Below are 576716 nucleotides of genomic sequence, written 5' to 3'. Positions count from 1 at the left end.
TCTGCTGAGATGTTTGTAATATTAAGGTTTAGTGCATTCAGCAAATTCATGGCTTTTGCTCATTTTCATAACACACCCACTCTCCAAAGCCCCGCCCTCCAAATACATATTGTTCATAAACCCATCTCTATGAAAAGTGATTGACAGGCAAAATGGGTTTCTAATCTGTTACTTCTCTAAATGGATACACTGTCAGATATTAAAGTACAAAAAGCTATTACTGGGACGTAGTGGCTTTTTTTGAGGGTGCTCATCACAACAAGAATTTAGCCCGTCATGTCAAAATATGTGTTTGGCACATCATGTGAACCTGTGTGCATCACGCGTCATGTCAAAATACGTACCTGTTGCAAACGCTCCGAAGGGGTTTATGATCAAAGAAAAGTTTGCGTTTGCCAGATTTGCTTAATCTCGTGTAATTAGAGTTTAGTGTTAACTTAAAGCGATAGTTCATCTTAAAATGAATTTTTTATGTTTATCAGTTTACCCCCAGGCTATTTAAGATGTAGGTAACTTTGGTTCGTCAGTAGAACACAAACTCCAACCGTTTCATTCTGTCAGTCGTATTATGCAAGTGGATGGTAACCAGTGTTGGGGTAACGCATTACAAGTAACATGCATTACGTAATAATATTACTTTTTTGAAGTAACGAGTAAAGTAGTGCATTACTTTTTAAATGTACACATTAATATATAAGTTACATTTTTAGTTTAATTAATTAGATAAAATGTACTGAATTAAACTAAACGTAGCCACATTATGCATATATAGATTTTTGTTCCTCTTTTTTGTTCCTAACTATTTATAGACGATTCATTGTTATGCGTTGTTACATCTATGAGTTACATCTAGATTTTTTTTAAATACAATTTGTAGATCCTTCGTATCAAGACGCGCTCAAGTTTATTTTAAATCTAGACGCGCGACAAGCTCACTCAAATATAAACGTGTCTGAAACAAAAATTGTGTTCACAGGTGAGCACTTTGAAAGCAGAATAAAGAGGTGCGTTCTTCATTTTCCATGCGTTTTATATCTTAATGGACCCTAATGCTACGTACACACCAAACGCGGGTATCGCGTTACTCGCTTTAGATTACTCGCGGTATTTAACTTCGTGTCATGCAAATTTTTCACCCAAATTGAATATTTTCAACTTGAGTGAAGACGCATTTGATGCGAATAGCGCGTTTTCGCTGCAAACACGCCACCCATATTGCGTTATTTGCATCGCCACACGCGAGGACGTGTCTGATCGCGTCTTTGCATTGACTTTGAGTGTTTGGGCCAGTGTCTTTTGTAAGTGTGTGTGATGTTTTGTTTTTGCTTGTCTTATATTATTATATAGTGACAATTGGTTTTGTATGTATTGTATTAGAATATTGTTGTTGTTTTTGTATTATTTTGTTGGATATTGTTTTGTATTGTATTTTGTGTTGAATGTGAGGGGGTTTGGAATTATATACGCGTTTGCTTCGTCCACCTCCTTTTCAAACCATGCACTTTTATAATATGTTGGTTATTTTGCCTGTTATGTTTTTTGTGAGAAAATTTTGAATGCAGGTTTGAAATAAAAAAATAACTTTGTATGTAATCTACTCGCGCAAATCGTTGAACTCGCGTCTGGTGTAAACCCACAGTAATGCAAGAATTCTTTCAATAAGTGGTTGGGACTCGGGATACAATCAACTTGCGCATAAAGCGGTGAAGACATCTCTCACCCGCAAATACTCGAGTGGGGCTGCTGTGCTTGCAGCCTATGGACAGCAATATTCAACCCGGTGGCATGGCAACACCGGCCTTCATGGCAAAAAAACAGACCGGCCCACCGGGAATTCTCCCGATCCTCCCTATGGCCAATCCGGGCCTGCCTGATACAGTAGGTGGCGGTATGCACCTATGAAGATGTCTGCACCTACATCTTGGATGGCCTGGGGGTAAGCTGATAAACATAAAAATTTCATTTTAAGATGAACTATCACTTTAAAGGTTCTCTAAGCGAATAATGTGCAACGTCACTTCCTGTTGCTGTTTGAACTGTTTTCAAACAAACGGAGCGTAGCTAACGCCTCCCCCTCCCTCTCCCGTCCGTGCTTTCATGAACGCGTACATTTTATACGGACGCAAGCACTGTGATTGGTCCACTAGATCCCCTGCCTTCAGGTAAAAAAATGCGTCATAGGTATTTCCGTTTGTGACGAAGAAAACAAAGATGGGCTAAGTTGAAGAGAGATTTAACTGAAACTGCAACAAAAGTCGCGGCCTATTTACCTCCATCACCGCTGGTCTTCTTAAATCATACACAACAAGCTGCTCTTTCTTCTTCGTTTGTGGGTTAACTGGCCAACTTGTTTCTTCTTTGGCTGTTGAGCTGCTACTGTGGTTACACGCGTGGATACTGCCCACTAGTGGTCTGCATGTGTGTTTGCACGTCAACGTGGCCGCATAAGTATATATGAAAACCGACACGTAGCTTACGCTGTCGCGGCTACGCCGTGAGACATACGCACAACTATAACAAGCCATTTAGTGTCTAGCAAATACTTTGTGAACGTAAGCGTCTCTTTTATCATAAACTCTTTCGATGCGTGTGCACCGACATATATATTGAATTCCTGCCTCTGGGAAGAGAAGTCATCAGCCGCCAATGCTGGAACGGTTCCCCTTTAAAGGTACTAATACGCACATTGGTGTACTTTTTGAAATGTTACCACCCCAGGGACAGCTTTTGTACATTCTGACAGAGTAGAAAGGCTTAACCTTTACTTTTTTTAATATAATTGATGTGTGGCTGAAATTTTCGGTCAGATAGTCAGGGCATGTTTTATAATTCACGATAAAACAGCACACATTCAATTTCGTTCAATAAGGAAACTCAAGGACTACGAAGCAATTTTCTTCCCTTCACAGAGTTCAAGTCTTAACTAATTCATTACCTTACAAAAAAGTTTAGACAGTTTTGGCTGCTGTTCCTGCTCCCATTGTCCCAGTAAATTGCAAAAATAGATTGACATTTTCAGAAGACAGTGTTATTGGTGCTTACCTGAGCAAATCTCAACCTTTTCCAGGGTGTTTCAGTGCAGTTCCTGATGGTTTTTTTTTAGTAATGTGCAAAGCTTACTTCAGACATCCCTTTGTGCATGACATTCTGGTTTATAGATCCCTCTGTCAATTTACGCATATGGCAGTTTTTGATCCATTTAATCCACCAAAAGACGATTTTAAGTCTGATGGCTTAGAGTAATAGCACATCTCTTCTCAATAAACCACGTAATCTGAATTATCATTCATGTTTATATCTCAAATAATGCAGAGGGAGTTACAACCCACAGTGTTCAGGAAAATAGCCTGCGAATGGTTTACTTGTAGCTTTAAATGGGAACAGCATTGTAATATCCTAAAATTGACACATACATTTATTAAGTATTAGAGGCTAAATTGCTAAGAGCCAAAATTACATAAAGTATTACGGCGTGGCTTCAGGGTTGTTTTTATTTATGCAAGTGTATTTTATCTTGTACTATTAGCATTGTCTTGTATAAACATGAAGTAAATCATCACTACATTTAACTTAAGTTTACATCAATTACTAAAACCTGCATTAGTGTTTAAAAGTGATTGAACAAAAATAGCATTTTAGTCGTTTCTATACACGTTGTATCTTTACAAACACATACACCAGTTGGCAATGGCAGGTGATTTTTCATAAACTGCTTGAGACAATGACCACATGAGAAGAAAATCATTGCTTTTCTGACTGAGCCGCGCCCCTGCACCTTTCTTCTGGGCAACCAGACAGCCAATCAGATTACAGCTCTCCTTCCTCACTTAGCAACTAGCTGACTGATGCACACTCATCACATCCACTCATTACAGTCTATGAGAGAGAGAGAGAGCTTGACAATTATCACACCAGGAGAACAAACAGCTGTGACCTTAGACTGCGAATGAAACATTTGTGTGAAATATTTTGTTTTCTTTTTGATGCTCACCTCTGTGGCCAGAGAACCAGAACAAACTGTCGGGTATCGATCAGACTCCCAGAAGAGAGCAAATAACAAAACATAGGGCTTGTCTTTATGCACACACACCTGTTTATTTTTGTGTCACACCACAACGCAGCTCAATAAAATAACGTCATTGCCATTTCTACTTAGAACAGATCTATACGAAAAACTATTAAACAGGCAGGCTATTTCAAAGACAAAATTCTGCTTATAAATCACGTGCTACTGTCTCAAACTAATGCTGGGTATCTTTTCTAGGTTTGGGGTCACCAACCATGGAAACTTCAGTGGTTAGTTCACTCTCAGAAGTGATAGGATGTATTTGTAAACAACTTCATTTTCATGTAGACTGTTGCACCCCATCACCCTGTAAATACAGACAAATCTGATACTGCCAATGTCAGCTTGTCTTAGTAATATTTCTGTACAGTAGTGTACAATGAATGGCCAGTATACGGACTATGGGCGGTCTGTGGTTCAAGACTCCAAACACAATACAAACAGACTCACAGTTTCACAATACAAATCTTAAAGTTTCTCAGGGTACTTACTATTTAAAGGTGCATTATGCATCTATTAGGATGATCTCTTTACAGAATGCATTTAGGGGTGTGGTCCTGGTCAAGACAATCTCCTGATCTCCAAACTGAATGTCAGAATGGGAAAGAAAGGTGATTTAAGCAATTTTGAGCATGGACCAGACGGGCTGGTCTGAGTATTTCACAATCTGCTCAGTTATTGGGATTTTCAGGAACAACCATTTCTAGGGTTTACAAAGAATGGTGTGAAAAGGGAAAAAACATCTAGTATGCGGCAGTCCTGTGGGCGAAAATGCCTTGTTGATGCCAGAGGTTAGAGGAGAATGAGCCGACTGATTCAAGCTGATAGAAGAGCAACTTTGACTGAAATAACCACTCGTTACAACCGAGGTATGCAGCAAAGCATTTGTGAAGCCACAACACGCACAACCTTGAGGCGGATGGGCTACAACAGCAGAAAACCCCATCGGGTACCACTCATCTCCACTATAAATAGGAAAAAGACTACAATTTGCTTACATGGAAGCCACTCTCATGTTTCTAGAGTAGCCCTATACAGTAGCCACAACAGGACAACCATGTCGTCAAGTGAGACAACGTAGGGAAGAAATGCGCTCTTTAGAACAGTTACAGGCTAGAAACCTGACAGCGACTACCATGTAAGGGGACCTGTGGTGTATATCTTCAACATGGTGCCCGCCTTGTTCACAAAAAGGTTGGAGACCACTGATGTAGATTTGAATGGCTCATTATAATGTGATACAAACAATACAGCTCATTTTGTGATAATATAGTTATGCATATTATATTGCATTTCTGTCAAGAGATCCTTTTAAAAAGTACACAATAACCTATAATTTAAAGGGGCCTGTAAAGCTAATTTAATTGTACTTAAGAATTGAAGGCAGCAAAAAATCATTACATTACATGCACTAAACAGTAGCCACCTGGTAATGTAAACAGCTTGAGGGTTGTGTTCAGTCTGATAATGAACATAATTGATCACAGTCTAATGCAAAGATTTCTCTTTAGTAGCTCAGGTTAGTCGTTGAATCTGTTTATGTGTCAGAGAGACAACACTCATGTGCTGGTCCATTACTGATATTGTTTGATGTATCTGAGAAGTTCAAAGGTTTTAAGGGAATCCTAATAAACATATAGGGCCCTATCATACACCCGACGCAATGCAGCGCCATGTTGTTTAAATAGCAAATGCATTTGCGCCCAATTTTGGCATTCTGGTCTGAAAACAAGGTGTGTTCAGGCGTATTGTTGGCACGTTGCTATTTTGAGGCAACTAAAATAGACTACGTCATTGACCAACTAAAACCTGGTCTAAAGTCATTGGCACAATATTGTTTTTGTTATTTAATGAGCGCGTTAGTAATATGTGCCTATAAACGGGACAACAACGCCCGTTTGCTTATCACACACATGGATGCGCAGCAGCACATAAACGTTTTAAATATTGCATCAAATATTGCATCTTTTATTTTTTTAAATGCTACCTAACGAATTTATTGTATATGGTGACTTTGTATCTGTGGATATGCTGAGATGAGAACATTTTTTAAGTAGTTCTTTATAAAACACCATGACGCTGTCCAAGTGCTGAAATGGCGCTCCACACGTTTGTAAATCTGTATCTCCTGTTTGTTACAAATAAAGTATCTTTACAGTACAAACCTTTTTTTTTTTTAATTATTCTTTGAGATTACACTGATCATGTAGGATGTCAATACATTTACAGCAATTAAAAGCCTGCTAATTTTACTTCCATGACTGAAAGAAAACAACTTTTTTAATACAAAAAATATAAATTTCAATACAAATGAAAACAACGCAATTTTTAAATATCACTCTTAAACTGGTGGTCGTCTTCCTTCGCTTAGTTTTTCAGTTCATAAATTCCGCCATCTAAATAGGTAATTGGCATGGCGCCAGCTCAACTGGCTTTTATTACTTGCACCCATTACTCATTACGAGAATAGGAACAACCCTTTTAGACCATGCACTTGGCGCACAAACCATTTTCTCCATCATCATTAAATTAGCAAAAGTGGGTTCTGACATGCCCGTTTAGACCGTGCGGTTTCGACAATGAGCTTAGATCATTAAAATATGGCCCATAAACTCTCTCTTTAAGTTTAATGTGGTTTATTTGACTCCCTAAAAATCTTTTCATTTCCAAAAGGCCTACTACAAATTTTTGTTCATTAGTTAATGCATATATACATACATAAATAATCTAGTTAGTTACTGAGAAAAAAGACATCATGAAAATGACTTTTTTTAATATATAGATGATTATTAACACAATACCACATCATTATCTTTCAACACAATGAAAATAAATAATTTCTCGCACACTCAACACCATATATGGAAAACAAGGCGGAGCACAGAAAAGTGGGCAATTCGTTCTTGGAAAGTTCCTTAAACACTAGATTAGACAAAGTGAATTAGATTTGGTTTCAAATCTCAAACATTAAGTGAGCCACAGTAATAGTGATGTTTAACTGAGCAATAAAAATAAATACATACATAAATTTAAAAAAATATATTCAAGCCTAATGTGTGTGCGTGTGTGTGTGACATAAAGCAAATGAAAGCATTTTGCCTTCTCAGGTCTGGAGGGCGCTTTATTGATTTCAGATTGATGCACAGGAGTGTGGAATGAGAAATTCCCTTTATTAATCTCTCTCTCTCCCTTTTTCTCTCTCTCTCTCTCCTTTATCATGTTGTGTTTATTCCTCTCAACTTTTCTGTTGGAGAGAGTAAAAATTTGGTCTAATTGCCTTGTGCAATTTAGTTATTTAGTGTGTCTATTAACTCCAGATATATTTATACCTGCTCTCCATGTCTCTTTATCTTTCTCTCTCTCCTTCGTACTTTACGTGTCACTGAATGTTCTTACACCTTAGCACAGCGTGTGCTGTACTGTTTGTGTTTATCTAAATCCAGCACTACTAAAAGATTATCACTCCATAATAATTAATCTAATGCAATTTGACTGCTCATTTCGAAATATTTTCCTAATTGGGTTTCGTTTCATTCTCTTCTTACAAAATTTCTAGTATAGTTGTCTTCATTTGGTTTATTTCAAAACAATCTGTGAACTAAACATCCACTGTGCCAAATACACAAATTCTCATTATTGCACTAAGTGTCAAACAGAAGGCGTATAACTAATAAGGCTATGATCAAAACATTTCGTTGCAATGAAATTAAAGCAGCTTCAGTCGATGAAAGTTTCTCCACCCTGAAGTTAACATACTGTACTGTTTCTCTTTGTATTGATTCTCCTCTCCTGCAGGTGAGACCCAACAGTAACTTAATTTAAGCAGAAATCTCACGAGGAAAAGAAGCCCGTGACCCGCATCCATAAGCCTCCCACAGGGGCTTGCTCATACAGACGATTGATTTACAAAAAACACACCACAACTGTTTATCTTTTATCTGAAGTGTGATATAAGTGAGCCGAGGAGGGATATTGGTAAAACGGCACCAACAAAGCAGAATGGATTTGTTTTTTTCAGACCAGACTTTCCCCCGAGAGCCGGCGAGCTCAAGAATATCAGACATGTGTTTCTTTTCCCAAATGTCCGCCGGCTCTGCCTGTACTATCATCACTTATTGGTCTGTCCAGCTGGGAGGCGGAGCTTCAGGGCTTCTTTTCTACTATTAATATTGAAACCGATGTCAGCTGATGTGTTTTAACGAATTTGGTGTCAAGAAATGGCTAGGACATATTTATCACAAAATAAAAACACTCACACACAAAAAATAGTAAGTCTATATTTATGATGCCTTTAAAAATTGCACATGAACACCCTCTGATGTTGTGTTAAAGGAATAGTCTACTCGTTTTCAATGTTGAAATGTGTTATTACCTTGGCTGGGAGTTGTTGGTGCATCCCTCTGTCGTCTGTGTGCGTGCGCGTGGGCGCTGGAGCGCGCTGCGACGCTTCGATTGCATTTAGCTTAGCCCCATTCATTCAATGGTACCATTTAGAGATAAAGTTAGAAGTGACCAAACACATCAGCGTTTTTCCTATTTAAGACGAGTAGTTATACGAGCAAGTTTGGTGGTACAAAATAAAACGTAGCGCTTTTCTAAGCGGATTTAAAAGAGGAACTATATTTTATGGCGTAATAGCACGTTTTGGGAGTACTTCGACTCGGCGCAGTAACACCCTCCCTCTCCCATTATGAGAGGGAGAAGGGGAGCGGACTTTTCATGCGAGTCGAAGTACTCCCAAAAGTGCTATTACGCCATAAAATATAGTTCCTCTTTTAAATCCGCTTGGAAAAGCGCTACATTTTATTTTGTACCACCAAACTTGCTCGTATAACTACTCGTCTTAAATAGGAAAAACGTTGATGTGTTTGGTCACTTCTAACTTTATCTCTAAATGGCACCATTGAACGAATGGGGCCAAGCCAAACGCCATCGAAGCGCCGCAGCGCGCTCCAGCGCCCACGCGCACACACACAAATGATAGAGGGATGTATCAACAATTCTTAGTTAAGGTAATAACATATTTTTATATTGAAAATGAGCAGACTATTCCTTTAACCCCTTACCGTGGGTTCATACCAGCCGCAGTTGAGGCGTCAAATTCACGTATAGTTTGCCGCTTGAACATTTTGAGTTTTCTCGATTCATTCGCATGTGAAAGCTGCGCGTAAAATTCTAGTCACTGACACATTCACGCTGAAATTCGCGTCATGGGAGGGGCTTTTGCGACTCACTTCCTGTAATCACATCACTACTAGAGCAAGCTCCTGATTGGGTAAAGCGGCACGTTTTTCCGCCAAAGTTCCAATTTTTCAACTCGCGCGTTTGCCGCGGCAACGCTTAATTCGCGCCATGAGGTGGAGTCACGTCTACCGTGCCGCTCCAAACGCCTCATTCACGCCGCGAGACCTCCAGACGCGTGTCAACGTGTCTTCACATTGACTTAACATTGAAATCACTCGCACTTGACGCCTCTACCGCAGCTGGTGTGAACGCAGCATTAAAGTTCCAATGCACCGTGGGAGGAACACTGCATTATTTGATAGAAACTTCATGACATACGACAACTAAAAAACTAAAAGCTAAACAAGTCACATATCTTTGGAAAGCTGAGATTCTTGTGATTTCGAATGATGTAAACCCTTTTAAGATACAATCAACACAGCTGGTACAATTAGTGTCCTTTTTAGTCATATTTTTAGCAGGAATGCTAAGGGGTTTAATACCCAAATTCCTGAGATGGGTGGGCCTCAAACTTTAAAAATGGCAGATGGGAGAAGTATTTCTGCTGTGGCATGCTTTAGATTTTATCCGCAGTGCCGTCATTGCCTTGTCCTGTCATTAAAGTAGTATATATTGTGTTAAAATAACATTTTACCAAGACACACGCAAGTGGCCTCCTCTTTTCCCGACAACAAAGCACCTGAACACAGCAAGCTCTTAATCACGATTTCAGAAGTGGGAATTACCAAATATCCGATAGCATGTAAAGGCAGAATTAGAGCTGATACAGTACGACTTTTGCTTTTGTGACATTATTTGCATGATAATAATTATGTCTAATAAAATATTTGGCAATACACTGCCAGTAAATCACAGGGCTCCAGACTGCCACCAAATGGTGGCATTTTGCCACCAAAATTTGAGAGTGTGCCACTTAATTTTACATCCAGTCGCACATGTGCGACCAGTAAATTTGACGATGTGATACTGAATTTGAAAACAGCACATTGTACTTTCTGCATCTATCATTAAAGTATGTATTAGTAATACAGTGGAAATTAGTAGAAATGTGAATATTTGGTTAGCATGTTGATTTATGGTGTGTGCCCCTAAATTGTCTGGTTGCGCCCCTAAAATTTTCAGTTGGGGACCACTGTGCTTCTATTGAAAAAAGTTAGTCTGGAGCCCTGAATTAACAAATTATTTTCATTCTTCATTTTTCTCTACATCATGGTAGTATAGCATATACATATTTCATTGTGCTAAATTAAATTAAAAAAAGTAATAATGTTAATATAAAATTGTTTTACAGTAATGAGGCTGTTCAGTTGTCATTAAAAAAAGTATTGTACTAAAATAGGTTTCATACAATGCATTTTTAGTTTTATTTTAATGTGCATTTTAATAGGTTTATGTAAATGTATGTAAATGAGATGCTGCATCATCAGAGCTGTCATGCATCTTGATTTCTGTCGGCTGTGTATGAAACTCAACACATACAGTGTGAAAGCAGCTAAATCTGAATGCAGTCTGCAGATATTACAACTGCTGTCAACTACATCTCAAATTCTGAACAATTAAATATTTACAGGCATTTGTATTTTATTTAAGAAATAAAATAGATAATGTGGCATGCCTTATGGTGGAATAACTACAGAAAATCCCAAGCCAAAATGTTTAAAGAATACAGTTTTGCCTTCCAAGTACTGTAATATATTACAATAATGAAGATTTAAGAGCAGAGAGGCTAGCGTTTGTGTCTGAGCTCTGATTGATAGGACCACAGAGAGTACTCAATAAAAACAACACTAAACTAAATCTGAATCAACTTAGTAAACATGAACACCACCCTAGCATAAAGAGAGATAGACCCAACTTTTTAATGAAACCTCCTCCATTAATTCATCAAACGCTCTCTCGCAGAACGCCTGATGCTGCATTTGCTGTCAATTTCGGCCGAGTGGAAAATGGGCGAGCTTGGAGAGGACAAACAGATGGGCTTTGATGCTGGATGGAGTAAATGTAGAGAGATTAAGAAAGAATTAAGAGCGTGCAATTTATTATCTACCACTTGTTTTAAAGGCTATGAGTAACTCGGACATTGTACGTAACATTATAAAATCATGTACATTATCTCCGAACAACAAATGCACTCAATAAATCATATCTGTAACATTTCTTACCAAATATAATTGAAATCCCACAATATTACTTGTCTACAAGATGAACAAAAAAGATCTGTCTTTTCTTTAAATTACAAGCACCAGCTGTTATAAGCACCAGACAAGGGAAAAAGTCTGATAATGTCCTAATCAGATTTAATCAATCAGCTTCATTATTCAGATGCTTGGAACCCAATTACAGCCATTTCACTGTAATGGACACTAAACACTGAATGACATCTAATTATTTTTTAACCCTAATATATTCAACATATACCACTGTTTGTGCACACACACATATTCATGAAGGTAATCCAGAGAAAAGCTGATGGTGCCTAGTGTTTAACCGGGTGTGAGTGTGTCAGAGTGTGCATTGCTTTATAATAGCACGATCAATCTAGTTTACAAGTAGCAGTTTACTCAGCAGTTGGCTTCACTGTGGACTGAATATACTGTAAATCTGAAGTTCCTCCAGAGCAAAAGACTCAGTTTACTGCAGGAGTCAGCAGGCAGAACAATTCTTAATACTACTGCCTCAATGGCATTACACAGCTGAGCTGACCACCTGCAACTATACAACTGAACTTTTTAAACTAAACAACTCTACCAAAACTACAGTTTTGACATCAAAATACTGACCCAATAAAAGCACACTACTGACTTAGTGATGTCAAACTACTGAGCCACTGTTACTGGCATCAAACTACTGACCCAGTAAAAGCATACTAGTGAACCACTGACATCACACTACAGACTCAATGACATCACACTCCTGACTCTGTGTCACACTACAGACTCAGTGTCACACGCCTGACTCAATGACATCACTCTACAGACAAAATGACAAAACACTACTGACTCAATGACATCACTCTACAGACAAAATGACAAAACACTACTGACTCAATGACATCACTCTACAGACAAAATGACATCACACTACTGACTCAATGATATCCTCTACAGACAAAATGACATCACACTACTGACTCAATGACATCACTCTACGGACAAAATGTCAACACACTACTGACTCAATGACATCACTCTACGGACAAAATGACATCACACTACTGACTCAATGACATCACTCTACGGACAAAATGACAACACACTACTGACTCAATGACATCACTCTACGGACAAAATGACAACACACTACTGACTCAATGACATCACTCTACGGACAAAATGACAACACACTACTGACTCAATGACATCACTCTACGGACAAAATGACATCACACTACTGACTCAATGACATCACTCTACGGACAAAATGACAACACACTACTGACTCAATGACATCACTCTACGGACAAAATGACAACACACTACTGACTCAATGACATCACTCTACGGACAAAATGACAACACACTACTGACTCAATGACATCACTCTACGGACAAAATGACAACACACTACTGACTCAATGACATCACTCTACGGACAAAATGACAACACACTACTGACTCAATGACATCACTCTACGGACAAAATGACAACACACTACTGACTCAATGACATCACTCTACGGACAAAATGACATCACACTACTGACTCAATGACATCACTCTACGGACAAAATGACATCACACTACTGACTCAATGAAATCACTCTACGGACAAAATGACATCACACTACTGACTCAATGACATCACTCTACGGACAAAATGACATCACACTACTGACTCAATGACATCACTCTACGGACAAAATGACATCACACTACTGACTCAATGACATCACTCTACGGACAAAATGACAACACACTACTGACTCAATGCCATCACTCTACGGACAAAATGACATCACACTACTGACTCAATGACATCACTCTACGGACAAAATGACATCACACTACTGACTCAATGACATCACTCTACGGACAAAATGACAACACACTACTGACTCAATGACATCACTCTACAGACAAAATGACAACACACTACTGACTCAATGCCATCACTCTACGGACAAAATGACATCACACTACTGACTCAATGACATCACTCTACGGACAAAATGACAACACACTACTGACTCAATGACATCACTCTACGGACAAAATGACAACACACTACTGACTCAATGACATCACTCTACGGACAAAATGACAACACACTACTGACTCAATGACATCACTCTACGGACAAAATGACATCACACTACTGACTCAATGACATCACTCTACGGACAAAATGACAACACACTACTGACTCAATGACATCACTCTACGGACAAAATGACAACACACTACTGACTCAATGACATCACTCTACGGACAAAATGACAACACACTACTGACTCAATGACATCACTCTACGGACAAAATGACAACACACTACTGACTCAATGACATCACTCTACGGACAAAATGACAAAACACTACTGACTCAATGACATCACTCTACGGACAAAATGACAACACACTACTGACTCAATGACATCACTCTACAGACAAAATGACATCACACTACTGACTCAATGACATCACTCTACGGACAAAATGACAACACACTACTGACTCAATGACATCACTCTACGGACAAAATGACATCACACTACTGACTCAATGACATCACTCTACGGACAAAATGACAACACACTACTGACTCAATGACATCACTCTACGGACAAAATGACATCACACTACTGACTCAATGACATCACTCTACAGACAAAATGACAACACACTACTGACTCAATGACATCACTCTACGGACAAAATGACATCACACTACTGACTCAATGACATCACTCTACGGACAAAATGACAACACACTACTGACTCAATGACATCACTCTACGGACAAAATGACAACACACTACTGACTCAATGACATCACTCTACGGACAAAATGACAACACACTACTGACTCAATGACATCACTCTACGGACAAAATGACAACACACTACTGACTCAATGACATCACTCTACGGACAAAATGACAACACACTACTGACTCAATGACATCACTCTACGGACAAAATGACAACACACTACTGACTCAATGACATCACTCTACGGACAAAATGACATCACACTACTGACTCAATGACATCACTCTACGGACAAAATGACAACACACTACTGACTCAATGACATCACTCTACAGACAAAATGACATCACACTACTGACTCAATGACATCACTCTACGGACAAAATGACAACACACTACTGACTCAATGACATCACTCTACAGACAAAATGACATCACACTACTGACTCAATGACATCACTCTACGGACAAAATGACAACACACTACTGACTCAATGACATCACTCTACGGACAAAATGACAACACACTACTGACTCAATGACATCACTCTACGGACAAAATGACAACACACTACTGACTCAATGACATCACTCTACGGACAAAATGACAACACACTACTGACTCAATGACATCACTCTACGGACAAAATGACAACACACTACTGACTCAATGACATCACTCTACGGACAAAATGACAACACACTACTGACTCAATGACATCACTCTACGGACAAAATGACATCACACTACTGACTCAATGACATCACTCTACAGACAAAATGACAACACACTACTGACTCAATGACATCACTCTACGGACAAAATGACATCACACTACTGACTCAATGACATCACTCTACGGACAAAATGACATCACACTACTGACTCAATGAAATCACTCTACGGACAAAATGACATCACACTACTGACTCAATGACATCACTCTACGGACAAAATGACATCACACTACTGACTCAATGACATCACTCTACGGACAAAATGACATCACACTACTGACTCAATGACATCACTCTACGGACAAAATGACAACACACTACTGACTCAATGCCATCACTCTACGGACAAAATGACATCACACTACTGACTCAATGACATCACTCTACGGACAAAATGACATCACACTACTGACTCAATGACATCACTCTACGGACAAAATGACAACACACTACTGACTCAATGACATCACTCTACAGACAAAATGACAACACACTACTGACTCAATGCCATCACTCTACAGACAAAATGACATCACACTACTGACTCAATGACATCACCTACAGACAAAATGACATCACACTACTGACTCAATGACATCACTCTACAGACAAAATGACAACACACTATTGACTCAATGACATCACTCTACAGACAAAATGACATCACACTACTGACTCAATGACATCACTCTACAGACAAAATGACAACACACTACTGACTCAATGACATTACTCTACAGACAAAATGACATCACACTACTGACTCAATGACATCATAGATTATACAGACTTTTTGCATTTTTTTTCGCAACAAAAATCATGCATTCGGATGAAGATAAATTTGCAGTGGATATGTGAGTTTATCATTCTAAACACCTGGAAATGCGCTGCTCATGTGGTACATGATCATTCACATGACCTGGATACTTGGTTTAAATGTATATGTATGTGGAATACATATAAATGAATACATTTTAAAATTGTATTTGGCAATTGTTGCTGCTGCAGATAGATCATTTTAAAAGTTTTTTGGATTTTCTTCTCTTCATTTATATCAGTTTCCACTTGCAGTAGTGGAGTGATGATGAAACTTTGTTCCCATATACTTCTCACATTTCAGTTATAAAGGTGTCAATGTTTAAAAAGCATGCAAAGAAAGATGCTTCACTGATGAAGAATGTGAGGCGCGTGACCATACGGTGCTTTCAGTGGTCTAAAAGGATGTGCAGATTGATTTTTGCATTGATCCCTTTTTACAAACTCAAAAATCTGGATCCACACAGCAATTAAATTATCACACAACCTCTGTGCAATTCCGCCGGGAACATTTACGCGGGTGGTCGGAGAAAAACACTGATATTCTGGATTTAGACGGCAATAAAATCACTGTCTACCATCTGTTAACTATGAAAATACCTTACGCCCCCACAAGAAACAATTACCGTCCAAAAAGGTCTTAAGTGTCACACTATTGACCCACTGAAAATACACAACAAAACCAAACTACCAAAACTACAATATTGACATGACAGTGACACTACAGACTTAAATACCAAGCATGTTGCTAATCCATGACTCTGCAATTTAATATTTTCATTCATTTGGTGGTATATTGCATTGCAGGCAATCTCAAAAATTTCAAATATTTACTTGAGCTACTCTCTGTACATTTAAAATGCATTTGTAATTTTTTCCACAGACAATGAATCCTCAAGAGTGCTGTAAATATTTGTTTCCTTTATTTAACCACTATCTAGGGTAGTCAAACCTTGGTCTGACACACACACGCACAGTTCATTAGTCCCTCCCGCTGATAACATCTCCATCTTCATAACCTTTCTTAATGGCTAGAAGACCAACTATCTCCCAGATGTGTCATTATAGATCACAGTGAGATTAGAGAGGAAAACCTAGCAAAGTCAGATTAAGAAATGTCAATGGGAGTCTTAAGACAAAGAGTCGGCACAACTAGATTTGCATTTGCAAAAGGAAATATAGGCACTTGCAAGGCAGCATCAAAATGCAGATATTATGATGTCGTCATTGCTGTCTGCTATATTTTAAAGGCATACCATTCATTTTAATATAAAGTAAATTTTTAATACGAAATAGCAGTTTGGGCTGCATTTATTGCAGATATTTAATGCTTATGGGTATAAAACAAACCCCAACCATTCTGTTTGAGGAATATTAACACAGAGCTGCATTGCAAGCATTAATAATGCTTAAAAAATCAGAAAGCGGAGCTAAGGAAAGTCGCCAGATTTTCCTGTGCTGACTCCTGGAAAAAAAACAAGACTAGGAAAGCAGACGTCTGTTGGCAAAGCTCAGTGCTGAACTTGCAGACGGGAGATGTTCATTAAATTTCAATGACACATTGATCCATTTCTTCTTCCCCAGATTCTCCTCCGTTTTATAAATGCATCCGATCAGAAAGAGTGCAAGTGGCCCGGCTTTTAAATCTGGGCTCAGACTGACAGAGGCGCATGAGGAGACAGATTGAGGCTGTGAGTGATGAGATATAAAGGGCAGGTGAAGTGAGTCAGAACAGAGAGAATGAAAAATGAGAGAGATACAGTAAGAGTTTCACTGTTTATCATTTAACAATTATAGAGACATTATAGAGAAATATGGAAAGATGATGATTTTTTTAAAACTAAATAAACTTTCCTGATGGATGGATGGATAAATGAATGAACGGATATGAAATAGGCATCAAAACATTAAAGCTTAAATAAGATTATTTCCTGCTTCTTATATTGGGCAACCCAGATCCTGGTAACTAAAATTTTTTAATTTTGACCTTTTCAGCCTAATCTTTATGCATATGCAGTGCTTAATCTTTAGTTGCAATAATTGTTTTGTAACAAGTGTTTGTCTATTAAACATAAGCATGTCTCAAGCAGAAAATAAGTACACCCAAAAAACTCTTGAAAACTCGGGAGAGGCTTAAAAACAAACACAGAACCTTTTGCAAGTTCTAAAATCCACTATAACCCAAACAAGAATCTTCTAGAATAAGATAAACAGTTTAAAGGGTCATGACGCCCCCCTGTTTCAACTCCAGTCTACCTCACTTTTGTTTTGAAAAATGCACTTTAAATGGGCGTGGATGCTATGAGATGAACGGAGAGGAGTGGGCAGGACAGGATACAGTAGGCTATCTAGTCTCCCTACTGAAAAATCCAGCTAAAACCAGCATAAGCTGGTAGCTGGTTTTAGCTGGTTTAAGGTGGTTTACGCTGGTCCTCCCAGTCTGACAAAGCTGGTCATGCTGGTGGGACAGCTGGTACTCCAGCATGACCAGCTAAGTCCAGCTAGACCAGCTTAAAATGTGACCAAAACACACCTAGACCAGCTTGCTACACCAGCAAAACCAGCTTCCTACACCAGCAAAACCAGCTAAAACCAAGCTGGGGACCAGCTAAAACCAGCTCACCAGCTTATGCTGGTCTTAGCTGGATTTTTCAGTAGGGCTAGTGTAACAAATATTAGGATTTACTTAATTAAACATGTAAAGAGTTAAACATTTGATTTTTACCATTTTGGAATCCATTTAGCTGATCTCTTGGTCTGGCGCTACCGCTTTTAGCATAGCTTAGCATAATCCATTGAATCTGATTAGATCATTAGCATCGCACTAAAAAAATAACCAAAGACTTTTGATATGTTTTCTCATTCACATTCACATTCACATTATAAGCGATATGAACTCCACTGCTTCGTTTTCATTGGTAGTCTCTCCAGAAGTCGCTCATCATTTGCATAAAGCAAAACTTTTCTCAACTTTGTTGAGCGAGTGGACATGCCGCAGAGCTTCCATTGAAATCAATGATATTGCGTCGCTCTGCCACTGCTAGTCGCTGCTAATGTGAATGCAGCTTAAGGTACATTCACATTATATGCGACTTTTTCGCTGTGTGTCGCTCGTCTCCTTCAAAAGTGGCGTTTCTAACTGTGGTTGTCATAAACAAATGAGTAACGGCCACTCCAGTAACTGGCGAGAGACGGATGACATGAACTTCACTGCTTCGTTCTCGTTGGTAGTCACTGCCGAAAATCACTCTTCATTTGCATAAAGTTAAACTTAAACTTTCTCAACATTGTCACGCGAGTGGACCGCTACCAGTCACTGTTGCTCGTGTTGCCGTATGCCGCCGAGCTTCCATTAGGCTTGCCGCGATAGTCGGTGTAAATGTGATTACCGGTGCTTCAGCCTCTCACCGGTTAGATAACTTGCCCACCGCGACACCGTCTTTCACCGTCGTTTTGATATTTTCGTGTAATTAAATCATTTAGTTTTGTTAGAGAGAGCAAACACACTAAGAACTGAATGTGTGTGCTGCCTGAAATCAGCGGAGCTGAACGCGCGTCACATCACAGAGCAGCCGGTGTCAGATTTCACTTATTCCTGAGTGTGCGAGCCAGGCTGACTGACCATACAATGGCTTACTCGTTTTTGTTATAATATACATATATGATGTTTAATATAAGCGAGATCATTTTGTTGTTGTGTTTTTCATCAAAAAAAACTATAAACCCCTCATTCAAGCAGCGTTTTAACGTATAGACATTTGAGAGAGATGCATTGAAAGAGATGCAAAATCTAATTTTGACTACTAATTTCGAGACTGGTGGGGCAAGTCTACCCCTGACAGCATCGCAAGAAAAGATCCACAGAAACACCTGAGACCCATGAACGTCTCTTTCAATTACTATGTGTTCTTACAGCGAAGTCTCAGGGTGTACTCACATTTTACTTTACCATACAGAACCGGACCCGAGCCCCCGATTCCCTTGCTGACCGGCATGTAACGCGCACACACACGCCCCGCACAAGTGAAATTTTATCTTATTGGATAAGAACATGCAGTCTCATGAATATTTATAGAGTAATATGTACTGCAGTACATGGCCAAAGTCATATTTTTTAACCTGGAAGATGAAAATAGATAGGGCAGAAAGCTCAAATGTACCTACTTTTTTCCTACAAAATTAATAGATCCTACCATCGTCTTCTATGATGTACAAGACAACCATCCCTGTTCACATCTCAGAAAATGTTGTTTAGTATTTCATGACACTTTGAGATCTGTTCTGAAAAGTCAAGTGAGAAGTTTCGTGTCTGTGACAGAAGATACAATGAAAGTTTTGTTGGACAAATTTTGTTTTTCTTTGACATGAGCTGTCAGACCCAGCGAACATCAGCACATCTCTCAACATCCAGAGAAGTGAAGCACAGATGTCACTCAAATTGTGTTTGTGATATTTTACAATGCTCGACCAGCAAGACCATAAAGAATACAGTATGAGATTTTCAAAAGATAGAAATAGTACAGAGCAGTAAATTAAATTATCTTGCACACACTGTGTCCCTGGGGAACGTGATCCTTCTCTGCTCCACATCCCAAACGCTGTACTTCCAGTGACATTGCTTTTAAAGACATAATAATCTATTTTTTATTTTCTGCTTCAATTCCCTGGTGTCTCTCTCTCTTTGTCTCTATCATGCTGACTTTTCTATTACCAGGCAAATCTAAATATAAGATGGGTGGCTGGAGCAGCAGGCGCATATCCTGTCTTAGAGGAAACTCACTGGAGTCGTGATTGGAGCTCGAAGAAACACATTTCCAACTGTCCACCTTGCTGATATGTTGGGTTATTCTGACATTTCAGGTACAGGCTGTTTTTATCCTCGCTGTAGGTGCTTTTACTTTCTAATGTGCTGTGAGCCCTTCACTCTGTCACATGGGGTGAAAGCTCAGAAGGTCTGATCCAGATTGATCCAGCCAACCAAAGCTGACATCTGGGTACATGGTGAGGTTTTCGATTTTATCACCATCTCATCTTTTTTTATTCTAGAAACACCTCTATTAAATTAAATGAATGTTTGTTAAGGCTCACTTTTTCCAATTTTACTTAATTCTTTCCTGTTGAGATTACTTTAAAAAATCTATTTAACAATGTGAAATTATTTTAATTGAGTAAATTCAACAAAAAAGTATCTTGTCAGCTTTAAGGCAGCAGTATACTTTTTTCCACATCCGCGCCGGCTTGCGCGCGCACGCGTCAGCCAGCTTTCAAAGTATACTCATCGCAGCTACGCGTGGATGGCCGCGTTCGACATGTACACAATACAAATGAAACACATTTCTTTTTTAAATTATTACTCTGCCAGGCCGTCAGGGCAGCACTGAACAAGAATCAAACATAATGGTGACGAAAATGCTCTACAGTTTCTGTTCTTGGAAAAGTAAAAATTAAAGACGAAAAAAGATAGTTTGTGTGCAATTGCTGTCTAGTGAAGTGCCCCGTCTCAATATTTTCACGCGCATGTTAGGGCTGGATATTGGCAAGGGCCTCACGGTACGATATGTATCACGATACATGCCCATGATAGAATGTATCGCGATACAATACAATACATTGCATGTTGCAATACATTGCGATGCTTTTTCTTTTTTTAAGCCAAAGTGCGTCCACATGAAAGCTGCAGGTGTTTTTAAATTTTCTGCCATTTTTTCACTCCCGCTAACTTCTGGGCCATTCGCCGTATATGACAACTTGTATATGACAACTGGACAACGACAACTACAGCAGTGGCGGAGGAGGTTGTTTGACGTACACAGAAGGATTATTCAATTTTAAAATAGCGATAGTAGAGATTGAAATATCAATACACTATCGTGGAAAATGTATCACGATAGTTAGCTGTATCGATATTTTTCGCATTCGCTGTTGTACGCAGGCTGTAGGCGCACTGTCCGCGTGGTCTCAAATTTTGGGCCGAACGCAGTTGCAGTCGGCTTTACTTAAAGGTATAGCGGAGGATTTTCTTGAATTTTAGAAAAGAACCGCCTTCTCCACTTTTTTAAAACACTCCTGATTGACACCTAGGAGGACCAATAGTCTTGATGATCCACCCGGAAAAAGAAAATCTTCCGCAATACCTTTAAAAATTGTTTGTTTAGCCAAAATAACATTGTGGAGAAAAACTAACAGATTAATAAAACCAATACAGACTGGCATCTCATTGGCTGATGATTTTGCAGTGTATTATGGGTATTTATTGTTCTGTCACCCTCTTTTAGAAGTGTAGCACCTTTAGATAGGCACATGAGTAATAAGTGACCAAGTATGAGTCAATGAACTTGCTTTGTACATTTAATTTCAAAATGTTTGTGATGTATTTAAAAGGCTGTAATTAAAAGGTCTACATGATTAGTTGTATTGAGCAGCTGCACTATGATTAATTGATTCGGTGTTATGGAGTTATTAAACAGACAATCCCAATTAAAGAGGTGGAATTTATATAATGCCATTATTCAAATTTTTGTCCTCATAAATAAAATATTTATGTACAATTAACTCAGTTGTTGTTTGTTGACACTAAACTAAATAAACCAAATTATTATTTTTTGAGATTACTTAAACTAATTTCGTGGAACCAGTTGACACAATTTTTTAAGCAAATCCAACATTTTTTTTAAAGGTGCAGTGTGTCATTTTTAGAAGGATCTCTTGACAAAAATGCAATATATTATACAAAACTACATTATCATGGGTGTATAAAGACCTTTTTATAATGAATTGTTATGTTTTCATTACCTTAGAATGAGATGTTTTTATCGACATACACGAGGGTCCCCTTACACAGTAAATTTGCCAGAGTAAAATTTACTCAATTTGAAGAAAATTTTACTCTATACCAGATAACATTTGGTCCCTCTCTAAAAAGAGTAAAAGTTACTCTTTTGATAGAGTTGTTTTTTTAGAGTTAATTATGCTCAATGTAGTGTTAATATTTTACTCTGTCATGTAATATTTGACTCTATGTAGTGTTTTTTAAAAACAACTCTAGTACCATTTTACTCGGTTCAGAGCTAAAAGAAATTGACTCTGTTACAATTTAACTCTATTTAGAGGAATTTCAGATTTACTCTGCCACAATTTACTTCCCCTCCCGAGTTGTTTTTCATCAATTATGAGTGAACTACAAAAAAAACAGACTCTGTCCAGAGTTATTCTTCTGAATTACAAAATTCACGTTTCACAATCAAACAGCTCGAAAATGAAAAACATCAGTCTGAAACAAAACTGTAATTTCAGTAAAATTTTATTCTCTTGCTATAACAGCATCTATTATACATTTTATTTGTCAAGCTCATCTTTTAAACAGCATTTTTACAATTCATGACAACAACACTAAAATAATATAAATAGTGATAATACAATAGAGGAGATAAAGAATTACATGAAATAATATGGTACAATAAACAAAGCAGAAACAAACTACTACAAATACTGAAATGAGGAAATACAGTTAAAGGAGACATTTCACAAGACTTTAAGATGTGAAATAAATATTTGCTGTCCCAGAGTATGTATGTGAAGTTTTAGCTCAAAATACCATATAGACAATTTATTATAACACTTTGTAGGTGTGAGCAAATATGTGTTGATTTTGGGTGTATCCTTTTAAGTGCAAATGAGCTGCACTAAATGGCAGTGGTTGAATAGTGCAGATTAAGAGGTAGTATAATTATAGTAAAATCCCCTTCTTACATCACAAGGGGAGCCACATTTCAATGAGCTATTTTTTCACATACTTGCAGAGAATGGTTTATCAAAACTAAGTTACTGGGTTAATCTTTTTCACATTTTCTCTGTTGATAGAAGCACTGGGGACCCAATTATAGCACTTAAACAAGGAAAAAGTCAGATTTTCATATGTCCCCTTTAAACGTTATTTGCAATATGTAGACCATTCGTTTGTTATTAGAGTCCCAAATTAAAACAATTTAAAAGTGTAAATCCGCAACTCACGTACTAGGCCCCTGTGAAAACCCAGCTGAAAAAGTAGTACACTTCAATAATGTACTGCTCTCTTTTCGCACATTAATTTTGTACTTAATAAACTTAAAAATTATTGTGCTATGTTGAGGCGCCATGAGTGTGGGCTGGGGTGTGCTTGGAATATATTTAAAAAATGTATTTATTTACCACTTGTTTGTATGAAAGATGGGTTTAAGTTTACTACAAGCGGTATCTAAATAAAATTTTTTTATATATATTTTAAGCATATTTCAGTTCATATTCATGGTGTCTCAAAATAGTACAGACAAGTATACTTAGATGTTCTTAAGATTATCTCAAGAAGTACAAAAGAAGACTTTTTTGTATATAAAGTACAAAATTAGTGTGTAAAAATAGAGCGCTTTCAGATGGGTTTTCACAAGGGCCTAGTATGCGAGTTGTAGATTTACAGTTTAAAATAGTTTTCATTTGGGACTCTAAATAACAAAACCATGGATTATATGTTGTAAATATAATACAATAAATAATACAATTGAATCTATGGTTCTAAAGCCATTCTTCATGAATTCATAACTTGTATAGCACATGTATGTATAGCACAATAGTTACCATCTTCAACTTCAGCATTTTGGATGAGGTCTTGGACCTTACAAGTCTGTTTGAGGCCACGGGTCTGTGCAATAACCTTTGGTTTTATGTTGGTAAACCACTTCTCCAACAACTTTGCAGTGGTCGCCTCACCAAATAGAAGTCCAAAATCTGCAAATCAATCTGCAAGTCATGCACCTGTTTGTGGTTGCCGTGGGCATTTTATCCGTCCCTCTGATGCTTGAGTTTTAATTCTCCACGCCAAATATCCACTTCCATCTTCTGCATTGTAATAATGCTCCTGTGAATAGAACAATACAAAGACCTTTGTTTTACATTTCATGACTAAAGAAATGAATGCCTTATCAATTATAATGCAAAAAATATCTACACTGCAATATAAAAAGTAAATCTTCCTTTTAAGGTCACGTTCTTCCTGATCTCATTTTAAATTTTGGTTGGTGTTTAGTGTTGCTGTTGGAGCATGGATGGCGCCTGCGGAATGATGGAGCTCAGGGTTCGCTGCCAGGCGATATATTTTCATTGGCAGAGTTCGCCTTTCGAGGCCTGCACGAGTGGCCGGTTTGGACTACAGCCCTCTACTTCCCGAATTAATGACATCAATAAAACAGATTTTGACTAAACTCCGCCCACAGGAATACGTCAGTCTCCAGCTAAGCTCAAACGGCTCTGCTAAGCTAAGCTGCTGTCGAATCAAAACACACTGAATAAACTACACAATCAGAACTCGTTACATATTTCTGAAGCAGGGACTTCACAGAACAATGAAGACATCAGCCCGTTTTGAGGACAGTGAAAACAGCGCTATACAGACAAGTAAAATGTGTGAAAGAATACCACTTTTTTTTTACACGTGAATCCTTGAACACGTGTTATAATGTGCACTGTAAACACAATCAAAGCTTCAAAAACACAGAAAGAACAGGACATTTTTATCACAAAGATTGAGAGGCAACATGTACTTACATAACCAAGCTTGCTCCTGGGTTCAGCAAAGCATGGGAATATGGAGATAATACCCTTTGCATATTCTTCCTTCAAACTTCGGTAAGGGGAAGATCTACAAACAGAAACCAATTACAACCCGTAACATCATAAACATCAATTTACAAAGTAGTGTACGAACAACCTACCCATGTTCCTTTGTTATATGTGCTACCAAGATTTTCACCATGTCACGTCTTTTGCCATCTGAAAGACTTTGTGCGAGCGTATTCCTTTATGACCTTATCGCCTCTAGGGATGCTGTTTAGGATATTTTCGATCTGGAAGGGGATTACATTAAATAGAGCAGGGATGAGAAAATATAAACTGAAAAGTGTTTCCTTCATACCCTCAGCAACATTTGAGGTGGATCAAAAAAGTTCAAAGTTGGTTTTAAGGTTTTGAACCACTTTAAATGTTGACTAGTGTAGTTTCAAATATCCTTACATATTTAAGTTATTCTGCATAGATGTAATTCAGAGGCAAATTTGATGATTCTTACCTGGACTAGATGACGTTTCCTGGCTAGATTTTTTTCAGGAGGATTTCTAATCAACACTGCGGTCCCATCAGAGTCTGACGTGCCCTTAGTATTAGATAAATAATCAATCTTCAATATAATCCATATCTATAATCAGATTATCTGTTCATACAATTTTGATAGCATGCTGAGAATTAGTCCAACTAACATATTAGCATATGCAAATCAGTGAATTGGTGAACACTGCTAAAAAAAACTTGATAAGCATGTCAAACAATTTACCATAAATGCTTGTTGTGCTTTCTGGGATGAAGATTTCTAGGACACCAAAGTCTGGTCGTGTCAGCAGATATTATTCCTCATCAACCTCTGTCTTTATGTCATCAAAGACATTCATTGTAGGAAGATCAAACTTCTTGGCAACTGAAAAAAGACAAACCAAATTGACAAAGGCCAGCAATGCCAAATTAACAAGTTAATATTAAGTTATTTTGTTATACCCCATAAGGTACAATCATACACTTGTTTTACTATTAAAAATGTCTTAGAGGAAAAGTATTAACAATATTAACTCTTACCACATTCCAAAAATGTGTAAAATGTAAATGGTTGTGAAGAGAAAATATATTTCTTGCTGTCTTTGAACTTTACTCTGACAACGTTGTTGGTTTGAATCCTGAAAGAAACCAAAAACACAAAGTTAAACATAATACCTTACATTCCATAAGAAACAGCTCACATTACTGTCCGAAAAAGGGATAACATTAATGCACACATCAATCTGGCTAACGTGAACTTAACTCTTTACCGAGTCAAATACATGTGGTGCACAACTCCAGACGCTTGTCAATTAAACTTCACTTTACTTTGACAACGCTGTTGGTTTGCATTCTGAAGCAACCAGAAACACAAAGTTAAACATCATACTTTAAGTTTCAAGAGAAACAGCTCACGTTATCGTCCGAAAGGGATAATGCAAACCAAACTGACTAAAGCGAACTTAACTCTTTACCGAGTCAAATACATGAGGTAAAACTCAAAACGCCCGCCAAAATGTTAAGTTACAAACATTTCATAGGCAGTAACAAGTCTCGCCCGTGTCAGTTAACATTCGTAATCAGTATGTTAGTTATGTGCTTTCCAGATATCTTTTATGCATGTAATTAACTTATATAACCTGTAAGTTAAATAATGGACTAATTTAGTTCTCACGTGAGAAAGTTATCTCTGTAATATTAAAAAACGTGGCAAAATGACTAAGATCAAAACAGAGGCGAATATTCTGGAAATTAATACTAAGATTAAAAAAATTCACTTACTTCACCATCCAGCAGAAAAGCAGCTTGTCTTCTTAACCAGCAGTGATCGATATGGCCGTTACCAAAGGGAGTCACGGTGAGTGAAGGCAATATTTCTATCGCCCTCTGGTGGCTGGGTGCCGTGTAGGTCATAAAGCCCGCAAACTCTATGTAAGCAAATGCTACGTGAACCAAACTTAAAAATCTAATTGCAGATATTTCCCCCAAAGATGGTTTCAGTTACTTTAGTTTTTTATTATGTTTATGTACTTTTAGGTGTCCGTTTTTCTAATTAGTTTGATTCAAATTAGTTACTAAATTATATTTTTTGAGATGTTGTTTATTTATTTTCACAATAGAAATATATGCAGGCGTGTCATTAATCTTTATTGTTAGTCTTTTAACATTATATACAGCAATGGCAGATAAACGGAAATTAGGAGGGAAACATTTAACTCTGTTACAGTTACTCTGTAATTTTGCTCCCACTCTACTAACACATTTTACTTTGTTTATTCAAAACGGAGCAAAAACAACTCTTTTGGAGGAAAAAAATATTAACTCTGGAAAAAATACTCCGCCACTTTTCCTGTGTACGTGGAAGTCGCCATTTTGTGCCACCATGTTTCTACAGAAGCCTTTTAACGGACAAAATTTTTTGTCTCCGACAATGACATGTTTTTCGAGGTGGCGGCTACTGTAGCTTCTCTATGCGTTTCAAAAGCGAGGGGTGAGCAGTGGGCTGAGCCATTGGTTGCAATTCGCAATCATACCACTAGATGCCCCTAAAATTGACACACTGCACCTTTAACTTAAAGAGTTCATATCTACTTATATTGTACAGTATATGTTTTTCTTTTACATTTTTCATTTTGTTTATATATTGTTTATCTATCTATCTACATATTATAGGGCTGTAAAAATCATAATCACGATTATATTGAAGAAGATTACACAATTATTTAACACATTTACTCTGACTTTGAAAAAATTAATTTATTTAATCTTTTTATTAACTCTTTTCCAGCCATTGACAAGTTCTCTCGTCAATTATAGAGAAAACATTTCCCTGCCAATGATGTTTTGTTGATGAGTTTTTATGGTAATCTGTAATTCTGCTATTATCCACTAAATGGTGCTCTTTAACAATTTATAAAAATCTGAAATTAATTTTAAACTCTGTCTATGTTTTGATCATTGTTCTGTGAAACCTACCCATATTTAAGAGGTTATAAAAAGAAAACAAATGACGATAGGATGTAAAGTTTTTTTCCCGTTTTGTTTGTTTGTTTGTTTGAAAGCAGAGGGTCCGTTCTTTCATTTGATATATTTTTATGTTTATATATTTATAGAAGAAAATTTTCCTGGAAGGCATTTTGTGAAACTTGTGAAAATCATAAAAAAGGCTGCCGAGCAACTTAAAAAAAAAAAGTCTGGTGGGAATGATGACTTAAGTATTGCAATATGCTACACTTGTTAAAGCAGTGGTGCCTTCGAAGTACCTTACAAACATACTGGTCCAGCAGCAGGCAGTTTATTTTAATTGCACAATTGTTTTACCTCAACTATCTTGTTTTTGTTATAAAAATTTAAACTAAAAATCGAATTAATTGCACAGCCCTAATATATTTTCTCATTTGCATCTCCATGTTAATTTGAGAGCAGTCGTAAAGCAGTCCCAAATTGTTTCTTTTATGTTCATACCGAAAAAGAGACTCAAGTCACTCAAGACTTTCACGAGTATCATTTCCCATCACCGTCGGCATGACTGAAATGGCCCGAGCTAATGGATCCATAACTGTGCCTTCTTGCCTCATCCTGCCCTCTTTTCAGAGACAGATGAGAGACAGGTCTTGCTCTTTTACTGGCGTCAGCTGGCCTGATGGGGCTGTAAATGGTTAAATGTGGACTGAGCTCCACAATACAATAGAATGGACACATGCATTACTCCCATTTAGGAGGGAACAAAGCAAAGAAACACATGAGAGACATGCTGTCAGAGCACGTGCATGGTGTCACAGTGAACATATGAAAGCCTAGGGGCTGTATGATTAACAATATGTGAGAGAGAGAGAGAGAGAGAGAGAGAGAGAGAGAGACATCCAGCATCATCCGTCAAAGTTGCTACCATGTACAAACACATTTACCTTCAGCGTAAACCTACGTTTTGCTATATATTTCCACCGGTGGGTACAGAAACGAATCCTTCTAGCACTTTAAAGGTTTTAACTATGATTTTAAATCAGAAATAGTAATGCTTGTCCATGCAAAACTCATGCACTAATACCTATGACACACCATTGACTAATCAGTCCCTCTTTTAAGCCATCAATGTGGGTACAATGCCTTTGAAAGCCAAACCTGACTCATACAGCAGCTGATTTCCCACAATCAGCTCCCACATTGTTTCCACATAAGTAATTTAATTAATTTCACTAAACCACTTGGTGATGCTATATTCAGGCACCCCTAGGGACTACAGGCTGAAGTAATAATCTGAACAGAACCGTCCCAGCAAGCCCTGGCCCGAAGAAGCATCCGTTCTGTCATAGTTAAACATGTTCATCAGCAACTTTAGTTCACAACCTGGAATCGTCTCTGCTGTTTGCCTGTGACCCCTAATTTCGCAGGTCAGTGCTTTGGATTATAAACCTTCCGGATGCTTCTATCTCCCCTGAACCAGCAAAGCAGCCGAGTGTGGCCGAGATATGAAAAGTGAATGGAGAGAGAGAGCTTTGCGATGTTTTGTAAATGTCAATAAAAACTATTGCAATATTATTACTATGCAATAACTGATATTGTGCAAATAAAACATAACTTTCCTCTCGTCAAGCAATTCCAAAAATCATGCTGATGGATGTTGGTAGGTTTATGTATATCGCAGCCACCTCACAAGCCATTATTTTTAATCGAATGAGACTCAGGGGTAATAGAAGCATTAAAGCCCTTTATAATTGAAAGCAGCCATGTATGAGGTGTTTCTGTAAGGTTATAGTATGATTTCACATATTTAAAGAATGATCGAATGACTTACACACGTCAGTTTACCTGTAAATGCAAATAAAACTGTTGCTATTGCAGTTTGCGATCAATTCCTTTTGCGAATTGCCTGAGAAACCACGTCATACACGAGTAAAAAAAGTTTTGTGCAAAATTGACATGTTTTCATTGGGCGTATTTTTAATTCACAATTTAAATTTATACAACTAGAGAGAAAAGATCTGCGTTTCCATTACCCTTCAAATTCTGCAAATTAAAATACACCTAATGGTAACCCAGCAATTTCGCATAAACTCTTATATATCGTTAAATGTTATTGCACTCAGTCTAGGTGATTTTCAAGGAAATTCGAAAAGGAATATAGGAATATCGCAAAAATGCACTTTTTTTACGTATTTACAGGTCACCTGACTTCATGTGGCACTGAAAGAACTGTGGGTTCACACCAGATGCGAGTTCAACAATTTGCGCGAGTAGATTACAAACAAAGTCAATGCAAAGACGCGATCAGACGCGTCCTCGCGCAGGGCAATGCAAATGACGCGATATGACTGGAAACACACGCGCTATTTGCCTCAAACGCGTCTTCACCCGAATTGTAAATATACAAGTTTTGCATGACACGAAGTTAAATCCCGCAAATAATCTAGAGCGACTAACGCGATGCCCCGCGTTTGGTGTGTACGTAGCTTAATGGTGCATTCACACCAGCCGCGGTAGAGGCGGCAACAATGCGATATTCACGCATAGTTGGACGCTTGAACATTTGCTTCATTCGCGTGTGAAATTCTAGTCATTCGAGACATTCACGAGGACATTCGCGTCATGGGAGGGGCTTCTGCGACTCCGCTGAGACTCCACTCGCTTCCTGTAATCACGTTGACGTCACTACTACAGCAAGGTCCTGATTGGTTAACGCGGCGCGGAAATCCGTCGAAGTTCAGATTTTTTAACGGGCGCATTTCCTGCAGCAACGCTCAATTCACGCAAAGGATTTCTAATCGCGTTTTGCATTGACTTAACTTCTAAATAACTTGCGCTTGCCACCTCTACTACGTCAGGTGTGAACCCTGCATAACACACTACTTCGCTCTCATGGTACTTTGTCGTCATCCACCTGTCGGTTCTGCAGCAGAGCATGAAGTCTATTACCATTCTTTAAACCGACAAGCGCATGACTTCAAAATACTGCGAGAACGATTCGGGAGTCAACTGTTATGTAAGCTTTCAAGTCGCTTTCGCAGTATTTTGATGTTATCCACATTGGTCTGCGCGGCACCTTAAAAAGTTAAACACTCCCATTGCCATGTTTTTTTATTACTGACCGTGAAACAACAAAATTATGTTGTAGTTGCACAACATCGTTTTTTGGAAATGAGGTCAATACACAATAGTTTTTTGTCGACATTTACAAAATAACGTTAAAGTTTTGCGGCAATCTCAAATGGAAACACAGCTACTGATAGTGTTTGAGAGTGGGAGAGTGAAGACCCCGTCATGATGACAGATGAGTCGGCCAACTGCACGGCACCTGCTCCTACAGCGATGGGCCGTTGGCCAATGGGAGTGAGTGGGTGGGCGCAGTGGGAGTCCTGGCTTGTGTACTCATGCATATGTATAAGCATGCATAGTGCCTGCCATCGCAGCAGGCTGTAACGCCTGTTCCTGTTCATCATACTGGTGTGGCACAAAACCACTAGGCACATGCCAAGTAATAAGGTAAGAGACGGGGTATTGTAGTAAAGTATCAAGCTAGAAATGCATGTGGCATATGTTCCTGAATATATGTCCAGATTTTGTGGCATTATAATCTTCATACATAATAAAGAGTGGGAAATGTATTACACTGCAGGCAGTGAAAATGCAGAGCAAAATTGGTGGAAGATTGAAAAATTGAGCTTTCCTGATGTACGGATAGACACGGACAGGCAGATGGATTACCTACCCTAAAGGTTTTCAAGTCATTTTTTGTGATTTACTATTCTCTACATAAAATCATCCTAGAACATTCTGTGAAAATATAACCTTGATATATTTACTATTGACTGAGTTAGATCATGTCAAAGATTGAAATCAATTAGTGAAATCAAACTTTGATGCTCCTAATCATCATTCAATTAGACTAACTTGGATTTCACAGAAAAGGTCACAATTAATTCAGCAATCATTCACGCTCACATTTACATTTATGCATTCGCCAGACGCTTTTATCCACATTTTTTTAGTAGGCTACACATATATATGTGTTCCCTGGGGTCAAACCCATGACCTTTCCGTTGCTAACGTAATGCTCTATCAAGAGTTCATTAATAAAATAATATTGAGCAGCATCTGTGAATTTCATACGCAATGCCCAGAGCGTGAAGATGAGGAATTTCAACACTGCAGCAGTTACCGACTTAAACTCTCAATCACGTCTCAATGCTGAACACATACACAGGATATATTAAATACCAGTAACTGCAACGTCATACACCTGGGACAATTATGCATGAATGAATTGATGCAATAATGCAACAAATTAAGAAAAATGCATGGACAGGCCTGATTCATTTATAAGAGAGCAAGACTGACTAAATATAACCAGAACATTAAACAGTCCAAACATACACAAACAAGATGCATGACTTTAAATCAAAGGATTTAAACACTGATAAGGAAGAGCGTTTACAGATTAGCCATTTTGGACGGCCGTCCGCCTCTTCTGAAGTGTTTTCATATCATTATTGGGTCAAAAAGGGACGAGCCCAGCCCGCTGGGTTGTAATTTAACCCATGCTGGGTTGTTTTAACCCATTGTTGGGTCAAATATAAACATTTGCTGGGTTAATTTCAACCCAGCTGCTAGGCTCGTCCCTTTTTGACCCAACGTTGGGTTGAAAATAACCCAGCATTTTTTTTAGAGTGTAGTAAAAGTGCACAAGATTTCTGTCAGTGCATACCTTTATCTAATAAAAAACAAATCCAACTGTTGTGTTAAACTTAACCTTCTGTAGAATTTTCTGGGTTTAACCCAATGTTTGCATTAGTTGTATTTTACCCAACCATAGGTTGAAACAACCCAGCGTGTTGTCACTCTGATTTGAAGAGCCATGAACTACAGTAAAATGAAATGAAGATGCATAATGAAATAAAAGGCATGTGGTTTGTGGCATGCTGTGTACATACATTACAAAAGCATATCACTATACTAGCCTTACTTTTAATACAATACTGCGTTCTGTATGCATTGAATACCCAGAAAAACCAACAGTATTTTCCAGAATTTGCAAAATATAACAAGGCACATTAAATGAGACAGTGTGTCCCAGTTTGCAATGTGCTCGAGGCTCGAACTGACCTTACATTTCTACAACAGACATAATTTGATATAAACAAATCATGATTTTTTATTATTTTCTATTTTAATCTTTGGCTTTTAGCAAAGCTTTATACTATACATGTATACTATAGATACATATTATACATATAGGTTGACCTGAATTTTTAATTTCTAGCAGTGGCGGCTCGTGACTGCTCATCCGAGGGACGCTAATTCAAAATAAGCTAGTTCAATTGCTTGCGTGTTCAAAATATGTGTTTGTTGCATCATGTGACCATGTGCATCACGTGTTTTTTCAAAATAAGTGCCTGCTGCACACGTGTCAAAACCATTTATGATAAAAGTTTACAAAATACACACAAGACACTCCCTTAACGCATTAGATTATGCGATAATCTGGCAAACGCGAGCGTCTTTTTTCCCATAAACCCCTTAGATGCATCTGCAGCAGGCACTTATTTCCTGGCCAGGATTTCGGGTGCGTTCTCCCAAATATAGAGGATTATTATTGTTACAGAAAAGCAAGAATGAAACTACGATTGTATGTCTTAAGTTTTTAACTGAATGGCGTATGCGGTCAACAAATATGACTTCCGGAAGAATTTTCATTTTTGGGTGAACTATGCCTTTAAATAGGAATTTAATTTCGCTTTGTTTTGTTAGCAATTACGGAATTGTAACTCAAAGACACGCCAACAAACCGAACACACTTCTGGCGCGCGCCTCCACCTGACGCCGCTTCAGAAACACGTGCACATTTTAATGACATTTATTTAATTTCTGTCAGGTAGTCACACAAATAAATTGTATTCAAAATAAAGCACCTTTCAAACAATAAACATCACACTATGCACTAGACCTATTACATTTTGTACGTACCCACATGTCTCGTGTAAAATGGGAGGGGAGAAGGGAACCTCCATCTGCAGAACAGCAGAGGAAACCCCGCCTGTGTGGTGCATCCCCGTCACGTCCCGAGAAACATCTTACATCCCTTAAAACCGCTTCAACTTCTACCCTACTGAGCGCACTTGATTATCAATATCATCATCAGCAACATTAAAAACAATGATGGGGTTAAAGTCACCCATAAGCATACCATTTTGCAATAGGCACTGCAATAACATCGTTCATGTAACCGGGACAGTGGTTTACAACTAACTAAAATACGACAAAAGGGGGACATTATTATGATGTATTTATACGACAGATCACTAAAAATAAATGAGGAGAGTGGACCGATGCTTGAACTGAAAGAAAGAAACAAGTGTCCACCAAAGGACCCACGCAAGCCAGACAAATGGTGCAGAAAAGACTATAAGAGTTCTGCAGCAGTCATATATGCATGTGTTATGGAAACATAAACCACAATATAGCTTTAATAAACCTTTTTACGAAAGCATCAACTGAATGAAGCAGGTGCTTATATTCTAAAGAGAAATAAGTTAAGGTAACAACAGTAAATACTTCATGTTTTATTTGTTTAGAGTGTCTCTTTAACTTTTAATCCACAAGCATTGATGTGCATAAACAGGTTCGCGGCAAAACTATAAAATAATTCAGATTGTCATACCTTGTATCCTAGTGTGTTGTTGTGGTCTTCAGGGCAGGCGTGGCTGTGAGCGCATGTTGCTGCTCTGCAAATTCATTGAAATCCGCTCTGGTTGTCCTGCTTCTCTCTCTCTCTCTCTCTCTCTCTCTCTCTCTCTCTCTCTCTCTCTCTCTCTCTCTCTCTCTCTCTCTGCGGCTTGACTGTTGTAATTCACTCGCGCGCTCCCTCTCATCCAGGCTGGCGCGTCCTGGGTGGGGAGGGCGGTGCGCGAGTGCGCGCATACGGTGGGTTTCATGTGGCGATGGCAGACATAAAGCAAATAATAAAGTCGTAGACCTTTTCTATATGAAATGCTGCCTTTACTAATATTTACCATACTTAAATGTATTATTAATATTATACAAGTTTTTACAAATATTAATAAAACGTGTACTCTTTTTGTCTCAACTTAGAATGAAAATATAAAAATGTTGTGATGTTTCCTATTCTTCTTATCTTGTTTAAAGCATTAAAAAATTATCAAACCTTTATTTGTAATGTCAACATTGCCCTCTGCTGTATATAATGCGGAACAGCTACTTGCCGAAAAAAAAAAATCTCAATCTGAAGGCTGCAGCCTCCGGAGGGCGCGTATGCAGGCTGCATCCGTCATCAAGCCTGGTTTATTTAAGATAACTGAGCATTACATTTATAAGTCATAAGCATTTTACAACAATTACAACTAATTAAAAATGATAGTCAATTTTATGATTGATTTTTTTGTCTTGATGACGTATGCAGCCCGCAAATGCGACCTCCGGAGGCTGCAGGTCCTTTTATGGCAAACGCCATTTAGACTAGCTCCGCCCACCAAAGTCTGTTGGAGCACTAAAGTTTATTACTAAAGTTAACGTATTTTTTGGGTAGGGTTAGTGGGCGGTCTAGGAAGGGTTTTTTATTTTCTCTATAATGCAGCATCCATTTTATAATTTTAATAAATGTAATTATTTGCCCTGTGTAAATTATTGGATCATAAAAATACTGAGTTGAAAATTGAATTACTATTTAGGCTACAATTATAGCAAATTTTATACTTTTATTTATTAAAGTATAATTAGAAAATATTTGTTTTTTACTTAGTGTAAATAGCATCTACCGGAAAGAAAATCTGCAAAAATATATATATATATAACATTTTGTCATACAACCAATCTGTACCAATCATTGTTATATGATAAATCAATTATACTTTAGTTTAAACATGTACACATTTTTGCTTATATACATACAATTTTATTAACAATGTATTCAAGATCTTTGTTAATATTATTTTCATAATACATAATAATATAATTTGATGTAAAATTGTAAATATTCTAATAATATGTATCTAGTTTATGTAAAAGCTGGAGGATTTTTGAGATGTGAATCTAGTCAGATTGTGTTGAGGGTTCTCTGAGAGACCGAGATAAAGTTGGTTTGACATTTAACGTTTTACAAGCTTACATATCTGTGAGTGAAAGATGCATGGAAATGTTAACTAGAAACAAGACATAACTTATATATTTATTTAAACGTCTAAATCTGAATTTCAAACTCAGTCAAAACAACCTGCAATATATCCCTCTAGGGGGCGTTGTACTGCACAGTCCTGGAAGTCTTCTCGTGCTATTTCTGTTAATAATGTGAATAAATAGTTATGTGAATAGATTTATAAATGAACATATTTTCCTCACCTTTTCTTTATATTTAGAAAATGTTTTGTTTGGTTTTGCAAAGGTCCCCTCCAATAAGAGGAAAGAATATTTTATTATTAACTTTATTTTAATTTTTGCAAAATGTTGTATTTATATTCATAAATGCATATATCATAAAGGTAAACCACCTAGCTAAATAATTGATTAAAAAGGTAAATGATTAAATATAAGCCAAATAAATAAAAGAAGTATAAACTTTATTTTAATTTATGCAAAATGTTATATTTATATTTATAAATGCATATATTTTAGAGGTAAACATTTGTTTATGGTTCTTGAATAAATAAATTACAGTCAAATAAAATAAATGAAAAAGTATATGAAGACAATGTGTTTCTCAAGTAATAAGAAAGCAAATAAAACATATGTAATATGTGAACATTTTAATATATTTGTGTAATGTTTATGTATTGTATTCAATGTATTGTTGTGTTATTTTGACTATGCCTACCTTGGTCACCTGTAAATTCTGTAAATCAATTTAATAAAACACACATCTAAATGTTCTTCTGAACCAGTAAAGCGATACTCCCTGCTATGTTAACTGATGTGATTCTATCAGAGTAAATCACGTGACTAATCCAGAAACCTGTTTGGGTAAGACATACAGTAGACAATGCATAAGTTTAGTTAAACTGAAAGTGTTTTGTGATCTTTCATGAAGGTTAAAAACACAACACGTTAATACAGAGAGTAAACTGTAAGTATGATTTAATACTGGATTGTGCACTGGATTGTTTGTTTGTTGTTTTCAAGCTGAAATGAATCAGTGAATTGTTTATGAACTGATGAACTGATTTAATGTTTAAGAGTTTTGATAAGTATAACACATCTGTTTAACTCTTCATTTACTGAATGAGCACTGTGCTGCTTCACACTGACTGACTGCACTTTTAACTCAAGTCACTTTTACTCCTGTTTTATTCTTTTTAACATTTTAAACTGTTTTATTACAATCACATTTATTTTCTTTAATTGTTATTTTAAATTCTCATGTATCTTTGTCTTTATTGTGATCTTATCGTGTAAATCTTATTTTTACATTTTCTTTTTCTTTTTTATATATTGTTTCCTCATTTCTGTGTAAAGCACTTTGAATGACCTCTGTGTATGAAATGTGCTATACAAATAAACTTGCCTTGCCTTGCCTTGCGTGGTGGAATACGTTTCTCTGCATTTCTCTAAAATCTAAATAAATACATCTTGAGAGTCACTTCTACTTTGTTTCATCATCTTATGTTCTTCATATAAAAATCAATAAGAGCTGATTTAGTATTTTAAAGGATAGCCTACTAAAGTTTATAAATATTACTCTTTACAGCAGATAAGACTTTATTCTGTATATTTTGATAATTAATTCATGTAAGTTGTTTCTCTCATAAAACACAAATGAATTATTGTTAATTAAAATTAAGGTTTTTCATATATTGATTGTGGTGTTGTTTTTGTCCCTCAATAGTCATCATAAAGTATATCGCGAAGTAAATCATGTTAATCCAGAAAAACCTGTTGTTGTTTTTTTGTTCTGACTTTGAGAGATTGTGATGGTGATATTTTGTTTTCAGTTTAGCTGTATAGTGAAAGTGAAGGATGAGTGCTGATGAAGGTCAGGTGGATGGAGGTTCTTACTCCAACACTCAACAGATCAGGTAACACAAAAATATTAACATAACATTATGTGAATCATTGTCATGGCTAAACAAAATATTACTAAATGTTTTATTTTTTGATCTAGTCCAGTCCATCATCAGACATCAGACCCAATGGAGCCCAGCTGTGTCTCCATGAAGAGTAAATGGTCTATGGATCATATAGTAGAGTTCAAGGATGATAACAGGTAAAGTCTGGCGTAATAATTTTTTCCGGACAGAGACTTAGCTGATTAATGATCCCAATATTAAGAATCATATCTGAATTTAATAGGCTTATACATATTTTTTACATTTTTTGTTATTTTGCTAAGATCCATAATATTAGGAAATATTTGTCTGCCAAAATGTGACTCTGTAATTTAGTCTTACATCACCATTTCTCACGCACTCACCCTTCAAATTTCACAGTGCTTGTATAACAGCCATAAACAGTTCAGATTTTGTTTATTATTTTAGATAAAAAATATGCTAATACAGCAGTTAATAATCTCAGGCAAACCTTTTTTAACACTTTAACAAAAAGTCATATTAATTCTGTTCAGCCTTCTCCGTGTTAACTCATTGTTACAGGAAGGGTCAAACCTCTGATCTCACATAAAAACATCACTGATGTGTATACATGCAGATCCTTTATTCAAATGTTTGCCATTATAAAGTTTCTGGAGTTTAATAGTGTTGCTTTAATAAATGCTTTTAAACTGAGTCTGACCTTTCAGATGTAAAAATTACTATTTCAAGGTTTTTAGCTCATATACTGTAGCAAGAAAAATGTAATTTCTCATGATATTTAAATTTTAAGGTTTCTGTTTTTCAGAAGTCCAGTCGAGCATCAGACATCAGACCCAACGGAGCCCAGCTGTGTGTCTATGAAGAGTGACTGGTCTATGGATCATGTCCCAGAGTTCAAGAATGCTCACAGGTAAAGTCTAAAATTGTGTAATAAATTCTTCCTGACAAGAAGCTGATCAATCCCAACATTATAATGTAAATAATCATATTTGAACTGTATAATCATTTTATTCATTACATTTTTTTTATTTACTGACATCCATTAGAACTGGGTATACATTTTCAGAAATAAAAAATGTTCAGAGTATTTCACAGATTTCAGCTCATACTGTAGCAAAGAAAGTGTAATTTCTCATAATATATCAACTTGAATGCCTCTCTTTTTCAGAAGTACAGTCGAGCATCAGACATCAGATTCACCAGAGCCCAGCTGTGTGTCTATGAAGAGTGACTGGTCTATGGATCATGTCCCAGAGTTCAAGAATGCTCACAGCAGGTAAAATCTGAGATGGTTTAAAGGCACACCTCAAAATTTTTGGCCACTAGGGGGCGCTAGACATGTATTTTTCACGTCTAGCGCCCCTAGAGGCCACAACTCTTTCAGTACAAAGTCGGCGGTGTGCCTTCCAGCATGTAATATGACTATAATTTCATGGGTTTTATTTTTTTCAAATGCCAAAAGATTGCGAGCCAGTTGTAACTGTGGTCGCGTGGTTAAAATTTATATAAAATAAATATATTGCCTTAAAGGGGAATCGAACATGTGCAGGTCCATGACACTACCACAGCGCCATAAAGTTACGTGATATAAGTCACTCTCCCCAAGTAGCCTCCAGCAAAATTCACATTAAAAAAAATTGTGTTCAGGCGCAAGACAGGACTTACATATGCAAGCAATATAACATTACTTATTAGTCCAAAAGCATAACGGCCAAGTCAGCATTGGTCAGGAACCCCTCCTCCTCTTTTAGTTCATGCCAGCAAGCAAAAACTGGTCCAATATAATTGATTCTTATCCTTCTTTTTATTCTGTCACTCTCCCCTTTTCTCTTTCTGGTCTCAAAACCTCAGGTTTCTTTTTCTTATAGTTGCTGCTTCGGCCATGACAAAAACATCAGGAAAATAAGTAGTTGCGCTCTCACGTCCGAATTTGAGGAAGTGGAGGAAGTGCCGTAAAGCAGTTGAATTTTGTAGTTATTTTTGTACTCGGGATACTACCCGAAACCCCATGTTTAAAAGTATGAGTAAAAGCAATACAGACCCCGTCAGGCTATGGAGACATGCCATTTAACGTACCATCACGAGGGTCTTGAAAATATATTATGAGGGTTGAAAAACTACAAAGTGTCACTTTAATAAATTCATCCTGGCTATAAGATGATCAATGATCCCATTATTATAATGTAAATGATCATATCTGAATTTTTTTTAATGACATTTTTGGTAGTTCGCTGACATTCATGTACTGTATTTAGTATTAGAAAAATATTTTCCAAGTATTTTAGTTTTTCATTACCATATCTCACCATAAATTAACACATCTCATACCATACATTTTTTCATTACCATATCTCACCCTTTAAAATTTCACAATAGCTTGAAAATATGATTTTTTGACTTTGATAAAAGACTTGTTCACTTTTATGTTTAAGTGCTATAATTGGTTCCCCAGTGCTTCTATCAGCCTAAAAAACGTGAAACAGAACAACCCAGTAACTTAGTTTTGGTAAACCATTCTCTGCAAACATGCAAGAAATTAGGTCGATCAGATTTCGCTGTTTTGTGAGGTAGGTAGCAAGTACAATAATACCGCCTCTTAATCTGCACTATTCAACCACCGCACTGCCATTTAATGCAAAATATAAAATAAATAATCTGTGGGGTATTTTGAGATAAAACTTCACATATGCACTCTGGGGACACCAAATAGTTATTTTACATCTTAATTTTTTTATAATATGAGGACACCTGTCAGGGATTGCAGGCGTGGCGGGGGCTGTTAGGGGTTGCTGTGCATTGGCACCCATTGGCTATAGAGAGGTTTTGCTGCATATACGGTATATATATATATATATATATATATATATATATATCACTTATTGTAATCATAATCTTGCTGCCCGTACAATCTGGCCTTGAAGCCCATGTCTCTTGAGGAACTTTCCATCTCAATAAAATCTCAGTAAAGTAAATGCATCTGTACTTTATTGTTTCTAGATTAAAACAATCAACTAGTGAAAGAGTATTTGTGCCCTGTAGAAAAATATATGCTTCAGTTTCTTTCCTTTACTACATTAGTGAGGTTTGAAAATGTCAAAAAATACCACGTGTGAAATTACTACAATCAATTGACATCTTCAGCATACAAAATCTTGTTTTTTTAAATGTACTTATAAAATCTTTCAATGCCAAAAAATGCCATGCAGATCATGAGCTTATCAATTCATTTGTGGATTCATGATCATTTTCATGTCTCTGTTTTTCAGAGGTCCAGTCCAGCATCAGCCATCAGACTCTGTGTCCATGAAGAGAGATCAGCCTATGGATGAGTTTATAGATTTAAATGATGCTCACAGGTAAAGTAATGGTATATGTAATAATTCTTGCTGAACAGAAATTTAGCTGATCTCATTACAAATAATGAGGTGTACCAAAAAACTATCGACTGTATTTGTGTGAATGTCCGAAGCATTAATGCACGCTTTGGATGTACGCACACACAAACTTCTCAAACAGCATGTTAGTAGCACATTGAGATTAGAATTAAACCCATTGCATTGACCTTTGCTAGTGCCATGCTTTACCAGTTGAACTACAGATAATCTGATCTTTTATTAACAGTACTGTTTTTTATAGATCTGTAAGCTATAGATATACAGTGAAAACAGAGTAACCATCTTGGAATAGTTTTTTAGAAAATAAATCAATTATTGATCTTTATTTTTTGCGAATATTTCTAGATCTCACCAAACAGAGGATGTATATGAATATATAAAGACTCAGAAGCCAAATAAGAATGAGATCTTCAAATTAAATCTGAGAGAGAAGTTTGAGTGTTTTTATGAGGGAACATCAAATAAGAAAAACCCAACATTACTGAATAAGATCTACACAGAGCTCTACATCACAGAGAGTGAAAGTGGAGAGATCAGTAATGAACATGAGGTGAGACAGATTGAGACCCAATCCAGAAGAACACCAACAGAGGAGACACCAATCAAATGTAATGACATCTTTAAACCTTTACCTGAACAACACAAACACATCAGAAGTGTGCTGACAAAGGGAGTCGCTGGCATTGGAAAAACAGTCTCTGTACAGAAGTTCATTCTGGACTGGGCTGAAGAGAAAGAGAATCAGGACGTCCACCTCATATTTCCACTTCCTTTCAGAGAGATCAATTTGATGAAGGACAAAACACTCAGTCTTTTAGATCTTCTTCATCTTTTCTTCCCACAAACAAAAGAAATGGAAATCTTCAGTGATAAATATAAAGTGTTGTTCATCTTTGATGGTTTGGATGAGTGTCGTCTGTCTCTGGATTTTCACAGCAGTGTGAGGTTGTGTGATGTAAATGAATCAACCTCAGTGGACGTGATGCTGACAAACCTCATCAAGGGGAATCTGTTTCCCTCTGCTCTCATCTGGATCACCTCCAGACCAGCAGCAGCTGATCTCATCCCCTCTGAGTGTGTTGATCGAGTCACAGAGATACGAGGCTTCAGTGATCCACAGAAGGAGGAATACTTCAGGAAGAGAATCAGTGATGAGAGTCTGTCTGATCAAATCATCTCACACCTGAAGTCATCCAGGAGTCTCTACATCATGTGTCACATCCCAGTCTTCTGCTGGATTTCAGTCACTGTTCTAGAGAGAATATTGAGGGAAGCAAAGAGTCAAGAGATCCCCAAGACTCTCACACAAATGTACACACACTTCCTGATCATTCAGACAAACATCAAACATCAGAAGGACTATGAGAAGAAAGTGAATGATAAAGAGATGATCTTCAAACTGGGTAAACTGGCTTTTGAGCATCTTGTGAAAGGCAATGCGATCTTCAATGATGAAGACCTGAGGGAGTGTGGCATTGATGTAGCAGAAGCATCAGTGTACTCAGGATTGTGTACTCAGATCTTCAGAGAGAAGTTTGGTTTGTATCACGGGAAAGTTTACAGCTTCGTTCATCTGAGCATTCAGGAATATCTAGCAGCCTTTTATGCTCACATCTCCTTTGTAAACAACAAAAATGTGTTTAATAAAATTAAAACAACTCATGGAGAGAAGATTGCAAAACCTGACTTGTATCACAGAGCTGTAGATAAGGTTTTAATACCTGATGTGTACCAGAGAGCTATACATGAGGCTTTACAGAGTAGAAATGGACGTTTTGACCATTTTCTTCGTTTTCTTCTGGGTTTGTCAGTGGAGTCGAATCAGAATCTCATACAAAGTTTGATTACACAGACAGATCACAGCTCTCATAGAAGTGAGAAAACAATCAAATACATCAAACAGAAGATCAGGGAGAATCCTTCACCTGAGAAATCCATTAATCTGTTTCATTGTCTGTATGAACTGGGTGATCGTTCACTAGTGGAGGAAATCCAACATTATCTGAAATCTGGAACATTAAATGGAGTCAAACTCTCTTCATCTCAGTGGTCAGCTATAGTTTTTGTGTTATTAACATCAGATCTGGATGAGTTTAATCTAAATAAATTTGTTAAAGAAAACAAAGCTGAACCACTTAAAGTTCTTAAGAAGTTGTCTCCTGTGATTTGTGAATCCAGATCAGTTCAGTAAGTGTGAACAGTCATTTTACTCTTAAAACATTATTAATGAAGAAAAACCTCACAAATTTTCAATACTGCAGATGTCATACAGAGTTTAGTGTGTTTGAAGAGAGCTTTATTTATTCACACACTAACGCTGCGTTCACACCAAACGCAAGGCGTTGCTTTTCTTTCTCTAGATTACTGGCGGGATTTAATTTTATGTCATAAGAATTTTTCGCTCAAGTTAAATATTTTAACTTGTGGAGATGGGTTGACATGCCCAATTCATGTTTATTCGCATCTTTGCATTGACTTTGTATGAATCTACTCATGCAAATCGTGAAATTCGCGTTTGGTGTGTACGCCCTCATAAGAATTCTTCAAGCATTAAAACAAAGACACTGGATGAAAATGTCATGTTGACATGTTGAAATGTGACCTTGTTCTGGTCCTACGTGACATTTTTCTTTCTCTACAGGTTGAGTTCTTGTAATATCACAGCTGAAGGTTGTGCTGTTTTGGCTTCAGCTCTGAGATCAAACCCATCACGCCTGAGAGAACTGAATCTGGCTGGGAATAATCTTGGAGATTCAGGAGTGAACCTGATCTCTGCTGTACTGGAGAATCCTGACTGTAAACTGGAGAAACTGAAGTAAGATAATTTTTACTTTGAAGAATAGGTTGGTTCTAATATGAAGACCCTGTTCATGGTTCATTTACTCATTCTAGCTTTAACAGTCAGGTCGACAGGATCAAGAGTTCTACCCCATAAGAAAAATGTAAACCTGCTTTTCAAAGCTCTTTCTCCCTCTCAAAGAAGTAAACCATGAACAGTGTAGTCAACCAATTTTAAAAGAGCAATCAACATTTGTAGGCTGAGCAAACTTTAGCATTGTTTCTATTTCTTACAAGAGGTCATTACGCTATTATTATTGTCTAAAATTGGATATTATAATACAAAAACTGTGAGTCACAACCTGAAGAATCACCAACAGTGGCGGCCGGTGACTTCTCTTCTGAGCGGTGCAAATTCAAAATAAGCGTTCAGAGTGTCATGTGTATTGCTTGTCATGTCAAAATATGTGTTCGTTGCGTCATGTGAACCATGTAAATCATGTGTGTTGTCAAAATAAGCGTCGAAAAGGTTTATGATAAAAGAGACGCTCACGTTCACAAAATATTCGCAAGACACTAAATGAACACAAAACTCTGATTACACATGATATTAAGCAGTATCTGGCAAACGCAAGTGTCATTTTTATCATAAATCCCTTTAAAGCATCTGCAGCAGGCACGTATTTTGAAAAGACGCACAATGCACATGGTTCACATGACGCACCAAACACATATTTTGAAATGACAAACCTCACACACGACGGGCTAAATACATGTTGTGATGAGCTTCGTATCGAGCGCCCTCGAAAAAGAAATCACCGACCGCACCTGGTCACAAATATTACATATATATAGTTTTGTACCTGCTTTGCAGAATTGGGCACTGAAAATATATATGTATTGCTTACATGTGTTGTTTAATAATGTTTAATTCCCATTAAATGTAACATTAATGTTTGATGCAATTATTGGTAGGCCAACTTGCTAAAGAGTAAACTGTGTATGTCTGTTCTCCACAGGATAAGTCATTGTAAGATCACAGATAAAGGTTGTGTTGCTCTGACTTCAGCTCTGAGATCAAATCCATCACACCTGAGAGAACTGAATCTGTCTGAAAATAAACTTGGAGATTCAGGAATGAAGCTGATCTCTGATGTACTGAAAAATCCTGACTGTAAACTACAGAAACTGGAGTGAGATCATCTCTCTGATAGTCACACATGAGCAGTTGTAAAGATTCTGTTAATGATTAAACTGAAAATTAGATGAAAATTTGCTGTACAGGGGGCGTATTACAGAAAAATCGTAACTTAAATATATTATCTTAACTGTTTTGTAAACATGGTAATTTCAGTTTGGACCTCATTTAAGACAAAAGCTATTACAGAATGATGTTCCTAAATGCATTATCTTATCTTAACTGCAGATAGGAAAGTGGTATTACAGAAGCATCTTAACTTGACAAAACATCCTAAAAACGGTCATAACTTTAGGGTAACCTCACAGGTGTCCTAACTTAAAACTTTAATGATAGCCAGCTGAAACAATCACATTATGATAGAGCTGCGGGAGAATGACATTACATTTTTAACAAAGTGGAGGATGAAAAACAGCAATGTTTGTATTTGGATTACTCTTTGAATGTTTTTTACCTTCACACATTCAAATAATCACAATGTTTCTCACTAGTGGATCGATCTTTCAATTTCTGTCATCCCTCTTTATTAAAAAACAGTTATCTTATCCGTGAACACTTGATGGGATTATAGTGAATACAGTACACACTTGACTCAGCATCTATTTCTTCATGTCTCTATCAAATGTTGAAATGTACAATAGTATCCACTTAGGAAGAATATTTTTTTTAATTTTTGTAAGTCACATTTGCTAAATGTTTAAATTTAATGGTAACTCACAGATGATGTGCAAAAACACTAATAAAAACACAGACTATGATTACAATGAATTTAATAAAATGTATTTTTCTGGCCCATTGAAATAAAAGGGACAATTCTTTTGTTTACTGTAGCAGCAGCTCACGCATTGCTGGTTGCTTGGTAACAGACCTGACAGTTGATAGGCGAACATGATTAAGCGATTTATTTCCTAAATAGAGATGAGATAAGATTTGGTGAGATAAGATGAGAATCCTAAATCAACTTAAGATTTGCTTCTGTAATAAGAATTTGTGAAAAATCTTAATTGAACACATCATATCTTAAGTTAAGATCTAAGATAGAAAGTTTCTGTAATACGCCCCCTGCTGTACAACATTAACTAACTGTTACCAACAGCTTTCACATAACGATTGAAATGCGCTAGTAAGGAAATGTTGGATGTTACAAGTGAAATCATTGAAGTGTGTTGTGATCTGAGAGAGTGAAGTGTGTGTCATTGTTATCTACAGGTTGTGGAGTTGTAATACCACAGCTGAAGGTTGTGTTGCTCTGACTTCAGCTCTGACATCAAACCCATCACACCTGAGAGAACTAAATCTGTCTGATAATAAAATTGGAGATTTAGGAGTGGAGGAGATCTCTGATGTACTGAAAAATCCTGACTGTAAACTGGAGATACTGAAGTAAGATCATCTCTCTGATAGTCACACATGATGTGATTTTCAATAAGACATAGTTTATGAGACTAAGTGAGTGTTTGAATATATAAGATATTATTTCGCGAACTTGAGGACAATACTTTATATACATTTTCACTCAGTTGACAAATATCTTCAAAACACAGCTTTAGGAAACCTGTAAAAGCTTTAGGAAACCTGTAAACATACCGCAGACATAAGGACATTCAGTGGACACACATCGTATTGAAGAGTGTTATTGTTATTTACAGGTTGTCTGGTTGCAATATCAGAAATGAAGGTTGTGATACTCTGATCTCAGCTCTGAAATCAAACCCTGACACACACCTGACACATCTGAATCTGTCTCGAAATAAATTCGGAGATTCAAGAATGAAGCTGATCTCTGATCTGAAGGATGATCCACTTTATAATCTGAAGACAATACAGTGAGTAATAATAGTCAAATAATTACCACGTTATGCCATTCATCAAGTTAGATCAAGTTAATATTTGTAAAGTTTGAATAACTTTAACTGTTTAGCTTTCCCTACTGACAATAAAACCAGAAAAAGTTGGTGAGCTGGTTTTAGCTGGTCTATCAGCTTGGTTTTATCTGGTATAACAAGCTGGTCTAGATGTGTTTTGGTTACTTTTTAAGCTGGTCCCAAAAGCTTTGCCAGTCTGGAAGACCAGTCAAAACCAGCTACCGCTACCTAAAACCAGCTAAAGCCAGCAAACAAGCTTAAGTTGTTGTTTTTCAGTAGGGTCTGTAGACTCTCTATGTTAAACTGTATTTCATTTTGTTCATATAATGTATTTCTTTGTGCTTTATTTTGTTCTGAGATTAATCTTATGAACAGATTTGAGAACAGTGTGTTATACCAGCTTTTAGACATCAGTCTGTCTGATCTTCTGCTAATGGAGAAAATGAGGAATAGAGACGTCAGTCAGCATAATGGACAGAAACGTCAAGATACTCTAATCATTCAATGTGGCATGTGACTTTGCATTATTTCTGCTGTTCTTATTGTTGTACAGCTATAGATATAATCACATTATGACAGTGATCAAATATTCCAACTGTAATAACAGTGAAAGTGATTTAAAATTTTAATGTACCTGTGTATCATCCTTGGCACTTTCAAGATCAAAACGGTGTGTTGAACACCCTGTTGTGATGACGCAAGAGTTGCAACTATGTTAGCTGAGTGGCCATACTTTGTGTTCTTTTTTAAATGTTTCTGAAGCCTGATGAAATCGTTATAAATGTGTGTTCAATACTGTAAAATACACTCACTGCACTTGCCGTCCAGTACGAAAGACAACATTCCAACTTTAACCCATTGAGGAAGCTGTCTCTTTAGTACCGCGTGGTTTATTTACATGTTGCTGCTGATTGGACTGCAGTTCCGACACAAACAAGAGAAAACATATCCCAAACCCTGTTGCACATTGGTGCACACTGTTTCCAGAAAACATGCTGTTCAACCCGGAAACCACAGCAAAACGTTGTGCACCGTTTTGATCTTGAATGTGCCCCAGTTGTTTGGTTTTCCAAACTGGTTTTGTGCCCCCTATGTGTTAATGAGGGAACTGCAGGGGGTTTGTGAGTTTTCTCAGTGGCTTTGGTACATTTTTCAGATCAGAATTGAAATTCTCTAAACTACCTGTTCAATTCTCACATTATTGTGTTACTTGTGCACATCAAAAAAGTTGCAAATGCTTTGGTACATCCATGCAAATGATTATGTACAATTCTCTGCTTTTTCTTACATTATCAATTGGCTGTGTCATGTTGATCAAACTGTATTATAATAGGTCTCTGATGAATAGTCTCCCCCCTCACAATATTTAGTTCATAGTTTAAATCTTTACATGCAAAATGGTTGAACAAGTTGTCATAATATGTCAAGCATACCTATACATTTCCATGAGACTTTTTTCAAAATCTAAAAAATATGAAAATGTTGTTGTTGTTATTTATATGACTGGGCCATACAATACAGAGCGTCTTGTCACTTTTTTAGATCTAAATTTAAAAAATCGCATCCCTGAACAAGAGAGGGGTCAGATTGGAGATGACTTGACAAAATATGTTATAGTTTGGGACAAAGGCAGTTCCATTGGTCCAACATCATCAGGCAATTGTTTTCAGCCCACAACAGGATGCTGATGGAGTTTCTCTCACCCTACTCTCCATTCCTTAATCCCATTGAGGTATTTTTCTCAGCATGGAGCTATGAGATAAGTATATGATCGCCAGCCACATACAATGATGACCCTTCTGGCTGGCATTGATGCAGCATGTGATGACATCACAGCAGATGTCTGCAGAGGCTGGATAAGACTCTAAAAGATTTCCACGCTGCATCGCAAGAGAAGATATTCATTGTGATGAGGATGAGAATTTTTGGCCCAACAGACAGGAACGTCAGGATGTGAAGGAAGACTGCACTGTAATTCCTACAGCACTGCATGTTCAGTTTTCCCTAAGGAGTTATTTGTTCTAAGTTTACATTTCTACTTTTTTCTTTGTGCTATGCAGTGCTGTCTTTTCCTTTCTGTATGGCAATTACATGGTCTGTCAACGAATTACTGTACAAACAATAAAAGTATAAATGTAAATTTGTCTTCTCTCTTGCAATCAAACTCCCACATAACTCACACTAAGGTGTACAATAACTGTCATCAAAACTTTAGCCATAGTTTACATCAGAACATCCCTCCAGAGGAAACTGTTATATTGACAACATTACTAAACAATATGACTTATCTTATCCATACACAATGACACAAGGACTTGTCATTCTTAAAATTCTTTAAATCTTCCCCAGCATGGAAATTTGTGTCTAAAATCTCAGAAAAGTGACAAGGATACAGAACAGAATTGATAATATTGTGCATATTACAGTCACTTTGGTACATTTCTCGCATCATCCTCGACATGTATTTCTCAAAACAATTTGTACAAATAGCAAAACACCATGGATAACCTGCAAAAGCCACTCTCTTACTCAAAATCCTTAGTTCATCTCTCTAAAGTAAATATCTGTGTCAATGAACATGTCAGTGGCATCAGAATGACAAGTCCTTGTGTCACTGTGTACGGATAAGACAGTCAAATTGTCATGTTGTCAATATAACAGTTTCCTCTGGAGGGATGTTCTGATGTAAACTATGGCTAAAGTTTTGATGACAGTTATTGTACACCTTAGTGTAAGTTATGTAGAAGTTTGATTGCAAAATTTACATTGACACTTTTACTGTTTGCACTGTAATTTGTTGACTGTACATGCAGTGCTCTAGAAATTACACTTAAAGCAACACTATGTAGTTTTTTGACCTTTAAATAATGTCTCTAAAATTATTTCAGTGATAGAACAACTTTTAACTGGACAAATTGTACTGTTGCTGCAACCTGCAGCCTCCTAGCTGCTACAAGCACACTCTGAAAGTGGTGGTGGAGGGTAGAGCACACAGCCCCGCCCCTCCCCTGCCTGCAGAAGAGTGTCTGATTCCAGGCAATGTTGCGCTTTTCAACCACATGGGGGAGCTGTAAGTCATTTTTACATGGAAACTACATAGTGTTGCTTTAAGTCTTCCTATACCTCCTGACCCAGCAAGCATGTTTGGCATTTTGGGCTGCCAGTGAAAGCACCTTGAACACCTGTTGACTTTGCTTACATGTTGGAATATCATACATCTTCAAGTTATTTTGGCAAAAATGGCATGTAATCAAATTTAAGGTTATTTAGGGTAGAAGTGGGTTACTCATAGCCGGAGTATATTGGGTCTATAGTAGCCGTCATTTCAACGTCTCGGTTTTTGCTTGCTGGGGACATTTCTGTCTGTTAGAGAAAGTCAAGATTCAATCTGGGAGCAATTTACCAATTCAGGACAGATTTAGAAAAAAATGTCTAATGGAAATGTATAGAAATATGTTTGACTATACCCTGTATTACAGTATGACAACTTTTAATACATTTTGCATGTAAGACTTATGCTATGAACTGATGCCTAAATGTTGTGGGGGGTGAGACTATTCAACAGAGACCCATTATAATACATTTTGATCAACATGACATAATAAATGACATAAGCAACTGATAATGTAGGAAACAACAGATAATTGTACATAATCATTTGAATGGATGTGTCAAAGCATTTGCAACTTTTTTAAAGAAATGAGAAAATCCATTTGGCTAAAATAAACCAACGGGGCACGTGCCCCCTCAGTTTGAATGGGCGCCTCTGTCTGTAATTCAGTTTTGCCCAGTCAATCTCTATCTGTCGTTTCAACTAGTCACAATTACGGCTGCGTCCAAATACCTTAATTGCGGTCTTGGCCACTTGAGAGCGCGTGCATGCGACATGAAGAAAGTGCCCAAGACTGTCCCATGTCTTAAAACTGGCAAAGTGCAGTGCCCATAATGCACACTAAACCCACACTTTGGTCCTGTGGACTTTCGATCTCGTTGCCTTAAATTAGACTACGAGACCATAGGGTGTCCCATCTGTCATTTTTACGCTTTAAAGTGTGCTCATCAGCTCTCCCTTTGCCCCCTTGATGTGGTCTCCGGGGAAGCCCACACTGTAGCAGGCTTCGCACACTTTACCAAACCAGAAATCCTTGCGAAAGAGCAATCAGACCAACCAGATGACGGAAGGGAGGAGTTCACACTGATGGGCAACTTCTCTTCCTATTTCCGGGGTGACGCTCGAGTCTGTCCCAAAATACGACTCCGGTGCACCCACGTGACTCGCATCAAGGGTCCCTAAAGTTTGCACTCTATGATGTCATCAAAGTGTGGACTCTGAGGAGGACCACAAGTCCGCAGTGTGTCATTTGGGACAGTGCCAGTCTCGAATACCGCTTCGAAGCGTTATTCAAGGCGAAGCGTATCCCATCTTGTAATATGTTCAGGATGTAAATCATGAGACTTTTGCCCAAATCTCTCGGGATGTCATGGAAACTTTTAATTTTAAGTTAATAAATAAATTTTACATATTTTAGTAAAACGGAAAGTGTTCCACATTTTATTGGTGCAAACATTGTTATGTATTTTGTAAAACATCTGTAACTGTTTTTATAACATTAAAACAACATTAATGGTGTCGTTTATTCAGGGACTATATAAACAATAAAGCTACAAACAGAGTCTTTTACTGGTGCAAAGAATTCTGCGTCAGAAAGTTTCAGATAAGTGTAGATAATATTCTTTAACGTTCATTTATTTATTCATTTGTTTATGTGTTCATTTTATTTAAAGAAAACCTTAAAAATATATATTTTAAGTAGCCTAAATAAAAAATGAATACGTTTTGGTGCAAATTGCTGCCATTACCTGGATTGACACACTCTAAAAACAAACGGTGCTATATAGCACCAAAAGTGGTTCTTTGCTCGTAATCATAGAAGAACCTTTTTTAGTGCCATATAGCACCGGTGAAGCACCAGTGAAGCACCTGTGTAGAACCATATAGTGCTTTGTAGAACCATATGTGGTGCTATAGTGGTGCTATATGGCCACTAAATGGTTCTACACAGGTGCTTCACCGGTGCTATATGGCACTCCTCATTTGTAAGTTAAATCTGTCAAGTTAGTTGTATCCAGGCTGCGTCCAAATACCCACACTTGCGGTCTTGGCCACTTGAGAGCACGTTCACGCGACAGGAAGTAGGTGCGCAACTGCGCTGTCCCATATGTCTTAAAACTGGCAAAGTGCAGTGCTCTTAATGCACACTAAACCCACACTTTCTCATATACCGCTTCAAAGCGGTATGCAAGGCGTATCATGTCATGCATCTTAATCCTGTTCAGGATGTAAATCATGAGACTTTTGCCCAAACCTCGCGAGATGTCGTGGAAACTTTTAATTGTAAGTTGATAAATGGATTTTATATATTTTGGTAGTGAAATGGAAAGTGTTGCACATAATTTTATTGGTACCAGCATGTATTTTGTAAATAATTATCTGCAACTGCTTTTATCACATAATTAGAAACAACATTGTGTCGTTTATTCAGGGACTACTGAATAAACAATAAACTTTAATAAAGCTGCGAGTTTTTACAGATGCAAAGAATTCTGCTTCTGAAAGTTTCAGGTAAGTAGATAATAATCATTAAATGTTCATGTATTTATTCATTTTTTTATGTGTTCATTTTATTTAAAGAAAACTTATAAAACTATATATTTAAAGTAACCTAAAAAAATACGTTTTGGTGCAAACTTCTGCCACTCCCTGGATTGACATTTTTACACTTGCTGTGTCCTATTGGGTAAATCATTTTTACATGCACGCTTTTGGAATCTTCACGCCCACTAGTACACTTGGGCAAAATAAAGGAAACGTCATGTAAGTAATCAAGTGCAAAGACCGCAAGTGTGGTTATTTGAACGCAGCCCTAGAAATATGATGTAACACTGTAATGTTTGTTTACTACCAGCAGAGGGAGAAACGCTTAAAACGATTGGTTGTCTTGTCGGTGACGTCAAAGGTTTAGAAGTGAAAGTAAAAAGTTGTTCATCTTCCGCCATTTTAAAGGCGGAGTCCATGATGTTTGAAAGCCAATGTTGATATTTGAAATCACCTAAACAAACACGCCCCTACCCCAATAGAATCTGGACCTTCCGTTGATAGACCCGCCCCACACATACGCAATCCGGCATTTGATTTGATTTTATTGGCTATAAGTGTGTTTTGGTAGTCGGCCCGTCTCCTTTTCCAACGCGTTTTTCAAACATCGTGGACTCCGCCTTTAAACGGGAAGGGTGGATTTCTTACAATACCGTCTGTAAGATATCGATCATCAAATTGATTAATAAAACGTTTATAAAAGAACATTAAGATTTGGTTGGTGATGTTAGCTGCAGGATTTTGAGAGAATCCAGTCAGATTGTAACTTAGGTTCAGGTATGGCGAGACGCTTTTCATTGCATGCTTTTCATTGCATGCTTTTCAGTTTCTCTAAAGAACCGATTTATTATTTGATATTTGTTTGATATTTTCTTCAAATTCTAAAAACTAATATCAGAGTTATTGTTTTGAACTTTCTGTGATGCTAAACATCATTTGTGTTAATATTGCGTTAATGTGCGGTGTAGTTGGTGACGCAGTTGTTTCTTACCACTCAGGATTTATTCATCTGAATTATAATGTATGTTTATTCACTTTTATTTCGAGTTTGTTTAATATCTGAATTTTCATACAGTATAGAGAATCCAGTCAGATTGTTATTTACGTGTAGGTGTCGCGAGACGCTTTTCATTGCATGCTTTTCAGTTTCTCTAAAGAACCGATTTATTATTTGATATTTGTTTGATATTTTCTTCAAATTCTAAAAACTAATATTAGAGTTATTGTTTTGAACTTTCTGTGATGCTAAACATCATTTGTGTTAATATTGCGTTAATGTGCGGTGTAGTTGGTGACGCAGTTGTTTCTTACCACTCAGGATTTATTCATCTGAATTATAATGTATGTTTATTCACTTTCATTTCGAGTTTGTTTAATATCTGAATTTTCATACAGTATCGTTGTGGATATCAGATTGATCAGATTCACCTCCATGCAGCTCCATCATGGACCTTTTTCAAATATTCAGGTAATACTTTATATAATATGTAACTATATGAACCTTTATATTATTGCAAAATATTTTTTATCATTGTCATCTTTAAAAAATATTAAGAATGTCATTTAAAGTATTACATTTGTGTGTTATACTCTGAAACAAATGATTTTAGCTTTAATATGGTGATTTTTTTTAAACAGATAAGAAGTGATTGTTTTTTGGTAGAAATGTTTTTTTTTTCATAATTATACACATGTTCACACAGAGAGACACGTCTGCACAATATAATTCTGTCCTACAAAAGCATCATGGTGCATTTACACCAACCGCGCTAGAGGCGTGAAGCGCGAGTGATTTCAATGTTAAGTCAATGTGGAGACGCGTTGACGCGCGTCAGGAGGTCCCGCGGCGCAGAATAGGCGTTCGGCGCGGAGCGGAAGACGCGTTTCCGCCTCATTCGCGCGAAAGGCGCGAATTGAGCGTTGTGCGCGGTACGCGCGAATGGTGCTTTTGTGCATTTTGCGGTTCACGCGAATTTGCGGCTGACGCCCAAGTTGAAACATTTGAACTTTGGCGGAATTTCGCGCCGCGTTAACCAATCAGGAGCCTGCCTGCTGCTGTGGTGGCAGCCCCGCCCAGAGTCACTCATTCAAGGAGTCACTCGGAGCTATATGACACAAGTTCTTATTTCTATAGGATACAGGAATAAAAAGGACCTCGCTTTGAAGAGTGTCAGTAAGGACTTTGGGCAACCTGGTAAGTTGTAATACACACTTTACTTTTGAGTTAGGTTACGTTTATTTTCCCCCTATAGTAAGGTTACCCAATACAAACTGGTAACTCAACATCATGCACAAACAACATCAGTCATCTTGCAGACAGACACTCGCACAGCAGTGCAAATGCTTGCTTTTTCCGCGCGTCTACTCCGCTCTACACGCGCGAATGCATTCAAAGTGTTCAAGCGGCAAACTAGGCGCGGTAGACGCGATTTTGACGCCCAAAACGCGTTTGGTGTAAACCCTGCATAAGACCTTAACTCGCCAGAGTGTAGAACTGAGAAAAATGACAATTACTAATTTTCGACCAAAAACGAAGTTAGTGCCTTTTGCCTTTGTAGGGCAGAATTGATTCACTGAGACACATTTGTGCAAGCACTGTGCAAGTTATATTTACAGGTTTTGTACAGTGCAAATGAAATAATCATAAGTGCTTTTTAATAACCACAGGTGGAAAGAGGTAATAAAATGTTCCACTTAAGTAAAAGTATAGTTACTTTATAACTATACTATGATATTTTATTTGAGCAGGGCTCAATGTAAAGAATTTTTTATACTGGGCCAGTGTTTCAAGTTTTCACTTGCCCTGCCAAAATTTTCACTGGCCCCAATAAAAAAATGTCACATTGTGTCACATTTAGAAAAATAATAAGTCAAAAGTCAAATTGTCAAAAATTGTATACATATAGCAGACATGTTCCAACGAAAAAAGGCTCCTAACTTTTCTGCTTTACCTGTAAACTGACAGCAACTGTGCAAAATATTGCATTGTTTCTTTCGTTGTGTTTTACCCAAGTAAATGTCTGCTTACAAGATGTTAAATAATATACATTGATGAAAATATATTTTAGTGACTGAGGGTGAAGCACTGGCTCGGGAAAGTGACAATACTTTTTACTGGCCCGAACGTCTCTCGTGTTTCCCCCAGGCCACCGGGCAGTCCTTTATGTTGAGCCCTGCTTGAGTACAACTAAAGTTACTTGTCTAAATATCTACTTAAAAGTCCTGTTCTTTCTGTGTTTTTGAAGCTTTGATTGTGTTAACAGTGCGCAATATAACATGTGTTCTTCATGTTTCATGTGTAAAAAAGTGGTATTTTTCACACAACTTACTTATCTGTATACAGCTTTTTCCACTGTCCTAAAAACGGGCTGATGTCTTCCTTGTTCTATTAAGTTCCTCCTTCAGAAATACGTAATGAGTTCTGATTGTGTAGTTTGTTTAGTGTGTTGTGATTCAACAGCAGCTTAGCTTAGCAGAGCTGTTTGAGACAGACCACAGAATATTTGGTATTAATGACAAACATGCTCATTCTGAAATCTTAATAAAGAATAATGCTTTGTACAGTATGTGGCTGCAATAATTAGCTGGTTTTGTAATTATGTTATCTAAACTTACAAGTTACCTAAACTTATTCAAAGAAATAACGCTGACTGTGTAGCTGAATGTCAAAAACACTTAATTTATACCCGTGTCATTAACAGAATGCAGCAGACACACTCACCTTAACGACTTTTTATAAATCCATTATCCTGCCCGATTAAAACATAAACATTGCAAATAACACCAGAATAAACAATTAAAGTTTTTCTCAGTCGCTTTGATACATTTCTCGAATCATCCTCGACATTTGCAAAACAATAAGTGCATTTCTCAAAACAATTTGTACAAATAGCAAAACATGATGGATAACCTGCAAAAGCCACACTCTTACCAAAAATCTTTAATTGATCTCTCAAAAGTGAATATCTGTGTCAATGAACATGTCAGTGTCATCAGAATGACAAGTCAATGTGTCATTGTGTACGGATAAGACAGTCAAATTGTTTAGTCATGTTGTCAATATAACAGTTTACTCTGGAGGGAGAATCTGATGTAAACTATAGCTAAAGTTTCGATTGCAGTTATTGTACACATGTGTGTAAGTTATGTGGGAGTTTGATTGCAAGAGACTGAACAAAATTTACATTTACGCTTTTACTGTTTGTATTGTAATTCGTTGACAGACCATGTCATTGCCATACAGAAAGGGAAATATAAAAAATAAGTAGAAATGTGAACATAGAACAATATCTTTAGGAAAAACTGTACACGCGGTGCTGTAGGAATTTAGAAAAAAAACGTCTAATGGAAATGTATATAAAATATGTTTGACCACCATACCCTGTATTATGAGAACTTGTTCAACGATTTTGCATGTAAAGACTTAAACTATGAACTGATGCCTAAATGTTGTAGGGGGTGAGACTATTCAACAGAGACACGTTATAATACATTTTGATCAACATGACATAAGCAACTGATAATGTAGGAAAAAGCAGAGAATTGTACATAATCATTTGCATGGATGTACAAAAGCATTTGCAACTTTTTCAAAGAAATGAGAAACTGCTTTTTTTATGTGCACAAGTGACACAATGATGTGAGAATTGAACAAGTATTTTTGAGAATTTCAATTCTGATCTGAGAAATGTACCAAAGTCATTGAGAAAAACTGTAATTTACGTACACATATCCTAAAAATTAATCTTGTGTGACTGATACGCTGTGAAGTGGGCGAATTTTGATCATAACTTTAAATGTAAGTCAAGACGCCCTCTGCCGGTTGGGTATACCAAGATGGCTGCTCGAACTCTTCGCTGGCTTCACCTCACGCTGTTACGTTAAGCGTTCTATGCACAATCCAGCCATTTATATAGATTAGAAACTGTAGTCCAAACCTACAGTCTTTGCTGTAGGCTTTGAAAGGGGAATTCTGCAAAGAAAATATTTTAACAAAATATTTAACAAAACATACTTAAGTAAAAGTAAAATTACAGATTTTAAAAGCTACTTAGAAAAGTATAAGTACACAAAAAACTACTCAATTACAGTAACGTGAGTAAATGTAATTCGGTACTTTCCACCTTTGTTAATATCAAATGAGTTTGATAAGTAAGCATATTTATATTTTCTATACTACAGATAAACTCATTTAGGCTTACTTGTTAAGTACGGCAGTTCACATGATTAACTGTAATCTGTTTTGTGTTATAGTTCAGATGATCAGAACAGATCAGATTCTGATTTAAGCGGTGACTCAATGAAGAGTGATGGGTCTATGGAGCCACCACTACACTTCAGACGTTTACGGACTCTCAGGTATTAAAAAGTCTGAAACATGATTATAGACTTTTTACAGTGATGTGATTTGTAAAAGTTGTTTTTTTCATTGTTATACAGTACATGTTCACATTAGCCTGACGTTGTCATACTCAAAATTCTAGTCAGAATTTGAGTATGATACTGCTCCATTGGGCTGTGATTATTGGGGCGTGATTCACCGAAGCAGGACAAAAAATGCATCTGCACTCAATTGAATAGACCTACAACCAATCAGAGCAACGGAGTGTGTGATGTATGTTAAGCAACGCTTACTTTTGTCAACAGAACTCAACTGCACGCACATTGGAAGAAGTGAAAATACTTTTATGGATTGGTTAGCAGATGCTAGCTAACAGTCAATAGGAGCCTCCTAGTAATGAGCGGTCAAGCAATTTACTCTCAATGTATTTTCTCTAAAGTACGACAACAAAAGCACTTGAACACAACACACTGGTAAATACCAGGTTATCATCGGAAATTATCATCTTTCCATAGCACGTTAAGGCAGCTTAACAGTGTTTCCTCTAGGATTTTTTCCAGCTGTGGCGGCAGGGGGCGCCCATGATGATTATAAATGTAATTTTTTTAATGTAGAATATAGGCTACAGTAAACAAACATGTATTTTTTAGCATTTTCATGCTGTCATTTACCTTTCCTTATATTTATAGCATATTGCTTTTCTATGTTTGATCTAAACTGTATTTTCTTAAAAATACGTTATATAGCTATGTAGTATGGATCTTTCATTAAAACTACAATGTAGTGTGCATTGCAAGTTCGTGCCCGTGTTTAGCGTTACAGTTCCCTGATGCAAAGTGATGCACAGTCCTGTTTGATAATCCGCACCGCTGGCGCTGTGATTGACAGCACACCCGACCAGTTATCCGACATCAGCAGCAATTTCATTCCACACCCGGCCTGTTTGACATAAAGACTGTGACCCCGACCTGGTCACACCGCAAATCGCGCAGTTAAATAGAAACCTTTAACGTTCTTCAGACAGAGCTTAAACACAAATTAGCACAGGGCCATTTAAAAACTGCTACCTATCGGAATCGAGTCGAATTCTGGTCTTGGATGTTAGACCCCCCTTTCACTCTTGCCTATTGAGTCCCGACCTGCATCTACAACGCGTATGACATGTTAAACTTATTACACCCGATACATCAAATATTATGCGTGTTACCCGCGGGTACACCGACTCTGCTCTCTGAAACAGATGAAACAGTCTCACCGTCTGCCTCAAGTTTTTATTACCAACGTCCTTCTCTTCCCACAGGAATAATGTAAGTTTCCTTTCAAACAGATTAATGTAGACCAGGGATGAGCAACTTCGGTCCTGGAGGGCCGGTGTCCTGCAGAGTTTAGCTCCAACCATAATTAAACCCACCTGAAGCAGACAATTAAGGTCTTTCTAGGCATACTAGAAACTTTTAGGCAGGTGTGCCGAGGCAAGTTGGAGCTAAACTCTGCAGGACACCGGCCCTCCAGGACCGAAGTTGCCCATCCCTGATGTAGACCATACATGGGCAATATACGGCCCGGGGGCCGGATCCGGCCCGCATAGTGCTTCAATCCGGCCCTCGCGATGCACTCGCAATTTCGATGAAACTGTCATGGTTGCAGTGTTTCCCATATCTTTCCCATATATTTGACAGAATCAACACTGGCCGCCACATAGATTTTTCATGATTCTCGTTTACACTTTTTTTACCATTTAAAACGTCTTAATTCATTGCAGAGAGCGCTCAGCATGCCTCCTCTCTCTCTCTCTCTCTCTCTCTCTCGTTGCGGTCAGCGCCTCAACAGCGCGCCCCTCCCCTCTCTGTTTTACGTGCAGTGCCAGCGCACCTCTCTCACATAACAGTAAAAAGTATTTTAACTCCACGTTCCTCTTGCGTGTACTTTCTTTTTCGCGTTAACATCAACAGTCACGGATGTTATAACAGAGAAGACGGCTGATCATATTCATCATGAGTCATGACTTAGCAGTAGTGTGTCCCATATATACCCGTTCTGGTGTGAGTCTGTGTCCGAGCTCTCTCCCTATGATGCGGTATGCCCGTGCACGTATGCAACCGTGTATTCTCTCATATTTCTGAATTTGCAACAAATTGTCTGCGATATACAAAAAAACTACCACTCGTATTTAAAATAAAAAAGTGCTCATAACACAACAACACTGATGAGAAGAGCAACATTAGTACAGCCTCAATGTAAATGTATGAAGATTTTTTTCAGACGATGTCGCGTTTTTAGCAGCAGTTAAAGAAAGAGCTCGTTTGATTAAACAAAGAGTTACTGGGTCGTGGGTTGTTACTGGGTCCTGTTCAGTCACTATTTTATAGACAACAGAACAGATAATATGTAAAAAAAAAAACAGCATTCAGTTGTGTTAAATGCAAAGAGTAGGGCTGGGACAACGCGTCGACGTAATCGAATGCGTCTTTTGCAGCGATTTTTGTGTGAGCATATCAGTGAACACCCCTGACCACTCTGTGAGTTTCACGTCTTTGTAAATGAAAGTTTAATGCATTTTAGGAAGGATTGTTCCAGTGCAACTATAGACCCATTGTAGAGGTGGGAGGTGAAACAACAAACACCCGAAAATTCTCGGGGCAGCCGCATATGTCGAAATTTCAATCAAAACCGTTCTATTTCAATGTAAACAATCTGAAAACAGGGCTTTAAGTGTAAAATACCGAACTTGTCCTTTAAATATAGTGCACACGTTTATGGTGCTTTTAAATTACTTTGTCCTTTTATTCGCTTGATGAAGTTTATTTAACTAAGTTCGGGAGGAGCATGGTCATGTGATCCAACCAATCAGTGCAAAGAGGTGCCTATAAATGGCAGTCCCTCACCTCTGTCCTGTGACAGATTTTTTTGCAGCATTTGGCCCCGCCCATGTGTCGTCACATCCGGTTTCGAGCGTTATTGTGCGACGACATGCTTTCTCGGCCCGCCACTACTTACTCAGCAAGGATTAATTTCTTTCTACCTGAAAATTTGGGGATATTAACCGACACTTTCCACTTCATACCAGGATGCCGAATCCTACTCTTGCCCCTGCCAGCGAGACGTCCGCCATTTTTTCGCCTCGGTTCCTATCCGGCCCAAACGACCATTTCCCATTGAGCCTCTCGTACTCATCTAGCAAGCAAGGCCACCGGGCCCAAATTTCGCGCCCTCCAACTTCCACCGTACTCCGCCGAGTACCGGGTTTTTTTTCCTAATGCCTCTCACCACCGGTGGCAGGCGCTCGGCAGGTCCGGGCCACGTCCTAGAGCGCCGTTTTTAATCAGTTCCCTCGCCCGCATAACAGTGGCTCCCGCTTCCATTTCACCAAATATTTCTGTTATATCCGCCAGCGTCGCAATCCGTTTTCCTCATCTGTATTTTTGTCCATAGGATGTTAACTTCAGGTGCTTCATAGCGTGAGGCTGCCTCCGCTAGCGGCTCAAGCACTGACGCTATTATCTCTCATTCTTCTGTTTTTAGTTCAACCTGTTCTAAATATCACCAAATATAACGGGAGATTGCCTCCGCAGACCACCGATCCTTATTCATTCAGTACCTGCCCATTCAATCGTTTTGAAACGCACGGATTATTAACACAGGGACCCAAAATAGTCATTGGTTTTTAATCGATATAATATATACTTCCCTTTTTTATCGATATTTTCCTCCGCAACTCGGACTTCTCGATCTCAATGTAGACCGTGTTGATTTTTCTTTCCACGTTACTCTTAAAGTATTGTACTTACATCCTTCGTTTTGTATTGATTTAGCTACTGTACAGAAATAATTTGCTCTGCTTGTCCCTCTAGTTGCAAACCTAATAAGCAACCGCTCACGCTTTCATCACAACGGCAGACTTTTGCGCTATCACCACCGGCCCGAATCATACTTTTAAATCAAATCTGTCAGTCAGTTCTGTAGTTTTTCAAGTCGTGCGATCTCACATTTGCCATTATGTAAGTTATCTAGAAGCAGCGTCTCCAGCTGCTGGTGATACGCTACCAGGCGGACCTAACTCGCTTATTACACACTATTTTAGAATATATTGCGTTTTCTCGTCACAGACCCCCAATACGAACTTACTTTAATGGTTTTTCCCGCTATTAAGACGATCATTTACTGCCGACACCGTGCCTCTATCGTGCCCGGCGTTAAAGTGTCGGCTCGTATGTCCTTCTACAGGACGGTGTTTTGTTCCCTAAGAAGTGCACTAACTAGCTCCATCCTTGCCGCCGACGTTAAAAGCTGTTCCTTGTTCGCGTCATACCCTGATGGATATACAGCTTACCAGGGTTTTTCAGCACCCGCAGCAGCGCGCTCCGCATGTTTCCTTCACGTTAGGGGGTTATTTATTTCAAAATCTAACTCTATATTCGTCACCTGCCAGTCGATTCGTTCTTTTGTAGTCGATGGTGGAGCTATGACGCTGATTTTACCATTTAAATGATGTCTGACATTAATCATTGCTTAATTCTGTCCCAGGATCCCTGCATACTCTAAATATATTATTCCAATCTGCCTCTGCAGATCCCGAGCTGTTTAAATAATATGCCGCACAAGGTAATCTCTTAATCTTCCTTTAAGCGTTTTTCCTATTTTTAACCAGCCCGTAAAATAAAAACCTGCAAGTATAGACCATGGGAAAGTTGACGTTAGTCTAATACCCTGATTCGCAGCATTCATTTAACGCCCGCTGGCGTAATATAGGCTACCGCATTCAATTCCGCATCACGGTGTATTTAACTTGTGGGGAAATCAGTCGCAAAAAAGTTTGGTTTCGGTTTTATTTAATGTAACTATGCAATTCCCATATTCGCTGAAAAATCTCAATCTAACCACCCGATGCTTTTCCAGCAGATCTCCCTCACAGTTCAATAAGTTATAAAGATCCTGGCATTTTGGCATCGCTGAGTGCAAATCATGGGACCCATCCACCTCCTTCGGGTTTCTGGATGTTGGTTTTAAGCTATATTTCGGTCATATAGCGTTGTCGTATTTAATCTCCTTAGCCAGTTTTTGTTTTAAATGTTAAACTCCTCTCATCTAAAATTTTGTTCTGTCCTACATGCTGCTCTGGTAGCATTCTAAATAAAATTGAAAACGCTCAAATTTTCTAAATCTGTCAACGAAACACTGCGCCCCCTCGCTATGCTTTTACGATGGTCTTCGGAATCAAATTTAACTGCCACGCATGTGCCAGGGAGCAAAATCGTATTATTTTTTTTTTTCCATCACCGGTAGTTAGTAGAGATGAGCCGGATACTCGGCTGAAACGAGTATCCGGTACGGATAAAGCACTTCTGCCGAGTACGAGTATTATACGAGTAATACGAGTCAATATCTGTGCTCGGATTAAATGAAAATCATCATTGGGTAGCTGATTGTGTCAGCGTTCTGTGATAGGCTAGTAGTAACAGCGCCGCCCCTCCCCTACACAAATACAGATGTATTGTGCTGCTGTGAGTCCCGCAGCTCGGCTCTACTCATTCACACACAGAAAAGCTCTCTGTCTCTCTCCCTCAGTCACTCGGGTTCGCGGTTCTTTTCCGTTAAAGTTTAGGGTTTCTTTAGCTTTTTACTTCGGGTTGTAACGTTCAAATACGTACTAACCAGCAGAGTTCTGGTAAACGTGGGTTCGTTCAGACGTGAATGGGACGCGCATCGCGTCTCTGTCTGTCGGAGATTTTTTTTTCTTTTTTTAAACCTTCAGCTGGGAGCTGTCTGTGTCCCGCTCTGCACACTCACACACAGAACAGCTTTCTGTCTCTCTCTCCCTCAGTCTCTCGGGTTCACGGTTCTTTTCCATTAATGTTTAGGGTTTCTTCAGCTTTTTACTTCGGGTTGTAACGTTAATACATACTAACCAGCAGAGTTCTGGTAAACGTGGGGTCCTTCAGACGTGAATGCAACTCGCATCGCGTCTCTGCCTGTCGGAGAATTTTTTTCTTTTTTTAAACCTTCAGCTGTCTCTAACCAGTAATCAGACACTGAGTGTCTGGCACGTTTTTGCTGTATTTCATACAAAAATAAAGGTATTAAGCTATAATATAAATATTACAAATTAATTTAAGCTACTCACACTCTCTCTCTCTCTCTCTCTCTCTCTCTCTCTCTCTCGTCAGTTTTTTCTCTCTGACACTTTTTTGCTGTATTTCATAAAAAATAAAGGTAGTAAGTTAAAGTTAGTGTTATAAATATTACAAATTAATTAAGCTACACACACTCCCTCTCTCTTCCTCTCTCTCCCAGTCATCTAAGTTTTTTCGTTTTAACCATCAGCTGGCTTTAACCAGTTTTTTTACTCTGACACTTTTTGCTGTATTTCATAAAATATAAAGGTAGTAGTTGTATAAATAATAAATAATATTACAAATTAAGCTACACACACAAACAAACACTCTCTCTCTCCCTCTTATGATCAGTGATACAGAAATATAACAATTTCTGATCAACCCATATATTAATTGCATGCTTAAAATAACATACCGGTTAAAGCCCCGCCCATTTCAAGATAAACCCCGCCTACTTCCGGGTTAGGCCACACCCACTCCGAGTACAGATACAGATACAGATAATTCATATGGTTTACAGATACAGATACAGATACAGATAATGCTGTACTCGCCCATCCCTAGTAGTTAGCCTGCCGGCATCAGAACTGGATGCAAGTCCATCCCTAGTAAGTCATCATACAAAACCGTTTTTACAAAGTCACCAGGTAAAATCTTGATACCTCGATTTATATTCAGAGACATTTACCCTATCCTCCAAAGGTATTATTCAACGGTAAATCATTTAACCATGAACTCTTTTTTTCTCTACACTGTAAAATCAAATTGTTGGCCCAATTAATTATTTTTTAGTAACTAAGAAAATTGGTTTAACTTATATATATATATATATATATATATATATATATATTTTGCCCGTCCAACATTTCATTAATTGGATTTTTTACAGTGTAAGGAAACCACACCTGGAACTAATTAATTTGCTCGTTTCCAACACCTGAGCGTTCCCGCTGTTACCAATCACATTGGCTGCGTCCGAAACCGCATACTGTATAGTAGGTACTGAATTAGATGAAGTACCTACTTACTTGGCGTTAAAACAGTAGGTACTGTATAGTATGAATCCTGGTAGTATGAATGAGATTCGGACGTACTACATCCGCCATGTTGCTACATCACGTGACATACGTCGTCATCACGTCGTGTCATTTCAGCGCGAAAACAGCCGCGTGCCTCTTCTTCTTCGTTGGATAACTCCTCGTCCGGGGCATCATGGGATAGTGTAGTGTCCATCGTATGCACACTGCAAAATCTAACCGGAAGTAGTAGGTCATCCGGGTACTTTTCGCATACTGTTTTTCGAATACTATGTATTAGGACATACTACTCGCTTCGCCTACTGCTTTTCGCGTACTATATAGTATGTAGTAGGCGGTTTCGGACGCAGCAATTCGCATGTTCACATGCCAATTCAATAGTGTTTTTTCTAATTGCTCAGCGCTTGCATATCAGCTCTTATTTCACGTAAATTTCTATCAGCATTTGCTGCTTGTCTAAACCTCATTATATGGTCATTAAATAACAATAGTTTTCTTTTTAAGCTCTGCTATTTGCATTACTGCACATTTCCCCAATCAGAAACTATGCAAAGTTTCTTTCTTCTGTTTATTCGTCTTGCCCCTTCAAAGTGCTGGGTGAGCCCCATTCGACCGCAGGTGGGACCTACCCGTCTGGTGCTGTGAGCATTCCAGCTAAAGCTCCCGCAGACGCTGCGAGGGTCCTCCCTGTCAAACACTTAAATTCGATGCCCAGTTTTGCTCCAAAATAAATAAATAAATAAATAAAATCACGCCTTTTAATATATGCACTCTTGTTTCGACTGCATATGGGGTCTACCTCTCCGATGCCATGGGCATTTCAGGTCCGTTTCCGGATTTTTCTTGGTTGGGCATCTCATTTATTCAACAGTTAAGTCATTCAGGCTAATTAAGTGGCATTAATTTTTATAATCTAATCTTTGGCAAACCTTCATCAGCTATAAACAACTCTAAAACTCTCACCCGTCATCAAAACTATATTTAGAAATAAGCCCATTCGCCCAAACTCCATGCCGCCCATTACAATTGACTTAATGTCTAGGTGCCTTTCCGCCTTTCGGCTCGTTCACCACTCCCTCTACCACTCCATCCATACTGCCCGCACGCTGGACGCAGTGTTCATTTTGTGTTTTTTGCTTTTTTCACTGTTCAGGATTTGCAGTCATCTAAAATTTCAGTCCAGTCATCTACCCTACAACTTCTGATTAAAAAGTTCTAAAACCTTGATACAATCTCGTTTTTCTTCAAAGTAATACTTTCAAATTTAAGAAGGGGCACTTTCTATTTTCAGTTTACCGAACCCCATCCAATTATATAATCCGCTACTAAATTACCTGCAGTACAGACGATCCTGGTCGAAACTTGTTTTGATCCTCTTTTCATCGACAACCGAATTTAACTGGCTACGAGATTTTGGTAAAATTTGTTTTAATCCAGTCTGATATCCAAGCAATTAAATTTTCATTCAGCTAATTTATTCAGCATCAGTGCCCCAACCACTCCCGCTCCAAACGGCCTCTCTAATCAACAAACTTAGGCCCTCAGTTGCCGGATGTCAGAATCATTCAAATTCTACATTAGATTCAACCACTTGCATATCAGAAAATCTCGTGTACGCCTAGTTTGTTTTGTTTGCTTCACCTGCACATTCATTAAAATGAATAAATAATTATATGTATATTTATCTGCGTGCGTTTATACTTGTGAGAATACACTGTATGTACTGTATTCCTATATATTTTTTCCCAGCATTTTTTTTCACACACAGTTGCACTCTACCGTGCACGTCGTTGTATGGGCTCCCCGTTTGTAGGTAGTGCGGGATTTTCTTTCACCAATTTAAGTTTCGCCCCTTCAAATCGCTGGTCGAGCCTCATCACTCATAATTTTCTTACCTTTATATTTTCATGTTGAATTTGCAACAGGACCTACCCATCCAATGCTGTGAGCATCTCCGCTAAAGCTCCCTTTGGATGCTGCGAGGGTCCTCCTGGTCGGACACCAAATTTTTTGCCTTTTTAACCCTATTCTAGAGCCTTCCTGTTTGACTGCAGGCGGGACCTACCTGTTCGATGCTGTGAGTATCTCCGTTAAAGCTCCCTTCGGACGCTGCGAGGGTTCTCCCGGTCGAACACCAAAATTTTTGCTTTTTAAACCTTATATCAAGCATTTCCTTTTTAATACAGGCGGGACCTACCCATCCGATGCAGCGAGCATCTTCGCTCAAGCTCCCTTCGGATGCAGCGAGGGTCCTCCCGGTTGGACGCTTAATTTTGCTTATTTAAAAAATGTATCGTAAAGCATTCCCGTTTGACTGCTGGCAGGAACTTCCCGTCTGATGCCGTGAGCATCTCAGCCAAAGCCCCCGTCAGATGCTGCGAGGGTCTTCCCGGTCAAACGCCTAATTCGAATTTTGCTTGTCTCGCTTATTAAATTTCTCACCGTCCTCACCAGCATTTCCCCTCTGCATTTGGAGACGTCTCGTTCGATGCTGCTAGCATCTCAACCAAAGCTCTCGTTGGACACTGCAGCGGCCTTCCAGTGAATTGGCCTTAACTCGTTTAATTCCGCACCTTGTTCTAGTTCGCAAATGCGCTCCCCGTTTGACTGCTGGCGGGGCTTTCCCGTCCGATGCTGCGAGCATCTCAGACAATGCCCCCGTCGGATGCTGCGAGAGCCCTCCCAGTCAAACCACTAGTTTTCCCACCGCTTTCTATAGGTCTTTACGCTTACACTTTTTGGGGATGTTTTTTCTGGCTGCTGTCTGTCATTTATGTGGCATTTTTGGGGAGTACTCTGGGTTCGGGCTAAAATTCCGAGCTCGGAGCCCTCTCCTCGGACAGCACGCCAAATATGCTTTATCTCATTCCCTATCGATTACATGTTAATGCGAACTCGTGAAATGAAGTTTATTTAACTAAGTTCGGGAGGAGCATGGTCATGTGATCCAACCAATCAGTGCAAAGAGGTGCCTATAAATGGCAGTCCCTCACCTCTGTCCTGTGACAGATTTTTTGCAGCATCCCTCCTCCACCCCATCACCTCACTCTCATTTAGATTCATTGATAACAGTTAAAGGGGGGGGGTACTCTGGGTTCGGGCAAAAATTCCGAGCTCGGAGCCCTCTCCTCGGACAGCACGCCAAATATGCTTTTTCTCATTCCCTATCGATTACATGTTAATGCGAACTCGTGAATTAGTAACAACTAGGGGTAACGCATAGTATCGGAAATTGGATCGGCCCTGTTAGTCCGATATCCAATCCAGCAAAAAAGCACCCATGCTATGTTCACACACCTGCAAAATATAATTAAATCACTGAGACACATTTGTTTAAGTAGTCAGTTAAATGGACAGTTTTTATGCTAAATAAAAGATCATAAGTGCTTGCTGCAGATTTATCGGCTGCACATCCATGGTGCAAATCTTCATCTCCATCACATCCCAAAAGTGCTTGGAAAGGGCTTGATTTGATCTGGTGAATGTGGAGGCCATAAGAGTACAGCAGGGGTCGGCAAAAGCAATATTTTCTGGCCCGCTGGATTATTTTGGATGTTTTTTACCTTAAAATCAGCCTATTTTTTATTTTACAATAACTGTTTACAAATAGGGCCCCATGTATCATTCCTTCAATCGTTTTTTCAAATTAAAACCAAAAAGAAAATCAAGAAAAATTACGTGTTTTTCTATAATTTTTTTCCTGAATTAAAATGAAAAAACGAATAACGACTCGTTTTCCGTTTTTCTGATTGTGCACTCAGATAAAAAATAGATAAAATGAATTAAACGGATTTAGACAAATTTTAATTTAACACCTTAGCAGTCATATACCAATGAAATAATTTTAAACAGATCAGGTACTATTGTGGTAACAGATTACAGCCATTTTAATAAGGGTTTGAATAGCAATCATACTCTCCTAGTGTAAATTTCTTCAGATGAGACGAGACTAAATATGTTCGTCAGCGTCCTTTTTTTCCATGACTAAGGGGCCAGTCACACCAAAAGCGTTTATGGCAGTTGCAGGCGCCTTTTTTGAATGATATTCTATGGGCAGGGCGCGTTTGCGCGCTGTTTATGCGCGCCGAGCGCCTTGCGGTTTTTTGCCACCTCCCGCGCACGGGTTTTTGAAGGAGCGATGAGAGCGGAGAAGCGCCCGACGTCATTCGCATCTTTCCATTGTCCAATCGAATGAGAGGAGAGGCGGGACTTACGTTGTGGTGAGGGAAGTTTACAGTTGCTTTGAAGAACCGGACTGCACTCGCTCACTCTCTCCTGCGTGTTTGTGCACCTCTCATCCCCAAACAAGGTCAGAGCAAGCGCCCTCTTTTTAAAGTTTCTGCTAATATGACAGTTAACAGAAAAGAGCGCTCACACTTCAATATTTGATTGACAAGACAGCTGACTCGGTGGTTGCTTAGCAATGTGAAAAGCCGCGTCGCCCTGCTCTTTTTTTAAAAAAGGCAGTGTGTCGCGCCTTGCGTTTGCAAGCGTTTAAATCGCTTTTGGTGTGACTGGCCCCTAAGAAGAGACGATGACTAAAAGTAACTTTAGTGTAACTAAACCCTAAACCAACTTTTTTTAGTTAATGATCTGTAAGAATGATGCTTTATTAGTGCTGTTCATTGATTTTAGTAAGTTTTTTGACATTTGTATATATTTGTATAAAGTGTTTCAATACTACAATATATGGTGTAAAAACGTCTGAGTGCTGCCCTCTTCAGGTTGAACGGTGGCTACTGCAGTTGAATTTTCCTATTGAATGTTGGGTCCAAAAAATAACTTGTGACGTAAGCAGGTTCAAGCTCACCATGCCCTTGTTACGATCACACCTCACACTTAGTTCGTCCCCTCTACCTCCGTTGGGATCTGCTCACTTTTCTTGCATTTTTCAAATATTGCCAGTGGGTGGAGTCAGGCTCTGACCAGGGGTTTAGTTACGCTTTAATCTGATTAATTACATACTCTGTGATTAATTAATCTAAATTAATTGCATACATAATTTTTGCTGTTAAAAGTATTAAATATTTCAATTTAAATGAATCAATGAATATTAGCATTAGTGACAAGTTCAAAAACTCTTTTATTATTACAGTATTTTCACTGTTCAAATAATGGCCATAACAAATCAACAAAATGACCTATAGTAATATGCTAAGGAAATAAATTCAAAAGTGCTTTAGGAAGATTATTTACCAGAAGTTTAACAGTGCAATATCAATTGCAGGTCTTTTTGTGCAATTGAACATAAACCTGAAATAAAAAAATCAGCCCCTTTACCTTTGGTATTACGGGACGTTCTTGGATGGTTTGCATTGATGTGTTACTTTAGAGTGGACGAACTCCAGAGTTATGCAAATTCCTTGCCGCAGACATTGCAGACAACTTAATTTTTATCATAATTTCCATCACGTCATTTTTATAAGTTTATGTTCCAACCAATGAGGCTGTTCAAAACGTTTTGAGCTCGTCCACTTTCAACCTCATTCAGAGGTAGTCGAAAACACTTTCTATCGAATTGCTTTTGTAGTGTAAACGCACATGCGGTTGAATGTGTTCGAACAGCCACAGGACACTGCCTTCTCTCCACCCATTTATCTAATCTGAGGTACTGAGCACAATGTTTTACGTCTTTTCTGACTTCTGGTGCGAACACATGGTGAACAGCGCTATTTTTAGCCTTTCATTGATAAAACTAAAGCAGCCGATCTCCACAGTTTCATTTTGCAAGCGTGTGAAAGTTGCCCAATCCTATTTCGTTAATTGCGCTGAAAATTTAGAGAAAGCTCTAACATATACATGTACAAAACACTGTGCAGCATGTTTACTTAAACACAAGCAGCGGACTTCGACATAATATTAGTTTGCGTCCATATAAACTCAGCATTACTCCCGCTCGCATTTAAATGACAGTAGAGAGACTCGCCCACCGCCTCGACAGACCACCCCCTCTCAGTATTCAGGACAGAAGCAGTCGAAAGTGGACAAAAGAGACTGATTTAAATACCAGGTGTAAACGTAATGTGTCTCTCTCGTCCACCCAAGTGTAAACAGCCCTATGATCCAGTCACAGCCAGCGCGTTCTGGTCTCCCTCCTTCATTTTACTGTCAAATGGTGGCTAGAACGTTTCCAGGTCAATACGGAATGGATTAATCTGCGTTATTTTTTTATGCGTCAGATTAATTAAACAAAATTAACACGTTATTTTGACAGCCCTACCAAAAACGCTGAATAAAACTAAATTAACATGCATTATTGTTGATGAATAAAGATGAGACTGAAATGTTTTGCATAAAATAAAACTAAGATAAAATCTCTCTTCATTTTCGTCTACAATCGTCTCTACTAGAGATAGAATCTTTAGCGTTATGTTACGCCTTCAAAATACACTGAATGAGTTTGCGCTGTTGCCCAAGTTAGTACAGGTCTCATGCTCCTGTTGCTGCTAGCCTGTGGCTGTTGCTGCCACCCTAGATGAAATTTTAAAGTATAAAGACGGTAGCGGTCGGAACTCTGGGGTACCTTGGACGGAGCTTAGCTCACTCCCAACATCTTTTGACAGCATATCTGCATTTAATTCTGACCACCTGTACACCTAGCTCTAAGGAGCTGTTTGGAAGTTGACTGACAGTGGTTTCAGTAGTCAACATTCTTTTTGTGCAAGGATGTTTGAAATAGTGTGGCAGAAAATAGCCTACTTCATTTGTCAGTAGGGCAATATGGTTTTCGTTTATGTTGCTTAGAAATTTGAGTGATAGGCTTGTCCTATTTAATTTATGTTATTTATATTTCATAATTTTTTTCTGTGACATTTTTTCTCTGCTGACAGTACAATGTTGAAATAATATTTATATTGGTACGAACACAAATTTTGTATAGCATTTATTAGTGATGCCACAATTATCAATATAATATTGAACGGTCGGTTTGACCCCCACGGTCCAATACACGCATGTGAATTGCGTTTTTTTTTTTTTTTTTTGGTTTATCCATCCAAATCTGTCAGTTTTATATTCCCTGCACTTTTGTTAATGTGGGCGTGATCTGCACGCTTATAAACGCCAGCAGCGCTAGCTGCTTTAACTCAGCTTGAACTCTTCTTGCAATGCTGGTGTCAGATTTCATCCGCGCACACACACACACACACAACAGAAGTCGACAACAAAAAGAAGCAGCACCACTGTCTTTTAAATCTGAGGTGTGGATTAATTATTTGCGCGAGTAGATTACATACAACATCAATGTAAAGATGCAAATTCGCATGGGGCAATGCGAATGACGCGAATGACACAAATTGGGCTTGTTATTGCTCAAATAAATTCCACCAGTAATCTGTGTAAGATGATTTTGCATTTACATAAAATAAAGAGAACTGCAATTAACACCAGTTTTTTTATTCTTAACATCTCACTGTTCCTGTTACCTAAGCATAATAATTTAAAAACACTTGCATCAGAACCGAACCGAAAACCGTAGACAAGAACCGAAAATTGTGTTGAACCGTGAACTAAGTGTATTGTTGCATCCCTAGCATTTATAATTGTTTTAGGCTACTTAATCTCCCTCTTTCCGTTGGAAACATTTGAATGTGAGATTCTGGAAACAAGTTTAAGTTTTGCGGACCCATCAGGTCGGGAAATAAAGCCGGTGAACACAGTGTATTTTAAGTGGTTGCTGAATAGAACCTTGTGGAAGCTGGATGAAAAAAAAACAGTCCCGCGCAGACCTCCTTAAACTTTGGGTGGGTATGTGTGTGTCCCGAATAAATAATTATTAAAAAAGGAATAAAGTTCAAAAGTGGGACTGTAAGCAAATGAGAGACGGTAGAGCATGCTTGCTATTCACACCTTTTTTTTAAAATAGCTGTAATCTGTTATCACAACAGTACAGTGCTTGATCTGTTTAAAATGATTTCATTGATATATGAATATAAAGGTGTTAAATTAAAAATCAAAATGAAAATTTTTCTAATCCAGTAATTAATTTTTTCTATTTTTAAACTAAGCACACAATCAGAAAATCATTTTTTCATTTTAGTTCAGGAAATAAATAATGGAAAAACAAGTTGTTTTTCCTTTTTTATTTCTGTTTTTAATTTGAAAAAACGATTGAACGAATGATACACGAACCCAGAGATTTTTATGTAAATCATGTAATAATATACTGCACATTGACACCTTGCATTAACTGTCCATCAAAATTATATATGTATTTCTTTGTCTTACTTTTTTCAACAAAGATATTTTTGATTATTGCCTTCAAGATATTGAATACTTTAAATACTTAAATTAGTTAAATACTGTTGTTTATTCATTTTTAATATCTCGTTTTAAATAAATTTGTTTTGAAAAGTGTCTGCTATTTGAAGGGTTTTTGTATTTAGACTTTTTACATGCCTTCATGACAAAAACCTTTTTAAGTGTCATTCTTTGGCCAACCAAAACTCAGCCAGATCTCAGCCAGATATTTTTCTTTTTGTGGTGGACCAAACTCAAACCAGAACTCAGCTAAAAAGGTCCATTTTGCTTTTGGTTGGCTAGCGTTCTGCCACAACTCAGCCAAATGCTTTTTCACACAAAGGTGTTTCAAAAACAGAGCCAGATTTAAGCCTGAAGTGCCTAAAGTAAGCCTGTTTTGGCCCAAAATGTGTTGCTATCTGGGTTGTTGGGTTAGGTTGAACTTGATTTATTGCTGGTAACATACATTATTTTATTAAACTATTCACAAGCGTGAAGCCTACCTTCCATAGGAATAAAAACCCTTGCTTCGTGTCAGTGGAATGTAGTCGCTTAAATATTGCCAGGGGTTTCTTTCATAAGAATTTAATTGCGGGTCTGCATCATTGGCACCTGTCTTATCCATCTTTGTTTTTTTTTTGTGATTTTAGCATGTTCCCCCTTCCATCAATCAATCAGTATCTGTGGCACGCCTTTATCACCGTGCATTATTATATATTTTTTTTACTCTGTAACGGATGTGATTTAAATTGTAACGAAGTACAATATTTTAAAGAAGCATTTCACCCTAGAAACATTCATCTTTATTGAAAGTGCATCATATTTGTAGTGCCTATTTGACAGAGAAAAGCGGTGTTTGTAGTCTCACCCCCTCAACAAAGATATTAGACTTCCTGCTTTAAATGATGCAAAATTATGATTTTTACATCATTGAAAGAAGGAAGTGAAGAGTTTCGTTGTAAAACGAGATAAATCCATTTTTTAACATTTTTGTCAAAACATGTCTATTGTTATGTTAACATGTTATAAATTTGTTTTATGATGCTACTTAGTTGTATTTTTTAAGTTATGAAGGTTTAAATCAAAACTAACCAACTGCAGTTCAATTGAAATTAATTGGAATGCACAACGAAAAAATGAGATTTCTGAACAATTAAAAAAACGGTGGTTATCTCCTTTTGCAACGAAACTCTTCAAGTGCAACACTGAAATCTGTATTTCTCCTGTCTCAGCGGCAACTGAGGAAATGATGCATGACCATTCAAAAATATGACTGGGGTTCTAACTATACAAAGCTTAATGCAAATGGGTGAAGTGTCTCTTTAACTCTTTCACCGCCAGCGTTTTTTTAAAAAGTTGCCAGCCAGCGCCAGCGTTTTTCATGATTTTCACCAAAGTTTAATGCCTTCCAGAAAATGTTCTTATTTGAATAAATAAACATACAATATACCAAATGAAAGAACAGACGCTCTGCTTTCAAACAAAAAAAAAACGTTTCTTCCTACCTTGAGTGGTTCTTTTGTAATCAGCTTTTGAATATGGGTAGGTTTCTGCAAAAACACCACATTTTGATCAAAAAGCAGAGATAATTCCATTTTTGTGACGGATTTTTCATAGAGATCCCATTCAGAGCGATCTTTAAAACAGACACGGACATGCAGCAGCTTGCCATAGGGCAATACTTCTGGGTTTAAAAAGTTGCGGAAGTGCGCCACTTGGTGGATAAAAATCTCGTCATTGGCGGGGAAGCGTTTTCTCTTAATTGACGAGATATCTCGTCAATGGCGGGGAAAGAGTTAAACAAAACATACTTAAGTAAAAGTAAAATTACAGATTTTAAAAGCTACTTAGAAAAGTAGAAGTACACAAAAAACTACTCAATTACAGTAACGTGAGTAAATGTAATTCGTTACTTTCCACCTTTGTTAATATCAAATGAGTTTGATAAGTAAGCATATTTATATTATCTATACTACAGATAAACTCATTTAGGCTTACTTGTTAAGTACGGCAGTTCACATGATTAACTGTATTCTGTTTTGTGTTATAGTTTAGATCATCAGAACAGATCAGATTCTGGCTCAAGCGGTGACTCAATGAAGAGTGATGGGTCTATGGAGCCACCACTACACTTCAGACTTTTACGGGCTCTCAGGTATGAAAAACGTCTGAAACATGATTATAGACTTTTTACAGTGATGTGATTTGTAAAAGACATGAGAAATTTTTTCTTCTAATTGTGGGTATAAAAAGTTTTTTTCATTGTTATACAGTACATGTTCACATTAGCCTGACGTTGTCATACTCAAAATTCAAGTCAGAATTTGAGTCTGATCCCGTCCATTGGACTGTATTTATTGGGGCGTGTTTCACCGAAGCAGGACAAAAAAATGCATCTGCACTCAATTGAATAAACCTACAACCAATCAGAGCAACGGGGTGTGTGACGTATGTTAAGCGATGCTTACTTGTTGTCAACTGAACTCAACTGCATGCACGCTGGAAGAAGTAGTTTTAAAAATACTTTTATGGATTGGTTAGCAGATGCTAGCTAACAGTCAATAGGAGCCTCCTAGTATTGAGCGGTCAAGCAATTTACTCACATGAATGTATTTTCTCTAAAATACGACAACAAGAGCACTTGAACACAACACACTGGTAAATACCAGTTTATAAACTAAAATTATAATCTTTTCATAGCATGTGAAGGCAGCTTAAGTCTGAGTTGGCAAACATATATCGACATCTACTATGTTTACAACATATGATTCATATCACGACATTGTGAGTAATTTACTAAGTCATAAAGTCAGACTATCTCTTACCATTTGTAAGTTAGGTGAAGTTCATCCACGATGATACCCATTACGTTGGCTTGAAAAACATCAGAGCCTAGCATATCCCTTCCTATCCAACAGCCAGGATTCTGGGCTTCCGAAAAAGCAACGGCCGCTAATTATATTCACCTGGTCGTGCACGCCGAGTATCGTCATGATACCCATTTCAGTTGCTTCTTTCCCTTGGTCACTCCATGAGAAAACAGATTCAACACATGCGCTTTTTGGTGACATGGTTGATTACGTTACTTTTGATCATCGTATAAAGCCTGCCCTGACAATTTGATTTGTCTAAACAGTTTTTGTTCGAGCATAGTAGTGTCACAATGGAGAAACTCCAGACCAAACTTCCAGGCCTCAAATGTTGGGGGGGGGGGGGGCTAAGTTTGCTGGCACCCAGGCTATGTTCACACATCTGCAAAATATAATTAAATCACTGAGAGAGACACATTTGTGTAAGTAATCAGTTAAATGTACAGTTTTTGTGCAAAAAGCAAAAGCATTATTTTTCTGGCCCGCTGGATTATTTTGGAAGTTTTTTTTTCCTTAAAATCAGCCTATTTTTTATTTTACAATAACTGTTTACAAATAGGGCCCCATGTATCATTCCTTCAATCGTTTTTTCAAATTAAAACCAAAAAGAAAATCAAGAAAAAATATAGCTGCAAGCAGCAATTACCGGGGTCAAGCCAAAAAGGGCACAGAAGAAAGTAAAGTTGAGTTCAGATTAGCAGTTTAAAGAACCTAGGAAAATCTCTTGATTTCAGACAAAATATTATAACAGTTATCAGCAAAAAAGCTGTGTTCTCATTCAGCGAAGTCTTTCCCTCTCTTCTTGATGAGCACTGACAAGCAGAACACTGTAGGATATGTGAGTGGTGCTTGCAGTGGCAATACTCAGCTCACAAAATGTTACGGTGGTCAAAAGAGCCCACCCCCATGTCTCTACGATGTTCTGATGCAGAAATATAGCTCTTGAAAAAACGGTTGATAAGGTATTCTTATAGGTTGCTAGGGAGTTAATTGACAACCACCAATGATTATACTCCAAGCCATGAAAGGAATAATCCATGATGACTAGGGATGCTCCGATCGATCGGCCGCAGATCGGTATCGGCCGATAACAGCATTAAATGACTCGATCGGTCCTCGTTAAATTTGCCGATCTTGTGAACCGATCTTTCTGTTTACTTTTGTCTGTCATGATATGGCTCCTCAATGCGGCTGCACGTAGAGACCATTTTTACGCAGTGAGAGCATTTTTATAACCCGTGGCTGATGAGCGACGTGTAGATTTGCATTTCTCTCTTTGCCTTTACAGAGATATGTGTATTTTCTATGAGGACGCGGTCCGGTCCTAACATCGCGACCCGTCTTCACATCCCCATCAAACAGCGTATACAACACATGTCTATCGCGGACAATTGCATCCTCATGTCAAAAGTTTATTATTTGCATGCATTTTGAAGTTTTGAGCGTTTAAACTTTAATTTTTCTCACAGCTGCTCTCGTCTGCATACACCCGCCACGCGCACACACAGCAGCCTGTCATCAGTGCACGTGAGCGATCTCTGTCAAGTCTTAAAGCTACAGTAACCTAATTCATCTCTCAATAAAATCACTCTCTGCTCTTCACTAAAGAACTGTTGTACGTCATACGAATGCGTGTATATTTAATTCATACAGTAAAGACTGTTAACTGTTTTATTTTCATTAGTTTTTACAGACATAAGCCTTTTTAAAGGCATATTAAATTTCTCTGTGCAGAAGAAATATTTGTTGTGCTAATTTATTTGATTCTCTATTAAAACAATAATATACCTAATTACTGCAAGTAATATAACAAAGGCAACATCTGTGGTTTTACTTTATCTAGAATTTTTTTTTTAAGTTACAGTCATCAAAGAGCTTGCATATCAGCTTGAAAAATCGGTATCGGCATTGGTATCGGCCGATCACGAAGACAACAAATCGGTGATCGGTATCGGCCTGCAAAAATCCTGATCGGAGCATCCCTAATGATGACTCAAGGTTTTAAATGTACTGTTGGAGTAGTCTTAGGCAAAAATACCATATTTCTATCTCAAAACCACTAGGTGGCGCAATGACTAAATTGTGCATGCAACCTCAGGTCATTATTGTGTTACATCTAGCTAGTTTTATGACTATACACTTTAGTTTAGTGAAGAAACAGTTGTATGACCAGAGGGTGGCTTGATTTCAAAGGTTTTGTTCAATTATAAGGCCAACTAATTTTTTTTGTGTGGCCTCAGACTGTGGTCGTACATCAGCGTATTAAATATGGTGAAAAAATCTATTTGCGTTACGAAGTTATAACCATTTATGTGTAAAAAAACACAAAATTTAAAGGTAATTTTTAGTTTTTTGCAATTTTCATCCATTTCTGATGAAAATTTTAATATAACGCCAATAGAACTTTTTGTTCAGAAGGTAAGGTAAGTTTCTTCCTATGGTGTTTTCGAGTCGATCAGAAAAACGCTTGCGGGGTTATTCGCGCGTGTTTCTTAAGTACTTTTTTTGCTGTGCAGGGTTAACCATAAGGCGAATTCTGGCATGTTTGGTATCGTTGGACTCGGTAACTATTCAGGACTCCAAAAAATTAAGTGCCGTGAAAATACGTTTATCGCAGCCAAAGTTATAAGCATGTACAGCATTCGTCTGACCACTAGGTGGTGCTGTGACGAAACTGCATGCCCCCTCAAATCCTGACTGCCATCACTACTGCCTAGTGTCGCTTCAATAGACATAAGTTTGGCGAAGATACAGACTAAAACCTGTTTTTTTGCGCTCTTCCTAAAATTCGTTGATGCGCTATACGATAACGGAATGGTTTATCAAAATTCTTTTAATAACTTTTTGCATTGAGTGTCTCTAGATGCTGCATACCCATTTTCCTGGCAATCGGGCAAAAGCTTTAGGACAAGTTCGCAAAAGTAGGTTTTACGAAAAATTCAAAAGGCGGAAAATTTTTCATGAAGGAAAATGACGTCATAGGGTCCAATCGAATCGTCTTGTTCCAAGGAATCAGAGGAAACAATTTTTCGTTTCTACGACTTACGGGTCAGAAGTTATAAGCAAAAAAGTAAGTGCAAATTTGGACTGTTGGTGGCGCTAGCGGGTTTGAGATAGAGACTCCAAATTTGCTGTGGAGACTTTTTGGACAGTCGTTTAAAAGCATGCCAAATTACATAACTTTTCTTATGTATGCTGCTATGGGCTGCCATAGACCACAATGGCGGAATAAGAAGACGGAAGAATAATAAGAAAACTAACGGATACAATACGGGTCTTCGCCCATTCTGGGCTTGACCCCTAATTACATGTTTTTCCATTATTTATTTCCTGAATTAAAATGAAAAAACAAATAACGACTCGTTTTCCGTTTTTCTGATTGTGCGCTCAGATAAAAAAAATAGATAAAATGAGTGAAAATGGTTTAGACAAATTTTAATTCAACACCTTAGCAGTCATATACCAATGAAATAATTAATAATAATAACAGATCAGGTACTATTGTGGTAACAGATTACAGCCATTTTAATAAGGGTTTGAATTAGGGATGTCCTGATCCAATCACGTGATCGGAAATCGGCCCCGATCACATGGTTTCAGACTCGATCGGAATCGGTTGTTACCTTCCGATCAGGACTCGGATACATATGCAGGGTTTAAATTAGGCCAGGACCATCCGGGGCTAAGCCCCGGCACACAGACTGAAGGTCTCCGCGCCAGTGTACGCGCTGTGCTGGTGCGTGTGAACTGACGCAAATAATGACGTGTTTTCACTCGTAGGCTTCACACACTCATGCATGCACGACAAAACCGGGTTTTTACCGCTCATTTTAACGACGCATCGATCGTTATTTTTTAACACAGCAATAGTTATGCGCTGGCACAGAGTAAGACCCTTTTGACTCCACACAGAAACAGCAACGCGTGCATGCTCTCCTAGTGTTAATTTAGACGAGACTAAATATGTTCGTCAGCGTCCTTTTTTCCATGACTAAGACGAGACGATGACGAGACTGCACAGATGTCCAAAAACGCTGAATAAAACTAAATTAACATGCATTATTGTTGACGAATAAAGACAAGACTGAAATGTTTTGCATAAAATAAAAACTAAGATAAAATCTCTCTTCATTTTTGTCTACAATCGTCTCTACTAGAGATAGAATCTTCAGCCGTTACGTTACGCCTTCAAAATACACTGAATGAGTTTGCGCTGTTGCCCAAGTTGGTACAGGTCTCATGCTCCTGTTGCTGCCAGCCTAGATGAAATGTTAAAGTATAAAGACCAGGGCTTGACATTAACTTTTTCGCTCACCAGCCAAAGTGGCTAGTTATTTTCCAAAGTTACAAGCCACTCAGCATTTTCATTGGCCACAATTTTGTTGCTGGTAAAATACATTTTATATGATTAAACTTGAGTTTTATTCAAGCATATTTACTTGGTTTAGCTTAATTAGATGCAGATTGAATTTCAAATGCAGTCTGACCACCCAAATTAAAGCCCTATTCGCACGGGAGTAGTATTACCAAGTGACCTCTAGTGATTTGTAATAATTGCGGAGGTTGTCTGTCATCTTAATCCCGTGCGAATCGGCCATGTCTGTAATTTGTAAAGTAAAAATTCCTCCGCAAATCACCTACCATATTTCGCCGAACACCGAGGTCCTCTGATAATTTTAGTCCCGTGCGAATTGGCATCTCTGTAATTTGGCCAGCATTTGTTATCTGTGCTCCTTTTTTATTTATTCTCAGTTTCTGTGCCTCTGACACTGCAGCTATGAAGCGCACATACAGAGACACATCCCTCCGATTTTTAATTTGCTTTCATGATGAAACTTGAGGGCTTTATTAGTACCTATATTTCAGATTTCAAATGTCCTCTCATCTATCTTGTTGATTTATATTAAAAATATGCAGAATTGTCAATATTTGCGATCTCTAAAGTTAGGTGAAGCTATGGCTTTCGTGGTAAAGGAATTTCCCTTGTGGTGATTTTGCGTGGTTCACTAGCTGCGTTGCTAGCAGCCATATCACCCTGTAGCCCAAGAGAGCTTGCCCACTGAAGCCAAAGAGTATAGAAGCACAAGAGAGGAAACTCAATAGAACGTTCCATTGCATCACCGGCGCCCAGCAGCAGCCCCACAAATCCGCCATTATGGAATGAGCGCGATTAGGCAGTCATCTAAAAGTAATGGCAATATCAGCTACTTTGTACATTAAAAGATCAAATTCAAAGTGAATGATAATAACACAGAATAACATACAATCAGACCAGTGATCATTTGTCCCTTTTTATAGCTTATTTTCAGATATTTAGACAAGTCTTCCACTTTTATAGAGGTTAATTTTACATACATACATAGCGACATAAACTTATCCACACATAATATTTTGGCTCCATATACACACACATACATCTGAATTGCTTGAAATGGATTAAGTAAAAAAACACCGTTTTAGGATAACAAACAGAGCAATTCATCATGTTCTATAAGATTTTAATTTTTGTAGCGGGTTCCAGGGGATTAATATGTACAAAATATATTTCATGCCTAGTGAAGTTGGTAACTAATAATAGTAGTAAATGTGTAAAGTAGCATAAAATAGAATTACATAATAAATCAAGAAAAACTACCTCAAATGTGTATCTATTTAATGATTGGATTCCACAACTGATAAAAACAACAAATCAACACATACATACAAGACAATACAGCGTTTCGTGTAGGTGTAGCAAGTGAACAAAATTTTAATTTAAGAAACTTACTATTGCGCTTTTGATTTGGCTGTGAGATTCGCTGAGAATGAATTGAGAATGAATTGGCTGTGAGAATTTTCATTCCAAAATGGCGGCCGCACTTCTGACGGTTACCTAGTGACTGATGCCAAAAACGAATGAGAGTTTCCTCTCTTGTGCTTCTATACTCTTTGCTGAAGCTAAGCAGGGCTGAGCCTGGTCAGTACTTGGATGGGAGACCACCTGGGAAAATCAGGTTGCTGCAGGTGTTAGTGAGACCAGCAGGGGGACCCCGGCATCCTGGCCAAACTTGCCCATTGGCCTACTAATCATCCCCCTCATACTAATTGGCTATATCACTCAGTCTCCTCTCCACTAATAAGCTGGTGTGTGCTGGGCGTTCTGGCGCAATATGGCTGCCGTCGCATCATCCAGGTGGATGCTGCACATTGGTGGTGGTTGAGGAGATTCCCCCCGTTCATATGTAAAGCACTTTGAGTACTGAGAAAAGCTCTATATAAATGTAAGGAATTATTATTATTATTATTACCTAACCCTTGTTTATTAAAATAAATAAAATTATTATTTAAATCCAGAACGAGGTGCACTGAGGTAGAACGCAGGATGCTGCATGTCTTTCCCCTTATGAGAAAAGATCAACACAAGCTATACTACATCTAAATATTTATTTAATAATAATATTAATATTAATAATAAATCGAAGAACATTTTTAGGCTTGTTAAGTGCTAATTTAAAAAGCATGTGTCAATACAGAGCAGTGTCTTAAAGAAATTAAAATTATGCAGTATTTGTGCACGTATATACAGTGGGGCAAAAAAGTATTTAGTCAGCTACCAATTGTTCAAGTTCTCACACTTAAAAAGATGAGAGAGGCCTGTAATTTTTGTCAAAGGTACACGTCAACTATGAGAGACAAAATGAGAAAAAAATCCAGAAAATCACATTGTCTGATTTTTTTAAGAATTTATTTGTAAATTATGGTGAAAAATAAGTATTTGGTCAATAACAAAAGTTTATGTCAATACTTTGTTATATACCCTTTGTTGGCAATGACAGAGATCAAACGTTTTCTGTAAGTCTCCACAAGGTTTTTACACACTGTTGCTGGTAGTTTGGCCCATTCCTCCATGCAGATCTCCTCTAGAGCAGTGATGTTTTAGGGCTGTCGCTGGGCAACTCAGATTTTCAACTCCCTCCAAAGATTTTTGAGATCTGGAGACTGGCTAGGCCACTCCAGGACCTTGAAATTATTCTTACAAAACCACTCCTTCTTTACCCGGGCGGTATGTTTGGGATCACTGCCATACTGAAAGACCCAGCCACGTTTCATCTTCAATGCCCTTGCTGACGAAAGGAGGTTTTGAGTCAAAATCTCACGATACATGGACCCATTCATTCTTTCCTTAACTCGGATCAGTCGTCCTGGTCCCTTTGCAGAAAAACAGCCCCAAAGCATGAGGTTTCCACCCCCATGCTTCACAGTAGGTATGGTGTTCTTTGGATGCAACTCAGCATCTTTCTCCTCCAAACACAAGAAGTTGAGTTTCTACCAAAAAGTTATGTTTTGGTTTCATCTGACCATATGACATTCTCCCACTCTTCTTCTGGATCATCCAAATGCTCTCTAGCAAACTTCAGACGGGTCTGGACATGTATTGGCTTAAGCAGGTGGACACATCTGGCACTGCAGGAATTGAGTCCCTGGCTGCATAGTGTGTTACTGATGGTAGCCTTTGTTACTTTGGTCCCAGCTCTCTGCAGGTTATTCACTAGGTCCCCCCATGTGGTTCTGGGATTTTTGCTCACCATTCTGGTGATAATTTTTACCCTACAGGATGAGATCTTGCGTGGAGCCCCAGATCGAGGGAGATTATCAGTGTTCTTGTATGTTCTTCATTTTCTAACAATTGCTCTCACAATTGATTTCTTCACACCAAGCTGCTTACCTATTGCAGATTCAGTCTTCCGAGCCTGGTGCAGATCTACAATTTTGTTTCTGGTGTCCTTTGACAGCTCTTTGGTCTTGGCCATAGTTGAGTTTGCATTCTGACTGTTTGAGGTTGTGGACAGGTGTCTTTTATACTGCTAACAAGTTCAAACAGGTGCCATTAATACAGGTAACAAGTGGAGGACAGAGGATCCTCTTAAAGAAAAAGTTACAGGTCTGTGAGAGAAAGAAATCTTGCTTTTTTGTTATTGACCAAATACTTATTTTCCACCATAAATTGCAAATAAATTCTTAAAAAATCAGACAATGTGATTTTCTGGATTTTTTTCCCTCATTTTGTCTCTCATAGTTGAAGTGTACCTATGATGAAAATTACAGGCCCCTCTCATCTTTTTAAGTGGGAGAACTTGCACAATTGGTGGTTGACTAAATACTTTTTTGCCCCACTGTATGTACAAAACTAATGCAATACACAAGGCAATACATATTAATGTAGGACATTTTCAATAATATATTAGTAGATAAATTAACTTGTATCTATAAAGTGTGAAATTAAGTTGGAGAGATCATTTTTTGTCATTTGGCTTTTTTCATCATTTCAGAACAAGCTTAACTGCTATCCATAATAACTTATATTATATCCTGTGTGTTCCTTGGTCGAAAATATGTAGAAATAGGCCACATGCAAGTAAAAAGGTACAGAACAAAAGCCCAGGCGAGAGTCAAATGTTCAGTCAATTAATAATACAGCCATCGGCGTCAGGCTGCAGCTCAGTTGATACACAAAGAAAAAACCTTTAAAGGGTTTTATTTAATGCTGGTAAACAATCAGTTATATTTTGATGCCTTATGTATTTGTGTTTATCAGTTAGATTAAAGTATTGTAAATTTTAAATCTTTAAAACTGCATCTAGATGACGCTGATTCTGTCATCTCAGTTTCACTTTTTCCCCACACGTTCACTCACTGTATGATTTAACGAAATATGGTTTGGTTAGGTACCTTTTACAGCGTGTCGCGGTGTTGCGTAAATAGTGTTATGCAAAGCCTCAACAATATATCTGGGAGATAAGTCAGTAAATTTAAGTGAAATCACAGGTTTTGCTTATCCCGTGCGAACCGGCCACACGAAACTCAGACGTAGGGATGTAATTTCTAAATCACACAGGTCCCCAGATAATACTAATCCCGTGCGAATTGTACATAAGACAACATTTATTAGCTGGTATATATCAGGTATACCAGTAAAGATCATATCATATGAAAAACATATTAGTAAGGCATAAATAGATTAACTTTGAATGAATATATTTAAAGTGGAGCAGGGGTGTACAGGGAACTACACTAACCTTTTCCACTGGTGGCGCTTGCGCTACTAACTTTTTCAGTTACTGGCGCAAAACATGATTTGGTCACACAAATTAGTTATATTATATCAGTGGTCACCAATCCTGGTCCTGGAGGGCCGGTGTCTCTGCAGAGTTTAGCTCCAACCCTAATCAAACACACCTGAACCACTTTAATTAGCTGCTTCAGGTGTAGACTACTAGATGCTGTTTTGAAAGTCTTGGGAAAACATGTTTAGTATGGGTTTTGTGGACTTATATCAGTCACTTAAAAATGTAGCTTTTTCAAAAACTATGTATAAACATTTTTCTCTCAAAAATACAAACATGTACATGCATGTTAATCATATAATATAGTAGCCCAGTTTGTGCTGAATGCAGTGTTATAAGACATTTGCCATTATTTTATGTTTTTAAGCAACTGAAAAAAGCACAAATGTCAGTGCATGTCAAAACTTCACCAGGGCCCTAAAAACCCCTTAGATCCCAGAGGGTTAATTTATGTTATTTATATTTCATAAATTTTTTCTGTGACATTTTTTTCTCTGCTGACAGTACAATGTTAAAGGTGACATAGAATGATTGAACGGAGTATTTATCCTTGTTCTGTGATGTGACATGTAGACAAATTTTTTTTTGTTTGGGTCTGTAAAGGTCTTTACACACCGGGACGTTTTTCGTGCGCGTTTATCGTCGACGTTTAACGTCACGTTTTTCTGCTTTCACACCCAAACGATTTTTACTGGCGCTGAGCCGAGTGAGGTGCAATTTCACTCCCTGGACACTAGATGGCGCCTAATACAAAACAGATATATGCCGGTACACGGGGCGGCGCTGCGAGACATTATGCGTCTGTTCTGACACTCACTGGTCACACAGAAGAAGAGAGCCACTCGCGTGTAGTCACCATTCATAAATATACGATTTTTGGTTAACGGGCAAACAAACAAACATGGCTCTTGAATATATAATCTTTGTACAAACAATATCTCCGTGAACTTGAATACATTTTTAAATGAAATCTATTTGATTCGATTCTTTTATCATTAGTTAATATATCAGCATCTCCAGATAAAATTAACTATTTTTGATATAACACGTTATATCAAAATTAAAACTCTTTCACAAAATATAAGGTAATGGGTGATCCGATGTGTGTACTTTTAACAAATCTTTTACAAGCATTTTCTCTGTTAACAATTTTCTCAAATTTCCTGCCAAATGTATTGTATTTTGTGATTTGGCTAAAGATTTAAGTTCTCATTTTAACCAATATACTCGTTTTATAGAGGTTGGGTGGGTAGAACAAGGAACCACCATTTTTGTTGTGCTCAAAGATTTTAATACTCCTGCAAATTGGTAAGTGTTGCCTATACATATAATGATGCACTAATTAGGTATGTAGTTATTACAATAAAAGGTCAACAATACTGATGTACAAATATATGCATAGTGCCAAAATGTCACGTTATTTACAATTAGTTTTTTTAATCAAACATTTATTTTTGTGAATGAACTGCAGTTTGCATTAACAATCAGAGACATGACAGTTTAAATTAAATAAAACAGGATTCAGAAATGTTGGTCCACTCCAGAAAAGTCACAATGACTGTAGTGCAACTGAACGGTAGTGCAAATCAACATTTAGAAATTAGACATTTTCAAATGTATTTCTTAAATGTATAAACACTTAAAATACACAAGTAAAATGGTATATAATAAACATTAATTTGTGTGAACAAGAACTGGCAGAGCTGTAGAGCAAACAAGTCACAATGATAGAAGTCTAAGTGAACTGTGGTGCAAATAAACATATCTATGAAATGTACATGTTCAACTGTATTTCTTGAATGTATAAACATTAAAAAAATAACTAAATAAAATGGTATATAATAAACATCTATAGGTGTGACTCAAAACTGGCAGAGCGCTCCTTCTGTGCTCTTCTTTCTCTCTTCTGTGCTTCGCTTTCAATTTTTTCCCTGTAGCATCTTTTGATAAGAGGTACATCTCCAGAGGTTCGTCTCGGACTGTTTTCTTTTGTTAAGATTGGACCTTGTCACGGCTGGTGCTGGATGATCCTGAAGACGTGCTTGCTGGGGCCTCCTCACTTTTCCTCACATCATTTTAGCAGAAATATTGCTGTGAACACTGTAAAGATAAATTTAGTTTTCATCAGAAACAATCTTTCACACTGAGGGCCATGCCACGATATCCATGAGGTCAATATTTGATTACAAATGTAATTTAGATTCATGGTATTTTATCTGGCTGAACAAATGCAGCAGATGTTACCTAAACACAGAACACAAATTAACCTCCTAAAACCCCACCTTTGGTTTGGCTTGCATTTTAGATTTCTCCAAGCTATTTGGGGTTAGGAAGAAGCAATGAATATAATAACCAAATATTTTTCTTTGAACATGAAGCAGTGTAATTGTCCACGTTTGTGTACAACAGGTTCCAGTTACACACAATGAAGTACTATGGTGCAAACAACAAAACATGTGATATCACGGTGTACAGGGAACATGCCATGGTATGAAGTGTTCAATGTCAGTGCATTACATATCGTAATGTAATGCACCAATAATAATTTTTTATTACTTGCACAGTTAACATGTAGATTTGCACTACTGGTCTGTTCAATACACTACTGGACTGTCTATTTCATACTCCCTGTTCATTTGCACTGCTGGACTACTTGAATTGCATCGTTTGCACCCCTGTGTACTGAATATTAGAATAACTATTCACAATAACTTAAGCCATTGCACTCTTAACTGACTACAATACAAATTCATTTATGCACTACTTAAATATTAATTTCACTACTGTTCTGTTTAGTTTATTATGTACACATCCATTTGTACATTTCTTATGTTCATAGTACCACCCATACATAGTAAGTGTTTACATCGTATTACATAATCCTGCACCTATGCAATTATTATTGATACCCTGCACTTTTTATACTGCTTTTGCACTTCTGCATTTCGTTGTCTTGTGCTTGTGTAATGACAACAAAGTTTAATCTAATCATATGGCCCACACAGCTATGTATTGTAATGTTCTAATGTATATATGTTACCTTCGAAATTCAGTCGATGATGTGAGGAACTCCGACACCTTCATAAACCTCCACAGCCTCGATGCATCTTCTTTGTGTGTTTACCTGTTCCACGTGCTCCGCAAGACCATTTTGTGCTTGAGCGCCACCAAGTCGTGTTTTACTGGAACTTCAGCAGCGCCAGGCACGTGAACAAAAGCGCCAATCTCATTGGTCGGCCAACTTTTAACGCGCCGCGTCAAACCAAAAAAACACGTCCGTGGCGTTTTTCTGAAAATGACGCTTTTGCGCGTCGCGCTTTTCGCGTGGGTGTGCGCACTCACATTGGTGCTCGTTCTTGAGTCACGAGACGTTAAACGTCGACGATAAACGCGCCCGAAAAACGTCCCGGTGTGTAAAGACCTTAATGCCTTAGAAGCTTCCTAAAAACCTCTCTCAGATAGCTCTATTAGGGTGGGGGTTTTTAAACAAGTGGTTTTGCACCTATTTGGCTCCCCCTACTAGCTTAACTTGTAATCTGATTACTGATTGGCTGACTTTGCTGCCACTCAAAAAAATGTAGCCAATTATTTTAAAGTGGAGGGGCAGTGAGATGCCTGTGATGTCATAAGCTTCAGTTTTTTAGATTGGGCCGTTTTCTGGCTGACATTTCTAAAAGAGGAATTTGTATGAGACTGAGATGTTTAGCATGTTTAGCACTTTTTGTATGTTCGTGAATGTGGGTAGACTACCATAATTCAACAAAGACAAGGTAAAAATAGTTTTTCATTCTCTGTCCCCTTTAAAATAATATTTATATTGGTACAAACACAATTTTTGTATAGCGTTTATAATTGTTTTAGGCTACTTAATTTCCGGACCCGTCAGGTCGGGAAATAAAGCGGGTGAACACAGAGTGTATTTTAAGTGGTTGCTGAATAGAACCTTGTGGGAGCTGGATGAAAAAAAACAGTCCCGCGCAGACCTCCTTAAACCTTGGGTGTGTATGTGTGTGTCCCGAATAAATAATTATTAAAAAAGGAATAAAGTTCAAAAGTCAGACTATAAGCAAATGAGAGACGGTAGAACATGCTTGCTATTCACACCTTTTTTTAAATGGCTGTAATCTTATCACAATAGTGCTTGATCTGTTTAAAAAGATTTTATTGATATATGAATATAAAGGTGTTAAATTAAAAATCAAAATGAAAATTTGTCTAATCCAGTAATACATTTTTTTCTATTTTTAAACTAAGCACACAATCAGAAAATCGTTTTTTTCATTTTAGTTCAGGAAATAAATAATGGGAAAAAGTCGTTTTTCCTTTTTTATTTTTGTTTTTAATTTGAAAAAAAACAACAACAATTGAACGAATGATCCATGAACCCATCGAACACCATGATAATAAATAATGACAGTGTTGCTTGACAAAAGATCAGATAGCCTATACTAGGCTAATTCAAAAGAGGGGGTAATTATTGGACGAATAAGACATGTAAGTGTGGCAACAGCAGCTTAACAGTAGCACATATTTTGGCCACGGCGTGACACGGATGAACAGAAACAAAACTATTTGGACAAAAGCAACCTAAAAAAAACGGAACAGAGGTCTATTCACCTGAAACGACATGAAGAATAATATTAATACAAATGTATTATTCACAGCATTGAAATGGGAGGTTAAGAGTATTTTATTTGTATCCATAGGGCAGGCCTACTCCATGTAGCTGGCCCGCCATCTAAGGGTTAAAAAAATTGGCCCACGGCCAAAGTTACTTGCCCCTGGAGTACAGTGACTTATTGTAATGTTTAAGAAACCAGTCTAAGCTTTGTGACATGGTGCATTACAGTGCTGGAAGCAGCCATCAGAACATGGGTACGCTATGGTCATAAAGGGATGGCAACAATATTTGGGTAGGCTGTGGTGTTTAAACAATGCTCAGTTGGTACTTAGGGGCCCAAAGTGTGCCAAGAAAATATCTCCCACATCATTACACCACCAGCAGCCAGCCTGAACCGTTGGCATTCTGTATCCATGCTTTCATGTTAACACCAAATTCTGACCCTATCATCTGAATGTTGCAGATGAAAGCGAGACTTATCAGACCACGCAAAGTTTCAATCTTCCATTCTCCAATTTTGGCGATTTGAACGGTCAAATTTTTGAACTGACACTCACTGATATTTTCTCTTGTTCAGGCCGTTCTCTGTAACCATAAATATGCTTGTTTGTGAAAATCCCTGCACCTTCTTGTGGCTAAATCTTTGTTTGATTTCAAGTTCACGCGGGCTGTGTAAACCATTGGTAGATTACTAATCTATTTAGATCACCTTGTTTATATTTGATGCCAACGTATCGATTCTTATATTGCCAGAAACGGACAACGATACATTGCCATAACAATGTATTTTCCCACCCCTAATTACTATTAATATCTTATGATTTATAATGAACTGTTAAATAATAAATAATGAATAAACTATCAAAAGAAAATCAATGTTGATCTGATGTGTTTGTTGTGATCCGAGAGAGGAAGTTTTGTGTCTCTATTCTCTACAGGTGGTCACACCATACACAACTGGATCTGTCTGATAATAATATTGGAGATTCAGGAGTGGAGTTGATCTCTGATGTACTGAGGAATCCTGACTGTAAACAGCAGATACTGAGGTGAGATCATCTCTCTAATAGCCACACATGTACTGAGGTTTAAGGCCAATTTATACTTTTGCGTTAGGTGCGCGTTATAGGTGTGCGTTATAGGTACGCCGGAACATACGCATAGACGCAAACCCTGTCGCCGTAGCCTTCGCAGTACCTGACGTGCACCTCCTCAAAAATGTAACTACACGTCGAAACGACGCGGACCGCAAGATCTGTGATTGGTCGGCGTGAATGCATTGTGTTTCCTCCTACGCAATTCGGTGGTGTAACTGCAGAGCAACACAAACGCAGAAGTATAAATGCTCATGACGGCGTTGCCTTCGTGCGTAGCGTCTGGCGTACCCTACGGCGTAACCCCGACGCAAAAGTATAAATTGGCTTTTAGTTTAAGTTGGTGTAAAGGGCTCATTGTACTTCTGTGTAGGGCCTACTCCGTAACATTGATGCTAAACCGGCATGCAATTCTTCAAGCCAGTTGCGATCAGTCTTACAAATGACCTCAAATATCTTTAAATGTGCGTTTGTTGCTTCTAGGGCTGAAACGATTCATCGAGTTACTCAATTAAAAAAATTCCTTGTTAAATTCCTATGACGTGCACTACACGCGCCGAGATCTGATTCACACGGACCGTTGTTCAATGTTCAAGAAGCACATCATAGCGCGTGATACATTTTGAATTTAGTTGACGCGATGGCGGAGAGTAAATATGTCCATAAACGGCAGAGAGAGAATGTCTAAAGTTTGGGATTATTACATTTTCATTACATTCAGCATCTGAACCGAAAGCATCCACTGCCGTTTCACCAAGCGTTGATGAAACAAGGTAACGTAGCTTCCGCTGATTTTAATCCCATACTGTATTTGTAGCGATGTCGTTATGCAGTTTGACTAGATATGATGTTTAGCTTTGATGTTTTTGTATTCGCGTTCAATTGCAGGAGAGTATAGATTAAAAAAGAACCCCTTCACACACACGCATGCACTACAGGTGTGTGTACCAAAAAACGGCACCACAGTGCAATCATATATGGGCAACTTGTAATCTGACATATTTTGTTCAATAATAATAATCTCTGTCTTATTGGAGTTTAGCATAAGGAAGTTATTACCTCTCATGCTTAAACTTTTATGTAGCCACGCAACAATAATTTCAGCTGCATGCATTCACTGTATACAGCGGGACGTGATGTTGTGATTTTTCGAATGGATTCTTAACCTAAAATGTAGTGCTGCCGCGAATAGTCGACGTAGTCGACGTAATCGACGTTGAAAATTTGTCGACGGCAATTTTTTTAGTCGAGGAGTAGCATATTTATTTTTTTCCGTCTCAAACGGCCCACTGTAATTCTGTCTCATGTCTCAAATGGCTCAATGTAATTCACCTCCACACCAGTCTGTGCGCTGTGCGCGCCCTGCTGGTTAATCTGCTACGCTATCATCTTTCTTCCCTCTCCCCCTGCCTTCACTGCTTTTATTTTGAAAAATTGGCGGTGGCAGGTGAGTCTATGGAATTATGAGTCGGAAAGCTTCCGAAGTATGAAAGTATTTTAAGCCAAGTTGTGATAAAAGAGTGGTCTGTTACACCGTGCCAAACGTCGCTGGCTTATCACGGGAGCACAACGACAATGCACGAGCATCTCAACCGAAAACACTCGGGAGTTATTGAAGATACACCCACAGAGAATAGGACAACGTAAGTAACTGTTATATGATTATTAATGAAACGGCGAGCTAGTCAGTACTGTTTTATTAACTCTTTTGAGAAGTACAATGACTCTGTCTTTGGATGTTAAAGGCTATCAGTGTTTGCTCGTGATTCCGCCACGGAATCAACACTGGACGCAACAAATAGATTTTTCATGATTCCCATTTACATTTTTATTTTACTATTTTAAACGGCTCAATTCATTGTTGCGAGTGTTCAGCGCGTCTCTCTCTCTCTCTCTCTCTCTCTCTCTCTCACTCATGTTGCTTGCAGCTTCTCGACCGCGCGCGCCTCTCTCTTACGTGACAAGGTGGCATTGTTTTTAATGTACTTTCTTTTTTGCGTAAACGTCAACATTCACAGATGTCTCTGACAAAGACGACTGATCGAGTTAACATGACTTGAAGAAAGATTAGCAGTAGTGTGAGTCTGTGTGCGAGTTTCTCCCTCCCTATGATGTTGTATGCCGTGTTCTGTAGTCTATGTAACAACAACAGTGTATTCTCTTATATTTCTGAATTTGCACCGAATTGTCTGCGCTATATCACTCGCATTTAAAATCAAGAAATGGCTCAAAACACAACAACAATTATGAGAAGAGCAACAGCAGTAAAGCTACAATGTAAATGTATGGTGATTTTTGCATATCTAAATCAGGATTTTAGCAGCAGTTAAAGGAACAGCTGGTTGGATAAAAAACGAGGTGATGGGTCACGTTTAGTCACTATTTTATAGGCTACAACAGAACAGATAATATGTAAAATAGCATTCAGTTGTGTTAAAATGCAATATAAGATCAAAGAGTAGAAGTGAAACATTTCATATTTCTGTTAAGCATCTACTTTGCACTGGAAGTTTTTATTATTATTTATATTGTTTACATTGTAATTTTTTATTTGGTAACATTTAAGTTATTCATATTGTTTATGACACCGGTGGGTTCAAAATAAAATGGACACAATGAAATAACAAACACTTGAGGTTTTTTTAATTAGTCGTTTAGAATAGTCGACTATTCGAAAAATTAGTCGAAAGATTAGTCGTTAGAAAATAAGTCGTTAGTGGCAGCACTACCAAAATGCACCGCAATGCAAGTGATGCAAACCAAATGCAGCGTTCTATTGAAAATGAATGTATGTATTTCTGCAGTACCAAAATCCAATGAAGCAACTGAACTTCTGAGTGGGGTGTCACTCTTCCTCCTGCACAGCACGCATGCACACACACAAACACAAACACAGGTGCAAGTGTGCGCGCATACACACAGGTTGTTACCATAGTAAATAGGCTCACCCCAGAAATTATATATTATTTGTTAGTAATGGTAAATGCTGCAGGTGTAGAAATGTACATAAACCAGATATTTACTTTGATGTCAGGGCTAGATTACAGCATGAAACCTGTTGTGCATATTAATAAATTAAAGTGTTTAATTGTTGGCACTGGCATTTATAAACACTAAATGGGTAAAAAATGGAAATAAATAGGCTTATTTCTTGGAGCCAAATACCTCTGTTTTAGAAATAAAAGCCAAATGCTTGAACATTTTACAGCCAAGTCATTCTCGTTATGCATTATTTGTTTTGGTTGTTTAAAAACACACAAAAAAAATGTATCCGATTACTCGATTAATCGATCGATTCAGTGCTAGATTAATCGATTACAAAAAGAATCGATAGCTGCAGCCCTAGTTGCTTCACATGAAGCTATTGAGTGTATTAAAGGCAAAGTGCACAATGTTTGAAAAACACTTTGGAAAAGGAGACGGGACGACTACCAAAACACACTTGTAGCCAATCCGCAGTAAAGGGGCGTGTCTTCTAACCGACATCCTTGCCGAGGTTGCGTATGTGTGGGGCGGGTCTTTTAAAAGAAGGTCCAGATGTCAGATGCCAGAAACATGAGTCATTCTGAATGGCACATAACTTAGTTCAAATTCACTTGTGCATTCTCATAATTTTGTGCAGATATAATTTGTAATGTTATGTTTATTTTGTATATATCTGATTAATATCATATAGGTCAGGATACGTTTCTTTAAGTTAAATAAAGCGCTAGCAAAGTACTCCAGTTTACCGGTATCTATTCAACGCCCACAGCTCAAACAGCAATGCACAGCTTATAATAACGATGAGAACACAGTTTTATTAAATTGTTGTGAATTCATTGGTAGTTGTCATTTTCAGCACGTTGTTCCAGGAAGAGCGTGTCCACAACAGTCAAAATAATATGTGGTGATGATGGCGCAGTGGATAATACACAGGCCTTTGGTGTGAGAGACCTGGGTTCGAATCCACTGTGACACACCATTGTATCCCTGAGCTAGACACTTAACCCCTAGAATAAATGTCAATGTAATATATTTAAAGTAGTTAATTTAAAAAGTAGCCTATTGTTGTTTAAAAAATCTGCATTTACTTAAATTACTATTTTGCCAAATTGATAATTAAATAGAAAATATACATTGGGGAGGGGCGTTATACTGTATGAAAGCAAAATGTCCAGGAGAAGGTTAGGTGCAAAAACTACCTCTTTTTTACCAGGAGCACTGTAACCCCTGACTGAAAATTTTTGACGTGCAAGTTGAAAATTTAAGGGCACACCTTATATCAATGAATGCAATAATTCACTTTTCCCCATAGTAAATGCATTATGGAAAAATGCTATGATAAGAAATAGATTTAACTCTATATGCATTTGTTGCACATGCCATCATTATGCACAAATGAACTTTTTAAACACATACATGTATTTAAATTAGCAATAGAGATTCTATATGCTGATTTTAGGTCTGCAGCTAGTAATTACAACCAGTAGTTAGGTGGTAATTGATTTGTTGCATGTTACATACATAGTTTAATAAAATAATTTAAACAATAGTTATATCCAGTGTTATCTAGTTAGCATATTGTAATAAGATGAGTGGCTTTATAGATACTGTTATTCTTTACACTTTTGTTGTTGTCTTGTCTTCAGTTTTCTTCAACTGGGCACCTGATTCCTTTATTCCTATACCTTTCTTATACCTATACCTTTATATCTGTAATGATGGTATTCATTTATAAGTTATTCCGCTCTCTCTCTATCTCTCATTTATGCAATGTCTAATGACCCTGCACCTTCTTGTGGCTAAATCTTTGTTTGATTTCAAGTTCATGCGGGCTGCGTAAACCATTGGTAGATTACTGATCTATTTAGAGCAACTTGTTTATATTTGATGCCAACGTATCGATTCTCATATCGCCAGAGAAAGTAAACGATACATCGCCATAACAATGTATTGTCCCACCCCTAATTACTATTGATATCTTATGATTTATAATGAACTGTAAAATAATTATGAATAAACTAACAAAAGAAAATCAATGTTGATCTGATGTGTGTGTTGTGATCTGAGAGAGTGAAGTTTGTGTCTCTATTCTCTACAGGTTAAGGAGGTGTAATATCACAGCTGAAAATTGTGTTGCTCTGACTTCAGCTTTAACATCAAATCCATCACACCTGACACTACTGGATCTGTCTTATAATAATATTGGAGATTCGGGCTTGAAGCTGATCTCTGATGTACTGAGGAATCCTGACTGTAAACTGGAGATACTGAGGTGAGATCATCTCTCTAATAGCCACACATGTACCAGGGAACTACACTGCGACCAAAATGGTCGCATATGCGACCTTTTGAACTGCCGTTGCGACCCTAATTTTTAATAGGTCGCAAATGTGCTACCTAATGTTTAAGACAATATGCTATGATTTACTATGAGCATTTATTAAAACAGAAATGTGGATTTTAAGAATACGTTTTATAACGTGCTCTGAGCCCTCAACACGTTCGCTTCATTTTGCGTGAAAGCACGTCGTGTCTCTCCCTGAGTGTGCGTTCGCGTGCTCTCTGTTTCTCAATGAATTGGGTGCGACGCGAAGCAAGCTCAGTGTCTTCCATGTTTCTGAACTTGAACAGCCAGAGGTCTTTCTTCACTGAGGACGCGGGACTCGTATGGTTCCGGGTTTATATTTTAAATGGTCAGTCGGGTCCGGTTAGGTCCTAGTTTAATTACTTTGGGTCCCAAGTCTGATTAATATTGTGTGTATAACCCGAGTCGATCGGAAAACTGCCATGAGCGCTACCGCGCTAAACCTCGACTGCAGTTTCATTGTGCCTCCGGTTTCTATGGCGATGGTTCTTGTTACGACCACGCGCTTAATTTTTCTTTCTCACATTTTTTAAATAATATTATTATTAATAAACCATATCTTTTCTAAAACCATATCCATATTAAGTTTGCACAGAGATTGTAGCAAAAAGCAGTGCTAATGTCAAGGCCATTGCACTGAATGAGCAAAGCCATGTAAAGTCTGTCACCGGGACAGCACGTAGACTTTTAAATCTAAAATAATAATGAGTGGATTAAGCTTTTTTAATCGGCAAGAGAGAAATAGAAAAATAGAGCAGAAGCAGTAAAAGTGCCTATCTAATAGAAATTATAACCATTATAACATCAGTCACATTTATAATCTATAGACCTGAACTGTCTATTATATTGAGTTTGATAAAAGGGGTCTATCAGTGCAAAAACAGCAAGATTAGCACTTTTGGGAGTACTTGGACTCGCCTGAAAAGTCCGCTCCCCTTCTCACTCTCATAATGGGAGAGGGAGGGTGTTACTGCGCCGAGTCGAAGTACTCCCAAAAGTGCTATTACGCCATAAAATATAGTTCCTCTTTTAAATCCGCTTAGAAAAGCGCTACGTTTTATTTTGTACCACCAAACTTGCTCGTATAACTACTCGTCTTAAATAGGAAAAACGTTGATGTGTTTGGTCACTTCTAACTTTATCTCTAAATGGTACCATTGAATGAATGGGGCTAAGCTAAATGCTATCGAAGCGTCGCAGCACGCTCCAGCGCTTACGTGCACGCACACAGATGATAGAGGGATGTATCAACAATTCTTAGTTAAGGTAATAACATATTTTAATATTGAAAATGAGTAGACTATTCCTTTAATATAACTTGAAAAAAAAATGTGCGACCAAATCATATTTTGCGCCAGTAACTGAAAAAGTTGGTAGCGCAAGTGCCACCAGTCAAAAAGGTTAGTGTAGTTCCCTGTGTACTAAGGCTTAGTTAAAGTTGGTGTAAAGGGCTCATTGTACTTCTGCGTAGGGCCTACACCGTAGCATTGATGCTAAACCGGCATGCAATTCTTCAAGCCAGTTGCCGATCAGTCTTACAGTGGCAAGAAAAAGTTTGTGAACTCCTAGGAATAAACTGATTGTCATAAAATGGGATCTGATCCTCATCTTGGTCACAACAATAGACAAATACAAGTCTACAAGCTGCAAACGCACAAAAATTCTAGTTTCTTGTGTCTTTTTAAAAACACCCATTAAACATTCACAGTGCTGAAGGAAAATATAAGTGAACCCTTGGATTTTTTTTTATACTTTTTATTGTGACATTGTTCGCCTTGATATCCTACAATCAACACAACAAAATTGACACAATACATATACATATTTTTTTCCCTCCCCATTTCTCCTTCCTTACCACACCGTGAATGACAAAGCAAAACAAAACAAAACAAAGCAACACAAAGCAAAACGAAAAAAAAAAAAAAAGAAAAAACCATTCAATGCCTACATATCATCCAAGTTTCCATGTAGTTACATCATATATCACTCAAAATACGTCCATGCTTCATCTAATTACACAGGTCCCAATCCATACGTTTATTACTCAAGATTTGATTAACATATGCAGACCATCTCATCTTAAATAAACTCATTTTCCCTTTCATTTTATGTGTTATCATTTCATTTTCATACAAGTTTTCTACAGCTTCAATCCATTTATCCAACCTGGGAGAGTCAGCTTTTTTCCATCCTCGAGTTACTTGTTTAATAGCGGTAATTCTCAACACCCAGAAGATATAGTAATGCTCTTTGTTTAACCCTTCTGGCTGTATACCAAGCATAACATGTAAATGACCAAAATTAATATTTTTACCACAAATTAGATTTATTAGTTCCAACACCTTAACCCAATATAGCTGGATTTTTGAACATGTATAAAGGATATGAGTCAAATCAACATTACATTCCCCACACTCTCTCCAGCAATATTGTTTTTGGTTTGTATATTTACTAATTTTCAAAGGTGTTATAAAAAATCTAACCAATATCTTCCATGCATATTCCTGCCAATAGGGAGACTTAACATAACCAAAAACATTTTTATATGCCTGACTCAACAAACTCAACTTTTCATAGACTTTCAAAATATATTCCACAATAGGTTTAGGGTCTTGGAAGGACTGTATATTTGTTATTATATAACTCCTTGCTTGGAGGTAGCCAAAAAAATTATAACTTGAAAGATTATAGTCCTTCAACAAATTTTCAAATGTATCTACCATATGGTTTTGAATCTTTTTATGAAATCTTGTAAGGCCTTTGGTTCCCATATCCTGAAAATCACATTTGTACGGTTTGGAGTGAAATCTGGGTCCTGATCAATTTCCCTCAAACAAACCGTATCTATTGGTTTTATTTTCATAGTTTTACCTAATCCTTTCCAGCTTTTCCATGTATGGTAAATAGAGTGATTTATATACTTAACTCTTTCTGCCGTTTGTCCTGAGAAGATTAGGGAGGTGGGTGAGTTTATCATTTTGATCTCAATAGATTTCCATTTAGGATTCATTTTATTATTCATCAAAACTAAAATACTTTTAACTTGGGCTGCATAGTCATAATGACTCAAATTTGGTAGACCCAACACACCTTGTTTGTTATTTTGTTGTAGATATTTAAGTTTTACCCTCAACTTAAACCTTTTCATAAACGCTGTTTGGAGGTTACATCCTATTTCCATAATTTCAGTTTTAGCTGAATTTAATTTATAGCCAGATAAGGACCCGTATTTCCCAATTTCTTCCAAAAGAACTGGTAATGATTTATATATATCAATTAGGAATATTATAACGTCGTCCACATATAACGCAAGTTTGTGTTCTTCATCTTGTATCCTAACACCCTTTATACCCATAGTCTTATTCGTATGTATTCCGCCAGTGGCTCAATGCACATGGCGAAAATCTGTGACCCTTGGATTTTAATAGCTTGTTGAACCTCCCTTGGCAGCAATTGTTCAAGCAAGTGCTTTCAGTTGTTCTGAATCAGACCTGCACATCGTACATTTGTACACAAGATACATTTGTAGGATGTCTGGTGTAAACTACTCTCTTGAGGTAATTCCTAGGGCTGTGAAGTAGGCTTGTTGCGATAGTCGGTGAAACAGTGATTACCGATGCTTCAGCCTCTCACCGGTTGGATCACTTTCCCACCGCGACACCGTCTTTCACCGTCGTTTTGATATTTTCTTGTAATTAAATCATTTAGTTTCGTTAGAGAGAGCAAACACTTACAACTGAATGTGTCTGATGCCTGAATCCAGCGGAGCTGAACGCGCGTCATCACAGAGCAGCGGCTGCGGGTGTCAGATTTCATTTATTCCTGTCAGACAGAAGCCGCGTGCTTACTCGATTTTGTTATAAGATACATATATGATGTTTAATATAGGCGAGATCGTTTTGTTGTTGTGTTTTTCATTAAGAATAATAAAAAAAAAACATCATTCAAGCAGCGTTTTATGGAGGAATAGCCGTTTGCTCTGCTTGGGACTGGCGGGTTTCTGTCAGAAGTACCTGCGCACATTGACTCAAGGACTTAAATCAGCTGTTGCATTTGCATTTGCACGCAAATTCATATGCGATTTAACGCAGCACACACAAGCGCTGGATTTAAACAACAGTTGCATCTAATTCAAAAGTGAAAGTAAAATGCGCACTTCTGTGCATTTATAAGCCCCTCCCACCCGGTGAAACCGGTATCACCGGGTTTGTCACACGCTGATTAACCGGTGGGAAAATTCTGTCACCGCAACAACCCTAATGTGAAGGTTAGGATTTTTTTCTCGCCGCGGCGAAACATCAAAAAATCAAAAACGCACAACAGTAACCCCCCAATCGCATCATGCCATAAATAACTGCGCAAAACTTATGGGTACTCCAGTCAATGCTTTATATTTCTGTTGTCCATTTACATAATCCAGAAGATAAAAATACTTTTTTGATCCCGAGCTGGAGAAATTAGCTTACAGCATTAGCGAGTCACGCTGTCAGTAAGCGCTCACCTGCCTGCTATCACTTTGGTAATTAGCTACTATCGTAAAAGTCTTGGCGATTCCCAACTGTCGCTGCTGGGCTGAAGTTTTATGCTATACTAAGGTATGTGTGGTGCTCCCAAGTGCGACAAACACCACACGATAGTTAATCATCACAAGATTTGATTTTAGATAGTAGCATTTCCTCGCTACCATAGTCAGACATGTCTACAGCCGATTGCGCTATAGCCTTCATAACGATAGTTGGCATGTTTTGCCCATTATAGTTTTATATAATTATTATTCTATTATTATCATCACCAACGCGCATTTCGTGCTCCCGGACAATTTCTTGCACCTGAATAATGTAATGTGCGTGGCTGTGAGATTTTCTTGCACTTGAGATTTTGTTATTCGTGAGTGAGTTGGTACTATTCCATGGCATGCAATAAATATCAGAGCACCTGACCTGTGCATGACGCGCTTAAATTAATGGCTTCAAGTTTAAGAAGAGTGTGACAGTGACAGTATTTGTGTGTATTTAAGTACTGAAACTTAGTAATTAAATAACAATATTCAGACACGCGCAAGAAATAAACCCCTATATATGTTTAATGGACCATAGCTCCCCATTGTGTGGAAAGCTGTTTTTTCTCTTGACGCCCTTGAACACAGGATGGAAGACAGTAAATTCTGATTAACAATGACTTTTGTGTATAGTTCATAAGAGATGAGCCGGATACTCGGCTGAAACGAGTATCCGGTACGGATAAAGCACTTCTGCCGAGTACGAGTATTATACGAGTAATATGAGTTAATGGCTGTTTCTCAATTCCAAGAACGCAAAGAACGGACTTGCGTCCTCGTGGAGATCGGTCTTGCCAGGCGACCTTGGAAGAACGAACTCGGAAGTTTTGCCGCAATGACTTCTGGGGCGTAAAGCGATTTCAGCAAGTCTGCACTCGATGCATCCTCGATAACAAGAACACATCCGGGTATTTTCATGCGTCCTCTGTCCTTGCGTTCTTGAGAATTGGAATGAACTTCGACCGTTAATGATGACGTAGAGCGAGGACACGAGAACGCAAGATCGCTGAAGAACGCATATTGAGAAACAGCCGATATCTGTGCTCGGATTAAATGAAAATCATCATTGGGTAGCTGATTGTGTCAGCGTTCTGTGATAGGCTAGTAGTAACAGCGCCTGCCCCTCCCCTACACAAATACAGATGTATTGTGTTGCTGTGTGTCCCGCTCTGCTCATTCACACACAGAAAAGCTCTCTGTTTCTCTCCCTCAGTCACTCGGGTTCACGGTTCTTTTCCATTAACGTTAGGGTTTCTTCAGCTTTTTACTTTGGGTTGTAACGTTAATACGTACTAACCAGCAGAGTTCTGGTAAACGTGGGTTCGTTCAGACGTGAATGCAACTCGCATCGCGTCTCTGCCTGTCGGAGATTTTTTTTCTTTTTAAACCTTCAGCTGTCTCTAACCAGTAATCAGACACTGAATGTCTGGCACGTTTTTGCTGTATTTCATACAAAAATAAAGGTATTAAGCTTGTGTTATAAATATTACAAATTAATTTAAGCTACACACACTCACTCTCACTCTCTCTCTCTCTCTCTCTCTCTTTCTCTCTCGTCAGTTTTTTCTCTCTGACACTTTTTTGCTGTATTTCATAAAAAATAAAGGTAGTAAGTTAAAGTTAGTGTTATAAATATTACAAATTAATTAAGCTACACACACTCTCCCTCTCTCTTCCTCTCTCTGCCAGTCAGTTTTTTTTTCGTTTTAACCATCAGCTGGCTCTAACCAGTTTTTTTTAAGTGTCTGACACTTTTTGCTTTTTGCTGTATTTCATAAAATATAAAGGTAGTAGTGGTATAAATAATAAATAATATTACAAATTAAGCTACACACACAAACAAACACTCTCTCTCTCCCTCTTATGATCAGTGATACAGAAATATAACAATTTCTGATCAAGCCATATATTAATTGCATGCTTAAAATAACATACAGGTTAAAGCCCCGCCCATTTCAAGACAAACCCCGCCTACTTCCGGGTTAGGTCACACCCACTCCGAGTACAAATACAGATACAGATAATTCATATGGTTAACAGATACAGATAATGCTGTACTCGCTCATCCCTACAAAAAACTGTCACTACATTATTTCTATCAGATGACCTTGATTTATGAAAACTACATTCTGAAAGCTTTCCAATGATACATAATTTATCAAGACTTTTTGGGTTTAGAATAGGGGTTTAGTGTTATAAATTTGTAAAAACAAATTGGGCCTACATGTGGGCCTGTGACCTTTTTGAAACTGGCTCTCACTATGTCATTTCTTTCCCAAAATGGTGATGATAATTGAAAACTACACTCTTTGAGCTTTCAAACGATATATAGTTTGTCATGATTGGATAAGAATTCACATTCAAAAAGTAAACGTAGGCATCCAGCTGGCGGAACAATGACATTTAGCAGGCAGAGGTGTCAAGTAACGAAGTACAAATACTGTACTTTGTTACCTTACTGAAGTAGAAATTTTGGGTATCTATAGTTTACTGGAGTAATTATTTTTCATTTACATTTTCTCGCAATTATCTGTACTTTCTACTTCTTACATTAAAAAAATCGCCTCTTTACTCCTTACTCTTTACTTACTACTTCAAATTGAAAAGAAAAGTGTGAAATAAAACTCGTTGGTCACTTTCAGGTCATTTCACATTCACAAGTCTGTGAAAATGTATAGCTGGCTGCTGACAGCACCAACTCATCTGCGTGATTTAAAAAGTATAAAAATTTACCAATTTATATTATGTAACTTCAATCGTTTAAATGACATTGTGCTGCATTGCGTTTTGAAGCATGGCAAAGATATCTATGCTTAATGAGCTAAAGTCCATTAGCTACACAAGTACTGATGCAGAAATATAGGCTATTATATATAATTGCATATTTGTATAATTGTAGTTTGTGTTGCTGTCAAAATACAATTATAAATGATAACAATAGCATATTTCCATTCTCACACATACTATAGACCATTTCAAAAGATGTAAACAACACTGGTCCATAAGCACTTCCTGTTTCCGTTTTTTAACACTAGATAAACGTTAGGATAAAATAAACCAACAGAACATATAAACCTGAATTAACTGAAGTTAAACAAATATCTTAAAGATAATAAAATATGTGAAATAAAAAAATAACTGTCACAAACTGTAACAGGAAGTGTTTCTGGACCAGTGTTGTTTACATCATTTGAACTGGTCTATAGTTGTGTTTGATTTTGTTGTTTTTTAACTAAAGAGGGCACCACTGTAAAAGTCTGCTTAGGGCCCCCATTTGGCCCTGCTCTGAAGTTTGAGTTTTTGCACCATTACAATACTTAGAGGCTGTTTACACTTGGCATTAACATGTGTTTTCGTCGATCGGATCACAAGTGGACGACGTTAATGCCAGGTGTAAACGGTGTTCAAAACGTTTTGAGCTCGTCCACTTTCGACCACTTTCAACCACATCCAGAGGTGGTCGAAACCACTTTCGATCGGATCGCTTTGGAGTTGCGGAACGCACATGTGGTTGAATGCGTTCGAACAGCCACACGCGACTGCCTTCTCTCCGCCCATTTATTTAATCTGAGGTATTAAACACAAGTTTCACGTCTTTTTTGACTTCTGGCGTGAACGTTCGGTGAACAGCGCTATTTTTAGCCTTTCATTGATAAAACTAAGCGGCTGATCTCCGTAGTTTCGTTTTGAAAGCGTCTGAAAGTTGCGCGATCCTATTTCATCAATTGCGCTGAAAATTCAAAGAAAGCTCTTACATACTCATGTACAAAACACTGTGCAGCATGTTTACTTGCTAAACAAGCAGTGCACTCCGACATTATATTTGTTTGCGTCCATATAAACTCATAATTACTCCCGCTTGGGTTTGAATGACAGCAGAGTGACTCGCCCACCGTCTCACAGACCACCCCCTCATAGTATTCAGCACAGAAGCGGTCGAAAGTGGACAAAAGAGACAGATTTAAATACCAGGTGTAAACGTCATGTGTCTCTCTCGTCCACTTGTGATCCGATCGATGAAAACACATCTTAATACCAAGTGTAAACAGCCCCTTATAGGCAACTGGTCATCTTATCTTCCTCTCCATGGAACATGTTAATGCTCAGTAGTACATATGGTTCTTTAATGCAGTGGTTCTCAAACCTTTTTTTTGCGGCCCTCCTTGTGTATGGTACATTCCTTTGCGCCCCCACAAAGAAAATGGATGACAAAAAACATTCTAAAACTTAAAATTTTAATTTAACAAAACATATTAAATTATACAATGTATTGCTGTTTTTTAGTAGCCTTAATTTTCTGAGGTTTAATTACACAGAATTTATGATAAAAAAATTATTTTATAAAATATTATAAAACTGGGGCCACTTGCACTATCTTGCGGCCCCTAGTTTGAGAACCACTGCTTTAAAGCAACACTATGTAGTTTCCAAGTAAAAATGACTTACAGCTCCCCCATGTGGTTGAAAAGCGCAACAGTGCCTGATATCAGACACTCTTCTGCAGGCAGGGGGAGGGGCAGGGCTGTGTTTCCTACCCTCCACCACCACTTTCATAGTGTGCTTGTAGCAGCTAGGAGGCTGCTCAGATTGCAGCAACAGTACAATTTGTCCAGTTAAAAGTTGTTTTACCACTGAAATAATTTTAGAGACATTATTTAAAGGTAAAAAAACTACATGTTGCTTTAATGTATTTGTTTGCATTAGGGCTGAAACGATTCATCGAGTTACTCGATTTACTCGATTCAAAAATTCCTCGAGGCAAAAATTCTGCCTAGAAGCCTCGTTAAATTCCTATGACGCGCACTACACGCGCCAAGATCTGATTCACACGGACCGTTGTTCAATGTTCAGGTAGCACATTTCGGTTCAGCATCTGAACCGAAAACATCCACTGCTGTTTCACCAAGCGTCTATGAAACAAGGTAACGTAGCTTCTGCTGATTTTAATCCCATACTGTATTTGTAGCGATATCGTTATGCAGTTTGACTAGATATGATGTTTAGCTTTGATGTTTTTAAGCAGTAAACGTATTCACGTTCAATTGCAAGAGAGTATAGCTTTAAAAAGAACCCCTTCACACACACACATGCACTTTACAGGTGTGTGTACTAGGGATGTTAAGTTAATTTTCCTGACCGACAACCACAGCTTATGAACCGAACATTAACCGTTAACTTATAAGATTTTAATATTAAGTTGTCAATGAGTAAAAATACAGTTGACGGTTGTCTGTGACCTAGTTAAAACAAAACATTTCATTTGAACGTGCAAACAGCAGCGACAGATCAACAACAGAACCAGGATTCATACATTATCATTAGGGGTGTGACGAGATCTCGTGCGACGAGATCTTGCGAGATTAAAGATGTATCGCGAGATTAAGTGTGTCTCTCGAGATTTCTTGTGTAGGTGAAATTCTGGCAGTTTCTCAATAAAAGACTGCATCCTTCGGAGGTCGCATTTTTAAACTGCATTTACTTCATAAAGACTGTCTTATGAGAGACTACTAACAATTATAAAGTTTACTAATAATTTGGTTAATCGCAAATTGTTGTAATATGCTCACGACTTGCGAATGTAATGCTCAGTTAATGATCTGAAATAAACCTTAATGACGTATGCAGCCTGCATATGCGACCTCCGGAGGATGCAGCTTTCTGTTTGACCCTTTTAGGGGCCAGTTACACCAAAAGCGTTTATGGCAGTTGCCGGCGCCTTTTTTAAATGATATTCTATGGACATGGAGCGTTTGCGCGATGTTTATGCGCGCTGAGCGCCTTGCGGTTTTTGCCGGCGGCCGCAGCACGCGCCTTTGAAGGAACGCCGATAGCGGAGAAGCGCCCGACATCATTCGCGTCTTTCCATTGTCCACTCGAATGAGGGGAGATGCGGGCCTTACGTCGTGGTGAGGGAAGTTTACAGTTGCTTTGAAGAACCGGACTCCACTCGCTCACTCTCTCCTGCGTGTTTGTGCACCTCTCACCCTCAAAAAAGGTCAGAGCAAGCGCCCTCTTTTTAAAGTTTCTGCTAATATGACAGTTAACAGCAAAAGAGCGCACGCTTCAATATTTGATTGACAAGACAGCTGACTAGGTGGTTGCATAGCAATATTAAAAGCCGTGTCGACTCGCACTGTTCTTCTTTAAAAAAGGCACTGCGTCGCGCCTTGCGTTTCCAAGTGTTTAAAGCGTGGTTGGTGTAATTAGCCTCTTACAGTGCATGCATTATATTCTGTCTTTTACTGCATTTGCTTTTTTGTTTGGGTTTCCAATAATGTTATTTTGGGAGCTCGTATGAAGTCTGAGACGTGTTGTGTTTGTCTGTTGTCAGATGTGAAGTCTCAGCAGATTAAACCATCACAGAGTTTACATGATTTAATGTCTGCATGTTCATTTCTATTGTAAACAAATGGACGTATATTAAATATTAAAATGGATTTAAACATTGTTTGGCTAAAAAATAAGCGTTTCTCTCCGTCTAAAGTGAAAGTGAAGATAGCGTCCGCGAGACGAGTCAACAATCTCCCCCTGCAGGCATTTGTTATAATATATACATAATGCTTTTTATTTATAGAGCACAAATGTAATGTGCTTGTTAATGTAATGTTGTTTAAGGTAACTTGGTTTTAATACTTTATTTGAACCAATTATTATTGCATCTTCGTTATTATGTAATTTTAAAGGCTACTGCTCACTTGGGTCTATTTTTATTACCCAAAAATAACAAATTACTTCATTATCAGTTAGTAAAATAATTGTTAGGGCCAGTCCTTGATTAGTTAAAACATTTAAAAATAACATGATTTCAGTTTCTTATTCATTTATTTTATCATCGAGGGTTTCTTAAAAAGTGTAAAAATATCGTCTCGTTCTCGTGAACCCAATCTCGTGTCTCGTCTCGTCTCGTGGATTAAGTGTCTCGTCACACCCCTAATTATCATACATATCACGCAACATTACCTTATCAAAAAGCATGCGATCAGTCCAGATGATTAATATCCAAAGAGGGCAGATTGTCTCTGTTTCATCTACCACAGTGGTCATTTCTAAAGCAGGATGCTTTTCAAAAAGTTTTGCTTTTGCGTTGTCTTTCTCCGTTTGTGCAAAAAGAAAGATGTTCATGGTCAGGGGCAGAGGCCATCAGCGAACGTCTGTCCGGATGTGCGCAAGACTGAGACGGACCGCGTCATCTTGGGCGGACACGCGCGTGTCTCCGATCAGCTTCCAAACACGCACACAAATGATTTCTCATAGAAATGAATACTTTATCAGACCGTCAGGGCAGCAATAATATGTCATTTACAGGACATTTACAAATTAAAGAAAGAAAAGTGGCGAAATGTCTGTTGGCTCATGCTGACACACACCGTGCTTTAACAATTTTTTTTCTTTAAGGTGATAATGTTAATCAGTCATAAATTCTTACCTTCGGTTAATGGTTAAACGGTCAATATGAACATCCCTAGTGTGTATCAAAAAACGGCACCACAGTGCAGTCATCTATGGGCAACTTGTAATCTGACATATTTTGTTCAATTATGATAATCTCTGACTTATTAGGGTTTAGCATAAGGAAGTTATTCTCTCTCACGTGAGTCAGATCGTGCAATGCATCACATATGCTTAAATTTTTATGTAGCCACGCAACAATAATTTCAGCATGCATTCACTGGATACAGCGGGACGTGATGTTGTGATTTTTCGAACGGATGCTTCACCTAAAATGCACCGCAATGCAAGTGATGCAAACCAAATGCAGCATTCTATTGAAAATGAATGTATGTATTTCTGCCGTAACAAAATGCAATGAAGAAACTGAACGTCTGAGTGGGGTGTCACTCTTCCTCACGCACAGCACATGCACACACACACAGGTTGTTACCATAGCAAATAGGCTCACCCCAAAAATGATATATATGTTAGTAGCCTCATGGTAAATGCTTCAGGTGTAGAAATGCATTAATTAAAGTGAACAAAATTCTTCTGACTGAAATTTTTTTCAGGCCAAGTCATATTTCTTTAACAAAAACTTAATGTAGACGAGACCAATAGCATTTTAAGGTGAGATTTTTTTGCCATTAATTCCATATTAAAGTCTCCTGTGGCATATATAGGTAGCTGTAGTTTGCATGGCATTTAAGATGAAGGCGAAACGGCTAAATAACTCACTATATAAAAAGAAAACATAAATTTCACCACCTTTAATTAATCTTTTATTAATTATTTATTAATTGTAAATGTATTTATTTTAGCATTTACTAATCATTTTTTAATCAAAGTTAAAACTGTTAACATTAGTGAATGCACCATGAACAACCGTCAATTACGGTAATGACTAGGGATGCACCGAATATTCGGCCACCGAAAATTTTCGGCCGAAAATGCTCTTTTGGGCCATTTTACTTTTATACTTTTATCACCGAAACAATACGGCCGAAATGATGACGCAAACCGAAGCAGCGACCTGCACGTGCTTGTCTGAAGCAACATGTATGCGGTGTGGATTAGTGATGGGTCGTTCGCGAACGAGCCGCTCTAAGAGCTGATTCTTTGTAGCGAACGAGCAGAGCCGAATCTTAAGACGCAGGCAGGGGTGTCACCGTAAGAGCCGGCTTTTCTAAGGGAGCCGAGCCAGAAGAGCCGAATCTATGAAAAGAGCCGGACTGCCATCACTAAAATGTAGAGCCGGAGCTTGAGCCGAAAGAGCCAAATCTATGGAAAGAGCCGGACTGCCCATCACTAGTGTGGATGTATTTAACCGCAAGAAAGCCGCTAAAGAGAGCAGTTGTCTGTACGCACAGAGGCACATGCGATTGAAAGTGTCCGAGACGTGATCATCACAGTGAGTACGCCCTTCAAAGATCAGAACTCTTGGTGTGTAAACTTTAGAGAGAGTCGCGCAAATGTGTCTCATACTGTAGTCCATTAACATACATTAGCCGAATAAAACAATGAAAAACAACGTAACGTTTGCATGCTGCGCTGTTTGGAATTTGCCCTCGGACTCTGTGTGCGCGCGCGTTTAAGTCCCCTCGATAGTGCACACACGAGTGAGACGCAAACAAGCGAACATAAAATCTTTGTGTTATTGACAGGGCACATATAAACAAAATTATCTCCACAGTATTCTTTTTCTAATAAAAACATTTTTATATGTCTTAAGTGTATGTATAGATTACAGTCAGAAACCAGTCTCTGCTTATTTAAAGAGACAGTAACCTAAATAAGTCTGTGTCATTAATGTTAATCAAACAACCCAAGACAAAGAGAAAGTCATTTCTGTAGATCTAAAAATAGGAGTATATTTAATTTATACAATAAAGACAGTGTTATAACTCATTTAATTTGATTTCTGTACCTAATGTTAGCCCTTATTAATGTGCAACTTTGTTCTTTTTTATAAATGTCTTTGGTTTATTTTTTATAAATTTCTATATTTCGTTTTTTTTTCAATTCTTTATTTGTTATTAGATTTTCTCCACCCCCTTTTCGCTGATCTTAAAAATAATCCGATCTGTGCCTCAAAAACTGTAATGTTATCCGAACTGTGAGTTTTGTGATCTGTCACACACCCCTAGTAAAGTTAGTACACAGTGATAGCCATAAATGCATTTGTACCAATAATTGGCATAATGATTTATTTCGGTGTTTCGGTTTCGGTGTTTCGGCCTTGGTTTCCTCTTTTTCGGTTTTCGGTTTGGGCCAAGAATTTTCATTTCGGTGCATCCCTAGTAATGACTGTACCTTTATCAACAAATATTATGTTACAATAGAGGCAGCGCTGATGTGCTATTTTATGCGCAATGGTTCTGCTGTTTACTTTCTCCTAAGACCTAAATGGTCGTGTTTATTTGAGGATACTTGCAAAGACAAGATTTTTGACGCATATTTGTATTTAAGCCCAATAAAGTGGCAAAAATACTCACAAGCTCAATGAGAAGCGAATGCGCGGCTTAGGTGTTCAGCTCTGACACAGAAACAGTGGACGCATTTAACGTTAGCACTGTTGTTTGTGTTTGAATGGCTTAATATCACTTGTTTATAAACTGCGGCGCTTAAATATATGTACAAATGTTACGTTTTTTGAGACCACATGCAAATGAAACTGCAAGAACCGACAGGTGGATGACATCAAAGTGCCGCGAGACCATTTCGGAAGCAGTCTCCTCTTATGATTCCTGAAATCGCTCTCACGGGATGTGGATGTCATCTGCCTCTTGGTTCTTGTGGCGCCACATTAAGTTTACCCACGAGTTTAACAAACCCGTTGTATCAGCAACTGGCCTGATGAGCATAGCAGTCAAAAACGGGACGCGGGTGATCACATACATGAGAAATCATTTACTCCCAAAATACAGGACCACTAATCGCAGAGACACGTAAATTACCTGGCGGTTTGGTTTTCTTATCCCACGAACTGAAAGGCTTGCCAATCTTCATCATTTCGCTAAGCCAAGTCAATCTCCATTGGTCTTATACACCTTTATCAATCGCCAAAACATCGGAGCCTTTCTGCATTACAAGTTTGTCCATGCTAACTGAAATAAAGTTTTACCTCAGCCTAACGTGATACAGCCAGAAAACCCGGAGTGGATCCGGTGCGTAGTGATTACAGAATGCTTAGAGTGGACAGAGGAATGTGATTTGGCTCCACTCCAGGCTTTGATTACATCCAACTTAAAAAAAAGGTGAATACACGTCATCTTTATGAAAAGTGAATTTAATAATTTTGCAATTGACGGAAATCCGTCTAGCGATGGAAAACTTTAATCCATAATAAATGTACATAAACCAGATATTTACTTTAATGTCAGGGCTAGATTACAGCATGAAACCTGTTGTGCATATAAATAAATTAAAGTGCTTAATTGTTGGCACTAGCACTTATAAACACTAAATGGGTAAAAATGGAAATAAATAGGCTTATTTTTTGGAGCCAATACCTCTGTTTTTTTTTAGAAATAAAAGCCAAATGCTTGAACATTTTACAGCCACGTCATTTTCGTTATGCATTGTTTGTTTTGGTTGTTTAAAAACACACAAAATTTTTATCCGATTACTCGATTAATCGATCGATTCAGTGCTAGATTAATCGATTACAAAAAGAATCGATAGCTGCAGCCCTAGTTTGCATAGTACTAAATTGTGTCGGCCCTAATGAGTGCCGATGTCCTGCAGTGTTTAGCTCCAGCACTAATCAAGCACACCTGAACAAGCTTGTAAAGGTCTTAAAAGTAATCTGAAAACGACAGGTAGGCAAGGTTTTATCAGGGTTGGAGCTAAAATCTGCAGGACATCGGCACTCCAGGACCGACGTTGTTTACCCCAAGCCTAGTGCATCCCAAATGTTTTAACATTTTATTTTATTTATTTATTTACGTTTATTTTAGTAGGGACAGATACAAAGAAAAGACATAAATACACTGTAAACAGTCATTTGATGTATGTATCATAGTGTTTTTAGCCGAAGCTAGTTTACAACACTTGTCCCTAGAGGGGCTTTTAGTTAAAAAAGAAAAAAAAGAGAGAAAAGAAAAAAAAATACAAACCAACATTATTAAAAGTGAAGTAAGAACCAGTTTAAATTAAATACAAAAATAGCAGTATAAAAACTAAATATGAGAGCAATTTTGTTCTTGAATTAGCCACAATTTAGTATGTTTTTTAAAAGTGAAAAACGTTGGAATACATTTCAAGTGGCCTGGCAGAGAATTCCATAATTTCACCCCTTTTATTGAAAAGGCAGTTTGGGCAAATGATGTTCTACGGTAAGGGATAATGCAATTGCCATTTAATGCTGCTCGGGTGGATCTAGTGCAATTTTGTTATTAGTTTGCAAAGAGGTGGAGGAGCAGTGATTTTTTTTTAATATAACACTATAGTCATTATGGCCTTAAAAAGTTTTTTTGGGGTTTTTTTCCTTAATGGCATTTTACTTTTATAATGTAAGTACTTTTGAAACCAGTACTTTCACACTTTTATTTGAGTAAAAAGCTTGAGTTGATACTTCAACTTCTACAGAAGTATTTTTAACCCTAGTATCTATACTTCTACCTGAGTAATGAATGGGAATACTTTTGACACCACTGTTAGCAGGATATAAATGTTTTGAGGCACACTCTCTTCATAAATGAATCAATTACTCTCCCTACATAATTTATTTTTTAAAACACTGTTGAAATATGTATTCTAGAGGCTTATTTCTTTCCAACGATATATAGTTTGTAGTGATAGATTAAAATTTACATCAACAATATTGAAGTAAATTTAGGTGACTTGTTTTTCTCATTTAAAACATTGCAAGTTATTTGGAAAAAAAACATGATAAACATATTAAACTATTACATTTATTCAGTATTGTTTTCGTTTTATGAAAATGATTTGCTTTATAATTTAATATAATATAACACAAGTACACGCAAACACATTAAGAACTATTAGAAACATTAAAGCAACACTAAAGAACTCTGGCTCTTTGCTCCCCCTACAGGTTAGAAGCGTAATTGTTCATTACCACTGTCGTAAATACTGCAGCATAGCTGGCTCTGATTGGATTGTAGGTCTGCCGTAAAGCAAGTTTTTGTAGTTTTCACTCGAACTACAGGACCACTACCCGACGGTTGGAAACTTCTTTAGTGCGGTTTTGGCCGATAGAGGGCTGCAAAGCGAATGTGAAAGTGCCATTCACCCTGTTTTGTGTGGATGAACCACTGAAACTTTTTTGGAAACGTTATTTTAAGGTAAAAAAAAACTCTTTGGTGTTGCTTTAACTAATAAGCAGTTATGTTATATATATTCTGTGCTCTTATTGCATTTTTGTAATAATAGAGTAGCAGAATAAATAAACCAGCTAAATCAGCATATTTTTATCAGCATAATATTAGTTGTTTTTGATTAATTTTATATCTATTGTTCACTGGCAGCTTCTATGAAAGGTTTTACTGGATTAATGTGTGAATACAGGTCATGGGTGATCAAGAGCCACATTCACTCTTGTGCAAGGATTATTGTCAAAACTGTTTTATTTTTTTAGATTTACTGTGCTTGTACCAGCTATTATGGCAACCCGTAACTGTACAACATTTAGTCATTTAGCAGATGCTTTTGTCCAAAGTGCCTTAAAGTGAGGTAAACAATAGAAGCAATTATAGCAACACAAGAACAGCAATACATAAGTGCACTGAAAATAGTCTTATCAAGTCCAACACAATATGCATAGCCAAGAGTTTGTTAGTAACTTTATTTTGTTTAGAAATGTAGAAATAAAGAGAAAGGTAAATAGAGAAAGATAGTAAGTCCGTTATTAGGAAGTGAGGTAATGGCAAAAAGATGGGTTTTTAGCCAAGTCTTAAAGACGGCTACAGAGTCAGCAGATCGTGTTACGACCGGCAGATCATTCCACAGTTGTGAAACAGCTCCTAAGAAGGTACGCGCTAGTGTTTTTTTCCCTTTTTGAGATGCCGGTACAAATTATGCCGGTCTTTCAGGATTTCTCGTGTCTCTTGCAATACGACTACCATTAGCTTTAGTGGCTCACCGGAAGTCTTAAACAAGAGCTTAAAGATGGCAGCGCCCACATTTACATAAAAAATAAGGTGGATAGAAAAATGCAAGTACATGTAGGGGTGTGGCTTTAATGGCCCTTCAGTAAGCATTGTGCTGTTTGCATGTGACTGAAGAATGTGCAGGGTAGAAATTCAACTGTAATTGCAAATCTTGTTATACAGTGGCAAGAAAAAGTATGTGAACCTTTTGGAATTTTATAGTTTTCTAAATGAATGTGATCTGATCTCCTAAATCAAGGGTATTGACAAACATAATGTGTTTAAAAATAATTACACAAAAATACTGATCTTTCATGTCTTTATTGAGAACAACCAAAAAAACTCTGTGCTTGTGGAAAAAGTATGTGATTAATGACCTCATAAAAGCTAACTGGAGTCAGGTTTTAGCACACCTGGAGTCTCGTTAATACATTTGGTGGTGGTTTTCCAGACATAGATTATCTTAAGCCAGGACTAGACCTTAGTTAAATTAGGAAATATAAACATGCCTTACTAAAAACATTACTTGTGTGCATTTTGAGGCCAAACTAAGGGCACTGATGTATTTTAAGATATGTCAGTGCGAGGTGTTTCCAGTTTGGACCGCTCTTACATTTATTTTAGTCTAGGACTAGTCTAATTCCTGTCTGGAAAACCGCCCCTTGGAGGTTTGGACTACAGCTACTTTGACTGATAAAAAAATCCCTCAAACCTTTGGAGTTTGCTCTGCACAAAAAGAACATGCTTATGTAAGCCATGGCTCACGTAAAAGAGCTTTCAGAGGAGCTACGATCAAGAATTTTTGCTTTACATCAAGCTGGAAAGGGTTACAACGTTATTTCAAAGACTTAAGAAATTCATCAGTCTAAAGTTAGGCAAACAATCTACAAATAGAGACGCTTTGGGACTGTTGCTACTCTTTGCAAAAAGAGCACCTTGGAAAACCCCATAATATATAAAATATTTTATGGACTGAGGAAACAAAAGTTGAATTGTTCTGAAAAAATACTATGGAAAAAGGGCACAGCTTACCAACAATAAGCATCATCCCAAAAGGTGAATGGTGGAGGGAACATCATGATTTGGGCATGCTTTGATGCTTCAGGGCCTGGACCACTTGCCATCATTCAGGGGAAAATTAATTCCCAAATTTAACAAAATATCCTACAGGATAATGTCAGGGTGGCTGTCCACCAGTTGAAGCTTAGTAGAAGTTGTTTGATGCAGCTGGACAATGACCTTAAACCAGGGGTCTCAAACTCAAATTGGCTTGGGGCCATTTCTGAAATTGACATTTCATCGGAGGGCCGCAGAGCTATTTTAAGGTTAAAAAGTACAATATTTCTGTAAATGTACTGTTTAAATTCTATTATTTAATGTATAAAAATAGCAGTGGTTTTTATCTTTTAAATATACATTTCATATAAGTAAATCATTTCTTAATGATTTAATACTTTAATACTAAGGCCTATTAAAACCTTGCACTAAACTAACAAATACAATTTATTTATACATTTATAAACTATTATAAAAAATTACAATCAGTAAGTGTTTGTGTTTTGATTTATTTTGGATTGTTTTCAGTCATAATATTGACTTTATTATGTTCCATCTTTGTTATTCCACAGTTTTAACGAATTTGTTATTATATGTGGAAAAATATGAATAATTGAAAGTGATTCTAAAACTTTTAAATGGGTAGTCAATGTTACATAAGCTAGTTAAACAGAAAAAAATTATAATACTGCTCTGTGTAATTGCATGGTATATTATAATATAAAGCAGTACATACTTTTATCCTCTGTATGTTTCTCCTCCTCTTTTCTCTTTTCTTAACCTGGGCACTTTGATGGCTCTTTTTCTTATCTGTAGTTTATGTGTTGCAATACATCTACGGCTCTGCCTCATAATTATATGCGGTGTCTCCAGAAGGTGACTTGTTGATGTGAACCCCACCGCGGCTCTTCTCTGAACAGCTGATATCCACCCGGAAGTAACAAATCCTCTCTGGACAAACACTGCAAAGTCCCGTCCAGATTAACTGATTGCATGACATGATTGACGCGAGGTTCAGATGAGGAATTAAAGTCCGATCACGCATTCCGCTATCCTCACAATCACGGAGCGCGCGCGGCTCATGGTTGCGTAGCAACTGGTGAGGCCACGCCACAGAGCGCAACTTCCGCTCCCGAGCACTTTAGAAAGTAAGAAACGTCTTGACTCGTTTAAACACGCGTTGTTAGACGCGAGATGTGAACGAACCCTTAAACGTTTAAATTAAAAATGAAACAAATATGAAACAAAGTGAATAAAAATCTTTCTGAGGGCCAGATTATGTTATATTGTTGAAAGGTGCCGCAGAGAGGGGGAGGGCGGGCCGCAAATGGCCCGCGGGCCGGGAGTTTGAGACCACTGCCTTAAAGGGATAGTTCGGCCAAAAACGATATTAAACCCATGATTTACTCACCCCCAAGCTGTCCGAGTTGCATATGTCCATCGTTTTTCAGACAAACACGGATTGCCCTCGGAAGACCTTTATTTATCATCCTGGAGCCGTGTGGATTTGGTTTGTCAAGGATGGACGCACTTTTTTTTGACGTGAGGGTCTTGGACTATGGCTGGACCCCGTGGTATTGCATTTAATCAAAAGAAAGATCTAAAATATTTTCTAAAATATCCGAAAATGTGTTTGTCTGAAAAACGATGGACATATGCAACTCGGACAGCTTGGGGGTGACTAGGTCATGGGTTTGATATTGTTTTTGGCCGAACTATCCCTTTAAGCATTGAAGTAAATCCCCACAGGCTGGTTTAAGAAAAACATAATCTACCATTTGAAGTGGCCTATTCAAAGCCCAGACCTTAACCTGTGGAATGACTAGGGCTGTGACGATAACCGCGTCACCGCAGTAATGAGATGCCTACCACGGTGCTGAGGTCATCATCATCATCACCGCACTTTTTATATTTTCTTTCTTTATTTATTTTGCTGGTGAAAGTTACAGATGTCATATGGTGTATGGTATGAACTTGTAGTGCTGGGCATAGATTAATCTAGATTAATATCATATAAAAAAGTATTTTTTGCATAACATATGAGTTTGTCCGGTGTATAATTATTATGTATATATAAATGCACACACATTCATGTATGTATTTTACAACATTTATATATGTATAGATATATTTATTTATATTTTTATATATTCTATATTATATATAAATAAATAAAAATGTATAAATAAAACATTTATTATTTATTTTGTATGAGATTAATCTAGATTACTCTATGCCCAGCTCTAGTTTTTTTGTTACATGCCCCCCATAGGAATGCATATAAATGTTCTATATTCATAACACTTTATCTTAGTATAAATCTACAAAAATGTTGACAAACGATGTATCATTGGAAAGCTCTAAGAACGTAGTTTTCATATATCAAAACAATTTAGCAGTAATAATAATGCAGTGACAGTAATTTATTAATTTGTGACAAGAGTATGCGGCAAACCGTTAAAACCTAGTGGCCGTTGTTGGTAAAACCACTAAAAGTGTGAGACAAACCTAATGTGTGAACTTGAAATTTCAATCACAACTGCTTGAGACTTAAGGCTTCAAGTTTACATGATTTTTTTTTTATTTACCTTTTTTATAATTTTATTTATAAACTTAATATTTTATTGGATTATTTTGTTTTATTAAAATAAATGTAAACTGCTATAACAATTTTTTCTGTTTAATATTTTTACCTCTTACACTTCAATGACAAACCTTACATTGTCGTCGTTAAAACAAGACCAAGATAAGGCTTCTAGACCAACAAATGCCAGAGTAATATTCATTTGAAGATGCACTTCAGCTTTTCACTCCCCCCACTCAAAAGGGTGGGGTGAGGCCTAAGGGGTTAAAAAGAACTTCATACCAGAGTGACAGTTGTGACATTTTAAACAATCACCTGAAAAGGTTAAAAATATTAATTCTTGGTCTATTCCATGTACAAACACTTGACTGACTTCCCTATTGTAAAGTTACTTGTATGCCTCTGTGCTTTTATAGTTGTGCATTGAAGACCCGTCACCCCTAGAGCAACAACATGAAATAATTGAAAATATCCTTATATGATATATCCGTCCACTTCTTCATTTCAACCTCCCAATGGGTTATATATGTCAGGTGTAGTAAATATTTACCATAACTGTTAAAATCAAGTTTTATGCATGCTCCCATGACACTGTTTTCTACTGTAGTTCCCATGGAAAGTTTCCGGAAATGTACCCAAAACTTTCCACCATTTTGCAACCCTAGAGCTGAAATTTCTCCTGTAATAGAGAAACATTTTTATATTGAATACATGATGAGATTTACAAGTGTGAGTCATGAACTCAATACAGATTCATGAAGAGGTGTTCATGTGTTTTAGGACATCTAACATTAAAGTGCCCATATTATGAAAATCTCACTTTTTCTGGGTTTTGGGGTGTTCATTTGTGTCTCTGATGCTCCCACATGCACACAAACTTGGAAAAAAATCCATCCATGCTGTTTTGAGTGAGATACAGGTTTCTGAATGTCCTCTGCCTTAAGTCTCAGATTGCACGAGTAACTAGCCGTTTCGTCACATTACGTTTGAATTTTCCCGCCCACCACCCCACTCGCAGGTCTCCACCCACCAGGTACTGTAGCTAGAGAGCACAGAGCAGTCACTTCGCTGATACCCTCTATGCTGTTATCATGTCTCATGGAAATAACAGCGCTATTTGGATATTATGGATTATACTCCCGCCTACTTTTAAAAACAAAGTTTTAACGCGCGTTTATTGGAACCCGGAGTAATCTTATATACAGTGTGTTACGACGCAAAGAGTCCTCAGATTGTAGGCGATAATTTAACTTGTGTAAAAGGAGTCATAATATGGGCACTTTAATAGCCTGTGTGATGTTTTAATTTCACATTTAAACACACAGCGTGTCAGTTATTGAGGGATTGAAAGAGTAACATTACATGAAGAGATGGATGTTATATTTGTGTATAAACTTTGTAAGTTTTGCATAATTTACATGAAGTCATTGTTCTCTACAGGTTGATAAGCTGTAATATCACAGATGAAGGTTGTGTTGCTCTGACTTCAGCTCTGACTTCAAACCCATCACACCTGAGAGATACGGATCTGTCTAGGAATAAACTCACAGATTCAGGAATGAGGCTGATCTCTTATGTACTGAAGAATCCTGACTGTAAACTGGCGATACTATGGTAAGATAATATGATGTAATAATGAAATGAAATCTGTTTTAGATTTCTCAACGGGTCGGGTTCGGGTCAAAAATATAAGCAAATTAGTCGGGTCGGGTCGGACCTCGGGCTTAACCTTTTACGCTCTGTGAAAAAAATTATTAATCACTGCTGTTCACCGTAAAGAAAGTCTGGTCTGGCTGCTGCGTGCAACGTGGATCACAGAGAGGGGCGGGGGATAGCAATAAGCTTCGGTGCGGATCAGCAACGGATCCAGACCGGAGCTTATTGCTATAACTGCGTGCACGCCTGTTGCCTGGAGAAGAAGAGTTGGAGAAAAGTAAACTTGCCGCAGGTGAATTCATTGTTGTTTGCTACTACAGGAGGAAAAGCCGCTGGCGCTGGGTACATGTTTGAGTTCTTTTTATTTATTATGTGATTTTTATTTAAGGCATTTATATAGCCTATATTTAAAGTTTATTGTTTCAGTTGTTTGTATTGTTAAAAGGCGTGGACATTAAAGCTTGATTTGAATTCCCGTCTGCTGGTCAAGATAATAGCCTACGTGTATGAGGAAAAAAGGCAGGGGTGGTCGGCCACGGGTTGGGTTTGGACAGATAATTCACGTTGATGTGTCGGGTTAAATCGGGTCAAGGCTTTAAAAGCCACGGGCCGTGTCGGGTTGTAATTTTCAGGCCCGTTGAGAACTCTTATCTGTTTGAGGTGTTTATTTTCCTTCTGCTACTTCTGCACAATGTTTCTGAGTTTTCAGTTCAATTTATTTATATAGCATTTTTCACAATTGTTTTATTGTTTCAAAGCAGTTTTACATGAATAAAAGCAAGATAAAACACAGAAAATCGGTGGACAACACAAGAAGCAGAGTACAGCGGCTAATATTAAACCATACTAGTGAGCGTAGTAATAATGTAGCGTATAGTTGAGAGTTCTAAGTTAAGCCAATGTCAGCTGACTCCCCATGGGTTAAAAAAAAACTCCTAGGAGAAAAAAACCTCTGGAGGAAGTCAGGAGGAAAATGTTCCAGAAAGAAAAAAACCCTTTGAGAGAGAGCAAGACAAGCTGATTCTGTAGAGGATATACCAGTTTCGTGAGGAAGGCCTACCACAATAGATAAAACAATCTGGAAGCCTACTTTTTGATATAGTCTACTCAAAACTTTTTTGTTTTACTTGTTGATTTTATTTTATTTTACTTGTTGATATGTTTTAGAATTGTTTAAAATATTAACATAGTGTTCCCCACAGAATTTTGAGAGACTGTGGTGGTGCTGCTGATGACGTCACATACTAATTAACATATTTGTTACGTCATCCCGATGTGTTTGCGGTTGGCACTTAAAAGTCAGGGGTTCGTTAGTTTAAGTCACAGCTTACATTGGTGACACAAGCAAAGATTAGGAGAAACGTGCAAACAATAAAAGACAGCTATGTATGCAACTCCCTCATCTCAATATGAGTGTATAATAAGTATATCATCATGTTGCTTGCTATGCAGTTACACATAGAGCAGTAATATTATTTTTATACAGAGATGGTACATAGCCAATTCAATACTGTGAGTTAAACAATCCAAAATAAATCAAAACAGAAACTTTTGTTTGCAAAAATGTAGGCTAATAGTTCATAAATGTATTCAGGATTTTTTTTGTTTAGTTCAAGGTTTTAGTAGAAAAAGTTTAAGAGAAGGTTAAGAAAAGAGTTACGTACTGTTATAAAATAATGTAAAAAATGTATGTTCTTTAGTGGAGAACTTTGCAGTAGTATTTTATTTATTCTTTTTTATTTTATATATATTTTATATATTATATTTTAATAAAAAGTGTTTAAAAAAAGTGTAAACAAATTGTAAAAAAGTTTATAGTAATAAACAACCTGCAGTTTAATGTTTGCATTTTTCACTTACTGCACTGAAAATGAACCGAACCGTGGCTTCAAAACCAAGGTACGCACCGAACCGTGATTTTTGCGTACCTTTACACCCCTAATATATACACAGGGTGCGATTTGCCGGGGGGGGGGGATGCGTGGGATTTCCCCCTTTCTGGTCAATGTATCCCTACCTCTGCTTAATTATTTTTATCCCCGGTGGGGATAAATTTATCCCGCCCTCAAAGTGATCAGTGCTACTACACTAGTGGCGAGACGGATCACAAAACTTATCACGGATCCGTGGTTTGATTAAAGTAAATTTTGTTGTAAAATGCGCTACTTTGGCTGGCTCTGATACAGCTGCCGCACAGCCTCTCTGTATTCACCAATCTGCAGACTTGCTCAATGTTCCGCCCACGGCGCTATCTGATTGGTTACAGACCCGGTTACACCTCACGAGTAATAGCCTATCAACACTTGCGAGATGGTTATGGAGCTGTGTGTCGAAACGATGAAATTCAGCATATTCAGCCGCATATTAATAAAGCGGGAATAAACATCACAATCTGATTATCTGTTTATGATGACAAGCAGAGTTAGTGTCCCAGTCACACCACTGAGAATGGCCGAAGTTACACATGATACATGCCGATGAGGCGTTTAGCGAGGCACAGGTGCGTCCAGTTTGCACAAATGAGGCTAACACATAATGCATCTGACTTTTCTATCATTTCACTGTAGCTCAGCATCGCAGTGTAAAGTTAATGTTATTACTTTAAAAGCAGCATTAAAACAGTTTCTACTGTAATGGTTTAACTTTGCAATCAATCCATTTTCATATTTATGTTTAAGTTTATAGTTTTGCCATTCAAGATTTAATTCTTGCGTGTTTTTTCATTGTGCATGATCACAGTTCATATGTGTGGGGAAAGATAAGCTATTAGAGTAAAAATATTGCGTTAGGCTGCTTCATGAGTTAATAAGAAAAAATATTTTACAATTCCTGCAAATGCAGTGATGAGTTCATGTTCTCATGATTTATTTTTATGAATTAAAATGTTTTGAAATGTGCTGTGGACAGAGACGCATTATGTCAAGAATTATAAAAAATCGTCAATAAGCTCTTAATTTGTGCTAAAATAGTATAAATGTTTAGTTTTAAAACCATTTTGAAAAGCTGGTTATATTTTTATGTTTCTGCGCAAGTTCACCAGACAGTGAGGGTCGGGTTTTGTTCCGATCAGAGTTCGTGAGCGGAGAGCGCATTTCTGAAATATTAGAAATATTTTAATTAGAAATATAAAAATAATAATAATAATATTATAATGGATTTTTGTTAGGTCGGACAATGATTACCAAATTTCTCTCATATTGCTCTTCATAAACACTGAAAACAGTCAAAAAAGTTAAAACTAGTGGTGGGTACAAAATGACTCATGACGAAATATGGTGGGTACCCACCGTCGCCGAAATCGACGCCTATGAAAACATCCCCCCCTCTGTTTTTTTCACAAATCGCACCCTGTATATACATATAAATAAGGGCTGCGACCTGCTAAGCATGCAACCTTAAAAGGTGAGCACTCGATCTTTCTAGGTGGAAGCCTCAAAAGTCCGCAAAGAGAACTGAAATGAGACGGTCTAATCTTCTGAGGACCCAAAATTTGCATCAGCTGCTGCACGCGCACCACGCCTGTCAGCGAGGGTGCTTCTCAATTATTATTTTTGCATCCTTGTTTCCTTTCCTTGCTTCCTTTCCTCGCATCTTAGCTCCACCCTTCTAGGATGCAAGCGAGGACAGAGGAGACGAAGTATTAAGTGAAATGATATCCTATATATATATATATATATATATATATATATATATATATATATATATATATATATATATATATATATATATATATATATATATATTCCTTAGTGTCTTTATAACATTTATTATCTGTTATCAATTAATCAAATGCATTAAAAACGAGTTCATATCCTTACTACATTAAAAAAAGACATTCTTAAAAGTGCTGTAAAATTAATATACATGTCTATACCACTGATCATTTATATACAGTGGCAAGAAAAAGTATGTGAACCTCTAGGAATAAACTGGTTTTCTACTGTGATTTGCCATAAAATGTTATCTGATCCTCATCTAGGTCACAACAATAAACAAACACGATGTGCATAAGCTCACAAGACATAAATAATTTCAGTTTCTTGTGTTTTTTTTTAAAACACCCATTAAACATTCACAGTGCTGGAGGAAAATGTAAGTGAGCCCATGGACTAATTATGTTGGCTTGACAAAGCCAACATACTGTTATTGTAGTTAAACTTATTATTATGTTGGCTTGACAAAGCCAACATATTGATATTGTATTTAAACTTATTATAATTAGTGGTGCTTGCATTTATGCAAAGCATCACTATTACTATTGCTCATACTTATTAGTGGTGCTTGCATTTATGCAAGGCATCACTATTACTATTCCTCATACTTATTATTATTAGTGGTGCTTGCATTTATGCAAGGCATCACTATTACTATTGCTCATACTTATTATTTATTAGTGGTGCTTGCATTTATGCAAGGCATCACTATTATTATTGCTCATACTTATTATTATGTTGGCTTGAGAAAGCCAACATACTGTTGTTGTACATAAACTTTTTATTATTATTATTATTATTAGTGGTGCTTGCATTTATGCAAGGCATCACTATTACTATTCCTCAGGGATATTATTAGTGGTGCTTGCATTTATGCAAAGCATCACTATTATTATTGCTCAAAGATATTATTATGTTGGCTTGACAAAGCCAACATACTGTTCTTCGATTTAAGCTTATTATTAGTGGTGCTTGCATTTATGCAAGGCATCACTATTACTATTGCTCATACTTATTATTAGTGGTGCTTGCATTTATGCAAGGCATCACTATTACTATTGCTCATACTTATTATTAGTGGTGCTTGCATTTATGCAAGGCATCACTATTATTATTGCTCATACTTATTAGTGGTGCTTGCATTTATGCAAGGCATCACTATTACTATTGCTCATACTTATTATTTATTATTTATATCTTTATTAGTGGTGCTTGCATTTATGCAAGGCATCACTATTACTATTCGTCATACTTATTATTTATATCTTTATTTATTCTTATATCTGGACACTTTTTCGGCGCGTAACTCGTCCCACACGGTTTGTCGTAGACCAATGAAACAGGGCTCAAAATGACCGGCTTATTAAGGACACGTCTGCTATGACTTTTATAAGGGATCGGGTGCAGGATTTTCGAAAGGGGGGCGAAAAACCACCCGAAAAATCCCATTGACTTAACATTGCGCCCAACTTTGACGAGTCATATCTCCGCTTGAGGATGTTGTAGAAACATGTGGGTTACATTATTTGAAGAGGGTGGTAGGCTCTGTAAGAACATACATGACATTGGGGTGTAAGTTGTACCCCTGGGGTGTAAGAGGCCCCCGAAAATTCCCATTGACTTATAATGGGGCAGGAAACATGCCCATATAAGGGAATAAAACAGTTCCAGATGGGATATCTTTGCTTTACAATATCGTAGAGATAAGTGGGTGGGCTCATTTCACTCGGGCATCCAATCAGTCCCTCGGGATCATCCCAGAGCTATTAAGCCACGCCCCTAGCAACAATTTTGGGCACCCTAGCAACATCTCCCATAGACTGCCATTATAAAATGCCCAGATGGATATCTTTGCACCACAGTGTCATAGAGACATGGGGGTGGGCTCATTTTACTCAGGCATCCAATCAGTCTCTCATGATCTTTACATAGGTATTAAGCCACGCCCCTAGCAACCATTTTTGAGCACCCTAGCAACATAAAATTCAAACAGTTATATCTCCGCATCAGAACATCGTAGAGACACGGGGGTTGGACCGTTTGACTCGTGACTCAGAGTGTAATCATTATGGGATGCCACTTTTTCCCCTAGCAACCAAATACAGTACCCTAGCAACAGAGTAAACAAAGCCTTATATCTCCGCATCAGAACATGGTAGAGACACGGGGGTTGGACCGTTTGACTAGTGACTCGGAGTGTAATCATTATGGGATGCCAATTTTTTCCCTAGCAACCAAATACAGTACCCTAGCAACAGAGTAAACAAAGGCTTATATCTCCGGACCAGAACATCGTAGAGACACGGGGGTTGGACCGTTTGACTCGTGACTCAGAGTGCAATCATTATGGGATGCCAATTTTTTCCCTAGCAACCAAATACAGTACCCTAGCAACAGAGTAAACAAAGCCTTATATCTCCGCATCAGAACGTCGTAGAGACACGGGGGTTGGACCGTATGACTAATGACTCGGAGTGTAATCATGATGGGATGCCAATTTTTTCCCTAGCAACCAAATACAGTACCCTAGCAACAGAGTAAACAAAGCCTTATATCTCCGCATCAGAACGTAGTAGAGACACTGGGGTTGGACCGTTTGACTCTTGACTCGGAGTGTAATCATTATGGCATGCCAATTTTTTCCCTAGCAACCAAATACAGTACCCTAGCAACAGAGTAAACAAAGCCTTATATCTCCGCATCAGAACATCGTAGAGACACGGGGGTTAGACCGTTTGACTCGTGACTCGGGGTGTAATCATTATGGGATGCCATTTTTTTCCCTAGCAACCAAATACAGTACCCTAGCAACAGAGTAAACAAAGCCTTATATCTCCGCATCAGAACATCGTAGAGACACGGGGGTTGGACCGTTTGACTCGTGACTCGGAGTGTAATCATTATGGGATGCCAATTTTTTCCCTAGCAACCAAACACAGTACCCTAGCAACAGAGTAAACAAAGCCTTATATCTCTGCATCAGAACATCGTAGAGACACGGGGGTTGGACCGTTTGACTTGTGACTCAGAATGTAATCACTATGGGATGCCATTTTTTCCCTAGCAACCAAATACAGTACCCTAGCAACAGAGTAAACAAAGCCTTATATCTCCGCATCAGAACATCGTAGAGACACGGGGGTTGGACCGTTTGACCCGTGACTTAGAGTATAATCATATATTGTTCCCCGAAATTTGCCACGGCAAGCACCACTTCACATTTTCTTCAGGAAATGTACCTATCTAGTTTATTTATTATTCTTATATCTGGACACTTTTTCGGCGCGTAACTCGTCCCACACGGTTTGTCGTAGACCAATGAAACAGGGCTCAAAATGACCGGCTTATTGAGGACACGTCTGCTATGACTTTTATAAGGGATCGGGTGCAGGATTTCCGAAAGGGGGGCGAAAAACCACCCAAAAAATCCCATTGACTTAACATTGGGCCCAACTTTGACGGGTCATAGCTCCGTTCAAGGATTTTGTAGAAACATGTGGGTTATAACATTTGAAGAGGGTGGTAGGCTCTGTAAGAACATACATCACATTGGGGTGTAAGTTGTATCCCTGGGGTGTAAGAGGCCCCCGAAATTTCCCATTGACTTATAATGGGGCAGGGAACACGCCCATATAAGGGAATAAAACCGTTCCAGATGGGATATCTTTGCTTTACAGTGTCATAGAGATAAGTGGGTGGGCTCATTTTACTCGGGCATCCAATCAGTCTCTCAGGATCATTTCAGAGCTAATAAGCCACGCCCCTAGCAACCACTTTTGAGCACCCTAGCAACATCTCCCATAGACTGCCATTATAAAATGCCCAGACGGGATATCTTCGCTTTACAATGTCATAGAGACATGGGGGTGGGCTCATTTTACTCAGACATCCAATCAATTTATCAGGATAGTCCCAGAGCTATTAAGCCACGCCCCTAGCAACCACTTTTAAGCACCCTAGCAACATAAAATTCAAACAGTTATACCTCGGCATCAGAACATCGTAGAGACACGGGGGTTGGACCGTTTTACTAGTGACTCGGAGTGTAACAATTGGTCACATCATTGGCCACTCCCAAGCCCCGCCCCTAGCAACCAAATAGGAGCACCCTAGCAACCGAATAAACAAAGCCTTATATCTCCGCATCAGAACATCGTAGAGACACGGGGGTTGGACCGTTTGACTCGTGACTCAGAGTGTAATTACTATGGGATGTTAATTTTTTTCCCTAGCAACCAAATACAATACCCTAGCAACAGAGTAAACAAAGCCTTATATCTCCGCATCAGAACATCGTAGAGACACGGGGGTTGGACCGTTTGACTCGCGACTCAGAGTGGAATCACTATGGGATGCCAAATTTTTCCCTAGCAACCAAATACAGTACCCTAGCAACGGAATAAACAAAGCCTTATATCTCCGCATCAGAACATCGTAGAGACACGGGAGTTGGACTGTTTGACTCGTGACTCAGAGTGTAATCACTATGGGATGCCAAATTTCTCCCTAGCAACCAAATACAGTACCCTAGCAACAGAGTAAACAAAGCCTTATATCTCCGCATCAGAACATCGTAGAGACACGGGGGTTGGACCGTTTGACTCATGACTCAGAGTGTAATCACTAGTGGATGCCAATTTTTTCCCTAGCAACCAAATGTGAGCACCCTAGCAACTGAATAAACAAAGCCTTATATCTCCGCATCAGAACATCGTAGAAACACGGGGGTTGGACCGTTTGACTGGTGACTGAGAGTGTAATCACTATGGGATGCCAATTTTTTCCCTAGCAACCAAATACAGTACCCTAGCAACAGAGTAAACAAAGCCTTATATCTCCGCATCAGAACATCGTAGAGACACGGGGGTTGGACCATTTGACTCGTGACTCGGAGGGTAATCACTAGTGGATGCCATTTTTTCCCTAGCAACCAAATACAGCTCCCTAGCAACAGAGTAAACAAAGCCTTATATCTTCGCATCAGAACATCGTAGAGACATGGGGTTTGGATCGTTTTACTCGTGACTAGAAGTATAATCATATACTGTCCCCAGAAATTTGCCACGGCAAGCACCACTTCACATTTTCTTCAGGAAATGTACCTATCTAGTAATTTATTTATTCTTATATCTGGACACTTTTTCGGCGCGTAACTCGTCCCGCACGATTTGTCGTAGACCAATGAAACAGGGCTCAAAACGACCGGCTTATTGAGGACACGTCTGCTATGACTTTTATAAGCGATCGGGTGCAAGATTTACGAAAGGGGGGCGAAAAACCACCCAAAAAATCCCATTGACTTAACATTGCGCCCAACTTTGATGGGTCATAGCTCCGCTCAAGGATTTTGTAGAAACGTGTGGGTTACAACATTTGAAGAGGGTGGTAGGCTCTGTAAGAACATACATGACATTGGGGTGTAAGTTGTACCCCTGGGGTGTAAGAGGCACCCGAAAATTCCCATTGACTTATAATGGGGCAGAAAACATGCCCATATAAGGGAATAAAACAGTTCCAGATGGGATATCTTTGCTTTACAGTGTCGTAGAGATAAGTGGGTGGGCTCATTTTACTCGGGCATCCAATCAGTCTCTCAGGATCATCCCAGAGCTATTAAGCCACGCCCCTAGCAAAAATTTTGGGCACCCTAGCAACATCTCCCATAGACTGCCATTATAAAATGCCCAGATGGATATCTTTGTGCCACAGTGTCATAGAGACATGGGGGTGGGCACATTTTACTCAGGCATCCAATCAGTCTCTCAGGATCCTTACATAGGTATTAAGCCACGCCCCTAGCAACCACTTTTGAGCACCCTAGCAACATAAAATTCAAACAGTTATATCTCGGCATCCGAACATCGTAGAGACACGGGGGTTGGACCATTTGACTCGTGACTCAGAGTGTAATCATTATGGGATGCCAATTTTTTCCCTAGCAACCAAATACAGTACCCTAGCAACAGAGCAAACAAAGCCTTATATCTCCGCATCAGAACATCGTAGAGACACGGGGGTTGGACCGTTAGACTCGTGACTCACAGTGTAATCATTATGGGATGCCATTTTTTCCCCTAGCAACCAAATACAGTACCCTAGCAACAGAGTAAACAAAGTCTTATATCTCCGCATCAGAACATCGTAGAGACACGGGGGCTGGACCGTTTGACTCGTGACTCAGTGTGTAATCACTATGGGATGCCAAATTTTTCCCTAGCAACCAAATACAGTACCCTAGCAACAGAGTAAACAAAGCCTTATATCTCCGCATCAGAACATCTTAGAGACACGGGGGTTGGACCGTTTGACTCGTGACTCGGCGTGTAATCATTATGGGATGCCAATTTTTTCCCTAGCAACCAAATACAGTACCCTAGCAACAGAGTAAACAAAGCCTTATATCTCCGCATCAGAACATCGTAGAGACACGGGTTGGACCGTTTGACTCGTGACTCAGAGTGTAATCATTATGGGATGCCAATTTTTTCCCTAGCAACCAAATACAGTACCCTAGCAACAGAGTAAACAAAGCCTTATATCTCCGCATCAGAACATCGTAGAGACACGGGGGTTGGACCGTTTGACTCGTGACTCAGAGTGTAATCATTATGGGATGCCAATTTTTTCCCTAGCAACCAAATACAGTACCCTAGCAACAGAGTAAACAAAGCCTTATATCTCCGCATCAGAACATCGTAGAGACATGGGGGTTGGACCGTTTGACTCGTGACTCGGAGTGTAATCATTATGGGATGCCAATTTTTTCCCTAGCAACCAAATACAGTACCCTAGCAACAGAGTAAACAAAGCCTTATATCTCCGCATCAGAACATCGTAGAGACACGGGGGTTGGACCGTTTGACTCCTGACTTAGAGTATAATCATATATTGTTCCCCGAAATTTGCCACGGCAAGCACCACTTCACATTTTCTTCAGGAAATGTACCTATCTAGTTATATCTTATTCTTATGTCTGCACGTTTTTTCGGCGCGTAACTCGTCCCGCACGGTTTGTCGTAGTCCCATGAAAGCGGGCTCAAATCGACCGGTTTATTGAGGAGAGGTGTGCTATGACTTTTATAAGCGAATGGGTGCAGGATTTCCGAAAGGGGGGCGACAAACCACCCGAAAAATCCCATTGACTTAACATTGCGCCCAACTTTGACGAGTCATAGCTCCGCTCGAGGATTTTGTAGAAACATGTGGGTTACAACATTTGAAGAGGGTAGTAGGCTCTGTAAGAACATGGATCGCAATGGGGTGTAAGTTGTACCCCTGGGGTGTAAGAGGTGCCCAAAAATGCCCAATGAAAAGTCAATGGGGCAAAATCCCATAGACTTAACATTGCAAACATTTTGACGGGTCATAGGTCCGAGCGAGGATTTCATAGAAACATGTGGGTTACTAAATTTGAATAGGGTGCTAGACTCTATCAGGACGTCCCCCACAATGGGGTGTAAGGTTACCCTAGCAACAATTTTGGGCACCCTAGCAACCTATACCATAGACTGCCATTATAAAATGCTCAGATGGATATCTTTGCACCACAGTGTCATAGAGACATGGGGGTGGGCTCATTTTACTCAGGCATCCAATCAGTATCTTAGGATCCTTAAAGACTTACTAAGCCACGCCCCTAGCAACCAAATACAGTACCCTAGCAACAGAGTAAACAAAGCCTTATATCTCTGCATCAGAACATCGTAGAGACACGGGGGTTGGACCGTTTGACTCGTGACTCGGCGGGTAATCACTATGGGATGTCAAATTTTTCCCTAGCAACCAAATACAGTACCCTAGCAACAGAGTAAACAAAGCCTTATATCTCCGCATCAGAACATCGTAGAGACACGGGGGTTGGACCGTTTGACTCGTGACTCGGCGGGTAATCATTATGGGATGTCAATTTTTTCCCTAGCAACCAAATACAGTACCCTAGCAACAGAGTAAACAAAGCCTTATATCTCCGCATCAGAACATCGTAGAGACACGGGGGTTGGACCGTATGACTCGTGACTCGGCGTGTAATCATTATGGGATGCCAAATTTTTCCCTAGCAACCAAATACAGTACCCTAGCAACAGAGTAAACAAGCCTTATATCTCCGCTTTAGAACATCGTAGAGACACGGGGGTTGGACCGTATGACTCGTGACTCTGAGTGTAATCATTATGGGATGCCAATTTTTTCCCTAGCAACCAAATACAGTACCCTAGCAACAGAGTAAACAAAGCCTTATATCTCCGCATCAGAACATCGTAAAGACACGGGGGTTGGACCGTTTGACTCGTGACTCGGCGGGTAATCACTATGGGGTGTCAAATTTTTCCCTAGCAAACAAATACAGTACCCTAGCAACAGAGTAAACAAAGCCTTATATCTCCGCATCAGAACATCGTAGAGACACGGGGGTTGGACCGTTTGACTCGTGACTCAGAGTGTAATCATTATGGGATACCAATTTTTTCCCTAGCAACCAAATACAGTACCCTAGCAACAGAGTAAACAAAGCCTTATATCTCCGCAGCAGAACATCGTAGAGACACGGGGGTTGGACCGTTTGACTCGTGACTCGGCGGGTAATCACTATGGGATGTCAAATTTTTCCCTAGCAACCAAATACAGTACCCTAGCAACAGAGTAAACAAAGCCTTATATCTCCGCATCAGAACATCGTAGAGACACGGGGGTTGGACCGTATGACTCGTGACTCGGCGTGTAATCATTATGGGATGTCAAATTTTTCCCTAGCAACCAAATACAGTACCCTAGCAACAGAGTAAACAAAGCCTTATATCTCCGCATCAGAACATCGTAGAGACACGGGGGTTGGACCGTTTGACTCGTGACTCGGAGTGTAATCATTATGGGATGCCAATTTTTTCCCTAGCAACCAAATACAGTACCTCAGCAACAGAGTAAACAAAGCCTTATATCTCCGCATCAGAACATCGTAGAGACACGGGGGTTGGACCGTTTGACTCGTGACTCGGAGTGTAATCATTATGGGATGCCAATTTTTTCCCTAGCAACCAAATACAGTACCCTAGCAACACAGTAAACAAAGCCTTATATCTCCGCTTCAGAACGTCGTAGAGACACGGGGGTTGGACCGTATGACTAATGACTCGGCGTGTAATCATTATGGGATGCCAATTTTTTCCCTAGCAACCAAATACAGTACCCTAGCAACAGAGTAAACAAAGCCTTATATCTCCGCATCAGAACGTCGTAGAGACACGGGGGTTGGACCGTATGACTAGTGACTCGGCGTGTAATCATTATGGGATGCCAATTTTTTCCCTAGCAACCAAATACAGTACCCTAGCAACAGAGTAAACAAAGCCTTATATCTCGGCATCAGAACATCGTAGAAACACAGGGGTTGTACCGTTTGACTCGTGACTCGGAGTGTAATCATTATGGGATGCCAATTTTTTCCCTAGCAACCAAATACAGTACCCTAGCAACAGAGTAAACAAAGCCTTATATCTCCGCATCAGAACATCGTAGAGACACGGGGGTTGGACCGTTTGACTCGTGACTCGGAGTGTAATCATTATGGGATGCCAATTTTTTCCCTAGCAACCAAATACAGTACCCTAGCAACAGAGTAAACAAAGCCTTATATCTCCGCATCAGAACATCGTAGAGACACGGGGGTTGGATAGTTTTACTCGTAACTGGAAGTATAATCATATACTGTCCCCAGAAATTTGCCACGGCAAGCACCACTTCACATTTTCTTCAGGAAATGTACCTATCTAGTTATTATTCTTCTTTTTCTGGACACTTTTTCGGCGCGTAACTCGTCTCGCACGGTTTGCCGTAGTGCCATGAAAGAGGGCTCAAATCGACCGGATTATTGAGGAGAGGTGTGCTATGACTTTTATAAGCGATCGGGTGCAGGATTTCCGAAAGGGGCGCGAAAAACCTCCCGAAAACGTCCCATTGACTTTACATTGCGTCGAACTTTGGCAGGTCATAGCTCCACTCGAGGATTTTGTAGAAACATGTGGGTTACAGCAATTGAAGAGGGTGGTAGGCTCTTTCAGAACATACATCACATTGGGGTGAAAGTTGTACCCCTGGGGTGTAAGAGGTTCCCAAAAGTGCCCTAATGGAAAGTCAATGGGGCGAAAATCCCATAGACTAACATTGTGAAAAAAGTTTGACGGGTCACAGGTCCAAGTGAGGATTTCATAGAAACATGTGGGTTACTAAAATTGAAGAGGGTGCTAGACTCTGACAGGACGTCCCCCACAATGGGGTGTAAGGTCACCCTAGCAACCGTTTTGGGCACCCTAGCAACATCTCCCATAGACTGCCATTATAAAATGCCCAGATGGATATCTTTGCACCACAGTGTCATAGAGACACGGGGGTGGGCTCATTTTACTCAGGCATCCAATCACTTTCTCAGGATCCTTAAAGACTTACTAAGCCACGCCCCTAGCAACCACTTTTGAGCACCCTAGCAACATAAAATTCAAACAGTTGTATCTCGGCATCAGAACATCGTAGAGACACGGGGGTTGGACCGTTTGACTAGTGACTCAGAGTGTAATCATTATGGGATGCCAATTTTTTCCCTAGCAACCAAATACAGTACCCTAGCAACAGAGTAAACAAAGCCTTATATCTCTGCATCAGAACATCGTAGAGACACGGGGGTTGGACCGTTTGACTCGTGACTCGGCGTGTAATCATTATGGGATGCCAATTTTTTCCGTAGCAACCAAATACAGTACCCTAGCAACAGAGTAAACAAAGCCTTATATCTCCGCATCAGAACATCGTAGAGACACGGGGGTTGGACCGTTTGACTCGTGACTCGGCGTGTAATCATTATGGGATGCCAATTTTTTCCCTAGCAACCAAATACAGTACCCTAGCAACAGAGTAAACAAAGCCTTATATCTCCGCATCAGAACATCGTAGAGACACGGGGGTTGGACCGTTTGACTCGTGACTCGGAGTGTAATCATTATGGGGTGCCAATTTTTTCCCTAGCAACCAAATACAGTACCCTAGCAACAGAGTAAACAAAGCCTTATATCTCCGCATCAGAACATCGTAGAGACACGGGGGTTGGACTGTTTGACTCGTGACTCGGAGTGTAATCATTATGGGATGCCAATTTTTTCCCTAGCAACCAAATACAGTACCCTAGCAACAGAGTAATCAAAGCCTTATATCTCCGCATCAGAACATCGTAGAGACACGGGGGTTGGACCGTTTGACTCGTGACTCGGAGGGTAATCATATACTGTCCCCAGAAATTTGCCACGGCAAGCACCACTTCACATTTTCTTCAGGAAATGTACCTATCTAGTTATAATTATTATTATATTTTATTCTTACATCTGCACACTTTTTCGGCACCTAACTAGTCCCGCACGGTTTGTCGTAAACCCATGAAAGAGGGCTCAAATCAATGGGCTTATTAAGGACACGACTGCTATGACTTTTATAAGCGATCGGGTGCAGGATTTCCAAAAGGGGGGCGAAAAACCACCCGAAAAATCCCATTGACTTAACATTGAGCCCAACTTTGATGAGTCATAGCTCCGCTCGAGGATTTTGTAGAAACATGTAGGTTACAACATTTGGAGAGGGTGGTAGACTCTGTAAGAACATATATCGCAATGGGGTGTAAGTTGTACCCCTGGGGTGTAAGAGGCCCCCAAAAGTGCCCCAATGAAAAGTCAATGGGGGAAAATCCCATAGATTTAACATTGCAAATACTTTGACGGGTCATAGGTCCGAGCGAGGATTTTGTAGAAAGGTGTGGGTTACTAAATTTGAAGAGGGTGCTAGACTCTGTCAGGACGTCCCCCACAATGGGGTGTAAGGTTACCCTAGCAACCATTTTGGGCACCCTATCAACCTATCCCATAGACTGCCATTATAAAATGCCCCGATGGATATCTTTGCACCACAGTGTCACAGAGACATGGGGGTGGGCTCATTTTACTCAGGCATCCAATCAGTCTGTCAGGATTCTTATTGAGGTATTAAGCCACGCCCCTAGCAACCACTTTTGAGCACCCTAGCAACATAAAATTCAAACAGTTATATCTCCGCATCCGAACATCGTAGAGACACGGGGGTTGGACCGTTTTACTTGTGACTCAGAGTGTAATCATTATGGGATGCCAATTTTTTCCCTAGCAACCAAATACAGTACCCTAGCAACAGAGTAAACAAAGCCTTATATCTCCGCATCAGAACATCGTAGAGACACGGGGGTTGGACCGTTTGACTCGTGACTCAGAGTGTAATCATTATGGGATGCCAATTTTTTCCTTAGCAACCAAATACAGTACCCTAGCAACAGAGTAAACAAAGCCTTATATCTCCGCATCAGAACATCGTAGAGACACGGGGGTTGAACCGTTTGACTCGTGACTCAGAGTGTAATCATTATGGGATGCCATTTTTTTCCCTAGCAACCAAATACAGTACCCTAGCAACAGAGTAAACACAGCCTTATATCTCCGCATCAGAACATCGTAGAGACACGCGGCTCGGCCCGTTTGACTCGTGACTCGGAGTGTAATCACTAGTGGATGTCAAATTTTTCCCTAGCAACCAAATACAGTACCCTAGCAACCAAATAAACAAAGCCTTATATCTCCCCATCAGAACATCGTAGAGACATGGGGGTTTGACCATTTGACTTGTGACTCGAAGTGTAATCACTAGTGGATGGCAATTTTCCATAGCAACCAAATACAGTACCCTAGCAACCGAGTAAACAAAGCCTTATATCTGTGCATCAGAACATCGTAGAGACACGGGGTTTGGATCGTTTTACTCGTGACTGGAAGTATAATCATATACTGTCCCCCGAATTTTGCCACGGCAAGCACCACTCACATTTTCTTCAGGAAATGTACCTATCTAGTTATTATTATTTTTCTTCTGAGACTAAATTTCTGCAATTAATGCGGCCTACAGCTTTCAAGCTACATCCACCAAATTTTCCACGGACATTCTGACTGGTCTGAAGAAGTGTGCTATGACTTTTTGAAGGAATCCGACTTACAGAATTCCTAAAACGGGACATTAAAATTCCGAAAGTCCCATTGACTTAACATTGGACAAACTTTGACGGGTCATTGCTGCAAGCGAGAAATTTGTAGAAACTTGTGGGTTACCACATTTGAAGAGGCTGGCAGGCTGTGTAAGAACATACATCACATTGGGATATAAGTTTCACCCCTGGGGTGTAAGAGGCACCCAAATTTCCCCATTGACTTATAATGGGGCAGGGAACATGCCCATATAAGGGAATAAAAGCGTCCCAGACGGAATATCTTTGCTTTACAGTATCGTAGAGACATGGGGGTGGGCTCATTTTACTCAGGCATCCAATCAGTCTCTCAGGATCGTCCCATATCTATTAAGCCACGCCCCTAGCAACCATTTTTGGGTACCCTAGCAACATATCCCATAGACTGCCATTATAAAATGCCCAGATGGATATCTTTGCAGCACAGTGTCATAGAGACATAGGGGTGGGCTCATTTTACTCAGGCATCCAATCAGTCTCTGAGGATTCTTATTGAGGTATTAAGCCACGCCCCTAGCAACCAAATATGAGCACCCTAGCAACATAATAAACAAAGCCTTATATCTCTGGATCTGAACATCATAGAGACATGGGGGTTGGGTCTTTTGGTCATGTTAGCCTTATGCTAGCTTCATGCTAAGTCATAGTAGCATCATGCTAGTTTCATGCTAGCTTTATGCTAATTTCATAATAAATCTTGCTAACTTCATGCTAAATCATGCTAACTTCATGCTAAATCATGTTAGCATCATGCTAGCTTCATGCTAATTCATGTTAGCATTGTCCTAGCTTCATGCTAATACATGTTAGCTTCGTGCTAGCTTCATGCTACTTCATCTTAGCTTCGTGCTAGCTTCATGCTAATTCATGTTAGCATCGTGCTAGCTTCATGCTAATTCATGTTAGCATCGTGCTAGCTTCATGCTAATTCATGTTAGCATCGTGCTAGGTTCATGCTAATTCATGTTAGCATCGTGCCAGCTTCATGCTAATTCATGTTAGCATCGTGCCAGCTTCATGCTAATTCATGTTAGCATCGTGCCAGCTTCATGCTAATTCATGTTAGCATCGTGCTAGCTTCATGTTAATTCATGTAAGCTTCGTGCTAGCTTCATGCTAATTCATGTTAGCTTCGTGCTAGCTTCATGCTAATTCATGTTAGCTTCGTGCTAGCTTCATGCTAATTCATGTTAGCATTGTGCTAGCTTCATGCTAATTCATGTTAGCTTTGTGCTAGCTTCATGCTAATTCATGTTAGCATCGTGCTAGCTTCATGCTAATTCATGTTAGCATCATGCTAACTTCATGCTAATTCATGTTAGCATCATGCTAGCTTCATGCTAATTCATGTTAACATCATGCTAGCTTCATGAAAATTCATGTTAACATCATGCTAGCTTCATGCTAATTCATGTTAACATCATGCTAGCTTCATGCTAATTCATGTTAACATCATGCTAGCTTCATGCTAATTCATGTTAACATCATGTTAGCTTCATGCTAATTCATGTTAACATCATGCTAGCTTCATGCTAATTCATGTTAGCATCATGCTAGCTTCATGCTAATTCATGTTAGCATCATGCTAGCTTCATGCTAATTCATGTTAGCATCGTGCTAGCTTTATGCTAAATTATGTTAGCATCATGCTAGCTTCATGCTAATTCATGTTAGCATCATGCTAGCTTCATGCTAATCATGCTAACTTGATGCTAGCTTCATGCTAAACATGTTAGCTTCATGCTAGCTTCATGCTAATTCATGTTAACATCATGTTAGCTTCATGCTATTTCATGTTAGCATCATGCTAGCTTCATGCTAATCATGCTAACTTGATGCTAGCTTCATGCTAATCATGTTAGCTTCATGCTAGCTTCAGGCAAATCATGCTAGCTAGCTTCATGCTAAATCAGGCTAGCTTCATACTTAAACATACTAACAGCCAGATAGCCTACTAAACTAAACTTCTGTCAAACCGTTTTTAACGTTCAGGCCAGGCTTTGTCAAGCCAACATAAAGTTTGTCAACAAACTTTTCTATCTAGTTAGTGGTGCTTGCATTTATGCAAGGCATCACTATTACTATTGCTCATACTTATTAGTGGTGCTTGCATTTATGCAAAGCATCACTATTACTATTCCTCAGGGATATTATTATTATATTTTATTCTTATGTCTGCACGTTTTTTCGGCGCGTAACTCGTCCCGCACGATTTGTCGTAGACACACGAATGACGGCTCAAATTGACCGCATTATTGAGGAGAGGTGTGCTATGACTTTTATAAGGGATCGGGTGCAGGGTTTCCGAAAGGGGGGCGAAAAACCACCCGAAAAATCCCATTGACTTAACATTGCGCCAAACTTTGACGGGTCATAGCTCCGCTCAGGGATTTTGTAGAAACATGTGGGTTACATTATTTGAAGAGGGTGTTAGACTCTGTAAGAACATACATCACATTGGGGTGTAAGTTGTACCCCTGGGGTGTAAGAGGCACCCAAAAGTGCCCCATTGACTTATAATGGGGCAGGAAACATGCCCATATAAGGAAATAAAAAAGTTCCAGCTGGGATATCTTCGCTTTACAATGTCCTACAGACAAGTGGGTGGGCTCATTTTGCTCAGACATCCAATCAATCTATCAGGATCATCCCAGAGCTATTAAGCCACGCCCCTAGCAACAATTTTGGGCACCCTAGCAACATCTCCCATAGACTGCCATTATAAAATGCACAGATGGATATCTTTGCAGCACAGGGTCATAGAGACATGGGGGTGGGCTCATTTTACTCAGGCATCCAATCAGTCTCTCAGGATCCTTACATAGGTATTAAGCCACGCCCCTAGCAACCCCTTTTGAGCACCCTAGCAACATAAAATTCAAACAGTTATATCTCGGCATCAGAACATCGTAGAGACACGGGGGTTGGACCGTTTGACTCGTGACTCAGAGTGTAATCATTATGGGATGCCAATTTTTTCCCTAGCAACCAAATACAGTACCCTAGCAACAGAGTAAACAAAGCCTTATATCTCGGCATCAGAACATCGTAGAGACACGGGGGTTGGACCGTTTGACTCGTGACTGGGAGTGTAATCATTATGGGATGCCAATTTTTTCCCTAGCAACCAAATACAGTACCCTAGCAACAGAGTAAACAAAGCCTTATATCTCCGCATCAGAACATCGTAGAGACACGGGAGTTGGACCGTTTGACTCGTGACTCGAAGTGTAATCATTATGGGATGCCAATTTTTTCCCTAGCAACCAAATACAGTACCCTAGCAACAGAGTAAACAAAGCCTTATATCTCCGCATCAGAACATCGTAGAGACACAGGGGTTGGACCGTTTGACTCGTGACTCAGAGTGTAATCATTATGGGATGCCAATTTTTTCCCTAGCAACCAAATACAGTACCCTAGCAACAGAGTAAACAAAGCCTTATATCTCGGCATCAGAACATCGTAGAGACACGGGGGTTGGACCGTTTGACTCGTGACTGGGAGTGTAATCATTATGGGATGCCAATTTTTTCCCTAGCAACCAAATACAGTACCCTAGCAACAGAGTAAACAAAGCCTTATATCTCCGCATCAGAACATCGTAGAGACACGGGAGTTGGACCGTTTGACTCGTGACTCGGAGTGTAATCATTATGGGATGCCAATTTTTTCCCTAGCAACCAAATACAGTACCCTAGCAACAGAGTAAACAAAGCCTTATATCTCCGCATCAGAACATCGTAGAGACACGGGGGTTGGACCGTTTGACTCGTGACTCAGAGTGTAATCATTATGGGATGCCAATTTTTTCCCTAGCAACCAAATACAGTACCCTAGCAACAGAGTAAACAAAGCCTTATATCTCCGCATCAGAACATCGTAGAGACACAGGGGTTGGACCGTTTGACTCGTGACTCAGAGTGTAATCATTATGGGATGCCAATTTTTTCCCTAGCAACCAAATACAGTACCCTAGCAACAGAGTAAACAAAGCCTTATATCTCGGCATCAGAACATCGTAGAGACACGGGGGTTGGACCGTTTGACTCGTGACTGGGAGTGTAATCATTATGGGATGCCAATTTTTTCCCTAGCAACCAAATACAGTACCCTAGCAACAGAGTAAACAAAGCCTTATATCTCCGCATCAGAACATCGTAGAGACACGGGTGTTGGACCGTTTGACTCGTGACTCTGAGTGTAATCATTATGGGATGCCAATTTTTTCCCTAGCAACCAAATACAGTACCCTAGCAACAGAGTAAACAAAGCCTTATATCTCTGCATCAGAACATCGTAGAGACACGGGGGTTGGACCGTTTGACTCGTGACTTGGAGTGTAATCATTATGGGATGCCAATTTTTTCCCTAGCAACCAAATAAAGTACCCTAGCAACAGAGTAAACAAAGCCTTATATCTCCGCATCAGAACATCGTAGAGACACGGGGGTTGGACCGTTTGACTCGTGACTCAGACTGTAATCATTATGGGATGCCAATTTTTTCCCTAGCAACCAAATACAGTACCCTAGCAACAGAGTAAACAAAGCCTTATATCTCTGCATCAGAACATCGTAGAGACACGGGGGTTGGACCGTTTGACTCGTGACTCAGTGTAGAATCATTATGGGTTGCCAATTTTTTCCCTAGCAACCAAATACAGTACCCTAGCAACAGAGTAAACAAAGCCTTATATCTCCGCATCAGAACATCGTAGAGACACGGGGGTTGGACCGTTTGACTCGTGACTCGGAGTTTAATCATTATGGGATGCCAATTTTTTCCCTAGCAACCAAATACAGTACCCTAGCAACAGAGTAAACAAAGCCTTATATCTCCGCATCAGAACATCGTAGAGACACGGGGGTTGGACCGTTTGACTCGTGACTCGGAGTGTAATCATTATGGGATGCCAATTTTTTCCCTAGCAACCAAATACAGTACCCTAGCAACAGAGTAAACAAAGCCTTATATCTCCGCACCAGAACATCGTAGAGACACAGGGGTTGGACCGTTTGACTCCTGACTCAGAGTGTAATCATTATGGGATGCCAATTTTTTCCCTAGCAACCAAATACAGTACCCTAGCAACAGAGTAAACAAAGCCTTATATCTCCGCATCAGAACATCGTAGAGACACGGGGGTTGGACCGTTTGACTCGTGACTCGGAGTGTAATCATTATGGGATGCCAATTTTTTCCCTAGCAACCAAATACAGTACCCTAGCCACAGAGTAAACAAAGCCTTATATCTCCGCATCAGAACATCGTAGAGACACGGGGGTTGGACCGTTTGACTCGTGACTCAGAGTGTAATCATTATGGGATGCCAATTTTTCCCCTAGCAACCAAATACACTACCCTAGCAACAGAGTAAACAAAGCATTATATCTCCGCATCAGAACATCGTAGAGACACGGGGGTTGGACCGTTTTACTTTTGGGTTGGAGTATAATCATATATTGTCCCGAGAATTTTGCCACGGCAAGCACCACTCACATTTTCTTCAGGAAATGTACCTATCTAGTTTTTATTAGTGGTGCTTGCATTTATGCAAGGCATCACTATTATTATCTTGCATACTTATTATTATAATTATTATTCTTATGTCTGCACAAAATCTCGGCACGTAACTCGTCCCACACGGTTTGCCGTAGTCCCACGAAAGAGGGCTCAAATCGACCGGATAATTGAGGAATGGTGTGCTATGACTTTTATAAACGATTGGGTGCAGGATTTTCGAAAGGGGGGCGAAAAACCATCCAAAAAATCCCATTGACTTAACATTGTGCCGAACTTTGACGGGACATAGCTCCACTCAAGGAATTCGTAGAAACATGTGGGTTACATTATTTGAAGAGGGTGGTAGAATCTGTAAGAACATACATCACAATGGGGTGTAAGATGTACCCCTGGGGTGTAAGAGGCACCCGAAATTTCCCATTGACTTATAATGGGGCAGGGAACACGCCCATATAAGGGAATTAAACATTTCCAGATGGGATATCTTGGCATTACAGCATCGTAGGGACAAGGGGGTGGGCTCATTTTACTCAGGCATCCAATCAGTCTCTCGGGATCCTTACAGAGTTATTAAGCCACGCCCCTAGCAACCAAATATGAGCACCCTAACAACAGAACAAACAAAGCCTTATATCTCGGCATCAGAACATCGTAGAGACACGGGGGTTGGACCGTTTGACTTGTGACTTGGAGGGTAATCACTAGTGGATGCCTTTTTTTCCCCTAGCAACCAAATACAGTACCCTAGCAACAGAGTAAACAAAGCCTTATATCTCCGCATCAGAACATCGTAGAGACACGGGGGTTGGACCGTTTGACTTATGACTCGGAGAGTAATCACTGTTGGATGTCAAATTTTTCCCTAGCAACCAAATACAGTACCCTAGCAACCAAATAAACAAAGCCTTATATCTCCCCATCAGAACATCGTAGAGACATGGGGGTTTGACCGTTTGACTTGTGACTCGGAGTGTAATCACTAGTGGATGTCAAATTTATCCCTAGCAACCAAATACAGTACCCTAGCAACAGAGTAAACAAAGCCTTATATCTCCGCATCAGAACATCGTAGAGACACGGGGGTTGGACCGTTTGACTCGTGACTCTGAGGGTAATCACTAGTGTATGCCATTTTTTTCCCTAGCAACCAAATACAGTACCATAGCAACAGAGTAAACAAAGCCTTATATCTCCGCATCAGAACATCGTAGAGACACGGGGGTTGGACCGTTTGACTCGTGACTCGGAGGGTAATCACTAGTGGATGCCATTTTTTTCCCTAGCAACCAAATACAGTACCCTAGCAACAGCGTAAACAAAGCCTTATATCTCCGCATCAGAACATCGTAGAGACACGGGGGTTGGACCGTTTGACTCGTGACTCGGAGGGTAATCACTAGTGGATGGCAATTTTTTCCCTAGCAACCAAATACAGTACCCTAGCAACAGAGTAAACAAAGCCTTATATCTTCGCATCAGAACATTGTACAGACATGGGGGTTGGACCGTTTGACTCGTGACTCGGCATGTAATCACTAGTGGATGCCAATTTTTCCCCTAGCAACCAAATACAGTACCCTAGCAACAGAGTAAACAAAGCCTTATATCTCCGCATCAGAACATCGTAGAGAAACGGGGATTGGACCATTTCACTTGTGACTCGGCATGTAATCACTAGTGGATGCCAATTTTTTCCCTAGCAACCAAATACAGTACCCTAGCAACAGAGTAAACAAAGCCTTATATCTCCGCATCAGAAAATCGTAGAGACACGGGGGTTGGACCATTTCACTTGTGACTCGGCATGTAATCATTAGTGGATGGCAATTTTTTCCCTAGCAACCAAATACAGTACCCTAGCAACAGAGTAAACAAAGCCTTATATCTCCGCATCAGAACATCGTAGAGACACGGGAGTTGGATCTTTTTACTTTTGATTTGGAGTATAATCATATACTGTCGCACGAAATTTGCCACGGCAAGCACCACTTCACATTTTCTTCAGGAAATGTACTTATCTAGTTATTATTCTTTTTCTGGACACTTTTTCGGCGCGTAACTCGTCCCGCACGGTTTGCCGTAGTTCCATGAAAGAGGGCTCAAATCGACCGGATTATTGAGGAGAGGGGTGCTATGACTTTTATAAGCAATCGGGTGCAGGATTTCCGAAAGGGGGGCAAAAAAACACCCGAAAAATTCTATTGACTTAGGATTGCGCGGAACTTTGATGGGTCATAGCTCCGCTCGAGGATTTTGTAGAAACGTGGGTTACAACATTTGATGAGGGTGGTAGACTCTGTAAGAACATACATAACATTGGGGTATAAGTTGTACCCCTGGGGTGTAAGAGGCACCCAAAAGTGCCCCATTGACTTATAATGGGGAAGGAAACATGCCCATATAAGGAAATAAAAAAGTTCCAGCTGGGATATCTTCGCTTTACAATGTCCTACAGACAAGTGGGTGGGCTCATTTCACTCGGGCATCCAATCAGTCTCTCAGGATCATCTCAGAGCTATTAAGCCACGCCCCTAGCAACAATTTTGGGCACCCTAGCAACATCTTCCATAGATTGCCATTATAAAATGCCCAGATGGATATCTTTGCACAAGAGTGTCATAGAGACATGGGGGTGGGCTCATTTTACTCAGGCATCCAATCAGTTTCTCAGGATCTTTAAAGACTTACTAAGCCACGCCCCTAGCAACCACTTTTCAGCACCCTAGCAACATAAAATTCAAACAGTTATATCTCAGCATCCGAACATCGTAGAGACACGGGGGTTGGACCGTTTGACTCGTGACTCAGAGTGTAATCATTATGGGATGCCAATTTTTTCCCTAGCAACCAAATACAGTACCCTAGCAACAGAGTAAACAAAGCCTTATATCTCCGCATCAGAACATCGTAGAGACACGGGGGTTGGACCGTTTGACTCATGACTCAGAGTGTAATCATTATGGGATGCCAATTTTTTCCCTAGCAACCAAATACAGTACCCTAGCAACAGAGTAAACAAAGCCTTATATCTCAGCATCAGAACATCGTAGAGACACGGGGGTTGGACCGTTTGACTCGTGACTCGGAGTGTAATCATTATGGGATGCCAATTTTTTCCCTAGCAACCAAATACAGTACCCTAGCAACAGAGTAAACAAAGCCTTATATCTCAGCATCAGAACATCGTAGAGACACGGGGGTTGGACCGTTTGACTCGTGACTCGGAGTGTAATCATTATGGGATGCCAATTTTTTCCCTAGCAACCAAATACAGTACCCTAGCAACAGAGTAAACAAAGCCTTATATCTCAGCATCAGAACATCGTAGAGACACGGGGGTTGGACCGTTTGACTCATGACTTGGCGTGTAATCATTATGGGATGCCAATTTTTTCCCTAGCAACCAAATACAGTACCCTAGCAACATAGTAAACAAAGCCTTATATCTCCGCAGCAGAACATCGTAGAGACACGGGGGTTGGACCGTTTGACTCGTGACTCGGCGTGTAATCATTATGGGATGCCAATTTCTCCCCTAGCAACCAAATACAGTACCCTAGCAACCGGATAAACACAGCCTTATATCTCCGCATCAGAACATTGTAGAAACACGGGAGTTGGATTGTTTTATTTTTGGCTTGGAGTATAATCATATATGGTCCCCAGAATTTTGCCACGGCAAGCACCACTCACATTTTCTTCAGGAAATGTACCTATCTAGTTATTATTATTATTATTAGTGGTGCTTGCATTTATGCAAGGCATCACTATTACTATTGCTCATACTTATTAGTGGTGCTTGCATTTATGCAAGGCATCACTATTACTATTCCAAAAATTATTAGTGGTGCTTGCATTTATGCAAGGCATCACTATTACTATTGCTCATACTTATTATTTATTTATTTATTCTTATATCTGGACACTTTTTCGGCGCGTAACTCGTCCCGCACGGTTTGTCGTAGACCAATGAAACAGGGCTCAAAATGACCGGCTTATTGAGGACACGTCTGCTATGACTTTTATAAGGGATCGGGTGCAGGATTTCCGAAAGGGGGGCGAAAAACCACCCGAAAAATCCCATTGACTTAACATTGGGCCCAACTTTGACGAGTCATAGCTCCGCTCGAGGATTTTGTAGAAACATGTGGGTTACAACATTTGAAGAGGGTGGTAGGCTCTGTAAGAACATACACCACAATGGGGTGTAAGTTGTACCCCTGGGGTGTAAGAGGTGCCCAAAAGTGCCCCATTGACTTATAATGGGTCAGGGAACATGCCCATATAAGGCAATAAAAATGTTCCTGATGGGATATCTTCGCATTACAGTGTCGTAGAATCAAGGGGGTGGGCTTATTTTACTCAGGCACCCAATCAGTCTCTTAGGAGAGTCCCAGAGCTATTAAGCCACGCCCCTAGTAACCATTTTGGGCACCCTAGCAACATCTCCCATAGACTGCCATTATAAAATGCCCAGATGGATATCTTTGCACCACAGTGTCATAGAGACATGGGGGTGGGCTCATTTTACTCAGGCATCCAATCAGTCTCTCAGGATCCTTACATAGGTATTAAGCCACGCCCCTAGCAACCACTTTTGAGCACCCTAGCAACATAAAATTCAAACAGTTATATCTCGGCACCCGAACATCGTAGAGACACGGGGGTTGGACCGTTTGACTCGTGACTCAGAGTGTAATCATTATGGGATGCCAATTTTTTCCCTAGCAACCAAATACAGTACCCTAGCAACAGAGTAAACAAAGCCTTATATCTCCGCATCAGAACATCGTAGAGACACGGGGGTTGGACCGTTTGACTCGTGACTCGGAGTGTAATCATTATGGGATGCAATTTTTTCCCTAGCAACCAAATACAGTACCCTAGCAACAGAGTAAACAAAGCCTTATATCTCCGCATCAGAACATCGTAGAGACACGGGGGTTGGACCGTTTGACTCGTGACTCGGAGTGTAATCATTATGGGATGCCAATTTTTTCCCTAGCAACCAAATACAGTACCCTAGCAACAGAGTAAACAAAGCCTTATATCTCCGCATCAGAACATCGTAGGTACACGGGGGTTGGACCGTTTGACTCGTGACTCGGAGTGTAATCATTATGGGATGCCAATTTTTTCCCTAGCAACCAAATACAGTACCCTAGCAACAGAGTAAACAAAGCCTTATATCTCCGCATCAGAACATCGTAGAGACACGGGGGTTGGACCGTTTGACTAGTGACTCGGCAAATAATCATTATGGGATGCCAATTTTTTCCCCTAGCAACCAAATACAGTACCCTAGCAACAGAGTAAACAAAGCCTTATATCTCCGCATCAGAACATCGTAGAGACACGGGGGTTGGACCGTTTGACTAGTGACTCGGAGTGTAATCATTATGGGATGCCAATTTTTTCCCTAGCAACCAAATACAGTACCCTAGCAACAGAGTAAACAAAGCCTTATATCTCTGCATCAGAACATCGTAGAGACATGGGGGTTGGACCGTTTGACTCGTGACTCGGAGTGTAATCATTATGGGATGCCAATTTTTTCCCTAGCAACCAAATACAGTACCCTAGCAACAGAGTAAACAAAGCCTTATATCTCCGCATCAGAACATCGTAGAGACACGGGGGTTGGACCGTTTGACTAGTGACTCGGCAAATAATCATTATGGGATGCCAATTTTTTCCCCTAGCAACCAAATACAGTACCCTAGCAACAGAGTAAACAAAGCCTTATATCTCCGCATCAGAACATCGTAGAGACACGGGGGTTGGACCGTTTGACTAGTGACTCGGAGTGTAATCATTATGGGATGCCAATTTTTTCCCTAGCAACCAAATACAGTACCCTAGCAACAGAGTAAACAAAGCCTTATATCTCTGCATCAGAACATCGTAGAGACACGGGGGTTGGACCGTTTGACTCGTGACTCGAAGGGTAATCACTAGTGGATGCCAATTTTTTCCCTAGCAACCAAATACAGTACCCTAGCAACCGGATAAACACAGCCTTATATCTCCGCATCAGAACATCGTACAGACACGGGAGTTGGATCGTTTTACTTGTGGCTTGGAGTATAATCATATATGGTCCCCAGAATTTTGCCACGGCAAGCACCACTCACATTTTCTTCAGGAAATGTACCTATCTAGTTAGTGGTGCTTGCATTTATGCAAAGCATCACTATTACTATTCCTCAGGGATATTATTATTATTAGTGGTGCTTGCATTTATGCAAGGCATCACTATTACTATTGCTCATACTTATTATTATATCTTATTCTTATGTCTGCACGTTTTTTCGGCGCGTAACTCGTCCCGCACGGTTTGTCGTAGACACACGAAAGAGGGCTCAAATTGACCGGTTTATTGAGGAGAGGTGTGCTATGACTTTTATAAGCGATCGGGTGCAGGATTTCTGAAAGGGGGGCGAAAAACCACCCGAAAAATCCCATTGACTTAACATTGCGCCAAACTTTGACGGGTCATAGCTCCGCTCGAGGATTTGGTAGAAACATGTGGGTTACTACATTTGGAGAGGGTGGTAGTCTCTGTAAGAACATACATCACATTGGGGTGTAAGTTGTACCACTGGGGTGTAAGAGGCACCCAAAAGTGCCCCATTGACTTATAATGGGGCAGGAAACATGCCCATATAAGGAAATAAAAAAGTTCCAGCTGGGATATCTTTGCTGTACAATGTCCTAGAGACAAGTGGGTGGGCTCATTTCACTCGGGCATCCAATCAGTCTTTCAGGATCATCTCAGAGCTATTAAGCCACGCCCCTAGCAACAATTTTGGGCACCCTAGCAACATCTCCCATAGACTGCCATTATAAAATGCCCAGATGGATATCTTTGGACCAGAGTGTCATAGAGACATGGGGGTGGGCTCATTTTACTCAGGCATCCAATCAGTTTCTCAGGATCCTTACATAGGTATTAAGCCACGCCCCTAGCAACCACTTTTGAGCACCCTAGCAACATAAAATTCAAACAGTTATATCTCAGCATCAGAACATCGTAGAGACACGGGGGTTGGACCCTTTGACTCGTGACTCAGAGTGTAATCATTATGGGATGCCAATTTTTTCCCTAGCAACCAAATACAGTACCCTAGCAACAGAGTAAACAAAGCCTTATATCTCCGCATCAGAACATCGTAGAGACACGGGGGTTGGACCGTTTGACTCGTGACTCAGTGTGTAATCATTATGGGATGCCAATTTTTTCCCTAGCAACCAAATACAGTACCCTAGCAACAGAGTAAACAAAGCCTTATATCTCCGCATCAGAACATCGTAGAGACATGGGGGTTGGACCGTTTGACTCGTGACTCGGAGTGTAATCATTATGGGATGCCAATTTTTTCCCTAGCAACCAAATACAGTACCCTAGCAACAGAGTAAACAAAGCCTTATATCTCCGCATCAGAACATCGTAGAGACACGGGGGTTGGACCGTTTGACTCGTGACTCGGAGGGTAATCATATACTGTCCCCAGAAATTTGCCACGGCAAGCACCACTTCACATTTTCTTCAGGAAATGTACCTATCTAGTTATATTTTATTCTTATGTCTGCACGTTTTTTCGGCGCGTAACTCGTCCCGCACGGTTTGTCGTAGTCCCACGAAAGAGGGCTCAAATTGACCGGTTTATTGAGGAGAGGTGTGCTATGACTTTTATAAGGGATCGGGTGCAGGGTTTCCGAAAGGGGGGCAAAAAACCACCCGAAAAATCCCATTGACTTAACATTGCGCCCAACTTTGACGGGTCATAGCTCCGCTCGAGGATTTTATAGAAACATGTGGGTTACAACATTTGAAGAGGGTGGTAGGCTCTGTAAGAACATACATCAAATTGGGGTGTAAGTTGTACCCCTGGGGTGTAAGAGGCACCCGAAAATTCCCATTGACTTATAATGGGGCAGGAAACATGCCCATATAAGGGAATAAAACAGTTCCAGATGGGATATCTTTGCTTTACAGTGTAGTAGAGATAAGTGGGTGGGCTCATTTTACTCGGGCATCCAATCAGTCTCTCAGGAACATCCCAGAGCTATTAAGCCACGCCCCTAGCAACAATTTTGGGCACCCTAGCAACATCTCCCATAGACTGCCATTATAAAATGCCCAGATGGATATCTTTGCAGCACAGTGTCATAGAGATATGGGGGTGGGCTCATTTTACTCAGACATCCAATTAGTCTCTCAGGATAGTATCAGAGCTATTAAGCCACGCCCCTAGCAACCACTTTTGAGCACCTTAGCAACATAAAATTCAAACAGTTATATCTCGGCATCAGAACATCGTAGAGACACGGGGGTTGGACCGTTTTACTTGTGACTCAGAGTGTAATCAGTGGCCACATCATTGGTCACTCCCAAGCCACGCCCCTAGCAACCAAAATGAGCACCCTAGCAACATAATAAACAAAGCCTTATATCTCCGCATCAGAACATCGTAGAGACACGGGGGTTGGACCGTTTGACTCGTGACTCAGAGTGTAATCATTATGGGATGCCAATTTTTTCCCTAGCAACCAAATACAGTACCCTAGCAACAGAGTAAACAAAGCCTTATATGTCCGCATCAGAACGTCGTAGAGACACGGGGGTTGGACCGTATGACTAATGAATCGGAGTGTAATCATTATGGGATGCCAATTTTTTCCCTAGCAACCAAATACAGTACCCTAGCAACAGAGTAAACAAAGCCTTATATCTCCGCATCAGAACGTCGTAGAGACACGGGGGTTGGACCGTATGACTAATGACTCAGAGTGTAATCATTATGGGATGCCAATTTTTTCCCTAGCAACCAAATACAGTACCCTAGCAACAGAGTAAACAAAGCCTTATATCTCCGCATCAGAACGTCGTAGAGACACTGGGGTTGGACCGTATGACTAATGACTCGGCGTGTAATCATTATGGGATGCCAATTTTTTCCCTAGCAACCAAATACAGTACCCTAGCAACAGAGTAAACAAAGCCTTATATCTCCGCATCAGAACGTCGTAGAGACACGGGGGTTGGACCGTCTGACTAATGACTCAGAGTGTAATCATTATGGGATGCCAATTTTTTCCCTAGCAACCAAATACAGTACCCTAGCAACAGAGTAAACAAAGCCTTATATCTCCGCATCAGAACGTCGTAGAGACACGGGGGTTGGACCGTATGACTAATGACTCGGAGTGTAATCATTATGGGATGCCAATTTTTTCCCTAGCAACCAAATACAGTACCCTAGCAACAGAGTAAACAAAGCCTTATATCTCAGCATCAGAACATCGTAGAGACACAGGGGTTGGACCGTTTGACTCGTGACTCGGGGTGTAATCATTATGGGATGCCATTTTTTTCCCTAGCAACCAAATACAGTACCCTAGCAACAGAGTAAACAAAGCCTTATATCTCCGCATCAGAACATCGTAGAGAGACGGGGGTTGGACCGTTTTACTTTTGGGTTGGAGTATAATCATATATTGTCCCGAGAATTTTGCCACGGCAAGCACCACTTCACATTTTCTTCAGGAAATGTACCTATCTAGTTATTATTATTAGTGGTGCTTGCATTTATGCAAGGCATCACTATTACTATTGCTCATACTTATTCTTATTATTCTTATTCTGGACACTTTTTTCGGCGCGTAACTCGTCCCGCACGGTTTGTCATAGACCCATGAAAGATGGCTCAAAATGACCGGTTTATTTAGGAGAGGTGTGCTATGACTTTTATAAGGGATCGGGTGCAGGATTTTCGAAAGGGGGACGAAAAACCACCCGAAAAATCCCATTGACTTAACATTGCGTCCAACTTTGACGGGTCATAGCTCAGCTCGAGGATTTGGTAGAAACTTGTGGGTTACAACATTTGAAGAGGGTGGTAGACTCTGTAAGAACATACATCACAATGGGGTGAAAGTTGTACCCCTGGGGTGTAGGAGGCGCCCAAAAGTGCCCCATTGACTTATAATGGGTCAGGGAACATGCCCATATAAGGAAATAAGAATTTTCCTGATGGGATATCTTCGAATTACAGTGTCGTAGAATCAAGGGGGTGGGCTTATTTTACTCAGGCATCCAATCAGTCTCTCAGGAGAGTCCCATAGCTATGAAGCCACGCCCCTAGCAACCATTTTGGGCACCCTAGCAACATCTCCCATAGACTGCCATTATAAAATGCCCAGATGGATATCTTTGCAGCACAGTGTCATAGAGACATGGGGGTGGGCTCATTTTACTCAGGCATCCAATCAGTCTCTCGAGATCCTTAAAGACTTACTAAGCCACGCCCCTAGCAACCACTTTTGAGCACCCTAGCAACATAAAATTCAAACAGTTATATCTCGGCATCAGAACATCGTAGATACACGGGGGTTGGACCGTTTTACTTGTGACTAGGGGTGTAACAATTGGGCACATCATTGGCCACTCCCAAGCCACGCCCCTCGCAACCAAATTTGAGCACCCTAGCAACCGAATAAAAAAAACCTTATATCTCCGCATCAGAACATCGTAGAGACACGGGGGTTGGACCGTTTGACTCGTGACTCAGAGTGTAATCACTATGGGATGACATTTTTTTCCCTAGCAACCAATTACAGTACCCTAGCAACAGAGTAAACAAAGCCTTATATCTCCGCATCAGAACATCGTAGAGACACAGGGGTTGGACCGTTTGACTCGTGACTCAGAGTGTAATCACTATGGAATGCCAATTTTTTCCCTAGCAACCAAATACAGTACCCTAGCAACAGAGTAAACAAAGCCTTATATCTCCGCATCAGAACATCGTAGAGACACGGGGGTTGGACCGTTTGACTCGTGACTCGGCGAGTAATCACTAGTGGATGGCAATTTTTTCCCTAGCAACCAAATACAGTACCCTAGCAACAGAGTAAACAAAGCCTTATATCTCTGCATCAGAACATCGTAGAGACACGGGGGTTGGACCGTTTGACTCGTGACTCGAAGGGTAATCACTAGTGGATGCCAATTTTTTCCCTAGCAACCAAATACAGTACCCTAGCAACCGGATAAACACAGCCTTATATCTCCGCATCAGAACATCGTACAGACACGGGAGTTGGATCGTTTTACTTGTGGCTTGGAGTATAATCATATATGGTCCCCAGAATTTTGCCACGGCAAGCACCACTCACATTTTCTTCAGGAAATGTACCTATCTAGTTAGTGGTGCTTGCATTTATGCAAAGCATCACTATTACTATTCCTCAGGGATATTATTATTATTAGTGGTGCTTGCATTTATGCAAGGCATCACTATTACTATTGCTCATACTTATTATTATATCTTATTCTTATGTCTGCACGTTTTTTCGGCGCGTAACTCGTCCCGCACGGTTTGTCGTAGACACACGAAAGAGGGCTCAAATTGACCGGTTTATTGAGGAGAGGTGTGCTATGACTTTTATAAGCGATCGGGTGCAGGATTTCTGAAAGGGGGGCGAAAAACCACCCGAAAAATCCCATTGACTTAACATTGCGCCAAACTTTGACGGGTCATAGCTCCGCTCGAGGATTTGGTAGAAACATGTGGGTTACTACATTTGAAGAGGGTGGTAGTCTCTGTAAGAACATACATCACATTGGGGTGTAAGTTGTACCCCTGGGGTGTAAGAGGCACCCAAAAGTGCCCCATTGACTTATAATGGGGCAGGAAACATGCCCATATAAGGAAATAAAAAAGTTCCAGCTGGGATATCTTTGCTGTACAATGTCCTAGAGACAAGTGGGTGGGCTCATTTCACTCGGGCATCCAATCAGTCTTTCAGGATCATCTCAGAGCTATTAAGCCACGCCCCTAGCAACAATTTTGGGCACCCTAGCAACATCTCCCATAGACTGCCATTATAAAATGCCCAGATGGATATCTTTGCACCAGAGTGTCATAGAGACATGGGGGTGGGCTCATTTTACTCAGGCATCCAATCAGTTTCTCAGGATCCTTACATAGGTATTAAGCCACGCCCCTAGCAACCACTTTTGAGCACCCTAGCAACATAAAATTCAAACAGTTATATCTCAGCATCAGAACATCGTAGAGACACGGGGGTTGGACCCTTTGACTCGTGACTCGGCGTGTAATCATTATGGGATGCCAATTTTTTCCCTAGCAACCAAATACAGTACCCTAGCAACAGAGTAAACAAAGCCTTATATCTCCGCATCAGAACATCGTAGAGACACGGGGGTTGGACCGTTTGACTCGTGACTCAGTGTGTAATCATTATGGGATGCCAATTTTTTCCCTAGCAACCAAATACAGTACCCTAGCAACAGAGTAAACAAAGCCTTATATCTCCGCATCAGAACATCGTAGAGACATGGGGGTTGGACCGTTTGACTCGTGACTCGGAGTGTAATCATTATGGGATGCCAATTTTTTCCCTAGCAACCAAATACAGTACCCTAGCAACAGAGTAAACAAAGCCTTATATCTCCGCATCAGAACATCGTAGAGACACGGGGGTTGGACCGTTTGACTCGTGACTCGGAGGGTAATCATATACTGTCCCCAGAAATTTGCCACGGCAAGCACCACTTCACATTTTCTTCAGGAAATGTACCTATCTAGTTATATTTTATTCTTATGTCTGCACGTTTTTTCGGCGCGTAACTCGTCCCGCACGGTTTGTCATAGTCCCACGAAAGAGGGCTCAAATTGACCGGTTTATTGAGGAGAGGTGTGCTATGACTTTTATAAGGGATCGGGTGCAGGATTTCCGAAAGGGGGGCGAAAAACCACCCGAAAAATCCCATTGACTTAACATTGCGCCCAACTTTGACGGGTCATAGCTCCGCTCGAGGATTTTATAGAAACATGTGGGTTACAACATTTGAAGAGGGTGGTAGGCTCTGTAAGAACATACATCACATTGGGGTGTAAGTTGTACCCCTGGGGTGTAAGAGGCACCCGAAAATTCCCATTGACTTATAATGGGGCAGGAAACATGCCCATATAAGGGAATAAAACAGTTCCAGATGGGATATCTTTGCTTTACAGTGTAGTAGAGATAAGTGGGTGGGCTCATTTTACTCGGGCATCCAATCAGTCTCTCAGGAACATCCCAGAGCTATTAAGCCACGCCCCTAGCAACAATTTTGGGCACCCTAGCAACATCTCCCATAGACTGCCATTATAAAATGCCCAGATGGATATCTTTGCAGCACAGTGTCATAGAGATATGGGGGTGGGCTCATTTTACTCAGACATCCAATTAGTCTCTCAGGATAGTATCAGAGCTATTAAGCCACGCCCCTAGCAACCACTTTTGAGCACCTTAGCAACATAAAATTCAAACAGTTATATCTCGGCATCAGAACATCGTAGAGACACGGGGGTTGGACCGTTTTACTTGTGACTCAGAGTGTAATCAGTGGCCACATCATTGGTCACTCCCAAGCCACGCCCCTAGCAACCAAAATGAGCACCCTAGCAACATAATAAACAAAGCCTTATATCTCCGCATCAGAACATCGTAGAGACACGGGGGTTGGACCGTTTGACTCGTGACTCAGAGTGTAATCATTATGGGATGCCAATTTTTTCCCTAGCAACCAAATACAGTACCCTAGCAACAGAGTAAACAAAGCCTTATATGTCCGCATCAGAACGTCGTAGAGACACGGGGGTTGGACCGTATGACTAATGAATCGGAGTGTAATCATTATGGGATGCCAATTTTTTCCCTAGCAACCAAATACAGTACCCTAGCAACAGAGTAAACAAAGCCTTATATCTCCGCATCAGAACGTCGTAGAGACACGGGGGTTGGACCGTATGACTAATGACTCAGAGTGTAATCATTATGGGATGCCAATTTTTTCCCTAGCAACCAAATACAGTACCCTAGCAACAGAGTAAACAACGCCTTATATCTCCGCATCAGAACGTCGTAGAGACACGGGGGTTGGACCGTATGACTAATGACTCGGCGTGTAATCATTATGGGATGCCAATTTTTTCCCTAGCAACCAAATACAGTACCCTAGCAACAGAGTAAACAAAGCCTTATATCTCCGCATCAGAACGTCGTAGAGACACGGGGGTTGGACCGTATGACTAATGACTCAGAGTGTAATCATTATGGGATGCCAATTTTTTCCCTAGCAACCAAATACAGTACCCTAGCAACAGAGTAAACAAAGCCTTATATCTCCGCATCAGAACGTCGTAGAGACACGGGGGTTGGACCGTATGACTAATGACTCGGAGTGTAATCATTATGGGATGCCAATTTTTTCCCTAGCAACCAAATACAGTACCCTAGCAACAGAGTAAACAAAGCCTTATATCTCCGCATCAGAACATCGTAGAGACACAGGGGTTGGACCGTTTGACTCGTGACTCGGGGTGTAATCATTATGGGATGCCATTTTTTTCCCTAGCAACCAAATACAGTACCCTAGCAACAGAGTAAACAAAGCCTTATATCTCCGCATCAGAACATCGTAGAGAGACGGGGGTTGGACCGTTTTACTTTTGGGTTGGAGTATAATCATATATTGTCCCGAGAATTTTGCCACGGCAAGCACCACTTCACATTTTCTTCAGGAAATGTACCTATCTAGTTATTATTATTAGTGGTGCTTGCATTTATGCAAGGCATCACTATTACTATTGCTCATACTTATTCTTATTATTCTTATTCTGGACACTTTTTTCGGCGCGTAACTCGTCCCGCACGGTTTGTCATAGACCCATGAAAGATGGCTCAAAATGACCGGTTTATTTAGGAGAGGTGTGCTATGACTTTTATAAGGGATCGGGTGCAGGATTTTCGAAAGGGGGACGAAAAACCACCCGAAAAATCCCATTGACTTAACATTGCGTCCAACTTTGACGGGTCATAGCTCAGCTCGAGGATTTGGTAGAAACTTGTGGGTTACAACATTTGAAGAGGGTGGTAGACTCTGTAAGAACATACATCACAATGGGGTGAAAGTTGTACCCCTGGGGTGTAGGAGGCGCCCAAAAGTGCCCCATTGACTTATAATGGGTCAGGGAACATGCCCATATAAGGAAATAAGAATTTTCCTGATGGGATATCTTCGAATTACAGTGTCGTAGAATCAAGGGGGTGGGCTTATTTTACTCAGGCATCCAATCAGTCTCTCAGGAGAGTCCCATAGCTATGAAGCCACGCCCCTAGCAACCATTTTGGGCACCCTAGCAACATCTCCCATAGACTGCCATTATAAAATGCCCAGATGGATATCTTTGCAGCACAGTGTCATAGAGACATGGGGGTGGGCTCATTTTACTCAGGCATCCAATCAGTCTCTCGAGATCCTTAAAGACTTACTAAGCCACGCCCCTAGCAACCACTTTTGAGCACCCTAGCAACATAAAATTCAAACAGTTATATCTCGGCATCAGAACATCGTAGATACACGGGGGTTGGACCGTTTTACTTGTGACTAGGGGTGTAACAATTGGGCACATCATTGGCCACTCCCAAGCCACGCCCCTAGCAACCAAATTTGAGCACCCTAGCAACCGAATAAAAAAAACCTTATATCTCCGCATCAGAACATCGTAGAGACACGGGGGTTGGACCGTTTGACTCGTGACTCAGAGTGTAATCACTATGGGATGACATTTTTTTCCCTAGCAACCAATTACAGTACCCTAGCAACAGAGTAAACAAAGCCTTATATCTCCGCATCAGAACATCGTAGAGACACAGGGGTTGGACCGTTTGACTCGTGACTCAGAGTGTAATCACTATGGAATGCCAATTTTTTCCCTAGCAACCAAATACAGTACCCTAGCAACAGAGTAAACAAAGCCTTATATCTCCGCATCAGAACATCGTAGAGACACGGGGGTTGGACCGTTTGACTCGTGACTCGGCGAGTAATCACTAGTGGATGGCAATTTTTTCCCTAGCAACCAAATACAGTACCCTAGCAACAGAGTAAACAAAGCCTTATATCTCCGCATCAGAACATTGTACAGACATGGGGGTTGGACCGTTTTACTCGTGACTCGGCATGTAATCACTAGTGGATGCCAATTTTCTCCCTAGCAACCAAATACAGTACCCTAGCAACCGGATAAACACAGCCTTATATCTCCGCATCAGAACATCGTAGAGACACGGGAGTTGGATCGTTTTACTTTTGGCTTGGAGTATAATCATATATAGTCCCCAGAATTTTGCCACGGCAAGCACCACTCACATTTTCTTCAGGAAATGTACCTATCTAGTTATATTTTATTCTTACATCTGCACGTTTTTTCGGCACCTAACTCGTCCCGCACGGTTTGTCGTAGACCCATGAAAGAGGGCTCAAATCAACCGGCTTATTGAGGAGAGGTGTGCTATGACTTTTATAATCGATCGGGTGCAGGATTTCCGAAAGGGGGGCGAAAAACCACCCGAAAAATCCCATTGACTTAACATTGCGCCCAACTTTGACGAGTCATAGCTCCGCTCGAGGATTTTGTAGAAACATGTGGGTTACAACATTTGAAGAGGGTGGTAGGCTCTGTAAGAACATACATCACATTGGGGTGTAAGTTGTACCCCTGGGGTGTGAGAGGCGCCCAAAAGTGCCCCAATGAAAAGTCAATGGGGGAAAATCCCATTGACTTAACATTGGGCCCAACTTTGATGAGTCATAGCTCCGCTTGAGGATGTTGTAGGAACATGTGGGTTACATTATTTGAAGAGGTTGGTAGACTCTGTAAGAACATGGATCACAATGGGGTGTAAGTTGTACCCCTGGGGTGTAAGAGGCACCCGAAATTTCCCATTGACTTATAATGGGGCAGGAAACATGCCCATATAAGGGAATAAAAAAGTTCCAGATGGGATATCTTTGCTTTACAATGTCGTAGAGACACGGGGGTGGGCTCATTTTACTCAGACATCCAATCAGTCCATCAGGATATTCCCAAAGCTTTTAAGCCACGCCCCTAGCAACCACTTTTGAGCACCCTAGCAACATAAAATTCAAACAGTTATATCTCCGCATCAGAACATCGTAGAGACACGGGGGTTGGACCGTTTGACTCATGACTCAGAGTGTAATCATTATGGGATGCCAATTTTTTCCCTAGCAACCAAATACAGTACCCTAGCAACAGAGTAAACAAAGCCTTATATCTCCGCATCAGAACATCGTAGAGACACGGGGGTTGGACCATTTGACTCGTGACTCGGGGTGTAATCATTATGGGATGCCAATTTTTTCCCTAGCAACCAAATACAGTACCCTAGCAACAGAGTAAACAAAGCCTTATATCTCCGCATCAGAACATCGTAGAGACACGGGGGTTGGACCGTTTGACTCGTGACTCAAAGTGTAATCATTATGGGATGCCAATTTTTTCCCTAGCAACCAAATACAGTACCCTAGCAACAGAGTAAACAAAGCCTTATATCTCCGCATCAGAACATCGTAGAGACACGGGGGTTGGACCGTTTGACTCGTGACTCGGGGTGTAATCATTATGGGATGCCAATTTTTTCCCTAGCAACCAATTACAGTACCCTAGCAACAGAGTAAACAAAGCCTTATATCTCCGCATCAGAACATCGTAGAGACACGGGGGTTGGACCGTTTGACTCGTGACTCAGAGTTTAATCATTATGGGATGCCATTTTTTTCCCTAGCAACCAAATACAGTACCCTAGCAACAGAGTAAACAAAGCCTTATATCTCCGCATCAGAACATCGTAGAGACACGGGGGTTGGACCATTTGACTCGTGACTCGGAGTGTAATCATTATGGGATGCCAATTTTTTCCCTAGCAACCAAATACAGTACCCTAGCAACAGAGTAAACAAAGCCTTATATCTCCGCATCAGAACATCGTAGAGACACGGGGGTTGGACCGTTTGACTCGTGACTCAAAGTGTAATCATTATGGGATGCCAATTTTTTCCCTAGCAACCAAATACAGTACCCTAGCAACAGAGTAAACAAAGCCTTATATCTCCGCATCAGAACATCGTAGAGACACGGGGGTTGGACCGTTTGACTCGTGACTCGGGGTGTAATCATTATGGGATGCCAATTTTTTCCCTAGCAACCAATTACAGTACCCTAGCAACAGAGTAAACAAAGCCTTATATCTCCGCATCAGAACATCGTAGAGACACGGGAGTTGGACCATTTGACTCGTGACTCGGAGTGTAATCATTATAGGATGCCATTTTTTCCCCTAGCAACCAAATACAGTACCCTAGCAACAGAGTAAACAAAGCCTTATATCTCCGCATCAGAACATCGTAGAGACACAGGGGTTGGACCGTTTGACTCGTGACTCGGCGGGTAATCACTATGGGATGCTATTTTTTTCCATAGCAACCAAATACAGTACCCTAGCAACAGAGTAAACAAAGCCTTATATCTCCGCATCAGAACATCGTAGAGACACGGGAGTTGGATCGTTTTACTTTTGGCTTGGAGTATAATCATATATGTTACCCAGAATTTTGCCACGGCAAGCACCACTCACATTTTCTTCAGGAAATGTACCTAGCTAGTTATTATTATTTTTCTTCTGAGACTAAATTTCTGCAGCTATCTCGTCCTACAGCTTTCAAGCTACATCCACCAAATTTTCCACGGACATTCTAACTGGTCTGAAGAAGTGTGCTATGACTTTTTGAAGGGATCCGACTTACAGAATTCCTAAAACGGGAAATAAAAATTCCGAAAGTCCCATTGACTTAACATTGGACAAACTTTGACGGGTTCTAGCTGCGAGTGAGAATTTTGTAGAAACTTGTGGGTTACCACATTTGAAGAGGCTGGCAGGCTGTGTAAGAACATACATCACATTGGGGTGTACGTTTCACCCCTGGGGCATAAGAGGCACCCAAAATTCCCCATTGACTTATAACGGGGCAGGAAACATGCCCATATTAGGGAATAAAAACGTTCCAGGTGGAATATCTTCGCTTTACAGTGTCATAGAGACTTGGGGGTGGGCTCATTTTACTCGGGCATCCAATCAGTCTCTCACGATCGTCCCAGAGCTATTAAGCCACGCCCCTAGCAACCATTTTTCGGCACCCTAGCAACATCTCTCATAGACTGCCATTATAAAATGCCCAGATGGATATCTTTGCAGCACAGTGTCACAGAGACATGTGGGTGGGCTCATTTTACTCAGGCATCCAATCAGTCTCTGAGGATTCTTATTGAGGTTTTAAGCCACGCCCCTAGCAACCAAATATGAGCACCCTAGCAACATAATAAACAAAGCCTTATATCTCTTGATCTGAACATCATAGAGACATGGGGGTTGGGTCTTTTGGTCATGTTAGGTTCATGCTAGCCTCATGCTTAGTCATACTAGCTTCATGCTAGTTTCATGCTAGCTTTATGCTAATTTAATAATAAATCTTGCTAACTTCATGTTAATTCATGTTAACATCATGCTAGCTTCATGTTAGCGTCATGCTAGCTTCATGCTAATTCGTGTTAGCGTCATGCTAGCTTCATGCTAATTCATGTTACCATCATGCTAGCTTCCTGCTAATTCATGTTAGCATCACGCTAGCTTCATGTTAATTCGTGTTAGCATCACGCTAGCTTCATGTTAATTCGTGTTAGCATCACGCTACCTTCATGCTAATTCATGTTAGCATCACGCTAGCTTCATGCTAATTCTTGTTAGCATCATGCTAGCTTAATGCTAATTCATGTTAACATCATGTTAGCTTCATGCTAATTCATGTTAGCATCACGCTAGCTTCATGTTAATTCATGCTAACATCATGATAGCTTCATGCTAATTCACGTTAGCATCATGCTAGCTTCATGCTAATTCATGTTAGCTTCATGCTAATTCATGTTAACATCATGCTAGCTTCATGCTAATTCATGTTAGCATCATGCTAGCTTCATGCTAATTCATGTTAGCATCATGCTAGCTTCATGCTAATTCGTGTTAGCAACATGCTAGCTTCATGCTAATTCGTGTTAGCATCATGCTAGCTTCATGTTAATTCATGTTAGCTTCATGCTAATTAATGTTAGCTTCATGCTAGCTTCATGTTACTTCATGTTAGCATCATGCTAACTTCATGCTAATTCATGTTAGCATCATGTTAATTCATGTTAGCTTTATGCTAATTCATGTTTGCATCATGTTAGCTTCATGCTAATTCATGTTCACATCATGCTAGCTTCATGCTAATTCATGTTAGCATCATGCTAGCTTCATGCTAATTCTTGTTAGCATCATGCTAGCTTCATGCTAATTCATGTTAGCATCATGCTTACTCATGCTAATTCATGTTAACATTATGCTAACTTAGTGCTAAATCATGTTAACATTATGCTAACTTTTTGTTAAATCATGTTTACGGAAAGGTAGACTACTAAACTAAACTTGTTTTAAGTTTCTCTCAAACTTTTTTAAACGTTCAGGCCAGGCTTTGTCAAGCCAACATAAAGTTTGTCTTCAAACTTTTCTATCTAGTTACTTTATTGAAAACTTTTTTGTCAGAAGCTGGCAAACTGGAGTCCAATTAAAAAAAATGAGTTTAAATGTGAGGTTTAGTGCAAGTTTGATTGATATTAAGACACTCACACATTTTAAGATTGCTGTCCTTAAGAAGCATCAGTTCTTTTGAAACATGCTCTTATAAAGATATCTGATCAAGAGATGTTGCACTCCATAAGGCTGAAAAGGGATACAAAACAATCTCAAAATGTTTAGACCTCCATCAGTCTACACTAAGACAAATTGTCTATAAATAAAGACAGTTAAATACTGTAGCTACCCTCCTAGAAGTGGGCGCACAGCCAAGATGACTCCTAAGACACCATGCAGAATACTCAATATAGTAAAGAAAAACCCACAGTATCAGCTAAAGGCTTGAAGACATCATTGAAAATGGCACACATCTCTGTTCATTAGTCTACCATACGCAAGTCTTTAAACAGGCACGATGCCTATGGCAGAAAACACAGAGGAAGCCGCTGCTCTCCCGAAATACATTGCTGTGAGCCTGAAGTTTGCAAAAGAGCACCTTGGCAAACCCCAGTGCTACTGGGAAAATATTTTATGGATTGATTAAACAAAAGTTGGATTTTTTGGGGAAATGTTATTGCTCAAAAAGGACACAGCTTACCATCATCGAAACATAATCCCAACAGTGAAGTATGGTGGAGGTAACATCATGATTTGGGCTTGCTTTGCTGCCTCATGGCCTGGACCACTTGCCATCATCGAGGGTAAAATGAATTAAGTTAAAGAAAAATATCTACAGGATAATGTCAGGGTGGTTGTCCACCAGTTGAAGCTCAGTAGAAGTTAGTTGATGCAACAGGACAATGACCTTAGGCATTGTAGTAAATCCACTACAGGCTGGCTTAAGAAAAACAAAATGTGCCATTTAAAGTGGCCTAGTCAAAGCCCAGACCTTAACCTGTGGAATGACCTCAAGAGAGCGGTTCACACCAGACATCCTACAAATGTGTCTGAGTTAAAGCGGTTTTGTAAAGGGGAATGAGCAAAAATTGCTTCTGAACGATGTGCAGGTCTGATTCAGAACTACTGAAAGCGCTTGCTTGAAGTATTTGCTGCCAAATGAGGGTCAACAAGCTGTTAAATCCAAGGGTTCACTAACATTTTCTTCCAGCACTATGAATGTTTAATGGGTGTTTCGAAAAAAGTTACAAGAAACTGGAATTATTTATTTCTTGTGAGCTTATGCACATCGTGTTTGTTTATTGGTGTGACCTAGATGAGGATCAGATCAAATTTTATGGCAAATCACTGTAGAAAACCAGTTTATTCCTGGAGGTTCACATACTTTTTCTTGCCACTGTAGATCGGTGGTTTATACATACATATTACATATACTGTCTGAAATGAGTCTACATTTACAATAATTTATGATTAATAGCAAGATTTATTTGTGTTTAATGACGTGACGATGTGAAGAGGGAGGAGTTTATACGTGCGTCAGGTTTAGTTGATAAAACACTTCCACATAGGATACACTTGTATATCCTCACTCATGACTCCTCAGAAAGCCTCCTAACTTTTCGTTCCTCTCCTCCTCGCGGTGCAATTATAGAATTGAGATGTCCTACATGATGGCGGAGCTCGATCAGTTTCCGGGTCGTTGGACGTAGGAGCGAGAAGACGAGGAAGCATATTGAGAAGCACCCTGATACACAGCGGAAACGTTTCTGGCCTATTAAAATAAATATGGAATAAGAAAAATGATTATTTATTTTAGAAAATATGTGACCAGTCAAGGAAAGTAGGGACACAAGTCGGATCTGGGGCATTTTGAGTCTGAAAGTGCAGTTTCTAAGCTTTCCAACGATGTGTAACACATGAAAAGCTGAAAAGATTTGGAGAAGTTGTGGCCATTTAAATATAACACATTCAAGAAAGGGAATGCTGAGAAATTTGAGAAAGAAGAGTTAACACTTTTCCCGGCCTGGAGAGACAATAGGGCTCATTTACATCTCATTTAGCTAAGCCATACCCCCTGTAAAGCCGTTTTGAGATACAGATGTTTTAGCATCATATGTAGTATTTTGTAAAAGAAATCTGGATGACAACATGCAAAAATAAACAGGACTTTTTACCTTTGTGTGGATCACAAGTCGATCCACTGCGGCACCCCATAAAGTCAGTGACGTGACTGACATATGAGGCGGCACTTGCTATTTTTGGACCAAAATGTATTTTCGATGCTTCAACACATTCTTACTGACCCACTGATGTCACATGGACTACTTTGATGATGTTTTTATTAACTTTCTGGACATGGAAAACATACATAGATTTTGAATGGAGGAGACACAAAGCTCCCGGACTAAATCTAACGTTAAAACATCTTAAACTGTTTTCCGAAGATGAACTGAGGTCTTCTGAGTTTAGAACGACATATGGGTCATTAATGATATTATTTTCATTTTTGGGCGAACTATCCTTATTCAGGAGCAACGCTGTTCCCTTTGGGGGCGGAGGCGAAAACACAAGCTTATACAGTATGTAAATATACACACAGACAATGACGCCCCCCGCTGCACGCTAGAATCTTCTGAAAAACAAAGCAGATTTCAACTGCAAAATGTACGCTTTTAAATGTACAACAACTGCTATCTCAAACATGGAGAGGCTTCTTCGTGATCTCAACTAACAGATTCTGCAATGAAACGAAATTCACAAATTTGACACGTTGACACAATTGTCTCCAAATTCTTAAAGAAACAGTATACAATTTTAACACATTATATATTTTAAATGTAAACATACAGAATATTTGTCTAAATGGTCTAAATTATATACATAAATAAACTAAGCTTACATATTAAGATAATTTCTAACAAAAATATTCAAAGGCTGAATCTAAAGCAGTATAGGCTCCTACAGTATGTAAAATAGCCCATCCATACAATTTTATGCTTTGACTGTTCAGTACTGTTCATATTTACATTTAAAAAGCAGACATAAAAGTAACTTAGAAAGTTACTTTCCCTAGTAACTAATTACTTTTGATTTAGGCAAACTCAGGAAGAGTGAGTTACAGTAGTCCAACCTTGATGTTATGAATGCATGGATAACGGTCTCAAGGTCCTTAGAAAGCATCATCATGAGTTTAGAAATAGATTTTTACTGAAAGAAGCTATTTTTCACAACAGCACAAATATGTTTATCGAAACATAGAGTAATCAAAAACAACCTCAAGGTTTCTGACACAATCATGTACGTTTAGAGAAGACTCAACACGTATTGGTTTTCTTCTTTTGTTTACAGGTTGTATGATTGCGATATCACAGATGAAGGTTGTGTTACTCTGTCTTCAGCTCTGAGATCAAACCCATCACATCTGAGAGAACTGAATCTGTCTTGCAATAAACTCACAGATTCAGGAGTGAAGCAGATCTCCGATGTAATAAAAGATTCTCACTGTACACTGCAGAATTTGGGGTAAAGTCTCTTACATTTACAAATGGTTCCTTAAAGATGTTTTACATTAGAATCTGAAAAATAGAAACAGTAAAATGAAAATAAATATTTAACGTAAAATGTATGGAAACTAAGAGGTTGAATTTGTAGATTTTTTATTGTTCAAAAAGTTATTTTGTTCATTAAATATTGTTTCAAAATAATTGTTTGTTATTTTTTTATTAAATATCGTATAAACCTGAAATAATCTTGATAAACTATATATTTTGGTGGAAATCTCTAAGAATGTAGTTTTCATTTTTCAAAATCTTTTTACGATAATTGGATTTTGCTCCTAGACCAAAGAATGCCAGAGTTATATTAATTTGAAGATGCACATCATCTTTTCATCCCCACACTCAAAATGTAGGGGGGTGACAGTTAATAAAAATATTTTGAGTTTTAAGGTGATACCTGCTGATTTGTGTGTTGTGATCTGAGAGAGTGAAGTGTGTGTCTCTTTTCTCTACAGGTTGTGGGATTTTAATATCACAGAAGAAGCTCGTTTTGTTCTGACTTCAAAGCCCTTTACAGCAAAACTGATTCTGTCTTATAATAATCTTGGAGATTCAGAAGTGAAGCTGATCTCTGATGAACTGAAGAAACCTGACTGTAAAGTGGAGGAACTGGAGTAAGATCATCTCTAATAAGGACTTAAGAGTTAAATGTGATATTTGTAGTATAGCTTGTTTTGTAATTATATTATAAACTCTACTGATGGTTTAATGACACAATTACAGCTCAAACTATCAGGTTCAGTGGGTTTGAGGGCTCTACACCAAAAGAAAACTATAACCTAATTTTAAGATCCTCATTTACCCCCTCATAAAGAAGAATATGATGAATGCTTAGCAATATAATACAGCCCTTACCACACTCATATCATTATAGTTGTGTGATAAACCACCTGAATTAACTCTATATGCATTTGTTGCACGTCATTATGCACAAATGCCCTTTCTAAATATATTAATGTATTTAAATTAGTCAAAGATATTCAATATGCTGATCTTAATACTGCTGCTAGTAAATACAACCAGTAGTTAGGTTGTAATTGATTTGTTGCATTACATACATTATTTTATTAAACTATATATACAATAGTTATATCCAGTGTTATCCAGCATATTGTAATGAGATTCATTCATTCATTCATTCAAACCTTTATTTAACTAGGATAAAAAATGAGTGATGAGTGGTTTTATACATACATTCTTTACATATTACTTGCCTTCTTGTCTTCAGTTTTCTTGACCTGGGCACCTGATACCTTTATTCCTATACCTTTCTTATACCTGTAGCTTTATATCTGTAATGTTGGTATTCATTTATAAGTTATTCCGCTCTCTCTCTATCTCTCATTTATGCAATGTCTAATGACCCTGCACCTTCTTGTGGCTAAATCTTTGTTTAATTTCAAGTTCACGCGGGCTGCGTAAACCATTGGTAGATTACTAATCTATTTAGGGCACCTTGTTTTAATAATTAATTTAACGATATTTGATGCCAATGTATCGATTCTCATATCGCCAGATACAGACAACGATACATCGCCATAACAATGTATTTTCCCACCCGTAATTACTATTGATATCTTATGATTTATAATGAACTGTAAAATAATAAATAATGAATAAACTAACAAAAGAAAATCAATGTTGATCTAATGTGTGTGTTGTAATCTTAGAGAGTGAAGTGTTTGTCTCTGTTCTCTACAGGTTAAAGGAAGTGTAATATCACAGATTGTGTTGCTCTGACTTCAGCTCTGACATCAAACCCATCACACCTGACACATCTGGATCTGTGTGAAAATAATCTTGGAGATTCAGGAGTAAAGCTGATCTCTGATGTACTAAAGAATCCTGTCTGTAAACTGGAGATACTGAGGTGAGAGCAGGCCTTATGCCATAGCATAGATGCTAAACCGGCATCCACTGCTTCAAGCCAGTCACCCATCAGTCTGCGCAGCTGTCTGTAATGTTTACTGCTATGGAGCATTTGGACGGGACTAAAATCACTGAGAAGCTCTGATAAAAATTTTCTCAGCGTCTCTATGTAAAACTAATCCTGTCCGAATAGTACTTATAGTGGCAAGAAAAAGTATGTGAACCCCTAGGAATAAACTGTTTTTCTACAGTGATTTGCCATAAAATGTGGTCTGATCCTAAAATGTGATCTAGGTCACAACAATAGACAAACACAATTTGTACAAGCTGACAACACACAAAAATTCTAGTTTCTTGTGTCTTTTTGAAAACACCCAATACACATTCACAGCGCTGAAGGAAAATATATGTGAACCCTTGCATTTTATAGCTTGTTGAACCTCCCTTGGAAGCAATTGTTCAAGCAAGTGTTTTTAGTTGTTCTGAATCAGACCTGCACATCGTTCAGAGGGAATTTTTGCCTAAGATACATTTGTAGGATGTCTGGTGTAAACTACTCTCTTGAGGTCATTCCACAGGTTAAGGTCTGGGCTTTGAATAGGCCACTTTAAACACACAGCGTGTCAGTTATTGAGGGATTGAAATAGTAACATTACATGAAGAGATGGATGTTATATTTGCGTATAAACTTTGTAGTTTTGCATAATTTGCATGGAAAGTTTCCACCATTTTGCAACCCTAGAGCTGATATTTCTCCTGTAATAGAGAAACATGTTTATATTGAATACCTGATGAGAATTACTAGTGTGAGTCATGAACTCAATACAGATTCATGAAGAGATGTTCATTAATAGCCTGTGTGATGTTTTTATTTCACATTTAAACACACAGCGTGTCAGTTATTGAGGGATTGAAAGAGTAACATTACATGAAGAGATGGATGTTATATTTGTGTATAAACTTTGTAAGTTTTGCAGAATTTACATGAATTCATTGTTCTCTACAGGTTGATAAGATGTAATATCACAGGTGAAGGTTGTGTTGCTCTGACTTCAGCTCTGACTTCAAACCCATCACACCTGAGAGATACGGATCTGTCTAGGAATAAACTCACAGATTCAGGAATGAGGCTGATCTCTGCTGTACTGAAGAATCCTGACTGTAAACTGGAGATACTATGGTAAGATAATATGAAGTAATAATGAAATGAAATCTGTTTGAGGTGTTTATTTTTTTGCTTCTGCTTCTGAACTGTAGAATTTTTTCTGAGTTTCCAATTCAATTTATAGTAGAGAGTTCTAAGTTAAGTCAATGTCAGCTGACTCCCTAGGGGTTGAACAAAACTCCTAGGGGGAAAAAAACTCAGGAGGAAATCAGGAGGAAAATGGTCCAGAAAGAAAAAACCCTTTGAGAGAGCCAGACATAGCTGATATAGATACTATTTTATAAAATGTTATGGGAATTAAAACATAATATATATATATATATATATATATATATATATATATATATATATATATATATATATATATATATATATATACAGTGCCCTCCACGGTTATTGGCACCCCTGTTTAAGATGTGGTCATGGACTTGTAAAAATTCTCCTTTTTATTTAAACAACATAGAACCCAAATAAAAAAAGACAACAATACAACCTTTCATTTAAGTACCATACTTTGGTGGTAAAAAAAATACACATTTAGAAAAAAAATTGAAATCATGCATCCCACAATTATTGGCACCCCTGAAGTTAACACTTTGTAGAACCCACCTTTTGCCAACACGACAGCACTTAATCTCCTCCTATAACATTTTACAAGATTGGAGAACACAGAGATCTTTGATCATTCTTCTTTGCACAATCTTTCCAGATCATCCAGTGTCCTGAGTGCTCTCTTATGCACTCTCTTCTTTAGCTCGCCCCACAGGTTTTCGATTGGGTTGAGGTGTGGGGACTGATATGGCCATGGGAGGACTTTGAGTTTGTGACTGCTAAACCATTTTTGTGTAGATTTTGCAACATGTTTTGGATCATTATACTGCTGAAAGTCCCAATGACGACCCATCTTCAGCTTTCTGGCAGAGGCCGTCAGGTTTTTATTTAAAATGTCCTGGTAGTTCAAAACGTTCATAATGCCATGCACCCTAACAAGGTTCCCAGGGCCTTTGGAAGAGAAACAGGCCCACAGCATCACAGATCCTCCACCATACTTCACGGTGGGCATGAGGTGCTTTTCGGCATACTCATCTTTTGTTTTACGCCAGACCCACTTAGAGTGTTTGTTGCCAAAAAGCTCAATCTTAGTCTCATCTAACCAAAGCACACAATCCCAGTTGAAGTTCCAGTACCGCTTAGCAAACTCCAGACGTTTACATTTGTGAGTGTTAGTGAGAAAAGGTTTTTTCCTTACATGCCTCCCAAACAGCTTGTTGGCATGTAGAGTGCGTCTGATGTTTGTTTTGGAGACTTTGTAACCCCAAGATGCCACTCTTTGATGCAATTCTGTGACAGTGAGCTTAGGAAAATTTGTACTTCTCTTACCATCCTCCTCACTGTGCGTTGTGGCAGGATAAACTTGGGACCTCTTCCAGCCTTGTTTGTCACTGTTCCAGTTGTTTTAAACTTAATGATTTCTTTGACAGTAGATACTTGCAAGTTAAGGCGAGTGGCTATTTTCTTGTAGACATTGCCTGACTTGTGAAGGTCAACACACATTTTCCTTACTTGAATGGTGTGTTCTCTTGTCTTTGCCATGATGACGAATGATGACGACATGTGTGTGTGTGTGTGTGTATATATATATATATATATATATATATATATATATATATATACAGTCTTGTTCAAAATAATAGCAGTACAATGTGACTAACCAGAATAATCAAGGTTTTTAGTATATTTTTTATTGCTACGTGGCAAACAAGTTACCAGTAGGTTCAGTAGATTCTCAGAAAACAAACAAGATCCAACATTTATGATATGCACGCTCTTAAGGCTGTGCAATTGGGCAATTAGTTGAAAGGGGTGTGTTCAAAAAAATAGCAGTGTCTACCTTTGACTGTACAAACTCAAAACTATTTTGTACAAACATTTTTTTTTTCTGGGATTTAGCAATCCTGTGAATCACTAAACTAATATTTAGTTGTATGACCACAGTTTTTTAAAACTGCTTGACATCTGTGTGGCATGGAGTCAACCAACTTGTGGCACCTCTCAGCTGTTATTCCACTCCATGATTCTTTAACAACATTCCACAATTCATTCACATTTCTTGGTTTTGCTTCAGAAACAGCATTTTTGATATCACCCCACAAGTTCTCAATTGGATTAAGGTCTGAAGATTGGGCTGGCCACTCCATAACATTAATTTTGTTGGTTTGGAACCAAGACTTTGCCCGTTTACTAGTGTGTTTTGGGTCATTGTCTTGTTGAAACAACCATTTCAAGGGCATGTCCTCTTCAGCATAGGGCAACATGACCTCTTCAAGTATTTTAACATATGCAAACTGATCCATGATCTCTGGTATGCGATAAATAGGCCCAACACCATAGTAGGAGAAACATGCCCATATCATGATGCTTGCACCTCCATGCTTCACTGTCTTCACTGTGTACTGTGGCTTGAATTCAGAGTTTGGGGGTCGTCTCACAAACTGCCTGTGGCCCTTGGACCCAAAAAGAACAATTTTACTCTCATCAGTCCACAAAATGTTCCTCCATTTCTCTTTAGGCCAGTTGATGTGTTCTTTGGCAAATTGTAACCTCTTCTGCACATGCCTTTTTTTAACAGAGGGACTTTGTGGGGGATTCCTGAAAATAGATTAGCTTCACACGGACGTCTTCTAACTGTCACAGTACTTACAGGTAACTCCTGACTGTCTTTGATCATCCTGGAGGTGATCATTGGCTGAGCCTTTGCCATTCTGGTTATTCTTCTATCCATTTTGATGGTTGTCTTCCGTTTTCTTCCACGTCTCTCTGGTTTTGCTCTCCATTTTAAGGCATTGGAGATCATTTTAGCTGAACAGCCTATCATTTTTTGCACCTCTTTATAGGTTTTCCCCTCTCCAATCAACTTTTTAATCAAAGTACGCTGTTCTTCTGAACAATGTTTTGAACGACCCATTTTCCTCAGCTTTCAAATGCATGTTCAACAAGTGTTGGCTTCATCCTTAAATAGGGCCACCTGATTCACACCTGTTTCTTCACAAAATTGATGACCTCAGTGATTGAATGCCAGACTGCTATTTTTTTGAACACACCCCTTTCAACTAATTCAACTACTTGCCCAATTGCACAGCCTTAAGAGCGTGCATATCATGAATGCTGGGTCTCATTTGTTTTCTGAGAATCTACTGAACCTACTGGTAACTTGTTTGCCACGTAGCAATAAAAAATATACTAAAAACCTTGATTATTCTGGTTAGTCACATTGTACTGCTATTATTTTGAACAAGACTGTATATAGCGGGAACAATACTGTACATCACCTTTAAGCGTTTATTGTGTCTTTCAGCACAGTTCCTTATGTGACCCATTCTGTCTAAATGAGTGGGAGGTTTTCAGAAAAAATAAGTAGCCTACTACATTAATCCCTTGTCTAGCATCCCAATACTCTTGTAATTAAACATCTACAATGATCGTTATTTGTACATTTTCTGAGAGGTGCACTGTCCTAAATGATTAACCTAATATTTCAAAGATGCATGTCCATCCACATATATATATGTGTGTGTGTGTGTGCATGTACCTGGTAATTATCACGTTGTGGGTACCAATTGTCCCAACAAAGATATAAATACCAGTATTTTTGTTATCTTGTGGGGACTTTTTGAGGTCAAGGTGCTGAAAGCATTCTTTAGAAATGTTGGCCCATATTGATAGGATAGCATCTTGCAGTTGATGGAGATTTGTGGGATGCACATCCAGGGCACGAAGCTCCCATTCCACCACATCCCAAAGATGCTTTATTGGATTGAGATCTGATGACTGTGGGGGGTACTGTTTAGTACAGTGAACTCATTGTCATGTTAAAGAAACCAATTTGCAGGGGTGCAAACTTGTCACCTTTCGGCGAAATTCGCCGTTTTTTGATACAAAATAGGTAATTCTTGTGATTCGTCTAGATCCTCTGAGTTTTTGAAAATGAGGGGTGAGGGGGTCTGCGACATGGTAGCAGTAAATGAAATGATGAAAATCATGTCCAGCTATTGTGGTAACGATGTCAAATTACTAGCCAGTTTTGGCGGGTTATGTTTTACAATTTATAGCCACCTCATTTGCTGCCGAAGTTTAAGCAGTCTGCAGATTGAGTGCACATACTTAACTCGTAGTATTTTCTCATTTAAGGTTACGCGCCCACGTCACGTTGCTGTGCGCGTGGTCATAAAGCTTAACATTTGTTCACGCACCGCAGTTTTAAGTTAAGTGATTTTAAGCCGTTGACAACAGTGCTATATGCGCTATATACCTGTTTCTGTTTAAGAGGAGCGTGCAAGCCACGTATCCGCTTATATAAGAGCGCTTTTGTCTTGTCACCTTTTTCACCCCTGATGAGTTTGCACCCCTGAATTTGAAATGATTCGAGCTTTGTGCATTATCCTGCTGGAAGTAGCCATCAGAGGATGGGTACACGGTAGTCTTAAAGGGATGGACATGGTCAGAAACAATGCTTAGGTAGGCGATGACATTTAAACGATGCCCAATTGGCACTAAGGGGCCTAAAGTGTGCCAATAAAACATCCCCCACACCAATTACACCATTACACACAAATAAGTAGATTAAACAGGGCAGTCATGGGTCAGATATTGGCTGGGCATCACGTCAAAGGAAGGTCAGTTGATCAGTGGTGTAATGACTTTCACAGCAGTAGGAAGTGCATTTGTAAGTCTCATAGTCCTCATGTTTGAGGATGAGACCGGGGAAGAGAAACAAAACGTAGGGGCCGTTTGCATGTAATGTATAGAGCTCGGGAATCAAAGTCATCGTTCACGGCATTCCGCCATGTTTTATGCTACGCGCGTTATAGGAGACGCTTGTAGCAACGGAGAATTAGTATGTGGCCAAATGAAGCAATATTAATGCATCGAACGTATATGACGCTAATACAACAACAACAAAAAACACATAGTTTTTGGCCTTATCAGTGCACTACGCTAACCTTTTACCCAAGGAGTGCATGTGCTCCTAAATGGAAAAATTTAGGAGCACACAAAGAAATATAGGAGCACAGTAAAAAGTTGATTAAACTGCTCAATTCATATAGATATTCTATTCCCGTGCTATATGCAGATTTAATGTAGGCCAGAGTTCACGTCACCAAAAGCAGCAGATATAAGCTGCATTTTATTGATCGTAAGCTCATTTTTAATATTTAATATTTTAATAGGAGAGAGCGACAGCAGCACTGATAGCCCAATATCATTTCATTTCTTTACTATTAACGAATATGATTGTGTGTTGAGCGTCTACGACAGGGCTATTCAATTAGTTTGTCATGGGGGCCAGTTTATGAAAAGCATCTCAAATGAGGGGCCAGAGATATATCAGTGATAAAGACTACATTTTTCTACATTTAAACATTCTCATGTTGTATTTTGAAACTGCATGACAAGAAAATCAGTGCATTGTACAATAGACTTTTTTACAAACATGTATTTTCAAACCGCATACAACAAAATAAGTGCATTTTAATATGACCAAGTACGCTTTTTCTACATCCAGACATGTTCGTATGTTTTATTTTAAAACTGCATAACAACATAAGTGCATTGTTAGATGCCCGAGTAAGCTTTATTCTACATTTAGGGGTAAATAAGAGCCATATCACACTCGTTGAGAATTTAACTTATTTACTCACTTAAGTACACAACCAAAAGTTTATAATATGGAACATAACATTGTTTTATGCAGTTTTTTGTCAAAGCTAATTATTTCACGACCTCTATTTAAACTACAACCGCCATCTTAATAACTGGCAAACATTAGGCTAGCTTCTTATAAGAGAAATTATACTTTTAGATTTCATCAGGGCAGTAAAATCAGGTGTATGTTTGTCACGATACGCATACAGTGGTGCAGGTGCTGGGCTGTGAGTGATGGGTGATTAACTGTTACTCGTTTAAATTGCATTCTTGTATGAGAACCATGACTCCCAATAATATTTGAGCCTTTGTCTGCTTTGAATTTCGGAGAAACGCCAGGCAGGATCTTTTTTCTAGTTCACAAAATTCGTTTCAATGCGTTTCCTTTATTAAGACATCTATTGTTAATGTCATTGTGGATAAGCGATTGATCATTGAGCTGACATATCAGACAACAACTGTCGGAAAAGGTGGTGTTGTAAGCTGGAAATACAACAAATAAAGTTAAAACAGCCATAGAGTCCGTGGTCTCTTAACTCACCACTGTCAGTCATTGCATCTTGACGTTGGCGCTATCAGGGCGGGGGAGGCTCGCGTTGCGGACAAAGGTGTGAATATAAACACGTGATACAGCTGCTCGCGCCGGTCATGTGACTCACGCTCTGCATCTCATGCTGTATGAAACAGATGTACGCGCATCAAGATTGCGACCTCGTCCTCTTGCATGCTTTCCGTGTAAAATCAGTGGTATGCGTCGCTGTTGTTCAGTGTCACTGGCGCACTGTGCTCCCAAATTATTTTACAAGTTCGCACATAACTATTTTTAGGCGCATATGCGAGTGAAATACTCGCACTGTAGAGCCCTGCTTATGATTTAGATTAGATTCAACTTTATTGTCATTGCACATGTAAACAAGGCAACGAAATTTAGCATCTAACCAGAAGTGCAGATAGTAGTAAGTCAGTGCAGAATAGATGTATGAACATGTGTACAATAAATAGATAGATATATTACTATGGGTCTATACATAATATAATGTGAACAATGTGGACATTATATGGATATATATGATATTAATGTAATTTTTTTGAATGAATAAGGTGCAGGTAGGGGTGTGATGAGACACTTAATCCACGAGAATGAGACGATATTTTTATACTTCTTAAAAAATCCTCAATGATAAAATAAATAAGAAACTGAAATCACCTCATTTTTAAAAGTTTTAACTAATCAAGGACTGCCCCTAACAATTATTTTGCTTACTGATAATGAAGTAGCCTAATTTGTTATTTTTGGGTAATAAAAATAGACCCAAGTGAGCAGTAGCCTTTAAAATTACATAATAACGAAGATGCAATAATAATTGGTTCAAATAAAGAATTTAAACCAAGTTACATTAAACAACATTACATTAACAAACACATTACATTTGTGTCCTATAAATAAAAAGCATTATGTATGTATTATAACAAATGCCTGCAAGGGGCGATAGTGGACTCGTCTCGCGGATGCTACCTTACTTTCACTTTCACTTTAGAAGGAGAGAAACGCTTATTTTTAGCCAGCATTTCACCTCCACAAGAAATCTCGCGAAACACATTTAATCTTCGTCGCACGAGATCTCGTCACACCCCTAGGTGCAGGCTGCATAAGTTTGATTATACAGGTAGCATATGAATATACAGAATGTACAGAATATATTAATATATAAGGATATACATATACTATGGTATATTCCAGTGATAAAAATGCAGTGCTGTGAGTATATAATATGTATATAATTGTACATTATTACTTTATTTGCATTTATTGCCTTGTTATTTTTGTTTTAATAACTGTATTTAACGCCGTCTCTTCACCAGTACTACAACTACATTGTAGTTCAGTAAGTTTACATGTTTACCTTAATTCTATCGTCCTTAATAATTAAATGTCACACAGCTTTATCTCTTTTGTGTAACCACACTTACCTTAAAGATGTGAAATACAAGTTGAAATAGTTTTTTGCCATTTATTATGGTAAAAGTTGGATAAAAATGTCTTTAAAAAAGACAATATTTATTTCAGACTACATGTATAATTAAAACTGCAAGCAGTGATGGAAGGGCCCTCGCACACATGACACTGCCACGCTGTGGCGTAAGAATTAAAGGGAACAGTAGTAAATAGGCATTTAAGCATGTAAACATAGGGGAACCATTTAAAAGTGTAGTATAATGAGCCATATTTAGAGGTAGCATCGAGTGAGTGAGTCTGACTACATGTAAATATTGGCACGTAGATGTGTTCAGTCCAGGACTCTTATTGATCATGTAAAATGTAGGACAGATCTGACATTGAATAATCAGTGTAAAACATGTCACTTCTTGTTGCCAGCAGGTGGCACTATGGCCATAAATGACTATTGGCATGTAGATGTGTTCAGTCCAGGACTCTTAGCACTCATGTGGAGAGTTGACAGATCAGACATTGCATAATCATTGTAAAAATGTCACTTAGTGTTGCCAGCTGGTGGAGCTTTAACCACAAGTGACTAATGGCATGTAGATGTCCAGGACTCTTGTCAATCACGTGTAGTTTGGGACAGATTGGACATTGCATAATCATTGTAAACATGTCACTTCCTGTTGCCAGCTGGTGGCGCTATAACCATAAGTGACTATTGACATGTAGATGTGTTCAGGTCAGGACTCTTAGCACTCATGTGTAGTTTGTGACAGATCGGACACTGTATGCCTGAGTTCCAGCAACCTGTTTCATAGCGAAACATCAAATTTTGGCTGGCCGAAACGGACACAAATTTTAACAAAAAAATCAAATCCTTCGCAATTTAGCATCACAAAGACCTTAAGATGAGACTCGCCAAATATGATGATGATCCAACGAAAACTGTAGGAGGAGTTAGTTAAAGTATGACTGCTGGAAATGAGAAAAACTGAGCCAAAATCTGAGAAAGTATTAAAAATAGCTGACTTCCTGTTTGGTTTAGGGCATTGCTCCAGGATACTTTTTTGTTTGGCTTGTAATAATACACGAGCACACCGAAATTCGTACATGTACGTTAAACACAGTTCAAGGGCTGCTTCGTTTAATATTTGAAAGTTGCGCTGAAACATGCCCCTTCATGTTGCCAGCTGGTGGTGCTATGACTATAAATGGAAATTGTTATGTACATCTGTTCAGGTCAGGACTCTTAGCAATCATGTGAACTTTGGGACAGATCGGACACTGCATGCCTGAGTTCCAGCAACTACCTGTTTCATGACAAAAGATCAAACTTTATCGGGCCAGAACCGAAACATAGAGTCAAATCCTTCGCAATTTAGTATCACAAAGGCCTTAAGATTACACTAACGAAATATTAAGATGATCCGACGAAAACTGTAGGAGGAGTTACTTAAAGTATGACGCCTGGAAATGACAAAAACTGCGCCCAAATCACAAAAATAACTCTGAATAGCTGACTTCCTGTTTGGTTCACGGCTTCGCTCCAAGAGACTTTTTTGTAGGTCTTGTCATGCTACAGAAGCGTAACAAATTTCGTAATTGTACGTCAAACACAGTCCAAGGGCTGCTTCCTTGAAAATTTGTAGGTGGCGCTATAGAGCTATTTTCCCACGCCTAATTCCAAAGCCTACACCACATGTACGTTTTCATCACTCTTGACATCTGTGTAAAGTTTCATGAGTTTTCGAGCATGTTTAGGAAGAACAATAGGGTCCTCACACCCCGGTGTGCTCGGGCCCTAATTATGTGGTGTATTGTTGTTTTCTTGCAAAGCATCATACATCTGTGAAGCACCATCTAACGGTGTGGCTTCATCAATCTCTGATATCTGTCCAGCCTGATATCAGTGAATAATGCTGTGAATAAACATGTTTCGGGAAATGCTGAAGGTTATTATTTCTTGTCTTCTGCTATCCATGCCATGCATTGCTGTTTTGTTAACTCAGAGATCTGAGTTTCAGCTTAAGTTACTGTAACCGAGATAGCGGAAAATAAATCGCACTTCTTTTAGGATTAACTTAATTTTCTACGCCGATCGTGACTGCAGTTATAACAGTTAATTACACAGCAAGAGTTTTCGCTATTTAAACATCTTTCAGTCAGTAAAATGCAATCTCTGGCAGCTACTTCACCCGTCTACACAGCGCCCAAGCAGCTTCCTGAGCATAAACTCCCAGAATTCATTGCGTTGCATTTTGTCGGTGACGTCAGATTCCCGAGCTCTATTTTGGTTTAACCCTCTGAAGTCTAAGGGCTTTTTAGGCAGTAGCGCCTCACTGCAGAACACGACATCCAGGGGGCGGGGCTGGATCCAGGTCCAGAGATCTCTTCCCACTGCATTTTGATTGCTCGACAGTTTCACCACAAGACACGTTATACACTTGTTGTTGCGTTACCATTTCTGCATTGAGTCGTAACTAAATTAAGTTATTCTTTTGACGGCAAAAACAAACTTTACTTATGACTACAATACAAGTAGTGCCTTTAAGGTGAAAGGTAAGGTTTTTTGCTATAATGTTTTGGAGGAAAACATTTCAGGGTACTAAGAGTAATCTTACCACACACAGTTTAATATCTAAGAATGTATACGGTATAAATATGCATAGTTATTAACATATATGTCATGTTATTTAGAAATTAATAAATTCAATGTTTATCTTTTATGGACTTTGAACTTGTTTTAACCTGTCTGCTTTCTGCCATTAGGAAACAGGTTTCCCTCGCAGAAGGTTTACTTTTCTTACAAATGTGCTAGTAAAAGATATCAAATAAAATTGTGTTTTTATATTTACTCGTGTAATAAGTGGGATAATGTACCCCGTTTTGGCCGGGAAAGTCCCGCATTCTACCCTTCTTTCCCGCCATCCTCCCTAATTACTATTTTCCCGTAAATCTTCCGTATTTTAACCTACATTCTTAAATAATAATAATACCCTGGGCGGAGAAAAAAATGCATTCCCAATCTGAGCTTTGTCACTAGCCTCGCGATAATGTTGCGAGGTTAGTGTGTGAGGTCAGATGATGAGTGACAACGGAAAAAAAAACAGATGGATGATGGACACTACGACAGAGACAGAAGGCATTCCTGACAAAAAACAAAACCCTCATGTAGATAACGCAATCAATGGGACAGCGAATTTACTTTTCTGAAGAGGAGTAGGTTGGGGGACAGTCGGGCGTTTTGTAAGTTTTACAACTGTGACTTTAGCATCTCACACGGGGGAAGGAATAAGATTAAATTAAAATTAACCACTCTGGCTCAGACAAAAAAAACACTTCTTCCAAAACAGTCTTAAAGAATGCATAGTCTGCAACAATTTGTACAATAACTCACTAAAAGTGTAATGAAAAAAAATATATATATATATTTATATATTAAAATGTAGTAAGGTATACTGGAGCTTGGTTGGGGTAGTGGGACTGCTCACAGTGGCCACCGGAAAATTTCCCTTATTTTCCCATCCAAAAGCTACATTTTTAGGTCACTGATATAAGTCAACAAAACTCATTCTAAACATGTTTTCCTAAGACTTTTCAAAACAGGATCTAGTAGTCTAGAGTTTGTTCTTCAAAATGATGTGAAAATCATTCTGCCTACTCATGCGCATAAAACAATATATTGATTTACAATTTCTAAGACACTTTTGCCTGGGAAAGGCCGTATGCAAGGAGGCGTGAAAGCTCGCGTTATGGCTTGCAGGGCTTTATGCCAAATGAGGACAGAATATACGAGAGAGACGTTGTAATTTTATTCAAAGGGATTCCCAGGAAGCAAGGTGCATGGTAAAGAAAAGGAAAAGGGGCAAAGGAGGTGAGAAAACAAGTGCTTAAATCGGGCTCCATTGTCCTCAATGTTTATAGGAAATGTACAATAATTGAGGAACAAAGTGGATGTGCTTTAAGGAAATGTACGCTACCAAAAGAATTTTATGAACTGCTGTATTATGGCATTTACTGAAACATGGCTCACAGAGTGTGACCGGGGCGTCGTTTTGTGTATGGATGGATTCGGAGCCCCTTTGGGCATTTGTATCAACTCTCAAAGGTGACGGGGAAAAACCCAAGGAGGAAGGGTATGTTTCTATGTCAACAAGCGGTATTGCTACTGTGTTACTGTCAAAGAGCGTATTTGTACGGCTGATGTAGAACTTTATCGGTGTCCTTGAGACCGTTTTATCTACCCTGAGAGTTCCCTCAGATTTTTATTACAACAGTTTACATTCACCCGAAGGCGAACTCCGCATCGGCTACTAGTACAGTATTTCATGTCGTACAGAGGTTACAGTCAATCTCACCTGTGGCACCAAATTTGATCCTTGGTTATGTCTCTCTAAAACAGACTGTTAAAACTCTCCATCAGTATGTCTCCTGTCCGACGAGATGGGGCAAGACTTTAGACCTGTGTTATGGATCGGTGAGAGGTGCATACAAATCTATCCCCCTGGCCCCCTTGGGCTCTTCAGATCACAATTGTGTCCATTTGCTGCCCATATATATGACTGAAGATAACAGTGACTAGGGACATCAGAGTGTGAGAAGATGCTGTGTCCTGTCTATAAGACTGGTACAGCTGGACAGACTGGGACATTTTTAAACAGACCTGTGGTGACGATTTGGACTCAATGGTGGATATTACATGCTCATATATGTTTTTTTGCAGGGACATGATAATTCCATGTAAAAAGTTCAAAATCTATTCTAACAATAAGCCTTGGGTTACTAAATCAGTAAAGTCCTGTTTACAAAGGAATTTAAAGCAACACTAAAGAACTCTGGCTCTTTGCTCCCCCTACAGGTTAGAAGCGTAATTGTTCATTACCACTGTCGTAAATACTGCAGCATAGCTGGCTCTGATTGGATTGTAGGTCTGCCGTAAAGCAAGTTTTTGTAGTTTTCACTCGAACTACAGGACCGCTACCCGACGGTTGGAAACTTCTTTAGTGCGGTTTTGGCCGATAGAGGGCTGCAAAGCGAATGTGAAAGTGCCATTCACCCTGTTTTGAGTGGATGAACCATTGAGACTTTTTTGGAAACGTTATTTTAAGGTAAAAAAAAACCTCTTTGGTGTTGCTTTAAACACATAAGGAAAAATGTGAAAATAAGATGGCATCCAAAAATCCTGGCTCAGCATGGGCAATGTGAAAACCATAGTAGGCCTTCAGAACTCAGACTGCAGTAATCAGGTTACTTTAAATGGTTTTAATTTTGAAAATGGCAAATGCACTAAAGCACTTTTACTGTCGTTTTGACCGTTTAGATTTTAGCAAAGAAATCGAGGAATTGAATTTTAAATGAATGGATGATCAGCATTTTAACATCGAAAGCCCAGGTCCTGATAGCATCTGTGGCAGACTTTTAAAGTCATGCGCAAAAGAACTGAGCCCTGTATTTCATGAGATTTATAAGTCTCTGAAGACACATGGCGGAAAAAATGGCGGATGTGGCTGGCTGCAACCCGGGGGCTCATGCTCATAGTTTTAAACGGTCTCGTCTAAAACCAGATATTTATAGGACGACTGATGGCAAAGTAATAGTGGAGGATGAGTTATTAAACTTCCTTGCTGTGAAAATTAAGACTCTAAGCCAGGATGAGATTGTCTTATTGGCCACAAAAACGTTTGACTCTGAGGAAATTGAAGCCTCTAAGAAAGTTTTGTTTGAGCTCTGTCCGGGAACCTCGCAGAGATGTGTTGGATACAAAGGGCAGCATAGAGACGCCAACAACATAAAACTCTGCCTTAAAGTACTGAATGAATGTGGGTCTAATATCCCTAGATTTGTTTCCTATTACTTGGATGAGCTCCCTCCGGTGACATTCTCGAGCCTAGATGTCTCCTGTTTGCTTCGGAGAATGGAGCAGCTCTGTGCGGAAGTGGGAGCTCTAAAACACGTAACCCAGCTCCAGACGGGTGTATGTGAACAAGTTCGTGCTGAAGCTGTGGAAATTAACCACAGGGTATCTGTTTTGGAGTGCCGATCTGGCAACCCGATTACTAGTGCTGTAGCTGGGTTCTCTCCGGGATTAAAGAAGGCTGTTTATAATAGCTCGGGAAACGCTAAGGAGCCGACGCCGGGTGTGCGAGGTGGCGAACATGCGCTGACTGTGGAGCAGGGAGTTGGAGGTTTGGCGGACCTACACAAAATGGGAGACGCATTAGCGCGCTGTCCTGAACCGGTGCAGTGCAGCCGCGATGGGACTGTTGCGGTGGATGCAGCTACGGGGAAGGATCCTGCCGGGTCAGTGTTATGCACTGACTCTCCAAGTTGGAGTAAAGTTGTGAGAAACGGACGGGCTCGGCAGAAGACAAAGTCTGTTGCTACAGCCCTGGATGGGCGTGCGATTACCGCGGGACGTAAAAAATCTGGTCCAGCTTCTATCATAGGTACTGGAGCCGTGAGTACTATTAAAACTTTGAAGACCAAAATGGTGAGTGTTTTTGCAACAAAATTTTCTCCAGAACTTGATGCAGACACACTTGCTGACTATCTTAAAAGTAAACTTAATAGAGTGGTCACCTGCCAAAAAATAGAAAATGCACGTAGCAGGGTTGGCTCTTTTAAAGTGACCGCTGAATGTGATGATATTGGGGAAATGTACATTCCTGAACTCTGGCCAGAAGGAGCACTAATAAGGCGTTATTATGAGCCACGTAAGGCCAGTGTTGTTGGTTTATGTCGTGTGCCGTCCGAAAGGGAGGCAAATGGGCCCTCTGGAGGTAACCCGTTGGCATGAACATGTCAATTCGGGTACTGTCTTACAACTGCCGTGGCCTGCGCCTGGGGCAGAGCACAGGGGAAAAAGCAATACGTGCTGTGGTAGACAGTTTGCTCGCAGAATGTGACATTTTATGTTTACAGGAGACTTTTATTGCTAAACAAGATTTAGAGAAACTGAACACTCTTAATGAAAACTTTCTTGGAGTTGGAGAGTCAACGACTGATTTTAACAAGGCTATAGTCAGAGGCAGAATCCCAGGTGGGGTGGCTGTGCTCTGGAATAAAAAGCTTGATGCTGTGATAAAGCCGATCAGGCTTGATGTGGACTGGTGTATCGGTATACAATATACTTATAAATGTAATAATTTTGTCATTTTAAATGTTTATACACCATATGAGTCTAGTGAAAATGAGGTTGAATATTTAAATAGATTGGCTTTTATAAATGCTTTTATTCAAGATAATAGTATCTGTAATGTATATGTTGTTGGGGATATGAATGCTGATATCAGTGACAGTAACTCATTATTTGCCAAGCATCTGATCTGCTTTAGTCAAGATAATAACTTCACTTTATCAAGTAGAGTACTGTTGCCTGCAGATAGTTATACATACATAAGTGAAGCCTGGCACACAACATCATGGCTTGACCATTGTTTTAGTACAGCTGATGGGCATGCAGCCATAGAGAATATGAGTATTAAATATGGGGTCACAATAACAGATCATATACCTTTGGCCCTCACAATTAACACTGAAGAATTACCATCTAAAGTTACTAACAACAATGCTATCAGTGGTAATGTGAGTACTAAATTAGACTGGTCAACTCTTTCTGAAGAGGATCTTCTGGCTTATTATACTAATACAGACCACTATTTAAGTAATTTTTGTCTTCCTAGAGAAGCTATTATGTGTAAGGATGTAAATTGTCAGAGTGAGGTGCACAAGAGTAATCTATGTGCCATGTATGATGATGTTGTGGCTGCTCTGTTGGAGGCTGGTAAACCTCTTCAAAAACACAGGAGAAACATGGCTTTTAATATTAGACCAGGATGGAATGAGCATGTAGCACCATATCACACTGAAGCTCGGAAGCTTACAGGCTTTGGGACCTGGCTGGGAGACCTAGGCAGGGCCCTGAGCGTGAGAGTAAAAAGCTTGCAAATGCCAGATATAAGTATGCTGTTCGTTTTATATCTAGAAATGAGGAAGCTATGAGGGCTGACTCTATGGCTAGTAAAATGATGAGCAACAATATTACTGATTTTTGGAAGGAGGTGAGGTCCCTTAATAACTGTAAATCTTCCCTTCCTTGTACTGTTGAAGGAGTCTCCGGAGAAGATAATGTTGCAAGTATTTTGACAAATGAGGTATTTGATGCCATATGGAAATTACCTAACAATAAAGCATGTGGTATGGATTTAATAACTGCAGAGCATCTGAAAAATGCCAGTCTTAGGCTTGTTCCCCTCCTAGCAATCAACTTTACTGGTTTGTTGATCCATGGCATACTACCAGATTCAATGTTATCTATTCTGCTTGTTCCAGTGATTAAGAACAAAGCTGGAAAAGTTGGATGCCTGGATAATTATAGACCTATAGCATTGGCCAGTATTTTGTCCAAGGTAATGGAAAGAATCCTCCTTGAAAGGGTGAGCGGGTATATCTCTTCCCTAGATAATCAGTTTGGATTTAAGCCTAAACATGGCACAGACATGTGTATTTATGCTCTTAAGGAAATAGTGAAAGTCTAAAAATTCTACTATTCTCATGTGTTTTATAGATGCCTCCAAAGCATTTGATCGAGTGAATCACAAACAGCTTTTTATTAAGCTAAAGCAAAGGGGAGTCCCTGGGTATATTGTGAGGGTTCTTGCCTATTGGTATGCCCACCAGCAGATGCATATTAAATGGGGGGGTAGTATATCTGCCCCCTTTAGAGTGTCCAATGGTGTAAGGCAGGGAGGAATATTATCCCCGGTCTTATTTAATTTATATATTGATGAATTGTCAAGGAGACTTAATGGTTGTAACACGGGTTGTATGATCGGTGGCATGCTGGTAAATCATCTCATGTATGCAGATGACCTTGTTATTTTTAGTCCGAGTAGTGCTGGGCTGCAGGAGCTTCTTAATATATGCTCTGATTATGGGGTGGAATTTGATATAAAATATAATTCCAGCAAAAGTGCTGTCTTAATATGCAGAACGAAACAGGATAAATGGCTTAATTTTCCTGTGTTCATGTTAGCCAATAATTGTCTTGAGGTCTGCAAAAAGATTAAATACCTTGGTCATTGTATTGCAGATGATATGAATGATGATGATGACATGTACAGACAGTGTTATAAATTATATGCACAGGCTAACATCATAGCACGTAAGTTTGGTTACTGTTCCACTCAAGTTAAAGTGGCTCTGTTCAAAGCTTACTGTACATCACTCTATACTGCCCATCTGTGGTCTTCTTATAAAAAATCCAGCATGCATAAGGTACAAGTTGCCTACAATGATGCAATGAGAATTTTACTCAAGGTTCCCAGAGGAGGGAGTGCTAGTCAGATGTTTGTATCTGTAGGAGTGATTACATTAAAGGCACTTTTAAGAAATTTGATGTTTAAGTTTATGCAGCGTTTGGATAAGTCTTCAAACAGTATCATGGTGGCACTCTCAAATCCCTTAGTGAGTTGCTCCAGGTACACATCCAGGTTGAGAATGCATTGGTTGAAATGTTTGTATGTATTTTAATTTTTGTATTTACTCTTTTTAACTGTTTGTATGTTTTCTCTGTTTTTTATCTGTCCTGCCTTGTGTGTTTTTTTTGGACATGAGTCTGGTAAATAAACTGAATTGACAATTGACATCACAACATGTACCGAAACTCTGGAAGGGTGCGGTGGTCATCCCTGTCCCTAAATGCAGTGGTCCTAAGATGATTCATGATTTTAGGCCGGTTGCTTTGACTTAATGAAAATCTTTGAGAAATTATATGGAGTTTGCATATAGACCACACAGAGGAGTACAGGACGCTACAGTCACAATGCTAAATTTGCTATTATGACACTTGGATGGACAGAGGATACATGCTAGACTTTTATTTGTTGATTTTTTTTTCAGACTTTTATTTGTTGATTTTTCTTCATCTTTTAATACAATTCAACCACACATTTTAATCAAGAGGCTCTCAGATCAGTTTGCTTTAAGCAATAATTTGATGGGTTGGATTTTGGATTTCTTAACTTACAGAACACAGACAGTCAGAGTAAATGGTATCTTATCGGAACAGATGAGTTCCTCTACAGGAACATCCTCAAGGATGTGTGCTGTCTCCACTTTTATTTATCTTATACACAAATATGTGTTAAATTATCAGAATTATCATAAAGTATGCAGATGACTCAATAATGAAGACGAACAATAATGAAGATGTTTTATCACGCTTTTATTGAATCTGTGTTTTCCTTCTCCACTGTAGTATGGTATGGTCATATATCTTTAAAGGCAAAAAAATCAGTAAGACCAGATAGAAAAATGGTCTGGCCATTTGATAGGTGAGTCTAGGGCTGTCACAATGATTAAATACTCGCCTCATCGCGATTGTTTGACCTCATCGCGATGATTTCAGATCACCGCAATGATTGCATATCTCTCTAAAAAACACAAGAGGGAGCTGCAGTGCAACTTTCAGCAGTATGAATTGAAAGTAAAACATAAATTTCCAAAGCAGCAATTTAAAATTTAGGGATTTTTTTTGTTATGTGTATTAATATTTACTGCCAGGTAAACCTTGCAAAAAAATGTATTCAAATAATCACAACATTGTGTGAAAAATTATTTCATGAACAAACAAAACATTTATGAGAATTAAACATCAAAGCCATAAATCAGGCAATTAATCGTCACAATTTATTAGACAATTAACCGTCAGCCAAATTTCATAATCGTGACAGCCCTAGGTGAATCGTGACATGGCGTGGCCATCCCTGTACACCAAACACTTACAAAAGATGGCCATCTCAATCTTAGATGATGACTCTCACCCCCTGCACCGTTAGTTTAAAGGTGCCCTTCCTCTGGCGTTTTTTTTATTTTAGACTGTTGTCTGAGGTCTACTCATGACGTTTGCATGTTTTTTTACATCCAAAAACATCAAAAGCAATAAGTAATAGGCCATTTTGTACCCTGATTTTGAGGCTGGTTAGAGAAATGATCCGTTTTAATGGGCGGGCTGCATTGACGACTTGGAAGTAAACACCCACTGCTATGATTGGATAACAGTTTTTCGTTCAAACTAACTTTCAATTTAATCCCATGTGTAATCATATTAATGTTAAGTGTGTCTTAAGACACAGTGTCTTTCTTACACACGCATATTTTATCATAAACCCTTTTGACACACACACACACACACACACACACGCGCGTGTCTTTTATCGTAAACCCACGCACGCACGCACACACACACACACACACACACACACGTCTTTTTCATAAACCCTTCGACGCACGTGTAACGAATGCACAAACACACACGTGTGCATCATGAATTCGCATGAGTCGCATCACTCTGAAGAGAAATCCCGGCCGCAACTGATAGTGACACATAAAGTTAGTACTAAAGTGTTTTACTCCCACAAACATGCGTGTCTTTTATCATAAACCCTTTCAAAGCATCTGCAGCATGAATTCACGTCCCACGGAAGAGAAAACACCGGCCACCACAGTGACACATAGTACTAAAGTGTTTTACTCACATAAGCTGCGCCATTCTGTCCGGATCCAATATTGATAGAGGAGCATTGCTTTTTAATCGCAGTCTCTCTTACGCAAATCCAGCGTTCTTCTGAACATCCAAACATGTTGCAACTGTTATGTTTGTAACTTTATTGTTGGTGAAAAAAATGTTTAGTATGTGTTCCTTGGCCTTATTTCAGCAACTTTTTTTACCAACCATGCATAAACATCATTTACTTAAAAATACAAAAATGTACACACATGTTACTTACTGTTTGTGCTGAATATAATGTTATGTGATATTATCTATTAACTCTTTCCCCGCCATTGACGAGATATCTCGTCAATTAAGAGAAAACGAGAATATGACGAGTCATATTCTTGCCATATTCAACCAATGACGAGATTTTCCGTCTTTCCGCAATACCGTTATTATCCACCAGGTGGCCCTTCCGCAACTTTTTAAAACCGGAAGTATTGCCCTATGACCGTGTCTGTTTTAAAGATCGCTCTGAATGGGATCTCTATGAAAAGTCCGTCACAAAATGGAATTATCTCTGCTTTTTGCTCACAATGTGGTGTTTTTGCAGAAACCTACCAATATTCAAAAGCTGATTACAAAAGAACTACTCAAGGTAGGATGAAACGTTTTTTTTTTTTTTTTTTGAAAGCAGAGGGTCTGTTCTTTCATTTGGTATACTGTATGTTTATATATTTGAAGAAGAACATTTTCTGGAAGGCATTAAACTTTTGTGAAAATCATGAAAAACGCTGGCGCTGGCTGGCAACTTTTAAAAAAAACGCTGGCGGTGAAAGAGTTAATATGTTTAAAGCAACTAATAATAATAATAATAATCTTTATTTTATATAGCGCCTTTCAATGTTACTTCTCAAAGCGCTTTACAGTAAAAACAAATAAAAAAGAAAACCGCAAGTACAGAAAGAGAAAAGAAAAGTAGATAAATAGAAATTAAACAACATAAATAAACAATTTACAATAATACCTAAAGGCAATTACTTATAAGCAAGTCTGCTTATACTGAAAAAATACCAAATGTAAGAGCATGTCAGAACCTCTGCCAGTAACCCAAAATGGTCGGACCCCAGAGGGTTAATATCTGCTCGGTTCCAGACAGGCTGACTACAAGGTCCTCACAGCACTAAAAACAAACCTTATGCCTGTGGCTCAAGCCCCAGGCAGTGCTGGTGGTCTGACTGACTGATTTTAAACAGCATAGGGAACTCCGCCCTCTCACACCTCCCCACACTCCTTTTATCTCCACCCCAAGCGTCATCATGAGCCGCAGGTGCACGAGGGCAGAGCTTCTCCTCGGTAAAAGGATAAACCAAATCAATACTACATACCACACAAAATAATACTAAATACAAAGCATGGCCGTAAAAGTATACATTCACAGTATGCTCGGAGAGCTCACTGGTGTGATCGCTATTTATGTTTGTGTACACATTCACTTGTACGTTGTTGTGTTTCTCTATATGCATTCACGGTGTGCTCAAAGAACTCACCCGTATGTGTATTTTTATGTTCATATGGTGCTTACACTTGTGCTTCACGTTAGGCCTATATATGCTGGTAAATAGGGCCCCATTCGGCGTCTCTCTAGTAAGGCACTTCAGTCTGTTATATGCACGGCAGAATGCAATGCGAAGTAAACTGTATTGAAAGGGAACCATAAGGTTACTCACGTAACCTTATCGTTTATTGTATGGTGGTTTCACATGCACTTTAAAAAATGTTGAAATTACTCTATACTTTCTTGGCTTTTACATAGTGCCCGAATTGATTCCCATTATGAGAGCAGTACCCTGTAGCACAGTTGGTTCCCATGGGGTGTGTGGAGGGGTTTGGGTTGTCTTGTGCCTTTGTTACCTTTTTCAACCCTGATGAGATGGCATCCCTGGATCTAATGCTCATTTAGGCCAACCCAGGTAGAGTGAGTTATAGGGCTGCACAATAAATCGCATGTGTTTGTCACGCGCATCACGGCAGTAATGCCGGTTCCTTGATTAGTATTAAATCGCCATCAGCTGTTTTCAGATGGCGCGACATTAACTGCACAGAGGCGTAGTTCCCTGACAATTTGGGCCATATCGCATACATATCGCAGGCGATACGTCCGCGATAATTAATGCGAAATTGCCCTGATATCAAATCATAGAGTAATCAAAAACAACCTCAAGGTTTCTGACACAATCATGTACGTTTAGAGAAAAAGGACCAAGGCTTATGTGATTCCAAACTCACGTATTGGTTTCTTCTTTTGTTTACAGGTTGTATGATTGCGATATCACAGATGAAGGTTGTGTTGCTCTGTCTTCAGCTCTGAGATCAAACCCATCACATCTGAGAGGACTGAATCTGTCTTGCAATAAACTCACAGATTCAGGAGTGAAGCAGATCTCCGATGTAATAGAAGATTCTCACTGTACACTGCAGAAATTGGGGTAAAGTCTCTTACATTTACAAATGGTTCCTTAAAGATGTTTTACATTAGAATCTGAAAAATAGAAACAGTAAAATGAAAATAAATATTTAACGTAAAATGTATGGAAACTAAGAGGTTGAATTTGTAGATTTTTTTATTGTTCAAAAAGTTATTTTGTTCATTAAATATTGTTTCAAAATAATTGTTTGTTATTTTTTTATTAAATATCGTATAAACCTGAAATAATCTTGATAAACTATATATTTTGGTGGAAAACTCTAAGAATGTAGTTTTCATTTTTCAAAATCTTTTTACGATAATTGGATTTTGCTCCTAGACCAAAGAATGCCAGAGTTATATTAATTTGAAGATGCACATCATCTTTTCATCCCCACACTCAAAATGTAGGGGGGTGACAGTTAATAAAAATATTTTGAGTTTTATGATGATTCCTGCCGATTTGTGTGTTGTGATCTGTGAGAGTGATGTGTGTGTCTCTTTTCTCTACAGGTTGTGGGATTTTAATATCACAGAAGAAGCTCGTTTTGATCTGACTTCAAAGCCCTTTACAGCAAAACTGATTCTGTCTTATAATAATCTTGGAGATTCAGAAGTGAAGCTGATCTCTGATGAACTGAAGAAACCTGACTGTAAAGTGGAGGAACTGGAGTAAGATCATCTCTAATAAGGACTTAAGAGTTAAATGTGATATTTGTAGTATAGCTTGTTTTGTAATTATATTATAAACTCAACTGATGGTTTAATGACACAATTACAGCTCAAACTATCAGGTTCAGTGGGTTTGAGGGCTCTACACCAAAAGAAAACTATAACCTAATTTTAAGATCCTCATTTACCCCCTCATAAAGAAGAATATGATGAATGCTTAGCAATATAATACAGCCCTTACCACACTCATATCATTATAGTTGTGTGATAAACCACCTGAATTAACTCTATATGCATTTGTTGCACGTCATTATGCACAAATGCCCTTTCTAAATATATTAATGTATTTAAATTAGTCAAAGATATTCAATATGCTGATCTTAATACTGCTGCTAGTAAATACAACCAGTAGTTAGGTTGTAATTGATTTGTTGCATTACATACATTATTTTATTAAACTATATATACAATAGTTATATCCAGTGTTATCCAGCATATTGTAATGAGATTCATTCATTCATTTATTCAAACCTTTATTTAACTAGGATAAAAAATGAGTGATGAGTGGTTTTATACATACATTCTTTACATATTACTTGCCTTCTTGTCTTCAGTTTTCTTGACCTGATACCTTTATTCCTATACCTTTCTTATACCTGTAGCTTTATATCTGTAATGTTGGTATTCATTTATAAGTTATTCCGCTCTCTCTCTATCTCTCATGTATGCAATGTCTAATGACCCTGCACCTTCTTGTGGCTAAATCTTTGTTTAATTTCAAGTTCACGCGGGCTGCGTAAACCATTGGTAGATTACTAATCTATTTAGGGCACCTTGTTTTATTAATTAATTTAACGATATTTGATGCCAATGTATCGATTCTCATATCGCCAGATACAGACAACGATACATCGCCATAACAATGTATTTTCCCACCCGTAATTACTATTGATATCTTATGATTTATAATGAACTGTAAAATAATAAATAATGAATAAACTAACAAAAGAAAATCAATGTTGATCTAATGTGTGTGTTGTAATCTTAGAGAGTGAAGTGTTTGTCTCTGTTCTCTACAGGTTAAAGGAGTGTAATATCACAGATTGTGTTGCTCTGACTTCAGCTCTGACATCAAACCCATCACACCTGACACTACTGGATCTGTCTTATAATAATATTGGAGATTCAGGAGTGGAGTTGATCTCTGATGTACTGAGGAATCCTGACTGTAAACTGCAGATACTGAGGTGAGAGCAGGCCTTATGCCATAGCATAGATGCTAAACCGGCATTCACTGCTTCAAGCCAGTCACCCATCAGTCTGCGCAGCTGTCTGTAATGTTTACTGCTATGGAGCATTTGGACGGGACTAAAATCACTGAGAAGCTCTGATAACAGGGTCCCCGCGGGTCCTTAAAAAGTCTTAAAATGTCTTAAATAAAATTTTCGATTTTTAAGGTCTTAAAATGTCTTAAAATCTGGAATTTCCACTAAGAAGGTCTTAAATTTCATGTCAGACTCATCCTCCAGTGTTTCCCATACATTGTTATATTTCATACATTTTCTATATGTATTTGTAGTATTATAATTGTAATATTTTAGTATTAAAACGGCTTTATTCATTTTTCGAGCGCTCAGCGGCGCCTCTCTCGTGTGCGCGTGCTTTCTCTCCCTCATCCTGCTGTGTCGTGTAGCACCTCACACACATGGCACATGGGGGAAGGAATTAAAAGTTGGCAGTGTTTATTCTCTCATATTTTATATATACGCAATCTACAATAATACTTTTACTTTTAAAAGCGCTTATAACACAACAAGACGAGAAGAGCAACGGTAAAGCTCTGCACTGCATGAGACACACAGGTAATGTAGCCAAAATCACCTCGTAATGTTATATCAGCTCTTAAATGTAAATATATGGTGATATTGTCAGAAGCGTTTAGCTATAAATCAGGATTTAAGCAGTAAGTAACGTGGTTGGATTAAACACGAGGGTCGTGTTATTGGGTCGTGTTTAGTCACTATTTTTTAGTCAGTAACTTTATTTATATACACAGGCTCTCAAGTCTCACGCGTTGACCACGAGACACACGCATTTTAGTCAGTTCACATGCCACAGCCTTCTCACCCTGAGAAGTAAGAAATAAATTGTCCTGCTAAATTGTCCAGTGGCCGAGGGGTCACTGTTGCAAATACCCCTCTCCTGACATATCACTCCAAACTTTTGGTAAAACTTGAGATCCCTCATATACATGTCCAACAACAAAACAGATAATATGTAAAAATATAATTAAGTTGTGTTAAAATACAATATAACTCAATTAACCTACTTAAGTCTGTGTCATTAATGTTAATCAAACAACCCAAGACAAAGAGAAAATCCCTTCTGTCGCTCTAAAAAATAATCATATTCAATTTATACAAAGACTTTACCTAATGTGCAACTTTGTTCTTTTTTTATAAATGTTTGTAATTTCTTAATTTGTTACTAAATTTTTCCCACCCCTTTTTTGCTGATCTGAAAAATGATCAGATCTGTGCCTCAAAAGCCGTAATGTGATCTGAACCATGAGTTTTGTGATCCGTCACACCCCTATTTTGTAATGTTCTGGGCTGTCCTCCATGTCTTTTTCAAAATGCTAAGAGGGGCCAGAATTTAGAAATTAACTGAAGTACCTTAAAGGCAGATTTTTACACAGTCAACCATGTCAGAATTGTTAGGCGAATTAGTACAAAAGTATAAAAGTATAAAAAGTACTTCGTATAAAAGTTGTTGTTTCCCTGTGATGTGTCTTGAGTGTGGCTCAGGCGAGCTGTGCCGTGCTATGCTTCAACACACAATTCTGTGTCGTGTCGCGCTGAACATTTTCCTGTTTTTATGATAAAGTCTTAAATTTTTATTTTAGAGGACTTAAAAAGGTCTTAAAAGTCATTAAATTTCCTTATAAAAAATGTGCAGATACCCTGGATAAAAATTTTCTCAGCGTCTCTATGTAAAACTAATCCTGTCCGAATAGTACTTATAGTGGCAAGAAAAAGTATGTGAACCCCTAGGAATAAACTGTTTTTCTACAGTGATTTGCCATAAAATGTGGTCTGATCCTAAAATGTGATCTAGGTCACAACAATAGACAAACACAATTTGTACAAGCTGACAACACACAAAAATTCTAGTTTCTTGTGTCTTTTTGAAAACACCCAATACACATTCACAGCGCTGAAGGAAAATATATGTGAACCCTTGCATTTTATAGCTTGTTGAACCTCCCTTGGAAGCAATTGTTCAAGCAAGTGTTTTTAGTTGTTCTGAATCAGACCTGCACATCGTTCAGAGGGAATTTTTGCCTAAGATACATTTGTAGGATGTCTGGTGTAAACTACTCTCTTGAGGTCATTCCACAGGTTAAGGTCTGGGCTTTGAATAGGCCACTTTAAACACACAGCGTGTCAGTTATTGAGGGATTGAAATAGTAACATTACATGAAGAGATGGATGTTATATTTGCGTATAAACTTTGTAGTTTTGCATAATTTGCATGGAAAGTTTCCACCATTTTGCAACCCTAGAGCTGATATTTCTCCTGTAATAGAGAAACATGTTTATATTGAATACCTGATGAGAATTACTAGTGTGAGTCATGAACTCAATACAGATTCATGAAGAGATGTTCATTAATAGCCTGTGTGATGTTTTTATTTCACATTTAAACACACAGCGTGTCAGTTATTGAGGGATTGAAAGAGTAACATTACATGAAGAGATGGATGTTATATTTGTGTATAAACTTTGTAAGTTTTGCAGAATTTACATGAATTCATTGTTCTCTACAGGTTGATAAGATGTAATATCACAGGTGAAGGTTGTGTTGCTCTGACTTCAGCTCTGACTTCAAACCCATCACACCTGAGAGATACGGATCTGTCTAGGAATAAACTCACAGATTCAGGAATGAGGCTGATCTCTGCTGTACTGAAGAATCCTGACTGTAAACTGGAGATACTATGGTAAGATAATATGAAGTAATAATGAAATGAAATCTGTTTGAGGTGTTTATTTTTTTGCTTCTGCTTCTGAACTGTAGAATTTTTTCTGAGTTTCCAATTCAATTTATAGTAGAGAGTTCTAAGTTAAGTCAATGTCAGCTGACTCCCTAGGGGTTGAACAAAACTCCTAGGGGGAAAAAAACTCAGGAGGAAATCAGGAGGAAAATGTTCCAGAAAGAAAAAACCCTTTGAGAGAGCCAGACATAGCTGATATAGATACTATTTTATAAAATGTTATGGGAATTAAAACATAATATATATATATATATATATATATATATATATATATATATATATATATATATATATATATATATATATATATATATATATATAATATATATATACAGTGCCCTCCACAGTTATTGGCACCCCTGTTTAAGATGTGGTCATGGACTTGTAAAAATTCTCCTTTTTATTTAAACAACATAGAACCCAAATAAAAAAAGACAACAATACAACCTTTCATTTAAGTACCATACTTTGGTGGTAAAAAAAATACACATTTAGAAAAAAAATTGAAATCATGCATCCCACAATTATTGGCACCCCTGAAGTTAACACTTTGTAGAACCCACCTTTTGCCAACACGACAGCACTTAATCTCCTCCTATAACATTTTACAAGATTGGAGAACACAGAGATCTTTGATCATTCTTCTTTGCACAATCTTTCCAGATCATCCAGTGTCCTGAGTGCTCTCTTATGCACTCTCTTCTTTAGCTCGCCCCACAGGTTTTCGATTGGGTTGAGGTGTGGGGACTGATATGGCCATGGGAGGACTTTGAGTTTGTGACTGCTAAACCATTTTTGTGTAGATTTTGCAACATGTTTTGGATCATTATACTGCTGAAAGTCCCAATGACGACCCATCTTCAGCTTTCTGGCAGAGGCCGTCAGGTTTTTATTTAAAATGTCCTGGTAGTTCAAAGCGTTCATAATGCCATGCACCCTAACAAGGTTCCCAGGGCCTTTGGAAGAGAAACAGGCCCACAGCATCACAGATCCTCCACCATACTTCACGGTGGGCATGAGGTGCTTTTCGGCATACTCATCTTTTGTTTTACGCCAGACCCACTTAGAGTGTTTGTTGCCAAAAAGCTCAATCTTAGTCTCATCTAACCAAAGCACACAATCCCAGTTGAAGTTCCAGTACCGCTTAGCAAACTCCAGACGTTTACATTTGTGAGTGTTAGTGAGAAAAGGTTTTTTCCTTACATGCCTCCCAAACAGCTTGTTGGCATGTAGAGTGCGTCTGATGTTTGTTTTGGAGACTTTGTAACCCCAAGATGCCACTCTTTGATGCAATTCTGTGACAGTGAGCTTAGGAAAATTTGTACTTCTCTTACCATCCTCCTCACTGTGCGTTGTGGCAGGATAAACTTGGGACCTCTTCCAGCCTTGTTTGTCACTGTTCCAGTTGTTTTAAACTTAATGATTTCTTTGACAGTAGATACTTGCAAGTTAAGGCGAGTGGCTATTTTCTTGTAGACATTGCCTGACTTGTGAAGGTCAACACACATTTTCCTTACTTGAATGGTGTGTTCTCTTGTCTTTGCCATGATGACGAATGATGACGACATGTGTGTGTGTGTGTGTGTATATATATATATATATATATATATATATATATATATACAGTCTTGTTCAAAATAATAGCAGTACAATGTGACTAACCAGAATAATCAAGGTTTTTAGTATATTTTTTATTGCTACGTGGCAAACAAGTTACCAGTAGGTTCAGTAGATTCTCAGAAAACAAACAAGATCCAACATTCATGATATGCACGCTCTTAAGGCTGTGCAATTGGGCAATTAGTTGAAAGGGGTGTGTTCAAAAAAATAGCAGTGTCTACATTTGACTGTACAAACTCAAAACTATTTTGTACAAACATTTTTTTTTTCTGGGATTTAGCAATCCTGTGAATCACTTAACTAATATTTAGTTGTATGACCACAGTTTTTTAAAACTGCTTGACATCTGTGTGGCATGGAGTCAACCAACTTGTGGCACCTCTCAGCTGTTATTCCACTCCATGATTCTTTAACAACATTCCACAATTCATTCACATTTCTTGGTTTTGCTTCAGAAACAGCATTTTTGATATCACCCCACAAGTTCTCAATTGGATTAAGGTCTGAAGATTGGGCTGGCCACTCCATAACATTAATTTTGTTGGTTTGGAACCAAGACTTTGCCCGTTTACTAGTGTGTTTTGGGTCATTGTCTTGTTGAAACAACCATTTCAAGGGCATGTCCTCTTCAGCATAGGGCAACATGACCTCTTCAAGTATTTTAACATATGCAAACTGATCCATGATCTCTGGTATGCGATAAATAGGCCCAACACCATAGTAGGAGAAACATGCCCATATCATGATGCTTGCACCTCCATGCTTCACTGTCTTCACTGTGTACTGTGGCTTGAATTCAGAGTTTGGGGGTCGTCTCACAAACTGCCTGTGGCCCTTGGACCCAAAAAGAACAATTTTACTCTCATCAGTCCACAAAATGTTCCTCCATTTCTCTTTAGGCCAGTTGATGTGTTCTTTGGCAAATTGTAACCTCTTCTGCACATGCCTTTTTTTAACAGAGGGACTTTGTGGGGGATTCCTGAAAATAGATTAGCTTCACACGGACGTCTTCTAACTGTCACAGTACTTACAGGTAACTCCTGACTGTCTTTGATCATCCTGGAGGTGATCATTGGCTGAGCCTTTGCCATTCTGGTTATTCTTCTATCCATTTTGATGGTTGTCTTCCGTTTTCTTCCACGTCTCTCTGGTTTTGCTCTCCATTTTAAGGCATTGGAGATCATTTTAGCTGAACAGCCTATCATTTTTGCACCTCTTTATAGGTTTTCCCCTTTCCAATCAACTTTTTAATCAAGGTACGCTGTTCTTCTGAACAATGTTTTGAACGACCCATTTTCCTCAGCTTTCAAATGCATGTTCAACAAGTGTTGGCTTCATCCTTAAATAGGGCCACCTGATTCACACCTGTTTCTTCACAAAATTGATGACCTCAGTGATTGAATGCCAGACTGCTATTTTTTTGAACACACCCCTTTCAACTAATTCAACTACTTGCCCAATTGCACAGCCCTAAGAGCGTGCACATCACGAATGCCGGGCCTCATCTGTCCCCCGAGAATCCACCGAACCCACTGGCAACTTGCCTGCCACGCAGCAACAAAAAATATACTAAAAACCTTGATTATTCTGGTTAGTCACATTGTACTGCTATTATTTTGAACAAGACTGTATATAGCGGGAACAATACTGTACATCACCTTTAAGCGTTTATTGTGTCTTTCAGCACAGTTCCTTATGTGACCCATTCTGTCTAAATGAGTGGGAGGTTTTCAGAAAAAATAAGTAGCCTACTACATTAATCCCTTGTCTAGCATCCCAATACTCTTGTAATTAAACATCTACAATGATCATTATTTGTACATTTTCTGAGAGGTGCACTGTCCTAAATGATTAACCTAATATTTCAAAGATGCATGTCCATCCACATATATATATGTGTGTGTGTGTGTGCGTGTACCTGGTAATTATCACGTTGTGGGTACCAATTGTCCCAACAAAGATATAAATACCAGTATTTTTGTTATCTTGTGGGGACATTTTGAGGTCAAGGTGCTGAAAGCATTCTTTAGAAATGTTGGCCCATATTGATAGGATAGCATCTTGCAGTTGATGGAGATTTGTGGGATGCACATCCAGGGCACGAAGCTCCCATTCCACCACATCCCAAAGATGCTTTATTGGATTGAGATCTGATGACTGTGGGGGGTACTGTTTAGTACAGTGAACTCATTGTCATGTTAAAGAAACCAATTTGCAGGGGTGCAAACTTGTCACCTTTCGGCGAAATTCGCCGTTTTTTGATACAAAATAGGTAATTCTTGTGATTCGTCTAGATCCTCTGAGTTTTTGAAAATGAGGGGTGAGGGGGTCTGCGACATGGTAGCAGTAAATGAAATGATGAAAATCATGTCCAGCTATTGTGGTAACGATGTCAAATTACTAGCCAGTTTTGGCGGGTTATGTTTTACAATTTATAGCCACCTCATTTGCTGCCGAAGTTTAAGCAGTCTGCAGATTGAGTGCACATACTTAACTCGTAGTATTTTCTCATTTAAGGTTACGCGCCCACGTCACGTTGCTGTGCGCGTGGTCATAAAGCTTAACATTTGTTCACGCACCGCAGTTTTAAGTTAAGTGATTTTAAGCCGTTGACAACAGTGCTATATGCGCTATATACCTGTTTCTGTTTAAGAGGAGCGTGCAAGCCACGTATCCGCTTATATAAGAGCGCTTTTGTCTTGTCACCTTTTTCACCCCTGATGAGTTTGCACCCCTGAATTTGAAATGATTCGAGCTTTGTGACATGATGCATTATCCTGCTGGAAGTAGCCATCAGAGGATGGGTACATGGTGGTCATAAAGGGATGGACATGGTCAGAAACAATGCTAAGGTAGGCCATGACATTTAAACGATGCCCAATTGGCACTAAGGGGCCTAAAGCGTGCCAAGAAAACATCCCCCACACCAATTACACCATTACACACAAATAAGTAGATTAAACAGGGCGGTCATGGGTCAGATATTGGCTGGGCATCACGTCAAAGGAAGGTCAGTTGATCAGTGGTGTAATGACTTTCACAGCAGTAGGAAGTGCATTTGTAAGTCTCATAGTCCTCATGTTTGAGGATGAGACCGGGGAAGAGAAACAAAACGTAGGGGCCGTTTGCATGTAATGTATAGAGCTCGGGAATCAAAGTCATCGTTCACGGCATTCCGCCATGTTTTATGCTACGCGCGTTATAGGAGACGCTTGTAGCAACGGAGAATTAGTATGTGGCCAAATGAAGCAATATTAATGCATCGAACGTATATGACGCTAATACAACAACAACAAAAAACACATAGTTTTTGGCCTTATCAGTGCACTACGCTAACCTTTTACCCAAGGAGTGCATGTGCTCCTAAATGGAAAAATTTAGGAGCACACAAAGAAATATAGGAGCACAGTAAAAAGTTGATTAAACTGCTCAATTCATATAGATATTCTATTCCCGTGCTATATGCAGATTTAATGTAGGCCAGAGTTCACGTCACCAAAAGCAGCAGATATAAGCTGCATTTTATTGATCGTAAGCTCATTTTTAATATTTAATATTTTAATAGGAGAGAGCGACAGCAGCACTGATAGCCCAATATCATTTCATTTCTTTACTATTAACGAATATGATTGTGTGTTGAGCGTCTACGACAGGGCTATTCAATTAGTTTGTCATGGGGGCCAGTTTATGAAAAGCATCTCAAATGAGGGGCCAGAGATATATCAGTGATAAAGACTACATTTTTCTACATTTAAACATTCTCATGTTGTATTTTGAAACTGCATGACAAGAAAATCAGTGCATTGTACAATAGACTTTTTTACAAACATGTATTTTCAAACCGCATACAACAAAATAAGTGCATTTTAATATGACCAAGTACGCTTTTTCTACATCCAGACATGTTCGTATGTTTTATTTTAAAACTGCATAACAACATAAGTGCATTGTTAGATGCCCGAGTTAGCTTTATTCTACATTTAGGGGTAAATAAGAGCCATATCACACTCGTTGAGAATTTAACTTATTTACTCACTTAAGTACACAACCAAAAGTTTATAATATGGAACATAACATTGTTTTATGCAGTTTTTTGTCAAAGCTAATTATTTCACGACCTCTATTTAAACTACAACCGCCATCTTAATAACTGGCAAACATTAGGCTAGCTTCTTATAAGAGAAATTATACTTTTAGATTTCATCAGGGCAGTAAAATCAGGTGTATGTTTGTCACGATACGCATACAGTGGTGCAGGTGCTGGGCTGTGAGTGATGGGTGATTAACTGTTACTCGTTTAAATTGCATTCTTGTATGAGAACCATGACTCCCAATAATATTTGAGCCTTTGTCTGCTTTGAATTTCGGAGAAACGCCAGGCAGGATCTTTTTTCTAGTTCACAAAATTCGTTTCAATGCGTTTCCTTTATTAAGACATCTATTGTTAATGTCATTGTGGATAAGCGATTGATCATTGAGCTGACATATCAGACAACAACTGTCGGAAAAGGTGGTGTTGTAAGCTGGAAATACAACAAATAAAGTTAAAACAGCCATAGAGTCCGTGGTCTCTTAACTCACCACTGTCAGTCATTGCATCTTGACGTTGGCGCTATCAGGGCGGGGGAGGCTCGCGTTGCGGACAAAGGTGTGAATATAAACACGTGATACAGCTGCTCGCGCCGGTCATGTGACTCACGCTCTGCATCTCATGCTGTATGAAACAGATGTACGCGCATCAAGATTGCGACCTCGTCCTCTTGCATGCTTTCCGTGTAAAATCAGTGGTATGCGTCGCTGTTGTTCAGTGTCACTGGCGCACTGTGCTCCCAAATTATTTTACAAGTTCGCACATAACTATTTTTAGGCGCATATGCGAGTGAAATACTCGCACTGTAGAGCCCTGCTTATGATTTAGATTAGATTCAACTTTATTGTCATTGCACATGTAAACAAGGCAACGAAATTTAGCATCTAACCAGAAGTGCAGATAGTAGTAAGTCAGTGCAGAATAGATGTATGAACATGTGTACAATAAATAGATAGATATATTACTATGGGTCTATACATAATATAATGTGAACAATGTGGACATTATATGGATATATATGATATTAATGTAATTTTTTTGAATGAATAAGGTGCAGGTAGGGGTGTGATGAGACACTTAATCCACGAGAATGAGACGATATTTTTATACTTCTTAAAAAATCCTCAATGATAAAATAAATAAGAAACTGAAATCACCTCATTTTTAAAAGTTTTAACTAATCAAGGACTGCCCCTAACAATTATTTTGCTTACTGATAATGAAGTAGCCTAATTTGTTATTTTTGGGTAATAAAAATAGACCCAAGTGAGCAGTAGCCTTTAAAATTACATAATAACGAAGATGCAATAATAATTGGTTCAAATAAAGAATTTAAACCAAGTTACATTAAACAACATTACATTAACAAACACATTACATTTGTGTCCTATAAATAAAAAGCATTATGTATGTATTATAACAAATGCCTGCAAGGGGCGATAGTGGACTCGTCTCGCGGATGCTACCTTACTTTCACTTTCACTTTAGAAGGAGAGAAACGCTTATTTTTAGCCAGCATTTCACCTCCACAAGAAATCTCGCGAAACACATTTAATCTTCGTCGCACGAGATCTCGTCACACCCCTAGGTGCAGGCTGCATAAGTTTGATTATACAGGTAGCATATGAATATACAGAATGTACAGAATATATTAATATATAAGGATATACATATACTATGGTATATTCCAGTGATAAAAATGCAGTGCTGTGAGTATATAATATGTATATAATTGTACATTATTACTTTATTTGCATTTATTGCCTTGTTATTTTTGTTTTAATAACTGTATTTAACGCCGTCTCTTCACCAGTACTACAACTACATTGTAGTTCAGTAAGTTTACATGTTTACCTTAATTCTATCGTCCTTAATAATTAAATGTCACACAGCTTTATCTCTTTTGTGTAACCACACTTACCTTAAAGATGTGAAATACAAGTTGAAATAGTTTTTTGCCATTTATTATGGTAAAAGTTGGATAAAAATGTCTTTAAAAAAGACAATATTTATTTCAGACTACATGTATAATTAAAACTGCAAGCAGTGATGGAAGGGCCCTCGCACACATGACACTGCCACGCTGTGGCGTAAGAATTAAAGGGAACAGTAGTAAATAGGCATTTAAGCATGTAAACATAGGGGAACCATTTAAAAGTGTAGTATAATGAGCCATATTTAGAGGTAGCATCGAGTGAGTGAGTCTGACTACATGTAAATATTGGCACGTAGATGTGTTCAGTCCAGGACTCTTATTGATCATGTAAAATGTAGGACAGATCTGACATTGAATAATCAGTGTAAAACATGTCACTTCTTGTTGCCAGCAGGTGGCACTATGGCCATAAATGACTATTGGCATGTAGATGTGTTCAGTCCAGGACTCTTAGCACTCATGTGGAGAGTTGACAGATCAGACATTGCATAATCATTGTAAAAATGTCACTTAGTGTTGCCAGCTGGTGGAGCTTTAACCACAAGTGACTAATGGCATGTAGATGTCCAGGACTCTTGTCAATCACGTGTAGTTTGGGACAGATTGGACATTGCATAATCATTGTAAACATGTCACTTCCTGTTGCCAGCTGGTGGCGCTATAACCATAAGTGACTATTGCCATGTAGATTTGTTCAGGTCAGCGCTCTTAGCAATCATGTATAGTTTGGGACAGATCGGACACTGTATGACTGAGGTCCAGCAACCTGTTTCAAAGGGAAACATCAAATTTTGGCTGGCCGAAACGGACACAAATTTTAACAAAAAAATCAAATCCTTCGCAATTTAGCATCACAAAGACCTTAAGATGAGACTCGCCAAATATGATGATGATCCAACGAAAACTGTAGGAGGAGTTTGTTAAAGTATGACTGCTGGAAAGATAAAAGCTGAGCCAAAATCTGAGAAACAAGTCAAAATAGCTGACTTCCTGTTTGGTTTAGGGCATTGCTCCAGGATACTTTTTTGTTTGGCTTGTAATAATACACGAGCACACCGAAATTCGTACATGTACGTTAAACACAGTTCAAGGGCTGCTTCGTTTAATATTTGAAAGTTGCGCTGAAACATGCCCCTTCATGTTGCCAGCTGGTGGCGCTATGACTATAAATGAAAATTGTTATGTAGATGTGTTCAGGTCAGGACTCTTAGCAATCATGTGAACTTTGGGACAGATCGGACACTGCATGCCTGAGTTCCAGCAACTACCTGTTTCATGACAAAAGATCAAACTTTATCGGGCCAGAACCGAAACATAGAGTCAAATCCTTCGCAATTTAGTATCACAAAGGCCTTAAGATTACACTAACGAAATATTAAGATGATCCGACGAAAACTGTAGGAGGAGTTACTTAAAGTATGACGCCTGGAAATGACAAAAACTGCGCCCAAATCACAAAAATAACTCTGAATAGCTGACTTCCTGTTTGGTTCACGGCTTCGCTCCAAGAGACTTTTTTGTAGGTCTTGTCATGCTACAGAAGCGTAACAAATTTCGTAATTGTACGTCAAACACAGTCCAAGGGCTGCTTCCTTGAAAATTTGTAGGTGGCGCTATAGAGCTATTTTCCCACGCCTAATTCCAAAGCCTACACCACATGTACGTTTTCATCACTCTTGACATCTGTGTAAAGTTTCATGAGTTTTCGAGCATGTTTAGGAAGAACAATAGGGTCCTCACACCCCGGTGTGCTCGGGCCCTAATTATGTGGTGTATTGTTGTTTTCTTGCAAAGCATCATACATCTGTGAAGCACCATCTAACGGTGTGGCTTCATCAATCTCTGATATCTGTCCAGCCTGATATCAGTGAATAATGCTGTGAATAAACATGTTTCGGGAAATGCTGAAGGTTATTATTTCTTGTCTTCTGCTATCCATGCCATGCATTGCTGTTTTGTTAACTCAGAGATCTGAGTTTCAGCTTAAGTTACTGTAACCGAGATAGCGGAAAATAAATCGCACTTCTTTTAGGATTAACTTAATTTTCTACGCCGATCGTGACTGCAGTTATAACAGTTAATTACACAGCAAGAGTTTTCGCTATTTAAACATCTTTCAGTCAGTAAAATGCAATCTCTGGCAGCTACTTCACCCGTCTACACAGCGCCCAAGCAGCTTCCTGAGCATAAACTCCCAGAATTCATTGCGTTGCATTTTGTCGGTGACGTCAGATTCCCGAGCTCTATTTTGGTTTAACCCTCTGAAGTCTAAGGGCTTTTTAGGCAGTAGCGCCTCACTGCAGAACACGACATCCAGGGGGCGGGGCTGGATCCAGGTCCAGAGATCTCTTCCCACTGCATTTTGATTGCTCGACAGTTTCACCACAAGACACGTTATACACTTGTTGTTGCGTTACCATTTCTGCATTGAGTCGTAACTAAATTAAGTTATTCTTTTGACGGCAAAAACAAACTTTACTTATGACTACAATACAAGTAGTGCCTTTAAGGTGAAAGGTAAGGTTTTTTGCTATAATGTTTTGGAGGAAAACATTTCAGGGTACTAAGAGTAATCTTACCACACACAGTTTAATATCTAAGAATGTATACGGTATAAATATGCATAGTTATTAACATATATGTCATGTTATTTAGAAATTAATAAATTCAATGTTTATCTTTTATGGACTTTGAACTTGTTTTAACCTGTCTGCTTTCTGCCATTAGGAAACAGGTTTCCCTCGCAGAAGGTTTACTTTTCTTACAAATGTGCTAGTAAAAGATATCAAATAAAATTGTGTTTTTATATTTACTCGTGTAATAAGTGGGATAATGTACCCCGTTTTGGCCGGGAAAGTCCCGCATTCTACCCTTCTTTCCCGCCATCCTCCCTAATTACTATTTTCCCGTAAATCTTCCGTATTTTAACCTACATTCTTAAATAATAATAATACCCTGGGCGGAGAAAAAAATGCATTCCCAATCTGAGCTTTGTCACTAGCCTCGCGATAATGTTGCGAGGTTAGTGTGTGAGGTCAGATGATGAGTGACAACGGAAAAAAAAACAGATGGATGATGGACACTACGACAGAGACAGAAGGCACTTCTGACAAAAAACAAAACCCTCATGTAAATAACGCGATCAATGGGACAGCGAATTTAATTTTCTGAAGAGGAGTAGGTTGGGGGACAGTCGGGCGTTTTGTAAGTTTTACAACTGTGACTTTAGCATCTCACACGGGGGAAGGAATAAGATTAAATTAAAATTAACCACTCTGGCTCAGACAAAAAAAACACTTCTTCCAAAACAGTCTTAAAGAATGCATAGTCTGCAACAATTTGTACAATAACTCACTAAAAGTGTAATGAAAAAAAATATATATATATATTTATATATTAAAATGTAGTAAGGTATACTGGAGCTTGGTTGGGGTAGTGGGACTGCTCACAGTGGCCACCGGAAAATTTCCCTTATTTTCCCATCCAAAAGCTACATTTTTAGGTCACTGATATAAGTCAACAAAACTCATTCTAAACATGTTTTCCTAAGACTTTTCAAAACAGGATCTAGTAGTCTAGAGTTTGTTCTTCAAAATGATGTGAAAATCATTCTGCCTACTCATGCGCATAAAACAATATATTGATTTACAATTTCTAAGACACTTTTGCCTGGGAAAGGCCGTATGCAAGGAGGCGTGAAAGCTCGCGTTATGGCTTGCAGGGCTTTATGCCAAATGAGGACAGAATATACGAGAGAGACGTTGTAATTTTATTCAAAGGGATTCCCAGGAAGCAAGGTGCATGGTAAAGAAAAGGAAAAGGGGCAAAGGAGGTGAGAAAACAAGTGCTTAAATCGGGCTCCATTGTCCTCAATGTTTATAGGAAATGTACAATAATTGAGGAACAAAGTGGATGTGCTTTAAGGAAATGTACGCTACCAAAAGAATTTTATGAACTGCTGTATTATGGCATTTACTGAAACATGGCTCACAGAGTGTGACCGGGGCGTCGTTTTGTGTATGGATGGATTCGGAGCCCCTTTGGGCATTTGTATCAACTCTCAAAGGTGACGGGGAAAAACCCAAGGAGGAAGGGTATGTTTCTATGTCAACAAGCGGTATTGCTACTGTGTTACTGTCAAAGAGCGTATTTGTACGGCTGATGTAGAACTTTATCGGTGTCCTTGAGACCGTTTTATCTACCCTGAGAGTTCCCTCAGATTTTTATTACAACAGTTTACATTCACCCGAAGGCGAACTCCGCATCGGCTACTAGTACAGTATTTCATGTCGTACAGAGGTTACAGTCAATCTCACCTGTGGCACCAAATTTGATCCTTGGTTATGTCTCTCTAAAACAGACTGTTAAAACTCTCCATCAGTATGTCTCCTGTCCGACGAGATGGGGCAAGACTTTAGACCTGTGTTATGGATCGGTGAGAGGTGCATACAAATCTATCCCCCTGGCCCCCTTGGGCTCTTCAGATCACAATTGTGTCCATTTGCTGCCCATATATATGACTGAAGATAACAGTGACTAGGGACATCAGAGTGTGAGAAGATGCTGTGTCCTGTCTATAAGACTGGTACAGCTGGACAGACTGGGACATTTTTAAACAGACCTGTGGTGACGATTTGGACTCAATGGTGGATATTACATGCTCATATATGTTTTTTTGCAGGGACATGATAATTCCATGTAAAAAGTTCAAAATCTATTCTAACAATAAGCCTTGGGTTACTAAATCAGTAAAGTCCTGTTTACAAAGGAATTTAAAGCAACACTAAAGAACTCTGGCTCTTTGCTCCCCCTACAGGTTAGAAGCGTAATTGTTCATTACCACTGTCGTAAATACTGCAGCATAGCTGGCTCTGATTGGATTGTAGGTCTGCCGTAAAGCAAGTTTTTGTAGTTTTCACTCGAACTACAGGACCGCTACCCGACGGTTGGAAACTTCTTTAGTGCGGTTTTGGCCGATAGAGGGCTGCAAAGCGAATGTGAAAGTGCCATTCACCCTGTTTTGAGTGGATGAACCACTGAAACTTTTTTGGAAACGTTATTTTAAGGTAAAAAAAAACCTCTTTGGTGTTGCTTTAAACACATAAGGAAAAATGTGAAAATAAGATGGCATCCAAAAATCCTGGCTCAGCATGGGCAATGTGAAAACCATAGTAGGCCTTCAGAACTCAGACTGCAGTAATCAGGTTACTTTAAATGGTTTTAATTTTGAAAATGGCAAATGCACTAAAGCACTTTTACTGTCGTTTTGACCGTTTAGATTTTAGCAAAGAAATCGAGGAATTGAATTTTAAATGAATGGATGATCAGCATTTTAACATCGAAAGCCCAGGTCCTGATAGCATCTGTGGCAGACTTTTAAAGTCATGCGCAAAAGAACTGAGCCCTGTATTTCATGAGATTTATAAGTCTCTGAAGACACATGGCGGAAAAAATGGCGGATGTGGCTGGCTGCAACCCGGGGGCTCATGCTCATAGTTTTAAACGGTCTCGTCTAAAACCAGATATTTATAGGACGACTGATGGCAAAGTAATAGTGGAGGATGAGTTATTAAACTTCCTTGCTGTGAAAATTAAGACTCTAAGCCAGGATGAGATTGTCTTATTGGCCACAAAAACGTTTGACTCTGAGGAAATTGAAGCCTCTAAGAAAGTTTTGTTTGAGCTCTGTCCGGGAACCTCGCAGAGATGTGTTGGATACAAAGGGCAGCATAGAGACGCCAACAACATAAAACTCTGCCTTAAAGTACTGAATGAATGTGGGTCTAATATCCCTAGATTTGTTTCCTATTACTTGGATGAGCTCCCTCCGGTGACATTCTCGAGCCTAGATGTCTCCTGTTTGCTTCGGAGAATGGAGCAGCTCTGTGCGGAAGTGGGAGCTCTAAAACACGTAACCCAGCTCCAGACGGGTGTATGTGAACAAGTTCGTGCTGAAGCTGTGGAAATTAACCACAGGGTATCTGTTTTGGAGTGCCGATCTGGCAACCCGATTACTAGTGCTGTAGCTGGGTTCTCTCCGGGATTAAAGAAGGCTGTTTATAATAGCTCGGGAAACGCTAAGGAGCCGACGCCGGGTGTGCGAGGTGGCGAACATGCGCTGACTGTGGAGCAGGGAGTTGGAGGTTTGGCGGACCTACACAAAATGGGAGACGCATTAGCGCGCTGTCCTGAACCGGTGCAGTGCAGCCGCGATGGGACTGTTGCGGTGGATGCAGCTACGGGGAAGGATCCTGCCGGGTCAGTGTTATGCACTGACTCTCCAAGTTGGAGTAAAGTTGTGAGAAACGGACGGGCTCGGCAGAAGACAAAGTCTGTTGCTACAGCCCTGGATGGGCGTGCGATTACCGCGGGACGTAAAAAATCTGGTCCAGCTTCTATCATAGGTACTGGAGCCGTGAGTACTATTAAAACTTTGAAGACCAAAATGGTGAGTGTTTTTGCAACAAAATTTTCTCCAGAACTTGATGCAGACACACTTGCTGACTATCTTAAAAGTAAACTTAATAGAGTGGTCACCTGCCAAAAAATAGAAAATGCACGTAGCAGGGTTGGCTCTTTTAAAGTGACCGCTGAATGTGATGATATTGGGGAAATGTACATTCCTGAACTCTGGCCAGAAGGAGCACTAATAAGGCGTTATTATGAGCCACGTAAGGCCAGTGTTGTTGGTTTATGTCGTGTGCCGTCCGAAAGGGAGGCAAATGGGCCCTCTGGAGGTAACCCGTTGGCATGAACATGTCAATTCGGGTACTGTCTTACAACTGCCGTGGCCTGCGCCTGGGGCAGAGCACAGGGGAAAAAGCAATACGTGCTGTGGTAGACAGTTTGCTCGCAGAATGTGACATTTTATGTTTACAGGAGACTTTTATTGCTAAACAAGATTTAGAGAAACTGAACACTCTTAATGAAAACTTTCTTGGAGTTGGAGAGTCAACGACTGATTTTAACAAGGCTATAGTCAGAGGCAGAATCCCAGGTGGGGTGGCTGTGCTCTGGAATAAAAAGCTTGATGCTGTGATAAAGCCGATCAGGCTTGATGTGGACTGGTGTATCGGTATACAATATACTTATAAATGTAATAATTTTGTCATTTTAAATGTTTATACACCATATGAGTCTAGTGAAAATGAGGTTGAATATTTAAATAGATTGGCTTTTATAAATGCTTTTATTCAAGATAATAGTATCTGTAATGTATATGTTGTTGGGGATATGAATGCTGATATCAGTGACAGTAACTCATTATTTGCCAAGCATCTGATCTGCTTTAGTCAAGATAATAACTTCACTTTATCAAGTAGAGTACTGTTGCCTGCAGATAGTTATACATACATAAGTGAAGCCTGGCACACAACATCATGGCTTGACCATTGTTTTAGTACAGCTGATGGGCATGCAGCCATAGAGAATATGAGTATTAAATATGGGGTCACAATAACAGATCATATACCTTTGGCCCTCACAATTAACACTGAAGAATTACCATCTAAAGTTACTAACAACAATGCTATCAGTGGTAATGTGAGTACTAAATTAGACTGGTCAACTCTTTCTGAAGAGGATCTTCTGGCTTATTATACTAATACAGACCACTATTTAAGTAATTTTTGTCTTCCTAGAGAAGCTATTATGTGTAAGGATGTAAATTGTCAGAGTGAGGTGCACAAGAGTAATCTATGTGCCATGTATGATGATGTTGTGGCTGCTCTGTTGGAGGCTGGTAAACCTCTTCAAAAACACAGGAGAAACATGGCTTTTAATATTAGACCAGGATGGAATGAGCATGTAGCACCATATCACACTGAAGCTCGGAAGCTTACAGGCTTTGGGACCTGGCTGGGAGACCTAGGCAGGGCCCTGAGCGTGAGAGTAAAAAGCTTGCAAATGCCAGATATAAGTATGCTGTTCGTTTTATATCTAGAAATGAGGAAGCTATGAGGGCTGACTCTATGGCTAGTAAAATGATGAGCAACAATATTACTGATTTTTGGAAGGAGGTGAGGTCCCTTAATAACTGTAAATCTTCCCTTCCTTGTACTGTTGAAGGAGTCTCCGGAGAAGATAATGTTGCAAGTATTTTGACAAATGAGGTATTTGATGCCATATGGAAATTACCTAACAATAAAGCATGTGGTATGGATTTAATAACTGCAGAGCATCTGAAAAATGCCAGTCTTAGGCTTGTTCCCCTCCTAGCAATCAACTTTACTGGTTTGTTGATCCATGGCATACTACCAGATTCAATGTTATCTATTCTGCTTGTTCCAGTGATTAAGAACAAAGCTGGAAAAGTTGGATGCCTGGATAATTATAGACCTATAGCATTGGCCAGTATTTTGTCCAAGGTAATGGAAAGAATCCTCCTTGAAAGGGTGAGCGGGTATATCTCTTCCCTAGATAATCAGTTTGGATTTAAGCCTAAACATGGCACAGACATGTGTATTTATGCTCTTAAGGAAATAGTGAAAGTCTAAAAATTCTACTATTCTCATGTGTTTTATAGATGCCTCCAAAGCATTTGATCGAGTGAATCACAAACAGCTTTTTATTAAGCTAAAGCAAAGGGGAGTCCCTGGGTATATTGTGAGGGTTCTTGCCTATTGGTATGCCCACCAGCAGATGCATATTAAATGGGGGGGTAGTATATCTGCCCCCTTTAGAGTGTCCAATGGTGTAAGGCAGGGAGGAATATTATCCCCGGTCTTATTTAATTTATATATTGATGAATTGTCAAGGAGACTTAATGGTTGTAACACGGGTTGTATGATCGGTGGCATGCTGGTAAATCATCTCATGTATGCAGATGACCTTGTTATTTTTAGTCCGAGTAGTGCTGGGCTGCAGGAGCTTCTTAATATATGCTCTGATTATGGGGTGGAATTTGATATAAAATATAATTCCAGCAAAAGTGCTGTCTTAATATGCAGAACGAAACAGGATAAATGGCTTAATTTTCCTGTGTTCATGTTAGCCAATAATTGTCTTGAGGTCTGCAAAAAGATTAAATACCTTGGTCATTGTATTGCAGATGATATGAATGATGATGATGACATGTACAGACAGTGTTATAAATTATATGCACAGGCTAACATCATAGCACGTAAGTTTGGTTACTGTTCCACTCAAGTTAAAGTGGCTCTGTTCAAAGCTTACTGTACATCACTCTATACTGCCCATCTGTGGTCTTCTTATAAAAAATCCAGCATGCATAAGGTACAAGTTGCCTACAATGATGCAATGAGAATTTTACTCAAGGTTCCCAGAGGAGGGAGTGCTAGTCAGATGTTTGTATCTGTAGGAGTGATTACATTAAAGGCACTTTTAAGAAATTTGATGTTTAAGTTTATGCAGCGTTTGGATAAGTCTTCAAACAGTATCATGGTGGCACTCTCAAATCCCTTAGTGAGTTGCTCCAGGTACACATCCAGGTTGAGAATGCATTGGTTGAAATGTTTGTATGTATTTTAATTTTTGTATTTACTCTTTTTAACTGTTTGTATGTTTTCTCTGTTTTTTATCTGTCCTGCCTTGTGTGTTTTTTTTGGACATGAGTCTGGTAAATAAACTGAATTGACAATTGACATCACAACATGTACCGAAACTCTGGAAGGGTGCGGTGGTCATCCCTGTCCCTAAATGCAGTGGTCCTAAGATGATTCATGATTTTAGGCCGGTTGCTTTGACTTAATGAAAATCTTTGAGAAATTATATGGAGTTTGCATATAGACCACACAGAGGAGTACAGGACGCTACAGTCACAATGCTAAATTTGCTATTATGACACTTGGATGGACAGAGGATACATGCTAGACTTTTATTTGTTGATTTTTTTTTCAGACTTTTATTTGTTGATTTTTCTTCATCTTTTAATACAATTCAACCACACATTTTAATCAAGAGGCTCTCAGATCAGTTTGCTTTAAGCAATAATTTGATGGGTTGGATTTTGGATTTCTTAACTTACAGAACACAGACAGTCAGAGTTTATGGTATCTTATCGGAACAGATGAGTTCCTCTACAGGAACATCCTCAAGGATGTGTGCTGTCTCCACTTTTATTTATCTTATACACAAATATGTGTTAAATTATCAGAATTATCATAAAGTATGCAGATGACTCAATAATGAAGACGAACAATAATGAAGATGTTTTATCACGCTTTTATTGAATCTGTGTTTTCCTTCTCCACTGTAGTATGGTATGGTCATATATCTTTAAAGGCAAAAAAATCAGTAAGACCAGATAGAAAAATGGTCTGGCCATTTGATAGGTGAGTCTAGGGCTGTCACAATGATTAAATACTCGCCTCATCGCGATTGTTTGACCTCATCGCGATGATTTCAGATCACCGCAATGATTGCATATCTCTCTAAAAAACACAAGAGGGAGCTGCAGTGCAACTTTCAGCAGTATGAATTGAAAGTAAAACATAAATTTCCAAAGCAGCAATTTAAAATTTAGGGATTTTTTTTTGTTATGTGTATTAATATTTACTGCCAGGTAAACCTTGCAAAAAAATGTATTCAAATAATCACAACAATGTGTGAAAAATTATTTCATGAACAAACAAAACATTTATGAGAATTAAACATCAAAGCCATAAATCAGGCAATTAATCGTCACAATTTATTAGACAATTAACCGTCAGCCAAATTTCATAATCGTGACAGCCCTAGGTGAATCGTGACATGGCGTGGCCATCCCTGTACACCAAACACTTACAAAAGATGGCCATCTCAATCTTAGATGATGACTCTCACCCCCTGCACCGTTAGTTTAAAGGTGCCCTTCCTCTGGCGTTTTTTTTATTTTAGACTGTTGTCTGAGGTCTACTCATGACGTTTGCATGTTTTTTTACATCCAAAAACATCAAAAGCAATAAGTAATAGGCCATTTTGTACCCTGATTTTGAGATTTTAGAGAAATGATCCGTTTTAATGGGCGGGCTGCATTGACGACTTGGAAGTAAACACCCACTGCTATGATTGGATAACAGTTTTTCGTTCAAACTAACTTTCAATTTAATCTCATGTGTAATCATATTAATGTTAAGTGTGTCTTAAGACACAGTGTCTTTCTTACACACGCATATTTTATCATAAACCCTTTTGACACACACACACACACACACACGCGCGTGTCTTTTATCGTAAACCCACGCACGCACGCACACACACACACACACACACACACACACACACACACGTCTTTTTCATAAACCCTTCGACGCACGTGTAACGAATGCACAAACACACACGTGTGCATCATGAATTCGCATGAGTCGCATCACTCTGAAGAGAAATCCCGGCCGCAACTGATAGTGACACATAAAGTTAGTACTAAAGTGTTTTACTCCCACAAACATGCGTGTCTTTTATCATAAACCCTTTCAAAGCGTCTGCAGCATGAATTCACGTCCCACGGAAGAGAAAACACCGGCCACCACAGTGACACATAGTACTAAAGTGTTTTACTCACATAAGCTGCGCCATTCTGTCCGGATCCAATATTGATAGAGGAGCATTGCTTTTTAATCGCAGTCTCTCTTCAAATCCAGCGTTCTTCTGAACATCCAAACATGTTGCAACTGTTATGTTTGTAACTTTATTGTTGGTGAAAAAAATGTTTAGTATGTGTTCCTTGGCCTTATTTCAGCAACTTTTTTTACCAACCATGCATAAACATCATTTACTTAAAAATACAAAAATGTACACACATGTTACTTACTGTTTGTGCTGAATATAATGTTATGTGATATTATCTATTAACTCTTTCCCCGCCATTGACGAGATATCTCGTCAATTAAGAGAAAACGAGAATATGACGAGTCATATTCTTGCCATATTCAACCAATGACGAGATTTTCCGTCTTTCCGCAATACCGTTATTATCCACCAGGTGGCCCTTCCGCAACTTTTTAAAACCGGAAGTATTGCCCTATGACCGTGTCTGTTTTAAAGATCGCTCTGAATGGGATCTCTATGAAAAGTCCGTCACAAAATGGAATTATCTCTGCTTTTTGCTCACAATGTGGTGTTTTTGCAGAAACCTACCAATATTCAAAAGCTGATTACAAAAGAACTACTCAAGGTAGGATGAAACGTTTTTTTTTTTTTTTTTGAAAGCAGAGGGTCTGTTCTTTCATTTGGTATACTGTATGTTTATATATTTGAAGAAGAACATTTTCTGGAAGGCATTAAACTTTTGTGAAAATCATGAAAAACGCTGGCGCTGGCTGGCAACTTTTAAAAAAAAACGCTGGCGGTGAAAGAGTTAATATGTTTAAAGCAACTAATAATAATAATAATAATCTTTATTTTATATAGCGCCTTTCAATGTTACTTCTCAAAGCGCTTTACAGTAAAAACAAATAAAAAAGAAAACCGCAAGTACAGAAAGAGAAAAGAAAAGTAGATAAATAGAAATTAAACAACATAAATAAACAATTTACAATAATACCTAAAGGCAATTACTTATAAGCAAGTCTGCTTATACTGAAAAAATACCAAATGTAAGAGCATGTCAGAACCTCTGCCAGTAACCCAAAATGGTCGGACCCCAGAGGGTTAATATCTGCTCGGTTCCAGACAGGCTGACTACAAGGTCCTCACAGCACTAAAAACAAACCTTATGCCTGTGGCTCAAGCCCCAGGCAGTGCTGGTGGTCTGACTGACTGATTTTAAACAGCATAGGGAACTCCGCCCTCTCACACCTCCCCACACTCCTTTTATCTCCACCCCAAGCGTCATCATGAGCCGCAGGTGCACGAGGGCAGAGCTTCTCCTCGGTAAAAGGATAAACCAAATCAATACTACATACCACACAGAATAATACTAAATACAAAGCATGGCCGTAAAAGTATACATTCACAGTATGCTCGGAGAGCTCACTGGTGTGATCGCTATTTATGTTTGTGTACACATTCACTTGTACGTTGTTGTGTTTCTCTATATCAGGGGTCCCCAACTGGCGGACCCCGGTCCGACTCCGGACCGCGAGATGCGTCCATCCGGACCGCAAAGACTTTTGACACAATAAAATGCATAAATAGCAAACGCTATTTAACGTTATTATAAAATCCAATTTATATCAGGCACATATATGGTCAGCCCAGTAGCGCTATTTGGGTCCTACATTGACACAGGTTTCGAGTGCCGCGCCAGCGCAAACAGTCACAGACAGGTGTGCAGGGAAGAAAGCAGAGAGCCTCGTCTGCTCGCGAGTCTGTTGCGGTTGTCAAAAGTGGGGACATTAAACACCATAACGAAACTAAAAATAGGCACTTTGAAGAAAGTTACGCTCAGGTCTGAGGTAAGGGTGCAAAAAATAAATGAACTAAAAAAGCCCAGTATGAGCGACCCACACGGGTCCTCTCTCACTCGCTCACTGCAATAACGAGCTATGACGAGTCATCTATAAGTGTTCACTGAAAATACAGTGGATTTTAGGAAAGCATAAAAAGCCCTTTACAGATGGGCAAATAGTAAAGGAGTGCGTGGATGCTGCATTTTTGGCTCAACGTATAATTGCGAGTCAGCATTCTCAACACTTAACATTATCAAAAGTAAATACATGTCAAGAATGATCAATAAACATTGTTTTTTTTAACTAGGACTTTTTATGCTTTCGTCTTTAAGTTCAACTTAGTTCAGCCTATTTGATTTATTTTTCATTTGAGCTTATTTACATTTCTATAGACTTGAAGGAACAGTACAAATTAAGATAGAAATGTTTTCCTGCACTTTTTCATTTTTCCAACACTGGCAGTTTACATTTGCCTGTTTGTGTTTCTGACTGATATTGATGATGATCTTTTACCAGTGCAACTTGAAGCACAGAAGAGGGTGTTCAGCATTACATTTAGTTAAGTACAGACAATAAATGAGAGTTAAAGGTAACATGTGATATGATTTGAATAAGCCAGAGAGGTTTGTGTTCATTGATTATGATTGTTAATTTCAGTTTAGCAGAAAAGAGCACTTTAGTTTTCCTTTTAAGTTGTTATGTGGAAATGAATGTGTGTTTTGAAGATTTAGAGATGACTGCATTTTGCACTGTTCTCTTCATATTTTTGTCAGACATTGTTACTGGATAAATTTAGATAGTATGTACCAAGCAACTGAAAGGACATATAGTAACAGAACAGCATTAACATGAAATCCATTTTGTAAAGGATTATTTATGCTTATACATATGAAGAAACATTATTCAATATACTTGATAACACTATATTTTGTTTAATAAAACAAATATTTACACTAATTTCTTTAGTCTGGCAAAAGCTGTCAATTTATGTTTTTACGTGCAGTACATGTCCGGACCTTGGCTTGTGCGGAGGGTTCATTTACTGGACCTCCACCAATTTTAGTTGAAGACCCCTGCTCTATATGCATTCACGGTGTGCTCAAAGAACTCACCCGTATGTGTATTTTTATGTTCATATGGTGCTTACACTTGTGCTTCACGTTAGGCCCATATATGCTGGTAAATAGGGCCCCATTCGGCGTCTCTCTAGTAAGGCACTTCAGTCTGTTATATGCACGGCAGAATGCAATGCGAAGTAAACTGTATTGAAAGGGAACCATAAGGTTACTCACGTAACCTTATCGTTTATTGTATGGTGGTTTCACATGCACTTTAAAAAATGTTGAAATTACTCTATACTTTCTTGGCTTTTACATAGTGCCCGAATTGATTCCCATTATGAGAGCAGTACCCTGTAGCACAGTTGGTTCCCATGGGGTGTGTGGAGGGGTTTGGGTTGTCTTGTGCCTTTGTTACCTTTTTCAACCCTGATGAGATGGCATCCCTGGATCTAATGCTCATTTAGGCCAACCCAGGTAGAGTGAGTTATAGGGCTGCACAATAAATCGCATGTGTTTGTCACGCGCATCACGGCAGTAATGCCGGTTCCTTGATTAGTATTAAATCGCCATCAGCTGTTTTCAGATGGCGCGACATTAACTGCACAGAGGCGTAGTTCCCTGACAATTTGGGCCATATCGCATACATATCGCAGGCGATACGTCCGCGATAATTAATGCGAAATTGCCCTGATATCAAATCATAGAGTAATCAAAAACAACCTCAAGGTTTCTGACACAATCATGTACGTTTAGAGAAAAAGGACCAAGGCTTATGTGATTCCAAACTCACGTATTGGTTTCTTCTTTTGTTTACAGGTTGTATGATTGCGATATCACAGATGAAGGTTGTGTTGCTCTGTCTTCAGCTCTGAGATCAAACCCATCACATCTGAGAGGACTGAATCTGTCTTGCAATAAACTCACAGATTCAGGAGTGAAGCAGATCTCCGATGTAATAGAAGATTCTCACTGTACACTGCAGAAATTGGGGTAAAGTCTCTTACATTTACAAATGGTTCCTTAAAGATGTTTTACATTAGAATCTGAAAAATAGAAACAGTAAAATGAAAATAAATATTTAACGTAAAATGTATGGAAACTAAGAGGTTGAATTTGTAGATTTTTTTATTGTTCAAAAAGTTATTTTGTTCATTAAATATTGTTTCAAAATAATTGTTTGTTATTTTTTTATTAAATATCGTATAAACCTGAAATAATCTTGATAAACTATATATTTTGGTGGAAAACTCTAAGAATGTAGTTTTCATTTTTCAAAATCTTTTTACGATAATTGGATTTTGCTCCTAGACCAAAGAATGCCAGAGTTATATTAATTTGAAGATGCACATCATCTTTTCATCCCCACACTCAAAATGTAGGGGGGTGACAGTTAATAAAAATATTTTGAGTTTTATGATGATTCCTGCCGATTTGTGTGTTGTGAACTGTGAGAGTGATGTGTGTGTCTCTTTTCTCTACAGGTTGTGGGATTTTAATATCACAGAAGAAGCTCGTTTTGATCTGACTTCAAAGCCCTTTACAGCAAAACTGATTCTGTCTTATAATAATCTTGGAGATTCAGAAGTGAAGCTGATCTCTGATGAACTGAAGAAACCTGACTGTAAAGTGGAGGAACTGGAGTAAGATCATCTCTAATAAGGACTTAAGAGTTAAATGTGATATTTGTAGTATAGCTTGTTTTGTAATTATATTATAAACTCAACTGATGGTTTAATGACACAATTACAGCTCAAACTATCAGGTTCAGTGGGTTTGAGGGCTCTACACCAAAAGAAAACTATAACCTAATTTTAAGATCCTCATTTACCCCCTCATAAAGAAGAATATGATGAATGCTTAGCAATATAATACAGCCCTTACCACACTCATATCATTATAGTTGTGTGATAAACCACCTGAATTAACTCTATATGCATTTGTTGCACGTCATTATGCACAAATGCCCTTTCTAAATATATTAATGTATTTAAATTAGTCAAAGATATTCAATATGCTGATCTTAATACTGCTGCTAGTAAATACAACCAGTAGTTAGGTTGTAATTGATTTGTTGCATTACATACATTATTTTATTAAACTATATATACAATAGTTATATCCAGTGTTATCCAGCATATTGTAATGAGATTCATTCATTCATTCAAACCTTTATTTAACTAGGATAAAAAATGAGTGATGAGTGGTTTTATACATACATTCTTTACATATTACTTGCCTTCTTGTCTTCAGTTTTCTTGACCTGATACCTTTATTCCTATACCTTTCTTATACCTGTAGCTTTATATCTGTAATGTTGGTATTCATTTATAAGTTATTCCGCTCTCTCTCTATCTCTCATGTATGCAATGTCTAATGACCCTGCACCTTCTTGTGGCTAAATCTTTTTTTAATTTCAAGTTCACGCGGGCTGCGTAAACCATTGGTAGATTACTAATCTATTTAGGGCACCTTGTTTTATTAATTAATTTAACGATATTTGATGCCAATATATCGATTCTCATATCGCCAGATACAGACAACGATACATCGCCATAACAATGTATTTTCCCACCCGTAATTACTATTGATATCTTATGATTTATAATGAACTGTAAAATAATAAATAATGAATAAACTAACAAAAGAAAATCAATGTTGATCTAATGTGTGTGTTGTAATCTTAGAGAGTGAAGTGTTTGTCTCTGTTCTCTACAGGTTAAGGAAGTGTAATATCACAGATTGTGTTGCTCTGACTTCAGCTCTGACATCAAACCCATCACACCTGACACATCTGGATCTGTGTGAAAATAATCTTGGAGATTCAGGAGTAAAGCTGATCTCTGATGTACTGAGGAATCCTGACTGTAAACTGCAGATACTGAGGTGAGATCATCTCTCTAAAAGCCACACATGTACTGAGGCTTAAGCACTATTCGGACGGGATTAGTTTTCCAAACGACGTTTGAGTTTCAACGTGTCCCCCAGGACGTCTGTGATTTTATGTACCGATTCGGGCGGGATTAAAATGATGCAGGCTATTCCAGAGATGGGAGTGTGTGTTTCATGCATTTGGGCGTTGCAGTAGCACGTGCTCTGGATACGCGTGATTATAATGTTTAATATTTTGCTTTAAATGTAAAATTATGACAGAACATGTAATTTATTAATTTAATTTTAAGAAATCAAAATAAAATATACAAATCCTACTAAAGTAACGTTAGCCTACATGTTTTATATAACTGTCTGCTTATAATAAACACAAAGAAATGAAGAAATAATGATTAATAAAAATGTCTTATCTTTATTAATTAACATTACCATTCCTGAGCTGAACAACTTTGAACGGAGTTTCTTATAATGTTAATGACATTACATAGGCCAGTATTAACAGTGTATGATATTCAGATCTTCTTGATTTAATTATTTTATTTTGCCGAATGCGAAAAAAGATTCATATCTGAATGAATAGGTCTCAGGAAATACAATATACTCGCATTATTAAGACCTTACGGCAGATCACGTTGGCCAAAACACGACAAGAACCACGTTTTCAAAAGATATTGCGGCCAAACACAGACATTTGCATTCGGACGGGATTAAATTTCTCAGAGGACCTCTGAGTTCGGCGAAAAACAGTAGGTAAATTGCTCTGGAATTCTTACGGAGGTCGTCAGAGAAAAACACAGACATGGCCGATTCGGACGGGATTAAAAACACAGAGGACCTCTGAGAAGCACGATTTTATCAGAGGTCCCCATGTAATACTAATCCCGTCCGAATAGGGCTTTAGTTAAATTTGGTGTAAAGGGCTCATTGTACAAATGCATAGGGTAGCATTGATGCTAAACCGGCTTGAACTGCTTCAAGCCAGTTGCCGATCAGTCTGAGAAGACCCGCATAACGTCGAACAGACCTACTGTGTTTAATTTCGGTTTGCGGAGCACTTTAGTTTCAGAAACCATTCTGTGGCTCTGAGAAGTGCTTTTTTTAATGTTCCACCTCAAGAAAGCAAGTGAATGCTTCTTCTAGCCCTTCCATATTTGAAAAAGAAAAACGCCAAAATTACAGGAAATTACAAATTTTTCTTGTATTTTTACAGCTGGTCTATTAGCACATGATTAGTATTACCTAAGGTAATTTCTTCTGACCTTTTTACAGAGCGTAAACGTTGCCATAATCTTTACTAAAGAAGCTCTGAGAAAATCATTGAGAAGCTCTGAGAAAAATTTACCAAACACCTCTATGTAAAACTAATCCTGTCCGAATAGTACTTACAGTGGCAAGAAAAGTATGTGAACCCCTAGGAATAAACTTGTTTTCCACAGTGATTTGCCATAAAATGTGATCTGATCCTCATCTAGGTCACAACAAGAGACACAAGAAGCTGCAAACACACAACAATTCTAGTTTCTGGTGTCTTTTTTTAAAACAAAATTTAAAATTTTTTTCTTTCTTTCTTTCTTTCTTTCTTTCTTTTTATTTTGAACAACAAAAGAATAAAAATAACAAATTTAAAATAAAATAAAATATGAAAATACAATAATTGAAGATACAATAATTGTATTACCACATGAAACAAAACAAAATATCCTTTTACTTCATGTGTCCGAAAAGGAGCGGGATGAAGCAAAAGCTTGTTTTTTCCCACCCCTTAAAGAGCCATTCAAAATTCTATTATATTTCAAATATTTTCTATCTAGTCTATATCTTCATATTATAATAACAACTAAATCCCCCTATTTTAAAATACAAACCAAATTTACCTTTTATTCCAAACAACCCATCACCCATTAAACTTAATAATCAATCTTTTGACCCGCCCTTACAATCAATCCTGTTCATCCTCATATCCTTGTAGTAGCTTGTTTTTATACATCTTTTTAAACTGTTTAAAGTTTGTACAATATTTAAACCCCTGCTCCAAATTATTCCACAACCTCACCCCACATATAGTCATGCACATACTTTTTAGAATAGTTCTTATGTTGATCTTTTTAAAGTTTAATTAATCTCTCAAATTATACCCACCCTGCCTCTCCATAAACATGTGCTGTACATTTTCTGGAAGTAAATTATTTCTTGCTTTAAACATAAATTGTACCGTCTTAAATTTAACCAAATCAATAAATTTTAATATATTTGATTTCAAGAATAGTGAGTTTGTATGTTCAAGATATCATACCTTACTTATGATTCTGATTGCTCTCTTTTGTAATGTGCATAACGATTGTAGGTTGGTTTTGTAAATATTTCCCCAGATTTCCACACAATAACTTAAATATGGTACAATGAGTGTATTATACAGAATATGCAATGATTTATTATCCAGAATATATCTTGCTTTATTTAATATTGCTATAGTCTTTACCAATTTTGCTTTGATGTGTTTTATATGTGGTTTCCAGCTAATTTTGTGGTCTAAAATGACACCTAGAAATTTAATTTCATCTACTCGTTCTATATCAATATTATCAATTTTAAGTTTTACTTCAGGTTTAGTATACTTTCCAAATAACATAATCTTTGTTTTAGCTATATTTAATGATAATTTATTTACATCAAACCACCGTTTTAATTTAATAATTTATTTTGTTATCGCCTCCATAAGCTGCTGAAAATTGTTCCCCATACAAAGAATATTTGTATCATCAGCAAACAAAATTAATTTAAAAATATTTGATACTCTACATATATCATTAATGTAAATAATAAAAAGTTTTGGGCCCAGGACCAATCCCTGTGGTACTCCACATGTCATGTCCATAAATATAGATTTTTGATCACTGATTTCCACAAATTGTTGCCTGCTTCTCAAATAGCTACTTACCCAACTCAATCCGACTCCTCTGATCCCATACCTCTCTAATTTCTGTAATAAAATGTCATGATTTATGATGTCAAATGCTTTCTTTAAATCTATAAATATTCCTAACACATATTTTTTAGTATCTATACAATTTGTTATTTCCTCAATTAATTCCATTAAAGCCAAAGATGTTGATTTATTTGACCAGAATCCATATTGACTCCCTACTAGCAATTTATGTGTTTCAGTGAAGTCATCCAATCTTTCTTTAAACAGTTTTTCTAGGATTTTGGAGAATTGGGGCAGTATAGAAACAGGCCTATAATTTGTGAAAAGGTGTTTATCCCCAGTTTTATATACTGGTATTACTTTTGCCACTTTCATTTTATTTGGAAATTTACCATGTTGAAAAGACAAATTAGCTATATGGGTTTATGGCTCTGAAATTTCCTCAATTACTTTTTTTACTATGATCATATCAATATTACTCCAGTCCACAGAAGATTTGTTTTTACAATTTCTTACAATATCTATTATCTCTTATCTTTCCACTGCTCTAAGAAAAATCGAGCTAGGGTGTCTATTCCAATTAGCTACATCCACCCCATCAGTACTTTCTGAATCATTAATTTCTTTTGCCAGATTTGGTCCCACGTTTACAAAAAAATTATTGAAACCATTAACCACATCTTCTTTTTTGCTTATTATCTTATCTTTATCAAAAAAATATTCCGGAAAACTTATATTTTTAGTTTTTTTTCATTTCTAATTATACTATTTAGGATATTCCATAAACCTTTCGTATTATTTTTATTACTCTCTAATATGTTATTATAATATTCTTTCTTACACCTCCTCATAATACCAATTAATTTATTCTTGTACTTTTTATATTTATTTTCTACTTCTGGGGTACGGTATTTAATAAATTGTCTATAGAGTGTGTTTCCCTTTCAGTCGGTCACTACGACGTCACGTCGTGATCGACGAATTGGGAACCGTTCCGCGGGTGACCTATCTACTTCGAGAAACTATAAAAACGCCAATGAACTTGGCATGCAGGTATTTGCATAATGCCGGAGCCGCCCCGCCAGGTGCGTATATAAGCCGCAGGTGCACAATACCAAATTAGCTTTTATTGCTTCGAAGCCGGCAGACATCTGCTCTCGAGAAGCGTATATTGATCTTCGTAGATCCCTGCTCTTGGAGGAAAATCTCAGCTTGCTGAAGTTGGTTGGGCGAAGACACCTCAGCGGAGGCTCGCAGTGTTTCTCCACCCTTTTTCTCTCTCTATCTCTTTCTCTTTAGGATTTGAGTTCGAGTGAGTGCGTTGCCTCTCCTGTGTGTTTCACCAGCTTGCACAAAGAGTGATTTCTAAAAGAGCAGCACGTTTGAGCTTTGTGTCTTTTTAAAGACAGCCACTCTTTCATGTCACGGTCGGGTGCGTCTTTTTAAAGATGGCATTTTGCCCGTGCTCAGTTTCTGGATGCGGTGTGTTCATCGCTCCCCGGGATGGCCACTAGCGTTGTCTTTCGTGTCTGGGGCTCCAGCATGCAGAGGCAGCGTTGCGTGATAGCTCATGCTCCATCTGCGAGGGCATGACTATGGCGGATTTACGGAGACGGGTGTCGTTTCTCCGGGAACGGCCCCCGCCTTCCAAGTTTGGTACTGCTAAGAGCGCAGTTACCAGACTTGCGAAGGATGACCTCCGCATAACGGTGCTGGGTCGGTCTGCTGGTTCGTCCAGTAGCTCCCAGCGCCCTGATCCGTCGCCAGCGGAGGTCCTGTGGAGACGAGTGGCCCGTGTTCTACGGTGTCCTCGCGCTCTGTCGAGCCTCCACCTGACGCGATGTCCACCGTAACGTCGGAGGGGGGGTTGTCAGCCTCGGACGTCGATCCGGATCCGCTCCCGCCTTCGGGTCGGGTTGCGGGTCCTGCGTTCGACCCCGAGATGGCAGCCATGCTCGCTCGGGCGGCGGCGGCGGCGGTCGGCTTGGAGTGGACTGAACCTCCCCCACCCGAACCGTCCCGCCTCGATGATTGGTACATCGGGGGTGGCAGGGCTTCTCAGTCCTCGCCCCCGGTGCCTTTCTTCCCCGAGGTGCATGAGGAGCTGACGCGGTCGTTGAAAACCCCGTTTTCCGCCCGGAACCGGCCGTATCAGCCCTCACCCCTCACCTCTCACGAGGGTGGAGATGCCAAAGGGTACACTGGTATCCCGTCAGTGGAGCGGGCGGTCGCGATGCAGTTGTGTCCGGCCGGTGTCGCTTCCTCCCGGCGGGACCAGCCTACTCTCCCCTCACGGGCCTGTAAGCAGTCTTCGGCGCTGACCGGTGCTGCTTACAAGGCTTGTGGGGAGGCAGCCTCTGCCCTGCATGCCATGGCATTGCTGCAAGTCCACCAGGCTAAAGCTCTGAGGGGCTTGCACGAGGCGGGTCACGACTCGGCGGAGTTTTCCGAACTCCGTGCGGCTACTGATCTGGCGCTTCGTGCGACCAAGGTCACCGCACGCGTCGTCGGGCGTGCGATGTCTATCCTGGTAGTCCTGGAACGCCATCTCTGGCTGTTTCTGGCGGACATGAAGGATGCTGATAAGACCCGGCTCCTGAATGCTCCGGTTTCCCAGACCGGCCTGTTCGGCGAGACGTTCGAGGAGTTTGCCCAGCAATTCTCCGCGGCCAAGAAGCAGACTGAGGCCAACGCTCAGATCATGCCACGTCGGAAGCGTCCTGCGCCTGCCCCGTCCACGTCGGCACCTCAGCCTGCTCCTCGCCGAGGGCGTCCTGCGGCGGCCGCCTCCGTTCCTCCCCGGGGCTCTTCTAAGAAGCGAGGAACCGGTCGTCAGCAGCCCGCCCCGCCTGCTCAGCCCGCTTCGAAGGGTGGAAAGAGGAGATCGAAGCGGCCCTGAGACGGGCGACCCAGAGATGGATGGGATCGCTCTTCGGGAGATGGTGAAGGCACCGCTCCCCCCACCGGAGGAGGGCCGGTTGGGGAATCTTTTGTTTCATTTTTCTGTTCCGCCGACTTTTCAGTCGGCACCCACAATTTCACAGAAAGAGCGAATTCCACTTCCATCTCTAGGTCTTCAGATGAGCGGCGGAGACACGAGCGGGCTCATAACCCCCCCTCGTTCTCCGACTCATCAGAGGAGAACGAGAGCGACGCACGGGCTCATAACCCCACCGCGCTCTCCAACTTCTCAGACGGTAGGAGACAGCTACGGGCTCATAACCCATCGTCTTCCTCCGCCTTCGCCAGAGGGTGCATCGAGTGGTGTGAGGTGTCAGAGCCTCCCTTACTCACCCACCCAGCAACGGACTCAGGTGAGTGTTATCACACACAACCCTGCTGTCGGTGCGGCCAATACGCACACACCGGCGATCACCTCCGTTGCGCCCGCCGCGGGTACACCGATCGTGCCTTTAGTCCCTCTCGCACGGTGTCAGGGCGTGGGTACAGCTTCCCAGCCCGTCACTGAAACAATTTCAGAAGCTTTTGGGGCATATGGCAGCAGCTGCAGCTGTGACACCACTCGGACTGCTGCATATGCGACCGCTTCAGCATTGGCTACACGACCGAGTCCCGAGGAGAGCGTGGCTGCGCGGCATTCACCGTGTTATCATTACACCTGCGTGTCGTCGCACTTTCAGTCCGTGGTCAGACCGTGCGTTTCTCTGAGCCGGTGTGCCTCTGAGACAGGTCTCCAGGCATGCAATAGTATGCACAGATGCTTCGGACACGGGGTGGGGGGCCACGTACGATGGGCTTGCGGCTTCGAGGGTCTGGACGACACCCCAGCTGCATTGGCACATAAACTGCCGGGAAATGTGGGCTGTATATCTTGCGCTCGTCCGTTTCAGCAACGAGTTACGGGGCAAAGATGTATTAGTTCGCACAGACAACACTGCGACCGTGGCGTACATCAATCGTCAAGGCGGTTTACGCTCGCGTCACCTGTCGCATCTCGCCCGTCATCTCCTCACTTGGAGTCAGAAGAATTTGAGGTCACGCTCAACGTAGAGGCGGATGCGCTCTCTCGGGCTGCGCGTCCCGGCGAATGGCGGCTCCACCCCATTGCGGTTCAGCAGATTTGGAGACGTTTCGGCAAAGCTCAGATAGATCTGTTTGCTTCCCCAGAGATGACCCATTGTCGCCTGTTCTATTCACTAGCCGACGACTCGCTCGGCGTGGATGCATTGGCACACAGCTGGCCGCAAAACATGTGCAAATACACGTTCCCTCCGGTGAGCCTCATTGCGCAAACCCTATGCAAAATCCGGGAGGACGAGGAGAGCGTGCTGTTGGTGGCACCGTATTGGACAACCAGGAGTTGGTTTCCAGAACTCTCTCTCCTCGCGACAGCCCCTCCTTGGAAGATTCCCCTGAGGAAGGACCTTCTTTCTCAACAAGAGGGCACATTATGGCACCCGCGACCCGACCTGTGGAACCTCCATGTGTGGTCTCTGGACGGGGCACGGAGGATTTGAGTGATTTACCGCAAGAGGTATCTAACACTATTGCTGCTGCGCGAGCGCCGTCTACGAGAAAGGCTTACGCGCTTAAATGGAACCTGTTTGTCGACTGGTGTTCTTCCCAAAGTGAAAACCCCCGAGAATGCCCGATTAGTGTTGTGCTTTTGTATCTTCAGCGTCGTTTGGAGAATAGGCTGTCACCATCCACTATTAAAGTCGATATCGCTGCGATATCAGCTCACCATTCACCCGTAAACGGTAGGACAGTGGGTCAGCACGACCTGGTCATTAGATTTCTTAGAGGCGCTCGAAGACTGAATCCTTTGCGTCCTCCCTCTATTCCTCCTTGGGACCTGTCCTTGGTGCTGAAATCACTCCAGGAAGCCCCATTTGAGCCTCTGCATAGTGTGATTGTTAAATTTCTTACTATGAAGACATTGACTCTCCTTGCTTTGGCTTCTGTAAAGAGGATAGGGGATATTCATGCATTTTCGGTCGACGATTCGTGCCTTCAGTTCCAGCGTAACATGTTGTGGATTTTTTAGTGATTATGAAAAATAATTTTCAGCAGAGGGTTCCATTGCCAAAAGATGACTTTATTGCATACAACAATAAGGCCGAGTTGGTGGCCAAGCAACTAAAGAGTCTTTTTCAGAATGCAACCTAATATACAGTTCTCTAAAAGTTGAAACCCCTCCCATGTAGTTGTTTTTAGCATGTTTTTATGTTTGACAGGTGTTGTGACTTCATTCCTTTCAAATGTCAGCCTATGCATTTTTAGCTCTGCTCTCAGTTACCATATTTTAAACCCTGCATACATTGCAGTCTTTACGACTGCTAGTCTTCAGCTTACAAGCTTGAGACATATACATACTTGCAAAACACATTTGAATCTGAGTACCATGTTCACCAAAGATATAGTTCTGAATTAAAAAATCTTCTTCATTCCACCCTTTGAGACTTTCACAAGTCTCACCCAAAGTGCAACTTCATAATCCAGTTCAATTAAGTTAAGCTAATTAATGGCCCAACTAAGCCATCTTTCCCTTACCAATGACTTAATCATGCTGCCGCACTTTGTTGTGGAACAAACATCTTCTCCTTGGAGAAGGAAAAGAACCTGCTCCCTAAGTTAACATACCATTCAAGCATGGGCCATATGATGTTATTGTAGTGGTTAAATCAGAACTTATAAAAATATTCATATTCATCATAAGAGTGGAAATGAGTCAAAACCTTTTCACTACTTATTATTTTCATTATCTTTTTCTGATGTAGTATTACCATTTTTTTTTTTACTTTTGCAAAACCCATTTTTGATGCACCTTGTAATGTCCTATATGAAGTAACTTTTCATCTTGACATTTCAACATTAACATTTGTTTCAAAATAGGAAGTACACAGTAAAATAACAATCCATCCAATTAAAATTGCAAATTCTTAACCTCTGATAATTTGCATCATTTACCTTATACCTTTGATAATATTCATCCTTTAACCTATACCTTTAATCATTTGCATCATTTAACCTATAAATTATTTGACATACCAAAATATATCTTTGATAATTTGACAAACCAATCACCCAATTTTCCTAATTTTAAATCACACCAATTCCAGATTAAGATTCTTTCTTCCTGTATTTGTTGCATTTTCTATCCTAAACTCTTAAGCTTATTAATAGCTTCAATGAATACCTATTTTGATGTTGTATTGTTAGCATAACATTAATCTCCATACAGTAAAACTATACCCCTTTGTAGTATCTCATTGTTTTTCTAAGATTGTTAAAACATCATTAGTTAAAGTTAATAAACCTTTGTTGATTATAGTAGATATAACTTAGTAATTCTAGATTAAATCAATATTTATTCTAACCATGATTTTATCTCATCTCTTGCTTAAATTGGAACATATAAATAGGAATATATACCAAACCAATTTAGGGATAAACTATTTTAGTTTTATCATTTGTTTTCTCTGTTTTTTGTTCAATATACTTCAATATAATCATGATGATTTCTTAAATTAACCTTAGTCTTGTACATATATATTTCTTCTCTAATTGCAAAACCACCATAAGTTATCATTTCCCATCAAATCAAAATTAAACCAAAAGAATTCTGCTAACATTACTGTTTGATCTTCATATGTCCAGTGCTATGATCTGATTCCCACATTCTTTTTACTGTATACTGGCATTGTCCACCCTTTCCATACCTAAAGCCAAAATTATTAAGGATGTATAATAGCTTTTGGAATTTTATATTTGATTTGTTCAAGTTCTATGTTATAGAATATTCCCTTTAAATATCCCTCATCTTTAGTTCCCTAAAGTTTACTGTAGCATTCATAATCTTTAGTATTTTTTTTTCCTATTCTGCCTTTTTTCTATTTTAATGCTTTTTTTACTTTCCAAAATTGAGACTATTTACCAAAATATGCCCTATAAAATGGATATTTAAACCAGAATTTGTCAATTTGTTAAATTGAACACCCCTATAATATCATGTTGACTTTTGATTATTATTACCTCTCATAATTCAGAGCATAATAAGCAATTGTTCATACCACTTTCTCTTAGCTTTGAAAATTACCCATTTGTACTATTCATTATGTTTTTAGTTGTTTCCCAGAAAATGTCCAAAATATATTTTTTCCTTCCGTTGACGTCCTTTTCTTCTTTTGATGTCCTTGTCTACTTGTTGTTTTGGTTTTTTTTTAGTATTCAATCTAGATTTTGTTCCTCCTGAGATTATTGTAGAATAAATTCTCACTGGTGTCCTCGCTGAAGTGTGACTGATCCTTGCTGATAGGTGAAAAGTTAATTGAAGAGAAGTTTGATTATTGACTGCAGTCGTGTGAATTTACCATATGTTGCTGATAATTGTCAAACTGGTTATTAGCATTATTTTTCAATTTCCATGGCTAATTCCTTGAAGTTTTCCTTGTGTGTCCTTTACACATTACCAGCAACTTTGTCCCTGTGTATTGCTTGTGAACTCCACTGCTTTGCACTCATTGCTTGTTGCTCCTGAAAGTCTCTCCTCCTTTACATCTTTTTCTTAACTTTGTTGTTGTTGCTTGATATGCCCTGAGTGGTCATTGCTTAGTTCTTTATCTGTTTGTAGACTTGAATTGCTTGTCATTTTTCTGTTGTTGTCTTCTGTATCATGTCTTTTATTATTTTCTTTTCCTCAGCTCTCCTCTTCATTTTTGTGTTTAAGTTCTCCTCTGCTCCTCAGCCCTCCTTTTGCTCCTCAGCCCTCCTTTTCTGTATCATGTTTTTGTTGTCTTCCTCTCCGACTGGTATATTCGGAATGCTGTGCAATGGCTCAGATGACATCAGATGTGCTCCTTCCCCCTGGCCTGCTGTTAGAGCTGCTCTCCCGGGTCCTTGTTTTATGTCACTCTCTCCTGAAGACCCTCAGATACACTAGATCCCATGGCATAATATGGCATTTTATCTCCATCTCCTCATCAGGCTCCTTTTCTTTTTCCTGCACAGAAATAGCTTATGCATACAGTTAGTTTTATCACATAAGATCTCATCTTTATTTGTAATTGTTCCAAAAGCTCCATCTGCAGTCGTTCCAGAGGCTGTCCTTTTTTGGGGATGAATTTTTGTTATCACATATAGTATAGAGCAGACATTGGTATTGTCATTGTTATTGTCATTGGTATTGGAATTGGTCGACCAATAAGCATTCCATGCAGTGTTAGTTTAAGTCTTTCACTCGTTATTGCAAGAGACAAAGCATCCAGTCAGTTCAGTTTCATGCTTTCCCATGTTTTGCTGAGTTTAACCTTGAAGGGATGGTATCCTTTTTATGATTAAGGATGGTAAACACTATGGTAATTTTAGTTTTTCCTTTATTCTTTACTGTTGCAGTATTCGCTTTGTAGTTTTTAATGAATGCTGATCCATTATCTAAAAGTATTCCTAATAGTGTTTTAAATTTAGGGATTACTTCTTCTATCATTTTTATCTTTATTTTTTTTTTGCACTAGCTTTACCTGTTGAACAGAAATTTAACCAGTATTGCACTTAAATATTCAGACAATTTCTCAAATATGGAGAATAATACCCATTTTTTCTCTTTTTAATATTTAATATTAATTTGTTATTTTATATCTCTGTTTTTAATTTGAAATTAAAATCACCCATCTGGAAAGGTAACATTTTACTGTATTATAGAATGATTTATCCCCAATGTGTACATTAGATGTCTTGAATGTCTGTCTTTGTCCCCCTTTGGGTACCACAAAATGTTCATAACATCCTGCTTGTTCTTCTTCTCTTCTATCTTCTAATTAAGGCTTTTATATTAACACTAAGCAAAACTTCTGTGTGGCTTTCTGAGGCTTCTTTAGCCTCCCAATCTGCTGTGTTGTTCCCTGTGATAAAATATCATTAATTTTTATATAAGTTTAATATTTTATGATTGCCATTTACTTTGATAATGTTTAATGCAGAAATTAAACCCCACTTATTCAGTACATTGATTATGTATACCCTCATTCTTTTGAAAGCCTCTTTGTTCCCATACCGAATTGGATATTGTTTAGTTTCCCAAAAAACAAACAAATATTTTTTCTGTTTGAAAACTCAAATATATAAAGCAAATATCAATTACAGTATTTGTCATCTGGGAAAACATTTGTTAGCAATGTAAATGTGGATATCAACTGTTTAGTCTTACAATATCATTAATTGGATACTTCAATTAGTACTTTGTTCTCTACATCCTTTAACAATTAATACTTCTTCTTAATCTTGCATGTTGTTATCATCTGCATTTATTGTTTTTATGAAAACTATTTCCTGACAAATGATTGACTATAACATATAATTCTAATGTGATTCTTAAACATTATGGAGATCCACTGGCTTTATATAGTTTTTTTTTTTTTTTCATCATATCCCATAAATCCTTTTCTTCACAATCTTTTCCAGTATACAAGAGACCTGTGGAAATAAGTCAGTTACATTAAGTCATTATTCTATTAACTGATTTTCAACCATACTCTTTACTACTTCTTGTTTACCTTCCTCTGATGTTATATCAATTTCTTGTCATATAATTTATTTTGCCACTTTTTAAGTTGAATATCTTTCTCATGATCATATTATAATACAATAAAATTCCCACTTTGATAACTTTGCATTAGAAATTTGTGCTTCAATACATTTTCCAATTTATTCATTGTTTGTTGTACATCACTATTTATTATAAATTTGCTTTGATTCAGTTAATATCACTTTAATATCATGTCTTACTTACTTTATATCTATATTCCCTATACCCTTCTGGAAAACACAAATTCCAATGGCTTAACCCAAATTATGCATATTTTGTTTAACAAGTAAACAGTAAACAGGAGTGTGATTTTGATATGAGAATAGATATGGTCATGGTTTTGTTTATTGTGTATAGACATACATTGAATTACCACTACTTGTCCAGAGAATCATATTATTAACAACTCTTCTGGACCTTAAAATGGACTTTGAAAGGCTGCTGTCACCCTCCCCCCTTCACCCACAGAACTGGTACATGGACATAGCGAAAGTCTCTCTTAGCGTGGCCAGGCTTTTTGTAGTCCTCAGCATGTTTTCTTTGTCTCTCCCAGTTCAAGTTGTTTTCTTTCTGGGATGGTGATGCTGCAAAGTCATTTATGATGGGTACAGGATTCTGGCTTTTTGGAGGAATTGCTGAAAGTAGCTGAACACAAGAGTCATCACTGTTATTCACTTTGCATTTCAAAACAGTGTGGTCATTCTAGGGTCTCCTTCTGGATTTCCCTCAGTCTCTTTTTTATTGTCTCTGAACAAAACTGGATTCTCTGTGTCTCCCAGTTTTCTCTTTGTGCTTTTAGAGTCCAAGCAGTGGCTGCCACACTGCTATGATATGTTCAAAAATAGTCCCTCCTCATGTAACGTTAGTCCACAGGTCAAAGGTTTCTTTCATTTCTCCATTGCCACAACTTAGTCCTTTTCCCAACCCCATGAATGCTTGAGGGTAAGTGATCAGCCTCCCAAGGTCCTTAATACCTTTATTAAATTAAGAAATTGTAAGGCCAATAGCCTAAGCCATCATTTATCTTTTTCCCCATATCCACATTACTCCATCAGATGACACCTCCTCTTTACTCTCCCTCTCTACTCTCTTCTAATTTTACTTCATTAATTCTTTCTAATGTTTTTCCTATTTTTATTTCTTATTTTTCATTTATCTCTTTTTACCTCATCTTTTTTCACCCCTGTGTGTAAACAATGCCTTTTGTCTTTTTACTCTACACTCTTTACTCTCATATTCTTCCTGATAATAATTTAAATTTCTTTAATTTAGTATCTTTCCTCATTTTTAAGCTTTACTCCCAAACCTGTTTAATTTTCATATTCTATAACTACTGATCATTTCATTTACATTTTACCTATAATTTCCACAGTGCCCTTGAGTACTGGAAATCAACCTTCTACAGTATGCATGATAAATATAGAGTAACATTTAACACACTTTCTTTTTGTTCCATTATCAACTTCCTTTAACATTCTATCATATATATCTCCTTTATTCATGAATAATGCCAATGCTTTTTTCTTCAAATCCATCCTTCTTTTCTTTCTTTTGATTTAATATAGGTTTATTTACAATATCCATTTCTTTACACATTGCAACATCAAATGTGCCCTTCATGACAATTTCTTAGACACATTCTTTATCAGATTTCTGCCCAATAGATATTTCCACAAGAATAACAACTATGACTTTACTCTACACCTGTTACTTCTCCATTCACTCTTTTCTATCATATTTAGCAATTTTTTTTAACTTTTTAACATTAGAAAATTAACAAATAAAAACACTTTTATACCATTTAACTTTCAAGCTAAGTAAACATCAAGCTTACCATGTTCTCTCCAATATTACTTTTTCTACACTGCAAATGTTTTTCAAGCAGTTCCTTCTTAATTAATGTTTCTCCCTTCAATTCAATTTGTTTTATTTGTCAGGTAATACTATTTTTTCCCTTTACAATAGTCTTAAACACAAATATTTTTCATTGGATTAAGATATAAAATATAGATGTAAAAACCTCCTTTCAACCTATATATACCATTTACCTATAATTTTACCTATAATCTTTTATTACTTTATTATATAAATAATATATTATTATTATTTTACTTATATTAACCGGTATTTCACTTCACTGCTAGCTCTTTCATCCACAGCACTCAGTCAGGCCTGCACTCACTATTTATAACATACACCCAGTCATTCACACTTTAAACATGACACCACTTGTTTTTCACTGTTGAGGATCCTTACCACATTTAATAATACAAACTTATTATCATGAATTAGGTCGGTATATACAGAATAATATTTTATTTGTTCAGACCTCTATTATATAAACATATATATAAAGAGCTGTTTTCATAAAAAATAATTCTGCCCTTGCAGACCCCTATCCACTTTATAACACTTTTGTTTCATGCTCTGTTTATTTATTTTTTATCCATACACTCTAAAATATGCAGCATTTATGTTAAATCAACATATACATTTTTTTGTTACCCTAACCTAACAAAGTAACACATTAATGGCTTGAAAAACCAAAGTACTTTTCCTTTTGCTATCATTATTTTACAGTGTATCCGCTTATTTCATAAGCATTTTTAATAGTCTGTTCCAGTCTACCTGTATCCGTCAAGGCCCTCTTACAGAGTAAACACAGATTATTTAATTTTATCTTATTTTTTTTTCCATAAGCATTTTTAATATTCTGTTCCAGTCTTCCTGTATCCGTCAAGGCCCTCTTACAGAGTAAACACAGATTATTTAATTTTATCTTATTTTTTTTCATACACTGTAAATAATATGCAGTATTGATGTCAAATCAACATATGCTTAAATACTTAACCTAACAAATTGAAACATGGATTTGCTTCCAAAACCACGTTACTTTTTCTTTATACAAATTATTTTATTCGTCAAAGGCCCTTCGTCAAAGGCCTTTTATATGTTTAAAAATAAACACAGATTATATATTTCATTGCCCCTCAGCAATTTAACTTTTTATTGCCCCTTAGCAATATAACAATCTGTTCCAGGTTAATGCTAAAACAAGGCTTACTTAGCAAAACCACAGATTACACCCGAGCTCAGGCTGTTTAATCCCTTCTTCATCATAAAAATATCACACCATGCATCAAAATCCTTGGAAATGGAACCCTTTTTATCTTATATTAATCTTAGTTCTTATATTGGAAGAGCATTGTGAAAGTCTTTTCACCATGAGCCTACCCAGATGAGCAACACAACAGTACACCAGTAAATAAGCAAAAACTGCTCACCTGGTCCTGTGTATGCCGCTCATCCAAACTTAGCCCACAGCGGTCATCCACCTCCATGCTCCTTTCCAGTCCCTGTTCGGGCGCCAAATGTTGTGGATTTTTTAGTGATTATGAAAAATAATTTTCAGCAGAGGGTTCCATTGCCAAAAGATGACTTTATTGCATACAACAATAAGGCTGAGTTGGTGGCCAAGCAACTAAAGAGTCTTTTTCAGAATGCAACCTAATATACAGTTCTCTAAAAGTTGAAACTCCTCCCATGTAGTTGTTTTTAGCATGTTTTTATGTTTGACAGGTGTTGTGACTTCATTCCTTCCAAATGTCAGCCTATGCATTTTTAGCTCTGCTCTCAGTTACCATATTTTAAACCCTGCATACATTGCAGTCTTTACGACTGCTAGTCTTCAGCTTACAAGCTTGAGACATATACATACTTGCAAAACACATTTGAATCTGAGTACCATGTTCACCAAAGATATAGTTCTGAATTAAAAAATCTTCTTCAAACACTGAGACCCCGGCCCGGCTTTGTGCCCAAAGTTCCCACCACTCCTTTCAGAGATCAGGTGGTGAACCTGCAAGCGCTGCCTTTGGAGGAGGCAGACCCAGCCATGGCTTTGTTATGCCCTGTTCGTGCACTACGTGTGTATATAGACAGGACGTAAAGTTTTAGGACCTCAGACCAGCTCTTTGTGTGTTTCGGTGGTCAGCAGAAAGGGAAAGCTGTCACCAAGCAGAGGATGTCCCATTGGATTGTGGATACTATAGCCCTTGCATATCAAAAGCAGAATGTGCCTTGTCCATTTAATTTACGTGCTCACTCTACATGCAGTGTGGCATCATCTTGGGCACTGGCTCGCGGTTCCTCGCTAACAGATATTTGTAGAGCTGCAGGCTGGGCGACACCTAATACGTTCACAAGATTCTATAGTGTTCGTGTCAAGCCGGTTTCCACTCGGGTTCTTTCTACTAACTAGTTAAGAATGCCGAGGGTCGGCTCGTGTGTCGGCTTGGAGCCTCTATTTTGGTGCTGTACATTTGCACCATTATGGAAGGCCGTCGGGGAAAAAACGTCATAAAAACTGTTTTTGCCTCTCCTCCACCGCCCTGATAGCTGATGTTGCGGAGCATCCGCTGTCAACCTATCACTGTTGTATTCTCTGTAAACCTGTGTTGGCTGGACGTCCACATTTGTCCCCTACGTGGGGTTCATTTGTGTGTATACTCCGTGGGGTTCTAATCCTCCACGTTTTTCCTTAGCAGAGCCTGCTCTGCGTCTCTCTGCATACTATGTTTTTTTCAGAGACTTCTTATGAGCAACCTATTGGTTGTTTCATATATTATGTCATCCATTCAACCTTCTTAGGGGATGGCTTCCGCAGTGTTCTAGCTCCGCTCAGTTTAGACGCTTCCCCAGTTCGCTGCTTCACTATCGTGGGTAAAGGAACAGGTAGTGACTGGCCTTCTGCATTTCGCCTTAGGTTCCGCCCCTTACGTGGAGGGCGGAGGGCTTTTGCAGGCACTGGAAGGGTTCAGCTGCAGTGGCGTTTTGGTAGGGATTCCCAATTCGTCGGTCACGACGTGACGTCGTAGTGACCGACTGAAAGGGAACGTCTCGGTTACGTATGTAACCCTCGTTCCCTGAAGGAAGGGAACGGAGACGTCACGTCCCGTCGCCACAGTTTGCTGTTCCATTGCTGTTTTCAGGCCGGGCACTGTTGCTCGGCTTCTCAGCAATAATATAGCTAATTTGGTATTGTGCACCTGCGGCTTATATACGCACCTGGCGGGGCGGCGCCCGCATTATGCAAATACCTGCATGCCAAGTTCATTGGCGTTTTTATAGTTTCTCGAAGTAGATAGGTCACCCGCGGAGCGGTTCCCAATTCGTCGGTCACGACGTGACGTCTCCGTTCCCTTCCTTCAGGGAACGAGGGTTACAACCTTTTGTGATCCATGGACTATTTGTTTGAGTACGTGTGTTTCTATATTGTTTTACAGGACAGTGTTTATCATATAATGATGCAAAGACATTTAGAAATTGCTTTTATCATGCTTTATCAAATATGCTTTATCAACATCCTCCTCCAATTTTGTTCCAGTAGCTCGTTCTTAAAAGCATTTATACTTTCTGCCGTTCTTACTCTTTTGTATGAAGTGATATAACTGCTATCATTGGATTTCCTATACTTACAGTGATAAACAATAAAAACAGGTTGATGATCACTAATGTCGTTATATAATAGTCCGCTCTCTATATTGTTATCCATAATATTTGTAAATATATTATCAATTAATGTAGCACTATAAGGTGTGATTCTACTGGGTCTACTGACTATTGGATACAAACCCATGCTATACATTATATCAATAAAATCATCTGTTAATTTATGCTTTTTTGGATTTAGTAAATCTATATTTAAGTCTCCACATATAAACTGTTTTACGGTACGAAAATCTGTACCTTTTGCCTATTCTTTCTATTCAGGGTAGGCAAGGATAGTCAAATCTAACAATTATTTCTCTAAGTATATCAATCCCACATTACCTTAAATTAGGTAGAATTCGACAGATTAGATTATACTCACATAATTGTCAGAAGACTTCCCCGTGGTTGATTATTTGAGCTAAATTCACGCAAGCACGCTTCTTCTTGTCTTTTAAAAAAATTATTAATACAATTTAGCTAGTTGCGATTACAAGTTTTGCCGAATTAAAAGGATAAAGAAAAGAAATAAAAATACCAAGTTAACTAAAAGTAATAAGACAAAAAATACAAAGTCTAAAAAGTATTAAGTCTAGAGCACACAAGATATCAGGCTGTCAGACAACGGAGATGCTGGATGTTGCCCTTCCAGATCTGCCTAAGTTCTGCACCAGCATCAATTTATAGGCACGGTCTCGGGTCCGAATGCCAGGAATCATATTCAGGGCCTCATGGCACGCCTTTGATCCTTACGTCTACTGGGAAAGTCCCCTAATATCTTAAATATATGACGAAGTCTCTTTGTCGTTCTTCTCCAAACTCCTCTGCGCTTTCTCCCACGAAGACAGGTCTTTAAATCATGCTTTAAACTGTAATATATCCCTTAAGCTTTGTTCTATCTAATACATGCATCAATCTCTCTACTCTTAATAAACTAGTAAATACAAAACCATATTTGTGTCACTCCTTAAACATGCAATTTAAGAGCTGTCATGCATATACTCCCAACTCAATGATTATAATACTTTACATCAAAGCCACCCTAGGCGTATTAAGTAACATAAAGAGTTTAACATAGTAAAAGGAGTATAAAATAACAAACCACAGGTTTATATTGCTCAGAAGAAATACATATAAAATTAGGTGTATTATTTGGCTTATAAAGGTTGGATAATTTGCATCTTACACAACACCCCCTTCATGCAATATTATACAGCCTTTAAGTTCTCATTTTCAAACATAAGTATGGCTAATATCTTCCAACTCTCCTTTCATATTTTTTCAACATCAAGTACATTTCACCCCTATTAGTAAAAATGTTGTGCTGAGATATACTCAAATAGTTGTTGACCCAGGGAACTTTGCGTATTGGTCTTACCCAATTACTTTCCACTATAATTCCTTTTACTTGATCACCCACTGGCCAATGTTTTACACTTTGCAACACTACGTTCAGATAGCCTCCAAAATTTGCTTTTATAAATTTTCCATCAGTTATCTCATGGTAGCATGCACCAATCAATTCTCCTTCAGAGTTCTGACACAAGAACTGGCGGCTCCTTCCATTGATCTTACATTGTTTACAATTACCAATCAACGGAATCATGGACTCCTGCATTTTACGCACTTCTCCACGAGCCACAGTCATCATTGAAGTCTTCTGGAGAACTGGGGGGGCAGAAGTTGCGACCCTTTCCTTTTTGATGCAATCATCAATGTTTAGCTCTATGAGATAAAAAACTCCATCGAGTTTAACAATCTTCAATGTTTTACTTCTATGAAGCTCATGTACTACAAGGTCTTTGTTATCTTTAGTCCAATCCTTGTGTCCATCAATATCATAATATATTTCCTCAACCTCTGGGTGAAGCCTTTTGAGTATATCTCGGTACCTCAGAAATAACGCAGCATTAGTGCGTTCCATTAGATTAAAAGTTGTCAAGTAATGCTCTGTTGTCTTATCTTTATTAACCCAAGTCATTATTTTAACAGTCTTGAAACAATCTCGACAGAATTGTCCCATACTTAATTCAACTCTTTGCATTACAGGATGCCTGTAGCAAGAGACACATTCATCCTTGTGAACTGCAATCCAATATTCTGTTCCACATCTTGTTAATAATTGACCCCTCACTGTTCTCCTAAGTTCCTAAAATGTTAGACAGAGTACAATTAAGTCTTAACTCATTTGCTTATTTTGCAGATATCACATTGTTATATAAAATAATAATGAAATTGATTTTACCAGTCTCTTAGCCTCATTTACCGCTTCTGCCAATTCCTGATTTTCTAGAAAGTGGTCCGCCATAATCAGACTCTCCTGGTCATTTAACTGTGTTTCAAAAAGGTTCAGTTTAAATATATCAGTGTGTGGCTGAATCACACCAACTCGTCCTTTGAGAGACAATTTATGATCCACATTTGAACTTCTCTGTGTTCTTCTGCTTTTACTCCTCATAGCTGAGAGGAATGTGTTTCATAAATTAACTTCAATACATTCCAATAATCTTAAGCCAACTGCTCAAAACTGCACATATCTCCTATTACAATTTTGACCTTTTAAACAAAAGCATTTTCATGCCATAGCATTAATTTGGTTTTACAACAGTATGGTCTTGATTGTGATCGACTTTGTGTGGTTTTTCTAAGTTTCTTTACGTATTGTATAATATTTTATTCAATCACACTTATTACTTACTTTACCATCATTATTTTTCATTACACCCAATACGTTATACATTTTGCCACTATCCCAACTTTATTCAGATTATCTGGCTTGCGTCTGCTGTGCTTTTACAATTTTGAAATTTGCACCTTCAAAATTAAATCAAACATAGGTGCTTTTATTTAGTCTTATCACTACATATCTTAGTTATCCCTAAGTGTCAATTTAAATAGTATTACTCTTCACTCCTCCTTCTCTCAATATTTTTTATTAACAGTGAGGAAAACAAATACACACATTCAATAAAACAATCAAAACTTTTAGCAGCATTCCAAGGCTATATGCTAAACAAGATTTGTAAGCAATGTTATGTTTACAATCAGTGTCCGCCTTAAATATAAGTAGCAACTGAGGTAGATTAGTCATAAAATAATTTATTTTACTTTATGAACCACCCAACACATACTCAGCAAAAAGCTAAGCTGTGGTGTCTTTAAAACAATCCTCACAACATCTCTGACTGGTTTATGATCTCCAGAGAATGTGTGAAACTTCTCTTTCTTTTTTACCTACTCTTTAACAAATAACATTTTTTTTTTTTGTTATTTAGTTACAAATGTCCAATGGAAATGTTTTATTCAAACATTCTTTTTACCATCATGCATAATGCTCCTGGTGTTTATGTTACATCATTTACATTTATTCATTTAACTGACGCTTTTATCCAAAGCAACTTACAATTGCTATATGTTAGAGGTCGCACGCCTCTGGAGCAACTAGGGATTAAGTGTCTTGCTCAGGGACACAATGGTGTGTCACAGTGGATTCGAACCTAGGTTTCTCAAACCAAAAGCATGTGTCCTATCCACTGCCCCATCATGTCAGTATTTTAACCCAAATTAGTCTAAATACATTTTTAATGTTACTTTTCTAGTCCAAATCATATGTATATACAGTATATATATCCTGCTTGATATATTTGATCTCCAAGATGATAATATGCATTTTATCTTGATAACTCTTTTTAATTATCATGAAAACTTTTTAAAGTTTTCACATCAGCATATATTTTTTTATGTATATACTTTATAACTATTGTACACTGTAGAACATAACCGCCTCAATAAGTTTTGTGTATTTACTGCTTCTATTTAAATCAAACAATCATGGCAAATTTTAGATATAGTAAGTTTCCAAAAAGATAAACTTAAACCCACACGTGGTCTTAACCATTTGTGAGCTGCAGTAAAGCATATGTTGTTGTTTGTTCTACTCACATTTCGAAGGCAGAGTAGGTGAACTTTCACCTCCAAGTTCAACCAGGCTGAAATGTTCCACAGTGCGATTTCATCTTAGATCTTTCTCCAAATTATTTTAGTCTTCACTCCTCACTCATTCAAATGCTAGCCAATGATTTTTCTATTTCATCATTGCTTTTTTATTGTATTACATTCAATGTATTTTATACTTACATCGAATCCAGTATACCTGTTTTAGGGGTGCATATTCTTATTGTCTACATTAACCTAATACATTTTGTATCCAAAAGCAAGTTATGCTATTTACCAATTGTATACTTCCTTACATATACTTCATTGTGTGTCTACACACTTTTTGGCATCTTTATGCCATCTTTTCCAATGGCAATAGACAAATGCACTCCCCTGGCATCTATAAGAGAGTTATTTTAGTCTCTTCTACTTTTCCATCTTTTATTCTTTCCCTACTTTCATTTTCCATTTTGTATTCTTTAATTCGAAACAGTTTGTTTCACTTTTGTCATGGTCAAATGAAGTTGTCATGGTTCAAATTATTTAGTTGCTATGTTGTTACGCTTCAATTTGCCATCGTCAATTTCGCGTTATCAGGGTCAACTAAAGTCTCCTTCAAGATCATAAATCTATTTCCCCCATCAAGGAGTCTTTAGTTGACTATATGTCAAAGTTTCAACTTAGTAAAGATTTTTATTACCTTTTTTATTTTATACTTGTGGCTCATTGTAGATGTTAAAAGTTTTGTTTAACGTTGTCTGACAGCCAGGTCACATACTTATTTTTAAAGCTCATTTTAACCCTATGCTCTCCAAATTCCCTGCCCCAGTACCATTAAAATAGCGTATTTATGCGAACTCTCGGGGGTTTTTATGACCTTTTTGTCCCAGCACCGACACATAATTCGCGTCTTTCACAGCAGGCGTCTGCTTGTTTAAGGGACAAGGGTCAATTTGGATTAAGGTAAGACTTTAATTCTCAACCAAAATCAAATGTCTTTTTAAACCAAATTCTATTGTTTTCTAACTCAACCATGTGATCACTAATTACTCGCACGATCGTGTGTTTCTTAGTAATAGTGTCTTTAAATGGTTTGTTCATATCCTTGTGAACTAACCTTGTATAGACGTTCTGTCCTAGAAAGCAATTTTTTTATTACTTTCTAATGTCGGTTTTTTCTTTTCTTTCAACGCTTGTTGAATTAATATAATACAGAGCCTGTTCTAAAATAAATCCCACATGTGATAGTTCGCATTTGCCCTGAAATATCCTTTTGTTTTTCGTATACTGCATTGTGCAGTTCCATTACTCTCAGGCGAATATTTCACATTCTGGGCTAATTTTATGTGCTTTTTGCGAGTCATTTTTCTGACTCTCAGACGACAAAAGCTAGTGTTATCCTTTCCTTACACTGCTTAGTCTTCCTCGCGCAGTCTCTAGTTCCTGTACTGCTTTTATTATTGTCCTGGAATTTATTTATGTTAGCGCCTTATCTCAAAATGTTTCCTGTAGAGCCATCAACGATAAACAAGATATATTTGTTATAAAACTTATTCTTCGGTAACAAAGGTCCTGCGACATCAAAAGATCACTCTTCATTAATTTTCTCTGACAATATATTACATTATGAATTGCTACTTAACTTGTTATAACTTTTCTCACAATTCTCACATAGCAAACTGATCCGCTGATATTTCTTCCTTCATTTAGAAACGCGCATTTTATTATTTGTTAAGATTTTACCCATTAAGTTAATGCTCAGAGGTGGTGAAATAAGATTCACTCTAAGCACAATTGTTCTTCTTACTCCAGCCATTCTATTAGTTTCGTTATTGCCTAAAGCCGTTTTGCTATTGTCTTATGAATGTCCTTGTTGATGTTACGCTTAAGTCCTGTATTAATTTATTCTAAATACTTAAATCCTCATTTAAGCATTTTCCCACGTATTCACGATTTATTCCCAGGACAAATTAGTTGGTTTTAAAGTCTCTTAACCTCTCTAAGGATTTTACTTCAGCTAATTGTTCCGTTACCACCTCCTCGATTCTACTGTTTGTTTTTCCGGCTTCAATGTACGCCTGCGTTCTCTCCTTTTGGTGGTTTAGAACTATCCGTATAAACTACAATGCTTTTTAACAGGTTCACAGCTGTTTCCTGATATTTCATTTTTCCTCTGTTTCTGATTTTTAAATTTGGATCTAAAAGTATATTTTCACATATCTGCCATCTGGTTTAATGCTTTCGCAAGCTTAACTTTGTTTTTAGTCAGCTCCATGACTAATTTATCCGAATTTTACCAAGTTCTGCTTTCCTCTCGCTAGATCCGGTAATTCAGGATATCTTTTCAGTAGTGTTGATAAGCTTTTTCTACAGAAATACATTTTAATTTGGCCTTTCTCAATTTCCAGTTACAATTTTTATAGTCATTCTGTTTTTAGAATTTCTAGCTATCAATTGATAACCAATTTGATCTATTTCAAGATCTGCTTCCAAGTCTTTTTCGTCTGTTTTCACTTCTAGCTGGCCTGAGTCTAAAATAAAGTGCCGTTTGTGGGCTGCGCAACGCATCTTCGGCCTCTTGCTTCCCTTGCAATTTGTTTTCTTTTATAGTGGCATATATTGGCTTTGCCATTTGGCAAAATTTTGGATTTATATCCTTTACATAATTTTCTAACCCATTATTTTTCGAACGTGTCTTACGGTGTTCGGAGTCTTTATGACGGTAATGCGCTCATTTGCGTAATTCCACAGTTGTCTGCTGAGATGCAAAATCACATAAGTTCAACCATCTCCATCATTAATTCGTTTGAATTAATATCTATATTTAAACCTGAATCGGCTAGTTTCTTTAGCGTTTGTTAAATTATTTAAATATGTTGTTTCTCATTGTCGTATATTATTAGGACATCAACGATATACATTTCTACCGGTAAGTCTTAATATCTATCCATTATTACGCTCTGAAATACCACTGAGCTTTTTAAATACTTGCAGAAATGTACAATAATTTATTGTTAACTGAAAGCGCTTTCTCTTTCTTTCTGGCTCGCCTCTATTAGCGGTGTTGACCTTTTTGCTAAATCTATCTCCAACAGAAATTTGCATTTCTTTCACTCGCTTAATGCTGTCTATTACGTGCATTTATTACACCGTTTGTCCGGTTTAATAACTCTGTTCAAAGCCTTGAAGTTAGTCACTAATCTAAATGTATTGTCCGGTTCAATGACTTGAATTAGCCTACTAATTATTGGAGATTTTACTTCCTTAATAACGTTTTGCTCTAACAATTCTTATATTCTCTTATTTAGTTCTTTTTTGGCTAATTTATTGGTCGGATACTGGCGTTGAGGTTCGCGTATTCCTCCTATTATTTTTCGTGAGCGTAGTTTTCATCAATAGCTCCTCAATAATTTTTTAATTTGCCAAAAAGTGTTGTCTTTCAGCATTCGTATTAATTTATCCTTTTTTCTGCTCAGATCCTATCATCTTATTCTCCCTTATTCCTAATTCGTTTTAATTACTCTTCTAAATGTACTTCTTTTATCTTAATATTTTCCTCAAGTTCCAGCAAGCAAGTTTTCGTTACATTTACTTGTTTTTATTCCAAACTTTCTTCAAATAGTTATTTTTTTTCCGTTTTAATTCTGTCATACGTCTGAACAATAATTCAGCTTTTTTCTTTTAGTGGTGGTGTTGTAATTGATATCAGTGCTCCAGAATTAACTGGAAAGTCAATTCCTTATATTTTAATATGTAAATTTTAATTACATTTCTATCACAGATATTCTGTTTTAACAAAGCATTTTTCTCTTAGTCATTCCGACGTCTTTATCGGTCTCTGATAATTATGCGTTTTAAGATCTGCTTCGGTCTCCGAGTCTGTTACATTATCATTCATTACTTGATTTACTCTCACCTTTTTGAGTTTTGTGTTTTCTATTTTGCGCTTAGGAAACAGAAACTGCATTCGCTTTTCAGGCACTTCGTTCTCTGCTCTTTCCTCCAGGACATAATTAGATTTTTGCGTGTTGGATACGAATCTCTTTCACTTTCTGTTCCATATTTACTTCACTCCCAGCCTCTTTTGCTTTGAAATGGTACGTTAGCTGTACTTTTTTTTTAAAATGGTCTCTCTATCTGAGATCGCGTACTATACGCCCTTTTTGTCATTGTATTATTTTCGCTTTCGCTTTACTTATTGAAACGCCTATTTGGCTCCTTTTTCCTCACTATTTTCACGTGTTGAGAAGTTAAGTCGTACTCAGCCAATCGTTATTCTATTTGTTTGTTAGTCAGGATTGTAATTAATTATATCCTCCTTGTATTTCTCTTCTCGTAAAAGTCTTACTTTGTCTGACACAGGAATTTCATCCTGAAGTGAGAGGCACTCGGTCTTTTACGGCGCGTATTAAGCTACCTTTAATGTGTAATGAGTACTGGTCTTCTGTTCCTGTTAAATCTCAATTTTTTCTGTTGCCTCGGCTAAGATTGCATGACCCGTGCATGTATGTGCTACCCAGTCTCCTGAGGTTGCGTATAAATAGCACAATGTGTAAAACTCGTACAATACATATACCAAATTTATGTACCAATCTCGTAATTGCCTCTCTTAGTAAGTTGGCATTTTCCGCGCCTTCAACTACAAACCCACTCTAATTTTCTACGTTTTTCTAACACTTATTTACTTATGAATTGCCTCCGTCAATTGTAATTCCAGCAATTTAGATTATATCTCAGTCTGCTTGTCTTTACCTACGCGGAGTTTTAAATTCTAATAGTCTGAACGGTGTACTCAATAATTCCGGAGAACATCGACCTACTTTTTCATATGGTTTGATCTGTGGCTCTTCTTCATTTTCCCAATTGTCGGAAATGTCTAATTTCCCCATTGGTGCTATCGACTTTTGAGCATTTAATTTTTTTTTTTTACTTCGCCTCGTAAATGTTTCACTTCGGTTCTCAATGTTTTTACAACGCCTTTACAACGCTTTTAATGCTCTTTATTATTTTCCTTGAAAAATCGTATCCTTCCTGAAATAACGCCGTTTTTGCGGATTTACTCCATCCGTCGTGCTTCACTATTTGCAAAGCTGATGGTGATATGCATGTTCTCACTTGTCCGTAAGTGAGTTCACGTGCATGAATATTTATTTTATCAAAAATGTTTTATTTTTTGTACTAAACTTCTGCTTTGTTTTTTAGAAGAGGGTTTTCTTTTTTAAATCGTACACCTCTCAATTCCATTAATGGCCAGTCATTTTAAATTAAATGACTCACCTTTAATAACAAGATAGCTCCGCTATCTTTCTGTCGCAATCGCTTTTCTTTCTTTCTTTCTTTTAAGTTCAGGCTCACTGTCTGAAGTTAGACTGTAAGAGTATTATGTTTCATTCATTTCTTCTCCGTCTGAGCTTTCAATTTTATTTAGCATTTCCTGACCTTTTGTCTCTTTTATTGCAGAGGCCGACGCAGCTGGAATTCTCACCTCGAAATCACCCTCACTTTTCATCGCATTAAGAATACGTTTAAACTCCTCTCTGTTTTTGTTATTTATTAGTAGATATAAAGTCAAACGTTCTTTGTCTAAATTTTTATGTATTCCTGTAGTCATCCCTCTAATTACATTCGTTATTTAATGTTTATATTGTCTAGTTCCCATTAGAGTTAAATGTGTTACTTTAACTTGTCTACTAATGGCGATTTACCCGCACGCAGTCAGGGCTTTGTCTACCCAGATTTTCGCGAGAGATCTGAATCTCTTTCAATGCGTCCTCTGCTAATTTGTCAAATATCACACTTGCTGTTCTGACTCCCGTAATCATTCGTTCGTTGCCGTTTAGGACTAACATGCCTTCGCTAGTGTCTTTTAGACCATCGTGGTCGTGTATTATCACTTTTGTGTTGCCTATTTTAAATTCGTAGCCTATTTCTCAGGCTTTTCTGTTTTTTCCAAGTTCTGGTGGGATCTCTCTCTCAACTTCGAAATGTATTATTTCTTGTTGGTACATTTTAACGCGATCCATATTCACTGGCTCTCCCTGTCTTTTTAACAGTTTATTATACCATATATTTTTATGGTCCCTAAGTCAACTTCTTTCACTGTTGACAAAATAAACTCGACATCTAAATTCATTCACTGTTTAAGTACGCCACTATTTTTATTCCTCTTTAGTGTTTGTGCCCATCGTACTACAGCTAAGCCTATTTTGGCTTCTGAGAACGTCATACCCCCTAATGTATCTTTAAACGAGAGTCATAGCGCTATTTCCTCAGCTCCCTTCACTCGGACTGAGGTTTCCGCATCTTCAGCGGCACCCTCTCGTTCACGTACACAAGGATCGCTTCTTGTGTACACGAGAATACGGGTCTGAGCTCTTTCTGTCATTTTAAGAAGCGTCCTTCCTGACAGCTTAACGCCACCATACGTTAACGAGCTCTAATAAACCTCCTTTCTGGCGGTTTATATAAAGTTGTGCGCGCGCACCAACCCTTTCTGGGTCGTATAATAGTTCGTTTCGAACTATTCTTTGAGGTCTCACGGGATTTTAATTATTATTAAATTATTATTTTAACTCTTCCCTAGGCAAGGTAACTCGTAATCGTTTTTTAAATGACACGATTTGCCGTTGATCCTGGCCAGAAATCAAGGACAAATCGTGCCCCACGTTGGGCGCCATGTTTTACGGTTCGAAAATCTGTACCTTTTGCCTATTCTTTCTATTCAGGGTAGGCAAGGATAGTCAAATCTAACAATTATTTCTCTAAGTATATCAATCCCACATTACCTTAAATTAGGTAGAATTCGACAGATTAGATTATACTCACATAATTGTCAGAAGACTTCCCCGTGGTTGATTATTTGAGCTAAATTCACGCAAGCACGCTTCTTCTTGTCTTTTTAAAAAATTTATTAATACAATTTAGCTAGTTGCGATTACAAGTTTTGCCGAATTAAAAGGATAAAGAAAAGAAATAAAAATACCAAGTTAACTAAAAGTAATAAGACAAAAAATACAAAGTCTAAAAAGTATTAAGTCTAGAGCACACAAGATATCAGGCTGTCAGACAACGGAGATGCTGGATGTTGCCCTTCCAGATCTGCCTAAGTTCTGCACCAGCATCAATTTATAGGCACGGTCTCGGGTCCGAATGCCAGGAATCATATTCAGGGCCTCATGGCACGCCTTTGATCCTTACGTCTACTGGGAAAGTCCCCTAATATCTTAAATATATGACGAAGTCTCTTTGTCGTTCTTCTCCAAACTCCTCTGCGCTTTCTCCCACGAAGACAGGTCTTTAAATCATGCTTTAAACTGTAATATATCCCTTAAGCTTTGTTCTATCTAATACATGCATTAATCTCTCTACTCTTAATAAACTAGTAAATACAAAACCATATTTGTGTCACTCCTTAAACATGCAATTTAAGAGCTGTCATGCATATACTCCCAACTCAATGATTATAATACTTTACATCAAAGCCACCCTAGGCGTATTAAGTAACATAAAGAGTTTAACATAGTAAAAGGAGTATAAAATAACAAACCACAGGTTTATATTGCTCAGAAGAAATACATATAAAATTAGGTGTATTATTTGGCTTATAAAGGTTGGATAATTTGCATCTTACACAACAAAACATAGTCTTTTGGGATGTTTTTGTGAATAGTTTTTCCATCCAATCATTAAATATTTCAATGTTTGATCCAGGAGTTCTGTATATACAACTCACAACAATGTTCTTTAACTTTTCCATGCATATTTCTATTGTAATACATTCCAACAAGTTATCAACGGCTATTGTCATACCCTCCATCACCTTATACTTCAGACTGTTATGCACATATATTGCCACACCTCCTCCATTTCTATTTACTCTATTTCTGTAATTCAGTTCATAGTCATCAATCTCAAAATCCACCCCTTTATCATCATTAATCCAGGTCTCTGATATTGCTATGATACTGAATAAATTCTTTAATTGCCTTAAATAATCTTTAATGCTTTGGAAATTGGCATATAAACTTCTACTATTAAAGTGGATTATTGAAATATCTTGCTCTAGTTGGAATTTTATATTGAAAATTGACAGCGCTGAAGGAAAAAGTAAGTGATCCCTTGGATTTAAAAGATTGTTGAACCTCCTTTGGCAGAATTTACTTCAAGCAAGCACTTTCAGTAGTTCTGAATCAGACCTGCACATCGTTCAGAAGGAATTTTTGCCCATTCTTCTTTTCAACCAAGACACTGTAGTGATTTTGAAACGGGCACCAATTAATTTAGTGATTTTCACATGAGAAACCTTTAAGTATTTTACTTTAACCTTTAATAATTTTACTTTAACAATAAGAATGATCTAAATAGATCATTCCACAAATAAGAAAAAGATGTAAATTAGAGGGAGTTTGTCATCTTATTTCTCTGAAGGATTTTGTGAGATTCGGACCAGCTTGTAGAACCCTTTACTGTATTATCAACACAAGGAAGACTCAGTGGTAATAAAATTGAATTTATTAAAAAAAGATAAACAAGAATAACTAAAAACACATTACTGAATGATACTAAAATACTAAAGAATAGATAAAGATGGAAACTAAAATGCAAAGCATAGAAAATTGAAGTGACTAAGTTGAATTTAAATCTAAAATGCTTCCATACCTCTGACTTTTTATGTGAAGGTGGCATCAACGTTGATGAAGCACCTGAAACCGCCATTTTAATCACTGAATGAATGAATGACAGGCTCGCCTCTCGCTCCTTGGTAACATCGCGCAAGGCAAAAAAGAGGGTGACATCTTGTAAAGAAGACTAGTAATTAGATTAATGTTAATCTTACATTCAATGTTTTCGGAAATAAATATGAAATAAAAAAATCGATTCTGCTCTTTGAGAATCTATTTTGAATCGACCACGTAAAAAAAAACGATTCATCGCAAAATCGATTTTGTTTGCCCAGCCCTAATGTCCACCCTGCCAGACTGGCAGTCTTACATAGAGAAATAAAGTCCTTCCTTGATTTGCGTTGTTCATTTTATAAATAAATAGGGTTTTCATGCACAAACAGCAATAAATCAACAGAACATGATGATTATGTCTCTGTTTGGAGAAAAAATAGGCGGTGCAGGGCGGCAAGAAAAGCCATTAATTTTTAGGGCAGGGTTCCCCAAATCTTACCCTGGAGGGCCAGAGCACTGCAGAGTTTAGCTCCAACCCTGATCAAACACACCTGAGCAAGCTAATTATTAATTATTAAAGTTATTCGTTTAATTTGTGTAATTTAGGATGCTTCAATATTTGATCACTGTCTATAATAAAAACGGATACAGGTCGAGTAATTTTACTAATTGTAGTATTAATATTATTAATAAAATGTATTAATAATCCTCATTCTTTTCTTTTAACTGTGTATATTTTGTGGTAAAATTGTAGCACATGTGGGGGGTTTGAAAGGACGATGAGCAGAAATAGTTGGGCCAATCAAAATGTCCTTCCCCTTCCTGCTTTGACACTGAGGTCGGCCATAAACACTTGTGTGTTAACCCACTTAAATCCAATCCAAATGTAGGAGTTGGGGAAGGGTCTGGAGTGCTTCGTTGTACGCTGTTCACTACAACACATCTGTAGGATGTTTGGTGTAAACTGCTCTCTTGAGATCATTCCACAGGTTAAGGTGTGGGCTTTGAACAGGCTACTTCAAATGGTGCATTTTGTTTTTTCTTGAGCCTGTCTGTGGTGGATTTACGACAGTACTTAAAGGGTTAGTTCACCCAAAAAATGAAAATAAATAATGTCATTAATGGCTCACCCTCATGTTGTTCCAAACGTGTAAGATCTCCGTTCATCTTCGTAACACAGTTTAAGATGGCTGACGTGTTATTCTCAGACATGTTTGCAAATTTTTTTCAAACTTACAGCGTTTGTCTCCCTCAGACTGTAAGCGAAGCTCGGGCGCACAAAAAAAAGCTGGGGCGCACCAGATAACACGTCAGCCGCATCACTGCAGTCACGTGACTTTAGTCTCATGCATTGTGTTTCAAAAGAGAACCAGAAGAGAAGACAATGCTGAATAAAGTTGTAATGTTTGTTATTTCTGGACCAAAATGTATTTTCGATGTTTCAACACATTCTAACTGAGCCACTGATGGTCATTGTCCTGCTGCATCCACCAACTTCTACTAAGCTTAAACTGGTGGACAGCCACCCTTATATTATCTTGTAGGATGTTTTGTTAAACTTGGGAGTTAATTTTCCCGTTGATGATGGCAAGTGGTCCAGGCCCTGAGGCATCAAAGCTTCCCAAATTATGATATTCCCTCCACCATACTTCACTTTTGAGATGATGCTTATTGTTTGTAAGCTGTGCCCTTTTTGCTCCATAGTATTTTTCCTGAACAATTAAACTTTTGTTTCATCAGTCCATGAAATATTTTTGACATGTATATATGACACAAACAGCTTATTAGTTAATGTTTTTAATAGTTCTTCATGTGTTTGCCTGTTCTCATGTTATGTTTTAAATGATAAAGCAAATAATTTTAAAATAAGCAAATATAATAATAGTTTCATTAAATGAAAACAATACTGAATAAATGTAATAGTTTAATATGTTTTTATTGTTTGTTTAAATAACCTAAAATGTGTTGAATGAGAAAGATGTAACTGACTGTCGGGCCGCATGAGGCTTGATGTGTCACCATAAAAACTCAAACAAGTCAATTAAAAATTGACGTCACCAGAGTGACAGTTGTGACATCTTAAACCATCGCCTGAAAAGGTTAAAAACACGAATTCTTGGTCTATTCCATGTAAAAACACTTGACTGACTTCCCCATTGTAAAGTTACTGGTATGCCTCTGTGCTTTTATAGTTGCGCGTCAACCCTAGAGCAACAACACAAAATGATTGACTAAATCTTCATATGATATATCAGTGCACTTCTTCATTTCATCCTCCTACCTATATGTGGCAGGTGTAGTAAATATTTGCCATAACTGTTTAAATCATGTTTTATGCGTGCTCCCTCAACACTGTTTTCTACCGGCTGGCTATTGAAATGGAAGCTTCACACAAAAAAGGGAAATATGTCACATCACTTAAAGGGATAGTTCACTCGAAAATGAAAATTCTGTCATCATTTACTCACTCTCATGTTGTTACATACTTGTATAAATTTTGTCGTTCTGATGATATTTTGAGAAATGTTTGTAACCAAACCGTTCGTGAACCCCATTTACTTCCATAGTATTCTTTTTTCCTACTATGTAAGTGAATGGGGTCCACAAACGGTTTAGTTACAAATACTTCTCAAAATTTCTTTCTTTGTGTTCATCAGAACAAAGAAATGTATACAGGTTTGTAACAACATGAGAGTGAGTAAATGATGAGAGAATTTTCATTTTTGGCTGAACTATCCCTTTAATTCCACAGTCGAATATAAAGTAGATAACATGCACAGATAGTTTCTTGAATCCTCCAAACAAAATAATGTTGTCCAAAATTGTCCATCTTTGCATGTATTCACGCAAATTACATACATTTGTTTAAAACTTCCCTGTGCTGTGTGTAAGCTAGTGTGCTACAACAATCAGTGCTAAATATGTAAAGTGGGAGAATGAGACCCATTCTTGATAGCCTTATGTTAAATCATTAAAATGATCCTATATTCAGTTAGCCTATGTTTACTTTACTGACACAGACCAGTGTGCCCAGGATAGTAAAATAATTATTACAATGTATTCCTGATAACCAACACACGTCTTCTGCATACTGATATGGTTTGAAATCTATAGTTATTTGATTCATAACACAGTTTTCTGATGTATTAAAATTCATGTATGTAACTTATAGGAGCAGAGAAATAATCATTTTTTTCTTGGGGTGCATGCCATAGAAAAATACACATATGGGCCTCGGTATTTATAAAATCCTGCGTACGACCCTGTTTGTGTTCAAACTTTGTAGTTTTGCATAAAGGCATTGTTCTCTACAGGTTGCACTGGTGTGATATCACAGATGAAGGTTGTGTTGCTCTGACTTCAGCTCTGACATCAAACCCATCACACCTGAGAGATCTGGATCTGTCTAGGAATAAACTCACAGATTCAGTAATGAAGCTGATCTCTGCTGTACTGAAGAATCCTGACTGTAAATTGGAGAAACTATGGTAAGATAATATGATGTAATAATGAAATGAAATCTGTTTGAGGTGTTTATTTTCCTTCTGCTGCTTCTACACTCAAAAACTGTGTTTCTGAGTTTTTAATTTCAATTCAATTTATTTATATAGCGCTTTTCACAATTGTTTAATTGTTTAATTGCTTTACATTAAAAGCAGGAGAAAACACAGAAATATCGGTGGACAAAATAAAAACAGAATACAGCTTGGTTCCAGACAGGCTGACTATTGCATAATAAGTATATTTACCCAGACAAATTATATTAATGCTTTGTTTTAGACAAGCTAACTATTGCAGGATAAGTACATTTACAAATTATGTGAATGCTTTGTTAAAGAAATATGTATTTAGTTTAGACTTAAATTGATGGACTGTGTCTGATTCTCTAACATTTTTTTTTATCATTCCAGAGCTTAGGGGCTAAGTAGTACACCTTTAGACACTTTTGATATTCTAGGGATAATTAAGTGACCATAATCGTATTGCAGAGGTGTAAAGTACTTGAGTAAATGTACTTCGTTACTGTACTTAAGTATTTTTTGGGCTACTTTGTACTTAAGTATCAAAAATATAAGCAACTTTTACTCTCTACTCAATTACATTTTTGATTGAGAATTTTTACTCTTTACTCCACTACATTTAAACTGACACTTATCGTTACTCGCTACATTGTTTATTCGTCAAATAAAAACGAGACGAAAGTGTCAGTGAGTGAGGGACAGAATTTCTGTGTGGTCGCGAGGGACTTCATGTGGCGGTACGCAGGGCAATCGTATGAAATCAAAGTACTGCGAGAGCGAATCAAATGCATATGGAGAAGTCTGGTCTCTCGGTACTTTGATGTCAAACGATGAACGGCTTGCATTGAGCCACCGTAGCGCAAAGGCAGAGGTAAAAATCTACTCGGCAGGACACCAGCTTGCTGCGTATGTCATAAACTGTACAGAAATGTTAACATCTGGTCTGAGAGAAGAGATAAAGAGCAGACATATGGATGCATATCACATTTGATTCTGTCAAGGGACCCTTTGTTAAACTTGTGATCCTACAATCAAAACAAATGAGAAGCGTGATTGCAGGAGGGTCATCCCGCAACTCAAAGGCAAGCACAAATGTTTTATATGCTGATGTTTATCAGCTTTCCTGAGCTGGTATATAACTTGATATAACTTACCAGAGTCGTATAATAAGAGAGTTACGACACTCACGTAGACGTCCGTTGGAAGAATGGAATGCGGAAGTAACAGCGTTTCATGTAGTGACCAGTAGTGACCCATAGTTCCAAACGCAGCACTGAAGCCCATTCATTTCAATGGCATCTGCTGGTAAATCGATGAAATTACAGTTTCTCTTTACATTTTCTGACATTTCATGAATATTGTCAACACTGGTATTTTATGAACTCAGCTGTAGGAAATGATTATCGTTAATAATAACTAGTTAAATTCTTATATTTTAATGAATTGTGTATAATGTGTGAATAATATAGATTTAATTGTTTAATATTTTATTACAGGTGGCCATCTACTTTAATGTATACTCATATTTTTTATATCTATTACGAGTAACACTAGGGAGTAATAGCAAGAAGCTAAATGCCTCATAAGAAAGTCACACTGCTTTACAATGCTGCTATGTGTTTCATTGTGTTTCATAGGTAATACGAGTGATGTATCCTCGAAAATCATGTATAATTATATCAACATTTAATGTGTACTATAAATACAATTAAATATGAATTTAGTGTGTTTCTGTTATGTTTCACTGTTACAAATAACAGTTTTGGCGATTTTTTTTATTTTTTTATTTTAATATAGTAAGAGTGAAGGAATTATTTATGATTTTACACATTTTTTAATTTTTATTATTTTATTTTTGCTACAAAAATTAAAGATAAACTGTGTTGCTGTAGTGCTATAGATAACCAAAGTTATCTTTGGGTCACTATAATACAGTAAATCAGTTAATAAAGATAAACAGTTAGTATTGACAATATTAACTATTTAATCTTTATTAACTGATTTACTGTATTTCCATCATTCCTTAGTAAAAAACGTTGTACACATAGTAAATATAGTAATCAATTCACATTACAAGCTAATATTTACCTAAAATAGTTGAAAACCTATGCAAACAGATTGACAGCCCTGCTTGGTTTGGAACTGTAGAACAGTGGTTCTCAAACTTTTTTGGCTTGCGGCCCCCTTGTGTATGGTGCATCCTTTCCTGACCCCCCAAAGTAAATGTATGACATAAATCATTCTAAAATGTAAAATCTGAATTAAACAAAGCATATTAAATGTTACAACGTAGTGGTGTTGCTTAGTAGCCTTATTTGTTTAGGTTTAATTATACAATTTCTAATAAATTATAAAATGTTTTTTATAAAATGTCATCAAACCGGGGCCCCCCTGGCACCATCTCAGGGCCCCCCAGGGGGCCACGGCCCCCAGTTTGAGAACCACTGCTGTAGAATGTTACATGAATCACGTGACTGCACGGCGGCGAGATTAAAGTGTGTCGTAGCTCTCTCTTTATATGGCTCTGTAACTTACTATATAAGCCAAAATAAACCAGCGTTACATTTGATAATAAGTGTACAATTTCACTGTCCTCACATTTAATCAAGTATGCTTTAATGTATTTACTGTAAAGAGGGATGCATGACTGAAGAAATGTAGTGCACTTAATGTGAGATAGTGGCGTTACGTCTACAACATCATGTGTTTTCAGTTAATCTTTCAAATGAACAACTTCACGTTTTTAATAAGCATTATCATATTTCCGTTACTGTATATTAACTGTAACAACCTACTGGACTCTAATACTGGAATTTTTGAAATATTAAGATTATAACTTTTTTAGGATAGGCCTATATAAGAAGATTTATATCACAACAGTTAGGATAGATATTTGTCAGCATGGCACATTCAAGTACACAATTACACTAGACTCAAATTAAATGGGTTTAAATTAAATTTAATGTAGATTGCGTCGACTAAAATCTCATGGCATTTTGTTGAATAAAACTATACTAAAACTAAATCAATGCAGATGACTAAAATATGACTAAAACTAAATTATATTTTTGGTCAAAAGACTATGATTATGTTTAATCTGTGTTTGTTCTGCCATGTCGAAATATTGAGGTGCAATCCTATCTAGAAGTACAGCGACGAGACAAGGTAATGATCTGAAACAGCATCGCTCTAAGGTGATATTTCTACATCACTAATATTGAGTCCAAGTGACAGAATTAAGTCTAATGTGTGTTTACGGGTATGTGTGGGCCCTGTCACGTTTTGTCTAATACCTAGAGAATTAAGAACATCCATAAACGTTAGTCCTAACGCATCTTCAATGTGGATATTAAAGTTACCAACTATAGCTTTATCTACAGTGACTACTGGTTCAGACAGGAGATCTGCTGAAAATATGTGTTTAAGAAAATATGTGTGGTGGCCTGGAGATCTATAGATATATATATATATCGTAGCTAGAATGAAATAAATCAATTAGTGCCATATTTAGCAAATTTCATATATTTCAAATGAAATAAATTTCAGTTCAGATTTATGGTTTGCTTTAAATATTCTATTGTAGCAACACCACCCCCTCTCCCGTTTAAACAAGGTTTGTGTATGTAATAATAGTCTTGTGGGGTGGATTTGTTTAAACCAGGGATTCCCAAAGTGTGGTGCGCGCACCCCCAGAGGTATATGGAATTACATTTGTGTCAAATTAAACGCACGCAACTTTTGCAAAAACAAACAAAAATATACATTGATAAAAGAAAAAAACGATCTGAAAATAAAAACAATCAACTAACTAGCAAAAAAATTAACATCATCTTTAAATATACTGCATTCTTTGTTTATAGTTTTCTAAGTTTCACTTTCACTAAATATAGTTTTAAATGTGCTGCAAATGTTTTCGTTTTCACTTTCCAAGTTTTCGTTTGCGCTTCGCAAATTTACGTTCTCCATTTTGACACAAACCCCTCGCGAGGGGCGGGCCCAACAGCGGCCCGCTCTTATTGGCTTGTGAGATTTTGATTGACAGCTCATTGAACCGGAACCCCGGAACAGAAGGCGGCAGCAGCGCACCAACAAGCTGGATCCCAACCGCTGCCAAAAACAACAAGAAGAAGACGATCGGACGCCGCCCACCAGCGGAGCCGCAAGCAGTCCAAACAACCGGCAACAAGAGTACACCAAAGAACATTATTGATAACACACGGATATTCCACACGTCAGCAGAGGAACCACAACAGTTCAAGATGAGCAACCGAGAGGCCCACGGCCCGGAGCACCAACACCACCCTCCTCGGCCGGACAATCGAGGCAGCCCGAGGTAAGTTTGTAATAACTATCAAAACAAATAGAACAATCCCACTGCAAGATCCATTCATGTGTGAAGGCTGCAACAGTTGTGTTAAACTGTATATGAATGGTATTGCATTTCTCAAAGCAGAGCAAAGATCGTTACGTAACAGACCATTTGTTCCATAGTCTACTTTGGCACATTTAGGCTTACAATGGATATGTGAAACGCAAAGATAATGATCTTTATTTAATTGTGGTTAGGTAAACAATTCTATCTTTATTATTGTCCATAAAAAACAAATGTAAGATTTTAGCCTAATTCCGCTTTTCTTTTTATATTACTTATTAGGACCAAAGAGTGTAATTTCTCCAGGTAGGCACTGAACCATCTCATGTTGTTCTCTGTATATAAAATACCAATTTAAAGGGGCTTTGGTAAATTTTTAGGTTTTTTTAGTTTATGTTTTTATTAGATTTGAAATGTAACGAGTTCAGCATAAAATTCATGTTAGCTATTTCTACAAGAACAAGCGTGAGAACATATTTTGCAGCGAATGTTTAGTTAAAATCAATTTTAATTCAAATCAATTAATCTTTAATGCACGTTTACAAGAGCACTGTGCTACATAAGGTTAAAATGAAGCCTTGAAAGGGGTAGTCATGTTTGCTGTTACTGGTGGGACAGAAAGCTCTCTTTGAAAAGATAACATTTTAAAGATCTTTACTTGTGTTCAGAAGATGAACCAAAGTCTTAAGGGTTTGGAACGACATGATGGTGAGTAAATGACGACAGAATTGTCTTATTTAGGCGTATTAGCAGCACTCTAAAAGTGCATATCTGCACCACATCTGGTATTATTCAGCCCACCTGCCCTTAATGTAGGAATGCCACTAATTTGGTTTCCATAATACTTCACATGATGATTTACTATGGACAGACATTGCTTTTTTATAAGCTACGATTTGACCATACTTTTCTCTTCTCTTTTTTTTTTTTAGAATTGAGCCTCTATGGTGTGATGTTTGGTCAGCTGTCTCTTGTACTATGAAGAACTGCAATGGAAGAAGAGACAGTGCTTGATTCGGCAGGTGAACTGCACCTATTTTGTAAGACCAGATTTCATTTTAGAATATTTATCAAGAATTAATGTTTCATTTTTCATCTTTTATTTTTATTCATAATTCGAGCCAGGTAGATGGCATGACATTAAACTCTTAATAAACAACAACAACAAAAAAAACACTGTAATAATACATCCTTCCCCCCAAACTATTTTGCAAAGTCATTACTCATTATCATAGTAAGTAGTGTGCTGTCCCCTTCCCCTTAAAGCAAATGTGGTCTCAAGACTCATCCAATGCCATGTGTAAATAGGGCTTATGTTACATGAGATTGGAATGATATTAACTAAATATCAGGATTTTTATTCTTGACATTCATGTACTTGCATATAGTTACTTTGGCATTATGTAATTATGTGTCCTTAGAAATGTATCAAACTAAATTTGGTTAGCATTATAACACATTGTTTCTTTTTCAGATGGTGGAGCAACTTTTTCAAGAGGAAATTGTTGACAATGTCACAGAGGATGATGGTGTGGTCGTGGTGCCAGAGATCTATTGTCCTTTGTCAGACCAAAAGCCTTTGATATCACCATTGAATGTCTAGGAGTTATACCAACAGACACTTGATGTCATCCAAAGACTGTGCTCCATTTAAATTGTAAAAGTCATTTTCAGGTTTACAAGATACAAAAGCTGGTTCACAGATGTACCTTTCCTTTAAAACTATTTCCCACCTGTAATCACAATGGAGACACATCTCTGACTGCTGGGCTTCCCCTCTTATTGTGTTCGGATTCATATGCATCTGCAGGGTTATTCATGGCAACACTTTATAGCGTTGTGCTGGTAATTTATCTTTATATATCATGCCTTCTCACTACATCTGTCAGCCTGTGCTTTACATATCTGAGAGTCAACGCAGCTAAACATGAAGGACAAATGCAATGCAAGATGTTATATATCGGCATATGGATGATTAGATTAGAAACTGCTTTCTGTTGGTGTGTTTAAACATCACATGACATAGAAAATTAACTGTCCTCCATTTTCCTCCTTAGATTTAATTTGTACTTTAGACGTCAATGGGTACACTCTCATGTGTGCTTACCATCATTTATCAAAATATCTTCTCAGCAGAATAAAGAAACTTAAATAGGTTTACAACAACATGAGACTGAGTAAATAATAACATAATTTTAATTTTTGTGTGAACTATCCCTTTAAGACTCTGTAAACCATTCAGATGCATGTAAAATCATTAACAACTGTTAAACAGCATCTATAAATGATAAAAAAGACATTACTATTGGGAGAAACATTTTGTCTAGACATTTGAGTTCATTTCAACTGACACTCTGTAAAAGTAAGCATCATGTTGCACTGCTGTTTCCATTCTTTCTTTAAATTCATTTGCTTGGCCTTCGATGCATGCATGTGTGATCAAAGTTATTATCAGTTATTTTGAAGGCGTTTTTCTCTGACAGAAGCAGGTGCCTGTCAACCCCTGCATCACTCGTGGGACAGAAAGTGCTGCCTCGTCCTGAGTTTCGCCGTCTAGGGCAGTAAAATAAACACTAAGCATTTAATGACATCACTACATATAGCACAATAGTCATTCAACACTAATACTTTAAAATGTATAACTTGTTTGTAACTAATTGTTGCTTTAGAAAACCGCAAATTTACAGACAAGGTTAACATAAGAACCCTGAAATTTTGAAGCTGGTCACCCTGTGCACGGCTAACAGCAAAAACCTCTCCAGCAGCACATGAATAAAACTTGCAGTGGGATTATTCTATTTATTTTGATAGTTATTAAAAACTTAACTTACCTCAGGTAAGGTTGCCTCGATTGTCCGGCCGAGGAGGATGGTGTTGTTGCTCCGGACCGTGAGCCTCCCGATTACTCATCTTGAACTATTGTTATTCCTCTGCTGACGTGTAAAATATCCGTGTTTTATCATTAAATTAATATACCCTTATTACCATTTGTTTAGACTACTTGCAGCTCCGCTGATAAACTGTGTCCGATCGTCTTCGTCTTGTTGTTTTTGGCGGCGGTTGGGATCCAGCTTGTTGGTGCACTGCTGCCGCCTTCTGTTCCGGGGTTCCGGTTCAATGAGCTGTCAATCAAAATCTCACAAGCCAATAAGAGCGAACCGCTGTTAAGCCCGCCCCTCACGAGAGGTTTGTGTCAAAATGCAGAACGTAAATTTGCGAAGCGCAAACGAAAACTTGGAAAGTGAAAACGAAAACATTTGCAGCACATTCAAAACTATATTTGGTGAAAGTGAAACTTAGAAAACTATAAACAAAGAATGCAGTATATTTAAAGATGATGTTGATTTTTTTGCTGGTTGGTTGATTGTTTTTGTTTTCAGATGGTTTTTTTCTTTTGTCGATGTGTGTTTTTGTTTGTTTTTGCAAAAGTTGCGTGCGTTTAATTTGACACAAATGTAATTCCATAGAGGTACCCGTGCGCGAGAGGAAAAATTTAATGGCGGTCTTTTTCTTTAAGTGGGATTTTTCCATACAGTAACAAAAAAATGAACAGTAAACATTTCCTTTGTAATCATTTTTATTTTAAATAAAAAACTATAATTAATTAGTTTTTGATAAAACGTAGAAGACTGCTCTTCTGTTATGCACTGCAGCCGCTATATATGCGTGCAAACTCGTTTCATTCATTCCATATATATTATAAATATGCTTAACTGTCTGAAATCAGGGAAACTGTCAAGTGTGGGACGTCTTATGATAAAGTTGTTAGTCACGAGGGAGAAGAGGGACCAAGAGAGAGAGAGAGATTTTTATGGCAAAAATAGAAATAATGAAATATGACGAGACATGGGCACGTCTAATGCACAGGATACGCGAGCGATGTGTTTTCATGCATGGTAAAGAGACCGCCAATGAATTATATAATAAAATAGATAAATACTTACAAAGACACTGTAGAGAACTTATTAAAAGCTTTCATTTAATTTTGTTTTAAACTTGAGCTGTTATAATGAATCTGCAAACTATTATACACCTTTTGTGCGAACAGTAAAGGCTTGCGTGAATGATGGGTCTGCACGTTATGCACGCATCTAGAAGGAGAGCGCACTGGTAAACATGAGGAAACTCTCATATATCATCTATTAGCTGACAGCAGTAGGTGTACGTTTTTTACCATAGTAAACTCAAATGGCATTTAAATATCACAGTGGTTAAACGCATACACGGGGGCGTGCATCATCTTCGCTGTGCGTGTCTGGTCATAGTTTCAGATGGTGCAACACGCGTAAATATTTTTCACAATGTCAGACATAGCTAAGCTCGACGCCCAACTTCTTAACGTCCGGCTATTGCAACAGGCCCCTGGTTATTTGCGCATGATTAAACATGAGTCTTTAAAAACAAATCATTTTAGCGTTTTTTTTTTTTGAAGTGGGGATTGGGGGTGCACCAACCCGGTTGGGACATAGAAGGGGGTGCGCAGGAAAAAAGTTTGGGAACCCCTGGTTTAAACTAATGTAATTGTCCGTTTAAGCCAGGTTTCTGTTAAGCAGACCACATCTAAGTTTTGGTCTATAATGATTTAATTGATTATAGGTTCTTTACTGATAAGCGATCTAATGTTAAGAAGGCAGAATTTTAACATTTGAGTTTCATCTGTTGATATTTTGTTTTCTAATTTTATATTAAAGGTGCTCTAAGCGATTTCCAGCGTTTTAGACCATAAAACATTTTTTGTTACATACAGCAAACATCTCCTCACTATCTGCTTGTTGCCTGTCTGCTGATCAAACTGTAAAAAACGCGATCTCTGTAGACAGCCCAGGCTCTACAAACTTCAATATAAACACAGTGGCCAAACCTAGCACCACGAAACAAAAGTGTTCCAGCCAATAAACGACAAAAAGGATTTGGGGTTGGGGGTTGGGCGTGTTCATGAAAGCACGGAAGGGAGGGGGAGGAGTTAGCTATGCTCCGTTAGTTTGAAAACAGTTCAAACATCAACAATAAATGACGTCTCGCAGATTCGCTTAGAGCGCCTTTAAGATTAGCATGTGATGAGGTAAACTGTGCTCTTTATTTGTTTGTTCGAGGAACAAGTTTTAGTCTGGTGGATGAGTAAACTCATGTTCAGTGAAACGTCTCGGTTACGGATGTAACCCTCGTTCCCTGAAGGAGGGAACGGAGACGTCACGTCGTGACCAACGAATTGGGAACTCTCTTAGAGAGACCAATCTGCTTCGTATACTACTAAAACGCCAATGAACTTGGCCTTGAGATATTTGCATAATGCTGGCGCCGCCCCGCCAGGTGCCTATATAAGCAGCAGGTGCAAATATGGAAATTAGCTCCTTTTCGCTGAGAAAGCCGGGAAAATGAGACCGGCCGATAAACAGCAGGGGGCAGCCCTGTAGCGACGGGACGTGACGTCTCCGTTCCCTCCTTCAGGGAACGAGGGTTACATCCGTAACCGAGACGTTCCCTTTCAGTCGGTCACTACGACGTCACGTCGTGACCGACGAATTGGGAATCCCTACCAAAACGCCACTAGGGGCTGACCTCTTCCAGTGTCTGCGTAAAGCCCTCCGGTTCCACTTAAGGAGGAGGAGATAGGTTTTAAGGCAGAAGGCCGGGCACTAGATGTTCCAAAACCCCACAGTAGTGCCAGCGACTGGGAAGCGCCCTATCTGAGCGGTATAGGAACGCTGCGGAAGCCACCACCCTGTTAAGGGATTATGGTGGGCGAAAGTCAACCGTAGTTGAGGAATAAGACAGCCGTGGCTGTGTAAGCAAAGCAGAGCTCTGCTAAGGGAAACGTGGGCTGGTAGGATTAACCCCACGGAAAAATACTCACAAAGGAACCCGGTGGGACACAATGTGGAGCCCGAGCCAGACACGTAGGTTCGCGAGGATACAGCTAGTGAAAGGCTGACAGCCAATGCTCCGCAACAAAGGCTGCCAAGGCAGCGGAGGAAGAACAATTCAAACCATTACGCATTTTTGTTCTGAAGGCCTTCCATACTGACACAGTTATGAAGCGTCAGTTGGAGGCTGCAAGCCGACCTGCGAGACTGCTCTCCGTGTTCCCCCTGATGAGGAAAGAACACGAGAGGATACAGGCTCGATACGAACACTGTAGAATCTAATGAACGTATTAGGTGTCGCCCAACCAGCAGCTCTGCAGATGTCTGTTAGCGAGGAACCACGAGCGAGAGCCCAAGATGAGGCGACACTCCGTGTGGAGTGCGCTCTCAAATTAAAGGGGCAAGGAATACCCTGAAGATTATAAGCCAGCGCAATAAAACCAACTATCCAATGAAACATCCTCTGCTTAGTGACAGCTTTCCCTTTCTGCTGGCCACCAAAACAAACAAAGAGCTGGTCTGAGGTCCTGAGGCTTTGCGTGCAAACCACGTAGAGTCGCAGTACGCGTACGGGGCACAACAAAGCCACGGTTGGGTCTGCCTCCTCCGGGGGCAGCGCTAGCAAGCTCACCACCTGATCTCTGAAGGGAGTGGTGGGAACTTTGGGCACGTAGCCTGGTTTGGGTCTCAGTGAGACAGCAGGACCAAACTAAAGGCACGAATCGTCAACAGAGAATGCATGTAAATTCCCTACTCTCTTCACGGAGGCCAATGCTAGCAGGGTCAGAGTTTCATTGACAAAAACTTAAGACTCGCAGACTGCAAAGGCTGAAATGGGTGACCTGAAGGCAAACCAAGGATTTTCCACCTGACCCTCTATCGGGGGAAGGAGCTCCATCTCCTGAAGAGTGATCCTCTGCCAATCCGGGTCGCCCTTCACTGGCCACTTAAACTCCCGAATTTCACGGGAAGCGGTTAAGCGGGCGGGGCGAGCTGCTGACGACCGGTTCCCCTGCGCTGCCGAGATGGGGTCCGAGGAGGGGAACGGAGGTGGTCGCCGCAGGACGCCGACAGCGAGAGGCAGACTGAGGAGCCGGCGTGGTGGACCAAGGGCAGCTCTCTTCCGCCGGGGCATGACCTAGGAGATCGCCTCATTCTGCGCAGCGGAGCTGTACGACTCCCCTGGCTCGCCAAAGAGGCCGGTCTGTGAGACAGGAGCATTCAAGTTGTTCTCGTCTGCGTCCGTCATGTCAGCCAGACACAGCCAAAGGTGGCGATCTTGAACCACTGCGGTGGACATCGCACGACTGAAGGTCGCGGCCTCCCTCGTAAATCCTTGGTGAGCCTGCAGCAACGTTATTACGTGCAGGGCCGAAGCCGCCTCTCCGGCATGCCTGATGGGCAGCGTCCGTAACCGGACGACTGTCTACAAACACGGGTGGGAAGGGTTGGGTGGTCCCTCCAGGAACGCATCCCGCTCCACTGAAGGGGTCCCCGCCTTTAGCGGCTCCGTTGGTGAGGGAGGTGAGGGGTGAAAGCTGAACGGCCGGACGGCCGCAAATCACTTCAGCTCTTCGTGCCGTCGGGGAAGAAAGGCACAGGAGGAGAGGACCGAGAGGCCCGAGCAGCTCCGAAGTACCAATCATGTGGGCGGGACGGTTCGGGCGGAGAGGGGTTAACCTTTCCAACTCTACCGTCTCCGCCACTCGAGCGGGCACGGCCGCCATCCCCGGGACGACTCTGCCTCGGAGGAAAAATGGACACCCCTCTGATGCTGCAGAAGTGACGGGACCAGAAGGAGGTCCAATGGATTCGGCAGACATCGTAGAACACGACTCTGCAGTCTCCACCGGAGCCTCAACCGGCTGAGGATGAGAAGGCCGGTAGGTGGAGGACGCATCCTCCGTCCTACTCAGCGTAGTGACGCGAAGGGCGCCCTGCGAGCGCTTGACAGCCGCACCATGGCGGCGTCAGCACTGCAAAGGCGCGGACAGCGTTCCCGTAGAAACGACAGTCGTCTCCGCAATCCAAGAGGGTTATGCTCTCACAGAGAGAACAGAAACTCTCCACGAACGCAGCCCCGGAGTGCTCGATGCCTGAGCACGAAGACAGCGCTCGTGACCGTCACTGGAACCCTTATACTTCTCGCATCCAAGACCGCACGGGCGAAAAGCCATCCTGAAAAGGACGCTGATCTCCGCATATACGTGAGAGTGGCTGTCTTTAAAAAGACACAGAGCTCTCACGTATCACTCTTTTAGGGAAATCACTCTTTAGGTGCTCAGCTGATAATGCGCACAGGGAGAGGCAACGCACACACTAAACTCAAAACAAAAAAAAGATGCAGAGCCGTGGAATACTGCGAGCGTCCGCTGTGTTAGTACTGCTTGTCAATCAACTTCAGCACCCGTTCCCAGAAGAGCAAGTAGCTTCTCAGTAGCAGATAATGCCGGCTTTCGAAGCGAAAAAGCTAATTTCCATATTTGCACCTGCTGCTTAAATAGGCACCTGGCGGGGCGGCGCCAGCATTATGCAAATATCTCAAGGCCAAGTTCATTGGTGTTTTAGTAGTATACGAAGCAGATTGGTCTCTCTAAGCGAGTTCCCAATTCGTCGGTCACGACGTGACGTCGTAGTGACCGACTGAAAGGGAACTGCAGTGTCTCACCACTCCATAAGATGAGTTACAACAACATTAACTTGAACCAAAATTGGTATCTTTAAATGTTCATGTAACCTCAAAAAATACGTGCCATCAACTTCTTGTGTAATGCGCACATGCAAATAATATCACAATGACATTTGACTTTATTCATCCTTAACGCAATATTTTTAACAATGATGGAAAAATCTTTGTCATTCGAACTTTTGACAAATTAATAATAATAATAATAATAATTTTTATTTATATAGCACCTTTCATCTCCCAAGGTCGCTTTACAGAAATAGGACAAGATAATCATAAACAAACATAAAAGTACATAAATATTAACAGTCACAATACAAGGGTAAAGATGTGATAAAGATGTGTTTCAAGAGATTTTTGAACGAGAGAAGGGTGGGTGCTTGACAGATGTCTTGAGGAAGGGAATTCCACAACCTTGGAATTTGTAAGATTTGTAAGATTACACTTACACTTAGATCTTGTAAATATAATTCTCAGATTAGTCCAGTTGGTGCTAAGTGCATACATGTCTGCACAGACTGATCTTTGTGTAAGTCTGCAAGAGAGCTATAAGTAAGCTCTTATCTCAAATCTCTCTTACAATACCTTACAGGGCTCCAGACTAACTTTTTTCACTAGGGGCACAGTGGCCCCAACTGAAAATTTTAGGGGCGCAACCAGAAAATTTAGGGGCACACATCTTAAATCAACATGCTAACCAAATATTCACATTTCTACTAATTTCCACTGTATTACTAATAAATACTTTAATGATAGATGCAGAAAGTACAATGTGCTGTTTCAAATTCAGTGTCACATTTTATTGTGCACTTTTGGAAAAAAAGGTCAAATTTACTGGTTGCACATGTGCGACTGGATGTAAAATTCAGTGGCACACTCTCAAATTTTAGGGGCAAAATGCCACCATTTGGGGGCAGTCTGGAGCCCTGCTTTAAAGGGCAACTATGGTCCGATTCATGATTTTACATTTCCTTTGGTGTGTATTGGTACATGTTAACGATGCAAAAGGTACAAACACCAAAGTAAACAATGACGCGAGTTATCATTTCCAATGTTGATCTCTTTTCTTGGATACAACAAACACACAGATTTTGGGAAACTTTCTGCATTTTACTTTCTGGGCCGGATGATGTAGAGAAGACCTGTAGTTCTCTAGCATAGCAGGATTGAGTGTGGGTTTCTTCAGCAGCGGGGTTATCCAAGCCTCTTTCAGACCTGCCAACCTGTACGCATTTTGCATAGCAGGTACTCATTTTTACCTCAAAGTACGATGGTATGATTTGTCACTCTAAACTACGCAAAAACCTGATGAAGCCTTTGCCGCGCAAAGTACTCAAAACAAGCAACAGAAAAAAGAAAAATATGTCCAATCATAGCTCTGAGCTAATCCACCACATAGAAAGTGGGAATGATTGACAAATCGTATGGCCAATCAGTAACAAGAGTCTGCTATCGACGGAACCACAAAATCCTGTGTGATCTCCTTCCTCCACTCGCAGTTTCTGACAATATTTTTCAATGGAGAGTCAAGATGTCTGACCCCCTAAGGTAAACTGGTCAGGGTGGATGTGCAAATAATGAAATAATGATTTAGCTTAACCCTATGAAGTCGACGGTCTCGCGGGCTCCGTTTCATAACGTGCACCTGACTGCAAGATGCGCTAACATTACCTCTGATTTGTAAATGAGCATCATTAATAATTGAGCGCCTACGAAAAAGTACCATGATTGTACCATGGGAGAAATCATCTAGCTTTAGTCAAATAAAAAATTGAAAGTTCACTCTCAGTGAAGGGAATCCACCTGACATCCGAGTGAAGCGGATTAAAAGCACTCTGAAATAACGCTGGTGGCACTTGCGCTACTAACTTTTTCAGTTACTGGTGCAAAACATGATTTGGTCACACAAATTAGTTATATTATATTATGGATAATAATGAACAATAATGAAACTGTATTGCATACAGATGTGCTTTTAATTTTACTTGCCATCTTTTAAACCACATGCCGCCTTTTTTTTACGTTGCAGTGTTTCCCACAGATCTGAAATTTACTTGTGGTGGTAGCCTGTGAAAAGGGCAATCATTACCCACCGACAAAAAATTGTCTACTATACATGTGACAAAGAACTAGTAATGTGTGACATAACATAATACTTAGATTTATTGAACATTAATATTAATTTCACATTATAGTTTGTTAATCTAACCATTCCAAACTTTCTTTGAACAAAGCTGACACTGTTTGTCAAAGCACCACAAAACACTACTGTTTTTGCACTGATATATGAAGCAATTAGATGACCCCTTTATATTCAAACTCAATATATACAATACTATGTATAGTATATTAATAGACAGTGCAGGTCTATAGATTATAAATGTGACTGGTATGATGGTTATAATTTCTATTAGATAGGTACTTTTACTGCTTCTGCTCTATCTTTCTATTTATCTCTTACCGATTAAAAAATAATTCACTCATTATTTCAGATTTAAAAGTCTACTTGCGGTCCCAGTGACAGGTGACTTTACTTACAGCTTTGCATTTTTTACATCTTGAGTCAGCTTGAGCTTTGCTCGTTCATTAGCATTGCTTTTCTCTACCATAATTGTGCAAACTTTTTCAAAAAGATATGGTTTATTAATAATAAGATTATAAAAAATGGGAGAAAGAAAACGCAGCGCGTGGTCGTAACAAGAGCCTGATGTGATCGCAATAGAAACCGGAGGCACGCTGAACCTGCCCTCGAGCTTTAGCGCAGAAGCGCTTGTGGCCGTTTTCCGATCGACTCGGGTTTTACACAAAATATTAATCACTTGGGACCAGAAGTAATTAAACTAGGACCGACCCGGACCCGACTGATCATTTAAAATATAAACCGGAACCACACGGGTCTCGGGTATTCCGTGAAGACCTCTAATGGTAAAACTCTGCTCAAGTGCAGACACATGGAATGACACAATGTGACGCTTGCTTCCCGTCGCACCGACCCAATTCATTGAGAAACAGAAAGCACGCGAATGTTCACCGTGTTGAAGGCTCAGAGCACGTTATAAAACGTATTCTTAAAATACACATTTCTGTTTTAATAAATGCTCATAGGTAAATCATAGCATATTGCCTAAACATAAGGTAGGTATATCTTTGTTTTTTAAATCTTAACGCTGATACATTCCCTAAAGCCAGAGCTTGGGTTTCTGATCTGAACACCTCTAATGGAACCATTCAATGGGATACTGTGTGGGATAATACTTTCCATGCATCCACGAACCCCAACCACCAATTTATTCATTTTAAAGTAATCCACAGGGCTTATTTAACTACACGTATACGACATGTTATGGGTCTATCACCCCACCCATTTTGCAATTTTTGTGGACCTGGTTGCCTGGACACTTTGACGCATATGCTTTGGGACTGTCCTGACGTACAACAATTCTGGGACATTGTGCTTGACGTATTATACAAAGCTACTAGGATTCGTTTTCCTAAAGATCCTGTTATCTTACTGTTGAATGACAACTCTCAATTCCCTCTAAGTGAGAATCCGCGAAAATTTTGGCTATCTGCCTTGACTGCAGCAAAAAAGCTACTTGTTCAACGCTGGAAACCACCTCACGACCTTTCATCTAAGCATTGGCTGCATTCTTTACTAGACATACTATACCTGGAATTATCATCTGCACGGTCTCACCACGCTAAACCTGTATCTTTGTCTACATGGGAGAACTGGATATCTATAGTCAAAGAGATTCTAGTTACATAATCTGCACATAAAATGTATTAATATTATTATTTATTTTTTTTCTCTCTTTGTACGTAGTACTTTCCTTAATATTTATTTATTTTAATTTCCATTTTATGTGTATAAATATGTACTTACAGATCTTTGTTGTTTATATCCTATATTGTGTCTTTCAAGTCCTGAGTGCAATGGGATGGGTGAGGGAAGGGGGGAGGGCCAGGGATAATAATAATGGTCTAATACTTATTTCTACTTTCTACTCTGCTAAATGTTCTATATGCTTTGTCAAAACTAATAAACACTGAATTACAAAACAAAACATAAGGTAGGTACAAAAATAATCAGTGATACATTTGCGACTCATTAAAAATAAGGGTCGCAATGGCATTTCAAAAGGTCGCATATGCGACCAAAATGGTCGCAGTGTAGTTCCCTGGATATTATAATGGACTACAAGTTTTGTCTTCCGCCATATGCGCTCAGCTTTTCTGCATTGTCTCTTCATATTCTGCACCGCTGTTGAGTTTCTCCAAGGTGATTGTAGCCTGCCATTCTTCTTCCTGACTTTTACAGGAGCAATATCATTGATTGCACTCTTAACTTTCGAATTAAAGCAATCAAGGAGAAAATCAACAGAGTCTGCAGATATGCTTGGTGTTAAAGATATAGCCTTCATAAATAGCATACTGTTGTTCTCATTTAAGCATCTCTTTTTGACAGACACAGATTTAGTTTCAATAGTAGGAGAGATTAATATATCAAAGAAAATACAGAAATGATCAGACAGTGCTACATCCTTAATAACAATCAATGAAATGTTTACACCCTTACTGATAAGTAAATCTAGAGTGTGTCCACGATTGTGTGTGGGTCCATGTACATGTTGAGTCAGATCAAAAGTATTTAAAACAGCTGTGATATATTTTGCCATAATGCTTTCTGGCTTATCAATGTGAATGTTAAAATCTCCAGCAATAGCAAAACAATCAAACTCTGAGGAAATTGTTGACAACAGTTCTGTAAAGTCCTCAACAAATGCTGGAGAGTGTTTTGGGGACCTGTAAATAATGATAAGTAGAATGCGTGGAGTACCTTTTAACACAATACCTAGATATTCAAAAGATGGGTAATTCCCATATGACACTTGCTTACATTGATAGACATCTTTAAAAAGAGCAGCTACACCTCCACCTCTTCTAACAGTTCTGCAGACACTCATAAAAGTAAAGTTAGGAGGGGCTGTTTCATTAAGGACTGTCTTAGTTTGACATGTAACAGGCAGCAGATTAGATGGGTTTGCCCCACGGCTTGAGAAAACCTTGGACTTTCTATCACACTGCAAAAAATGACTTTCTTAGTATTTTTGTCTTGTTTTCAGTAGAAATATCTAAAAATTCTTAAATTAAAGGAGACATATCATTCTAAATCCACTTTCTTAGCTCTTAAATGCATTTTGTTGTATATTTGTAGTGTTTAGAAGTACATCAAAGTTTAAATTAGTCTCTTCAGGTGCTTTGTTGATATATTTATATTCTGTTTTGGTCATATTTTCCAACCTGTTCTGATTTTTCTATTATCTATTTCGTTTTTTGAACAATTATGTCACAGTATTTGCAGCGGAACTGCCAAATAAGGACATAGACTCCCAGCCCAACACTACGAGCAATCCGCATTTTCTGTTTCTCGCTGCAATATTGTAGTCCAAGCTCAAGGATGCAGAAGTTACGAGAGAGTAAATCAAAATGTTCGGTTGTTGAACCTGTGCCTGGTTGAGTTTTATTTTTCACGGAAATGTCATTTTTTTTGTGCGCGAAGCGCTTCAAGGATAACTATTTCACCAACCTCCACCAGTATAAAGTAGGATTTGCCGATAGACTTCGTCTGATTGAGGGGTCAGTTACTTATATCTTTGGAGACGACGAGCAGAGCACTTCGGTAAGCTGTAAATAACTTTAAAAACAGTAAAGTACACGGTGGTTATGGTTTAGCAGTGCTGTTTCTCAATACGAAGGCTGCAGCCTGCGGATGTCGCATGTGGTCATCAACCCGGGATTAAGTTATAGCATATTACAACAACTTACGATTAACTAAGAATAATAGTCAACTTTATAATTGTTAATATTCTGAAATAAGACAGCCTTGATGACGTATGCAGCCTAGAAATGCGCCGACAAACGGCATTAACACACCATTGCGATACCTCCATTTGAAGACGTTGTTCTGCAGGTTCGTCGTCTTCATTTTCATCTTGCTTCATTTCCGACTCTGGCACGAACATATAAGGCTGGATGGACAAGTCTTCCGTTGTTGACATTTTGTGAATAACGAGTGAATAAAAAGTTTCTGTGCCGCTAGATAATAGTATCTCTGCTATAAAACTACAAAAATGGCCGAACGGGGTGGAGTTTAACCGAGTGTCACCTCTGTAACCTGGAGAGGGGGCAGGGTATGACGTGCATTTAAAAAGACAGCACCAAAATGAGTTGCTCTCAGATGCACATCAGAAAAGGGGTAGAAAGGGGGCCTGTGGAGCTATAATAATGAGGATTTCAGACCCAAGCATTGCAGTTTCGCTTTATATAGACCACAAATAGATGATCTATATGTAAAAAGGACATATTCAAAAGCATGATATGTCAGCTTTAAGATGTTTTTTCTTGATGAGCAAAACGACCTAAGTAAATATGTCTAGTTTTAAGACATATAATATACAATTTAAGTGAAATTGTCCTTAAAACAAGCAAAATTATCTGCCAATTGGGTGAGAAAAAAATTTGTGAAATAAGATTTCTTTTTTCTTAAACACTTAATTTAAGTAAAATTTTCTCACCCCATTGGCAGATATTTTTGCTTGTTTTAAGCACAAATTTACTTAAATTGTATATTTTTTGTCTAAAAACTAGTATTATTTTCTTAGGTAATTTTGCTCATCAAGAAAATACACCTTGATTTAAGAATTTTTAGATATTTCTACTGAAAACAAGACAAAAAAACTAAGTAAGAAAGTCATTTTTTGCAGTGCATGTAATAAAACAGAAATAGAGAAAGATATAGGCACACTGGGTTTCTGCTTTTTCTGTAAACAATTGATAAAATTAGTATTATCGTAGCATGGACCCAACACATATCACTGAGAGCCTTTATCAGTTGTTTTTGGTTCACCTACAGCAGATTGAGGAGGTTGTGTGCCTTGGCGTTGTGTCAGAGACCGAAGAGCTCTCACAGGACGAGGAGGGGGAGCTGGACCCAATGGCTTTGGTGGTTGTGGGGCTTGCCGTTTTCTGTTTGAAATCTGGGGGCTCGCAGCAGTAGAGTGGGAGAGTTTAGATCCAGCATAAGCCAGTTCCTCCATTTTTCCAGAGAAGGTCAAAAGTGGGGATGCTGGAGAGAGGAATGACATATCTAGTGAGGAGTCCTGTTGCTCTGATGTGACCGGAGGCTGTGATATGTTGTCCTGGTTTCCCTAGCTGTTTTCCAGAAAGTCGTCCTTGGGTGCTGAATCTTGGAGCAGTTCTAATCTGACACAGTCTGACTGTGGTGAGCTCTGTGGGCAGTAGTGTTGCTTTCGTCAACAAAAAGTATGACGAAATATAGTCGTCAACAAACGACTATATGACGAAAACGAGACGCAACGAAAATGCTGGTCATGTGACGATGGCTATAATGAAATATTGTTGACGAACAAAAACAAGACTAAAAGTGGTTTACAAAATAAAAACTAAGCTAAAACGTCTTTTCATTTTCGCTGACCAAAACTAGACGAGACAAAATGTTATATAACGTTATTTCGTCTTTTACCCATCCAAGCATCTCCGTGCCCCCGCCACCTGACTGCAGGTGATCACGTGTGTTGTTGGCACTGCGTAGATCAATCAAAACATGAAAGTACCGCGAGGGTGAGTAAAAACATGCGGAGCAGTCTGCTCTCGCAATGCTTTGATATCATACGCCTCCGTTTGCACATTAATGGGCATTTCAAACAGTGTACGCTGCCAACCGCGAGTGTTCCTTTTCAGTAGGAGACATGCGGAGAAACGGGGGCAGTTACAGAGGTCAAGCAGAGTTGGTCCACACGCCTTGCTCGTGCACCTAAAATCCTTTCCCTTTTACGGACACGACTCTTCATGGCAGTCGCTGTTGAAGATAAACACATTTCCACTAAATGCTGCACAAAACGCTTCCACTACATGAGAAAAGTTGTAGCCGCGCGGGGATTCCGACCGGGAAGACGCAGCATTCTGGCTCCAAATGTAAAAGTCCAAAATAAATCCTGTCCATCACTTTCAGGTCAGTTCAACAAGCATGTTAAAATGTATAGCTTTGATTGCTGACACCACCAGTATAACAATGTACAAATTTATATCGTTTATATTGCGTTTTGAAACATTGTAAAGATATCTATGCCAAAGACATTTGTGGTTTTGTATATGCTTAATAACTACACTTATTTATTATTTAAATGAACAAAACACTTAGCTGAATACTTGAGTATTAAATCAATCAAACACCTGTACAATTGAGAACATAACCATGAATACCAACTTTGCTTTTCTTAATAGACATCTGATGTTTTCTTAAAGCTGTCTTTTAATTTACTTACAAGAAAAACTTTTAGTAATTCTCCAAAATTCCTTGGATTTATACTGACATTTAAGATCAGCTTTGTCACATTAGATTAAGCCAAAGTTCATTAGCTACACAGGTACAGATGCAGAAATATAAACTGTAATATATAATTGCATATTTGTATGATTGTCATGGATAAGTCTGACTAAAATAAGACTAAAGTTCTCAGACTTTTAGTCGACTAAAACTTGACTAGACTAAAAGAGTATGAACGTGACTAAAACTGATAAAAAAAACTAAAATGACAGCTTGACACAAAGACTAGACTAAAACTAAAATTAAAACAGGCTGCCAAAAACAACACTAGTGGGCAGGACTCAGCTGAGATTGGGTCCATGAGCAGTGGTTGTTGTGGCTGCTTGGTGTTATCTCTGTGCTTGTGGGATCTGTCAATGGCATGTCCATTCAGGTGCTGAAGAGAAGTCTTGTGGTCATTCATACTCTGTCCAGGTGTGTTTGTGCGCCATTCAGGTTGAGTGGATTGGCACACACTGCTGAAGGATGATGAAGGGAGAAGTAGATAGTGTCATTTAGCACTCTTGCACCCAGTCTGTTTGGGTGGATGCCATCATGTTTAAATAGTTGTCTCTGACTCCAGAAAAGATTGAAGTTGTCGATGAAGTTCAGTCCCTTTATGTTGCAGGTTTTTTGCAGCCATGTATTAAGTCCAAGCAACTGTGAAAACCTACACTGTAAAAAAAGTCCGTAAAAATTTCAATGTTATTGCAGCTGGGTTGCCGGTAATTTACCGTAGATTTACATTTATGTTATTTACTGGCAAGAGTTTGTTCAAAGTTAAATAAATTTTAAATATTAACAAGTCTTTATCTTTACAGAATAAAACTATACAATAACAGCCTCATGCAAAGCATTCTGGAAACCAGAAATCATCATCAACCTTTTTCTGTTTTTTGCTTCAGATTTTGTTTCCCAGAATGTTTTGCTTGATGCTGTTTTTTAGTTTTGCTCTGTAAAGACAAAGACTTGTGAATGTTGGATGTTCATTTAACTTTGAACAAAGTGTTGCCAGTGGATGGCATGGATTTGGGTCTACGGTGGATTACCGGCAACTCAGCTGCAATTTCTACGGATTTTTTTTACAGTGTATTTGTTCCTCTTGCTGGAAGTGGTCCACTGATGAACGTTGAGTGTTTCAAAAAGTGTGTTGAAATCCCTCTTAAGGAGTTCAGATTGCTCTTTGTGAATATCATTCTTCCCCACATGGATGACAACTCGATTTACAGTCTTATGTGTCATCAGAATGTCCTGAAGTTCCCCGTTTACATCAGAAACGGTTGCTTGTGGAAGGCAGCATGTAGTTGATTCCCTGTTGCTAATGTTTCTGATAATGGAGTCACCCAATATCAGAGTTCTGGGCTCGAATGCGCTCTGCGCTGAGTGCCGCTGTCTGCTCGATCTTGAACGGCAGTTAGCATCAGTGTTAGCTGCTGGCTGATTTGATCGATGTTCAATCACATTTATCACATTTTGGGATTCATCACTCATATTCATTAATACTTCAAATCTCTTCTCAAGATGTATAGGCAGTGGAAGAAAGCCAGTGTATGGAATCCTTGTCATAGCTGTATCTTTTTTGTAATGTGTTTACTATCCCTTAGCAGAATTTGTGGAAGCCTTCACAGGACCAATTAATCCCGTGCAGTTCAATACATCGGAGGCATGCACATTTGTTTGTGCGTCGGACATTAAAGCAATTCCCCTGTTCTTCTCCCCTGATTTTGCAAACTTGGTCCATCTGATCAGTGTTATGGCCTTACAATTAGACAATTTTACTATTTCTAAAAGCTGTCTTTGTAGCTTTGTACTAACAATAAGTAGGGCTGCAAGATATATTGAAATTTTATCGTCATCCCAATGGGCGTGTATGTGATATACATATTGCAGGGAGCTCTGATAACTTACATGTATTTTATGTGTCTATGGGGCTGTTTACACTTGGTTTTAAGATGTGTTTTCATCGATCGGATCACAAGTGGACGATAGAGACACATCACGTTTACACCTGGTATTTAAATCCGTCTCTTTTGTCCACTTTTGACCGCTTCTGTCCTGAATACTGTGAGGGGGTGGTCTGTGAGACGGTGGGCGAGTCTCTCTGCTGTCATTCAAACGCGAGCGGGAGTAATTATGAGTTTAAATGGATGCAAACTTATATTATGTCGGAGCCCGCTGCTTGTTTAGCAAGTATACATGCTGCACAGTGTTTTGTACGTTTATTTGTTGGAGCTTTCTCTGAATTTTCAGCGCAATTGATGAAATAGGAACGCGCAACTTTCACACGTTCAAAACAAAACTACGGAGAACACCCCGCTTTAGTTTTATCAATGAAAGGCTAAAAATAGCGCTGTTCCCCGTATGTTCATGCCAGAAGTCAAAAAAGACGTAAAATTAGTGTTTAATACCTCAGATTAGATAAATGTGCGGAGAGAAGGCGGTCACGTGTGGCTGTTTGAACACATTCAACCACATTGCGTTCCGCAACTCCAAAGCGATCCGATCGAAAGTGGTTTCGACTACCTCTGAATGTGGTTGAAAGTGGTCGAAAATGGACGCGTTCAAAATGTTTTGAACACCGTTTACACCTGGCATTAGCGTCATCCACTTGTGATCCGATCGAAGAAAACGCATGTTAATGCCAAGTGTAAACAGCCTCTATCATTTGTGTGTTGCATGCTTAGATTGTCCAAATCCCACACATTTACTTTACTTGGGCGGCTCTCCCAGGTATATAAACAAGCCTCTCGTACCTTACTGCTTACTTAAATATCTCTGTTTTACACATTTAGTATTAGGGGGTCCCTGCTCCATGCCTCTCTCATCTAAGGGGTCCCCGGCCCAAAAAACGTTGAAGACCCCTGCTATAGCGCATGTGCAGCCTCAAGTGTGCCTCCGGTATCTATGGCGATGAAAACTGACCCTTGTTTATAAAAAGTCATGGCCACGGGCTGCACTTTCTTTCTTCCATTTTTATAATATTTTTATAAATGAACCGTCTTTTTATATCTAAAATGTTTGCTTCAAAGACGGTAGCTAATAACCAATGTTAATGTCAAGCCCATTGCACTGAACGAGCAATTATAGCTCAAACTGTCAAACAGTCATTATGTAAGCTGACTCTACATAATTAATATAGAGTATATGAATCTAAAATAATGACGGATTAAACTCTTTTAATCTGCAAGAGAGGAATAGAAAGAGAGGCACTTACTGCTTCTACACAAACCTATCAACTTTATAATCTTTTGACCCATTTATAATCCATAGACCTACATTGTCTATCATTAATATACAGTACTATACATATTATTGTATAAAGTCTTTCTACACCTCTCACAATGTTAATAAATCAATATTCACAAGTATTGCAGTAAAGTAACAGTAAAGTGCAATTTGTGCAGAGTGGCTATTAGAAAGGCCAAAGCAGATAACTTTCTTATAGAAACATTAAATCACTTAAACAACCCCTTAAAATTTTGGAAGTCGATAAAATCATTGGCTGCAAATAAAACTAGCATTGAGCTGCCTCCATGTATTCCTAAGGACTCACATACATTTTTTGAGAAGGCTGAAATGTTTGGCTGTTTTAATGAGCATTTTTTTGCCTCTGGTTCTTTATTTGATTCCCTTAATATTTCACATCAGAATCACCCTTTAGTCATACTCATGGTCACATTGTCAGTAACTCTTTTAGTTTTAAGCCATTTTTAGTTTAGAAGTACATATAGCCCTTTCATCTTTAGATTAGGGGTGGGCCGGTTTGTATTTTTTTTACCGTGGTCGGTAATCAACAAATCCCGTGGTTTTGCGGTTTATTGGCAAGACAACGAGTAAAATAACATGATTTATTTATCTTCAATACAAAACACGTGCAAATTACTTAAGGAACATGTAAAGTGAATATTATTTCCTTCCACATTTCTTCAATTTCAACATTCAACAACTTGAACAATTAACTTTTTTTTTTAACTGTGATAATATTAACGCATTGTGCGTGTCCACACGTCCTACAGATATTTCGGCCCTTTTCTATCCTTATTTTGTGAATAGCCTGTAAATGACTCAAATTATTGCTGCCCTGATAGTCTGGTAAAATAACTATTTGTATGAGAAATTACTTGTACTGCATATGTGTCCGTGCTTGAGTATAGCTGGGACGCTGCACTGAGACGCGTGTGTGTCCGCAAGATGACGCGGTCCGTCTGTCTCACGCGCGCCCGGGCAGTCCGCGTTTGTTTCGCGCGCGCCTGGGCAGTCCGCCTCTGTTGCGCGTGCTCGGACAGAACGCTTCTGTCCTCGACCCTTACCTAAACATCTGTCTTTTTCCACAAACAGAGAAAGAAGACGCAAAAGCAAAACTTTTTGAAATGTGTCCTGCTTTAGAAATGGCCACTGTTGTAGGCTAGATGAAAAAAGAGACAATCTAACCTCTTTGGATATTAATCCTCGGACTGATCGCGTGCTCTTTATGTTGCGTGAAAATTTGATAATGTATGAAACCTGATTCTGTAGTTGATCTGTTGCGGTTGTTTGCATGTTCAAATTAGATAAAATTTTTGTATTACTTTAAACGAGTGACAGACAACGTCACTGTATTTCTACTCAATGACAATTTAATATTAAAACCATATCAGTTAATGTTCAGTTAACAAGTTGCGGTTGTTAACAAGCCTCGTGTATAACATCCCCACATATACACACAAGTGCAGACCAATGTTTTTTAAGTGTTTTTTTTTCCGGTTATGACGGTGATGAGCTCAAACCCGCGGCAAGGGTCACGTGACCCCAGTATGGCGGTAATCCGGTTACCGCCCCAGGCCTACTTTAGATATTAGAAAATTGGCTGGTCCTGATAACTTAGAGCCTTATTTTCTAAAGTGGGCATCTGATTTTATTGCAGAACGGCAGAGGATCTGGCAACACTGCTTTGCTTTTTAATCAGACTGGTTGCGCAGAGAGAAGAATTGCCTGATAAACATGCAGCTTACGTGTATGAAGTTAAAGTGCATGACTTTGAGCAGCCAGCTCAGGGTAGCACTTTATTTTACAGTATGTGTACTTACTTATTCATATAGTAAATATGTTGTACTTGCAGACAAATGTACGCTATAAGTACCTGTCATCAATCTACACTTGCCTGTATTGTACATTCATTTGTAAGTACAGTAGTGTTTCTTGTTAGTTACAGTATACCTAAACTATATGTATGTATCTGGTAATACCCAGTACTTATTTAGAGTTACACAATAACTACCAAGTATGTTCCACTGGTAAGTACAGTAATGATACTCTTTAATTATCATGATGATTTTTAAAATTTAAGTACCACACATTTGTCTGTAAGTACAACATATTTACCATATGTATAAAATGTAAGTACATTTACTGTAAAATTAAGTGCTACCCACCTCGCATTCGTTGACAACGAATGTCATTGTTGTTGCAGCCCTAAAATAGGCCCAACTTTGTAGTATAAAAACATCCTAATACCATAATTTGGTATTGTCTTGAATTTAGTTCCTGAGTGTTGCCTGAGGTTCTGTCGATAACCACTTGACCAGAAAATAACCATTTTAGTTTTATTTTTGGTGTAGTTGTACAAAATATTATTTAGATCACCTTTCAAAGTCGTTTATGATTTTTTTTAACTGTCAGGAGGAGCAGGATGCAAAGAGTCTGCATTTCAGCTCTCCTTCTCCAAAAAGGGAGTGAGGACCCATGTGGGTCGCACATACTGGGTTTTTAGTTGATTTATTTTTTGCACCCTTACTTCAGACTGCTGAGGGTAAGTTTCTTCAAAGTGTCTATCTTTAGTTTCGTTATGGCGTTTAATGTCCCACTTTTGACAACTGCAACAGTGTCCGAGCAAATGAGGCACACAGGCCTCATACAACTCAATGAAGGAAGAATAAATGCGTATTTTCCACCCATCTCGAAAAAGTTGGTTTTCAGTGTAAACTTTCCTAATTTTTGAGAATGCCATTGGTTTTTCAGTCACTGAAAGTTTTTTCAGTGTGCGGCGCTTCCTGCTCTCTTCACTGCACATCTGTCTGTGACTGTTCGTGCTGGTGCTGCACTCGAAACATGTGACGATGTAGAACCCGAATAGTGCTCAGGGTGTCCGCGGATCCTTAAAAAGTCTTAAAACGTCTTAAATTGCGTAGTATGAAAATAAGGCCTTAATAAGCATTAAAATGTCTTAAATCCACATATCAAAGGTCTTAAAATGTTGTCCAACCAACACTGCCAGAAGGATTGTAACTGTTTTATACATGTTTGTCATTTGTCAGGGAAAACTGAATAGGTATAATCTACTAAAGCACAAGTTTGCGCGGAGTTTGCTAAAGTGTGAGTTTTAGCTATGGGGAATGGCATTTAATGAAAAGTGGTTACTTAACCCTGATTTTGCTCCGTGGTAAACACCAGTTAGCGTACGGGGTCCGTTGTTTATTTTGCAAGAAAGTTTTAAAACTCGGAACAGTGGGCATCAAAGCATTAGTGTCACACATGCAATGTAAGAAACACAAAGCCGCTGCAGAAACGTGTCGAAAACACCTGGCATCTTTTAGTTCTTTTTCTAGCCCTATAGAGCAGTGGTTCTCAATTCCAGACCTCGGGACCCCCCTCCAGAATGTTTTAGATGTCTCCTTATATGAAACACCTGATTTCACTCATCAGGCTCCTTAATAAACACACTAACAAGCTGATGAACTGAATCAGGTGTTTCATATAAGGAGACCTCTAAAACATTCTGGGGGGGGGTCCCGAGGACTGGAATTGAGAACCAATGCTATAGAGCACCATGGCATGCGAAAAATCTGCATCAGCAGCTTTAAGCACCGCGGCTCAACGTTTGGCTCCCCACTGCCAAGTTCCAACGAATCGCGTCTTCTTTTTCTCTATTTAACGGCGGTTGGCATCTAGCTTATAGGTGCATTAGCGCCCCCTCTGCTCCGGAGGGTGGATCCACTCTATTTCTCTTAGTCCTGGTCTCATCAATTTGATTATTTCTATTTTTGCCATAAAATATTTCACTGCCATTGTTTTTTCTCAAGATGCACACCAGTAATGTATTTTGTAAGTTATATTAAAAAAATCCTTAAATGTCCTAATATAAATAAGACCTAGTCCTGGATTAATCTAAACTCTATCTGGGTAACCACACCTAATATTTTAACATACGTTGTTACATAAAGCATGTGTTTATTTTTGATACATTATTTGAACCAATTTTTTATGTCTTTTATTGTTCATCGTAAATGCTTTGGCCCATTAAGCTCTATTTTTATTACCAAAAAATATCAGATTACTTGTTCATCATCGTTAACCAAAATAACTGTTAGTGAAACCCCTAGATTGATTAAAACATTTTAAAATAATGTGATTTTATTTCATTAAAATGCTATTTTTCTTCATATATTTTATCATTGGGGATTTCTTAAAACTTTGTATCACGTTTAAGGTGAAAAACTTGTAATATCAGCAAAGTGTAAAAATCTTGTCTGATCTTATTCTCGTGAACCCAATCTCGTTTCATCTTGCGGAACAAGTGTCTTGTTACACCTCTAGAAAATACATCTTGTTTTTTGTCATGAAAGATAAAAGGTTCTAAAAAACACATGGATGCATTCACACTGGACTATAAAATTGGACTTCATTGTCGTGATATAGGTCTTAAATTTTTTTCATTATGGTCTTAAAAAGGTCTTAAAAAGTCTTTAATTAGACTTGGTGAAACCTGCAGAAACCCTGAGTGCTACTGAGCTGACCTTTATGTGCCTGATATAAATTGGATTTTATAATAACCTTTAATAGCGATTGCCATTTATTTCATTGTGTCAAAAGGCTTTGTGATCTGGATGGACGCATTTCGGACCGGAGTCTGCCAGTTGGCCACCCCTGGTGTAAACTCTCTCTCTAATTGTGTCTTGTTCTAATCATGACTCGACATGAAATGGTTTAGTCCAGATGACAGACCAACATTTAACAATGATTTGTGTTTATAAACAAGTTGTAATGATCTTTAATATGTTGATCTGATGTGTTTGTTATGAACTGTGAAAGTGAAGTGTGTGTCTTTGTTCTCTACAGGTTGTGTGAGTTGTAATTTCACAGCTGAAGGTTGTGCTGCTCTGTCTTCAGCTCTGACATCAAACCCATCACACCTAAGACATCTGGGACTGTCTAATAGTAATATTGGAGATTCAGGAGTGAAGCTGATCTGTGATGTATTGAAGAATCCTGACTGTAAACTGAAATGGCTGCAGTTAAAGATCATCTCTCTGATAGTCACACATGATGTGGTTTATAATGAGACCTTTTCAAGCAGTAGTAGTGAGTCTAAATCAGTGTGTTTGAGTTCATAATCTCAATACATAAAAAAACTTTGATTACTGTTATATTCCTCTGTTTTGAGTGTAGGATCAAGTGAAAGTGAACAGCGATAACAAACTGAACATCCTGCTTACTAATAATAGTTACAGTAACTAACTTGCCTCTTTAATAAAATAAGATTCACATGACACACCTGCTGCTCTGTGTCTTCAGTGTGTGCTGTTTAAAGGGATAGTTCACCCAAAAATGCTGTCATCATTTACTCACCCTCATGCTGTTACAAACTTGTATACATTTCTTTGTTCTGATGAACACCAAAGAAGATATTTTGAGAAATGTTTGTAACAAAACCGTTCGTTGACCCCATTTACTTCCATAGTATTATTTTTTCCTACTATGGAAGTAAATAAGGTCCACGAACGGTTTGGTGACAAACATTTCTCAAAATATCTTCCTTTGTGTTCATCAGAACCAAGAAATTTTTGCGGGTTTGTAAAAACATGATAATGAGTAAATGATGACTTTTTTGGGTGAACTATCCCTTTAAAGACACATTTAAAAAGCAAACATCCAGTTATAGATTTTAACTGTAAAGGCTTTGTATCTTTGAGACTGTCACGCCAACACTGATACCTAAACTGCTGAACTAATTAGAAATACTTCTGTTTATATTTAATGAATATTTTTAAATCATCTACTTATTTATATTCTTATTCAAAATCTTTAAGATCTAATTAAAATTCTTATCAAACATTTTTGATTGTATGGTTTTTGAAACCGAGATTGCTGAAGTTTAATAATACAGATGCAAACGCACATCCACATAAATCAAATAAATACAAACAATGAAGCCGTGAATAAACAAACAGAAATCCATGTTAATCTGATGTATGTTGTTATCTGAGAGAGTGAGCTATGTGTCATTGTTCTCTACAGGTTAAAGATGTGTAATATCACAGATGAAGGTTGTGTTGCTCTGACTTCTGCTCTGAGATCAAACCCATCACACCTGAGAGAACTGGATCTGATGGAGAATAAACTCACAGATTCAGGAGTGAAGCCACTCTGTGATCTAAGGGATGATCCACATTATAAACTAGAGAAGTTAAAGTGAGTAATATTAATTTTTAAATTCATGATTTTTTAGTCCAGACATTATTGACTATATATATATTGAAAATAACTGAAAGCTGATCTACTGATGACTTGAATTTAGTGTATCAGCCGGCTTTATATGTCTTTTTGTTGGAAAAATATAGGATAAGGGATTAGATTAAGATGTCTGATCTATGAGAATATACATATTTTTAGCTCTTGCATTAATTTTCCTTAATTCAATTTCAGATTAATAGAGCTGTAGTCAACCAAAGAAATGCTTAGTCGACCAAAGTCCTTTCCTGCGCAACAATCAGTCAACTAAAAAAAAAGACACAATGTTTTGCATTTTGATTGAACATTTATTAAACAATTGTCATAGAGAACAGAAAATATAACTGCTAAAACTCCCAAATAATGACAAATCTTAACAAAAGCCCTCGTTTACACAGGCTGTATATTCTTCTTTACTTTCAAAGCTATGGGTTGACTTTTGTCTAGCCTATCTAGGCGTTTTAAAACAAACACACACACAAAAAACAAATAGCCTAAAAACAATCCTATTAAAAATACGCTGTATAGTAGGAAGGCCTAAAGGTTTATTTTCGTTTTGTTACATTATTTAAGCTATTTTCAAACACATCAAAAGTGTACAAATAAAAACATAAGTCCTGCAAACGCCAAATCGTAGGACAAATGGCTCCTTAGTTTTAAAATGTTTGGGTACAAGGTGATCGCGTTGAAAATAAAGGCGTTTGTCTAGCATTAGAAGCTCATTTGAAACATTACTGCGGCTCATTTAAGAAAATGACAGCTCTGAAGAGACACCACTTTAGTTTGAGGTAGTGCTAACAATAATAAAGAAAGAAGACGATCATCATCACCTTTTCTGTTACCACTGAAATGTAATGTATTTCCAAATCTAAGCCCATCTTATGTGGAATGTTGTCTAATAAACTGCAACACGATAAAACGAATGGATAAAACAGGCACCTTCAGAATGCGGTGCCGGCACCTCCATGCACTGTTATTATATTGTCTGCTATAATTGCTTTTTATTTATTAAATACATGCAATTGATTGATGAAACATTTATTAAAATTCAGAAACAATTTAGACAAAACGAAATTCACTTTAAAGAAATGCTTTTTATAAAGCAAAACTTAATTAAGTGGTACAAATCATGTCTGAGGATTTACAAAAACAAAACTTAATCTGCACTTTACTGTTAGCCTGAAGGCTGTTGCCTCAGTCCAAAGCTCTATACACTATATACACATGACTGTGTTTCCACTCAGGACAGTTCACTTACCGTAAAACTTCAAATAATAGCAGAGTCCCAAAAAGACGCCTGTCTCTTTTAGACGCCTGATGTGATGACAGGTTTGGGTAAATAAACGCCTGTCTCAAATAAAGCCCGGGTCTATTTTTTAATTTCGGGTTGTATTAAATCTTCTAAAACCCGTCAGATCGTCTGTTTAAGCCAGTTCTATAAGCCAGTTCTATGGTGCACACGCTAAAGTTTTGATTACCGGTAGATGTCACGTGACAGACGCAGTCGTTCCATTACTCATCACTATGACAACACAACAAGGTTCGTCGTCAGGATTGAAGTGATGATGACAGTAGCGAAGTGGCAATCGGGAGAGTCGGACTTTTTCCGGTGGTCCGGTAGTGTTTTGAGGCCGCTGATAATAGCCGGGCTTTCAGTCTTTTGTCATGCATGTATTCCCACCACATATTGTATTTCTCACGCGAAAACACCGTTTATAAATTTAATATGCTGCAGCGCACAAAATTTATCTGGCTCTATCAAGCCCGTCTCCCCTGGAGTTCTAAGCTGTTTCTCAATATGCGTTCTTAAGCGACATTGCTTCCTTGTGTCTTCGCTCTACGTCAGGGGTCGGCAACAGGCCGGATTATTTTGGAAGTCCATTTTTTAATCAGACTATTTTTATTTTACAATAACAGTTTACAAATATGGCTCCTATAATTCTTTCATTCGTTTTTTTAAATTTAAACCAATTTAAACCAAAAAGAAAATAAAGAAAAACGACTTGTTTAACACCTTAGCAGACATATTATTATTTTTTCGTAATAAATAATATGTATTACCTGATAAAACATATTTGCACTAAATGCTGCACAAAACTCTTCCACTAGCCTACTTAAGAAAAGCCGTAGCTGCGCGGCGATTTCCCCGACGCATACTGTATGAAACACCCATAAGGATTCATGCGGCGCGGGATAAAATTTAAAAGTATAAAGACGGTAGCGGTCGGAACTCTGGGGTACCTATACTTTGGACGGAGCGGGTGGTCTGACTGACAATAGCCCTCCTGTGACAGCGTATCCACACTTCATTCTGACCACCTGTACATCTTTAGGAGCTGTGTGGTACTGAAACCATTGTCAGCCAACAACATTATTTTTGTGCAATTATGTTTGAAATAGTTTGGCAGAAAATAGCTTATTTCATTTGTAAGTAGGGCAATATGGTTTCCGTTTATGTTGGTTAGATATTTGAGTTATAGGCTTTGTCCTATTTAATTTATATTATTTATATTTCATTATTTTTTCTGTGTCATTTTCTCTGCTGACAGTACAATGTTAAAATAATATTTATATTGACACGAACACAATTTTTGTATAGCATTTATAATTGTTATAGGCTACTTAATCTCTCTCTTTCAGTTAGAGACATTTGAATTTGAGATTCTGGAAACGAGATTTAGGTTTTGCGGACCCGTCAGGTCGGGAAATAAAGCGTGTGAACACAGAGTGTATTTTAAGCGTTGCTGAATAGAAACTTGTGGGAGCTGGACAAAAAAAATACAGTCCCGCGCAGACCTCCTTAAACCTTAGGTGTATATGTGTGTGTCCCGAATAAATGATAACTAAAAATGGAATAAAGTTCAAAAGCCGGACTGTAAGAGACTTTTATGGGAGCATAAATGCCTGTAAAATGTTACCACTATAGTACTTGATCTGCTTAAAATGATTTAATTGATATATGCCTATAAAGGTGTTAAGTTCAGGAATAAATAATGGAAAAACAAGTTGTTGTTTTTTTCATTTTTTCATTTTTTATTTTTGTTTTTAATTTGAAAAAACGATTGAACGAATGATACACGGACCCATCATATTCCATGATTATAGGCCTATTGCGGGTGCAAACAGACAAAGAAACAGCAGAACAACCATGTTTTAAGCAATTTTAAATGCCGTCTTTCGTCTTTTAAATAGGGAATAAATTTTTTTTTTTTAAATAAAAAAATTCAGCTGGCCCGCCATCTACTGGCTAAAAAAAATATTGGCCCGCGGCCAAAGTTACTTGCCGACCCCTGCTCTACGTCATCATTAACAGTCGAAGTTCAATGCCAATTCTCAAGAACGCAAGTACAGAGGACGCATGAAAATACCTGGATGAGTTTTTGATATTGAGGATGCGTAGAGTGCAGACTTGCGCGTTGAAATCTGGGGAGGTCACGTGACCAGCAGGAAGATCACACACATCTCAATTCTCACAAGTGCGTTCTGTGTTCTCGCGACGAGTTCGTTCTTCCAAGGTCGCCTGGCAAGACCAGTCTCCACGAGAACGCAAGTCCGTTCTTTGCGTTCTTAGAATTGAGAAACAGCCCTAGTCGAGCGAGCCAATCCAAAAAAAGAAAAGAAAGAGGCTACACAGTAGCCAATCAGAAAATTGCACTGTTGTATCTGGGTAAGATTTCATGCAACAACCAATAAAAAGCATATCCTCGTTTGCTTTATTTATGCTGCCAATAATTTAAGACTGTTATTCTTACACGAAATAATTTGTTAAACACATTCAAATTATAAATAAAACGTAATACAGTTGGAAGAAAAAGTATGTGAACCCTTTGGGCTTACTTGGATTTCTTCATAAATTGGTCATAAAATGTGTTCTGATCTTCATCTAAGTCACAACAATAGAGAAACAGAGTCTGCTTAAACTAATACCGCACAAACATTATACGTTTTCATGTTTTTATAGAACACAACATGTAAACATTCATAGTGCAGGGTGGAAAAAGTATGTGAAACCTTAGGCTAATGACTTCTCCAAGAGCTATTTGGAGCCAGGAGTCAGCCAACCTGGGGTCCAATCAATGTGATGAGATTGGATGTCTTGATTAACCCTCTGGGGTCCGACCAGTTTGGGACACTGTCAGAGGTTCTGACATGCTCTTACATATGGTCTTTTTTAGTTGCTTTAAAACATATTAATGGCAAGTGTCTTATACCACTGTGTTCAGCACAAACTGGGCTAAAATATTATATGAGCTACATGTATGTACATGTTTGTATTTTTGAGAGAAAAAGGTTTATGCGTGGTTTTTAAAAAAGCAAACATTTTACGTCACTGATATAAGTTCACAAAACCCATACTAAACATGTTTTAACAAGACTTTCCTAAACATAATCTAGTAGTCTAGAGTTTTTTGTTTAAAATTATGTGAAAATCATTCTGCCTACTGATTCACATAAACCAATATATTGATTTAGAAATTGTAAGACACTTTTTGTTTAGAGTGGCCATATGCGAGAAGGATTGATTGACAGCTAGCAAACAAAGGCTCGCATAATGAGCTGCATAATGAGGCAGGAATGTGAGAGGGTACTACAGTAAAGAATGTGAGGAGAACAAATAAATGTATACATGTTTGTTTGAGGTTTATTAAGAAGTTAACAATATAATCAAAATAGAAATGAAGGTCAGTGGGACATTCTCAGTTTATTTGGGAACACACCCTATTCAAACACTGAACTTGTATAAGAAACTGATAAACAACAGAGCTGTAAACTTCATGTGGCTCATGTTACCATATAACTTTATGTCCAAAAAGTGTGAATATGTTTTTCCACTACATAGTTTTGTACTGATGAGAGGGATGCAGACCTGTAAGAGAGTTATAAACAGCTGTTAGCATAAATTGTCCACAGAAATACCCTTACATACATAACTAATAGGTAAATGATAGCACTACAGATAAACTATCATGTACATAAACTAAATTAGTATCTCAGATAAACGTCTGCAGAGATTAGTAATATAAAAAGCTGTTTTCAGATGACTGTTTTCAGATGCCCATCGCCTTATCGTCTAGCTTCTGTTTTAAACGTGTTTCTGTAAGCGAGTATGAACTTTAAAAACACATCGTATGTCCATGTGCGCGAGCTCGCGTCGCCGTGTAAACAAAACGGAGCTCATAATAAAACGGTGTCGCGTGTAAAGCGCAATGTATGGAATGCGTTGTATGTAAACAATGTCATATTACAGCAGATCCCGCAGTGCAGCATTACTCAAAGTTGCCATGAAGGATACGAAAGTGAATAACTGTGTCTAACACTGTACAGCATGTAACAATGAAATCCGCCATTACGTGATCATGCGAACTCGTTTGTAAATAACCATGTAAACATGGAATCATATTACAGCATACACTTAAAAGATATAGCAGTGCAGCATTACTCAAAGTTGCAATGAAGGATACGAATGTGAATAACTGTGTCTAACACTGTACAACATGTAACAGATATCCGCCATTACGGGAGGTCACGCATACTCGTTTGTAAATAAGCATGTAAACAATATATGGAATCATATTACAGCGCACACTTAAAAGATACAGCAGTGCAGCATTACTCAAAGTTGCCATGAAGGATACGAAATTGAATAACTGTGTCTAACACTGTACAGCATGTAACAGTGAAATTCGCCATTACGTGAAATCACGCGTACTCGTTTGTAAACAATGCGAAAGTTTTTAAATCTGAAGCGTGCAGTCTGCTGAGGTTGCTTATGTAGGCTGAACTGCACAAGCCATAACATATTACATGATAGCAAATATAAATGAAGACAAATAACTTACAGTTCCTTCAGGAATATATCCTCCTTCATTGCGTCTTCCATTTTTCTTCTTCTTAGGTAACGTTAAAGATAAACGCTTCTCTTCCTCAATCTCCAGACATAAATGAAGATATTCCTCACGTGTGTGTATAAAGTTTATAATCCAAACATGTGGTAAAGTCTTTAAATCTGATAAAACTTTACGCTTTGTTTATTATTGTTGGAACTGCGGGTCTCTTTATTACCATGTCAACAGCGTGTGGGCGTGACCGCATTAGAGATAATGAGCTCAGCCAGGAAAAACGGTACTCTCTTTACTTCAATGCAGATTATATAAACAGGAAATATTTGTTTTTGATTATAATTAGCTTGTTTAAAAGTAGACATTTCAGGCTTTCTTTGGATATGTGTATCATGTTTGTGTGACGAGTATTCGCGGAGTTTCAACTGATTTTTGTAACGTGATTTGAGAGACAGCTGGCGGAGACAGAAATGTCTGAATGCGCACCCTGTTTATTTTCTTTATTTGACAAAAACACAAAGATCTCTTGTTATTGTGAATGTACACTAATTAAACTTAAGTGTTTGATTATTAATAATGGAGTATTTTAAGTTGATTCTGCTATGATAAGGAGAAAACACGTCAAAACGCTTCCCCGCGTTTTTGGACCCCTGGGGGTTAATCCTTTAGAAGGTTAATTCAACCTTTAGAAAGATTATTAAAACTACAAGTTATAAGATTGTAGGGTACTGTTTGTGTTTGAGGGAATACAAACGCGTCATGCTGTCAGTCATTCTTTCTCACTCGTGAGGCCGTTCATAGTTGGATAGTGCAGTTGAAGGGGCAGGTATCATTATAATAAGATCCCCTACCTACGTCATGGGGGGAGCGAAATCCGAATGACTTATATATTCACATGCTTGCAGAGAGAGCCTTACCAAAACAAAGTTACAGGGTTGCTATTTTTCATGTTTTCTGGGTTGGTAGAAGCACTGGGGACCCGATTATAGCACTTAAACATGGAAAAAGTCTGATTTTCATGGAATGTCCCCTTTAAAGGTAGGTTAACAGATTTAATCCTGAAACATTTTTTGTTATTCTGGTTAAAAGTCTCCTCACATCCTGATAGCAATCACTGTGTTAAGTTGTTTAAATGTATTTGTAGAAATGTATGTCATCTGTGAAAGGTGTAGGACCAAAAAATGTTTAACAAATACGTCCGAACGGATGTTTCCATTTTTGTCCCTCATACGTAAGCGTAATTTGAAGGCCAACCGCGCAGCGAGTCCACGCAGACACCATATGTCATCGCTGCTCTCATCTCCTGTCTGTAAACAGTGAGAACAGCAAACTTTTCTGCTGAATTGACAACCTACACAGGAGGCACACAATGAAAGACATTTTTTATAACAACAGCAGCAAAAACTGCCTGGATCAGCAAGAGCAAAAACCCAAATTAACATCGGTAACTTTACTGCTTTACCACGAGATGAAACAGCTGCAGGAGGCAAAGGGTTGGAAAGGGTCGTTGCACTGTTTATTTTGGTAAGGTAGGTACGCGATATGTTTCTATTGAGATGGATTCAGATATTTTACTTTGATGAAACATTGTGTTGCTTATGAAATTTGTGTTCGTTTACGGATTAGCGCAACGATATAGTTACTACGTCTACACAACCGAACGTGTGCTTAAACTAATTCTGATGTAAACCAGTTGTTTGGTTATTTTGGAAGTGTTATTCGACTTTATACTGCAAAGTTTTCTCACATGAGAGACATGAGATGTGACCGTCTGATCTGTGCGTGTTCATGTGTTTGGAAAGAGGTGTGACTTTGGATGGCGATTTGACTTGAGGGTGGGATCGGAATTTCATTGCTAGGCGGCTACTGTTAGCAGTTTTCAAAATGTGTTACCCTACCTTTAAGGTAATTTAAGGGAATGCAAGATGCAAGCTCATCACACGTATCATGCCATCACCGGCGCGGGTTTACGCAGGGCAGCAAAAAACATACGCTAAACTTTAAACATTTAACATTCTACTTGAGTTTTTTCGACATCCCTTTGGAATCACTGCAATCATATCATTAATTTAAAAGGTATAAATATAAGCGCAGCGCTTATGAGTGTTCAAACACTGCTGACCGCTCAGTTGTTAATCTGCGACCCTCACAGAGTTTCACATTAAATGTTAATATATTTGTCCAGTCATGGTCCTGTGCTTATTTCTGTCAATGTTCTGCATGAAGATCTTTAAAGGTTTCTACTTACTTCACGATTTGCGGTGCGGCCGGTCTCAGTCTTTATGTCAAACGGGCGGGTATGAAATAAATTGATGCTGATGTCGGATAACAGGTCAAGTGTTATTTTAATCGAGTGGATGCGGGTTATCATACAGGACTGTGCATGACTCGTATAAGGAAAATGGAATGACAACATGAAAATTATAAAATAGCCTACATGTTTATATTCTGTATTAAACCACCATGGGCGCTAAACTTGCGGTGTTAAAGAGACAGTTCACCCAAAAATGAAAATTCTGTCATCATTAACTCTCCCTCATTTTGTTACAAACCTGTCTAAATTTCTTTGTTCTGATAAACATGAAGCAAGATTTTTTGAGGAATGTTAATAACCAAGCATGAGCCCCATTCACTTCTATAGTAGGAAAAATAATACTATGGAAGTGAATGGGCCTAATGAATGGTTTGGTTACAAAGATTCCTCAAAATATTTTCATTCATGTTCACCAGAACAAAGACATTTATACAGGTGTGTAACAACATAAGAGTAAATTATGACAGAATTTTCATTGGGTGAACTATAAATCCGATGCGGTCAAAAATTAGGGTGCTGGCACACCTAAGAAAAAAATGTTAGGCGCACCAGTGCAAAAAGTTAGTCTAGAGCCCTGGGTAAGATAAAACGATATACGCGTCATGCAAATGAGCGTTTAAAACCTGATCACACATTCTGTAGTTTTGTCGGGTGCCGCACATGCGCGAGTACTTGTAAAAAAAAAATAGGGCTGTCAATTACAAACTTTGTGATTAATTAATCTAAATTAATTGCATTCATATTTTTTGCTGTGAACGTATTAAATATTTCAATTCAAATGAATCAATGAATAATCAGCATTAGTTCAAAAACTATTTTATTATTATTTTCACTGTTCAAGTTATGGCCATAACAATCAACATGACCTAATATGCTAAGGAAATACATTGTGAAAATAAAGTGTTTCAGGAAGATTTTTTTTGCACTGTACAAACAAGGCATCTCATGCCACATTTATAACCTAGGGCAGGTTATAAACTTTTTGTGTGTGTGGACCACTATTTGTAATCAAAAATTTTCACAGACCACCTTATAATACTTATTATAAAATATGTCCACACAAAGTCCTGAATTAATCTGCACATCTAAATAGTCTTACTAGCACTAAAACTATAACTGGTCATCACATCAGTACAACAGGTTTCTTAACCTTATATCATAATTATTTATATACATATTCTTAGTGTTGGGAAAGTTCACTTTCTACATGAACTAGTTTAGTTCACAGTTCACAAATTTTTAAATGAACTAGTTAAGTTCATAGTTCATATTTGAAAATGTTAAACTAGGTCACAGTTCGCAAAAATGAACTAATTTATAGTTATTTTTTCCCAAATTATTTTTTTTAAATGATTGCCATTATAGCCCATATAGAACCACAGACAGCAATTATTTGATCAGTTTTAACACTGAAGCTAAATGCGTCAGATTTCATCTTCATGTCCAACTTTAAATCCTTATCCAACCAGGGTTTACATTAGCATTGACTGTCTTTTACTTTTTGTATTTGCTTACACATACCTTGAAAGGCTAGCTGGGTGGTGGTCGCACCCCGGGCGAGAAGCGCTGCGAGGCATTGCGTGTATGACAACTCGCAGGTATTGCACACCACACGTGCACGTTAAATAGCGTGAGTTAGTCAAAGTCTATTTCAAGATCCGGAATATGCGTTAGCAGCCTATGTTAATCGTTAACGATTTAGGACAAATATGATGTTATTTAATGTTAAACTATGCGAGTTGCGCGGCAGGAATTTCAGATGCGTCTGTGTTGTTGTGATGACGCATGCAACGTGACTGGTGAACACCGAGTGGTGGCGGTGTTGCCAGATTGGGTGTTTTTTCCGCTACACATTAAGGCCTGTTTACAGTGTGTTTTAGTCAGGTTTTCGCCTGGAAGAATATACAAATCTGGCACCCTATTGAACGACGTTAAACTGAGAGAGCGTGCCGTTCACAGGCACCAGAATGAATGAGTTCACAGTAACGTTCATCAGGCAGTAGTACGTTCAGTTCACGTTCGCCCAAAATATGAACGAGTTTGTATATTAAAATATACATATTCTTATTTTGCCTTTTCTCGGACCACCTGCAGTGCCCTCACGGACCACTAGTGGTCCGGGGACCACAGTTTGGGAATGGCCGACCTAGGGGACATAATAAATAAATTAACACTCCCCTCAATGTAAACACTATTTCTCTTGTATGTGCCATAAACTCAGGCAACAGAGATCAAAAGTTTATCAGTGCAATATCAATTGCAGGGTTTTTTTGTGTAATTGAACATAAACTTTAAATAAAAAACACCCCTTTTAACACATTTCAAAGAAAAGAAAAATCAACAAAGCAACAATTTCTCATTTTCAGACACATCTGCCTCACTTCTACTTCTCCTTCAGCCAGTCACTTAGGGGCTGTTTACACTTGGTATTAAGATGTGTTTTCAGCAATCATTTTTCGGGCGCTGTCTGTTCCAACGGTGGTGATCTTTTGTTGAACTCCCCAAAAACTGCTGGGCGCATGCATCGGCGTAATGCCTGGTGTCCGTTTTTAGCATTGCTAACGCAAATGACTGGAGTTTCCACTCACAGTTAATGATGTGTGCCGTAACACCAAGGTAATTGTGATTGCTAACAGACGTCCAGTGATCCCCTGTCAGTGCGATGTATTCCGCTCCTGCCAATACATTTCCTTTTTTTTTTCAGTGTCGTACAGCTGCTGGATTTTTAACATAATGGTATTTCGCGATGGTGGTTTATATGTTATGTCTGAAGAGGCTATTTGCAAAACCTCTGCTAACCCTCTGTCTTCTATCACCGAAACTGGTCTGCAGGACATTGCGATCCATTTAGCAAGGGAATTGGTCAGTCGGTCACACACAGATTTGCTAAGTTTGCGTTTCAGTGTTTGCTCCAGTGTGGTTTGAAGATGATGCTGACTGCTAGAGTTGGTATCACGGGACGTGCTAGGACATACCTGCGGATTAACGTCAACTCCTGGATGCTTTGCATTTATGTGATACTTTAAAGTGGACGAACTCCGGTGATATGCAAATTCCTTGGTGCAGATTTTGCAGACGACTTTGTTTTTATCAACACTTCCATCATGCCTTCTTTTTTTAAAGTAAATGTTCCAATCAGTGATCCAGTCACTGCCAGTGTGTTCTCATCTCCCTCCTTCATTTTACCATCGAATGGTGGATAAAACGTTTCCAGGTTCAAAGGTCAATACGTAATTGAGTAATCTGCGTTACTTTTTTAACGCGTTATTTTTTTAACGCGTTATTTTTTTAACGCGTTATTTTTTTAACGCTTTATTCTCTGTAAATCATAGATATGTTGTTTGAGAGAATTTTAGGAGATTCCCAGCAGGCATATCACCCTGTAGCACTGTTGACTGATATGTGTTTTTCAGGGCCGATGTCGATACCGATTATTACAGATTGAGTAGACCGATAACCAATATTTTGAACCAATATGTCTGGTGTAAAAATGAAAATTTATGTCAAAATTAAGACAGGCATTTAAGCATACCCGTGTGTATATGAACATTTATGTGTAATAAATAAATTGCAAAAAAATAACTCAGTTTGACACTTGTTGCAAGCAGCTTGAGAGGATGCTGTGTGCGTGTGCATAAGAGCGCACAGAGTGAAGACCGAAGGGCTCAAGTTCTTTATGCTTCAAAATGCCTTGTATTTTTAAAATGACATGACTTGCAATGACGTGCAAATGCCAGCTCGGTCAGCTGCCTGAAATGCGTGCTCGCTTGCAGGGCGAAATCATTGCAAAGCAGGTCCAGTTAGCAAGTGCTTTCGGTGGTGTCTTCAGCCTCCTGCGCTGACTGGCCGGACTCGTGACTCCCAACAAATCAGATGGACGGTGGGCGGGCATTGCTCTAGGCCGGCCATTCCCAAACTGTGGTCCGCGGACCACTAGTGGTCCATGAGGGTACTGCAGGTGGTCCGTGTAAAGGCAAAATAAAATATAAAAGAATATAATTTTTTTTTTTAAGAATCTGTTCTTAGTTATAGTTTTAGTGCTAGTAAGCCTATTTAGAAGTGCAGATAAATTCAGGACTTTGTGTAGACATATTTTATTATGAGTATTATGAGGTGGTCAGCGAAAATTCTGGAATACAAATAGTGGTCCACACACACAAAAAGTTTGAAAACTCCTGCTCTAGGCAACTATTGGCTCTCACTATATACTTGGCTGCATCAGAACCAAAATAGAGCATTTAAAAATGATATTACTTTATCTGCAAATCGGCTTTTAAAATGGCCGATGTCGATGATCGGCAAAATACTTAACTCTTTCACCGCCAGCGTTTTTAAAAAAAGTTGCCAGCCAGCGCCAGCGTTTTTCATGATTTTCACCAAAGTTTAATGCCTTCCAGAAAATGTTCTTCTTTAAATATATAAACATACAGTATACCAAATGAAAGAACAGACCCTCTGCTTTCAAACAAAGAAAAACGTTTCATCCTACCTTTAGTGGTTCTTTGGCAATCAGCTGTTGAATATGGGTAGGTTTTTGCAAAAACACCATATTTTGAGCAAAAAGCAGAGATGATTCCATTTTTATGACGGACTTTTCATAGAGATCCATTCAGAGCGATCTTTAAAACAGACACGGACATGCAGCAGCTTGCCATAGGGCAATACTTCCGGCTTTAAAAAGTTGCGGAAGGGCGCCACCTGGTGGATAATAGCGGTATTGCAGAAAGACGGAAAATCTCGTCATTGGCAGGGAAGCGTTTTCTCTTAATTGACGAGATATCTCGTCAATGGCGGGGAAAGAGTTAATATTGACGGCGATAATCTGCCAGATCGATAATCGTTCAACCTTATAATTTATATAACGCTTTCAACAGACCCATGGCCATCCAAAGTGCTTTACATGTTGCCTCCCATTCACCCATTCACTCACTCATAAATACATCGACGGCTGTAACAGCCATGCAACGAGCCATCTGGCTCGTCGGGAGCAGCTGGGGTTAAGTGTCTTGCTCAAGGACATCCGGACACTTGGTCAGGTGGAACTGGGAATTGAGGCACCAACCTTCCGATATGTAGCAACCTACATGAATCACTCAACCACTGCCGCCCTTGGATGGGAGACCTTCTGGGAAAACCAGGTTGCTGCTGGTAGAGGTGCTAGTGAGACCGGCAGGGGGTGCTCACCCTGTGTGGGTGCTAACACTCCAGTATACTCTCTTTGGTCATTAAAATCCCAGGATGTCTTTCGAAAAATTTTAGGGGTGTGCATCCTGGCCAAACTTGCCCATTGGCCTACTAATAATCCCCATATATACTAATTGGCTTTATCACTCTGTCTCCACTCCATAATAAGCTGGTGTGTGGTGGGCATTCTGGCGCAATATGGCTGCTGTTGCATCATTCAGGTCAACCTGACACGCATTCCTATCAAGTATAACCGTTCCTTAGTCGTGATTTTATTGAGAGATGAATTAGGTTACTGTAGCTTTAAGACGTGAGAGAGATCGCTCTGCTCACGTGCACTGATGACAGGCTGCTGTGTGTGCGTGCGATGGCTGTACGCTGACAAGAGCGGCTGTGAGGAAAAATAAAAGTTTAAACGCTCAAAACTTTAAAACGCGTGCAAATAATATACTTTTGGTAGAGGATGCGATTGTCCGCGATAGATATGTGTTGAATAAGCTATTTGATGGGGATATGAAGACTAATCTTGCTGTTGACCAGAGTGCGTCTTCATAGAAAATACACATATCTCTGTAATGGCAGAGAGAGAAATCCAAATCTGCATGTATTTTTCAATCACTCCGCAAAGAGACTTCGATTACTTTGCTGATTTTGGACATACAGATATGATTTATACATCATTCAAAACGTTAAAGTGTTTCTGTTCACTCCCAATAAAAACAGAATGTTGTGCTTTTTGCCAAGTAAAGAAAATAAACATGATGCGCGTTTTGTTCTCTCTCCCTCAGTGAAGTCGTTTCAGAAGCGAGTCAGAAAAATGAACTGTACCTTAACTAATACTTGTCAAACAAACAAAAGATAAATGTCTACATAATGCTTGGAATGTCAACTTTTAAATGATGTAAGTGAAATCGAAAATGAATATTCTTAGTTGGTGTAAATTGTATGAGAAGGAGGAGAGGTACTATCTTTCTCCTGTTAGGTCATTATCTGAAATGAGCTGTAGGTTGTCTACAAATCGGAAGGTTGGTGGTTCAATCCCCGGCTCCACCTGACCAAGTGTCGAGGTGTCCTTGAGCAAGACACCTAACCCCAGCTGCTCCCGACGAGCTGGATGGCGCCGTGCATGGCAGACACCGCCGTCGGTGTATGAATGTGTGCGTGAATGGGTGAATGTGAGGCAACATGTAAAGCGCTTTGGATGGCCATTGGTCTATGAAAGCGCTATATAAATGCAGTCCATTTACCATTTATCACCACGCCCCGCTCCATTGAAGTGAACGAGGAGAGATATCAATATGCAGGGGTGCACATTACTTTTTTGTCCTGGTTCTCATAGGAGCGCCTTGAGATGCTGCCTGGTACTCACTTTTCATAGCACTGACATCCTACATGCTGTCAACATCATTAATCTCTGACTACTCTCTTTGCCATATCACTTTGGTTTAAACATGGAAGACGATGATGTATATAAAATAAAATATGCCTGGTTATTGTTTTAACCCATGTAACCTTTGTAACTATAAACTCATATAAATTTCAAATACTGTTAAAGACAAATAAATGGTCAGAAATAAAAAATCTAATTATAGGCAATATCACAAATAAATACAACGGAACAAACATACAAAGAAATAAACAGGGCTGTTCATGTTTTCAGGTTGGTCTGTAATTTTCAGGTAGATTACAGAAACTAAATAAAGTAATCAGATAATACTGCATAGTCTTTACTGTGTATATTGGATTAATTCTTATTAAACGTTACAAAAGTTATTTAGTCAAGACATGAGGTAATCGTGATTTTCTTTGTCTGTGGTTTGATTAATATAAAAAACAGCATCAGGTTTATACTCTAAAAATGGGTGTACTATCACTTTAAATGTAAGGATTCAATACATTGTTACTCACAAATTTTTTATACAACTGCTTGTATTTATTTAATGTGTAAAAGACTTACTACTATAATTACAGCATTTTGAGATGATTTAGTTTTAAAATGTCCGCTTAAGTGCAAGAAAACAAACTCGGTTGGCATTTGCTCGCTGTAAGTTACTAGCAAGCTGTCTGAAATCTTGAGATCTGGATCGTGCTCGCGCTTAAGGTGCATGCAAACAAAACTTATCAAGCAACACGTTAGTAATGAGAAATGTCCGTATACAGCTCTTTTCATGCAGTGTGACAAAGTAAGTGTTTTGATTAATGACATTAATGTTTATATATATTTTTTTTTTATATATTTTTATTTAATGGTTTTTCAGGTTGGAACATCAAACAACACATAGTAATAGTGATTTTATAAAATAATCGTTCCACATTGTTAATACCCCAGTAAAACCCTCCCTCACATCACCCACCTACGGCCTCCAGCAAGACAAAAGAAAAGACAGGAGAAAAAAAAAAAAAAAGTAATAATAATAATAAAGATAGCAATAAATAAATAAATAAATAAATAAAATATTTACTTCTTAAAACATTCCCAGAAATAATAAACAAATCTTCAAAGGCTGCTCAGTTTAAGTGTCTTGAGAGTTAGCTAGTAAGTAGTCCAAAAAGGGGCGCCACAGATTATCAAAGGTCTTTAAAGATCCAGCCCGTGACAGTCTGATTTTTTCCAATTTAATACAAGTAAACACTTCTTTCAGCCATGTATCAAATGTAGGGGGTGAGGCATGTTTCCACTTCAAAAGTATGAGACGCCTTACTAGTAAAGTAGTAAAGGCTAGAGCCTTTTGAATCGTTACTGAAAGATTACAATCAACAGTCAACCCAAAGATGACCAAGAGTGGGTTTATGTCAAGATCTATGGCAAAGGCTTCGCTCAGAATTTTGCATATCTTAGTCCAGTAATCATATAGTCTAGGGCATCCCAAAAACATATGAATGAGATCTGCTGGTGATTGTTTGCACCTATTACATGCATCGCTGACCGAAGGGTATATTTTGGCCAGTTTAGCATTAGTGTAGTAGACCCTATGTAAAATCTTACACTGTATCAGGCCATGTCTTGCACTTATAGATGATGTGTGTGTGAGAGCAAGAATACGCTCCCAATGTTCTTCAGAGATTTCAAATCCCAGGTCTCCCTCCCACGCCGCTTTGGCCCTATCTGTGGAGGCGGGGTTATTATTAAGAATCAAATTATAAATGACAGAAATACAATGTTTTGAATGTGGGTCAAGCTTCAAAAAATCATCAAGTGGTGATTCAGGGGGGCGATTCGGAAAGTGAGGGAATATTTTTTGCACAAAGTGCCTGACTTGAAAGAAACGAAATAAGTGGGAATTAGGTAAGTCAAATCTTTTGGAGAGGTTATTAAAGGAGGAGAAAACTCCACCCTCATAGAGATCATCAATGGTCCTTATGCCTTTATCAAACCATATTCGAAACGCCTCGTCCATATTAGATGGTGCAAAACTGTGGTTTTTAATTATCGGAGAGAGTGTAGAAGACCTATGCAACCCAGTCTGTTTTCTAAATTGGGTCCTTATCTTAACTGAGTGAGATACTACCACATTTGAACTAATATTGGTAGGCAAGGGTAGTTGTGAGCATATAACTGAGTATAGAGAGAGGCGTGCTGAGGACTGTTCCAGATAGGCCCAGCAAGGAGGTTCAGAGTTCAGATTGTTCCTCCAATGTATAATTTTCTGGATATTGCAGGCCCAATAGTATTGCATTAAGTTTGGGAGTGCAAAACCACTCATGTTTTTAGGAAGCTCCAAAATTGATTTCCTAATTCGAGCCGTCCCATTTCCCCATAAAAAGGAAATTATTCGTTTGTCCAACTCCATAAAAAACTGTTTCTTAAGAAAAATTGGAATATGTTGAAATAAATACAAAAACTTGGGAAGGACAGTCATCTTGATTAGGCTTATACGCCCAGCAAGAGAAAGGGGGAGTTTGGCCCAGCGCTCCATTTCAGATTCAACCTTTTTAACTAAGGGGACAAAATTGGAAACATACATTCCAGTTAAAGATTGGGTCACAGTGATACCCAAATACTTAAATCTATCAGCCGCCCACTTAAATGGTTGAAGTGAATGCGCCAAGTTATTCGCCAAGGAATTTACAGGGAACAGCTCACTCTTATGAAAATTTATCTTATACCCTGAAATTTTGCCCATATGGTTTAAAATGTTTAGGATAACAGGAACAGAAGTCTCTGGATCAGAAATAAAGAGCAGAAGATCATCTGCGTATAGGGATAATTTATGCTCTCTACCTAGCCGATTTATACCTTTAAAATTTAAATCTTCACGGAGCCAGATAGCTAAGGGCTCAATTGCGATGGCAAAAAGCAAAGGCGACAAAGGGCAGCCCTGCCTAGTGCCCCTCCGAAGCAAAAAAGGTGGTGAGACAACGCCATTAGTTTTAATAGATGCATTTGGGGAGTCTTACTATAGTTTGTTCCTGGAAATGAAGCGATCATTGAAGCCAAAGCTTTCCATTATACGAAAAAGATATCGCCACTCGACTCTATCAAATGCCTTTTCCGCATCTAGTGCCAGGACCACTTCTGGCACATCTGAACTAGGCATATTGAGGAGATTGAGAAGTTTCCTTGTGTTAAAGAAAGAATGTCTTCCAATCATAAAACCCGTTTGGTCATCCGAAATTATTTGGGGCAGGACTTGTTGTAACCGCAACGCCAAAATTTTAGTTAGAATTTTATAGTCCACGTTTAAAAGTGAGATGGGTCTATAGCTTCTACACAATAGGGGGTCTTTGTCTTTTTTGGCAATCAAAGTGATTGTCGCTAACGATAGGGTGGGAGGCAGGGAGCCTTTGGATAAAGACTCATTAAACATGTTCTGTAATGCGGGTGCTAGGGATGTAGAAAATGCTTTATAAAACTCCGTAGTAAACCCGTCAGGACCTGGTGACTTGCCGTTCTGTAAAAGTTTAATAGCTTCCATTACCTCAGAAGCTGTTATTGGGTCCCCAAGGGTCTTAGCCATGTTGCTATCAATGTTAGGAAAAGTGATCTTATCCAAGGGCCATTCCCCACAATCAGAACTTGAGGAAAGCTCAGAGGTATAAAGGCTTGAATAAAACTCTAGAAAAATGTTGTTCATTTTATGTGGATCATGAATCACGTCTCCCTGTGGTGACATTATTCCATTAATCAGCCTTGATGTTGCTAATGCTCTGGCTTGATGAGCTAATAATTTACCTGCCTTATCACCTAATTCGAAAAAACATTGCTTAGATGTAAGCAGCTGCGCTTCAGCCTTATTCGTGGTCAGAAGGTCAAATTCCGTTTGTAGACGAAGGCGTTCTTTGTGTAGATCTTTGTTTGGATCAATAGAATACTGATGATCTAAACTTTGTATGTCCTTAAGGATTGTATCTAATTTAAGTTTGTCAGCCTTATTACTACCAGAAAAGTAAGAAATTATCATACCTCTTAAATATGCCTTAAATGTTTCCCAAAGAGTCCCTCTATTAATAATTGGCATATCGTTAACCTCAAAAAATAGGGCTATTTGCTCAGTTAGCATTTTTTTGAAATCATCTCTGGCTAGAAAGAAGGAGGGGAAGCACCACTGTTTAGGAGAGTGTGTGAACTGGGAAAAATTGATGTCAACAGAAGTTGGTGCGTGGTCAGAAATGACAATGCTGTGATATTCACAGGTCGATAGCTTTGAAAGTAGTCTATTATCTAATAGGAAAAAATCTATTCGTGAGTATGACTGATGAACGTGGGAAAAAAAGAGTAGGTCCTATTTTTGGGAAATTTGGTTCTCCAGGGATCGGACAGGCCCAATCGTCCAGCGAAGGTATTCAACGTTTTGGCTGAGTTAGTTAATGCACAGGGTCTGCTCGAGGATCGATTTAAAACAGTATCTTGAACAAGGTTGAAATCACCCCCTATTATAACATGTCTTTTATCAATATCAGGAATGGATGAAAAAAAATTGGATATAAACTTGTCATCATCCCAATAAGGGGCATAGATACTTGCCATAGCGACAGGCACATCTCTGAGTTTGCCAGTAATTAGGACATAGCGCCCATTAGGATCGGACAAAACATTGGCCAGCTCGAAAGGGGTATTTTTTGTGAATAAGGATAGCAGCACCTCTGGCTCGAGCATTAAAATTTGAGTGATATAAATGGCCCACCCATGCTCTTTTAAGCCGTTGAATTTCATTTGTCTTAAGATGGGTTTCTTGGAGAAAGAACACATCTCCCTTAAGATGTTGGAGATGAGACATAATGCGGCTTATTTTAATATTATTGTTTACTCCTTTAACATTCCATGATATAAAACGACTGCTGGAACTCTCTTTAGTCTTAGCCATTTTCAAACGGCCTTGAGACAGTTTAAAATCTGAGCAAAACACAAAAAGATAAAGAAAAAAAGAAACACTCCCAGGAAATTAAGATAAAGCACAATAAAGAAAATTGGAAAGCCATAGCATTCAAAACAGAAAAAAAAACAAAAACCCATTTTGGGATCCTAAATCCCATTCCTAACATATCAACCCAGAACCACGCAGAGAACCTGCTAAACATCAGTATTTCAATGTAATTTCTCAAAATTACAAAGTTTACTGTCAAATTGCACAAAAGACCCCGGCTCCAAAAAAAATATGTATTTTAGCCCGTAACTGAAGAACACGACTGATCAAGATCAAACGATCAAAAGTACCAAGCAACGTCGTATATGAGGTTCAACAGTCTGTATAAAAGTTCTCCTGGGCAACCGATGAACAAAATTATGAACGTAACGTAAGCATCCCGTGGCTTAACGAGGTACAGGGTAAACAAACGATTCGTCTTGTAAGTCAAAAATAGTTACGAATGTCCAGACAGTATATAGATAATAATATAAGTGAGAAAAAAAAAATATATATATATAAAAATTAAGTCCGGAACACTGCCTCGAGTAAATAGACGCAAATAGTATTAGTCAGATGAGGAAGGTGAAAAAGAGAAGCACCAACTGCTCACGTGGCTTCTGCCGACTCACGCCGATGGGTTTTGATAAACTCACCAGCCTCCTTAACTGACGATAATCGCCTCTTACCAGCCGATGTCGTGATGAAAAGTTTAGATGGAAAATGGAGAGATGGTCTCAGACCAAGCTGATATAGCTCCTTCATCACAGCTCGGTATTCGGCACGCATCTCCACAACTTCAGGGCTGTAATCCTCATTGATGAAGATCGGATTACCACAGAATTGAAGCTTTCCTCTTCGCTTGCGGGCTTCGCGAATCATCAAATCCTTGGTCTGGAACTTGTGAAAGCGGATAATCACAGACCTAGGTCTCTCCCCGGGTTTTGGTTTCGCCGTGAGGGCGCGATGAGCGCGATCTAGATCAGGCGGTGATGGAAATAGGCTTGCACCAAAAACTTCCGCTAAAAGCTCCGAGAAGAAAGTGGTTGGACGAGGGCCCTCGATAGCCTCAGGTAAGCCAAAGATTCGTATGTTGTTTCTGCGGCTTCTCCCTTCTAGATCCGCAACTTTGGCTTTGAGTTTAGCGTGATCGTCAGCTAAAGCCGCAAACTTCGACTCTAAGGTTCCGACACTCAGGCCGCTCGTGTCTGCATTTGCTTCCAGAGAGCTAAGTCTCAGCTCGTGGTCGTTTACCGTGGTGTGTAAACTGTCCAGTCTCGATTCCAAGGCCGAGAATGCTAATTTAAATTCCGATGAGAGTGCTGCTCTGTGTTCTTCCAGTAACGTCGTCAGAGTAGCAATATCGGCTAAGTTCCCGCTAGCCTGTGCTTCGTCTTTCTTAACTTCATCTTTCTTGGTATTTTGTCTAGATTTCGAAGCCATTTTTGCCCAGGAAGTTTCAAAGTAATAAGCTGACTGATTAGTTTAATAATCAATCAGTTGATGGGCCAAAAAAGAAACTTTAAAATGAAAAGCTGTGGGAGCACGAGCGAAATGCTTCTACTCACCACACATGTCAGCCGATTCTATATTTTTAATTAGTGTGTACAACTAGTCAACTAAATGAATATAACATGGCAAAGATGAATGCACATTTATATACAGACCTGCAAACTTGTCGCTTTTCTGCGACAATCACAGTTTTCTTGGTCAATTGGATCATTCACGGAATCGCGTAGAACCGGAGAGTTTTTTTTTTTTGAGGTGGTGGGGGGTCGGGAGGCTGCCCTTTATCTGAATGCCATGCGGGCTAGAATTGCCAAACATTATTGGATAATTCTTATAATTGACATTTCTCTGGGCCAATCGGAATCTTAGCATTTGCTTTTCTCTGAGCCAATCGGAATCTTAGCACTTCCTTCAGAATCTTGAAGACAGCGCGGTTCTTTGGATGAGAGACACACCTGGCTACCACGCGAGTCTGATGGACACTTTTAACGTGAAGGAACCATCTTATTCAAGGTAAGTCAACTTTTTTGTAGCAAAAACAACAACTATTTGTTTGCTTGATTTAAATTAGCGTTAGCTACCGCTTATATTGTATTTTTAGGAACGAGTCAACGCCAAGTAATGCACAAACGTAGACCTTGCATAAAGTTTGCCTGTGCTTCGAGCAAAATGACTAATGTTAGCTAACTTAGCAGGACGATTGTTAGCTAGGCTTATCGTTTCCCAGGTGCTCTGCCCTGAGTTCCGAGATATACGGATACTACTCGAATTCTGAGCTAACGTTACCCTGAGTAACTTCATTATGGTGGCTGTGGTGCGCGCTTGCGCAGGCAGTCATTCGTGATGCGGGTAAATGTGACTGTTTACACAATAGCTGATGCGAGAGTAATGTTAAAGGAAAACCCACCGTTTTTCAATATTTTACTAAGTTCGTACCTCAACTTAGACTAATTAATACATGCCTATCTTTTTCAATGCATGCACTTAATCTTTGTACATCGCGTTGTGAATGTGTTAGGATTTAGCCTAGCCCCATTCATTCCTGGTGGCTGTATACCTGGTAAACAGTCATTTTTAACAACATAGGGCTGTTTAGATAAAACAATCTGGCGAGCGTGTTGTCCTAGGCTAATACACCAACAGCAAATTTCTGTATAATTAAGGGCTACATTTTGCATCAAAGTCTGTCAATGAAATCTTTACATTGTGTTGTTAGTTGAATTTACAGTCTTGTTCAAAATAATAGCAGTACAATGTGACTAACCAGAATAATCAAGGTTTTTAGTATATTTTTTATTGCTACGTGGCAAACAAGTTACCAGTAGGTTCAGTAGATTCTCAGAAAACAAACAAGACCCAGCATTCATGATATGCACGCTCTTAAGGCTGTGCAATTGGGCAAGTAGTTGAATCAGTTGAAAGGGGTGTGTTCAAAAAAATAGCAGTGTGGCATTCAATCACTGAGGTCATCAATTTTGTGAAGAAACAGGTGTGAATCAGGTGCCCCCTATTTAAGGATGAAGCCAACACTTGTTGAACATGCATTTGAAAGCTGAGGAAAATGGGTCGTTCAAGACATTGTTCAGAAGAACAGCGTACTTTGATTAAAAAGTTGATTGGAGAGGGGAAAACCTATAAAGAGGTGCAAAAAATGAAAGGCTGTTCAGCTAAAATGATCTCCAATGCCTTAAAATGGAGAGCAAAACCAGAGAGACGTGGAAGAAAACGGAAGACAACCATCAAAATGGATAGAAGAATAACCAGAATGGCAAAGGCTCAGCCAATGATCACCTCCAGGATGATCAAAGACAGTCAGGAGTTACCTGTAAGTACTGTGACAGTTAGAATATGTCTGTGTGAAGCTAATCTATTTTCAAGAATCCCCCGCAAAGTCCCTCTGTTAAAAAAAAGGCATGTGCAGAAGAGGTTACAATTTGCCAAAGAACACATGAACTGGCCTAAAGAGAAATGGAGGAACATTTTGTGGACTGATGAGAGTAAAATTGTTCTTTTTGGGCCACAGGCAGTTTGTGAGACAACCCCCAAACTCTGAATTCAAGCCACAGTACACAGTAAAGACAGTGAAGCATGGAGGTGCAAGCATCATGATATGGGCATGTTTCTCCTACTATGATGTTGGGCCTATTTATCGCATACCAGGGATCATGGATCAGTTTGCATATGTTAAAATACTTGAAGAGGTCATGTTGCCCTATGCTGAAGAGGACATGCCCTTGAAATGGTTGTTTCAACAAGACAATGACCCAAAACACACTAGTAAACGGGCAAAGTCTTGGTTCCAAACCAACAAAATTAATGTTATGGAGTGGCCAGCCCAATCTCCAGACCTTAATCCAATTGAGAACGTGTGGGGTGATATCAAAAATGCTGTTTCTGAAGCAAAACCAAGAAATGTGAATGAATTGTGGAATGTTGTTAAAGAATCATGGAGTGGAATAACAGCTGAGAGGTGCCACAAGTTGGTTGACTCCATGCCACACAGATGTCAAGCAGTTTTAAAAAAACTGTGGTCATACAACTAAATATTAGTTTAGTGATTCACAAGATTGCTAAATCCCAGAAAAAAAATGTTTTGTACAAAATAGTTTTGAGTTTGTACAGTCAAAGGTAGACACTGCTATTTTTTTGAACACACCCCTTTCAACTAATTGCCCAATTGCACAGCCTTAAGAGCGTGCATATCATGAATGCTGGGTCTTGTTTGTTTTCTGAGAATCTACTGAACCTACTGGTAACTTGTTTGCCACGTAGCAATAAAAAATATACTAAAAACCTTGATTATTCTGGTAAGTCACATTGTACTGCTATTATTTTGAACAAGACTGTACATTATGAACACTAGCACTTTGAGATTGTTTATTCAATGTAAGGAGCCCTACATATAAACTGCATTGTTATTATAATAATTATTGAACAGAAATGTATGTTGATATTTACTGCATATCAGCCATACAGTATGGAGACACGTTGTTTTATCATATTAGTCCTATGTATGATAGTTTGCAAGGTTATATTTTAATGATTTTAATTTACTTTCAGGCAATGGTTCTGGGCACTTTGATGGAGCACTCACTGCCATTCACAATGGCCCGTCATCGTCAACCTTGCACAGACGCTGGCTGAGGACAAAGTGGCTCTGTCGCACGAAGCTTTTGCGAACATCGGCAAAATATATATATATATATTTTTTTTTTTTTCATTTCTGTCTGTCTCTTGTTATTTTTTTATTTCAGTGTCATGCTTCACAACACTTCCAGGCGTTTCCGTGAGTTGTAAATAAAAACATTTGTAAAATATTAAATGTGTCATTCTCTTTAAGCTTCAAGGATGTTTTTACATTGATTTTTGATTAAAGTATGCTGATTTTTGTTAAGTCACGCTCAGAATCATATTAAAATCACAAAAAAATATAGCTGGGGTAACCCCCCACAAATACACAACCACCAACCAAATACCAATTAGAATCTGGCTCAAAATATTCCAATCAGTCATAGAACCTATTGCACTTTATGGCAGTGAAGTGTGGGGTCCTCTCCTGAACCATGAATTTAACAAATGGGACAAAAGCCTGATTGAAGCCTTATGCTGAGTTCTGCAAGAGTATCCTCAGAGTACAGAGAAACACACCAAATAACGCATGCAGAGCAGAATTGGGCCAATATCCTCTGCTAATGCGCATTCAGAAACAAACCATCAAATTTTGGAAACATCTTAAAATGAGTGACCCCAACTCTTATCATTTTAAAGCCCTTAAAAACCATGAATGAACATTGGCAAAAGTCCACTATTCAGATGATCCTAAATCTACAAAAACAAACTAACACCACTGACACACACATCAACAAAATTCGGCCCAACCAAATTATAAAAGTACAAAAGGAGAATTACCTGACTTACTGGACTGAATCAACAAGAAAACAAAGTAAACTTGAATGTTATTTGATTAAATTATACAACAGCAGAATATCTAAGCACAGTGAAAGACTCTAAATTAAGAAGAACAATGACAAGATACAGACTGAGCAATCACACTTTGACTATAGAGAAAGGAAGACATCGACAAAACTGTTTACCCAAAGAGAGCCGCATCTGCCAATACTGTAACCGAGGAGATATAGAGACAGAACAACTCTTCCTTACCATCTGTCCTAATTATGAAGAAATCAGACAGAAATTCTACACAAAATTAACAAACAATGTACAACTTCAATATTTATTAGGAGAAAAACAAAATTGTATTTTACTAGCAGCACAATACATTGCTGCCTGCCATAATAAAAGGGAGGAGTCGATCATTCAGTAATGCGCTTACATATATCCACATACTTTTGCACAACACATTGTTCATAGATTTCTATAATGTATTTTATTTTTTGTATATATATTTTTTTTTTCATGTATATCATTTGTTTGTTCTATATTATGCTTTGGCAATACATTGTATTTAATGGGACTTTAATGTTCTGAATTACATTCATCTTGATTCAGTGTTTTTGCTGTTTGATTCAATTGTCACATTTATTTTATTTTTTACATTCACTTTTGTTTTCAATTTCATTTCCACCATCATGTGCTATTAGAGATTATGAGTTTTACATTAGATATTTGATCAAAGATAATATTTGATGTAGCATTCTCACTTCTTAAAGACACATAGGAACATGTTGCTCTTATTCCATCTCACAAATGTCTTGCTTTGCATCCGGGGATTCTGCATCTACAATATTTTGGATTGTCCAGCATTTGAGGCAAATGTATTGCACCATATTTCCTAAATCTCTCATTTGGGTGTGGCTTTCTTTTAATTATTTGGTAGCACTTTACAAAAGGGTTGTATTTGTTAACATTAATTAATGCACAATAAACTAACATGAACATTATTATTAACATATTTATATTAACATTAACAAAGATTAATAAATGCTGATAAACTATATTGCTCATTGTTGGTTCATGTTTGTTAATGCATGTAATAATGTAAACAAATACAATCTATTTGTAAAACATTTTACAAATTATATTATTCAAAACTTTTACAAGAAGTGAAACAAACATAAGAACAAAGTCCTGGTGTCCACTACAAAGGACATCAAATAAAGTTGTGTTTTGAAAGAGTCAGAATTATTGTGAAAAAAAACAATTGATGATTATCAAGAAAACATATAATCTGCAAAAAAAAATTACTTCCCTTGTTGCCATAAAATGTAAAACTTGCAATTAATTATTTTGAAAAGAAAGTTTGTGTGCTGTGTAAGACCCATCCCCACAAATATGGTATTACCCAGGATTTCATCTGGACAGGACGGTAGGATACAAATTGTGCTTGACTTAGAGGTCTCAAACTCATGTTCACTACAAAAGACACAAGTCAATGGGGGGCTCAAAGGAGGATATACTACAGATATACTCATTTAGACTTGGGTAGACCTACAACAGTTCATAGGATTAACTGCAGGCCCGGAGTGGGTAATCGGGAGAACCGGGAGAATTCCCGGTGGGCCGCTTCACTTTTGGGCCGGTCGAGTTATTATTTTTTTTTTTACATTTGTCACGTTAGTGAGTCTATCTTCTCTTAAATGACACTTCACACGTTTCGCATTGACACTGCAGCGCGCTGCCTCTGCATGGGTTGTACCATGTGAGGGAGTTTTCCCCTCCCCTCCCATAGAGTTGGTTCGGTCCATAGCACGTCTTCTCCAAAACTTTTCTCCGGTAGGTTGGGCCGGCCCTACCGTAACGTTATGCGTCTGAGAGGAGGAGGGCGTAAAAAAACAGGTTGAAGAAAAAAGCCATTGGTGGAGGATGCTGCCAAATGTGCCAACCTTACAGATTTATTTTTAAGAGGATAAACAAAAGTGACAACAGGTAACTTAAAGAGAAATAAGCCTAATAATGATTATCATTAGCAACATAATTTTTCGGCTAATACCGTTGTCAAACTATTTACAAGCTGTTAACGTTTATAATATATGTGCCCTCATAGTGTTCATGTCACGTGTATATAACCTGTCTTCCATATAAGGGAATATGCAAATAAATGTGGTTCCGGTTCGAGAAGCCCCTGGCTGCAGCATGCAGATCGGGGCGTGTATGAACCTAGGGCAGAGCTGCACGCGCAGCCCCGCCCATGATGTGTATCATTGGTTAGTAGCAAAGTAATGACGTTGACGCCACGGTAAACAGGAAATGCGGTTGAAAACAGTGCGATCTTTAAAACGTGCGCCATATCGCGCTGACGTTTTCATAAAATAGGCGTTTTTCCAGTTATTACTCATACAACATTTACTTTAAGCCTAAATAGAAAAAGTAATGATTTTTTTATTTAATAAACATATTTTTGTATTAATAGAGAATATTAATTTAATAACTCAACAGCACTGAAGAAACATATTGTAAGCATATTCATTTAAAACTACGTCTGACGGTGATGACACTAATCTGACGGTGGTGACATTGGCCTCATTATTCCAAAATGTATACCACTCAAGTCAATGGCTTCTTGTTTAAACTTTATGTAAATATTTGGTCCAAAAAATAACAATCCTGAGCACTGTGATGAAAAAATATCAAATCATAACTTCCTAAAATACATAAAACCTGACAGAAAAGACAGAAAACCTGACAGTGGTGACATCTGACGGTGGTGACAAAAACCTAATATAGATTAAAAAAATAGATGAGTTGTTCACATTAGCCATCTTGTTTCCCCTCTGTTGCTAGCTACTTCAGACCTCTTCTTAAAAATTATAAATGTATTTCATAATCTAATCTAATATTTTTTTTACAAAGATGACGGTGTTGACATGTTATGGTTGTCACAGTAGCAGTGCCCAAAAATATTAAGAAGTTTAAGAGAAAATACTTACAGGAGCTTGAGTGATCTTGAAGCATGCAGAAGAGCTGAAGGTTTGAAAATGGGGTCCTCATGAATGCAGTCTGACTTTATTGCTTTTTATAAATATCTGACGGTGGTGACAAATATGTGGGACACATTTTGAGCAATCACAAAATTATAGTAAATATTGTTCAAAGTTCAAATAGTTTTTAATACATATTACAATGCACCCTTTCATGCGGTAAATATATTATTCAATTCAATTATTACTTTTGGCTTTTCTAATCAAGTTGAAATGATTATCTCTTAACTGAGGACAGCTGATTTTGTAGGCAATGGGCCACCGACCTCACACGGTCCTCATGTGCCCAAACATTCTGCTGTTTGCTTTGAGAAAAACAGAAGCCGCACGGTGATTCTGCCCATAACTTGGATAAGGGGCCGATCACACCAAATGTGTTTATGGCAGTTGCAGACGCCTTTTTTGAATGATTTTCTATGGGCAGTGAGTGTTATGTGCGCTGTTTATGCTTGCTGAATGCCTTGCGTACACCACAGCACGCGTTTTAAAAAGAAGTGCTTAGAGCGGAAATGCGGAAATGTCATTCGCGTCCTTCCATTGTCCAATCGAATGAGGGGAGAGGTGGGCCTTCCATTGTGATGACAGAAATATACACCTGTTTGGATCACTCACTGTCTCCTGCGTGTTTGTGCACCTCTCACAAACAGGGTCGGAGCAAGCGTCCCCTTTTTAAAGTTTCAGCTAATATGACAGTTAACAGCAAAAGCGCACTCACGCTTCAACATTTGATTGACAGAACAGCTGCGTCTGTGGTTGCCTAGAAATATAAATGTATAAAGCAGTGCACTCTAGTTTGGAAATGGCTTATTTTAAATGTCGTAGCTGAACAGATTCAAACACAAACGTCTAAAAATGAAGTAAGTAAGCAACTGCCCCAAAACAGGTGATGTTGATCCTGTGATCAAAGAAATGTAAGCAAGCACGATTTAATCGCATAATGCCTGTGTTTTATCATTTTAAACTTTACTAGGTACTATGCTGCTTTACAAATCTAGCAATTTCTTTGCTAAATGACTGTTCCCATTACAAATTAATAAGATATAAGCATAAGGTATAATTCTGTTCAATTAATTTGTAGTTTGTTTTATTATCATCACACTAAGCTTCTAAAAAGTTCTCCGGGCCTCACATGGTGACGTTATTTACCATCCCGCCCTCAACCTAAAATGAGTTTGACACTGCTGGGCTAAACCATCGTTTCTAACAAATTAGACAGATCGGCTGCATGTAAAGTAAACATAGCTATAGATTTTATTTGTCAACATGAAGCAGATTTTCAGATAATGTTGGTCCTTGTCTATCATTATTGTCTGTTTCTGTTCCAGGATCAATCCACCGTCCAACAGACGACAGTTGCGCAGGCATCCAAGATATCCATGCCTTAAATCAGCTGTGGCATCAGTAATATTTCATGACTGAGTGTTATATGTGTGTGCTCATACTCATTATCATAATATCTCTTACTGTTGTTCTTACTGAAAATGTAACTTGAGTAGAAGCATACATTTGTGTTACATTTCATTTATTTCCTTTCATTTATTACAGTATTGCATTTAGTTTAATGTCCATTTATCCATATATATGAACTAACATTTGTTAAGTTTGAATTATTTATTATATTATTTTTCATTACTGTTTAATGTTATTTTGGTTTGTATTATCTTCACAAGTACAGAAACAGATAAGGAAATAGGTCCGTCTCAAGGCCAATGCACAATAACACCTGATGAATTTGTTACTGATCAGACAAAGTCAGACCATCAGAGCATAACTATCCACTGTCATTTTTCAGAACTAAATAAGTGTTAATATAGAAAGTTTATCATTTGCATGCATTTCTAAACTACAAATGTTAACATTTTAAGCCATTTAAAAAGAAGATGCTAAAGTGAGCTGTTTTCTTTGTGCATAGACACACACACTCAAATAGACACACACTAATAAGTGCATGCACAAAGAGAAGTCTTTCGAAAATCAGAATATTAAAAAAGATTAATTAAATTTCATTTATAGAATAAAGAAGACAGTGTTATTATTCAATTTACTCTATCTCCTGTTAGACCTTAGGCAACTTTATTTGTAACTTTGTTATTTTATGTTTATGCTTGTAATGTTTTGACTTGTTCACATTTACTCCACCTCCTTTTTTACTGATCCGAAAAACTCATAAACCGTTATGTAATCCATTTAACCACTACTAAATTGTAAAATAATGTAATTTGAGAGTAGGCCCACCCTATTTCACCGGTGAGATATAGTGCTTAGTACAAGAACTAGATCTTAACCTTGAATCTGAAGGATCTAACATTTTTATTGGCATAGCCATAGTTGGATCTATCACTGTATATATATGACACTATATTGTGTGTGCTGTTTTACAATAAGTTCCTGTCTTGAGATGTAATGCTAGGCCTTGTCTTAGCATTAAAGGTCATGTTTTCCTGTGTTTTTGAAGCTTTTGATTGTGTAAAAAAAACAGTGTGTAAAAAAACACAATATTTTTTACACAATTTACTTATCTCTATACCACTGTTTTCACTGTCCTAAAAAGCTGTAGTCCAAACAGGCCGTTCTCTGTAGTCTTTGAAAGGGGAATTCTGTTAAAGAAAATCGATCGCTTTGTATGAATTTTGAGCTTTAAGTTTTGCATGTATTATTTATGCTCTAACACTAACTAAAGTTTGAAAAATGTGATGAAGAACGGCACCTTAAAGAGTAAACCAATAGAATAAACCAATAGAGACAGAGCGCAGCGCATCATAATCTGAAACGCCCACCGCTGGGAAACAATCCATTCGTCTCCATTGACTTTGTATTGCGTGGGGCTGCCTCCTTGTCATTTCTGGCTTGTGACAGGAGCAGAATAGTGCCTAAGGGCTGCTGTGTGACGATGTATAGCACGCCCTGCTGTGTGACAAGATGTATAGCACCCTCTTGGTGTCTTATATAATCTGTTTGTATAAGGAAATAAAGTTATTCAGACTCAAATGCACTGTGTCTGTCTGTCTATCTGTCTGTCTCACTTCCTGGGCCTCCACAGGGTGATACAACATCCAACTTGAGCATACTTAAGAACAGATCTTTAAGTGTAATATATAAAAGATAAGATGCATGAAGATTAAAGGGATAGTTCACCCAAACATGAAAATTCTGTCATTTACTCTCCCTCATGTTGTTACAGACCTGTAGTTTATTTTTTCTGTTAAACACAAAAGTAGATATTTTGATAAATGATGGTAAGCAACCAGTTCATGGTATCTATAAACTTCTAGCTTCATTCTTTAGTGTGTGATTCTCACTGTTTGTGTGTGAACTTATAAAACTATCAGTGTGTCATTATATTATACAATACATTAATCTCTTACATTTACATCAAACATTTATACGTTCCAGATGAAAAAGCTGAATGTTCTTCTCTACACACCAGTTTTTGTCGCTTCTCATATACGGTCCCTAGTGAATAATTAACTAGCTAAACTTGATACATAAATAGTGAATACACAAGTGTTTCATTTTTTTAATTACAAAGTCAAAAATGGGCCTTAATTAAAAAGTGTGTGTAGGTTTTGTATTGTTGTAGCTCATGTGTATGTGACAAACAGTTTGTTGTCCTGTTTATTGTTTAAGATTTAATTTCTTTCACCTACTGACAGCGCTAATAGTTTGTTTTTCTATCTCTTGATTTGACAGTGGTGATGATTTGATATCTGATTGTCTTTCTGTTTCTTTGTAAGGACTTACATGTGACAGTAAAGATGTCTGTCTGATTCTTTCAGCAGCTTGATTTTCTCACGAATGTTAATCATAAATTATGTTTTGCTGGGTTTTAAAAAGACAAACCCATCACGTTGTGTGTTGATTTAACATATGCTGTGTTGTTTTAACCAACTGTTAACCAACAGCTGAGTTTGTCCCTTTTGAGTGTAATTTCCACAATTACTTATTGTTTATATTTATATATTTTTCTATCATATTCTCTATTGCACATTTACTATTCTTCTATTTTACTATGTGTTTTCAAATCTCTACTGTTACTACAACTCGTAAATCAGTTGTATCACGTCACCACAGCGAAATGCTAATAACCTCTGTGCTCTCCCTCCGTCCACTACCGCCTCACTGACTTTTCCCATTCACTTATGGAACTGCCAATCTGCTGTATACAAACCAGATTTCATTCTGCTATTGCTTCCCATTCTGGTCTCTCTGTTGTAGCACTTACTGAGACATGGATTAAACCAGAGGACACTGCCACCGAGGGACCAGTCATGTGACACAAGCTCTTTCAAGTCGCAGGTTGTTACTATTACCCACCCTACTAAAATCCATTTTCTAGTTATCTATTGCCCCCCCGGTCAATTTGGACACATGTTGGAGGAGTTGGATGTACTTCTGTCTTCATTCCCAGAAGATGGAACTCCTATAGTAGTACTTGTGACTTCAACATCCACCTTAAGTAATCACAGGTAGCTGACTTCAACACCCTCACTGTGTTGTTTGACCTCAAGCGAGTCCCAACTTCACCAACCCACAGGTCTGGTATTCTTTTAGATCTTATCTACACACGCTGCTGTTCCACTTACCACACCCAGGTCATCCCACTACACACATCTGATCACTTCCTCCTAACTCTTGAGCTCGACCTAACTCCCCCTTGAGCTCGACCTAACTCCCCGAGTCACTCCACACAATCCCCCATTGACCATGTTCCAGCGCAACCTGTGCACGCTCTCTCCCTCCCGCTTATCCTCTGTTGTCTCTTCCACGCTCCCCCCTCCCAACCAACTCTCTCTGTTAGATACTAACAATGCCACGGCACACTATGTTCCACTCTTACATCCTGCTTAGACAGTTTATGCCCTCTGACATCTGGACCGGCCCGAGTCACACCATCTACCTCTCTCTGAGGTTCTCCGTGAGCATCGCTCCAGACTCAGGGCTCCAGAGTGGAAGTGGCGCAGATCGAAAGATCCTGCTTGACCTCTGACACTATCAGTCTCTTCTTGTGTCCTTCTCCACGGATGTCTACTCTGCTAAGACCCAATACTATCATTCAAAGATCAACAACTCACCTTACTCTTGCACTCTCTTCAAGACCTTCTCTATTCTTCTTTGTCCGCCTGCCCCCCCCACCTTCACCTGACATAACGGCTGATGATTTTTCTTCCTTCTTTGTGAAGAAAACGAATACTATTAGCAGTCAGTTCTTCAAGCCACCACTTCTTGTGCATGCTCAAACCTCTGAGATATGCTCCCTCCCCTTCTTCTCTCTCCTATCTGAAGCGGATGTTTCCAAGGACTTTGCTTCTAACCATCCGACTACCTGCCCGCTAGATCCCATACCCACCCATCTCCTTCAGGCCATCTCTTCGTTGGTTCTCCCTACTCTCACCCACATCTCTTTCCACTGGTACCTTCCCTGCAGCATTTAAAGAGGCTCGGATAACCCCACTGCTGAAGAAACCCTCGCTCAGTCCTGCTATGCTGGAAAATTACAGACAAGTTTCTTCTTCTTCCCTTCATTGCCAAGACTCTTGAACGTGTGGTGTTTGACCAGCTCTCCTCTTTCTTTACAGAAAATAACAATCTGGATATCAGTCAGTCTGATTTCAAAAGCGTCACTCCACTGAGACACTACTCTCAGTCACTGAAGCCCTAAGGTAGGCAAAGGCAGCCTCCAAATCATCTGTGCTGATCTTACTGGATCTATCCACCGCTTTTGACAAGGTCAATCACCACATCCTCCAGTCGAACTTCATAGCAGTGGGTGTCTCTGAGACAGCACTGCTATGGTTCAAGTCATACCTCTCAGGTAGGTCATTCAGGGTATCCTGGAGAGATGACGTCTCCGAAACATTGGGGTGCCTAAAGGCTCCGTGCTTGGACCACTGCTCTTTTTGATATACATAACATCCCTGGGTTCTGTCATTCGAAAACATGGCTTTTCCTACCACTGCTATGCGGATGACTCTCAACTTCACTTGTCATTCCACCCTGATGACCCCAGGGTTTCTGCCCGCATCTCAGCATGTCTGAGGGACATCTCACTCTGGATGAAGGATCACCATCTCCAGCTTAACATTGCAAAGGCAGAACTGCTTGTCATATCATCTGAACCCAATATTCATCACAACCTTTCCATTCAGCTAGGTTCTTCGACCATCACGCCTTCCAGGACAGCCAAAAGCCTGGGAGTGGTCATTGATGATCAGCTTAGCTTCACGGCCAATGTTGGCAGCACCGCCCGCTCTTGTAGATTCATTCTCTACAATATTAGGAAAATTAGACCTTTCCTAAATGAGCATGCCACGCAGGTCCTAGTCCAAGCTCTTGTCCTGTCCAGTCTGGACTACTGCAATTCGCTATTGGCTGACTTCCAGCCTGCACAACCAAACCCCTACAGATGATTCAGAACGCAGCAGCAAGAGTGGTCTTTAATGAGCCAAAGAGGACACATGTCACTCCTCTCTTTGTCAAGTTACACTGGCTCCCTATAGCAGCTTGCATCAAGTTTAAAGCTCTGCTCCTGGCCTTTAAAACCACCACTGGGTCAGCATTCCCTTACGTTCGCTTGCTTATACAGCTGACGTACTCTCTCAATCCCTGCGCTCTGTCGTAATTTTTAAACAGGAGATTCTAAAAAACGCTGTCATTATTTTCTTACATATCCGTGCATAAAATAGGAGGAATATAATAAAAAGTAATTTGATATAATTGGATATAAATATAAGTAATTGGATATAAATATAATTGGATGTATTTGTTCCCTGTACTGTATTTTTATGACCCTACCTATTTTGCACCTGCACTCACTCTTGTACAAAAAATGTTGTATATGATTGTAAAGTAAAATAAAGTTAATAATCTTTAAGTATCATGTGTTGCCATTTTTTGCCAATAATGTAATATTGTCTAACATCCAAGATAGCAAAGTACAGTCAGACAGTTATATAGTTAATATTGTATTTGTGAATTATAAAACCTGGTCCTGGATGCTGATTGGTCAATATTAATTTGTACATTACTTGCTTACATAATGGCCACTTTTCACTTAAATCAACATGAAATGATTTGTTTACAAGATAAAAATAGGTGATATGAGAGATGAATGAAAAAATGAATGAGATTCTGATCTGTGTGTCTGAACTGAAGTGTGTTGTTGTTATTCTCCACAGCTTGAGTTATTGTGGTTATGGTGTTCTGGATTCAGCTCAAAGGTTAAACCTCTCACACCTCACAAAATTTAAAATCTGAGAGAATAATGTGAAATATGCTAAAGCTAAAGACTGAAGACCAGTGCTGATGACAAACCTGCTCATATCAAAAACATCTCCAGCTGTGGCAGCATGTGGGCGACAGTAGTTACTTATTTAGTAGTCATTAACTACTAAATGCTGTGTACATCCTTATTAGGTTAATTTTTTTGTCTTTTAGGATCACACTGAGCCTAAAATGTGTTGGATAACTATAATGAATCAATGTGACCCCATCAGTAGCTGTTGACTGCAAACTGACTGTACTGAGATCTGTGGTGAAATGAAGTTTTTCCTGCTGCACAACCTTCTTCTGTCACTCATCGAGCACATCTGTTATTGTGTAGCCTACGCAGTTTTTTAAAAAACATTTTATATACAAACAAAACAAGATAATTTAAACCAGAACAAACAGTATGTAAGTGTACTGTTTAAAGTCACATAGAAATAAATGTGTACTTGATGAAAAACTGAAAAGTTGACATTCTGTATGTTATAACATTTTGATAAATTCTTAGACCTCCTTAAAAGAAACTTAAACCTATTTAATTGAGTTTAATATTTGAGTTTTTAATTGTTCATTAAGTTTGCTCATTTAAACAAGAATGGAAGTGAAACAGTTTAATGATTGCTGCTCTCTATTCACCTTATTTTTCAAGACAACAAGGGCAATTTTGTCCACGTACTTCCGGCCGCATAGATGATGAGCAGCTGATGCAGTGACTGAAGGCGACGCGTTAAATCTAAAAAGCTCACTCAAGCGCCTTTATGTTTCTTTCTTACCGATTTTAACGGACGGGAAGCTGACTGAGGAACACCCTTATCCCAAGTAATGGTTCGACTACTATGTAACTTTAAGCCACGCCGGATGTTGAAAAGGCCGGTGGTCAGTTTCAGGTAAGCTATCTTAGCTAAATGTGCTCGTTAGATTTGTGATGTCCGTTCTACGAATAAACTTAAGATCAGTAACGTTAGTTTATAAAATGCATATATTTTGAATGGTTTTAATTGTCCACCTATATTTTTATATTTACGATAGTACAACGAGATATTATAGTACATTACATTCTTACAGTAGCCCACGTGATTCCTACAAGTTACTGAGATTTCAGATGCTAGAATGTCAGTTCATTCCTCATTCAGATATTGATAATGACCTATTAAACAACATATTTAACACTGAAGTTAAAGGTTGTGTGTATAATGTTACTGTCTCTTTTTAATGCATCTCTCTCTTACACTCTGTTCTGTTTAAGTATGGGTGCCATTTATATATTAATTCTCATGATGCAAGTTTATTTTAAATACTAACATAAAACTGTTTATGGTTATATTGTTTTCACAGATGCATTGATGTTTAGTGATGCGGTGGACAACTGTGAGGATGATACAATCAACATCTTCCTAAACTGTGATGCAGAAACACAATGAGAGGATCCATCCGTCTCTGACCACAACTACACTTTAAAATCACAACTCAACCTGAAGCAACCTACATCTGATATGGGAAAACAATGGTGCAGTTTCCCTGACAGGGCTTATCCTGGTCCCAGGCTAAAATGCATATTTGAGCTACAATAATTTAAAAACACCTTTTACTGACATACCTCAACATATATGAGTGCCATTGTTTTGTCACAAGATGTAGGGTTTGTTTGTAAAAACTAAAATGTCCTAATATAATTAAGGCCTAGTCCTGTAAACCCTGTCTGAGAAACTGCTTCAATGTGTTGAGCTGGCACAAATGTACATATCTCTGCTGAGAAACAACCATCTTTGTCAGCTTTACACAGGGTTGATATTGCATTCATTACACAGTCGCTAAGCACTTTACCAGTACATACACCAACAGCTTCCAGATAAACACTTGGGATCAGCTCCTGATGACTCAGATAAAGCTGTGTCTTAATTTATTGCAGGGTGGTCTTGCTGAAAAGTTAGTTGTTTCTAAGTCCATAGTTATTTTTATAAACCTTTACAATGTGACCTGATGCTACCTGTTGTAAAGTTACATTAAACCTTCATATGTGATCAGATGTCATGCAGTGATAATAAACATTTACAATGTGATCTGTTGTGCATTTATATTAAACCTTTACAATGTGATCAGATGTTGTGCTGTTATATAAACCTTTACAGTGTGATCAGATATTATCTGTAAGGAATTTCTTAAACCATATGTGAGCTTTGTAGATTCCACTTAAAAGGATTTAAGTCTCCTGATTTGAAGGAATAAGTGTTGGCAAGTTTGCAAATGAATTCTATCATGGAACATTACCACATAAAAACAAAATAGTTATTGGACTGGGTAAGGTGCACATTTGCTTTAAAAAAGACGAAATCACTGTGTAAATATTGGTAGGCATCAGTACTTTAATAATTTTCAATGCTGCTCCATCAACTCCTGACAGCACGAGGTAATTAAATATGTCCCATAGGTTACTTGCCGCGTCCGCTTCATATCGTCTAACCACGAGACGATTGATGGGACATTATAAGACTATCCGAGCGTCGTATGAAGTTTTAACCGTGCTCCTAATTTAAAACATTTACAGCAGTAGCGATATTTGTCATTTCGCTAAAGTTATAGTGAACTACAAACAATCTTTTAACCACCAAACTAGCTACCGAATGCACTGTGCCATATTAGCAGCGGAAGTCGGTTGACAAAATGCGGAAGAGCGAAGAATTAAAAAGGGGCGTGGCGGAATGAATGGTGACGGTTAATAAACCCATTGTAGAGGTGGGAGGTGAAACACAAACACCCGCAAATTCTCGGGGCAGCCGCATATGTCGACATTTCAGTCTAAACCGTTCTATTTCACCATAAACAATCTAAAAACAGGGCTTTAAGTGTAAAATACCGAACTTGTCCTTTAAGACTATTTGTTAAACTTAAAACATACCTGATTTGTATTTGAAATTAATAATATTTAAATTTGAATTATTTGAATTTTACAGTAATGTTATGTCACATCGCAGGACATAATTTGCCTGGCGCTGTGAAAAAAGCTTAATACATTACATAATGAGAAAAAAAATCTGCTAACCTCTCACAGTTTCAAAAACAACAGTATTTGATCTTAACAAATGCATACAATTCTCAAGCAATTTAGAACTTTTTTTTTAAAAAATGCTCTTTCACCCTTATTTGTCATTTGCCCAAATAACGATGTTCCAATTACCACATGCGACAACGACATAACGTTACATAAAGAAGCTGGGTTAAAATAAGGACAACTGTGATGTTTTACTTATTTAATAGATAACTAAATAAAGAAATGCGAAAATCTGTCATCACTTACCCTCGTGTTGTCTCGTTCATCTCCAAACAAAAAGCGAAATACTTTTTCCCTCAACGTCAGATCCATTAAACTGCTCACATTTTAAATCGAGTTGTTTTATCTTAGTCCTCTGGTGAAACATGATCGCCGATTAATTTAGTTTATACGTTTAACGCAGAGTCACCAATAATTTAACAGTTTATACCAGGGGTCACCAAACTTTTTTCTCTGGGGGCCACATTATTGTTCCTGACTGTGATGGGGGGCCTATGTTCTATATAACATAGAATTGTATGACCCAGACCAAAATGACCACCAGCAGGTCTCATTGTGTAGTAGAGACTACTAGCCTGGCACAGCCAAAGTCCCCATCAGTAAACGGCTTTCCATGGGTAGCTAGTAGCTGAGCTACCTTATAGCTAGCTCGGACAGCAGCCTGGTTTACCTGAGTTTGGCAAAGGAATAGATTCTTTTGTGCAACCAGTATGCCTTTCATCTTTGAATCCTGTCTTCTCTTGCTTGCCCTTGCTAGCTTGCATACTGCTTGTGGCGGGTTTCGTGATGACGACACAGATTGTATTCTTTGAAAACTGCAACACTTTCTTTACATATACATGTAATACAAACTGCACGGTCCTTATACTGCTGATCACGAGCATGTCAGATGACGAAAATTTGGCAAATATATTTAATTTTATAACTAAATATCATTTTTTTAATTAAAAAAAATCAACAAATACCAGATGCGAACATATGATTACTTTCCAAAGAACAATTACAAAAATAAAATTGCCTCATAGGGCCGGTTCAAGTAGTGGGGGGCAGAAGGGCTGGGGGGCCGGTCAAAGGGGGGTCAGGGGCCTGAGTCAGCCCGCGGGCCTTTGTTTGGTGACCCATGGTTTATATGTTTAATGCAAGCAAGCGCATGCACGTTGTGAACTTATTGAACAACAGCTTTCAGATAGCACCGTGACGACAACAACCAATCAGGTTTAGTCATGTGTGTCACGTGTGTTGTTTGAAAATAAACACTAGCAAACATATATAGATTTTAAGCAAATCTTTGAAAAATTTGTTTATTATGCAATCGGAATGATATAATGTTGAAATGCTTGAGGAAATTTCAATGTTAGCTTATTACAATTAATGAATCATGTTTTGAAAAAAGTATGTTTTATCCAAATATACTAAAACTTCACTAGAAGTACATTTGTGTTTAGCATATTTAGCATATAAGTGTAATTACGCATATATTTATTACCAGCATACTTCTAGTACACTTAATATAAATACATTAAAAATATTCTTAAGTTTAGCATATTTCTTTAAAATGTAATAAAGCATACATTTATTATCAGCATACTTCTAGTACACTTAATATAAATACATTAAAAATATTCTTAAGTTTAGCATATTTCTTTAAAATGTAATAAAGCATACATTTATTACCAATGTACTTCTAGTACACTTAATATAAATATATTAAAAATATTCTTAAGTTTAGCATATTTCTTAAAAATGTAATTAAGTATATATTTATTACCAATGTACTTCTAGTATAAAAAATACGTTTAAATGCAATTTTACATATTTTTAATACACTTCAAATAAGTATGTTGGAAATAGAAATTATTATTATTATAAACACACTATTTGTATTTTAAGTATATTTTTAATACATTAAATACTATGTCTTTTTGACCTGGGCTGTCCCGACCAGCTGATCGCATTGTGACAATGATATGATTGACGTGAGGTGCAGATGAAAAATCTGATCACGCATTCCTTATTCTCACTGTCACAGAACGCGCAGCTCATGATTGCGTAGCAATGAAAGACGCGCAACCTCTCAAGCACTTTTGAAAGAACAAAACAGCGCGTTGACACGTGCTTTTAGACGCGACACGTAAGCGGCCCCGTAAACGTTTACATCAATAATCAAACGAATATACAACTAAGTAAATAAAAATCTTTCTGCGGGCCGAATTATGTTATATGTTTGACTTGGGCTGCGTCCGAAACCGCATACTGTATAGTAGGTACTGAATTAGATGAAGTAGCTACTTACTTGGCATTAAAACAGTAGGTACTGTATAGTATGAATGAGATTCAGACGTACTACATGTTGCTACATCACGTGACATACGTCGTCATTATGTCATGTCATTTCAGCGCGAAAACAGCCGCGTGCCTCTTCTTCTTCGTTGGATAACTCCTCGTCCGGGCCATCATGGGATAGTGAAGCTTCCATCGTATGCACACTGCAAAATCTAACCGGAAGTAGTAGGTCATCCGGGTACTTTTTGCATACTATTTTTTGAATACTATGTATTCGGACATACTACTCACCTCGCCTACTGCTTTTCGCGTACTATATAGTATGTAGTAGGCGGTTTCGGACGCAGCATTGCGCTGAATGCGGAGACTTCCGCCACTTAATATGTTCGTGTGGAAACGCACAGAACATATTATGTTCCACCTATGTTCCGCACACAAAAGATTGCATTCGGCCATTCGGTGCACATGTGCACCGTGCCAAAAGCCCTGTACCGAAACGGTCCGGTACGAATACACATACCGTTACACCCCTAATCTCCATAGACCTTTATTTAGATGAAAATATGTGTGTACATAATGATGCCCAAGCTATGCAATTACTGTTTATTATGTTTTATATGTTATGATAAGCCAGACCGCCATATTTTTGGTACAGGAATTCAAAATGTAAAAAAAGGACACATTCTGCTTTGGCATGAAATTGAATGCTAAACACAAAAGTCCTTTGGAGGTCATTATATTGAGGAGTCATGGGGCTACGGCTCAACCACTACAACTTCCATGCTATTATTGAACATTATCCTGCCGTCCACCTCTTTACTGCAGTCTGGATGTCTCAGTAAGTCCAGCACTCCTTTCTTCAGGTCTTCAGGAGCGTTCTTACTGAACTCTATCACTTGAGTTAGGAAATCCAACAGCAGTCCTCCGACCTCATCTCCCTCTGTGAAACACTCTGTGATGTCCATGTGGGACTGAATCACATAATTACTGTATGGGATGTCCTTGGTATCCAAGAAGGTCTTTATATCTCCCATATTGACACACTGGCTGATCTCAGGGTTACAGAGAGAAGCTCTGTAGGTCTTCAATAATGTCGTCCATCCACCCTCACCTATGCACACACAGAACTTTGTTAAAAACTAGGAGGTCAGGAAAAGTTTACAAATTGTAAATGCGTTCAAAAATGGAAGAAAATCCTGTATGCAATTGCACATGCAATCATTCTTATAAATCCTTACAATTACTTTTATATCTTTGACACATCATAAATATGCATCAGTATGTCTCAATCACAATTCAAAGCACAACAAGTTTTAAATGTGTCTGTTATTTTAGAGTGCTCCATGCCAATGACCCAGATCTGTCAGGTTAGTGATTGGATGATCTGATCTAAATCATCTAAAATACACAAAAGAAAGGTTGTGTACTTCTGAGCATTTACCTGACACCAGACTGATTAAGAGTTTTCCATCTTTATCTAACAGACTCCGGAAAAATGAGACAGTGGCCTCTGGATCTTTCACAAAATACAGCATCTGTTTAACACATACAAAATGATATTATTAATCCAAGAAATATTAATAAATTAAAATGAATAATTATGTTGTTTATTCTATGTCTATAAATTGTGGTTAATCCATACGCAAGTTTATCTATAAACCCGGCGGAAACCCGGATTCTGTACTAACTATTCAAAGCTCCTGGGTTCCAATGATAATACAGTATGTATTTTGAAACATTATGTGATATGAGAAACCAGGGAACAAACCAAATATTACAAAATATCAAAAATAATTTTCAGCCATTTTCAAATCATATACTTTACACTCCAGCTGTTATTCTGATTGTTGAATTTTTAATAAATTATTTTGAACCCCAATGTTGGAAGCTTATAACCTGTATCAAGTGAATGAAGTCCATCTTTTTTCCAAGGTTTTTCTCCTGCCACTGTTTTTCAAATTCTGAAGCTGTCATCTTATTCCATGTGAAGTTAATGTAATCAAGATTTGGCGTTTTTGACACCAGAACTAAACAGAAAAACATATTTTTGTTACAACACATCATTTTGAAGAATCAGTACAAGTAGAGCTTGTCTATACTATGAGCTCAGTCAATATTAACATTATGGGTAAAATGGTAACTAGTACCTTTATACTTGTGTAACATGTCAGTGCCTGGCTCCACCACTTCATTGTCGACTTTGACTTGTGGATGTTTCATGTGAAGCTGTGCTAGCATCTCTAAATCAATCACACCTAAAAATGACATGAAATGTGTAAATGGAAACTCTATAAGGTATCAGGGGTGGCGTGGGACCAAAAAATCTACCGGGAAATTTCGTATACCACCGGCCCTCCGTGATAAAAAAAAGGACTTGAATTTGTATTAAAACAAGGTTAATACAAATCGTAATCAATCTGCAAAAAAAAACATTTTCATAATAATAATAATAATAATAAAATCATTAAATCGTGGATAATTTTCCTAAATGAGTAACTATACAAAATGATACCTCTTTGAAAGACGGAGATGCGCACCTGTCAATCAGCTATTACATAACAGACCAGAGATGAACGTGCTCATAAACAGGAGTAATATGGAACACTTTCTTTACATCTTTGAAAAACTGTAAGAATTTTTCCTTTAAATATCATTTTTGTCATATAAAGTTTTAAGAGATAATAATGTTTTTTACACTGTTATTACTCATTTATTTTAACGTGTTCGGCGCATTTACCTCAGAGTTTATTTCAGTTATTTTGCTGTTTTTCCGGTAATAATACAATTTACATGCCAATCCTACTTCCTTGTCTTTTTATTCATTTCATTATGCTGTTATATTAAGTTATGTGGATATTTATTGCCATATAAGACGTTCATTGCCGTTATATACTCTCGACTAATATTCAAATCATATGGGGAATAATGTGTGCATCTTTGAATAACTGTAAGAGTACAATTAATAATAATAATTTTTGTCAAATTTTAAATACTCTCATTTATAATATGAAAATCACACAGTAAGAATTATATGATGTGATACTGCAAAGTTACCCTTCTTATTTTTATTTATTATATAGCCATATGGAGACAAACCTTTGCAAATGTGCTGATTTGATTCATGTACTGACCACCAAGCTAGAGATTTTAAACATCCTTAATCCACACTTACTATCAAATAGTCTTTCTGTTCGATGGATTAATCCGACCGCATATGTACTCCAATAAACAGGCATTTGGCGGCGCTGCTTTTTACATCAAAGGCCGACAGGCTATGCCATTTGGGGAGAGCCGTTCAATGATCCCCCTATATTTTTAAAAATCCTAAACATGGTTGGACCTGCCGAACAGGTTGAGCACTTTTTTGTTGAGCACTTTTTTGTTGAGCAAAGAGGCTGCACAGTTTGACCAGCGGAAAGCGGCCGCACATCAAGCCGCCAGACGGGGTTGCTGTATAACTCGCAATGTATAACTATTATCAGACGGACCCTTGCAGCCTCAAAACACTACCGGCCCACCGGGAAATGTCCCGACTCTCCCGATGGCCACTCCGCCACTGTAAGGTATTAATATAACGTAAAATTATAATATAAACCAAAGTATACTGTACCTGTACCACTCCCTACACCCATTACATTAAAAACGGGCCGTCCTCCACCAACGCTGAGGAGATACATTATATTACAATATTATATCTGGACATTTTTGACATGCCACAAGAATAAGATATGACATTATATAAAAATAAGACATCACCTTCCCAGTATGTCTGGTAGAGTATTATGGATGAAGTCCTGCATACATTGGTGCTCTGATGAGTGATCCAGAAAGAGTTCAAATAATTTGAAGCATCTTGAATTATCTTCAACAAGTGATCTTAATGGAGCTGCCATGGTCCTTGCTAGATGAAACATTCAAGTGGTGTTTTTTTTAAACTCTCAATAATCAAATAAATTCAGAAAACCCACTAGTACTGTACACTTGTAAAGCAAGGGATGGTCATATGAATAAAATAAACTCAAAATTTCAATTGACTGTTGAGTGCATTTGAGTCCATTCAACCTTTTATACATATTCTACTCACAAGATGTCAAAAAACAGGTTTGTTTAAATCATGACTCATTGTAACTATTTCACACAACTGTTTGATTATTTTAAGGATTATTTTACAGTGATTGACAGTCACTGTAGTCGGTCTGATAATAACATTAAACGAGCAAAAGAACAACAGCTTACCTTTACTGACCTCCTTTTAATAATGCGTGAGGATATTGAACACAGCTTATCCAAGATGCTCTTCAGCCCCGACAACCACGGCGAACCCCGCCCACTCTCTTAAAGCAACAGTCAAACAAGATGAAGAATGTTAATTATTAGTAGTTATATATAGTTTATTATGTACAAGTGCAAGTAAAGTGTATGGTGAAAAGGTGAAGGAAGAGCTTATATTATTTACACATAATACACACACACACACAAAGAAGGGACGTGAGCGGCACCAAACAAAAGAACAAAATTAAACAAATACTTAATATTAACTATACGTAGAATCCCTCTAATCTACCTACAAAATAAAATCTTTAACATCAGAGACTCCTTACCAAACTACATCTCAAAGAATGTATAGATGGTATTTCAAATAATGCTAGATCCTGTACGAAAGCACTGTCAATATAGGCGTAACCTTACCTGTTCCTCTCGGAGACAGAGCTCTGTTTGGTATGCAGGAAGAAAGTGATGACCACGGTTGTCTCTATGACAGAATGAGGTGCGCACTGTGACGGCATGACAGAAAGTGGAACGCTCATCTGTCTCAGCTACATATCAACCAACATGAGATGAAGGCATTGATATTGGCACTTCAGTATTTCCAGCCCAAAATCTAGCAACGTCATGTTCTGGTTCGGTCGGACAACATGACCGTGGTTTCATTTATAAATCACCAAGGAGGACTGAGATCTCAACCCCTTCATTTTATGAAACGCTTCATTTTATGGGATCAATGGAATGTACACTCTATCAGGGCGATGCATGTTCCAGGCATAGCCAACACGGGTGCGGACATGCTCTCTCTGCACCCTCAGATGGTCAAGATGATGTGGACCATCTTTGGTCGAGCGGAAATTAACCTGTTTGCCTTGGAGGAGAACGTACACCGCCCAAGGTATTTCTTGAGGTGTTTCTTCAGCCTCTTGAGGTGCCCTCTCTATGCGTTTCTCCTTGTTGCTTTGCTGCAGCAGGATCAGGGAGGACAAATGCGCAGTGTTGCTGATTACTCCCGGATACAACTGAGGAAATAACTCCTTTCTTAAACAAAAGAGACGATCAGGCATCCTCAGCCAGAACTGTGCAGCCTGCATGTATGGCCTCCTAACGGCAACCTTTCAGCAACCAAGCCTCTCAGGACTAAAACTATGCACTATAACGGGGGCTAGGGCCCCTTCCAAAAGGTGCCTTTACGCAAAAAACTGGTGTTCAGCAAAGAGCTTAGATCCCACAGTCTGTGGCGTGGAGCACATCCAGTTTTCGAAAGGCTATGTGAATATGCAATTTACTGTAGCATGCACACGGCATGTAAGACAATGAGCATCCTGATTGGCCTGTTCCGGAAAATCAACCAATCAATTGTCAGTGTGGGTGGGCTTTTATTTCTTCATCCGAACCAAATTAATCAGTAACGTGACGCATGTTTTTTCTGTAATTAAGTGTAAATGTTTACTGAACTGCATTTCTCAACTAAAACAACACATGCCAGTGGGGCATAGAACATCAATTTATTTCAACATTATGATTTTGGGACATAAAATGTATTTGGTGTTGTTCATATTTCAAGATGAATAGCAAAATGTCCTGCGGTGTGACTGTAACATTGATGACTCATCATATGTAAATATTAGTAAAATGAAGCAGATATGTTTGGAGCAGCTAATAAATGCCTTGGCATTACTTTGTATGTATTTGCTTAAATAACTTAAGTTTTCAAAATGCTAAAAAGTACTAAAATAACATTACAGTACATTTAGTTTTGTAACACAAATGCTGTCCTGCAGTGTGACATAGGATATTAGATTTTTGTAATGGCAGTTACATGGACTGCCATAGGGATTTTTTTGTCAACCTCCCTACCAGGAAATCCCCCAGATGTTTGGATGTGCTAAAGAGGTTAAAAGGTGAGTGTTAATGTCTTATTAATTTGATAAATTTCATCATTTCTGTCAGACCATGAGCGTGTCCATTTTTGATAGTCCTGTGGTGTGACTAATCTAGTTTGAGAAAAAAGAAAACTATATAAAATAATAATCATATTCAGGTTAAAAACAATGAACTTATTCAGTTACTGTAATGTACAAGCTTAGTCTTGTATAGGAATGACTCAAAATGGCTGCCAAGGTGAAAAAGTCCTGTGGTGTGACAGCCCGTCCTGTAGTGTGACATAATTAAGTCAGATGTCTAGCTATATTCTCGTCTGTTATGTTTGCAATATTAAACACATAAATATAAATATATATCTGTCTCTCTATATATATAAAACAAATATTGTCAATATTATATATAATATTGCTATTATATATACCCCCTTGTTTCCTCATTAATTATCCCATTATTGTTTGATTCATGTCACCTGTTCCCCTTTGATTTGCTTCCTCATTTAATACCCTTGTGTTTGCTGTCCTGTACACGTTCGTTTTGTATCCAGTGTTGTTGCCTTGCCTTGCCTTGCCTTGCCTTGCCTTGCCTGTGAATACTTTGTTAAGTCTAGTCAAGTTTGCGATTGTATATTAAGTGTTTAGTCCAGTCTAGTCTTGTTCTTTGTTTAGTGTTTCAAGTCTTAATATATTTTTCCTGTTTATGTTGTTTTGCCCCCTCGTGGGTTTTGTTTTTCTTGTTTTGTGTAAATAAAGTGTCAGAGTTCATCCATCTGTCTGCGATTGGGTTCATCAATATCAAGTCCTCACAGTAATAAGATTGTACTGATATGTTGCATTTTCATTAATGTCCAATAGACATGCAAATGAATTTGTTTGTTACGTATTCAATAAATTTCACCAGAAATGTTCATACAGTGTCTCATTTCGTCTTGTGGTATGACGGGATGTCCTGTGACATCACTTCAAACACAATTAAACAACTTTTACTATGTTAACTAGCTTAAATAATTATATGCATTTGAAAACATTCCATAATATAATAATATTTTAAAAATAATAAACATTTTCAAATATTTTTTCTCATTTTACACAATATTTCCACTGGAGTGAGTGGTAAATGATGGCACAAGCAAAGAATATAATTGAAAAACAGCTGTGGAAATAAATATATTCAGAATTTTAATGATCATTCTTTAAGAATATTTGTTAAACTTAAAACATACCTGATTTGTATTGGAAATTAATAATATTTAAATATTTGAAAGGGGGGGGCAATGACGATTCTCGGGGCCCACGAGTAAGAGGGGGCCCAGAGAAGCCCCCAAAATTGTGGTGCTAAAAATATTTAATAGTAAAAATTATTAACTTTAAATTATTCTATTTAAATTATTCTGTTTCCTGGTATCAAAAAAAAAATTGTTTAGGAAACACAAATGTCCGTGGGCCCCTTTCCCCCCTCTCAATTATCATAAAATGGTTCAGTCCGCCCAAATTGTATAATCCAGGGCTGCGTTCATCCCCGACGAAACGTTGCACAACATTTATTAAACAGAAACGGTGATGGGTTGAACGCCCTGTTGTGATGACGTAAGAGTTGCAACTACGGTAGCTGAGAGGCCGTTCTTTGTGTTCTTTTTTAAATGCTTCTGAAGCCTGATGAAATCGTTATAAATGTGTGTATAATACTGTAAAAGACCCTCAATGTTACAGTCACTGACCTTGCCGTCCAGAATGAAAGACAACATTCCAACTTGAACACATTGAGCGAGCTGTCTCTTTACTATCGCGTGGTTTTATACATCTTGCCGCTGATTGGGCTGACATTTCTGACACACCCACCAAACAAGAGAAAACGCTTCTAAAACCTGTTGCATTCCGTTGCACACCATTTCCAGGAAACATGTCGTTCAACCCGGAAACCGTAGCAAAACGTTGTGCACCGCTCTGAGATTGAACGTGCCCCAGGTAACACAGCTTGACTTCACTTATAGCGCCGGCAGAATATCAACTTGACTGACAAGGAAGTGAAAATGCCTCAAAAATCTGGAAGTCAAAAACAGAAAGAGAAAAAAATAAGAAGTGAAAGAGGCAAAGGGTCGACATTTTGTTTTGTTACATTTTGATATTTTGTTAAGTAGGCCTAAATTGTTAGTGGACCGCCCGCCCGTGACAATGATCGTAGCCTACGGCACTTTTCTGTGCTTACGCGCACACTTTGTACATGAGGCCCCAGGTCTCTACGGTAGCATTTTTCAACAAGTAAACACATTTGAATAGAGCAGGGTGCAGCGGGTGCACGGCTTTGCCTCACAGGCACCCGTTGTTGGCATCTTTGTACGAGGCTCCGCCGGTCCGCCCACTTTCAGCACCCTTCTGCGGTCCACGCTGTTGCACCTGTCTTGCAAGCAGTCTAACTTCATGAACTCTGATAAAAATCCTCTGCCAGCTACTGTACAAACTACTATCAGCTGTTTGTGAGGTTTCGGTTCATCTCGAAAATCATGTGGAGTTGTAATACTTTCACATTATCTGATTCAGACCGACTCGGCAAAACTCAATTTAAACAGCGCAAAACGACTGCCTGTGGACGTTATAGATAGAAATGATTATATTTCTGTTTTTATTCACACAATAAATATTTAAACTAGTTTCAATGAAAATTCATGTAGTTTTAGGAAATGTCAGGGAGGCTTTATGATTTATTTAGACAAAATTATTGACTATGCAAATTTCAAAATGGTCAAAATGATGCCTTGTTCATTCTAATGTTAAAGATAATTTCCACACTGCAAAAAATGATTTTCAAGAAAAAATTCTTAGTATTTTTGTCTTGTTTTCAATAAAAGTACGTAACATTTCTTGAATGGAGATGCTTTTTCGTGATGAGCGGAACGGCCCAGGAAGGTAGGTCTAGTTTTGGACCAGAAATATTACATTTAAGGGATTTTTATTTCTTAAGTAAAAAAATCTTGAACATTTTTCTTAAACACTAAATTCAAGAAAAAATAGCTTACCCCATTGGCAGATTTTTTTGCTTGTTTTATGCACAAAATCCCTTCAATGTAATATTTTTGGTCTAAAAACTAGACTTATTTTCTTGGGTCGTTTTGCTCATCAAGAAAAAGCATCTTAATTTAAGGATTTTTAGATATTTTTACTGAAAAAAGAAAAAAAATACTAAGAATTTCTTTCTTGAAAATCATTTTTGGCAAATTGCTAATTATAATGTTATTTCATTTGTAGCTGCTGTCATGTTCCTATTGTCCATAAAAACATATATAAGGTTTAATAACTTGCATACCTCACTTTATTTACCTAATTAAAACAGAAAGCCTTCATGGTACTCGATTAAAAGACATGAACATTAATTCTCTAAATGAAATGATATTTGTTATTGACACGATATAATAACACCATCCACCATTCAGGTAACGCATCTGGTTATGTTTTATTAAATTGTTTTAGTTCTTACACTCAACAACAGTAAAGCCAGTGCAGTACAATTTTATTTACACTGTATAATGTAGAGAATTAGTATGCTCGTGACAACGCATACAAAGTATTATTGAGATCAGGCAATATACTCAAATCCTTATTGTGGTTCTTAGGTGCAATGTTCCGTTATGTCCACTAGATGGCAGAAGAGGATCAATCACTGGCTGACATTTGCACTCACAGAAAACACAGAAGATGATTACTCTTTATCTAAGTCTACTATTAATAGAACTCTGTTTACATTTATGATTTTACTGTTATAATTTTAAAATCACATTTAGTGAAAGACTACCACTTCAATTGTTCTGAGTTATCAGTTTTAACACTCATGTCACTTCATGATAGCTGTGAAACGTGAACATAATTTTGGAGTCACTTACACGACATTTGCAGTAAGAATTATATTTTTTTGTTTTTATAAAAACAAAATGACATGCCAAATGAGTGTGTAAGAAGCATGTCAATATTAAGTCTTATTATTTAACTGTGTTGTTTATCCTTTCTTGTGTAAACGTGTGTGTGTGCTTAGTACTTAGTAAATGTGTGTGTGTGTAACGTGTACTTAGTACAATGCAGAATATCTATATGACTATGTCCTTAAACATCTTGTGATCCCAAATAGCTTGAACCCCGGTAATCGCTGCTTGCAGTTATATTTAATATTGTATTTGTGAATTATAAAACCTGGTCCTGAATGCTAATTGGTCAATATTAATGTGTACATTACTTGCTTAAATAATGGCCGCTTTTCGCTTAAATCAACATGAAATTATTTGTTTACAAGATAAAAATAGGTGATATGAGAGATGAATGAAAAAATGAATGAGATTCTGATGTGTGTCTGAACTGAAGTGTGGTGTTGTTATTCTCCACAGCTTGAGTTATTGCGGTTATGGTACTCTGGATTCAGCTCAAAGGTTAAACCTCTCACACCTCACAAAATTTAAAATCTGAGAGAATAATGTGAAATATGATAAAGCTAAAGACTGAAAACCAGTGCTGATGACAAACCTGCTCATATCAAAAACATTTCCAGCTGTGGCAGCATATGGGCGACACAGAGGATCATTTTTTCATATCAGTCGATGTACCATCAGAAAACAAAATGTTCCCCTAACATTAGTATTTATTTTCAGTTTGATCGTTATAGGAAATAACATTCTAGGAATGTTTAAGGTTTGATTTTTTTTTTTTTGCAATAACAATGTATTGAGAACGTTGCTTTTTTAGTTTATTTAAGTTATTTTTTCAGCCATAAGATAAACTTTCCAAGATATTGCAGGATGTTTTTATTAACTTACCATGCATAACATTCCTTAATGTTTTTGTTTTCTTTTTGCAATTATTTTTCCAGTTTTTTTGTGATATACTAACAAGTATTGATTTGACAAAATTATAAAAAAAAACAGTTTTAAACAGTTTATTAATTTGTAAATATTTAAATCCCCTATTGGGTAACACATTAGTTTCATCCTTAATAGGTAGTTACACAGGAACTAATGCAGAACAAATGGTTAGTACTGCATTAACACTGTGGCACTACTGATAACAAATAAGAAAAGGTACTTAACTAATCAGTAAGTAATAGCATACTAATGTGTGGGCTAAGTAACAATTAGTTACTTATTCAATAGTCATTATTAACTATTAAATGCTGTATACCTCCTTATAGTTTATTTTTTTGTCTTTTAGGATCACACTGAGCCTAAAATGTGTTGGATAACTACCTCAATGTGACTCTATCAGTAGCTGTTGACTGCAAACTGACTGTACTGAGATCTGTGGTGGAATGAAGTTTTTCCGGCTGCACAACCTTCTTCTGTCACTCATCGAGCACATCTGTTATTGTGTAGCCTGCGCAGATTTTCAAGAACATTTTACCATGTTAATCCTTATATACAAACAAAACAAGATAAACCAGAACAGAACAAACAGTATTGAAGTGTAATGTTCAAAGTTACATAGAAATAAAGGTGTAGCCTACTTGATGAAAAACTGAAAAGTTTGACATTCTGTATTTTATAACATTTCGATAAATTCTAATAGAAACTTAAACCTTAACTTAAAATTGAGTTGTTCATTAAGTTTGCTGATATATTAAACAAGAATGGAAGTGAAACAGTTTAATGGCAGATTGCTAGATCATCGATTGTTGTCAGATCTCAAGTATCGCGAGAGCAACTGCTCTCTATACTTTCGATTCTCTCTTGCGGTATTTTGATTTCATTCGCTGATAGGTCTGCGCAGCGCCGCATGAAGTCGAACCATAGAGTCGAAGACGACCAGGGCCGCTGGAAGTCATTTTGAACAGGGGGTGCTGTGATTTTTTTTCCCAAAAACACCTGTAAGCCTATAGGCCTATTTAAAATACATTTTAAAAATAAATACATTGAGTTTCACTACTTTATTGTCATATACATAATAATATTAATTAAACTTCCCAATTTTCAATGTCCATTCGGACAAAATTATTTTACTTTCGTTTTTAAGTAAGGATCACAAGTCGATTAACAGTGGTAAAAGCTGGCTGAAAACATTCTCACAGTAACATACCTAGTACATTTTTATTTCAATCTTTTCACTAAACAGTACTATTATTGTATTTTTTTGAACTTATAAATAATTCATAAATTGAACAAAAATAATAATGGGTTTAGTTCGGATATTGTATACCTTTTGTAAAGAAATACATGGTGTATAATTAAATTTTTAGAATATATTAGGCTTTATATAAGGTTTGTACTCTAAAAATACTTCATTTGTAACAAGAGATAAAGAATTTACGAACCTGCAGAGAGCAGAAGCGTTTCAACACTCGGACTTGCTTAAAAAAAAATTCTCATCTCACCATATAGGGACAGAGTCATTGACCGGAGTCATTGCCCCCTCAGATCTGATTTGATTTGTGCCCCCTCTGTTTCGTTTTTGTAATAATGGTTACAAATAAAATGCTCATCCTTTTGAGTTAAATAATAATTTAACCTTATCCCCATATGGGATTTAGAATGTTCAGTGACATGACATTACTGCCAGATTCAAACGTCTTTCGCGTTGGTTGGCTCCGGACGAGCTCGGCGCTGTCATATATCAACACAATGCAGTGTTTTCAACCTCATAATGTTTATTTTAGATTTCAAACATTTAAATACACATAAGCACTGGTAAAACAATAGCCTACATTTACTTTGTAAAATACACAATGATGTCTGTGGAAGCGGCAATTAAAATCTATTCAAATAAGATAATAATTTGCAAAGAATAAATAAATATTATTTTCAAAAACTAAAAATTTGCCGACGTGTGTTATTCATATCAGACAAACACAGTGGAAGCAAAGTTTACTCTATTGTTATAAAGGTTATAATGATACCTGTTTGAAAGACGGAGACGCGCATCTGTCAATCAGCTATTACATAACAGAGCAAGCGAGGCCAGAGACGAACGTGCTCTTAAACAGAAAATACTATATGGAATAATTTGTGCATCTTTGAATAACGGTAAGAATACATTTCCTTTAAATATAATTTTGACAGGAGATAATAATGTTTTTTCCACTTTTATGGCTTATTTAGACTGCGATTAAAAGCGTGTTTGGCACATTTAGCTTACCTCAGAGTTTATTTCAGTAATATTGCTGTTTTCCCGGTAATAATAATAATAGTAATACAATTTACATGTCAATCCTGCTTCCTTGACTGCTTATTAATTTTATTATGCTGTTATGTTAAGTTATTCTATGTGGATATGTATTGCCATATGAGACGTTCATTGCCGTTATATGAATACTCTTGTCTAATATTCAAATTATATGCGGAATAATGCGTGCATCTTTGAATAACTGTAAGAATACAGTTCCTTTGAAAATAATTTTGGTCAAAGTTTTGAGAAATAATATTGTTGTGAGGATATTTATTGCAGACGTTTATTGCCGTTCGTCTATAATATCAACCCAGTCTCACCCCATGGCGTCAATACTTGACGACACTTGACCATGCGTCAACATGTTGACGCGGAGGGTACACCCCTCGCGTCATTCCTTGACGAACTGGGGACTTCAACACTATTAAGTCCGTTGCATTCTCTTTCCTATTTTCTTACCATTTTCTACCATTTTCGCGTCGGTTTAGGGTTAGATTTATATAATGACATCCCTACCCAAACCTTTCCCTAACCCCAATGCCAGGCGACAACTGTTTAATTTCGCGTACCTAATAGTATTGAAGTCCCCAGTTCGTCAAAAAATGACGCGAAAGGTATACCCTCCGCGTCAACATATTGACGCATGGTCAAGTGTCGTCAAATATTGACGCCATGGGTGTGAGACCGTGTTAATAATATGGAAATCATATAGCCAATATATAATGTTACCCTTCTCCTGACCACAAGGCTAGAGATTTTAAACATCCTTAATCCACATTTACTAGTCTATCAAATAATATCTCATGACCTATCATCATTACGCTGTCTAAATTTTGCTAGTCAGTTTCTGTTTACCTGTGCAGTTGCATAGGCTATTGAGTGTTTTATGGAGCGCTGCATTTAAAAATCTGTCGTTCCAAAGCGAGATCTCAGTGTGTATTATTCATTGATGGTATAAAGTTAATTTTTTAATTTTTAAATTAAAAAGCGTTTTTGTGCTACGAATGCCCAGGGATTTCAGAATTTCTGTGTGGGCATGCATCAGCGAAAGGTGTGTGAGTCTTTTCTGGATCATGATGCTGCGTACCCATGTCACCAATAGACGCAAGGCGGAGAAAGTGCGCTCGGATGAGGCCACGGAGATGGGTAGGCACAGACAGTAATGAAATTAAAATCCTAAATACACGTAATAACCTACGTGTGTCAAAAATAATTTCCTAAAATAAAAAGTAATATATAAATTGTGCAAAATATTTTTACTTAAAAAATCTCCCTCTCGCCAACAGGGGGTGCTGCAGCACCCCCACTTCCCGCGGCCATGAAGACGCCTAAATATAATTATTCCTGTCAGTCAGATGAAATACCTGTATGTTTACCTGTCGCCATTTTACACTTGGACAAACGCACTTCTACAAAACAGATATCTTGACTATCAAAGTGTCTATTTATAACGTCTATTTAGTCGCTTAATGTGTACTTGATGTAAACTGTGATTTGAGTATCCAGAAACAATTTCACTGAGGTAAGTGTTTGCGTCACATAAACGCTAATGATATTTTACTCGTGTCGTGTATTTATATTAATATCATATTTAATATTACTATTATAAAATATTAGCCTAGCATTTTTAGTTGAATGTTTAATATATAAGAACTGTTAAAACCTTGTGTTGCACTTCTAATAATTGCCTCTATGAGACGACAGCACGGTTGTTTTGTCGTTTTGGATCTGGTAAAAACCTAACAATAAATGTAATGATTCCAGCTGTGGGTTTAACCTCATTTAAACAACATTAAAGGGTGTTTATATAAACACATGTATTATTTAAATCTCATTTACTGAATGGATTTGGTCAGATGCAGCGCAGAGACTTGAAGGTTCAGATTCTGTGCTGATTTAACTTACAGACAATTTCTTGTTGAACAACGTTTTAATCTGTGATCGTGATCAGATTTATTAACTCCATCCAGAGTCTGTGGAGGTGACCAGATTCATCAAACTGATGTGACTGAATGATTCATGGGTGATTCACAAACATTCAGAGATGGAGATGATACCCCAGGAGTCAGGTATTCATATTAAAGTCTGTATTAAACATGACGTTTTACTTTTAAACAGGAATGCGTAAATTACAAACCAAGACATATGTTATATTTATTAGTAGTGTTTTATGTTTATATGATGAATGAATTTGTGATGTGATATCATATTACTGAACATGTTGTCTTTCTTGATGGAAATGAAACTCAGAGCCCAAACCACATTGAAAACCTACTTATCAAACATATTGTAGCCTATAATGTCTTGTTACAAATCAGTATATCAGAAGAGATAAGACTCACCTGAGATCAGCTGTGTGCACTGATCTATATAAATAACTGGATTGCGCATAGAACGCTTGACGTAACTGCGTGAGGTGAAGCCAGCGCAGAGTTCGAGCCGCCATCTTGGTATACCCAACCGGCAGAGAGCGTCATTGACTTCCATTCAAAATCATGATCAAAATTTACCCCATTTACAGCGTATCAGTTACACAAGGTTAATTTTTAGGACATGTGTACGTTAATTATTTGTTAATTCTGGTGTTATTTGCAATATTTATGTTTTAATCGGGCAGGATAATGGATTTACAAAAAACCGTTAAGGTGAGTGTGTCTGTTGCATTTGTTAATGACACGGGTATAAAGAAAGTTTTTTTTGACATTCAGCTACACGGTGACGGTCAGCGTTATTTCTCTAAATAAGTTTAGGTAACTTATAAGTTTAGATAACATAATTACAAAACTAGCAAATTATTGCATGCACATACGGTACAAAGCATGATTATTTATTTAGAATTCAGAATGAGCACGTTTATTGTCATTAATACTAAATATGCTGCGGTCTGTCTGCTGATCTGATACTGTAATGAAGATGAATGTATAATAACTGTTTAAAACGCAAAATGTACAACTTTCAGTAAATAACTATTTACATGCTTTGAACGTTTGTGTTGTAATAATGTACAGGGTAACTTCACATATAAAAACGAAGACGAGTAAAGTGATGTTTTATCATTAAAATCTGACAACGTCCATTGATTTAATAGAACGTTTGGGTATACCAACATGGCGGCGCGGTGGCTTCACAAGTGTGACGTCATGCGCAGTCCAGTCATTTATATAGATCAGTGGCTGTGTGTCCATAAAAAGTGATCAGTCTATGGAGAAACCAATAGAATTAGTGGATATAAAACCATGGTTTTTAATTAAATGAATGAAACAATAATATGACAAAGACCAACAGTTTTTTTGGGAGAGAATACATGGAGACAAGATAATAAAACATATAAATATTAAATTAATCTGTAAATCATTTATTAATTGTTTTACTGATCCTTTTACACATAGTATTACTGATAAAGTTAAACAAAAGAGGATAAATAATTTTCACCTCACAGCCTGTCTCTCAATCCGCTCCCTTGTTTAATAGTCTGGTTACTGATCAGCGAGTCGGCCATTTTAATTTTCAATTGTAAAATCCTTCCAGTGCACTGTAATGTTCATTCCCTAAAAATTCCCACAATGACAGGCAAAAAAAAAAAAACAGTGAGCATTGATGGTCCCTTATGTTCCCTTACCGGAAATCACGTGACCCTTAAGCAGCCAATTCACAGGAAAATAAGTGAACAATGTCCCAATGTGAAGTGGGCTATGGTTCTTATTAGTGGCGAACCTGCATACATGATATACTGATTCACAACCACGGGAGCAAGGGAACGGATTGAGACACAGGCACAGTGTTTTGATTAGAATACACTAAAATACATCACTTTCGGTCGGTGTGTGCATGCGGTGGAGTTGCACTAGTTAAATTTTTTTAATCCAAATCTCAAATTGAGTCTGAAAATTATGCATCCACATGGTCGGCACGACATGCAGCCCTTTGCGGCTCTACATGGAAATTAATGACTTCAGGTTTATCGGTGGTCGCTTGTCATGTACAGTCAGTGGGAAGGCAGCTTAAAATACCCGTCATCTGCAGACAGGAGAATTTTTTTTATATTTCACATCTTGCATGTGATTGCTCTCGCAAAACTGTCACTTTCTGTCACCGGCCACTAAATAACTCTAATTAACTTACTAATCACATCAGTATTTTGTATGTTGGAAATTTGTTATAGTGATAATTTTGTATTTCTTAAAATCACTGTTCCACAGTTTATATAACAGGTGGAATTTTTTTGTAAATATTCATGTGGGTCCACTTAACAACATGAAAAATAGGCTTTAAAACTTTAAAGGTAACCGTTCTTCCGGATCCCATTTTTCTAAACTTTAGTTAGTGTGTAATGTTGCTAAATAATACCTGCAATACAAGCTCAAAGTTCACTGCCAGGCGATATATTTTCTTTAACAGAATTCCTCTTTCAAAGCCTACAGCGAACGGTCGGTTTGGACTACAGCCCTCTACTTCCCGACAGAATGACGTCAATAAAACAGTTTTTTGACTGCCCATAGGAATACGTCAGTCGCCAGCTTTGGCTCAAACGGCTCTGCTAAGCTAAGCTGCTAACGAATCACAGCACACTAAACAAACTACACAATCAGAGCTCGTTATGTATTTTTGAAGGAGGGACTTCATAGAACAAGGAAGACATCAGCCCGTTTTTAAGACAGTGAAAATAGTGGTATACAGAAAAGTAAATTGTGTGAAAAATGCTGCGTTTTTTTACACGTGAAACATGAACACATGTTATATTGCCCACTATAAACACAATCAAAGCTTCAAAAACACAGAAAGAACAGGACCTTTAATCTTCAGATTGTTAATAGAAACAAAATTTTGTTGCAGGATGGCTATACCGTTCAGTCCTGCAAAACACATTGCACTTAGAAACCTTTAAATATGGTCTTCAGATAGAGCCTAAACACAAATAGGCACAGGAACGTTTAAAAGTAGCTGCCGATTTTCTGGATTGAGTCTAAATTATCTTGGCTGTTGGACCACGCAGTGTAATATTATTCCACTTGTTACATTAAATATTAGTGGTTAACCAGTAGAAACATTCAAACCCAGCACATAAAGACAAAATTGTCAGACAGGACTCAATGTGCCTTTTTAACAGTGCTTGTGTATGAACTAAAGAGTACAAAATAAATACACTTGTCTTGCTCTTGAAAATAAGAAGCCCAAACACACATGAAAGAAGCATTGTTTAAAGAACATCTATAATGTTTTGTTATAGACCAGTCTATCAGAACAGATCAGACTCACCTGAGAACAGCTGTGTGTCCATGAGGAGTGATGAGTCTATGGAGGAACCATTAGTATTTAAGGATGTAGACATATCACCTGATCCGAGGTACACCCATTTTATCACAATATGCTATTATAATAAATAATGTGCTTTCCTCCACAGATCTCATCCATTTCATCCATTGTATGATTGTCTTCTCTTTAAGGTCAGTAATATTGTCTGGATCAGACTCAACAGACGGTATATTCCGTTACCGCGGAATAAAATGTCAGACGTAACAGATTTTTCTATTCCGTCTATTCCGCGGAATGCAAATAAGTGGGCGTGGCTAACTCTACACTCCCGCATGTTAGACTTAGTGTAACGGAGAATAGTTCACTTATAAAAAATGAACGAGTTATTTCTGTAATCTGTGCTCATGCAGCAGCCGGCCGGTCTCTCGCGTGCAGAGGCATGGATTAAAGTTTTCCGTCGCTAGATGGATTTCCGTCAATTGCAAAATTATTAAATTCACTTTTCATAAAGACGACGTGTATTCAACTTTAAGTTGGATGTGATCAAAGCATGGAGTGGATCCAAATCACGTTCCTCTCTCCACCCAAGCGTTCTGTAATCACTGCGCACCGGATCCACTCTGGGTTTTCTGACTGTATCACGTTAAGCTGAGGTAAAACTTGTAATGCAGAAAGGCTCCGATGTTTTGGCGATTGATAAAGGTGTAAAAGACCAATTGAGATTGACTTGGCTTAGCGAAATGATGAAGATTGGCAACCCTTTCAGTTCGTGGGATAAGAAAAACAAACCGCCAGGTAATTTTCGTGTCTTTGCGATTAGGGGTCCTGTATTTTGGAGGTAAATGATTTCTCACGTACGTGATCACCCGCGTCCCGTTTTTGAATCAGGCTAGTTGCTGATACAACAGGTTTGTTAAACTCATGGGTAAACTTAATGTGGCGCCACAAGAACCAAGAGGCAGATGACATCCACATCCCGTGAGAGAGATTTCAGGAATCATAAGAGGAGACTGCTTCCGAAATGCTCTCGCGGCACTTTGATGTCATCCACTTGTCGGTTCTTGCAGTTTCATTTGCGTGTGGTCTCAAAAAACGTTACATTTGTACATATATTTAAGCGCCGCAATTGATAAACAAGTGATATTAAGCCATACAACAGTGCTAAATGCGTCCGCTGTTTGTGTGTCAGAGCTGAACGCGTAAGCCGCGCATTCGCTTCTCATTGAGCTTGTGAGTATTTTTGCCACTTTATTGGCCTTAAATACAAATATGCGTCAAAAATCCCGTCTTTGCAAGTATCCTCGTATGACCATTTAGGTCTTAGGAGAAAGTAAACAGCAGAACCATTGCGCATAAATAGCACATCAGCGCTGCCTCTATGTAACATAATAATTTGTTGATAAAGGTACAGTCATTTAATTAACAACTGTCACTCACTATGGTTACAGACATCCTGTGCGAATTGTACACGAGTTTAACTCGAGTTACACGTTCAGGGTTTATATTCATACATAACGTTACTGTATTAGAGCTGTGACTGTAAGCTGTTGTGTGAACAGAACAGACCCTGGGTTATTCGTTTATGTGTACTGAATAATATGATATTAAAAAGTTGTATTTGTTCACATTAGTAAATGCATTATGAACAAATAATTTGAAATATAGAGTATATTCTTGTTTATGTCATTACAGTAATTGATGGTTGTTCATGGTGCATTCACTAATGTTAACAGTTTCAACTTTGAGTTAAAAAAATATTAGTAAATGCTAAAAATAAATACATTTACAATTAATAAATAATTAATAAAAGATTCATTAAAGGTGATGATATTCATGTTTTCTTTTTATATAGTGAGTTATTTAGCTGTTTCGCCTTCATCTTAAATGCCATGCAAACTACAGCAACCTATTATGCCACAGGAGACTTTAATATGGAATTAATGGCAAAAAAAATCTCCCCTTAAAATGCTATTGGTCCTCGCCTACATTAAGTTTTAGTTAAAGAAATATGACTTGAAAAAAATTTCAGTCAGAATAATTTTTTTTCACTTTAATCCATGGTGCAGAGTCTCTCTAGGCACACGCAAGGAGCTGCGACGCCAAATAAAAGGTTCTTCTTGCACATAATAGTTGTCAAGTTTTCTCAACTTTAAAGGTCACGTTCTTCCTGATCCCATTTTTTTAAACCCTAGTTAGTGTGTAATGTTGCTATAATAGCATAAATAATACCTGTAAAAAGTTCACTGCCAGGCGATATATTTTCTTCAATAGAATTCCTCTTTAAAAGCCTACAACGAACGTCCGGTTTGGACTACAGCCCTCTATTTCCTGCTTTAATGACGTCAGTAAAACAGTTCGTTGACTAAACTCCGCCCACATGAATACGTCAGTCACCAGCTTTGGCTCAAACGGCTCTGCTAAGATAAGCTGCTATCGAATCAGCACACTAAACAAACTACACAATCAGAACTTGTTACGTATTTCTGAAGGAGGGACTTAACAAGGAAGACATCAGCCTGTTTTGAGGACAGTAAAAACAGTGTATACAGATAAATTTTGTGGAAAATATCGTGTTTTTTTTACACGTGAAACATGAACACATGTTATATTGGCCACTATAAACACAATCAAAGCTTCGAAATCACAGACAGAAAAGTGGGAAAACCAAAAGTGGTTCTTTGCTCGTAATCATAGAAGAACCGTTTTTAGGGCCATAAAGCACCGGTGAAGCACCTGTGTAGAACCATATAGTGCTATGTAGAACCAAATGTGGTGCTATAGTGGTGCTATATGGCCCCTATACGGTTCTACACAGGTGCTTCACCGGTGCTTCACCGGTGCTATATGGCACTAAAAACGGTTCTTCTATGGTTACGATTCAAATCAACAGTTTTGGTGCTATATAGCACCGTTTGTTTTTTTAGAGTGTTGCTTATTTTTAATATAATGTATGCATAAATACAAAATACAATGAAGGCATACTATAGCTTCAATAGTCTATAAAATTAATAACTCAATTATAAACAAGATTCTGTCTTATCAAGACTTATCTGTTGTTATCTTCTGGACATTTTCACTTTAACATTATTAACTTTAAATTGCTCATAATTTAAAACTGCGGTGGGCATTTAGTTAAAAGGTAGAGTGAGTGGCACATTTCTGTACATTTTTATAATCAAAAACAATATAAACTGAAAAACATTTTTACCGTGAAATATACCATTCCGTGAAATAAAATGACTCATTCCGTGGAATAGATTTTTGGTCTTTCCGCCCACCTATAATATTGACTGAGTCAGTTCATGTCAGCAATTGAAATCATAGTCAAATAAATGTTTGAATTCAAACTGTGATGCTCTTTATCTTACGGACTCACACTTAGATTTGACACTTATGTCTGGTTTTCACAGGCAGAGTCAAGTGTATAAGTCCGCTCTGGCAATATGTGCTAACAGGAGAATGCTGGCAAGTGGCTACAAATTCAAGATTTATATATGGACAAAAATTATATCCTCATTTTTAACGGTGATAAACGTAGCCTATTGAATTGACCATTAATTACAGTTAGCAGTTGGCTATAAATGACCAGCCTCCGCTGATCGCGTGCGTCTCAGATGGACATGCCTCTTGTCTTGGGGCTACAGTACGTGAGACTGGACGAAACCATTCAGCAAAAGGGGGAAAATGCATTTTGCGGGAAATGCGGATACAAGCCACAATTTTGTTTTGTTGCAAATTCTTTGTTAAATACATTTAGAATGTCAATAACATTACTACTATTAGTGTTACTAATAAAAATTTTCTTTGGGGGCCCCAAAAGTGTGTGGGCCCTTAGAATCATCCTATCCCCCCCCCCCCCTTAGTGGTGCCCCTGTGTACATTATTTCATTTACAGTATATTTATATTACTTTAGAATTAATTTAGTTTTAAACAAACCCCTCTGGTAGATTCTGTATACTGTAGTATTTAGGTAGTTTACTTCATATAGCACTGTAAAGTTCAGGAACCATTTTACAGAAACTTTCTATCTTAAAGGAGACATTTCACAATACTTTTTAAGATGAAAATACATCTTTGGTCCTTATAACATCTACTGTATTATGACTTGTTACAGAGCAGTCCATCAGACGAGATCAGACTCACCTGATATCAGCTGTGTATCCATGAGGAGTGATAACTCTATTAACAGACCAATAAGATTTAATTGTGTAGACGCATCACCTGATCCGAGGTACAACCGTTTTATCACAATATGCTTGTATACTAAAATATGTGCTTAGAAACCATCTCATTCATTGTATGATTGTCTTCTCTTTAAGGTCAGTAACATTGTCTGGATCAGACTCAACAGATCAGATCAGAGTGTCTGTGAGTGATCAGACTATAAATGTTCAACAGTCCAATGAAAGAGACTCTCATAGTTTCAGGTAAAATCAAAATGTTTTTAGATTGTTTTTGCATTTGCTAATCACAGTCAATAAGAAATAATTCTAACAAACCCCTCCGGTAAATTCAGTTTACTGTAGTATATTCGGGTAGTTTACTTCATAAAGCACTGTAAAGTTCAAGGGACATTTTACAGAAACTTTCAATCTTAAAGGGGTCATTTCACAAGAATTTGTTAAGATGTCAAATAAATCTTTGGTGTTCCCAGAGTGCACATATGAATTTGTAGCTTTAAATACCATATAGATGATTTATTATAGCATGTTAACATTGATACTTTGTAGGTGTGAGCAAAAATTTGCTGTTGCTGTTTGGGTGTGTCCTTTAAAATGCAAACGAGCTAATGGAATGCAAATACTGATCGCCATGATGGTGCTTTGTTGAAATTAAAACTTAATTGTGCTGTCAATTTATTTTTACAATCAGTTTTACAGCAGAGACTATGGGTATAGCAAAAGTTGAAGAGTTCTTACTGGTTTAAACCCTTAGCAACCAGAAAAAAAGTTCACAATGCTTTTATTGTAAACAATTGAAAACATATGTTCAACATCAATGTTCTGAAAAGAGTTCGAGATTTAAAATATAATGTTTAATGAACAAGATAGGATTCTGAGTTAGGGGGCGTGCACACCAAAGCTTTTTACGCCCACTATCAGCGCATGTCATTCTGCATTCGGTGTTGTCCAGGCGTTTTCAGACGCGTTTAAAAGTTTTGGTGTGCACAACCCCTTGGGATGTTTTTGTAATACAGCCCCACTGTAAAATTACTGTGTACATACATTCAGACATTATGAATAGACAGTATTAATGCATGGATTTATTTGATTATGGCTCTATAAATGTACTTATTTAATCCATAATATAATCTCTTTACAGTAATTGTTGTCCATTTGCTGTATTCAGATCAAATCTGAGGAAGAAGTTTGAGTGTTTGTATGAGGTAACATCAAATGAGAGAAACCCAATACTACTGAATGAGATCTACACAGAGCTCTACATCACAGAGAGTGAAAGTGGAGAGATCAGTAATGAACATGAGGTGAGACAGATTGAGACACAATCCAGAAGAACAACAACAGAGGAGACACCAATCAAATGTAATGACATCTTTAAACCTTTACCTGAACAACACAAACACATCAGAAGTGTGCTGACAAAGGGAGTCGCTGGCATTGGAAAAACAGTCTCTGTACAGAAGTTCATTCTGGACTGGGCTGAAGAGAAAGAGAATCAGGATGTCCACCTCATATTTCCACTTCCTTTCAGAGAGATCAATTTGATGAAGGACAAAACACTCAGTCTTTTAGATCTTCTTCATCTTTTCTTCCCAGAGACAAAAGAAATGGAAATCTTCAGTGAAGAATATAAAGTGTTGTTCATCTTTGATGGTTTGGATGAGTGTCGTCTGTCTCTGGATTTTCACAGCAGTGTGAGGTTGTGTGATGTAAATGAATCAACCTCAGTGGACGTGATGCTGACAAACCTCATCAAGGGGAATCTGTGTCCCTCTTCTCTCATCTGGATCACCTCCAGACCAGCAGCAGCTGATCTCATCCCCTCTGAGTGTGTTGATCGAGTCACAGAGGTACGAGGCTTTAGTGATCCACAGAAGGAGGAATACTTCAGGAAGAGAATCAGTGATGAGAGACTTTCTGATCAAATCATCTCACACATGAAGTCATCCAGGAGTCTCTACATCATGTGTCACATCCCAGTCTTCTGCTGGATTTCAGTCACTGTTCTAGAGAGAATGTTGAGTGAAGCAGAGAGTCAAGAGATCCCCAAGACTCTCACTCAAATGTACACACACTTCCTGATCATTCAGAAAAACATCAAACATCAGAAGGACTATGAGAAGAAAGATGAAGACATGATCTTCAAACTTGGGAAACTGGCTTTTGAGCAGCTCCTGAAAGGCAATCTGATCTTCTATGATGAAGACTTGATAGAGTGTGGCATTGATGTAGCAGAAGCATCAGTGTACTCGGGATTGTGTACTCAGATTTTCAGAGAGGAGTTTGGTTTGTATCAGGGGAAAGTTTACTGCTTTGTTCATCTGAGCATCCAGGAACATCTAGCAGCTCTTTATGCTCACATCTCCTTTATAAATGAAAACAGAAATGTGTTTGATCAAAGTCTTAAACCAGTTCGACTTTTTAACATTTTGGATATGGTACAACAGAAGTCAACAAAATCTGAGTTGCATCAGCGTGCAGTAGATGAAGCTTTACAAAGTAAGAATGGACATCTGGATCTTTTTCTACGTTTTCTTCTGGGCCTTTCACTGGATTCCAATCAGATTCTCTTACAGAATCTACTAACACAGATAAGAAGATGCTCCTACAAGAAAGTGAAAACTGTTGAGTACATTAAACAGAAGCTCAATGATAATCTGTCTACTGAGAAATCCATCAATCTGATTCACTGTTTAAATGAACTGGGTGATGATTCACTGCTGCAGGAGATTCAACATTATGTGAAATCTGAATCAATAGGAAAGACCAAGCTCTCCTCTTCACAGTGGGCAGCTTTAGTTTTTGTTTTGTTGACATCTGAGCAACATTTGGATGAACTTAATCTAAACACATTTATTGGAGATAAAAAGAAAGCAGATGATGTTCTAGTGAAACTACAGCCTGTAATTAAAGAATCCAAAAAACTACAGTAAGTAAAACTGTCTGCTGACAGTTTGTAAATATATATATACACACACACATCATTAGGGATGGGCTAAAGCTTAGACACAGGCGTGGCAGGAGGGCTCTGTAGTGCCCCATTTTGTCTAGAATGCGGGGTTAGTTTTTCCTACATTCCTAAAACTTGGTACATATGCAGTTGAAAGAAAAAGTATGTGAACCCTTTGAGCTTACAAACATTATATGCACAAACATTATTCATATTCATGTTTTTATTGAACACAACATGTAAACATTCATAGTGCAGGGTGGATAAAGTATGTTAAACCCTAGGCTAATAACTTCTCCAAGAGCTATTGGAGCCAGGAGTCAGCCAACCTGGGGTCCAATCAATGTGATGAGATTCCCTGTCCAATAAAAAACACACCAGTTTTGAGTTTGCTGTTCTGAAGGAGCATTTTCTGATGTGAACCATGCCTCGCACAAAAGAGCTCTCAGAAGACCTACGATCAAGAATTGTTGACTTACATAAAGCTGGAAAGGGCTACAAAAGTATATCTAAAAGCCTTGATGTCCATGTGTCCACGGTAAGACAGATTGTCTACAAATGGAGAAAGTTCAGCACTGTTGCTACACTCCCTAGGCGTGGTCGGCCTGTAAAGATGACTGCAAGAGCACAGCGCAGAATGCTCAATGAGGTGAAGAAGAATCCTACAGTGTCAGCTAAAGACTTACAGAAATCTCTGGCACATGCTAACATTTTTGTTGACAAATCTACAAAAAGGAAAACATTAAACAAGAATGGACTTCATGGGAGGACACCACGAAGGAAGCCACTGCTGTCCAAAAAAAAAAACATTGCAGCACGTTTGATATTTGCGAAAGAGCACCTGGATGTTCCACAGCACTACTGTCAAAACATTCTGTAGACAGATGAAACCAAAATAGACCAAAGACTTGTTTGGAAAGAACACATAACACAATGTGTGGAGAACAAAAGGCACAGCACACCAACATCAAAACCTCATCCCAACTGTGAAATATGGTGGAGGGGCCATCATGGTTTGGGGCTGCTTTGCTGCCTCAGGCCCTGGACGGATTACTGTCATCAATGGAAAAATTAATTCCAAAGTTTATCAAGACATTTTGCAGGAAAACTTAAGACCATCTGTCCGCCAACTGAAGCTTAACAGAGGATGGACGATGCAACAAGACAGCGACCCAAAGCATAGAAGTAAATCAACAACAGAATGGCTTCAACAGAAGAAAATACGCCTTCTGGAGTGGCCCAGCAGAGTCCTGACCTCAACCCGATTGAGATGCTGTGGCATGAGCTAAAGAGAGCGATTCACACCAGACATCCCAAGAATATTGCTGAGCTGAAACACTTTTGTAAAGAGGAATGGTCCAAAACTTCTCCTGGCCGTTGTGCAGGTCTGATCTGCAACTATAGGAAACGTTTGGTTTAGTTTATTTCTGACAAAAGAGGGTCAACAAGTTATGAAACCCAAAGGTTCACTTGCTTTTTCAGCCCTGCACTTTGGAGGTTTGCATGTTGTGTTCAATAATAACGTATAATGTTTGTGCGGTATTAGTTTAAGCAGACTGTGTTTCTTCTTGTTGTGACTTAGATGATAGAGCCCTGCAAGCCCAAAATTGCAGGCATTGTCGTGCTAGGGTTGGGTAGGGCTTGAAAACTACGGGCCAGGGCCGGGTTAGGGCTGAATTTTTTGGCCCGTGTAGGGCTCTATTAGATGAAGATCAGAACACATTTTATGACCAATTTATGAAGAAATCCAAGTAAGCCCAAAGGGTTCACATACTTTTTCTTTCATCTGTATTGTTTTCATCAAGATGAAAAACATTTAACGTTTGAAGACTCTTTTAACTTGTCCTCCTGAGGGATTCATGCGATTGCCACCAAACTTGATCCATATGATGTCAAGAAATTGAAGATAATAAATTGTAAACAGATTTTTGATATCTTGAACGATGTAACAAGGCAATACATTTATGGCAAAATCAGAGAAACAGGAAGTGTCTCATATCTACTGCATACATTGAGGGTTTTCAATTACATTTTGTTTGAGAAATATGTTTAGGAAATGGGTCTGATAATATTGATATAGTTATTGTAAGTCACAGGCATAGCCCCAGATGGGACATCCTACGTACTTGTAGACTTAACGAGCATGCGCACTTTAAGGCCACGAGACCAAAAGTCCATGTGAAGTGCACCATTTGGGTCAGGACCAAACTTGTCAGTAACAACATTAAAATAGTCCACAGATTCTTACTCACTTAAAGAGATGTGTCAACAAAAATAGAAAATTACCTCATGATTTACTTACCCTCAAGCCATCTAAGATACATGTCCATTAACTTTTATTTTAAATTTTTATCTTGGTTTAAGATTTCTTCCGGAAATCTTAAACGGTCTAAGTGCATGGTCTAAAGTGCATTGTCTATACGGGCGTGTCCAAACCCACTTTTGCTAATTTAAAGACGTGAAAAATAATTTATGCGCCAAGAGCACGGCCTTAAAGGGTTGTTCCTATTTTCGTAATGAGTAAAGGGTGTGTTTTGGGCATAACGTGCAATAAACCAATGAGAGTTTCTGCTCTCATTCCCTTTAAAAGCCAGTTGCGCCTGGCGCCATGCCTAATCCCTATTTAGAAAGCGAATTAATAAACTGAAAAATTAAGCGGAGGATGAAGACCACTATTCATTTATATCGAAATTGTTATTTTTTGGGATTAAAACCTTTAAAAGCCGTTTTCTTTAGTCATGGAAGTAAAAATAGCAGGCTTTTAGTTGGTGTAAATGTACTGATATCCTACATAATCATTGTAATCACATAAATAATTTGCAAGCCTACTCTAAAAATACTTTATTTGTAACAAACAGGAGATAAAAGAATTCACAAACGTGCAGAGAGCTGTTACAGCATAAAAATGACTAAAAAATGTTTCTCATCTCACCATATCCATAGGTACAAAGTAATCATATACAATAAATCTGTGTGATAGCATTTTAAAAAACATTTAAAAATAGATGCATGTTTAAAGCAAAGCATTTATTTTACTTACCAGGCTACAGGTGAAGCAGCGCATTCTAAAGTCTCATAATCGGTGCTCATTTATGTCCAAGAGACTCAATAATAATAATCTTTTACATTTTAATACTTTAATTTTTCATACTTAAAAGCTTTTTTGTGCTGCTGCGCATCCAAGTGTGTGATAAGCAAACCCGTGTTGTTGTCCCGTTTTTAGGCACATATTTCTAACGTGCTCATTAAATAATGAAAACAATATTGCACCATTGACTATTTTAGTTGCCTTAAAATAGCAACGTGTCAACAATGCGTCTGAACACACCTCGTTTTCAGAGCCGAACACCAATGGGCGCAAAATTGGGCACAAATGCATTTGCTATTTAAACAACGTGCCGCTAAACGTGAAAATGATATTTACGCTGGGTTGAAACTAGCCAAAGACACTTGCGTCACGCATTGTGCTGTGTGTATGATAAGGCCCTGTGTGTTAAGTCATTGTAATGTCTTCAACAATAACTCAAAACTCTTCAGTGGTGTTTAGCAGTCTGATGTTCACAAGCTTCAACATTAAAGATCTGCGTTTAACATCAGAGACAACAACAATATTGCAGTTATTACACTAAGATGTTTATATGAGTAAAGAGATAATGAGAAATATGTTTGTCTGTGTTTATTTTTTTCATGGTGATTTTTAATTTCATCATCAGCAACCATGTTTTATATTTTCCTCTCTACAGGTTGAGTGATTGTTCTATCAGACAAGAAGGTTGTGTTGCTCTGACTTCAGCTCTGAGATCAAACCCATCACACATGACACATCTGAATCTGGCTAAGGTTAATCTAAAAGATTCAGGAGTGAAGCTGATCTCTGATGTACTGAAGAATCCTGACTGTAAACTGATGTCACTCAGGTCAGAAATAAATCTCCAAAACCCTTTTTAATCATCTTCCCAATATGATTAGTGAATTATAAAATCAATAAAACAGTAAAAAAAGGGCAAAAATATTGGCAGATAATATAAATTGAGTTAATGTTTCAGATTGTCATTTTAGATGTCCGTCATTAGAAACATGACAAGTTTTTATATAGAAAACATTTTCTTAAACATAAAAGAACAAAATAAATATAAAACGGTGAGTCCAGTGGAAAAGTGTGTAAATGTAGGAGGATCAGGGACTTTTACTATTAGTAAACATTGTGACGTTTTTTTGTGGGTGGAATTTAGGTGGAAGCAGAAAGACAGCAAATCACTTCACTAACGCTAGCTAAATATGATTTTTTTGTTTGTTTGACAAGACTTTACCACAAAATGCGAAGAGGGAAACTTGGTTTCTGAAGGGCTTTTCAAATTTGAAATTTAATTCTAAATCTCAGGTTTAACAGGTTATCTGTTTCAGTCTTCTGCAATGTCACTTTTTACTCTTATTAAGTTGTTTTCAGTTTATATTGAGCTGATCTACATTATGTTTTCTAGACTGAAATGTGTGTTATTGTTTTCTAAAGGTTGAGTTCTTGTACTATCACAGCTGAAGGTTGTGCTGCTCTGAGATCTGCTCTTACATCAAACCCATCACACCTGAGAGAACTGGAGCTGTCTGGAAATAATCTTGGAGATTCAGGAGTGAAGCTGATCTCTGATGTACTGAAGATTCCTGACTGTAATCTGAAAAATTGAAGTAAGATAGAAAAAACATTATTATGAAGTTTCTGTGGTTATTTGGAGAAAACTGAAAATGGGGTTGTGGTCTCCACACCCTAATCAGAGGTGTGGTTGGTGACCTTTTGTCAGGTTCAGATTACAACATTTTCAGCCCAGTTTGGCACGATCCGTTTGTCATGGGGTGTCACATTGGCTGTGTCCCAATTTGAAGGATGCAACCAAAAAGAAGTTTCTTGTTCACTGCTTTAGTATTATAACTTCGGTGTTGTATTAATAATATTCTGTGTATGTTGCATATATTTCTAAGGTTGATTAATTTGTTATAATGTTGGTTAGTTTAATTTACATCAACGTGTCATATTTTCTCAAATAAGTTAAAAGTTTAGTTCCGTATTTATTTTAATAAGTCAAAAACGTCTTGGCTGTGTGCTGCTGACAGGCGCGGTGGGCGCATACAGCAGGTTACGTAAATTATGGATCCTCTCTAAGGCTAGACCGTCTCATGTTTTGCTGTAGTCCAAAGTACATGTGTAAGTGCTCTACACCCTACTTTGCATTGCATTTAAAGAAAAACATGTTTTTCATTGCAACCACAAATGGCCATGTTCAACATCTTATAATGAAAGATGTGTGTTGTGTTTTGAGCTCAAACTTTACAGACACATCCTGGGGATACCAGAGACTATTTTTCTATTGCGGAAAACACCTATGTTAGAGTGTCCTTTAAATGTCCTTTTAAATAAGTCTAAATCTTAAAAGTTTCAATTCTAACTCAGACTAACAGATACCCTAACAATGTAGCAGCTGTCTAACATTGATTATGTTTGTGATCATTTTCCTGTCTACTTCAGTTCAGAGTCTGACTGTACAGGTAGGGTGAAGAAGCTTCAGTCATCGTCTGTGTGTCTGAACTGACTCACTGAAGTTCTTGTCTCTTTTCTCTACAGCTTGTTGAATTGTCATATCAGATATGAAGGTTGTTTTGCTTTGACTTCAGCTCTGGGATCAAACCCATCACACCTGAGAGATCTAAATCTGTCTGAGAATAAACTACGAGATTCAGAAGTGAAGCTGATCTCTGATTTATTGAAAAATCCTGACTGTAAACTGAAGAAACTGGAGTAAGATTGTGATCTGGGGCCTCATTTATAATACGTTCATATGCAAAAATCTTTGGCAAAATCCATATTTATAAAAACTTGACTTTGACATGGAAAAGTGCTTAGTGCCATGTCAGGGACAGCAGACATACATACTTTTGCTTGTCCGATTGCTGCAAGTTTTTGGAAATATAAGTCTTTCTTGCTGCTCCTAAAGGATTTAAACATTGGTGCTATTTATATGTCAATAAAATTAATTAGGCATGGTTTAAATGCAAAAATGTGAAACCATTTAGCTGCACAAAATTTCAAGATAATTTGCTATTCATAAATTTCACATCTATACTTGTGTTTTCTATGTACACATTCGTTTTATGAATCACATGTACCTACTTTTGAGAAATGATTGTGAGATCAAATGTAGGCCGGTTTCTACGCAACATTTTATAAATGAGGCCCCTCATTTTAAATTTTTTTGATTTCATCATTCATAGTAGCACTTCAACTGTTACTACCCTTACAAAAATTAACCATGGATTTATTGTTGTAAAAGTGCATCAACCATGTTTTTTAGTGCATTGATTACTATCAGCAAAACAATGGTTTTACTACAGTAACCATGTTTTAACTGTGGTAAAACCATAGTTAGTTTTTGTAAAAGTAAGTTGCATATAAAGTAACTTAAATGTACTTACATAAAACAATGAAATTATATTAGAATAAAAAACCCGAATGTTGTTATGCCTTACAAAAGGAATCTGAAACATATAACAATTGTTTATTTAAAGGTGCCAAAGAATGCATTGAAATAATATGTAAAATTGTTCTTTGCTATATACATAGAAGGTATGTAACTTTATTAAGTGCAATAATTATCCAGAAACGTTTTTACATGTCCATGTTCTAAGGCTCATGCCAGTAGCTCACATTAGTAAACACACCTTATCTTTGAGCCTGTATCACACAAAAATACAGATTTTGAGGAAAAACTCATTGGGGAGTGTTAAAGCAATATGTTTTTATAAGATTGACTTTTAAGTTACACTGATGTGTTTCAGTAAAACACAAAAACACATAAATGAAACTAAAATGAAAATGTACATAAACACTTAATGATGACAGGAATAGAAACTCACTGTAGATTTGATCTGTGTCTAAACAAACAGTTTGTCTTTGTTCTCTACAGGTTGTGTGATTGTAATATCAGAGTTGAAGGTTGTGTTGATCTGACTTCAGCTTTGAAATTAAACCCATCTCACCTGAGACATCTAAATCTCTCTGATAATAATAATCTTAAAGATTCAGGGGTGAAGCTGATCTCTGATGTACTGAAGGATTCTGACTGTAAACTAAAGATATTGAAGTAAGATTGTGATCTGATGCTCAGAAAATGACAGGAAGAGAAACCAATTCAACTCACTGAAGATTTGATCTGTGTGTGAACAAACTGTGTGTCTGTTGTTCTCTACAGGTTGAGTTCTTGTAATATCACAGAGGAAGGATGTGGTGCTCTGACTTCAGCTATGGGATCAAACCCATCACACCTGAGAGAACTGAATCTGACTAATAATAAACTAAGAGATTCAGGAGTGAAGCTGATCTCTGATGTACTGAAGAATCCTGACTGTAAACTGAAGATACTGGAGTAAGAATTAAAAAATTCATTCACTTTGATTCTTTTTATCCTATTGTGTCAGATAATTTATTACAATATAAACATGAGATATTACAAAGGGGAGGAAAGATGCTTTGCTGATTTTAAGCATGTAAAAGGGGGATATAAGGTTAAGGAAACAGCAAACCAATGTGATGTGATGCCGCTTCACATCACCTGTGTCTGGCCAATAAAAGTTGCACTTAAATACACCAGATGGACAGACCACAGTTGACGGCTAGCTAATGTCTATGCTTGTGTGAGAGATCCTAACTCTCCCATATATCAGCTGACTGCAGGGTGAAGAAGTCTTCATTCATCATATCCGTGTATCTGAACTTAAACATTCAACTGTTTGTCTCTCTTCTCTACAGGTTGTGTGCTTGTAATATCACAGCTGAAGGTGGTGATGCTCTTTCTTCAGCTATGAAATCAAGCCCATTACACCTGACACATCTGAATCTGTCTAATAATGAATTTAGAGATTTAGGAGTGAATTTGCTATGTGATGTACTGAAGAATCCTGACTGTAAACTGAAGATACTGAAGTAAGATTGACTCAGTGTAAATGTTTCAGTACATTAGTTTCCCTATGTAGCTATGCTAGTTTCCTGTATCATAATCAGTCTGTTTCATAACAAAAGCTGCATTCCAAGCTATGGCCCTATATTTGTATTTTTATTCACTCAATTACCTTTTTGCACTTTCCAGTGAGAAATTAGTATGAAAATATGATTGGTTATCGCAAATGCGCTCTCTATTTATATTTCAAACATATTTTGTCACACTGTCTAAAGCCTCTCCAAAACCGTTTAGCTAAGGTGCCTTCATGCACAAATGCTGTTTACGGCATCAAGTCAGCTACCCAAGCTTTCAGATGCAGCCAATCATTAATTTGGTAAATAGGTGTTTTTAAGTACGGGATAATGCATAGGCATTAGGCAGCAGGTTGTTAGTGAAAAAAGAATCCCTGACAGTGTGATCAGGACCCGTCACATTGCAGAATGTCTTGTATCACACTAATGGGGCTTATTTCGTGAAAACAACCTGCTGGCTGTACATTTTCACACATATTACACATATTTTCAAGTAAGGTAAGAACATTACATATTGATTTGAAATATTGTAAATAAAATGTCATATATGTTATTAAAAGACAAACTTTTATTTATTTTTGTGTTATTTTAAACTGTACCTGTGAAAAAGATTTGCAGCCGTGTGTTATTAGTTTTAAGCGGTAGTTATTTAAAAAGAATGAACCTTGGAATGTTGTGGCTAACTAATCAGAATCAAGCATTTTAGAGTGCCGTGTAATAATGCCATATAAAGTTAAATTATAATAATAAAACCAGTTGTTATCCTGGATGCTGATTGATTTATGATGCTGTGCGTCTGAACTTATGTGTGTTGTTTTTCTCCACAGCTTGAGTCACTGTAATATCCCAGGTGAAGGACGTACTGTTCTGGAATCAGCAATGAGATCAAACCCATCACACCTTGCACATCTGGACCTCAGAGGAAATAAACTGAATTAATACTGTAAAGCTACTTTCTGATGTATATGTATGATAGTAATAATAATAATAATAATAATACATTTTATTTAAAACACACTTTTCATTCCGAAGAATCTCAAAGTGCTACAAGGACAGCGACAATAATAATTACACAAAAATATGCAAGTAAAACCATAAAAACAATAAAATAATCAGCACAAATAAGCCTTTCTGAATAAAAAGGTCTTTAGTTCAGCCTTGAAAGTGTCCAAGCTCTGTATTTCTCTCAACTCAGATGGGAGATGATTCCAAAGCCGTGGTGCAACTGAACAGAATGCTCGGTCCCCCATAGTACGAAGATTTGTCTTTGGGATCTGAAGAAGTAGGTGGCCTGATGATCTTAGAGTGCGGGGGGAGGGTTTCAAGGTGATGAGTTCTTGTAAATAAGGTGGTGCATGCCCAGTGATACATTTATATGCAGGGTGCGATTTGCCAGGGGGGATGCGTGGGATTTCCCCCTTTCTGGTCAATGTATCCCTGCCTCTGCTTAATTATTTTTATCCCCGGTGGGGATAAATTTATCCCCCCCTCAAAGTGATCAGTGCTACTACACTAGTGGCGAGACGGATCACAAAACTTATCACGGATCCGTGGTTTGATTAAAGTCAATTTTGTTTTAAAATGCGCTACTTTGGCTGGCTCTGATGATACAGCTGCCGCGCAGCATCTCTGAATTCACCACTCTGCAGACTTGCTCATTGTCCCGCCCACGGCGCTATCTGATTGGTTACACCTCACGAGTAATAGCCTATCAACACTTGGAGATGGTTATGGAGCTGTGTGTCGAAACGATGAAATGCAGCATATTCATCCGCATATTAATAAAGCGGGAATAAACATAACAATCTGATTATCTGTTTATGATGACAAGCAGAGTTAGTGTCCCAGTCACACCATTGAGAATGGCCGAAGTTACACATGATACATGCCGATGAGGCGTTTAGCGAGGTGCGGGCGCGTCCAGTTTGCGCAAATGAGGCTAAGTGACTAACACATAATGCATCTGACTTCTCTATCATTTCACTGTAGCTCAGCATCGCGGTGTAAAGTTAATGTTATTACTTTAAAAGCAGCATTAAAACAGTTTCTACTGTAATGGTTTAACTTTGCAATCAATACATTGTTCATATTTATGTTTAAGTTGACACTACGTTGTTCCATATAGTTTTGCTATTCAAGATTTAATTCTTGCGTGTTTTTTCGTTGTGCATGATCACAGTTCATATGTGTGGGGAAAGATAAGCTATTAGAGTAAAAATAGGCTGCTTCATGAGTTAATAAGAAAAAAGATTTTACAATTCCTGCAAATGCAGTGATGAGTTCATGTTCTCATGATTTATTTTTATGAATTAAAATGTTTTGAAATGTGCTGTGGACAGAGACGCATTATGTCAAGAATTATAAAAAATCGTCAATAAGCTCATAATTTGTGCTAAAATAGTATAAATGTTTAGTTTTAAAACCATTTTGAAAAGCTGGTTATATTTTTATGTTTCTGCACAAGTTCAGCAGACAGTGAAGTTCGTGTTTGTTTCGATCAGAGCTCGTGAGCGGAGAGCGCATTTCTGAATATTAGAAATATTTTAATTAGAAATATATAAAACATAATAATAATAATATTATAATGGATTTTTGTTAGGTCGGACAATGATTACCAAATTTCTCTCTCATATTGCTCTTCATAACCACTGAAAACAGTCAAAAAAGTTAAAACTAGTGGTGGGTACAAAATGACTCATGACAAAATATGGTGGGTACCCACCATCGCCAAAATCGACGCCTATGAAAACATCCCCCCCTCTGTTTTTTTCACAAATCGCACTCTGTTTATATGTGAGCAGTAAAATTTTGTAGTCAATCCGGGAAGAAACAAGTAGCCAGTGCAGTGAATGTAAGATGGGAGTAATATGATCGTATTTTCGGACTCTCAAGAGGACTCTGGCAGCGCTATTTTGGATGTACTGTAGCTTCTGCATGTTTCTGGCAGAAATCCCAGTGAAGAGTCCATTACAATAATCCGACCTGGTGGAAATAAAGGCATGTACAAGTTTCTCTGCATCCGAAAGAGTTAGAAAAGGACGTAGTTTTGAGATATTTTGAAGATGGTGGAAGGAAGTTTTACAAATATATTTAATGTGTTCATTGAAAGTCAGCTGCGGGTCAAGCTAAACCCCTAGGTACAGGGTTTCCCAAACTGGAGCTCACAATGATCAATGTTATATACTGTTCTTCATTTCTACATTTATTTATGTGATAAATTTATTGTTGTGTTCTGCATTTTCTTGCATTTGCATAAATATGTTGTATTGTACATGTCAGTCAATGATGTAGCCAACCGTTCTTAAGATGTCGGCCAGAGATGAGCAGATCAAAATTTCCATCTGTAGTTCTCCAGTCAGTATTATACATTTTTATACAAATCTATTGTAGTCACTTAAATTATGTGTTAAAACATAAATGTTATACCTAATAATGCCAAATGGTGATGGCCAGAGCATATTAATAGTGCTTTAAGACTAGAACATAAGAATAATCCCTAATGTGCAATAAAGACTCTTGCACCAGTATGAGCCACAAGATTGCCAAATTTGGCATTTTGACATTTTTGACTGTGTTTGCTCTCCCTGATCTTGTATATCTTCACAACACCACAATAAAATGTGTGTATGTGAATTGTGCAGAACTGGCACAATTGTTTTTTTATTCAGTAAGTATATTTAGGTCTTTCTTTAACATTTATTAACCATGTTTGTTGACAAATTGATTGCCATTTGGATTACCATATTTCTACTACAAATAACACAATAATTATTATAGTGAGAAAATAGTACATTTGTGTTTAGCCTTCTTTGTGTTTTTTCCTACAAATACCATAGTTAAATTATGGTTACTGTAGTAAAACCATATTTATTTTAATGGTGTACTTTAGTGGTCAATGCCAATATTGAGCCGATACACAACATTTACTGTAGGTGTCATAAAAATTACAGATGACTTAATTTAATAAAATTTCTATTGCATTTTGTAATCTGATTTGTTGTGAGATTCATTAATGTTAGATTTCTCTCTAAATTAAGTATGACAGGTAGGAACTTGGAACTTTTTAAGACCAATGCTGTTGGACCCGCTCACTTTTTCTCAAATTTTGCGCATATGTCTGTTCACTTGTCAGAGCGCCATCAGTCAAATCCATTCCACTAGAGAAATGCCAGAATAAATTAAACTGTTACACATTGTAGCTACAGCATTGACTTTCACACTGATGTTTCCTTAAATACATTCCTTAATTTAAATCTAAAATTGACATTTTGCACCGACGTATCTTAAGGGTCCTATTCTTTCTGTGTTTTTAAAACTTTGATTGTGTTTACAATGCACAATATAACATGTGTTCACCCACAAGCGTTCCTCTGGGCCAGTCTTCCCAGTCCACTAAGTATTCCACTCAAGGACCTCGCTGCCGGGAGTCCATGATGTTGCAGACTCGATAGAGGGGCTCCTCTTCCACCTGCTTTGGTACTGGTGATAGTAATTATGGAGAAAATGACCGATCTCTTGGATTTTACGATCAGTCTGACCATTAGTCTGGGGATGATACTCAGAAGATAAACTGATAGTAACCCCCAGGAGTTTGAAGAAGGCTCACCAGACTTTAGAGATGAATTGGGGTCCTCTATCTGAGACTATACCCTCTGGGATGCTGAAATTGCAAAATACATGGTTGAAGAGGGCCTTGACAGTTTCAAAGGCGGTAGGGAGTTTGGGCATGAATTTGCACCCCTTGGAAACTCTGTCAACCACTACTAAGAAACAGGTACAGTTTTGGGACTTGGGCAGGTCGGTCATGAAATCAACATCTAGGTGGGAGTAGTGGCAGTGGCAGTGGTACTAGTTTACCCACGGGGAGTTTTCTGGGGGTGTTGGTTATGGAGCAGACTGAGCAACCTTGAACGTACCGGGAGACATCCTGGTAGATGGATGGCCACCAGTACAGTTGACTGAGGAGAGAGAGGGTGTGCCTGCTACTTGGATGTCCAGAGCCTGTAGTAGAGTGAGCGGAATCCAAAAGCTCATTGCGGAGGTGTGTGGGTATATAGATGAGACCTTCGGGTACCCCTGGTGGAGCGGGATTGAGGAGACTTTTCTGGGCAATTTGCTCGTCGATATCCCAGATGATCAGGCTGACGAACATGAATGGAGGGAGAGTGGTTTCAGGTTGGAGATCCATGGCAGTAGAATTATGGAGACGAGAGAGGGTGTCTGCTTTGAGGTTTTTACTACCCGGCCTGTAGGTGACGGTGAAGTCAAATCGAGTGAAGAACAATGCCCAGCGGGCCTGGCGGAAGTTAAGTCTTTTAGCATCATGGAGGTACTCAAGGCTTTGGTAATCGGTGATGACCTGAAAGAGATGATTGGCGCCCTCACTCTTCCAGGGTGAGTTTGATGGTAAGCAACTCTCGATTTCTATATCATAGTTCCGCTCCACGAGGACAGTTTTTTGGAGAAGAAGGCACACCTTCCTCTGGTCCTTGTGAACTCCATGTTGATCGATGATATATCCGAGGAACTGTACCTAATGATGATATATCTGAGGAACAGTTCTGAGGAACTGTACAGTGGTGGTATGGTGGTATTTTCTAGGTCTAGGGTTACATGACAATGATGTTCAGAGAGGGAGGTGGAAAATATGAGGATATTGTCTATGTATACATTTATAAAATTGTTAAGGTAGTCATGGAGGACCGCTGGCGAGTTGGAGAGTCCGAAGGGCATGACCCAGTACTCATAGTGGCTTGAGTGGGTTACGAATGCTATCTTTCACTAGTCACCACGGCGGATACGGATCAGGTTGTAGGCACTTCGCAGGTCCAGCAAGATACGAGCCCCACGCAAATGTTCTAGTGCGGCAGGAACCAAAGGAAGGGGATAGCAAAATTTTACCGTCTGGGAATTGAGATTTTGGACCACCATCCTTTTTGGCCACAAAGAAGAAACTGAAAGCAGCAGGGGAAGTAGATGGACGAATGTACTGCTGTTGTAAAGCCTCCTCCACATACTCCTCCATGGCCTTTTGTTCTGGGATGGCCAGAGGGTACATACGAACCTTGGCTAGTGTGGCTCCTAGTAGCAGGTCGATGGCACAGTCCCATGGCTGATGAGGAGGAAGTTTGCTATTCACGTCCTGGAATGCCCGGTATTCTTGGGGTAGGCTATTTCCACATGGTGTTGGACTGGAGGGACTTACGACGGTCATGGAACAGAGAGGTAGATCAGAACTGGATTTGGGTGATGAAGGACTACGAAGAGAGGGAGACTTCAGAATGGAAAAGCCTTCATTGTGGCCCAGTTACGTCATTGGCCTTCAAATACAGCATTCGAAGGATGCAGTCCCTAAAAAAAGAAAATTGTCAACACTAAACGGAGGATATATGACCCAGACGTAAGGCCTCATTTCAAACACAGTGCAGAGCAGCGCTCTCATGCGCTTATGATTTGTTGAATCGTAAGATACGATCTGATTGACTAAACCTGACTACCGATGTGGGAGGTGGAGCCCTGCCAAAATACACACATACACATATTGGAGGTGATTTACAGGTAACTGACAATTTACACATGATAAACTTGTCTTGTGCATGATAAATGTACCTCGTCATCTTGATTATCTGATTTTTTTCAGTATTATTATTTACAGCATGTGCGAGTTGTGGCCGCGTCTTGAACAGTTATTTGATCTTTGATTAGTATAATTTTTTTTTACAGAGAATAAAGAGATCATTAGCAAAAGACATGTATCATATGCACTCTCGAGGTACAAAGGTTTACCTCCCCAGTGACAGCTTTTGTGCTTTTTTTCTGAGTGTACATGTGTGTTGTATTTCACTTCATATCTGTATATATATTTACTTACCTTTACTTGTTTTATATATTCACTGATTTACTGTTGTTTTTATCTTGTTGTTTAGTTTGATCTTATATTGTATTGTTTGATAATGGTCAGTATGTTGACTGTCTTTGCCTTCTATTATTTCAAATGAAGTTAGACTGAATATTTAAACACCACTTGATATTGTTCAATATCCTCAGATTATTTTATTCCACTGTTTCCTGTCTGCTGTTCTATAGCTTTATCTCTGTGTCTTTGGTTAAACGTTGACACAGAACAGAGTTGTCTTTGTTTGAGTAACAAAGATAAACTCATTTTCCTGGTAGAGAGATCTGTGGATTTTTACTGTTATACTAAGATAAAACCCCACAACACTGTTTATTTTTTAACAATTATTATAATGTTTCTGATTAGCTATAGTATGTACTGTTTTGATTAAATAGATAACTAACAAAACATAGTAAAACCCACAATAATTCAACATCAATTTCTTGTGAATATCTCAGCCAAAGCCCTCATAATAAATGTCGCCATTTGTATTCATTGGATGCACATAACACTTAAAAAACTTCCTTTTCTAGTTTTTTGTTCTGTCTCTAAGCTTTATAAGGTAGTAAACACATCTTATTGATTTTTCTTAAGAGAATGAGGTAAATTATTAGTTAACTATATGAGAACTTCCTCATACTATGTGAAATCAGTGTGATCCTTCCTCACACAAATAATGAAAAAAATCCAAACCCATGTGACTTTCTACCTTGGTACAAAAGAGGGGACATTTTGATTTCAGTTTAGTGAACAAACGGATGCTAGAACAACACATTATAAGGATTACTCCAGGTTTGTAAGTTAAATTTGTTGTAAATAGCACTGTAATGCTTGTTAACTGGCAACAGAGAGAGAAAAACCTCAAACGCCTTTATTGTCTTGTCGATCACAGGGTTAGAAGTTTAAATGGGTGTGGTGGTTAGATATCCATCATCAAATGTATTAATATAACTAAAGCTCATTCAGATAATTTTGTGTAGTTGATGTAAAAGTTGCAGGATTTTGAGAGAATTCAGTCAGATTGTAAATTCAGGTGTCACAAGGCGCTTTTCACTTCTTTTCAGTTTCTCTAGAACCAATTTATTATTTGATATTTGTTTTATCGTTTCTTAAAATTTAAAAAATATTTTAATCTTAAAGCTATTTATTGAAAGTTTTGCGTTGTATTTGATATTTTAACATCATATGTGTTCATATTTTGTAAAGAGCTGTTACACTCACGGTACATTCACACAGGGCGAAACGCTTTAGAAAGGTGTGTCTGAAGCGGGGCCAATATGGGTTGGAATAAATTAGATTAAAAATAATGAATAAATACATGGACATTTATCTGTAAACTTGATGCACATTACAAATGTATTTTACTATCCACGAGCAAATGTCTTGAGATGTGAATATATGAAATTCTGAATTTAAATGAATGTGTATCAATTTGTACAAATGGAGTCATATGTGATTAAAATGTTTTTGTTTAGCTTACAAATATCATATCTTGCATATGATAAAATAAAGAAATGTGGATTTGTGTATCAGATAAAATGCCTGCTTTTATCCCGTTCTGTTAATTTGAATTTTGAGATTTAATTTCGCCATTTAAAGCACTTTATGAGCCAAATACTAACAACTATCAATAAATGAACCAATCAAATGTATTTCATTTTGTGTTCGTGAAATTTAAGATTTAGGTGAATGTGCATCGATTTGTACATTCAGATACATATTTGTGAATTCAGTGGATCTGTTTCGACCTCACTCTGAACGTCACTACAGTCTAAAAAGGAATGATCACCTTCGTTCTGCCTATCACCGAAACCAAATGTCAACAAAGTCGAGCAGAGAATGCTCCCGTTTCAGTCTCTCACCTTGATTGCCTCATACGAGACTGTAAGTAAGAGACTACATATTCAGGTAAAACTTCCTAATTATTTCCTTATTGAATTCCACTAATTCGTTACTTAAACAACGAGTCAATGTGGATGTGTTATCCCTATGAACCTCCCACACAGTGATGGACGACACCACAGTTGGGGACGACCTCGGGGGGATTCCGCATTCTAGCTCTGCAGGGCCAGCTGACGGGTCCATAGTGTTTGGGAGGGCATCTCCTGGCCTGTCCCACCACCTTCTATACCTGTGGCGGATGACTATGCTGCAATGCTGAGGTCATCATGGGGCACAATGTCGAAATGCCCCCAGTTTAATGGAGGCAGCTGGCAACAGCTAGTTACCCGGTTGAGACTGGACTGGGGAACATGCCACCAGTTGAGTCATCCATGGCTGCATTGACATCCCTGGGCTTTTCCTGTGTATCCTCCGATCCATGGTGCCCTCGTAAGGAGTGTGCCAAGATGGACCGTCTGATGATTCTAGAGCCCTGGTGGATGCAGCTCTTTCTTCCTCCCCGTGGCACGTCTTTCACCCTGGATCCCAGGAGGTGCTTGACTGCATTGAATGTACTGCAGCATCTAGGGTAGCTATCCAGTGGGTTTGCTGTAGGTTTTCTTCAACTGCCGGCTGGCCACCTGAGTAGGTATAGGCTGCGGCAGCCCACTCAGCCTACACCAGCAGGTGACAACCCGGAGGCCCCACGGGACTGGCAATTTCGTGCACCTGACAGACGTACGGCCTCAAATTCCAAATTTAGGGGATGGCGAGGACCACAGCGAGGTACAGGCAGGGGTGCAAGCCGCGGTGGCTCCTGCGTAGGAGTCCCGGGTCATCCATCGATTGTCCTTCCCAGCTGTCATGGACCTCCTGGGAGGGCATTGTGCCAGACCCTTGGGTCGGGGCTACGGTGGCTCGCAGCTACCGATTACAATTACCGGGCGACCCCCAGCGTTTTCAGGGGTCAAGGAAACATCCGTAAAAGACCTGGCTTTAATGTCCGTCCTCATCAAGGAGGTCCAAAAGTTACTTCTGAAGAGGGCCATCTCAGAAGTACGGCCCAGTGCACAGCTCACTGGGTTCTACTCCAAATATTTTATCATTCCCAAAAAAGAGGGCGTCATCTGCCTGTTCTCGACCTCAGGCCCTTGAACCGATACCTCATGGTGCTGCCTTTCAAAATGGTCCACACAAGAGTGGTGATGCAGTCCATCCAACAGGGGGAGTGGTTCACATCCCTGGACCTGAAAGACACATATTTCCACGTCCCAATCTGCATAGATCACTGGCCAGCGCTTTGCCTTCCGAGGCAGGGTGTTCCAGTTCCAAGTCCTTCCTTTTGGCCTTTCTCTGGCCCCTAGGGTGTTTACTCGAGTAGTTTCAGCTGCCCTGTCCCCCCTCCAAACTTGAGAAATAAAAATCTTGCCCTACCTGGACGATTAACTCATTTGCATCCCCTCTTGAAAAAGTTCTTGATCAGCAGTCCTTAACCTTCTAAGACCTGGATGTCCACATATGTGGACATAAATTTTTTTATTTTTGCACCATAATACATAACTCTGTGTAACTGGAATCTGTTGTACACAAACATGGACAAATACACTGCTTCATGTTCTTAGAGAACAATTTGGTTATTATATTTATTGGTTCTTTCTAACTTCAAAATAGCTGGTAGAAATCTGAAAAAAGACACACCAAAACCTGGGTCCCAAGAGAATAAACAAGGTTTTGGAACTGGCCCAAATCCAGCCTTCCTTTGCCTCACAAGCAGAACAAGACAAGTTGCTCACGTTGTGCCCAGTCAGGGCCTTAAAGGCCTATCTGACCCATACACAGTCTTTGAGAAGAATGCACTCACAACTGTTTGTCTGTTACGGGGCTGCAAGGCAGGGACTGCTGCTTTTCAAACAAATGCTGTCTCATTGGCTGGTGGAGGTTATTTCCCACGCTTATGTCACTCGGACTATTCTGAGGCAATCAAGGTGAGAGACTGAACCAGGAGCATTCTCTGCTATTTATAAATGTGGGTCGTTCTGCTTCCGGAGGTCATGGACATGACTTTGTTGACATATGGGGCCCTATTTTAACGATCTAAGCGCATTGTCTAAAGCGCACAGCGCAACGTCTAAATGGGCGTGTCCGAATCCACTTTTGCTAATTTAACGACGGGAAAAATGGTTTGTGCGCCGAGCGCAAGGTCGAAAAGGGTCCTATTGTAATGGGAGTATTTTGGGCGTAACGTGCAATAAACCAATGAGTCTCTTTAAAAAAAACATTTAAAACAGATGCATTTGTTTAAAGCAAATTGCCTAAAGCTTTGTGCCTTCTAACGTCTCATAATTGGTCCTCATTTATGTCCAAGAGACTCAATAATAATCTTTTACATTCAACCCTTTAATCTTTCATATTTAAAAGCGTTTTTGTGCTCCTGCGCATTCATGTAATATGTGATAAGCAAACCCGCATTGTCCTCCCGTTTAGGCGCATATTACTAATCTTTAAATAACAAAAAACATATTGCGCCATTGACTTTAGGCTTTAGACCAGGTTTTTGTTGCTCAATGGCGTAGTCTATTTTAGTTGCCTCAAAATAGCAACGTGTCAACAATGCGCTTGAACACACCTCGTTTTAGAACAGAACTGCCATGGGCGCAAAAGGGGGCGCAAATGCATTTGCTATTTAAACAACGTGGCGCTAAACGAGAAATTATAATTGCGCAGGGTGGAAACTAGCAAAAGACACTTGCGTCGCACATTGCGTCGCATTGCGCCGGGTGTAAGATAGAGCCCGTGGTTTTGGCAGAACAAAGGTGATCATTCCTTTTTAGACTGTAGTGATGGTCATCCCTCGGTCTCACAGATCCATAGTTGATATGCGTAACCTACGGTATATTTTGTATCATTATTTCACAATTTGTGCACGCAAAAAAAGATGTGCATTTGTGGATCAGGAGACGTGCATGCATTCATTATGTTTCGTTAATTTGGTTTTTGAGACCGTTTCTCAATCCGAATGCTGCAGCGTTGCATATCAACCCTGGTTTATTTTAGTTAATTGAGCATTACATTTGCAAGTCATTAGCATATTACAACAATTTACAATTACCTAAGAATAATAGTTAACTTTATAACTGTTGAAATTCTGAAATAAGACAGTCTTGATGACGTATGCAGCATACAAATGCGACCTCCGGAGGCTGCAGCCTTGAAATTGAGAAATGGCCTGAGACTTTCATTGCAAGGTTTGCATGACAATCCACCGCACAGCTGTGGCTAAGGAAAGCAGTCACCACTAGATGGCAGCCTTACAGAGTTTAACACATGAAATCAGTTGGGTCACTTGCTCAGTAGTGGTACCACCAATGCCATGCTGGATGGCTGAGTAACATTATTTGTAATTTGATCAGTGATTTGATCTAGGAGCTTAATTAAAATGATAAAAACGTTACCAGTGTGGGCCCTGACATTTCACAATTTATATCACACTAATTAGGTACGATTATAATTCATGTTTTCATTCATGAATATTGTATTAACAAAGTATTTATACACACTTTAAAGTAGCCACGCGTTGGCGCTTGAAAAGTTAAGAAATTTTCAAATACTGCCATGAGCAACGACAGTGACGCAACCCCAATTCAGTCCGGCAACGCATGAAGTCACTTATTAAAAGTAAACGAGAAGCGTTAACGCTTACACCCCATCTGAATGTACCGTCAGGGTTCATTTATCTAAATTATAATGGTCAGGCTCTCAAGTTTTACCAAAAGTTTGTAGTGAGATTAAATCTGTTAGGGGAGGGGCCATTCAGTTATTTGCAGCAGTGGCCCCTCTGCCCCATCAAATTAATGTCTCAAGTTTTTGCCAGCAGTTTAATTTCCCCTACTGTTTATATTTGACCTGCACAAATAAAAATGATACAAATTTGGTAAGTCAGAAAATTTATAAAATGGACGGACACATTCATCCACACCATAAATTCTTTTATGTATTTAAAAAATACAAATGTATCAAAATTTAAATGAAATCTGGCCCCAAACGGCCTGGTGGTGCTCAATGTACACCCAAATGAAAAAAGTAGTACACTCTGATAATGAACTTATAGTGCTCTGTTTTCATGCACTAATTTTGTACTTAATAAAGTAAAAAAAAATCTTCTTTAGTACTTCTTAAGATAATCTTAAGAAGATCTAAGTGTACTTATCTGTGCTATTTTGAGACACCATGAATATGATCTAAAATGTGCTATTAACATACTATCTCTGTATTTAAAAAAAATAGTTACCATTTCTAGTAAATTTGAACCCATTTTTTCATGCAAATTCACTTTGATTTTCATTCAGTGTCAGTTGTGGAGATCAGATTGATCAGATTCACCTCTGCAGCTCCATCATGGACCAAACACAAGATTTTTCTCCAGGATGCAGGTACTTTATATTAATACTATATTAAAGGGCGTTTTGCAGGTTAAATTTTTCAACGAATTTGTGCAATTTGCTTGTTGATAATAAACATTTAAACTGTTATCCATTGTATTTTATGTTGTTGGGTATCACAAAACCCCAAAAAGTATGAAAAAGTACAGCGGTTTGCAATGATTCTCCTTTCCCCCACAACGCACTGTATGACGTCACGCTGGGGAGAGAATTTACCAAAGCCGCCTTGAGAACATTGAGAATGACTATAGAAAGACGAGTAAAGTACAGTTCTAATAGCGCAGATTAGTGATAAACTAACTTGTGTAAACAAGCCACGCCCCTTCTTAGTTTCCACCTCAAGGAGGTCCCCAAAGCCAACCCAATGACCAGACAACTCAAGTGCACGTAAGTATAAAAACATAAATTTTATTTAACTTAATTAAAATGGATATGGGAAATGGGGCGGGGGGAAGGGATTTAAAACTGAACTCTTGTTCTGCCCTCCAGGTGGGCCGTGATCGGAAGAGAAAGGGGGGGAACAGATGGGGTCAAGTGTCCGGGATCCAAGACACTGCGGGGGGTGCGTGGCTCAGGCGCCTCCGCCTGGTTTTAGGTTCCCGTGGCGCCCTCCTCTTCCTCCTGGAGGCAGAATGAAATGACAAGATAAGTACTGGGCTTATAAAACTTCTTTTGTTTCGTACCTTTGTCATAATGGCACCGTATCTCTTCGGTACGTGGTGCTGGGGGCTGGTTTCGTAAGTGTTCCTTTGACTCACGTGTATGTTTCTTCCCTCTCTTTGCAGGTTGCCACTAGAACACAGAAGATCGATTAGCTATACTGCTGTGGACTCTCTCTCACCTTTCCAGCTTGGAACGACGTGCAGTAAGTACGGTACAGGTGAGGTTTTCCTCGTTCCCTTTCTCTCTTTCCACAGGCTGCTGACTGGGACACAGAAGGTCGGTTATTTATACTGCTGGTTTCTCTCACCTCTCCAACTTGGGACGACGTACAATAAGTACGGTGCAGGTAGAGTTTTCCTCGTTCACTCTCTCTCTCTCCACAGGCTGCTGGCTGGGACACAGAATATCGGTTATTTATACTACTGGTTTTCTCTCACCTCTCCAACTTTGGACGACGTACAGTAAGTACGGTGCAGGTAAGGTTTCTCGTTCACTTTCTCTCTCTCCACAGGCTGCTGGCTGGGACACAGAAGATCGGTTATTTATACTACTGGTTTCTCTCACCTCTCCAGCTTTGGACGACGTACAGTAAGTATGGTGCAGGTAAGGTTTCTCGTTCACTTTCTCCCTCTCCACAGGCTGCTGGTTGGGACACAGAAGATCGGTTATGTATACTACTGGTTTCTCTCACCTCTCCAGCTTTGGACGACGTACAGTAAGTACGGTGCAGGTAAGGTTTCTCTTCACTTTCTCTCTCTCCACAGGCTAACACTCCTGGTCAGATGGCAGTCAGTTTAACATGCATTGTATATGGATTGAAAATATGGTGGACTTACAGCGACCGGGCTCTCACACTTTGCCAGATATTTCGAGACTGTATGGTGATGGGGTGTCGGGGGCAAAACCTCCCAAAGGCTGCTGCTGCTGCAGAGGGGAAAATGCTACGCTGTCGCACCGGGCCGAGCGCTGCCCTCTCCTCTCCACTTCCTTGACTATAGAGCACTGGACAGGGGCGCCCCTTTGAAGAGGCCTCGGGCCAGGTGGGATCTACTCCGCCTCACTCTGCAACAGTAGACGTTATGTAGATGTGTACACAAGCAGCATTAATCTTTGGTTGTACTCACACAGTCTCTAGCGGTCTAACTCTTCACCACCACTCTGCAGAACAACTCAGCTGCAAAAGATGCCTGCTGACGAACACCACAATAATACTGCACATCCAGAGCTCACTCACAGCATATGCCAGGTAATAAACAACTGAAACCTGCAGCCTTTTCGTTCTCCCACAGCGAGGGTAGCGGAGGCGGGGGTTTCTGACAATACACACACAGCAGGACACAGCACCACGTCAAAGTGAAGTCTCCACAAGAACACAGACTCACCCAGCGCACTCAAGTGAACACTTAGGACGCCCCGTCTTCCTCCACTTCGCCGGGGGCTGTAGGCGTTGTTAGCACGGCCCAGTCAACATCCACGTCGCTGTAATAGCCCAAGTTCGTCCTCCTCCGGCTCTCCCACCACACTGCTCCGTGGTAGGGCCGTCCTCCCTTTCCTGGAGTCGTTTGCTACAGAATAGGTTAGTATACAGCGTGTCCAAAATCAATGTTTCATACTCAGTCACCATATAACCTCCTCTGATGCTCTCCTCTTTGGTACACACAGGCGATTATTTCCAGCCACACAGAACGAGGCGTTTCTTCCTGCAACAGGGTTACGCAGCGATTTCACTAATATCCAATTTCCTCATACAAGCAACCACTCACGCTAACTCCGCTTCTCCTTCTGTTTTGTTTCAGTGTCCAGCAGTTTCCAGTCGTCTTCCAGCCACTATGGTTTGTTCCGTCCCACACAGCCACGCCAACTTTAGGCCTGAAAGGATACCAGCACAACAACAAGCGCACTGCAACAGCACCAAACGAAAACCCCAACAACAGACCCCAAACTGTGGTTTTAGATGATCCTTTATACTGCCCTACTCGTCGTTTCCTCCAATCACCAGTCGCTAATGTTAACTAGACGCACCTGTGTTGAATCGCTGATTTTTCGTCTCGCGGTGTCTACCGGAAGTTCCGGTGTTCGTATTCTCCCGTCCGGGCGGAAACACTTCCGGGCGGAACCAAACTCTCCTAATTTTGGTTCCGCCCCTGAAAAGATCGTCACCGTGTGACATCTGTATGCGGTCGGATCCGAGTGTGCTGCAGCTGCTGACTGCTGCTGCCTATAAAATGATCGTGTGATTCGTTATAATCGCATAAACAATATAACAAAGCATCCTTTTATTTCACAAAACAATATATTTGAGATATTATTTGATAGACTAGTAAGTGTGGATTAAGGATGTTTAAAAATCTCTAGCCTGGTGGTCAGGACATAAATGGATCAAATCAGCATATTTGCGAAGTTTTATTTATCTCCACATATATCATAAATAATAATTAGCATGGTAACTTTGCAGTATAACACATTATATATTTCCTACGATGTATATATGATTTCCAAATTATATACGCAAGTATTAAACAGCAATAAATGTCTCATCTATCTCTATGGCTCTGGCTGAGGCTTTCTCCACTTCTCCCCAACGTGACGTCATCGCAGAATTGGGTAAAAAAAACTTTAATACCAAAAACGTAAAAAAAGTAGTCTTTAAGACCATTTTTGAGACATTTTAAAAATTATACACATATCTTGAGTGATTTATGTACCCATTAATCGACAGTGGTTAACCTGCAACACGCCCTTTAACCTTCATATTATATTAAAAAAAAATTATTATGGTCATGTTAAATATTAGTAGTGTAATTTAAGGTATTAACTCTGTGTGTTTTATAGTTCAGATCATCAGAAGAGATCAGATCCAGAGTTCAGCTGTGTGTCTATGAAGAGTGATGCGTCTATGGATCCACCACACAACTTTAAGATTGGAGATAAGAGGCCTGCTGTCAGGTATATAAAAAAACTCTGAAACATATGATTATCTTTTATATGGTGATGTTGAGAGATACACAGCTGTGTAAGCACTCAGTTAAATTTACTTTCTGTACTAAATGCAAAGATCGTAAGTGCTTTTAAATAACAAATGAGTTTTATAAGTGTGCATATTTATATCTATACTGCAAATATAACACTCATTTAGACTTAAGTAGACCTACAGTAGTTCACATGATTAACTGTAATGTGTTGTGTTTTATAGTTCAGTTCATCAGAAGAGATCAGATCCAGAGTTCAGCTGTGTGTCTATGAAGAGTGATCAGTCTATGAATCCACCACCCAACTTTAAGATTGGAGATACAAGGCCTGCTGTCAGGTATAAAAAACTCTGAAACATATGATTATCTTTTATATGGTGATGTTGAGAGATACACAGCTGTGTAAGCACTCAGTTAAATTTACTTTTTGTACTAAATGCAAAGATCATAAGTGCTTTTTAATAACAAATGAGTTTTATAAGTGTGCATATTTATATCTATACTGCAGATATAACACTCATTTAGACTTAAGTAGACCTACAGTAGTTCACATGATTAACTGTAATGTGTTGTGTTTTATAGTTCAGTTCATCAGAAGATATCAGATCCAGAGTTCAGCTGTGTGTCTCTGAAGAGTGACGGGTCTATGAAGCCACCAACCAACTTTAAGAAAGAATGTAGCTGCAAGCAGGGATGTCAGGCCTTCCCACGTCTATTGATCACTATACGGTGCCTCCCAGAAAATATTATATATATATAATGTTCAGTGTTGGGAAAGTTCACTTTCTACATGAACTAGTTCAGTTGACAGTACACAAATTTTAAAATGAACTAGTTCAGTTCATAGTTCCAAATTTTGAACTAGTTCACAGTTCCAAAAATGAACTAATTTATAGTTCTTTTTCCCCATATTATTTATTTTTTTAAATATTGCCATTATAGCCCATATAGAACCACAGACAGGAATTATTTTATCAGTTTTAACACTGAAGCTAAATGCATCAAATTTCATCTTCATATCCAACTTTAAACCCTTATCCAACCAGGGTTTACGAGCATTGACTCTCTTTTAATTTTTGTATTTGCTTGCACATACCTTGAAAGTCTAGCCGGGTGCTTCAAGGGGGTCGCACATCAGGCGAGAAGCGCTGCGAGGCGTTGCGTGTATGACAACTCGCAGCTATTGCACACCGCACGTGCACGTTAAATAGCGTGAGCGTAGTCAAAGTCTATTTCAAGATCCAGAATATGCGTAAGCAGCCTATGTTAATCGTTAACGATTTAGGACAAATATGATGTTATTTAATGTTAAACTATGCGAGTGGCGCGGCAGGGATTTGGATAGCAGCGTCCAGTCAGTGTTGTTTTTGATGACGCATGCTGCCTGGTGGCAGTGTTGCCAGATTGGGTGTTTTTTCCGCTACACATTAAGGCCTGTTTACAGTGTGTTTTAGACAGGTTTTCTCCTGGAAGACTCTATAGAAATCTGGCATGAATGACGTTAAAGTGAGAGAGCGTGCCGTTCACAAGCCCCAGAATGAACGAGTTCACCTTGCGTTCATCAGGCAGTAATACAGTACGTTCACGTTCGCCCAAAATATGAACTAGTTCATGAACTTTCGTTCAATGAACTCGTTCAGGCACAACACTGATAATGTTGTTACTGACCTATTTGAGGACTGTAGGTAAAAGTAACCCCACATTTTAGACAAACGGAAGCACTATTTAGTCACTAAAGAGACACGCCTTTGTCTAATCTTTTTGTCCACACTTAACAGCTGACAACTGTGATGTGTAGGCCAAAAGTTAATCTAAGCATACCAAGAGCCTTAAATATGCCTGAAATAAAAGTAAACTTTGACGCGATGCCATGGCAACAGCATTTCGAGATATCTTTTTGCATTTTAGCATCTCTTATGTTGGCCAAGTCTGGACTGGGGCAATCGCACGAATCCCCTAGGAAGAGTATTTCAAAGTTTACCTCATGCAACTGTCAAATTATCCAACTTTATGACTGACACATTTCCTGGCATCTGTTGGTGGTGCTATGCCTGAGACTCACAATAGGCACATCAATGTTTGACACGCTGCCATGGGAACATCGTTCGAGATATCAAACATCCCTTCGCAATTTATAATTTAAAACCTCTTTGCATCATGTTCACCACTTTTGATGTCAATTGCATGAATCCCACAGGACAGTGTTTCCCAAGCAGGGTGTCGGGGGCCCACAGGGGGGCCTTAGCACATTTCCAAGGGGTCCTCAAGATGATTTAAATTTATTAAAAATTGGACAAAACAAGCATTAAAATAAGCTAAAACAAGCAAAAATCAAGATATTTCTTATTTTTTGGCCAAATTTAGTAGTGAATAATATACATCTGTCTAGTCATTTCAAATTCAATTTAATTTTATGTGGAAAATTTTTTGTGAGTGGGGGCCTTCAAATATTATTGTGGGCACCTTGGGGCCTTGAAGTGAAAAAGGTTGGGAACCACTGCCTTAGGAGGCAACCCAATACCACGAAATTATGTACCTATAGGCACGTATGGGCCAATGTGAAAATGTCACGTTTCGCTGCGTTGGAGCGTGAGCATGTCACGCTTTTCTGTTTGTGTCACTGTCACGTATTGGTTACTCAACTTTTTTGTCCTAATTTCTTACCATTGTCGCTTCGGTTTTTTGTCAGGAGGGTTTTTCTCCTAGGTTTTTTTTTCAACTCCTGGGGAGTCAGCTGACATTGGCTTAACTTAGCACCCTCTTCTATACGTTACATTATTAATACGCTCGCTAGTATGGTTAATCCTAACCGCTGTATTCTGCTGCTTATGTTGTCCATCAATTTTCTGTTTCTCCTGCATTTATTAATGTAAAGCTGCTTTGAAACAATTAACAATTGTGAAAGGACTATATAAATAAAATTTAATTGAATGGTGCCATTCTGGCCTGCTCTCGGGGCTCGGGACCCAAATGTAAAAGGCCTGCAGTCAGGTTTATAAAAACTCTGAAACATATAATTATCTTTTATAATTAGGTGATACTGAGAGAGACACATCGTGATAAGCACTCAGTTAAATGTATAGTTTTGTATTAAATGAAAAGATCAAAAGTGTTTTTTAATAAAAAATTAGTTTTAATAGTATAGTTTATAAGTAGTTTATAAGTATAGTAGGGGCAGCTATCCCACTCTACTACCCAAATCTAATCCTATCCCTGACCATACAGAGAAAAAGAGATGAGGTATTATTCTGCATTATCAGACAAATTGATACAGAGTTAAATTTTAGCCCATATTCACATGGGATTAGTATTACCTGGTGACCTCTAGTGATTTGTCTTTGATCTTAATCTTCTGTAATTTGTAAAGTAAAAATTCCTCTGCAAATGACCAACCATATTTCGCCAAACTCCGAGGTCCTGTGATAATATTAGTCCCGTGCGAATCGAGACTTAGATGTATGAGTGTAATTTTTAAATCACACAAGGTCTCCAGATAATACTAATCCTGTGTGAATAGTACTTTTAAATTAAAGTAGCATAATTGTATAATTTATGAAAAATGTATTAGTAAATTACATTAACAGTTAATAAAGTAATGTGAAAAAAATCCACTAATATTAAAGTGTAAATTGATTCTTGATCCTCAATCTTGCCATTCAGGTTTATGAGGAGGAAGTTTGAGCAATCTAAGAATCAACTACAAGACTTCAATGAAAACATGTATCGTGGTTTCAGGTAAATCATAGGATTGTATATTATTTAGTTGTAGACATTGGAAAATGTTGACCACATGATATTTAAACAAATTGAAATAAATAAAACATTTTACAAACCATGAATAAGTCCTGTGTTTATGATGCAAAAATAAAAAGCAAATTGCTCTTAACATTTTTACTCAACTTTGTCTGCTAATTTACAGCCATGAGTTGAATCTAGCTGAACAAGTCCTGAACACATTTAAATCAAATCTGAGGAACAAGTTTGAGTGTTTGTTTGAGGGAATATCAAGTGAGAGAAACCTAACACTACTGAATGAGATCTACACAGAGCTCTACATCACAGAGAGTGAAAGTGGAGAGATCAATAATGAACATGAGGTGAGACAGATTGAGATACAATCCAGAACAACAACAACAGAGGAGACACCAATCAAATGTAATGACATCTTTAAACCTTTACCTGAACAACACAAACACATCAGAAGTGTGCTGACAAAGGGAGTCGCTGGCATTGGAAAAACAGTCTCTGTACAGAAGTTCATTCTGGACTGGGCTGAAGAGAAAGAGAATCAGGACGTCCACCTCATATTTCCACTTCCTTTCAGAGAGATCAATTTGATGAAGGACAAAACACTCAGTCTTTTAGATCTTCTTCATCTTTTCTTCCCAGAGACAAAAGAAATGGAAATCTTCAGTGATAAATATAAAGTGTTGTTCATCTTTGATGGTTTGGATGAGTGTCGTCTGTCTCTGGATTTTCACAGCAGTGTGAGGTTGTGTGATGTAAATGAATCAACCTCAGTGGACGTGATGCTGACAAACCTCATCAAGGGGAATCTGTTTCCCTCTTCTCTCATCTGGATCACCTCCAGACCAGCAGCAGCTGATCTCATCCCCTCTGAGTGTGTTGATCGAGTCACAGAGGTACGAGGCTTCAGTGATCCACAGAAGGAGGAATACTTCAGGAAGAGAATCAGTGATGAGAGTCTGTCTGATCAAATCATCTCACACCTGAAGTCATCCAGGAGTCTCTACATCATGTGTCACATCCCAGTCTTCTGCTGGATTTCAGTCACTGTTCTAGAGAGAATATTGAGTGAAGCAGAGAGTCAAGAGATCCCCAAGACTCTCACTCAAATGTACACACACTTCCTGATCATTCAGACAAACATCAAACATCAGAAGCACTATGACATTAAAGTGAAGGATGAAGAGATGATCTTCAAACTGGGTAAACTGGCTTTTGAGCATCTTGTGAAAGGCAATCTGATCTTCTATGATGAAGACTTGAGAGAGTGTGGCATTGATGTAGCAGAAGCATCAGTGTACTCAGGATTGTGTACTCAGATCTTCAGAGAGGAGTTTGGTTTGTATCAGGGGAAAGTTTACAGCTTTGTTCATCTGAGCATTCAGGAACATCTAGCAGCTCTATATGTGCACCTCAACTTTATTAACAATCACAAACAGCAGTTCGCTGAAAAAATGTTGCAGTTTAATTTATCTAACTTACACCAGAATGCTGTGGATGAGGCTCTTCAGAGTAAAAATGGACATCTGGATCTTTTTCTTCGTTTTCTTCTGGGTTTGTCAGTGGAGTCAAATCAGAATCTCATACGAGGTTTGATGACACAGACAGATCACAGCTCTCACAGCAATGAGAAAACAATCAAATACATCAAACAGAAGATCAGTGAGGATCTTTCACCAGAGAAATATATCAATCTGTTTCACTGTCTGAATGAACTGGGTGATCATTCACTAGTGGAGGAAGTCCAGCATCATCGGAAATCTAGAACATTATGTCAAACCGAACGCTCTCCATCTCAGTGGGCAGCTGTAGTTTTTGTGTTGTTGACATCAGAAGAGAAGTTTGAGCATTTTAGACTGGCAGATTTTATCCAAGGAAGACAACAAACACATGAAGAACTTCAGAAGCTGTTGCCTGTGATTTGTGAATCCAGATCAGTTCGGTACGAACAGTCTCTTCACTTTTTAAACCTCAAATCTTCAGTGGTGCAGATTTTATATGAGTTTAGTGTAAAGTGTGTTTGATATGTTTCATCAAGCTTTAAAAATGTAAGGTTGAAGAACATAATTTTGTTATATTTAAATGAAACAATTCAAGAGATTTGTAAAGTTTCAATAATTGTCATACAGTATGTCAAACCCAAAATCATGTTCAAAGATTTTTATCCAAAATCAATTTCACCATTTACTCATTCCCATGTAATTTTAAACCCACATTTATCTTAATTTCTCTACAGGATGATTAATCAAGGTATCATAGAAAAATATTGCGTTGATTTGACTTCAGCTCTAAGATCAAACCCATCACACCTGAGAGATCTGAATCTGTCTGAGAATAAATTTGGAGATTCAGGAGTGAAGCTAATCTCTGATGTACTGAAGAATCCTCAATGTAAACTGGAGATACTGAGGTAAGATTATTTCTAATAGAACTTGATGATAAAAAATGTTACTTGTAATGAGAATAATATCTTTTGGCATAAGCTCTTCTGAGACTTCACTGAAACATTCTAGCTCAAACCATCTGATCGAGCCCTTGCAAAACAATTATCAATTTTACAGCACTCATACAATTAGTTAACACCCAACATAAAACTTTAAACAGGAAACTAAAGCAAAAGACTTGGGACTCCTAAATTTAATACAACAGCAAACACGCTAGCATGTGTTAGATTTTCTTGAATTTGGCTGCTCAGTCTTTCAGGGCTCACCAATGCAGCATTAGAACGGTTCTAATACATAAAGTAAGCCGGACCAAAGTTCAGGGGAAAAGAGTTTTTTGAAGGAAGTCATGTAGCATAGCAGTCTTCTATATCTTAACCCTCTGGGGTCTGACCATTTTGGGACACCGTCAGATGTTTTGACATGATCTCACATTTGGTCTTTTTTCATTTGTTTTAAACAAATTAATGGCAAGTGTCTCATAACACTGCGTTCAGCACAAACTGGGCTACAATATTATATGAGCTACATGTATGTACAGTAGTCTAGAGTTTTTTCTTTAAAATTATGTGAAACTCATTCTGCCTACTCATTCACATAAAACAATATATTGATTTAGAAATTGTAAGACACTTTTTATTTAGAAGGGCCGTATGCGTGAAGGACTGATTGACAGCTAAGAAACAAAAGACTTGCATAATAAGCTGCATAATGAGCCTTTAGGCAGGAATGTGAGAGGGAACTACAGTAAAGATTGTGAGGACAAATGTATACATGCTTGTTTGAGGTTTATTAAGAAGTTAACAATACAATCAAAATAGAAATGAAGGTCAGTGGGACATTTTCTGTTAATTTGGAAACAAAACCTATTCAAATTGTCCACAGAAATACCATATAAGCTTACATTGGTCTTTTTTTACATGTAATGCAGTTTTTAATCAGTAATGCAGATTTTTATCACATGTCGTGCTTGTGTTCGGAATTTGGGATTCCACCACACCTGATTGAACCTGTAAATCATTTTTTCATCGCCTATATGGCCTAGTGAATGGATTTGTGTAGCCAGATAAGGCAGAAGACATTCAGCAGCCACAGTCTGTGTGCCCAATCGCCAAATATTATCATTGTGTAGTTTTGCTCAATTTTCCATCCATGACCATATTTCTTCTTTTGGTGAATTACTCTGCATGTGTTTGATATCTGAAATTGTTTGTTTTTCTTTCTACAATGGTAGTAATACTGCTTTCTCCACACCCCTTTCTTTTCCAGCTTGTTTAGCAGCAGCATCTGCTAGGGCATTGACTTAGGCTTCAGCTGTTGTGTCCTTTGTGTGTGATTTTACCTTCAGAATAGTGACTTCACTCAGTACCTTTAGAGCTTTTAGAATTTCTTTAACACTCTGGGGTCGGCTGCGACGCGGGCACCGCAAGGTCTTTATTTTTCATTCACTCCGCAAAGAGACTTAGATAACTCTGCTGATTTTTGACATACAGATATGATTTATACATAATTTTAAAAGTGTCTAGTTTTTTTCTGTCCACTCCCAATAAAAACAGAATGTTGTGCTTTTCGCAAAATTAAGAAAATAAACATGATGCTCGTTTTGTTCTCTCTCCCCCTCAGTGAAGTCCTTTCTCAAACGCGTCAGAAAAATAAACTGTAACTTAACAAATACTTGTCACAGAAACAAAAGATAAATGTCTACATAATGCTTGGAATGTCTACTTTTAAATGATGTGAGATCGAAAACATATATTGTCGTTCGGTGTAAACTGTATGAGAAGGAGGACAAGTACTGTTTTTCTCTTGTTACCTGATTACCTTTAATGAGAACAGATCGCCACACCCCCGCGCCATTAAAGTAAGTGAGCAGAAACATCCATATGCATAACTCGTGCCTCCTGCAGTCAATGGATACACAATTCACAATCCAGTCTCTCTATTCCTTGTTGTTTCATCCGAATGCACCAAACACGACATCTATCCTTATTTACTTGCGTATGTGTGTCAGGAAACTCGACGCGTTTTTTTGGTATTCTTATAAAATACGCGACTGCAAACAGTACAATCCTTATTTAGTTGCGTATGTGTGTCAATATCTCCAGACGTGAGTGTTTCTTTGTTCTTCCGTCAAACATTTCACGCGAGGGGAACATGCATAAACAAACACACGAGTCAGGAAACTCGACGCGGTTTTTGGTATTCTTATAAAATACGCGACTGCAAACAGTACAATCCTTACTTAGTTGCGTCTAAACACAGAAACACGCGCCTGTGCACACATTCACTGCTTTCATGATCAACACGTGAGGTAATAGCGGCAGCTGTAAACAAACATTGATACGTTTTTACACGCTTGTCCCTTGTTGTGTTTCTACTATAATGATTACAAAAACACAAATAATAGTCCAGACAACGATATGCAGTTTTTATTTTGAGCTATACTACACAAAATTAAAACTCTCGCTGGCCAACCAATCACTATTCCTGGGTTCATTTTTACGATGGCCAAAACAGTACCTTTACTATGATTACTATGGTTGTTAAAGGTATACTTGTGAAATCAATAGAAAATATTTATACATATATACACACATTTATATATATATATATATATATATATATATATATATATATATATATATATATATATATATATATATATATATATATATTTATACAACAGTTCTTTCTGGTTCTCGAATCTGATTGGCTAAGAGCTATACGATATTGTGCTGATAACGGCACTGTAACCGCTTCACCTTTCGTATTATTCCGCCACCTAGTGAATGGAGGTCCTAAGCAGGCTCATCTCTGAATGGAAAAACACAGACGCGCCGTTTGAATCACTCTCCGTGTGTCTTATTAGTTTACTAGCTCATAAATCAGTCTGACCAGTCAAAGATCAGCGCTCTTGTATGTTACGTTAAAGTTAATGGGAGAAATGTCTTGTCACATCGTGTGGACGATTAACACTTGGAAAGAGGAATATAAACACTCGTTTTTTTCTGGAGCTATATCTTTTATCAGAACGCGAAAACACCGTGGAACTGCAGGTAAGCACCGCAGCTTTTAAATGTGGACATTGATCATTTACTTTATCGTGACGTGACTATTAAAACATGTTATGAGATATCACCACTGATATATTTATAAGCAGCATGCAAAAACATCTCTCTGACACTTATAAAAAACCGTTTTATATAGTACTGACAAGAACAAAGTTTAATAATAATAATCGAGTGCTCGTATCGCGTTAAGAATAAATGAGAAAGCAATAGTAACGTTACACAAGTATAGTTTTATTAACTTTTACCTCGCGCCAAAACAATAACAACACAAAAGACACTAAATATGAATAAAAAAACAAGTACTAGTTTGATCATGACACCAAATACTGCTGATTTGATCTCATTTTTGACCATCATAAACAAACAAGGCCAACATGAGAGCCAGGGAATACCTTTCAGAGATGTAGCCCAGAGAGGGCGGTGGTCAGCGGGGCGAGTGAACACTGACGTCCCCTCATGCTTTGGTTCTCATTCGTACCGAATCTCACTAAGCAAACGTTCAAACAGGCGCTATCTTTACTAATCGACTGCAGATTTAAATATAATTCAGATACATTCTCGACTGAACTAATCTTAAAACTACACTTTGTGACCAAGAAACGGTAATATGAAGAAACGGCTTTTCCGTCCATTGAGTTGTTATGAGATTCAAAGCAGCCGAAAGTTTTACCTGTCATTCTGGCCGCCCTCAAATCCGTGGCGGAAGAAGTAGTTCTCAAACAAAGAGGCTTTTAAAATAACTCCGTTGTTGTTTTCTAGTTTTCGTTTTTCAAACGTGTGCCGTCGAACTGTTGTATAAAAGCAATATCGCTCTCGGAGTCGTGTGATATAGCTCTATATCATCACGGCTGTGATTGCCTCCGGCACTCGGCCTGCGGCCTCGTGCCTCTGGCCTAATCACAGCCGTGATGATATAGAGCTATATCACACTCCTACTCGAGCGATATTGCTTAAATATATATATATATATATATATATACATATATATATACAGTGCTTTAAGTGGCCCAAAAGAGGTGCCGGTACTCTATTTTTTTTTGCTGACTCGACTCCTATATTGAAGGGGTTTTATATTTAGCAGTCAACAGACGACCTTGTAAAAAAGAATTAATCCTTTTATAAATTTGTGGATTTGCTTGAGCTAGAAATAGCTACTGAACATAAATAAAATGTGCAAAAGGATTTTGAAAAAATACCATTAGAAAGAGCTATTGTAGAAAGAGTTTTTGAACATAAATAAAATGTGCAAAAGGTAGATATGTGAGTAACATTTTCAGCATGGTAAATGCTAAAACTAGTGGTTCAGATAGAAAAAGCTTGAAAAAAAACATTAAAATGACACCAAGACCATGTCTATGGGGTCAAGAATAACAAAATACTGGCCACTTGAAACTCTAAAGTCATTTATTTTGTCCCATTTTTTTCCATTTTGCGGGTGGTAAAACTACTGTGCACGTCGTTCAAATTCATTGAAATTTCGTTTACTTTTAGTTTAGCAATTAAACTAAATGTATATTAAAATTTCAAGAATGTTTTCTGCACATCGCCTGAGGAAATCCGAAGTTGCGTCGAGGGGAACCAAACTGACAGCCGCGACAGCGGAGATTATCACGTACCTACAAGGCTTGCGTCTGACCTGCAGCTATCATTCTGGCTTGGTGGGATTTCAGCGAGTCCTCTGATTCTGAAGGTGTTCTTTTACTACTCAGAGTCTAAAACAAGGAGGGCATATTACGTGTTCATTGTATTTTCATTTTAACCGAGCAGCTATGGTTGAGTGTTTCACACACAAACACACACCTCTCCAGAGCACGTTGACACTGACTGAAGGACGCATGCGCTTTTAACTTGTAAACGCAAGGGTGTATGGGTAATGTAGTCTCTGCTTTCGGTGGAACGAATTAGGAAGCGTACATTAAGGGCGCTCTGAAAAGCGGCAGCGCAGCCAAATGATTAAATTAAACCTCTGATTTTTAAACAGATGAGCGTTCCGGTACGCTAAAAGCACGTTCTGGGCGCACGTAGAGGTGGTGGTACGCTCAAGAGCTATTTTTAGAAGTGGCGGTACTGAGTACCGGGGCGTTCCGGCCCACTTAAAGCACTGTATATATATATATATATACATATATACACACACATATATATATATATATATATATATATATATATATATATATATATATATATATATATATATATATGTATATAATGTTTTGTTATAAATTCCCATGGTTTTACTACAGAGAAAGTTACATTCCTGTTGAACATCCCTACAAGGCTCATTATTTGGCTCATTATGCAACTCTTTTGTTCCTCAGCTGTCAATCACTGATTATTCAGGAGCTATCCCACCTCCAGCATACAGCCTTTCCCAGGAAAAAGGGTCTTAGAAATTGTAAATCAATACATTGCTTTTTGTGCATTGCTAACAGGGCATGTACAGCACGTGGACATTTTGACGATGATTTTCGGATCTAGTATAAGGCTGGAAACAAGTCCAATAGCTAGGTAGACTGCCTTCACTGCTCGCAGACAAGGTCCAAAACCTAGAGCCACATTATCTAGTTTTGCAGAGTAATAACCCACTGGCCTCTGCACATTTCCATGTTCTTGTGTCAGTATAGCTGTCATGTACCCATCTTTCTCATTCACAAACATGGTAAAAAGGTCTTCCTGTGTCAGGTATTCCTAAAGTAGGTGCTTCAGTTTCTGAAATGCTTTGTCAGCTTCTTCACTAAAAACAATGTTTTCCTTGGAATGTGGATTTCCCTTTAGCAAATCATACAGAGGGTGAGCTATTTCAGTATATGAGTCCACCCAAGATCTGTTGTAATTACATAGTCCTAAAAATTTCCTCAGTTCTTGGACTGTTGTGGGTGTCGGGGTTTCTTTGACTGCCTTTGTTCTGTCTTGGGTTATTGTTCTTTCACCCTTTGAAATCTTTTGTCCTAGATATATCACTTCTCTTTGCATTATCTGAGCTTTTTCTAAGCTTGCTTTGTGACCTTTAGAGCTAAGATAATCCAGAAGGGCTCTTACATCTTTCTCATGTTCTGGTGGTGTTTGAGGCAATTAGTACATCATCAACATACAGTATGATCTCTGATGTCACAACTGGCATGTCAGTGGACGTTAAATGTGTTCTTAGAGCTTGATGGTAGACAGTAGGCCTGTTGTGAAATCCTTGAGGAAGGCGTTTAAACTGATAATGTTGCCCTGCAACAGTAAAACCGAGCCAGGGCTGAGATTCAGTTGCCAGGGGCACTGACTAAAAGCCATTAGCCATATCTAGGACAGTAAACCACTCATGTTCTGGTTTGAGGGTGTTAAAAATGGTTGCTGGATTAGCTACTAGAGGTGTCAATGTATCCACACATTTTTTGGCTTCCCTGTAATTCACTGTTAGTCTCCAATGGCTGTTAGCTTTTCTTAATGGACAGATTAGACTGTTAGATGCACTCTGTTTTCATTAGAATGCCATGCCTTTCCAGCTGTTGAACAATAGGAAGAATGCCCTGGATATATTTGTTGCTGATAGGATATTGTTTTATACTTGGTGGTGCCTTCCCAGTAAATGATACAGGAGACATATGTAACAGTCCACAGTCATCCTTATCTTCTGCCCAAATGCAATGTTGCTGTAGATCAGTCTTTTCAAGTCTTCTCAATTTCCATGATGCCCTACCATCCTCAAAGCTTAGTGATAAGTTAAATTTCAACAATGTGTCAAGTCCAAATAAAGGTTGAGTAATTTGTTTTACCCAAACTTTTGTTTCCACTTGATGAGGTCCAATGCACATTATAATATTTTCAGTCTTTCTCAGAATGATATCTTCCCCCCTGCTCTATTTGCGGTGATGTGTTCCTTGCTCACTGAAATCTTAATTTTGTTAGCCATTATCCAATAAAAACTGAATATCAAAGTCATTTACATTAGCAAATACATAGAGTCTATTGTTTTTTTGAAGAAGTGCCGCTAGCAGGTGTTGCAGAGAGGGGTTTTCTAGTTTTCCTGTGGTTCAACTGCATTGAGAAGAGACTGTTTTTTTTCTTAGGTGAGCTTCTAGAATTTTTTATTTATGTCTTCATTATCTGTATTTTAATTTATCAGTCTTTGTTTGCATTCTCGCATCCAGTGTTCCTCTTTGTTGCAATAGTTACATCTTCCCTGTTGCCCTGGAGGGTAACGGCGGCCCTCTGGATGTTCATTCCTTGTGGTCCTGTTATTTTACCTCAAGGTTCCGGACTGCAAGGAACTAATTTTGACATCATGGGCCCTATTTTAACGATCTGAAACGCAAGTTCGAAGCGCGAAGCGCAAGTGACTTTGTGGGCGGATCTTGGGCGCTGTTGCTATTTTCCCGGCGGGAGAAATAAGTCTTGCGCCGGGCGCAAATCAATAAGGGGTTGGTCTGAAGTAGGTTCATTATTCATAGGTGTGGTTTGGGCGTAACGTCAAATAAACCAATCAGAACGCTATCCAACATTCCCTTTAAACGCAAGGGCGCAAGTTCCATGGCGGGTTGCTATTATTATGACGGATTTACCAGGCGCACGCCAGGAGCGGTTCACAGCCGAGGAGACCCACGTTCTTGTAAGAGCAGTCAAAGACAGAGAAGTTGTTTTGTATGGGGATGGGAGAAACCCGCCCAAATCAGCGTCGGTTAAACAGGCGTGAGAGGAAATAGCCGCAATTGTCTCATCAGCTGCGCCAAGCACTACAATGATGTCAGGAGACGGGGGGATCCCAATCTTGCCAGCATAAATCGGGCACGCCGGGCACGAGGACATCGCTGCGTCCACGCTCACCGCTGAAAGGGTTTGGGGGCTTTGAAATCGGACACAAGAAACGCAAGCAAGGTCCAACCCCAAAGTACACTTACAAATCAAGTTCACATACATGAAGGTTTCTTATGAAAACATTTTAATTATTATTTAGATAAAATAAACGTAATACAGCCACACAACAAACTTATGAAAATATTTTAATCGTTATTTGCATGATAATTGTTTAACGCTGCCACACAAAATAAATAAAAACTATCACCACAATGTTCACCAAAATGATTTCTCTTATCTCATGTATTAATATTTTTTATTGTAACAATTTATGATTTAATTATTTCCCTTATCTTATATTTTTTATTGTAACAATTTATGATTTTCAAAAATAACTGTTGCATCTGTGTAGATTAGATAAGCAATGCACGTTGTGCGCGCTATACATTATGGTCAAGCATGCGCCCTTAAAATAGCATAATGAACCACGCGCAACGCGCCACTGACTATAGACTAGTTTTTTTTTTGGTTAGTAGCGCAATTGTTTTTTGAAACTGCAAAATAGCATAAGAGATGGTTTGCGCCGGAGCACGCCTCTTTTTTTGCGCTGAACCGCCCAGGGAGCGCAAGTTCATTCCCTAGTTTGCCGACGTGCGTCTGTGGAGGGAAAAACCCGCTGTGCGCCAGTGCAAAATACGAAATGATACATGCGTCACTGACAAAGTCAATTGCGCTGGGTGCAAGATAGGGCCCCATGTGTTCTTTCAATTTTTACAGACCATTCAACAATCTGATAAAAGGCTATCCCAATGCTGTCACAGTCGTCATAACTGATTTTAAGATTTTTCAAAATTTCAGGTTTTAGTCCATTCATAAAGGCATCAGTGTCTTTGTCAAGATCTTCACGGCTGTTTAAATCAGCATTTTTAACCATATATAAAGTCTAACTCGTTCTTCTTATTCTACTACACTTTCCTCTGTCTTCTGCACACAGGAAGTAATTTTCGCCCAGTTAACATCAGAAGGCTTTAGTTCAAACAAGAAGGTTTTCACAGCTTCCCATGCTGCCACAATGTTCTCTCACTCACCCTGGTTTAAACATATTCAGTTAACCTGTTTTGGTCATTGTCCCTTAAGTTGACATTGAGAATCTGTCCAGTGGATGCAAGGTGTAAATCTTTTGCAAGCGTTGAAGAACTTACCAAACGTTTCGTGGTTGTTTGTACACATCTGGTATTTCCTTTGACCACTTGTCAATTTGTTCTGGTGTTGATGGCTGGTATATTCTGCAAGGAACATATTTCTTGACTACCTTTTTTACCATCCGAGTTCATCTCTCACCGTCCTCCTCATATTCTTCCTCACTATCAACCTCAATTTCAGTTCTTTTCTTTTTTTACTATTACAGGAGCTATTAAAGTCTGTCTTTAAGTTGTCCTTTGTGACATCAATATATGATTCTTGATCACTATCCCCAGGAATTCCTGTGAAGTGGTGGTCACTTTCTGCAGTCAGATGATGTTTTTGATTCTCCATCTCTTTGAGCTCTTTGAATGGATATAGTGATTCTTGTTTATCCTTGATGTTTCCGAGCAGTTGTTCGATCTTAGTTGATTAGAAAGCAAGTTCAGCAACCTATTGTTCTCATCCAGCAGTCTCCCTTTATCTTTTTTCCACTTTGTAGCTGTTTAGCCAATGCACAAACTCTTGCCTTTTCTGCATTGACCTCATGTTTTAATTTGTCTCACACTTGTGCAGATGTTGTCGAATTTGTTTGCCCACAATTACAGACCATCCATCTTTCTTGAGGTTTGCCCCTAAATGCTGTGTCTTCCCATAAGCCCTTTTGATGTCAGGCAGGTCCCATGTTCCTCTATCTGTCTGTTTAATGTTGTACTTCTGGCAGACATCAAAATAGCACATTTTTATTCCCAGCTGTTTGTCCAAGTATTCACTCAGGTTTTTACATCATCTGGTCAATGGTTACATTAGGAGGCTCAGTTCTATGCCTCTCTGTTGTTGGTTTCGGTGCAGGACTATAATAATTGGTTTAGCAAAAGGTGTTAATAGTTTTTATGTGACAACAATGGCAATTGTTTAGTAACTATTTTCCTACATCAACTTATTGTTTAATTGTTAGAGGTAAAACAAACAAACAATCAAACAAACAAAGGAATTAAGTTAAGGGAAATCCACCTATTAACCTACTTGTAAAATATTACACGTCTTTTCAAATGTTCTTTATGGAATCCTAGCTCCTAAGAAGGTGTGATTTATTTGATTTAGACACTTTCAATCTTTATGTATAGTAGTGGCTACTGATTAGCACCTAGTCAAGAATCCAAAAGAATCTTACACCTTTATCAGTACAAAGCCTATTTCTGTAACTTCTACGGTCTCTGGACAAATTGATTGTTCTTTAACAATTCCTGCAGACATCTAGAGAAAGGACTAAGCGTCTACTTCTACAATCTCTACAATCTTCTACAAACTTATTACATTGGTACACTATGAACAATGGTCTGGTTCATTTTCAAAGATGTTCTTTTTAGAAAGCTGATAAGTTTGGCTTATTCCCAAAGAGAGCACGTGGTGCAGGACAGCTGACGGAACAACAATTCCCCAAAAAAGCTGGTTTAAAAAAGCGAGGTGCTGGCCATGTTCCGGGGAAAATGCTGATGCAAGTGGTAGCCATTTTTAGAAAAGGCAGCTTTAGGGAATTGCCACTATTCTGTGAAGTGCAACCTGAAGAGACAGGTTGAGAGGGACAGTATGAAGCAGGGGCAGAAGTCTGGACCCAAAGGCTGTAGTTTGAAGAATCTAGGGGGCTCTGAAGGAGGGAGTGCTGCTGCTGCCAGTATATGTAGGAAGCGGAGAAATTATGCTCTGAAGAAGAGTGGGGCATCGCTAAGGTGATTGCAAAGTGTAAAAATAGCATAGGGCTTTTGGAGCTTCATACCATGGAGGTAGTGCTGTAAAGAGCAGGGTAGGGCTCCAGGTGAGCGAAGGAAGCAGTTTGTGCACTGTGATGGGTCTGCGCTCTAGAGGAGCCAAAAATGAGGTAGTTGGAAAAATAGGGGCTCCTGTAAGAGCAATACTGCTGAGGCAGTGATAGAGCATGAACTCTGCTATGCAGGGCATACGAAGGAAGCACTGACCCCTGGGGGGGTGGTCGCTGCGGCAATACTTGGGAAGGAGTAATTGGGAAAGAGTCTTCTATGACAGGGCTCGAGGGGATTTGGTTGGGGTGTCTGCTTTGAAGAGTTATTGGTACTGGCCTCTGCGGAGGCAGGGATGTGGATTGAGGGTAATAGTGGGTTCATGTGGTGCGCTGTGGCCTGGTGCTTGTTCCCTGAGTGGTTAGTGTTTGATGGGCTTCTTTGATGAAAGCGCAGTCTGCCCTGATGTAGCTTTTGAAAGCTTCAAAAGACCAGCAGCCTAGACTTGTATCTGGGAATCTGGGAGTCCATTCTGGGCAGTTGTCGTGGCTGCTCCAATGCGGAAGGAATGACTCGTGAAATCATTGGGAGGAAGCCGGATAATTGTAAAACTTGTTTTATGTGCTTCTGGAAGGCGGTAAAATTCATCCCCAAAAAGTGGTTCAGATAAGAATTTTATGAGAATTTGATCATTTAAAACTAATACATTATTATCTTCAAATCAATAGTGAAGATCACAGACAAAAGAGATCTGAGTGATATAGTTTATAATATGATATATTATTTCACTCAGAAAAAAATCTCAACATTTATATGACAGTGTGAATGTTGTTATATTTAAATGAAATAAAAATGTCATACTGTATAGTCACTATGTTCAAACAAGATTAGGGAGCGGAGCAAAGAGTAATGATTTGAGCTGGAATATTGCACATTGCAAAAATGGTGGGGTTATTTTTGACCCAGGCTGAGTATCCAGACAGAACGCTAAAAATGACCCAATGTTGGGTTGTTGTTATGCAACCATGGGGTATAATAACCCAGCCTTTGGGTTAAAACAACCTAGCATTGGGTTAATTTTAAGCCATTGGTGTGTTCTGTCCAATATTTACCCATTATGGTCAAAAATAACCCAGCCATTTTTAGAGTGTGGGAAATAAGATGGTCGCTTTAGGGTCCCTGAGGGTGTCAAAAGGACATCTAGAAGATAGGTAAAATTCCTAAAATGTGTTTTTTCACAATGGGATATAAAAGGAATTATGTCTTCTGAAATAAATTTACTTTCATGGAGGATAATAAACCATCCCATGCTGCAAAAAGCATAACTGACTATTTTCATTCATATGGGCATAAAATAAGAAAGGAAATCAAGGTGTGACCACCATCATCCTATGACCTTAGTCCTATTCAAGAGCCTGTGGAGCATCATTATATGAAAGATCTGTGAGGTGGACAGCACTATAATTTGAAACTCAACTCTGAGATGCAATACTAGCGTCTTCAAGTGAAATAAAGACAAAACCCATACTTATATACTTACAAGTTTAATGAATAGGAAAGTTAAAGTCATGTCAAAGGTATGCTCATATATTATTATGTAACTTATAATACATTATTTATTTTACATTGTGTGGGGGGAGGTTATCTATCCATGGGGCACATTTGACAGATATCTGTTTTTGGATCATTTTAATTCATTATATCATTATAAAGTGTATTTCTCTACATAATAATTTGCAACAGCAAATATTAAAGTATCTTTTGACATTTTTATTTCATTGACATATCATAACATCCACAGTGTCATATAACTGTAAGGGTAAAATAAAATTTGTAAACTTACTGACTGTATTGGAAAAAAATGGCATGTGCATAATAATTTGGAACGTGGTGTATAAATAATAAATAAACTAACAAAAGAAAATCAATGTTGATCTGATGTGTGTATTGTGATCTAAGAGACTAAAGTTTGTGTCTCTGTTCTCTACAGGTTGTGGGGTTGTAATATCACAGATAAAGGTTGTGTTGCTCTGTCTTCAGCTCTGAGATCAAACCCATCATACCTGAGAGATCTGGATCTGTCTGGGAATAATTTTGGAAATTCAGGGCTGAAGCTGATCTCTGATGTACTGAAGAATCCCAACTGTAAACTGAACAAGCTGAAGTAAGATAATCTGATTTTATACGATGTAATAATGTAATGAAATATATTTAAATTGTTTATTGTTGTTCTGCTGTTTTGAACTGGTGATTGATCTTCACATGATCTGGTCTTCAATAACATGATACTGCAGATCTGATAAAAACCAAAAGAGACTCTTTCTATCACTATTAACATCTATGTCAGTTTAAATTAAACACACTGGAATACTCCACTTTAATAGAAAATCCTGATAGTTTACTCAACCCCATGTCATCCAATACGTTTATGTTTTTCTTTGTTTAGTCGAGAAGAAATTAAATTTTTTTAAGGAAAACATTCTAGGATTTTTCTCAATTGAATAGACTTTATTGGGCCCCAACCGTTCACAGTTTCAATGCAATTTAAAATCGCAGTTTTAACGCAGCTTCAAAGGGCTCTAAACGATCCCAACCAATGCATAAGGGTTTTATCTAGTGAAATGATCATCATTTTATCAAGAAATAAAAATATCAACTTTTAAGCAACAAGTTCTTGCCTTGCACTAGCCATGTGATGTGCTAGCACAACTTTCGTGTTATGTAATTACGTTGAAAGGTGACGCATGATGTGTGGAGAAAGAAGACCATTTAGATGGTGTTGTATGTGGAATGATACATATGTGTCGGTTTATTGTTTAACTCTTTCCCCGCCATTGACGAGATATCTCGTCAATTAAGAGAAAACATTTGCATGAAAAAACGTGTTACTGATGAGTTTTTAAGACTTCCCTAATTTATAAAAAAACTGAAGCAAAACATTTTTTTTTACACTTTATGATTTGATAATTGTTCTGAATCAGATCTCTAACAAAATTCCTTTACAAAAATGCGTTTATTTCAGCTTTTTGCTAAAATTTTTTTTCAAATACCCTTATTTAAGCATAGAAAAAAATTGCTAGGATGAAACGGGTTTTCCCATTTTGTTTGTTTGACAGCAGAGGGTATGTTCTTTCATTTAACATATTTGTATTTTTATATATTTTTAGAATATTTTTTTTCTGGATTTTTTTACTTTTATGAAAAAAAACAAAAAAATGCTGGCGGGCAACTTTTCAAAAAAAAAGGCTGGCGGGGAATGAGTTAAAATGGGTTTACTCCGGTTTCCTTCCACAGGCCAAAAGCATGCAAGTTAGGCAAATTGAACATGCCAAATTGTCCCTCCCCAACCCGTGTCTGAATAAACTTGTGTGTTAATTAACCAGTTCTGACCATTAATATAGCCATAGATGCTGGAATGGCATAAAGAATAAAGAAAGAAAATGGTCCGCAAGTGTGCATTTCACTGATGTAACGCGTTACCTTTTGGCATGATTACGTAAAACGTGAGGTCGCGTGGGTGTGTCACATGGCTAGCACAAGACGAGTTGTTGTTGTTTGACAATGATTTGTGTTTCCCAATAGGTCTTTGACAAATGAAGATGCATTCTGAATTTATTCTACAAAATCAAATATCAATGTTTTTTAATTGTATAAACTGTCTCTTGTTCTCTGTGACATAAAATGGTTTGTTGACCGTGATTTGTGTTTAAGATTTGTAATGATCTTTAATGATGACATTATTGTTGCTCTGATGTGTGTGTTATGAACTGAGAGAGTGAAATGTGTGTCATTGTTCTCTACAGGTTAAGTTGGTGTAATATCACAGATAAAGGTTGTGTTGCTCTGACTTCAGCTCTGAGATCAAACCCATCACACCTGACACATCTGGATCTGTGGGGGAATAATCTTGGAGATTCAGGAGTGAAGCTGATCTCTGATGTACTGAAGAATCCTCAATTTGAATTAATGATGCTGAGGTAAGATCATTTTTTATTATAATTAAGTTTAACTGATGACAGAATAATGCCCTGACAAAACATCAGTGACATGTTCTAGCTCAAACTGTCAGATCGGCAAGGTCAAGGGTTACATTTTCCATCAAAGACAAAACTAAAACCAATACTATAGCAATGTAATTTTTTAAAAGGGTAAACAAGCTTTTGCAATGTGTTTGAGCCCTGGAAGATGGTGAGCACAGCATAACTATTATTTTTTATTAAACAAATAAAGTGAATTTCAAATCAAAGTGTCAGAATAAAAAAAACAAAGTGGTGAATGTAAAGAACGCGTAAATCCTGACCATCAGTCAGAGGTGTTGCTAGATTCCTTTTACACCAGTCTATCTCAGGTTTAAGGTTTGTATTTATGACTTTGTTTGTCATACTTGTAGTTGAAATATAATGAGGTAATGGTCAGGTATGGTAGCCTATACCGGGAGGTCACATTTCAAGTGAACACAAACACACACAGTTTGCCAATTTTCCTCTGACATCACTGAGGCCTTCATATCCACACAGCTGTCGTTCACTGGATATTTTGTGAATGGCAAACTCTTAAGCCTCTAAAAAGTCCTCATCCATGCTCCGAACAATTTTGACCTTAAGACCTCTTTTAAGGGTTAAGATACTTTCTGAATTACTTTTTTTTACTAGGATTGTTTCTTTAATTATAAGAGTAAACGCCCACATTTCTAAGAATTTTCTCAGAATTGCGTCACTAGGAGCTACTCTTTGCATTACGATTCTTTATGAATACGGGCCCAGTAGTTTTTGAAATACTCAGGCATCTTCATTGCTTCTAAATACATTCAGTTGCAGTCATGTGATTGGTTGATTAGCAATTTGTGTAAACAATTGAGCAAGTGTACTTAATCAAGTGGCCTTGAGTGTATGAGCATTTTCCAAATGGCATTTATGCACCCTTTAAGGCCCATGAAGGGATCTACAAATAGCTTCCCCTTCATCCAGTACACCCTTCAAAGAGCTCACTTCAAGGGCTCTGTCCTTCAAAGGCAGCAGGGCATAGGGATGCTCTCTTCCATTTACCTTTTTAAGTACTTGTTGCAGTGTATAGGAATAATGGATTAAGCCAGTGTTTCCCAACCACTTTGCTGTGGCACACTAGTGTGCCGTGACAGCTTGTTTGGTGTGCCGTGGAAAAATTAAAAATCACAACTCGTATGTCAATGTCATCAATTCCAGCCAGGATATAATCTTTGTGTTCATCAAAACAAGTGTACTTGCATTGAATGTGAGTTCTACATTTAATATAGTAAAATATTCCAGTTAATAAGTCATTTAAGCATTGCAATAGAGGTTTGTGCATTTCTTTTAATGCTTTTTGGTATAGTGGTGTGCCGTATGATTTTTTTACTTATTAAAACTGTGCCATGGCAGAAAAAAGGTTGGGGAACACTGGATTAAGCAATGGAAATTCGTTTAGTGGATTGTTTTGCACATTTATTGTATGCACCAACCTTTTTACTTTGATCCAAGAGCAAACTTGACCAGCTGCAGAGAGAAACTTGTATCCAGTCAAAAGATGAATTCAGTCCTACACCTTCACTCTAAAAATGGCTGGGTTATTTTTGACCCATAATGGGTAAATATTGGACAGAACATGTGCTGGGTTAAAAATTTACCCATGCTGGGTTAAAAATGACCCAATGTTGGGTTTTTGTTATGCAACCATGGGGTATAACAACCTAGCAGTTGGGTTAAAATAACCCAGCATTGGATCATTTTTTAACCCAGCATGGGTCAAAAATAACCCAGCCATTTTTAGAGTGTTGGCAAAATGCGAATCACTCCCCCTTCCATTATTTTCTCAGCACCCCCTGCTAAAAATACATTCCTATGAAAACAAAATCCATGTTGACATTATGTGTGTGTTGTGAACTGAGAAACTGAAGTGTGTCTCTGTTCTCTACAGGTTGAGTGATTGTAATATCACACCTGAAGGTTGTGTTGCTTTGTCTTCAGCTCTGACATCAAACCCATCAAACCTGAGAAATTTGGATCTGTCTGGGAATAAATTGGGAGATTCAGGAGAAAAGCTGATCTCTGATGTATTGAGGAATCCTCAATGTAAATTGAAAATTTTGTGGTAAGATAATATGATGTTATATGTGATTGCTGTCCTACTTTTGGTTTAAATTCAGCCAACTGATCTTTACATGAGCTGTTCATCAATATCATGTAATACTCATTACGTATAATATATTAAACAGACTTGGCTGCACAGTAGCTCAGTGGGTACAACTGTTAACTCACAACAAGAAGGTTCGAGGACTGAGCCCCGACTAGTTCAGGTGGCCTTTCTGTTTTGAGTTTGTTTGTTCTCCCTGCACTCTCGGGAAAAAAAATTGGTTCAAAAGTTGTACCCTTTTGTCACTGGGATGGTACAGTTTAGGTACCATTTAGATACAGATATATACCCTTGAGATACCGGTATGTAGGGATGTAACCTTTAATCGTGATTCTGAATCACAAGGCTGGGATTATGTATTTCATGCAAAGCTTGTGCGTGTACTACGGCATTTGGTCAGTAGGAAGTCCTTATCAATCTAAAATCATTATGAGTTGGAGTTGTTCATAACGTGCATTTAAAAAAGAACATTCGTTAAACAAAATCATTCAAAATATTCTTTATTATCATGAAAATACCTGGAACAATTTGAAGAACAGCGATATAAATATTTCTCTAGACATTTCTTCAAATAGCATTTGTAATGTTTTTTCTTCTGTGGCACAAAGGGTGTTTCTGCATGAGAGCGCCACCTGGCTTTTGGATGTGCCGGGATTTCACCGTAATTCATAAAAATTAATTCATTGAGAAAACGCGCATTTGCATGGTTTATCGTTGCACCCCTACCAGTAAGTACCTTTTAGGTACCAGCGAGTACCTTAGAGGTACCAATATGTACAGGCTAGCACGACCTATCTAACATAATGTAATGGGGAAACTCATTTAGCATTTAAATACTTGAATAGCATTAACGTCATATCATTTTAATAAACAGACACGGAGATTAGAAGTTATTATAACATTACTTTTTACATTAGCGGTATAGCGTTAACATGGCGCCATTTTACAGCTTTTCCTGGGAAATCCTATCACTAATCTAACTAAGAACTTAATATATAGGTTGAACGGATATTATGAAGGGAAAAAATATTTTCTTGCTCTGAATGTTGTAAAAAATGTTTTATTCATGACTAAGGTTTGAGTATATTGCATTTCTCTGCTGACAATTAACGTTAAATGAATAACTTCAATATGTGATACAATACGCTGATTTTCCCGCTCGGAATTTAGGCTAACTTTGTCCTACTGGCTCTGCTCAGGGCGCTCAATGCCAATATGAACGTGGATTTTATGTTTTAAATTTGGGAAGGTGGAAATGAATGTGAGGGAAATTAATTTACACTTTGAAACTGTAAAACTGATTAATGTTTGGATTTGAATTTTAGGTAAGGTTTAGGTAGGCCTAGATCCTGGTGCCTGACAGATATGTCGCCTCTGCACTCTGACTGACTGACAGCCTCCATTTCAGTGCTATGAAGAACACACACAGGATGGCAGAAATGCCTTTAACCCAGTCTTCACTACATTGTTATAGTATCGTTGTTTGTTGTTTACTGTATGTGGCAATATCTATGTTTTGTATTTGATGTACATTAAATATTTGTTCTTATTCTTTTTTTTATTGTTGTTATAATATATATAATATATATATATCTTCAAACGGTAAATGAACTGATTACTTGAACTATCTGTTTGTTCTGCCAAAAAAGTCTGTAAAAACAGTGATTTTCATACAAGATTTAATAAATATTTAATAAATAGTTTCTATGACTAATTTAAAAATTATATATATATATATATATGAAGAGTTTGGTTCCAAAACGCAATAAACGCCATTTTTGAAAAAAATGAGTTACTGCCAAAATCAGCATTATATCAGGTCAGTAGTTAAAAGTAAATTTTACGCAAAATCCAATATCCGCCGTGTTATTCTGTCATCTTTTCTCCCTTTTTTCCCAAAATGCGACAAACGCCACTCCCCCTTTTTTACAGAACGCAATAACTCCATTTCTGATATTACAGCCCACCGTTCACGCAATGTAAACAAACATGGCGGCGCGCTGAGTACACGGAGTCCTGGTTTTCCTCATCTACTTTGTACTACGTGATCAACAAACAAAACAAAATAATTAGGGCTGTCAATAGATTAAAAAAATTAATCTAGATTAATCGCATGATTTCATGAGTTAACTGCGATTAATCGCAAATTAATCACACATTTTTATCCATTCTAAATTTACCCTAATTTAACACTTTTCAGGTTTTTAATATTCTAATCATATATACATATATATATGCTTTATGCAAATGTATGTTAACAACAGCCTGTTTACATTTTAACAGAATCACCAGCCATTGTTTTGTATATGAATTTTCCTTTCAGAAGATTTTTCTTTCTCCATTTTTGTTTGCTGCTGCATCATTTGTGACATGTGCAGGCAAGTTGAGTCGGAATTAGCAAATTTTTAAAAAAATAGTTGTTCATATTTTGACATTCTCTATTAAAATATAGAACAATGCCTGATTTGTTGAAATATAACAAAATATGACAGAACTACACGTGTTTGAAGTTGAAAGAGTCAAATTACCACAAAAATTTCCACATCCATACATTATATTACCACATCAATACCTTAAAATCACTGGTAAAACTAATAGATTTAGCACACACAAAGCAAAAACATCATCAATGTATGTTCAACTTTTTTTCCTTTTGTTTGATTGACATTGAGACAGACTGCTTAAAATCTAAGTGATCTAATATAATGTTACACATCAGATATTTTTACCCAACATTTAACCAAACATTTACTTAAAACATAACAGATTATAGAGCCTACCTGAGTGATTTCTTATCAAAACAGATATTTGTAAAACTGTAATTTTGTGTAGATGTCTATATATCCGGGTCGCGCACTCGCGCGTCTGTGTGCACGCGCTTCAGATATCAGTCAGTCAGCGTGAGGGGATCGCTTTTGAGTCTTGTCGCTCTTAATAACTCGTTAACATTAATCAGGTACCGAACTTTATCTCTCTTAATGACTCTTTTAACATCAAGCAAGTCCTGCAGTCTATTTTCTAAGTCATGCATAAAAGCGAAACCAAAATGAATTGAGACGCATTTTTGTATTAGATTAAGCATTAGGAGGACGGTTACGTTACACCTCTCAGACGTATAAATAAAGATCATATCAGATGTCCAACGAGCATTTAGAGCATTGGATTTGGTAGACGATTTGCTTAATGTTCTTATTTCTATGAAAACCTTTTACTCATTTAGAGAGAGTCACATTTGTCTGCGTCTCTGTTCATTCAACTATGGGCTGGACCAAGGGTCAAACAGAAATTGCGCGTTGCGTTAATCTCCGTTAAAAAAATTAGTGGCGTTAAAATGAATTTGCGTTAACGCGTTATTAACGCGTTAATTTTGACAGCCCTAAAAATAATACTTTAATTGCATTGATAAACCTGTGATGGTTTTCTGTGATGGGAAAGAAACGTAAGCCATCAACATATAATATTTTCCCTGAGAGGCACTCGGGAGACGGGTGCTTGTTCTCCCGACAGCATCAAGCTTCTCATGCTAACACATTGACCCCAGAGGATCTTATGAAAAACTTTCCATTATTTTACTCAAAGTCAACGAAAATCGAGCAGGACCAAAAACATTTTACAGCTGATCTCTGTGAAAGACGTTAAGCGAGGACGTCAAGTAACCGCAATGACAGTGATCTTAATATGACAAAGTAAGTGTTTTGATTAATAACATTGTTTATGTTTATATTTTTAATTAGTGTGTACAACTAGTCAACTAAATGAATATAACATGGCAAAGATGAATGCACATTTATATAGGCTATTGATTCAATAGATTTATAGCATTTTGAATAAAAACTTGTCATGGATTTATTGCATTTTGTGGAAAAAAATAATCCGTTTTTATAATAAATCTTTTAAAATCAACTTATGGATTTGAATTTTTTATGTTTTTATAACCTAAAGATGCTGTGTGAAAGTTTGTAACAGAAAATAGTTGTTTTCATCTTGTCACTTTCTTGGTATAGAAAACACGTTTTTACCAAAATTTGTCAAAATGGATTTATTGCGTTTTGGAACCAAACTCTTCATATATATATATATATATATATATATATATATATATATATATATATATATATATATACTTTTATATTACTTGCAATGAATACATATTTCAAATTTAAGAAAACTCAATTTAGATCAAGTCTGTTACAGAGTAAAACAGAATATTTTTTAAAATATTTTTTTATTTAAGCAATTCAAAATATTGATTCACACCAAATTCAAAGAGTTTGCATGAAATGCAAAAAAAAAAAAAAATATTTGAACTGAATGGTTTCTGAACATTAGGTCAATGCAAAATCTTTATTGTGAATGGTTAAAGGCAGAGTAGGCAGGTTTAAGTCTAAAAAAAGTCTAAAACCCTTTTTCCCCCAAATTAGGTTAAACTGTCTTTATATACCAATACATAAGTAAAATGTAAGTACTCTGAAAAAGAAAGTATAAAAATCGAGGGTCTGTAAACCTCTCACCAATGTTTTAAACACAGCTCATTATTTCCATTGACTCCACCCCTCCCTTCTGGGTTTCTTCTAAAGCCACGCCCCCAAAACACATGACCGGCTCTGCTGGGAGAAGCATTTACCTCAGACAAGCGGAGAGGAAGGAGCGCGGTGCATGGAGTAACATCATGTCACAATCACATGTAATAATACACCTAACTTTATCACTATGAATAAACAAATATTATGGCCTTTAGTACTCACTATCAAGCTAGCATATCAATACTGGTAAAGTTTTAAATATTGTAAGGTTTTGTTCTGTGTTTTTCTGTATTCTGTGTATTTTTGTTATTTGAACTTGTATTTTGATTCTCTGCTCTGTTCGGACTTTTATTTTGAAAATCATCATTCCATGTCACACTTCCTGTTTGTTTTTGTATTTAAGTCACTTCCTGTTCACCTGTTCCGGGCTGATTATTACATCGCCACATCCTGTTTGTATCTGCGCGTGGTTCATTATGCTATTTTACTTTGCTTATCTAATCTACACAGATGCAACCGTTATTTTTGCAAATCATAAATTGTTAAAATAAAAAATATTAACACATGAGATAAGGGAATTCATAGTGGTGAGCATTGTGGTGATAGTTTTTATTTATTTTGTGTGGCTGCGTTAAAAAAATTCTCATGCAAATAACGATTAAAATATTTTCATAAGTTTGTTGCGTGGCTGTATTACGTTTATTTTATGTAAATAATAATTTAAATGTTTTCATAAGAAACCTTAATGTATATGAACTTGATTTGTAAGTGTACTTTGGGGTTGGACCTTACTTGCGTTTCTTGGTTCCGATTTCAAAGCCCCCAAACCCTTTCAGTGGTGAGGGTGGACGCAGCGATGTCCTCTGCTGGCGTCAGGTCATGTGTAGAGGCAGATCTAGGCGTGCCCGATTTATGCTGGCAAGCTTGGGATTCCCCCGTCTACTGACATCATTGTAGCGCTTTGCGCAACGTCCTGGGGATGCCAGCTGATGAAACAACTGCTGCTATTTCCTCTCATGCCTGTTTAACCGATGCTGATTTAGGCAGGTTTCTCCCATCACCATACAAAACAACTTCTCTGTCTTTGACTGCTCTTACAAGAACGTGGGTCTCCTCGGCTGTGAACCGCACCTGGCGCCTGGTAAATCCGTCATAATAATAGCAACCCGCCATGGAACTTGCGCCCTTGCATTTAAAGGGAATGTTGGATAGCATTCTGATTGGTTTATTTGATGTTACGCCCAAACCACACCTGAACCTACTATAGACCAACCCCTTATTGATTTGCGCCGGCGCAAGAGTTATTTCTCCCGCTGGGAAAATAGCAACAGCGCCCAAGATCCACCCACAAAGTCACTTGCGCTTTGCGCTTCGCACTTGCTTTTCAGATCATTAAAATAGGGCCCATGGTGTCTGCATGAACAAGCTGCGCCATGGCATTCAAATTACGCTTACGAATGAGGGACAAAAAAGGCAACGTCCGTTCGGACCGAGATCTATGATTGGTTGAACATTTTCTGGTCCTAAGCCTTTCACAGATGGCATAAATCTCTACAAATATATTTAAACAACTTAACACAGTGATTGAAATTAGGATGTGAGGAGACTTTTAACCAGCATAACTAAAAATGTTTCTGGATCAAATCAGATACCCTGCCTTTAACAAATCTTAGCTGATCTTGATGCATAAACAGTGAATACACAAGAGTTTCATTTAAATTTTTATTACAAAGTTAAAAATGGGCCTAAATTAAAAAGTGTGTAGGTTTTGTATTGTTGTAGCTCATGGGTATGTGATAAACAGATTGTTGACATGTTTATTGTTTAAGATTTAATTTCTATCACTGACTGACAGCGCTAATAGTTAGTTTTTTTCTATCTCTTGATTTGACAGTGGCGATGATCTGATATCTGATTGTCTTTCTGTTTCATTGTTAGGACTTACAGATGACAGTAAAGATGTCTGGCTGAATCCCAAACCGCCTACTTCCATACTATATAGTATAAAAAGTGCTACTTTGCGTACTATATAGTATGGAAGTAGGCGGTTTGGGATTCAGCCTTTGCCTGATTCTTTCAGCAGCTTGATTTTCTCACAAATCTGAACATACAGATCACGTTCCTCAGGTTTTGACGCCCCCTATGTGTCAACAAAACCCGTTGGGTGTTAATTTAACATATTATAACCATGTGGTTTTAACAAATTGTTAATCAACACCTGGGTTTGTCCCTCTTGAGTGTACAATTATTCCACAATTATTACACCTGTCAAAATTATACTCCCCCTTCAACTCAGGTTTACAGAGATTTTTACATTTTCAGGCAAAGACAATTTCCTAAGTCAGACACTACCAGCCGAATTTAGCTGAATGTCAGTTAAGTTATTTGACGAGAAACAAAATATATATATATATACTGACCAAACTGGTTCTTTTTCTAAATTTTATGTTTGTAGCGGTACGGCACCGAGTGGGTACTAGAATTGAGTAAGATTTACCACACTTTTACTAGATGACAATATACGATCGACTACGCCACCCTGGAAACCCAGGGCCCTAAGGGCACACAGGTTCGTTCTGAGTGGGTGGGTGAGAGGACATGAGGCAGGTATAGCAAAAGTAGAAAAGTTTTATTTGTAAGTATTCAATAAATAGTTGGAAATTTCCCTTTAAAATTTACACTGGCATTATAAAAATGATGAACACCGTCAAGAAGAAGCTACTCAAGACACACAATTTAAAAGAAAACTTAAGAGCAGAGGTATCTGGAGGTCCAGGCCGGCTGCCAAATTTGGAAACCTCTTAGAACGAATGTGTTAAAAACAACACATTAGTGTTGATTCTGGGACAACACACTAACTGCGTCGTCCTGGAATCCACCCATCTCTGTGTTATTATTGAAACAACACATTTTGTGTTACTTTTAACACAACATGTGTTATACTTGAACACAAAATCAACACAAAATGACACATAATGTGTTAAAATTACACATAATGTGTTAAAAGCTTACCGCACAATGATGTGTAAAAAATTAACACATCCTTTCTAAGAGTATACTTGCCCAAATAATCCACTACAAATACCCACACACACGCACGTGAAGGGTTAAAATGTCAGAAGACACACAGCACTAAGTGCGAATACACCACACAAATGGCGGCGTTGCTTGTATCCTCCAGAAACCCCCTAGCTCCGGTAACAACACAAAAATTGAGAACACACAAAACATAAATACAATCCAAAAATAACAAATCAAATAATTAAAGGGTCTAACCACTTCATAATTACATAGCTGCCAACTCTCACGCATTCACCGTGAGACTCACGCAATTGACCCCATTCTCACGCTCTCACGCCACACATCCATTTTCTCACGCAGGCTCGTGCCATGACATACACATTATCTGTTGCTTAAGTTTAATATAAACTACTCATTTGGTTTATTTGATTGTGACAGTCCCTCTATCACCAGTCACAAATCATCACTTTACGCTTCTCTTTCTCAGTGGATAAACTGAATCAAAGCTGCTGTTATCTGCAGTTATACATTTTACAGAGACCAGTATTCATTAGATTTTAAGAACTTTTTTGGCACTTTTATCAGAAGGAAAGCATAATAGAAGTGTATAAAATAATAGTAAAGACTCTAATCTCAGGCATTTAAACTCCGTAAAAGCTTTTATTTCAATGTAATTTCTAAAATATGATTCGATTTGTATTGTGAACTATTTTAACGCAGTCTTTTCCAACTATTTAACACAGAAATAGCTAAAATCCAAACTATTATCAATTGGCAAATGGTTAGGAAATTGTTACCGCAATGCCTTATGACAAACACACAACCCTTATATCAACCAAGAAAAGGGCGGTGCTTAAATTAAGCACAGGTGAATGAAATCCACACTAACGAATTCAGTCACCCTGCTACATTCACATATTTAATTTTTGCAATCTATGAGTGGTTCCTCGTTTTTATGTGATCCAATTGATCAGGGCCCGTATGTATAAAACATCTCAGAAATGCTCTTAAGAATAGTCTTAAGCTATGACTTAAGTGTCAAAAAATTCTTAGTAAGGAGTAGGACCAGTTTGAGAATAGAAGAAGTTTATAAAGAGGCTGAAAGCAACTTTCAGTAAAGTGTAAGACTCATTCTTAATTGCTGACTTAGGTGCCGCAAACTGAGGACTACAATGATTTCAACACAAAATGGCCGCCCTTAACCTCTGAATCAGCCAATAGAAAGCCGGCAATGTTGTACAGTCACAGCAGCATGTGACCGATACATTTATGAATCATGAAGACATTACAATTATATTAGTATTTAAATATTTTAATTTATATTTGCTTCACGGAATGTTTAACAATATTACAAATAAGTACATGCATTTATTTTACACGATTTTGCACCATTTTGATTAAGTTTCAACATGTTAATGAAATATACAAACGTAATGCTATTTATAAAATGAATCATTTTGATTTCACTCACAAGCTGTTTATAAAGAAAAGACTAAGTTTGCAAACACTTAGATAAAAAATACTTTGATGATCAAGCCTGAACAAGATGATCAAGTTAAGTTGAATTTCTCCACTTAAACACAATTGTAATTTTTGCCATCTTTGTCACTTTCACCTTTGACTTGCTAACTGCTTACATTGCTAACATTATGTTTTTGGTCAGGGTTGTATACTCTATTAATATCACTTTACATGTAGTGATGTCACTGCAATCTTGTAGATACTTCACATTTGTTATTGTAGATTTTATTTACATTTTATGGTATTTTATTTACCTATCATAAAATGTAAAAGCGGCTCTACTTAAAAACTTACTTCAATTGGTAACATCTAATATTTAATTTTTTTTTACTTTAATTATTTCACTTAAGAAATTCACTGAGAAATTTAAATTAAAGTGTAACTAAACCCTAAACCAACTTTTTTAAGTTAATGATCTGTAAGAATGATGCTTTATTAGTGCTGTTCATTGATTTTAGTAACTTTTTTGACATTTGGATATAAAGTGTTTCAAAACTGCAATATATGGTGTAAAAACGTCTGAGTGCTGTCCTCTTCAGGTTGAACGGTGGCTACTGCAGTTGAATTTTCCTATTGGATGTTGAGTCCAAAAAATGACTTGTGACGTAAGCAGATTCAAGCTCACCACGCCCTTGTTACGATCTCACCACACACTTGGTACAAGCTTAGTTCGTCCCCTCTATCCCTGTTGGGATCTGCCCACTTTTCTTGCATTTTTCAAATATTGCCAGTGGGCGGAGTCAGGCTCTGACCAGGGGTTTAGTTACGCTTTAAAAAAAACATTTTTAGGCATTATCAATAATTTGATCCAACTTTAACTTTTTACAGTGTATATTATTAAAATGTATATACCATTGCTGTCTTGATAATTCCATAAAAATTCTTGGTACTATGCAAGCATTTGAATAAGTTTCACTAATATACATCTTATACTGTAATTATATTGTGTAATATAATATACATTGTATAAAAACCCTATACTCTTTATATTTCATGTTATATTAATTCATATCTACTGTCTATATACTACTAACATGTATTTATTGTACATTTTCTGCTCTGCAACAATGTAACAATAATTTTTTTTCAAAAGTGCTATAGAAATACATTTGAATTAAAGTAATTCTAACACATTCTTTGTTGTAAAGTGCATATCCTCCGCCTCTCTGCTGCCCCCTTGTTACTCTTAACTAGGTTAAGAGACCTCTCCAGCTCTCTTAAATAATTTAGGAGCTGAGACCTAGTCTTAACCCTTAGTAGGCTTTATAAATCAAACGTATTTTTAAGTCTAGGAATAAGAGTAAAATGACGTCATTCTTAGAATTTTGACACAGTTAAGACTAAAATTTTACTCTGAGGGGCTTTATAAATACGGGCCCAGGGGTGTATTCCAGAAAGCTGGTTATGTGCCTTACCCGGGTAAGTTTAGGAGTAAGTATAACCTCTGCTTTCGGTTCCAAAAACGGAGGTAACTTTCGGGTTATGTAAGTAACCATAGCAATTGTGTTTTGTAGGTGGAACTCTGTGTTAAGTGTTTAGAACAATTATCTGAAGTATGGGTAAGCGCTTGTTAGCGATTGAAAAAAACTGTAATTATGTTACTTAAGTGACAATGTGGCAAAGTTACAGTAAATGGGTATAACAAGTAGAAACACATGATGACTATCATAATAATAATAAACTAAGAGACAGAAGTTACCCCTCCCTGCAGTCTCTGATAGGCATGTGCATCTAACCTGACCCACAGAATGACACCCATGAAGCACAGACACTGACCCATAGAATGATGCAGGTGAAGCACAGACTTCATTAGGTGAAACACTATTGAATCTATTACACTATTGACATGGCATAGTGGTCAGACATTTCCTATTATCAGTTAGATCATGTATACAATTAAATTATAAATATATATTTCATCATATTTATTTCTTAAAAATGCACTTCAGATCCTTAGAACCCTCTCTACATTTGATCTATAGTTGGTCTTTTTTTAATCACCTTTTTTTCTTTAAAACGGGCCTTTTGTAGCTGCTCTCCTGAGCTATTATTTTTGAGCCAAAGGGAAATTGAGATATTTGGTTATATTAGATGATACAAGACATATTATAACATGTTACTATTGACACTAATGTAACATTTCTATTCTCCACTTGTATCACAGCAGATCCTAATCGTCCAATGCAAATGAATGATACTTTTTAGTGTAGTGTACTTAAAAGCATTACACAACATTATTGAAAATCTGTAAGGACTGTAAGGAAGCTTTACAATTAAAAGAGGGTTCATTTATCAGCTAAGTAAATGTTAAAAAAGATGGTGATACAGTGTCATACAAGAAAATCCAAAAACTAAACAGGGTCACCCAAAGGAGCAGAAGTAAAATAAGTAGAATATAGTGAATATAACCATAGTGCATTTTATGCATACACAATACAATCATATATATATAAAAAAACTGTAAATAAGCCATATGACAGATTTATGCACTTTATGTGCCACAACCCTTACAAAAATTAACCATGATTTTATAAAGTTGTGGTAACCATGTTTTGGGTGCATTGATTACTATCAGCAAAACCATGGTTTTACACTTACCATGGTTTAACTATGGTTTTTGAAAAGCATGATTGACAAAACCATGGTTATTTTGTGGTACCATGGTTTTACTGTAACCATGTTTTTTTAACTGTAGTAAAACCATTGGTAATTTTCGTAAGAGAAAAGATAATCTTAATTATACCTAATTAGATATAATGAATATATTTAAATCATATATAAAATCAATGATTATTTTTACAGGCTTTTAAATAATATTTAAATAATATTATGTGTATTTTCGTTGAGACACATATAATATTTGAATTAAATGAGGTAAAATAGGTTCGTATTAATTATTTAATTAATTAATTTTATCTGTTTTGTAATCACGCACTTCTAAGCCGATTATAAAACGTTGATTTTTGACAAAAAGTATTTGTTTATAATGTTATTTCTCATTTAAAAACGTTTAAGTTCTCTGACGTTCCCATGGTGACTCGTGAAATCTGTGATCCATTGACAATGCCTTTATGTTGTTACTGTGAGCGTGCGTTAACTCTGGGTTACTTTCAGCGAGTTGATTGAACTAACTCTAAGGTCTCAATATACTTCAGATAAAGAACAAACATTGCTTGAAACCTTATAGGCTGCTCATCTGCTACTATTGTGTGGGCAGTACATGGTCCCATCCTGAATGTTTCATCCACACTTTGTTGAGTTGCTCTGCTTGTGCACATTTACCCTGAGTGTCACCATCAATCTTTTTGTTGTGAAAATCAATGTCTTGTGTGTTTTGGCATGTTTCACATGCATGACTGCCTTTTCTTAAGTTAAACCTAAAGTGTTATAAATGCACCTCATCATCTTGATTATCTGATTTTTTTCAGTATTATTATTTACAGCATGTGCGAGTTGTGGCCGCGTCTTGAACAGTTATTTGACCTTTGATTAGTATAATTTTTTTTTTTACACAGAAGAAAGAGTTCATTAACAAAAGAGAAGTATCATATGCACTCTTTAGGTACAAAGGTTTACCTTTTGCCGCCCCAGTGACAGTTTTTTTGTTGACAGTTGTGTGTTGTATTTCACTTCATATCTGTATATGTATTTACTTACATTTACTTGTTTTTATATACTCACTTGAAGTACTGTTGTTTAATCTTATCTTGTTGTTTAGTTTGATCTTATCTTGTATTGTTTGATAATATCCAGTATGTCGAATGTCTTTGCCTTCTATAATTTAAATGAAATTAGACTGAATATTTAAACACAATTTGAAATTGTTCAATATCCTCTGATTATTTTATTCCACTGTTTCCTGTCTGCTGTTCTATAGCTTCATCTCTGTGTCTTTGGTTAAACGAGTAACAAAGATAAACTCATTTTCCTGGTAGAGAGATCTGTGGATTTTTACTGTTATACTAAGATAATAAAACCCCATAACACAGCTTATTTTTCAACAATTATTATAATATTTCTGATTAGCTATAGTATGTACTGTTTTGATTAAATAGATAACTAACAAAACATAGTAAAACCCACAATAATTCAACATCAATTTCTTGTGAATATCTCAGCAAAAGCGCTCATAATTACTGCGTCTATGTCGACATTTGTGTTCAGTGGATGGACATAACACTTAAAAAACTTCCTTTTTTAGTTTTTTATTCTGTCTCTAAGCTTTATAAGGTAATAAACACATCTTATTGATTTTTCTTAAGAGGAATGAGGTAAATTATTAGTTAACTATATGAGAAGTTCCTCATACTATGTGAAATCAGTGTGATCCTTCCTCACACAAATAATGAAAAAATCCAAACCCATGTGACTTTCTACCTTGGTACAAAAGAGGGGACATTTTGATTTCAGTTTAGTGAACAAACGGATGCTAAAACAACACATTATAAGGATTACTCCAGGTTTGTAAGTTAAATTTGTTGTAAATAGCACTGTAATGCTTGTTAACTGCCAGCAGAGAGAGAAAAACCTCAAACGCCTTTATTGTCTTGTCGATCACAGGATTAGAAGTTTAAATGGGTGTGGTGGTTAGATATCCATCATCAAATGTATTAATATAACTAAAGCTCATTCAGATAATTTTGTGTAGTTGATGTAAAAGTTGCAGGATTTTGAGAGAATTCAGTCAGATTGTAAATTCAGGTGTCACAAGGCGCTTTTCACTTCTTTTCAGTTTCTCTAGAACCGATTTATTATTTGATATTTGTTTTATCGTTTCTTAAAATTAAAAAAATATTTTAATCTTAAAGCTATTTATTGAAAGTTTTGCGTTGTATTTTATATTTTAACATCATATGTGTTCATATTTTGTAATGAGCTGTTACACTCACGGTTCATTCACACAGGGCGAAACGCTTTAGAAAGGTGTGTCTGAAGCGGGGCCAATATGGGTTGGAATAAATTAGATTAAAAATAATGAATAAATACATGGACATTTATCTGTAAACTTGATGCACATTACAAATGTATTTTACTATCCACGAGCAAATGTCTTGAGATGTGAATATATGAAATTCTGAATTTAAAGGCAGGGTAGGCAGGAATTATCTAAAAAACTTTTTTACAAGTTTGTCTAAACTGTTTTTATATACAAATGCATAATTAAAATGTAAGTACTCTGAAAAAGAGAGTGTGGGACTCGAGTGTCTGTGGGCCTCTCACGACTGTGTTAAAAACAGTTAATTATTTCCATCCGGGACGAAACATATGATTAGCTTGCTCAAATATCACTCTCTCTCGCGACCATGGCTCCACCCGTTGCTATGGGATCTGCCCAGACATGCGCACACCCGATTGATTTGAACGTGCACAAGGCAATAGGAAGAGCAAAAGTACAGCAGAGAAATAGCATTCACAACTCACAGAAACTGCATTCACATCTTACAGTACCTGCATATCCAGTCAGCGAAGGCAAAAAATGAATAAACGAAGCAATCAAACGAGAGTAAATATCGCGTGGCTTTTCCTCGAGTCGATGATGCGGAGTGTAGTCCTCGTCAGAGTCAACAATGCTTTCATCACAGAAACTCTTCCATGCAAAACACTGGCTGAGTGAGTACTAAAAGCCATCCGTTTATAAAAGCCATCTGTTTATATTCCTAGTGATAAAGTTAGGTGTATTATTACATGTGATTGTGACTTGATGTTATTACATGCACCGCGCTCCTTCCTCCCCGCTTGTCTGAGGTAATTCGCGCGTTCATGTGTTTTGGGGGCGTGGCTTAAGAAGAAACCCAGAAGGGAGGGGGTGGAGTGAATGGAAAAGTTAGCTGTGTTTAAAACAGTGCTGAGAGGTCTACAGACACTCGATTTTTATACTCTCTTTTTCAGAGTACTTACATTTTACTTATGTATTGATATATAAAGTCAGTTTAAACAAATTTGTAAAAAAAGTTTTTTTTAGATATTCCTGCCTATCCTGCCTTTAAATGAATGTGTATCAATTTGTACAAATGGAGTCATATGTGATTAAAATGTTTTTGTTTAGCTTACAAATATCATATCTTGCATATGATAAAATAAAGAAATGTGGATTTGTGTATCAGATAAAATGCCTGCTTTTATCCCGTTCTGTTCATTTGAATTTTGAGATTTAATTTCGCTATTTAAAGCACTTTATGAGCCAAATACTTACAACTATCAATAAATGAACCAATCAAATGTATTTCATTTTGTGTTCGTGAAATTTAAGATTTAGGTGAATGTGCATCGATTTGTACATTCAGATACATATTTGTGAATTCAGTGGATCTGTTTCGACCTCACTCTGACCGTCACTACAGTCTATCACCGAAACCAAATGTCAACAAAGTCATGTCCATGACCTCCCTCCGGAAGCAGAACGACACGCATTTATAAATAGCAGAGAATGCTCCCGTTTCAGTCTCTCACCTTGATTGCCTCATACGAGACTGTAAGTAAGAGACTACATATTCAGGTAACACTTCCTAATTATTTCCTTATTGAATTCCACTAATTCGTTACTTAAACAACGAGACAATGTGGATGTGTTATCCCTATGAACCTCCCACACAGTGGTGGACGACACCACAGTTGGGGACGACCTTGGGGGGATTCCGCATTCTAGCTCTGCAGGGCCAGCTGGCGGCTCCATAGTGTTTGGGAGGGCATCTCCTGGCCTGACCCACCACTTTCTATACCTGTGGCGGATGACTATGCTGCAATGCTGAGGTCATCATGGGGCACAATGTCGAAATCCCCCCAGTTTAATGGAGGCTGCTGCCAGCTGGCAACAGCCAGTTACCCGGTTGAGATTCGACTGGGGAACATGCCACCAGTTGAGTCATCCATGGCTGCACTGACATCCCTGGGCTTTTCCTGTATATCCTCCGATCCATGGTGCCCTCGTAAGGAGTGTGCCAAGATGGACCGTCTGATGATTCCAGAGCCCTGGTGGATGCAGCTCTTTCTTCCTTCCCGTGGGACCAGAGTACGTCTTTCACCCTGGATCCCAGGAGGTGCTTGACTGCACTGAACGTACTGCAGCATCTAGGGTAGCTATCCAGTGGGTTTGCTGTAGGTTTTCTTCAACTGCCGGCTGGCCACCTGAGTAGGTATAGGCTGCTGCAGCCCACTCAGCCTACGCCATCAGGTAACAACCCGGAGGCCCCACGGGACTGGCAATTTTGTGCACCTGATTGACGTACGGCCTCAAATTCCAAATTTAGGGGATGGCGAGGACCACAACGAGGTACAGGCAGGGGTGCAAGCCGCGGTGGCGCTCCTGCGTAGGAGTCCCGAAACGTCCATCGATTGTCCTTCCCAGCTGTCACGGACCTCCTGGGAGGGCACTGTGCCAGACCCTTGGGTCATGGCTACGGTGGCCCGCGGCTACCGATTACAATTGCGGCTGCGACCCTCAGCGTTTTCAGGGGTCAAGGTAACATCCATAAAAGACCTGGCTTTAATGTCCATCCTCATCAAGGAGGTTCAAGAGTTACTTCTGAAGGGGGCCATCTCAGAAGTACCGCCCAGTGCACAGCTCACTGGGTTCTACTCCAAATATTTTAGAGAGAGACGTGATGTGAGTGTGTGCGCACGCGCGTGTGGGAAAGAGAGAGAGGCGCGATTGAACAGTGGAAACGTAAAAACAATACATACTCCGTCATTCTGTTGCGCACGGCTAGGGGCAAATGGCCAGATGATGGGCCTATTTTGGAGAAAGTCCAGGGCTGTTTTTTAGCCCCAGTCCGTCCCTGATCATGGACATGACTTTGTTGACATATGGGGCCCTATTTTAACGATCTAAGCGCATTGTCTAAAGCGCACAGCGCAACGTCTAAATGGGCCTGTCCGAATCCACTTTTGCTAATTTAACGACGGGAAAAATGGTTTGTGCGCTGAGCGCAAGGTCAAACAGGGTTGGCCCTATTGTAATTGGAGTAAAAAAACATTTAAAAACAGATGCATTTGTTTAAAGCAAAGCATTTATTTACTTACCAGGCTACAGGTGAAGCAGCTCTTTGCGCCTTCTGACGTCTCATAATTGGTCCTCATTTATGTCCAAGAGACTCAATAATAATCTTTTACATTCAATCCTTTAATCTTTCATATTTAAAAGCATTTTTGTGTTGCTGCGCATTCATGTAATATGTGATAAGCAAACCCGCGTTGTTCTCCCGTTTAGGCGCATATTACTAATCTTTAAATAACAAAAAACATATTGCGCCATTGACTTTAGACTTTAGACCAGGTTTTTGTTGCTCAATGGCGTAGTCTATTTTAGTTGCCTCAAAATAGCAACGTGTCAACAATGCGCTTGAACACATCTCGTTTTAGAACAGAACGCCCATGGGCGCAAAAGGGGGCGCAAATGCATTTGCTTTTTAAACAACGTGGCGCTAAACGAGAAAATTATAATTGCACAGGGTGGAAACTAGCAAAAGACACTTGCGTCGCACATTGCGGCGTATTGCGCCGGGTGTAAAGGGGATCGCACACCGGCCGCGCAGCTCAGCGCCGCTCAGCGCCACGCCGTTCTAAAAAAATGTAACACATTGTTTTCTATGAGTGTACGCACACGGCGCCTGTCCGCGCCGCCCAGCTGTGACTCAGGAAGTTGTTCTAATCCCTGTCGCGCCACAGAGCGCCACTCACATAGTTTAACATTAAATAACATCATATTTGTCCCACATCATTAATGATTACCATTGGCTGCTAACGTATATTTTACATTTTGAAGTAGATGCTATCTGACGACGCTCGCGCTATTTAATGTGCACTTCCGGTTTACAATACCTCCGAGTTCTCCTAGGCGCGACGTGGCGCTGAGCTGCGCGGCCGGTGTGCAATCCCCTTAAGATAGAGCCCATGGTCTCGGCAGAACAAACCTTTTTAGACTGTAGTGATGGTCATCCCTCGGTCTCACAGATCCATAGTTGATATGCGTAACCTACGGTATATTTTGTATCATTATTTCACAATTTGTGGACTCAAAAAAAGATGTGCATTTGTGGATTAGTAGACGTGCATGCATTCATTATGTTTCGTTTATTTGGTTTTTGAGACCGTTTCTCAATCCGAATGCTGCAGCGTTGCATATCAAGCCTGGTTTATTTTAGTTAATTGAGCATTACATTTGCAAGTCATTAGCATATTACAACAATTTACAACTACCTAAGAATAATAGTTAACTTTATAACTGTTGAAATTCTGAAATAAGACAGTCTTGATGACGTATAGCCTGGGTACCAGCCGATCTTAGCCCCGCCCACCACTATTTGAAAATCGGGGAAGATCGGTCTGGGGATTCACCGTTGAGGAGCTACTATGCGAATACCAAAACCGGCCGACGAATCAAATTGTGAGGGCGGGCTTTATACGATGATGGACAGATGATCAACAGTAACGTATCAACCACGTCACCAAAGAGCACGTGTGTTCAATCTGTTTACAATGAAATGGCTGCCGCTGGTGAATTCAGATGTGTGGATTCTGACATTGAGTCTGTTCTAAAAGATATCGACAGAGCATTGATTTAAAAAGCGGAACAGAGAAACGCGATCAAGGCATTTGTTTATGTTTTCGCCGTCCTTCCTATGGAGGACAAAGTTAAAGAAGCAACTGAAATGGGAATCACGGCGATGCAACTCGGCGTGCACGACGAGATGGATATAATTAGCGGTCGTTGCCAGCTTCTTTTCGGAAGCCTGGAATCGTGACTGCTGAATAAGTGGAGGGACATGCTAGGCTCCGGTATTTTTCAAGCCAACGTAATGGGTAGCTATCGTCGTGGATGAAGTTCACCTAACGTACAAATGGTAAGAGATAGTCTTACTGTATGACTAAGTAAATACTTAATGTTGTGATATAAATGAAATGTTGTAAACATAGTAGGTGTTGATGTACCTTCGCTAACTCAGACTTAGTATAATTACAATGATGTTAGTATCATTGTAGCGAAATTACTAGCAGTTCGGTCAGGCTGCTAAAGACGCCATTTCAACATAAGTCACACACTCCGTTGCTCTGATTGGTCGTATGTCTATCCAATTGAGTGCAGAGGCATTTTTCGGTTGAGACACGCCTCATAATTTTAGCTCAATGGAGCAGTATCAGACTCAAATTCTGACTAGAATTGAGTATGATAACGTCAGGCTAGATGACGTATGCGGCATACAAATGAGACCTCTGGAGGCTGGAGCCTTCAAATTGAGAAATGGCCTGAGACTTTCATTGCAAGGTTTGCATGACAATCCACCCGCACAGCTGTGGCTAAGAAAAGCAGTCCCCAGTAGATGGCAGCCTTACAGAGTTTAACACATGAAATCAGTTGGGTCACTTGCTCAGTAATGGTACCACCAATGCCGTGCTGGATGGCTGAGTAACATTATTTGTAATTTGATCAGTAATTTGATCCAGGAGCTTAAAAAAAGTTACCAGTGTGGGCCCTGACATTTCACAATTTATATCACATTAATTAGGTACGATTATAAATAATGTTTCCATTCATGAATATTGTATTAACAAAGTATTTATACACACTTTGAAGTAGCCACGCGTTGAAAAGTTAAGAAATTTTTAAATACTGCCGTGAGCAACGACAGTGACGCAACCCCAATTCAGTCCGGCAACGCACTGAAGTCACTTATTAAAAGTAAACGAGAAGCGTTAACGCTTTCACCCCATCTGAATGTACCGTCAGGGTTCATTTATCTAAATTATAATGGTCAGGGCTCTCAAGTTTTACCAAAAGTTTGTAGTGAGATTAAATCTGTTAGGGGAGGGGCCACTCAGTTATTTGCAGCAGTGGCCCCTCTGCCCCATCAAATTGTCTCAAGTTTTTGCCAGCAGTTTAATTTCACCTACTGTTTATATTTAACCTGCGCAAATAAAAATTATACAAATTTGGTAAGTCTGAAAATGGAAGGACACATTCATCCACACCATAAATTGTTTTATGTATTTAAAAAATACAAAAGTATCCAAATTTAAATGAAATCTGGCCCCAAACGGCCTGGTGGTGCTCAATGAACACCCAAATGAAAAAAGTAGTACACTCTGATAATGAACTTACAGTGCTCTGTTTTCATGCACTAATTTTGTACTTAATAAACTTAAAAATATCTAAGTGTACTTATCTGTGCTATTTTGAGATCTAAAATGTGCTATTAACATACTATCTCTGTATTTAAAAAAAAATTACCACCTCTAGTAAATTTGAACCCATTTTTTCATACAAATTCACTTTGATTCTGAGTTTGTTTTGTATCTGAATTTTCATTCATTGTCAGCTGTGGAGATCAGATTAATCAGATTCACCTCTGCAGCTCCATCATGGACCAAACACAAACATCAAATGATAGAGATGTTTCTCCAGGATGCAGGTACTTTATATTAATACTATATTAAGCTTCAAATTATATATAGCAATTTTTTATTATGGTCATGTTAAATATTAGTAGTGTAATTTAAGGTATTAACTCTGTGTGTTTTATAGTTCAGATCATCAGAAGAGATCAGATACAGAGTCCAGCTGTGTGTCAATGAAGAGTGACGTGTCTAGGGATACACCACTCAACTTTAAGAATAGAGATACAAGGCCTGCTGTAAGGTACATAAACTCTGAAAGATATGATTATCTTTTATATGGTGATTCTGAGAAAGACACGTCTGTGTAAGCACTCAGTTAAATTTCGACTTTGTACTAAATGCAAAGATCGTAAGTGTTTTTTAATAACAAATGAGTTTTTAAAGTATATATATTTTTATCTATACTGCTTTTGGGCAAATTTGTATGAAAAACTACAACTCCCACAATGCACCATTACTTATTCAAACAGTAACGTGTCAGATCCGCACTACAAATGTATTTTCAGGTACTTAAAAAAGGGTATGCATTTTAAATGTTTATTTAGTTTTACCAATTTTCTTTTGTCTCTTGTTTACTGTAATTACATCTGTATATAGGCCTCATTGCTTTCACAATATAGACATATGAAACACCGCTCAGATATGCTATTGTGTACATAAATGCCACATTAATATAACAAAGAAAATAGAAACACTCACTTTATATTCAGACATCCATTTATCCCTGCATCTTGCACACAATCACGTCCACCGCACAATATCTCCACATGGCTCAGGCGCTTAGAGCTTGTGCTCGTAAGCCGAAACACGTCTTTGAAATAAACCCGTGCATCCAGGTATACAAGGAGAAGGATTGAGCAATCTGAGAATCAACTACAAGACTTCAATGAAAACGTGTATGATGGTTTCAGGAAAATCATAGGATTGTATATTATTTACAACCCCAAATCAGAAAAGGCTGGGACACTGTAGAAATTGTGAGTAAAAAAGTAATGGAATAATTTACAAATCTCATAAACTTATATTTTATTCACAGTAGAATATAGATAACATATCAAATGTAGAAAGTGAGATGTTTTGAAATGTCATGCCAAATATTGGCTCATTTTGCATTTCATGAGAGCTACACATTCCAAAAAAAGTTGAGACAGGTAGCAATAAGAGCCCAGAAAATGCATATGTACAGATAAGGAACAGCTTAAGGACCAATTTGTAACTGATTAGGTCAATTGGCAACATGATTGGGTATAAAAAGAGCCTCTTAGAGTGGCAGTGTCTCTCAGAAGTCAAGATGGGCAGAGAATCACAATTCCCCCCAATGCTGCGGCGAAAAAAAATTCTGAGTTTCTTAGAGAAAAATTCCAAAGAGATTGAAGTTATCATCATCTACAGTGCATAATGTCATCCAAAGACTAAAACTATATAGGTCAAAAAAGAAGCCATATCTAAACATGATCCAGAAGCACAGGCGTTTTCCCTGGGCAAGGCTCATTTAAAATGGACTTTGGCAAAGTGGAAAACTGTTCTGTGGTCCAACGAATCAAAATTTGAAGTTCTTTTTGGAAAACTGGGACGCCATTTCATCCAGACTAAAGAGGACAAGGACATCCCAAGTCTTTATTAGCGCTCAGTTCAGAAGCCTGCATTTCTGATGGTATGGGGTTGCATGACTGCGTGTGGCATGGGCAGCTTACACATCTGGAAAGGCACCATCAATGCTGAAAGGTTTATCCAAGTTCTAGATACATATGATCCCATTCAGACGTCGTCTCTTTCAGGGAAGACCTTGCATTTTCCAACATGCCAATGCCAGACCACATACTGCATCAATTACAACATCAAGACTGCGTAGAAGAAGGATCCGGCTACTGAAATGGCCAGCCTGCAGTCCAGATCTGTCACCCATAGAAAACATTTGGTGCATCATAAAGAGGAAGATGTGACAAAGAAGACCTAAGACAGTTGAGCAACTAGAACTCTGCATTAGACAAGAATGGGACAACATTCCTATTCCTAAACATTGGTCCTCCTCCAGCTGTTCTTAATATGTACATTTAACTTTTCTGGCCTCTTATTGCTACCTGTCCCAACTTTTTTTGGAATGTGTAGCTCTCATGAAATCCAAAATGAGGCAATATTTGGCATGACATTTCAAAATGTGTCACTTTCCACATTTGATATGTTATCTATACTCTATTGTGAATAAAATATAAGTGTAAGAGATTTGTAAATTATTCCATTTTATTTTTTACTCACAATTTCTACAGTGTCCCAACTTTTTCTGATTTGGGGTTGTAGTTGTAGACACTAGAAAAGGTTGACCACATGATATTTAAAAAAAATGAAATAAAAAAAAAATACAAACCATGAATATGTCCTGTATTTTATAATGCTAAAATAAAAAATTGCTGTTTACATTTTTACTCAACTTTGTTTCCTAATTTACAGCCATGACTTGAATCTTGCTGAAGTCCTGAACACATTTAGATCAAATCTGCAGAAGAAGTTTGAGTGTTTGTGTGAGGGAATATCAACTGAGAGAAACCCAACACTACTGAATGAGATCTACACAGAGCTCTACATCACAGGGAGTGAAAGTGGAGAGATCAGTAATGAACATGAGGTGAGACAGATTGAGACACAATCCAGAAGAACAACAACAGAGGAGACACCAATCAAATGTAATGACATTTTTAAACCTTTACCTGAACAACACAAACGCATCAGAAGTGTTCTGACAAAGGGAGTCGCTGGCATTGGAAAAACAGTCTCTGTACAGAAATTAATTCTGGACTGGGCTGAAGAGAAAGAGAATCAGGACGTCCACCTCATATTTCCACTTCCTTTCAGAGAGATCAATTTGATGAAGGACAAAACACTCAGTCTTTTAGATCTTCTTCATCTTTTCTTCCCAGAGACAAAAGAAATGGAAATCTTCAGTGATAAATATAAAGTGTTGTTCATCTTTGATGGTTTGGATGAGTGTCGTCTGTCTCTGGATTTTCACAGCAGTGTGAGGTTGTGTGATGTAAGTGAATCAACCTCAGTGGACGTGATGCTGACAAACCTCATCAAGGGGAATCTGTGTCCCTCTTCTCTCATCTGGATCACCTCCAGACCAGCAGCAGCTGATCTCATCCCCTCTGAGTGTGTTGATCGAGTCACAGAGGTACGAGGCTTCAGTGATCCACAGAAGGAGGAATACTTCAGGAAGAGAATCAGTGATGAGAGTCTGTCTGATCAAATCATCTCACACCTGAAGTCATCCAGGAGTCTCTACATCATGTGTCACATCCCAGTCTTCTGCTGGATTTCAGTCACTGTTCTAGAGAGAATATTGAGTGAAGCAGAGAGTCAAGAGATCCCCAAGACTCTCACTCAAATGTACACACACTTCCTGATCATTCAGACAAACATCAAACATCAGAAGGACTATGAGAAGAAAGTGAAGGATGAAGAGATGATCTTCAAACTGGGTAAACTGGCTTATGAGCAGCTTGTGAAAGGCAATCTGATCTTCTATGATGAAGACCTGAGAGAGTGTGGCATTGATGTAGCAGAAGCATCAGTGTACTCAGGATTGTGTACTCAGATCTTCAGAGAGGAGTTTGGTTTGTATCAGGGGAAAGTTTACAGCTTTGTTCATCTGAGCATTCAGGAACATCTAGCAGCTCTTTATGTGCACATGTCTTTTATAAATGATCAAACACAGCTGTTCTCTGGCAACTTTTTGCAGTTTAATTTATCTAACGTGCACCAGAATGCTGTGCGTGAGGCTCTTCAGAGTAAAAATGGACATCTGGATCTTTTTCTTCGTTTTCTTCTGGGTTTGTCAGTGGAGTCGAATCAGAATCTCATACGAGGTTTGATGAAACTGACAGATCACAGCTCTCACAGCAATGAGGAAACAATCAAATACATCAAACAGAAGATCAGTGAGGATCTTTCACCAGAGAAATTCATCAATCTGTTTCACTGTCTGAATGAACTGGGTGATCATTCACTAGTGGAGGAAATCCAACATTATCTGAAATCTAAAACATTAAAAGATACCAAACTCTCTTCATCTCAGTGGTCAGCTGTAGTTTTTGTGTTGTTGACATCAGAACCGAAGCTGGAGGGGTTTGGACTGGCACATTTTATCCAAGGAACCCAAGCTGAAAAACGGAAAGTTATTCAGAAGCTGTTGCCTGTGATTTGTGAATCCAGATCAGTTTGGTATGAACAGTCTCTTTACTCTTTTAACCTCAAATCTTCAGTAGTACAGATGTTATGTGAGTTTAATGTTTAGTGTGTTTGATGTGTTTCTGTCTATATTTATTTATTCTTCAAGCTTTAAACGTGTCAGGTTATATTTGGTATATTTAAATAAAACGATTCAAGAGTTATACCTTTTTTGTAATGTTTCAATAATTGTCATAGAGTATGTTGTGCAAGAACCCAAAATCATGTTCAAAGATTTTCACCCAAAATCAATTACACTATTTACTCATTCTCATGTAATTTTAAACCCACATTTTATCTTAATTCCTTTACAGGATGATTGGTCATGGTCTCATGAAAGAAGATTGTGTTGATCTGACTTCAGCTCTGACATCAAATCCATCACAGCTGAGAGAACTTGATCTGTCTAAGAATAATTTTGGAGATTCAGGAGTGAAGCTGATCTCTAATATACTGAAGAATCCTCAATGTAAACTGGAGAAACTGGGGTAAGATTATTTCTAATAGAACTTGATGATAAAGAATTGAACTTGGTATAGACAGAATAATATCTTTTGGCATAAACGCTTCTGAGACTTCACTGAAACACTCTCTTGAAACAAACCATCTGATCGAGCCCTTGCAAAACAATGATCAGTTTACAGCACTCATACAAATAGTTAATACCCAACATAAAATGTTGAACAGGAAGCTAAAGAGAAAGACTTTGCTACTCCTAAATTTAATACAACAGTAAACACGTTAAAGCCACTCTATGCATTTTCGGCGTTTTTGTAAAACAGCGACCCTTAGAGTCGCTGGAGAATACTTGCAACTGTCGTAATTTCCCACTCCAAATCCAGTACACCTCCGAAGATAATGACTAGGGTTGTAACAATATGAGATTTCCACTGTATGATAATCGGCTCAGAAACTATCACGGTTTCGCGGTTTGCCGGTATTAAACACTAATTATTATTATAATAATCATTAGCTACAATGATCCTTAAATGAATAAAAAACAGATAGGGGTTTTGGGTTGAACATATGGTTTATTATATCAAACTTTTTTGGAAAAAAATACACTTTTGAAAAAATAAACTTTGATTCTTAATTTATTACTACTGTATTTCAAATTTTATTATTTTAAATAAAATGATGAAATATTTATTAAATTCTCTCAGCACTGCTCTGGATATATTAATTTTGTAAGGAACACAGGAGAACAGATTCCAAAGCAGAGGTTGATTTTATTGAAACACAGCAAGTGTCTCAGTCACCAAATTCACTAAAGGGCATCCAGGGCAGGGAAAACAGAGCTCGCAGAAAATCTCTGGCAATCAGGACACAGAGTGAAGGCAGGGGGACCCCGATACGGGGCGGGACACGTAGGCCACTCCCGTGAGCGCCGCGTCACGGGAGTACAGGGAAATGGGGAAATTAATCCTCCGTGGAATTACTCGAACGAGTCGAACCAAAAGGGACAGCTCGTCTTCAGCAACAGTCCAGAGCTTTAATACACAGGAGAGACAAATTAGTGATGGTAAATCTCTCAGCGCAAAAGCGCGACTCACAGTACAGTTTGCAGGTGAACTTCAGAGACGGAGCTCAGATGATGATGGTAACAGTCCAGTGACAATGACACAACACAGCTGTGTATAGCTGGTGAGCAGATGAACTGAGACTCAAAGTAATCCAATCTCTTCACAGCAAAGACGATCTAGTTCATGCGGTGACAGTTTGTAGAGCTGAGGACTGAGAGATGACTGGAAGTCTGCAAGATGGAGACAGCAGATAACACAGACTAATACTTGAAATAATACTGAGAAAATAACACAACATGACAGGACAAGATGGCGAACTGCATCAAAGCACCTCTAGTACAACAATGACGGACTCGCAAAGTCTGAGGGGAACTAGCGAGTATAAATACTACTACGGATTGGGCATAAACTAGCTTCAGGTGGTGGTGACGTCAGTGCCGAAATCACATGAAACGAAAACACCTGTGAAAGACGCGCAAAATGGATCAGTGACATACAAGACAACACAGGGAAACAGGAACACAACAAACAGGTAAGACCGAAATCATGACATTACTCCCCCCCACGGCCGCCACCTGGCGGCCATCGGGAGGCTCACCTCGTCGCCGACGGAACTCCCTTATCAAGCCAGGATCCAGGATGTCCCGGGCCGGTACCCAAGACCTCTCCTCCGGACCGTAGCCCTCCCAGTCCACCAGATACTGAAAGCCTCTACCCCGGTGGCGCACATCTAAAATGGACCTAACAGTATACGCCGGGATACCATCAATAAGACGAGGGGCGGGAGGGGCGGGAGCAGACGGGGCAGGATTAAGGGGAGAGAAAAACACCGGTTTAAGCTTGGAGACATGGAAAACCGGGTGGACCTGACCAAGAGTGGGTGGCAATCTGAGCTTGACTGTCACCGGATTAATGACCTTTACTATGGTAAATGGCCCAAGGAAACGGGGTGCCAGCTTACGAGAGGGATCCCGGCGAGGCAGATCCTTGGATGACAGCCAGACTTTTGCCCACAAATAAATCGAGGGGCTGGTCGGCGGTGACGGTCAGCCGTGGCCTTGGTTCGTCTGGAGGCTTTGAGAAGAAGATTTCTAGCTCTTCTCGAGGTGCATTTGCAACGTTGGACGAAGGCTGCCGCCGCATCGGGTTCTTGAGATGGGAATAATGGAGGCTGGAACCCCATGGACGCCTCAAACGGGGACATATCAAGGGAAGGGAGTTGTGCGCATACTCTACCCAGGGTAACTGTTGGCACCAGGAACTCGGATATTGGGATGTCAGACAGCGGAGGGCTCTACCTAGATCCTGATTAGCTGGTTCACATTGTCCATTAGTCTGGGGAGGATAGCCTGAAGACAAGCTGGCAGTACAACCGATCTGTCTACAGAACTCCTGCCAAAAACGTGAAATAAATTAGGGACCCCTATCAGAAACCACGTCTGTAGGCAGACCATGTAAGCGGAAGACGTGTTTGATCATGGCACTAGCAGTCTATTTGGCAGACGGAAGCTTGGGCAAAGGAATAAAATCAACCGCTTTGGAAAAACGGTCAACTACTGTTAACACTACAGTGTTACCTTCAGAACTGGGTAAGTTGGTAACAAAATCAATAGCTATAGGAGACCATGGACGGGATGGGACAGGAAGAGGCATAAGACGACCAAGGGGCATCTGATGGGACGTCTTACTGCGGGCACAAACTTGACAGGCTAATACAAACTGTCTGACATCAGGACCCATAGTGGGCCACCAGAAACGTTGGCGGACGGCAGCCAATGTTCTCCGAATTCCTGGATGACAAACTAACTTGGATTCATGACACCACCGGATAACCTCGGAGCGTAATGTGTCCGGAACCCATAACCGCCCCGCCGGAGCTGGCACTTCACCCTCTCTACCAGCCTGCTCCACTCTCTCTTCGATTCCCCAACTCAGTGACCCCACCACCCGTCCCACCGGAAGGATGGTTTCGTCCTTGGTGAGTTGAGGACCCTCGAACAAATGGGATAGAGCATCAGGCTTAATATTCTTGGAACCAGGCCGGTATGAGAGGGTAAAGTTAAACCGGTTAAAGAAGAGTGCCCAGCGGGCCTGGCGAGATGTTAATCTCCTGGCTGAACGGATATACTCTAAATTCTTATGATCCGTCCAGACCAGGAAAGGCTCTGAGGTCCCCTCTAACCAGTGACGCCACTCCTCCAAAGCCAACTTGACCGCCAGCAGTTCCCGATTACCTATGTCGTAATTTCGTTCCGCTGGGTTAAGCTTGTGTGAGAAATAGGCACATGGATGCACCTTGCCATCCTTAGAGGACCTCTGGGATAAGACAGCGCCGACCCCGACATCTGAAGCATCAACCTCAACAATAAATTGGGCAGCCGGATCTGGAATAGAGAGAACAGGAGCAGAGATAAACCGGAGCTTTAAATGATCAAAGGCTTCCTGAGCCTCTTTATTCCAAGCAAACCTTGTCTTAGTTGAAGTGAGCGCCGTAAGCGGCTGAGCAACCTGGCTATAGTTACGGATAAATCGCAGATAAAAGTTGGCGAAACCCAGAAACCTTAATAGCTCTTTACGGGATATGGGGACAGGCCATTCAGCGACTGCCTTGACCTTGGCGGGATCAGGACGTATCTCACCAGCTGCTATGACAAAACCCAGGAACGAAACCGACTTCTGGTGGAACTCGCACTTCTCTGCCTTAACATACAGCTGGTTCTCTAAGAGACGTCTAAGAACTCTGCGAACGTGTTGAGTGTGTTCCTGCATAGAGGGTGAAAAGATGAGTATATCATCCAAATACACAAAGACAAACTTATCAATCATGTCTCTCAACACGTCATTGACCAGAGCCTGGAAGACAGACGGTGCGTTACAAAGCCCGAAAGACAGAACGCAGTACTCAAAATGTCCAGTAGGGGTGTTAAATGCCGTCTTCCATTCATCCCCCTCTCTTATGCGTACCAGATGATAAGCATTGCGCAAATCAAGCTTGGTGAAGACCTGGGCTCCCTGTAAAAGCTCAAAAGCAGATTACATTAAAGGTAGAGGGTACCGATTCTTAACAGTAACATCATTTAATCCTCTGTAATCAATACAGGGACGCAGAGAGCCGTCCTTCTTTTTAACAAAGAAAAACCCCGCCCCTGCGGGCGAGGTGGAGGGTCGGATGAGACCAGCATGAATGACATCATTAATATATTTATCCATAGCCTCCCTCTCTGGACCAGATAAAGAATAAAGTCTACCTTTAGGAGGCATCGTGCCTGGGAGGAGATCGATAGCACAATCATATGACCGATGAGGAGGCAGGGAGGTGGCCCGGGCTTTACCGAATACCTGGCTGAGGTCAGAATATTCCATCGGGACTCCGGTCAAATCGGCTGCCGGCACCTGTGGAGAAGAAACAACAGCAGAAACCACGGGACCCAAGACACATGACAAGACTGAGACCAAGACAAAATAACACCTCTCTGCCAATCCACGTGAAGATTATGCTGTACAAACCACCCATGCCCCAAAATGATGGGAGACAGGTCTGCATGAAGTAGGTAAAGCACAATCCTCTCACGGTGATTACCAGAGATACGAAGACTTACAGAAGTGGTCCAGTGAGTAATCTGTGCCATCTGCTGGCCACGCAGAGAGATAACATACAGAGGATCCTTGAGTGGAACGATGGAGAGACCCCAGGATCGAGCTACTTCTTCATCGATGAAACTGCCCTCTGCTCCTGTGTCCAGAAGGGCAACCGTCGAAATATCCCGCCTGGCTAAGGATATCGTGACTGGCATATTAGTAGAGGAAGGAGAGGAGACTTTAGGAAAAGAAGCGCCCACCATAGCTCCCGACTTCAGTGATGGGCGAGGCCCCTTTAACGGACAGTCTTTGGCTTTATGACCTGGCTTGCCACAGTACAGACATAATGCATTCCGAAGTCGTAGTTTCTTTTCCTTAGAAGACAATCGAAACTTTCCGATCTCCATCGGCACTGATTCAGATAAGGAGGTCTGTAACGAAAGCACAGGCTGAGTAGAAGGTGGGACAGTTCGGGGTTGTCACAGCGCGCGACGTTGTGAGCGCAGCGCTCGACGAGCCTCTATACGGATCGCTAAGTCAATAAAAGCTTCCAATGACTCTGGCAGTTCGTGCGTAAAAATATCGTCTTGAATCTCATCCGCTAGACCTTTGACATATGCCACTTTAGTACGTTCAGCAACATACCGGCGGGGTTGTAAAGCAAAGATGACGGAGCACTGAGACAGAAAGGCTCGGCATGCAGCTGGGTCTCCGTTGTAAGGTGGTGGATCAGTGACATGAGGTTCTCTCTCGATAGGTGATGCAGATTGTTCCCGTTGCATACGGTCCAAACGAGCAGTGATGTCAGCAACTTGAGTAGTGAGATCGTCAACCACCCGACTGGTGGTATTTAAATGGGCAGTCTGCTGCCCCAACCAAGAGCCTTGCTGTGCTAATGCTGATCTTACGGAATCGACCTCCGCGGAATCCATGTTTGGCGAGTCCGTTCTGTAAGGAACACAGGAGAACAGATTCCAAAGCAGAGGTTGATTTTATTGAAACACAGAAAGTCTCTCAGTCACCAAAGTGCCGCGCCCACGGGAGCACAGGGAAATGGGGAAATTAATCCTCCGTGGAATTATTCGAACGAGTCGAACCACGGCCCTCCCAAAAGGGACAGCTCGTCTTCAGCAACAGTCCAGAGCTGTAATACACAGGAGAGACAAATTAGTGATGGTAAATCTCTCAGCGCAAAAGCGCGACTCACAGTGCAGTTTGCAGGTGAACTTCAGAGACGGAGCTCAGATGATGATGGTAACAGTCCAGTGACAATGACACAACACAGCTGTGTATAGCTGGAGAGCAGATGAACTGAGACTCAAAGTAATCCAATCTCTTCACAGCGAAGACGATCTAGTTCATGCGGTGACAGTTTGTAGAGCTGAGGACTGAGAGATGACTGGAAGTCTGCAAGATGGAGACAGCAGATAACACAGACTAATACTTGAAATAATACTGAGAAAATAACACAACATGACAGGGCAAGATGGCGAACTGCATCAAAGCACCTCTAGTACAACAATGACGGACTCGCAAAGACTGAGCTAGCAAGTATAAATACTACTACCGATTGGGCATAAACAAGCTTCAGGTGGTGGTGACGTCAGTGCAGAAATCACATGAAACGAAAACACCTGTGAAAGACGCACAAAATGGATCAGTGACATACAAGACAACACAGGGAAACAGGAACACAACAAACCGGTAAGACCGAAATCATGACACATTTGTTCACATGGTCATATAGTGAGTGAAATGTATAGTTTTTATTATATGGCCTAAGTATATCAACTTAAATTGATCTGTAATATAAATCACTTAAATGGGCTTTAGTGCCACCGTTTGCAGCCACTCTTTTTCCACATTTCTTGCAAACTGGATATCCATCTGCAAGGACAACTACGCATTCGTTTTTCGGATACCCAAAGTATTTCCATACTGTAGATTTTAACTTTTTTTCTGGCGGGGGATAGAGGTTAGAATTTGTAGTCTCTGACTCTGACATTTTATCAGCTGTACATAAACGAGTGGAGTCTAGCAGTCACACCAAATGAAGTTGCATGTGCGCAGTAGCGCAGGTGAGATCTGCTTTATTTTTTTCCAAAACCTTGGATAAGCAAATGTTTACGGTATGATAATCGTGAAAGTTAATGTCATTGCTAACATGATTTTCTTCTTCTGATTCCGAGTTTGACTCTAACCCAGCAGAAGGATTCTCCTTTTCTTAGCTGGTTCATGTTCTTCACTGAGTTGTGGAGTGTGTGTGCTGGTTTCTGCCTCTTGTAGTATTTTCTCAAGGCTGGACCACACCTGTTCTCTCTCTCCTCTTGCCATGCACTTTAAGTCCTTAAAACGTGGGTCAAGAGCTGATGAAAGTTTCAGCCATTCATTGTTCATGACAGCTTGGCGTTCAGCAAGGATTTTCTTAAAGGCAGTCTTGAACCTTGCCACATATGCTGGATCGTCATCAGAGACCCTCATTACATGGTTAAGGATCACAGAGCATGAAACATAGGTTTCACCCCCAAGGAGTTCAGTCACATACCTGAGGTGGAATATAACAAGGTCAATACATTTCAGTACATAGGCAAAGATAAGCATATTTAACACATGATGGATTTTAAAATTCTTAAAGTTCATTTTCTGGATTTTTTAAGTTTTTTTTAACAAATATCTTTCTCAGTAAGAGCTGTAGACATTTTAGCTGTGTAACAAATACAGCTGCAACTATAAATGGGATGGATGTGTGACATACTTACTTGCATGGTTCAAGAAGAGTCTCCAGCTTGTGCAGTTTGTCCCATTCAGCAGCAGTCAGCATGACTAACTTGTGTTTCTGTTGGGCTAAAGTTGCCTTAACAGCCTCTTCATTCAGTAAGAGGCGTGTGATCATATCGAGCAATGAGTTCCACCTCGTCGAAACGTCCTGTATCAGTTGTTCTCTTTGTTGTCCGATTGCGGTTTGTTGCTGATGTAGCTCCTCTGTGTTAGCAGGGCTGTGCTTAAAATGCAGAGGTGAAAAGTAACGAATTACATTTACTCACGTTACTGTAATTGAGTAGTTTTTTGTGTACTTTTACTTTTTTGAGTAGTTTTTAAAATCTGTACTTTTACTTTTACTTAAGTATGTTTTGTATAAAGTATTGTACTTCCCTACATTTTAAATCATATCCGTTACTGAGTAAAAATATTTTTAAAAAGCAAGGTGATAAAGACGCGCAACCGATGATTGATGGGCGGGGCCCGCGGTGGAACGCGCAAAAAGAACCATGGAGACGGACGAGACAGGCGCGCGCTAATGCAGTTCAAATCTTATGAAAGAAACCCCTGGTCATATTTAAGCGACCACTTTCCACTGACGCGAAGCGAGTGTTTCATTCCTATGAAAGGTAGGATTCATGCTCTCGAGTACGAAATAGCAGACCGGGTTTTACTGCTCATTTGCACGACGCGTTTTTAATACCATGCGCATTATCCTCCGCAGTCTAGCAGCTTCGCGTCAAGTCAAACACAACTTAAGAACGTCCTTGAGAATGGGCAGGTCATTAGATATGAGAGAGAGAGAGAGAGAGAGAGAGAGAGAGAATAAAGGTCTGACATCAGGTACCCAGGTCAGGGAAACTAGAAGACAAGAAACGTGTCAAAAGTATGACATGGCACTCATCTCATTATATGCTCATTTAAACTATATATAGTTTAATAAAATAATGTATGTTACCAGCAATACATCAATTACAACCTTACTATAGTGATTGTATTTACAAGCTGCTGACCACCTTCAAAAGTGCATAACTCACATGTGAAATCATTAAATAATTCCATAAATGTTTCTAGTTTAAAAAAGCTTTTTATTTTATTAACTTTTTGTTATTGCACTTTAATTGTAAAGATGTTCCTACAATTAAAAACAACTAGTTTGAGATTTATAATCCCTTGTCATTTTTTAACTAAAATCATCCACCTCTCCCCGCTGTAAAAAAAAGTAACTTTTACTTTGAGAAAAGTTAAAATGATTTACTTTTTACTTTTACTTGAGTAGATTTTTAGACCAGTAACTTTACTTTTACTTAAGTAAAATATTATTAAAGTAACTTTACTTTTACTTTGTCAGGATCCTGAATGTCATATGTGTTTAGTCTTGTTTCTAGTACCAGGATCCTGACACCCTCATATAAGTGCTCTGTGTTTGTGTGGAGAGTCATGTGGTCTGTGTTTATGTTTTGTGTACCGCATGCTCTCCTGTCTTTAGTCTTGACCCTGCCCCCTCGTTTCCTTGTTAATTATTCATGATTGGTTTATTCCTTTCACCTGTTTGTCATTGTTCCCTAGTTTAGTTTTCCCTATTTAAAGCCATTGTGTCTTATGTCTTGTGCCGGTTCATTGTGTATCGTGAGATACTGTCGCGTGTGCCTTGTTTGTCCTAGTCATGATTATTTTCTAGTTCTGTCATTGTTTGCCCCCTCGAGGGTATTTATGTTTTAATAAACGTCTTTGAGTTACGAGCTGTCTGCGATTGGGTTCTATCCACCACCACACCTGACATACTTGAGTACAATATTTTAGTACTTTTTCCACCTCTGTTAAAATGTCCTACAATTTTGCGACACTTTGTCAACAATGCATCAACAAACCCACTGTCTGCGAGGCAAACGGTAATGGTCCTTTGCAATATGTGCGCGACACAGGGGATGTGATCAAACGGAAGTTTTTTTGCTGCTGCAAGCATATTTCGAGCGCTGTCCGTTCCGATGGTGGTCACTTTTTCTGTAATGTTCTGTAATGTTTTTAAAGTCAATTATTTTTGCTTGTTTTTCGTACTAATATCTGGCAACATGGAAACTGAAAGTTATCAAATAAGAAGCATCATTCAGCGCGAGCAGGTTATTGCTACTACATTCGGTAAGATAAAAGCAGTAATCATCATAATTGTGTCTGTAAGAGTATCAACAGTATCAAAAACACTATCGAAAAACATAAAATAACTCTGGGACAAAGATGTAGAAGAATTGTGTTTAAATAAAATATTCCAAATATGCTAAAACACGTAGCGTAAAACGGTAAAGCTAATCTCAACAAAACATAAGCATGAAGAATTCTGTTATTTCATTTAATGTAGAAGTTAACCTTTAAAGGTGCTGTACGTAACGTTTCTACTTAAACTAATCCATTTTCAATTGCCTGTGTGCGAATGGGTTGTAATATCACATTAAAATGATTCACTTTGCGGGTTTTGCTATTACCTCTGAAAAAAAATATTATTATTTTTATGTGAAAGTACCGGGCCGGATTTGGCGCGAAATCCAGTGACGTCACCCGCATGCGCGTTCCCGAGCCTCTCGCCTCGTCTACTGACTTTGCGCTCAACAGCGACGACACTGTCTGATAACAGACTGAAACGACCTGCTCCCAGCACAACACAGACTCCAACACAAACTTCACATATTGTGAAGAAAAGTTATCTGCTGAAGCTCGTAAGGCCAAACGTGAATCGGATCAACAACGGACAAAAACACGGATTAACATTGGCAGGGCATTTGAATTATGGAGAAACCTCCGCTTTGTTTTGGGTATAAAAACGGATCCAGAGTTGGCTTTCATCCTTTTGGACAGGTAAGCTAACATTACTACAAAGCATGTCAAATATATTTCGATTGTGCTTTAGTTTTTTAGACGTTGTTTCGGTTTGCTAGCCTTCGCTTTAGCGTGTGTTCGCCCAGGCGTCGTCAATCGATGACGTAAAACTGCAGACGCGTTTGTTTGCGTGCGTCCGCTTTTTAAAAGTCTTTAAACTCGTGCAGTCTGACATTGATGGAAACTGAGATTATACAGTGTGACATGGACTTAACTACGATATTGATCACACAGTGTGGCAAGCAACAACCCTAAAGGACTAATAGCACAGTGTATTTACTGTTATACTGAAATTGTTCAGTGTAGTTCACTAACCGTTTTCGTTATCTTACCGTAAATGTACATACCTAACACCACATTACACAGGCTAAATGCAGTCAATTAAACGTTGCAGTGGGAGTTTACCTGAGTTTCCAGCATGTTGTGTGATGCTTTCTCCGGTGTATTACATCTCAGTTTGGCCGTCGCTCATGAGTTCGAGCACGCGCTTGTAAACTTAATGGTTGCAATCTAAACCATCACCGCTAGAGGCCGCTGTAAACTACATACAGCGCCTTTAACAAACTCATGCTGAAAACAATAAGAGCACTAAACAAGTTATGTAAAGTTATGCTACAAATATACTTATTAAAAGTAAAGTTCTACTTGAGCAGTACTTCGTTAGGCCCGCCACGCCTAAAGGCCAGGGTATACCTTTTTTCCGCGTCCGGCTCGCGCGCGCACGCGTCCGCGTAGCTTTTCGAGTAAATTCCCCGCGGCTACACGCGGATGGCCGCGTTTGACACTATACGCAATACAAATGATTTCTTATTCAAATTATTAGTCTAACAGGCTGTCAGGGCAGCACTGATTTGGCGACATTTACAGTACATTAAAACATTAGGATATGTGAAGAAAAGTAACTGATCCACTATTGCAAACACAGTTTAGAACAAACAACAAGACAACAAAGAACAGGAATCAAACAAACATGCTCCAGGGCTTTCTGTTCTTGGAAGAAGTAAAAGTTAAAGAAGAAAAACGATAGTGTGTGTGCAAATGCTGTCTATTTCCTTTGTATAATTGTTTATAGTGGAGTGCCCTGTCTAAATATTTTCACGCGCATGCGCTGTTGTACGCGGACGGTACGCGCACTGTCCGCGCGGTCTCAAATTTTGGGCTGCGCGCGGACGGTCCGCGCGGCCGGCCGCGGACCCTCTTGATGACGAAAATGACGTCATGCGGACGGCGCGCATACGCGGACGTCCCTAGTATACTTTCGGCTTAAAACATCCTCGCAACGCCTGCGGTTGTAGATAGAAGGGATACAGCAAACGAAATCTCGCCGGATGAGCATTGTTTATCCTAATCCTTCACCCAAACCCAACTCTAAACGCAAAATTTCACACGATTGTAGGATGTATTTGTATCTCATTTAGCCAGAGCCGCTGTTTTCATCCTAATAATCCTACCTCCAAATCTAATCCTAAACTTTTCAATATTTTCACGCGCATGCGCTGTTGTACGCGGACGGTACGCGCACTGTCCGCGCGGTCTCAAATTTTGGGCTGCACGCGGACGGTCCGCGCGGCCGGCCGCGGACCCTCTTGATGACGAAAATGACGTCATGCGGACGGCGCGCATACGCGGACGTCCCTAGTATACTTTCGGCTTAAAACATCCTCACAACGCCTGCGGTTGTAGATAGAAGGGATACAGCAAAAGAAATCTCGCCGGATGAGCATTGTTTTATCCTAATCCTTCACCCAAACCCAACTCTAAACACAAAATTTCACATGATTGTAGGATGTATTTGTATCTCATTTAGCCAGAGCCGCTGTTTTCATCCTAATAATCCTACCTCCAAATTTAATCCTAAACTTTTCAGCATTTGCTGTATCCCTTCTAGACAAAACCCACGGCGGCAGCTTGCAAAATAAAGCTACCAAAATGTACATCCTGCCAGACTGGCTGCCTTAGAAATAAATTGTTTTCTGGATTCGCATTGTTCACTCATTTATAAATAAATCTCCTAAAATATAATAATTTCCCCCATGGGTTTAGTTTCATGCACAAATAGATTTAAATCAACAGAGGATGTTTAGGCTACGTCTCTGTTTTGAGAAATAATAATTAAATAAATAAGCCTACACGAAATTGGTTACACTTAAATAATTATTAAATTTACAAAACGATTAAAAAAGTATTTGAGTTTCTGTTCTTTTTTGTGTAAAGCGCTCTAAAACCAAAGCAGCAGAAGGCACGTCATGTTTTTAATGATTTTAAATAAGCACAAGGTTTTCTCTTTATTGTGAGTTTACAAAAATAAAAATACATCATTTGAAGTTTCGAATGTTGTTTTACTTGTATCTTTATGACTATAAATTTAGGGTAATTTAAGGTGCAAGGTCATCACGCGTATGATGTTCACCGGCGCATATCTACACCGACGCAGCGCAGGGCTGCGAGAAAAGACATGATTAAACTTTCGATTTAACATATTACGAGTTTTTTGGAAATTCATTTGGAATCACTGTACTCATATAATCAACTTATCGGGCCATTAGTTATTCAGAATATATATAAACGCAGCACACTGCTGACCGCTCAGCTGTCAATCTTCCGTTCTTCGACACTCACATTAAGTTTTACATTAAATGATAAGATATTTGTCAAAAAACAAAAGGCTAAATACTGAATACTACTCATATGCGACTGCAAGACATTAATAGTCTAATCTGTTTGTAAGGAAACTTACATTATTCCCGCGGGAAGAGAAGAATGTTGGTAATAAAAACTTGAGGCAGACGGTGAGAAAGTAAATGACAGAATGAAAATTATAAGAAAATACATGTTAGTTTACTGTAGCCTATATTCTACATTAAAAAAAAAAAAGTACATTTTGTAATCATCATGGGCACCCCCTGCCGCCACAGCTGGAAAAAATCCTAGAGGAAACACTGTGTCTCTTTATATTTCCACATTTTCCACATCCAGTTGATTTTTTTATCCACTTTACTTGGTCCACTTTGTTTTTGCCATTTTACTTTCTTTTGTGACTGTTTTGGTTTTGAACTTAAAACATGAACATCCCCTGCTACTTGTACTTCCCGTGAACTTCCCCGCAGGATGGGCTGCTGTCTCTTCACAGCTTCACTTTGCCTCACTTTAGTCATAGCTTTTTCCAGGGTGAGCTCAGGATCAAGTTGCAAACTTTCAGACAATCTGGCATCCTGTATTCCAACAACAATTCTGTCTCTTATCAGTTCTAATGCTCCGAATTCACAATGTTCAGCCTGTGCATGTACAGCAGTGATAAAAGTGTCCCTATTTAAAGTCCTTGTGTTTGATGTTCTTTACACGTGTGTTTTGTCTCTCTCTTGTTCCAGTCCTGTTTCCTGTAAGTTTATATCAAATAGTATTTTTGTGCCATGTGTAATCTTGTCCTGTTAATTGTGTAGTTTACTGTATTTATATCTTGTCTAGTTAAGTGTCAGTTTAGTGTCTTGTTCATTTGTTCTGTTTTGCCCCCTCGTGGGTTTTTGTTTTCTTGTTATTTAATAAATTATCTGTTAAACGTCATCCGCTGTCTGCGTCTGGGTTCATCCGCTTCCAAATCCTCACAGAACGCACGTGTCAACACAGAACCCAGCAGACCAGGATGATTGCTTCACCAGGCGCCCAAAGGAGCCAGCAGGCTCATAAACTTTTCAGCCTCCGTCAGAGGGAGGATGATGTCCAATCCTTCGCCCTTGTTTTCCACGCGACGGCTAGAGACTCAGGGTTCGATGAGGCAGAAGACCATCTTCAACCGCTGCCTCAACAAACCTCTCACTCCCTCAGAAATGAGGTTGCTCAAACCCCTGGGCTTTGTGGATCAGCTCCGGTTCACAATGAACCGGGAGGAGTCCAGGGGTTCCACCAGAGTCACTCACCCCGCCCTGCTGTCATCCATCACTGAGGGTCGAGCCTTGGGAGTGTTGGCCTTTGGCGACCCGAGTCTTCCCCCTTCGACCCCAGAGAGTTCCCCCCCACCAGTGTCGGTTCGTGAAAAGCATGAGAGGAGGATCTCCTGGGAGTCGGCTTCCAGGGGGTCCTCCTCAGAGTCTGTCCTGCCCGCCACAGCGCCTTCGGCACTCTCTGCTCCGCGACCCAGGAGAAAGAAGAGGAGGAAGGGAGCTTCCTGTTCTCCGTCTTCTCCTGGGCCCACACAGTCAGCACAGCCCGCGCAGCCACAGCCCGCGCAGCCACAGCCGTCAGCGCAGCCCGCGCAGCCGTTAGCGCAGCCCGCGCAGCCACAGCCGTCTGCGCAACGCACGCAGCCACAGCCAGCTGCAGCTTTCCCCGTATCGGCTTTCCAGCTGTCCGCAGCACCCCCTGTAAGCCCCTGTTCCCCTGCAACCCTTTATTCCTGCCCTGTCACCTTTTGGACTGTCACCCTCTGTTATTCCCTCCATGAACTCTGCCAAGCCTCCCAGACCTCCACGGACTCCATCTGCTTCTCCCAGGACTCCTTAATAAACTTGAACCAAAACCAAACTTATGCTTTTAGTGCAAGGGCTTCATGAACTGTACCCAATTTTAATTTGGGTTTGGGAGGGGGCTGGTTAACTGGTTAAGATTCTCATTTCCCTCTTCATAAAGAAGAAGACTAAGAACAAACCTAAGTAATATAATACAGCCCATAAACAAGAATGATTTTTTTTTAAAACAACACTTATAAGGTTGAATAGCATTATAGTTGTGTGATAAACAACCTGAAGAGTAAAAAATACATAAATAATCAACTGGGCCTATTAACAATGTAAATCCAGTGAAGCAGCAGCAGATATATCAGTTGATCTTACTAGAGTTTATTTAGTAACTACAGGTATGTAGAGTCTGAACCATGAAGACAATTAAAACTAATACATGATTATCTTTAAATCAATTACTGAAGATTACAGACAGACAGTGAAGAGATCTGTGTGATGGAGTTTATAATGTGATTTATTATTTCAATCAGAATCAGATTTACTTCTGGGCGATATCTATTGATATCTTATGATTTATAATGAACTGAAAAACAATAAATAATCAACAAACTATCAAAAAAGTCAATGTTGATGTGTGGGTTGTGATCTGATATGACGTGTGTCTCTCTGTTCTCTACAGGTTGAGTGAATGTATTATCACAGATGAAGGTTGTGCAGCTCTGACTTCAGCTCTAAGATCAAACCCATCACATCTGAGAGATCTGAATCTGTCTGGGAATATATTTGGAGATTCAGGAGTGAAGCTGATCTCTGATGTACTGAAAAATCCTCAATGTAAGCTGCAGATACTGAGGTAAGATCATCTGATGTTATGTGATGTAATAATGTAATGAAATCTATTTAATGTGTTTATTGTCTACTGTTGTGGATTCTGGTGATTGATTTTCACATGATCTGATCCTCAATAAGATTATACTGCAGATCTGATAATAACATCTACCTCCAGTTAAATTAAATACACTGGAATACTCCACTTTCATAATTTAATCCAGATAATTTACTTACCACATGTCATTCAAGATGTTTATGTTTTTCTTTGTTCAGTCAGGAAGAAATACGTTTTTTGAGGAAAATGTTCCAGGATTTTTCTCAGTTTAATAGACTTTATTGGACTCCAATGCAATTTAAAATAGCAAGTGTTAACACATCATTAGGGCTGCAGCTATCGATTCTTTTTGTAATCGATTAACCTAACACTTAATCGACCAATAATCAGATTTTTTTGTGCAGATTTTTAAAAAAACAAAAACAAATAATGCATTATGAAAATGATGTGGCTGTAAAATGCTCAAACATTTTGCTTTTATTTCTAAAAAAACAACAATTAAGCAATTTGATTTATTAATATGCACAACATGTTTCATGGTGTGATCTAGCCCTGACATCAAAGTAAATATCTGCTTTATGTCGATTTCTACACCTGCAACATTTACCATTAGGCTACTAACAAATAATATATAATTTCTGGGGTGAGTCTATTTGTGTGTGTGTACTGGTCTATGTGGTTTACGAGGACATGAATAGTGTATAATAACATGTTTATTATGCTATAAAGGTGGTTTATGGGGACACCGAGAGTGTCCTCATAAACCGAAACGCTAAAAAAACATACTAAATGGTAGTTTTTCATAGATTAAAGACTGGCAACAGGTTTTTGTGACATTGGGGTTAGGGACTCTAATGTGTGTGTGTGTGTGTGTGTGTGTGTGTGTGTGTGTGTGTGTGTGTGTGTGTGTGTGTGTGTGTGTGTGTGTGAAGGGATTCTTTTTTAGGCTGATACTCTCTTGCAATTGAACGTGAATACGTTTACTACTTAAAAACATCAAAGCTAAACATCATATCTAGTCAAACAGCATAACAACATCGCTACATATACAGTATGGGATTAAAATTAGCGAACATCAGTAGGCTCTGTTACCTTGTTTTAGCGACGCTTGATGAAACAGCAGTGGATGTTTTCGGTTCAGATGCTGAATGTAATGTAATGATAAGAATGTAATGATCCCAAACTTAAGACATTCTCTGCCGTTTATGGACATCTTTTCTCTCCGCCGTCACGGCAACTAAATTCAAAATGTATCATGTATATGGTGTGCTTCCTGAACATTGAACGGTCTGTGTGAATCAGATCTCTGCACGTATTGTGCGCGTCATAGGAATTTAACGAGGCTTTGAGGCAGAATTTTTGTAATCAAGTAAATCGCTGAATCATTTCAGCCCTAACACAGCATCATAATTTTTGTCAAGAAAAAAAATTCACTTTTAAGCAACAACGTCTTGCCTTGCACTAGCCATGTGACACACCAGCTCGACTTGCATGTTATTTAATCACGTCGAAACATTACGCATGATATTGGGCAGTGGTTCTCAACTCCTGTCCTCATGCCCCCCCTCCCAGAATGTTTTAGATATCTCCTGATATGAAACACCTGATTCCACTCATCAGACTCCTTCCAGAATGTTTGAAACATTTCCTTTGTTTTATATATGGAGAAATCTAAAATGATCTGGAAGAGGGGGACTGGAGTTGAGAACCACTGATGTATGGAGTGTGAAGAAAGAGGTCCATTCAGATGTTGTTGTAAGTGGTATGATACTAATGTATGTCTTTAATAATGACATCATTGCTAATCTGATGTGTGTGTTATGAACTGTGAGAGTAAAGTGTGTGTCATTGTTCTCTACAGGTTGAGTTATTGTAATATCACAGCTAAAGGTTGTCATGCTCTGACTTCAGCTTTGAGATCAAACCCATCACACCTAATACATCTGGAACTGATTGGAAATAATCTTGGAGATTCAGGAGTGAAGGTGTTCTCTGATGTACTGAAGAATCCTCAATGTAAACTAAATAAACTGTGGTAAGATTTTTATTATAATAAAGTTTAACTGATGACAGAATAATGCCCTGACAAAACATCACTGACTTGTTCCAGCTCAAACTGTTACATCGGCAAGGTCAAGGGTTACATTTCCCATCAAAGACAAAAATAAAACTAATACTATAGTAATGTAATTTTGTAAAAATGTAAACAAGCCTTTGCAATGTGTCTGAGCCCTGGAAAATGGTGAGCACAGCATTACTATTATTATTATTTTTAAAAATGAAACAAATACATTGTGTTTTTGATTCTGAATCTAAAATAATTCTTTTACATACAATAGAAAATCTAGCAAACACATAAAACACTTATTAATTGTGACATTCCAAAAGAGACCTTAATATAGAAGGCTAATATATATATATATATATATATATATATATATATATATATATATATATATATATATATATATATATATATATATATTGTGGCACTTTCCCTATGTTTAAGTAAGGTCTCGCCCTTAAAATGTGTAGATTGCACCACCAACGCCGTTTTACAGGGTTCCTATGGTGTTTGGAAAAGTATGGAATGTTTAACATACTTGGCGGCACCGATAGCAGTATGTGTAAGTGCATCGCCATGTAGTGCTGCTGTGCTTCAGGAGACCCAAGTGAAGACCCCCATCTCGCCCCCTCTCTCTTGCACCTCACTTCCTGTCTAGCTACTTTCCTATTCTTATAAAAGGCAAGAATACCAATACTAAATGTTTATAATGTAACATACTTGTTAGAATAAGTAAATTATGGTCGGAAAAATCTGTAGGGAAGTCTGGAAATTTGAGTCTGGAAAAGTATGGCATTTTGAAATGAAAATTGTGTAGGAACCCTGGTTTTACCAGCAACCTCTGCTCCTCAGGATTTACAGTAACTTACAGCGAGACATTTTCATAGCGGAGCGACTCAAAATCTTTAAGCCTTTCTCTGAAAGGTTTAACATTAAGCCTTCTTTTCCTGTGGTGGAGTCACATTTAAATCCGGATCAGCGTTATCAATTACATTAGTAACATTGGCTGTAGTCGGTTTACTTTTTCTTCATACTCATGGTTCGTCTTTTCACATTTTCGCGCGTTGCATAATGCGTACCAATGTAGCAAGGTGAAAAGGAATGATTGACGCTCATAATAGCCACTCTGCTGTCTTCATTAAACGCAAGAACTTAATGGTGAAATTTGATTGGTTATGTAACGCTGGAGAGAACGCTGAACCTGGGACAGCACACAGCATACACAATCTCAATCAAGTCGCACCACAACACCATGGGCAGGCAGTGGCACAAATGCTCCCAAATATATTTTAAGGTCGCACAGATTAAATTTCGATCGCATATGCGACCAAAATAGTCACAATTTCGAGCCCTGAAGTCATCATCCTGGTTGGCACAGAATCTTGGGTCCACGCAAAGAGTGTGGGGTTTTTCTATACTGCTTGTCTCGGTTTGTTTTTCATAATAAAAGCTGTTTTCCTGCTGTCAGACCAAAGCATTTTCTTTTTTTAACGTTGTTATGTAACGTGCTGATTAGTATATGGTTTTATTTTTCACTATGGTGCTAAAATCAGAGCTCTGGATTTTAATGCAAAAGTTGTTGTCTATATAACTTGTATTCAGTCAACAGTCTGCGAGAGTCCAGTCCTAAATCTTGGCAAACCGCGAACCATTCCCCCCTTTCATTATTTTCTAACCACCCCCTGCTGAAAATACATTCTCGTGGCTATGAAAAGGAAATTAATGTTGATCTGATGTGTGTGTTGTAAACTGAGAAACTGAAGTGTGTCTCTGTTCTCTACAGGTTGAGTTATTGTGATATCACAGTTGAAGGTTGTGATGCTCTGACTTCAGCTCTGAGATCAAACCCATCACACCTGAGAGAGCTGGATCTTCGTAATAATGGTCTCGGACATTCAGGAGTGCAGCCGCTCTGTGATCTAAGGGATGATCCACATTATAAACTGGAGAAATTAATGATTTGAGTAATAATCATTACATAACAGAAAATGAATTCAAAACATGCAATATAAAAACACTTTGTCCCATTTTTCCAGTAATCAGAGAGTTATATCACAGGTTTGGGTTCATCCGTGTATTTTATTTGTTCATCCCAATTACATAACAAATTCTTTAGTAAAACAGAAAATAAAAGAATGAGTATCAATTCACTTTATCAGCAAAAATACTCTACAATCCAACATGAAAGGCATATACTCTCAAACGAGCTAAAAAAACAACAGCTAGAACTAAATATTTGTCCTGCTGAACAACCACAAACAAAACTATAATAACAAATAATAACAACCATTAATACAATTTAACTACACCTTTTTTTATTACTCTTTATTAGTTAATGATTAGTACATGCATTAACTCAGCATTTCCTCATATTTAAGTAAGAATTCATTTAGATCAGTTCATTATGGTTCATGGACCCTTATTTTAAAATGTTACCAATATAATTACATTAATGTGATGATTTATTTTTCATAGAATAAAGCCTGATCGAGTTTATGAGTTAGGATAGTGATAATAAATAGTTATTATAGTAACACGTTTAGGTACTATAGCCTTTTAGTCTGTTTTAGAAAATAAGCTTTAAATACTACTGACGAGAGATGTTTGTGTTTAAAAAATTATTTTGCCTGTAATGCTGCTTAGTCTTTGTTATTTTTTTCTATTGAAAGAGAACAGAATATTTAAACAATGCTTAGAAAGCATTTGTGTATAATTTGAGTTGGTCAGAAATCCAAAAAACTTGCTCAAAAGAATGACCTGCTCAAAGTTCATTAAAACAACAATTTCAAATTCTGAAGTGATTTTCTTTTTTATTTATTAGTTAGAATTAGGAATGTCAATTTATGCAATTTCCCATTTTCGATGATCCTTTAAATTAACGATCAATCAATGGAATAATCATTAACTGTAATAGTGCAATAAGTCTTTACAGCAGTGGCCAATGACATAAAAGTGTGTAAAAACGCCAGCTTCCTCACATGAATTAAAGATTTTATTTTGGCTAATTAATATGCTAGTGGGATTGTAAAATGAGTCTGTGTAGTTGGTGTTTTGATAAAAATCATCAATTTAATCTTGTAATGAAATATAATGACTAGACACAGTATAAATCCACCTCATATGGGCACTCTGCACAGTCGCATAAAAGTCTGTGCGTCCATGACAAAATAAAAGTTTCATTATCATCAAGGATTATTTTTCTATTTGTTCACCTCGCTTTCCGAGTCGTTGATACACCGTTTGTTGAAATTATATCCAAGAAGCACACGAAGGGCACTTTTCCCGTTGTCACTTCAGCTGCGGCATACTTTCAGCAAAGATGCTTATATTATGAAGATTTCAACCTTCCATTAGAAAACCAGCAACAGTGTTTAGCGTGTATAGCGCCTCAGCCAGTCAATAATGATCAGTTTACATTTACATTTTAGTTTCTTGCCAGAATTTAAGATTACATTTTAATCTGTTTATTAAAACGGCTTCTGGTCTCCTCCCCTGTGTATAGCATCGTTGCTATGCTAATCTAGCAGGCTTCCCTGAAGAGGATCTTTGCCTTTAGTATCCTAACTGTATTTGCATTTTCTGTATGGGACCCTATCAGATCCACTGCAGATGCCATTTCGTTGCGTTAGCAGCCAGCCTCGTATCACAAAGCCCAGGTGTGTGTTTGGCATCGATCATCGTTGTGATCATGGCTAGTTTAACTTTTGCGTGTTTTTTTCATTTTTCACTGGCTATTTTGTGCTTTGCGCCGCACACACGTGCTTGCCTTTTCGACAATCGTTAAATTTTATCGATTTAATTATTATCGACAATTAATCGAAACTTAATGTTTTAACCAAATAAAAAAGCTGTATATCATTCGAAACGTACCGATTAGTTGTGGAAATATCGATGATTAGTCGATTAATTGGTCTAATAATCAATAGATTATTCGATTGTCAAAATAATCACCCTAATCATAACTGTCTGTTTCTGTTCCAGAATTTGAGTAATTCACCATCCAACAGATGACAGTTGCGCAGGCATCCAAGATACTTCCACGCCTTAAATCAGCTGTGACATCAGTAGTATTTCATTTCTGAGTGTTTTATGTGTGTGCTCATACTCATATTATCCTAATATACCTTACTGTTATTCATCCTGAAATTTTGACTTGTGTACAAGCTTACATTTGTGTTGCATTTCATTTATTTCCTATCATTTATTACCAGTGTTGGGTGTAACCCATTACAAGTAACGCGCATTACGTAATAATATAAATTTTCCGGAGTAACGAGTAAAGTAACGAATTAATTTATAAATGTACACATTAATATATTGATTTGATTTTTTTTTAAAGTAAAGGGAGTTACTTTTTAGTTTAATTAATTCAATTTAAAAATAAAAAGTTGTACTGAATTAAACTGAACCTATTAACGTAGAATTAGGCACTCTGTGCGCCTGAGTGAGAACAGTTTGAGTCAGAAACGGAGATGGCAGGCCAGAGCTTGACATTTTTGCGATCATAAAAAACACCTGCAAGGCCTGAAAGAAATCAAGCCTCAGCCAAGTAAGAAAAAGCAACGGAAAGTAACTTAAAAGCATTACTTTCCATGAAAAGTGACATAGACCCCTTCATGCATAGACACACACACTCAAATAGACACACACTAATAAGTGCATGCACAAAGAGAAGTCTTTCGAAAATCAGAATATAAAAAAAGATTAATTAAATTTCATTTATAGAATAAAGAAGACTCCTGTTGGACCTTAGGCAACTTTATTTGTAACTTTGTTATTTTATGTTTATGCTTGTAATGTTTTGACTTGTTGACATTTACTCCACCTTCTTTTTTACTGTTCCGAAAAAATTTGGGGACTCATAAACCGTTATGTAATCCATTTAACCACTACTAAATTGTAAAATAATGTAATTTGAGAGTAGGCCCACCCTATTTCACCAGTGAGGCTAGTGCTTAGTGCAAGAACTAGATCTAAACTAAGAACTAAACTTTTATTGGCATAGCCATGGTTAGATCTATCACTGTATATATGACACTATATTATGCATGCTGTTTTACAATAAGTTCCTGTCTTGAGATGTAATGCTAGGCCTTGTCTTAGCATTAAAGGTCATGTTTTCCTGTGTTTTTGAAGCTATTATTGTGTTTATGGTGCACAATATAACACGTGTTCATGTTTCGTGTGTAAAAAACACAGTATTATATCTATATCTATACCACTGTTTTCACTGTCCTAAAAAGCTGTAGTCCAAACAGGCCGTTCTCTGTAGTCTTTGAAAGGGGAATTCTAGTCGACCCCCAAAAAACGAGCATTTAAAGACACAAATGTCGATACAGGGAGCTTGTCATAGTACTGCTCTTGTTAAAACTACGCACTGGAGGGAAACATAATCAGCGATCCACTTTTGTCTCATTAAAGGCTGGGTTTTATTGCTCGTTAACTTATAAAAACTTAATTCAGTTTTTTTGCTTGTTAGCTGTACACCCGTCACACAGCAGATTTTGGGCATTGTTCTGTTTTTTGTTGTGGGCCGGAAATGACAGGGAGGCAGCCTCACGACAGGCTAAGTCGGTGGAGACGGATGGATTGTTTTCCCCCAGTGGGCGTGGTTTTCAGATTATAATAAATGTGCTCTGTCTCTATGATATCACTACATATGTAATTATTTGCATATTTATCTGCATAACCATGTTTTATTAACATATGAGGAGATAAGATGCACTTGTGAAGTTTTGATAGGTTGTGTGCAGCACCCACATGGTCCCTTTATAATCTGTTTGTTTGTATACGGAAATAAACTCATTCAGACTCAAATGCACTGTGTCTGTCTGTCTGTCTATCTGTCTGTCTCACTTCCTGGGCCTCCACAGGGTGATACAACATCCAACTTCAGCATACTTAAGAACAGATCTTTAAGAGTAATATATAAAACATAAGATGCGTGAAGATTAAAGGGATAGTTCACCCAAACAAAGTTCTGTCATCATTTACTCTCCCTCATGTTGTTACAGACCTGTAGTTTATTTTTGTAGATATTTTGATAAATGATGGTAAGCACACAGTTCATGGTATCCATAAACTTCTACCTTCATTTTCTTAGTGTGTGATTCTCACTGTTTGTGTGTGAACTTATAAAACTATCAGTGTGTCATTATATTATACTATACATTCATTTCTTACATTTACATGATAAAAAAGCTAAAAGGTTATTTTCTACACACCAGTTTTTGTGACTTCTCATACGGCCTATAGAGAATAATTAAAAGTAGGGTATCTAATTTTGAAAAATGCTAATGGTAGACGCCTAGCAATGAAATCCCGATCCCACCCTCAAGTCAAATCGCCATCCAAAGTCACGCCTCTTTTAAAACACATGAACACGCACAGATCAGACGTCCACATCTCATGTCTCATTCACCAGTGAGAAAACTGTACAGTACAAAGTTTATAACATTACCAAAATAACCAACATAAACAACTGCTTTACATCAAAATAAGTTAAAGCACACTTTCGGTTGTGTAGACGTAGTAACTATATCGTTACGCTTATCCGTAAACGAACACAAATTTCATAAGCAACACAATGTTTCATCAAAGTAGAATATCTGAATTCATCTCAATACAATCATATCACGTACCTACCTCACCAAAATAAACTGTGCAACGACTCTTTCAGACCCTTTGCCTCCTGCAGCTGTTTGCATCTTGTGGTAAAGCAATAAAGTTACCGATGTTCATTTGGGGTTTTGCTCTTTGCTGATCCAGGCAGTTTTTGCGGTTTTGCTTAAAAATATGTTTTTCGTTTTGTGGCTCCTGTGTAGGTTATCAATTCAGCAGAAAAGTTTGCCATTCTCCCTCTGTTTACAGACAGGAGGTGAGGGCACGTGAACGCGCTGATGACGTATGGTGTCTGCGTGAAGAAGCTGCGTGGTGGCATTCAAATTACGCTTACGAATGAGGGACAAAAAAGGCAACTTTTATTCAGACTGAGATCTATGATTGGTTGAACATTTTTTGGTCCTACGCCTTTCACAGATGGCATAAATTTCTACAAATACATTTAAATGACTAAACATAATGATTGAAATCAGGATGTGAGGAGACTTTTAACCAGCATAACTAAAAATGTTTCTGGATCAAATCAGATACCCTGCCTTTAACTAATCTTAGCTGATCTTGATACATAAATAGTGAATACATCATTTTAATTTTTATTACAAAGTTAAAAATGGGCCTAAATTAAAAAGTGTGTGAATGTTTTGTGTTGTTGTAGCTCATGTGTATGTGTTAAACGGATTGTTGACATGTTTATTGTTTAAGAGTCATTTTCCATCACTGACTGACAGCACTAATAGTTTGTTTTTCTATCTCTTGATTTGACAGTGGTGATGATCTGACATCTGATTGTCTTTCTGTTTCATTGTTAGGACTTACATGTGACAGTAGAGATGTCTGTCTGATTCTTTCAACAGCTTGATTTTCTCACAAATCTGAACATGCAGATCACGTTCCTCAGGTTTTGACGCCCCCTATGTGTCAACAAAGAAACTGCAGAGGCGCTGACGTCACAAATGAAAGTGAAAGTAAATTATTAATGTTTTGCGTTGGGTTTAAAAGGGACAATATGAAATATGTTAATTTAACATATGCTGTGTTGTTTTAACAAATTGTTAATCAACAGCTGGGTTTGTCCCTTTTGAATGTAATTTCCACAATTATTATACCTGTCAAAATTATACTCCCCCTTCAACTCAGGTTTAAAGAGATTTTTACATTTTCAGGCAAAGATTAATAAATATAAAAATTATATATATATATATATATATATATATATATATATATATATATATATATATATATATATAAGAACCGATTTGGCCTTAAAGTATAATATATATTTTGTTTCTCGTATATATATATATATGTATATGTATATATATATATATATATATATATATATATATATATATATATTTGCAATCTGTGAGTAGTTCCTCGTTTTTATGTGATCCAATTGATCAGGGGGAAACTCTGAACTTTTGGTTGATTAAACAAAAACCTGTTTACCATGATCATGTCGGTTTCAAAACACCTGATAAGAGTAAGTTCAGTCAACCTCCTACTGGTTACCAAGAGTTAATGCGAGCACACGGAGAATGTATAAAGCATTAATTAAAAGATACCAGAGTATGTCGCATAACCAGCTTTGGGGAATACCCCCGTAGTATTTTACCTGCGCTCTCTCATCGCGGACATCACGAAAGCGTTTCCCCTTCGCCATATTAAACAGGTAGATTGGATTACTTAACTACCGATTAACAACGTATTTAATAGAAACATTTTAAAAGTTTTGGGTTACTTTTGTGTATAAAGTTGATGTTAAAGCTGAAGGAGTTAGAAAATAGGTACTAATAGGTAAATAGGTCCGCTTCAGCGGAGACAGTGCTTTTCACTTCCTCCTAAATCGTCTATTTTTTTTTTTTAAACCAACTGATGAATTATTTACATCTTTAAGAAAATAAACGTTGTATATTGTTTTATGCTGTCTGTGATTCTTCAAAAGAAACATAATTTCTTAATCGCGACTGAAAGCGTTGGGCTTTGGTTGCTGTGATACAGCTTGGTTGTTTGTCAGTCATTGTACGATGCGCCGGATGCGCCGGTTGGTTGTTGTGGTGTTTGTCCCGCCCCTCCTCCACTGTGATTGGAGTGAAAAGTGACATTGACGCAGTTGTTTCTTCAACACTCGATTAATTAATCTGAATGATAAATAATGTCTATTTATTCACTTTGATTTTGAGTTTGTTTTGTATCTGAATGTTATAATAATTTAGTTTCGTTGTGGAGATCAGATTGATAAAATTCACCTCTGCAGCTCCACCATGGACCAAACACAAACATCAACAGATGGAGATTTATCTCCACGACGCAGGTTCTTTCTTTCCAGAATCTAACATTATCTTTGTTTATAGTTTTATTAATATTTAAGTACTTTAATAAAATTCTGATTTAAATTATTTTGGTAAAAATGTAAACATGGTTAATATTATAAAAGATTAATACTGTAAATAAAGGAATCAAATGTTGTGTGTTATAGTTCAGATCATCAGAAGAGATCAGAGATGAGCTGTGTGTCTATGAAGAGTGACTTGTCTATGGATGCGCCAAACAACTTTGAGAGTGAAGATACAGGGTATGTAGAAATAATTTAATGAAAAAATGGTGTTTTTGTAGCTCAGTTGGTGAATCATTGTTTTAGCAGCGCAAAATATTTGATTTGTTTGATTCCCAGTGAACCCACTTATTGATTGAAATATGCAACTTAAGTCACATTGGATAAAAAATGTGTCAAATGCATAAATGTAAATGTAAATAATATATGTAACAAGATTTTGAATTAACATTTTCCTTATTTTTTTGTGTTGTGTGTTAAAGTTCAAATCATCAGACGAGACCAGATCCAGAGTTCAGCTGTATGTCTATGAGGAGTAACCAGTCTATGAATCCACCAATAAAGTTGGGGGGGTCTACCAAGGATGAAGATGCAGAGACTCCATGCAGGTATAAAATATATATGAAACATATTATTATAGTTTGACGTTTAATATGGTGAAATATATTCACACCGACACATCTGTGAAATTTAAACTGTTCACACACAACTGCATCTGTGCAAGCAGTCTTTGTATTAGCAAAGTGTCAACATAAACATCGTACAAAAGCATGACCAGCAGATGTCATTTGTGTTTCATTCATTAGTCCTGTTGCAAACTAGGTGTGCTTTACTTCATGAGGTTAAACACATCCAATGATATGTTTGTCTAGTATGCATGGTTCAATCAGTTATTAATGTCTAGTTTAATACACGTGACCTGAGCATGTGACCTGGAGGGCAAAACAGTGGACCAACATGGAGGCTTTCACTGGGCTTTCCGTTAAGCCAGTCAAATTTTCTTATGTTTCAAGTCACAAATATTTGGATCACCTCTTCAGGTGAAGAGACAAAACAAAAAGATGAACACAAACTGGAGGTTTTAGGCACTTGCAATCGTTATACAGCAGCATACTTAAGTGTAATTTGCTACCATATCATTACGATTACTATATGTGTTCATAGGATTGTCTAAAAACACAATATAAAACGTGCATCAGTGTTACATAAAATGATCAAGAGTGTATTGTCTTAAAAAATATTAAAGAAAGGTCAACAGTCATGCAGATATTGATGTAAAGTGTGACAAAAAGCATTTCCTTAAAGCACAAGTTCGGTATTTTACACTTAAAGCCCTGTTTTCAGATTGTTTATGATGAAATAGAATGGTTTTGACTCAAATTTGGAAATATGATGCTGGCTGCATAGGTGCACTGGAACAATCCTTCCTAAAATGCATTAAACTTTCGTTTACAAAGACGTGAAACTCACCGAGTGGTCAGGGGTGTTCACTGGTATGCTCACACAAAAATCACTGCAAAATACGCATTCCAACAGGTTTTATCGTAGTTTTTGTCCAACTCCATTGACTTGTATTAGATGTGCTGTGAGGTACGGTATTACTCCGCCGGGAACGTTGTTTGTATTCTTACAATTGGCAAAGGCGGATTATCGCCACCAACTGGGCTGGAGTGTCTATTATTCAAGCTCTCAGCGAAAGAATGTACGGGTCTTAGGTAGGGCTGGGCGATAGAGCTAAAATGTTTATCATCGATATAGCATGTTATATCATTCGATAGCGATAATTATTGATATTTTTATGACCCATTTAAAATAAGGACCAGGAGAAAAATATATTACATTTAAACATTTTTATTTTAAACTTAACCTTCCTCTGATCATAATCCCTTCAGGTATTAAGACAGAAATGTCAACAACCATAGAAAACTTAAATAAATACATTTAAACATGAGTATAAATTTACAATGAACACTTAACAATTATCTTATCTAACATTTAAGGTGCACAATAAGAGAAAATGTAAGAAATTGTTAATAAAGTAAAATAATAAAATAGTGCAAAGTGTTAGATATAAACATAGAAACCTGAGAATTTAGTGCAAGTTCCCCAAAGGGTGAGCGCGGCTAAGGTGGTACATCAGGTTCGTGGTATTACCAGACTTGGCTGGGACGACGGTCTTGCATAATTTGCAGACGGCATTGGTCTGACTACGGTCAGACTTATAATATCCAAAAAACTGCCATACTGGCGAGCTGAATTTTCCTCTTTTATTTACAATTTCCTCGCTCTCTGCAGCACTCATTTTCTGCTTCTCAGTTTTCTGCCGGTTACTGAAGAGGAATCGAGCACGAGACAACGCAACCAAACTTGATACTGTTACATGATTGGCTGTTAGCGTGTCACTCCCTACGTTGCTAGGTTACCAGAGAGCGAGTGCCTTTGTTAATGCAACGAAACTTGCTTTGCAACCTCCGTTTTCTTCTGACGAAAAAAAAAATTATCGAACGTTTTATCGAACACATTTTTTATTGCTATCGATCACGTGTCTATCGTGATACATATCGTTATCGTTTTATCGCCCAGCCCTAGTCTGAGGCGTTTGGAAAAATAGGTCCACAAGTTTACAACGAATGCTAAAACACCTGTTGGAAAGCATATTTTGCAGCGATTTTTTTTGTGAGCATATCAGTGAACACCCCTGACCACTCTGTGAGTCTCACGTCTTTGTAAACGAAAGTTTAATGCATTTTAGGAAGAATTGGTCCGGTGCACCTATGCAGCCCCTGTGGGGGTGGGAGGTGATACAACAAACACCCGAAAATTCTCGAGCCAGCATCACGTCCAAACCTCAGTCAAAACCGCTCCACCTCATCACAAACAATCTGAAAACCGGGCTTCAAGTGTAAAATACAGAACTTGTCCTTTAATGTCTTATTGTATACCTTGAGTACCACATACTAACCATCACTAACCACCAATCATTTTCAATCATTTATGTTCACAGCCATATATGGGGTTGTTTTTCTTATAATCTAAAAATAACACACTGTAATGTCTGACCCCTTCAAGGTGTCATTTCTAAGAAACTTCTTTAAGCAGAAATTTAGTTAGTAGTTTAAAAGATCTTCAAAAATGAAGATTGTGTCATAATTTACTCCCTCTCATGTTGTTACAAACCTGTATACATTTCTTTGTTCTAATGAACACGAAAATGATGACAGAATTAAAATTTTTGTGTGAACTATCCCTTTAATAAGCTCAAAAGCACACACTGCTTGCATGCAACTGTACAATTCACATTAAATAAACACTGCTGGGTGTATAAACAATGTCAAGAAAAGTTTGTGAACCTTTTGGAATGTCATAGTTTTCTGAAAAAAATGGTCATAAAATGTGATTTGATCTTGTCAAGGGTATTGACAAACATAATGGGCTCTATCTTGCACCCAGCGCAATTGACTTTGTCAGTGACGCATGTATCATTTCGTATTTTGCACCGGCGCACAGCGGGTTTTTCCCTCCACAGACGCACGTCGGCAAACTAGGGAATGAACTTGCGCTCCCTGGGCGATTCAGCGCAAAAAAGGAGGCGTGCTCCAGCGCAAACCATCTCTTATGCTATTTTGCAGTTTCAAAAAACAATTGCGCTAATAACCAAAAAAAAAACCTAGTCTAAAGTCAGTGGCGCGTTGCGCGTAGATCATTATGCTATTTTAAGGGCGCATGCTTGACCATAATGTATAGCGTGCACAACGCGCATTGCTTATCTAATCTACACAGATGCAACAGTTATTTTCGCAAATCATAAATTGTTACAATAAAAATATTAACACATGAGATAAGGGAAATCATAGTGGTGAGCATTGTGGTGAGTTTTTATTTATTGTGTGGCTGCGTTAAAAAAAATCTCATGCAAATAACGATTAAAATATTTTCATAAGTTGTTGTGTGGCTGTATTACGTTTATGTTACGTAAATAATAATTAAAATGTTTTCATAAGAAACCTTAATGTATATGAACTTGATTTGTAAATGTACTTTGGGATTGGACCTTGCTTGCGTTTCTTGGGTCCGATTTCAAAGCCCCCAAACCATTTCAGCGGTTTGGGTGGACGCAGCGATGTCCTCTGCTGACGTCAGGTGCTGTGTAGAGGCAGATCCACCTCCCGTTAGACGGCGTGCCCGATTTATGCTGGCAAGCTTGGAATTCCCCCGTCTCCTGACATCATTGTAGCGCTTGGCGCAACGTCCTGGGAATGCCAATTGTGGCTATTTCCTCTCACGCCTGTTTAACCGACGCTGATTTGGGCGGGTTTCTCCTATCCCCATAAAAAACAACTTCTCTGTCTTTGACTGCTCTTACAAGAATGTGGGTCTCCTCAACTGTGAACTGCTCCTGGCGTGCGCCTGGTAAATCTGTCTTAATAATAGCAACCCGCCATTGAACTTGCGCCCTTGCGTTTAAAGGGAATGTTGGATAGCGTTCTGATTGGTTTATTTGACGTTACGCCCAAACCACACCTATGAATAATGAACCGACTTCAGACCAACCCCTTATTGATTTGCACCTGGCGCATGAGTTATTTCTCCCGCCGGGAAAATAGCAACAGCGCCCAAGATCCGCCCACAAAGCCACTTGCGCTCTGCGCTTCGCACTTGCGTTTCAGATCGTTAAAATAGGGCCCAATGTGTCTAAAAATAATTACACAAAAAAGTTAATGACTTCAAAAAAGCTAATAGGAGTTTTACCACAACTGGAGTCTCATTAAGATTATACGTTTGGAGGTGTGTACTACAGCTACTTTGACTGATGAAAAAACCCTCAAACTTTTGGAGTTTGCTCTGCACAAGAACAACACGCTTATGTGAGCCAGGGGAGCTACGATCAAGATTTGTTGCTTTACATAAAGCTGAGGTTACAAAGTTATTTCAAAGACTTTAAAAATTCACCCGTCTACAGTTAGGAAAACAATTTACTGGCGCTTTTCCATTGCATAGTACCCCACAGTTTGGTTTGGGTCAGGTTGTGTCAGCTCACCTTACTTTGGCTTGGTTAGCTTTTCCATAGAGTTTAATAACACTTTGGAGTGGGAGAGAGTATAGGTGTGTCTTTATATTTGCGCTGCTTACTGCTGTGACATCATACAAGTGAGAGCATCATTGTACATTACCATACATTCATTTGTTTCTCAGTCGGCCACAAAATTAAAAATTGGCCACAACAAATAGATGTTTGCACATCACATTTATCACTACCTCTGTCTCACATGACAGATTCTGTACGAACACCGGTGGCGTCAGTCAGCACACTCCGCTGGGACTCATTTAAGTTGCATTTAAAGGCGGAGTCCATGATGTTTGAAAGCCAATGTTGATATTTGAAATCACCTAAACAAACACGCCCCTACCCCAATATAATCTCGACCTTCTGTTGATAGACCCGCCCCACACATACGCAACCCGGCATTTTATTTGATTTGATTGGCTATAAGTGTGTTTTGGTAGACGGCCCGTCTAATTTTCCAAAGCGTTTTTCAAACATCGTGGACTCCGCCTTTAAGCATATATGTGGACGTGCGCATTGCGAATGTGCCACCACAAACTGTAAATCTGGAAAAATTAATTATTATGTTCTTGATTCACAACCTGTAGATGTTTTTCATTGCTAAAAGGGTGTTTGCGAACTTACAGCAGAGCACAGATGACAACATGTTTACTACTCAAGGCAGCGCAAGCTAGCATGAAGGGAAAGCTAATCTTTTACATTATAGCGATGACACTGGTAGTGACGATTCTCTCCCCTTACGAAAAATAACCATGGTTTTACTACAGTTAAAACCAAAAAAACATGGTTACTGTAGTAAAACCATAGTAACTAGAAAATAAACATGGTTTTTAATAACCATAGTTAAACCATAGTTAGGGTAGTAAAACCATGGTTTTGCTGATAGTAATCCATAGACCAAAAAACCATGGTTACTACACTTTTACCACAATTAAACCATGGTTAATTTTCGTAAGGGTCAGACCAATCAGTGATCTACAGTGTTTTTGCGTCACGTTTTGGGGTCAGGTTGGGCTTGGAACCCCGACCGAGATTGTACTAAAAAAGTATCGGATACTACCAACTAAACCCAGTGGACGATTGCAAGTGCCTAAAGCATGCAGTGGACCCGACCCAAACCGTGGGGTACTATGCAATGGAAAATCAACATACAAATGGAGACGGTTTGGGACTGTTCTACTCTATCAAGAAGTGGGCGCTCTATCAACGACGACTCATCAATGAGGTAAATAATAACCCAGAATGACAGCCACAGATTTGAAGGCATCATTGGAATTTGCTTACATCTCTGTTAATGAGTCTACAATACTTAAAACACTGAACAAGCAGGGTATCCACGGCAGGACACCATGAAGGAAGCCACTGCTTCTTAAAACAAACATTGCTGCACGCCTGAAGTTTGCAAAAGAGCAGGTTGACACTGCACAGCGGTATTGAAAAAATGTTCTGTGGACTGATGCTAAGATTGATCAATTTGGAAACAACACACAGCACTACATCTGGCGTAATAAGGGCAGGGCATATCATCATAAAAACATCAGCCCAAGTGTAAAGTATGGTGGAGGAAACATCATAATCTTTGTCTGCTTTGCTGCATCAGGGCCTGACCAGTTTGCAGTAATTGAGGGAAAGATTAATTCCCAAGTTTATCAGATAATGATCGTCAAGACAAGGCGATAGATGAGATGGGTCGAGCTTTCCAAGCGATGGTGACGAAGGTTTCCGAGCTCGCTCTCCAGGCTCAACAACATCTTCCACCGCCGCCCACTGCGCCCCCCACGCCACCCACACCGCCGATCACCACTGGGGGTTTTCCCCAGTCCGAGCCACACCTCCCCATTCCAGAGAAGTATGCGGGTGAGCCAAGATTTTGTCGATCATTTCTTTCTCATTGTTCTCTGCACTTCGCCTTGCAGCCCCGCACGTTCACCACCGAGGAGATGAAGGTGGCGTTCGTACTTTCCCTACTTACGGGGAGGGCTGCCCTCTGGGGGACGGCGGTGTGGGAGAACCAAGATCGCTGCTGTGCTTCGTTCCACACCCTTTCGGAGGAGATGAGACGGGTTTTCGACCGCTCCGTCGCCGGGAGGGAGGCGGCCAGGCTTCTAGCGGACCTACGTCAAGATGATAGGTCCGTATCAGACTACTCTATTGAGTTCCGCACCCTGGCGGCGGAGTGTAAGTGGAACGAAGAGGCGCAGTGGGATCATTTCCTGCATGGGTTGGCTGACCGCATCCAGCAGGAGATTCGAGCCGTTGAACTTCCCTCTTCACTCAACGGACTTATCGAACTCACTATCAAGATAGACAGCCGCCTCAACCAAGCAGCCAGACGGAGGGAGAGGACCACTCGCACAACCTGTCCAGAGGTTCAGCACCGGCGGCCAGAGGTTGCGGTCAGCCCACCTGGAGATCTGGAACCCATGCAGGTGGGGCGAGCTCGGCTCTCCCGGGAGGAGAGGATCAGGCGGAGATCCCTTGGACTGTGTTTATACTGTGGCAGCCCAGAACATCACATCCAGCGCTGCCCAGTAAAAGGATCAAGCCCGATAGTAAATCTGAGGCTACTATCGGGTGGGATCTCTGCCAGGAAGACCTCATCAACATCGACACTCCTTCCGGTGAGACTACGGTGGTCTACCCACACACTGGATCAGCACGCTTTGGTGGATTCTGGGGCCGAGGGTAGTTTCATGGACATCAACTTCGCACATAAGATCAGGATTCCTCTCACCTCCCTCAAACATCCCATTGCACCGTTTGCACTTGATGGACACAAGCTACCAGTCATCACTCAGACCACCATCCCTGTTTCACTCATCACATCTGGTAATCATACGGAGAAGATTTCATTCCTCATCACAGACTCACCTCAGACTCCCATTGTTCTCGGTCACACTTGGCTCCACAAACACAACCCCAGGATCGATTGGCGTCTCGGATCTGTGGTTAGCTGGAGCGAGGAGTGTCATTTGTCTTGTCTTTTGTCTGCTGGTGTTAATGTTTCTGAGTCTGTGTTTCAGGGGGAAGCAGTGGATTTGTCTAACGTGCCCGCGGAGTACCACGACCTGAAGGAGGTGTTCAGTAAGTCCCGGGCTGATTCTCTTCCTCCTCATCGTCCCTATGACTGTGCGATAGAGTTATTGCCAGGTACCTCTCCGCCTAAGGGCAAGTTATATTCCTTGTCTATTCCAGAGACGGCGGCCATGGAGAAATATATATCCAGTTCTCTAGCAACGGGGTTCATTCGCCCTTCCTCTTCTCCAGCGGGGGCGGGGTTCTTTTTTGTGGGAAAGAAGGACGGATCCTTGCGACCTTGTATTGATTACCGAGGGTTGAACAACATAACGGTAAAGAATACTTATCCTTTGCCGCTTATGTCTTCAGCCTTTGAGAGGTTGCAGGGAGCGTCCGTTTTCACTAAATTGGACTTACGTAACGCTTATCATTTGGTCCGCATTAGGGAGGGGGACGAATGGAAGACTGCTTTTAACACCCCTCGTGGCCATTTTGAGTACTGCGTGATGCCTTTCGGGCTATCTAACTCGCCGGCAGTCTTCCAAGCACTTGTTAATGACGTGTTGCGAGACATGGTCGATCAGTTCATATATGTTTACCTGGATGACATATTGATTTTTTCTTCGTCTCTCCAGGAACACGTGCAACACGTACGACGAGTGCTTCTGCGGTTGCTAGAGAATGGATTGTTTGTCAAGGCGGAGAAATGCGTTTTTCATGCACAGTCTGTTTCTTTTCTAGGACACATCATTTCGACTGAGGGTGTTCGCATGGATCCTGAGAAGGTTAAGGCTGTGGTAGATTGGCCATCCCCAGAGTCTCGCAAGGCCCTGCAGAGGTTTCTGGGGTTCGCCAATTTTTATCGGCGTTTCATTCGCAATTTCAGCCAACTAGCCGCGCCTCTGACCGCTTTGACCTCCCCTAGTTTGACGTTCAGGTGGTCAGACACAGCTGAGGCTGCGTTTGCCAAACTGAAAAGCTGCTTTGTTTCAGCTCCTATTCTTGTCACCCCTGATCGCTCACGTCAATTCATAGTGGAGGTCGACGCGTCAGAGGTGGGGGTAGGAGCAGTGTTATCCCAGCGCGCATCCTCAGACGGAAAGGTTCATCCTTGCGCGTATTATTCTCATCGTCTATCTCCTGCGGAAGTTAACTATGACATTGGCAATCGGGAGTTGTTGGCCGTCAAATTGGCACTGGAAGAGTGGCGTCATTGGCTTGAAGGGTCGGGTGTACCTTTCATTGTATGGACGGACCATAAGAATCTCGAATACATTAGAACTGCTAAAAGACTTAACTCCAGGCAGGCTCGGTGGGCATTGTTTTTCGGACGTTTCGATTTTACATTATCTTACCGGCCGGGTTCCAAAAACATCAAACCCGATGCTTTATCCCGTCTTTTTGAGCGTTCCGATCGTACTGCTACTCCCGAGCCCATTTTACCGGAGACCATCATTATCTCCGCGCTCAGATGGGAGGTCGAATCGAAGGTGTTGACTGCCTTAGAAGGGGTAACGCCCCCGGCTCGTTGCCCACCGAACCGTTTATTTGTGCCGGAGGGGTTACGGTCAGACGTTCTCCAATGGGGTCATTGTTCCAGTGTTGCTTGTCACCCAGGGGTTAGTAGAACTAAATTTCTAGTCAAGCAACGATTTTGGTGGCCTGGTATGGCTCGTGATGTCCACGACTTCGTCTTGGCTTGCTCGGTTTGCGCTGTTGGTAAGACTTCCAATCGACCTCCGGATGGGTTACTCTTACCGCTGTCTGTCCCTTCGAGACCCTGGTCCCACATCTCGCTAGATTTTATTACCGCCCTCCCACCCTCTAAGGGTAATACGGTGATTTTAACCGTAGTGGACCGGTTCTCGAAGGCGGCTCATTTCATCCCCTTGCCCAAATTGCCATCAGCCAAGGAAACAGCGGTAACTGTCATTGACCACGTCTTCCGTATACATGGCCTTCCGACAGACGTGGTTTCTGACAGGGGTCCCCAATTTGTGTCCAAATTTTGGCGAGAATTTTGTAAATTGTTAGGGGCGACTGTTAGTCTTTCATCCGGGTTCCATCCCCAGAGCAATGGTCAAACCGAGCGAGCCAATCAGGATGTCGAAAGGGCATTGCGGTGTTTGGCTTCCAACAATCCTTCATCCTGGTGTCAACAACTCTCAATTGTGGAGTACGCACACAATTCTCTGCCAGTGTCATCTACGGGCATGTCTCCATTTAAGTGTAGTTTAGGGTACCAACCACCTAATTTTGTCAGTACTGAATCCGAGGTTTCGGTCCCATCCGCAAACGCACTAGTCCAGAGGTGTCACCGCACCTGGACCAGAGCTCGTAGAGCTCTGCTCCAGGCAAGGTCGCGCACCAAGGCTAAGGCCGATCGCCACCGGTCGAAGCCTCCTCGATACGTCGTCGGTCAAAGAGTGTGGCTTTCAACCCAGAACATTCCGATGCGTTCCGTTTCGAATAAGCTTACTCCCAAATTTATTGGCCCGTTTTCTGTTACCAAAATCATTAATCCGGTAACAGTGCGTCTTAGCCTTCCACCGGCGTACAGGAGGGTTCATCCCGTGTTTCATGTGTCCAAAATTAAACCGGTGATTTTTTCCCGTCTTAATCCGCCTGCCCCGGTTCCCCCCCCGCCTTGTATCGTTAATGGGGAGACCACATATTCGGTTAATCGTATTCTGGACTCTAGACGGAGGGGACGCGGTTTTCAGTACTTGGTGGATTGGGAAGGTTACGGTCCGGAGGAGAGAAGGTGGGTTCCTGCTCGGGACATACTGGATCACCGCCTTATTGATGATTACAATCTTCAGGTAAAGCAGGCTGGGAACGCCAAGGGGCGTTCCTAGGGGAGGGGGTACTGTCACGGTAGGAAATCCTCTGTTTCCTCCGTGTCATGTGTGTGTGTGTGTTTGTTTGTTCACTCACCTCTGCCATGTGCTCGTTTGATTAAGTGTTGTCACCTGTGTATGATTGCCTCGCTCCAGCTGGTCCTCATTACCCATCAGCTACATATACTCACTCAGTTCTCTTCCTGTTGTCAGATCCTCATTCATGTTCCAGCCACACAGTTTGGATTATCGTCTCCCGTGTTCGTGCATTTGGATTAGTGTTTCGTGTTGTCGTCTTCGTGTGAGTGTTCCGGTCCGTTCCTGGTTTCATCCATTGGCCATCTTCACACTCACCACCGACTTCACCAACCAACACTTCTCACGCCACCGTAGACCTTTGATCACCATTGCCAACATCCTGGACTCAGTCACTTTCTATGTTGTTTCACTGTATTACCATCATTCATAATAAATCTGTGTTGATCGCCTGCGCTTGCTTCCTCCACTTTATTGTATCGTTACAGATAATTCTTCAGGACAATGTGAGAATGTCTGTACATCAGTTGAAACTGTGTAGAAGGTGGGTGATGCAACAGGACAATGACCCAAAACACTGGCACAAGTCCACAACAGAATGGCTTCAGAAAAACAAATACGCCTTTTGGAGTGGCCAAGTCAGAGCCCAGACCTCAACCCAATAGAGATGCTATGGATTAACCTGAAGAGGGCCATACCCATGAGAGGTCCAGTTCTGCCAGGAAGAATAGGTTTAAATTCCTCCTCAATGATCTGAAGGTTTGATCCACAGCTAGAGGAAGCGCCTGGTTGAGGTTATTGATGCCAAGGGGGTCAACCAGTTATAAATTCTAAGGGTTCACTTACATTTTCCAATTCCATTTTGATTGTAGAATGGGTGTGTTCAATAAAGACATGTAATTATTTTTAGACACATTTTGTTGTCAATACCCTTGATTTAAATGAAGATCAGTTCACAATTTATGACAAATTTATTTTGAAAACCATGAAATTCCAAAAAGGTTCACATACTTTTTCTTTCCAGTGTATTGTCCCAAACTTACAATGTGTTAAAAGGTAACATTATTAACAGAAAAGGATATTCGTGATGAGTAAGCAAACACTAAACGCTGTGTTGCCCGTCTCTTTCAATGAGGCATTTCTAAATCTGCTTGTCATAAACAAATGAGTACCATCCACGCCAGTAACTGACGAGAGAAGGATGACGTGAACTCCACTGCTTCGTTCTCATTGGTAGTCGCTCCCGAAATTTGCTCAACATTTGCATAAAGTTCAACTTTTCTTAACTTTCTCGTGTTGCTGGACACGCCCATACGGTCACCAACAGTCACTTTCGCTCGTGCCACCGGAAGTTGCCCGGTTTCCATTGAAATGAATGAGATCGCGTCGCTCTGCTACTGCTGGTCGCTGGCTGTCTGAATGGGGTAAGAGTCAAGTCCAACTAAAACAAAAACTAATCACCATAACCGAAATTTAAATGAAACCTAAATTAAGAAAATAACTCTACACTGTAAAAAATACTTTGCTGCCTTAAAATTTATTGTTAAATCAACTCAGATTTACAAGTCATGTCAACAGAGATGAGTTGTCACAACTTATAAAATATAGTTGCGAAAAGTCAACTTAATTTTATAAATTATAACAACTCACATGTAGTTATATCAACTCATCTCTAGTCAAGATAAATAATAGGAAGTTGAAATGACTTGTACATTGGAGTTGATTTAACAAAAAATTTTAAGGCAGCAAAGTAAATTTTACAGTGTAGATGTAAAAGTCAGATTAGTAAGATGTAAAATGTAGTTTTAGGTTTTAAACAGAGATGGCGATAGAGAGGATAAAGTTACAGATTGCTCTAATTCTGCTTCAGTATTACTTTTAACACTCTGTAAGATTGGGACAGAACTGCGCAGCACTTTTTGCAGTTAGATTTGTTCGAGGTCAGATCGCGTTCTCACCACAAACGAACCACTCTAGAGTTCATTTGCAAGCGTACCAAGATCACCTTTTTAAGGAGGTCTTGGTCTGCTTTTGTGCGCATCTGAGTTCAATTGCTGAATTCTCACCTGCCCAAATGAACCGCACCAAGTGAGCTATCGAACTCTGGTACGATTCAACCAAATTAAAGGCAGGTGAGAAAGCACCCTTTATCTCCATTAACGATGACAGTAATGTTGTAGTTATTATTGAAGATCACAAATGCCACCAAGATGAACAGAAAGGCCCCTGCACACATATTCTGGTGAACTAATCCTTTAAACTTCAAGAAGTGTGCCTGCAGGAATCTGTTTGATGAATTATGTGATGTTGCGTAAAAACATTTTAATGACCACATCTGTTAGTAAGCTCTAGTGTAAAATATTACAATTGATGAGAAGCAATGTTATCAATGTGTCTGATTTTCTATTCTCAATCATGCTGCCCAGACCAGATGTAACAGAACCTGACTGTAAGAGGAGAAAGATTGAGCCGTCTGAAAATCAACAAGACTTCAGTATAAACATGTGTCCTGATTTTGGGTAAATCATTGGATTTTATTTGGTTTTAGATGCTATAAAACGTTACAGTATGACACAATGCTTAAACATAAATAAATTCGACAATTCATAAGCCTTGATAATATGTCCCAGGTTGAATGCTATAAATTAAATGAATTAAATAAATGAAAGCCATTTTGCTTTATGCTTTTTTCATATTTGTGTAATAATCTTAAAGTATTTTTATTTTACATCCATGACTCTAAACTATTTGAACTCCTCAACAGATTTAAATCAAATCTGCAGAAGAAGTTTGAGTGTTTGTATGAGGTGACATCAAATGAGAGAAACCCAACACTACTGAATGAGATCTACACAGAGCTCTACATCACAGAGAGTGAAAGTGGAGGGATCAGTAATGAGCATGAGGTGAGACAGATTGAGACACAATCCAGACGAACAACAACAGAGGAGACACCAATCAAATGTAATGACATCTTTAAACCTTTACCTGAACAACACAAACACATCAGAAGTGTGCTGACAAAGGGAGTCGCTGGCATTGGAAAAACAGTCTCTGTACAGAAGTTCATTCTGGACTGGGCTGAAGAGAAAGAGAATCAGGACGTCCACCTCATATTTCCACTTCCTTTCAGAGAGATCAATTTGATGAAGGACAAAACACTCAGTCTTTTAGATCTTCTTCATCTTTTCTTCCCAGAGACAAAAGAAATGGAAATCTTCAGTGATGAATATAAAGTGTTGTTCATCTTTGATGGTTTGGATGAGTGTCGTCTGTCTCTGGATTTTCACAGCAGTGTGAGGTTGTATGATCTAAATGAACCAACCTCAGTGGATGTGATGCTGACAAACCTCATCAAGGGGAATCTGTGTCCCTCTGCTCTCATCTGGATCACCTCCAGACCAGCAGCAGCTGATCTCATCCCCTCTGAGTGTGTTGATCGAGTCACAGAGGTACGAGGCTTCAGTGATCCACAGAAGGAGGAATACTTCAGGAAGAGAATCAGTGATGAGAGTCTGTCTGATCAAATCATCTCACACCTGAAGTCATCCAGGAGTCTCTACATCATGTGTCACATCCCAGTCTTCTGCTGGATTTCAGTCACTGTTCTAGAGAGAATGTTGAGTGAAGCAGAGAGTCAAGAGATCCCCAAGACTCTCACTCAAATGTACACACACTTCCTGATCATTCAGACAAACATCAAACATCAGAAGCACTATGAGAAGAAAGTGAAGGATGAAGAGATGATCTTTAAACTGGGGAAACTGGCATATGAGCAGCTTGTGAAAGGCAATCTGATCTTCTATGATGAAGACCTGAGAGAGTGTGGCATTGATGTAGCAGAAGCATCAGTGTACTCAGGATTGTGTACTCAGATCTTCAGAGAGGAGTTTGGTTTGTATCAGGGGAAAGTTTACAGCTTTGTTCATCTGAGCATTCAGGAACATCTAGCAGCTCTTTATGTGCACCTCAACTTTATAAACAACCACACACCCCTGTTCTCTGACAACCTTTTGCAGTTTCATTTATCTGACCTGCATCAGAAAGCTGTGGATGGGGCTTTAGACAGTAAAAATGGACATCTGGATCTTTTTCTTCGTTTTCTTCTGGGTTTGTCAGTGGAGTCGAATCAGAATCTCATACGAGGTTTGATGACAAAGACAGATCACAGATCTCACAGCAATGAGAAAACAATCAAATACATCAAACTGAAGATCAGTGATAATCTTTCACCAGAGAAATCCATCAATCTGTTTCATTGTCTGAATGAACTGGGTGATCATTCACTCATTCACAATGAAATCCAGCATCATATAAAATTCAGAACATTAAATGGAGCCAAACTCTCATCATCTCAGCGGTCAGCTGTAGTTTTTGTGTTGTTGACATCAGAACAGAAGCTGGATGAGTTTAATCTGAAGGAGTTTGTTGAGGTAGAAGACCAAGATCAAACACTGAAAGTTCTTCAGAAGCTGTCGCCTGTGATTTGTGAATCCAGATCAGTTCAGTAAGTGTAAACAGTCACTTCACTCTTAAAACATTATTAATGAAGAAAAACTTACAAATCTTAAGTTCGGCAGATGTTACATAGTAGGGTTGTGCCAATAGATGATAATATCTTCATAGTTTTACATTAACATGCACACTGCATGCTTTTCCTTGCATTAGAGGGTTTGTGAGCTTCACTTTGTGTGAGATAGCTTGAACCTGTTCCACCTGAAATTCCAGCCTATATAATAAAATAAATGACAATAAGATTCATTTTGGGGTGAAACAATTTCACACCTCTACACCTTTCAATATTTTGCTATTTTTCCTTGCAAAAGCATTCTAACTCTGTCAAATTGGTTCTGTGTTCCCATGTGCACAGCCCTCTTCAAGACATTTCTTAGTCCAAACATAAAGATTTCTGTAGTAGGGAGCAACCAGTACTTGCCAGATATTGTTGCAATTTTTTAAATGTTGCTGTAGGCCTCTAGGCAGGATCCCGTACCAGTTTTCTACTGGTCTTCTCATCAATTTTCGGTGGATGTCCTGGTCTACATGTTGTGCCATATTTTCTTCACTTTTTAATTATTGTCTTTACATACAATGTTTTGAAAATGTTTTGTAACCCTCTGTTAAATAATATAATAATATTTTTCAACAATGAGATCCTGTACCTGCTGAGTAAGCTCTTTGCGGCCCATGGCTTTTTTATTTGGATGTTACCAAACTGATAAGAATTTTTTTTTAGGGCCACTCACTTTTAGGGCCACCACTCACCCACTTTATTAAGGGTTAATTAGTCATTTTAATTGATGACAGGTATTCATATTCAACTTAATTCTAAATGTGATTTGTTGATTCTGAACAGTGTTACTCATTGCATGGCTCGCGACCCGCATGTGTCTCGGAAAGCTTTAATTGTGTCTCGCATAGCAGTAAATAATACGGTGATATGATGATGCAGGCATGCGCTTTTTCTGTCTTTTCTGCTCCAGACGCTAACTTTTTTATAGAAACATACCCATTATATCAAGATGCACGCACGTCGATAAGCATGCTCAATTGGATGTAGCACTTGCATAGAGCAATTGTCATATGACATCAAAGTATGGTGAGGTCAGACTGCTTTTTATGCAAGCATAATGTTTTCAAATAGCTCTCACATGACAGTAATGTCACTCACCAATCGTTCTGTGCAGCACTGCATAAAATTAAGAGAAAGGTGGCCTCCTAGTAGCCCCCATATTTTTATTTTTTCATTTTCCCCTAAATGATTCCTTATGTTATTTACTATATAGGTTTACTACAGTTTCAGCAGTAACAACATAAACAAGCGGTTGTCGTGGTCTGCATGTCACTTCCGGTAAACTCCGCTTAGAATAAATGACTATAAGTTCTTTAAATGTAGTTTATTTATATAATCAAAAAAACAACACATTGATTACCTAGGAAACCAAAACATTTGTTATTTTTGACAAGGCATTTGTTCAAGAGATCAGTTTAGCAACTAGTCAGACCATTAAAAAACGAAACCAAAAGAAAAATTCGGATCCAGCGAATCTCGTCAGCGCACGTGTGTCCGATTAAACCGTCTATATATTAATATGTTGCAATTTCACAATAAATGTGAAACAAGTTCTGACATGATTCCTCTTTTTTTATTTTTAAAATCACAAAACCCTAAAATTTTAACAGGGGTGTGTAGACATTTTATATCTCCTCTAAATTCTAATGAATCCTTGCATCTCCGACTTACCAACAGCTGTGCTTTTTTACAATCTGTGGAGAATTTGACTGGTTTCAATGGTTTGTTTTGTTTGTTTTGCTAAAAATATTTTATCTAAATCAATAATTAATAATAGTATATAGTGCATAGTTTAAGTTGCTGTATCATACAACATGTTTTGAAAGAATGTTTGGCTAAAATCATAGATTTTGTCTTCATTTAGTCATCTCATTTTGTTCCAAACTCACGTGTCTTTATTTCTCTACAGGTTGTGTGATTGTAAAATCACATATGAAGGTTGTGTAGCTCTGACTTCAGGTCTGAGATCAAACCCATCACACCTGACACATCTGGATCTGTCTCATAATTATCTAGGAGATTTAGGAATGAAGCTGATCTCTGATGTACTGAAGAATCCTGAATGTAAACTGGAGAAACTGGAGTAAGATAAAATGATGTTTTGTGATGTTATTATGAAATCTATTTAAACTGTTGATTGTTCTTCTGCTGTTGTTAACTTAAACAATTGGTTGATTTTGGTGATTTACTGTTATTTTAAATGTTTCAGATTTTTTTTTAGTTCATTTCATATTGTTTGAGATTCAAGGTGAAAGAGTGAAGTGGGTGTCTCTGTTCTACAGGTTATGGAGTTGTGGTGTCATGGATGAAGGTTGTGCTGCTCTGTCTTCAGCTCTGAGATCAAACCCATCACATCTGAGATATCTGGATCTGTCTTATAATATTAATCTTGGAGATTCAGGAGTGAAGATGATCTCTGATGTACTGAAGAATCCTGGCTGGAAACTGGAGAAAATAAGGTCTCTTACTTTAAAAATGGTTGCTTAGTTGTAGAATGTAATAATTTGCTAGTGTAAGACTAAAGGGTCATGAACTAAGAATTCAACTTCCCTTTGATCTTTTGGCAGTTTACAAATTGTTATAATATTAAAAATATAATATAATACCTTGTGTGTATCAAAACTCAACAACTTCAAAAACAAAAGCCTACTGTATAACTTACTAATTGCATTCTAAGAATGGATGTGTTAAAAACAACACAATCAGCATTAGCGACAACACATCTTTATGTTATTATTGGAACAACAAATTTTGTTTTACTTTTAACGCAACTTGTGATGTCTCTTTTATTTATTTGAACACAAAATCAACAAAAAATTACACATAATGTGTTACATAGCATAACAGAAAAAATGTGTAAAAAATGTACATATCATTTCTTAAAGTGTGTAAACATTGTGGGAACAGGTCAGAGGATTGGTGCAACTGTAAAGGTGTTTTATTTCTGTGAGTTTTCTGGGTAAAAACTGCAACAATATTCAGAATTAGGCTACACCAGGTAACTGGCCCTGGTACCAACACTACTGCTGGCCTTCATCAATAAACAGTTTGATCCAGATGGACTGTTTGGTAGGGCAGCATAAGACGAGAGACACAACAGCCAGAACAAAAGGTTTGGTGAATTCTCGAAATTTAGGGGTAGTGTAAACCAGGGCGTTTACATGCGCGGTTGGCGCATGTTTTCAATTGTTTCCAATGGAAACATCGCTCTTTTCAAAAACTGTGTTATATGCGGTTTTTCCATGCTCATTTGCAGAGTGCAGAGAGTTAAAGAATTTTCTACTTTGGGTGAAACGCTCAGTTCGTCAATGTCACTTCTAACTTGGCCTTCTAATAACAGTGGAGAAGGGAGGGCAAATATCACAACAACCAACCAGCGCATCGTTCAACCACTGATAAATAAATCAGAAGTATAATAGCAACCAAAGCGATCAGCTGAAGAAAATCTGGCAAACGCCCACGATGTAAGCTGCGTTTAAACGCTTTGGTGTGCACTCCCCCTAAAGGTAATTTTGACTATGGCTGCACGATAAATCGCATGTGATTGTTATGCGCATCTAATCAGTAAGGCTGGTTTCTGGATTAGTAGTAAATCGCCAACACCTGCTTTCAGATGGAGCATTTACTACACTGAGCCATAGTTCACTGACAATTGGGCAATATCGCCTTCGATAATGAATGCAATATTGCCCAGCTTATATTATTTCATTATATTTTGAGTTTTAAGGGAATTGGTGATGATTTATTATCTGTGAGACTGAAGTGTGTGTCTTTTTCTTTACAGATTGTGGGGTTTTAACTTCATAGCTGAAGGTCGTGTGGCCCTGAATTCAAACCCCTTACATGTGACAAAACTTGATCTGTATAATAACAGTGTAGGAGATTCAGAAGTAAAGCTGCTCTCTGATGTACTGAAGAATCCTGAGTGTAAACTACAGAAACTGGAGTGAGATCATCTCTAATAAAGACTTGAATGAGAATTTATCAAGATAGTTTAATGTGTTTTGACATAAACCCCACCGATGATTCAGTGACATAATTTCAGCTCAAACTATCAGGTTCATCGAGTTTGAGATGCTGTCCCAAAAGAATAATCTGAGTGATGGAGTTTATAATGTGATTTATTATTTCAATCAGAATCAGCTTTACTGCTGCTGTATTACTATTGATTTCTTATGATTTATAATGAACTGAAAAACCATAAAAATGAAAAAACTAAAGAAGAAAACCAATGTTGATCTTATGTGTGGGTTGTGATCTGAGAGACTGAAGTGTGTGTCTCTGTTCTCTACAGATTGTGGAGGTGTAATATCACAGATAAAGGTTGTGTTGCTCTGACTTCAGCTCTGACATCAAACCCATCACACCTGACACATCTGGATTTGTCTGGGAATAAGTTTAGAGATTTAGGAATGAAGCTGATTTCTGATTTACTGAAGAATCCTGACTGTAAACTGGAGATACTGAGGTAAGATCATCTCTCAGTCACACATGAACCTATTCTTAATTAAACACAAACTCAATCAAATCAATCACACACAAAAATGTAAAGGATATATAAAGCCAATGAGAGATCTGATCAGTTAGATACATCAGCAGTCTCATGAATAATTATGAGACACTGATAGGTTATTAAAGTACTAGTGTTTCACCACATTACAACATGTGAAAACAGAAAAAAAACTCAAAATATTTTTCCTTACAATCAAAATTAAAATAGGTTAAAATTGTCTTCTTTAATGTGCAACAAACTCTTTAAAAAATAAGATCTTTAAAAATAAGATCAGAGTCATCTTGAGCTGATACTCCTCCTGTATTAGAGAAAAATTAAGAGTTTGGTTCCAAAACGCGATAAATGCCATTTAAAAAAAAAGACCACCAACATCAGTATTGTATCTGGTCAGTATTACAAAAAATTCTTCATTTTACGCAAAATCCAATATCTGCCATGTTAATCTGTCATCTTTTCTCCCCTTTTTTCCAAAACATGATAAACACCAGTCCTCCTTCTCTGCAAAATGCAATAAATTATTCTTTAAATTGTTCTTAATATGACAAAGTGTTTGGATTAATGCCATTAATGTTTATTTTTTTAATCAGTGTATACCACTGAATGCACATTTAGATACTGATTCTATAGAATAAAATAAAAAAAACTGCAATACTTTTTTGCATTTTGCGGAAAAAATATCATTTTTTATAATAAATCTTTGAAAATCAAATTATGGATTTGATTGTTTAATGTTATTATATCCTAAAGATGCTATGTGAAAGTTTGTAACCAGTGGCGGCTCGTGACTACTCATTCGAGGGGCGCGAATTCAAAATAAGTGTTCAGAGTATCATGTGTGTGGTTCCCTTTTTCCAAATATGTGTCATGGGTGTGGAGAGATCATGTGTGCATCACGTGTTTTGTCAAAATAAGTGCCTGCTGCACTAGCGTCAAAACCGTTTATGATAAAAGAGACGCTCATGTTCCAAAAGGCACTCCCTTAACATTAAACTCTGATTAGGCATGAGATTATGCGAGTATCTGGCAAACATGATCGTCTCTTTTATCATAAACCCTTTGACGCGTCTGCAGCAGGCACTTATTTTGGCATGACACGTGATGCACACACAATCTCTCAAAGCGCAGAACACATATTTTGAAATGACGTACCACACACATGACGGGCTACATACATGTTGTGACGAAGTTCGCATCGTGCGCCCTCAGAAAAAGAAGTCACCAGCCGCCACTGTTTGTAACAAAAAAAGTGGTTTTCATCTTGTCACTTTCCTGGTATAGTAAACACATTTTAACCAAAATTAGTCTGCAGGGCTCAACATAAAGGACTGTCCGGTGGCCCGGGGCAAGCGCGAGAGACATTTGGGCCAGTAAAAAGTATTGTCACTTGCCCGATCAGGCCAATGCTTCACTCTCAGTCACTAAAATATATTTTTATTAATGTATATTATTTAACATCTTGGAAGCAGACAATTACTTGGGTAAAACACAACGAAAGAAACGATGCAATATTTTGCACAGTTTGTTGTCGGTTTACAGATAAAGCAGAAAAGTTGGAAGCCTTTTTTTCGTTGGAACATGTCTTTTGTATATGTGTACAATTATATTTGACTTTTAAATTATTATTTTTTAAATATGTGACACGGACATTTTTTATTGGGGCCAGTGAAAATTTTGGCAGGGCAAGTGCAAACCTTAACCACTGATTGTGCCAGTATAAAAAAAAATATTTGTGTTGAGCCCTGGTCTGTAATTTTACAAAAATTGGATTTATTGCATTTTGGAACCAACCTCTTCACATTTTTACATCAAATACCTAATGAGAGTCATCAACTCAATATAATTTTTTAAATTAAATTTCAATTACATATAAACAATTAATTTTAAAGTAGTGATGAGGCGAATCATGAGTAATATTCTGTCTTTTAAAATGTTCATGTGGTTTACATCTAACACTAATAGTCCTGTGTGATGTATTTATTTCACATTTAAACACACAGTGTCTCAGTTACTGAGGTATTGAAAGAGTAACATTACACGAAAAACTGGATGTTATGTATTTGTGTACAAACTTGTTAGTTTTGCATTACATTCATAGTCATTGTTCTCTACAGGTTGAGGAGTTGTAATATCACAGCTGAAGGTTGTGTTGCTCTGTCTTCAGCTTTGAGATCAAATCCATCACATCTGAGAGAGCTGCATCTGTCACTGAATAAATTTGGAGATTCAGGAGTGAAGCTGATCTCTGATGTACTGAAGGATCCTGGCTGTAAACTGGAGAAACTGAAGTAAGATCATCTCTCTGTTTGGCTGGTCACAGACGTGATGATTTTTAACCACATTTGCACCGAAATCGATAGGGGAGTGTGGCTCAATTAGAGTTTTACAGCAGCTGATATTTGTCCAGTGTGGGTTCATTGCAATTATTATGCAATCTTGATCGGGCTGCCTCTGAAATGACAGCTGCAATAGCCGGTAAGAGTGTGCATGCTTCAACCGAATGTTGTGTGCTTTTATAGATGAAACAGACTCCCCCACAAACATGACGTGAAAGAGGAGTTTTGAAAAAAAATTACATTTTTTTTAGGGCTGTCAAAATTAACGCGTTAATAACGCGTTAACGCAAATTCATTTTAACGCCACTAATTTTATTAACGGAGATTAACGCAACGCGCAATTTCTGTTTGACCCTTGGTCCAGCCCATAGTTGAATGAACAGAGACGCAGACAAATGTGACTCTCTCTAAATGAGTAAAAGGTTTTCATAGAAATAAGAACATTAAGCAAATCGTCTACCAAATCCAATGCTTTAAATGCTCGTTGGACATCTGATATGATCTTTATTTATACGTCTGAGAGGTGTAACGTTACCGTCCTCCTAATGCTTAATCTAATACAAAGATGCGTCTCAATTCATTTTGGTTTCGCTTTTATGCATGCCTTATAAAATAGACTGCAGGACTTGCTTGATGTTAAAAGAGTCATTAAGAGAGATAAAGTTCGGTACCTGATTAATGTTAAAGAGTTATTAAGAGCGACAAGACTCAAAAGCGATCCCCTCACGCTGACTGACTGATATCTGAAGCGCGTGCACACAGACGCGCGAGTGCGCGACCCGGATATATAGACATCTACACAAAATTACAGTTTTACAAATATCTGTTTTGATAAGAATTCACGCAGGTAGGCTCTATAATCTGTTATGTTTTAAGTAAATGTTTGGTTAACTGTTGGGTAAAACTATCTGATGTGTAACATTATACAGTATTAGATCACTTAGATTTTAAGCAGTCTGTCTCAATGTCAATCAAACAAAAGGAAAAAAAGTTGAACATACATTGATGATGTTTTTGCTTTGTGTGTGCTAAATCTATTAGTTTTACCAGTGATTTTAAGGTATTGATGTGGTAATATAATGTATGGATGTGGAAATGTTTGTGGTAATTTGACTCTTTCAACTTCAAACACGTGTAGTTCTGTCATATTTTGTTATATTTCAACAAATCATGCATTGTTCTATGTTTTAATAGAGAATGTCAAAATATGAACAACTATTTTTTTTAAATTTGCTAATTCCGACTCAACTTGCCAGCACAGGTCACAAATGATGCAGCAGCAAACAAAAATGGAGAAAGAAAATTTTCTGAAAGGAAAATTCATATACAAAACAATGGCTGGTGATTCTGTTAAAATGTAAACAGGCTGTTGTTAACATACATTTGCATAAAGCATCTATATATGTATATAAGATTAGAATATTAAAAACCTGAAAAGTGTTAAATTAGGGTAAATTTAGAATGGATAAAAATGTGCGATTAATTTGCGATTAATCGCAGTTAACTCATGAAATCATGCGATTAATCTAGATTAATTTTTTTAATCTATTGACAGCCCTAATTTTTTTACAAACAGTACATTTGTGCATTTATAATCTGTCATGCAAGAACCACATCATTTGTTTTTCACAAGTCACATTTGATCTTGAGTTTCTATGAGATCTCACGTCACTTAAATCGTTACTAAAGTCATATGGTGTGTGTTCTTCCAGTCAGGGGTATGTTTCCCGAACAGCGACGTAACTCAGTGCTGAACCACAATATTACAATGCATAGTTGGAGAAACTAACTAACTAGTTACGACTGTTTCCCGAAAACATAACTTTGATGCACATCCGTTATTGGAACCATATTGGTTTAACAATATAGTTGATGATGTCAGATATGGGTGGAGTTCTAATTATTCTTTTCAGATTGATTTAATGTCAGATTATTGCTGTAAAAAATGTACATTGCATCAAAAGACTGCTTTTCTTACTGTATTTTAGTTCTTTGTAGTTTTTTTCAAGATATATCATTAATTCGCATTATTTATTTTGCGTCACTACTCCCAGGGATTCCCTGGGTTCTTAAAGCCTGTATTCTTATAATAGCACACTTTTCTGCGGTTTAATTCTGTTTACAAACTAAACTAAAAATGTAATTTTACAGTATGTATTTACAATGGATATATAATACACTATATGTTTCTTGCTTAATTTATTAAAAAATATGATCAATTTAAGTCTACATGTCATATCAACAAGGAACTATGCTTCTAACCACAGCTGGAAATTACAAAAAATAGGTGGAGGTTATATATTTGTTTACAAACTTTGTAGTTTTGTATAATTTGTATAAAGTAATTTGTTCTCTACAGGTTGAGGTCTTGTAATATCACAGATGAAGGTTGTGTTGCTCTGACTTCAGCTCTGACATCAAACCCATCACACCTGACACATCTGGATATGTCTTATAATAAACTCACAAATTCAGGAGTGAAGCTGATCTCTGATCTAAAAGATGATCCACATTATAAACTAGAGATTGTGTGGTGAGTAGAGCTCATTTGAAATAAATGTTTTAAGTAAATCCATACAGTTAATCAACTTTAAACTGTTAAGCGTCGCCGTCCCGAATACAGGACACCTAAGTTTGCATTAATATTGTTGATGTAAATTTTAATCTATCACTACAAACTATATATCGTTGGAAAGATCTAAGCCTCCAGAATAGACATTTCAACAGTGTTTTATAAAATAAATTATGTAGGGAGAGTAATTGATTCATTTATGAAGAGAGTGTGCCTCAAAAAAATATTTTCTGCTAAATGTCACTGTTCCACCAGCAGGACAACTACATTTACTTCAGTGTTTGCATATGAATTCTTATCTAATCATGACAAACTGTATATTGTTTGAAAGCTCCAAGAGTGTAGATTTAACTCAATAGGGTGGGGTGACGCTTAAAAGGTTAAATACTAGAACACAAATATTAGAAATGAAAGAAAATGTATCTGGTGCTATTATAGGCTGTCTGTATCCTTTAAGCCCAACAAATTTTGGGGCTTTTTATGACATTTTTTATTTACCATTACCTGGTTAATCATCCAAGGTTATCAGTGATGTTTAATGAACTTACATGTTTTTATTACCTTAGAATGAGCTGTTTTTATCTACATATACCGTGGGTCCCTTACATGGAAGTCAATGTAATTTTTCTACAGTAGCCCTTCACAGACAAACTGCTCTATAGAGCGCATCCCTACGTTGTATCAGACGATGACATGTTTGTTCTGTGGTGGCTACCGTAGCTTCTCCATGCGTTTCGAAATTGAGTGTGAGCTTAGGACTGAGACGTTGGTTGCAATTCGCAATCTCATTGCTAGATGCCACTAAAGCTGGACCTTTAAAGGTCCCGTTCTTTCTGTGTTTTTGAAGCTTTGATTGTGTTAACAGTGCGCAATATAACATGTGTTCATGTTTCACGTGTAAAAAAGCAGTATTTTTCACACAATTGACTTATCTGTATAGCGCTGTTTTCACTGTCCTAAATACGGGCTGATGTCTTCCTTGTTCTATGAAGTCCCTCCTTCAGAAATACGTAACGAGTTATGATTGTGTAGCTTGTTTAGTGTGTTGTGATTCGATAGAAGCTTAGCTTAGCCGGTGACTGACATATTCTTGTGGGTGTAGTTTAGTCAAAAAACTGTTCTACTGATGTCATTAAAGCAGGAAGTAGAGGGCTGTATATACAGAATGTGCAGGGGTAAAGTCAACCCACACTCATGTTATATTGTCCCTGATGGAGCTGCATGAAGGCAGAATCTGAAGATGTAGAGATGAACTGCCATGGCATGGCCATATTTCTCCAAGTTTATATCTCTTAAAGAAACAAACCGTAAAGCTATTTACACGTTTGTATGTAATTTGTGCAAACAAAGATTTGTCTGTCTCTGTCAAAATCATCAAGCACATATAAGTAAATAATAGCCATTTTAAATTGATCCTCCCGCTTTATTGCTTTTGCATAAAATGTCTATTTCTATTTTAAGTGCAGTAATGAATCCGTGTTTCCACTTTTTTCAAAATCCAATCTCTCCTGCCTGCCACAGTTTTGTAACAAATCTATCCACCTTATTTTTGAATGCGGAAGTAAGTGATGTGCTGTATTTCCTTTTCCTGTGTGATATTTCTGTTTTAATAGCTGGCTGCTAGAAAAACAATGCCATTAAAAACAGTGATTAAAAACAGTTATGGCAAATATTCACTACACCTGCCATGTATAATGTATAACATAGGAAATAGATGTAATGTGTTTTTGTATTGTTTTAGTTCATATGCATGTGATAAAAACGTTGTTTTTTATGTTTAAGATTTAATTTTGATCACTGACTGACAGCACAAATAGTTTCTCTTGATCTGACAGTAATAATGATATGATATCTGATTGACTATGTGTTTCATTTTTAGGACTTACAGATGACAGTAAAAATGTAAATGATTTCTGTCTGATCTTCAGTATCATCTGATGGTGAATAAGAAGACACAATAAGTGACATCACAGACACAAAATCAACACAGACTGCAAACAAATTAACACTTCACTCTTATAAAACTGTTTAAAACAACCAGTCAAACATTCAGTTTAACAATCATATGAAAGATGTATTAAAATCAATAATCATTGTGTAATGTACTCATTGTCAAAACAAAATGTTTAATCCTGCTTTATTTGTAGCTTTGAATAAGAGTGTCTGCTAAATAAAATAAATATCTGGCTGAAGTGACAATAAGCTTCTTTTACAAAACTCAATTATTTTTCTTTCTTTACTTAGGACACATCTAAATGTTTTAAAAACAAAATAAAACAATCTTATTCATAACACTTGCATTAAATCTTCAATATTTCCAATTCAAAAACACAAACACACACGCTCGCACACACGTGTCTCATTTTCTCTGAGCTTTATTATACAGAGTCAAACTGCGCCATGTAGTGGACAAGCAGAAACTTAGTAAATGACTCATATTGCATAAACACCGCACCCTTGGCGTCTTATGAGAAAATGACACAACAACTACAAAACATTAATGTTTAAATGCGCAACATTTTAATCCATTACAAGCAATTCCCTCAAATTATTCAGGAAGGGAGTTGAGAAGCACTCTTGCTGAAAACACCCGGTTAAAAGCTGTAATGGTTTGCTCCGAGCATAGTTCAACGTCAAAATCAAAAGCAAACGACAGTTTCCGGTTTAGCATAGAAGACCAACGAGAAATGTCCGCTTTTGCCCAAAACTGCGTCACAAAATACGAAAGATAAAGTAAGTATAAAAACTCATCATCTGATATCTAGAAAGACTCATGCGATGTTTTTATTTAAAAAACGAACGATATTGGTGTTGTAAACCTGTTTAAAGTCTGAGGTCATAGCTTAGCGTCGACTATAGACGGGTTGCACGGCGACGTCACTAACTGGTTGCGCGCGCAACCGAGGGGCAGAAAGAAGAGAAGTGCATTGTGTTGTATGCTAGTAGCGGTGTCTGTAAGTCAAAATGCCAAGGAATTGTTGCGTGGAAAATAGTACCAACAGAGTCAGTGCTGGGTGCCTGATGTTAACATACCAGTAGATGCGACTATTACGTTACTAGCATTATAATTATAACATTATAATTCATACATGTATCACAGTAACACTGTAAAAATATAGACAGAAAAACAGATCCAACTAAAATCAAGTCTTATTTATATACAAACAATAAAGAACGCTTCAATAATTAAGGTTGTTGCAGTAGCAGATCAGCTCACCAATCGGGCTTTCTGCCCCCTGGATGCGCGCGCACCCTGCAATGTTTGTAAACTTGCAACCCCTCTATATGCCACGCGTAGAAATAACGGTCTCAACTGGTTTAAGGCCATTTGTTTAAGAAATGCTTACAAGTTTAGTGTAACACATCCTAAATTAGTTTTTTTTTTTTTTTTGCTACTTTCTAATGCTGTTTTCGTTTTAAATTACATTTTCTCATGATATGCTTTTACATTTGGGAAAGGTAGTTAACTTTTGAGCTTTTTTTCTGCTTTTGGTTGTTTTAATTTGTATATTTGTTTTTTATGTTATTTTTTTACATTGTTGTTTTTGTCCATTTTATTTTTGTGGCCGATCAGTCTATTCCTTTTTCGTTATATAATGAACTTTGCTATAGTTATCTTTATAAAGTAAATAAGTATAAAAGTTATAAATAAGTACATATATACATAAAAAACAAGTATAAAAGTACAATTAATACGTCCATTTATTGTATTTATAAAATAATTAGTCGCGATAGAAAACCAACACATGAATTCCAGTAATGAGACGATGTAAAATTAAAGATAACGTTTAACTTATACAAAATGTCTTCACTGCTGTAGTGTGGTATGTGGTGTGGTTGCTCATAAGGAAGGAAGAGGGAGGGGGGATGGGGGGGTTAACCGCAGGGCGCGGGTCGGGCTGTACCAAGAGGTAGGGAGAAAAACAACTGTCGTTTAATTATTTTAAAATAACTAACTATCATGCCGTTTAATAATTCTCTGCTAAAGTTATTATTATAGTAACTGGTTAGCCTAATTTTTATTTATAGTTGATATTTTCTGGTTAAGTTGCATTAAAGAAGTGGTTGTTTCTCAGTAACTGTATACAAGAGCATACAGCATATTTTGAAAGACGTACAGGGGCCCGTTTCAGGAAGGTGGTTAAGTGAAAACTGAAATGTTAACCCTGAAATGAGGGAAACTAGTGAGAGGTAGGTTAAACCTGAGACAGCGGGGTAAGTCAAGCCTGTTTCAGAAGGAGAGGTAACTTGTACTCAAGAGTCCCTTACAAAAATTTTCTGTGGTAATCCTGTGGTATATCATGTGATAAAACATCACAGGTACCTTTATTGTGTTGTTTTTTGGGACACTTTACCACAGGATTTTGTTGTAACGTCTGTAATATTCCTGCAGTAATCTTGTGGTATTACGTTCATATTTCTGTAGTATTTACCACAGGATTCTGTTGTAATGTAATATTCTTGCAGTATTCTTTTGGGATTGTGTGTATTTTTATTCCGTACACTGTAAAATATATTTTTCAAGCTGTCTTTAAGTTATAATTAAATTGCCAGTGGAAATCATTTTACCTCAGTGCATTATATTGTTTATAAACTTCATGTAAAAAAAAATTAAACAGTATAAATGACTAGTAAAGCTAATTTGATATACTTAAGTGCAGAGACCGTCTAAGTGACTAAAATGTCATGTGCTTTTATAGAGCTCCTGGAGTAGAGGATGATGTTACATTCATTTGTATGAAGTTTAAATTTATGTCGCGAGAAGATTTTGAGAATTTTGAGAATGCATTTATGTGAGCGGTATTATTATTTTTTTGCAGTCCCTTTTGATATATAAATATCCTTACATGACTAATATCAGTCTTTGTGGCCTTGCTCTTACATCTGAACAGTTGCGTTTACATTTCTTATATATCCACTCATCATTATCGCTGGTCTAGTGAGTAGTGCTGTGTGCAGTGGTTTGGGCAGACATACTATCAGCCACATGAGTTCCAATACCGGCTTGGCACATTTTTTAAGCTTTATTAATGACAAACATTTGTTAAATTTGTAGCTTTTTATGCCCAAGTATTATGCTTAATTTCATTTTTAGTTAAGATTGTCATCTTTTTTTAACTCAGAGTTGGTTGTACCTCCATATTGAAACGGGCCCCAGCTAACCATAAATAATGTAAATATACAAATATAAACAAAAAAATATAGGCAAAACTACTTGAATTTACTCTTCTTTATTGACTTCATACTAAAATTCAGCTTTTTGCCACCATTTTCTTCAAAACTGAAATTATGTTGAAGAAAAAGATCTTAGTTTATCTAGACAATAAAGGGAGGTGATTTACTGTAATATTGTGTTTGTGAAGTTTTGTGTAAATTTGTCTAAATCAGTCAATATCTGTTAATATACAGATTCAGTGGAGAAGATAAAACTCGAGATGATCTACATGTGAAGCTCCAGTATGACCAGCACACAGACATCTACAAATGGAGATTTATCTCCAGAATCCAGGTACTTTCAATGAAGTCTATAAAATATTGTTTTAAATTATTATATAGTTAACATGTACAGAAACAGGACATTTTTCATGACTGTTAGAAAGAAAGTGTTCTTAGTCTATAGATATGTAGTGTAGTCTGGATGAGGTCTGAGCTGCGCAGCAGAGATTTGATATTAGAGGCAATGAAAAGAGACAGACAATGATATGCTGTTCAAATCACAAAAGGTTTATTGAGAAGGCTTACGTTTTATAAGGTGAAAATAGGAAATATTGATCATCCATTCTCCAAAAACTTCTGGACGAACTAGTGACCAATACTCATGTCATAAACATGTCTGAAATGATACTTTGATGATTCATTGACAGATAACTGGATAGGGAAGTTAAAATTAAGAACACAAGAACAAGAAAGTTTTAGTTTACTTAGTGGAGGTTTCCCGTACAGGGTTTAGATTAATCCAGGACTAGCCCTTGGTTATTTTAGGACATTTAATTAGTTTTTACAAACGTACATTACAAAAAACAATAGGCCTACTGATGTGCATTTTGGGACAAAACAATGGAACTGATATATGTTAAAATATGTCAGTGCAAGGTGTTTTGAAATTAATGTGACTCAATCATGCATCTAGTATGAAAAGTATAATTGGGCAGGGTAGTTCAAAGCATGATAATCCGATTGCCTTGGGTTGGTATAATTCTGATTTAGAACTTGCAAATGCCCTAAATGGTTTTTATAATTGTTTTGATACATTTGCTTTTAATGGGGAAATTCAGGACCTACGGCACAATCTTGAAGATAGCCAACATTTTTGTATCAATAAAAGAGATGTGGGCGGGTTCTCAAGTTCTGTGCCAAAGAATTGAGTCCTGTTTTTTGTCATATTTTTAATATGTCTCTGAGGGTACAGCATGTTCCTAGTGTGTGGAAGGATGCAATGATTGTTCCTATACCAAAAGTGAGCTGATTTTAAAGATTTTAGACCAGTGGCTCTCACATCGGCCTTAATGAAAATTCTGGAAAGATTTGTGAAATGTGAAATATTAACGACAACAGTGTGCTTATTGGATCCAATGCAGTTTGCTAACAGATCTAAAAGAGGTGTGGAGGATGAAACAGTTACTTTAATGCATTTACTTATAAAACATTTGGAGGGGAAAGGGACTCATGCAAGAGTGTTATTTGTTGATTTCTCTTCTGCCTTCAATACAATACAACCACATGTTTTAGTCAATAGGCTGGCAGAACAATTTAAATTAAGTAATAACTTAGGGGGGTGGATTTTAGATTTCTTAACTAACAGGACACAAAGAGTCTCTGTACACGTTACATCCTCTACCCGGTTCACCACAAGGTTGTGTACTCTACCCCTTACTGTTTATTCTTTATACAAATATGTGTCAAAGCAATTGGGAGAATCGTGTTATTTTGAAATATGCAGATGACACTTTTATTGTCAGTCTGCTTAAGAATGGTGAGACGGGACATGGACCAGTTATTACAGACTTTGTAGAGTGGTGTGAAGAGTCTCAGCTTCATTTGAATGTGTTGAAGACAAAGGATAGTTATTGATTTTAGAAGGAATGTTAACACGCATGAAGTCACAACCATTAAGGGTTAAGCTGTGGAGTGTGTACAATCATATAATTACCTGGGGACAATCATTGATTCAAAGTTAAGTTTTGAAGGAAACTGTGAAGCCGTGTGTGAAAAAGGGCATCAACGAATGTTCTTTTTGAGGAAATTGTGTACATTTCATATTGATAAAACATTGTTGATTTTGTTTTATCTTGCCTACATTGAATCAGTACTGTCATTTATTTTGGTGGCCTGGTATGGAAATCTTTCAGTGAAAAATCGCAACTCGATGAACTTTTTTAATTGTTATTTTTTTATATATTTTATGCTGTTACTTTATGTTACTGTTCTTATGATGTCCTTTTAGTGTTGCTTTATTGTTGTTTTTTATTTGTTTGTTATATGTGTGAGAAACTGTGAACTTGCCGCTGAAACCTAATTTACCTAAGGGTATAAAATGAAGGAACTTGAACTTGAATTTTAGTTTGGGACGGAGATAAGCACCGTCTGGGAACCCACCCCTTAGAGTTCTGCACGTCCAAATGAAATGATATAATTCTTAATATTGCAAGCTAATGCATATGATGATTACCATAATCATGTGGTTAACCTATGAACATAAACAGAAATGTCATATGAAATATAAAAGGGGTGGGGTAAACCCTCTTACAACAATTCTAACAATGACACTGTAAAATAATTTAAAATAGAAATTTGCATTATACAGCCTTAAGGTCTCACTATACTTCAGATGAAGAACAAACATTGTTTGAGTTCTTATAGGCTGCTCATCTGCTACTATCATGTGGCCAGTACATGGTCCCATCCTGAATGTTTCCTCCACACTTTGTTGAGTTGGTTTTCGCTTGTGCACATTTACCCCAAGTGTCATCAATCTTTCTGTTGTGGAAATCAGTGTCTTGTGTGTTTTAGCATGTTTCACATGAAGACTGCATTGTCTTAAGTTAAACTTGAAGTATGATGAGTGCACCTCTTCATCTTGTTTTTAGTTTAATTGATTTCTTCAATATTATTATTATTATTATTACAGCATGTGCGAATTATGGGGTATCATTCAGCATGTGTGAGTTATTTGATTTGAGATTTGTATGAACATCCTTCACAGAGAAGAAAGATATCATTACCAAAAAAGTAATCACCACCACCAATGTGCCTCAAGATCATCATTAAATCACTGCTTTTTCCTTTATAGTGAGATATAGACACGCTATTAAAAAAAACAACAGACAGACAAGCAGACACTGTTGTAATTATTTTATTTATATGATAATGTAATTTCCCTCTGTCAAACCTTCCAAAAACTGTAAAAGTAAGAAGAGAAAGTGATTTGAAGGATCTTTGGATCTGAGTTTCATTGAGAGATATGGTGTGTGTGTGTGTGTGTGTGTGTGTGTGTGTGTGTGTGTGTGTGTGTGTGTGTAACCGTGTGAGTCTGTTTTCAGATAAAAACAAAAGCTTTCAATGGGATGGTAACTATAATCTACCATTTAGGTACAGATACTGTGTTTATCTCTGAGATACTACTAATATGCACTCTTTAGGTGCAAAGATTTACCTTTACAGTGAAAGCTTTTGTAATTTTTCTTGTGTGTGTACAGTGCATCTATTCTATAAAAAAAAATAATCAAAGTTATCCTAAGACAAGAATGGGTATTGTTCAAAATTTAAAGACAACTTTTATGAAAGATTTTGATCCACTTCAAATGTTGACTATTGTATTTACTTTATTTTATATATTCACTGTATTACTGTTGTTTAATCGTATCTTGTTTGTTTAATTTGATCTTATATTGTATTGTTTGATCATAGTCAGTATGTCGATTGTCTTTGCCTTCTTTAAGTTCAAATTAAGTTAGGCTGATTATTTAAACACAACTTGAAATTGTTGATATATTTTGAATTTTTTTTTTGATATTTTATTCCAGTGTTTCCTGTCTGCTGTTCTTCAGCTTCATCTCTGTATCTGTGATTAAGTGTTGAATCACAACAGAGTTGACTTTGAGTTACAAAGATAAAGCCATTTTCCTGACAGAGAGATCTAGAGCTGGGGATGTTTACTATTACATAACAAAACCCCCAGAACACTTATTTTTAAACAATTATTTGTATTATTTCTCATTAGCTATGAGTAAGCACTTTTTTAATTAAACAAATAACTATCGTTAAAAGACATCATATTAACAAAACACAGTTTTATTTAGATACATTTTAGCATTAAAACCCACAATAGATCAATATTAATTTATTGTGAATATTATCCTAGTAAAAGCTCTCATAGTTACAAGGTCTATGGCGCCCTCTGGTGGTAAAACAATGCAAACGTTTATATCAGTTTCAGATCCTCCCAGCAGTTTAGTCTGAAGAACTAAAGTGAACTTTATTCTGGTCCAGCTCTACTGATACACCCACAAAATATGTGTAGCAACAAGTAAGCAGCCACGAAAACACTGAAGAAAGGCTAATTCATCATCTTTACTTATATTTGTGTGTTCAGTGGATGCACATAAAACCTACATAACTTCCTCTTTTAATTAGCTTTTTTTCCATGTACTTGTTCTGTTGCGAGCTTTATAAGGTAGTAAAAGCATCTTAGATTAAGAGAAGTAAGTAAATCACTAGTTGAATGAACTTCCTTATAGCCTACTGTGTATAAATTAACGGAAATGTAATTCACACTGTATTAATGAAAATTCTCTTGCAATACCCATATAACTTTATTCCTTTAGTTGAACAAAAGAGGAGATATTTTGATTTCAGTTTATTCATTGTTAATATTGATGTGCTCTTAGTTGTATGTGAAGCTAAACATATTGATGCTAAAGCATTACATTAAGGATTAGTCCTCGTTTGTAAGTGAAATCTGCCAAATTGTGATCAGATGTATTATGTAACGATGTAATGCGTGTTTACGACCAGCAGAGGGAGAAACGCCTCAAACCCTTCGTTGTCTTGTCGGTGACGTCATAGGGCTGAAAGTGAAAGTAATATGTTGTTTATCCCCCGCCATTTTAAACGGGTGTGGTGGATTTCTTACAATTCTGTCGGTAGGATATCGACTATCAAATTGGTTAATATAACGTTTTTTAAAGCACATTAAAGTATTTTCGTCTAGTTGATGTTAAATGTTGGAGGATTTTGAGAGAATCCAGTCAGATTAGAATCGGGTGTCGCAGACGAGACGCTTTTCAGATTTTCCTTTTTAGAACCGATGCATGTAATATTTGTTTTGATTATAACTACAACATCCTAATCTTAGATTTGTTTATTGATTTGAAATAAATAATACATGCAAATAATACGTAATAAATACTATTCAAACTGTTTGTTTTTATCGTGGTTATCGTCAAAATATTATTAATGTAATTTAAAGTAGTAAATGTGTTGTGTGTTATAGTTCAGATCATCAGAAGAGATCAGATGCAGAGACCAGCTGTGTGTCTATGAAGAGAAACTTTTCAATGGATCCACCAGACCTGAGGGGAGATTCACCGCCTGCTCTCAGGTAAAAAAACCTGATAAATTATTCTTGTGATTAATGCTAGAAAATTACCATACATGTTCACACAGAGAGACACGTCTGCAAAATGCAATTGATTCATTAAGAAACATCTGTGCAAGAACTTAGTTAAATTTAGTTTTTGTATTAGCAGTGCAAATGAAAAGATCTTAAATGCTTTGTAATAACAAATAAGTTTTGTAAGCATGCTTATTTATATCTATATTACAAAAATACTCATTTAGACTGACTTGTTAAGTACAGAATGAAAAGATCTTAAATGTTTGTAATAACAAATAAGTTTTGTATGCATGCTTATTTATATCTATATTACAAACATACTCATTTAGACTGACTTGTTAAGTACAGCAGTTCACTGGATTAACTGTAATGTGTTGTGTGTTATAGATCAGATCATCAGAAGAGATCAGATCCAGAGCCCAGCTGTGTGTCTATGAAGAGTAACTTTTCAATGGAGTTACCAGACAATTTTAAGGGTGGAGATACACGGCCTGTTCTCGGGTATAAAAACTGAAGCATATAAGTATAGCTTTAAAATTATGATTTGTTTTGTATAATAGATGAAAAATTATTCTTGTAATTGTTGGTAGAACATTTTTCCCCATTATTTTCTCATACATGTTCATACAGAGAGACGTGTCTGCAACATGTAATTGATTTTTTTTTAATTGATTTTTAAGTCTTTGTATTAACAGTGACAAATGAAAAGACCATAAGTGCTTTTTTATAACAAACGTGTTTTAGCATGCATATATTCAAATCTATTCTACAGAGATACTCATTTAGACTGACTTGTTAAGTACAGCAGTTAACAGGATTAACGGGTATAAAAACTGAAACATTAATATAGCTTTTAAATGATGATTTGTTTTGTAAAATAATAAAAAAATATTCTTGTGATTTTTGGTAGGACCCCCCCCCCAATTATTTTCGCATATATGTTTTATATATGCTCTCAGGTATGAAACCTAAAAAAAAGTTGAGAAATTATTCTTGTGATTGTTGCTAGAAAAATTATACATTTTATTTCATTATTTCACCATACATGTTTACACAAAGAGACACGTCTGCAACATATAATTGATTTTTAGTTTTTGTAGTTGGATGAATTGAGACTCAGCAAGTGACCCGTGCTGTCTAATGGGCCAATAACACCAAAAGCGTTTATAGCAGTTGCAGGCGCCTTTTTTGAATGATATTCTATGGGCAGGAAGCGTTTGTGCGCTGTATATGCACGCCGAGCGTCTTGCGTTTTTTGCCGCCAGCCGCAGCAAGTGCTTTTGAAGGAGCGCTGAGAGCGGAGAAGTGCTGTGTGTTTGTGCATCTCTCACCCTCAAACAAGGTCAGAGCAAGCGCCCTCTTTTTAAAGTTTCTGCTAATATAACAGTTAACAGCAAAAGAGCGCTCACGCTTCAATATTTGATTGACAAGACAGCTGACTCGGTGGTTGCTTAGCAATATAAAAAGCTGCACTGCTCTTTTTTTTATGTGTTTCCAAGCGCTTTTAAGCGATTTTGGTGAGACTTGAGTTGCGGACCAAAGCGCGAGCATAAACAAAGCTTTAGGGCCGATTCACACTGGCTGCGTGGCGTGTGCCTCTAAGCTGCGGGCGTGTTGGTTTTTATTTAGGCTCCCATGTTAGCAGGTTTGACAGTTCACACCGCCTGCAAGACATGCACATGCTCGAGCCGCGCCGAAAACGCGTGCATGCTAGGAATAGGACCGACGCCTATTTTTCACGCCACCCGCAAGCGTCTTGGAAGCGTTTCCAGGCAAAATATATGTCACCTATAGCAACAGCAGCGCGTCAGCGCCACGTCAGGCACGCTTCTGGTATGTACAGACACGGAAAATGCGACGCAGCCGCCACGCAACTGACACGCAACAGATACGCCACGCAGCCGGCGTGAATCTGCCCTTAGCGCTCCTTCAAAAGCGTGTGCTGCGGCTGGCGGCAAAAACCGCAATGTGCTCGGCGCATAAACAGCGCGCAAACGTTCCCTGCCCGTAGAATATCATTCAAAAAAGGCGCCTGCAACTGCCACAAACGCTTTTGGTGTGATCGACCCCTATATGAGTCAGAGGTTTTCATATACATAAGAACATTAAGCTCTCGTCCAGCGGATCCAATGCTTAAATGGTCATTAAATGTCTAAAATGATCTTTATTTGTACATTTTCGGAGTGGTGTAGGCTGCCTTCCTTAATGCATAATCAAGAACAACAACAAAAAACACGTATGCATTAATCACGTACACTAATATAAAATACTAGGCTATAATGTATGTATGTATAATAATGTTAATATATAAAATGTACGTTATTATATTTTATATTATACTGTTTTCTATATTATTATTATTATTATTATTTTATGCAGGATATGATACATAATTATAGCCTACTTATTTTTTCTACACACAAAAATATGATGCGCATAATGACAAATCTTCACGCTTTCCTTTCTCACTTTTTAAATCATTATATAAAAGCATCAATACTTATTTAACGTTACTTCTGTGGTCACACAGCACTGGCTACCTCCAGCGACAGCAAAACCCCCGAAATAAACATCCCAAACCAGCCGCTCATGTAGAACGCTCCAAATTCACTAAAGCAAGAACAAGTTTTTAAAAAAGCATAAAATATATTAGTAAGATACTGAGCAAGTCCAGCTGTTTTTTTAGTCAAGTCAACACATGAAATATAACTTCACAAGTTTTTATTTTTATTTTGTTGGCTGAAGTGTGAATCTCCATTTCACTTTATTGGAGAAGATGAGATTAGAGTCATCAGAGCCCAGCTGTGTGTCCATGAAGAGTGACCGCTCAATGAATCCTCCATTGCAAATTAAAGATGTAGACATTCAACTTCTTCACAGGTAATCAGTTTCTATATTGATAAACCAACTTTATTACATCCTAACTTGATAACTTGATGATATTAATAATACATGTATTTCTTGTAATGCAGGGTACAGAAAGCTTGAATTGCTCTGATAAGAAACATCCTTATAACACAATGTCCTCTGACAAACAGATTATTTTCTTTATAATTAAGTTAACTCATTTAATAACAAGTTATTGTCATTGATAAAACCTTTAAGATCCAGCATAACATGTGAATCAGTAAGATACTGAACAAGTCCAGCTGTTTTTTTTTTCTAGTCAACACATGAAATATAATTTCACAAGTTCTGATGATTATAAATAATGAATCATTTATTTGTTGGCTGAAGTGTGAATCTCTATTACAGTTTATTGGAGAAGATGAGATTAGAGTCATCAGAGCCCAGCTGTGTGTCCATGAAGAGTGACCGCTCAATGAATCCTCCATTGCAAATTAAAGATGAAGACATTCAACTTCTTCTCAGGTGAAGAGTGTATAGAGTGTATAAGTTTCTATATAGATAAACTAACTTTATAACATCCTTACTTTGATTATATTAATAATACATGTATTTCTTGTAATGCATGGTACAGAAAGCTTGAATTGCTCTGATAGAAACATCCTTATTACACAATGTCCTCTGACAAACAGATATTTTTTTTCATAATTAAGTTAACTCATTCAATAACAAGTTATTGTCATTGATAAAACCTTTAAGACTCAGCATAAAATGATTCAGTAAGATACTGAGCAAGTCCAACTGTTTTTTTCTAGTCAACACATGAAATATAATTTCACAAGTTCTGATTATAAAGAATGAATCATTTATTTTGTTGGCTGAAGTGTGAATCTCTATTACAGTTTATTGGAGAAGATGAGATCAGAGTCACCAGAGCCCAGCTGTGTGTCCATGAAGAGTGACCGCTCAATGAATCCTCCAATTGAAATTAAAGATGAAGACATTCAACTTCTCCACCGGTAATCAGTTTCTATATAGATAAACTGATCTTATTACTTCCTAACTTTGATGATATTAATAATACATGTATTTCTTGTAATGCAGGGTACAGAAAGCTTGAATTGCTCTGATAAGAAACATCCTCATAACACAATGTCCTCCGACAAACAGATTATTTTTTTCATAATTAAGTTAACTCATTTAATAACAAGTTATTGTAATTGATTAAAACCTATAAGATCCAGCATAACATGTGAATCAGTAAGATACTGAACAAGTCCAGCTGTTTTTTTTCTAGTCAACACATGAAATATAACTTCACAAGTTCCGATGATAATAAATAATGAATCATTTATTTGTTGGCTGAAGTGTAAATCTCTATTACAGTTTATTGGAGAATATGAGATCACCAGAGCCCAGCTGTGTGTCCATGAAGAGTAACCGCTCAATGAATCCTCCAATTGAAATTAAAGATGAAGACATTCAGCTTCTTCTCAGGTGAAGAGTGTATAGAGTGTATAAGTTTCTATATAGATAAACTAACTTTATAACATCCTAACTTTGATTATATTAATAATACATGTATTTCTTGTAATGCATGGTACAGAAAGCTTGAATTGCTCTGATAGAAACATCCTTATTACACAATGTCCTCTGACAAACAGATTATTTTTTTCATAATTAAGTTAACTCATTCAATAACAAGTTATTGTCATTGATAAAACCTTTAAGACTCAGCATAAAATGATTCAGTAAGATACTGAGCAAGTCCAACTGTTTTTTTTCTAGTCAACACATGAAATATAATTTCACAAGTTCTGATTATAAAGAATGAATCATTTATTTTGTTGGCTGAAGTGTGAATCTCTATTACAGTTTATTGGAGAAGATGAGATTAAAGTCACCAGAGCCCAGCAGTGTGGCCATGAAGAGTAACAGGTCTTTGAATCCTCCAATTAGTTTAAAAGGTGAAGACCCTCACATTATGAAGAGTGACCACTCTATGAATCATCCAAAGAAGTTTAAAGGTCAACCTCCACAAAGGTAATTAGTTTCTGTATAGATAAACTAATTTTATTAAATACTAACATGAATTAATCTAATAATGCATTTAAATCTTGTAATGTTGGCTAGTACAGTAAGCTTGAATTGCACTGATATAAAACATCCTTATAACAGAACGTCTGCTGACAAACTGATTATTCTCTTTATAATTAATCTCATTAAACAAATTAAATAATAAGATATTGCCATTGAAAATGCCTGTAAGATCCAACAGACAAAGTTTCAGTAAGATGCTGGGCAAGTCAAGCAGATTTTTTATCCCTATTACCACTGATCATTTTGCAAAAGTTGCACTGTCTGAAAGTTATCATTAAGACATAATTGAAGTCCTCATAAATTCATAACTAAATTTTTGTCTTTTGAAAGTGCAAGAACATAAAGTGCTTGAAACTCTTGTAATGTACAGTCATGGCCAAAAATATTGGCCTCCTTGGTAAATATGAGCAAAGAAAGCTGTTTCTCCTTTTGAGCTTTTTGAAGTACAACAATTGAAATTGGGAGAAATTGCATCACAAATGTTTTTTTCTAGTGCACACATTTCCCACTTAGATTGTTAATATGATAAAGCTCAAATGGCCAGCTATTGTTGTGTGTAGTTAGACATTTAAGCTGCATGCACACTGCCAATGACTGTCAGAGTGTTTCCTGTTTTTCTATGTACTCGTTAAACTAATTAAGAGACTTTACTAATTCTGGTTGTCACATAGGCAGATTTTTGCATTTGTGCTTGGGGGCACCTACTGGCAAACAAGAGTACTGCCAAATTTTCAGATTAGCGAGAGGGTGCGGCTTCATAATTTTTAAATATGGTTTGAATGAATTACAAATATTTTAGACTTAAGTTACTCAGTTTAACTATTTATATATTAAGATTAGACAAATACAATATGAATTCTCATATTTCTATTTCATTCTCATAAATCATAATTGCCTTTGATCCCATGGTCCTCCCCCTATGGGTTGTCATAGTAACAGTTGTTAAACTTGACTGCTGCTGTCCACTGCAGTACTGACGATAGATGAATGACGTAACTTCACTGACTTTACTCCTATTGGTAGTTGCTCCTGAAAGTCGCTCATCATTTGCATAAAGTTTAACATCTTCCTCAACTTTCTCACGTCGCTAGACACACCCACTTCCTGTCGCTGGAAAAGCAAAGCTGCCTTTGAACTAAACAAGATTGACTTGCTTATGATGTACACACAGCTTTACAACACTACATGATGTGTGTTGTGAAAAAAGCAGATAAATGTAACTTAACTGTACATTTAAATGATTTGTTTCTAGTCATAGTTAAATTGTTAAATTAATTAAGGTAAAATCTATGTTGTAGGTCAGTATTTTGAGGAAAAAAACAGCACTACTGAATAATATCAACTTCAGAGCAAACTGTACTGTAAATAATTACTCATTAATCATACAATGTTGTTAATATTTTACAGATTAGACCAAACAGATGCTGAACATGAGGACATAAACACTCTACAGGAGCTGATGAGGAATGACACCTTTAAAATAAATCTGCTGAAGAAGTATCAGTGTTTATGTGAGGGAATATCAAAGCAGGGAAACCCAACACCACTGAATGAGATCTACACAGAGCTCTACATCACAGAGAGTGAAAGTGGAGAGATCAGTAATGAACATGAGGTGAGACAGATTGAGATACAATCCAGAAGAACAACAACAGAGGAGACACCAATCAAATGTAATGACATCTTTAAACCTTTACCTGAACAACACAAACACATCAGAAGTGTGCTGACAAAGGGAGTCGCTGGCATTGGAAAAACAGTCTCTGTACAGAAGTTCATTCTGGACTGGGCTGAAGAGAAAGAGAATCAGGACGTCCACCTCATATTTCCACTTCCTTTCAGAGAGATCAATTTGTTGAAGGACAAAACACTCAGTCTTTTAGATCTTCTTCATCTTTTCTTCCCAGAGACAAAAGAAATGGAAATCTTCAGTGATAAATATAAAGTGTTGTTCATCTTTGATGGTTTGGATGAGTGTCGTCTGTCTCTGGATTTTCACAGCAGTGTGAGGTTGTGTGATGTAAATGAATCAACCTCAGTGGACGTGATGCTGACAAACCTCATCAAGGGGAATCTGTTTCCCTCTGCTCTCATCTGGATCACCTCCAGACCAGCAGCAGCTGATCTCATCCCCTCTGAGTGTGTTGATCGAGTCACAGAGGTACGAGGCTTCAGTGATCCACAGAAGGAGGAATACTTCAGGAAGAGAATCAGTGATGAGAGTCTGTCTGATCAAATCATCTCACACCTGAAGTCATCCAGGAGTCTCTACATCATGTGTCACATCCCAGTCTTCTGCTGGATTTCAGTCACTGTTCTAGAGAGAATATTGAGTAAATCAAGAAGAAGAAGAAGAAGAAGAAGAAAGATCCCCAAGACTCTCACTCAAATGTACACACACTTCCTGATCATTCAGACAAACATCAAACATCAGAAGCACTATGAGAAGAAAGTGAAGAATGAAGAGATGATCTTCAAGCTGGGTAAACTGGCTTTTGAGCAGCTTGTGAAAGGCAATCTGATCTTCTATGATGAAGACCTGAGAGAGTGTGACATTGATGTAGCAGAAGCATCAGTGTACTCAGGATTGTGTACTCAGATCTTCAGAGAGGAGTTTGGTTTGTATCAGGGGAAAGTTTACAGCTTTGTTCATCTGAGCATTCAGGAACATCTAGCAGCTCTTTATGTGCATCTCTCTGTTATAAACAAACAGCAGATCACTGACAACATTTTTCAGTTTAATTTGTCTAACTTGCACCAGAATTCTGTGGATGAGGCTTTACAGAGTAAAAATGGACATCTGGATCTTTTCCTTCGTTTTCTTCTGGGTTTGTCAGTGGAGATGAATCAGAATCTCATACGAGGTTTGATGACACAGACAGATCACAGATCTCACAGCAATGACAAAATAATCAAATACATCAAACAGAAGATCAGTGATAATCTTTCACCAGAGAAATCCATCAATCTGTTTCACTGTCTGAATGAACTGGGTGATCATTCACTAGTTCAGGAAATCCAACATTATGTTAAATCTAATACATTAAGAGAAGCTGAACTCTCTTCATCTCAGTGGTCAGCTGTAGCTTTTGTGTTGTTGACATCAGAACAGAAGCTGGATGAGTTTAATCTAAAGGAGTTTGTTGATGTAGAAGTTTATGGATATGAAGAAAATGAACCACTTAAAGTTCTTCAGAAGTTGTTGCCTGTAATTTGTGAATCCAGATCAGTTCAGTAAGTGTAAACAATCACTTCACCTTTAAAAATGTAATAATGAAGAATAACCTCACAAATCTTCAGATGTCATACAGAGTTTAGTGTTTAGTGTGTTTGTTGTGTTTTCTGTCTTCATTTAGTCACACATTATGAATTCTTCAAGCATTGACACAAAGTCAATAGATGAAGAGTTTAAAGATCGCAAATGTATTGAAGAGCAAGACCATGCAAAATTTAAGTCAATGCGAAACTAAACCGGTAACCACTGAAGAGAAGCAAGCACCGGTGTAATGTGCTCACATTTTTTAGTGCCGGTGAGCAGTCTGGCTGCCACATTCTGTACCATCTGCAAGCGATGTAATACTGATTTAGGCAAACCCATGTAGAGCGAGTTGCAGTTATCCAACCTTGATGTTATGAATGCATGGATAACTCTTAATGTCCTTATAAAACATCATCTTGAGTTTAGCAATAGATCTTAACTGAAAGAAGCTATTTTTATACAGCACAAATCTGTTTATCGAAACATAGAGAAGTCAAATACAACCTTAAGATTTCTGACACAATCATGTAAGTTTAGAGAAAGAGGACCAAGACTCAAGTGCTTCCAAACTCACGTTTTTCTTCTTTTCTCTACAGTTTGAGGGAGTGTAATATCACAGCTGAAGGTTGTGTTGCTTTGACTTCAGCTCTGAGATCAAACCCATCACAACTGAGAGTTCTGGATCTGTGTGAAAATAATATTGGAGATTCAGGAGTGAAGTTGATCTCTGATATACTGAAGAATCCTCAATGTAAACTGGAAATACTGAGGTAAGATCATCTCTCTGATAGTCAAACATATACTGAGGCTAAGTTATTTTATTTTATTTACTTGGTAGTTCTTTTAATCATTCAAATTTGTCTGGATGTTTAATAATGCCTGTTTCACACATACTCCATTTGCTGTGCGTTGCTAACCGCTGCTTCTGTGTATCAAATGATCATGTGATTGACACTTTCTGTTGAAAAGCGCATCCTTCTTAAAAAATCTATATAATAGCCTACTGTGTTTTTTTCCACAAAACAATATACTTTAGATATTATTTGATAGACTGGTTAGGATGTTTAAAATCTCTAGTGTAGTGGTCAGGACACATGAATGGATCAAAGGTCTATTCATCTCCACATATGTAGGGATAGGTACCGAAACCCGGTATTAAACTGGCCCCGGGGCTAAATTATGAAAGACCGTAGTATCAGTAAGATCTGACGCTATCGGTTCTGCTTTCGCTCCTAGAGAAAAAATGAAAATAAATGTACTATGTATTCTTGCTTAATAATGTTTTCGTGCACATTCTATCTCACCGAACATTTTTAATTTGCGATAAAATGAAAATGTTTGTCTGTGAGATCTGCAAGATCTCTCATGCGCGCCGCGGAGGCTGTATGTCACACACACACAACGACAAGTGCGGCGCATGCATAACAGCACGAAAACTCCTGCTTAATACAAAGAGTGGCGATGGCGGATAGAGAAAAACGTTCACAAGTGTGGTTATACTTCACTAGAGTTGATGCAGATAAAGCTCGTTGTCATGCAGGTAAGTGCAACAAGATGTTTGCATGTAAGGGCGGAAACACAAGCAATCTGTCAAAGCATCTTTCAAAAGTGCATTACGTGCAGACAGAAACTGTGTCCCAATTCAAGGGCTGCAACCTTCTAAGCATGCGACCTTAAAAGGTGAGCACTCGGTCTTTCAAGGTGGCAGCCTCAGAAGTCCGCAAAGAGAACTGAAATGAGACGGTCTAACCTTCGGAGGACCCATTATTTGCGTCAACTGCTGCACGCGCCCACCGCGCCTGTCAGACATGTATGCTAAAATCGTGTTGAATCAACGTTGTTCACGTCATTAAAATAAATGTACAATCTCCCTTATTGGTTTGCTTACCTTACGTTGAAATTCTGTTGTTTTCTTTAGGGAGAAATGACGTTATGCATTCAACATATTTTCTACTTATTTTAAAATCCCAACTAAAGAAAAATCAGTATGTAAACATTTATTTGGCTAAATGCACAGCACTTCAAGTTAGTTTACAAAATAGCCTACATATAAATATCCTATTTAGAGTATTTTTTTTCTGCAGCTTTCACGCTGGTGCATTAACAAATATGTATATTGTTTAGAAATGATATCCAGAAATAAATTTGTAATAATGAAATGCAGACACATAATTAACTTAATCATGTGAACATTGGCCTGTAAGCGTTCTGTAATCACTACGCACCGGATCCACTCCGGGTTTTCTGATTGTATCACGTTAAGCTGAGGTAAAACTTTATTTCAGCTAGCATGATCAAACTTATAATGCAGGAAGGCTCCGATGTTTTGAAGATCGATAAAGGTGTAAAAGACCAATGGAGATTGACTTGGATTAGCGAAATGATGAAGATTGGCAAGCCTTTCAGTTCGTGGGCTAAGAAAACCGAACAGCCAGGTTACTTGCGTGTCTTTGCACAGTATGACTTTGGGGGTAAATGATTTCTCACGTACGTGATCATCCGCGTCCCGTTTTGACTGCTATACTGATCTAACCAGTGGCTCATACAACGGGTTTGTTAAACTCGTGGGTAAACTTCATCTGGCGTCACAAGAACCAAGAGGCAGATGACATCCAAATCCTGTGAGAGCGATTGACGAGGAATCATAAGAGGAGACTGCTTCCGAAATGCTCTCGCGGGACTTTGATGTCATCCAACTGTCAGTTCTTGCAGTTGCATTTGCACGTGGTCACAAAAACGTAACATTTGTACTGTACATGTATTCAAGCACTGCAGTTTAAAAATAAGTGGCTTTAAGCCATTGAAACACAAACAATGGTACTAAATGCACCCGTTGTTTCTGTGTCAAAGGAGCACGCAAGCGGCGCATTTGTTTCTCATTGAGCTTGTGTTGTGAGTATTTTTGCCGCTTTATTGGCCTTAAATAACACATATGCCTCAGAAATCCCATCTTTGCAAATATCCTCATATAAACACAACAATTTAGGTCTTAGGAGAAAGTAAACAGCAGAAACATTGCGCATAAAATAGCACATCAGCGCTGCCTCTATTGTAACATAATATTTTGTCGATAAAGGTACAGTCATTCAATTTCATTCACTATGGTTACAGACATCCTGTGCGAATTGTACACGAGTTTGACTTGAGTTGCTCGTTCAGGGTTTATTTTCATACATAACGTTACTGTATTAGAGCTGTGACTGTAAGCTGTTGTGTGAACAGAACATTATTATGGATTATTTGTTTATGTGTACTGAATAATATAATATGAAAAAGTTGTATTTGTTCACATTAGTAAATGCATTATATAACATGAACAAACAATGAAAAATATAGAGTATATAAGCATTAATTCATTCTTGTTTATGTCATTAAAGTAATTGACGGTAGTTCATGGTGCATTCACTAATGTTAACAGTTTCAACTTTGATTTAAAAAATTATTAGTAAATGCTAAAATAAATACATTTACAATTAATAAAAGATTCAGTAAATGTGGTGATATTCATGTTTTCTTTTTATATAGTGAGTTATTTTGCTGTTTTGCCTTAATCTGAAATGCCCTGCAAACTACAGCTATCTATATATGCCACAGGAGACTTCAATATTGAATTAATGGCAAAAAAATCTCCCCTTAAAATGCTATTGGTCTCGCCTACATAAAGTGTTAGTTAAAGGAATATGACTTGGCCTGAAAAACATTTCAGTCAGAAGAATTTTTTTCACTTTAATCCATGAGTCTATTCTTTTTTGTATGTTATATATGTCAAAATCTGTGTAAATAATAGAAAGATCGCTGATTAACACTTGCAATTCTGTGTTGTGATGGTTTTAAAAAGTAGTAAATTTAACTTAAGGATTGCTGTATATACCCTGTATTTATATTACTGCAATGAACCTCTCATTTGGCAAGAAATATTCTCACATAATTAAAATAACAGCATAATGACATGAATAAACTCTGAGGTTAATACGCCAAACACGCTGTTATAACTGCAAGTCTGAAAATAAGCTCAATAACAATTGAAAAAAAACATTATCTCTCAAAACGTTATATGACAAACATTATGTTTAAAGGAAATGTATTCTTACAATCATTCAAGATTTACATATTATTCCATATTACTCCTGTTACTAAGCACGTTCGTCTCTGGAAATGAGCTGCTCAGGTGGGCGGAGTCTCAAGCGCTCGCGCTGTAGACAAGACATTGCATTCTCTCATGACAGAAGTTAGTAAGAGATGTTCAGCATTATATATTTGAACAAGTTTAAAAAGTCAATTCTCTGTTTTATGCATACTAAATATATGTTTATCAGAAGATGGGGAACATTGTGGAATAAAAATAAAGACTTTTAGGTCTCCTGCTGTGTTTTAAACAGGCACAATGATTTTCAGCATGTTACAATAAATTACACTTCTACAAACACTCAGAAGTTTACTTTTTGACCAAACCACACGAGCACATTTAAATGATCTGAAATAAAACAACACGTTTAATGCTTAAACTTTAGAGAAACAGATTAAATGACATGTTTTTTGTGTACACATATTGAACACATTAGCGTTTCTGTCAGTCTCTTACTCTCTGTCTTGTAACTCTTCGTATTCATTTGAAACTTCAGAGAAACATTAAACAACATATTTATGCTTATTGTGTATGATAGTGAATACGTGTTGTTCTCTCAGTCTGTCTTTTGCAGTGCATTAATCTTCCAGTTCATTCATATAAACTTCAGAGAAACATATTAAACAACATACCTGTTGTATTGATGAAAGTGAACCGTCGCATTGCTCTCTCTTGAAATCCGAATGACCTATTTATTCACATGCTTGCAGAGAGAGAGCCTTACCAAAACAAAGTCACAGTTCATGTTTTTTGGGTTGGTAGAAGCACTGGGGACCTGATTATAGCACTTAAACATGGAAAAAGTCTGATTTTCATGGAATGTCCCCTTTAACAAGATGTTATAGGCTACATATCATTTTTCAACTCGTGTTGAAAAGTGTTTTGCTTTAATTGCTTCATACGGGGATTAAACAAATAAGATTAAAGAAAAAAACTACTAAAAAACTTTATTTACATTCATTTAGGGTGAAATTACTGCATTTTTGTGTAAATTCGTGTTCATTCTGATCACATAACATGCGCTATCACTTTAAATCAGCGCGTGCAGCTTGCGTGCAGTACAGCAAAAATAGACTTGCTGCCGAAACGATCACAGCACTGCTGCACCGCGTTTGCAACGGACCGCATACATATGCTGTGTGAAAGCTCTAACCTGTTACGTTGATGTGTTTGGTCACTTCTAACTTTATCTCTAAATGGTACAATTGAATGAATGGGGCTAAGCTAAATGCTATCGAAGCGTCGCAGCGCGCTCCAGCGCTTACGTGCACGCACACAGGTGATAGAGGGATGTATCAACAATTCTTAGTTAAGGTAATAACATATTTTAATATTGAAAATGAGTAGACTATTCCTTTAACATGGGCACGTAAAAAAATATGCACCGCAAACACACTGCATATGGAGTATGTTTGAAACAGGCATAACACTTTTTTTCTGTGGTGTGACAAACTGAAAATACATTTAATATCGACTTTACATGCACTTTTAACAAAATCTTTATTCTAAACAAACGCACACCAAAATGTAAAGGATATATAAAGTCAACGAGAGATCGGATCAGTAAGCAGATACATCAGCAGTAGGTGTGGGGGAAAAGTTGATTAAAAATAATCACGTGACATAATCAGAACCAAAAGGCGCAAGTAAACTGACATGGACTTTTTAGAGAGGGACCACAGGCACACCTACTGTTAAACTTACACAAGCAGTAGAGAAAGATAAAAACAAATACATCTAGTCCTGTTTGACTTATCCTAAACTGCAAGATAAACTAAATACATGTTGGGATGGTCTTTTCATCCCATTGGGATGGTTTCATAGCAATTACTATTGATATTTTATGATTTATAATGAACTGAAAAACTATAAACATCAATAAACTAAACTAAAAAAAAAGTGTTGGCACCTTCCTTATTTTTTATTTTTGCATGTTTGTCACACTTTAATGTTTCGGATCATCAAACAGTTTTAAATACTAATCAAAGAAAAGACAAGTAAACATAACATGTAGTTTTTAAAATGTTTTTTGTTATAAAGTGAAAACAAAATCCAAACACACATGGCGCTGTGTGAAAATCACCTAAATGTGTCTTATGTAACATTATCATTTCAACGTTTAAAAAAAAAAGAAATCTCAAGGTTTGTATTTTATTCCTCATCCAGTGGTACATTCAATACAAATATAAGCCTATAATTCTCAATCATATTTAAAAGAACAGGTTTTAAATGACAAAGTTTCCATACTTTAAGTGTCAGGGGCTGGATTCACGAAAACATTCTTAAGACAAAAAATAAGACAGTCCTTAAGATAAATTATAAGAAGTTCATAAGAATGTCCCTAAGTGCAATTCTTGAACATTTCTTAAGAAGTTCTTAAATATTTACTTAAGAACATCTTAAATTTTTCTCTTAAGAATAAAATGACAAGCTTTTAAATAAATTATTCTACCCTGCTATTGAGGTTATATCCATTCACTAATCTTTTTACCACCTTGCAATCACGCGATATATACTGCATAAGTGAGTGATGTGTTAAGACTATAGAAGATGCTATTTGCTGTTGTAACAGAGGCCAGCTATGAAGGCGGTGCGGCAAGTAAATATCATTCCCTAACTCCCAATTGGTTCGTGATGCGGGTCGAGCGCTCTGCGTGCTTTACGCGCCCGGCTCCGTCTCTCACGCACACGTGTCTGTGTGACAGAATGTGGAGGCTGAAGTGTGCCTGGGCTTTCGGAGGACTAGACTCACATGACCTACCGATTGTCAGTTCGACTCCTGCTCAGAGCGTCTATGAGTAGAGTTGTTAGTTATGTTAAATACAGTAGTAAATGTTAGCTATATTAATACTTATGTGTTAATCAGAGTATGTGAGCGGTGCGGAGTGGGAGCGGAGCGAGGAGTGGAGTTGCGTGATTTTGCCAGGAGCAAGGAGCGGATTTTTTGAATGTCGGAGCGTTGTAATTTTCTCTCGCTCCGAAAAAGCTCCACTATTGCTCAGTCACGAGCAAGAACCAAAAACACTGAGACAAGAAAATGAAAATGTTTCTAAACATATATTTTGGCCACAATTGCATTTGTTTTGTATTGTTTAACTACACAAATATTAATATAATATCATGTTATTTATTATTTAAGTTTTTAATTATATTTTACTGACCCCTTCGCGATTTCTGCCTTTGCATTATATGATGGATGAATTCATAAATTATTAATAAGCACAGTTAAAGAAAGACAGAAATAAAGAGTTTCTGAAATACTACAGTGCAAGGGGGGAAAATACAAATGTATTTTAAAAGGTAATGATGACAAAGAAGAACGCGATTGCGGGGAAGTGATTATAACATCAAAAGATTCCTTGTGTAATATTAAAAGGCACATGTCAAGAAAACACAAGTTTTCTGCTTACACTTGGAAAGAAAATCTAAATGTTGGTATTAATACAGCTTTAACAACCTAAAACACCAACACAGAAAAAAAGAAAAAGCCATTTAAATTTGTAAATAATTTGCGGCATTTACCTTGCTACAGCCCGGTCCGACCTTGCTACAGCTCCACGGCAAATTTGGAGTCTATGTCAAACGCACTAGCGCCACCAAAAGTCCAAAGTTGCACTGATGCTTTTGACATGTAAGTCCTAAACACAAGATTTTTGTTTCTTTTGATTCCTTGGTTCAAGACGATTCGAATGGACCATATGACGTAATTTTCCCTCATGAAAAATTTTCTCCAATTTTGAATTATTCATAAAACCTACTTTTGCAAACTTGTCCTAGAGCTTTTGCCTGATTCCCACGAGAAAAAAAACGGTATGTAGCATCTAGAGATAGTCACGGCAAAAAGTTATGGAATTCGTGTTAATTCGCCAATCTGTTCCAATAAACCGCTTCAACAAATTTTAAGGGCTAAAAACGAGGCTGTATCTTCGCCAAACTCAAGCCCATTGACACGACACTTGGTACTTGTGATGCCAGTAAGGATCTGAGGGGGCATGCCCAGTTTCGTCGAAGTGCCAAGTAAGATGAATGTTTTATACACCTATAACTTTGGCTGCGATCTACGTATTCTCACGGGACTTGTTTCCTTTGAGTCCTGAATAGTTGCTGACTCCAACGACACCAAACATGACAGAATTTGACTTATGGTCAGCCCTACGCAGCAAAATAGCACTTCACAAAAAAACCTGCAATCATTATTCTGATCAACTCCAAAACACCATAGGAAGAACATTACATTACCTTCTGCCAGTTGCCGATCAGTCTGCTCAGCCCCACATAAAGTCGAACACACCTACTGTATTTAATTTCGGTTTGGAAAGCACTTCAGTTTCAGAAACCATTCTGTGCCTCTGAGTATTGCTTTTGACTTTTTTAAATGTTCTACCGCAAGAAAGCAAGTGAATGCTGCTTCTAGCGCTTCCATATAAAAAAAACAAATTACAGGAAATTACAAAAATTACAAAAAATTACAGCTGGTCTAGTCGCACGGGATTAGTATTACTTAAGGTAATTTCTTCAGACTCTTGAACAGAGGGTAAAAGTTGCCATAATCTTTACTAAAGAAGCTCTGAGAAAATCACTGAGAAGCTCTGAGAAAAATTTACACAACTACTCTATGTAAAACTAATCCTGTCCAAATATTACTTACAGTGGCAAGAAAAAGTGTGTGAACCCCTAGGAATGAACTTGTTGTCCACAGTGATTTGCCATAAAATGTGATCTGATCCTCATCTAGGTCACAACAATAGACAAACACAATGTGTACAAGCTGACAACACACAAAAATTCTAGTTTCTTGTGACTTTTTGAAAACACACATTAAACATTCACAGTGCCGGAGGAAAGTTAAGTGAACTAACACTAGTGTGTGTGCGCATATGTGTGTCAGATGACCACTCCCTCCTCTACTTCGGGGCACCAGCTAAAGAATTTCACTTTAACAATAAGAATGATCTAAATAGATCATTCAACAAATAAGAAAATATGTAAATTAAAGGGAGTTTGTCATCTAATTTATCTAAAGGATTTTGTGAGATTCGGACCAGCTTGTAGAACCCTTTAACTGTATTATCAACACAAGGAAGACACGGTGGTAATAAAATGGAATTTAATAACAAAGAATAACTAAACACACTACTAAATGATACTAAAATGCAAAAAATAGAAAATAGAAGTGACTGAGTTGAATGTTTTCTGTTTCAGATAAAATGAAAACCTTATTTCTAATAACCCAAATAATCAAAGAATTATCTGCTAAACATTAAAGAAATCAGTTATGCAATACTGAGAAGCATATACGGTATGGTAAACAGTTACTAACAGAATAGACTAATGCCATGGTTTCAGGAAAGATTTGGTTGTGTTATATTTACGTTCTGTGCGGTCGAAAGAGCTGTCCTTTGGTTGCCTGTCGGCCACGTGTTAGGCTTTTCTGTGCTGCAATGAGGAAAGAATATGGGTTCAGTTCAACAGCCTTGAACATAAAGTGCTGATAAAATGCTGATCTCCGGGAAGCACCGAGAGGATTCTAGTGATCTGGAACATGCAGACACGGTCCTGTAGTTGGTGCTGAAGGTCCTTAATGAATCTGGAACACGCAGATGAATGTCCCTTGAAGTGTATGTTTGCTCTTCTCAGCTTCACCTTGTTGCAGACGTAGGTTATTGCCTTTCTTGACAAGAAGCTCGGAACGTGGTGTAATACTCAGAACTTGTGCTCTATCTGGTTCAGTCTCGGTTGTCAAACTCAGAACAAAGAGCTGTAAAATTTCAAGAAGAGATTCAGAAACTTTGTCGGTTTTTCGATGATCTGTTATTGTCTCTCTCAGCGGAAGACTCCGAAGTCTTTGATTCAGTCTTTTAGCACATGTCTGCAGACTCAGAGAGATGGGGGTTGTCCTGTTTCAGTCTCTCAGCACAGGGCCCAAAACTTAGAACTTTGGTGTACTCTGTTAATGTCTCTTTTTTTCAGGGTGAGACTCAGCTTTGAGGTTTCGGTTTGTCCTGTTTCAGTCTCTAGCACCAGGTGGGAAACTCAGAACGAGGAATGTCTGGAAAAAAGGTACTTTTTAACTTTAGATAAGAAGTTGTTTGCATCTTGGCCCTTTCCTGATGAAGAACCGTGATTGGCTGTTGATATCAGAGGGAGCACACAGAATTTGGCCCAATTTTCTTCACTGTGAGAAATTCAATTGCATTGCATAAAGTACAGAGTTTAACTTTTTCTTTAGAATTTCATCTATGCATTTTCACTTACGAAACAATTTCAAAAATACTATTGGTATTATCATTAATGTAAAAAGTATAAACATGACAGCAAAATGTTACCGCATCATGCATGCATTTATTGATATGTTAATAACTGTGATTAATTCAACAGTTTTGTAATATAAAGATGTAATTTAGAATGCTACTGTCTTTAAACGAGTATGAAACCTATAGGTTTTATGTTTATTTGTTTTGTTGGTGAAAGAATGAATTTATTTATGAGGAATAATCAATAAAAAAATAGTCAATAAATGTCCATAAAACCGCTTTTAAGTCAATTGTCCCATTACTTTTGGCCCCTTTAAAAAGGGGGAGCTACATATTAAACAGCTGTAATTCCTAAATATTTCAGCCAATTTGAACATTAATACCAAAGAACAAATCTTTACATTCTTTCACCAACAAAATGGACTTAAAACCATCACCCATTGACTTCACACTCGTTAAAAGACACAAGCATTCTGAATTACATCTTTATGTTATGAAACTGTTCAAATAATCACAGTTATTAACACAGTTAATAACAAATGAATTAATTCATGTTTAATATGGTAACATTTTGCAGTCATGTTTATACTTTTTACACTCAGGATAATGCCAATAGTATTTCAGAAAGGGTTTGGTAATGAACTCTGTACTTTATGCAAAGCAAATTAATTTCTCACAGTGAAGAAAAGTGGGCCACATTCTGTTGGCTCCCTCTGACATAAACAACCAATGTCAAACTCCTCCTTATCTAAAGTTATAAAAAAAACTTTTCTTCCAGACATTCCTCATGGAGTCTCCTGCCTGTGTGCTAGAGACGTAAACAGAGCAGTCTCAAAGAGAGACATTAGCAGAGTAGTTCAAGGTTCTGAGTTTCCGGCTGCGTGCTAGAGATTGTAACAGGACAAACCAACAGCTCAAAGCTCTGAGTCTCACCCTGAAAAAAGAGACATTAAAAGGGTAAACACAAGTTCTGAGGCTCCCCACCCATGTGCTAAGAGACTGAAACAGAGCACTAGGGTTGAAACGGTATACCGGTTAAGATTATCATACCGTAAACATCTGCTTATTCACGGTTTTGGAAAAATTATAATAAAGGAGATCTCACCTGTGCTGCTGCGCATATTCAACTTTATTCCACGTGACTGCTAAACGCCACTCGTTTATGTACAGCAGAGAAAATGTCAGCGCCAGAGACTACAAATTCTAACCGCCATCCCTCGCTGGAAAAAAAATAAAATCTTCAGTATGGGAATACTTTGGGTATTCGAAAAACGAAAGCGGGGTTCTCCTTGAAGATGGATATCCAGTTTGCAAGAAATGTGGAAGAAGACTGGTTGCAAAAGGAGGAAATATGTTGAGCATTTGCTACCATATTCACAAACACATTGCCCTGTGCAGATAAAGGTGTGTTTTGTTTATAATTTAAAGCAGTATTATTTCCTTAATGCAGAAGGGGTCCCGAAATCCAGTCATGAAAATCGGAACCGGATTTGTGTTAAATTTTCGGCGGATCTGTTCTCGGACTAAAGCTGTTATATAAATGCAGGGAACTTTCTTGAGAAAAGTCTTGATGGCATTTTCTTTCCGTCTACTCTTACTATAATGCCTGATAAGGTGTTGTTTATAAGCGCACATGTCTGCTTTGTTTACATGGTAACGCTGGTAACCTCTCTTGCGTGCACTTGCTCACTCACTCTGTCTCTTTCGCTCTCTGTCTCGTTCTCTCAAAACACTAAAGCCCATTTAGTGATTTATATTATTGATTATATATGATTATACGTAGGCCATATCTAAAGAGAAATAACTTATTCCTCGTTTTGTTCAAATGGGAAATGCAGCTTTATTTTGTCTTTATTTATTTTTAAGTGTGATATAATAAACAAAATGTTCAACTAAAAACCATATACATTTTCATTATTTAAGGGTCATTGTAGCTGATGATTATAATAACAATAATGTTGGTTTAATACCATATACCGCGAAAACAGAGATTCACGTGAACTGAGTTTCTGAGACGATTATCATACCATGAAAATCTCATACCGTTACAACCCTACAGAGCCCCCAACTTCTTGTCTCCAGCTGAGAGAGACAATAACAGATCATCGAAAAACCAACCAAGTTTCTGAATCTCTCTTTTGAGATATTACAGCTCCTCATACTGAGTTTGACAACAGAGACTGAACCAGATCGACCAAAAGTTCTGAGTCTCTGGACTGTGCATCCAGAGACTGAGCGTATTACACCACGTTCCGAGCTTCTTGTCCAGAAAGTCAATCACAGACCTCTGCAACAAGGTGAAGCTGAGAAGAGCAAACCTACACTTCAAGGGACCTTCATCTGCGTGTTCCAGATTCGTTGGGGACCTTCCGCACCGACTGCAGGACCGCGTCTGCGTGTTCCGGATCGCTGGAGTCCTCTCGGTGCTTCCTGAGGATCGGCATTTTGTCAGCTCTTTGTGTTCGGGGCTGTTGGGCTGAACCTGACTCATTCCTCATTGCAGCACAGAAAAGCCTGACACGTGGCTGAGAGGCCACCAACGGACAGCTCATTCGACCGCACAGAACGTAAATATAACACAACCAAATCTTTCCTGAAACCATGGCATTGGTCTATCTTATTAGTAACTATTTACCATAGATGCTTCTCAATATTGCATAACTGATTTCTTTTACGTTTATCAGATAATTCTTTGATTATTTGGGTTATTAGAAATAAGGTTTTCATCTTATCATCTGACAAACACATGCACACACCTGAGGTGAAACCTCTAGTGTCCGGCATACTACTCAATGGTTGCCCATGTCATAATTACTAAATTAATTTGTGCCCATGTCACAAAATTACTCAATAATCCTGGCTGTAACTTCGTAAAAGATTAATCCATATTTACTTTCAAATAAATACTTTTTTTGCCAAAAATCCTTAGTGTTGAGCTCTGCTATTAAAGCAAGTGTAAGGTTTATTATGGAATTTTGATTTTCTGAACAACTTTTACTAAGGTAACTGCAGTTAACGAGATCTTTTGCATCATTAACAGACAGTAAATCAAGAAGTTTAAAATTCAGCCTTGCATTATGTTTACATCTTACAGTTAGTATAATGCATGCAGTAATATTTAATATTATTTATCTAATATATTTATCTAATGTGGGTAGGGTGACCAGAAGTCCCGAAAAATTCGGGACAGTCCCGAAATCTAAGCTGCTGTCCCGAATCCTGCTCTAATTGTCCCGAAAATTATCCTGAAGCTGGGGCTGGACACACCAAAGCTTTTATGCCTGCGGCCGGCGCATGTTTTCAATTGATTCCAATGGAAACTCAGCGTTTTTCAAATAAGCAAGCAGCTAGTGGGGTTTTTCCGCGCTGAAACCCGGCGCTCGGGGTTCAAAAATATTAAACTTTGAGTGAAACGCTCCGAGTCCGCTCGTCAATGTCAGTTCTCACACGGCCGTCCAATTACAGTGGAGGAGGGGCGGGACATTACCACAGCAACCAACAGGCTCACAGCTGAAGTATCACAGCTACCAAAGTGCTCAGCTGAAAAACAGTTGGCATTCGGCGTCCTCAAGGCTTTTTCAGCCGCGTTTAAAAGTTTTGGTGTGTCCAGCCCCTCTTAATCATAAAGACAATAGGACCTTTTTGTCGCCTTTTTGTTTTATAGAGTAGATCGAAAGTTGCAGCAACCGCGAGGACAGTTGAAAGTGCTGGCAGTGACAGTCAGTCGCGTGCAGGAGTGGCGAGGCACTCACTGTGTTAAAAAAATACTTCTATACGTATTATATAAATGTATGTACTTATATTAATAAAAATATGATTGGTTCAGTAACTTCAGTTTAAAATTCATTATATTTTATTATTAAGTAAAATAAAGAAAACTATGAAGTATTAAATAGTTCTATACATACTATATCAATTTATTTATGCATAGGTACTTATAATAATATGATTGGTTCTGAAATTCATTATCTTTTATTATTAAATAAAAGAAATAAATTAAAGTATGATTAGATGAACACCAACAACCCCCCCCCCCCCCCCGTAACGTCAGACCCCCGTCCCGAATTTCAGCCAATCTCATCTGGTCACCCTAAATGTGGGTAATGTGAAGTAATCTGTAATCATAGATTTATTTATACTTTTTTAATAATTACATAGTTTTCTTTCATGGGTTTTGGACCCCTAAAGTAGCATTGGCCACTCCATTTATCATACCTGCAAACTAGTCGCTTTTCGGCGAAAATCGCCGTTTTGAATTGAAAAAGGTCATCCTCGTGAATCATGTAGATCCGAAGAGTTTTTGTTTTTTTCGGGGGGGGGGGGGGGGTCTCAACTTCCCATAAACGGGAGTTTATGTCAACGGGAGTTTCAAAAACCTACTGCGGTCTGCTTCACAAAAACAATAAAAGCTCTTTGGTCATCATGTGAGGTCATCACAGTGTGGTTAAGGTTAGGATAGCCGATTGGTCAATGGATGGGAGCTGAACAAATGGGGTTAAGTGAAGGGCGGGTCTTTGCGTTGCCAGCAGCTTCTCTAAAAAGGCCTTGGCTGCATCAGCTTTCCCCGCGGATTAAACTTTTCACGCTACCGCTACCCACCAGAGGCCGTTTAAGGAGGATACATTCTGTGGCGATACTTTAATGGACACTGACGTTAGTTTTGAGGTTAGTTTTGAGGCACTTTTGCAGCGCTTGTCCGATTGCTGCAGGTTTTTGAAAATATAAGCCATTCTTGCTGCTCATAAAGGGTTTAAACATTAGCTGCGTTTACATGGACATTTGTAATCCATTTAAATGATCAATCTGAATAAAAATGCTCCATGTAAACACCTCAATCGGACTAAAAAGTGCCAATCTGATTAAAAATCTAATCCGCTTGTTAGGGGTGGTTTATACCGTTTGTAATCCGCTCAAAATGACATGTATACACTTGATCGGATGGATAACTGAAACTGGGAGGCTCTGCGCATGTGCCATCTTTTCTTTTTTTAATGGCGGTTGGCAAACGCACTGAAAGGTGCATTTCCGCCACCTACAGGACGGGAGTGTGGAGCATATTCACACGTGCAATGACGTAGACTTGCCGTAATGACATGTGACGCAAATAACTCGAGTTTGTTTTGCTGAAGGAAGTCACAAGAAGTGATTGTCTTGTTAATCTTGTTCCTATTATCCGTCCAATTCCCCATAAAGTGATACAAGACAGCGTTGTCCGGTCAGTCTATGATTTATTCTCTGATCCACAAATGCGTGTGTTTGGACTCGCTCTCGCGAACGGTCCCTGCAGCACCGCGTGAAGTAAAAAACGCTTTTTGGGTACACGTGAATGGGTGTTTTTGCTGCTGCTCTATAGTGAGCACAAAGCAAATCTTGAAACAGCGTGAAACTATATTTGTGCAATGTGCGCATGTCAAATGATCAAATCTGATGTAAATCTTGTGTCATATAAACACGCACATCAATCCGATCACATTATTAAGTGTTCATGTAAACGCTATGATAGGATTTATTAATCGGAAGGATTTTAATCCGATGAAGGCAAAATGTGTCCATGTAAACGTAGCTATTGACATGCGCTGTTTTATATGTCAATGGCATTAATTAGGCATCGTTTAAAGGCGAAAATCTGTAACTGTTCAGATGCATACTAGTTCAAGATAATTTGCGATTTATAGATTTCACATCTGAAAGAAAGGGGTACGCGCGTTTTCTGTTCGTGCGTTTGTTTTGTGAATCACACGTACGCGTTTTTGATAAATGATCGTAAGGGGCTTTTTACACCTGGTCACTTCATGCGTTTTCTTTGATCGGATAACTATCTGATCGTAAAAAGACCAGGTGTAAATGCCCTTCGAAACGTTTTCGAGACGGATTTAAATCCGATCGCTCAAACCACTTCAGGAGGTGGTCTGGGACGCATTTCAGGTGAAACTGGACAGGTGTAAATACATCTGGTTGATGAAACCACATCTTTCAGCGCATAACTCCTCCCAAACGTAAGCACGTCACCCAGAAGTTTTAGCCGTCAAAGAGGTAAACAAAGAAAGACGACACGCTCGTTGCTTTATGCAGCGACGAAAGCGGGTAAAAAAGCTTCCTAGAATCAATAAAATAGTCTAATGACAAACTCAAATGATATTAAACAAAGAAATAAAACTTTAAAAGAGAGTTTTGTGAATGCTTTTCCCGTCATGGACCTGCATTAAATCACCGCGCTGTCACTCTCCTGCTGCGCTGTACTGCGAGCTTCAGCTCATGCCGAGCAAGGAGACGCAAGTCCCCTGCCCAACATACAGTACAACATACAGTAAGTGCTGCGTATTGATGCATAAACATCATCTTAAGTTTTTTAAGGCGGAGTAATAAATAGTGTATTTGCATTTTTGGCGGGGGTAAAAGATCGGATTCTTATCCGTTTTGCCAAGACGCATTTATGTGGCCAAATGTAAATGGAACAGTTTTAACAAATCAGATAACGTTAGCTATCCGTTTAGAGAAAACACATGAAGTGACCAGGTGTAAAAAGGCGCTAAGATCAAATGTACGCTGGTTTCTACGGAGCATTTTATAAATGAGGCCCCTGCTCTGGCAGTTAAGTTAGCCTTAAAGGAAAACACCACCGTTTTTTGATATTTTACTATGTTCTTACCTCAACTTAGATGAATTAATACATGCCTATCTTTTTTCAATGCGAGCACATTTAATCTGTAAAAAAACCTAACCTTCAGAAAGTTATATTTAAGGCCTTAAAACGCCCAGATCTTCATCCTAGGACTTAAATGTAACTTTCTGAATGTTATTTTTTTAAGACCCCGCGGGAGGTTATCCAAGTCTTAAAAGTCATACCTCTGTTCCCGAGATGCGCTGTCCACAGAAACACAAAACGAAAAGCTCCGCTCGCACTTCAATCCATTTTTAATCATAATTTTTTAAAAGGATGCACATGTAGGCTATCATAGTGCACGCAAATCCTGCCAAAGGCTATATTTTAGGTGTTGTGATCTGTATACAGTGGGTTTGGCGAGAAACAAGCCCATGGCTTACGCGGTTCACAACAGAACTGGAAGAGAAGACAATGCTGAATAAAGTCGTAATTCTAAAACGCTATTTTTGGACCAAAATGTATTTTCGATGCTTTAACACATTCTAACTGACCCACTGATGTCACATGGACTACTTTGATGATGTTTTTATTACCTTTCTGGACATGGAAACCATACATAGATTTTCAATGGAGGGACAGAAAGCTCTCTGACTAAATCTAACGTTAAAACATCTTAAACTGTGTTCCGAAGATGAACAGAGGTCTTCTGAGTTTAGAACGACATAAGGGTAAGTCATTAATGACATTATTTTCATTTTTGGGTGAACTATTCCTATTAAGTAGCCACACTGTTCCCTTTGGGGGGCAAAAACAAAACAAACAAAAGCCACTTATCCAGTATGTAAATACACACAGACAATGACGCCCCCGCTGCACGCTAGAATCTCCGAAAAATATGTACGCTTTTAAATATACAAAAACTACTATCTCAAACATGGAGAGACATCTTTGTGATCTCAACTAACAGATTCTGCAAAAAAACGAAAATCACCAATTTTGAAAAAAAAAAAACGGTCTTTCTAATTATCTCGAAAGTTGTGCTGTCGACTTGTGTCACTGGTTTCCGTGACGGGTCACACATTAGCAGAGAAAATTTTTTCTTGGGGTGCATGCCATAGAAAAATACACACATGGACCTCTTTATTTATAAAATCCTGTGTACGACCCTGTTTTTGTTCAAACTTTGTAGGTTTGCATAATTTGCATAAAGTCATTGTTCTCTACAGGTTGCACTGGTGTAATATCACAGATGAAGGTTGTGCTGATCTGGCTTCAGCTCTGACTTCAAACCCATCACACCTGAGAGATCTGGATCTGTCTAGGAATAATCTTACAGATTCAGGAATGAAGCTGATCTCTGATGTACTGAAGAAATCTGACTGTAAATTGGACAAACTATGGTATGGTAAAATATGATGTTATGTGATGTAATAATGAAATGAAATCTGTTTGAGGTGTTTTTTTTCCTTCTGCTGCTTCTACACTATAAAACTGTTTGAGTTTTTAATTTTAATTCAATTTTTTTATATAGCGCTTTTTTACAATTGTTTAATTGCTTTAGATTAAAAGCAGGAGAAAACACAGAAAAATCGGTGGACAAAATAAGAAGCAGAGTACACGTCTGACTCTACATACTTAATATAGAGTATACTTTTAAATCTGAAATAATGACATATTAAAGGTTCTCTAAGCGAATCTGTGTGTTGATTTTTGAAATGTGTTTTCAAACAAACTGAGCGTAGTTAACTCCTCCCCCTCCCTTCTGTGCTTTCATGAACGCGCCCAAACCCAACCCCCAAATCCTTCTTGGCGTTTATTGGTTATTGATTTGTTATGGTTTCTGGTGTAGGTTTGGCCAGTTTGTTGTTATTGCAGTTTGTGGAGGCTGGGCTGTCTACAGAGATCGCATTTTTTTACATTTTGATCAGCGGACAGGAAGCAAGCAGATAGCGAGGAGATGTTTGCTGTATGTAACAAAAATGTTTTATGGTCTAAAACGCGTGAATTCGCTTAAAGAACCTTTAAGCTCTTTTAATCTGCAAGAGAGGAATAGAAAGAGAGGCACTTTTACTGCTTCTACACAAACCTATCAACTTTATAATCTTTAGACCTATTTATAATCCATAATATAATGTAAGGGATAATCTTCTATATCTATCTTCTAATATAAGGGATAATAATCCCTTTAAAGGGGGTCATCTTCACAAGTATTGCAGTGAAGTAACAGTATAGTGCATTCAGCTTTGTTCATGTGAAAGTAAAGCAAAGAGAGTTCATGTGAAAGTAAAGCAAAGAGAGTTTGGAGTGGTTGGAATTACGAAATTCATATAAATATTTAATAAATCAAAGTATTGGGTTATGGTCACACAAGTTGTTTGTCACATATAGGGCTTATAGCATAGTTTTTTTTAGCCTGAATTAGATTTAATTATATCTTTAAAATATACATTACCTGTTTATTTCATTACATATCTAAATGATGAAAATAAAAGCAAATAAAAATAGAATTTCTCTAAGAACGACATATCACAAGGCATATCGCCATCGCACCAACCAACAGAACTATCGCACATTTGTCATTATCGTGCAGCCCCAACAATAAGTTATACACTGTAAAAAAAAAATTGTTGCTGCAGCATGTAACGCCGATGGCTTTAATAATAATAATTATAATTAACTGATAGAACACTTGACTCTCGCCTGGGCATTTAGATATGCAAGTTTTTCATCAACAATATCTGCGTGAAACATAAACATGATGATCATCAATGGCGTTTAATCAGACCCAAAAGTCGCACCTCCGCTCAACACGCACAAATGCAGTCATGCGAGCAAGGGCATGGATAAGCGCTCGCTCGACTCTCTCTATGCTCTCACAGCTGCACCACACGCGCTTGTTGATCAAGATGACTTTTGGGACTTTGGGGGCGGGACATTGACTGATGTCTTCGTGCCTATGATTGGTTGATTTAGTCAATCTAGGTAGAGAAGACACGTTTATATGACCATTATGTCGGAGCACGTAATTTTAAAACATTAGTCTTGTTTGATCCATGCAATAGGCTGCAAACCAAACAATAATCACCATCTCACTATAAAGAAATCATGGACTGCTGTGTTGGTGTGTATAAATGTGTTTGTGTATATGTATAAATAAAAAACTGGACTAAAAAAGTAGATACTAGTATTATATATATATATATATATATACAGTGGCAAGAAAAAGTATGTGAACCCCTAGGAATAAACTGGTTTTCTACTTTGATTTGATTTGCCATAAAATGTGATCTGATCCTCATCTAGGTCACAACAATAGACAAACACAATCTGCATAAGGTGACAACACACAAATAATTATAGTTTCTTGTGTCTTTTTTGAGAACCCCCATTAAAGCAACACTATGTAGTTTCCATGTAAAAATGACTTACAGCTCCCCCATGTGGTTGAAAAGCGCAACAGTGCCTGGTATCAGACACTCTTCTGCGGGCAGGGGGAGGGGTGGCTCTGTGTTTCCTACCCTCCACCGCCACTTTCAGAGTGTGCTTGTAGCAGCTAGGAAGCAGCTCAGGTTGCAGCAACAGTACAATTTGTCCAGTTAAAAGTTGTTCTATCACTGAAATAATTTTAGAGACATTATTTAAAGGTAAAAAACTACATAGTGTTGCTTTAAACAGCTTGTTGAGCCTCATTTGGCAGCAAATACTTCAAGCAAGCGCTTTCAGTAGTTCTGAATCGGACCTGCGCATCGTTCAGAAGCAATTTTTGCTCATTCCCCTTTACAAAACCGCTTTAACCCTCTGGGGTCCGACCATTTTGGGACACTGTCAGAGGTTCTGACATGCTCTTACATTTGGTCTTTTTTCAGTTGCTTTAAAATATAATAATGGCAAGTGTCTCATACCACTGCATTCAGCACAAACTGAGCTAAAATATTATATGAGCTACATGTATGTACATGTTTGTATTTTTGAGAGAAAAATGTTTATGCGTGGTTTTTAAAAAAGTAAAATTGTGAAGTCACTGATGTAAGTCCACAAAACCCATACTAAACATGTTTTAACAAGACGTGTCTAAACAGAATCTAGTAGTCTAGAGTTTTTTCTTTAAAATGATGTAAAAATCATCCTGCCTACTTATTCACATAAAACAAAAAATGACTTTGAAAATGTAAGACACTTTTTGTTTAGAGGGGCCGTATGCGAGAAGGATTGATTGACAGCTAGCAAACAAAGGCTTGCATAATGAGCTGCATAATGAGCTGCATAATGAGCCTTTAGGCAGGAATCTGAGAGTGAACTACAGTAAAGAATGTGAGGACAAATGTATACATGTTTGTTTGAGGTTTATTAAAGGGGGGGTTTAATGGTATTTCAAGTATTCTGACTTATTAACACAGTTATAGAGTTGTTTCCTCATGCTATACGTAGGCAAAGTGTCAAAACAGCAGTTGGACGTGTTACAGAGTATTTCTGGAAACAATGGATATAGTTTATTATCCGGGGTAGCAGCGGAGTTTTGCGTGTGTTTGATGCAGTGGATTTTTCCAACCGGGTCATGACGAGTTGCACGCGGTAAGTAAGACTTCTGTCTTATGTTGGAAATAGTCGCGTGCATATTATATAAATGGCACGAACATGTAGTGAATCATAAGTTAAAACAGTGTTGTATAAATATTGTTGCATGACTCGTACTTGCTCCTCCCGCGATATAACTCCTCCTTCTTCATTTTTTCGTACGTTATCGGAAAGATTTGGTAAAGCTAATCTTTCTTTTATAAATCTGATTAAACTAAAGACTAGGGATGGGACGGTTAGAAAATTTCATATCATGATTATAGTGACCAAAGTTATCACGGTTATCAGTATTATCATGGTTTTCTTAAATTGAGATGGAAATGTTCAAAAAGAACTGATACACACACTGAAAACATTTTAACAAGTTTTATTTTTGAAAATCAGCAAACAACAAATACAATTAGCAGCTATATGCACTTTTTTAAGCATAAACATTAAATCAGGGGTGCCCAGCCTTTTTTGTGTGGCAATCTACTTTTAAAATGATAAAGCCAACAAGAACTACCTGCTAAAAACATTTTTTTAACAAAACACTGTTACATTTTTTAATAACACTTTAAATGTGTGTTAGGAGGACTATTTCTCCATTGAATTTAGGGCTGTCACCATTACTCCATTCTTTTTGAGGAGTTAAAAAAAATCATTGAGTACATGCCGAGTACTCCTTATAGCGGAATAGCGGAGATGCGGTTTTGATGAAATAAACTAGAAAATGACAACATTATCAGATGCATCTCTCTCTCTCTCTCGTTCGTTCGTTCGGTCAGTCGGTCGTGCGCACATACAAGAATGTGCATCCAAATTTCGGAAGTTAGACGCCTCAGCTGCAGCAGGCAGGCATAAGATTGATAAAAACACACTTGAGAAGAAATGCGCAGCAACTCAAAAAGACTTGTTTCTAAGACCATAATGCCAATTTGGCGCTTTGTTTAAGTAAAGGTTGTGGAGGCGTAGAGCAGCATACACAGTTATTAACTTATGTGCGATCTACCAGCATTGCATTTGCGATCGACTGGTCGTATTGGACATCTCTGCATTAAATGAACATTAACATGGATCCCTGAGATGTATGAACCTGTTTTAATGAACAGTACCTTAAATAAAAACATCAAATGCACACATAAGCAACGCATTAAAACACAGTGCACCTGTTACTGCCTTCCGACACGCCTTCTCGTGCAAAAACCAATGTTGCACGCGCGCGTGCGTCAAGCTGATTCTGACTGAAAAGGATTTACCGGGAGTTTTCAAAATCACGGTAATCAAACACGGTTGTAATGATAATTACATTTTAAACGATAATACTAACCGTCAGGACATTTTATCATGGTTAATCGTGAAACCGGTAATCGTCCCATCCCTACTAAAGACTCTTCAGAGATATAAAGGATGTCATACTACTCTAAAGGTACTCCAGATTAACATCAGAAATGCAGAAACCGCGTGTGTTACGTGAGCTTTAAGTTAACAATATAATCAAAATAGAAATGATGGTCAGTAGGACATTTTCAGTTTATTTGGAAACAAACCCTATTCAAAAACTTTGTATAAACTAAGAAACTGATACACAACAGAGCTGTAAACTTCATGTGGCTCATGTTACCTATAACTTTATGTCCAAAAAGTGTTTTTCCACTTCATAGTTTTGTACTGATGAGAGAGATGCAGACCTCTAAGAGAGTTATAAACAGCTGTTAGCATAAATTGTCCACAGAAATACCCTTACATATATAACTGATGTGTAAATATCACTGATACTACATTCATAAACTATCTTGTACATAAACTTAATCGCAGATAAACATCTGCAGCAATTAGCTATATAAAAAGCTGTTTTCAGATGCCCATCCCCTTATCGTCTAGCTTCTGTTTTAAACGCGTTTCTGTAAGCGCGTATGAACTTTAAAAACACATTGCATGTGGCGCGTCCATGTGCGGGAGCTTGCGTCTCCGTGTAACGCGGCGCTCATAAAAATGGTGTCGCATGTAAAGCGCAATGTATGGAATTGCCTTGCATGTAAACAATATGGAATCATTTTACAGCAAATCCCGCAGTGCAGCATTAGTCAAAGTTGCCATGAAGAATACGAAAGTGAATAACTGTGTCTAACGCTGTAAAACATGTAAAAGATATCCGCCATTACGGGAGGTCACGCGGATTTGTTTGTAAATAAGCATGTAAACATGGAATCATATTACAGCACACACTTAAAAGATACAGCAGTGCAGGCTTACTGAAAGTTGCCATGAAGGATATAAGTGAATAACTGTGTTTAACACTGTTACAGCATGCAACAGTGAAATCCGCCATTACGTGAGATTGCATCACTTTATAAACAGTGTGAAAGTTTTTCAATCCGAAGCATGCAGTCTGCTGAGGTTGCTTACTATATGTAGGTTGAACTGCACAAGCCATGAGCATATTAATTCAATTCAATTCAATTGCGTCCTCCATTGTTCTTCTAAGGTAACGTTACAGATAAATGCTTCTCTTCCTCAATGTCCAGACATAAATGAAGATATTCCTCACGTGTGTGTATAAAGTTTATAAACCAAACATGCGGTAAAGTCTTTAAATCTGATAAACTTTACGCTTTGTTTATTATGGTTTGAACGGCTCGTCTGTTGATTTCCATGTCAGCAGCGGGTTCCGCCTGTGGGCGTGACCGAATTAAAGATAATGAAGTCAGCCAGGAAAAACGGTACTCTCTTTACTTCAATGCAGATTACATAAACAGGCATTATTTGTCTTCGTATTATATTTAGCTTGTTTAAAAGTAGACATTTCAGGCTTTCTTTGGATATGTGTATCATGCTTGTGTGACGAGTATTCACGGAGTTTCAATTGATTTTTGTAACGTGTTTTGAGAGACAGCTGGCAGAGACAGAAATGTCTGGATGCACACCCTGTTTATTTTCTTTATTTGACAAAAACACAAAGATCTGTTGTTATTGTGAATGAACACATATTAAAGAAGACCCTTTACAGTTTCAAATAATGTCAAACACGTAAGTGTATGATTATTAATGATGGAGTATTTTATGTTGATTCTGCCATGATAAGGAAAAAACATGTCAAAACGCGGCGTTGCGTTTTTGGACCCCAGGGGATTAACTCAGACTAGGGATCGACCGATATGGATTTTTTTGTGCCGATACTGATTTTTTTCTATCAGCCTTAGCCGATGACCGATACAGGCTGCCGATTTTCTTTAGCCGATATTTGGAGCCGATGCTGCTTTTTCTCATTCAGTTTATATCATAAAAATGACACAATGATAAAACCAAATGTTACAACTCTTAATTTAAAAAAGGAACATTTATTGAACTATATTTAACAAATAGTAAAAACAGGTGAGGTAGAACAAATAAGAAAATTCAGTGCTGCTTAAAATACATAAATAAAATAATAATTACACCATTGCAAACAGTAGCAGCAACCAAGCAGCATAACAAGGGGAACACTTTACTTTATCCATGAAAGTAACCAACTATTTACAACCTATTTAATGCTTAAGTCTACGTTTCAGTGCACTTAACTTAATCTCTTGTAGAGCAAATGTCTTTCATAAGAAGACAAGGAAAATGTAAACAGCAATACTGATCAAAAAACAACTTAAAAAGAATTCTGAATAACATGCCTGTTGCCCCACTTCTGTACCTCACACATCCTAGGGCCCTATAATAAATGCAAGGGATAGTTAGTTTGTCTCAGCTCGCTTGAAACGCATAAAACTGAACAAATACATGAGGATTTGTGTACGGACTTCGGTCAGATAGTAGAGCGCGTGCACTTGGGAGATAGTGATGCGCGGGTCGGCGTTTTTTCCAACCCGCGGGTCCCGCTTTTATGAAATATTTGGCCCGCCCCAACCCGCACCGCAACACTGTATCTATTTTTACAACCCGCACCGCCCCGCGCCCGCGACCATTAAAATAGACATATTAGGCATTTGTAATGTTAATAAAAAGAGGCTTTATTTCAGCCTAAGAGTGCTTGGAAACAGCCATTAGATTACATCGCCCTGTAAACTGGCAACAACATACACCAATGAGCCATAGAAACCAGCATGGTCATATTAATATAGAGATAGGATAATGATAAACCAGGGGTGTCCAATACATCGATCGCAAAGGCAATGCCGGTAGATCGCACATAAGCTTACTGTGTATTCTCATGCTGCTCCATGCCTCCACGGGAAAATTGGCATTATGAGTAATTGTGAAACACTTAAGTCTTTTTGAGTTGCTGTGCCTTTCTTCTCATATGTGTTTTTATAAATCTTATGCCTGCCCGATGCAATTGCATCGCATTCTTGCTTTCATGCACGAGCTAAAGCACGCGAGAGCGAGCGAACGACGGAGAGAGAGAGAGAGAGAGGCAGCGTTGTGCTGACATATGCTTCTGATATTGTAATTTTCTTCCTAGTTTGTTTCACTAAATCTCCGCTATTTTAAACAGTACTCGACATGTGCTCCAGGATTTTTTTTAACTCCTCAAGAAAATAGAGTAATGGTGACATCCCTAAATCCAATGTAGAGATATATGCAGTATAGTCCACGCATTTAAAGTGTTTTTAGCATGTAGAACTTGTCGGCTTTATTATTTTAAAAGTAGATCACCACACAAAAAAGCAGCATTTGTATTATCTATTCACAAATTCCCTACCTTAATTTCTCCTGCATATCGTCTTTCATCTTTTAATTCTCCGTTTGTTTTGTTGTTGTGGCTGGCAGCGGGAGCTCCTTGGCGCTTCTGTGACGTCAAAGGTTTGGGGATATCAAGTTACGTTGCGCAAGTTACGTTGCGGAAGTTACGTTGCCACATAGGCCTACGTAATTTAACCTTATCAAAGAAAGTAATTAAATGTAAAAATATATATTCCCAAATATTTAAAATATATGCGACAGGGAATGAGGCGCAACATATCAGTTTTTTAATTTTGTTTTTAATGACCCGCCCCAACCCGCCCCGCATTAAAGTTACAATTTATTTACCCGCCCCAACCTGACCCGCGGGTTACCCGCGGGGCCCGCGGGTTACGAGACGACCCGCGCATCACTAGTGGGAGAGGTGCAGTGAGAGAGACATGGATGAGAGAGTGCATGTATCTTTGCGCTCCCAGTGAACGGAAATGTTGACAAAACTTACAAAATAACACTTCTCCGGTCACATAAAAGTCATGTGGGAACTGTTTGGAACTAAGTGCTTAAGGTCGAATTTCTTAATTTTTTTCGCTGACGAAAATTCCGCGAAACTTTGCGTTAACAAACATAAACGTATGCAACGTACCATGAACTGCGCTCTCCACAATGACGAGAAACTATCAGCAATGGATATTGATTTTTAGCCTTTTACTACTACATATATTTATGGAGATGAGAATTAAAAACCCACCCTGTCCAGCTATGATCAGCTGTTCGGCTGATCACATGACCTGCGTTCACTTGCGGCATTTATGAGCATGCGTCGCGTCCAAACGTCAGACTGGTGGTCGCTGAATAAAACTCCTACAAATACCACGAAATCACGGAACAACGTCAGCATTATTTAATCCTATGACCAGTGTTCGTAACAGCTGCCGTATGCATACGGTTAGCCTAAAAGCTATTTGAAGCTACCTAAATACAATGGCAAGCAGTTTTATAGGCATTCGCGTTTTCCATTAGGACCACCAAACTTTCTTAGCTATGGTTGCACGCACATATAGAGCAACGTGTTTACACTTTCAAAGTATATGGCAATATTTCAGTCAAACAGTTAAAAGATGCTTTGAAGTTTAAAACTTAACAGAGCAGGCTTGGAGCGCTCTGCTCTGCTAGTGGGGGGATGGGCAATGCACGGGCTGCAGGCAGCCTCCAGCAACACAGAGCTGCCTGTGGGCGCCTGTCTGTAATTAATGCCGGGGGAAAAACTATCGGCGAACGCAAGCCGCGAATCGGCCGATGCCGATACACCTAAAACCTGCTAAAATCGGCCCGATGTATCGGCCGGCCGATATATCGGTCGATCACTAACTCAGACACATTTATAGGATGTCTGGTGTCAACCATTTTCTTGAGGTCTTTCCACAGGTTAAGGTCTGTGCTTTGATTAGGCCACTCCAAATGGCGCTTTTTGTTTTTCTTAAGCCAGTCTGTAGTGGATTTACTACAATGCTTAAGGTCATTGTCCTGTTGCATCAACTAACTTCTACTGAGCTTCAACTGGTGGACAGCCACCCTGACATTATCCTGTAGGATTTTTTTTAACTTAATTAAAAAATTCATTTTACCCTCGATGATGGCAAGTGGTCCAGGCCATGAGGCAGCAAAGCAAGTCCAAATCATGATGTTCCCGCCACCATACTTCACTGTTGGGATGATGTTTTGATGTTGGTAAGCTGTGCATATTTTGCACCATAACATTTTTCCCAAAAAATTAAACTTTTGTTTCATCAATCCATAAAATATTTTCCCAGTAGCACTGGGGTTTGCCAAGGTGCTCTTTTGCAAACTTCAGGCTCACAGTAATGTTTTTTGGGGGAGCAGCGGCTTTGTGGTGTACTGTCATAGACACCGTGCCTGTCCAAAGACTTGCGTATGGTAGACTGAGGAACAGAGCTGTGTGCCCGTTCCAATGATGTCTTCAAGCCTTTAGCTGTTACTCGTGGGATCTTCTTTACTTCATTGAGTATTCTGCATGGTGTCTTAGGAGTCATCTTGACTGTGTGCCCACTTCTTGGAAGGGTAGCTACAGTATTTAATTGTCTCCATTTATAGACAATTTGTTTAAGTGTAGACTGATGGAAGTCTAAACATTTTGAGATTGTTTTGCATCCCTTTTCAGCCTTATGGAGTGCAACATCTCTTGATCAGATATCTTTATAAGAACATGGTTCAGAAGAGCTGATGCTTCTTAAGGACAGCAATCTTAAAATGTGTGAGTGTCTTAATATCAATCAAAGTTGCACTAAACCACACATTTAAACGCATTTTATTAATTGGACTCCAGTTTGCCAGCTTCTGACAAAAAAAGCTTTCAATAAAGTAATTAGTCTATGGGCTCACTTGCATTTTCCTCCAGCACTGTGAATGTTTAATGGGTGTTTCCAAAAAAGACACAAGAAACTAGAATTATTTATGTCTTGTGAGCTTATGCACATCGTGTTTGTTTATTGTTGTGACCTAGATGAGGATCAGATAACATTTTATGGCAAATCACTGTGGAAAACCAGTTCATTCTGTAGAAAACCAGTTCAAACGTGTGTGTGTGTGTGTGTGTGTGTGTGTGTGTGTGTGTGTGTTTCATTTGTCATAATATGGCTGTTAAATTATCTACTTATTAAACAACAAACAAAATGAATACCTTAAAATTAGCATTATTGTTTGGTTATGTTTGGACCCTTAAGGAAATTAACCATGGTTTTATTGTGGTAAAAGTGTAGTAACCATGGTTTTTTGGTGTATTGAGTATCAGCAACACCATGGTTTTACTACACTTAAAATAGTGTTCTGCGCGCTCGTATCTTTCGCTCGCGCGTGGTTTTTGTGCGCGCGACTTTTGGGTCTGATTAAACGCCATAATCATCTACCGACTCGACTGTTTCAGCACGTCCTCTACGTAGAGTCTGCTTTATTAACTGCTTTCCGTTCGCTCCACGTGAGCTAAATGTTTTTGTTCTGTACTTTTTTACGTGCATATATTTCTACATATTTTCGACCAAGGAACACACAGAATATGATATTGTGTATTAAGTTATTATGAATAGCAGTTAAGCTTGTTATGAAATGGTGAAAAAAAGCCAGATGACTAAAATTATCTTCTTTAAGACACTGCTGTGTTCTGTATTGACAGATGCTTTGTAGATTTGAGCCTTAACAACCTCAGTGCATCTCGTTGTTCTGGATTTAAATAATAATTTTATTTTAATAAACAAAGGGTTAGGTATACCACGCTTGTGAGCCACGCAAAATGAAATTCCTTTACCATGACAGCCCCACCTAAACTTAGAGCTTGTAAATATTGACAGTTCTGCATATTTTTAATAGTAATCATCAAGATGGACGAAAGAGACTGATTAGAAGTTTAAAATCTGAAATATACTAATAAAGCCCTTAAGTTTCACCATGAAAGCAAAAAAAATCGCAGGGATGTGTCGCTGTATGTGCGCTTCACAGATGCAGTGCAAGAGGCGCAGAAACTGAGAAAAAAATTAATAATAAAGGCGCACAGGTAACACATGCTGGCCAAATTACAGAGATGCCAATTCGCACGGGACTAATATTATCAGAGGACCTCGGTGTTCGGCGAAATATGGTAGGTAATTTGCGGAGGAATTTTTACTTTACAAATTACAGACATGGCCGATTTGCATGGGATTAAGTTCAATTCAATTCAATTTTATTTATATAGCGCTTTTCACAATTGGTGATTGTTTCAAAGCAGCTTTACATTAATAGAAGCAGTGGAAAGCACAGAAAAACGACAGATAGCACAACATAATACACGATAGCACAAGCAGCTAAATTTGCTGCGGCTATGAATCAACATTATAAGCGTGCGTATTGCTAATGTAACGTAAAGAAGAGGGTGCTAAGTTAAGCCCAAGAAGGCTGCCTCCCCGGGTTGAAAAAACCCCTAGGAGAAAAAAACCCCCAGGCTCAGCCGGGGAAGTAAAAAAAGTCATAGGAGGGAAAAACCCTTGGGAGATATATTTATATATACATTGAAACGATTAAGGAGATTAGGCGGAGGTTAAGCGGGTTCTGCCGGTGGTCGTTGGTCATGCATCAGCGGGGCATCACGTTGAAGGTCTGCCGGTGGGTCAGAGGTGTGCCGACTTTCACATTTACCGGAACTGGGTCTGTTTGTCTCATTGTCCTCGGAGACAAGGACGAGACATGAAGAAAGAAAAACAAAACCCAATTGACCTTTCGCCGGCCCCTCCCCCAAAACGTCCATTGTCCAATCACACATCACAGCAACCGTTACTATGCGAGCACCTCCGACAAACATTCACGCCCGCAGCGTTTGTGAGCGGTGCATACGATGGATAAAACAGTGTGGACTGCCCCATTCAATGGATAAAACATTGTGGACTGCCCCATTCAGTTAAATGTGTCGATTATTTACGAAGCATAAATACGTCTGCACAAAGGTAAGGCTTACAGCTAACTAGTTACAGTGTTGTCTAGATCTACTAACTAGAGGCAAGAACACAAATTGGACCAAAGTTATGATTACCATGAATATAATTGCCAGAATGTTAACCTACTCTCTATGCTAAATTTAATGAGTTATTTTGCCAACATTGGTTAACATGTTAGCTAACGCTAGCTACATTACCTGCTGTTGTGTTGGGACTTTCAGCTTCCCAACTTTATTTTTCATCAGTTTACTACAAAGTCGAACATAGCACCCTTAACAATCAACTTTAAATAATTTGTTTTTATCTTTCATGTAGCATTTTATGAACAGAAAACCTACCCCTGAGTTTCCCAATCCCGTAAATGTGCAATTTTATTATATTATACGTTTTATTTATTATATTTTCTGTCCTGCAACTTTTAAGACAAAACAATTTCCTATTTGTGAAATCTATCACCATAAATAAAACATTATGATTCTCAAAACGGCTATCCTCAAAACAACAGACAGAGAAATGTTAGTTAGCTTTGAATGGCTTTGAAACACACGTAGGTTTAGCTAGCCAACATACCCTTGTATTTTAACAAAATAGCTACTCGCAATAGACATTAATAGATGCCATATGAAAGATAACTTACTCGGCAGTGCAAGAGCATGACTGGTCCACAAGGCTGTGCTGGTTGCATTTGAGTTACAGGTCATGTGGTTTCTCATTTCTTGCGTGAGACAGCTGTTAGCATTAGCCTCGATAGTAGTCGTGTCTCCTTCTTTGCATATTTTTATATTTTGAATATATCCCTCCACTGCATACTGTAACCCCTTTTGCCTCGATCTGGAGGAAATCGCGGCGGTATTGCTCCAAAAAAGGTCACTGACACGCACGGGTATATCGCTTTCCGTCATGGCAATCTGTCGCGCTGGTCATTTGTTTGTCGGAAGTAGCAACAGTAACTAAGGGGGGCGGGGCTCGGCGAAAGGCTAATTAGCGTAGGGGCCATTCATATGTATACACATGTACATATACACAAAAAAAGAATGTGCGTAACTGGCTTGCCACTACCTTTTTTAATATTTTCGAAAGAAAAGGGAGATTTGAGATTGGTCTAAAGTTATTAAGCTCTCCCTGATCAAGCTGTGGTTTTTTAATCAGCGGTTTAATAACTGCTAGCTTGAAAGCTGTTGGAACGTATCCTATTTCTAGCGATGAGTTAAAGATATGTAGTACCGGGGTTGACACTACAGGGAATACCTCTTTAAGTAGTTTTGTGGGAACGGGGTCTAATATACAGGACGATGATTTGGATGATGTGACTAGTTTAGAGAGCTCATCTATTGTAGTAGGTTTAAATGAATCAAGATGTTCATATGGTAATCTATAGTGTTTAGTGAACTAATGGGTAGAGTGATGGCTGCTTGGGTAGTTACGATGTTTTCCCTAATAGCCGTAATTTTGTTAGAAAAGAAGTTCATGAAATCGTTACTATTGTGTTGAAGTTTACTATTGGTTTCTGTTTGTTCTTTGTTTCTTGTCAGTTTTGAAACTGTGCTAAAGAGGAAACGAGGGTTGTTATGATTTTCTTTAATAAGCGTACTGAGATAGGTAGATCTGGCCGTTTTTATAGCCTGTCTGTAGTGTTTAACACTCTCTTTCCATGCTGCACGCCATACCTCTAACTTTGTGCTTCTAGAATTTCTTTCCATTTTTCTAGCTGCCTTTTTAAGAGCTGCGGTGTGATGGTCATACCATGGAGCTGGCGGTTTTTCTTTGATTTTCTTTTTTCGAATGGGAGCAACGGCATCCAGTGTATTAGAACAGACATTGTTCAGGTTTTCTATTACAGTATCTAGATCGTCACAGTTATCTGCTACATGTTTCATTTGGGACAGGTCTGGAAGAGTGCTAATAAAGCTATCTTTAGTGGTGGAAATTATTGTTCTGGCTAGTCGGTAGCATGTTGTGGATTGAGTGATCCTATCTAGGAGTACAGTGTATGACACAAGGTAATGGTCAGAAACTGCATCACTCTGAGGTGATATTTCGATGTCATTAATATTGAGTCCGAGTGACAGAATTAAGTCTAATGTGTGCTTACGAGTATGCGTGGGCCCTGACACGTTTTGTTTAATACCGAGAGAATTTAGAACATCCATAAACGCACGTCCTAATGCATCTTTTGAGTTATCCACATGAATATTAAAATCACCAACGATAAGAGCTTTATCTACAGTGACTACAAGCTCAGACAGGAAATTTGCTATTTCTTTAAGGAAATCTGCATGGTTGCCCGGAGGTCTATAGATTGTAGCTAAGACAAAAGAAAGCTGTTTGTTGTTACGATCAGTTATTTCCATATTTAATAACATTAGTTCAAATGAATTAAATTTTAGTTCAGATTTTTGGTTAACTTTAAAAATGTTGTTGTATATTGTAGCTACACCACCCCCTCTCCCCTTTAATCGAGGTTCGTGTTTATAATAATAGTCTTGTGGGGTGGATTCGTTTAAACTAATGTAGTCATCTGCTTTAAGCCAGGTTTCTGTTAAACAGAGTGCATCTAAGTTTTGGTCATTAATTATTTCATTTACAATAGGTTCTTTATTGGTAAGCGATCTAATGTTAAGAAGGCCGAATTTTAACATTCGAGGTTCATCTGGTAATGTATTGTTTTCTAATTTTATGTTAATCAAATTTGTACGTGATGTGGCAAGTGGTGCTCTGTATTTACTTGTTCGGGGAACAGATACAGTTGAAATGTGTTGATATTCTGGTAAGATCGACTCGAAGTGCTGGGATATATGTGATCTTGACATATCATGCCAGCTAACAGACGGACGGTTAAGCTGATCCGTCTGTTTCCTGACCTGGGACCTGGATAGTCAGACTATATCAGAATTAAGACTATTAATCAGATTTCTGGTGAGTATAGCACTTCCTTCTGATGTCGGATGAAGGCCATCTCGGGTTAGGAGGAATGGTCTCCCCCAGAAATGCTTCCAATTGTCTATAAACCCTACATTATGCTGAGGGCACCACTTTGACATCCAGCCATTGAGAGACACTAATCTACTATGTGTTTCATCTCCCCGGTAGGCGGGGAGGGGACCAGAGCATATTACATTGTCTGACATTGTTTTTGCAATTTCACACATCTCCTTAATAGTATCTTTGGTGATTTCCGACTGTCGGAGTCTGGTGTCATTTGTGCCGGCGTGAATAACAATCTTCGAAAACTTCACAGACAACCTCTGTTATTATTACAAATCACTAGAGGTCACCAGGTAATACTAATCCTGTGCGAATAGGGCTTAAGAATGAATCCTCTAATTACTCGTTTAAACCCATTTAAGCTGAGGTGTTTAATTGTTTTGTTGATGTTGATTTCAGGAAATGTGCAACCCAGCCCAGACTCTGTTATAAGTTTTAATACTCCTGTTGATTTTAAATCTAGGGATGGCCTTGGTTTTATTCACTTAAATGTTCATAGTTTGATGACTAAGATGAATATGATTTCGTGTTTGGGCACACTCAACTGATGCTGATGTAATTGTTTTATCAGAAACTTGGTAAAGCAAATCTGTTCTGAATGAGGATATCATTATTGATGGTTACAATTTATATAGGACTGATCATCCCAGAAGGGGTGGGGGTGTCGCGGTATATATCAAAAGTAGGTTTTGTGTTGTTGTGCTTCTCTGTAAATTAGTGAATAAGCAATTTGAACGTTCCTTATAAATACTCGGCAACTTCAGTTTTTGCAAACGACATTAGTGACCACTGTGTTGTTGCCACGGTCAGAAACACAAAAATTCCCAAAACCAAGCCACACATCATTAAGCGTGACACGAAACATTTTACGGTACAAGGGTTTATATATTAGAGCCCTGCGCGGGACTGTTTTCTTAAACCCGCACCCGCCCGCTGCCGCTGAATTTCTGACCAGGACCGCCCGCAGCCTGCGTCTTCCACTTCCGCCCGCACCCGCAATGTTTGTGTCCAGTCCCGCCCACTCCCGCGGATTTTCTCTTGAGAGCTTGTGAAAATGTTTTGTGTATACAAATGATCAGACTAATTATTAGTTCTAACATCCAAAATAACATTAAACATGATTGCATGTAAATAAGATAAAGTAATACTAAACCAAGCACCAAACGTGACAAAAACATTGTTTTTTATTATGAAACATTAACAGTTTTAAAAAACCACAACTAGCGGCACCTCATTTTTTAAACGTGCTGCAGGATACAGACACGCACCAAATGATTAACTACTATGAATATGAAGAGACAATGCAGAAAAGCTGAGCGCATGTGGCGGAAGACAAAATTTGTAGTCCATTATAATATCTATAAAGACAGCCTTCGTGCTTTCAGTGTGGAACTAGGCAAAGCTAGACAGACTTTCTTTTCAAATATTATAAACAAAAACATAAATAACACACGCACTCTTTTTGCTACTATAGAGAGACTAACAACCCCCCCAAGTCACATTCCAAGTGAAATGCTCTCAGACAGCAAATGTAGTGAGTTTGCTAACTTCTTCTCTGAGAAAATCAATAATATCAGAAAGGTGATCAGCACATCCTTGAGCTGCGCCGGGGTCAGACAAATCAGACCACAACATCAAAAAGTAGTTACGAAGTCTGATTTCGAAGCAGTTGATGGTAAAATTTTGGATGAAATAGTACAGCATCTTAAAACATTAACCTGTGCCCTTGACACACTCCCAACATCTTTTTTCAAAAGTGTCTTTAACTGTTTAGAAGCAGATCTCCTAAAAGTGGTAAATTCATCACTTAACTCTGGGACTTTTCCAAAGTCCCTTAAAACTGCAGTTGTTAAGCCCCTCCTGAAAAAGAGCAACCTAGATTACACTGGTCTGTAATTGCTCAATACAATCTCAAATCTTCCTTTCATAGGCAAAATCATTGAAAAAGTTTTCAATCAGCTGAACAAATTCTTAATTTCTAATGGTTACTTTGACATTTTTCAATCTGGTTTCAGACCACACCACAGTACAGAGACAGCGCTCATAAAGATAATAAATGATATTCGCCTCAACACAGACACAGGCAAACTATCAGTGCTGGTGCTACTCGACCTCAGTGCTGCTTTTGACACTGTCGATCACAACATACTTTTTGACAGGCTGGAAAACTGGGTCGGGCTTTCTGGGGTGGTCCTGAAATGGTTCAAGTCATACTTAGAAGGGAGAGGTTATTATGTAAGTATAGGTGGCCATAAATCTGAGTGGACATCCATGACATGCGGAGTCCCGCAAGGCTCAATTCTTGCGCCACTCCTGTTCAACCTGTATATGCTCCCACTAAGCCAAATAATGAGAGAGAACAAACTTGCCTATCACAGTTATGCAGACGACACTCAGATCTACTTAGCTCTATCCCCTAATGACTACAGCCCCATTGACTCCCTGTGCAGATGCAATGATGAAGTTAACAGTTGGATGTGCCAAAACTTTCTTCAGTTAAACAAAGAGAAAACTGAAGTCATTGCGTTTGGAAACAAAGATGTTGAAGTTCTCAAGGTGAATGCATACCTTGACGCTAGGGGTCAAATAACTAAAAATCAAGTCAGGAATCTTGGTGTGATTCTGGAGTCGGACCTTAGTTTCAGTAGTCATGTCAAAGCAATAACTAAATCAGCATATTATCATCTCAAAAATATCGCAAGAATTAGATGCTTTGTTTCCAGACAAGACTTAGAGAAACTTGTGCATGCTTTCATCACCAACAGGGTGGATTATTGTAATGGCCTCCTCACTGGCCTTCCCAAAAAGACCATAAGACAGCTCCAGCTCATTCAGGACGCTGCTGCCAGGATTCTGAGCAGAACCAGAAAATATGAACATATCACACCAGTCCTCAGGTCGCTACACTGGCTACCAGTTACATTTAGGATTGATTTTAAAGTATTATTAATGGTATATAAATCACTCAGTGGACTAGGACCTCAATACATTGCTGATATGCTCATTGAATATAAATCCATCAGATCACTCAGATCATTAGGATCACATCAGCTAGAAATACCAAGGGTTTACTCAAAGCAAGGAGAGTCAGCTTTTAGCTATTATGCCAGTCGCAGCTGGAACCAGCTTCCAGAAGAGATCAGATGTGCTCCAACAGTAGCCACATTCAAATCCAGACTCAAAACACATCTGTTTAGCTATGCATTTACTGAATGAGCACTATGCTGCGTCCGAACTGATTGCACTATATTATATATGCACTATTTTAATTATTTTCTATTTCTCTTGTTTTTATTCTTATTTTTAACTGTTTTATATTTTTATTCCTGTTTTATTATTTTTCACACATTTAAACAGTTTTTATTAAAATCACATTTATTTTCTTTTAATTGATATTTTAAATTCATGTATCTTTGATTTTTGTTTTCTCATTTCTATGTAAAGCACTTTGAATGACCTTTGTGTATGAAATGTGCTATACAAATAAACTTGCCTTGCCTTGCCTTACTAAACAAACAACAGTTGAAAAACAGTTTAAGTAAATAAGCCCTATATGAAATAACTTTAACTTATTAAAGGGACACAAGGCAGCATTTTTATGTTAATAAATCATCTTCGTAAGTCGGTATATGGTTAAATGACTCATTACCGGACGAATGAAGTCTCTCTCGCCCGCCCCTACCGTCTGTAGGAAGAATACCCCACTTGCAACTTCGCTGTATCCGACCCGGTGTCCTTCAGTCTCGCAAAAGATATCGCGAGAAGCAGTATCACTTTACAGCAAACAACACAGAGGCAGGCGAGCTAAACACGGCTAGCGATTGTTGCAAATGGCAGAGCCGGGGAAGACGCATCGAAAACCCTTGACGGAAGGGAAACATAACTGGATTGGAAATAAGCTGATAAACTTGGTTCCGAGGGGGGAGGGACAACAGTTCGTTTTTACGACAGTGTGTTTAAAAGCATTTACTTTCAGACACTAGGGGGAGCTCGTAGAGAAATATTACGCAGACTTGCCTGGTTTCCCTTTAAAAAACACATAGAACTTAGAAGATATGCTTATTATGCTAGATATAATTTAAACAAATTAAATACAAAACAAAATAAATATAATAAATAAAATGCCTCACATTAAAAAAACTCACATTAGGCTATTTCACAGTTAGCTTAACTGTGTTGCAAAAGAAAATAAATAATACTTAAAAAAGAAAACTTACTACTACCTATTTAACAAGTGCATTTGACAATTGGGCCTTTGGTCTTGCATTGCTTGCTTACATATTACTGTGAAGAAAAAGTATGTTACTGACTGACTGCGGTCTCAGACTTGTGCGTCTTTCTTCCAAGATCCGCCCACACACACTGAATGCCCTCTCTGACGGAGCACTCGAAGCGGCAATACTCAAAATAAAACGTGCAAATTTTGAGAGGACAGGAAAGCGCTCTTTGTTAAGTTTCCACCACTGAAGCATTCTCTGGATCTGGTTTGTCTGGGAGTCGGGTGCCAAGATTAGGGCTGCACGATATATCGAAAATATATCGCCGTCGCGATAACTGTGTATGCGATATGCATATCGCAGGGAGCTGCGATAACTTGCATTTATTTTACGTGTCTATCTTTTGTGTGTTGCATGCTTAGATTGTCCAAATTACACCGATCATAAGGTGGTTCCCACACACTAACTTTACTTTGGCGGCTCTCTCAAGTATATTAACAACTGCCCACGTATATTTAACATCAAATTTTGTCTTTTTTGTCCGTGATAATGACATTATGCGTGCGAGCACGTCGTGTCTTTTCTGATGAGTTCGCTGTGCGTTCGCGTAATTTCTGTTTCTTGATAAATTGGGTGCGACGCAAAGCTGAGTGTCACATTGTATCCTTCCATCCATGTTCCTGAACTTGATCATAGTTGTATCCATTAGAGGTCTTCACGGAAGGACACGAGTCTTTATTTTGAAAGGTCAGTCTGGTCCGAGTCGGTCCTATTTTAATTACTTCAGGTACCGGGTCTGTTTAAACCCAAGTCGATCAGAGACGCCGTGAAGAGTCAGTCAGCGCTAACGCGCTATAGCGCATGTGCAGTGTCAAGCGTGCCTCCGGTTTCTATGGCGATGAAAACTGACTCTTGTTTATATAAAGTCACGGCCACGCGCAGCACTTTATTTCTCCCATGTTTATAGTATTATTATCAATGAACCGTCTTTTTATATCTAAAATGTTTGCTACAAAGATGGTAGCAAATAACCAATGTTAATGCCAAGCCCATTGTACTGAACGAGCAGCTCAAACTGTCAACCAGTCATTATGTAAGATGAATCTACATACTTTATATAGAGTATACTTTTGAATCTAAAATAATGACGGATTAATCTGCAACAGAGGAATAGAAAGAGAGGCACTTTTACTGCTTCTACACAAACCTATATCAACTTTATAATCTTTAGACCTATTTATAATCCATAGACCTGCATTGTCTATCATTAATATACTATACATTTATTGTATAAAGTTAGTCTTTCTACACCTCTCACAATGTTAATAAATCCCTTTAAAGGGGGTCTTATTCACAAGTTCATTCAGCTTTGTTCATGTCAAAGAGAAAGGAAAGAGAGTTTGGAGTGGTTGGATTTATGAAATTAATATAAATATTCAATAAATCAAAGTACTGCGTTATGGTCACACATTACTAGTTTTTTGTCACATGTATAGCATAGTTTAATTACATCTTTAGAATATGCATTACCTCTTTATTTCATTACATATCTAAATGCTAAAATAAAAGCAAATAAAAATATAATTTCTCTAAGGAAGACATATCGCAAGGCATATCGCCATCGCATCCACCAACAGAACTATCGCATATCGCATATTTTCTCATTATCGTGCAGCCCTAGCCAAGATATTCTGCTATTTCAGCATCGATGAGCTTTGGTGCTGAAATGCAGGATGAACTGTCTTCCCAGTCTGCAAATCAGTCTGAGAAGCTTTGCTTTTTGGCTGGTGGTGGTTCATCTTGTGCTGTTGACAGGACCTGGTCAAACTTCATCTTTTGGATCATGTCTTTTGCACCTTTGAATTAAATAGTAAAAAGCAATTAATTCCTATTAAAATTATTTTTGTTTGTCCTTTACTCTTATTCATTCACCTTTTAAAGATTTTTATTTATTATCATTCATTTCTTTGTTTCTTGACTTTATTAAACTTAATTTCTGATTTTTAAAGCATGTTTTCGTAGAAAGTCTTATGTGAATAATCTATTATCCATATATGTAATTCAAGTTTATTTTATAGCGATTTTCACAATTGTTTAGCTACATTAATTACTGAAAGATATATATTAATATACAAGTTATGTTCTTTTCACATATACATTTAGACTAATTTCGCTTTATATGTCTACAAACAAATTAAATAACATAATTTTCAAAACAATATAGCCAATTCTAACTCTTCTTTCATATTACAAACCTTTAATCACAATGTTTGAAATATTTTACCAGTTTTTTTGCACTGGTCAACAATTCAGATAGCTCAGGTGTCTTGGCCAACACGTTTGGGGCAAATGCGCTGGACAGAATGAAGTTCAGTATATGAGCATTGCAGGGTAGCCGGGTGTACCCACGCAGGGCAGCAACTATGTTGGCTCCGCGATCAGTCACAAACACAACACGGCCAACAAGCAGTGTCGTTTCCTTTCCAAATGCACGAAGTTTCTGGAACAGCAAGTTTCTAATGTTCTCACCAGTTTTTGAAACACCGTTTTCGAATGGAGCCGCAAACAATACTCTCGAAACAAGTACAAAATCATTGTTTGTGTAATGAATGGTGCTGGATATGAATGGAGTTTTATGATAGTCCTCCGTCCATATATCTGTTGTAATGGCACATCCGTGCGTCTCAATGATGGACTTTATCTCCGTTGCCACTGACGACTGCAGAGCCTGTGCTTTTTCCTCAATATGTCGAGACACAGTGGTTGGATGTGGCAGAGCATCCTCACATCTAATGTACCAAATTTAGCTGCTACGTTAACAAAGTGCTGAACTATATCAACAAAGCCATTCCCGGCAACAATGTCATACGGTCTAATATCTTTACAGCAAAGTGCGACGCATTTTTCCGTAGTTTCTTCCTTAACGTGATCAGGGAGTTTTTTTATCGGAGAATGAGAGCTTGCTTTGACCACTGAGAACTGCGCAGGTATGTCCCCTCAGGCCAGACGTGCCAGATTTATGTCCGTTGTAAACCAACACTTTTGCACATTTATTGCAACTTACGAAACTTAATTCTTTCCCATTTTTTTCTGTGACAATTGAAAACTGTTTCCAAATGTCTGACTTGCCTTGCTTTGCTTTTTTCAAGTAAACAGCTGCTTTAATTTTCTTTTCAACCTCATGTGTCGACTCCATTCTTATTATTAAGCTATACGCCAAATCCCAACGGGTCTCGCGGTTCTCCCGCAAAATTTTCTGACCGCCCACTCCCGCCTGGAGCAAAGGTCAGACCATCCGCTCCCGTGAGATTTGCGTTGGGTCCCGCGGGAGCCCAATCCCAATGCAGCCCTCTATTATATATGACCTCTTCTATTTTGACTGAGCTAAAATGAATCTTATTGCTGATGTTGAAAATGCTTTTTTTATGGTGGTTTCAAAGAAATTGTTGACAAGCATGCTTCCCTCAGAAAGTACAGAGTAAAAGGCAGAAACAATGTATGGTTTAGATTTAGCCAACTCTTTTCGTGAGAGTAATAAGGCCTGGGCAAAAGCCAGGAAAACCAGCTTGGATTCTGATTGGCTGCTCTTCAGGAGACTGTGCAATTTGTGCAGAGTGGCTATTAGAAAGACCAAAGCAGAGTACTTTTTTATAGAAACATTAAATAATTTAAACAACCCCTTAAAATTTTGGAAGTCGGTAACATGATTGGCTGGAAATAAAACTAGCATTGAGCTGCCTCTATGTATTCTTAAGGACTCGCATACATTTTTTGAGAAGGCTGAAATGCTTGGCTGTTTTAATGAACATTTTTTTTGCCTCTGGTTCTTTATTCGATTCCCTTAATATTTCACATCAGAATCACCTTTTAGGTCATACTCATGGCCACATTGTCAGTAACTCTTTTAGTTTTAAGCCATTTTTAGTTTCAGAAGTACATAAAGCCCTTACATCTTTAGATATACAAAAATTGGCTGGTCCTGATAACTTGGAGCCTTATTTTCTACAGTTGGTATCTGATTTTATTGCAGAACGGCAGAGAATCTGGCAACTTTGCTTTTTAATCCGTCTGGTTGCGCAGTGAGAAGAATTGCCTGATAAACATGCAGCTTACGTGTATGAAGTTAAAGTGCATGACTTTGAGCAGTCAGCTCAGGGTAGCACTTTATTTTACAGTATCTGTACTTACTTCATTCATATAGTAAATATGTTGTACTTGCAGACAAATGTACGCTATAAGTACCTGTCATTAACCTACACTTGCCTGTAAGTACTATACCTATATTTTACATTCATTTGTAAGTACAGTAGTGTTCCTTGTTAGTTACAGTATACCTACACTATATGTATGTATCTGGTATTACCCAGTACTTATTTAGAGTTACATAATAACTACCAAGTATGTTCCACTAGTAAGTACAGTAATGATACTCTTTAATTATTATGTAGATACTCAAAAGTAAGTACCACACATTTGTCTGTTAGTACAACATATTTACCATATGTATAAAATGTAAGTACATGTACTGTAAAATTAAGTGCTACCCAGCTCGCATTCGTTAACAACGAATGTCAATGTTGTTGCAGCCCAACTTTGTAGTATAAAAACTGCACTGCACATCTGTCTGTGACTGTTCGCGCTGGTGCTGCACTCAAAACCTGTGATGATGTCGAACTTAAATAGTGCTACTGAGCTGACCTTTATGTGCCTGAAATAAATTGGATTTTATAATAATGTGAAATAGCAATTGCCATTTATTTCATTGTGTCAAAAGGATTTGTGATCTGGATGGACGCATCTCACGGTCAGGATTCGGACCGGAGTCTGCCAGTTGGCCACCCTTGGTGTAAACTCTGTCTCTAATTATGTCTTGTTCTAATCATGACTCGACATGAAATGGTTTAGTCCAGATGACAGACCAAAATTTAACAATGATTTGTGTTTATAAACAAGTTGTAATGATCTTTAATAATAAGCATGTTGATCTGATGTGTTTGTTACGAACTGTGAAAGTGAAGTGTGTCTCTGTTCTCTACAGGTTGGTGAGTTGTAATTTCACAGCTGAAGGTTGTGGTGATCTGTCTTCAGCTCTGAGATCAAACCCATCACACTTAAGACATCTGGGTCTGTCTAATAGTAATATTGGAGATTCAGGAGTGAAGCTGATCTGTGATGTACTGAAGAATCCTGACTGTAAACTGGAATGGCTGCAGTAAGATCATCTCTCTGATAGTCACACATGATGTGGTTTATAATGAGACTTTTTCAAGCAGTATTAGTGAATCTAAATCAGTGTGTTTGAGTTCATTATCTATATTTACACTTTTAAATGAATCATATTTAATCTCAGTACATAAACAAAAGTACTGTTATGTTCCTCTGTTTTGAGTGAAGTGTCAAGTAAAAGTGAACAGCGATAACAAACTAAACATCCTGCTTACTAATAATAGTTACAGTAACAAACTTGCCTCTTTAATAAAATAAGATTCACATGACCCACCTGCTGCTCTGTGTCTTCTGTGTGTGCTGTTTAAAGACACATTTAAAAAGCAAACATCCATTTGAGACTGTCACGCCAACACCGATACCTAAACTGCTGAACTAATAAGAAATACTTCTGTTTATATTTAATCAATGTTTTGAAATCATCTACTTATTTATATTCTTATTCAAAATCTTTAAGATCTTATTAAAATTCTCATTAAACATTTTTGATTGTATGGTTTTTGAAACCGAGATTGCTGAAGTTGAATAATATAGGTGCAAACACACATCCACATAAATCAAATAAATATAAACAATCAAACCGTGAATAAACAAACAGAAATCCATGTTAATCTGATGTGTGTGTTGTTATCTGAGAGAGTGAACTGTGTGTCATTGTTCTCTACAGGTTGATGGGGTGTAATATCACAGATGAAGGTTGTGTTGATCTGACTTCGGCTCTGAGATCAAACCCATCACACCTGAGAAAACTGGATCTGTCTGAGAATAAACTCACAGATTCAGGAGTGAAGCCACTCTGTGATCTAAGGGATGATCCAGATTATAAACTAGAGGAGTTAATGTGAGTAATAATCATTTTTAAATTCATGATTTTTTTAGTTCAGACATTATTGACTATATATATTTATTGAAAATAACTGAAATCTGATCTACTGTTGTTGACTTAATTTTAGTGTATCAGCAGGTTTCATATGTCTTTTAGTATGAAGAATACAGGATAAGGGATTAGATTAAGATGTCTGATCTATGAGAATATAAATATTTTTAACTCTTGAATTAATTTCCCTAAATTAATTTGCAGATTACTAGAGCTGTAGTCAACCAAAGATATGCTTAGTCGACCAAAGTCCTGCGCAAAGATCAGTCGACTAAAAAAAGACGCAATGTTTTGCATTTTGAATGAACATTTATTAAACAGTTGTCATAGAGCAAAAAACTGCCAAATAATGAAAAATCCTAACCAAAGCTCTGGTTTATACAGGCTGTATATTCTTCTTTACTTTCAAAGCTATGGGTTAACTTTTGTCTGCCGATCTAGGTGTTTTTAAACAAACACACACACACACACAAAAAAAAACAAATAGCCTAAAAACAATCCTAATAAAAATACGCTGTATAGTAGGAAGGCCTATAGGTTTATTTTCGTTTTGTTACATATTATTTAGGCTATTTTCAAACGCGTCAAAAGTGTACAAATAAAAACAAAAACAAGTCCCGCAAGTGACAAATCGGAGGACAAATGGCTCCTTGGTTTTGAAATGGTTTGGGTACAAGGTGATCACATTGAAAATAAAATAAAGCGAGAAATAAAGAACATTGCTGCAGCTCATTTAAGAAAATGACAGCTCCGAAGAGACTCCGCTTTAGTGTGAGGTAGTGCTAACAATAATAAAGAAAGAAGATGATCATCATCACCTTTTCTGTTACCACTGAAATGTAGATGTCAGTGGTAAATACCTTAAAAATACCTTAAAAAAGGCCTTAAAAATACTTTACCAGTCTCTAAGGGTGTTTTCACATATACACTGTTTAGGTCGGCCCAAATGACGTGTCGCTCCGAGTACGGTGCGTTTGGGTCAGTGTGAACACAACAGCCGCACTCGTGTGCGCACTACACGGCCGCTCCGAGACCGCTCTAAACAGGTGGTCTCGGAGCGGCTGTTGCCGAACTCTGGGGCGACCCACCTGTGGTGTGAACACTGCCGGACCTCGGACCGAACCAAATACAGGAAGTTCTCCACATGTTTGAGCCACTGGGCTTCCGTTGTGACGTGAGCCGGGTGTTATATTGTGGGTTAACAACAAACAAGCCAATCTGGTCCGTTGCAGAGAGATTCGCTGTCTCCTTTATGTTTGAGCTGATGATTTTATAAATGCATAGCTGTCCTCCACACACAAATAGTGACATTACAGGCTTTTTAGCAAACGTCTCCGTGAGAAAGGTTTTAATAGAACAGCTACGCAATTTCGCGTTAAAGCAAAGAAACTTCACAAAGACGTGCATCGTTTATCTCCACATCTTGATAGCTGCGCTCTCCCTGTCAGGCTGGTTGTCGTGGAAACGTGGGGGTGGTCATGAGACGGTAAGAGCTGTCAGAGACCAATGACAGCGCTGACCGTTGTCACATGGTGTACGGTGCGGCATTTCAAGTAAAGTAAAAAATATGTATATGTGAACACGGACCGCACTTACTAAAAAATGATACAATGTATTTTGGTGCGCTCCGAGGCCGCACCACGGTGCGCACCAACATATGTGAAAACAACCTAATACTGCCGTATATGACTTATTGCGTAGAGACTTGGGGAAATACATACAAAACAATAATAAAACCAATTGTAATTCTCCAAAAACGTGCTATACGGACTATAAATAAAACAGATTTTCTTCACCCAACCAACAAGTTATTTATAAATTCCAATTTATTAAAATTTGATGACTTAGTGGAATTCAAAATAGTTAAAATAATGTTTAAAATAATAAATAATAAACTTCCTGACTGTGTCCAGAACTTGTTTCAAATGAAATCAATCTCCTATGATCTTAGAGGAACTCTTATGTTAAGTAAACCCCGAATTAGAACTAATGTTAAACAAAGAAGTCTGTCAGTTCAAGGAGTTACACTGTGGAATAGCCTCGATGACGAGATGAAAATTTGTAAATCCATTAGTAGATTTAAGAAATTATTTAAAAAAAAAAAAGATTACACTATATAAAGCAAATCAAACTTAGTTTCTTTTCTTTTAGTCATTACATGCAAGATGAATTTGGGTCTTTGTGTTGTGTGTAAAACAAATGATATGTAAAAAGGATTGGCGTAATAAGCATACGCTTCAGCCAATACCTTTTCGGTCAACCTTTTCTTTTTTTTTAATAATTGTTTATGTTGCAATTTAATGTTTGTGTTTATGTTTGCTTGTAAATTGTCTTTTTTTCTTTCTTTTTTTTGAAATTGACCGAAATAAACTTTAACTAACTAACTAACTAACTATTTCGAAATCTAAGCCCATCTTATGCGGAATGTTGCCTAATAGACTGCAACACGATAAAACGAATAGAAAAAACAAGCACCTTCAGAATGCGTAAAAGACGCACCAGCTAAGGCAGGTCTTACTCATTGTGTGCGAGAATGCCCTTGTCATCTTCTAGAACGAATGCAGCAAATATATTTAATGCTAATGTATGAGGCATATAGGCCTACGCTGAGTTTTATTCATTTATAAAAAGGTGCGTTCTAGTTAACAATGCAATGCAAGTGAACGCGCCTTGCCGGCGCCTCCATGCACGGTTATTATATTGTCTGCTATATTTTCTTTTTATTTATTAAATACATGCAATTGGTTGATGAAACAAAATTAAGATTAAGAAACAATTTATACAAAATGAAATTCACTTTAAAGAAATGCTTTCTATAAAGCAAAACTTAATTAAGTGGTAAAAATGATCTCTGATGATTTACAAAAACAAAACTTAATCTGCACTTTACTGTTAGCCTAAAAGATGTTATTAATGTTAATAATTTGGAACACAATCAGGAGAGACTTTCATTTTAATTATTTTATTACTGTATTTTATTTACTATTCAAATGAAGGAATTTACCAAAAAAATAGCCTGTAGCATTTACTTTTCGCAAACCTTGTGAGCGTGCGAACCCAAACACAGTAACCTTTTTTTTTTGTATATTGCAGCCAGACAAAAGATATTGGGCCCTATTTTAACGATCTAAGCGCATTGTCTAAAGCGCACAGCGCAACGTCTAAAAGGGGCCAAATCCACTTTTGCTAATTTAACGACGGGAAAAATGTTTTTTGCGCCGAGCGCATGGTCGAAAAGGGTTGGTCCTATTGTAATAGGAGTATTTTGGGCGTAAAGTGCAGTAAACCAATGAGAGTCTCAGCTCTCATCCCCTGTAAAAGCAAGTTGTGCTGGCGCTATGTCTAATCCCTATTTAGATGACTAACTTTGTAAACTGAAAAAATAAGTGGAGGAAGAAGATCCCCAGTTTAAGATTAATGTTAAATAATTGTGTTGTTTTTCACTTGTATTGAAATTGTCATTTTTTTATTAAAACCTTTAAAACCCGTTTTCTTTTAGTCATGGAAGTAAAAAAGCAGACTTTTAATTGCTTTAAATGTATGGCTATCCAATATCATCAAAAAATAATTTACAAGTACGTAAGAAAAGGTTTGTAATCTAAAAATACTTTATTTGTAACAAACAGGAGATAAAGAATTCATAAACGGCCCTCCGGTTCAGCACTTTGGACAGCGTTTTTTTAGCAAAGAGTTTTTTTTAAGCATTACTTAAAAATGTTTCTCATCTCACCATATCCACAGGCACAGAGTCATCATATACAATAAATCCGTGAGGTAGCATTAAAAAAACATTTAAAAAGAGATGCATGTGTTTAAAGCAAAGCATTTATTTACTTACCAGGCTGCAGGTGAAGCAGCTCTTTACGCCTTCTAACGTCTCATAATTAGTCCTCATTTATGTCCAAGAGACTCAATAATAATCTTTTACATTCAGTCCTCTAATTTTTCATATTTAAAAGCATTTTTGTGCTGCTGCGCATTCATATCACTTTGTGATAAGCAAACCCGCGGATTCCTCCCGTTTATAGGCGCATATTACTAATGCGCTCTTTAAATAACATAAAACACATTGCGCCATTGACTTTAGACTTTAGACCAGGTTTTTGTTGGTCAATGGCGTAGTCTATTTTAGTTGCCTCAAAATAGCAACACGCCAACAATGCACCTGAACACACCTCGTTTTCAGACCAGAACGCCCATGGGCGCAAAAGGGGCGCAAATGCATTTGCTATTTAAACAACGCAGCGCCAAACGCGAAAACCAGGGTGGAAACCAGCGAAAGACACCCGCGTCGCGCATTGCGCCGGGTGTAAGATAGAGCCCTTAGATTTCTTGGACATTTTGCAGACTAAGGGCTCAGTCACACCAAAAGCGTTTATGGCAGTTGCAGGCGCCTTTTTTGAATGATATTCTATGGGCAGGGCGCGTTTGCGCGCTGTTTATGCGCGCCGAGCGCCTTGCGGTTTTCTGCCGCCTGCCGCGCACGCGTTTTTGAAGGAGCGCTGAGAGCGGAGAAGCGCCTGACGTCATTCGCGTCTTCCATTGTCCAATCGAATGAGGGGAGAGGCGGGCCTTACGTTGTGGTGAGGGAAGTTTACAGTTGCTTTGAAGAACCGGACTCCACTCGCTCACTCTCTCCTGCGTGTTTGTGCACCTCTCACTCTCAAACAAGGTCAGAGCAAGCGTCCTCTTTTTAAAGTTTCTGCTAATATGACAGTTAACAGCAAAAGAGCGCTCACGCTTCAATATTTGATTGACAAGACAGCTGACTCGGTGGTTGCTTAGCAATATGAAAAGCCGCGCCGCACTGCTCTTTTTTAAAAAAGGCAGTGCGTCGCACCTTGCGTTTGCAAGCGTTTAAAGCGCTTTTGGTGTGACTGGCCCCTAAAGCAGGGTTCCCGCTGGGTCTTAAAAAGCCTTAAAAGCATTAAATTTATTAATTTGGAAATAATACCTTAAAAAGACTTAAAGTCTTGAATTTTGATGTCTGGGTCTTAAAAATTGTGCTGTATGTAACTTCTCCATATTGTATTTTTCCTTAAAAGTTTAATTTGTCAACCACAATTTGATTAAATCAGGGATGCAAACACAGCACTTTTCGGCGCCTCCCGCTTTTTATTATTAATGGCATTTTGCATGTGAGCACATTGTGTCTCTTCCTATGAGTTTGGTGTACGTTCACATGCTCTCTGTTTCTCGGTGAATTGGGTGCGACATGAAGCGAGTTCAGCGTCACATGTTTCTGAACTTGATCAGAGTTGTATGCATTAGAGGTTTTCACGGGACCGGGTCCAATTAACATTGTGTGTAAAACCCGACTCGACAGGAAAATGGCCGTGATCAGAGTCAGTCAGCGCTAATGCTCACGTGCAGTTTCAAGCTGCATGCCTCCGTTTCTATGGCGATAACAACTGGCTTGTTTTGAAAGTTACGACCACGCGCTGCACTTTCTTCCTCCCTCTCTTTTTTATATTATTATTAATGAACCACCTTTTAAATCTAAAAAGTTTGCTCAAAGATCACAGAGATGGTAGCAAAAAAGCAATGTGGATGTCAAGCCCATTGCACAAGCAAAGCTCAAGATATAAAAAAAGCAAAGCTGTAATGTAATGTCACCAGTTACTGGGACAGCAAGTATTTGATTTTGAATCTAAAATAATAAGTGGATTAAGCTCTTTTAATCTGCAAGAGAGGAATTAAAAGAGAGGCACTTTTACTGCTTTTGCTATATCTAAAAAAAGGAAAGAAAACAACATAAACCATTATAACAGACAGGTCACATTTATAATCTCTAGACCTGCACTTTCTATCATTAATATACTATACATATAATTGTATTCAATAGATTTGATAAAAGGGGTCATCTACAAGTATTGCTTCATATGTGAGTGCAAAAACAGTAAAGTGTTTTGTGGTGCTTTGACAAACATTGTCAGCTTTGTTAATTTATGGTTGGATTTAGTAAATATAATGTGAAATTAATATAAATGAATGCAGCCAGATGGAAGGCGCTGAATACCTTGCAGGAGGTGGCCAGGAAGAAGAGGAAGGAGTAAAGCATGAAGAAGTGCTAGATAGTTCAATAAGAGTTTATTTTAAAATAAAAAATGAATTGAATATTCCAAATTCATGTCGGCGTCTGATTTTCAAATTTCATTTTACTCTATATGCCTATAGGGGTTGGCAGGGGTCGGTGGCAATGTAGCCTAAGTATCTGGGTATTTGCCGGGTGCGAACATACATGTGTTTGCATCCCTGTTTGAATTAATAATGTAGTGTAAATAAAGAGTCGTGGATCCAATAATTGAGAACGCAACACAGTCCCGGGTCACAGTACAAAATATTGCGAACACTTGATGCCTTCAGTAAATGAAGATCGGTCACTAGCACCACAACCATAGACTGCAAAACAACACAGCAACAAGCAAAGGAGAAGTGGGAAAAATCAAAGAAAATCTCAGCAATCCCTTAACAACTTAACATTGTTTGGCAAACTTTCTTGTGGTGTACTGAAATATTTTTTTTCACACCTGCTTGGTTCAAGGATTTTGTTTTTTCTTTGCTGGTAGGAACATGAAATATGTATAAATTTTTTATATAAATGGTCTTAAAAAGACTTGAATTTAACTTGAAGAAACCTGTAGAAACCCTGTAAAGCCAAAACAAGTAGCGTTCGAACTAAATGAATGCAGCAAAACTACCTATATTCCGTAATAAGGGCGAAGTAGCAGTGCAGCCAGCCACAGGTGCGGTTCCAGAGTGTTCTACGTGGTGCGCTAAACTGTGGCGCTGTTACAAAATTGCCTAAATTAAAGCATTTAAAGTTGGGGATAAAACATAGGCTAATTATATTTAGAATACAGTAATATATAAAGGCTTATAAAGGAATAAATATCAAGGAGTAAATCAATGAAAATGTATTTATTGGTGAAAATAAATCAATTATGCAACTGTTCGACCATTGAGAATGTCAGTCTACAAAGACGGCATTGACCGATTAGTCGACTAAATGATTAAAGTTGACAACCCTACAGATTACAGAAGTACTGTTAACTCTTTTCCTGCCAGCATTTTTCACGATTTTCACAAAAGTTTAATGCCTCCCAGAAAATTCTCTTCTGTATATATAAACATATAATATATCAAATGAAAGGACAGACCTTCTGCTTTCAAACAACAACAATAAAAAGTTTCATCAAAAAGCTGAGAGAATTACATTTTTGTGAAGGACTTTAATAGAGATCAGATTCAGAGCGATCCTCAATACATACACGGACATACAGCTGTTTGCCATAGGGGACCTGGGTTTTATAAGTTGCAGAAGTCCGCCATCTGGTGAATAATAGCTGTATTGTGGATTGCCAGAAATACTCATTAATGACAGGGAAAGAGTTAATGTGTACACTAAACATAAATCACACAGAGCCTAAAACAAACTTCATGCTATGGCCAGTGACTTGAGAAAATGTACCGGCCATAAATGTGTTGAAAGTTATGAGTTTTTGCAAACTACATCAACTAAACATATTTAGGTTACAACATTTTTTACAAAAAGTATGATGTGTTCATGCTAGCAAACGCATTAGCTAAGATAAATGAATTAAACTTTATTGTAAAATGTTACCCATTCTTACTGTGTTTCTAAAAACATAGTAAAAACTTTTTTTGATTTAAGCTTTGCGTTTAGTTTAAACTTTAATTACAATTTAATAAGCCTGATATGCAGGGCCTGAAGTTAACTTTTTTGACCACCTGCCACAGTGACTTTTTACCAGCCAGTTTTTTTTTTGCCTGAATAGTGAATGATAACACTGTCTTTATTGTATGAATTAAATATAATAATTTTTTAGAGCTACAAAAGTGATTTTCTCTTTGTCTTAGGATGTTTGATTAACATTAATGACACAGACTTAAGTATGCCAAATGAGGTTACTTTAAGACCAAATAAGCACTGGTTTTTGACTCTCTATACATACACCTAATGCCTAGCGTACATCAAAGGATTTTCACAGTCCCAGACTAAAGACCGGCAGTCTTTAGGAATCTAACTGGAGTCTCGGTGCGCTCCCGTCGTCTCGATCGTTAACTGTGAGGTGATAATCTGCAGTCGGCAACCCGATTTATGCCAGTCTTTCTTTAGTCTTTCATATCAAACATGTTTGATATTATCGCAAGTCCCAGCGTAGTCTCGTGACGTAAAACAATCAACAACCAATAAATTCGTTCTCCGGAAACAGGAAGCCATCAGTCACAACAAAGAAACATGTCGACGAACGTGGAAACACAACGAGCGCGAAGTAGGCGAAAATGGACCGTGGATAAAGAGGAGCACCTTGTCGAGCGGTGGGCAGAGCAGCCGTGTGTTTTTGATGTAAACTGCCATTCATACCACGACAGAGTGGAAAAGAAAAGAAGTGGAACGATATTGCCTGTATGTGTTAACATGCTAACTCTACCTTATAGCTTAATACTGTTCAGAGAAACAGTCTAAATCTTATGCTTAAACTGTTGACGGGAAAACACGATCGACTGCTTCATGCTGTCAATCACTGAGTGATTTTTATTTTATTTTATCTTAAAACTTAAGAGAAACAGATTTAATAATGTGCCAAGGGCTTTTTATGTCTATAATTGTGTATTGTGTCTATAGTCCCTTTCACACATACAGTCTTTACTGGTAATTTACTGGTAAATTACAGTTAACATGTCATGTGTGAACAGAACCTTTCCGGTAAATCAGTGCTCCCAATTTACCAGTAAGACGGGTTGTAAGATTAACGGTAATTTGCCGGTAAGCGCTGTGTGTGAACGAAAAATATAGCATTACCGGCATTTAGATGACGTCAGACCGCGCTGACAGATCGGGCGGGCCAATCAGAAAGTTTTTTATACAGGTGACACGGTTTCCCCCAGACTGTTTACGGACGTTTCCACACACATGTTGCTTAAAAGTCGAGCACACCTGAAGTTAACATCCACATTTCTTCACCAAAGTTGTTTAAAACAGCTTACCATCTAATTGCCAAATTGCCGACGTCCTTAGCACACCATCTGTGAAGCCTAATGTGCAAACGCGCAGGTTCCGTTTGACGCCGCCTAACGCAATGTTGTTTGGTCACGAGCAACTTCGCGACCGCTTGCCACAGATGTGAAAACAACAAAATACGGACCTAGGATATTAAGTCATAACCCGCCGTTTACAAATACGACACGGACGGAGCTCGCCCGGCCGCGCGCCACAGGTAACTTCAGCTTTCTCTCCGAGTTTACAGGTATTTTGATACTGATGTGTGAATGATGTCTTACTGGTAAAAAGACGGAACGTCACTGCATGTGTGAACAGCACATTTTTGTATTTACTGGTAAATTCATTCTGGTAAATTCATGGTAATTTACCAGAATTACTGTGTGAAAGAGGCTTATATCTGTCATTACACGAACCAGAACAGCACGAAAACAATGTGGGTTAAACAAATCACAGTTACGGTATATAAATTACACTGACCGTCAAAAAACGTCTTGAAGAGGTTTTGCTCATTAATGCATATAAAATAAAGTAATGTGAACTTGAGATTTTTATACTGTTATTACAGTTTTTCTCAGTCACTTTAGTACATTTCTCGAATCATACTCACAATTTGCAAAACAGTAAGTGCATTTCTCAAAACAATTCAGACAAGTAGCAAAACACCATGGATAACCTGCAAAAGCCACTCTCACTCAAAATTCATCTCTCAAATATCTCTGTCAATGAACATGTCATTGCCATCAGAATGACAAGTCAATGTGTCATTGTGTATGGATAAGACAGTCAAATTGTTTAGTCACGTTGTCAATATAACAGTTTACTCTGAAGTGATTTCCTGATGTAAAGTATCGCTAAAGTTTTGACGACAAGTATTGTAAATTGTAATTTACACCTTAGTGTAAGTTATGTGGGAGTTTGATTGCAAGAGACTAAACAAAATTTACATTTACGCTTTTACTGTTTGTACTGTAATTCATTGACAAACCATGTCATTGCCATACAGAAAAGAAAAGACAGCACTGCCCAAAGAAAAAAAGTAGAAATGTGAACATTGAACAATATCTTTAGGGAAAACTGTACATGCAGTGCTGTCTTACACTGAAGTCTTCCTATACCTCCTGACCTAGCAAGCATGTTTGGCTAACAAGGCTAAATTTGGGCTGCCAGTGAAAGTCTTATAGACATCTAACCATATCCAAAAAATAGACAGTGCAAATACTTTTAGATCATGTAAAAGAAATGAAAGCAAACACCTTGAACACCTGTTGGAATATCATACATATTCAAGTTATTTTGGCAAAAATGGCATGTAACCAAATTCAAGGTTATTTAGGGTTGAAGTGGGTTACTCATAGCTGGACTATATTGGGTCTATAATTAGCCGTCATTTCAACATCTCAGTTTTTGCTTGCTGGGGACGTTTCTGTCTGTTAGAGAAAGTCAAGATTCACCTGGGAGCAATTTACCAAGTCAGGACAGATTTTGAAAAAACTTCTAATAGAAATTTATAAAAAAGTATGTTTGACCGGCACAATTATGAGAACTGTATTATGAGAACTTGTTCAATAATTTTGCATGTAAAGACTTATACTATGAACTGATGCCTAAATGTTGTGGGGGGAAAGACTATTCAACAGAGACCCCTTATAATACATTTTGATCAACATGACATAAGCAATCGATAATGTAGGAAAAAGCAGAGAATTGTACATAATCATTTCCATGGATGTACCAAAGCATTTGCAATTTGTTCAAAGAAATAAGAAACTGCTTTTTTGATGTGCACAAGTGACACAATGATGTGAGAAATGAACAAGTTGTTTTGAGAATTTCAATTCTGATCTGAGAATTGTACCAAAGCGACTGAGAAAAAATTGTAAACTGCACAGTATGCGCTGCAAATGCAGCTGGTGTGAAAGCACAATGGACACGCGCATACATTTTTGTTAAATCACTGCTGAGCATGATGATAAAAAGCTAAAATAATCTTGTTGTAGTCTTGTAAATAGTGTCACTACAAGATTCAGTGTTTGTAAAATCTTTAGTCTGAGACAAAAAACTGTGAACCCAAGTCTTTAGATGTGAGCTGATAATCTTATAAAGTCTTTTCTAAATCTTTTCAAAGTCTTTAGGTGTACAGAAAGCATAAGACTTAAATAAATGTTTTATTAGAAAAAGAATACTGTGAAGATCAATTTGTTTATATGTGCCCTGTCAAGAACAGAAAGATTTGTACGCTTGCTTTTAGGAACGCGTCTCTCCAATGTGCACTATTGAGTGTCGTTCACATATCTTTTTGCTTCATGTAATGTTTATGATATAACTCCAGGCAGAATGAACAGTGCATGCATTTCCTTAACGGTGCATGTTTTTTTATTGTTTTGTATAGATCAAAATGTCATTGTAATCGATTAAGGTTGTAACTGTTGCTGTCCCGCATTGCCTTTCTTATGTACAATAAAACTCCAATAATGTAAATATAGCTACAAGCAGTGATGACAGGCCCTCGCACGTCTTTTTATATATGGTCTTTTTTACACGTCTTTGCTATACGGTGCCTCCCAAGTGCATCAAGTGGGTAAATATCAGTGGAATATTTTATTTTATAAAACGGTTAGTTCCAATCCTTGATTCTGATTGGTCAATAGGTGTGCTTTATTCACGATAAAACACTGCTCTGACCGCTTCACCCAACGGTTTTATTTAATATCACTGCGCCCTTTTACTGACCTTTTGTCCACACCTAACAGCCGACAATTGTGATGTGTGTGCCAAATTTCAAGTTAATCTAAGCATGCCAAGAGCCTTAAATATGCCTGAAATAAAAGTAAACTTTGACGTGATGCCATGGCAACAGCTTTCGTGATATCAAAAATCTGTTTGCAATTTAGCAAGTTCAATGTCTCGGCATCATATTCACTAAGTCTGGTGACAATCGCATGAATCCCATAGAAGACGTATTTAAAAGTTTACTGCATGCAACTGTAAGGTTGTAATATGCCTGAAAATAAAAGTTATGTTTTACTCAGTACCATAGCAACAGGGTTTGAGATATCAAAAATCTGTTCGCAATTTAGCATCTACAATGTTTCTGCATCATGTTGACCAAGTCTGGTCTCAATCACATGAATCCTCTATGAGGAGGATTTAAAAGTTTACCGCATGCAACTGTCAAAATATCCACCTTTATGACTGACACACTTCCTGGCATTTGTTTGTGGCGCTATGCCCGAGACTCACAATAGGCACATTGATGCGATTGGAAGTTTTGGCCGAACATACACCCTTCGTGTCATCACAATAAGACATTTTTTACCTTAGATATAATACACTTCCTGTGTCCTGACTTCACCATAAATTTGTCGCCTCGCCATGGTAGCACCGTTCCTGATATCACAAATCCCTTTGCAAATTAGCAAGTGCAATGTCTCGGCATCATGTTCACCACGTTTGGTGTTAATCGCATGAATTCCTTAGGAGGAATATTTAAAAGTTAAAAGCATGCATTTTTTAAATGATCCAAAATGGCTGACTTCCTGTTGCGCGGAGCTAATAGGTTTGAAGCTAAATTTGTTCAGGTCGATGAGAAGTACCAACTCTTGACATGTGCGTAAATGTTAGCCCGATCTGTGCACTAATGTTGTTTTTTGCATTACAGGGGGCACTACAGAGTCCCCCTGCCACACCCGTGTTCCAGCCTTTGCCAGTTCTTGGTGGCGCACTACTCTGACGTGTGTGCCAAATTTCAAGAGTTTTTGACCATGTTAAAGGGGACATTACATGAAAATCTGACTTTTGTCATGTTTAGGTGCTATAATTGGGTCCCCAGTGCTTCTATCAACCCAGAAAACATGAAAAATATCAACCCTGTAACTTAAAGACAGAGAGAAAGAATGACTGAAAGCATTCCCTCAAACCCATACAGTACAATCTTAAAACTTGAAGTTTTAAATGTCTTTCTAAAGGTTAAAAATGAGGATTAACTTAGTGCGAGACAGAGAGAGAGAGAGAGAGAGACACAACTGTATTCATCAATACAAGTATTACATATGTTTAATATATGTTAACATATGTTTAATATGTTTCTCTGAAGTTTAAAATAAATACGAGGAGTCACAAGACAGAGAGTGAGAGACTGACAGAACAACGTCAATGTATTTACTTAACACTCTGGGGTCGACTGCGGGCGCCGCAAGCTCTTTATTTTTCATTCACTCCGCAAAGAGACTTGGATAACTCTGCTGATTTTGGACATACAGATATGATTTATACATCATTTAAAACGATAAAGTGTCTAGTTTTTTTCTGTCCACTCCCAATAAAAACAGAATGTTGTGCTTTTCGCAAAATTAAGAAAATAAACATGATGCGCGTTTTGTTCTCTCTCCCTCAGTGAAGTCCTTTCGCAAAATTAAGAAAATAAACATGATGCGCGTTTTGTTCTCTCTCCCTCAGTGAAGTCCTTTCTCAAACAAGTCAGAAAAGTAAACTGTAACTTAACGAATACTTGTCATAGAAACAAAAGATAAATGTCTACATAATCCTTGGAATGTCAGCTTTTAAATGATGTAAGTGAGATCGAAAACATATATTGTCATTCGGTGTAAACTGTATGAGAGGGGGAGAAGTACCGTCTCTGTCTTGTTACCTGATTATCTGTAATGAGATGAGATCGCCACACCCCCGCGCCATTGAAGTGAACGAGCAGAAACATCCATATGCATAACTCGTGCCTCCTGCAGTCAATGGATACGCAATTCACAATCCAGTCTCTCCATTCCTTGTTGTTTCATCTGTTTGCACCAAGCACGACATCTAAATCCTTATTTACTTGCATATGTGTGTCAGTATCTCCAGACGTGAGTGTTTTCTTTGTTCTTCCGTCAAACATTTCACGCAAGGGGAACACATATAAACAAACACACGAGTCAGGAGACTCGACACGGTTTTTGGTATTCTTATAAAATACGCGATTGCAAACAATACAATACTTATTTAGTTGCGTCTAAGCACATATCTCCGCACAGCAAGTTTATTAAGCACAGGATCACTCGCATGTGCACACATACTGCTTTCATGATCAACACGTGAGGGAGTAATGGCGGCGGCTGTAAACAAACATTGATAAGTTTTTACACGCTTGCCCTTGTTGCGTTTCTACTTTAATGATTACAAAATCACAAATAAGAGTCCAGACAATGATAGGCAGTTTTTATTTTGAGCTGTTTACTGCACAAAAGTAAAACTCTCGCTGGCCAACCAAACACTAACCCTGTGTTCATTTTTACGATGGCCAAAACAGTACCTTTACTATGATTACTATGGTTTTTAAAGATATACTTGTGAAATTAATAGAAAATATTTCTATATATATACACACATTATATATATATAATTTTTTGTTATAAATTCCCAAGTAAACCTTATCATGGTTTTACTAAAGAGAAAGTTACATTCCTGTTGAACATCCCCACAAGGCTCATTATGTGGCTCATTATGCAACTCTTTTGTTTCCTCAGCTGTCAATCACTGATTATTCAGGAGCTTTCCCGCCTCTACGCATACGGCCTTTCCCAAGCAAATGTGTCTTAGAAATTGTAAATCAATATATTGTTTAATGTGAATGAGCAGACCGGATAATTTTCACATCATTTTGAAGAAAAAACTCTAGACTACTAGATCCTGTTTTGAAAAGTCTTGGGAAAACATGTTTAGAATGAGTTTTGTGGACTTGTATCAGTGACTTAAAAATTTAGCTTTTTTCAAAAACCACTCATAAACATTTTTCTCTCAAAAATACAAACATGTACATACGTGTTGATCATATAATATTGTAGCCCAGTTTGTGCTGAACGCAGTGTTGTGAAAATTTTGCCATTTATGTGTTTTTAAGCAGCTGAAAAAGGCACAAATGTCAGTGCATGTCAAAACTTCCCCAGGGCCCTAAAAACCCCTTAGACCCCAGAGGGTTAAATCATACACAATATAAGCATAAACATGTGTGCCTGTTTAAAACACTACCACATGAAGGCAAAATGACACCTAATAGTCTTTATTTTTATCCCACAATGCTTCCCATCTGCTGATGAACATGTATTTAGTATGCATAGAACAGATGATTGACTTTTAAACTGGTTTATTTATAAATTAACCAGCTAAACCTGCTACTAACTTGTTCCATGAGAATCTCCTGCTTTGTTGTGGTTGTCTTATACTGGCTGCAGCACACAAGCTCTTGAGACTCCGCCTACCTGAGCTGTGAGCACCTGGGGTCTCATTTATCAAACCGTGCGTAGGATCCTTACTAAAAGTCTATGCATGCACAAAAGCCAAAAATGCAATACGCCAAAAAGTTTTAAGACTTATGAAACAAAGCAATGTTCCCTTTAAAAATCACTGATCACCTGCAAGTGTGTGTAGATGAATCATCCTCAGATCCCACCTTGCAAGCCCATTCTCCCTTCAAGTTTTTTTTATAGATAGAAACTGGCGTACGCACAAAACAGGGATGGGAACGTACATAACCACGCTTTATAAATGAGACCCCAGCTCATTTGGATTTAAAGGGATACCCACAAAAACTTTTGTATTTTGCTCACACCCATAAAGTGCCTCTTTTTGACATGCTACAATAAATTATCTATACAGTATTTTGAGCTAAAACTTCACATATGTACTCTGGGGACATCAAAGATTTTTTGACATCTTAAAAAAGTATTGTGGAATGTCCCTTTTAAGGGACCAAAATTGCCCAACGTGTTGAAAAAATAAATACATTTGAGGAAAAACAATAGGGCTTCGCACCGTGCAGAACTATCACTGATTGGTCTGAGAGAAGCGTCACTACCAGCGTCATCCCTATGTAAAAGATTCGTTTTAGCTTAGTGCTGCTAGCTTGCAAAAGTGAGGTTATCTGGCCCGACGCAAACTAAACTAAACCGTGGGGTACTATGCAATGGAAAAATGCCATTAAGGCAGAATTGCGACACACCCCTTTCAACTCCCAGAGTTATCCTTCCTGTCCAGATGCAATGCTACCACATCTTTAAACTGCTGTTAGTATTATCTGAAGTTAACATTATAAAATACGTAGACCTGCAACACAATACTAGTTTGAGGATAAATTATTTAATTGTAGACCTGCCTGTAAATGTCCTCCTCCATATGTGACTAGGGCTGTCGCGGTAAAGGAATTTCTCTTGCGGCGATTTTCCATGGCTCACAACTAAGCTCGCTATGCAGTTTTACAGCCTTTATTTATTAAAATGATTAAAAAGAAAATTATGATTTAAATCCAAAACAACGAGGTCCACTGAGGTAGAACGCTGGGTGCTGTCTTTCCTCTTATGAGAAAAGATTAACACCTACTACAGCTAAATAAATATTTTTAAAAACAAAAATAAATTGAAGAACATTGTTTAGGCTTGTTGTGCAAATTTAAAGAACCTCTGTCAATAGGCTATGAACACAGCGGTGTCTTAATGAATTTAAAATTATACTTTTTTTAACTGAGTATTTGTGTATTTGTGCACCTTTAAATGTAAACTTACATTATATCGTGTGTGTTCCTTGGTCGAAAATATGTAGAAATATATGCGAGTAAAAAAGTACAGAACAAAAACATTTAGACTCCTTAATAACGTAGAGGATGTGCTGAAACAGTCGAGTCGGCAGATGATCATCATGTTTATAATGTTTCATGCAGATGTTGTTGATGAAAAAACTTGCATATCTAAATGCCAAACAAACAAAGCCACCGGCGTTACTGGCTGCAATCCGCTCATCCGCTGTGCGGACGCTGTAGACAGAGGTGTCATGCCCATTCAAACTGAGGGGGCACATGCCGCCTTGGTTTTTCTGAGCCAAATGGATTTTGCATGCAACCTCAAAATCAAAGAAGCGTCCATTAATCTGTTTTTTTACTTTTAATCTGGTTAATATGCACAATATTATCAATTCTGTGCTGCATCCTTGTCACTTTTCAGAGATTTCAGAGAGTTTTGATAGTGTTTTGATCGTGTTACATAACTTTGTTCTGGCGGCAGGCGCTGCAGACAGCGCAGTCGCAGACGTCATTAGCTTCTGAGCGTGCTCACGAGCTCTTTGCTTTTGCTGCTGCATTTTGCTATCTGAGGAATTAAAACGTGTAAGAAACGCTCACAGCATTTCCAAACCCCAGTAAGGTAATGTGCAGTGAACCTCCTCTGTGTAGAAAATGTATGGTTTAAAATGTGACAGTCTCAACGTTATATTAGTAGAGATTTTATAGATTTATCTTCTTTGTACAACGGCAAAGTTCGCCAGAGTTCATGGGGGCGCGGAATCACACATGCTCACATGAGGTAAAATTTGATGCAATAATGTGTTCCTCTAATAATTTTATCTATAATTTTTTAAAATCATTATTGAACATTAAGATCAATCACGTGGCTATAGCCTAGCTTATGTCCTTTTCGTTTTGTTTAAATACTTTATGGATTAAAGATAACATAAATTTTATTGGATAATGCAGTTGTTGTGTAAAATGCATTAATGAACATTTATTAACAAGTAATTTATTAAAACTTAAATAAATAAAACATGCCGTTTTAGATGTAAATGATAATACACTTTTATTTTGGAGGTTTTGCATGAAAGCTGTGGTGTTCAGATTGTTAGACATAAAATGAAATATCAGTCTTTTCCATGGCATTTACATTTCTGTGTATGCACAAATTTCTGTGAGCTGTGCCCCCTTATACACAAATATAAAACCATTAAAGGTTTTTAGTTGAAGTGGTTTTAAAAAAATCCATTGTATTATAGCGCTTTTTATTTGTTTTGATCAGTTGGATTAAAGTAATTTTAAACTGCATTTAAAGGCAGAAGACGCTAATTCTTTGTAACGGGTGCTTTAAAGAAAGCGATGAGAAGGTGAATCCATGTGCAAAAGGTGTTTATTGAGTAAAATCCCAAAAAGGGCCAGCAAACAAATCCAGAGGGTAATCCACAATCGTAATCCAGAGACAGGCAAAATATATCAGGGCAGGCGGCAATACAGGCAAAATCCAGATAAACAGGCGTAGGTCAAAACACAGGAACAGATAACAGGTACAAAAACAGATTAACAGATACAGATACAGGCAGATACTAAACAGGATGTGGCGATGTAATAATCAGCCGAGAACTGGTGTACAGGAAGTGACTTAAATACAAACAGACAGGAAGTGTGAAGTGAAACATGGCATGATGTATATCAAAATAAAAGTCAGAACAGAGCAGGGTATCAAAATAAAAGTCCAAAATACAAAAATACACAGAACACAAGTAAACACAGAATAAAACCTTACAGAACCCCCCCTCTAAAGGGCGACTCCCGGAGCCCAACATTCAAATAATAAAGTCCAAATAGAGGGTGGGCGGGCGGGCCAGGACCTCTTGGCAAGGCAGGGCAGTTCAGGAGAGGTCCTGGGTCATGTGGCCAGGATGGTCCAGGGTCATGGGGCAGATGTGGGCCTGGGTCATGGGGCAGGTGCGGGCCCGGGTCATGGGGCAGATGCTGGCCCGGGTCATGGGGCAGATGCGGGCCCGGGTCATGGGGCAGATGCGGGCCCGGGTCATGGGGCAGATGCGGGCCCGGGTCATGGGGCAGATGCGGGCCCGGGTCATGGGGCAGATGCGGGCCCGGGTCATGGGGCAGATGCGGGCCCGGGTCATGGGGCAGATGCGGGCCCGGGTCATGGGGCAGATGCGGGCCCGGGTCATGGGGCAGGCTTGGACCTGGGTCATGGGGCAGGCTTGGACCTGGGTCATGGGGCAGGCTTGGACCTGGGTCATGGGGCAGGCTTGGACCTGGGTCATGGGGCAGGCTTGGACCTGGGTCATGGGGCAGGCTTGGACCTGGGTCATGGGACAGGCTTGGACCTGGGTCATGGGACAGGCTTGGACCTGGGTCATGGGGCAGGCTAGGAGCAGGATCATTGGGCAGGCTAGGAGCAGGATCATTGGGCAGACATGGAGCTATATCATGGGGCAGGAATAGACCTGGAACACAAGGAGAGGAAGGGTCCGAGCACACTTCGGCCTCCGCTTGGTGTCCTCTACCTCCTTCCTGTGTCCGGGTACTACCCCCCCCCCAAAAAAAAAACTTGGGAAATTCTCCACTGTCCAAGGTGGCGATGTCCCAGATGGTGAACCAGATGAGTCCTTTGAGCCAGGTGAATCGGATGAATTGGACGGAACCGGTGAATCAGGCAGGACAGAAAAATCCGATGGGTCGGGCAGATCCGATGGGTCGGGCAGATCCGATGGGTCGGGCAGATCCGATGAGTCGGGCAGATCCGATGGGTCGGGCAGATCCGATGGGTCGGGCAGATCAGATGAGTTGGATGGTTCAGATGCAGGGCCTTGAGGAACCTCGGGAATAACAGAGCAGAAGGCAGACCAGACGCACCACAGGGCTATGGCAAATTCAGGTAGTATATAGTCAAGAAGACATACCTTTGTGGTAGTCGGTTCAGGCATGGCGGCCATCTTGATGGCAGGTGCAGGGTGAATGATAGCCCTCCTAAGTGCTGGTGTGGTAGTGACGATAGCTCTCTGAAGCACAGGTGCTGGGATGACGGTAGCTCTCTCACAAACAGGTGCAGGTGTAGAAACAGGCAGGATGGCGGCCATTTTGGGAACATGCAGGATGGCGGCCATTTTGTGATCAGTCATAGGGGCGGCCATTTCAGGAACAGACATGGTGGCGGCCATTTCAGACACAGGCATGGTGGTGGCCATTTTAGAAACAGGCATGGCATTAGCTATTGCTGGTGAGATGGGTGCTGTGGGAGTGTGGAGCTTTTCATTCATGGCTCCCACAGTGAAGGGACTCCCACTGTGAATCCTTTGCTGGATTACGGGTTAGGCTGATTATTCTGTAACGGGTGCTTTAATGAAAGCGATGAGAAGGTGAATCCATGTGCAAAAGGTGTTTATTGAGTAAAATCCCAGCAGGGCCAGCAAACAAATCCAGAGGGTAATCCACAATCGTAATCCAGAGACAGGCAAAATATATCAGGGCAGGCGGCAATACAGGCAAAATCCAGATAAACAGGCGTAGGTCAAAACACAGGAACAATTAACAGGTACAAAAACAGATTAACAGATACAGATACAGGCAGATACTAAACAGGATGTGGCGATGTGATAATCAGCCGGGAACAGGTGAACAGGAAGTGACTTATATACAAAACAGACAGGAAGTGTGAACTGAAACATGGCATGATGAATATCAAAATAAAAGTCAGAACAGAGCAGGGTATCATAATAAAAGTCCAAAATACAAAAATACACAGAACACAAGTAAACACAGAACAAAACCTTACATTCTTTCATCATTATTACATTTACATTTTGAATTGAAAAATGTACGAAAAAGTAAACAAATTACTCTCTTAACTCTTGACAATTTATTTGAAGAACATTAAAGACATTTAATGTAAAACATCTCCACAATGGAGTTTAGTTCTGTTTGTTTTTTAGACAGTATTTTGTTAAAAAGAAAACGCAAGTGTTATAGCTTTGGCTATTGATTTATTTTATATATGGCTATTTATATTGGTAATAATTTGCATAGGTAATCTTGCTCTTTGGTGTTCAGTTTATAAAGTTTTTTTGTCAAATGTTATTTAAAAAAAAATTGTTTGAATTAAAATCTTTTTTTGTCCTCTACTTCTACCCCCCAAGAACTGTGATACGAATCGAATCGTGGGGCAAAAAGTCACGAGACGAACCGAATCGTGGGTTTGGTGTATCATTACAGCCCTAATTTTTACAGCAATTATTAGAGCCCGACCGATTTATCGTTTTGCCGATTTTATCGGCCGATATGAGCATGTCGCAGATATATCTGTATCAGCGTATAAGCCGCAGATATGCGCCGATATGAACGTTTGTTACAGAACACATTAAATGCATTTGAAAGATGTAAGTGCTTGTTTGTCCAGCAGAGTGCGCCCTACTGGTTGCTAATGGTGACCCAGATCACTCACTGTAGTGACACCATCCAATCCCCCACCCCCTTCACTTCAGTCAGTCTCTCAGTTCAGGTGGCATGGAAGCAGTCACGCAGTGTCTTCTTCACAACATTTTTACACCTGGTATTAAGAAGCGCTTTGGTCGATTGGATTATAAATGGACAAGAGAGACGCATTCCCGCTTAAATTTGGTGTTTTTAATCCGTCTCTTTGTCGACTTGCGAGTTAAAACGCAAGCGGGAGAAATGACGCGAGACGGAGAAATGACAAGTTTAAACTACGCGCAGCCATGCACTTATATATCACTATATGAGATTACTGCTGTTTGTGTTGTTAGTTAACATGCTAATTTCAGAGCAATTGATTCAACAAGCTCGCGCAACTCTACACCCTTGCTAAATAAAAGAGGCGGAGCGAAGACGCTTTAGTTTTATAAAAGTCTAAAGTTTGCACGGAACCCTGGGGTTTGTGTTATAAAAACGTTGTGCACAACATTAAACATAGCGTACATTAGTATGTGCTCCGTCAAGCATTGTCTTCGTAACTGTGAGTGGCTAACTAATTTGTGAAGTACACAACTTACTGTAAAGCTAATAATCAATGACTTCATAAGTTTCTCTTTATAACGTTATTCTTGTCAAAACTGCAAATGATGCAAGTTTTATGTATTTTGTTCTCTTTGTGTTTTAAAGTTATTTATAATAAGTCAAGTTTACTGTTTAGTGCACTGATATCCGACTCATTTTGGATAATAAAGTTTATTGTTAACTTCTTGCCTATAGTACATATCTTTTTCACATCAATATAAGTGTTGGATTACCACATTTGTGAGTGATCACCACATTTGTGAGTGATCATTGCATTTAATTGTATTTATTCATAAACAGTATATTATGTTGAAGTATATAGTGTATTCTATGTACAGTACTGTAGTATAATATACTGCAGTATATGTGTACTGAACTATAATATACACATAAAGATATCGGCCGATATATCGTTATCGGTCTTTTTTTACTCCCTAATATCTGTATCGGCATCGGCCCAAAAAAGCGCACATCGGTCGGGCTCTGGCAATTATATGCTGTAACACCTTATTATATTATATGTGTTTTCTGCTCCTTTTGTGCACGCGTCTGATATACCGGTATATGCAGACTGTTCTCTAGCAGCACAAGCATTCTCCTCTGCTATACAAAAAGCAGACATAAAAAAATAATAATTTAAATTTAAAAACATAAATAGTAATTCCTTTTACCTAACAGACTTGCATTAACTTGTACACATGAGAGTAAATATTTATTTTAGTGTAATACATTGTGTAAATGTTTCTTCATGCAGGTTTTGTTATGAACATCATAATTAGGACTATTATAACGATAACATAGAGAGAAACTGAGCTTGTCCGGGAGCTTGATGGCTGTATTTCCACACTTTGACATTTGATTATAAAAATGCACATTAATTAGGGGAAATATTTGGTTATTTACACTGTTCTGCAGTTATCTAATGGATGCGTATTTGATGCTATCCATCTGTCTGTCCATCTCGTGCTACCGTGATGGACATTGTGACCATGAGACCATAAATATTTCAAATGATTTTTGATTTAAGATGTATATGAAACAATTATCACTCAGTTCAAGCACAAATAACACTGGATTTCATCGTCATGATAACGTCAGACCTGCCAACCTGTACTCATTTTGCGTAGCAGGTCATTTTGACCTCAAAGTACGGTGGTACGATTTGTCACTCTAAACTACGCAAAAACCTGGTGATGCCTTTGCCGCGCGAAGTACTCAAAACAAGCAACAGAAATGAAAAATATGTCCAATCATAGCACTGGGCTCATCCGCAAAATAGAAAGTGGGGATGATTGACAATTCGTATGGCCAATCAGTAACAAGAGTCTGCTATCGACGGAATCACAAAATCCTGCGTGATGATCTTCCTCCACCCGCTGTTTCTGACAATCTTATTCAACGGAGAGTCAAGACGTCTGACCCGCTTAGGTAAACTGGGCAGGATGGATGTGCAAAGATGAAATAATGATTTAGCTTAATCTTATGATGTCGACGGTCGCGCGGGCTCCGTTTCATAACGTGCACTTGACCGCAAGATGCGCTAACATTACTTCTGATTTGTAAATAGCATCATTTATAATTGAGAGCTTACAAAAAAGTACAATGATTTAACCATGGGGGAGAGCATCCAGTTTTAGTCAAATAAAAACGGAAAGTTCACTCTCAGTGAGGGAATCCACCTGACATCCGAGTGAAGCGGATTAAATGCGCTCTGAAATAACGCACTCCTGATAATTGTCAATTAAAAAAAAAATAATTGTCAATAAAATAAAACGTCATATACAAACCACATCAAATAAAGTTTTATACATGGAGAATATCTCGTGTCTCGAGCACCCACGTGATAGGTGCCTATGCCTTTCTGTACTGTACTGTAAACAAAGCTACAATAAATTAAAGACAGACATACAGTAAACAGCAGTACTGTCACAGTTATGGTTGAATTTAAAGCAGCGTTAACTCTAAAATACTGTCTTAAAGGGGTAGTTAACTTAAAAAATGTAATTCAGTCATAGTTTACATAACAGAACAGACCATCCAAACCTTTGTGAGTTTATTGTGTGGAACACAAGTTATTTTGAAGAGTGTTGGTAACCAAACAGTGTCTGATCCCCACTGCTCTCCATTGTATTTTTTCAGGGAAAAAATAATTGTCCAAATAATTTCTTCTGTGTTTCACTCAAGAAAGAAATCATTAAGGTTAGGAATAATATGAGGATGAGTTAATGATAACAGAATGTCATTTGTGAATGGACTATCACCCACTATTTAACAGGAATATCACATTTAACAGTGTTTGTGCAGACATGCTAAACTTTGGAGAATACATTATTTAACATTAATAATGTTATTAATCACCATGTTTGGCAATTTTTTTTTCACATTTATAATTATTTTTAAAGCAGATTATGGCAGGATGGGGAAAAAAGTGAGTGTAATATGCAGCATGTTACCTTGAAAGTTACCAAGAGGTGTGTGTGTATGCGTCTGCGCGTGCATGTGTTAAATTATATGTTAAAAACCAGTGTTCTGTCCTTTCGGCCGATGCTACTGTACTCAAAAAAAATTTCCAAGGTTGGCAGGTCTGTAACGTGGATCTATAGCAGTGTTCCCCAAATCTTACCCTGGAGGGCCGGAGCACTGCAGAGTTTGGATCCAACCCTAATCAAACTTACCCACCTGTGATTTTCTAGTGATCATGAAGACCTTGATTAGCTTGCTCAGGTGTGTTTGATCAGGGTTTGGAGCTAAACTCTGCAGTGCTCCGGCCCTCCAGGGTAAGATTTGGGGAACCCTGATCTAAAGTATAGTATATTGTGTAATTAAGTGTGTGTGTGTGTGTGTGTGTGTGTGTGTGTGTGTTATCAATACTTATAATCGTTCTTGACTTGTCATATTTATTTTCTTCAATTTGATTTCAGTTCACTTTCTCGCCATCTGTGTCTCCAATTCCAATTAATTGTCTCCAGAATGTGCGTACGCATGAGTCACAGTTTGCTTAGATGTGCGCACATTCTGCCGTAAAGTTTTTATATATAGATCACAACCTTTGCGTGGGAAGCATGCTTTATAAATGAGGCCCCAGATCTCAACCCAATAGAGCATCTTTGGGATGTGGTGGAACAGGAGCGTCGTGCCCTGGATGTGCATCCCATCAACTGCAAGATGCTATCCTATCAATATGGGCCAACATTTCTAAGGGGTCGATCCCCCTGAAAGTGTTTATGGCAGTTGCAGGCACCTTTTTTGAATGATATTCTATGGGCAGGGAGCATATGCGTGCTGTTTATGCGTGCCGAACACATTGCTTTTTTTGTCGCCAGTCAATCCAAAACGAGCGCAGAAAGCGGAAAAGCGACCGACTTCATTCGCGTCTATAGTAAAACCATGAAGTATATAAACAATCGCGTGATTTTAATGTTCAACACTGCAAAAGCAATTATAATGTAACATTTTTTGTTTAATTTCAACATTTTATTTTAATTGAAAATATTAAAACTTTAAAAATATGTTTAAAAATTGTAAAATGTTTAAAATGATTAGAGGAACGCATTTTTGTACAAAATTTTACCTCATATGTAAACGTGATTCTGCGCCCTGTGAACTCTGGCAAACTCTGGCATTGTACCAAGATGAATCTAGAAATCTACTAATACCGTTGAGACTGTCACTTTTTGAATCAAACATTTTCTGCACAGCGCAGGTTAACTGCACATTACCGTACTGGGGTGTGGAAATGTTGTGAGCGTTTCTGACAACGTTAATTCTTCAGATAGCAAAATGCAGCAGTAAGGAGCCTGTGACCACGATCAAAACATGATAATCACTGAAAAGTGACAAGGTTGCTGCACAGAAGTTTTATTATTGTGCATATTAAACAGATAGCAAGGCAATTAAGAAATTAGTGGACGTTTCTTTGATTTGAAGGTTGAATGTGAAATCCATTTGGCTCAAAAAACTTGAGGAGTTTGAATGGGCATGACGCCTCTGAAGAGATCTGAGTGATGGAGTTTATAATGTGATTGATTATTTCACTCAGAATCAGCTTTAATGTTGTGTGATTACTATTGATATCTTATGATTTATAATGAACTGTACAACAATAAATAATGAATAAACTAACAAAAGAAAATCAATGTTGATCTGTGTGTTGTGATCTGATATGAAGTGTGTGTCTCTGTTCTCTACAGGTTGAGTGGTTGTAACATCACAGATAAAGGTTGTGATGCTCTGACTTCAGCTCTGAAATCAAACCCATCAGACCTGATAGATCTGGATCTGTCTGGGAATAATCTTGGAGATTCAGGAGTGAAGCTGATCTCTGATGTACTGAAAAATCCTCAATGTAAACTGGAGAAACTGAAGTAAGATAATCTGATATTATTTGATGTAATGAAATCTTTTTGAAGTGTTTATTGTTCTTCTGCTGTTGTGAATTTGGTGATTGATCTTCACATGATCTGATCCTCAATAAGATTATACTGCAGATCTGATAAAGATGACAAACAAGAGACTCACTGACTTTTGACATCTACATCTGTTTACATTAAACAAACTTAAAGGAATACTCGACTTTCATAAAAAAAAAAAAACAATAATTTACTCAACCCAATGTCATCCAAGATGTTTATGTTTGTCTTTGTTCAGTGGAGAACAAATTAAGTCTTGAGGAAAATATTCCAGAATTTTTCTCAATTTAATAGACTTTACTGGACCTCAACAGTTTACAGTTTCAGTGAAGCTTCAAAGGGCTGAAAAGTGGATATTTTTTATTTTCTTGACGAAAATGACGATCACTTCACTAGATAAGACATAAACATCTTGGATGACATGGGGTTGGGTAAGTTATTGGGATTTTATGAAAGTGAAATATTCCTTTAACACAGTCAGGACTTTGACAAATAAAGATGATTCTGAACTCTTGACATTCTTCAAAGTTACATTTTAACTCAGTTTTTGTATTGTGTTCACACACACACTACACCCCCCCCCCCCCCAGTGCATGCTGGGAAGTGGTAGGGGAAACTTGAACGTTTGTTTAGAGTTTTGGGTTATTTCTATACTATATTCACTGAATTATTTTGGTTTTAGTTTGGTCTTTATTCTTAGCACGTTTACAACAATATTTAGGATGGTGTTTAGGATGGCATCGCACGCGAGTGTGCAAGCATCGTCTCTGTCACTCCGTCACGGTATCAGGTGTGTGACTAGTGCAGGAAAGTCTGTGGAAGATGTGCTGTAGGAGGTGCCTGAACGTGTGGGACACACACGATATGATTGTGTCGGTGTCTCGTATGAATAAAGCCGTAGTGGTTTCCTGAAGGATGAACTACTGGTAAACCGTTTAATTGAATCCGGAATTTTCAGAACTTCGTGTTTTCAGATCTCTGGTGATGGATAACCCAGTTTTTTTATGTAACCACTACGCTTTTCAACAAAGCAAATAAAAATTGTTGCAGCTTACATACTTTCCACATTACTATAATATCGGTAACTTTCTCCAGGTTTTTTTCCTGGCGAATAGAGCAAGCAGCTACGTTTGGGGTCCGAAGTTCATGACGTATTTGTTGCCTTCATCCAATAGCGTGCGTGGAAGTGTCAGTGTTGATGACGCGTGTCAACACACTGGCGCGTTTCACAGGAAAGATTGTTACTTGTTAACAAATTTTAGCCACTAGTGCAGTTTTAATATTCAGTTTGACACAAAATGTGAATGTAGAGGTAACTTTGCCCATTCTTATGGTTTTTATTTTATGTAACCTTTTTATTTTATGTAATCTTTTGTCATGTCATGTCATTTCTTTGTAATCTTTAATAAATACACCGTTCTGATTTCACACATTTGCTATCTGTTATCGCTTGGAAACATGTCATAAACAACGAGACAGACAATTATTTTCCCTGCTTTTTCATGAAGTGCTGCATGCATGTACTTGAGGGTAGTGGAACCACCATTCCGTTTACAGGCATAAGTTGGGTGATATTCATTAAATCAGTGTTTCTGTATAAAACCTCGAGTGCAGAGAAAGCATTATACCAGAACAGGCAGTACAGGCATACAAGTTACAAAGCCAGAAACCTACAGACAAGTTAGTCAAACCAGCTAACACTGGCTACCACAGGGAGTGCTACAGCCATTTCACAAATATCACAAAGATAAAACGCGCACAAAGGAGAAGAGAGGACGTTTTTATTGGAAAAAACTGCAAAAGAGGGTTGGTATTATATTGTATAGACATGCAGTGGAGACAGTAGTATACAGTAAAGAAAGTAGTATGGTTTATATATATATATATATATATTAAATATGCAATGTTTTAGCAGTAGCCTTTTAATAGCAGAGCAAAAATGCATCACAGACAAATGGTTTAAGATTATATATATTATAGAGTATGTGGTTGAATGCGTTCGAACAGCCACACGCAACCGCCTTCTCTCCGCCCATTTATCTAATCTGAGATACTGAACACACTGATTTACGTCTTTTCTGACTTCTGGCGTGAACATATGATGTAAAGCACTATTTTTAGCCTTTCATTGATAAAACTAAAGCGGCTGATCTCCGTAGTTTCAGTTTGCAAGCGTGTGAAAGTTGCGCGATCCTATTTCATCAGTTGCGCTGAAAATTCAGAGAAAGCTCTAATATAAACATGTACAAAACACTGTGCAGCATGTTTACTTGCTAAACAAGCAGTGGACTCTGACATAATATTAGTTCACCTCCATATAAACTCATTAGTACTCCCGCTCGCATTTGAATGACAGCAGAGAGACTCACCCACAGTATTCAGGACAGAAGCGGTCGAAAGTGGACAAAAGAGATGGATTTAAATACCAGGTGTAAACGTAATGTGTCTCTCTTGTCCACTTGTGATCCGATCGACGAAAACACATCTCAATACCCAGTGTAAACAGCCTCTAAGAGACTGAAGTGTGTGTCATTGTTCTCTACAGGTTGAAGCAGTGTAATATCACAGCTGAAGGTTGTGTTGATCTGACTTCAGCTCTGATATCAAACCCATCACACCTGAGAGAGCTGGAGCTGTCACTGAATAATCTTGGAGATTCAGGAGTGAAGCTGATCTCTGATGTACTGAAGAATCCTCAATGTAAACTGGAGAAACTGTGGTAAGATTATATGATGTTAAGTGATCATTGTCCTTCCTTTGTTGTGAATTCAGGTGATTGATCTGTACATGAGATGATCCTCAATAACATGATACTACACATTACTTACATTACATTAAACAGAATTAAAGGTGCCATAGAATAAAAACTGTATTTACATAGGCATAGATGAATAATAAGAGCTTTGTACATGGTTATGACATGCTTGAGTCTCAAACGCATTTGTTCCTCATTTTTATGTATACCTCGTGCACGCAAAAGACTGCTGGAAAACAGGCCAATCTCAACATAACACCAACAGTGACATCATAGTTGAGATGTACGCCCCAACAGTTGTTAAAATGTTAAACACAAATTGTGACTGCTGAGTTAGCGCTATATGCTAGTTAATGCTATATGCTAACATTTAGGCTAAAGTTCTACTATTGACTTTACAGTTACGTTTTGCAGGTCCATACTGAAAAAAAACTCAAACCTACCACTCAGAAACGTCCTTTAACAATCTATAAGCAATTGATTATTCCTCAAAAGTTGTATTTTCGTCTAATACAACCTCAAACATATAAGCTTCTGGCATGAGCTTCAGAGCAGAGCAATCAGAGCAGAGGTCAACATTATTATGCATGACCCTTCCAAATAGAGCAAAAACTAGACAAATCTCAAAGGACAAATCCTAGGGTTGTAAATGGATATATACAAACTGTAAAAACGTTTCTGGATCATTTTTGCACTTAATAAAGTTACATGCCTTCCATGTAGATATCAGAGAACAGTTTAACATCTTATTTCAATGCATTCTTTGGCACTCAACACAGTCAGGTCTTTGACAAATGAAGATTATGCTTAATTATTTTTAACGTTATACAAAATCAAATGTATTTTTTTTTTTTAATTGCATAAACTCTGTCTCTTGTTCTCTGTGACATGAAATGATTTGTTGACAGTGATTTGTGTTTTAGATTTGTAATGATCTTTAATATTGACATCAGTGTTGTTCTGATGTGAGAAACTGAGAGAGTAAAGTTTGTGTCATTGTTCTCTTACAGGTTGAGGGATTGTAAAATCACAGATAAAGGTTGTGCTGGTTTGTCTTCAGCTCTGACATTAAACCCATCACACCTGAAAACATTCAGTCTGTGGGGAAATAATATTGGAGATTCAGGAGTGAAGCTGATCTGTGATGTACTGAAGAATCCTGACTGTAAACTAGAGATGCTGTGGTAAGATAATCTCTCTGATAGTCACACATGATGTGGTTTTGAGACTTTGTCAAGCAGTAGTCAGTCTTAAATCAGAGTGTTTGGGTTCATAATCTACATTTACACAGATTTTATATGAATCATATTAAATCTCAGTAGGGGAGAACACGGCTGAAAGTAACGCCGGACGAAAGTAACAAAGCGATTTTCTCAGAACCCGGATAACTTTTGTATCCCAAACTATGACAGGATTGTTAGCACATAACCCTTGAAAGAGCTGACAAATATTGCTTTGTTTCATCATCGTTTCACGGGTCTAGGTCCAGAAAGCCGTTTCCAACCATGATAAGTAAATTCCAAAAGCGGTCATTTTTCTTATAACGCGTTGTGTTTCTGGATTCATGTGTTAGAATACTGATCAATCTACAGGTTATTTAGTGTTCTAACACATCCTGAAATTAGAGTTTTTCAAACTAAAAGTAAATCAGGTTCAAATGTTACTTTTCTGTCGGGACGAAAGTAACAATTATACTGGATACAAGATGTGTGCATTTTTTTGAAAATGTATGTTTTTTATACATGACCTCTAACAAAAAGTAACAAAAACAACTTAAGTTATAACACATATAATAATAATATATAATAGTTAAATGTAAAAAATATATAAAAGGTAAAAATAGGGTTAAAAGTTTGGCCCAAATCATATTTACATTTTTAAATCTGGCCCTCGAAGAAGAGTAGTTGAAGACCCCTGGTTTATACTGTTGAAAATTTTTTTTATTCTCAACAATTCAAGTTTGTACTGTTGGGTTGCTTTTTGAAACATTTGATCAAACAGAAATTTTAAATGAAATTGTGATTATTGTTAGCCTGGTTAGCCAGACCTACATCAAGATGTAAGGTCTGGCAACTCTTCACACAAACGGCTCAATGCAAGGGGCGGGATATAAGGTTGTCCCTCAAAATGCCTCTGTACGCAATAGGATAGCGCTATGACCAATCAGAGCAACGAAGAAGGTGACGTATGAGTCCCATGCGTTTCAGTGGAGCTAATTGGTATATCAAACTTTTACCGTAACTAGTCGGCAAAACTCCAAACACATCTTTCTTGCTTAAAAATGACTTCAGTAGGGTTATTTGCTCTTCACTCAAAGAAAAACATAAGTCTAAGTCCTCCAGAGTCGCGGCCAAAGCCGCTTCAAAAGAAAGCTGTTCGCCAACAGCAGCAGCCATTCTTTGTTTTCAAGTAGGAACCGTCGCAGGCAGCTCTGTCGTCATCATGTTAAGCCCGCCCCACAGACGCTACACAAGATGTGAATGGCCTGACCAAATTTTGGTTTTTGGAGCTGTTAAGTGTATTGGGTGTGCCTAGACTAAACCCTGGCAGCAAAGATATTTTGCGGCAGCTTGGGTGCGTATATATTTCTAGGCTAGATTATTGTATTTTTCGGAATATAAGCAGAGTTTTTTTTCATAACTTGGCTGGTGCTGCGTTTTACAGTCAGGTGTGCCTTGTAATTTTGACATTTATGAGGCAAGAAACATCATTACTGTCTACAGCCGCGAGAGTCCGCAATATGCTGCTGCTGTATTAGGGCTGGACGATATGGCCAAAATTTCTATCATGATATATTTCTTAATTTCGGTCGATACGATAGAATTCCGATATCGATAGAACAACATTAAAAAATGCCCACAATGGATGTCTGAACATACAAACTTCAAAAGTTTGTCTTTTATTTGTATTTAGTCTTCATACAAACAAGAAATTTGAAAAAAAAAACATCAAATAAACATAAGACTCTCAGAGTCAACAAATACACATCAAATAAACATAACTCTCAGGAGTCAACAAATAAACATAAGACTCTCATAGTCAACTTAATAATATTAATATCTTTAAGTTTAACTTTGAACTATAACTTAGGCTGAATATATTATTATTATAAAATTAAACAAAAGTGCTTTTGCCAGAACAAATATGAAAAGTGCTTTGAATTGGTGCAGAAAACATAAAACGAGCAACAACAAAACACATGTTGGAACAATAGGAAATTGTCAAGTGTTGATGACACCCTATGACAGGCTCTAGAGGTTTCTGGCAAGAAAAACAAGCTGGTCTACATTATCTGGCTTTAGTGATGCTCTTTTACATGTGACAATGTTGCCACCTGTACTAAAAACCCTCTCAGAGGGGGAGCTTGTGGCCTGAATGCACAAGTAATGTTGTGCCAGTTGGCTTACTCTGGGGAAGTTATTTTGATAGACTTTCCACCAGTCCAGAGGATTTGAGTCATGGTCAGCATCTGGAGACAAAAGATAGTTGCCGAGCTCCTTCTCAACTGCCTGCTGTGCACTCAAGCCTTCTGTGTTGTTGGTAGTGGTGGTGGGCCTGTTTGAAAAGAAGCTAGCCAGAGACCGCTTTGTTTTCTTGGCTGGTGCAGAAGCGCTTGCTAGGGCTTCTTCTCTGGACTCCTCTTCCCTTACCACAACAGCTCTCTCTCCTTTCAGCATCTCCAACACAGCTCTCTTTTTGATGTAGTCTCTCTTCTCCTCCTGAGTGTACTGGAGCTTGAATCTTGGGTCAACGAGGCATGCCATGTCAAGTAGATCATCCATTGCAGGGTCATCATACTTTTCATTGAGGTATCCCATCACTGTTCTCTTTATGGTCCTGGTGAGCTCTGTGTCATCCTCTGCTTCTTTCAAGATGGAGTTATTGAAGAGATGCATCACTGGTTTTAGGAATGATACACTGACATAGGACTCACCGGACAGGGCATCAGTGAATTCTAGGAGTGGGCTCAGAGCTGCATCTATAGACTCTAAAACATCCACATCTTGCCAGGTAGGAACCAGCGCCCTGGTCTTCTTGTCCTTTGAGAGGACCTCTGTGATGGCTCTTTTCTGCTCCAGAACTCGCTTCACCATTTGTTGGCGGGAGCCCCATCTAGTTGGTGTTTCACTGATGAGCTTGTGCTTTGGCAAGTGATACTCCTCCTGGGCAGCTGCAAGGTCCCGTTTCTTCTTCCAGGAGTATGAGAAGGCAGCCACCACCTTTTTACAAACCCCAATTGCTCTTTCCACTCGTCTGTCTTTGTTAACTTTCTCTGTAGACCGAGAGAGAAAAAAATATGTCAAGTTATTGCAAGTATAGTTTTCATTTTTTTATAAATTTTTTTGTATTATATTATTATATTATTCCGAGCAAAATCACAATTCCCTTGCTAATTGTGTTTGTTTTTATTTCACACCTGATTTTTAAGTTAACATGCTAATAAAACAAACACCTTTGAATTTAATTGAGAAAATGCTGTTATGTGTAATCCATTCCATACAGATGTGTATGACTCGACTAAAGATGAATAGAATAGAATAAAATGAATAGCCTATCAAATTATTTAAATATGGGGAATGCAATCACCTAATCAAAACTATACTAAGTCAACTAAGCCAACAGCCAATTAAGTTCTTATCAAATAAATTGCAAAGTATAACTCATGTTCAATGAAATTCTTATAACATAGCATGCAACAACCATACAGCAAGCATAAACATTAACCCTAAAATTGTATTTAATTTTAAAAAGAATATAAAAAATATAAACAATATCATCTATCAAAAGCACTGCTATAATAAGATACATTTAAGCTAGCATATGTTGTGTTAAGCATTATAGCCTATCTTACCACAATGATTTTGATAATATATCCCCATTATAATATTAACAGTATAACTTAACGTTAACACTAACATTTATATTACTGGGTAACTTACCAATAGCAGAGTTCAGTCGGTGCCCGAAGCATTGTAGTCTTGTCCATTTATTTAACTCGGCGGCTTTGATGACGTTGGTCCCGCTATCTGTGGTGATGCAGACTTGGCGGTCCTCGTCAAGTCCCCAGGAGGCGAGCGCATCTGCGAGTCCGGCTGCAATTGCTTCCCCAGTGTGATCCTCAGGAAAATACACCGTTTGAAGGCATAAGCTGACAAGCTTCCAATCAGTGTCAATAAAGTGCACTGTCAGACTCATATATGGTTCCGAGGTTCGACTTGACCACAGATCAGCGTTTGTCGCAAAATATGACAATGACTTCAGTTGCCCCTCCACCCTTTTTCTAACTTCACCATAAAGTGTAGGTATAGCTGTGCGTGAAAAATATTTTCGGCCAGGAAGCTCGTATCTGGAGTCGATGGCTGAAATCATTTTCCTGAAGCCCACGTTTTCCACCGTACTAAACGGCATCATGTCCTTAGCCAAGAAGTTTGTAACAGCCTTAGTAATGTCTTTATGACGTTTAGACTGTTTGTCATAAGGCATGAATGCAGCCATCAGTGTTTGTTGCTGTGTGGGTTTCTCTTTTGACACAGACGCTGTTGGGGATGGCGGTGGTAGTGATGTTTCAGGTTGGCTGCTTAACCCTTTATGATACCTCATCTTTTGACTCTCCGAATGTTCTAACGGGTGGAAGTGCTTCAAATGGTAAAACAGATTTGATGTGTTCCCGCTGCTAGTTGGCACCACTCTCCGGCACATTTTGCAACACACTGAAACTTGAAGTTTATCACATCGTCGATAGCCGAACCACTTCCACACTACTGAATTAGTCTTTCCTCTCTTATCAACTATTTCATCCTCCGTCTCCTTACTTGTGGAAGCTTGTTCAGCTACATTTGTATTGTCATCTGCGTTGCTCATTTTGTTGCGAAAAGTTGCCACAGCACGTTTGACCTACTTAACCTGCTGCTGAGGCTGAGCACTGGCCGCGCAGCGTCTGTGGTGTACGTCATCGCGCAGTTTGCAAATGAACGACAAACGCTGTAACGTATATTGAAATATCGGAAATGCATTTAAAGTTCATATCACCGTTATATATTGATATTGAATTATTGTCCAGCCCTATGCTGTATTTATGTAATTCAATGGATTCAGTAATGTGGAATGACAAGTATGCGAACTTTACGCTAGTTGGCTTGTTCGGTTAATTTAGCCTATTGAACCTTCCAGGTAAGTTCTATATGCTATGGTTTATCGTTTAAATAACTGATAATATTACTTTAACGTACAGACATCTATTCAGCCTGCTGTTCTGTCTGCTATTGTTTAGTTGAATAACTTGCCTTTCCATATTAAAGTCTGTTCTTTGGCTTGGATTTTTGTCTAAAAAAAAATCTAAATAAACATGACGTATAGTGACTTATATGAATGATGCGGCTTATAGTCCGGAACGTACAGTACTTTTTTTTTGCAAAGATAAATTACAAAATATGTTTGCAGTTACATATAAACAAGGTCATAGTCATGTATGGTTACTAAAAACAAGTGTAACACAAAAATCTTTCTTGTTCTGTTGTGTTACTTTTGATCCACCTGTCTGTTACTTTAGTCCCAGCTGACAGGGTCAAGAGTAAGAATGCGCTACTTAAGTTTAAAGTGAAATTATACTGAAGTCGTTTTAACATTTGTTCAAATTTCTACCTGATATTAAAAGAATAGTCTACTCATTTTCAATATTAAAATATGTTATTACCTTAACTAAGAATTGTTGATACATCCCTCTATCATCTGTGTGCGTGCACGTAAGCGCTGGCGCGCGCTGCGACACTTCAATAGCATTTAGCTTAGCCCCATTCATTCAATGGTACCATTTAGAGATAAAGTTAGAAGTGACCAAACACAAAGTTTTTCCTATTTAAGACGAGTAGTTATACGAGCAAGTTTGGTGGTACAAAATAAAACGGAGCGCTTTTCTAAGCGGATTTAAAAGAGGAGCTACATTTTATGGCGTAATAGCACTTTTGGGAGTGCTTCGACTCGGCGCAGTAACACCCTCCCTCTCCCATTATGAGAGTGAGAAGGGGAGCGGACTTTTCAGGCAGGTCGAGGTACTCCCAAAGGTGCTATTGCGCCATAAAATGTGGTTCCTCTTTTGGGTCCGCTTAGAGAAGCGCTAGGTTTTGTTTTGTACCATCAAACTTGCTCGTATAACTACTCGTCTTAAATAGGAAAAACGTTGATGTGTTTGGTCACTTCTAACTTTATCTCTAAATGGTACCATTGAATGAATGGGGCTAAACTAAATGCTATCGAAGCGTCGCGGCGCGCTCCGGCGCTTGCGTGCGCGCGCGCAGATGGTGGAGGGATGTATCAACAATTCTTAGTTAAGGTAATAACATATTTTAATATTGAAAATGAGTAGACTATTCCTTTAATAGACCACACTTGTGAGTTACTGACCACAGCAAAAATATATCTCTGTCTAAAACATTATCTTTACAAATTATGTTTTTCTGAAAAAATGAACATCTTTGTTTACTGTTATATTCCTTTGTTTTGAGTGTAGGGTGAAGTGAAAGTGAACAGTGATTAACTGAACATCCTGCTTACTAATAATAGTAACTAACTTGACTCTTTAATAGAAATGTGATGTGTGTGTTGTGATGTGTGAGAGTAAAGTTTGTGTCTTTGTTCTCTACAGGTTGTTTGAATGTAATATCACAGATGAAGGTTGTGTTGCTCTGACTTCAGCTCTGAGATCAAACCCATCACACCTGAGAGAACTGGATCTGCGTAATAATAAACTAGGAGAAGCAGGAGTGAAGCTGCTCACTGATATAAGGGATGATCCACAGTATAAACTGGAGTCATTAAAGTGAGTAGTAATCATTTTAAAATTCATGTTTTTTTTAAGTTGAGACATTAATGACTATAGGGCAATTTCCCAGACCAGTTTTAGTTTAATCATTGACTATGCCTTAGTTAATGTCGGACATTTAAGTAGTTTTTTGTAAACATATCTTACAAAAACATTACTGGTATGCATCTTGACAAAACAATGGCACTGATATATTTAA

The 576716-nt window shown here is 38.4% G+C and overlaps 11 protein-coding genes and 2 long non-coding RNA genes across 24 annotated transcripts in view; 7 read left to right on the top strand and 6 right to left on the bottom strand.

The window, feature by feature from the left end:
- Positions 1–35210, bottom strand: part of slc8a2b (solute carrier family 8 member 2b) — a 122330-nt gene extending 87120 nt beyond the window's left edge. For both annotated transcript variants that reach the window (XM_055197443.2, XM_055197440.2), the window contains exon 1: positions 35060–35210. The gene's annotated coding sequence lies outside the window, so the exon portion shown is untranslated. The remainder of the gene's footprint in view (positions 1–35059) is intronic.
- Positions 23420–27756, bottom strand: LOC129451443 (uncharacterized). 5 transcript variants are annotated; one of them, XR_012367693.1, is made up of 7 exons: positions 27187–27756; positions 26446–26543; positions 26150–26290; positions 25889–25972; positions 25536–25667; positions 25369–25462; positions 23420–24682 (listed from the first exon to the last, which is right to left on the bottom strand). It is a non-coding gene; the product is annotated as an uncharacterized lncRNA (long non-coding RNA). The 5 variants fall into 5 exon arrangements; XR_012367692.1 differs by having other exon boundaries at positions 26150–26543; XR_012367691.1 differs by lacking the exon at positions 27187–27756 and adding an exon at positions 26688–26962 and having other exon boundaries at positions 26150–26543.
- Positions 35211–38327: 3117 nt separating the features above from the next.
- LOC129438624 (protein NLRC3) lies at positions 38328–48180 on the top strand. Its single transcript, XM_073862958.1, has 10 exons — positions 38328–38423; positions 38510–38611; positions 39241–39345; positions 41702–41791; positions 42176–44017; positions 44472–44645; positions 45628–45801; positions 47016–47189; positions 47456–47632; positions 48072–48180. Exons 1-10 carry the CDS (start codon positions 38365–38367, stop codon positions 48076–48078), a joined length of 2904 nt encoding a protein of 967 aa, XP_073719059.1. The 5' UTR covers positions 38328–38364; the 3' UTR covers positions 48079–48180.
- A 42685-nt stretch (positions 48181–90865) lies between these two features.
- On the top strand, positions 90866–167655 carry LOC141361710 (ribonuclease inhibitor-like). Its single transcript, XM_073863401.1, has 6 exons — positions 90866–90905; positions 91229–91238; positions 91590–91700; positions 120278–120451; positions 166604–166777; positions 167268–167655. Exons 1-6 carry the CDS (start codon positions 90866–90868, stop codon positions 167428–167430), a joined length of 672 nt encoding a protein of 223 aa, XP_073719502.1. The 3' UTR covers positions 167431–167655.
- A 1839-nt stretch (positions 167656–169494) lies between these two features.
- On the top strand, positions 169495–443204 carry LOC141361709 (NACHT, LRR and PYD domains-containing protein 14-like). Its single transcript, XM_073863400.1, has 11 exons — positions 169495–169538; positions 169688–169861; positions 191304–191477; positions 191969–192127; positions 193207–193374; positions 195957–196130; positions 219036–219209; positions 219701–219859; positions 220935–221102; positions 440924–441097; positions 442992–443204. Exons 1-11 carry the CDS (start codon positions 169495–169497, stop codon positions 443167–443169), a joined length of 1746 nt encoding a protein of 581 aa, XP_073719501.1. The 3' UTR covers positions 443170–443204.
- Positions 239294–241791, bottom strand: LOC141361499 (uncharacterized). The gene is made up of 2 exons (XM_073862960.1): positions 241314–241791; positions 239294–241217 (listed from the first exon to the last, which is right to left on the bottom strand). The coding sequence occupies exons 1-2, from the start codon at positions 241524–241526 to the stop codon at positions 240318–240320; spliced, it is 1113 nt and encodes a 370-aa protein (XP_073719061.1). The 5' UTR covers positions 241527–241791; the 3' UTR covers positions 239294–240317.
- Positions 261048–262597, bottom strand: LOC141361504 (uncharacterized). The gene is made up of 2 exons (XR_012367612.1): positions 262404–262597; positions 261048–262125 (listed from the first exon to the last, which is right to left on the bottom strand). It is a non-coding gene; the product is annotated as an uncharacterized lncRNA (long non-coding RNA).
- Positions 327464–331427, bottom strand: LOC129438594 (histamine N-methyltransferase-like). The gene is made up of 8 exons (XM_073862963.1): positions 331411–331427; positions 330958–331055; positions 330478–330622; positions 330332–330384; positions 328869–328976; positions 328618–328748; positions 328163–328256; positions 327464–327832 (listed from the first exon to the last, which is right to left on the bottom strand). The coding sequence occupies exons 3-8, from the start codon at positions 330612–330614 to the stop codon at positions 327477–327479; spliced, it is 879 nt and encodes a 292-aa protein (XP_073719064.1). The 5' UTR covers positions 330615–330622; positions 330958–331055; positions 331411–331427; the 3' UTR covers positions 327464–327476.
- On the top strand, positions 341331–361778 carry LOC129438623 (NLR family CARD domain-containing protein 3). Its single transcript, XM_073862966.1, has 12 exons — positions 341331–342073; positions 349373–349489; positions 349578–349685; positions 350581–352368; positions 356133–356306; positions 356900–357054; positions 357928–357946; positions 358004–358177; positions 359343–359519; positions 359628–359801; positions 360185–360358; positions 361234–361778. Exons 1-12 carry the CDS (start codon positions 342024–342026, stop codon positions 361343–361345), a joined length of 3222 nt encoding a protein of 1073 aa, XP_073719067.1. The 5' UTR covers positions 341331–342023; the 3' UTR covers positions 361346–361778.
- On the top strand, positions 367992–402067 carry LOC129438619 (protein NLRC3). Its single transcript, XM_073862957.1, has 12 exons — positions 367992–368093; positions 373529–373612; positions 377117–377230; positions 377478–377591; positions 377836–377982; positions 380914–380988; positions 381173–382942; positions 383237–383410; positions 396221–396394; positions 398034–398207; positions 400162–400335; positions 401703–402067. Exons 2-12 carry the CDS (start codon positions 373578–373580, stop codon positions 401704–401706), a joined length of 2955 nt encoding a protein of 984 aa, XP_073719058.1. The 5' UTR covers positions 367992–368093; positions 373529–373577; the 3' UTR covers positions 401707–402067.
- An 8031-nt stretch (positions 443205–451235) lies between the features above and the next one.
- Positions 451236–479257, top strand: LOC129438629 (NACHT, LRR and PYD domains-containing protein 3). Of its 2 annotated transcripts, XM_073862950.1 has the most exons (13): positions 451236–451488; positions 452033–452130; positions 452296–452391; positions 452634–452759; positions 465537–465629; positions 465875–467617; positions 469593–469766; positions 469966–470142; positions 471468–471629; positions 471978–472151; positions 474308–474481; positions 476889–477062; positions 478981–479257. In XM_073862950.1, exons 2-13 carry the CDS (start codon positions 452081–452083, stop codon positions 478991–478993), a joined length of 3156 nt encoding a protein of 1051 aa, XP_073719051.1. In that variant the 5' UTR covers positions 451236–451488; positions 452033–452080; the 3' UTR covers positions 478994–479257. The 2 variants fall into 2 exon arrangements, with proteins under 2 accessions (XP_073719051.1, XP_073719052.1); XM_073862951.1 differs by lacking the exon at positions 452033–452130 and having other exon boundaries at positions 478981–479256.
- Positions 479258–482400: 3143 nt separating this feature from the next.
- Positions 482401–576716, top strand: part of LOC129438607 (uncharacterized) — a 247281-nt gene continuing 152965 nt past the window's right edge. For 5 of the 6 annotated variants that reach the window (XM_073862948.1, XM_073862945.1, XM_073862947.1 and 2 more), the window contains exons 1-2: positions 569750–569882; positions 576341–576514. In XM_073862948.1, the coding sequence (XP_073719049.1) occupies positions 569875–569882; positions 576341–576514 (182 nt within the window). In that variant the 5' untranslated portion in view covers positions 569750–569874. Of the gene's footprint in view, positions 482611–487593; positions 487702–490971; positions 491089–491465; positions 491583–492438; positions 492607–494070; positions 495898–496518; positions 496693–514132; positions 514307–538852; positions 539027–539707; positions 539882–565724; positions 565899–568488; positions 568663–569708; positions 569883–576340; positions 576515–576716 lie in introns of those variants that run through there. The other variant, XM_073862949.1, reaches the window with a different exon arrangement.
- Positions 571950–574728, bottom strand: LOC141361534 (E3 SUMO-protein ligase ZBED1-like). The gene is made up of 2 exons (XM_073863019.1): positions 573639–574728; positions 571950–572971 (listed from the first exon to the last, which is right to left on the bottom strand). The coding sequence occupies exons 1-2, from the start codon at positions 574558–574560 to the stop codon at positions 571950–571952; spliced, it is 1944 nt and encodes a 647-aa protein (XP_073719120.1). The 5' UTR covers positions 574561–574728.

The sequence above is a fragment of the Misgurnus anguillicaudatus genome, chromosome 24, assembly GCF_027580225.2.
Source record: "Misgurnus anguillicaudatus chromosome 24, ASM2758022v2, whole genome shotgun sequence".
Taxonomy (NCBI): Eukaryota; Metazoa; Chordata; class Actinopteri; order Cypriniformes; family Cobitidae; genus Misgurnus; species Misgurnus anguillicaudatus.
The sequence above is the reverse complement of the archived record's forward strand: the minus strand, read 5'-3'. Positions and strand labels throughout refer to the sequence as shown.

Bases quoted from the DNA above. Each gene is read 5' to 3' on its own strand.
- LOC129438624 (XM_073862958.1), top strand. From the start codon at position 38,365: ATGAGTGCTGATGAAGGTCAGGTGGATGGAGGTTCTTACTCCAACACT. The intron at 39,346-41,701 runs GTAAAGTCTAAA...TCTGTTTTTCAG, and splicing joins GAGTTCAAGAATGCTCACAG to AGGTCCAGTCCAGCATCAGC. The intron at 44,018-44,471 runs GTAAGTGTGAAC...CTTTCTCTACAG, and splicing joins TGTGAATCCAGATCAGTTCA to GTTGAGTTCTTGTAATATCA.
- LOC129438623 (XM_073862966.1), top strand. From the start codon at position 342,024: ATGGGTGATTCACAAACATTCAGAGATGGAGATGATACCCCAGGAGTC. The intron at 359,520-359,627 runs GTAAGATTGTGA...TGTTCTCTACAG, and splicing joins TGTAAACTAAAGATATTGAA to GTTGAGTTCTTGTAATATCA. The intron at 359,802-360,184 runs GTAAGAATTAAA...TCTTCTCTACAG, and splicing joins TGTAAACTGAAGATACTGGA to GTTGTGTGCTTGTAATATCA.
- LOC141361709 (XM_073863400.1), top strand. From the start codon at position 169,495: ATGAACTCAATACAGATTCATGAAGAGATGTTCATTAATAGCCT. The intron at 196,131-219,035 runs GTAAGATAATAT...TTTTGTTTACAG, and splicing joins TGTAAACTGGAGATACTATG to GTTGTATGATTGCGATATCA. The intron at 441,098-442,991 runs GTAAGATCATCT...TGTTCTCTACAG, and splicing joins TGTAAGCTGCAGATACTGAG to GTTGAGTTATTGTAATATCA.
- LOC141361710 (XM_073863401.1), top strand. From the start codon at position 90,866: ATGGTGCATTACAGTGCTGGAAGCAGCCATCAGAACATGG. The intron at 91,701-120,277 runs GTGAGATCATCT...TGTTCTCTACAG, and splicing joins TGTAAACAGCAGATACTGAG to GTTGATAAGCTGTAATATCA. The intron at 166,778-167,267 runs GTAAAGTCTCTT...TTTTCTCTACAG, and splicing joins TGTACACTGCAGAATTTGGG to GTTGTGGGATTTTAATATCA.
- LOC141361499 (XM_073862960.1), bottom strand. From the start codon at position 241,526: ATGAGGAGTAAAAGCAGAAGAACACAGAGAAGTTCAAATGTGGATCAT. The intron at 241,218-241,313 runs GTAAAATCAATT...CTAACATTTTAG, and splicing joins TAAATGAGGCTAAGAGACTG to GAACTTAGGAGAACAGTGAG.
- LOC129438594 (XM_073862963.1), bottom strand. From the start codon at position 330,614: ATGGCAGCTCCATTAAGATCACTTGTTGAAGATAATTCAAGATGCTTC. The intron at 330,385-330,477 runs GTGATGTCTTAT...GTATCTCCTCAG, and splicing joins CTACCAGACATACTGGGAAG to CGTTGGTGGAGGACGGCCCG. The intron at 328,749-328,868 runs GTACTAGTTACC...TTTTCTGTTTAG, and splicing joins CATGTTACACAAGTATAAAG to TTCTGGTGTCAAAAACGCCA.
- LOC129438619 (XM_073862957.1), top strand. From the start codon at position 373,578: ATGGACCAAACACAAGATTTTTCTCCAGGATGCAG. The intron at 380,989-381,172 runs GTAAATCATAGG...GCTAATTTACAG, and splicing joins AACATGTATCGTGGTTTCAG to CCATGAGTTGAATCTAGCTG. The intron at 382,943-383,236 runs GTACGAACAGTC...ATTTCTCTACAG, and splicing joins TGTGAATCCAGATCAGTTCG to GATGATTAATCAAGGTATCA.
- LOC129438629 (XM_073862950.1), top strand. From the start codon at position 452,081: ATGGACCAAACACAAACATCAACAGATGGAGATTTATCTCCACGACGC. The intron at 469,767-469,965 runs GTAAGATAAAAT...TCTGTTCTACAG, and splicing joins TGTAAACTGGAGAAACTGGA to GTTATGGAGTTGTGGTGTCA. The intron at 472,152-474,307 runs GTAAGATCATCT...TGTTCTCTACAG, and splicing joins TGTAAACTGGAGATACTGAG to GTTGAGGAGTTGTAATATCA.
- LOC141361534 (XM_073863019.1), bottom strand. From the start codon at position 574,560: ATGAGCAACGCAGATGACAATACAAATGTAGCTGAACAAGCTTCCACA. The intron at 572,972-573,638 runs GTAAGTTACCCA...CTCGGTCTACAG, and splicing joins CCGACTGAACTCTGCTATTG to AGAAAGTTAACAAAGACAGA.